The following is a 576,716-nucleotide window of genomic DNA, read 5'->3' on the forward strand; positions in this document are numbered from 1 at the left end:
TGGTCTAAACCAGTTTTTTCATCCTAATTTTATGTCGGTGGTCTAAACCAGTTTTTTCATCCTAATTTTGTGTTGGTGGTCTAAACCGGTTTTTTTATCCTAATTTTGGTTTAAACCAGTTTTTTCATCCTAATTTTATGTCGGTGGTCTAAACCAGTTTTTTCATCCTAATTTTATGTCGGTGGTCTAAACCAGTTTTTTTATCCTAATTTTGGTTTAAACCAGTTTTTTCATCCTAATTTTATGTCGGTGGTCTAAACCAGTTTTTTCATCCTAATTTTGTGTTGGTGGTCTAAACCAGTTTTTTTTATCCTAATTTTGTGTTGGTGGTCTAAACCAGTTTTTTCATCTTAATTTTATGTCGGTGGTCTAAACCAGTTTTTTCATCCTAATTTTGGTTTAAACCAGTTTTTTCATCCTAATTTTATGTCGGTGGTCTAAACCAGTTTTTTCATCCTAATTTTATGTCGGTGGTCTAAACCAGTGTTTTTTATCCTAATTTTGTGTTGGTGGTCTAAACCAGTTTTTTCATCTTAATTTTGTGTCGGTGGTCTAAACCAGTTTTTCATTCTGAAAATCTGGTCGCCATGTGCCTAAGCCCTTTGAGATGTTTCAGCTTTAAACACGACTTTAATCTGTCAAACCGCTTTTATATATAAATTAAGCAACGTTGTGGGAGCCCCTCTACTGAGAGCGAACCCGGGTGAAATGCCCTGTTCTAGGGAATTTCTTCCACTCTGGGACCAGGCTGATCTGTAAATGGATATACAGTGAGCTAAGACCTGGTCGCAGACCCTCGCGAGTAGGGACCCACCCAGAGAACGTGCTTGGTAGAGGGGCTTCCAGACCTTTCTTGAAATGCTTTTAGATACAGCCTGCATTATTTATTTATTTCCTATCCTCCATTCCTTGCTTGGGAATGTATGTTCCCTAGTCGGGACTAGCTGGATGACTGCCAAAAGAATGTCCTAGCTCGGCCCTGCATAAACCTTTCTACACCTCGGAGCCAGAAGCTGCAAGTGTTCCGCCGCAGGCAATGGGCATTTCCGGAAAAGACCTGGGGTTTTCCAAGGCTTCTGTCCTACCTTTGACATTCAAAGACATGTATAACTGCTTTGAGGCCAACTGCCCTATGAAATAAGAGACAAACAAAGTGCATTCCTCTATGACTGCAAGGCCCTGGGGTCTAGAGTGCATGCAGGCCTAGCCAGGGCCCAGAGGTCTCCTCACGGCAGTGGCCCCGGGGAACTGGCTACACGTGCACAAGCTAAAATAGTACATTAAAGGGGGTAGTGTGTAAGTATTTATCCTCTAATTGTTCTAGAACAGTATAATTTACTACGCTAACTTCACCGCTGCAAGTCTGAGGAAAGTGTCTCGCTGCTCCTGAATTAGCAACACATTCAGTCTCGCAAGGGGCCTTGTCACCAAACACGCCGGTGAATACGGCTTCATCTGTACCTGGCCCACCAGGCTTTCACCCACCACCTGCATGAGCTGAACACATACATACAGGGTGGGGTGAAGCCTGCCACACACATCTAGTCCTACGCGGGTAGACCATCTCACAAGAGCATGGATACCTGGCCACTCTTAGGCAGAGCCGGCCTTAGCTTTGGCAGGGCCCAGGTCGAGTCGACAAAATTTGGCCCCCCATGCCCGACTCCACCCCACCAGGGGGCAGGCGGGGGCACATTTTGTTGAATCGCTCCGAGCACTACCAAAGCTAAATAGAGTGCTGCTACAAAACCAGCAGTGGCACAGTGGCACAGTGGCACTCTATTTAATTAATTGCTTAACTCCCGCTCCCATGCTAATCACTTGAATACAGTGCTGCTCCATGCTGGTTTGACAGCTGATCTCTCTTATAATAGAAAGCACCCCGCTCTCATGCCAGCAGGAGAGTGGGCGCATTTCATTACAGTAGGCCACATGCTGTGCATTCACCCAACATGCCAGCTCAGGAAATCCCTTGTAAGACTCCCCCGGAGGCGGCATGGTGGGGGCCTAATGTGGTGTCGCGGGCGGACGCCGTGCCCGCCCGGGCCTAAAGCCGGCCTTTCCCTTAGGCACATGTATGTGTTTATCAGGGATAATCATGCTTCGTCATGTGCCTACTGGGGCAAATACTGGGGTTTGTTGGGGCATCCATGATCAGTGCCATGCCTGTGACTGGGCTTCATGAGGACATTTGGTATAGTACCAGAGTGACACATCTGTGCTCACCTTATTATCGCCACCAGAATGCCCTGCACCATCTTCACTGGGCCATGACCTTGATAGTGCCTTTTCTTCATGGAGGGGGGCTTAATTACCACTAGATTTTGTCACATAGGGTGACATTGGGCCCGTGGAAAAGTATCGGGTGTTCCTTGGGTACAGCCTTGATCTGTGCTAACTCTGCCTCTAATTTGACGGTTCCTTTTCACCATAATTGCATACTTTCTTTTTGGCTTCGTCCCATTGGTCTTCTTTGAAGCTTTAGGTCAGACATTCATTTTTTACTAACTTTATTAACCCCCTAGTCTTTTTGATCTCTTTTTGGTGTCCTGATCTCTTTTACTCTCCTACAATGTTTCATCTCAAACCTCACTGGATGCTGGAACTGGTATTTTAGGTCTGGTTGAAGGGGGGCCCGGGGGGAACGCAAAGCGTTTCCCCCCGGGGTGTATTTTGGCGCTGCACACGGCCAGCGAGTTGGCCGTGGGGGGAGAGCTTCTCCAAGGGGGGTATTGAAGGTGTCAGGGAAGGTTCGGGAGGCAGGTGATGGTTGGACGTGAGATTGATCAGTCCGGGTCGCCTGCTCCCGAGCCTTCCCTGTAGCTGGGCCTTCGTTGCTGGAGATAGTGTAGGTGAGGTGGGGTTAGAGTGTTTCATTGGGGGGAGGTTAGGCATAGTTATTATACTTTAATTATAATAGCATAGTTAAAAAAAAAAAAAAAGTCATCATAGTCAGGGGTACCGTAGATGAGGTGCCCCCTCTTACCTCATCCATCCTTCCTCAGGTAGTGGCTGTGGTCGGGGGTGCGGGGTCTCTCGTGACAGGCTAGAAGTGTTGTGGCCGCCTGTAGAATGCAGAAAGTACAGGAACGTGGGTTTCGGCAGGAGCAGCTCGCGTTCAGTTTTAGCCTGAGCCGCATCTCCCTGACCCGGGTCCTCGTTGTGCCGGTAGGTGTGGGCGTTATTTCAGCCTCTGTCTGGAGCCCGTGGGGAGTTGCTGCGGGCTTCGTGGCTCTGACGCGGTAGTGGAAGAAGGACAGAGGGGGCAGTGTGAGAGCCTTAAAGGGTCCGTTGCAGTTATCAGTGCCTTTCAGTGCGGTCGGCCCGCTGAATAGGGGGCAGTCTGTTTCGGCTGTTTTATTGGCCTAAAGTGATACTGGGCTTCTGTTTTTGGGTGTTCTGGCGCCTGGGGCAGTCTAAGAGATAGGGCAGGGTTTTTTTTTACAGGGCAAGGGCACTGTTGTGGGGGGCATTTAAAAAAAAAAAGGTAGTGGAATTTAATTAATTTCCTTAAAGGGACAGCTGCATTTCTTTAATAATGCGGTGCGGCCGGCGAGCCACTGGGGGCAGTGTGATATTTTCGTTTTTTGGCCCCATGTGAGTGTCGGCCTCTGGTTTGAGTGTTTCTTCTCTGAGGGGCAGGTCAGAAGCAAAGGGGGGGGTGCTGTTTGAGGACAGGGGTAAGTTTGGTAGGGGGGTAAATAAAAAATAAATAAAAAAAATACATTTCGTTTTATAATTGTTAAGATTTCCATATTTTTGGGAATTATAGAGTTTAATTACTCTTATCAGGGAGATTATCTGTTAGAGCTAAATTTTCTTGGCTGGGTGTCACATCCCTAGGGGTATTTGTCCACGGGTAGGTGCTGGCTCGGGGGCTTAGCTTAGCTAGTGGAGCTGTCAACGGGCGTATTTGTAGTGCACATTGAGAGTATTGGTGCACGATGGTGGGCCAGGGAGCTAAAACGGGTTTGGTGGATACTAGGGCTCTAAGGGGGGCCCTGGAAATTATCAGCAGAGCATCTAAGGCCCAGCTGGAAGGGGCGGTGGTGGAGGTCACGGGTGAGGTGGAGTTAGGTGGTGGTAGGCCGCAGCGTAGAGCTGCAGCAGATGGGGCTCTCGCGGCCGTGGTGGCGTGCACCCCCGTGGCGAGGAGAGGGGAGGTTTGGGAATCCAGGGGCAGGAAGATGAGGAGGGAGATAGACAGGAGAGCATCCAGGGGAGAAATGATTTCGGGTGGGGAGCCAGATAGGGATGGAGTTAATGATGGCCAAGGGAGCTAGTGGATGTTAGGAGTGCGCAGAAAGGGGTGGGTCAAGGGAACCATGGTGGGGGGATGATGGAGTGCAGAAAGGGGCGACTGGGCAGAGGGGAAAAAGGGGTAAAGACCTGCAGAAGAGTGCAGGTGGGAGAAGGAGAGAGAGGTCCCCATCAATTGAGGAGGTTGGGGAGGGGCGCGGAACGGCCCCCCCGGTTAGGAGGAGTGGGGGCAGAGGGTGCTGCGCAGCCCCCGCTGTTCAAGAGGATGGAGAGGTATTAGGAACGGCCCCTTCTCGGTCGGCGCGAGGAGAGTCTGGATGGTGCAGTACGGCCCCTAGCGATGAGGATAACAGGGTGGAGGAGTGCACACCTCGCCCGAGAGAAGAGGACCAGGCAGGGGTTTCTGCGGCCGTGCCGAGAAGATGTCGAAGAAGTGGTGGGGCGGACGCCCCAGGCTCGCAAGAAGAGGATGGACTCAACCTGAGCATGAGCTTGCATCAACAATGGTATTCAAGGGGTGATGAAGTTGGTTGGGAGGATTATGTGGGGCAGTGGGAGGAAGAAGGTTATAGAAAGAGGGGGGAGGAGAGAAGGAGTTTGAGGAGGAATTGGGAAAGACAGATGCAGGGTGGTTGGGTGGCAAGAGGTCGGGGAACAATTGGCTGGGTGACACTGCTGACATGTTTTGTCCCCGCAGTAGGAGCTTGTTAAGAAAAGAGATGATGAGCATCGGAGTGGAGGCCAGACCGCAGACGGGCTGTGTGGAAAGAGGTGAGCGGGACAGGGAATGGTCATCTGCATGGCAGAGGGGGGAAACGAGAATGGGGATGGGAAATGAAGGAGCTGGTCTGCAAGGGGTAAGGAGAGAGGGTGTACAGGCTATTGGAGCCTCGGGCGATGAGAAGGGCAATTGCTCAGTAAAGGTTCAAACGGACTAGGTGGTGGAGCCATTGGCGCTCGAGGTACAGGTTGCAAAAGAAAAGGAGGTGTGAAAGGCAAGGAGAAAAAACTGCCATACATGGGGATCACTAAACCGCGCACTTGATGGCAGCGACCAGGGAAAAAATTCAGGCGGGGGAATTTGTGGATGTTTTTAAGCTGCTCCATAGGGAAGTGAGAGCAAAGGAGGGGTCTAAGGAAGAAGAGAGGGAACTGGCTTCGCGCCCAAGGGTCCCAGTGACTATAGAGAATTGGACGTCAGCATTTATCATTTCCCCCTGGGGTGTATTTTTGCGCTGCACACGGTCAGCGAGTTGGCTGTGGGGGGAGAGCGTCTCCAAGGGGGGTATTTAAGGTGTCAGGGAAGGTTCAGGAGGCAGGCGACGGTTGAATGTGAGATTGACCCTCCCTCCCACCCCTTTCTTTTGGGTTAGGTCTGGTATTTGGTTTTATTTCTAGAGGGGGGGGTCCATGTAGTTGGGTTCTTTGGGGTTTTACGTTCCATGTCAAGGTTTTACGGGGTTTCTGGTGTCTGTTTAAGGTATCTATTGTTCCGGTAGTTTTGTGTGACAAGTCAGGGCACTAGTGAAGTGGTGAGGAAAAATTTCTGTTGCTCATGTGGCAGGTCAGACTGGCTGCAGGTCATAGAAAGGGGGAGATTGGTGTAGAGGGGAGTATGATGGGTTTTGGAGTGGTTCTGGTTGCCGGGGGCATGGCTCCTTTAGATGTGGGGGGAGGGAAGCACAATGGGGGAATGGCGCGGGAAAGGATGGGGTTGTGCTGTTTGCACAAGCGGGCTACCCCGGGGGAACAGCTATTGAACCTGGAGGGGCATTGCCCCGGGGAGAAAGCGGGATGCCTGGAGAAGGGCTAAGGAGATGGTAGGGTCCAAGGGATAGTTAGGGAGGAAGTGAATTTATTTAATTATTTAATTGTTGGGGAAAATGAAAATGGTTAATTATTTAATGGGTTGTTTAAAATATTTTGTTAGTCTTTAAGGCCATGGAGCCAGGTAAGCGTTTAATTGTAAGCTTTGGGCTGTCACATTAAAGCAACCTTTTCCACTTTAAATGAGTCTGGGTTTTTGTGCAGTAAGCCAAAAGTGAACTTTGTACAAAAGAGGTAGGCCCTGGTGTCAGTCGGTTGCTGCTTGATCCAAAGCATGATTACAGTAGCAGCCATTTTGTAGTAGGGAATGGAAATGGGGCTTTTTAAGTAAAAAATTTAGCTTATTTTGATTTAAAAACTTGTTTTGTCTACATGATTTGTGGTAAGTTTATGTCTTTCAACTGCATAGTAAATTGATGTTTTTGCACTTGTTTTATGCTGTTTTGTTAGCTTTTTGGTGCTAATTCTCGTGATATCATTTGCTTTAATAGTCCTTTCTTTGTTTTTTGTTTTTTTTAAAGATGACCATGATTGATTGGGAGACTCTAATATTAACCATTGTGGTTTGCAATACATCATGGGCACTTTTATAAAGCTACAGGACTGTGTATTCTGGGAAATACAGTTTGCTATTTTTGTATAATAAAAGATTAATGAATTCGAGTAATGAAAACAAAAGGAAGGACTGTAACATTGCCAGGCTTCCCATTGCGTTTTCCTCTTTTTGTTGCCACTATTAGTCCCCTAGACATAATTATCTAGAAAATATGTGGATGTTTTCATTTTAATACTGCACACTCCTTGTTCCATAGCTGCTTCCCTAAAGAAAGGTATTTAGTAATATCCTGTACTTATTTTTAGTAAATCAAGCACGTTTTGATGCACGTGAATTTGTGTGCTACAAAAAAATGCAAACAGCTCATAACATAACACATTGCCAATAAATAAGTTCAGAAAAGTAATAAATACTTTTTTAGCAAAAAAAAAAAGTACCATGGGTTTTGCAGCATGCAAATAAAGGATCATACGGGTAGAAATGGGCACCCCCTGCAGGCTGCAAGCCTCCCCCTGTCTGCCCATTGCCCACCCCATTAACTCACTGCATTGTGATGCAGGCGGAGAGTTGCCTCTACCCCCACGCATAGGTTGGGTGACGCCCCACTCTGCCCAGAAGCAGCCAGGTCCTTCCTTTATGTCTATTTCAGTTATAAAGTGGTAAAACTAATCGCAAAGGCGGACCGATTGATTCTATGTCAAGACCCAGGGTCTCGGATTATGCTTTCTCTCATCTTTACTTCTTGAGCAGCAAACATTAAAACAATAACATATACAATACCAAAGCATAAACTACAACTCCCAATGTAGTTTGAGTCTTTGGTAGTTCATATATTATTGGCCCTTTCCAAAACACGTGACTTTAATGACAAATCAGCACATATCCAGTCCCATGAACACTGAAACCTTCCTGCTCATATCCACTTTCTTTGCTGCTTGGGCAGCGAGTTAAGTACACCTTTTGTAATTACTGAATTTATACGCAGGTATTCGCTTGTTTATGTTGATTGTATTGTTGTTGAAAGCCGCTCTTGCGTGAGCTACCATCAGTGTGAGCAAAGCCGGTGATAGGGATGAGGCAGAGGATATCCGCGGTTTCTTTCGGTCACGATGGGGCTATCGCTCCCTTACAGGCCGGCTGATAGGTGGCATAACAGTCATGGAAGGTGATTGAAGCGCAACAGGGCTTCGTTGTCCTGTTGCTTTTAGATCACACTTCCGTGACCGTTAACGATCAGCACGCAAGCCTGTGAGTTGGAGATTGTGGTGAGAGTTGACAACACGGGCAATTTATAATTGCAAAACTGTGCATATACATATGGAATGCGTTAAGAACGTTACCACAGCAGGAAGATTGCCAGAAAGCTCACGTGACCAGTGCAGCGGCCCCTGCTGGCAGTAAGTGGCAATTATTGGTAAACATTGTGACGGGCACAGTCCCAAGTAAAAACGAGCATGCTGAGAATTCACATTACCCTGACCCACTAAAATAAATTACTGCCCATTACTACTATTATTATTTTGATGGGAACAGGCCCAAGACGCCCGTGTGTAGAACCTCCCATTAATCACTGAGCAAGATGAGTAGCTCTAGTGAGGAAGGAAGAGCTCACATTAGCCAGAAGAGAATTCAGCCCAGCATGGGCCAAGTCATTCAGAAGGCATTGGAGGCCAGTCTGGGACATCTGGCTGAAATTCTCCCAGGACATGGAGGAGCTCGGGGGAGCAGGTGAGCCTGGGAGAGAGAAAGGGGGGAAGAAAAAAAGCCTGTACGGCATGCGATCCCAGACCTCACTGGGCACGCCGCGGAAGGTGGCAAAAGAAAGGCAGTGAGGTTGAGGGTGAACAAAAGCAGATGGCAAGACATATCCTCAAGCGGCTCGGATGAGCAAGACAATGAGGACTGGCAGGAGCAATCCACAGAGGAAAAGGTGGAGACGATATTATCTTCCAGTGAGGGAAGACACAGAAAAGCTCCCAAGGAAATAAAAGCCACAGAGAATGAAGAGGGGGACAGGCATGTCTTTGACCCGGATTCCCTCATTCACCCAAGGTCATTGGAGTGGGAGCCGCGGGAAGAAAGGGTGGCATATCTGAGGAAACGCCTCAGGACACCTCTAGCAAAGGACGCTAGAAATAAGCTTAGAGCAGAGTGTCCCGGGCCCCATCTGCCTGAGGGGATTGCCGAAACCCCAGAGATAGAGGAACGGATGGTCACCTTCATGGGCAGATATGTTAAAGACATAAAGAAGGGTCTGGATAGATCCTGGCATTCATGGAGTTGTGGGGCCAATTACAGGAATACTGCAGGTGGCAGAAGAAGCTAAGGAGAGGAATGAGAACCTTGCCCCCGTGGTTTTAATGGGAGGCTCAGATGGCCATCTGCCTGTTGGGGAACACCAACAGCGCGATCACAGCAGAAAGAGGAAGAATCATCTTAGTTAAGACTGACACAAAACTAAGCGAACTGGCCACTTCTGAGGCGACTGCTGCAGCCAAAGGCAAGCTATTCTTCATAAAAGACCTAACTAGGTTTGTCAATACCTGCGCTGCATTAGATAAGGCATAAGCATTGCTGAAAATGATCTTTGGCAAACAGGTTTTTGCGTGGGCTGACAGAGGCAGGGGCCACTCAGCCAGCCGCTATGCATATAGCAGGTCCTACAGTTACAGGAGCCACTGGAAAGAGCAGGATGACTGCAAGCCAAACCCTCAAGGGGAAGAGGCAGAGGAAGAGACTGGCGGCACGCAGAGCAACAATATCATAGCACAGGTGAGAGCACGCACAAGGCAGCAGGTGCAAATAATAGGCTAAGACATACCCGCAGTAGGCCGGAGACTGGCACAATGAATGGAGAACTGAAAACTGATATCCAGCCATACGTGGCTACCAGACACAGTCTAAGGGTTTCACCTAGATTTGTATACACTACCAGTGTATGGCAAGCTACTGAGGCCATTAGTGCAAAGCAAAGGAGACCCGCAGTTGGTAGACACGGAGCCCTAGCTCTTGCATGTCCAGTTGCACTCGCACTGCCTACGGGCTCCCTCAGCACTTAGGTGCCTGATGCGCAGAACTGTCGACGGGAGGCAGGTGGTCAAAGCAGGAACTAGAACTGCACATCAACTGCCTAGAATTGCTAGCGGCGTCATTTATAGTGAGATGTTGGACCCATGAGAGGGTGCAATGTTGTGTACTGCTCAAGATGGACAACATGTCCGCAGTCAGATGCATAAACATACTGGGCGGCACAAGATCCAAAATGCTAGCAGGGCCGGCAAATGACTTTTTCCATTTATGCCTACAGAAAGAAGTGTCGGGGACAGTGGAGTATTAGCTGGGACAGCACAACGAAGCGGGCGACTGGAACTCCAGGTTCCTCAAGGGCGCCAGCGATTGGAAGCATTCCAGGAGCTAATGGCACAATGGGGCCCGTGTCAGGCGGACCTATTTGCCGCAACGTTACAGTTACCTCGATTCTTCAGTTGAAGACCAGTTCTGGAGACTGAAGCGACGGGCATGTTTCTCTAATCCTGGGGCCCGGACAGACACAGATGCAAAGGATTATCCCACACTAGCAAGCGTGAATGTTATGTTCATATGTACTAATGATTGTATGATACTATACATGTATGATGATGGTGTTTCATGATTACCCACCCCCGAATGGACCAGATTTCTGAGATATGGCTTTGTTTTCTAGCCTGCATTGCAGACAGCAAGCCGCAGGAACCTGCAAAGTAAATTGGAGGTTACTGTACAGTTCGCGTTTAATGGTTGGGGCGCAAAAAAGATGTAAAGAGGATCAGCGAAAGAAAGATATGAGCAAGAAGGTTTCAGTGTTTAAGGGACTGAATATGTGCTGATTGGTCATTAAAGTCACGTGTTTTGGAAAGGACCAATAATATATGAACTACCAAAGACTCAAACTAGGTTGGGAGATGTAGTTTGTTATTCCTGCTGGAGAAGTAGAGAGAAAACAAAATCCTACGCCTCCTGTCTTTAATAGAATTATGACTTTCTATAATGTTAGTATTGAAAATCTGAACTGTCCTGCCATCTACCCTCCGACACATGCCATGGCCGTGAATCTGTGCTAAACAGCGATGCCCATTATGTATGAACTTCACAAGCTTGGCATTTTGAAGACACCTATTTTCGTTCAGTAGCTCATCACAGTGCTGAATATAACTGCAGTCCATCGCCGGAGAGCCAGCGCCTGTTTCCCGGGTGAGTAGATGAGGCTTTCTTGCCCTCTTCATTCGCAGCGATTAGAAATGCAAGTCATGGAATCCAAATGCAGTGGAGTAACTTTGCTGAAAATGTTGGGGGGCGGGCATGACATCTGAAGAAAAGGTGCCCCAGCCAAATTAATGGGGACACAATGGTGTGCCACGAAAGTTGGAGGGGACAAACACCCCCGTCCCGCCCTAAAGTTACGCCCATGTCCAACTGAATCTATTGACGTTTACTAAGCTGATGTCGCCCTCTTCTGGATTTAATAGAAATGGTTCTTCTGTTCAACCTATTTCAGGAATTAACTTCACAAGCTCAGTGGGTCCTTCATCCGTCACAACAATTGAATGGGATGTACAGCTTAAATGGAATTGACATGTAAAGAACAGAACACAGATTGTGGGTCTTGTTTGGATATTTTCCAACACATTGGCAATCTATGGCCATTCCAATCCCTTTGGCCAATCCCCCCCCCCCCTTTTCACCCCAAACACATCTTCCCGGGATCTCTTTGAGCTAGCTCTAACACGCATTAACATCACTCCTTGGCCTGCTAGTGTTATTTGCAAGCAGTCTCCTGAGCTTTATTGCCTTTATCACAGCTGTAAATTTGCTACTGGTGTAATACAAATGTCTTACCCAAGTGTGCCTTCAGCCCCTGATTTATGTTTGCTGCTTGCACTGAAGTCCTGTTAAAAGCCAGTCAGTCAAAACACTTTTATTCGGCGTTGCGCCATTAAGTTAAATATACAACATTCTGGCAAAGAATAAAAAATGTACACATTAAATACAGATACAAATGACCAGCACAAAATTAAAACTGAAATTAATATCAAGAAATATATGCAGTTCACGAGGATCTTCAAATCTGGTAAGTAATAAGATATAAACTAACGAGGAGAGCACTGCTTGCAGCCTCATAGTGCAATTATGTTAAAAGCAAGCATTGACAAAGCCAACTGCTTTGCTTTGTGTAATATTAGTATTACATGGGCATTTTTCTGGCACTGCTATCATATGCCCAGGTAATCACACCAGCTTTTGCCTTTTTATGAGCAGCTAGTACCATCCTGGCAGCGCGAGACTGAAAAACATCATGTTTTGTGCACCACTGTACTTTCAGCACTTTATGAGACAGTCTAAAATGAATTGTGCAATAAGGTCACCTGGGTGTATGGCTTGTGTGCCACACACCGCCAGCGTGCTGGTATGCAGGATGGTAACATCATTTGATTATCCAGATATAAGCAGAGACTTTTTTGCATGTCAACCTAGTAGAGCTCATGGATATGCACTAATCTTCTCTTGGTAACAAGACAACACTGAGCAGCATGGGTTCAAGACCAGGTTCTGGCAGTGCTATATAAAACCCCAAATTAAAAAAAACATGTTTTGCTCTCTATATGTGACATTCTGCAGGTTCTCTGCCCAGTCCTGGTCTTTGGTCTTCCTTGGATTTGTTGTGCCATGCTCTAGCCAGCCTTTTGTAGTAGCTGGTGGCTCCACAGACAGAGCACCTCTGTGGGCACACACAGAGGTCTGTTTTGCATTTGTGAAAAGTCTTTTGACTATAACACAAAAAAATGAATGCGTTCCACCCCTCCTCGCCGACCATAGAAATGAATGAAAATGGGGCGTGACGTGAATGGAGGGCCCAAAAGCCTTACACGCGGCTTTTACGCCTTCCATTTACGCTACACCCCTGATGAATGTGAGCTCCCCTGTGTCTTCTTTATGCAAGAGGAAGCGTGCACTGCTGCCCGCTGCACTGTGTGCATGAGGCACACCATGCACTGGGGCTCCCTGTGCTATACCTGTTCTGTGTGTGAGGAGGCATGTCTGTGTGAGAGAGTACATGTGTGGGTGTGGAAAGGCATGTGGCCTACGCGCCTGGTTAAATGATGGCAATTCTGGGCAAATGCTATGACTAAATAGACATATGGCCATTACTGAATTGCATGGCTTTGACCTGAGTATTTAATGGTAATATCTGGTTAATAATCTGAGTACTTAGACAGCTCATTGCAGTACCTGGCATACAACAGGCTTACCAAGAAACATCATGGCAATACCCGCACATACTACCCCAGTGCCTTTTTATATGCTATGTTATGTTACTCTGCTTTTATACTGTGCCAGACGACCACCATGGTAGCTTCAAGGCGCCTGCTCCTGGTCTGTGGCGTATTAAGCCCCCGCCCAGGGCTTAGTCTGCTTGGGTAACAGTGAGCATAAATGAGGGGGGAGTGGGAAGAGAAGAAGGATATGTGGGAGACTGGGCAAAGGGGAGTGCTTTATGGAAGGATGGATGAGTGCCTCTCCACCTTATATGGATGGTCTTCTGGAGAAAGTTGGAGAATAGATGCATGTCTTGAAATCGCACATAAGTGAATGTGGCTCATGGTGCAGTGATCCCTGAACATGTGATGACAATACATGGCAAAGGGTGTGAGGACCCCGGGACCACGCCTCCCCAATCACCCATCACCATGGCTGCAGTGTTCGGCCCCAAAATGGACACGTGACATTGTAGCCACTCCTCCATTTTTTCCAGTCCCGCCTTGATATGTGGCATATCGGGCATTCCCTTTGCCGCACATCGTCACACAGGCCTGTGGATTAGTTGATCATTGGCACCAGCTACTGTGCATATGTGTGCACACCCTTCTACACACGTGTGCCTCTTCATGTAAATGTATCTGAACCTGTATTTGTTGGAGTGTATGGGTGAGTGCTTTTGGATATGTGGGCTTGTGTGAATGTGTGCAAGAGAATGCATGTCACTGTGTGATTGGGTGTGTGGCTACATGTGTACATGTAAGAGCCTGTATAGGTGTGTATGGGAATTCATATGGGTGTTTGGCACAGCACATGTGCTGGCATGTGTGAATGCAGGCTTCTGTGCATTTGTGAGTGCATGTCTGATGAGTTTTTGTGGGGTGTTGGAGGGAATATTTGCATATGTTGGGAGTGTACATGGGCATATCATGGCAGTATATGTCATACAATTGGCATACCTGGGCATGTAGAGGGAACTACAAGAGCACACAATATTTTACCCAAGCATGTGAAGACCACAAAGAGGTGATAGTACCTAGGGATATTAACCAGGGCATATCTTCCACAATGACTGCCATATGGTGCTTTGACCCTGGCATATGATGTCACTACGTAGTATACAATAATAATCTTTGTTCTTATATCTACGCCTCACACGGGATTCCTACCACTTCTAAATGCAGTAATAGCAACTACTATTATTACCCAATGCAATGGCCTTCCATTGATCGACCTCACAAGGGTGAAGGGCTGGTCCAGCCATATGATCCAAAATTGCCAAATGCATGCCGGTCCATATCAGATGTGAGCATTTAACTCTTGGGCTATCCACCCAGACAACATAGTGTAAGTACATGTGAATATCATACCATTACATAGAATATGACATGAGTGGCAATGAGTGTCCCCACTCACAGTTGGAGCAGAATTTACAGTGACCGAACACATCAGAGCAAGAGCAGGTATATATGACTAAGTGTGCAGTGCTAAATAGTGATGGGAATTCCCTTCTTGGGAATGTTCAAACATTCCCACACTCTGACACTGGACTCTTTTTAGTATACAGTGTTTATATCAAATCTTTTATATTGAATGCCCATATATCAAATTTCCTATATTGGAAACCTTTATATTAATGCATTTCGGGGTGCAGTAAACGGTTAAATATTTTTGGGAAACGGTTGGGTGAGTTTTTAAGGGGTTGGAAAAAGGGGTTTGGAGGGAACCCCTCCACCCCCTCCCAAAAAAGGGCATTCACTATAAAAGTTTTCAATGTAAAAAAATTCGAGATATGTGTATTCAATATAAAATATTTCGATATTAACACATGTAACGACTCTTTTTCTGAATGCACCCATCAAAACAATACAGAGTGCACATACTTAAAACGAGCCAGACCCATTTGCTTTGCCAATGCTTGCTTACATATGCGGCCTCAGTGGCCCACAGACTACCATGGCAGAGGTTCTACCAAGTGGCCTGTGTTACAGGCTGGTGGCATGTGCATGTGTGTTATGTGCTTGCACCACAGTGTGACCTTTTTACAGCTTTAATAGCCCCTTCCACACTGAATAGGAAGAACATGGTTACTTGTTTGTGTTAAGACCTGGAGCGTGGCCACTGTCATTGTGGTTCTTCTTAGTTGTATTTTCAAAGTGGGAACCAGCACTTTGGCTGTTTTATAGCTCTGACCTAGAACTCACAAAGGCCCTATTCAGTGAACGGAATCCAGCTTCAGCTGTGTGAGAGCACGCCAGACACCACAATCCATAGCGGGGCTACTTTAAGGAGATTTATCATTTTTATGCTTCGTCCCCTCTCCAGTGAGACCCAAAGAACTTGTTGCTGGACTTCTGGACCTTTTTCTGTCTATCCTGAATGAGGGGAGCCTTTTTCCCCTCATTCATTCTTATTGCTCTGACATTTGGAACTCGTTCTCTGTGTTTTACCTTTACTATGGAGTCTGCTTTCCTCCATACCTCTTTAAAGGCATCTGTGTGTACCTTTTGCAGCACACATCACCTTATGTGCTGGGAACACTTTGGGTTCTCCTTTGAGATTCTTTCCTGATTGGACAGCCAGCTGCCCCTTTCTGTAAAATGCTGAGAGAGTTTGCAAAGGGGTTTTGCAGCGGAGTGCAGATCACGAATACCAGGAGACCTCCGACCCATTTGCAGTGCAACGTCTGTGCGAGGCTGAATCCATCCAAGTCTTTGCTGAGCTCCAGTTGGACCTCCAGAGGCATGAGCCCACTCATCTAAATTCCCTCATCTAAATTCCCTCACTAGAGTGCAGGACTTGAGAATCGAAAATCAACCCGTCAAATACCGTCCTTTGTTGGTGCTGAGAAAAAGGCACCAAAACCGCAGACCGAACAAGGAAACTGAAGAAATCTGTGCCAAGGGTCCTCTCTCTCTCGACTGCTGCTGAGACATCCCATTCAGAGTTCTTCCTTTCGTCACCAGACCGAGGAATCAGGAGACCGGGTCTGTCTCTGCTGCACAGAAGCCAATCCAGCTACAAGCATTTCTTCTACTGTGGGGTGAAAGGTATAACGTACCTCAAGCCGAATTGCCGCTCCAGTGTGACTGGAGTGCGTTACCAGGTGTTTGGGTGTCCACCCATGCCTCTTGCCCAGGCTTAACAGCTTGTGCACTTCTAAGGAGTCCTCTCCAGGGTCCCTATAACTTGTGTTATCTTGATAAAGCATTTTATTTAACTGACTAAAGTATCCCGAGCAACTATATCATTTTTGTTGCTGAATAAGACTTTTGCTCCACTCCTACACTGACTTAGATGACCTTTTGTATAGTTAGGGATTGGATTGGCAAAGCATTAGAAGCCTTGACAAGTGTTGCTAAGCAGTAGATCATTGCTTATAGTGTTGTATAACCCTTGTTTACCTTCCTACAGACTTTGTCTTACGTGAATATAGTGATTTAATGAAACTGTAATTTCTCTGTAACGAATGCAGGTGCGCGCCACTCCTATTTAAATAGAACTGGCATTATTGTCATTTTCTGTAACAATTGGTAAGCGCGAGCAACACCTATTGAAGCAGTCACCTATGAAAAGTATTGTTACTACTTCCTATGTATGTTGGTTAGCCTAAATAGGTATTTACCTACCTTGCCTTGTGTATATAAGAATAGATGTATATTTTAATATAACTTTCAGTGTGTAGGAGTTTCTTTGGACTATAGCATTGACTGGCTTCATTGTACTTATCTACAGCTCACATCCTCTGCGTAAGATAAGCCTGACTGCTCTGCCATTCTACCAATCCTTTGGGTAGTACAGACTAATACTATGAGTTGGGGACCTTTACACTACTAAGGGATCGTTTTATAGAGTCTTACCTCCAGTTGGACTTCAGGAAAACTCCCCTAACACCCATCCGCTCCCTAAAATGCACCACACTAATTAAGCAAATTAGGGAAAAGCCCTCTTTAAACTCCATCAATGGATTTGCTCCAAAGTGAACACTGTTCACAGTTCCTGCTTGTACTCTGCCACGGTCCCTACACGTACTACAAAGTGATCTCTATATCTACCTTTGACTGTCAACACAGGAACATCAGCCACGTGGTGTACCATATAGGGAAACAAAATTAAAAGTACATTGTGTACATTTCAAGGTCTGACTGGGACGAGAATCACATGACTGCCCCTGCCCCATATGAACAAAGTCACTCAGGGCAGCCTTGCTCAGGCAGCCAGCAAAGGGCACGACAGGCATGGACAACATCGGTTTGCCGTGTTGCCCACGCCCTGCTTTCCTGCAACCCACAGACACAGGCTGCTCGTTGTCCGGGCAATGGCCATTGCCCAAAAATCACACAACCACTATTTAGCACTGCACACTTAGTCATATATACCTGCTCTTGCTCTGATGTGTTCAGTCACTGGAAATTCTTCTACAACTGACCCCACTGTGAGTTTGCCCTGCTGTAAGTTTGCTTCTAGGTGTTCTACTGTGATTGTTCTCCGAGGTGACCCACGACAATTTAGACTGTGACTTTGTTCCCAGGTGCTCCATTTTAGATTTGCTCTTATGTATCGCCCTATGGTTTTGCTCCCAGGTGTCCTACCGTAATTGTGCTCCACTGTGATTTTGCTCCCAGGAGCCCCTGTGCAATTGTGCCATGCTGACACTTTGCTTCCAGGAATTCCACTACAATTATGTCACACACACAGTGAGATTTAGGTTGCAGATGTCCTGTTGTAATTTTTCACTCAGGTGTCCAATGTAATTTTGCCCCTAGGCATCCCACTGTGATTTTGCACCCAGATCGCCCACTGTAATTCTGCCTTGCTATGATTTTTGCTCCCAGGTTTCCCAGTGTAATTCTGTTGCGCTGTGATTTTTGCTCCCAAGTTTCCCAGTGTAATTCTGCTGCGCTGTGAATTTGCTCCCAGGTGTCCCACTGCAATTCTGTCCTGCTGTGATTTTGTTCCCAGGTGCACCACTCTAATTCTATCTTGCTGTGAATTTGCACACAGATGTTCCACTGTCATTCTGTCCTGCTGTGATTTTGTTCCCAGGTGCACCACTCTAATTCTATCTTGCTGTGATTTTGCACCCAAATGTTCCACTGTCATTCTGTCCTGCTGTGATTTTGCACCCAGATGTTCCACTGTCATTCTGCCCTGCTGTGATTTTGCTCCGAGGTGTCCCACTGTAATGTTTGCTCCTAGGTTTTCCACTTTGTCAGGCGGCCACGGATTTGCTGGTGGTTGTTGCTACTGTGTTTTCTCCCTGGAGCCATTTCACTCCACTTTTGACTTGATACTCACTGCTTCATGTTCCTATCTTCCATTGTCTTTCTCAATTGTGATTTGGGACTAGGCACTGCAAAGTGCCCATTGCCATTGATAACAGCAGACTCTGGGATGCCTTAGCACTTCTCCTCACAACCACCCACCCGGAGGTGTCCCACTGTGATTTTGATCCCAGGCCTCCCATTGTAATTGTGCTCTCAGGTGTCCCACTTTATTTTTCTCTAGGTGTCCCACTGTAATTATGCCCTGTTGTGATTTTGCTCCCATGTGTATGACTGTAATTTTTGCCCCTCGGTATCCTGCTGTGATTTTGGACCGCTGATTTGCTCCTGAGGGTCCCTAATATGCTTTTTTGCACTTGGTGCAATTTCATTCCACTCTTGACTTGGAAATCACTGCAACCTGCTTCTTTTTATTGTCCACCATCTTCCTCCATTGTGATTCAAGACTGAGGAACTCTCCTCACAACTATCCTACCTGAAATGACTCACTATGATTTTGTTCCCAGGTTTTCCACTGGGATTTTGTTCCTAGGCGCCCCACCGTGACTTTGGTCCCAGGTGATCCATTGTGATTGTGTTACTAGGTGTCCCACTGTAAGTTTGTTCCCAGATGTCTCACTGTAATTTTACCCCACTTGGGTTTTGTTCCCAGCTGTGCTGCTGTTATGCTACCCCGCTATAGTTTTGCTGCCAGGTTTCCCACTGTAATTCTGCCCTGCTGTTATTTTGATCCCAAGGATAGACCTTCAGACTGAAATGCTGTCAATATTAGATAAAGGCAAATCAGGCCTATTAATATTGTTAGACCTCTCGGCAGCATTCGATTTGCTGGATCACGCAAAACTCCGAGAAGCCCTGGAAAATTCAGGAAATTGCTCACCAGGGGTAATCGAATGGATAGCTTCATTCCTTCAAAACAGGCAATCTAGGATTCTCTGGGGAAATAAAACATCTAACACCAAACCGGTGGATTGTGGCGTCCCACAAGGGGCCAGTTTCTCCCCTCTTCTTTTTAATCTTTATATGCACTGCCTTTGTACCATGCTCTCCCAAATGGGCATTTTCTTTACGAACTTTGCTGATGATACCCAGCTAGTCTTCGAACTCAGTGGGGATTACAACAAGGACTGTGACACTCTTTCATTTTTATACAACATCATAGAATGCTGGATGAAAGAAAATTGGATGTGTTTAAACAGCTCTAAGACCAAGCTCATGATATTCGGTTCTACACAGGCCAGAAAAAAATTGAGCCCACTCTACTCTTCATTCTCCATTAAAAACACCCCAATTCCGATGTTCAGGAAAAGTGAAGACTCTAGGGTATATATCTTCAAACTACATTAGGTGCTGAAGCACATACAGCCTACCTAAAGAAAAATTGTCAATATCACCAAATACTACTGAAAAAAATTAGACCACTGCTAGACCAAAAAAATAGCACGACCATTGCTAGAGCTACAATACTATCCAGATTGGATTATAGTAATGCCCTAATCTTAGGAGCTAATAGCAACTGCGTGAAGAAATGCCAAATAATTCAAAATAACGCCATCAGGACCATCACAGGAAGAACCTGGAGGGAACACATCACCGGCGAAAGGAAGGCCCTCCATTGGTTGGCGATGAAAGAAAGAATTACGTTTAAGTCTCTCACTATGGTTCACCGTTGCTTATATGGCAATGCACCAGCTTACCTCAAGAAACATTTCAAGTGGTATGCGCCGACAAGCCTGCTCAGATCCTCTAATACAGGCCAACTGCAAACCATCACAACAAAAAAGCAGCACGGACTGGGTAAAGCCTTTCCGACTCTAAGCATAAAAAAATGGAACAAACTTCCTACCTCACTGAAGCTCGAGTCCAACTGCACTCTCTTCTGGAAAAAATTGAAAACATTACTTTTCAATTAACTCCGCTAAACAGGTCAAATCGTTCACGAGGAAATCTGTCAATACACACTGTGTCCTGTTTTTCACTATTTGTTGTCCTGTCTCCTTGTCAGCGCTCTGATGCCCGCGGGCTTTCAGCACTTTACAAACATATAAATAAATAAGGAGCACATCGTATGCTTTTGCTACCAGATGTACCACTGTAATTTTGTCTTGCTGTAATTCTACTCCCTGGTGTCCATTTAAATGTTGTCCCCAGGTGTCCCACTGTAATTTTGCCCCACAGCAATTTGGCTCTCAGGTGTCCGGCTTTAATTTTGCGCTGCCACTGCTCCAAGGTTTACCACTGTAACTCTGCCCTGCTGTACTTTTGCTCCGAAAGGACACACTGTACGTGTTTGCTCTCAGGTGTCTCATTGTAATGATAACTTGCTGCATTTTTTCCCACTGTAGTTTTGCCCCTAGGTGTTCCACTCTGAATTTGCTCCTAGGTGTCCTTCTGTAAATCTGCTGTGTTGTGATTTTTCTCCCAGGTGTCCCAATGTGATTTGTGCTCCAGGTGTCCCACTATAATTCTGCCCCACTGTGACTTTGCCCATTGCTGTCCCACTGTGATTTTCCTACCCGTTGTCCCACTGTAATCTTTCACCACTATGATTAAGATTCGAGGCCTCCCACTGTGACTTTGCCATACTGATTTGCTCCTGTGTGTCTCTATTCTGGTTAGTTTCCCTGGAGACATGTCTTTCCACTCTTGACTTGCTGTGCACTACTGACTGCTCCCCTATGTCTTCCATCGTCTTTCTCCACTGTGATTCTGGACCAGGCACTGCACCCTGTCTGTTATGATGTGATATGGCATTTATAACGCGCCTGTAGACAAGTGTTTCTAGGTTGCCATTGATAACAGCTGACTCTTGGTGCCTCAGCACTGCACACAAATACACTGCACCACTACCTGGATGTTTACACGGCCACATCGGATGGATAGTCCAAATACCCATTGTGCGCTCCACTACTGCCCTCTGCACTAACATGCCCACATTCTACATTACAACACACACTATACATACCAAAGAATTCCACCAGAAATGGCAACTGAACACCCTCCCAACAGCCAAAAAGTATCACAATGCCACACCCTCTCGACCCACCCATCCCCTTCTTTTTCAAATCCACCACTGCACCAGGAGACCCTGCAAATGGCAGCGGAACGCAGTATAAAACCCAATAACCAAACATTAAATGGAGCGTGTGCATGGTGAACAGTGTCAGCGTGGTGCACAGCGTGCGAATGGTGAAAAGCATTTGCGCAGTGAGATTTCACGTTCTTCCACCTGAAGATCTCTATGCCTTTTCAGGCCCTTTATTAAGAATCGTGCAAAACAGCTGACTTCATGCAACAAAGTTCACAATCAAGGGGTTTGTTTTGGCTGTCTTCCCTAAGTTACGTGGGATGTCCATGGATTGCCCCACAGAATCTCTGGTGAGCTCCACAGCATCCCAGGGTCTGATACTTCTCCTTGGAATCATTCTCAAACAGTGGCTGTTGGAACACCTTTGGGAATCTCAGGGTCTGGCCCCTTTCTTTGGAACTATTCCCAGGGTTTCGCTACTAGAGCACCTCTGGGGACGCCGGGAGCGTTCTGGAAATGAGAGCATCTTGAAGACAGACTTGAAGAAGAACTTCTCTCAATCATGCTTCCATCACCTTCAAGTTGGCTTTGGAGCTAATCTCGATGAAGGGCGGATCTGGGTTTCCAAGTCTTGCGTTGGCTGCCTATAGGACTAGAAGCGTGTCTATCAGAACTAGGACTGCCCCACCCCTCCAGGAGGCGCAAAGAATGCCATGTCATCAGATCTCCCAGCAGAAGAGGATCCCATCCACCTGTTCTTCTAACGCAGCCGTGACCAGCGCTACGAAGTGGCCCCACAGCGTCATCTTGGCGCTCTAGAAAACAAAGAAACAAATAAATAAGTGTATGCAAGATGCTCTGCATGACACACAATGCATTGTATCACAAAGGCCTTGGAGACCTAAAGGAAATGGATCCACTCCCTATGCCCCCACCTGAGCCCTGTGATTAAGTGATACAAGGTGAGTCCCGCCCAGGTAGTCCTAAGGGAACATCCATAGGCAGGACAAGGCTGCAGGTCAGGAGGGGGGAAACATGCAGCAAGGAGGACCCGAGCCTGAGATCCCAACAGAATCCTCTTTAGTGCCAGTGTTTTGTAATATTTGGTAACCCATACCTTTCCGGTATCCCCGGTCTTCGGGGGCCCCATCTTCTCATCGCTCATTGGCTGCATTTAGCCTGAGCACCACCCCCGTGAGTCTGAGCACCAGCCCCTCCATCCAGCTGTCACAGACTAAAGCAGCAGAGTACCGAGCTGCCTCCGTTGTAGTAATAAACGCTGTTTATTCTGAGAGAAAGCTTTCTATTAAAATACGAGGCTGCCACTGAGGAAGCCGTTGATGTAAAGCTTTCTCTCAGAATAATAAACAGTGTTTTATCTATACCCACAACAGAACGAAGCTCGACATTTCATAAACTGTAACTTGTCATTAAAATACGAGGCTTCGACTGAGGAAGCCATTAGTGTCAATGTCAAACTGCGCAGTTGTGGAAATGACAAGTTAGAGCTTATGAAAAGTTTCTTAAGGCCCCCTACAGATTCTGTCCTAGTGGTGAAGAATATCCCATTGGCCAGATGTTGTCCAGGGGGTGAAGAGATGAAGCTTCCCAGTCTCTGGTGCCACATCGATGAGTTTATGAACCACCCTTGTGGATCTCACCCATCCTCTCCTGCTTGAGGGGCTTTAACACACCATATAGGACTTCCACCATTAGGGTCTACACTTTTTTTGTCAAAATGTTATCTTAAAAAAAGAGCGGGAAAGGTAATTTCAACAAAGTGATACATCATCGTCTTATACAGCCACAGATGCCCTACATAAATCAAACACAAAGAGCAATACACGAGCAAAGTTGTGGGGTACAAGGTCTGTCTGTGACAGACAGCAACAGGAACATCAACAAGACGGAGCACACTGATACAACAAGCATTAGCAATGCCAACCGTTTGGGCGTTTGTGTAGGTATGGGAAAGGTGGTACTTGCCGAGCACAGTCGTATTGGTATTAAGTGGACATTGATAGTTGCAGGTGCAAAATGGTGCGAGTACCTGGGCATCTAAGCAGTGCCCGGCAAGTGCCTAGTATTGTGCACATATGCACAAGCCAAAACGGTTTTCTTTCTCAATGCTTGCTCTTAGCAGGACTTCAATGAAAGAAAGGCAGAGTGCTTGAATGCAGACCTGGCTACACAGTGGTCGAAGTGTATGAAAAGAAGTAGTGGAACTATGTTCCCTGCTGGCCTGCATCCACTCCCCACAAAGCCCATCGCCACGCCCCCTCCCACACACAATACAGACACACCTGCTGTTTAAGGGAACGTTCAGTGCAGCGCACTGCAGTGCAAGTTTCAACTGCTTCCTACACTTTTATTTTAAAAGGAAACCATTCCGGAATGGTTTCCTTTTAAAATAAAAGTATAGGAACAGTAAAACTTAATTTAAAAAAGTAGAGTAGCCCTGCTCCGAAACGCTCCATCTCACTTCGACCACTGTGGCTACAGCATTTTTATTACACCAGTAGCGTGTTAACAGCACCAATTAATGGCCCGATTCATGGAATTTTTGCACGGTTCAAAGTGTCTTTGCACTGCTGAAAAGTAACTTTGGACTGCCGACACAAACCCTGATTCATGGAACTGTGAAAAGTGTATTTTTGCAGTGCAAAGTCATTTTGTACTGCAAAAATGACTATGCACTGACTTTGCACTGCAAAAATACACTTTGCACAGTTCCATGAATTAGGGCTTGTGTCAGCAGTGAAAAGTCACATTTCAGCAGTGCAAAGTCACTTTGAACCGTGTAATAAATTCCATGAATCGGGCCCTAAGTCATTAAGTTTCAGAAGAATGCTTTGGGCATTCCAAGACGGCTGCCGGCAAGTAAAATCACGGCTAATCGCGCTCCGTCCCCGCTGAAGCCTAGCTCGGTGGGGAAGACTTAGAAGCCCGCCCGGAGCAGCAGCACCGGCAAGCACAACTGCGGGGAGTAGGTGGCGGGCCCCCGCACATATCACAAATGGTCTGAAGCGGGAACGAGGTGGACCGGGAGCTTACCCTGTAGCACGTGAAGAGCGCCAAGGATCCGGCCTGCTGCCCAGCTGGGGGACGGCGGCCTAGAACATCTGTGATCCCAGGCCCAGCAGTTCCGGGGGCACCGGAAGTGCCGCACCGGCTCCCACATCTGAACTTGGAGGACACCAAGGGCAATGGGTTGGGGGAACAGACCGGCAATACGACGCCACAAAGACCCGGGGTTCTTACCTTCAGAGTGCAAACTGATACTCCGCGTTGGATGCAACAACATTTACGGACACCTGGAAGCACTCTCCCTCCCCGCCGGAGCTCACAGCAGACCAAGCCCTATGTGCTTAAACACCCATACGGTGAGTGAGGCTGACTATGATCCTCAGCCCCACAACCATAAAGTGAGCAGCTGAGGTGCCCAGGGCATACCGGGAAAACCCCCACCCTGAGTACACTTTGGCTGCAACAGGCACACGAGGAAGGATACCCTCCACATTGTGGCTAAGTCCAAACCTCCCTGGGTGCACCAGTAGCGGAAATGCGAGCGCCCTGGTTGAAATGGGCAGAAGCAAGTTACGAAAACTGGCTGGAGCACCCAGGGAGAGGCACCAGGGCAGGCCCCCCCCCCAGGTCATTGGCAGATCGGAACTGAGAACGGATCGCACAGCGAAGCAGCGGTCCCGCCATTGCCCCGGGTCACTCCAGAATGTGTAAACTGCATGTAAAGAGGTAGCAACGACCCTCCAGTGCAGACAGCAGCCAATGCCAGGGTCAAAAGGGAAATAAACGGCATGGAAACCTCTACAGCAGCCCATCCCCATGGTAAATCCTCTCCAAAATTGCTGGTTAAGGTCAGAGGGGGCCCACATACGCTCGGACAGTACACAAGACACTGCAGGAGTGGATTTTGATGAGGTGACAACATGGCCAAAGAAGATGTGGAGCGATGCTTTCAAGAATTCCAGGATAGGCTCTCAACCCCCTTGCAAGTGCAATTTACAATGTTCACTCGTGAATTTAAGTCTGAACTGGCTGAAATGAGGAAAGACATCTCCTCTCTTAAGGAAAGAGCTGACATAAATGAAAAAGCACTGCAAGATCTGGCTCTCGACTCCACAAAATCGGACGAGCTACTAGAACATTTGGCCAGGACAACACATAATATCGAACTGCAATGTGCGAACCTGGAAAACAGATCGCAGAGATCCAACGTCCACACCAGGAATCTTCCAGAGACAGTGCGTGATGCAGACTTAAAAGAAGGAGTGACAAGTATTTTCAAGGACCTCTTGAATCCGGAAAGTGAGGTGGACATTCCAATCGACAGGATTCATAGAGTAGGCCCAATAAGTAAAGACTCTGACGCACGCCCTAGAGATATCCTTGCCGCATTGGCATGTTACCCACAAAAAGAGCAGATCCTGAGGGCAGCAAGAATGGCAGCACTGATCCCATTCAACAGCAATGAAATTCAACTCTTCCAGGATCTGTCCCAACTGACACTGCAGAAACAACGGGACATGCGTGGGCTGTTGGAACATCTGCAAGCTAAAAAGATACCATACAGGTGGACTTTCCATTTCGGACTCCTCTTCAATTGGATGGCAAACCACATTGGGTGATAATGTAGGGGAGGACTGGTCCAAGAAGACCCCCCTCGCCTGCGCTTTCTCCCCAGGTGAGGGCTATGGCTCTTTTGGGCGTCCCCTCATGCCACCCGGGCCCAGGTGGTGGAGGGTTCACCCACTGAAGACATTGCCCGCACGTATTAATTGCCCACATGTATTAAAATTTAGCTAGGCCTAGAAACCATTTTGTCTGGTAAAGATGGTGTGAGCTCAGCGCACTGTAGTGCGGCCCCCACCCTTGGAGGGTTTCAGTCATCCTTGTTGCCGCAGCACCCTGGCAGATCCGCTGCGAGCACGTTCCTACGAACAAGACGGACATGAGCTAGTGTAATACACTAACATTGTAACAGTTCACTTCCCGCAGTGTATCATCGCTCCCAGCATGACCCGGCCAGCAGGCCTAGGCAATGAAAAGAACAGTAAAATAGTCATTAGATGACAGACAATCTTTATATATTAATGTTGAGACTACTCGCAAAGGATGCTTTCTTCCACAAAATCCCTTATATTACAAAAGCCTGTAAAATGTATAATTACAAGAAATCATGCTTCCATGATATAAGCAATGGTGAGCCCACACCATTGCAGTTGGGTGCTAATAATAAAGGAACGCACAAGGAATCTATTTGTTACGTGTATTACTGGGAAACTTACACCCCATGGGCTCGCGCCATAACTGAACTAATGCTGCTAGAGGACACAAGAAAGACGAATGTAACCATACCGAGGACCCATGTGAAGGATGCACGAGAAGGCGCATGTCATGTGTGCATATCCAGGTCCCATATGTGCCACCACCGTCACGAATAGTGGCGGGGTACTTTCTATGTTCTCCACCAATCCTAATTCTACCTCACTTATTGCAAATATATATATGCATATAACTAAATACTGTACTTATTGAAACATAATGTATGAATAAGGTGCTCAGACTGGGTATAATCGAGACACATCCAGCAAAGTTTAAATGCATGTTTTGTATTGTTTTGAATAAGTATTATAGAGTGTTCAAATGTTTGTGATGTCTTTACCTAAATCGGCAACACACGAGGGAAATACCTTTGTGAAATACGTGCAAGGCCATTCCCCCTCCCACCCTGCAAAGGCTGCCAAGGCATGAGAGCAGAGACCGCGCTGCGCTGCTTTACCTCCCCCAACCAGACTGGAGCCGCTTCAAAGACTTGTAACCCCCTCTGTAGCACCCAAGGCCGCCACCCGCCACCTGCATTATTTACAGCACAGCAGTAAACCTCTGCCTGAACACACGCGCCCCCTCGTAAACCTCACAACCCACCGGACCATCTCAGACTTATGGCCCTGTGCAATCAGGACACCCGACGCTTTGACAACACAGCGGAACATCCATAACAACTTCTAACAAGGCAGAAAGACCTGTACCGCCCGTCCCAGGCCCTGAAGCTTAGCCCCTCGACCTATGGCCCCGGTCAACAGGACACTGGTAACCATGTCCTGACGTATTACCTCCAGACCCCTCACAAGGTGCATTCCTCCTGTGTTGCATTAACCTGTAGCATAACCTATGGGAAGATTTACTAAAGAAGATAATATTGATGATTGAATGACTGCGGTGTGCATGGCCTAGGGCAAATAAGTCAGGAAAAGACATTCATCTCTGACACTGGCCGCGATGGCACGACAACACCGCCCGGATGAACTCCGCCACCCTGCCAGGCCCAGCCCAACCCACGAGGCTGACCAGTGACGTCTTCCAGCCAAAGCCAACCACATCACAGCAGCACCTATAGTTAGTCGTCGCCACCCAATCCCCTTGAACTTGTGCCCCCTATAGTGTGTAGGTTCTTATGACGTTTTTTGTAAATATATACGCCTGTCTTTGCTATTGTCAGACAGAGCGCTCTCGGAGTTTGCAGAGTTCTTTGCATGCCCTATTCTGATTGATAAACTCCCATTTACGCTCACCCGCACTCTGTCTTGGCCTTATTCCCATTTTGGGAGAGTCCTTCATTGTCTCTCATTGCGGGGAGGATCGTGCTTGTTGGGGACGCTTGCTTTCAGTGGTGACCCCGATAGCGTGATTTTATTTCTTCCTAACTCATTATAACCGTCCCTTTTGGCACGAGAATCTCCGGTCGAAAAGGGATACGCACGGTGAGCCGGCTCCGGGAGGCTGCCCGCCAACGGCGACCGGTACACTAAGAAGTGCGCACTCAATAGAGAGAGGGTACGGGATCCCGGTTGAAAAATCCCCTTTGAGTACCGCTCGCCGGAGCCGGGGCTGACTGTTCAGCTGACGGCGACCCTGCCTGGACGGACCCAGTTTCGGAGACTATCGGTTCAAGACGGGCACGTGAGTACTGAGTGTGAGCGATTGTAAAGGGAGCGGGGAGAGAAGTGTAGGACAGGGAACGAAAAGGGGGTACGAAGATATACTAAAGATCATTCTAAAATTTCCTTTCTTTTTCTTTGCATATGGCCATTAGGATTACGAGGTGAATAAGAGATAAAAGTGACGGGAACCTAGCTCCGAAAGGGGGTGGAAGGCGGCGCCGCATAGTGCTATATTGACTAGTACTGGGAATATATGACGAAGTGAAATACAAGATAAAAGTGTTCAGCAAAAGGGGGCACTGAGAATATATTAGTGATCGCTATTACTTCTTTCTTTTCTTCTTCTTTAGGGGTAGGGGGAGAATAAAAAGCGAGATTAGCACGAACTTGGGAAGAAAGTAAGAGAAAAAGGGTCGTACTAGAAGGGGGAGAGCAGGTTAAAACATATAAATATATGCATATGCGCATCCATTTATCTAAGTAAGACAGACAGGGACAGCCGGCTAGGGAGGAAAGGGAGGGCAGCTTGAATGGTGCATCGAGTGTTACCAAGAGGTGTGTGCACCTCGTATGTGTCAGGGGACAATTTGAGGTTGTGAATGTGCATAACGGTTATAAATGTATAATAGTTAAATGGTCATGGTAAGTGGGATGTGCATGTTTTGACTTCCGGATTGATATTGTCAAAATAAATGATGGGTTGCCCTTGTATGTGCCCCCCCAAGAGAACAGAGTAGACGCTGTGTATAGCTAGTTTTGTATCGTGCAATCAGGGGAAGGGGGGAGAGCCCAAACGAGCCCAACATTGAATGTGAAGTAGCAATAAAAATAAAAATATATATATATATATTGATACTGCATTTACCTTGTAGTTGCAGACACACAGAAAAACACAAGCACTAGGAGGGCGCGGAGATGGGGGCTGAAACACCCTTATCACATATTTGTAAGAGTCTTCCAGGGTACGCGGAGCGGATTAAAAAATATCACGACCAATGGGTAACTGAGTTGAAGGGAGAGGGGTTACCCCAGATATGGCCAGAGGGAGGGTCATTTGATAAAAGCGTTCTGGATATGGTGGTCACATGCATTGTCTTGAAGTACAAAGGAAAGCAGTTGCAAAATAGGAGGGAAATATTAGATCTTTGGAGGTTATTTGAAGAGATACCACCGCCTAAAGCACCAGCATTAAATCCTGATCTCCCATCCACTACAGACAATCCACTGATAATACAGAAAGATATCAAAGAATTGTCAAGTGTAGCGCCACCAGTAGAGGTAATAAGTTTGTACCCGATATTAAAAAAGCCTGTACCCGCAGAAGGATACAGTGATCCGACGTATGTGCCTCCCCCGACAACCACTACACCCCACCGGCCCACTGCACCCCCACCATATGAAAGTACAAGGGAGCGAGGCCAGGCGAGTACACAAAGGGTGGACATAGAGAAACTCACAGATGATTTACAGTCAAGACTCTCAATAGCAAAAGATGAGCTCTCGAGGATAAAAGACATGTGCGGACAAACAGCACTTAATGCGACTAGATCAGGGCGCACGTCTAGAGCGCCAGGCGAGAACAGAAAACCTGAAGAGGGGTGGAAGAAAGGTGAGATACTGTTCAGAATTGAAGAAGAACCAACACGAATAATTGAAATAGAGACACGCGAGGGAGATACTGACAATGATGAAAGGCCTATGGGAGATAGAGAGGAATTACTATGCGACATAAGGGACGAGTTAGAAGAAAGTGACAGGTTGAGCATGGCTATGGGAGGGGGAAGCGAAGGGGGGGATGGCACATGTTCAGTGAGAACATTGGACGATGAGTGGACGGGACGACTAAGGAACAGAGTGGGGAAAATGGCATCACTGGAAACATCAGCATCCAAATCGGGTTCGGATGCCATAACGAAAGGAAAGCTACAGCTCCCGTTGATACACAGAGGAGGAGGGAGGCCTAACTATATCCCATGGGCACAGATGGATAAAGCCAACTTATCAAAGCTATTGCCCCCATTATCAGGAGGGGCAAGTAAGTGGATATACGCCTTTGAAAAACATACTGCTGGGGTACCCCTAGCTATAGGAGATGTGAAAAGTCTGCTCGTATCGGCGGTAGGCGATCAGGCTGAAAGAGTATGGGTTAAAGCCGGTTTCCCGGGAGTAACGTTAGATTGTGACCGCCATGATGGGGCCTCCTTTAACACAGTACGGGCTAGGGTGTGGGACGCCTTACGCGAAACATTCCCAGATACACCGGACTTACAGTCAGTGATGCAATGTACAATGAACGACGGGGAGGAGGCTATGGATTACATTTTTCGGGTCCAAGAGATGTGGAGAGCGGAGACGGGCACGCCTTGGCATCAATCGACATCTTTATTTTACTTCATTATAAAAAGAGGGCTCCCAAAGGAAGTGCAGAAAGCGCTCGACAAGATAGCAGGTATTGAAGCAAAGGGATGGCCAGAAATTCAGAGCATAATAGTACACCATTGTAAACGAATAAAGGAAAGGGAGAAGGAGGTGGCTCAGAAAAGATTGGCAGACGAAGCGAAGTTAGTACAGACAAAATTGGTGAAGGTCGCAGAAGCAGTAGCTGCGCTCCCACACAGCAGGGAGGGAGACGATGAGGAGGAGGGGCTGATAGCAATACAAGGAACGATGGCAGCTAATTGGGCGGGAGCAGGACAGCGGCAGTGGAATGAGCAAGAGCAAGGTGGAGGTCCGCAGTGGCAAGAGTGGACCCCTCGAGGGTGACGAGGTGGGTACAGGGGCCGAAGAGGAGGCGGAACGGGGTACGGGGGAACGGGAGGAAATGGATGGCAGGGCCCTAGAGGTGCACAAGGAAGTTGCTGGAACTGCGGGCGATGGGGGCACTATTCTAGAGAGTGCAGAAGCAGACCCAATAACGGGTTCCAAGAGGTAGAACAATATGGCCATCCCCACCCGGGAAGCCCATATGGCCTCCCAATGGGACAACAACAACTAAGAAACCCAGGCCAAGGTAATGCCGGCCAGCAACAGGGACCCCAGTATAGAACACAGAACCACCCACAAAACAACGACAGTATGCAATATACGTCAGGTAACCCTTTCGCGACAACAGCAAACGGGGCCCCCGCACCAGCACCTTACAACGGCATGTCAGTGGTCTCAGGCAACGTATTTAATGAGGGGGGGGCGATGAGACATCCCGCATAGGACAGCCCACAGAGAACACTTGCGTGTCCAGTTCTATCTACCACCTACAGTGCAGCAGAGGAACCATTGGTAGGGGCGCAGATAGGAGACAAGCAGTTTATATTCATGGTTGATTCGGGAGCGGAGAAATCATGTGTCAGAGAGGGCCGGTTCCCGTTATCTAACAGGAAGTTAGAGACGCAGGGGTTCTCTGGGGCTGTAATTGAAGTTCCTTACACAGAAGCTTTGGATGTAACGGTGGGGGGCAAGACTGTGAGGGCACCCTTACTGTATTACGAACAGTCCCCAATAAATTTGTTGGGGAGGGATCTTATGAGTAAACTTAACATGACCATATCATTCACTGAAAGAGGAATAGTGTGTTCTACACCCGGGATATGCCCCTTGCGTGCGATGTTGGTAGTGCAAGCCTACACAACCACACAGGAAATACGAGGGCTGCCACAAAATGAGGAAATGTTTATTGAAGGGCTAAAGACTTTGGCCCTCGTAATTCCAGAGCTAAGAAGCATGGATTGGAGGATTCCAGCAGAGTTCCTCTTCCGCCCCATAGTGTGTCCAAACGCAGCACCAGGATCAGTGGTATCGTTGGATTTGCACGCCGTGCAGGTATCAACGAAAAGGATCGCTGTGATTGGAATGGACAGGGAAGGATGTGAGTGGCGCACAGTGCTGTGTACAAACGCCAACCTCGCCCTACGCGAGGTAACAGATGAGGATCTCTTTTCAGACACAGAAGGGGATGGTGAAATAGTAATGGAAATAGCGATGCCCTGTGACATTTTGATCCAAGCCAGGGAGATCCCCGTCCAATTGATGGCAGTGGTAGGAACACAACCGTCATTTTTTGATGACGACATGAGGCTCGTACCAAACAATTTATGGACAACAGGCCCCCATGATGTAGGGCTGTTGCACGGAGTACAACCTGTGATAATCAAACTAAAGCAAGGAGCAATCTTACCCCGAGTCAAACAATATCCATTGTCCCGTGAAGCTGAAGAAGGGATAAAAGAAACAATAAATGCACTACTAGCACAAGGGATAATAGTGCCTTCAAACTCCCCATGTAACACATGTATTTATCCAATCAAAAAAGCGAAAGGGGGATCTTGGAGGATGATACAGGACTTACGCCCCCTCAATGACGTAATTCAGAAAGAGTTCCCTCTAGTCCCGAACCCTGCATCAATACTATGCAGCATCCCAAAAGCGGCATCACATTTCACAGTGGTGGACTTGAAAAATGCATTTTTCTCAATACCCCTGGCTGAAGAGAGTAGGTACCTTACAGCCTTCACACTGGGGGGTAAGAGATATGAACACTGCAGACTACCACAGGGATACTGTGAGAGCCCGAGCATATTCAACCGCATATTGCATGAAGATTTGGGAAACCTATCAGTTGAGAGTACGATTATTCAGTACGTAGATGATTTATTAGTGTGTGCACAAGACGAAGCAACATGTAGAAAAGATTCAACAACGCTCCTGACTTTACTAGCCAACAAAGGATACAAGGTAGACAAGGAGAAGCTACAGTACTGCCTGACTGAGGTCCTATACCTGGGACAGCTCATATCAAAAGATGGAAAAAGAATAATTAACGACAGGGTAGAGGCAATAAGATCAGTAGGAGAACCCACAACAGTGAAAGATATGCAGAAATTCTTGGGGATGTGCAACTATTGCCGAGCATGGATACTAGACTATGCAGCATACACGAGACCCCTCCTGCAAGCACTGAAGGAAGCACAACAGGAGAATGAAAAAATAAAATGGTCAGAAGAAATGAGCATGTCATTTCAATCATTGAAAGAGCTAATTTCAAGCGCTCCAGTACTAGCAAACCCTGATTATGGACGCGAATTTTACCTATTCTCACACTGCAAGGGAACACTCATGACAGCAGTACTGACACAAAAAACATCCTTAGGACACAAGCCATTGGCTTACTATAGTGGTACTTTAGATGCCGTGATGCAGGGTCATTTTGCGTGCGAACAATCACTCGCTGCAGCCGCATTCGCGATTGAGAAAAGTGCCACAATAGTAATGGGTTGCCCTGTGACATTGTTTGTGGAACATTCATTATTTGCAATACTTGAGAGATCAAAGAGCACACTGACCACACAGCGGGCGACAGCCTACGAGATTATATTGTCCAGCGCCAACATCCATATAGTGAGGTGCAAGACAGTGGACCCCGCCACATTCATTACAGAAGCGTGCACATTAGAGGATATGCAGAACCACGATTGCGCAACCTACACAGGAGAAGGAGGGGAGGACACAGTGGTGTGTGAAAACGCTCTAAGCGTGGGGGAAGTGTACTTTGTGGATGGGTCGGCATCAATTGATGTGGACACGGGAGAAAAACACGTTGGCATGGCAGTAGTAAGGTTAGAAGAAGGTGAGTATGAAACACTAGTACAGTACCGCCTCCCATCACATTACTCTGCACAGGCAGCAGAACTGATTGCGCTCATAGAAGCACTGCATGCAGCAAAGGGTTGTGCAGTGACAATATACACAGACTCAGCTTACATGACGACGACCGTACATGGAGGTCTAGCAAGATGGGGGCGTAGGGGATTTAGGAGGGCAGATGGAACACCAGTACAGCATGCAGAATTGTTAAAAGAGTTAATTGAGGCCCTACAAAACCCTACTGCAGTAGCAATAGTGAAGTGCCAAGCCCATACATCCAACACAGACGTTGTGTCTTTGGGGAACGCAGCAGCGGACGCTGCCGCCAAGGAGGCTTCCTATTTTCAGAAATATGACACAGGTGAGTACGTGCTGAAGAACAAGAGAACCGAAGAGCCCCCAGAAGGGTTCAACATGATGTCCATATCACAAATACTAGAATTGCAGGAAGGAGCTAGTGCAGAGGAGAAATTGACATGGACAAAACGGGGGTGCAGCCAGTCGGGAACAGACCTACTATGGCGGCAAAATAACTCAGGGAAAGTAGTAATGCCTCTACAGTTACTAGAAGTTGCATTTCAACAACTACACTTCCCTGCACACAATACCAAACAGCACATCGCAGCGGAAATACAAGAAGAATGGTTCGTGCCCTGTCTCCAGGAGCATGTGTCTCGATTAGCAATGGAATGTACAACATGCCAAATATACAATTCAGGAATGACACTACGCACACTCAGGGGAACAATTCCTAAACCCATTGGCCCATTCAGAGAACTGCATATAGATTACGCTGACATGGGGGAAAGGTGCAATGGCGCACGGTACATGATCGTGGTTGTGTGCCCATTTTCAAGGTGGGTGGAAGCAGGACCATGTGCGCGACCTGATGCCAAAAGCGCCGCCAAGTTCCTAGTAAGGGAAGTGTTCCCGCGCTGGGGAATTTGTGACGTGATTCGCTCAGACAACGGCACTCATTTTGTGAATGAGCTTTTCAAGGAAGTTACTACATTATTTGGAATAAAACATAAATTGTGTTCGATTTATCATCCTCAAAGTAATGGCGTAGTGGAAAAGATGAACGGACTGTTAAAGGGCAGGTTATCAAAACTATGTTTTACATTAAAGAAAAATTGGATTTACTGTCTACCCCTGGCGCTATTTGAATTGAGAAATCAGCCAAGCAAAGACCACCATTTGTCCCCGCACGAGATCGTGACCGGGAGACGAATGAATACAGCACACTCTCCACTGCACGAACACTCAGATGCTCACAGAAGCGCCGCAATATTAGGAGATGAGTTTACAGAATATTTGAGGAAATTGACAAGGGCAGCGCGCGCCATATCAAAACAACTCTCCCCACCCTTCACTAGAGAAGAGGGAAACGTAACAGGATCTGTCACGGAGCCAGAGCAACAGCTACAGCTGATGCCAGGCGACTCAATTTATGTTAGAAGCTTTGTGCGTCGGTGGAATGCACCACGATTCCATGGCCCATACGAGGTAATATTTTGCACGCCCACGGCAGTGAAGGTGAAGGGCTTGAGGTACTGGGTGCATTTGACCGACGTACGGAAGGCATACAGCAATGTACAAGAGGAGATAGATGAGGAGGCACAGACAACAGCAAACGATGAAACTGAGTAAAATGTCTAAATATGAACCTGTGTGTGTGTGTCAGCACTGGACTAGAGTGGGAGAATAACTGATAAGGATATTTAAAAAAAAAAAAAGACAATGTGCGTTTTATTTTTATCTTGTTGAATGGTATGTAATTAATGAAATAACAAAATTATAGCCTGTATACACCCTTGTCTGTGAATACCCCTCCCCGCATCCCCACCCGCTTCCATTCCCTGTCAAATATATATTGGCACCGATGGTGCCAGCAAAACGTTTACATGCATGCACTTAATGCACTTTTATATCTCAAACAGGAGCTTCCATGGCATCTAACGGGCAGCCTGCAACGGATAGAATTAGTAGAATGAGAGAATTAGTATATGAGAGATGTAGATATTCGTATGAGTGTGGATTATCAGTATGCATCACATTGTTTTTTATGATAATGTTTGGCCTGGTTACATATTGGTTTATAGCGTTCATCTCTATCGAGATGTACGAGGGGGGAGGGAGTAACAACACTACTGGATGAATTAACAGTACCACCGGGCCCAATGCAACTGTAGGTGTCAATACCAGGGGAGGTGATTTTTTGATATGGGACGGAACTAAACTTGTATGGGGGTATCATACCACACCATCCAGTGTTGTCACCTCACAAAGAAAAAAGCCACAAGGTGGAATGCAGAACAACACAGTGTCTCCACCTGGGGTATCTAATTACAATGCCCACAGTCTCAATGACCGAAACCCGTCTGCCATATCATGGCTGTATAACACCCCCACCAGCCAGCCTGCCCCCATCCTAAAAAACAATCTGCCAGATAACGTCAGGAAAGAAGACGAAAAGCTACTAGCAATGCACAAAATATTATATGATGAATGGGCCAAGGGGGGCGGGAATGAGAAAGGGGGGTCTAGTTTGTCCACTGCCCAGGGAGTTGGGAAGTACATGAGGAGCAAGAACAACAGACGGAAGAGGGAAGCAGAGAGGAGGAAGTATGATGAGTACTATGGGCTAGGTTTAGATAAGATGGAAGACCCACGACACCCCCATCAAACAAATAAGTGGTATGCAGATATGAGTGCCACAGCTAAACAGACAACAAACGAGAGCTGTTATGTCTGTTCTCTCATCCCTCACGCATCAGGTCCACCCAAAGTATTGTTACCCAAAGAGTTGCCTATTGTGGATGCCCAATGTCTCCTTCATCTCACGTTGTGCAGGATTAAGAACACCTTCCAGGCACACGAAGTGACTTTTCAAATGCTGCAGAACGAGAAAACGTGTTACCCAAAAACGGCAGGGGTGGTATGTTTGAAAGAACCATTTTTTGTAATAGAAGGGACACTTTTTTCTGACAACAAGCGGAAGGATGAAGAAGTACTGTGCAAAGCGGAAGCACTAAGAGGTGTGGCACCGGATAAATTGCAGTGGATAGAGGAAACATGTACACCAGTATGGAGAGAACACATTTCAAAACTAACTTGGGTAACTGCCATTGAAAAGCCGTTCAAACTGCAGAGCGAAATGGACTATGGACTGTGTTTTAAAGGAGAAGGGAGAACCCCCATGGGAACAAACAAGAACTGCAACAAGACCCTCACCATTCCAGATCTGAGGAAAGGAACAGCGGCCCTGATGGACATGTACTGGGTGTGCGGCAATCAGGCATACCTACACCTCCCCCAGTCATGGAGTGGCAGCTGCTCAATGGCCACTCTGCACTCAGCCCTAATGGTGATACCAGAAAGCCACATCGATGGGAGCAAAAGGACACAGGAACGCATGCAGAGTGTGGCTCAACCAACTGCAGAGTCACAAATATATGTCCTGTCTTCTGGAAGCAAGGGAGAAGTGCTGACCCGTAACAGACGAGCATCAAATTACATATCAAAGGCATCATCAGAACTATTGGCTCAGATCCCAGACAAATATCGATTATTCAGCTCAGCAGAAACGTTTTTTGCCTCGCTCGTCTCAAGTGTCCAAGCAAGGGCAAACGCAAAATGGCTCCAGATAACACGCTGGGAATTGATTCAGCTGGCAAACGACACTGAAGAAGGATTCAATATAATAAAAGTGGAACTAAGAGCTTTACGACTAATGACCATGCAAAACAGGTATGTCCTGGACCTGTTGACGGCGATGGACGGCGGTGTTTGCCGAAAAATAGGAAGTGCCTGCTGCACTTTCGTACCTTCTGAAGACGCAGAGAATGGCTCCCTGTCCCATGTGATCGAAGCAGTCCACAACCTAGGAGAAAAAATGAAAATGGAAGGTGGAGCAGAAGAGAGTACATGGTTCGACAACATCTTCTCCTGGGTTCCCTCATGGCTTGGAACAACTGTGAAATTTTTAATACCAGCTGTTGTGTTCCTCCTTTTACTTTTTTGCCTGTGCCAGGTGGGTCTTCGAGTTTGTGCTAACGCAGTACCAAATGGTGCAATGATGATGGTGACAATGGGCAACTCACACGGTACAATAAAAACGATGCAAGAAGCACAAGTACAAACAAGGATAGATAACTCACCCAGGTACCAACTGGTGCCTATATACCACGATAAAGATATTGTAGATAAGTTGTGGCACACCACCATCAAAGAGCCCCGTATATTAGAATGGTATGAGGAAGTTTGGGTAGATTTGGAAGGAGATGGTGGATGCATATATCTAATGTGTACCCCAGATGAATACGCCCGGAGAGGTGAGAGCTTAAGGGGGGTGTGCAGAGCATGGATGCCCATCAAAGGAACTCCTGCATGGGATGAGGCGGTGATGGACGAGGCAGAATGTAGGAGGATAGAAGATTTAAAGAATTCGTTACTTTAGTAACGAAAGGGGGGAAATGTAGGGGAGGACTGGTCCAAGAAGACCCCCCTCGCCTGCGCTTTCTCCCCAGGTGAGGGCTATGGCTCTTTTGGGCATCCCCTCATGCCACCCGGGCCCAGGTGGTGGAGGGTTCACCCACTGAAGACATTGCCCGCACGTATTAATTGCCCACATGTATTAAAATTTAGCTAGGCCTAGAAACCATTTTGTCTGGTAAAGATGGTGTGAGCTCAGCGCACTGTAGTGCGGCGGCCCCCAACCTTGGAGGGTTTCAGTCATCCTTGTTGCCGCAGCACCCTGGCAGATCCGCTGCGAGCACGTTCCCACGAACAAGACGGACATGAGCTAGTGTAATACACTAACATTGTAACAGTTCACCTCCCGCAGTGTATCATCGCTCCCAGCATGACCCGGCCAGCAGGCCTAGGCAATGAAAAGAACAGTAAAATAGTCATTAGATGACAGACAATCTTTATATATTAATGTTGAGACTACTCGCAAAGGATGCTTTCTTCCACAAAATCTCTTATATTACAAAAGCCTGTAAAATGTATAATTACAAGAAATCATGCTTCCATGATATAAGCAATGGTGAGCCCACACCATTGCAGTTGGGTGCTAATAATAAAGGAACGCACCAGGAATCTATTTGTTACGTGTATTACTGGGAAACTTACACCCCATGGGCTCGCACCATAACTGAACTAATGCTGCTAGAGGACACAAGAAAGACGAATGTAACCATACCGAGGACCCATGTGAAGGATGCACGAGAAGGCGCATGTCATGTGTGCATATCCAGGTCCCATATGTGCCACCACCGTCACGAATAGTGGCGGGGTACTTTCTATGTTCTCCACCAATCCTAATTCTACCTCACTTATTGCAAATATATATATGCATATAACTAAATACTGTACTTATTGAAACATAATGTATGAATAAGGTGCTCAGACTGGGTATAATCGAGACACATCCAGCAAAGTTTAAATGCATGTTTTGTATTGTTTTGAATAAGTATTATAGAGTGTTCAAATGTTTGTGATGTCTTTACCTAAATCGGCAACACACGAGGGAAATACCTTTGTGAAATACGTGCAAGGCCATTCCCCCTCCCACCCTGCGAAGGCTGCCAAGGCATGAGAGCAGAGACCGCGCCGCGCTGCTTTACCTCCCCCAACCAGACTGGAGCCGCTTCAAAGACTTGTAACCCCCTCTGTAGCACCCAAGGCCGCCACCTGCATTATTTACAGCACAGCAGTAAACCTCTGCCTGAACACACGCGCCCCCTCGTAAACCTCACAACCCACCGGACCATCTCAGACTTATGGCCCTGTGCAATCAGGACACCCGACGCTTTGACAACACAGCGGAACATCCATAACAACTTCTAACAAGGCAGAAAGACCTGTACCGCCCGTCCCAGGCCCTGAAGCTTAGCCCCTCGACCTATGGCCCCGGTCAACAGGACATTGGTAACCATGTCCTGACGTATTACCTCCAGACCCCTCACAAGGTGCATTCCTCCTGTGTTGCATTAACCTGTAGCATAACCTATGGGAAGATTTACTAAAGAAGATAATATTGATGATTGAATGACTGCGGTGTGCATGGCCTAGGGCAAATAAGTCAGGAAAAGACATTCATCTCTGACACTGGCCGCGATGGCACGACAACACCGCCCGGATGAACTCCGCCACCCTGCCAGGCCCAGCCCAACCCACGAGGCTGACCAGTGACGTCTTCCAGCCAAAGCCAACCACATCACAGCAGCACCTATAGTTAGTCGTCGCCACCCAATCCCCTTGAACTTGTGCCCCCTATAGTGTGTAGGTTCTTATGACGTTTTTTGTAAATATATACGCCTGTCTTTGCTATTGTCAGACAGAGCGCTCTCGGAGTTTGCAGAGTTCTTTGCATGCCCTATTCTGATTGATAAACTCCCATTTACGCTCACCCGCACTCTGTCTTGGCCTTATTCCCATTTTGGGAGAGTCCTTCATTGTCTCTCATTGCGGGGAGGATCGTGCTTGTTGGGGACGCTTGCTTTCAATAACAAAGGAGAAGGGAGCCCCGATACTGCAGAAAGCACTAGAAGTAAACTCTGGGCCAGCTGGGGCTCGTACATAGACCATCAAGGGGCCTCGCCTCTGGGAATGGACAACCAAGGAACAAACCCACAGGAAAAGTCATAAAGGCCGATCGGACCACACAGCTGCAACCACTTAGTCTGCCAAAAACACTCCTGCAAAAGGACGAGTCAGCTGTTATTGGTAACTCATTGCAGAGCTAAGCATATTGCGCATAACTAAAGCCGGGGAAATGTTAGAACTCGCCTTGGAATCAACTAATAAGTAATAGCAGGGGTTTTAGGATACCCTGCACGTGTTCCTGGTTTCAATAGTAGACTAAATCCAAGGACAATGTCCAATGATAGATTAGCAAGGTTAGCCTACACCAGGAAGGGAGGGGGGAAGGTTATTTTAGGAAGGGTAGGGATATTGGGGGTAAGGGGATAGGAGATTGGTGGGTAGGCTTAGAAGATTTATTGGGGAGGGTTTGGTGGTACACAGTGGGCATTCTAATGGAATTACCAAGTCTTTGATCATCAGGATATCCCCAAACATGAACACCATACAACGGAATTCAATGCCGGTGCCTGACTCTTCACATACAGGGCCTAAACACCACCGTTAAAAGAAGGAAATTGGAACGCCTCCTCTCCACACATCAACCCGACATAGTAACACTCCAGGAAATGCATATTAAACTACAAGACTGATACCGGCTAAACATTAGACGATACTCTAAGATCAAACAAGCTAATGCCAAGGGGAAAACAGTGGGGGTACTCTTTGTGTTTAAAGTAAGCACCCGGGCAACAGTCCAGAAAATGAGTGCCGACAAAGAGGGCAGATAGATCTTTCTCCTTCTCCAACTAGGCTCATTCATTCCAACAGTGGCCTCCATCTACACCCCTAATTCCGTCCAAGAGGGGTTCCCGCCTGGGACAGACGTTCCAAAACGAAGTATGCCCAACCTCCGGCATCTCATGCCTGCAATACAAAATTCAAACAGCTTGCACGCAAGGATGTCTGGACATCCCTGCATGTCGATGAAATTTTATATACCCACTACTCCCATGTCCATAAATGTTTTTCTAGGATTGATTAAATTTGAGCCCCGACTACGCTGATAGGTAGAATTCTACATATACATACCCACACTATAGCTATTTCAGACTATGCCCCATTGACCCTCGCTCTTAATCTTCCCAGCTTACAACCTAAACTATGGAGTTCGAGATTCCCAAGTGCAATATTGACAGACCAAGGGATATGCGCTGAATTAGAGTGTAAAATGACAAAAAGTTTTTCATCAACACCAGCGCAGAAATAAGAACAGACGTGCTCTGGGACGCATTCAAAGCAACACTAAGAGGGGAGATCATAGCAGCTAAAGTGCATAGGAGGAAACACATGAGAAAAATAGAATCAGATCTGAAAGCCGAAGTTAGAAACATTATGAAACAGACTTTAGCCCGTGACTCCAGTGATTATACAGGAATGCAAAAGGCGAATTAGATCTTTGTCACACAAAGTAAGCCAAAAGGAGCTTGATCTACCTAAAGCAGAAATACTACATTAAGCCTAATAAAGCAGATAGATTATTAGCAAGACAATTAACACAGAAAAACGTGGCCCAAACAATTCTGGGAGTAGAGGATCCGACGAGTAAAATGGTGATGACAGAATATATCCCCACACAGTTTTAGGTCTTCTATTCAGCCCTCTATATGTCGGACCATCCTGACCAAACACTCCAACACGAATACCTCTGGGCAACTTTACTAAACAGTATCACCATACCAGACAAAGACAGGCTTGAGACTGACATTACCTGAAAGGAGCTGATACAGGTCGTAGCAAATCCTCCTGCAAATAAGTCGCCAGGCAAAGACGGCACCCCACCTCCCTTTACAAAACGTTTCATACGATCTTAGCCCCTAGACTTACTGGCCTGTTTAATTCATTTGCCGCCTCCATACAAATCACTACCACCATGGAGGAAGCAAAAATAATTCTCTTCCCCCAAACCAGGGAACGATCCAGCTAAATGTGGATCATATCGCTCGATTGCGCTTATGAACTTGGGAGCAAAGATCTATACTAAAATCCTGGCAAACCGGCAGGAGCATTTAATGCCTGCACTAATCAACCCCGACCAGACAGGGTTCATAAAAAAACGCCAGACCCATGATAATCTTAGGAGGGTGTGCCATTTGTTGGAAAAAGCCAAAAAAGGGGATGCCGCAGTATTAGTATTGTTCGATGATGAAAAGGCATTCGACAGGTCGAATAGTCATTTCTTTTCAATACCCTGCGATCAATGTGATTTGCCCCTAAATGTATTGCTATGATACAAGCCAACTATGTCAACCCTGCAGCTAGACTCTTGATAAGTGGCCGCTCTCCCACCCGGTCCCGCTCCAAAGGGGCACGAAACAGTGTTGCCCCCTCTACGCTTTACAACTAGAACCACTTTTGTCACGAATACACCAATCTGAGGCAATCAAAGGCATACGCCTCGGTGGGGACACTCAAATGTATTTTTTTATTGTTTGCTTGTTAGGTGCTTATACAATAAGAAAATACTGTTTCAAAGCGCCCACAGGGCAAGGGAGGGAGCAGGAGTGGGAAATACATTAAAGTGCATTAAAAAATACAATATATATGAGCAATGGAGGGGGGGAGACAGGATGAACCTACTATGCCTTGTGAGTATTCAGAATGGTAAAGTGCAGCGAGGAAGAAGGCAGGGTGTCAGTGGTGTGGAGTCTGAGCTCATGAGTGAGCCACAGATGAAGTGCTAGGAATGTTGAGTGCTACACAGCCTGGAGCCACAAGGGGTGTAAGTGCGAGCCACCATGGTGCAGGGTGTAATTGCAAGTACAGATAGACTGGAGCTGGGCTGACTGGATGTGGGAGGTTGGGGCCCCGAGGATGCATAAGGGCCCAGGATGCCAATCATAGCAACTGTGGGATTAGCACATGAGAGAAGAAGGGAAGGAGGAGGTAAAGAGGAGAGTCTTAAGGAGCTTCCGGAATTTAAGAAGGTCCTGCTCAAAGCACAAAGGGGGAGGTTGTTCCATAGGAGGGAGCCAGCTGAGGAAAGCGAAAAATCACCTGCACACTGTTTAGCAAAATGCTTTATGAACAGAGAGTTAGAGCCAGAGGAGCGTAGTGGTTTAGAGGGGGAGTATTTAGTAAGATAAAGTTTTAAGACCGTGTGGTCCCCAGGCCCAGACCGCCTTGTGGATAATGCAGAGAGATTTGAATTTTAGCTGTGCAGCAACCGGGAGTCAGTGAAGACTTTTTAGTGTTTGATGCAGTTTGTAGGCCCTCGTTCAGAATGCAACAGATAGGCTAGGAGGCGGCCAGTCCTTCCATCCTCTAGATATTTGTAGGTCTATATCTGGGCAGAAACTAATTTCACCTCCTTGTCTGCCAGTAATTTGATTCTGGAATTGGTCCAGTTTAACTTTTAAAGATGTGAGCAGGATGTTATTGTCGGACCTGATCCATTTCAATCTCAAGTCGTCTGATCTCTACCTCGAGTTCCGTCAAACTCCTCCTTATCGCCTTATGGACTCTATTCGCTATGCCTTTACAGCACAACGATAAACCTTGAATGTCTTCCAGATAGTAGATATCAGGGGGACCAAGCCAATAATAGTTTAAAAGGTATTAATGACTGCCTTGATGTCACTTTTTTTATCAACAAGTTTTTGTTGTTTTCCATCATGTACAAATTAGTCCTTAACATTAGCAACAACAAATCATTCCTCAGTCCTCCCCCCTAAACCTCTTTCCCTTACCCCATGCACCCCCCTCCCTATCCACCTTATCCCTCTCACCCCTCCACCTCCCCCTCCCTCTCCCCAGCGAACACCCCCTGGAATTTGCCACTCAACTGACCTCCATCCATTTATCCCAGACTCTCCCAAATTTTGGGGGGCAGCCCCATCCCTATACACCCTTTTCTCCACTTCCGCACAATGATCAATTCCTTCCACCCACTTGTGTATGCCAGGTGGAGTCAAGTTGCCCCAATCTGTTGCCAGAGTTCTCTTCCCCAATATCAAAGCTGTCTTGAACAAACATTTTTCCCCGCTGGTGTACCCCGTATCCCCCCACACATGCAATAGCGTAATCTTTGGATATACCGGAATTGCTTTGCTAACCACCCTCGATGGGCAATCCCTTATCTGCTCCCAAAATGCTTGCACTGTGGGACATTCACCCCTACCCTGCATTTCAAACACTGGGGTTTGGATGCCCTGCCCATTTGGTGAAGGTGGACCCTACAACAGTACACTCTATGCAGGATCTTGTACTGTATCAGACGCAATCGCATTGTTATACCTGCTTCCCTCTGAGATATCATCGCTTTTGCCCAGTCCTCCTCCTCCAAACATTCCAGGGCCCCCTCTCACCTCTCTCTCCCTTAGCTTCAGCAAGGGCTTGGACGTGAATTTGATGATCATTTGATATAATTGTGATATTGCCTTCCCCTTGATCTCCCCCTCCAACAGGTTAGCCTCTATCAGGGAACTCTCTGGAACCTCCCATGTATCTTGCTTCTCCTGTCCCATGGCATGTTCTAGCCTTGTGTAGGTGTATCTGTCCCGGTCCTGTAGGCCAAATTCCTTCTGCAAACCCTGAAATTACACCAACCTGCCCTGTACTAGGATGTCATTCATCTGCCAGATTCCTTTATCCTGACATTTCTTCTGCAGTCCCAGTTTTTGGACCTTTAGCAACACTACATTTCCCCAAATGGGAGCCTCCCTAGTCACTACCCCCCATCCCATGGCTCTGAGGGCTGCTGTGTTTGAAGCCAACGTGCAGACCCCTGGTTTTGTCATGCCGACTGGCGGCACCCCTCCATACACCACCTGTAGGGGGCACCTAGACTCCATACCCCTCACTTCCCGCTTGACGTGTGGCTTGCCCCCCCAAACAGTCATTAGTTTATTGCAATGAGCTGAGAAGCCCAATTATAGTGTTGCACATTCGGGCTCGCCCGTCCGCTGTCCCAGACTGACCTGTTTAGCATTTTCAATGTTATTCTCGGGAGTTTTGTTCCCCATATGATCTCCCTCTGCAGCTTCTATATACTGCAGAATGTCCCGGCGGCATCTTAACAAGGGTGTTATGGAAAACATAAACAAGATGTGGCAATGCTAACATTTTAAATTGGTTCGTCCCCTACCCAACATTGAGATCGGGAGAGTCGCCCAATGTTTGGCTTCGCCTCTGAGCCTGTCCAAGACTGGATCTAGGTTATTGTGAAGAAACTCTGAATCCTGTATCCCTATTCTGATACCTAGATATTTAATGGAATTCCACGCAATCGTGAGTGGACATCCCTCAGGTATCACATCCTCTTCCCCCTTTACCTGCATGAGTTATGACTTATCCCAATTGATCCTAAGACCGCTGACCTCGCCAAATTCTCAAAACATGTTGACATTTCTCTTCCCCGTCCATCTCGGCTTCCCCAAGTAGAGGAGGATATCATCCCCATATGGCGAAATACGGTCCTCCCCGTCCTCCGGCCACACAAAGCCTTGTAGCAAGGGGTCCGATCTCACCCTTATCGCAAACGGTTCCATCGCTAGCAGAAACAGAAGTGGTGAGAGTAGACACCCCTGCCTAGTGCCCCTCTGTAGAGGAAAGGCATCCGAGACACATCGATTCACCCTAACCCTAGCTACGGGTTTGGTGTACAGTAATTTCACCCAGTTTATGACCCTAAGCCCAGAGCCAAACACCTCCAAGGCCACCCAAAGATCCTCCCACCCAACATAGTCTATTGCCATTACGCATGCGATCCCTCAAGTGTGGGGGCCGCACTCAGTGCATCATGTAACCACCAAATATTCATCCTGGTGGCCCTTCCGGGAACAAACCTGCACTGGTCGTGATGGATCAGGGCCGCTATGACTAACAATAGTTTCTTAGGCAGGATTTTAGCAAGAATGTTTGCCTCTACATTAAATAAGGAGATTGGGCGATGTGCATTGCATTGCTCTGACGGCTTCCCTTTTTTGTGCAAAACGACAATTGTTGGCTGTAGTAAATCCTCTGGTAGAGTGCCTCTATCCCGGCACTCATGAACATGGCCCTCATCTCCTCAGCCGTTCCCTGCCCCACTAGTTTCCAGAATTCTGCAAGGAATCCATTAGGAGGCAGTGATTTCCTGGTTTGGAGTTGTTTGATTGCTGCATGGATTTCCTCCCCTGCGGGCTCTAGCTCCAGTCTCTCCCTCTGTTCCTGGCTCACCTGTGGTAGGCATTTCTTCCTTACATGTTGCACAATCCTAACCACTTCCCCAGACACCGGGGCCCTATGTAATTCCTCATAATACGATGCAAACGCCTCTCCTACGTCCTTACTCTTGGATGAGATTACCCCGTCTGGGCGTCTGATTTTCCTCACCCACCGTGTCCCTTCATCCCTTCTCTCCAACCATGTCAGTAGTCTACCACATTTATCCCCTGCAGCGAAAACCCTCGCCTGTTTATTCCAGTGGGCCGCCCTAACCTCATCCTGTGCTGCTGTTAAATATTGGTGCTGTGCCCTTTTAGGGTCCTTCTGGGGGCCTCCATGTTTTGCTGCACATGTTGATCCTCTGCTGCTGCTATTTCTCGTTCCAACTGATCCATCCGTTCTCTCCGGTCCCTGAGGTGGCTTCCCACCACCTGCATCGCCCTACACCATAACACTGCTTTTTGAGCCTCCCACAACGTGGCCCGCCTCTCCACCATCCCTGAGTTGTTCTAAAAGTAGGCTGCGGACTCCTCCAAGAGGGCATCTACTATATTCATGTCTTTCAGGTAATAAGCATTCAGCCTCCAACCCCCTCTCTGCTGGATCTACGTCCCCTGTAGTGTAACCAGTAACGGGGCATGGTCCGAAATACCCCTTGGAAGAAATTTGGCTGTGGTCACCCTACCCGCCGTGGTACTTGGGAGGAGTATATAAACTATCCTCGAGAAGGATGAGTGTGCAGTTGAAAAAAATAAAAACCTTTTGCTCGGGATGCATGCCCCCCATACGTCTCTCAGCCCTGTAGCATCTATAAAGGGTTTAAGCCTCGTCTGTGGGGGTTCGCCCTACCCTTAAACGGTGTCCTGTCATTGGCTGTGATGTGTCATTGAAATCTGCCCCCCACCACCGTGATATCCCTCCCATGGTCGGCCAGTAAAGATTACACCCTATCTAGGATTTCGGCCTGTAACATCTGGGGGGCATACACATTAATGATGCTTATAATTTCTCCCCATAGGTTTCCTGTTAGAAGAATAGTCCTCCCGCCCTGATCTCTCTCCACACAATTCACCTCTGGTGGTAGTGATTTCTTTATCAGAATAGCCACCCCCCCTAGAACTTTTGTTAAACACTGCATTCTGCACACTGTCCCCAGCAATAGCACTATGTCTGCCTGGTGGGCCATCAGGAAGTTTTCCACCAGACCTTGCTTGATCTTGGCAGAAGCCCATTCACATTCCATGACATGCAGCTGAAAGACCTATTCTGTGAATTGTCCGTAGCTGTCATCCCTGTCCTGCATACCCCATCCCTGGCCCCCAGCGAGGCACCAAATCCCTTTCCTTGAAGGGTGTGCCTTCCCGTCCCCTTTGGTTGCATTGAAACAACAACACCAAAACTAATCCCAACCCCAACAATCCTCTCCCCTCCCCACGTTCCCCCCCAACATGAAGTACCTGTCGCCCTTCAACTAACAACTAAACAATGATCGCCCCGGCCCTCAGACAAGCAATCCAGGAGGGGGTCTTTTCGCTACAACTCTCCAGCTCCGCTCCAACTATGGCCCCTTTGCCCATGCCATCTCTAGACAGCCATAATACTCCCAAATATGTCAGCTGATCACTGTTCCATTGTTGCCAATCTCAACCTTCCCCTTGTTCCTTTGCACTCAGCCCGGTCATTGTTCATCCGATTCTCGTGGCCCAGACCAGCACCGTCCGTGCAGTTCCAGGCCTCTTGCGAGGTGTGGAAGAACCATACTCCTGTGGGACCCACCACCTTGAGGGGTGGCGGGAAGAGCATTGAGTATTTTACTTCCGCCGCTCGTAGCCGTCTCTTGACTTCTTCAAATGAATGCCTGGCCCTCTGCGCCGCCCTGGTAAAGCCTGGGTATATCGTTACCCTAGAGCCATTTACCATGTTGGGTCTTTTCTTCCTTGCCATCTGTATTATTATGTTCCAATCACGATAATTTAACAGTATGGCGATGACCGACCTAGGATGGACTCCCGGAGCCCCCCTCTGCTCGGGTTGCGGTGGGCTCCCCCTCCTGAGAAGAATTCTGACAGCCCTGTTGGCCCGATCTATTCTGCCAGCCAGCCCTCAAAGTACAGTTCCATTGATGGGCCTTCTACTTTCTCTGAGAGTCCGACTATCCTTACATTATTACGATGGGACCTCCCCTCTGCATCCTCCACCAGCTCTTCAGATGTTTAGTTCTGCTTTTTAAGTTTGGAATATCTTTCTTCATCGGCTGCATTGCATCCTCCACCTTCGATATCCTGTGCCCCAACTCACCCACTTTATCAACATCTTTTGTAGATACTGCCTTAGGAATCCCACCTCTGCTCCTACTGCATCCGCTATCCCTCCAGCGAGGATTTGGACTCTTGAATGGCTAGGATGAGCTCACCCAGTGTGTGTGACACCTGCAGCATGCACAAGCCTGCTTCTATCCCACCTCTTTCACTGCCAGGGGGACCTTGAGGAGGCACTGTGAATGAATCCATCTTTGTTTGAACCTGTGTTTTCTTCCCTTTCACCTTTGCCATTATGCGCCATTGTGATCCTCCTCCTTCAGTGGGTGCTTCTGTGCCTACTTTGTTTGGGCTATTCTATCTACGTGCAAGCCCCCGTGGTCCTGCTTCTCTGTCCTTTGCTCCCCCTCTCCCCTCCCCTGCAGTCAGCGGTCTGGCTGTGCGGATACTCAAAGCTGTTGGGGTGAGGGGGGTCCCCAGGTCCTCCTCCCCTGGCCTGGCCCTCCTTGCTGTGCTTCCTCTGTTATGGGTGTCTGAAAGTGTCTAGTTGTCTTTTCTGCACCCTCCGGGGCTTGGATCCTTCCACCTGGTGCCAACAGTTTTGCATGGCCATTGGTCCCTGCACAGTACTCCTTGGCCAACTAGCTTGCTTTTTCCCTTATTTTCCAATCCTGTCATTGTTGCCAGCCTTTAATTGCCGATGGTGCCTATCTCTGGCCCCATGGACTGTGCCATTTGTATACCGTCTCCAGTCCCTTGGGGTGAAAGGGCAGCTTGCCAGAATCCTTCCCATGGTAGCCTTATGGTGGCCCCTCCCCGACCTCATCTTGCTTTTACCGGCCTGACGATGGGACCGCACAGGAAGCTTTTACCTCATCCATGCTCGTGCATTGGTCCCGGATCCCAGCTGTTGGCTTGCTGCTCGATTTCCCTGCCTCTCGTGTGGGGCTGAGGTCTTTCTCCAGCTCTGGTGTCCCGCACCGCTCTCCCTCGGCAGTCACCTCAGGGACTGTTAGGGAGAATTCTCTGTTTAGGCTGAATTTCCTAACCTAGTGAGTCCCCCAGCAGCTTTGCTGGATTTTTGGGCTTTATTATTTTCTCCTGCCAAGAGTGAGACTCTTTCACCCTCACTCTTGGGCATGATTTGAGTGTGTTTCTTTGACTCTAGATGTGTTTAATGGGCTATGGGTTCTTTTACTCCATAGGGCTTCATGTGTTTTTGTGATGTGTGTTACCCAGCACCCTCAGTGCCGCAACACAGGGGTGCCATAGTGACTCCCCAGTATAGACTCCATACCCTGGGACTGACTACTGTCTCCCAGGGCATGTAAAGTCACCATTGACTTTACTAGTCTTAAATTCTGAACAGAAATAGTACAAACCATCATATTGTGGACGTACTTGCTGGGGCAATTCAATTGCTCGTCTCCGTCCCCCCTGATCGAGTTTTGGCTGGTGGCAGTGGATACTACTTTTTATATTCGACCGCGAATATTTCTCTATGGGATTTTCCCATTGTTCGAGGCTACTATCTTTATTTATTTAATTACGATAGCCTCGAACATACCGCCGGTTTATTTAATTATTATTAATTCTCCGGTTGGTATTTTTTGCCAAAACTCGGTTCTAAAATGGGGTTTGTGTTCTCTTCTGTGACTCCAACCCAAGTCGAGCCCTTTGTTCCACTTTTTGGCGGGCTTCTCCACAGAAGCCCTCCAAAGTGGTGCCACTCTGTCTGGGGTACTTAGGAGGGGTGGAGGGGGATTTAGGCACCCTGGACTGAGTTGCCTAGGCAACTCAAGTCGCACTCTGTCCTGATTGGCCCAAGTGGTGAGCCGGCCGGCTCACCACTTAGCATGTTTGAGTGACAGCTAGGCTGAGTGAATGGGGGTTTTCTGCATAAAAGCAGGGCTTTGGGGACGGGAACTTCAGAAGTCGCCACAGGACCTAAGAATCCGACGAGAGAGAAGCTGAGCCGACCTGCCACGACGACACCAGCGGTGGAGCCCTGCTGGACCGTCTCACCACTTTTCCCAAAGACAGAGGAGATCTCCCGCCGGAGAGTCTTCTTCCTTTGACTGGTGGGGATAACCAGTTTCACCATCTTTTCGCCTTCCCGACGTACCTCGTGGCCGCCTTGCCTGTGCCAAGCACCCCGCCAACCGGAATACCACGTTTTACCACAACTGCGAATTAAAGGGTAATACCTTTAACCGGAAAACTCTGCGGCTGGTTTCTTCCCTGGCAGTGCAACGACCTTCAGTTTTCCTCCAAGTCGAGATCTTCTCTTCCCCTGGACGACGCCGAGACTTGCACCCACTGCCAGGAACAACTGCCAACGCTGGAGGATCCTTCCCACTTAAGGTACCGTGTCCCGCCTGGCTTCCCTTGCCACCGACTGTACGGGGTAGATTTAGCCCCCGGCTTTCGAACCTGGGTCAGCCTGGGACACCCTGGCTAAACTTTTCTGAGCCCCTCTAAACTCTTTTCGAACTCTCTGCAAGACTTTCTAAGCCTAGTGTAACTGTGTGATCTTGGGCGCATTTGTGCTCTGCTCTCTCTAAGAGTGGGCCCAGCCTATGGACTTTGGCTCACAAGTGACTTTTGCTCTTCTGCCTTGCTAAAAGTGTTCCTAAATCTTAGAGTGGTGTATCTTTCCATATTCTGTCTTTTTCCCTCCCTTCTTCATAAACTTATTGGAGTGCCATCTATAGCTAAGCGCTCACTTCTGTATGAAAATAAGTGGTGTTAACTAAGACTTATCTAATAAGGAATAAGGGGTGTATAATTTACAATAGTAACTGTGTTCAGAGTATTTTACAATAAGAGTGCTGGAGTGTTTCAAACAGTGTGTTTTTAAATAAATAATTATATACTTTGATACCAAAGCTCTGGTCAGTGTTTGCTTGTATTATTGTGTCTCAGTGCCTATTGTGTATACTTTGCATACTGCCTAACTCTTCTTGAGGGAAGTCTGACTGCTCAGCCACAGCTACCAGGTAAATCTGGGTGGTACAGATTGCTACCAAGTGGGTTTACTGCTAACACCTGTAGTCTTAAATCTTTTGCAGTGTTCCCAAAGGGAACTGCACAGGTTTCTGCCTAACAGGGACTGTCTGCGCCGCCCCGCTCCTCTATGTTGGTCTTACTGGCAACTGTCGTTCTGACACAAGTTTCTCCCTGCTGCTGCCTCGGTTTACTCTCCGATGCAGCTCAGAATGTGCCCCCAGAGCTCTGATGCACAATCCTGCCTGGATGGCCTCTGGAAGTGCAGTTTGGGGGCTTGAATTGCCTAGTGAACGCTGTCCAATCGGAGCTAAACAGAGAGATTCTAGTCTGTCATTCATTGCAACAGCGCCCCCTTGATGTCACTTTTAAGTGCTACATCCAACAGTGCATGCGATTTAAAATGCCAGAGAAGCTGCTCATTCACATTTTCTTCAAGAAAACTTCAGGAGAGGGCAGTTCTGATAGAGTCCTAGGGATAAGAGTACACTCCCGAGACATATGTAACAGTCCCGTCCCGATAAAGATACATTCAATCCATGAGTGCATATCATGGACCGAAGAGTAATAAGAATATTCACCATCACTTGGCTGGCGTGTCCTCCACAGTTCTAAAAGCTCAAAATCTTCCATGCCCTTGTGAATTTCCTTTGCAGGCAATGAAAGAGCTCTAGGAGACCTGGTGGCTCTTCCTAGGAAGCTGCTTAAATGGTGTCAACATCTCTGGCCCATATAAACTGGGTAGGAAGATATTTAACACATTTACAGAGCAGGAGATTATGAAATGTAGGGTAATCAATATTCAGGGTGTATCTACTGACAATGGTCGGGTTAGTGTGGGCAAGTGTGACTGTAACTATCACATAACGGCCCTCTGGGTCTTGCTCATGACTATGTACTGTGAATCTAAGGGATTTTTGAATTAAGGTGAGGACTCCATGCAAATTAGAAGAAAAGGATGTATAAAAGCTGGAGGAGCCCTAGAGCCTAGCAAAGGACTCTTGTCCGGGCCTGAGAGGTGTGTTTATTGCAGTAGGATTATTTTCACCCTGTGCCTTTTAGAGTAGGCTTGTACCCTGTGGGCCTTTATAGGCTTATTGAGACGCCAAACATTCCTGCTAATAACAAATACATCCAGGAGGGGGAATTGGGGTATCACATTAGAGGTGGTTTAGTGAGGGCCACAGTGTGAAGTTAGTTGCACTAAAGAGGCTGCATGTTGTGGATAGCCCTGTGCTGTGATGTGAAGTAATTTTGCCTTGCTCTCACGGAGTTGAACCCCTTCCTGCCCCAACCCCATTGCCAGACCACACCACACAATGATAATACCAACCCATGCCATCAAACAAACCAAAGCATCAAACCTTGAGCAAGTGCCCGAGTGCAACTTCAAGTCGCTCATCCATTCGCCCCCACTTTGAAGGAGGGGTCACGCTCCAGAAACGTCAATCTTTCCCAAAAATGGAATGAGGCGTTATATCCTTAAGCATATGCTACGGGGCGATACCCCATTAGGCATCCTTGTGATAGAGTCAAAAGTGCGATGAAAGAGAAGAGTTCAACTGTTATATAGTGTGGACATCAGGCACTTACATCATTCAATTATACCATTCCATCGAGGTGTTGAGGGCGCATTCCCATTTTCTACTCCCACATCTTGCTCAACTCATGGGGGTCTGGTATTTTAAAAGGCTGGGAGGGAGTCCAAAAAAGAGTGTACTTCATTTTTGGTCAGTGATGGGTGATAGCTCAGGGGCAACGTGTTTGTCTTGGAAGCAAGACAACGCAGCCCAACACAGGTTTGAATCCCGATCCTGTGCTTAGAAGCCACTCTCTGGTATCAAGCGCATTATAAAAGCACAATTATAATTATAAACAAGTCTGTTTTATATAAATCTTGAATGGCTACAATATCACATTTCAAGCATCTGGCCCTCAATTTGAGCAGATAGTCAGGCCTTTTACATAGAGGATGTAAATTATGGCTAAAAGGAGATTCTAGCATCTTGATATTTTAGTTCGCCTAATTTGCGGTTTCGCGTACAATCAGATCTCGATGTCTGTAGCTCAACAGTCTGACAATCACTGGGTGGGGATTTTGACCAGGTGGAGGATTTGGACCGGCTACTCAGTGTGTAGTGGGGGGGTAAGGGTCACAGAGCACTTCCTCAATGAACGCCTCCATAAAGATTTCCATGTTAGTCACAGGAATAGATTTGGGTATGCTGACCACCTGTACATTATTCCTTTTTAACCCCGCCTCATGATCTTCATTCTTGGCATGGATCCTGTTCACCTCCTGTTGCAGTGACTCACCTCTGAACTGCTGTTTTTCAGGATCCCCACTCAATGCTCCACATCTGCTTTCCTTCTCAATCCTTTGTTGAATTTTCTGCTAAGTGAATCAAGCCCACTTTCAGTTGGGTAAGGATGATGGACAGTTCAGACTGGTCCCCCTGCTGTGCATTGGCTGGAGCCTCAGGCATCGAGGATTCCAAGGCCACCAGTGACCCGTTATATTCTCTTGCTGAAGTCATCTTGGAAGTGTGAGCCTTCTGTCTGGTGCAGCAGGCAGGTCTTTTTTTGAAAAGGGCAATTTCGGTTGTCTCTTGTTGCCCATGGCCATTTGAAAGACTTGGCCCGTTGGCTCCAATGACCTATATAGGGTTAAGCTCTGTTGAGCTCTTCTTGTGCGTTATCCTTAGAGTAGGAGCTTTTTAAATGGAACCATGCATGCAAAACAATCCCAGCCACGTTGCGTATAGGGGTGAGATGTTGGGGCAAACTAGTTGGGAGCAGGGCTGGAAGCAGGGGCTGGAAGCAGTCCTGGCCATGGTGTGGCACCCCAACTGGAGGATGATTGCACAGAAGGGATTGTGACAAATTGCGAGATTCACTCACTTCTCCCAAGGGGGAGCCTTTCCCTGTGATGCTAGGGAGGTGAGTCCGCTACGCGATACCCTCCCTAGGGGAAGAGGCAGGCAGGACCTCACCAGGAGAGACTCACCCTTGGGGACAAGGACTCCCATTCTGCCAAGGAACTCCCTGCGTTACTCACTCAGGGACCATCAACAGCCGCAAGGTTTAAGAAGGGCCAAGAAGATCATACCACTGTTTGTTATTGTGACCTAACATTTATGAATCAACCTTGAGAAATAAATGGTATTGGTATTGTGAAGAAGAAGAATGAAGGAGTAATGCTGACCACTCCACTGTCTAGAATTGACAATACTATAATGAGGAAGAATGAGCGAGTGATGCCGATCACTCAGTGGAAAGAGAAAGCGGACTATAATCCTCTGGGGAGGGCTCAGCCAAGTGACATAAAAAGGGAAGAAGGACTCCTATTGGAGAGTCATTGCCGAGAAGGAGAAACCCAGAAGCTTCAAACCTGCTTTGCAGTCACAGTTGATTGAATCCAGGAGGTCCTTTGTCCCGTGAAGGCAACCAACTGGCATGGGAGGGAAGCACTGGGAGACCTAGGAGCAGGAGAAACAAGGGGAAGGAAACCCCAACGAAGAGAGCCAGTCGTGAGTGGTCACCTGACCCTAGAAGGCTGTACTGTGCAATCTTCTAACTGCGCTGAGACGGCTGCAACTTGGGTACCACAGAGCGGATGCCGAGGAACCGAGAGCGTCAAAGACAACAGGGAAGCTGTCCTGACCAGAAGAAGAGTTCCAATCCTGCAAGCAGGCCTGGTGACGCCAAACCCCTGGAGAGAAGAACCGGGAGGGATATCAAAGATGACGAGCACCATTATCATACTTGTCCCAGTAATACTGATGTGAGAAGACCAAGTATGGATCATTACTGGCCCAACCATACTTGCCCCAGTAATAGTGACTTGAGAAGGTCAAGTGTGAAATATTACTGGTACAGTCCCACCTGTCCCAGTAACAAAGACAACTGGAAATTAAAGGGTCATCCCAGTAAACATAAAGGAGAAGAAATGAGTAAGTATCATCATTGGCATAATCATACTCGTCCCAGTGAAAGCAGGTAGTATAAACCAAGTGAAGCATAGACTTTGTGATAACAGAGAGTGGAAAGATACTGAGAAGGTGGACAAGAGTGGTGTTGGCTGGCCCAGCCAGGAAAGGAAGTGGGCACTATATCCACAGGGCATTCAAAATATAATGAATGAGAAAGAAGTCATTTCAGGAAAGAAAAACTTTATGAACTGATCAAAGTAGTGATGAGAAACTACTTAAAGATTAACTATTGATGTGACGTTTGCTAATAGCATAGTACAGGAGAAGGGAGTGATTATTTTTGGAAACTCAACAATGACAGATGAACACTTGAGTTAGTTCTGTAAGGTTGGGATAACACCTAGCTATGGGATAGCAAGAAGTTATTTTATTTTCCTTTTAATTTAATTTAATTAAAAAGCCTTTAAAATGCCTGAATTAAGTCGGTCTTTCTTCTGACTCGCCACAGGATGCTCAAAGTACACAAAACAGGGATTCACCTGTGAGTTTAAAACCATATGAAGCGTTACTGTTAATACCATCCACCTTCCTTTCTCTTGAATTTCACCTGCATGACCATGTGTCGCCAGAAGAGCCTCTAGATGGATCTCGACTTCCAACAAATGAGGGGAGTGGGGCTGTACTACTGAGGGTAACCACTATGTCAATTATAGCCACCCCCAGCTCGCCGATGATTATAGGGAAGAGTCCTGCCACCATGCATGGCCCAGTAGTTCCCATGCCAGTGCACTCCATTATGCTCAGGGTCTCCGGGGGAAAAGGCCTCCTGTAGTCTGTGCTCCTCACCAACAGAAGGGTGCCAATGAAGAAGAGTTATGTCCCTTCCAGTGGACCCACCAGGCTCACCTGACTCACATCAAGGGACGACCGGGACCTCTGGTGTACTCTGCACAGTCTCCATGGTGGGGGAAAGTGTTCCCACATTTGTAGCCACAGGGGACAGCCGGGCCTCCCTGCACAGTCCTGTGGTTTCCGCACCACTGTCTGTGGCAGCAGCCAAATCCCTCCACGGCCACAGCACATAGGAGCAGGAATGAGGTGGGTCAGCACAGAGTGGAAGAGGTACTCAGAAAAAGTGATCTATGAGTTCTTGATGGGCCATGCACCCATATCTGGCCTCCATGCGCATGAGTATGGGCCCGACTGGCGCTGCATTATCATCATAATCCTCTGGCAGAGGAATGTCCAGATCTGGGGGCTGGAGTATGTTACGTCTAATAAAGATATTTTGCAACATTGCACAGGCCAGGACTATCTGCCCCACCTTCTCTGGCCTGTACATGAGTGAACCCCCAGACCGGTCAAGGCTTCTGAAATGTGCATTCAAGAGACCAAAGGTCTGTGCGATGGTCACCATGGTCCTCACATGCGCCCGGTTGTATGCCATTTCCTCCTGCATCTGGGGAGGGGATCCCTCAGAGGCGTCATCAGCCACGGATGCAACGGGTATCATGAGTCACCTAAAATGGGTAAGGACACGTGTGAGTGATTATGTTCAGCAGTGGTCTTTCCTGTGACAGTGGAACCTCAATGGTCTGTCTGTGCATGCAAGTCCCATGTCTCACCAGGACATAGTTTTTAATTCTGTAATATCCTTTGCAGGTTTTTTTTGTTTTTTGCTTTACTGTGGATGTTTGGAATTCCTTTATTTATTTATTTATTTATTTATTCTCATTAGTCAAAGCTGTACTATAAAGGAACTTCCTTTTTTCCTCGTCCATTTCGCGTCGTAGTTCACCTCCAATTCTCTGTGCAGTAGTAATAGTGAGTATCATAAGGTCTCTACTGCACTTGGTGGCAATGTAACTAAAATTGGTTCTGTATTCAACGTCCTCTAAGAAGAGGCATAGCTCAATCCTGACCACTAGACCCGTGGGGATGATGCTTGGTTTTTAAATATTCCCTTAGGAAGTGGCCATGGAGCTCTGTATGAAAACACGTTGTTTTCAGTTTTGTTATGTCTTCACTGGTTTTTTCAGAGGAAATACCCTGATCATTACCTGTGGGATTGAAAGGGTTTGTTGCATTGGTGATTTATAGTGTTTTGCTCCTAACAGAATTCATTCTCCTGTTGCCTGCGCTCACTCTGATTTATACTCATTGAACTATTTTTATTATGTGCAACCAATGTTATGGCTATTAACCTCTTAAGTGCCAAGGACGAGATTGTTCATCCTAGGTGCATGGGGAACTGTCAGGGTTGCTACAGTTTGGTTATGCTAATTAATATGAAGAAAAGAGTTTTGACAATCTTTTCTAGGAGTGTCATTATTTTATGAGAGTTATGCCTCAACTTAGTATTTAGAGCTTTGACAAGTGACCAAGCCAAAATGGAGGGTCTGTGTAGAGATCTGATTGGTTGAGAATTCTTTTTGTCCTGGAGGAAGGAGTTCTCAGCTGCCTTTCATTGTTAGACTTCAGCTGAGCTGGACATGAATTTAGGAGTTGCTGTTATTGGGCCTAACCCTTGGGCCAAACTGCCAGAATAAAGAGAACCAGGAGGAAGAAATCCGGAAATATCAGTTAAATTGGAAAGACTGTGAGCAGAGGTCGCCAGCTGTTTCTAGAGATAAGTGCCAAGTCTTTTCTATTTCCCATTTGTTAACTTGAGAAGTCAAAGAACCGTAGACTTTATTGTTAGCATGCTGCTTTTGTTTCTGGAAAGACTATTTATTCTTCTTTTTAGTGAAATTCCAGTAAGGAAGTGATTAAACCTGTGGTAGCAGGTGAATGCTTTGTTTTGCTGAGCGTGCGCCAGCTCGAGTTTGTAAGCAGAGTGTTTAAGTTAGCTGACATTTTTGTCCGGATGTGTAGTACGTTACACCATGAAATAACACGCAGACGCGGAGCCTTCATTCAACACGTCTTTATTCTTTAACACACGATCTCCGAAGTGCCCACCCTACGTCATATCCCGTCCCTCCCCTTCCTGCTGCCCCGTGTTCCCTCACACGTGACAAGGGAGGAATGTGACGACATCACACCCCCCCGATACTAAACATTAAGTTCACTATCAGGGCATCTCCTCAATGAGACGCGGTGGTCGACGTCGGGATCTCTGAGGCCTCCAGTTACTTCTTTCACGCGACTCCTGAGGTGTCCAGCGGAGCTCATCAGTGTCGGAATTTTCTTGGTCTCCTTCGTAGGGTGCATCTCGCATCAGAGTGTCCATTGGTATGCACGGTTCGATCAGTGGTATGATCCCGGGCATCTTTTTGAAATGAGAGCTGTTTCTTGTTATTGTGTGCGCTGCTCCTTCAGCTGTGATGAGAGAGCCTTTCCTCTGTGTGATGGTGAGGGGCTCTGCATTGAACGACGCCATGTTTTTGCGGTTTTGGGGCTGTCGCACTACGACGATGTCTCCTGGCTCCAAATTATTATCCTCGGCCCTCCTTCTCTTGTCTGCCATGGTTTTCATATTCATTTTCTGGGCCGCATCATGTAGTCTCATTTCAGTGTCTCCTTGGTACCGTTCTTCCTCTAGTTCTATGTGCGGTAGTCTGGTTCGCACATTCCTGCCAAACATGACTTCTGATGGTGACTTGCCAGTGGTACTGTGTGGGGTGTTTCGGTAGTCTCTCATTAATTTGCATAATAATTTTTCTAGCGGCTCTCCCGTCAAACGAGCTATTTGCGTGGTTCTTTTAATACTTCCCATGAACCGTTCAACTGTGCCGTTCGCTTGAGGCCACAGCGGTGTTACTTTCCTGTGGTGGAAGCCCATGTATTCGGCAAAGGTTTTAAAATCTTGTCCAGTGAATGGTGGTCCATTGTCCGATTTTACTACCTTTGGAATTCCGTATGTGGCAAACATCCTGTCCAATGCGGGGATAGTGTGATGTGCTGCTGTTGATGACACAATTTGGGCGTCTGGGAATCTCGAGTATTCATCGATGACCACCAAGACATATTCACCCCCTTCCAGAGGACCATAATGATCTACGGCAATTTCTTCCCAGGTTCCGTTGGGCAAATCAGTCATTTTGAGGGGTTCTGGTCTGGTTTGGGGGTTAAGAACTACGCACGTGGGACATGTTTTCAGTAGTTCTTCCACTTGAGTATCCATCTGAGGAAACCATACCCTTTGTCTTAACATCCTTTTTGTGGACATTATTCCTCGGTGTCCTTCATGTGCAAGATCAAGGACTCTTTTTCTTAGTGAGCGAGGAATAACCAGTTTTGTCCCCTTTAGTAAAAGTCCCTCTGTTTCTGCAAGTTCTTCCTTTACCGTGAGTAAATAGGTGATGTCTTGCTTGGTTTCTTCTTCTGCACTTTCCTTGAGTTGTTTTGCTTGTTTCCAATGTCCTGTTTCAAGACATCTCATAATGATCTGTATTGCGGGGTCCAGATTGGTTTCTCTGGCTATTTGTTCCATATCCAGTCCTTGTGGTGTGCATTCTTGGACCACATACATAATGTATTGATCTGCAATGGATGGATCGGAGTTGCAGTCTTGATTGGGATGGCGTGAAAGAAAATCTGCTGGATTCTGTTCCTTTCCGGGTCGATGAATAATGTTGAATTGATAGTCCTGTAGCCTTAAGGCCCATCGAGCTATTCTGGGAGGCATCTTGGCTTGAGCATTGCCATAGATGAATAGTAGTGCCTGGTGGTCGGTGACTATGGTGAAAGGTTTTCCGTATAGGAACAGATGAAAATGTTCGCATGCCCACACGACCGCCAAACCTTCCTTCTCCGCTTGTGAATACGCTTGTTCAGTCTTTGAGAGGCTGCGACTGGCATATGACACTATGTGTATGGTCTGGTCATCCTTGTGATCTAGTTGAGTTAGAATGGCTCCTAGGCCGACTGGACTAGCATCCACTATCAATTCCGTGTGTTTCTGTGGGTCAAAGTATGCCATGTTTTTGGCATCAGCGATGCGATCCTTGATGATTTGGAACGCCCGTTGGCATTCGTCCGTCCATCGGAAATCGACGTTCAGTTTGGTGAGGGCTCTCAAGGGTGCACTGACGGATGCAAAATCCTTAATGTATCTCGTGCAATAGCTTGCCAGACCAAGAAATGATCGCAAGTCGGTGACAGATGTCGGTGGTGTTGTGTTTGTGAGTGCGTTGACTTTCTCGGGATCTGGAGTCATCCCATTTTTGGAGAAGATGTGACCGAAAAATCGCAGGGTTGGTTTTCTGAATTCACATTTGTCCTTATTCAGGGTGAGGTGTGCTTCTTCCAGCGCCATGCATACGCGCATGAGGGTGTCGTCGTGCTGTTCTTGGGTCTGTCCAAACACTAGGATGTCATCACTATAGTTCAGACAATTCGGTACGTGCTTTATTATATTGTGAATTTCAGACTGAAATATTTCGGCTGCTGAAGAAACTCCAAAACTGAGCCGCTTGTATCTGTAGAGGCCCAGGTGAGTAGCAAAAGTGGTAATGTACCTGGACCTTTTGTGAAGTTCCAACTGATGGTACCCCTTATTGAGGTCCAATTTTGAAAATACTGTGGCTCCGTTGAGCAAATGCACCATGTCTGTTATTCTGGGAGATTGATGACGTTCTCTTAAGATTGCTTCATTTGGTCTTCTCATGTCCACGCAAATGCGAATGTCAGCAGAGTCTTTTTTCGGGACTGGTACAATGGGGGATACCCAAGGAGTGGGGCCTTCAGCAGGTTCGATTATGTCCGCTTCCAAAAGTTTCAATAATTCGTTTTCTACTTGCTTCTGTATGTTGATGGGAATACCACGGTAGTGTTGTGCTACCGGAGGGATGTTGCTGTCTATGTGTAGTTCAATTTGTCTGTCCTTCAATTTTCCAAGTCCTCTGAATAACGCAGGGAAAATCTTGTCAATGTTGGCAGTGGGATCTAGGTGCTTATGCATCATGAGTCTGTACAAAACATGAATTAGACCCATGTCGACTGCGGACTTGTAGCTAAGAATGCATCCACTATCCGTGGCTGCTTCGAGGACATGCATGGGTATTTCCTTTACGTGATCTTTGTATCGACATGATGCCGTGAAAAAGCCTTTACAAGGTAGTGGCGTCTTGGAGCCATATGGAAAAATGAGTGCTCTCGCTGGTTGTAGTCGTGGTGCATTTGGCATGTTGTTGTACACTTCCTCACTCACTACATTTACAGTGGCTCCCGTGTCGACCAGAAATTCAGCAGCCACTTGGTTGACATTGATGATGAGAGTAGGGCTATTCTCTTTCGCCGTAGGGTTTCCCAGTGCATATAGGTAGCCTTTTATCCTTGGTTCTCCTTTGCGTGGATTTGATTCCTTCTTGGGTTTGTCCTCTGAGGAGGTGCTGGAGATGCTGTCAGAATGTGATTGTTCCACCAGACACCTGACATATCGCCGGGGGCGTCTTCTCCGCCCGGAGGATGAAGGTTTGTTGTCGCGCCACTCATGTGTGGGTTTTGATTGTCTTCTATCTGACAGTTCCTCTCGTTGTCGGCGGCGTGATGCGTCATTCTGGTAGTGTGACTCGCGATTGGGACTCATACGCCTAAATTCTTTTTCTGGTGATGAGCGTCTGTTCCTTCCACTCCCTCTGATTTTGCTGCGATAGATGAAACATACAGCTTTGTAATGATTTTCCCCTCCGCAGGCAGAACAGATCTGACCCATGGCAGGGCAGATGCCTTCATGAGGGTATTCATGTCCACACCGATAACAGAATGGGTCTGTATTTCCTTTGGTGTTGCTCTCAAGTTTGTGTAAACTTTCATGTTTCCCGTGGATGATGGTGATGCCATCAAGACCTTCTACCTGTGCTGTTAGTGCAGCCTCGGAACGAGCTAGGCGTAGAATCTCTTCCAGATTTCGAGCCTTTTGTAGAAGCCTTTTTCTGAAATCACTGCTTTCACATCCTACAATAATCTGTGAGCGAAGGGCTTCTTCATTCGAGTAGTTGTTAAAATCGCAATGCTTCATCTTTATTCTTAACCTCATCACAAATGCATCCATTGTTTCACCTTTTAGTTGTTTAGTGGTGTGAAAAATGTGACGCTCGTAGTCCACATTTGTGTGTGGCGTGAAGTAATTGGTTAGGGTTGTTTTCAGTTTGGTGTAGGTGTCTATGTCATCTTCAGGAATTTCATCCAAAATATCTCTCACATTTGATCCTATGGCATGGGTGAGCAAACTGTGTTTCCTTTCATCCTCCAAAGGCCCTACCGCTTTGAGACACACTTCAAAATCCCTCACCCACTTTTTCCACCTTGGTCCCAGTGTGCTGGAGTCGCTCAGGTCAAAATTGGGAGGTAGCTGAGATATTAAGCCGTCCGTCATGCTTGTGCGAGTTGATCTGGCTGGGGTTACTTGTACAGTTAGAGATTCCTCAGATGAATCATCAAGCATGACAGGTGATATACAACTGTGCACTGGTTTGGTGTGGAAGCTTGGATGACACTAGACACGTGTCTTGACTTGAAGATGATAGAAAGTCTCTGTGTTATACGAAAAGATATGTAGTTTGTGTACCTTATATGCTGTGGGGAGCCGACACGCTCCACCCACCGGTGCCACTTTCTTTGGCGCGAAAATGCTGTGAGGAGCCGACGCGCTCCACTCACACACTTCACCTGTGTAATTGCGGGGAGCCGACGCGCTCCACCCGCTGAATGATGCCGCCTTTTTCTTTTGGCGGGAAAGCGCTGTGAGGAGCCGACGCGCTCCACTCACACGCTTCAGTGCGAGGAGCCCAACTGCGCTCCACTCGCAGAACCAAATCTTTCCCCTGAAGGGCCGTCGCGGGGAGCCGCCGCGCTTCACCCACTGATGTTGCCGCCTTTCTTTATGGCGGGAAGCGCTGTGAGGAGCCGACGCGCTCCACTCACACGCTTCAGTGCGAGGAGCCGAACTGTGCTCCACTCGCACGCTAAATCCTTTTCATTGAAAAGGCCCGTCGCGAGGAGCCGACGTGCTCCACTCGCGTACCGCGTGTGACAATCGCGGGGAGCCGACACGCTCCACCCGCTGACCACAACTGTCGCCTTTCACAGGCGCCTACGAGACCTCGCTCGGACTTCCAGGAGATTTTCAGCTGGCGGGGAGCGTATCTTCTCACACCCGCCGTATGCTTTCGTGTGATCGCTGCGTGAGTTCCCTCGTCGCCAGTGTCCGGATGTGTAGTACGTTACACCATGAAATAACACGCAGACGCGGAGCCTTCATTCAACACGTCTTTATTCTTTAACACACGATCTCCGAAGTGCCCACCCTACGTCATATCCCGTCCCTCCCCTTCCTGCTGCCCCGTGTTCCCTCACACGTGACAAGGGAGGAATGTGACGACATCACAATTTTCTGCGGAGATTAAACAAAGTTATTACTTTGTTTGCTTTGTGCTCCCAGACACCGCGACGGGGGAAGCAGCTCTGATCAGCTTCATAGATCAGCTGTTTTCTTCCCCGTCATGCGCGGAGCTTTGGAAGCAACTGTAAATTCACTGCAGATAAAATACTGAGGTTGCCGTTGCCGCCCTCATGATTTTCCATAACTCTCATCTCATGTAACGAGAGAGGCAACAGCTGTTGTTTGCGAACGTGAAGTTTGTATCACTACGCATCTAGATATTCAGGATGCAAGTTTTTAGCAATTGTTCCCTTCCATTCTAAGAAGAACTGAGCAGGAATGAGCAATATATTTATCCCTAACCACTCCTGTAAATAGTTTCTGATGTTAATCTGTTTGCCAAGATAGATACAATAATTGCCTGGCAGTTATATAGTGGTAATTCGGGATGCATTTTGTTTGCATGGTGCCCTTTTTTGCCAACCGTGGAGACAGGAGCGCAGGAACAAAAGGACTAGTGACAGTTCATGTTTGTGACTACTCAGCCCAAAAGAAACCACTTTCTATTAGAAACACTTTGAACATTCACTGAAAGTCTTTCTTTCTACAAAGGAACAGTATCAAACAAAAAGGTTAAACAGCATAGCATGAACCCTTTTGGTGTAAGAGTCTTCAATAGTCAGTCGTGTTTGGAGCCTGAAACCTGCAATACACATAGTAAAAGTTCTTCTGTTCATCTTCACCACCACCAAGGGTTATTTCATCCAAGCAAAACGCGGAGGACAAACAGGTACTTAGCGATTGTGGCGATACAGTAATACAGAGAATGTACAGGAGGTAATGTTCATGTTCGATGTTTGTGGTAACCTATGCTTCCCTCCTTTGCTGCAGATTATCCTGAGGGTCCGGAGGTCCGGAAGAAGTCTGTTCTTTATTATTTTCTCCAATTCCACATTTCCCCCAGGGGTGAGGAATACTTAGCTGTTGCAAGAGTAGTTGAGTGTTCCACACCTTTGAGAGTCTGGTGGGGCTCAGCAGCTTCCGCAGATCAACGGCCAAGACTCAGCCTGACAGGAATCCCTTTAGGATCATTTTACCTGGCAGTCTCTCCAAATGATATAATGTGAATTTATTCAATGAAATGCCAACAACAGCCTACATGTGTTTCGAGAGGAAGAGGACCTCCATTGGTTGAAACACGTGCAGGCTGTTGTTGGTATTTCATTTAATAAATACATATTATATCATTTGGAGGGATCAAACTGATCATTAAGAGCCATAACATTGGATGCACATAACAAAGAGAGTTGCTTGAGTATAAATCCGACTGAGTGCAGGCAAAAGGAGATGTAACTCTGTTGTTAGTTACTGTGTGGTGACATTGGGCCATGGTCACTCACAGTCTCCATCCTTGCGGCAACTATCTTTGTCCATTACTTGGCAGCTCAGCTCCAACCATGGAAGGGCACCCTTGCTGACACATTTATCATATATTGTTCATAAAATGGGGAACCTTAAAAAATACAGAGATGGTTCAGACCATTCCGGAAAGCACAGAAGAGGTTATATCTGTTAATAAGAATCTCCTTAAACTTTGACCTTGGGAACCAGAGTTATAAGCTAAAATGTGATTGTAGCTTCCCAGAAAAAGTTACAGATCGGAGAGTCAGGAATATGTTAGTTTATTGAATCAGATACCTGTCTGTAGAATGTCAAGATTTTAACTGAAGTCTGTTCTGGTGAAATCACACAAAACTGCCATTCACACATGCAACCACGTGCCGACGCCAGACACAGCTCATTGAAACCAGCATGATCTGACCAACTTAGAAATATAGAGATTACGACCCTTACTTGTGAATTAGAAAGAAAGTGTCAAGTTGAAGATTTTTAAACTCATGTCTTAGGTATTCAGAAATGCAATTTCAGATGGGTGGAGCGAGAGCTGATTTGACTTTGATTTTGTGAACTTTTATCCTGCATATCCCACAAGGGGAACCCAGCAGAGACCTGCATCTGGGCGCAGAGGAGATTTGTATATGACAGAGAACGCACAGAATTTGAATACTGGCTCTAGTTGCAATAATATTATGTAAATAGATATGTTTTCAATTGCTTCCTGAAGATATTCAGGGAGTCAATTTGCTGCAAATTATGCGAAAGGGAATTCCAGGAACGAGGGTCAGAAACAGAGAAGCGCCAGGTAGAAGTTCTGGAGAATGGAACTACCAAGATACCTTGTCCCATAGATCATAAGATACAATCAGGACAATGAGTAACAATCTTGGAGGCTAGATAGCCTGAAACCAGGCCATGGACACACTTAAAAACCATGTGCAACATTTTTAACAAAATCCTCTGCTGCATTTGGAGCCAATGAAGACTCTTTTGAAAAGGAGAGATAGCATTTTTCTAGGTAGCTCAAAGATTACTCGCACCGCAGAATTCTAGGCGACCTGCTGTCTCTGGAGCTGATATTTCAGTATGCCCATCAAAAGGGAATTACAGTAGTTTAACTTAGCATTAGTTAGTGTTCCCAACACAATAGGTCGGTCTTCCTCAGAAATAAGAGGCAGCAAAGGCTTCAGATGTTTTAGCTGAAAATAAACAGACTTAACAATCTGGTTGATATGTAAATTACAGCTCAAACTAGACTGCCATAAACAACCTAAATGTTTCACTTTCTGTGTATATTTAGTTGGAGCACCAAACAAGGTTGGGCAAGAAACAGAGTGTAAAACATTAGCTACTTTTGTTTTAGAACCAAAGACGATAATCCCAGTTTTTGACATGTTCAACTGAAGTTTATTCTCCAGCATCCAGTTTTGGATTTTGTCAGCACATGTCAAAACTCACTCCATTGCCTCCAGTGGTTGCTTTAGCCTGGCGTAGATCTGAGTATCATCAGCATAAATGGGCTCTGGAGACCTGGGAACCAATCAAATTGAAGGTGATGGGCCTTGTTAGAGGGTGAAACATGAGATGCCCAATGAGTATTAGCCGATTAGCCAGCGCCTCATCATTTAGACATTTAGGGGTGTGGTTAGGATATTTTAATTGAGATGCACAGTGGGAAAAAGGGGCTAACTGACTGACTGATGGTGGAACTAAAATCTGGAACCAAGAGAAGGGATGGGATCATCCAGAACAAGAGGCAGCCAAAAGGATTGAGACTGGGGCCATCCAAGGCATAGCCCAGGCGAGGCAGAAGAAGGGCTAAGATTGCATTGTCATCCATAACCAGCTCCCATTGCCTTTAATGGGATGACCCAGAATGCTTGCTGACTTCTCCTCTGCACAAACCGTTATCAAAGGTTTGTTGTGCTCGAATCTTTCTAGAAAGGAAAGGTGCACAGGGAGGTCAGAAATAAAGCGCTCTGCAAATGTTTATTATTTTGCCCAACAGAACAGTGCTACATGTATTTAATTTAGGCCACCTACTAATTCCACGGTTATATAAAATTGTGCTGTCATCTTCTAGGGTACTGCATGGATTATCGAGACATGAGGGGTATTCTTGTGGGTGGCCCAATCACATGGAGTGTTCCCTAGATCTGTGTTTCTCTTTACAAGTGACCAGGGGGAACTAGAGAGCTGAAGGGAAACTGTACATGTTGTGTGTTAGACATTCTGTGATCTCGTTATGCACTGTATTTTCAAATGGTGTTTTCAACTTGTATGCAATGTGAAGTGTGGACAGGAAGGAAAGGTTTTGCGCCACGGAGTAAGGTGCCAGCATCTTTATAGTTATTGTGTCTATAAGGATTTTGACTATTGATTAAAGGAAAATAAATTATATTGTTTTTGCACACCTGCCAGGTTCTTGGCTTGCCTATTGCAAAAAGGGGTGATGGAGAACGGGGGAGTTATATGTTGCAGAGTTAGTTAAGAATCTAAGTCATTGCTCAATTGGTGTGCCGCTCTTGATTGGGGGGAAGGAACTCCCTGCATTAATTGTTGCCCCATAAATACATCATACACACCCCATGACTTCTCCATCAACCGAAGACTTACTTAATTTCAGCTCAGCCCTCTGGTTACCCCTTTTAACACCCCTCCTCGTCCTAAACCGATACTCCTGTTAGCCCTCACCACAAGCCCTGGATCTCCAATAAGATTGTCTTTCTCAAAGTCACAGGGCATCTACATCTTGGGCTTTTCTTTGTCCAGGGCAGTTGCCAAGACAAAAATGAGGTTGTTAGATAAAGTTAGACTTATATATGTTCAGGACAGTTGTCAGGGCACAAAAGGCACCCATGTAAAAGGCCAGGAGAGAGGGGGAGTGGTCTTTGTGCTCACCCCCTCCCCTGACCTTTTACATGGGTGCTCGTTGTGCCCTGACAACTGCCCTCGACTAGGATAAGTCCAACTATATCAACAACCTCATATTCATGCTCTGATCCCACTCCTAAAAACTCACAAGTTACCTTCTGCCATGCTCCCCCTCCATCTTTGCTAGATTTCTTCCACACTATCTGCTTAATATGTTGTCCTTCTCATCCACGATCAGCAGGATGCAGGACACTCTAACTTCTCTGCTCTCTCTCGCTCACCCACTTCCTCTCTCTTACCACACACTCTCTTACCCCACTCCTTCTTCCCTTTGATCCTGTTGCTCCCACCTATCTTGCTGAGACGGTGCCCGCCCTCCTGCATGCCAGGCCCTCCTATTCCTCGAGTGCCTCTTTCACTCCCAAAGCGTTCAGGACACTGGCACCAACTACCCGTTCCTATGCCTCCTCTCTCTTGAATCAGGAAGCGTCCCAGCCTGCTTCAAAATAGCCACAGTGCCATGCCTCCCCAAAGCCCCCTGTGTATCCAAATGACCCAGCCCACTACAGGCCTGTCTCCCTCCTCCTCCGTTACTCCAATGTTCTTAAAAGTTTAGTCTTCAATTACATCACCAACAACTACCATTAGGTCAACAATCCTTGTGACCCCCTTGAATCCTGCTTGCATAGTCGGCTCACCATGGCAATGGCACTGACCCACGTATCTAAGCACTGTTCACCAATCTATAATCACTTCTATCCTCTCCCTCATGCCTTGTCTGACATGGGTGATCAACCCTCCCTCCTCTCTCACCTCTGCTTTCAGGACACTCCACGCGCTTGGATAAACTCTTCTCTCTCTCTGATTGAACATTTTCTATCTCCTGGAACTCAAACACGTCAGATTCCACCAACCTCCCAGTGAGAGACCCTCCAGGCTCCTTCCTGGGCCCACTACACTTCACCCTCAATATATCCTTTGTTTCCTCCAACTCCTGTTTTCAGCGGGCATCCACATTTTCTTCATCTTTCCTACTTTCACCCCCAACCTCTCCTCTTGCTTCTTTGATTGTCTCAGAGGTATCTGACACTGGATGGCACTGGGCTGTCTTAGGCTCAGCTCCTATAGGACTGCACCTCGCCCCCCACCCCTCCTTTCCTTCCTCCATGTAGCTCTCCCCTGAATTTTAGTAGTAATCTAAAAATCAACACATGCATAACCTCCACTGATGCCTCGGCCAGGTGCACCCTCATTAATATCAGACAAAATCTCCTATCTTCTAACCCATCACTCAACGAAAAACTCTGATCTCAATCCTGGCAGTCGGCCGCCCTGACCAGTTTACTGATCCTGCTCATTCCTTAGGCTCTCTCACTACTCCCTCTTCATCATGGCCAACATTCTAAATTCTCCTACTCGCACTCTTTCAAACCTCCTTGGTTGCTCTCCTACCTCTGCATGCTGACTATAGGATGGCTGGCTCGCCATGAACCACAGATCGCTTTTCAAATGTCTTCTGGTCTTTGAATCTCATCATGGCCTATTCCATGGAGGCCCCACCCCACGCAACTTCCCTACTTGCACTCTTTGCTGCAACACTTTACTCAGTCTCCCTGTTCCCCACCGCTCTGCCGCCATTGTTACTGCTGCTTTCAAATGCCGCCTTGTAATTGTAATTTCCGTTTATATAGCGCCTATTACCATTACTATAGTCTCAACCCGCTTGTGCTGGGAACGCCCTCGGTAACCGCAGTCAAGAGTATGGGGAATTGTCATAGAGGTTTAGAATGCGTGTGTGCATTTGGCCAAGGTTTGGGGATTGGATGGGCTGGCTAAGCTCTGGAAAGCAACCCAAGAGGTCAGGCATGTGGGTGGGTGCCAAGGGAGTCATGAGTTTGTGCGAGTGAAAGAGACCTTTATGTGTCCAGCGAAACCGAAATGTTTTCATAGGTTGTTGCTGTATTCTACAGGCAGAGGTGTTAAGGCAAGTCTGGAGTGAGTAGGCTTAAAAAACGTTAAGTGTCCAGCTGGACCTGGTTTTGTTGTAGGTTGTAGCTGCATTCTAAAGTGTGTGGATGGATAGCCGTGCCTGCCGCGGATGTCCACCAAAGAGGTGCTTTTATATGTACCTGGAGCTTCGATGGAGTGGTCCATGCCGGTAACTTACCGACTCCGCAATGGCGGAATGGGGAATTACCGCCCCATTCCGAGGTTGGCGGGGCGGTAATTCCCCATGCCGCCATGGCCCTTCGCCATTCCCATTTTTGCCTCATAGGGCTCAATGGGAATGGGGAAGGCGCTACGTACGGTGCCGCAAATTGCCTCATTCCGAGTCCGGCGCTAACCAATGGCGGTAGTAGCGCCTTGGTCGGCACCGGACCCGTACCGGTGAAATGGGAAATTACCGCCCTATTCCGAGTTGACCAGGGCGGTAATTTCCCATTCCCCAGGGGTCTTCCCCATTCCCAAATGAGCCCCCATAGGACTCAATGGGAATGGGGAAAATGCAAATAACGGTGACCGTACTTTACGGTCACCGTTATTGGCTAAAAAGCCCCTTTGCGCCCTCGTCCCTAACGCCTGCTAAAAGCAGGCGTTAAGGACGAGGGCGCAAAGGGAACTCGGAATGTGGCGGTAAGGGATTACCGGCACCGGTCTCGTTAACGGTGACCGGTATCCCTTACCGCCATACTCGGAATGAGGCCCAATGTCTTTTAAGTGCCAAACTCCTAATGATAATGACGTGTTATTTATATAGTGCTTTTGCCAAAGCGCTTTGTATAGAACATATTTACGTGCAAAATAACTCAACTGAAGTTGGTACCCATTTATTAGCCTCAGAAGGATGAAAGGCTGAGCTGGCCTGGCAGGATTCGAACCTGTGACCTGCATATCACACACAGAGGGCAGCAGGGAGCACTCAACCCAATGCGCTATCTGACAATAGCACTGATCCCACCCACATCTGGGATCAACTCCACACTCCCACAGTGATCTGCTGTGAGTATCAGTATGCGCTGCGCTATGCTATAACCCCTGCCAGTGCTGTCCCCAAGCCTGGACTTCAAGCGACCACTGTTTTTGTCACTTCTTCCATAATAAATCACCCTGCGAAGAGATCCGCCCCGCCCACTGTTGTCCTCTCGTGTGGAGTCTCTCTGTTGGATGAGCTTACCTTTCTTTTATAAACACAACATGTGCATGGAATAGTGTATATGTTTATGGAAGGTGCGTAGTGCATTTGGAATTTGGCAGCCACTGTGTTCTGCTCTGAAGTGTGATTAAACTACGTACAAGAAGATGTATAGCTCGCAGCTGCTCTGCAGAAAATTCAACTCGGCCCAACACGCGGGTTATAAAACATCTTAGATAACACGGCTGCGTGCAGCGTGTCCTGCCTGGGTGGAGCCAATGGTGAGCAATCTTATTGGACACCATTATTTTCCCAATGGTACGCCTGCTTCCGCAACCACATAGTCTCTGATTCCCTAATATATGGCCTAATTACGCCTTCTAGTGGCAGATGATCAGCGGTGCACTTTTCTCACTGTGTGTTTTATGATGTTGAATTCTAAAAGTTATGGAATTATTCATGGGTATTCAGAACATGTGGGCAGATTCTCTAAAATATTTTTGGCACAAGTGATGAGATGTGTGTGCGCATTTTATCAATTACGCAAAAAAGATGCATTCGATCCAAAAAGGGTAAATTTGCCCATCTTTTTCACCTCTTTCAGCACTTGCGTAATCATTGGGCGTTTCTGTGCATTTCAAATTGCAACCCGAATTTAGTAACAGGAAGGCCTTCGAAATGTGCACAAAACTAAGGCATCCCTCCCTGTGTGCCTGTTTGGAACAGGTGCCGGGAGATGTAAATTGCTGACTTGTTCATGCATTTTTTTCCAGGGACAGTTTGAACGGCTGCTATCTGACTTAAATTGCTAGCCCTCAAAAATGTACAGAAATATTGTTTTTTTTCTCACTTCTCAAAGCGACAGACCTTTCCAGGTCCTGTCTCTGTGAAATGCGCCCACTGGCAACCACGCCGTTGCTAGGAGGCAGGCATGCACGAATATCAGGCATGTGTTTCCGACACTAATGTATGCAGGGGGGATAGGTAGCGCATCTTTTACACTGCTGTCCAGAGCCACCGAAATGAGGTCACCTTTGAGAATAAGGTGATCTGCGCATTTCTGAAATGAATGCAAATGAAAAAAGGTGCATTCTCTGCTCTTTTTTCATTTGCGTTCATTTTTAAAAATCTGTCCCCTGAAGTCTTTGGTCTGCACCCATTCAGGGGCACAACGTGTATCTTTTTTGTACAGTGCTTTTATGCTTTTATTGGTTTTAGTCACCCTAGAAAGAACAAGGTCTGAGTTAAACCCCGCAGAGTGCTTAACCCATGGTTTTTCCACCCGGGGGCCATTGAACTTTGGAGACATAATAATGATGATTACATACATAATCTAGGAATTACTTAAGAGTCGTCCTCCCTTGTCCCAATCTTCATTCATATTAGAACATACCCACTTATTGAGGAAGTCATGTAAACCCTGTGTTCATTTATACAAAATACATCATCTGTTTCCTTTAAAGGGATAAGTCACTCAAAAAATCTATTGGCTAAAAAGATGGCCCATAATTAAAAATACATATATAAAATATTTTTAAACAAAGTTCCTATGTAAAGTTTTGAGCAAATGAGGCTGAAATGGGTGAGCCTCCTGTGCTTCTGTTAAGCTCTGCCCTGCGGCACTAATGAAGCAAAAGCCAGCCAGCTGTAATAAAAAAAGCTACCAGTAGGTGGCTTTTGCTTCATTATTGCCGGAGAGCAGAGAATGCAGGCAGAAAGGATGCATGCAGGTAAATGCTTATTTTTTTTCTTCTTAACAAATCACTGCAATTATAAATACAACCAGGTTGTATTTATGATTGCCATGGTTTTCTTTCTAAGTTTCCCGGACTCCCCCAGGCCGGAGGAGCCCGGGAAACTGTGTGGGAGCGAGGGGCCATCAGGCCCCTCACGTCCTCTACTTCTCAGTACAAAACTCGGACCAAGTGGCTCCAGTAGTGGGTTCGCCCCTTGCCCTTATGCAATGTTAACCTTGGTTGACTTTTGCATAGATGGGATCACTGAGCAGGACAGGGGGCATCAATTTTTGTACCCCCTTCGACTCCATCTTGGTGACTAGGCCTCACGGCGATAGTACAAAAACACTTCTCTTCCCTTTTCTCACAGCAGCCCGGCCAGGCGCGCTGGGCACAGGGCCCCCACCCCCGTTCTCACTCTGACTGGAAAACTTTGAGGGTCCATTCTCACGCTGAAGCCGGAGATGCTTGCAACACAATAATAAATATAACACATCGCTCTTCCTCTGAGATCACTGTCCTGCATGTGAACCAGCATGAGCTAAGCACATAGCTCGTCCATCTCGACAAACGTGTCATTGCCCCCCGGCACCCTCGCCAGTGGAAACTTACTGCCATTGTGACCCTGTGTCCCTGCAAGATATTCCTTTCATGTGCCAGACCACTGACCGTGCCATGATGCCCACCCAGCATATCCCCAACTAACATTAGACCCCTGCTGAATTATATCATTGCCTACCACTAATAAATGCCACATACCAGAGATTCTTATGTGTACGGACCTTAACTTCAACCAGTGTATTATAGCGGTCAAGACCCTTAACCTAAGACTTGTATAATACTATGTTATTGATAGTATAGATATGTGTGTGACTTTTATAGAGACATGATAAACTACTGAAGGTCTTTTGAACAATTATTATTTAATGCATGCATTTTTTGAGAATATATTATGTTAGCTTAGATAGTGACCATACTGACTCCCAGCGACCTGACCTTCACCCATGCGCAGCACAGATGACTGACGTCAATCCTCCCGCCAACCAAGCCACCAACCCGGATGAAGAGATGCCACCCCACCTGAGACATCGAGTGAACTGACCAATCCGGGACCAACGTAGTATCCTATGTTAGTTGCGTCATTTACCCTATAAAACGTAATGTAATGATAACTTGTACGGAGCGCTCTCAGATATCTCTTGAATATTATTCATCAGATAAAACCTTTTCTTGAACTCTCGCAGCCTGCTCTCTTTGCCTTATTCCCCGTCAGGGGTATGTTTGTTTTATTCTTTTGCACGTCAAAGTCGGGGAGGGCACAAACATTTGGTGACCCCCTTCGACGTGATTTAGAGAGGTGCCTCGAGGCCCACACTGTGCGGCGAGATCCGGGACGCCCCCCAGCAAAACCATCGCCTCCGCGGCCGACCAGCCTGTGCGCACTACAAGAAAGGGTCAAGGGTTCCCGGTTGATGAATACCCGACTGAAAAGCTGCTCGCCGAGGCAGGCCACGGCTTGGTTGGGGTGCGGACCTGACTGGGGTCAGACCGAGAATGGTGACCCTCGGATTACCTGACGGAACACGTGAGTGCCGGTTGCGAAGATTCCAAGAAAAGGTAAGGGGGAAAGTACGGGAACAAGGGAACAGGTGATAGTGGGTTAAAACCGAGAGTAGGGACTGTGTGAGTGAGGTTGAGGCTTTCCTGATCTGTCCTTTATATGACCATTAGGTTTTGTGAAAAAGTGAGAAGAAGAGGAGAAGAGGTACCCTAGCCCGAACGGGGTAGAAGGCGGCGCCGCGCAGCATTGTCTCGTCCAGTGCAGATAAATAAGTGAAGATAAAGAGAAAATAGTAGGGGTCTCGTATATTGAGTAGACTCGAAGTAGTTATTTAGAATATTCTTTTTCCGTGTAAGCAAGATCTCTTTGGGAACAAGTAAGAGGGTGTAAGAGGTGGGGAGTGAATGAGAAGAGTAGGTAAAACAGGGAAAGGGGAGAGGTGTTCAATAATGGGAACAAAGGAGAAATAAAAGCGCGCAGGTAGTGCATGTTATGTGTTATATGTTTTGATTTTTGTCGCATATGCTGAAATATTGTAAGTGATTTGTTGGTAAAAAGTCATACATGCTAAAATGAACTATTGAAGTTAAAAGTGCAATAGGGACAAAGGTAACATTGAATATTGGAACACAATAATTGCCAATAATTGAGAAACACTTGACATATTGCTGATCTGTATAAAGGGACCAGTGGTTGGGGGAGGTGAGTAGAAGGGAGGCTCAGGTGCAAGTGCGCGTACAAGTGAAGAGAGAAATATCGCCATGGGAGGAATAACACCACTGGCTCATATTTGCCAACACCTCCTGCTATATAGTGATAGAATACAAAAATACCACGATCAGTGGGTGAAAGAGATAAAAGGGGACAGCGTGACACCAATTTGGCCAGAGGGCGGGTCATTCAACAAACGGGTGTTAGATTTAGTGTCCACCCACTTATTGGCGAGGTATAAGGGAAAACAGTTGCAGAACAGAAGGGAAGTGCTAGATCTGTGGCGAATGTTTGAGGAGATAGCCCCCACAGTAGAGGTAAGTACAGGGAAGCCAATTGAAAAGGAGAAAACGCAGGAAGAGGTAAGCGGTACACCGAAGGGTGAGCGCACAATGACCACAGCTGAGAATGATACAACCAAAATATACCCCTTCATGACAAGGCCAGCAGTAGGATATAGCGAGCCTCTGTACATACCGCCATGCCCCACCCCCACTCCCTCTAACGGAGCAATAGCTACTGCACCGCTGCCATATGACAAAGGAGGCCTGTATGGCCCTACGAGCGCGCCCCTGTAAATGTAGCGCGATTAACTGGAGATCTAGACCGCCAGCTAGCGCATGCACAGATGGAAATAACACGGCTGAGAGCATTGTGTGATAAGGGCCAAATGCTGCCGGGGGGAGGAGAAGTACCACCATTATCTGTAGCAGATCTCACACCCTCATTAAGCGCAACAGGGGAGTTGGCACCAGCAACATCAGAGCCAGCACGATCCATATCGTCTCATGGAACACATATATCACAAGGGCGAGAAAAAGAATGGCGGTCAGGAGAGTTTTTGTTCCACCTGAATGATAAACCAGTGAAAATTATGCGCCCAGCCACCTCAGAAAGTCAGCGAGGGGAAGGACACAAAGAGAATGGTGAGCAAGAAGAGGAAGTAGAAGAGATATGGAGTGATCTAGATGAGTATGAAGAGGGAGCAGCAGCTGTGGGATCCCCATTACCATCTCAGCTCGATGATTTTGACGAACAATCACCCCCATGATTGCAGGGTAGATTAAGGCAGCGAGTAGGGAACATGTTGGTGAGTAAGATAAAGAAAGGGATGGTAAGTAAGACAGGCAAGAAACATAAGTTGCAGATGCCGCTGATACATAGGGGAGCAGGTAGGCCACACTACATTCCGTGGGCCCAAATGGACAAAAACAACCTGTTGAAGCTCCTCCCCCCCACTTGTGGGAGGGGCAGGGAAATGGATACATGCATTTGAGAAAAACACGGCAAGAGTACCATTAGCGATAGGTGATGTAAAGAGCTTGCTAGTGTCTGCTGTCGGTGATCAAGCAGACGCTGTGTGGAAAAAAGTAGGGTTCCCAGGTTGACAATGAGCTGTGACTGCCATGATGGATCACCCTTCAACAATGTTCGAGCACAAGTATGGGATGCATCGCGGCGCACATTTCTAGATATTCCAGATTTACATTTAGTGATGCAATGTACAATGGAGGAGAATGAGGATCCTACGCAATTCATACTGCAGGTGCAAGACTTGTGGAGAAGCGAAACTGGCACGATATGGAATCAATCCACTGCCCTGTTCTACTTTATTATCAAAAAAGGGCTCCCGAAGGAGGTACAGAAGGCCTTGGATAAAACTGCTGGGATAGAAGCCAAGGGTTGGCCAGAAATTCAGAGTATAAGTGTACACCACTGTAGGAGGATCACAGAGAGAGAAAAGGAGATAGCACAAAAAAGGTTGGCAGACAAAGCAAAACTAGTGCAGAACAAATTGGTGAAGGTCACCACCATAAACGCCAGCGTAACTGCTGATAGAGAGAACGAGGGGGACGAAAGTGTGGGAAACAGCCCAGTCGGAATAGCAATGCTGTGGGCCACAGGAGAACAAGGACAGTGGAACGGAGAAGAACCACAGAGAGGACCGCAGTGGCAAGAAAGACCAAGCAGAGGAAGAGGTGGGTACTACGGCCAGAGAGGGGGGTTTGGCGGTATGGGAAACAGAGGTTTTGGTGGGCAAGGGATGAGAGGGGGACAGCAAGGGTCATGTTGGAGTTGTGGAAGATGGGGACACTATTCAAGAGATTGCAGAATGCGCCCGTCAGGGTACTTTCAAGGGGAACCGCCCATGGACAATGAACAGGTATGGGGCTGCTGTCATGATGCCTACCCCCGGAGCACCAGGCCAGGCCCAGCACCCCCGGAAGCAGGCATCATGCCCTCGGGTAAAAGCCCAGCGGCCCCTTATAGGGGCTCTTTGGACTCAGTCCTGCCGCCTTTGGCGCCAGGATCATGTTGGACATCAGTCCCGGCGCCATAGGCGCCAGGCTCATAAAGGGAGGTGTTTTGTGCACTTACCTGATGCAGACCATGCTGCACGCTTCAGGCCTCCCTGAGACCTGAAACGGACTATTTTTTCATAGGGACTATTTTTTCACTCGGGCGTGGCCAGGGAAGGATACATACCTAGTTGGGGAAGGATACATACCTGGGACTTCTTTGGAGGCTATTTAAGCCACGCCCAGACAGCAGCTCATGCTTCGCGTTGTTCTGCTTCCTGCAGCTTAACGCTCACCGTGTCTGCTCCTGCTCCTGGACTCCAGCCACGCCTGCCTCGAACCTGGAAGACCTGCAAGGAAGGAAGAGAAGAGAAAGGTGAAAACCAAGGACTATTTCAAACTTCTTACCTGCATCCGGAATCTTCTCGCCAGCATCCCTGAAGAAAGACTTCCATTTAAAAGCATTGCGTTGCTCGCTACAGCGCCACGCTTAACTCACCTGTCCTCGAGACATCTCCCGGCTCCATCGCGGCTGTCAGCATCGGACGCCACATCTCTGCACCTAGGGGAGAGAGGAAGAAACAAAAGGTGAGCAGAAGGAACACAGAAGGAAAGCCTGATTAACAGCCATAATACTTACCGGCTTTTCTTCCACATTTCGGGTCGGCGCCGCCCCGTTTGCAGGTACCGTACCCCAGCCCCTATGGGGAAAGGACAAGAGACATTTCTGGGGAATGATAAGGACATTTAGAGGGATCGCCCTCATCACTACTCACCTCGGCAGTTTAACCCCTCGACGCATCGCCTTCATTCTGCACCTGAAATAAAGGACAAATCACAGGTTAGAAAGACAACATAAAGGGGGCCTCACTTGAACTTTGAACTTTCATACTTACGGCGCATCGCTCAGGAAAGTCAAGTGGATTTTGCCAGCGCCATTCTGAAAACCAGTGAAGTAACTGGACGAACACGTGCCCCTGCACCAGAAGCAGGATGGAGAGTTCATCCTTCCAAACCATAAGGTGAGCTTAAACCGGGGTTTGGAGGAAGTTAGAGAGGAACAAAGGGGGAAAGAGGAAAGGGGGGAGCTAGCACACTATTCTGCAGACTGGTAATCCCCTTTCTCATCTGCAGAAGGATATTCCTACGGGCCAGGCAAGCACAATTTGGAGGTCCTGTCCAATCGGTGTTCCGGCTCCTGCGCATCACGCTAGAAGAGGCCACAGCAATCCAGACTAGACCAGCGCCCCCGTGGGAACTAGGTGAGCGTTACAGAACGCGAAGCCTTCCTACAAATTCCCACTCAGCCGATATGGAAACTTCCGAAACTGACCAGTTGGCCCAATTACTGGGGGAATTACGGGCCGAAGTACACGCTGCTCATCAAGAGACTAGTGCCCTCAGGAGGGAAGTGATTGTAATAAAGGATAGAGCTGATGTCCTGGCTAGACAGCTTTTGCGAGGTCAAGCTGGACAAACTCCTTTACCCGGTTCCGGGGGGAACCCCGCTCCTGTGGTTTCCAGTAACCCGGTGCAGATTAATCTACCTGGAAACATGCTGCTGGCCCCACCTGAACGCTTTGCTGGGGACCCCAAACGATTCGCCGTATTCATGAATCAGTGTCGTTTGCACTTCCTATGCAGACCTGGGGCCTTCCCTAATGATCAGACCAAGGTAGCCTTTGTGTTGTCATATCTCAGCGGCTGTGCTGCCGATTGGTCAGTCCCACTGGTAACTCAAGATGACCCGATTTTTCGTGATTTTCAAGGATTTCAAACAAGCATGGAAAGGTTATGTGCTCAACACTCCCAGGGACAGGCTCTGGATGACGAACTTCTATCTCTGCGACAGGGCAATCAAGACCTTCTATCCTACATTGCAACCTTCAATAGACTAATTGTGGAAACTGGTTGGCCAGAGGATAAAAGAATCACGTTATTCTATCGAGGTCTACGCGGAGAACTTAAAGATGTCCTGGCACAAGTTGTAAATCCGCCCCAAGAATGCACTGAATATATAGACTTAGTGGTCCAATTGGATCACAGGCTGCAAAACTGAAAAGCAGATCGGTCCAAGTTTGAAACCCGGGTGTTGGCCAAGACCCACGCTAACCCCAAGGGGGCTGATGCCTCGGAGCCTATGCAAAACAGAGGTGTTAAAGGACCCCTAACTCAAAAAGAACGGGAAAGAAGACGACAGATGCAATTATGCCTTTATTGTGGGTCCTCTGGACACTTTCTACGAGATTGCCCGGTTAAGCCGCCCAAGAAGGTGGTAGGAGCCGCTGATAAAATCCGTGGAAACTCTGTAGCGGGAAACGACCATGCCCGGCAAGCGTAGGGGTCCGCTTGCCGAGCTTGAAAACTAACTCTCAGACCTCGCATTTCATTGTGCCAATGGTCCTCGTAGATCCGGAACAGCCTAAACGGTTGCATGCTATAAAGGCATACATCGATATCGGGGCTATAGGAAACTATGTGGATCGAGAATTGGTCTCTAGGATAAACCTCCCTCTGCATCCTAAAACCAACAAAGATGTCATCACCACAGTAGATGGAACCGAAATTGCCTCTGGACCGGTAACACAGTCCACAGCTGAGGTGACACTTGTAGGTCCGGATGGCCATTGGGAGGCAGTTGTGTTTGATGTAATCAAGGCTCCACAGTTTCAGCTTATTCTCGGAATCCCTTGGTTAGAGACACATAATCCTCGAATTGATTGGCGAGCGAAGAGAATAACCTTCCCGGATTGTGCACAAACCTCCTACCCAGAAAATCCAAAGATTAATCTATCATCAGTAACCTCTGTCCCCGTGCAACTACCTCCAGAGTACCAAGACTTTCAGGACGTCTTCCAAAAGGAACAGGCCAACACGTTACCTCCCCACAGATCGTACGATTGCCAAATCGATCTAGTGCCCGGTGCACAACCCCCTTGTAGCAGGATTTACGTCCTTACTGAACCAGAGAATCTGCATTTGAGACAATATTTAGATCAATACCTCGCCAATGGTTTCATTCGCCCGTCAAAGTCCCCGGCATCCTCAGCTTTGTTCTTCATGCCTAAAAAAGAAGGCGACCTTAGAACTTGTATCGATTACCGCGCATTGAACCAAATAACTGTTAAAAATCGTTACCCTCTGCCTCTGATCCCTGAACTCCTTGACCAGGTGAAGGACGCTTGCGTATACACCAAGTTAGATCTCCTGGGGGCTTATCATCTGGTACGAGTAAAAGAAGGCGACAAATGGAAAACGTCCTTCCATACAAAATATGGACTATTCGAATACCAGGTGATGCCTTTCGGGTTGTGCAACGCGCCTGCAGCCTTCCAATTCTTCATGAACGATGTCCTTCGGGAACTCATCGATGTCTGTGTTGTCGTGTATATCGATGACATTCTTGTGTACTCCTCTTCGGAATCTGATCACAGAAAGCATGTCAGGGCCGTCCTAGAGAAACTGCGCCAGCACAAACTGTTTGCCAAGCTGGAAAAATGTGTTTTCCATACCACCGAGGTTGAGTTTCTCGGATTCATCCTGACACCTAAAGGGGTCCGAATGGATTCACGGAAAGTGGATGCCATCCTCAAATGGCCATCACCTAGTTCGGTGAAAGGTGTCCAAAGCATGCTTGGTTTTGCCAACTTTTATCGCAGGTTTATCCCGGAGTTTTCACGTGTGGTGCAACCCATCACTGCACTCTTGCGAAAAAATAAACGTTTTGAATGGACCGAGGAAGCCGAACAGGCCTTTCAGGAGTTGAAAGCTAAGTTCACGTCCGCACCTATTTTGAAGCACCCGCGTCCCGATCTCCCATATATAGTCGAAACCGACGCGTCCAGCTTAGCCATGGGAGCTGTCCTGTCTCAGAGAGACCCTGAAACCAACCAACTGCACCCCGTAGCATTTTGGTCCAGAAAGTTCTCACCGCCGGAGATAAATTATGCGATCACCGATAAGGAACTATTAGCCATTAAGTCCGCCTTCAAGGCTTGGCGGCATTATCTCCTCGGTGCCCGGCATACCATCACCGTGATCACTGATCACCGAAATTTACAATATTTAAAAACTGCCAAGGCTCAATCGTCTCGACAGCTCCGATGGGCTTTGTTCTTTGCTGAGTTCGATTTTGTAATCACCTACCGCCCCGGCTATAAGAATGGTAAGGCGGACGCTCTATCCCGAATTGGAATGGAAGAAATAGACACAAACTCAGAACCTGTGCCAATAATTCCTGAACAAAGAATTTTGGGGATAACCACTTTACAAACCCTTGAAGACATTCAAGCATGAGTGAAACAATTCCTGGACTCTTCAGCCTTGCAGGATTGGATCAAAAGGGGGTCTAACTTTTCAGTCAAGAATGGCTTACCTTACTTCCAAGGACGCTTATTTTTGCCAGAAAAGGAATTGCAAGAACTGGTTATTTCCCGTCATCATGATACCCTGATGGAAGGACATCCTGGCATTGCCAAAACAGAGGAAAAGGTTAAACGACAATTCTGGTGGCCTTCCTGGCGAAAGGATATTAAATCTTTCGTGATGTCCTGTGGAGTTTGTGCCCAAAACAAAGGTCAAAAGACAAGACCCGCCGGTCTTCTTCAGCCCTTAGACATTCCACCAGCACCTTGGCACACCCTGTCACTAGATTTTATCACAGACCTGCCCTCTTGTAATGGTTACAATACTATTCTGGTCATGGTGGATTTATTTTCCAAAATGGCCCACTTTATTCCGTTAAAAGGATTACCTTCAGCCTTTGTTCTTGCCAAAGAATTCCTCGAAAATATCATCCGTTTGCATGGATTCCTGTCCATACTAGTCTCCGATCGGGGAAGCCAGTTTATTTCTCATTTTTGGAAAAAGTGTTGTCAACTGGCACAAATCGACGTAAGACTCTCGACCAGCCACCACCCACAGACCGATGGTCAGACGGAGAGAACGAACCAGACCCTTGAACAATATCTACGATGTATGTTGCACCAATCGGAGGGTAATTGGAAGGACATTTTATGGGTGGCAGAATATGCATACAATAACTCGATACACTCTGGAACTGGTCAGAGCCCCTTTTATACCCTATATGGACATCACCCTCGTACTTCAGACTTGGACTCACCTCTGAGCCTTGAAATGCCCGCAGTGGACCATTTGCATTCTACGATTACTCAAGCCTTCAAGGATGCAACTGCACATTTGCAACATGCGAAAGGGAAATACAAAAAGAATGCGGATCTGCATCGAAGAGAGGCGCCTCCATACCAAATAGGGAATCAAGTATGGTTGGCTACCAAACACCTATCACTCAAGGGGCCTCGAACTTTTAATCCAAGGTATTTAGGCCCTTACTCGATCAAATCTATAATCAACCCAGTGGCAGTCAAGCTCGATCTACCAGCTAACATGCGGATTCACCCCGTTTTTCATGTGTCACTTTTGAAACCAGTACACCCAGGAACCAGATTGACAAAGCCCCCAGAACCGATTCAGATAGATGGGGAGCCTGAATTCGAGGTGAAGAACATTTTGGATTCTAAGATCTCAAAATCAAAACTTTTCTATCTAATTGATTGGAAAGGGTACGGGCCTCAGGAAAGGTCTTGGGAACCCAGTGATCACGTACATGCACCTCGGCTGGTAAAAAGGTTCCATCAGAATTTCCCAAACAAACCGAAACCTCCAGAAGGAATGACCTTGGGAGGGGCCTTGGGGGGGAGTGTTGTCATGATGCCTACCCCCGGAGCACCAGGCCAGGCCCAGCACCCCCGGAAGCAGGCATCATGCCCTCGGGTAAAAGCCCAGCGGCCCCTTATAGGGGCTCCTTGGACTCAGTCCTGGCGCCTTTGGCGCCAGGCTCATGTTGGACATCAGTCCTGGCGCCATAGGCGCCAGGCTCATAAAGGGAGGTGTTTTGTGCACTTACCTGATGCAGACCATGCTGCACGCTTCAGGCCTCCCTGAGACCTGAAAGGGACTATTTTTTCATAGGGACTATTTTTTCACTCGGGCGTGGCCAGGGAAGGATACATACCTAGTTGGGGAAGAATACATACCTGGGACATCTTTGGAGGCTATTTAAGCCACACCCAGACAGCAGCTCATGCTTCGCGTTGTTCTGCTTCCTGCAGCTTAACGCTCACCGTGTCTGCTCCTGCTCCTGGACTCCAGCCACGCCTGCCTCGAACCTGGAAGACCTGCAAGGAAGGAAGAGAAGAGAAAGGTGAAAACCAAGGACTATTTCAAACTTCTTACCTGCATCCGGAATCTTCTCGCCAGCATCCCTGAAGAAAGACTTCCATTTAAAAGCATCACGTTGCTCGCTGCCGCGCCACGCTTCACTCACCTGTCCTCGAGACATCTCCCGGCTCCATCGCGGCTGTCAGCATCGGACGCCACATCTCTGCACCTAGGGGAGAGAGGAAGAAACAAAAGGTGAGCAGAAGGAACACAGAAGGAAAGCCTGATTAACAGCCATAATACTTACCGGCTTTTCTTCCACATTTCGGGTCGGTGCCGCCCCGTTGGCAGGTACCGTACCCCGGCCCCTATGGGGAAAGGACAAGAGACATTTCTGGGGAATGATAAGGACATTTAGAGGGATCGCCCTCATCACTACTCACCTCGGCAGTTTAACCCCTCGACGCATCGCCTTCATTCTGCACCTGAAATAAAGGACAGATCACAGGTTAGAAAGACAACATAAAGGGGGCCTCACTTGAACTTTGAACTTTCATAATTACGGCGCATCGCTCAGGAAAGTCAAGTGGATTTTGCCAGTGCCATTCTGAAAACCAGTGAAGTAACTGGACGAACACGCGCCCCTGCACCAGAAGCAGGATGGAAAGTTCATCCTTCCAAACCATAAGGTGAGCTTAAACCGGGGTTTGGAGGAAGTTAGAGAGGAACAAAGGGGGAAAGGGGAAAGTGGGGAGCTAGCACACTATTTTGCAGACTTTTAATCCCCTTTCTCATCTGCAGAAGGATATTCCTACGGGCCAGGCAAGCACGATTTGGAGGTCCTGTCCAATCGGTGTTCCGGGTCCTGCGCATCGCGCTAGAAGAGGCCACAGCAATCCAGACTAGACCAGCGCCCCCGTGGGAACCAGGTGAGCGTTACAGCTGCCCACACCCAGGTAGCCCTTATGGACTACCAATGGGGAGTGGAAGACCACAGGACCAGTGTTATAATGAACCCCAAATGCAACAAAGACAGCCACCACCACAGCCACATCACAGTGTATCACAGCCCATGGCATGACACAACACTGTGGGGAACGCCAGCAATAACAGCTTTACAACGGCTGCAAACGGTGCATCTGCACCACTCTGTGGTGCAACAGTAGTCGGAGATAATGTCTTTTCAGTGCCAGGACAAGAAAGGTACACAGATTAGGACAGCCCACAGGGAGCACTTGCGTGTCCAGTCCTATCTACCACCCTACGTGCAGAAGTGGAACCACTAGCGGGGGCCGAGATAGAAAATAAGCAGTTTATCTTTATGGTAGACTCAGGAGCAGAAAAATCATGTCTTATGGAAGGGCGGTTTCCGCTCTAGGGCAGGAATTTGGAAACACAGGGGTCCTCTGGGGCTTTCTTAAAAGTTCCTTACACGAAAGATCTTGATATAATGGTGGGGGGAAAAACAGTGCGCGCACCCTTACTGTACCACGAAGACGCACCAATTAACATGCTGGGAAGAGATTTGTTAAGCAAATTGAATATGAGCATTTCATTTATAGAGCGGGGGATAGTGTGTTCCACCCGAGGAGTGTGCCCAGTACGAGCAATGTTGATGATCAGTACAATAATGAATGAAGTTGCAGTGCGAGGGATACCCATTGATATAGACATGTTTATCTATGGCATCAAGGTGTTAGCCCGAGTAGTGCCTAAAATAACAAGAAAAGAGTGGAGGACACCATCAGACTTTATATTTCGCCCAATCACAAGTGTAGATATCGTGCCAGGCACAAAAATGTCCATAAACATTGAGGCAGTTTAGGTATCCAGTAAACGTATTGTGCTCATAGGCTTGGACTTGGGTGCGAGTGGAGAACTGTGCTATGTATAGATCCCAACATAATGCTCAGAGACATAACCGATGAAGAATTATTCACTGATAACAAAGATGATGGACAGATAATAATGGAAATAAGCATACCATGCAACATTATGATCCAGTACAGAGAGGTACACAACCCACTTAGGGCCAGTGTTGGTGCCCCACCAACAATATTTGAGGAAGACATGGCAAAGATGGCACCAGAAATTTGGACTACAGGCCCACATGATGTAGGGCTCCTGCATGAAGTTACACCCATAAAGATAAACCCCAAACCAGGTGCCATACCGCCGAGAGTGAAACAATACCCAATACCCAGAGAAGCAGAAGAAGGAATTAGGGAAACAATAAATGCACTCCTGAGCCAAGGTATCATAGTGCCATCAAACTCCCTGTGTAATACGGCAATCTTCCCAAACAAAAAAGCAAAAGGAGGGGCATGGAGGATTATCCAAGATCTCCGCCCACTCAATGACGTCATCCAAAAAGAACCTCCTAATTGGACCTCATCAGTAGGGAGGAGCTGTGCCTCTCTAAGAGTAGTGAGCAAGGGGTCCACGTCTGGATTCTGCTAGTAACTTAGGGTGAGACCCAAAGTTACTTGAATATGCAAATTAACAAGGGGGGTCCTGGGAGTCCCTCTGCCAGATATTAGTCCTGGTTATGAGAGACTTACCCAGAGTCTTTAGCTCACTATCTTTCACAGAGAAGAAATATCCCAAACATATCAGTCTTTGTCCTACCCTGGGGCAGTCCAGCGCCGAAATGCTAGGCAATTCTCCTCTGAACAAGAGTACCAACAGCATCCCCAGACACGTGTTTGGGTCTGGTTGGACCTCATCAGTAGGGAGGAGCTGTGCCTCTCTAAGAGTAGTGAGCAAGGGGTCCACGTCTGGATTCCCCTAGTAACTTAGGGTGAGACCCAAAGTTACTTGAATGTGCAAATTAACAAGGGGGGTCCTGGGAGTCCCTCTGCCAGACATTAGTCCTAGTTACAAGAGACTTACCCAGAGTCTTTAGCTCACTATCTTTCACAGAGAAGAAATTTCCCAAACATATCAGTCTTTGTCCTGCCCTGGGGCAGTCCAGCAACGAAATGCTAGGCAATTCTCCTCTGAACAAGAGTACCAACAGCATCCCCAGACACGTGTTTCAGTCTGGTTGGACCTCATCAGTAGGGAGGAGCTGTGCCTCTCTAAGAGTAGTGAGCAAGGGGTCCACGTCTGGATTCCCCTAATAACTTAGGGTGAGACCCAAAGTTACTTGAATATGCAAATTAACAAGGGGGATCCTGGGAGTCCCTCTGCCAGACATTAGTCCTGGTTACAAAGGGGTACAAGGTGGATAAAGGGAAATTACAATACTGCCTTGCCGAAGTTGTATACCTCGGACAGTTGAAATCAAAAGACGGGAAATGAATACTGCCAGACAGAGCAGCTGCGATACGCAACATAATCATACCAATAACAATGAAGGACATGCAAATATTTCTTGGCATATGTAACTATTGCCGAGCATGGATCCTTGATTACGCAGCATACACACGTCCATTACTGCAAGCACTAAAAGAAGCGCAGAAGAACAGAGCCCCAATAAAATGGACACATGACATGATGACCCAGTACTTTAGACTAAAAGACCTCATTGCAGATGCTCCAGTCCTCGCAAACCGAGATTATGAGAGGGAATTCTTCCTGTTCTCACACTGCAATGGAACACTGATGACAACAGTACTGACACAATAAACATCATTAAGCCTCAAACCATTGGCCTACTACAGTGGAACACTAGACGCGGTGATGCAAGGTCACTTGGCGTGCAAACAGGCTCTCGCAGCTGCGGCCTTCGCCATTGAAAAGAGTGCCACAATTGTGATGGGATGTTCAGTAACACTATATGCCGTACATTCATTATTTGCAATTCTCGAGCGGTCAAAGTCGACACTGATAACACAAAGAACAACAGCATATGAAATAATAATTTCTAGCCCCAATGTACATATAGTTAGGTGTAAAACGGTAAACCCAGCAATGTTCATAACAGAGTCATGCACAATGGAGGACATGCAGGAACATGACTGTGCAACGTATGAGGGGGAGGGTGATGATATTCCCAAAGCAAGTGAAAATGCCCTGAAGGAATGAGAAATATACTTCATCGATGGCTCAGCATCAATAATTCCGGAAACAGGTGAAAAACATGTAGGAATGGCAGTAGTACGAATGGAAGAAGATAGCCATGAAACAATCGTCCAAAAGCGCCTCCCGTCCCATTACACCGCACAAGCAGTGGAACTAACTTCATTAATTGAAGCATTACGCACAGCCAAAGGATGCACAGTGACGATATATTCAGATTCAGCATATGCAACTAGCACTGTTCATTCAGGACTATCGCGCTGGCGTAGGAGGGGGTTCAGACGAGCAGATGGCTCGCCAGTACAGCACGCTGCACTATTGAATGAGCCATCGATCTGTAGTGGCAGTGGTGAAATGCCAGGCCCATACCAACAACACAGATGTGATCTCATTGAGGAACGCAGCAGCCGACGCAGCAGTGAAGGAGGCCTTGTATTTCAATACAACACCAGCAACAGAATGCATTGTAAAAGCGGCTACTCCAGAACCACTAGAAGGAGCTTATAGTAAGACACCCATAGCACAGCTAATAGAGCTACAAAGGAGAGCACCACCGGAGGAGCAAGAGTTGTGGAGCAAACGGGGGTGCAAACAATCAGCCACAGACCTCATATGGAGGCAGGAGACAACGGGAAAAGTAGTGATGCCGGTAGAATTACTAGAAGTAGCATTCCAACAGCTGCACTTCCCAGCCCATGTGGCGAAACAACACATCGCAGCAGACATTCAGGGACATTGGTTTGTCCCTAATTTACAGGAGCATTTGTCAAAGTTTGTCATAGAGTGTAGGACATGTCAAACATACAATTCAGGGATGACACTGAGGACATTGCGAGGTACTTTGCCACGACCAGTAGGGCCATTTAGAGACGTCCATATTGACTATGTCGACATGGGAGAGAGATGTAATGGAGCAAGATACCTAATTGTGGTGGTGTGTCCCTTCTCAAGGTGGGTGGAGGCGGGTCCATGTCCCCACCCAGACGCAAAGTGTGCGGCGAAGTTTCTAGTACGAGAAATGTTTTCCAGGTGGGGAATATGTGATGTGATATGGTTAGACAATGGCACACACTTTGTGAATGTACTGGGTTTGCGGCAAGCAAGCATACCTGCATCTACCCGCATCCTGGAAGGGTACTTGCGCCTTAGCCACTCTCCATACAGCATTGATGGTAATACAAGAAAGCCATATCCAAGGGGCAGCAGAGGATTTGGCTGGCAGATCGGCAGCAGGAGATTCGGCTGACAAGTCGGCAGCAGGGCAATCGGCTGGTCCATCGGCAGCGCACCAACGAGAAAACACAGAACTTCCAGCTTATGAACTATTGTCAGAATACGAGCTGAAAACAAAGTTGTCATGAAGCAAAAGATCATCCAACTACATTTTGTCCGAATCATCAAAACTCCTTGCTGAGATCCCGCAAAAATACAAGCTGTTCTCATCTGCAGACATTTTTTACATCGCTCCTAACACCAGGGCTCCAAGCGCGAGCAAACGCCAAATGGCTGCAAATAGTACGCTGGGAGCTCATCCAACTGGCCAACAACACTGAACAAGGATTCAACGTTATAAAAATAGAGCTCCGCGCCCTACGCCTAATGACAATGCAAAACAGATATGTTCTAGATCTCCTTACGGTGATGGACGGTAGTGTTTGCCGAAAAATTGGGGGGCCTGTTGCACATTCGTGCCATCCGGAGATGCAGATAACGGGACACTCCCACATGTGATAACAGCAGTCCACAATCTAGGAGAGAAGATGAGAACAGAGGGCGGAGCGGAAGAAAGTACATGGTTTGACAACTTGTTCAGCTGGATACCATCATGGGTAAATGTGATGATGAAAATACTAGTTCCTATCATCGTCTTTGTGTTACTATTCTTCTGCGTGTGCCAACTGGGACTCCGGTGTTGTGCAAAAAGTATGCCTACCTCGACTATGATGATGGTAACAATGGGCCGACCGACAACGGTAGTGTTATGAAGACGAATGGGACTCAGGTAAGTCTTCATATAGGTTGTTTATTTAAGTACAGGATGAAAAGACCCCCCACAACTGAGGACCCTTCTGTTTCAGTCCAGAGACACCAACTGCCAAACATAGAACATTGAGAACAACATAAAGACTTGCAGGCTGGTTCTATGACATCACCAGAGCAAAGTGAACCAGATTAACATAGCATTCTAATTCATGCTTATCATGCATTACTACTCTGAATAAGCAACTTCACAACACATCTCCCCTTTTTTTTTTAAATGTATGTGTATACAAAACTCATTTTCTTAAAGATGTGTGTGTATACAAAAACTAATTTGCATTACCACATTTTCTCACCTCTGACTCTTCTCACCTCTGACCTCTCTTCACAGTGGCAACTCTACTTTTGTTCCAAACCTGACCACCATCTACTCGCACTGCACCCTTCATAACTGCAATTACCCTAACTGGGTCAGAGTATAATGGCTCTCCGTTCCTCTTTACCACACCTTTTTTTATCCTTACCCAGTCACCTCGTTCCACATGCAATTCCTTTCTTCCTCTCTTCTTGTTTTCCCGCATGACCCACTCACTCGTCTTCTTCTTCAAAACATGCCTCACTTGATCAATGACCACATCCGAATCTCTGCTCCTCCCTAACCATGGAGGACATGCTATAGAGGACGGTTTTTGACCCCTCATTAGTTCAAAAGGACACAATCCAGTAGTTGTGTGAGGTGCCATGCGCAAAGCCCACATTCTGTTTCGAATGGTTACCAACTTGTCAAAACCACACTGTTCACCCATGCGCACGCTCTCCATCACACATCTATTTAACCTTTCTACCATTCCGTTGGTTTCAGGATGGTATAATGCTGCCCTCTTATGGGCTACTCCACACTTCTTTAAATATGCAGGAAATACACCTTCCACAAATTGAGTTCCATTATCCGTGAGAATGCTTTCAGGTAAACCTTCACTTGCAAAAATTTCCTGCAACACCTTCACCAAGTTTTCTCCTGATATTTCACGGACAACCTTCAATTCTACCCACCTGGAAAATAAATCAACCACCAGAACCACATACTTTCCTCGTCTATATCCTAGCTCAACCGGACCTAAAATGTCCATTGCTATTTCACTCCAAACCTTGGTTGGGACACCTACATCAATAAGAGGTTGTTTTCTAGCCTCCACCCCCTTCCCACTCTTGATGCAAAAATGACATTCTGCCAGGCGATTCTCAACCTCTTTGTCAAATCCCGGCCACCAATAATCCGATCTCAAAACCCCCTCCCTTGGTTTTGGTAATACCAATATGACCACTATGAGCTAGGTCAATAATCCTTTTCCGTATCCCTGCCGGAACAACTGCTCTCTCCCACCTGAACAGCACACCATCATTAACAGACAATTCATCCCTAACCTCCCAATAAGGTCTTTCCTCCTCGACCAATTCAGATTTGTTGGCCCAAACAGATGTCAGTATATAAGTAATTACCTTGCTAATAATTTCGTCCCTTCTAATCTCCGCCAACCACTCTTCCTTAGACACGATTCCTTCAGTGTTCACAAACACCATTTCCATTTCCATCTCCTCAATTAACCCTTCCTGGGTTGCAACTTTCACCCTTGAAAGATTGTCTGCTAACATGTTCTCCTTCCCGGGAATGACCTCCATAGAAAATGTGTGTGCTTGCATCCTGGTAACCCACACGGCTACCCTGCGTGACACCTTATCCAAACCTTTACTTTCGAAAATAACCTTTAGGGCCTTATGATCCGTGCGTAAAATAAATTCCATACCCCACACAAAATTCCTGAACCTCTGAACTGCCCAATACCATGCTAGAGGTTCCTTCTCGAGCACGAATACCTCAACTCTGCACCTTTCAACCCACGTGATGCATGTGCTATCACTTCTTCTGAACCATCATCCTGTTTCTGCGAAAGTACTGCACCTAGACCACCCTCGCTGGCATCTACTGTGATGATGGAACATCTCCTCGTGTCAAAACATCCTAGCGGCCGGCCCATATCAATCTCTTGTTTGATCCTTGCAAACTCCATATCACACTTTTTGTTCCATATGAACTCAGCACCCTTTTTTAGAATCTTCCTCATTTCCAACACCTTGGATGCATAATTCATGACAAACTTTTGATAGAATTCCGTCATGCCCAAAAATGAACGCAGTTCACTTTTATTGGTTGGCTTCTCAATCACCTTTATCGAATTTACAATGCTCTCCTTGGGTTTCACCCCTTCGTGTGAAACTTCATGGCCTAAGTAATCAACTTTGGAAACAGCAAATTTACACTTTTCCTGCCTCAACGTGATTCCTCTCTCCTAAAAAATTCTCAACACCTCGAGCAATCTTTTGTCATGTTCTTCCAGCGTTTCCCCACATACTAAAACATCATCTTTGAAACAAAACACCCCCTTCACACATCTGAGTAACCGATCCATCACTTTTTGAAAAAACGACGAGGCCGATGCTAATCCAAAAGGCATCCTTCTAAACTGAAAAACTCCCTTGTGATTGATGAAAGCAGTACATTTTCTACATCCCTCCTCCAACTCAATCTGGTGATAAGCTGAGGCCATATCCAATTTTGAAAAGAATTTTCCCCGCCCAACCATGGTTAACATTTCACACATGTTAGGCAACGGGTGCCTATCAACCATGACGCATTTGTTGAGTTCACGCATGTCTATACACAATCTTAGATCCCCTGAACTCTTTTTAACAACGAATACCGGGGACACCCATTCAACACCTCCTGCCTTCTCAATTACACCCGACTGTAACAAATTCATCAACTCCTTTTTGACCCCTTCCCTTAAGGACAATGGTACTGGTCTGAGCTTCGCAGCCACGGGTGTACTATTCCGCTTTAGTACGATATGGTGTATAAAACCTTTCACTTTCCCCATGTTCCCATTGAACACACCTCTGTGCTCTTCTACATATTTGCATGACCCTACACATGATCCTGACACCTGGAAGACCTGCTCATCTTTGTTGGGATCTAGCCTGATGGCAAGATTTTTCTGCTCCCTCCATCCTAATAAGGTCTGACCCCTTTTTGTTATGTAAACCTTGCCATTACACTTGCGTCCCTTGAACTCAAATTCGCACCAGACATACCCCAATAAGTCAATCTTATCTTGATTATAACCACCTGGATTTATATCAGGTTTGGATAAGCCGGACACTATTCCTTGCATGTCCTTCTCAAACACACTTTTAGGCACTACAGTAATTTTAGACCCAGAATCTGCCATCATGGATATCTCATGGCCATTCACTTTAACTAACGCATACGGACGCTCACAATCATCCATGTCTTTGCTCTCCGACACAACATTAACAGTGTTAATAACAACACTCTGCAATGGAACGGACATTTCCTCTTCAGACGATCTTCCATCTTCTTCTTCATTCACATATAAGACTTTCCTTTGATTACTCTGTCCAAATTGAAAGTTTTTACAGCAGTTTGCATAATGCCCCTTCCTTTTACACCTAGCACATGTAGCCCTGCGACCCGGGCATACAACAGATGATGCAAAATGTGTGTTGCTAGCACAACGGAAACACAGTCTTTCCTCCTTCTTCTCCGTCTTCTGCACTGTCTCTTGACCTCTTTTCTCCTCTACAACTCCACGACTTGACTGCCGAGTCCTGGACTTTTTCTTTGGCTTCCCATCAGTCACACTTAAGACTTTGGATTTGTTCTCCTTTGGATCTCCCATCTCATTCTTAGATAACTTGGCTACACACGCTAAGGAATGTTCTACTCTTCTTGCAATGTCCAACACTTCATCTAAATTTGGCTCATCTCTCAGCCATATCTCCTCTCGAATTTTGTTTGCCCTGCAATGTGTCATAAACTGATCGCGTATGTGTTCATCAAATTTATCTTGGAATTTGCAAGACAAGGCAAGATTTCTCAACGCCGTTACATATTCTTCCAACGATTCTCCAGATGCCTGCACACGCATGCGAAAGTTATAACGCTCCAATATAGTGCTGGTCTTTGGGTTGAAGTGCTTATCCAACTTCATCAAAGCCACTTTATGGGCCATTGGGCCCATAAAATTTTAACAGGTCCAGGAATTGGCATATAAATTGGTGGACCTGCGATGCCCGGTACACCTGCCATGCTGCTGAGCAAGGCTCCTAGCTGGAACAGTAGACTGTTTCAATGAACACCTCTTGGCTGTGAAAAAGACTCTTGGCCGGCTCTCCACACTCGTATAGTTGCAGTAGGTGCACAGTAAAATTCTAACAGTACAGCTCCTAGTTTTGCAACAGAAAAAAAAATCGCACTGAGAAAAGAATTTACAGAGTATCAATGAACCAACATCATCTTCTTCTGCATGTCGAACCTACACTTGTCCATACGGTAGGTTGCACTGCTATGTGTGACCACTGGGCCATGCATTTTTATTATTTTTTTCAATTGTGCCGTGCGCGCTTTACCATCAATACGGTATTGCTCTCAACTGTGTCCTGCCCACCGCCTGCCCGTCAACCAAACTCGGCGTATGAAAATCCAAAACGCAGTGTCGTTGCCGCTCACAGACACTGTGAGCCTCCTCGCCTCACACGGGTGAACTACTCCTTCGCTTCTGTGCCTCGGAGCGAGGCAGTGCTGCTGGGGCCCGCGCACTTTTCCCCCGTAATGTACGGCGCGGGGAACGACCTTGTCTGGCCCGGAAAGCACACGGATCAATGGGACTGCGCAGCAGGCCTCCGTCGGCGCTGGCAGGGCAACGCGCGCGGCACTTACTTGAGTGTGGACGGCAGGAGCTCACGCTGGAGGCAACGACGTCCGATTACCTCGTTCAAAGGCCCGCTCCTGCACAGCCAAGAGGTCGGGCGGCCCAGAGCACCGGACAGCAGGAGAGGGCACGGCGGGTCTTCACTCCCTCGGCAGTCACTAAAGGAAGCGGAGCGACTTACGCGCTGGAGACAGGTCGTGGGAGGTCTCCTGTCATCCCATCCTCGTCGCCAATGTTATGAAGACGAATGGGACTCAGGTAAGTCTTCATATAGGTTGTTTATTTAAGTACAGGATGAAAAGACCCCCCACAACTGAGGACCCTTCTGCTTCAGTCCAGAGACATCGACTGCCAAACATAGAACATTGAGAACAACATAAAGACTTGCAGGCTGGTTCTATGACATCACCAGAGCAAAGTGAACCAGATTAACATAGCATTCTAATTCATGCTTATCATGCATTACTACTCTGAATAAGCAACTTCACAACAGGTAGCAACTATGATAGATGCCCAAATACAAACAGGGGAACATAACCCTCCAAAGTACAGGATGACTGCCATCTACAGGCAATATGGGGACAGGGTTGATAATTTATACCACACCACAATAAAGGAACCAACAGAATTACAATGGTATAACGAGGTATGGGTAGACTTGGACGGGGATGGTGGGATATACTTAACATGTACTCCAGATGAATATGCAAGAAGAGGGAATAGCTTGAGAAGTGTATGCAGAACATGGATGCCAATAAAGGGTACCCCAGCCTGGGAAGAAGCAGTCGCTGAAGCTGAGTACTACAGAAGGGAGAACAAAAAGAATAAAGTGTCATAATTTTTTACTTTAGATGTAACGAAAGGGGGGAATGTGTGGGAGCGAGGGGCCATCAGGCCCCTTGTGTTCTCAACTTCTCAGTACAAAACTCGGACCAAGTGCCTCCAGTAGTGGGTTCGCCCCTTGCCCTTATGCAATGTTAACCTTCGTTGACTTTCGCATAGGTGGGACCACTGAGCAGGACACGGGGCATCCATTTTTGTACCCCCTTTCGACTCCATCTTGGTGACTAGGCCTCACTGCGATAGTACAAAAATGCTTCTCTTCCTTTTTTTCACAGCAGTCCGGCCAGGTGCGCAGGGCACAGAGCCCCCACCCCCGTTCTCACTCTGACTGGAAAACTTTGAGGGTCCATTCTCACGCTGAAGCCGGAGATGCTTGCAACACAATAATAAATATAACACATCGCTCTTCCTCTGAGATCACTGTCCTGCATGTGAACCAGCATGAGCTAAGCACATAGCTCGTCCATCTCCACAAACGTGTCATTGCCTCTCCGGCACCCTCGCCAGGGGAAACTTACTGCCATTGTGACCCTGTGTCCCTGCAAGATATTCCTTTCATGTGCCAGACCACTGACCGTGCCATGATGCCCACCCAGCAGATCCCCAACTAACATTAGACCCCTGCTGCAATATATTGTTGCCTACCACTAACAAATGCCACATACCAGAGATTCATATGTGTTCGGACCTTAACTTCAACCAGTGTATTATAGCGGTCAAGACCCTTAACCTAAGACTTGTATAATCCTATGTTATTGATAGTATAGATATGTGTGTGACTTTTATAGAGGCATGATAAACTACTGAAGGTCTTTTGAACAATTATTATTTAGTGCATGCATTTTTTGAGAATATATTATGTTAGCTTAGCCCCCACCCCTGCCTCCCAGCAACCTGACCTTCACCCATGCGGAGCACAGATGACTGACGTCAATCCTCCCGCCAACCAAGTGACCAACCCGGATGAAGAGATGCCACCCCACCTGAGACATCGAGTGAACTGACCAATCCGGGACCAACGTAGTATCCTATGTTAGTTGCGCCATTTACCCTATAAAACGTAATGTAATGATAACTTGTACGGAGTGCTCTCAGATATCTCTTGAATATTTCTTGAACTCTCGAAGCCTGCTCTCTTTGCCTTATTCCCCGTCAGGGATGTGTTTGTTTTATTCTTTTGCACGTCAAAGACGGGGAGGGCACAAACAAAACGTACAAAGAAAACCACAGCAATTATAAATACAACCGCGTTGTATTTATGACTGCAGCGGCTTTCACTTTGAGTCTCCTGGGCTCCTCCGACCCGGGGGTGCCCAGGAGACTCAAAGTGAAAGAAGCTGCATTTATAAATACAACGCGGTTGTATACAACATTTCCCAGGCTTCTCTGGCCGGGGGAGCCCGGAAAACTTAAAAAGAAAACTACAACAATTATAAATACAACTGTGTTGTATTTATGACTGCGGCAGCTTTCGCTTTCAGTCTCCTGCCCCCCCCCCCGCTGCGGGGCCACCGCAATCATAAATACAACACTGTTGTATTTATGATTTCCATGGTTTTCTAACCACGGCAATCATAAATACAACAAAGTTGTATTTATAATTGCTTTCCCTTTGCTTGTAAGCAAGTCCAGGCATTTATGAATATTTCACCGGCATCCGGCAGAGTTTTCATAATTGCTGTGACTTTGTTTTCTAGTTTCCCACATGGGTGGTCGCATACCTCGGTCTAGAAATGAGGAAGAGCCTGGATAATTGCACACAGTTCCTTCCAATTGGAAGAATGGCGACTGGCAGGCCTCCCACATGCCCTGTGCCTAGTTTGTGCCCAGAGTAGCACCCACCCCAGTCCGCTGGTATCCATTGTCAGTATCAATGCCCAAGGAGGATCGAACAGGACCCCCCCACCAATTTAAAGACTGCCTCTGGGCCAACTGTGAGCAAGTATGGGTTTAATGGGAGGCCTTTCCCAGTGAACTGAAAAGACTGTGGGATCCAGATGCCTCCTCCAGCCCCCCCCCAGATGATGCAGAGTGGCTGATAGTCAGTTCCTCACTTTGACTGCCCGTGATGCTGGAAAGAATGCCTGCCCATTTCCACCTGGAAAGCTCTGCAAAGATAGCGTGATGGACTTTACGGGGTTAGCTACTGGCCCCAGATTCCCCAGTGCTGCAGAGACTCGATGGGTGTGGGACAAAGACTGCTCCCTTGTGTGGGCATGGATCGCTCAGTTATCTACATAGGGTGGAGTTTTACCCCCTGGCCAGAAGCAACACACCCACCACTGGGACATCATTGTGATGACATCCCTGGCTGCCAAGGTGGAGCCACAGGGGAGAACCACAAACGAGATGTGAAGTCCAGGTATAAGGAGCCAGAGATATTTCTTATTCTTTCTCTCAATCTCTACCTGGAAGTACACCTCTTGCAAATCTCTCTGACTTATTAGCACCCACTGGGATGACCTTGTTGATCTGCTGGATTGTTGCCATCTTGAATGCCATGGTTGTGACCCCTTTGCTCCAAATTTCCAATTAATCAGTTACCTTTGTGTGCCTTGTGCACCAGGAAGACACTGGCATGCAAACCCAGCCCCAACTCTGATCTAGGGAGCTTATGTTATGTCTTGTTGGTGGGTCGATCCCGAACATTCACAAGTAGAGCTTGCCTTCTTACCACCTTACTGGGTAGTAGAGCTTGCCTTCTTACCACCTTCCTGGTTAAGCTTGTAGTAAACATCCCAAATGATGGTGGGATCAACACAACTCCCACTCGTACAACCGAGGGCTGCCCCATATACTCATGGGCCCTTTATCTATTGCATTCAAGCAGGCCCTGCCTATCTCCCACCCTATGTCTGCAAACTCCTTGCCTGCTTTGCCTCCCTCTTACTTTACCCTTGCTCGTGCTATCTTTCCCAGCAGGTGCTCCATATGGGTCTCAATATCCCTTCGAGAAAGATTCAGCACTTTAAAACTACTACAGTGATGATTCGGTGCAGTAGTAAAGAATGTTATCAAAATATAACACCATTGTAATCTCCTATCCTTCACCCCCTTCTGATCACACACCCACACCGTGGGGGTGGGGTGGACTGGAATAGTCAGGATGGTGGAAGATTGGGGAGAACTGGGGCAATGGGTGGCTTGTTTCTGTTGGCATGAGGGATTCTGTGGTTAAACCAGGCTTCGACTAAGTGTAAGAACCCAACTTGAAGGCAGTGGCCTCCTTTGGAGTGTCCACAGAGGAACCCATGAGGGGGTAGATGATTGCCTATCCTAGTAGGACTTCTTTACTAAGGAGTCTAGTTTGCCGCCAGTCCGCCTCCTGTTAATTGTCTATCTTCATCAGACTCCTTACTAAGGAATCTAGTTTGCTGCAAGTCTGCCTCCTGTTAATTGCCTATTTTCAGACTTCTTCACTAAGGAGCCTAGTTTGCCGCCAGTTCGCCTCCTGTTAATTGCCTATTTTCAGTCTTCTTTAATAAGGAGTCTAGTTTGCCGCCAGTACGCCTCCTGTTAATTGCCTATTTTCAGACTTCTTTACCAAGGAGTCTAGTTTGCCCCAGTCCGCCTCCAGTTAATTGCCTATTTTCAGACATCTTTACTAAGGAGTCTAGTTTGCCGCTAGTCCGCCTCCTGTTAATTGCCTATCCTCATCAGACTTCCTTACTAAGGAATCTAGTTTGCTGCCAGTCTGCCTCCTGTTAATTGCCTATTGTCAAACTTCTTCCCTAAGGAGTCTAGTTTGCTGCCAGTCCACCTCCTGTTAATTGCCTATTTTCAGACTTCTTTAATAAGGAGTCTATTTTGCTGCCAGTCTGCCTCCTGTTAATTGCCTATTTTCAGACTTCTTCACTAAGGAGTCTAGTTTGCTGCCAGCCCACCTCCTGTTAATTGCCTATTTCCAGACTTCTTTACCAAGGAGTCTAGTTTGCCCCAGTCCGCCTCCAGTTAATTGCCTATTTTCAGACATCTTTACTAAGGAGTCTAGTTTGCTGCTAGTCCGACTCCTGTTAAATGCCTATTTTCAGACTTCTTCCCTAAGGAGTCTAGTTTGCCGCTAGTCCGCCTCCTGTTAATTGCCTATCCTCATCAGACTTCCTTACTAAGGAATCTAGTTTGCTGCCAGTCTGCCTCCTGTTAATTGCCTATTTTCAGACTTCTTTACTAAAGAGTCTAGTTTGCCGCCAGTACGCCTCCTGTTAAATGCCTATTTTCAGACTTCTTCACTAAAGAGTCTAGTTTGCTGCCAGTCCGCCTCCTTTTAATTGCCTATTTTCAGACTTCTTTACTAAGGAGTCTAGTTTGCCCCGATTTCTCTTCCAGTTAATTGTCTATTTTCAGACATCTTTACTAAGGAGTCTAGTTTGCCGCGAGTCCGCCTCCTGTTAATTGCCTATCCTCATCAGACTTCCTTACTAAGGAATCTAGTTTGCTGCCAGTCTGCCTCCTGTTAAATGCCTATTTTCAGACTTCTTCCCTAAGGAGTCTAGTTTGCCACCAATCCGCCTCCTGTTAAATGCCTATTTTCAGACTTCTTTACTAAGGAGTCTAGGTTGCCACTAGTCCACCTCCTGTTAATTGCCTATCCTCATCAGACGTCCTTACTAAGGACACTAGTTTGCTGCCAGTCCGCCTCCTGTTAATTGCCTATCCTCATTAGACTGCCTTACTACGGAATCTAGTTTGCTGCCGGTCTGCCTCCTGTTAATTGCCTATTTTCAGACTTCCTCCCTAAGACGTCTAGTTTGCCGCCAGTCTGCCTCCTGTTAATTGCTTATCCTCATCAGACTTCTTTAATAAGGAGTCTAGTTTGTCACCAGTCGACCCCTGTGAGTGGCACTTGAAGATGAATGCCCTTCTGGCTACTGTCAGTCTTTCAGTCCCGGACCTATGTATTATGGCAGGCTGCCACCACTATACCACATGCTGTGGCTGCTGCCATGATTGCAGTATCTAACATTAACGGTAGTTGCACCTAAACATCTGTAGTACTTGTCCACAGGATTTGGGGTTGTTTTCCCACAGTGGACATGTTTGAAGGCGAAACAACCGAAGATTATTTGCTCAAAATAATCTTCAGCCTTTTCTCCCCTGAACATTCCCGATGTGCCCAAACCCCTAACCACACCCCCTGCAACACCCCCAACCCCACCCTCTTACCTCAATTCCCTCTCACTGTGTCCCTGCGACGCCTGTTCCCTTTCACTTCCATGATCGGGAACTGGCACCGAACGGTCCTTTTCCTTTTTGTTTTTGTTGTTGTTTTTGTTTTTGGGTCAGCAATGGGGGTGTCCCCCGCAATCCCCGTTCAATATACTGTATAGTATAGTGAGCGGGGGTTGCGGGGGACATCCCCGCAGCCTTTTTCTTTTTTTCTTTTTTGTTGGGTCAGCTGCGGGGGTGTCCCCCGCAACCCCTGCTAACTATACTCCATAGTATAGTGAGCGGTCTGTTGCGGGGGACACCCCCGCTCACAGTATAGTAAGCGGGGGTTGGGAGGACACCCCTGCAGCCCCCGCAGTCATTGTGGCCGAAACCGTCCACAGCCAGTCCCTTCATTGATGGTGAATTTTAAGAGCTTGAAATCCTTAAGCATATATTGAGCGAAGTACGTCTCAGAAACTGGCCTGTGACGGAATAAATTGGATACTGCAGAGGCAAAGCCAACAGTTTTGGCTTACATATAGGTAGTAGGCATTTGCCAGTCACTGCTATTAGATGCCCAGGTACTCGAACCATTTGGCACTTGCTACCATCAATGGCCAGTTAATACCACTACAGAAGTGCCTGGCCAAGTGCTCTTCCCACGCCTACACCAACATCCAGACTGTTGGCATTGCCAATGCTTGTTTTGGTTTGTTATAAATCTGTCCAATAGTTATAAAAAATAAATCAGCTGCAAAGGGGGAGTAGCGGGTCCAAAAAAAGTTGATATATCTCCCATGGTGAACTGCAGAGGCTTTCAGATATGGAAATCTGCCGTTTTATTTCTCTGCAGTAATCCCAGGAACCGAAAAAGATATTTTGAGGAAGAAAAAGGAGGTTGTTTCACATTAGTGTAGAAGTGAGGAAAGGGAAGAGAGTTTGGGAGGTCTGGCGAGCCTGTTTTGAGGCAGATCGTTTTTGTATTACTGTGGGAATCACGTAAGATTCCAGCATGAGGATTTCAATTTATTTAATTGTTTTTTTTTATAACGCGTGGTTTTTAAGCACGGATCCAGGTTCGAACCTCTGTTGCTCTGCGTTGTCTTGTTTCCAAGACTAGCACGTTGCACAGTTTTATCCTGGTTCACTTCACATGATGCACTTCAAAAAGAAAAATAAGCACGCGTGGGTGTATGGACATAGGGGGAGAGGGTCAGGGAGGAATTACACAATGTGTGAGAGTTGGGGAGCTCTAGAAAGGAGTAGGGGTGCACATTGGGGAAGGGAAAGCCTTTTCCATGTTCAAGCATGTTCCTATTACCGTGGATACCAGCAAACACTGCATTCCCACAGGAATAATTACAGTGGCAGTACAAGCCGGCATTGAAGTGACAAGGTATGCTTGCACTGGAATTTGATAAGAAATGAAAGGAGGGGGTAATAAGCAGGGGGCAAAGACCACTAGCTATGGCCTGCCCAGTGGTTCATGCTCGTTTAATGGTATTGGTGCAACCAGGAAAGAGTCCACAGCCGAAGGCCACGGCTGATGGAATCTGGTTAGTTACTAGATAGGGGGATATGGGTCATGGCCTTTATTACTAATTGTTGCAACATGGACAGTGGCCACAGCCAAAGGCCTTGGCCAGCGGGCCATGTAGAAAATACAGTAAAACAAAATCCTTGACAGTCTGTGGCTTTTTTTAGTTAAAACAGAGATAAGATGGTCTAATTCATCACACCACAACCAATGCAGTTAGTGTGGAGAGTGACAGCACTCTTAACTCCGTGTCCTGCCTCGTTGCTCAATCCATGATATATATGAGATCACAGCAGGGATGAAAAATGACATCATGTGGAACATCTACAGGTGGGGCTCCGAGTTGAGAGTGTGGTCACTCTGCACACCCGCCGAATTTCATGAGTGTTGTTGCAATGAATCGGATCATCGCATCTTAACTGTGTGTGTAAGGGGTTGGGGGATGGGCTGGACCTAGGCCTGTTTCCTGGCCCGGGCAGGGCAGGGCAGGCGAAGGCAGGGGCCCACCCGGCAGGCTGCTCTCTATTGACTTGTAGATGACTGCGATGCGTTTGGAATATGCAAACAAAGGAATGTATGTTCCAAAGACAGCATGTGCGATGCTCTGAAGTCACACACCCTGTGCCCCTCATTCTTTGTGTTGACAGCCTTTAAAGTGGGGCAATTCATAAGTGATGGCTCATTTAGCAAGCCATTGTTTTTTCCACAGTATGCGCTTAATATTTCAGTGTTCAGAACCGAACATGGGGCATTTTTATTCAGGCCACAACAAGTATGTTAGTTGCCCAAACCTGTGCCTTCTGCAAAGAGAATTAACGTGCCACACAGAAAAGGTCTGTATTTGACACACCAATACTTTTTTTTCCATATATTACTTTTCAGTTACATATGGCACATCCCTGGGAAGGTTAACTGTCATTTCCTTGCTTAAGTATTCTGGTGGCTGCTTTGGGACATGGACTAAATGCCTCTGCTCAGCATCAAAGGTCTTTTCATTTTTTAATAAGCCAACCACTGCCTACCGCACACACCAGATGGCACCTCATTGTGACTTGGCACCTTGATTAGGAAAGCAGGGTTCATTGTGTGTCACCATGCAGACAGTAGTGCATGGCAAATCAATGCAGTGATGTAAGCAGCAATGGTTAGTGCACTGCACAAGTCACCACCATGTTGGTTAATGGCATCTATGTGGCGCTCCCATATGTAACAGCACATATGCCTGGAACGTTTTGTGTATGTGGCTCTGGCGTGTATGCCGTACTGTGCCCACACTTAAACGCATAAAGCAATCAAAGAAGTTGCCTCAAATTGTAAATCCACTAGGCCAAACACCCTTTCTACACTGCCAAACCATGATTTTCACTAGCTGCAGGCCATCACTATTAAGAGATGCTAATGCCAGCTCTGTTAGATAAAGCATTGGCCTGCTCTTTTTGCAGATATAACCCATGAGGCCTGTGTAATGGTGAGGAGGTAGTGGATGAGGAACTGTGGACCCTTTACCATGCATTAGAAGCCGGATTTGTTTAAAACCCTTCATCAGCTTATTACTGGTCAGGCTAAGGTTTGTAAGAGGTACAATCGTTTCTGTGTATCCTTTCTGTGCATTGTTTATTGGGTGTCTCTTGTAGGGCATCCTTTCCTGTCTATAGATATAATTCCCAAAATATGTTTCTGTGTTGGGAGTTGGGCATGCTCACACTGAGACCCAGCCCTTCTTCATGTAAAATTATTTTTTCAGGAACAAGAAGCCAAAGAGCCTTTGCACCCCATTTGAGTGGCTGATTTTCCAGCAATGTTATACTCACATCCAAAAACTTAAGCTGTTTGAATAAGTATGTATGGTTCATGGTTACACATATTTTAATGTTAGGGTGAGTGTTGTGAGCCGTGATGTAAGCAGCAAGCCATGTGTCTTGTTCTGGATTTAGAGATTCACACATACAATCCTTTTATCACAGATTTGTTTACCAAATATAGAAATCGCTGATCACTGCTATATTCCTGGAATTCTCTGCGATTTAATGCAAAACATACAGGAACCCTCATTGGTGCTATTTGTCCCCTTTCTCACACTCATAGAGGTATTTTAAAAGAGTGCCATAAGAGTGTACCAGACTGTCCATCTTGGAATGAAAACCTTCTATCAGAAAATAATTCTTATGGTTAGTCTAGGGAAATACAAGTGAGGTGGTACGAACAGAACACCTGCAACACAGGGCCAGTGGTCAGTGGGCCCTTAGACCCAGACAGGCTGGTCACACTGCAGTGTTTCAGTATGTGTTTTCACATTAGATTTCTTCTGTAAAGTACTTGGATTACAATGTAATGAAACCAGCTTAATTTATATAGCAATTATTTATTGATATTGAGGGGTTTTGTCGCACGTCACAGAGGTGTAGTTTGGGAGTGATGTTTGCCAGCCAGGGGTGGGGGTGTGCATGCTAGTGTTTCACCCTCGGCACCAGGTTGACTGGAATCTGCCCTGGGTGGAACCTATAACAGGAAAAAAAGGGTTGACTATAGGTTGATAAAAGTAAGTAAACCAAACTTGCCATGTTCAAAATGGAGTCTGTGCTGTGAAGTGTCTTTACTGCGCGGCAATTGCAGCGCATGTATTTACCCCGCCACAAATGCTGTGCAGTAAAGAAGCACAAGAGTGGTGTGTGTGTTTATCGGGGCGCTCAGGCACGCCAATGATCCGGAGAGGGTGCAGGACACGGAAGTCCCAAATGCGGTAAGTGGCAGTGAGCCTCCTTGCCAAGTTTCCTAGTTCCATATGTAACACTCAAGCCAGTCCTGCCGTTTGTTTCCAATTGCATGCTGGAACTTGTAGTTCTGTTTTTCCCATTGCAAGGGTGGGCTTAAAAGTCCCAGCATGCAGTGCGAGAAAAGAAATAGGACCGGCTCAAAGACTCTGCATGGAACTGCGAATCTTGACATTGATGGGTAAGGTGGGTTGTTGGGGTTGGTGATGCAGAAGGTGGAACCCCCCTCCATTAACGAGGCAGGGGGTGGGAGGTGAAAGGGGGGGCAGGAACAGGTCCCGCGCAAAAGTGCTCTGTGGCATCTGCTGCACGGGAGAGGCGCAGGCAGTAAATGCCACACACAGGAGCAATGGCCTTGAACCGTCTGTGTAATCACGTGGATCTGTTGGGCCCCCCTTCGTAGTTCTGAAAGTGTGTAGAAAACCCCCCACGAAAGGAACAATCCCAGGATCGTTCACGCTACAGGTAAGGGGGGGGGGTCTTGACATGGAGAGATGGTGGAGGATTTGCCTAGAAGGAAAGGTTTATGGGTATGTGGGAATCCTCATATGAGCGTGGATTGGGACAAGCGGGGGGGGGGGGGGGGGCCTGGGTTAAGGCTTTCCGTCTGAGCTCCAGCTGAGACATAAGTGCTCCCATTTCACGATTTCCAGAGACAGTGCGTCTCTGCCAAATAACCTCGCCGAGAAAGATTGTCTTCTGTACTAACCCCTACTGGGAGAGAATGCCCTCTCCTTTAGCGGCTACCGACTATAAAGGCAGACAGACTTCTGCCTGAGCCAACACAGAGACCCCTCGGGAGGCAGCCTTCTCTGTCTGAAAACCAAATAAAGGTTCGACGCCTTGCTTCTTCTCCGGGCAGAGTGCCTGCCTCCCTTGCGCTGTCCCAGAGAGAAGGGCTTCCGTCTGAGGCAGGCGCCCAACGCCATTGGGCTAGTTGGGCTCCATCCCCACCCTACCCTCGCCCCAAAAGGCCTAGGCCCTCTCTCGGGGGCTCTTCGAAGGACAGGATGCCAATGATACATAGGCCGGCCTGCACATTAATAAGGCATGGCAATTACTTCACATATTTAACATGTTTCTTTGTAAGCAGAGTACAAAGAAATGTGTTAAACACGTCATTGTCAGGTCTTCCTTAAGGTGCTGGCTCCAGAGAACGCATATTGCCTTTTCTTTTGTGTGCTCTAGACCCTTGGAAGTATGACGGGGCTTTTCCAACTCAAAGCCCACACGCAGATTCAATTACCTATGAAATATGTATTTTCTTATAAGCCTAAAACAATTAAGGTGAGTCAAAAATGTAGCTTGACACACAACAAGGGATTTGCTTTTATATTCACATTTTCTGAACATTATCAATAACAAGTAGATGGAAGCTTGTGCCAAACAACTGCTGCAGACAGGTGACCATATAACACTTCCTTTCATTGGCCCTCATTACGACCCTGGCGGAAATCGAAAAACGATGGCGGAAATGCAATACCGCCATCGAATACCGCCCGTTGCGATTATGACCCGTCACCGTAAAGTACGATGCCATTAGCGACACCGTAGTGAACGCCAACGCTAACTGCACCAAGTACGCGCGCACTGCGAAACCGTAATTACCACCATGGCGCAACGGTACGGGAATTCTGACCCTAGCGGACATGTACCTAACGCCATCAAGCATGGCGGAAAGTACCATTCCGCCATGGTGAGAAGTACGGCATCGCAAACCAACCGTAAAAGGCCTTACTGAGTGCCTGTACACCACTCCCTGGCCACATTGCACAACTCCTCGTAGGTGCAATGAAGTCAAACAATGCAACCAGTGAAATGTACAAGTCACCCATGCATGCCAACGAACAAATGAATGTAGGGGCTCCAAGTGCCTTGTGAGTGGCCATCCATATTAGCCATGGCACCATTGCCGTACTGATGCAGCACAGGCATGTGAAGCTCCAAGTACAGCAACATGAACTGAAAACTGAGACAAACAAAAACAGGCCCCCCATCGCTTGACACCAGTGCAAGGCAACATACAAAGCAGTATCCTGAGTGAGACTGTACCAGCCCTGTACTCCTGCCAGTAAACAAACCAACCAGCAGCATAAGCATGTACCACACAAGTTGGCAGAGTGACTGAGCAGCCAGGCACATCTCAAGAGGGGCCAATGGGAGCAGCAGGGCACAGATGGCACGAATACAGAAGCCATTCCAATGGACATGACCTCAGTCTCCCTCAAAGAAACGCACGCAAACACAGGCACCTGTGACCAGCCATATTCTGAAAATCACATCATTCCACCAATCCACCTGGCTGACCGGCATCTGTTACACAAAAGCCAATCCCCCTCCCATGAGCATGACATCATTAAAACAGTCATAATGGCAGCCCCTATCCCTGACCTTACTGGCCTTCGTAGGCAAACGCGCCCAGTACAGTACCACGCAACTATGCTCAGAAGGCCGAACCCAAAGCAGATCTCCTCACAATACATTGCTCCACAAATAGGAATATGCTACATAACTTGCAAAGAATAACGCTACAAGGTCAATATCATAATCAAAATTTAATGCACAACAAAATCACCCGGGCCATACAGCTATTAGGTCATGAACTCCAAATCATATCTCATAATTGTGGGCTGCATCCGCAATAAATGACCAGCTTCTTCTTGTGTGACGCCCTGTTCCTCCATGGTACACAGGGGCTACATCCACGTTCAAAAAGGCAACATGGAAGCGCCTAGAACCGCAGGGCCGTCCCATTAGGTAGGCACTAGTCCAGCTGAAAGCTCGAAATGTTGCTCCTAGCCACTAGTACTGCGTAAGGGCATGTGGGCCATTGGCGATCGTCCCATAAGATCGTAATGGTGCTCCACTGATTAACACGAAGCAGCAGGTGTCGGGAGTAAAAGCCATCTGCAGGAGTGGCATACAGATGGCAGCGGCAAAAGGGGAGGAGATACCTGTCACCCAAATGAAACGAAAAAGAATAGTATGGGCATCTGAACTCCATTTGAATTACTCACTTCAAAGATCACACTAAATCCACAGCCATATGCATGCTAGCCCACTCAAAAGGATTATTCGCACCCAATAATCACTTGCAAATCATAACCATATAAATCGAGGTGAAAACACTATTACAAACGAGTGTTTGTGTGCATGCGTCTGTTAAAACAGAATCCATTAGATGGGATTAGTAACGTGCATAGACACAAGTGTTTGAAGGCGCGTCGAGACAGGGAGGGTTCAACAAGGGCAGATAGACGATGGTCCCACTATGGCAGCCCTGCATCACATAGCGCAGAGGAAGTTGATAGATTCCAAAAAGCCATGTACATGGCAGACTCTCTATTAAATCATCTGTCCATGCATCCATACATCATTCCCTCATCCCGGTATAAAAACGCCTGATTATTTACTCACATAACATTAGAAATTTCCATTGAATCTGTGCTAAATGCAGTCTGCAAAATCCACTGTGCTCCAGGCCGGAATTCTAGTGTTGTGAAGTAACATGTATTTGGGAACGTCCTGCCTTATCCTCCACTACGCTATTGCGCATCCCATACTATTCATATCAATCATTGCATTCTCGGCATGGCCCCTGTCCCAAGGACATTAAACAATAGAACTTTCTATCTGCAGTCAGACCTGTGGGTGTCTCCTCGCCGCTAGCTGGAAACCGAAAGCGCTGTCCTTCGAATTCCTCATTTGCAACATCACGTCGAAAAGGCATCTGTGACCGCTTGAAATCACAAATCCATCCATTTAGTGCGGCAGTGTGTGAAAATGGCAACTGGCTACACTCACAAATGGGACGCCCCGCCCGTCGGTGAACCGCGGTACAGCGCTGCATGAGGGTCCACCGTTAATCGAGTACTACATTCCACGGACCCTTCACAAGTATGTTCCCGACTGCAAAGATAGTATGTGAAACAATGGGAGCATAGCAGATTTAACATATGAAGCAAGATCTCACTGCCATCGGGATGAAATACATGATTGTAATAGCAAGATGCCATGCGTCGATTTGCAGCGTTGTGTGCGGGACGTGCTCGCCCAAAGGGGATTGCAGCTTGCACAGGTGGAATGAATCACCACAGGTGGAGGCTATACAGCTTGGAAACACATAAATTGCACACCCAACCCCCTCCCACAACCACACCCACTCCAAAATGCTACCGGCAGGACTTGCGATGTTGGCCCTGGGGGACCTGATAGCACTGCAAGTACTCCAACTTCAAGAAGAAGACGAACACCAACTACTACAACAACCGGCCGCACAGAGGAGACTGTCATGCCGCGGCAGGGTTGGCGGAAGTGGAATCGCTGGCGGTTCTGTCCGCCGTAGCATTCCGCTACTCGTCATCCGTTTTACCGCTCTAGTTGTTGCACGCGTCCTTGACCCGGAAGTATTTAAGTCCTCACTTCCGGGTCGCATACGCGTTGCAACGTTTCCGGGTTCCTTCCTGTGTTGCTGCCGCTCCATCTCCCGGTGAATTATTCGTGACTTCTTCATATCCTTTGCCAGCCTTCCCTCGCAGTAAATTCTCCACCCTGCCCAGTGCGTGGTCTCATCCTCGTCCTGCCTCTTTTTTCTCCCTCCTTCCTCTCCTTCTTGCCTTGTTGTTTTTTCCCCTTTTCTATCCCTATATCCTATTTGAACTGTTGCCAGACCCTTTGCCTGCCTACCGGACTGCCTGTGAATATCCCTATATCCTATTAGAACTGTTGCCAGACCCTTTGCCTGCCTACCGGACTGCCTGTGAATATCCATATATCCTATTTGAACTGTTGCCAGACCCTTTGCCTGCCTACCGGACTGCCTGTGAATATCCCTATATCCTATTTGAACTGTTGCCAGACCCTTTGCCTGCCTACCGGACTGCCTGTGAATATCCCTATATCCTATTAGAACTGTTGCCAGACCCTTTGCCTGCCTACCGGACTGCCTGTGATTTCCTTAGTATCTCCGCATTGAAACCACCTTTTGCCATATCCTGGTCTACCGTTTGGATCCGCCTATTTCCCGATTCGGTGCCTGCACATCGGATCGCGCCATCTTCAGCTACTCACCTCCTGGGATCCTCCACGTTCAGGGGTTTTTTGTGCCTTCCGGCTTTTTTCCCCCTGTGAGGCGTTCTCGGTAGGAGTGCCCCCGCTGCCCCTATCTAGTGGCACGGTGGCATCCTATCGAGGGCGTCCTTATCTTCACAAGAAAAAAGAGAAGCCTCCACAACACAAGGACAGAAGGATTAAGCAGAAAGAGGAAGGTGAGGAGTTGAGGGAAGGGGGAGAACTTGTCATCTCTTCAGAAGAAGACGACAAACGTGACAGTTTGCAACGCCAACAAGAAACTGAGATGGCTACCCCCCAGCAAGTCCAGGAACTAGTAGCCGCAGTCCAAAACCTTAATATGGAGGTCCAGAATCTAAAAACCACCAACGCCGCGTTACAGTTAAGAATGAATGAACGGGAACGAACCCCTGCCGACCTACCTTCGTACCCTCTGGTTTCGGGCAAATTCGATGGATCACCAAAACGAGTCAAGGAGTTCCTAGATGCCTGCAACCTTCATTTTTCCTTCCGTCCACAGACCTTCACATCAGATCATACCAAGGTAGGATTCATGATTACCCATATGTCGGGTAATGCCCTGGCGTGGGCCACCCCTTTGGTAAATCAGTCAGATCCCGTGCTACAGAATTACAATGACTTCAAGACCCTGCTGCAACAAACATTTCTACGCACAGAAAGTGCTTTTTTAGCCTCAGAGGACCTCTTAGATGTCCGTCAGGGAAATAACGATCTCCTCTCCTACATCACTACGTTCAAACAGATAGCCGCCGAAGCTGGCTGGCAGGAACAAGCCCAATATACCATCTTCCGTCGAGGGTTGAGAGAGGATCTCAAGGACGAACTAGCCCGGATCGACCGTCCAGCCTCATTTTCAGATCTCATCACGGCCGCTCTTCGGATCGATTTCCGACTCTCGGAACGACGGTCAGAAAGAAAAAAGAACAAACTCTACAGTCTCCCTCCCTTAGAGACTCAGATACCATTCTCTCAACCACCTTCACGCCAGGGAAAGGAAGAACCGATGCAAATCGGTACTGCTCGTGCACCACTCACCCCGGAAGAACGGAAGAGACGACGGGAAGGCAACATGTGCATGTATTGTGGAGCCTCTAACCATCTGTTACGGAACTGTCCTAACGTTCCTCCGAGGCGTTCGGGAAACGAGCGCCCTCGGTGAGTATGGGGACGCACTCCCGAGGGGCTTTTTCTAGTCCTTATACCTCTCTGTCTATAGCCTCGTCTGGTATACTAGAGGATTCTAGGCTGATGGTTCTGTCAGTAACCCTTACTATAGGCAGGACCGAAGTCCCAACTCAGGCTTTATTAGACTGTGGTGCTGCAGGCAACTTCGTAGATACCTTGTGGGCTAAGCAAAAGGGTATACCTCGTCTGGCCAAACAGGAGGATCAGAAGGTTGAAGGAGTGGATGGGGAACCCCTGATTTCCGGCATGATCACCCATACCACTGAGGAATTACAATTATGTATCCAAAAACATACCGAAAGTATTTCGTTTGACATAATCCGAGCCGCCCATTTCCCTATCATACTAGGGATAGGCTGGCTACGAAAGCACAACCCTCACATTGACTGGGCGAAGAACGTACTCAGTTTTCAGTCCACCTATTGTAGATCCGAATGCCTACCTGAACCCAAGTTCGAGACTGTAGAAACTAACATTGTGTACGACTCCAGACTCATCCATTGTCTTCCACGCCATCTACAAGAATATACAGAGGTAGTAACGGAAAAAACGCCTAGTGATCTTCCTCCACACAGACCAGAAGACTGTTGTCTGGATCTAGTTCCTAATGCACTGGTACCGTTTGGTAGAATGTTCCCATTATCCCTCAGGGAAAAACAATTCCTCCGGGAATATTTAGATAACAATCTGACCAACGGACTTATAAGACCTTCAAAGTCACCAGCTGGGGCATCCCTGTTTTTTATTCCGAAGAAAGACACACAAGAACTAAGACCCTGTATCGATTACAGGGGTCTAAACAAGGTGACCATAAAAGACAGATACCCAATGCCACTTATCACCGAAATTATTCAAGCGGTTCATGGCGCCACGATCTTCACAAAGCTGGACCTTCGGAATGCATACCATCTTCTTCGGATCCACCAAGGGGACGAATGGAAAACCGCTTTTAGGACCCCTTATGGGCTGTACGAATACCAAGTGATGCCTTTTGGACTTGTTAACGCCCCCTCTGTGTTCCAGCGCTTTATGGACCGGCTTTTTTCGGACCTGTTGTGTCAGACCACGATCGTCTATCTCGATGACATACTGGTTTATTCCAGAACTCCTGAGGAACATGTGGCTCATGTCAAAGAAGTCTTCCAGAGACTAAGAGAAAATCACCTCTCAGTCAAGATAGACAAATGTATATTTTCTGCAACATCTATCCCATATTTGGGTTTCATATTGTCCAGTCGGGGTGTCTCCATGGATCCCCGCAAAGTTTCTGCCATTTTGGAATGGCCTTCACCAAAATCCATCAAGGAGGTACAAAGGTTTTTAGGTCTGGCGAACTTTTACCGGAAATTTATATCCAACTTTTCCCACCGAATGGTACCTATCACCACACTACTTAAGAAGAGCTCCAAACCTTTCCTTTGGTCCAGTGAAGCTGAGGATAGCTTCCACAGTCTCAAGGAAGCCTTCTGTACCGCCCCCATCCTTCTGCAGCCAGACCAAGACCGGCCTTTCATCATCGAGACAGATGCATCTTCATCAGCTATGGGGGCGGTTCTTTTGCAGGAACACCAAGGCGAGGAACATCCAGTCTCTTATTATTCCAAGACATTGAATGACAGCCAAAGGAACTACTCAGTCATAGAGCGCGAGTTATTGGCCATGAAATCAGCCTGTCTAGAGTGGCGTCATCTTCTACAAGGAGGTAAACACCCATTCTCCATCAGAACAGATCACAGAAATCTACAAGTTCTGCGACAGTTTGAGTGCTACAACACAAGACAGGCCCGCTGGGCTCACTTCTTTGCCCAGTTCGATTTCAACATTACTTACATCCCAGGACCACAGAATATAGTCGCAGATGCCTTGTCTCGCAGAGGAGACTATGGGAATGAATCCGACAGGTCGCCAGATCTTATGTTCCCCTTGACGAAGAGGATAGGCGTTCTATCCGCTTTCTTAAGACAAGTGAAAGAAGCTTCAAAGGGGGGTTTTGAGTCGGAGTGTCACCCACAAGACCCCATCTACGAAGTCAAGGAAGGCCTATACTTTGTGAAAGGAAAATTATACTTACCTACTTCGGAATTTCGGAGAATGGCGTTAAGATGGTGTCACGACTCCAAGCTGGCAGGTCATCGAGGTATTAAGGGAACATTAGAATTTCTACAGAGGCACTTTTATTGGCCAAGGATGCGCCAAGACGTGACCAGTTACGTACAATCCTGTGTGACCTGTCTTCGCAGCAAGAGTTCTCGTCTGAAACCTTTGGGCCTTCTGAGACCAATTCCGGTTCCCGACAGTCCCTGGGAAGTGGTATCTACTGATTTCATCGTGGACTTACCTCCTTCTGAAGGAAGCACATGCATCATGGTAGTGATCGATTACTTCACAAAGATGGCTCACTTCTCCCCATTGCCAAGGGTACCAACAGCAGCAACCATGGCCGAGACTCTCATCAAAGACGTTTTTCGTCTCCATGGAATACCAAAGAAGATCATCTCCGATCGAGGTAGCCAGTACACTTCTCGTTTCTGGAGACATCTCTGCAACCGGTTGAGCATAGAGAGAGCTCTAACATCAGGTTTCCACCCTCAGTCAAATGGACAGACGGAACGTTTAAATGCCACACTAGAACAGTACCTACGGTGTTATGTGAACCTTCAACAGGACAACTGGGTTTCTCTACTACCCCTGGCTGAGTTCTCCTACAATAACTCTTTCCAGTCTACTCTCGGTTTCACCCCTTTTTTCTGTAACTATGGCTACCATCCCCGAGCTATACTACCGGTCTCTAATGTCTCAACCTCTCTGCCCACAGTCGACTCCACTCTCGCCGTGTTGAGAGACGTCCACCTACAGGCTAAACACAATCTTAGCAAGGCCCAAATGAGATACAAGGTCCAGGCCGACAAACATCGCAGAGCGGGGCCTGACTGGGGAATAGGTTCTCAAGTCATGTTGTCCACAAGATATCTACCACGATGGGCACACCCTTCCAAACTCTCCCCTAAATTTCTGGGTCCATACGAAGTCACACAAGTCATCAACCCGGTGGCCTTTCGGCTAAAATTACCCAAGAGTCTTCAAAGAGTCCACCCGGTGTTTCATGCCTCACAACTCAAACCTTTTCTTGCAGACATCTGGTCTCGCAAAAAGAAGAAAACCCCCTTGCCTGCTACTTCGACCCAGGAGGTATTCGAGGTAGCCCAAATCTGTGACTCCCGGTACCGCCGGGGAAGGTTGGAATACCTTGTACGGTGGAAGGGGTATCACTGGTCGGAAAACTCTTGGGAACCAGCCTCTCAGGTACATGCTCCACTGTTGGTCCGCAAGTTCTTTCGCTCTCATCCGGGAAAACCGGGGGGGGGTCTCCATAGGAGGGGGCATACTGTCATGCCGCGGCAGGGTTGGCGGAAGTGGAATCGCTGGCGGTTCTGTCCGCCGTAGCATTCCGCTACTCGTCATCCGTTTTACCGCTCTAGTTGTTGCACGCGTCCTTGACCCGGAAGTATTTAAGTCCTCACTTCCGGGTCGCATACGCGTTGCAACGTTTCCGGGTTCCTTCCTGTGTTGCTGCCGCTCCATCTCCCGGTGAATTATTCGTGACTTCTTCATATCCTTTGCCAGCCTTCCCTCGCAGTAAATTCTCCACCCTGCCCAGTGCGTGGTCTCATCCTCGTCCTGCCTCTTTTTTCTCCCTCCTTCCTCTCCTTCTTGCCTTGTTGTTTTTTCCCCTTTTCTATCCCTATATCCTATTTGAACTGTTGCCAGACCCTTTGCCTGCCTACCGGACTGCCTGTGAATATCCCTATATCCTATTAGAACTGTTGCCAGACCCTTTGCCTGCCTACCGGACTGCCTGTGAATATCCATATATCCTATTTGAACTGTTGCCAGACCCTTTGCCTGCCTACCGGACTGCCTGTGAATATCCCTATATCCTATTTGAACTGTTGCCAGACCCTTTGCCTGCCTACCGGACTGCCTGTGAATATCCCTATATCCTATTAGAACTGTTGCCAGACCCTTTGCCTGCCTACCGGACTGCCTGTGATTTCCTTAGTATCTCCGCATTGAAACCACCTTTTGCCATATCCTGGTCTACCGTTTGGATCCGCCTATTTCCCGATTCGGTGCCTGCACATCGGATCGCGCCATCTTCAGCTACTCACCTCCTGGGATCCTCCACGTTCAGGGGTTTTTTGTGCCTTCCGGCTTTTTTCCCCCTGTGAGGCGTTCTCGGTAGGAGTGCCCCCGCTGCCCCTATCTAGTGGCACGGTGGCATCCTATCGAGGGCGTCCTTATCTTCACAAGAAAAAAGAGAAGCCTCCACAACACAAGGACAGAAGGATTAAGCAGAAAGAGGAAGGTGAGGAGTTGAGGGAAGGGGGAGAACTTGTCATCTCTTCAGAAGAAGACGACAAACGTGACAGAGATGCAGGAGGAGGAGGAGGGCAAGGCAGGGCCAGCAAGGCCCACCAGCACAGCCACTACCACCACGCAGGCAGCCCGCAATCCCACGCCTCCGAGCACATCCGTTCAACCTCACTGATGAGCAGATCCACACCCTCTACCGTTTGGACCGGGACACCATAACCGCCATTGTGGACATGACACACACTGACCTTGTCAGCATGATAGATAGCCCAACCGCCATCCCACCCCTACTGAAGGTGGTGTCTGTACTCCACTTCCTGGCCACAGGCACCTACCAGCACACAGTCGGACAGTTGCATGGCATTTCACAGCCACTGTTGTCACGGACACTATTGCAAGTGCTCGATGCCCTCCTGAAGCACGCAGACGACTACATCTCTCTACCACGCTCGGACCAGGAAATTACGAACACAAAAGTGGGATTCCATGCACTTGCCGGCATACCGGGTTGCATTGGTGCCATCGACTGCACCCATGTGGAATTGGTTGTCCCACATGCCATGGAGGCCCAGTACCGCAACCGAAAACAATATCATTCTCTTAATGTACAAATGGTGTGTGACTCAAACAGGATCATTACACATTGTTGTGCCCGATTTCCTGGATCAACCCATGATTCCATGGTCTTACGGAACTCTACAATACCACGCTACATGGAGCGACATGCAGGGAACAGATCCTGGCTACTCGGTGAGTCTCATTTCATGCATGATAATGTGGGGTATGTGATGCGGCAATTACCTGCCAGGAAGGGGGGGGGTGCTTACGTAGCAATGTCATTCCTCAAACATCCTTTATTGTCCACATACAGGTGATGCCGGGTATCCACTGAAGAGATGGCTCCTTACACCACTCCGGAACCCACAGGACCAGCATGAGGAGGACTACAACCATGCCCACTCACGTACCCGTGTAGTCATAGAACAGGCATTCGGCCTACTGAAGGGTCGTTTCCGCTGCCTCAGCAGGTCTGGCGGGGCACTCCTGTACCGCCATGAGAAGGTTGCTAAGATGGTCATGGCATGTGTCATGCTACACAACATGTGCATACGTAGAAATGTGCCCATGCCCCCTGACGCAGAACTGCAAGCACCAGAATATGGTCATGATGTGGGTGGGGATGTGGCAGAACCTCAAGGAGTCCGCGAGGCACAGGAGGGCCGTGAAATTCGTCAGATTATCATAGATTCATGCTTCTAGCACTCACGCCTGGTGGTTGATACATGGACACGGGAGTTGTGGCACTGTGTGTGTCTGGAACATGCACAATATGAACTGTACGCCTATGATGGCCTCGTACACAAAGATCAATGTCCACACATCTCATTGGATGATTGTGAAATGTTTATAGCAAATGTGAAATTGTGTTACACACCCCATCGACCCGCCACCCAAGTAAGCCCAACACACCCCCTCCACCCTCCTACCTCCCCCCCGAACACCAGTGTCCAAGGATGCTCATTGTCAGTGGGCAGACGCTATTGCAAGCCCCCTCTCCGGGTATCAGGGGCACCCCTGCCTGTGGAGCGCAGGTTCCTCCCAGATCTACGTTGGGGGCTGCCCTGGACGGAACTTGCAACGGATGATGTCTCTGCCTGCTCACGTCCATGCATGTCCCTAAGGGTTTGTGAGAGCTCAGTGAGCACACGGCGCACAGCGGCAAGTTCAGCACATACGTCTTTGGACGTCGCATGCAGTTCCCCCCTCAGGCTCTCGGTGCTTCTCTCCATTTGTACTCTCAGGCTCTCGGTGCTTCTCTCCATTTGTTCTCTCAGGCTCTCGGTGCTTCTCTCCACTTGTTCTCTCAGGCTCTCGGTGCTTCTCTCCATTTGTTCTCTCAGGCTCTCGGTGCTTCTCTCCATTTCTGCCCTTAGTGTCTCTGTACATGTTTCTATGGCTGCCTTGGTACCCCCACATTCATCAGCATGGTCCTTGAGGAGCGTGGCCAGTTGCTGCTGTTGCACGATCACCTGGTCGAGGGACTGTTGCCTCTGCTGGGCCATGGCCATTTGCGGTGGTGTCACAGAGGGGCTGATCACCTCATGTTGCCTTGACACAGGGCTTGTGGGGGATGGCCAGTCGTCGTCTTGTGAGTGCCCCTGCGTGGTATCCTCATGTTGTACGGGATGAAACAAACAGGGGGATTGAGACAGGTCATGGATGGATCGTACATCGACATCACCGTTTTCTGTGTCGGAGCATGCTGCCATTAATGCAGTGTCACCTATGGTGCTGCTGCCACCAGAAGCAGTGCCTTCTGTGGCATCCATTGGGGGGGCCTGTGGTGGTGGTGGTGTTGTGGCCATGCTGGCTGCTGGGGTGCCTGTTGAAGTCCCCTCCTGTGTGCTGCCACTTGATTTGTGCTGCTGCCGTGTCTTGATGCGTGCAGCTGAGGTGGAGGGTCTTTGGCCGTTGGTCTTGGCCCTCTTTGCAGGTGTGCTGGTAGGGGTGTCCTGGAGCTCGTCGTTTGAATCGGACCCTGTGGTGGAGTAAAGGAGGGCGAGCGTTATTAATGGGTCTGTGGAAATTGGAATGGCAATGTATCACATGCATTGGGGTGGTACCTGAGGGTGATTTGGGTCAGGGCCTTGGAGGTGGTTTCATTTTTGTGTGGATTGAGGGTGCAGTTGTATTGCAGCCTGCAGTTAGGGGGTGCCTGCTGCACGTGTAGAGGGTGTTTTTAGGAATTTTAATTATTTATTTATTTAATTTGACTTTTAATGTCCGCTATCAGGCCAATGTGAGTGGACGTTCTCCTGGACATGTGTTTCTGTTGCACTATGTGGACACATGGTACTTCACATGATTGAACATTGTGGTTTTAGCATAGTTTTATTTGGGCCACCTACCTGATTCTTCGGATGTCTGCACTCCTTTCTCCATCCCTCCGACTCCCTCTATGGTCTCCATTCCAATGGTGGAGGCACAGATTTCTTCCCAGGGGGTCAGCTTGATGGGTGATTCCGATCCTCCCCCGGTAGCTGTGGCAATGTTACGGTTGGCGGATAGTATGCTCCGTACGGGCATCCGCAAGTCGTCCCATCGCTTTCTGCATTGCTGTGGGTTGCGGGGTGCGGTCCCCACCGCACTTACCCGCTGTGCCACCAGGGCCCATATGGCCTTCTTGTTCGCAAGTGCCGTCCTGGTCATTTGCGTCGAGAAGACGACGGCAGCATTCTCCTGGAGGGCCTCTGTGAGCACCGTGAGTTCCTCACGTGAGAAGTGGACCTGCCGCTTGCGGTCGCACGCTTTTTTCGCTACTTTTCCCATTGTTTTGGTTTCACTAGGGTGGATGACGGGTTGGGATGTCTCTCAGGGTAGTGTTTTTAATGGTTGTGTGAATGTTCTGATTTTATAGGTGTACGGCGTGCTGTTTCCCGTTCCGGGACCATGTTTTTGCTTCCGTTTCCGTATATTTACGGTCACCGTATTTTCCGATTGCCGCTCTCTACGGTGACCGCTATGTCCGGTGGCGGAATTGCACCTAGGTCGCCGTACGACGGCGGTGAGGGGCGTTTTGGGGACATTTCCGCCATCGCGGACTTTGCACTTCCGCCAAGGCGTAGTGCTCGTGCCCGATGGGTCAGAATTAGCCGCACTTTACTCTGTCGTGCCATGGCGGAAACGCTATTTACGCTATGGCGGTCAGGTCAGTTGCTTTCCGCCAGGGTCGTAATGAGGGCCATTGTGTGATTTCATGAGCTGCAAGTATAGTGTGCAGAACAGAGGACAATTTGTAGGCTCGCGTTACTTTGCATTCTGAGAGTTGTAGGCTTCCATTCAGAATGTAGAAAATGTTTGGCTTAACATGATTTGACAAAGATTCATGTATGATTCGGCTACTCGACTATGTGATTTGTATACTTTGAAAGTAAAAGCCACAAGACCTTGTTATTCTAGTTCTTAAAAGCCACAGCGTACATATTTATACCAACAAGACCTCAAAAGGTATGTGCTCAGATATTTACGCTGCAGAGTAGTTTGAAACCCCAGCTTCAGGTAACCAAATCGTGTGACCATGGGGAAATAATTTAATCTCACTGTGTCTTTTCTGAAAAAAAACTTTGGGGTCTCTAGAAGGGATTCTTTTCTTAGAAGGGCAGATGAAGAAAAGGTCAATTCATGTTTGGACCGGGAGGCCCGTACCCCTGCTCAGACAAAAGAGTAAGCAGGTGCTGACATGTGTTTTCTCCCTGCGTCCCCACAGACCATCCCTACCATCGCCAGGCAAAGCCATTGCCCTGCCTTTAAGGTATGGACTCCAAAATGCAGCAACCTCACCCATGTCAGCTTCAAGCCATCACAACCCCCTCACCATCCACAACACAGAAGTTGGTGCTCGCCAACGTCCACAGAGCTATCCCTCATGCAGCAGACATCGCCAACATCATCACTACACATAAACTTGATGCCATCTTCATCACCAAGACCTCGCTGACACCAACCTCCCCCCACATCCTTCACCCCTAGATGTCATTTTCCCCCGCGGCTACAGCATCCAACACAAAGACTAGCTGACCAAGACAGGCGGAGGCCTCGCAGTCATCCACAAGACTTTGTGGCCCTGCATCAGACTTGATGACGTCGACAACACTGGCTCCTTCGAAGTCCTCTCCTGCCACTTCCCGCTCTCCCCAACGGACACAGTGACCTTCCATCTCATCTAAAACCACCCAAACCCAACACTGACCTTCATCAGAGACTTGACCAAAATGGTCACCACCATGTCTTTCACGCACGCCGACATCATCTTCCTAGGCGACCTCAACTTCCCAGGCAGCAAGGCCACCAAACCAATGAAGGAAGCTCTCCTCGTCCTTCTCAACACCCTCAGCCTCCTCGTTCTTCTCAACACCCTCAGCCTCACACAGCATATGAAAGGCCCAACGCACAAGGAAGGTAACATCCTCAACCTAATCATCACCGCACTGCCTTCCCTCCACTATAGCTCTCCTTTCCCGCTTGGCTGGTCTGACCTCCTGACCGTGCCTTTCCACATCCTGCACACCATGCCAGTCAAGCACTCCCAGCAGACATTCGTCAAACAAATCATCAGTTCCTTCAAGAACGTCCTGCTGCTAGCCCTCACCAACCTCCACCTCACATGGACGAACACCCCCAACCAAACTGTGACTCTCTACTGGAAGCACTCAACGCCCCCCTCTCAGCCTCCATCGACCGACACGCACTTCTGAAACAACACACCTGCAAACCAAAACCATCAGCACCCTGGTACACTCAAGAACTCAACCTCAACAAAAAAGTAATCAGGAAACAAGAGAAAACCTGGCACTGCTCCAGGACCACATCTGACTTGGTGCTCCTCAAGGAACTTTGAGCAACACGCTGACAACTAATCAACACAGCCAAGGCCTCCTACTATGCGAACACCATAGCAGAAGCTGACATCAAAAGTAGACCCCTCTTCAAAGTCCATCCATCCGCTACCCGACCCTGCCATACCACATTCCATCGAAAAATACACCACCATCAAAACCTTCTTCATCGACAAAATCAGCAAGATTTGCCAGCACATAGAAATCAGCTTTGCATACACAGACCCACCTCACGTCCCTCCTCGCAAAATCTCCACACCCTGGACAACATTCAAGAGACTCTCTACAGAGGACCCGATAGAAACCCTGGCCGCCCTCAAAGCCACATCATATACAGATGAAATCCTCCAAGCATCCATCCTCAAGACCCTCCCTGCAGAAGCTCTCCTTCCCTACCTGGAGACAGTCAACAGCTCCCCAACTCAAGGCACCGTCCCATCGACCCTAAAGACAGGACAAATCCTCTCTGGATCCCAACAACCTAGGTAACTATTGCCCATCACTAATCTTCCCTTCCTAGGTAAGATCATCGAGAAAGCAGTAGCTGTGCAACTGCAGCAACAATTTCCTCCAAACCTACCAATCCCGGTTCGGACCCAGATGTAGCTAGGAGATGACAACCATACAGATGGTTGAAGCTTAACCCCCTCAAGACCGAATTCCTACTCCTCACCAATTAATTAAGGCAAGGGATTTGTTGATTTCCCTGATTACAAGCAAGAGGAACTGTGCCGAGGAAAACGCCTGCACTTAAAAATTGTCCAATAATATGGTAAAAGTTTACTATTTTATTTGAAAGTTTTTACACAGGGATTAAGCAATGGACAACGCAGCGTTCTCCAATACTCTCTCATCGATTACAGGGTTGTCCAGGCATTTTAAGGCACAGTGACATCACAAAATAATGATCATGGCACAAAACCTATGGTGGAATAGGATTGGTTAGTAAGGTAGACTACATATATAAAATATAGAGGACTGATACATTGATTGGGTGAAATATATCTGGTGGCTCCTCCTGCGACCACCTCCAAAATGTTGCATCTACAAATATTTCAGGTTAGTGTGCTGTAATTGGGTTATGCAACAAAGTGTGAGCTTATGTTACGCTCACCTGGTTCCACGGGGACGCCACCCAGCAGTTGGGACTCAGGTATCCTTCTCTGCAGTTCCCAGGTGTGACCAGCGGGAGGGTTCTGCCTGGAATACAGGTGGGCAATGTTCAAGACTGGGCAACTGGGGTAAACAGTCCCCCACCACCCCGTATACCCTCGGCCTCACTGGATCTCTCCTCACCTTGTTTTTAATGCAGGTGTGCTCTCCGTCCTGCCTTCTTTGTAGGGATGCGGGTTGCCAGACATTTGGTCGAAAAAAATTGGTCGACCAGACAAATGGTCGAACCAATTTGATCGAAAACCAAATGGTCGAATTTTTTTTTTTTTATTTTAACCCTTTTTTTTTCATTTTTTTGGGGGGGTACCCTTTTTTTCATTTCTTTGGGGGGGTCCCCCCCCAACCCCCTTTTTTTCTCTAAAAAACCCTTTTTTTACTAAACGAAAACCCGAAAAATAAATATATAAATAAAAAAATAAATTCGACCATTTGGTTTTCGACCAAATTGCGTCGACCAAATTGCAGTCGACCAGTTTTTTTTCGACCAGTTGACTGGACACCAGGGATGCGTTGTGCTTGGTGGGCATTTGCGATCGAGTTACTTCACTGATGCCAACCCGCTTTGAGTCTTTCGGGTAGGTCTTATTGCTGTGCTATATTATTGTCCTTGCATGCCTTTTTGGTTTAAATAATGTCTTTTCTCTTCCTTAGGTGCGTGGAAGTCCAATATGTGGCATAGACTGAATTGGGTCTCGCCAGTAAGTAATGGCGTTTTTAGAGCGCCTTGATGCGGTGAGTAGGCGCTATGCGCAGCGCTATAATGCCTTGCCTCTTGCTAACCTGTTGTCTTGTTTTCCCACAGGTCGCGGTGCCTACCCGGTGCATGGAATTCCTGAGAGGACGCTGGTCGAGGAGTGGCTTGCGAGGTAAGCTTTTCGGCACTGTTCATTAAATTGTAAAAATGTCTAATGCCTTGTTTCTCCCTTTTTTGCAGATCCGTCGGTTCGGGAGGAGCGCTGGTTCCAGGATGCTGATCTCAAGAGCCGTGGACAGCTAACGATGAAATTACAGGTAAGCTGCTGCTGCTAACAATGTCTTTTTTCTCCTTTATAGATGCTGTTATTCCGAGGTTCGCGGGTGCAGCTGAACACGGTGAGCGTCACATTGCAGAATTGCAAAGTAACGCGAAGCGTGTTATCCCAGTCGGGTGTGGTTTAAATAGCTTCAAGAAAGTAGTCCAGGTAAAATAGTTCCTATGGTACCACACCTAAAAATACTATACCGCATAGCTTGGTTCCAAGGAGCCAAGATATGTGGATGCCTCCATGTTGATTGATACTGAAATAAGGTAGTTCCCAATACAAGTCCTTTATCAAGTATGAGCCTGGCGCCAAAGGCTCCAGCACTGGCCCCAAGAAGGCCTAGGCCAAGGAAGCCTGGTTTTAGTGGAGACCCTTCCTGGCCCATGGGCTTGCCAGGGCGTCTTCTGGATGGGGGTCGTGACAGCACTCCCCCCCCCAAGGCCCCTCTCAAGGTGTTCGTCCTGTCCGGCCCGGGTTTAGTTGGGAAGTTTCGATGATAGTTTTTGATCAGATGTGGCGCATGAACGTTTTCACACGGTTCCCAGGATCTATCTTGGGGTCCAAATCCTTTCCAATCAATTTGATAGTATAGCTTCCCCCTTGAATACTTACAGGGTAATTCATAGAAATTCGCACAAAAGTGGCGCACGCGACTGGCGCACAGCATGCCCGTGCGATTGTCTGCGCCAGCCGCGTGCGCTAAAATCGATTTCCGCGCACAGCGTATTCATGGATTTTCGCATCCAAAACCAGCCGTGGCGCAGCGTGGCGCAGCGACCCTGCAGCAGCGCCAGTTACGCCCCCAAGAACGCCCTCGCGCAAGGAAAAGCCTTCAAAATCCCCAAATAATCGCAAAGGGCTGCGCTAACCCTGGACCAGTTCACAGGGCTGGCAAACAGCAAACGCCAAGCGGGGAACATGTATTTCAGTGGTTCGCGGGAAGTTCCACACGCGATTGTCCTGTGTACGTGTGCATCAGGGGTGCGCGGGAAGTTCCACACGCAAAATCAGCAGGGTACGTGTATTTCAGGGGTGCGCGGGAAGTTCCACACGCGATTGGCCCCATGCGAGCAGGGTACGTGTAATTCAGGGGTGCGCGGGAAGATCCACACGCGATTTCAGCAGGCTATGTGTATTTCAGGGGTTCTGGGGAGTAGTACACGTGAATTGGCCGTGTGGGTCCTCCCAGGTGTTCGCTCTACAACCTCCACGGCCCCTGCAGGTAGCCCACACCACGGGGGACTACCCTGCACCCCTGCTCATGTCCCGCAGGCAGCCCATCCACCATGGGCATGCCCCCCAGCCAACCCACATGTCACCTCGCACTACTGATCAACAATGCATGTCTCCCACCACCCCCACCCCCCAGCAGTACAGGGGCAGCCTCCACCAGGCCCCCACCCATGTCTACCACCACCCCATCCCCCAGCCACCAGGGGCAGCCTCCACCAGGCCCCCACTCATGTCTCCCACCACCCCCACCCCCCAGCAGTGCAGGGGCAGCCTCCACCAGGCCCCCACCCATGTCTACCACCACCCCCACCCCCCAGCCACCAGGGGCAGCCTCCACCAGGCCCCCACTCATGTCTCCCACCCCCCAGCAGTGCAGGGGCAGCCTCCACCAGGCCCCCACTCATGTCCCCCTGCACCCCCACCCCCCAGCAGTGCAGTGGCAGCCTCCACCAGGCCCCCACTCATGTCCCCTATTACCCCCACCCCCCCCCCGCAGTGCAGGGGCAGCCTCCACCAGGCCCCCACTCATGTCCCCCTGGACCCCCACCCCCCAGCAGTGCAGGGACAGCCTCCACCAGGCCCCACTCATGTCCCCCTGCACCCCCACCCCCCAGCAGTGCAGGGGCAGCCTCCACCAGGCCCCCACTCAGGTCCCCCTGCACCCCCACCCCCCAGCAGTGCAGGGGCAGCCTCCACCAGGCCCCCACTCATATCTACCACCACCACCACCCCCCAGCCACCAGGGGCAGCCTCCACGAGGCCCCCACTCATGTCCCCTGCACCCCCACCCCCCAGCAGTGCAGGGGCAGCCTCCACCAGGCCCCCACTCATGTCCCCCTGCACCCCCACCCCCCAGCAGTGCAGGGGCAGCCTCCACCAGGCCCCCACCCATGTCTCCTACCACCCCCTAGCCCCCAGCAGTCAGGGGCACCCTCCACCAGGCCCCCACCCATGTCTACCACCACCCCCACCCCCCAGCCACCAGGGGCAGCCTCCACCAGGCCCCCACTCATGTCTCCCACCACCCCACCCCCCAGCAGTGCAGGGGCAGCCTCCACCAGGCCCCCACCCATGTCCCCCTGCACCCCCACCCTCCAGCAGTGCAGGGGCAGCCTCCACCAGGCCCCCACTCATGTCCCCTATTACCCCCACCCCCCAGCAGTGCAGGGGCAGCCTCCACCAGGCCCCCACTCATGTCCCCCTGCACCCCCTCCCCCCAGCACTGGTGGGCACCTGCCAGCAGGCCCCCACCCATGTCCAACTCGTGTTCCCCAGCCAACATGTCATCACAATCTAGATCCCTGGTCCCTATGGTCAGCCTCCAAATGCAAAACACCCACCCGAGTATTGCATCCACCCACTCATAATTGGCAATTACATGACAGAACACCAATTGCAAGTTCCGAAACAAACACATTTCCCTCACATACACCCAATGGGTGTCAGTGAATCTCAAAAGCCATATCATGATATGCATTAAACCAATGAGATGATACTACACATTGAAGTTTGATAAAAAAATATGTATTGAAGGAAACATAAATAGAATCAAAAATAAAGAAACAGAAATGGGAATGTACATAAATGAAAAGAAGCATGTCCGTGAAAAAAAGCAAAACCAAAAATCAAAATCCAAAGTAATGGTGTCCAAAGTCACTGTCGAGGAAACAAAATCCAATGGGAAATTAAATAGAAAGCCATTGCTCCATGGTTAAAATGTGAAAGAAAAATACAATCCAACAGTGAACTATGTACATACGAACAAGCCAGGGTCCATTATCCCAACAAAAGAAAGGAAACCTATCTAACTACACTAACTAATAAAATAAACTATATACAAAAATGTGGCCAATGTCCGAAAGGTCCAAAATAAATCCTAAAAAAAATTAAACTTAACACTACCTACATAACTATGTACAAGGGCAGCGGGCTACTTTGACGGCTCACTTGTGGATGTCCCGGGCCAGGGCATCATCGAACTCCTGCTCAATGTCCCGGAGGCGGTCCTCATCCATGGCCCCGAGGGTCCGCAGGGCCGTCGACGTGTCCACCTCCAACCCCCTGCGGATTGCCTCGAGGCACTAGGCCCGCCTCAGGGCCCTCCGCATGGAGTTCTCCGTCCTGACCATTGTGAGCCGTGCCTCTTCCGCCCGCTGCCGCTCCGCATCTATGGCGTGGCCCAACCGCTGCCACACGGAAGACACTTTCTGTCCTGGGTCCGATGCCTGCCCCTCCGATGTTGAAGGCCCCGAGCCTTCATGGCTCCCACCACGTTGCTGCTGCTGCTGTGCCTCTGCCCGTGCACTGCCTCCTGCTGCCTGCACATCCTCCGCCGGCTGGGGTGCAGTCGTTGATGTGGTCACCCCTGCTGGACGTCCGACTCCCGACTGTGGCAGGGATGCCTCCTCCACCAGCCTGGCCGCACCGTCAAAGGCAGCTCCACAGGGCACCCAGGTGACTGATGGGTGGGAAGATGGCACGGAGGACGACTGGCGGGTAGGGGGTTCAGTTGAGGAGGGGGTCGTAGCAAGCCCCATCATATGGAGGAATCCGGCCTGGGTGACCTGTCCCAGCAGGCTGACGTGGTCAACGAGCCATTCGAGATGACGTGCAGTCTCCTCATGAAAAGACTGCAGTCACCTCGCATGGCCCGTTGACGCAACGCCACACCAGTCAGAACAGGCTCAACCCGGACCCGGATAGCCACGTCCGCAGGCAGAGGAAGGCCAGTTGTCGTGAGCTCATGCCTGAAAACGGGTCTGGACGTAGGCATCCCTGCTGGTGCAAGATGATGCAGGGACAGGATCAGGGACAGGATTGCACACAGGCACCTCCGCGGCGGCCTGTGCTGCCTCCTGTCCCCGGTCCTGCACTGCACCACTAGCACCAGTGGGATCCCCACCTCCAGACCCCGTCTCTGTTGCTTGCACGGCCTCCTCCTCCACCAAACCCCCCACCAACCTGGATGACTCCGTGCCATCTTCCCCCGTTGGGCCCTGTGTGGTCCCAGCTGCCCCTTCTGCTGCCGAGGAGTCCAACTCCAACCTCCGCCTCTTGGACCTCCCCCCGGCAGCTGCGGCCTGGGACGCGGCACCGGACTCCTCACTCCCCGACGAGATGACAACATGGGAGGGGAGCTGGGCCTTGCGTCTCCGGCTGGAGGTGGGATCCCCGCCGCTGTGCTCCACAGCACCTTCTCCGCCCTCTTCATCAGTTGACGCTGCAGACAGGGAGAAATAAAACACAGGCATCAGGGCACTGTACAATGGACACATACACACATGACAGTTGTACATGAGTGGCATTGGCAAACCTCAGACATGTCATCACAATCCCCAACACACATGTCATTTCAACTCGCACACATGAGCCATACCACAGTCATATCGCAACTGCCAGCACCAGTGTCGCAGTGTTCAGATGGGCATCCATGTCACATCTGCCCATCAGGCTTCCACATACCGCTGTCACATGCATCCATGTTGCATCACTGTTGCACCCTTGTCAAATACACACACATGCATATGTACACAGTGCTGATACATGCAGCTGAAAACAACATACATGCGTGACATCACGGTCATGTCTACTTACATACACATTCATCCAAACATGTGTGCCCACACAACTGCATTTGGCATGCAAGCCTACACACACAAGCACCATCCATGTCTCACACATTCCAGCCCTCGCATGTGTTAGCCCCACGGCCCCACCCATACTCGACCCCATACAAACAGATGTGCAACCTGCACACTACTGAAAAATCACCACACGCACAGCTCACAATCAGGATGCATGTACACTTACCGCTCGACTCCAGGCGGGTCTGCCTCTCAAGGACCTGGACAAGAAGCGCTGGGGATATGCGTTCCAGGACCCTCATCTGTTCTTCCGACAAGTGGCCCCGGCGCCCCTTGGCATCCGCTGCCTTTAAGAGGCACCGGGCCTTGTTCAGGGTCCTGGACCTGAAGTCCTCCCAGCGCTTCTTGACATGTTGTAAGTCGCAGACTGCCACCCCCTCCGCGTTGATGTCAGTCACGATGTCAGTCCAGATCCGAGTCCGTCCTTCCTTGTCGGCGCGGGAACTTCCGAAGAGGGCATCATACTGCCCCAGGACTTGCTCCACCAGGACACCAACTTCGGTGGCACTGAAGCTGGTGCCCCTCTGCCTCTCTGGCCGGGGGTTGTCAGTGGTCTCAGATCGTGTTTGCCCCGACATGACAACCCCAGAGGCAGGAGTGGGTGGGCAACTGGGTCCTGGGGCTGGGCTGTGGAGCGATGGAATCCCAGTCGGGAGTCTTCGGTTCCAGCAGGGGTGGTCACAGCAACAGCACCCCTGGCTGATGCGCAGGCAGCAAATGGCAGGGCACGTGGACAGCAGGCAGTCAGGCAGCAGCAGATGGCAGGTGGGAGCGTGCTCGGGGCTCTGGGGGGTAGTTCGGCCTTCTGGGCAGGAGCGTGGTCTTCCGTGTGCTTACGCGTGGCCAGCTTGATACGGAGTGATTTGCCACGTGAAAATCCTGCACGTCTGCGTGTAAATCGAGGAAAGGCCCTTAGCGCGTATGCACGTCAGCACGCATATGCGATTTCATTGGACCAAAGGCCCTTAATGTGTGAGCGCGTCTGTGACGTGATGCGCGCGGGTGTTTCCCTCATTACACGTGATGACAGAGCACACGTGGATTTCCACCAATCACGTGTGGAACTTCCTGCGCACCCCAGAAATACACGTACCCAGGCCAATCGCGTGTGGGACTTCCCGCGCACCCCGAAGTACATGTACAATCGCGTGTGGAACTTCCCGCGCACCCCGTAGTACACGTACCCAGGCAAATCGCGTGTGGAAGTTCACGTGCACCCCGAAGTACACGTACCCAGGCTAATCGCGTGTGGAACTTCCCGCGCACCCCGAGGTACACATACCCAGGCCAATCGCGTGTGGAACTTCCCGCGCACCCCGAAGTACACATACCCAGGCAAATCGCACGGCTGGGGGGTGGGGTGGTGGGAGACATGAGTGGGGGCCTGGTGGAGGCTGCCCCTGCACTGCTGAGGGGTGGGGGTGGTGGGAGACATGAGTGGGGGCCTGGTGGAGGCTGCCCCTGGTGGCTGGGGGGTGGGGGTGGTGGGAGACCTGAGTGGGGGCCTGGTGGAGGGTGCCCCTGACTGCTAGGGGGTGGGGGTGGTGGGAGACATGAGTGGGGGCCTGGTGGAGGCTGCCCCTGGTGGCTGGGGGTGGGGGTGGTGGTAGACATGAGTGGGGGCCTGGTGGAGGCTGCCCCTGCACTGCTGAGGGGTGAGGGTAATAGGGGACATGCGTGGGGGCCTGGTGGAGGCTGCCCCTGCACTGCTGGGGGGTGGGGGTATTAGGGGACATGAGTGGGGGCCTGGTGGAGGCTGCCCCTGCACTGCTGGGGGGTGGGGGTAATAGGGGATATGAGTGGGGGCCTGGTGGAGGCTGCCCCTGCACTGCTGTGGGGTGGGGGTGGTGGGAGACATGGGTGGGGGCCTGGTGGAGGCTGCCCCTGGTGGCTGTGGGGTGTGGGTGGTGGGAGACATGAGTGGGGGCCTGGTGGAGGCTGCCCCTGCACTGCTGGGGGGTGGGGGTAATAGGGGACATGAGTGGGGGCCTGGTGGAGGCTGCCCCTGGTGGCTGGGGGGTGGGGGTGGTGGGAGACATGAGTGGGGGCCTGGTGGAGGCTGCCCCTGCACTGCTGGGGGGTGGGGGTGGTGGGAGACATGAGTGGGGGCCTGGTGGAGGCTGCCCCTGCACTGCTGTGGGGTGGGGGTGGTGGGAGACATGAGTGGGGGCCTGGTTGAGCCTGCCCCTGGTGGCTGTGGGATGGGGGTGGTGGGAGAAATGAGTGGGGGCCTGGTGGAGGCTGCCCCTGCACTGCTGGGGGGTGGGGGTGGTGGGAGACATGAGTGGGGGCCTGGTGGAGGCTGCCCCTGCAGTGCTGGGGGTGGGGGTATTAGGGGACATGAGTGTGGGCCTGGTGGAGGCTACCCCTGCACTGCTGGGGGGTGGGGGTAATAGGGGACATGAGTGGGGGCCTAGTGAAGGCTGCCCCCGCACTGCTGTGGGGTGGGGGTGGTGGGAGACATGAGTGGGGGCCTGGTGGAGGCTGCCGCTGGTGGCTGGGGGGTGGGGGTGGTGGGAGACATGAGTGGGGGCCTGGTGGAGGCTGCCCCTGCACTGCTGGGGGGTGGGGGTGGTGGGAGACATGAGTGGGGGCCTGGTGGAGGCTGCCCCTGCACTGCTGGGGGGTGGGGGTGGTGGGAGACATGAGTGGGGGCCTGGTGGAGGCTGCCCCTGGTGGCTGGGGGGTGGGGGTGGTGGGGGACATGAGTGGGGGCCTGGTGGAGGCTGCCCCTGCACTGCTGTGGGATGGGGGTGGTGGGAGACATGAGTGGGGGCCTGGTGGAGGCTGCCCCTGCACTGCTGGGGGGTGGGGGTGGTGGGAGACATGAGTGGGGGCCTGGTGGAGGCTGCCCCCGGTGGCTGTGGGATGGGGGTGGTGGGAGACATGAGTGGGGGCCTGGTGGAGGCTGCCCCTGGTGGCTGGGGGGAGACATGAGTGGGGGCCTGGTGGAGGCTGCCCCTGGTGGCTGTGGGATGGGGGTGGTGGGAGACATGAGTGGGGGCCTGATGGAGGCTGCCCCTGGTAGCTGTGGGATGGGGGTGGTGGGAGACATGAGTGGGGGCCTGGTGGAGGCTGCCCCTGCACTGCTGGGGGGTGGGGTTAATAGGGGACATGAGTGGGGGCCTGGTGGAGGCTGCCCCTGGCGGCTGGGGGGTGGGGGTGGTGGGAGACATGAGTGGGGGCCTGGTGGAGGCTGCCCCTGCACTGCTGGGGGGTGGGGGTGGTGGGAGACATGAGTGGGGGCCTGGTGGAGGCTGCCCCTGGTGGCTGTGGGATGGGGGTGGTGGGAGACATGAGTGGGGGCCTGGTGGAGGCTGCCCCTGCACTGCGCGGGGGTGGGGGTAATAGGGGACATGAGTGGGGGCCTGGGGGAGGCTGCCCCTGCACTGCTGGGGGGTGGGGGTGGTGGGAGACATGAGTGGGGGCCTGGTGGAGGCTGCCCTGGGTGGCTGTGGGATGGGTTGGTGGGAGACATGAGTGGGGGCCTGGTGGAGGCTGCCCCTGCACTGCTGGGGGGTGGGGGTGGTGGGAGACATGAGTGGGGGCCTGGTGGAGGCTGCCCCTGGTGGCTGGGGTGTGGGGTGGTGGGAGACATGAGTGGGGCCTGGTGGAGGCTGCCCCTGCACTGCTGGGGGGTGGGGGTGGTGGGACACATGAGTGGGGGCCTGGTGGAGGCTGCCCCTGGGGGTGGGGGTGGTGGGAGACATGAGTGGGGGCCTGGTGGAGGCTGCCCCTGGTGGCTGTGAGATGGGGGTGGTGGGAGGCATGAGTGGGGGCCTGATGGAGGCTGCCCCTGGTGGCTGTGGGATGGGGGTGGTGGCTGTGGGATGAGGGTGGTGGGAGACATGAGTGGGGGCCTAGTGGAGGCTGCCCCTGCACTGCTGGGGGGTGGGGGTAATAGGGGACATGAGTGGGGGCCTGGTGGAGGCTGCCCCTGGTGGCTGGGGGGTGGGGGTGGTGGGAGACATGAGTGTGGGCCTGGTGGAGGCTGCCCCTGCACTGCTGGGGGGTGGGGGTGGTGGGAGACATGAGTGGGGGCCTGGTGGAGGCTGCCCCTGGTGGCTGTGGGATGGGGGTGGTGAGAGACATGAGTGGGGGCCTGGTGGAGGCTGCCCCTGCACTGCAGGGGGTGGGGGTAATAGGGGACATGAGTGGGGGCCTGGTGGAGGCTGCCCCTGCACTGCTGGGGAGTGGGGGTGGTGGGAGACATGAGTGGGGGCCTGGTGGAGGCTGCCCCTGGTGGCTGTGGGATGGGGGTGGTGGGAGACATGAGTGGGGGCCTGGTGGAGGCTGCCCCTGCACTGCTGGGGGGTGGGGGTGGTGGGAGATATGAGTGGGGGCCTGGTGGAGGCTGCCCCTGCACTGCTGGGGGGTGAGGGTGGTGGGAGACATGAGTGGGGGCCTGGTGGAGGCTGCCCCTGGTGGCTGTGGGATGGGGGTGGTGGTAGACATGAGTGGGGGCCTGGTGGAGGCTGCCCCTGCACTGCTGGGGGTGGGGGTAATAAGGGACATGAGTGGGGGCCTGGTGGAGGCTGCCCCTGCACTGCTGGGGGGTGGGTGTAATAGGGGACATGAGTGGGGGCCTGGTGGAGGCTGCCCCTGGTGGCTGTGGGATGAGGGTGGTGGTAGACATGAGTGGGGGCCTGGTGGAGGCCGCCCCTGCACTGCTGGGGGGTGGGGGTAATAGGGGACATGAGTGGGGGCCTGGTGGAGGCTGCCCCTGCACTGCTGGGGGGTAATAGGGGACATGAGTGGGGGCCTGGTGGAGGCTGCCCCTGCACTGCTGGGGGGTGGGGGTAATAGGGGACATGAGTGGGGGCCTGGTGGAGGCTGCCCCTGCACTGCTGGGGGGTGGGGGTATTAGGGGACATGAGTGGGGGCCTGGTGGAGGCTGCCCCTGTGCTGCTGGGGGGTGGGGGTGGTGGGAGACATGAGTGGGGGCCTGATGGAGGCTGCCCCTGGTGGCTGTGGGATGGGGGTGATGGTAGACATGAGTGGGGGCCTGGTGGAGGCTGCCCCTGCACTGCTGGGGGGTGGGGGTAATAGGGGACATGAGTGGGGGCCTGGTGGAGGCTGCCCCTGCACTGCTGGGGGGTGGGGGTATTAGGGGACATGAGTGGGGGCCTGGTGGAGGCTGCCCCTGCACTGCTGGGGGGCACTGCTGGGGGGTGGGGGTGGTGGGAGACATGAGTGGGGGCCTGATGGAGGCTGCCCCTGGTGGCTGTGGGATGGGGGTGGTGGTAGACATGAGTGGGGGCCTGGTGGAGGCTGCCCCTGCACTGCTGGGGGGTGGGGGTAATAGGGGACATGCGTGGGGGCCTGGTGGAGGCTGCCCCTGGTGGCTGGGGGTCGTGGGAGACATGTGTTGGTGATCACTAGTGCAAGGTGACATGTGGGTAGGCTGGTGGGCATGGCCGTGGTGGATGGGTTGCCTGTGGGACATGAGCAGGGGTGCAGGGTAGTACCCTGTGGTGTGGACAGCCTGCAGGGGCCATGGAGGGTGTAGAGGGAACATCTGGGGGGACCCACATGGCAAAATCACGTGTAGCATTCCCCGGCACCACCGAAATACACGTACCCTGCAGAAATTGCGTGTGAATCTTCCGCGCACATCGGAATACACGTACCCAGGCCAATCGCGTGTGGAACTTCCCGCGCACCCCCACCTAGCCAGGCCAATCGCCTGTGGAACTTCCCACACACCCCGTAGTACACGTACCCAGGCCAATCGCGTGTGGAACCTCCCACGCAGCCCCACCTACCCAGGCCAATCGCGTGTGGAACTTCCCGCGCACCCCGAAGTACACATACCCAGGCTAATTGCGTGTGGAACTTCCTGCGCACCCAGGAACACGCGCACACGCTATTTTTCACACAGCGGGTGTCCGTGTTTGTCGGGGCCCCTTTGCACCTCATTTGTCCTAGAGGGCCACTGTATGGGCCATTCATCATGGCTGTATATGGGTGCTTTTTGTTAGCGCACATTTTGGCGCACATTTTTTTCAGTCGCAGGGGCGCTAACGCCTGCTTTCTTGTGGCGTACTTGTTTGGCCCTGTGCGCGTCTTTGACCGTGCGCTGGTTTGCCCTATTCGATTCCATGAATACGGGTTGTAGGCGAGCGTGTGGGCGTTCCGCGCACTTGCCTCCTGTACTTCCCCCGTGACGCCCATATTTTCACACGTTGTTCCCCATTCCGAGTGTTACGCCCCGTGTTCCGCCTACTTTTGTGATGTGCGCCGCGCTATGTGCGATTTCGCAGTGGCCGTGGCGCACGCTGTTGGATGACCTGTGCGCCGGCGTGCGCGGCGCACATTTTTAGCGCACATCCAATGTTTTTCTCACGCACTGACGTCCATGAATCGCTGTGCGCTGGTTTTCCTGCGATTTTCGCACTTGCACTGCGATTTTTGCACTTTTCCTGCAATTCGCACGTTTTGGCACCTCTGCGCGGGATTTTTCGGCGCACATTAATTCCATGAATCAACCCCTTAGAGTCCAGTATGCCTTTAACTTCGAATTCTGGTTCTCCGTCAACAAGAATGGGTTTTGGTGGTGTTCCAATCCGTGTACCAGGCTGCATTGGTTTTAAAAGGGACATGAAATACCGGGTGGATGTGTAGATTGGATGGTAAATCTAATTTGACGGCCGCTGGATTAATAATCGCCTTGGTGGTGTAGGGTCCTAAGTACCTGGGTTGAAAGGTTCGGGTTCCTTTGGTGGGTATAAACCTGGCGGCCAGCCAAACCTTGTCCCTTACTTGATAGTCTGGGGCCTTTTTCCTGTGTTGGTCGGCAAATTGTTTTTGCTTGTCTTTGGCGTGAATTAGATGTTCTTTGGCCTTTTTGAAAGCCTGAGTGATGTTGATGTGAAGGGTTTTTACTGCTGGCATTTCCAAACTGGTTGGGAGATCCAGTTCTGAGGTACGTGGGTGTCTACCATATAGGGTGTAAAAGGGTGTCTGTCCGGTACTGGAATGCAAGAAGTTGTTATATGCATACTCGGCTATCCATAGCAAGTTCTTCCAGTCTCTTAATTCATGATGCAACATGCATCGTAGGTATTGCTCAAGGGTCTGGTTGGTTCTCTTGGTCTGACCGTCTGTTTGGGGGTGATGGCTAGTGGATAGCCGGACGTCAATTTGCGCCATTACACAACACTTTCTCCGAAAGTTAGAGACGAACTGGCTACCTCAATTGGAGATCAGGACTGATGGGAAGCCATGTAGTTTAACAATACAGTCCAGAAATACCTTGGCTAGAGTGGATGCGTCAGGGAGGCCTTTGAGCGGAATAAAGTGCGCCATCTTTGAGAATAGGTCTACGACTACAAGAATGGTGTTAAACCCTTGACTGGAAGGTAGGTCAGTGATGAAGTCGAGGGAAAGAGTGTGCCATGGTGCAGGAGGAATGTTCACCGGTTTTAGAAAGTCAGATGGCTTTTGTTTTTGCAACTTGTTTTGTGCGCAGACTCCACAAGACTGAATGTATTGGATGACATCTCTACGTCAGGTAGGCCACCAGAATTTCTGTTTTACCTTGGCTAAGGTCTTCCAGGATGTCCTTCGATCAAAGAATCGTGATAACCTGAAATGATTTGTTGCTGTAAGTCCTTGGTGGGTATGTATAAACGACCCTTAAAAAAGGGTAAGTGATTTTTGATGGAATATTGTTCCCCCTGCGCTTGCCATGCAAGGAGGGCATCCGGATTCATGGTTTGTTGAATTTCTTTTCCCAGTTACATTTAGGTTAAGGCCGTAGTGAGGCCTAAGAGCTTGTCTTCGGGTATGATGGGGACTGGGTCTGGGGCCGTATAAACTATGTCATCAGTGCCAGTACGAGAGAGTGCGTCAGCTTTTCCATTCTTGACCCCTGGTCAAAATGTAATGACATAATCATATTCGGCAAAGAAAAGAGCCCACCACAACTGGCGCAAAGACTGGGCTTTAGCTGTTTTAAGATATTGCAGATTTCGGTGGTCCGTGATAACTATAATGGTGTGTCTGGCCCCCAGAAGGTAGTGTAACCAAGCTTTAAAGGTGGACTTGATTGCCAAGAGTTCTTTGTCCGTAATGGCGTAATTTACTTCTGGAGGTGAAAACTTCTTCGACCAGAAGGCCACTGGATGTAGCTGGCCGGTGTCAGGATCTCTTTGTGAGAGGACAGCTCCCATTGCTATACTGGAAGCGTCCGTTTCCACGAAATAAGGAAGATCTGGACGTGGATGTCGCAGGATTGGCGCTGAGGTGAACCTTTTCTTAAGTTCCTGAAAAGCTTTTTCTGCTTCTTCGGTCCAGGCAAATATTTTGTTATTTTTTCGTAGTAATACAGTGATCGGCTGTACAACTTGGGAGAAGTCTGGTATGAACCGGTGATAGAAGTTCGCAAAGCCCAACATACTTTGCACTCCTTTTACTGACGTTGGTGATGCCACTTCAAAACGGCATCAACTTTATACAGGTCCATCCTGATGCCTCCGGGAGTAAGGATAAAGCCTAGAAACTCTACTTCAGTTACGTGAAAGAAACACTTTTCAAGCTTTGCATATAAACGATGTTCACAGAGCTTGGCGAGGACTGAACGGACGTGCTTGATATGATCTGTTTAGAGGTTGAGTACACTAGGATATCATCTATGTACACTAGGGCGCAGACATCAATTAACTCTCTCAAGACGTCATTCATGAAATATTGGAATGCTGCTGGAGCGTTGCATAACCCAAAGTGCATGACTTGATATTCGAATAAACCATATTTGGTACGGAAAGCAGTTTTCCATTCGTCTCCACTTCTGACCCGGACCAGGTGGTACGCTCCCCGAAGATCCAATTTGGTGTAAATCTGAGCATCTTTGACCTGGTCCAGCATTTCCGGGATAAGTGGCAAGGGATAACAGCTCTTTACAGTGATCTGGTTTAATGCGCGGTAGTCAATACAGGTCCTTAAGTCCCCTTCTTTTTTCGGCACGAAGAACAAAGGACTGGCTGCAGGGGACTTCGATGGATGGATGAATCCGTTTGCAAGGTAGTGGTCTAAGTAAGACTTCAGATGAAGATTTTCAGGTTCCGTAAGAGCATAGATTCTGCCACAAGGAACTTGAGCACCAGGAACAAGGTCGATTTGACAGTCATAAGGCCGGTGCGGCGGCAGGGTGTTTGCTTGGTCCCCTTCTGGAATACATCCTGGAAATCGCAGTATTCCTCTGGCAAGGTATTAGTTATACCCAGGGTTGATGTTGTCGCTCTGGGAGTTGCAGAAATACTGAAAGCTGGTTTCTGTTCTTGATAATAACAGGCTGCAGAGCAGTCACTGGGGAAGGTTAATTTCCTGGCCCGCCAGTCGATCAAAGGGTTGTGAGCGACTAACCATGGCATCCCTAGTATAAGCCGGAATTGAGGTGCCTTGATGAGATCGAACGAAATGAGTTCTCGATGCCTGTCCTGGCACAGCAAGGTTATCTCGGCTGTGCATTGGTTTACAGGTCCGGAAGCGATTTCTGTCCCATCTACCGTAGTCACCTTGGAACATAAGGGAAGCCCCATCTCTGCAGCCAGGTCTTGATCTATATAATTTCCAACTGCTCCGCTGTCGATGTATGCCTCAAGGGCATGCATTCTTGACGACCGTTGGTTATTGATTAAGATCACTGGTATTGCAAAGTGTGAGGTCGGTGGCTCTTTCCTCTCACTCGACAAACTGACCTCTACGTTTGCCTAGCTGAGTAGTTTTCCGATTTAGATTCTTTCTCTTCATCTTTTTCCATGGCCCTGACGATCTTCCTTGGAGGTTTCACCAGGCAGTCCTTCAGGAAATGCCCAGGTTTTCCGCAATACAGACCTAACTGTTGTTGCCTTCTTTTATCTTGCTCTTGTTTTGTTAATGGAGGTCGCACCCCTCCAATTTGCATGGGCTCCACAGTGCTTTCTTGTGCTCGGGTTACATTGTCTCTAGACCGAACATACACAGCCCGAGGATCCATTTTGGAATTATTTGCTTTCGGTCTTGCAACCGGTGGTCTAGTTGTACGACCAGATTTATGAACTCAGAACAGTCTCGAGGAGGATCAATTACTTGAGCTAGAACGTCTTTTAATTTGCCTCGTAAGCCCCGATGAAACAACATGGTTCTTTTGTTTTCAGGCCACCTAGCTTCGGCAACCAATCTGTTGAAAGTAGCAATGTATGTTAACAAGTCCTGATTCCCCTGTTGGAGGGAAAGGAGTTCATTGTCCACTGCTTGCTCTCGGGTATGGCGAGCAAAAAGTTTCTTCATTTCCCTCTGAAATCCCCCAAAGTCATGTAATAAAGGATCATCATGGGTCACCAATGGTACAGACCAATCTGCTGCGCTACCGCTCAGGTATGATAAAACAAAGGCTACCCGAGCTTGGTCGTTTGGGAATGCTCCTGGCCTGCAAAGAAAGTGAAGGCGACACTGATTCATGAAAGCTGCGTATTTCCGTGGATCACCTGTAAACCGCTCCGGCGGTGCCAAAGGAACTGTTCCTAGTAGCATAATTTGTACCGGAGTAGAGGAAGTGGATGGCAGGGTAGTATTCTGCACCTTCGGGTTGCTTCCAGGCAGAGGTGTCTGTCATGCTTGTGATTGCAAGTATTGCCTGCTAGTGTCTTCTGTGCATTCCTTAGTCACTATTAAATCTCTTCGGAGAGCGTTAGTCTCCTGTCGGGCAGAATGAACCTCGGCGCGCAGTTATCCTATTAATTGGGCCAATTGGTCTAATTCCGATGTCTCCATGGCGCCCAAGTGGATTGGTTTGGCTAGCTTCGCGTTCTGTTACGCTCACCTGGTTCCACGGGGATGCCACCAAGCAGTTGGGACTCAGGTATCCTTCTCTGCGGTTCCCAGGTGTGACCAGCGAGAGGGGTCTGCCTGGAATACAGGTGGGCAATGTTCAATACTGGGCAACTGGGGTAAACAGTCCCCCACCACCCCGTATACCCGCGGCCTCACTGGACCTCTCCTCACCTTGTTTTTAATGCAGGTATGCTCCCCGTCCTACCTTCTTGGCAGGGGCGCGTTGTGCTTGGTGGGCGTTTGCGATCGTGTTACTTCACTGATGCCGGCCCGCTTTGAGTCTTTCAGGTAGGTCTTATTGCTGTGCTATATTATTGTCCTTGCATGCCTTTTTGGTTTAAATAATGTCTTTTCTCTTCCTTAGGTGCGCGGAAGTCCAATATGTGGCATACACTGAATTGGGTCTCGCGGTAAGTAATGGCATTTTTAGAGCACCTTGATGCGGTGAGTAGGCGCTACGCACAGCGCTATGATGCCTTGCCTCTTGCTAACCTGTTGTCTTGTCTTCCCACAGGTTGTGGTGCCTACCCGGTGCATGGAATTCCTGGGGCGACGCTGGTCGAGGAGTGGCTTGCGAGGTAAGCTTTTCGGCCCCGTTCATTAAATTGTAAAAATATCTAATGCCTTGTTTCTCCCTTTTTTGCAGATCCGTAGGTTCAGGAGGAGCGCTGGTTCCAGGATGCTGATCTCAAGAGCCGTGGACAGCTAACAATGAAATTACAGGTAAGCTGCTGCTGCTAATGATGTATTTTTTCTCCTTTACAGATGCTGTTCTTCCGAGGTTCGCGGCTGCAGCTGAACACGATGAGCGTTACGTTGCAGAATTGCAAAGTAACGCGAAGCGTGTTATCCCAGTCGGGTGTGGTTTAAATAGCTTCAAGAAAGTAGTCCAGGTAAAATAGTTCCTATGGTACCACACCCAAAAATACTATACCGCATAGCTTGGTTCCAAGGAGCCAAGCTATAGGGATGCCTCCATGTTGATTGACACTGAAATAAAGTAGTTCCCAATACAAAGCCTTTATCAAGTATGAGTCTGGCGCCAAAGGCGCCAGGACTGCCCCCAAGAAGGCCTAGGCCAAGGATGCCTGGTTTTAGTGGAGACCCTTGCTGGCCCATGGGCTTGCCAGGGGGTTTTCTCGATGGGGGTCGTGACAGTTTAGCATGGAAGGTGAATAGGGATTGGTCAAAGAGGGCCTTTTTAGCCTTGGCGCTTTGGTGAGTGACCAGCCCAAGTGCAACTAATAAAGTTAGTAAGAATGGCCCTGAAGGAGCTGCATGTTCCCAACGAGTTACCATCTCCGATCCTCTATGCCTTGAGACAGAACATTAGGCTTTGAACCTGGTATTACTTTTGTATCAACCTGCCTTCGGTTGGATGGGAAAAACAGTCCCCGTCTGGCTCGAATGAATAGGCTTTGTCCCATAGGTTCTGATCATGTGTGCAGGGACCGCAAACTTGACTTCTCCTGCTTGCATTTATCAGGATTTTCAGCTCTTACACATGCAGGTGTCCTATCACGTCTGCTAAAATGCAGCATTTTCTCCCTCAGTGTCCTTGGCAAGAATATGCACACTGGCTGAACTGACAGCCTGGTATGTGAGCCTCTGCGAAATCAGCATGTCAGGTCTCTCTCTGCATTCTCGAGTCCTTTCAGCACTTTCCATTCATTTCAATGTAGCTGTGGTTTCAATCTTGATTTACGTGGCCGCCCATGTTAGTTGAGTTTTAGCATCAGCAAACAGTTCATATGGATTCTTGGACAACTTGTGGTTACTGCATAGAAAGAGTGTGTCTGTCCTATATGTAAGTGGGTCATATGCATGTTCTTCAAGCAATTTAATCTAAGTCTCTGAATAGCTTCATGCAAGGATGCAGATGTGCTTCATGTCTAACTTATCTATTTCACAGTCTCTGTCGTGACGTCATCAGCTTCTGCATGGTGGCTGTCAGTCTCCATGCTCCATCAACTGCAAACTTATATCTTCAGTGGCATCATGAGGACATGGTCTAAAGGGCTTTCTGAGTGAAAAGCGTTTCTCACACATGTGGTACATCGACAATGGAGATGAGGGAACCAGGAACAATGTACTTCTCTCATTTCTCTGCAATGGAGATGAGAGTGGGATAGGTGCCACGAGGGCCATGTTTAGGTCTCCCCTTCACCAAACACCCAGACATACAGACCTGGCTATCAACTATGAAACATGAGCGCTTCACACCCAAACTCACCTCCTGCGCCAAGTCCTTTGGGTTCCACATCGACAAACACCTCTCCTTCAAGACACACATAGCCAAGTAAACTCAGACAACCTGGTATCAGCGCTCCCTCCTGCGGAAATTCAAGCCCTTCTTCCCTCCGGACAGCTTTACATCCGCCATGCAAGCACTGTTCTCATCCCACCTGGATGGTGGCAATGCCCTCCTCGAAGGCCTCCCGTCGTCTGCCCTTGTGCCCCTGAGAAGTGTCCTACAAGTGGCTGCACACCTCATCAAGGTTTACGCAAATACGCCCACATCACCCCAGCCCTCATCGACATTCACTGGCGTATAATGTACGCACAAATCACCTTCAAGTCTTTTTGCATTATCTAAACTCAGCATCTCCGGCAGACAGCGCACCAACAGAAGCCAGGACGCGTGCAGACTTGAAATCCGCTGCTGCTGAAAGGACCAGAAAACAAGCCTTCTCTGCCTATGCCCGAAGGCTATAGAACCTCCTCCCCGTCTGCATCAGACTCACCACTACGCCCCCACAATTAAAAAAAGAACTCAAGTGCCACCTCTTCAAGGAGACTCTCCTCCTCAACACCTAGTCCATCACGTCCCCACCCGCGGCACCTGACTCGCTAAACACCGTTCACCACTCTCCTCCCTGCCACCCTATACAGCTGTACCCCCTCCATACCCCTCTGTATCATACCCCCACTTTATATCTGTTCTGTTACCTCAGAAAAGTACTCTTTTATGGAGCTGTACTGTTGTATACCTCTGTAAAGCGCTCTGTTGCTTCTCGAAACTATGTCTGCGCTAAATAAATACAATAATAATAATAATACAATTTGAAAAAAGACCCCTTATGATGGGGCAGGATTAGGGCCTGATAGTGAGAATGGCGATAATGGTAAAAACATGGGCTATTTCAGAATAATGCATGTTTTCTGGAACACACATTTAGGGGCTGAGAAACTTACTTTGAAAGAATCTGCCGGATTTTGTGTGGAAGAACCTTTCTCCACACTAAAGCATTAACACATGCAGTATGACTGAGGCGGTGTTACTGCACACAGGCATGCCACATGTCCCCAATAGTCTCCAATCTTTGGGAATAACTGAAGGAGACCCATTACTCTAAATCATTTGGATCCTTCCCTCTACCACATGTTTACGCATGCAGAAACAGTAAATAAGTTTGCCCAACTCATTATCAGGCCCTTCATGTTTTTAGGGAGAAAACTGTGTACCCTCAAGCTCTTCTGCTGGTGGCCCCCTAGAATTGCGATATAGTAGCACTGGTCCTGCCTCGGTCCCATATCTCTTGATTTAACCAGAGGAAAATACATTCTCAGCAGCCACTCAGGCACCAGCTATTCCATTGCAGTGGGCTGACTGTGGATGAACCAACATTCGCACCCGGGGAAGGGCACGCTGTCAATCAGGTGGCTGGAAATGCAGTTGAGAACACACAGTGTACCTAGGCTCAGGCCGACCCACTAAGCCCCCCTAAACAGGGATAATGGCTGCATTCATTTTCTCCCTTGCTACTGCCCGTCCCCTGAGCTGCCTGGTCCAGACAAAGCCCTGCCCCATGGGAGAATGAGAAAAACATGTTCCTATGCCTTGTTATGCGATGTTATCTGTCTTGTATAGCACCATTTTTCTCCTCACCTGGTGCTTTAGGATTTGAAAGAGCAAGAAGTGAGGTAGGGGATTAACGCAATCGTGATGTGTACACATCTGAAAAGGTAGGGCTCTGCAAAGTGTGTCTGTTTTAGATATTTTGCCAGTTGTCTGGCACAAGGGTTAATGTGTGCATCAGATTTGGCAATGTAAACTGTTTGTGTGATTTTCTTTGGTGGATGGCTGGGTGGTGTTTAGGAGAGTGTTGAGAGTGCTGATGGTGTATGTCAGTGTGGTGTTTAGTGAAATTTCATGTGGGCTTGGGTCCTCTTTTGGGGCCGTTTAATTGTGTTAACTTGTGTTTTTTCATTGCTATATTTGTGTGTCGATATGTGTTGTTGTTTACTTACGTTTATACATTTTATATTGCACAGACAATGGACCTGTAGCCTTAAGGGCGCAACGAGACATAAAAAGCTACTCAAGAATGGGCAGATTGGAGAGGAGTAGTAAAACAAAAGCAGATCACCTTAGGCAAACAGAAGTGTCTTCTATTTTCTTTTGAAGACATCAGTTGAATCAATGCCCCTTAAATCCAGAGGAAGGTCATCCCATGCCCTAGGAGCAGCAACATTAAACGCTCCCTTTGAAGCCTTCGCGGTCCTACACCTAGGGATCATCAGAAGATCCTGATTGCTGGATATAAGCGATCTTCCATGGCTTTTGTTAGATAAGAGATCCTGAAGGTAAGCAGGCATTTTTCCCTGACTACATTTCTGAGCTATTACAAGTAGACGAAACCGGATTCTTGACTCAACCAGGAGCCAGTGAAGAGTTTATCTTGCCGCTGATACATGATCTCTCCGAGCGAGACCCATAACCACTCTTGCTGCTCTGTTCTGGGTAACCTGCAACCTATTGCAAACAGATGTATTAATACCCACGAGCAGGCTGGAGCAGTAGTCAATTTCTTCTCCCACAATCGCTCTCACAATTGTCTCTGCATTTGCCTGAGAAATAAGGGATCTAGGGTGGGCCAGCAGTCTGATGTAGTAGGTACAAGCCGATACCAAACTGCACACATGAGACTTTATGCTGAGATACTGACCCCAGCATCTTAACTTTCTTAAGTAGGATTATTTGAGAGGCTCCTATATGAAAACATTCATATGATGGTCCCAATTTCGTTATCAAATTGGGCGAGGCTACAATCAACAGCTGAGTTTTTTCCTTATTAAGCAAGTCTATTGTGGACCATCCAGGTCTCGATCAAGGCATACATTTTGTTAAGCTGTGCCTCATCTATGTAATGATTTCCGGAGAGGGGGGTGGCACACTGCGTATCGTCGGCATAGTGTAAATATCATGCCCTCCTGTGCTAACATGGCAAAGAGAGGAGCTGTGAAGATATTGTATAAACAAGGGGAGGTACACAAGCCCTGTGGTACCCTAAAACTTAAATCGATGGGCATAGCTTCTGTTTCCTTAGAGAATACTCTGCTTTCCTGGTTGCAGAGAAAGGATGAAATCCATTGGGCTGCTATTGGTGAAAAATGTACGACCTCCCGCAACCTGGCAACCATGATGGAGTGATCCACCAGTTCTAAGGTTGCCGACAAATCCAACAACCTCAGCATGGAAGCTTCGTTCTTATCCATATGATCCAGAAGCCTAGATTTTAATTCCAACAAAGTTGTCTCTGTTCCAAACCCTGCCCTGAAACACGACTGACGGTCATTCAGAGTAGGGATTTTTTTCATATGCTTGGCGATTTGCCTATTTGCCACCTGATACATTTTTTAAAAAAGGAATGGGGTATTTGTAATCGGTCTGTAATTGTTTGGAATATCAGCTGGTAGTCCGCGCTTTTTGAGGATTGGCGTAACCCATGCACTTTTCAGGTCCTGAGGAACAACCCCATCACCAAAAGAAAGATTAACAAACTTGCAAATAGCAGCAAGCAATGTAGTTGGGTAAGTTTTTATAATAATAGCCGCACAGGGGTCATTTTTGCATTTAGTAGCCTTCAAGTGTTTAATAATAGAAGCCAATTCTGCTATGGAGATAGGAGTGGAATTAAATTGCGGGATAGATGGGCACCTACTAAAGGCCCTTCCAGAGTTTGTCCCCATCTGGTCCCGGAAGGTTGTCTTTTTTTAAGGCAATATCAGCCCTAATATTCTTTAGCTTGCCCTGGCATTCTGAATCTCTTCACACCAGGCAGCATCCTTTACCATCAATCTTGAGTCTATATGATTCGTAGATTTTTGTTCTTTGAGAATCTTAAAAAGTTCCCTAGTATGCGATTGGGCATTCTGAAACCTGGTGTTAATGAAGTTTTACTTTTACCTCAATTATCACCAGTCTATACTCTTTAGCATCAACTTTATTAGCTACCAAGGCTGACTGGATGGAGTATAATTCCCATTCATGAAAGAGTTTGAGAGTTAATATTTTGAATCTTTTCAGCTCTGGGGAGTTCCATAGGTTGTTTTTTTACCTTCCTTAAACATTTTCCCCTTTTTTGTTGCTAGAGTATTTGCAACAATATCCAAATTAGATAGAGTAGACCTTGACAATTCCTCAGGGATGCAAGACTCGACAGGTTCGTCAGGGGAGTTAAGAGTGGTTCTATCCTTTCGCTGATATATTCTTTAAATGTCTGGTCATTACCGCTAGCATTTTTCAGTATTTCACTTTTCTAGGGAATTCGGCTTGCACAGTGAACTCCACAAAGAAGTGATCTAACCAGGGGCAAGGTGACACCCAAATATCCTTAGTCCTTACCTTGGTGCAGGCAACCCAGTCTAAGGTATGCCCCAAACAATGAGACGGAGAGTGGATCCTTTGGTCAAAGCCTATCTCTGACAACTGGGAACCGAACTGGGATTTGATTTTTCCCACTCTAATCCCATTTAGAGTGGGATGTTGGATGATTTAGAGCAGGTTATTGTTGCTACATGTCGCCCATCTGACAACACAGTAACAATTGCAGGTATTGTTTTTTTCTTTGTAAATATCAAAGAGGTTGCTTATATTTGTATAAATACATACAAAACACTCTTCCTCCAGCCTTGATTCTCTGTTATGCTATATTAGGTGATGTCATGCAATGCCATCTACTGTCAGGTAACACTATGCCAGGGCACACCTGCAAGGCCCAGAATTTGTAGTCAGTTGCCTTGTGCCGCCCTCCTGACTCACCAAAGCCACCATTTATTTATTTGCATTTTTAAAGAGCTCACAGAGCCCGGGGGCATCGAGGCGCTGTTACAGATTTTTTGTTGTTGTTGTCATAGTTGTATATTTATAACACGCTTAAATACCCAGAGGTTTCTAAGCGCTGACCCGGGGATCGAACTTGTGTTGCTTCGTGTCATCTTGCTTCCAAGGCAAGCACGTTGCCACTGAGCTATCCTCCCGGGACACTCCAACAGTAGCTCCACACCATAAAGACACTCCAACAGTAGCTCCACACAGGCTTACATGGGGTTACGGTACAATGTAACTGAACATGCACCATGATCTAGCAACTGACTAAGCCAACCACACACTACATTGTTATGTCACCATGCTGGCCATTACCAATATAATTTTTCATTTTGTCTTTAAACCCTATCATGTTTTGGGATAATGATAACATAATCTATCCGACTATCTCCCTGTTCCTCTCCTCCCAATAATCTAAAATCCTCAAATGTCGTCTTTTATAGAATCTTCTCCATCATGTACTGTAATGATCTCTGTGACATTCTCCAATCTGGATCAATAGTTGACATTCACCTGAATCTTCTCTTAACCACTTCTCAAACTTCATAACTTCTCCTCACCAACCCAGACTCTTTTCTTTTCTAATTCTACTTCACCCCTTGGGTGTCTTGACACGGTGGGCCAATCCGCTCTTCTTCTGACCCTGCTGACCTATGTATTTTGGACACCGCTCTTTAATGGGTCACATCTTACCTTTTCCATTGGTCCTTCCCCATCTCTTGGATCTGGTTCACCTCTGATTCATTCTTTCACCCAATCAGCATCCTCCAAGTTTCTGTTCTGGCTCACTACTACTCACTCTTTATTCCTCCTCATTAGGCCAACTGACCTCCTCCTTTGGGTTTTCATACCACCCTTTTTGCAGATGGCACCCAACTCATCTTTGCCTTCCCTACTCATTCCAGAACTCTCTGTACACATATTAACACTCTGTCTCTGCGATCCGCAACTGGATGGAACGTTGTTGTTTTATGGTCAACTCTTCCAAGGCTGAAGTAATCGAACTTCCTTCCTCCACTGCCCCATCTCTTTCCTTTTCCCATCTCGTTCTCACCTGATCTACTCTTTCACTCCCAAAAGACACAATCTTGGGGTAGTTTATGACAGAGACTTCAACCTTCACCACTTCAACATCTCATGCTCATCTGCGGATGGAATTAACCTGCTTAATTTCAGAAAAATATGCTCGTCCTTACAATCAGTTCTACCAAGACCCTCCTTCTGTCATTAAATACTCGGTTTCCTTGACTACTGCACCAACCTCCTCCTTACCAAGGAATCTATGGTCAGAAGAAGAGAGGATTGGCCCACCGTGTCAAGACGACGACTAAAGTTCTCAACTTCGATACACTGATCCATTACAATCTTTCCCGCTCTTCTTCCATCTCTACACATGGCCTGCATGCTTGTTGACAGTTCATAAAAAAAACAGTCCATCTTTAAATTATGTGATGAGATTGCCTGTGTTGCGATGGCCCAAGGGTCAGGAAAGCACCTATTCCCCAGGATGGCAGTCCTGAAGCTTGTATACTCACTCACTCTGGGAACCACACTGTACAGCTGCAACATAGCAGTAACCTTTTACATAACTACATCCTGAGCATTCCCATGCTGGTAATTTAGAGTGGCAGTTTAAACAGATCCAGACTGTAAGTGTTTTAATGGGCTGCTATGGTCAGACTCAGTCCAGTGGAGGGAAACAAACAAAAGGCCACCCCCAAACCAGGAGAAAGCGAGATGTGGGCCCTTTAAGAAAAGTAATTAAAGCCAAATTAAGTAGCTTGAGGAGAAGATTAGAGGAAGGTCAGAGGGAAAGTGTGAGTACAGCTGGAAGGAGGCAGGATTAAAGAGGTGGCTGGAAGGAGACCTAGGGAAGAGGTTGGGGAACTCTCTGGGAGGAGGTAGAACCAACAGTGAGGCTGGGAAAGAATGGAAGGAACGATGGGAAACAGGAAAGAGGCTGGTGAGAGGATATTAGAGGAAGGTGCAACAGTAAGGAAGGAGAGCAGAAGAAGAGTGTTGGTGGTGGTTGGTGGAATTAGAAAGGAGGTTGGTGTATGATTGAATGAGGCGGTCGTCTTAACAGAGGATGAGGAGGACATAGTAGTGGAGGTAGGCAAATTGGAAACAGAGATTGAAGAATATGGTTCAGAGGGAGAAACACTATCAGAAGAGGTTGGGGGGAAAACAAGGAGGTTGGTGCAGGAAATTGCCAAATTCAGGGGGCAGTGGTACACTTATATATGTAGGAGATTGTGAAGTATCTGCATGTGGGAAGGGGGAATTTAAGGAGGGGACCAGTTCACATCAGTGGAGGATGGGAGCTGAGCAGGCACTAGTTGATGGAACTTGTGCAAGTGAAAGAGGGGGTGGGCCTTGGGAAGAGTCACTGGTCAAAAAGGTAATGGTCCCAGGCAAAAATAGATACAAGCACAGAGGCAAGAAGGTCAGGACCATTTTAGGCACAAAGGACCTGAAAGGATAGTTCCGGGACTTTTTTTTTATTGTTCCTATGGTTCGGCCATGTGTTTTTAAGCATAAATCGGTAGATCGTAGAAAACTTTCCTATGGACCTTACCCGACTTTTCGTCCATTAACGCACTCGAAAACATCCGCCATTTTATGATAATCCTATCATTTCCCCCCATCGCCCTGGCTCACCTGCTTTTGCGGCACTAAATCAAATCCCCCACCCCTGAGCCTGACATCAGCAGACGCGTACCGCCCATTTCCCGTTTCGTGTCAACAATCGCTGCGCCTCAGCTAATGACGTGTCGCCATGGAAATGGCAGGACGCCTCTTTCCTCAATAAGTATAAACAGACCGTTTCACAACACACAGCAGCAGATTTTCGAATCCATTCCTCTCTCTGTGTTACTTTGAGTATTCTGTGACTCGTTTCTGTGCTCTGGTCAGCTACCTTCGTTGATTGTAGCCCGTGTGAACAGATACCAGTACCACCGCTATAAATTATTTTACTTTCTTTACCACACAATGGCTACAATAATGCCGTATATGTACGAGCCCGAGTACACCGAGGAAGAACTACTGGAAAGGCAAGCACGCGAAAACGATGGGGATTCGGACGGCAGTTGGGAGGACCAGTCAACGGATGAAGAGCCTGGACCATGTCGCATGGACGGCGTCTCCACCTGGTGCACGTGCAATCGGTGCGAGCTAATGCCAACAGAGGAGGAGAACTGCTGCTGCCGAGAAAATTCGGGATGCCTGGCCTACATTTCGGAAGGCGAGCCAAGTCCGCAATGCATCACTGAGCTGCCAGAGTTCAGGGAAGCCTGCCTCTCACGGACCGTGTTGAGGATGATGATGGTGCTTATGCACGAACTTCGCGGCACTGTTCGTCCGCGTAATCCGAGTAACGAGTAAGTATACTCCGGTTGTGATGTCAGTGATGCCACTACTATGTCATGGTCGTCTCCCACATATAAAATTACATCTACATATCATTCGAATGCATGTAAATTGGTTCCATATTGTGCATTTTCTAGATAGAATTTTTTTCAAAGCAGAATGACATTTTTTACCTGAATCGACAGTGATAAGAAAGTTTTGTCATTTTAATACTGTTTGCATCTTTCATTTTCACAGGTGGTACAGGCTGGTGGCCTATCGTTGCTTCACTTGGTGGCATCACGGGAGGCTCGGACACCGCGTTCGGAGAGTAATACCTGCCTGTGCGGTACTTGCCATTAGACAACATTTCCCCAGCGACAGTGGACAATACCGCGGATTTTCCCTAGGTGTGCTGCAACCGCAAATTTACAATGTGTAATGTTTATTATTTATGTTCAATTGAAATTAAGATCCAAAATAAAACCCAATATATATTTTAACAATGGTTGTTTTGATTTGTTCAAGCGTTGGCAATAAAAGGAAGGCCGTTGTATTTTATTGATACAAAACATGGTTATAGGTAAATATGGTTGATCATAATAAATCATCCTTTTGGGCACCGGGTACAGAGATGACCACCTCTGGCCCGTGCCGCCTTGCCACCACAGGCCAGCCTGCTGCTGACTAACTGCCTAGGCATCCAGGGTCTCCAGGGTGAACTGCACCCATATATTCTCCTGGGAGGGTGAGGTATTTATAAACTCACCCCCCTGCCTTCCATGTACTAGATCCTGCAGCCAGCCTCTTACATGCAGTTAGATGGCCTCTCCTTGGTGAGGCCCTGCGGCAAACGAGTCTTGTCAGCACGAGTGGTCTATAGAGCATGGGTTGTTGTTCCCATGTCTACCTCCAGACCCCGTGTCTCCTGCCAAGCATACCCCCTCACGCTGGACGGCCCCCTGCAATCCACATAAGTGTGTCTCCATTCACGAGTCTTCCTGTGTCTTGTCTGCACGACCACCGCCCCAATCCACCCCCCGCCCTATCAAAGGCAGTTCGCACCGGGGTACTTTTGCTGGCAACTGGAGCAGTCAGGGAGCGATAAAAGCCAAGAGGTGCCAAAGACCATGTACACTTCAAAGTGGTCTATAGAGCATGGGTTGTTGTTCCCATGTCTACCTCCAGACCCCGTGTCTCCTGCCAAGAGTCCCCCCTCACGCTGGACGGCCCCCTGCAATCCACATAATGCCACGACATATACACGTCATTCATTCACAAACACACCCCTGTTTCGAATTCTTTATAACCCACTTCATATTTCTAATGAGCACTTCTTTGCGCTTTGCTAGTCAACCCGTGAAGGTGCTGGTTATCTGCTCTTCGTCTCTGTGAACTTCCGTGACCACTTCGAGGAAACTCGTCAGTTTGCAACCTGTGAACTGCTCCCTGTTCTACGACAAGAAACTACTCTGATCCCTGCATCTAACTGTTTGTTCGTCAAGGTAAGGCCATGTACCATAATTATTTTGCGTCCAATTTCTTTTCGTTCAAGACAGTGCATGCAAGGAACTAGTCACATGTTCTGAGTTTACATTGGTATTCATAGAGAATTGTTGATCTTTACTTTACAGAACTTTCCACAATGCCTGCCTGTTCCATTGGCGGTTGCCCTTCGAAGACCCATAATAAATCTGAAGGTACTATAATGCATGTTTTCCCTAAGACAATAGATCAGATAAGAGAATGGGTCCGATATTGCGGATATCCACCGTCTGAGCTTGAAAGTAGAGTCCTAGAGGTCTTTGCGGACAAGAGGGGTGATCGATACTGCATCTGCAGCAGGCACTTTACCTCTGACATGTACTCCACATCATTGCTAATAAAGAAGAACACACCGCGAGCGAGGCGAAAATTGCTCTCAACCGCTATTCCCACTCTATTCGTCCACATCCCTCCACTGGTGAGTCAAGTTTACGTATTTATCTCTTGGCCTTGCGGTAGTGTGTAGCATTAGCTAACAATAATTTCCCCAATTATGTATCCACTCAATATGAAGGCGGAAGATTCTCCATCCGTGTCGTTATTGCAGTCATCAGCCACTTCAAGCGCCTATCGGGTAATCTTACTTGGCTATTCTGCCACTGACTTGTTTTAGGCATGTAAATCAATAGTTGTAATTTATCGTGTAATTATGTTACCTAATGGTACACCCTTGTACTCGTCCTCTAGTCTTTGTTTTCAGTTATAATTATTGTTTTCCAAAATAATGCAAGTACTGTCTTTCAGGGAGATGCTGAGGAGTCCAACGTATTGACGACTACCGTTGATGTCACTCAGATGCTCAAGGTACGTTTCAGGACAGTTCCGTCGCCCTCATATGTGTCTTCTTTTTTCAATTTTGTGTTCATTACTAATGAAAGTCCTATGTTTCAGGGAGTCGATGGAGCATTAGTCCAAGAAGAAGGGGGAGCATGCACTTACGGGTCGGCGCAACAGCTTGCAGAAGTGTGCGCCGCAGTTACATTGTCCCTTGATGTTCTTATGCATTTCGAGGTATGGATACTGACAGTTCGATCAAGCGAAATCATATGACGTGATTACATCCGCTATACTTCCTTCTTTATTAACGCAAGTACTATGTTTCAGGGAGATGACGGAGCTTCTTCTACAAGAACATCACCCCTAGTAGTTGATGCAGATCTCTGGGTGGTGACACTTCCAACGATTGAGCAAATCGAATCATATTTACATATCCATTATTTATTTTAGACAACTGATCATTTGTGCAGGTCTATTTAGATGAGCCGTTCACGCCTGCACAAAGTTTCTGTTCTTTTTATCAAAATAGAAAACCATACTAATGCAATTACTGTGTTTCAGGGAGTCACTGAAGCATCATCTTCAATAATATCATCAATGGAAGTCTATGAGGAGCCCGAGGTATGGATCTTGACAGTTCCATCTAACTAGATCAACAATGCGTGAATAATTGTCGTTTGAATGTTCTACACAAAGCGTTCATTCGTGTTTTGCTATTGAGATGTACGTGGGTATTGGTCCCCAAGTACATTTTGTGTTTTCGATATTATTATACATACTAATGAAAGTTCTATGTTTCAGGGAGTCGATGGAGCGTCAGTGCGTGATGGATGTGCTTATCATGAAAATATAGTCGTTGCAGCGCAAGAGGAAGTGGAGACATGCACACACGAGTCGGAGCAACAGCGTCCTGATGTTGAAGTTCGAGGCAAGAAAGTTTCAAAGAAAAGAAAGCAAAAGAAGGTTAGTGTCCTGGTCACTATATTATGTTGTTTTTCACTGTTAATAGTTCAATACTGTAAGTTGTATTTAAACTGAACATCCCTTTTCCAATCTGTCCTCTAGTTGCGAGTGGGTGTACGAACTAGATCTACACAGACAGTGAAGCGAACGAGAGATGTTGCTTGTCAAACCTTTTGGCAGGGACTTGAGACTGGAGATGCATCGTGCCAATGGGAAGAATATGAAGTGATTGACAACGGAGCTATACCACATGCAGCCATTGATAGTGAATGTCCTCCTGGTAGTTCGGATGCAGTTGGAGATAAATTCACAGAATCCACACCCGCAAAAACTATGACCGCGGGAAAGTTGAAGAAATTGTCCTATTCACCCATTGCCGGAGAAGGAACAGATGTTGCAATGGAAGAGAATGAAGTGGACTACAATGAAACACCTTCAATATCACTGAACATAGCGGAAGACGATATCAGAGATTCTACCTTTCATGTGTGTGACATGTCCTCAACGTTACAGGCCGAACCAGCTGGGATGCAGAGTGACAGTATAAGGAAAGAGGCCAAATTCATTGTATTCGATAGTTGCTTGATTGATATTATTATTCGGTTGAAATGTGGGCATTCGGTAGGTGGGGAAGTATGTGGGGAGCCATTGATTAATGTGACTCGTGCAATTCGAGGCACTAACCTTAAAATACATGCCACCTGTACAAAATATCATCCTTTCTCATGGTCTGCACAACCCATGCTGGGACAACTGCCAGCAGGCAATTTACTTTGTGCAGCGGCTGCACTTTTTAGTGGTTCAAGTTTTAAAAAATTAGAGTCTTTCTTTCAGTTTGTGGGAATCCATTTTATTGCGAAAACTCAGTTCTACAAATACCAAACCGATTATCTATTTCCAGCCATTAGCGAAGCTTGGAGAATGGAAAAAATGTCTATTGATAGTACATTCGCGGGCAAACGGTTCAGGCTAGCCGGTGATGGACAGTGCGACAGCCCAGGATTTTCAGCCAAGTACTGCACCTACCACTTTCAGGACATGGAAAGTAAGAAAATTGTGAGTTCGGTGGTCGTGCAGGTGTCACAAAGTACATCCTCAGTGGCCATGGAGAAAGTTGGCTTTGTAGCATCATTGCAAGAACTACAATCGCGGGGAATGGTGATCGACCTGATAGCCACAGACAGACACGTTTCAATTGCCAAGACAATGAGAGAAGAGTACAAAAATATAAATCACCAATTTGACGTTTGGCATCTTGCAAAAACAATCAATAAAAAATTGTCGGCTGCAGGTAAAAAAAAAGATATGCAAGGTATTTCACAGTGGTCCAAGTCAATCAGCAACCATCTTTGGTGGAGCTCAAAAACATGTGGAGGGTCGTTGGAAATTCTACTGGAAAAATGGCGGTCAGTAATGCTACACTGTACAAACGTGCACAGCTGGAACACGAACCAACATTTCCACAATTGTGAACATGGCCATTTGTCCACAGAGGAGGCACGGAAGAAGAAGTGGTTGATTCCTTCATCACCCACTCACAAAGCCATTGAAAAGATTGTATTTGATAAAACTATAACAAAAGCTTTGAGGGGACTCACGGAATTCTGCCACACAGGAGTTTTGGAGGTGTTCCACAATATGTGCCTAAAGTACAGGCCAAAACGATTGCATTTTGGCATGGAGGGCATGATAAATCGGACTCTTTTAGCGGTCTTGGCACATAACCATAATGTCGGCCGTCAACAAAGTAGGACGACCGGAACTTTAGGGACGCTTCGCTACAATAAGGCCTTCACTAAAAGAAGTAAACAATGGGTGATCAAACCAGTGTTTGAGGATATGCAATATGAGTTTATTGAGAGACTTATTGTTGACGTCCTAGATAGGCACATAAATAGAGTTGTGAACGAACCTGTGCAGGTGACAACTGCATTGCCACCCAACATTGCCTCTTTTCCATGTCCACCTAAAGAAGAGCTCATTGAGAAATACACATCACGGTTTAAATGATTGTAATTTGATTGTCTGTTCTCTCGAGTCTCCTCATGTCGCAGGCCCATTGAATATGTTTATCTATAAATGATTTTTCAAAAAATATAGAATGTCTCCGTATTTATGGTTCTGTGGGGCTGCAAAGCACGCAGACAAAATGCAAAGATGGAGTGTAAATTTCAAGTCCTGTAAGACGGCCTTACACTGAATGTAGCTAACTAGGAATGTGTGTTCGTTCAAAGTGAAGGTCAGCTGCTTTGATTTTTTTCTCGGGTGCCAGAATGGCCCACGACTCAGTATAAGGTTCTATTGTTATTTGACCTTGACAGGCCGGGACCACGTAAGAAACGATAATGAATATAATTTCAGAAACGAAAGCCATTTCATGTTCGTTCATTAGAAGAAATAAAACGTCGGCATAGAAGGAGTGGTATTTCGGGGCTGCCCTACGCACAGACACAATGGAAAATGCAAATATAATGTAAGTAACTCTTTAGATGAGTTTATACCGCAATTTAATTACTATACAGTAGCTTTAAAGACGGGTTAAGTTGTACTTGTTCATTCTATGTGGCATATTGTTTTGTACCGCGCACTATCTTGGGGAGAACCGTCTCCTCTCCCCTGCTACAACTGGTCCACTGTCTGCGACCTCGGTCCTGGGCCCTTCCACTCTCCACCTGCACTCCCTGTCAACCCCTGCACTGGGGGACTGTCTCAGTATCCTACAGCCCCCCCTTGACGTATAAAACCCAGTTGCACTGTCCTAGCTATGAAATAATTTCCAGACCTAATATATAAAATGAATAATTTTAATAAAGATCTGATGGTGAGACTAATTTCCTTTTTTTATGTTTTTCAAATAGATACATCGTCCATTATTGTCTGTGTCACGAGTACCAGACACCGGCGGATGGCTACTATAATCGCCAATTTCTTCTCCGCGTGAACAACGTTAGCACCCTGACCATTTTGTGGGACGATCGCCAAGTACAAGTATGCCCTTACGCGGTACTAACGGCTAGATGCAACATACAGACCGTTGTGGTGCCCTAGTGCCTCGTTGTTGGAACAGCCATGCGATTATCAGTGCGACCGAAGAGCTTATTTTATCGTAAACCAACACCCTGTTTACTGCACACGAACATCGCTTGCCTCAAGACGAAATATTTTGGATCGAGAGCAAATAAAAATTAATTGATCTAAGACCCTGTGTACAGCAAAGGAACATCGTGTGCCTCGAAACAAACTTTTTGGAACGTGAGCAAATAAAAATTCAAATCGCTGAATATTCTCAAAACATTTGATGTCAAATAAATGTACTTTGCCAAATGTACAATCTTGCCGTTTGCTTTTAAACCACAGTTTCATATTCCGAATTGTGGCGCTGTATTGTGAGATGATCTAAGACCCTGTGTACAGCAAAGGAACATCGTGTGCCTCGAAACGAACTTTTTGGAACGTGAGCAAATAAAAATGCAAATCGCTGAATATTCTCAAAACATTTGATGTCAAATAAATGTACTTTACCAAATTTACAATCTTGCGGTTTAATTTAAAAGTACAGTTTCATATTCCCAATTTTGGCGCGCTGTGTTGTGTGAGCTCATCTGTGTTGATTTCCTGGTTCTGTGTGGAGTCGCGTAGAAGATGCCTGGGCGCGTTTGCCTACGCAGCTCAGTCACGTCACGGATAGAGGCGGGGAATATGAATGTTTTGATCAAGTCTGTTTCAGGGGCGGGGGATTTGATTTAGTGCCTCAAAAGCAGGTGAGCCAGGGCGATGGGGGGAAATGATAGGATTATCATAAAATGGCGGATGTTTTCGAGTGCGTTAATGGACGAAAAGTCGGGTAAGGTCCATAGGAAAGTTTTCTACGATCTACCGATTTATGCTTAAAAACACATGGCCGAACCCTAGGAACAATAAAAAAAAAGTCCCGGAACTATCCTTTAATATGGAAGGTGTCCTAGGTTTGTGCTGGCTATCCAATCTCCCACACCCAGTGACCCAGGAACATTAAACAGCTGCTCAGACACAACCACAATTCTCTTGTGATAAAGACCTATCCTGGAACCAGGTACCTCACCACCTGTTGTGTCTAAACAGTAGGGAGGGACTTTATCAAGGATACAGGACATCCCCAAGCAACCCCCACACCTAGCAAATGTAGACAGAAGGTCTGTGGCAACTTATGTGCATTCTCACCCGAGACTGCAGTCTTATTCGTTGTGTGAGATTCCGAACATGAAGCTTGTGTATTTATCCTTGAGATCCAAGCCCATCCAGTGTGTGATAACCCTTGAAACCCAAATTATGCAGCCCATCTGGTCTCTTGATTCCAGAGGCCAGTCTGACAGTTTGTTCAGCTTGTCTTCAAATCCCTCCATCGGCTGGCCCCCCAACCTGGCCAAAACTATCTTCAGCCATTCCCCTCCATGCAATCTGTGCTCTAGTTTACACCCCAACCTCTCTGTCTCCTGACCACCCTCCACCTCCTCTCTGTTTTGCTCCTTCTCCCTTCTGGCCTGTTTCATTGGAACTTCCTTCCATTCCATGTGAAGACCACTTCCACTAGTCATGCCTCTAAATCTTCAAGAAGGATCACCCTTCAGCTGCTCCCTCATCACTCCCCCTCACTGGCCAACCTGAACCCATACAGTGCATACTATATATAGAATGCCCCCCTCATCTTATCTATATTTATAAAAGTGAAAATGTGTGGATGGCTGGGTTTGTGGCAAAGTGTTCTTCCTTATACAATTCCACACCGTTTCACCAATCTTTGCAAAATGTTGCTTAATTACCTGTTAGGACCCTACCAACAATACTGACTACATGACATTTGAACACCCAACCCCGTTCCTCTGATTTCAGCACAAGTCCACGTTTGTTTGTGGGTTTGTGGCTTGGTGAAGCGTTGGTCCTTATACAATTCCACACTGTTTCACCAATCTGCACCAATTTTGCATAGTTACCTGTTAGGACCCTCTGGACATTACTGGCTACATGACATGTGGACACCCAACCCTTTTCCTGGATTTCAGCACAAGTCAAAATGTGTTTGTGGGTTTGTGGCTTGGCAAAGCGTCGTTCCTTATACAATTCCACACTGTTCAATCTGCACCAAATGTTGCACAGTTACCTGGTAGGATCCTCCAGGCATGACTGGCTACATAGCATTTGGACACCCCACCCCTTTCCCTGGATTTCAGCACCTTTGCCCATACAAGTTGTCTGAAATTGGCAAAACATCAATGTGGTCGTATAAGGACAGGACCTCAACCCTAAAATGCATGATTTCTGGGACATTTGCACTGCAATGCACTGAAACAAACTGTGCCACGCCAGGGTGAGCAGCAGGTCGGGAGAGAGCACAGAAGGTGCCAGTATGCTGCAGCACACAAACTCTCACCTCCCCCCAACATCTGCTCCGGGGTATGCCAGCCAGCCACACGCGCCCATTCTCAGTACAGTTTACTTCAGAGTGAAAGGCACATCAATCGATAAGCGAATCGGAACAATGACCTACAGGATTATTGATTTTCAAGAACTGATGAGAGTGTTGTCATGTCTGTCCACAGAACCTGTTAGGAGAGCGGGTACTTTTTGCAGTTGTGTATAAATGTTTATTTTGTCCTTGGTATATGTAACATGTACTCCCCATCACGCACCATCCAGTTTACATCAATCCACATTACGAATGTATGGCACAGAATACAGGACTGCCCTGTTGACTATGTATTGCTCTATAAAGTTGTTTTGGTCAAAACCATTGTTTCCTTAAAAATACAAACACTTAGAAATCAAACAACAGCCCAGAGATGTAAGCATGCAGGGTGATGCATGATAGCTCTATTGTCTTCTCACTAGGGTTCTGGCTTTAAGTCCAACCAGCCCACTTTCTTTCATCCTTGTCACACCACATGCTCTTACCCGTTGGACCTTCTGTTCCTCCCAGGCCTCCCTTCTCTGTTTCTGCACGTCATATGCAAGTCCTCAATGTTTCAGCACATGCTCGTCCCAGGTGCCCTTGGTAGTTTCCGGGTTGCCCTCCTTCACACTACCAAGTTACACTTCTCTGAGCCAGACACGCCCTTCTGTTCAACCACCTCTTCTCTCTGATGGTATTCCCCCTCTCCTCTCGTGTCACTCTCCTTTCTTTTAATCCGCCTTCCCTCCTCTACTGTCAGCATCCTCCTTGTCTCTTTTAGTACCTTGTCCTCTCTACCACTCGTCCGTTCCCCCCTCGCCTCCTTTCCACTCTTCCCGCCCTCCTCCTCTGTCCGAGTCCTGGCCTCCTGCTCTCTATGCCCAGTCGTTCATTCCACGTCTTCCAAATAGACACACCCTTCTGCTGCAACACCTAGCTTACATAGAGCCCTGACACAACTTTCCGGCCTTCTCTGGTCTACCGTCTTCCGATCTTCTAGTTAAAATTCTGATTGGCACTCATTCTAGGCCCCGCCCCTTGTCCCTGTGTCTCCATGTCCAAGCCGATAAAGGCTTGGACCACCATCTTGGTTTTGTTTCCAGCACTTATGCACTGTAAGACAGGACCCCTAGGGATCCACTCGCTCTCCTGCGCTGGTGCGGCCCAAAGGAGGAATGCACAGCGTGTAGGAATGCACACTCTTTGGGATCTTCTAAGCAGTTTGTAAGCAATACTTTTGACTCCCACATTGTTTGTCATCAGGGCCTGGTTGCAACAAAAACATAGGTAGTTTCCAGGGGGACATAATTACCCATTTGGAATGGAAGCTAGTACTCTCTACTTTAACTATATGGGGACTTCCAGCCCTGGCCATAACATGGTAGCATAAAGGGGCATTGCCATCTTGTTGCCCTTTGTGGCAAATCCTGCCTCACGCTCTGAGTGTGGTAGGGTTGACCATGAGATCCTCCCCACTCCTCCCCAGGCACAGTATCAAGGCATGAGTGCCTGCACCTGGCTTCTGGGGCCACCCCAAGCCTCACCCCAAGTCACAGGCAAGGGACTTCCTCACATGCCAATGGGGGCAGAATATCTTCCCTCTGATCTTCTAGCCAGACAGACTGGCACCTGTGTAACTACGAACAGACGCAAAAATTCATCCGCGTGGGACCCTGGTTAGATGACTAACAAGCACCTGAGGGCCTTTCTGCACGGACAATCTTCTGATTGAACCCCTATGGTCACACAATACATGTATAGATTATCAGTGTGTGACTAATAGCCTTTGCACACAGGAAACATTCCGTGTGAACCCCTGCGTGTACCTTGGTCCTTGACAAAGCCCAGCAGGGCGGTGTGAAACGCTGCCCGCCGTGCACCAGCAGTCAACTAATTGTAATACAATTCAGAAGATAGTGCTCCTGCCTGCCCTGTTGTGTCTTTGTGTGTTTCGATGCTCTGGGAGTGATATCCTAAGTTCACATCTGGGCAGTCATTCTGGCTGGGTCCTTGAGCTTCTGTGCGTATATTTATGATCATATGTGTGAGTGTTTCTGTGTTTATTTGGGATAATGAACATCCCCAAACCCATAAAACAATAAGCAACTATAAAAAAAAAACATGAAAAATGGAAATGTTACACTAAGCCCCTGATTCATGGAATAATTTGTGCGTAAAACGCACATTTGCGCGCCATTGTGCCCGAAAATCCCCATACCTCAAACAGGGATTTTCGGGCAGAATGGCGCGCACATGTGCGTTTTACGGGTAAATTATTCCATGAATCAGGGTGATAATCAATTACGAACAACAGAAACAGTTTGAATCGTTTTTCATGGACTAAGACATCTACGTGCTGGGCAGTATGCCATAGCGCATTTGACTCTATTATTCGCCAGTAGATTTCGATGATGTGTAATTTCCTGTCTTGACAATTGGAATCTCAGGGTAGCTAAGCTGCATGGGAGCCAGTATAAACACAGACCTGTATATCTTATCGGTGAGTGCCTATGCTTTTGTAAACAGTCAGTATGCTTTGTGGACCCCCATAGGCACAGTGTGTTGTGTGGGTAGATGTATAGATAGATTCTCAGGGTGTGCCTAGGAGCGTTGTGGACCTTTACATGAGGGGTGACAGCAAAGAGCCGGGCCACACAGACGTGTGTGTATGACACTAGGGATTTGTATTTCGGGATTGAAATACAAGCTTGTTAAAGTAAATCAACTCAAAGGAGATAATTCAATGTAAGAGAAAATAGGAATGACACTGTCGTAGTATGAGTAGGATTGTCCGGCCCTTTCTCTTATCTCTGTGTTCTACCTGCCAATCCTTAATCAATTAGAGTCCAGAGAGCATTTACCTCCTCTTCTCAGTCAACCTGGGAGTGTGGACTCCAGGGGCTTCCCCATCCTATTTCTTCGGAAAATTACTTTAATTAGTTGCGGGAATCCAGGGACCCATACCTCAAAGATTAACTATGGCAATAAATCTCGGAGAACAGCAATGTTCTTTGGTAAAACACAGGGACAGAGGTGAAGCAGAGCCTCTTCAGGCCTAGCAGTTATCTACCCCTCCTGCTTCTCCCCCTTTTGCCTCTCAACACCTGCGGTGTACTCCCTGCCTCACTCATGTTCCTTCTCCTACCTTCTGAGCCTATATGGGGCTATCCTGGCCCACCAGACCCTTCCTGGGATGACAGGCTAGGTAGCCGCGGCTAGTCACCGCATCCTGAGGATCTTCTGCCACCACCCTGCTAACTGCAACCACAGGCCCCTTAGGTGATATGACAGGGCTCGGACGAACTCTACAAGAGTTCGCAAAGTAGGAGCATTCCACTTCTTCCTTAATCTGTCTAATTTGTGCTCTAGTTTCTGCTCTTGTCCCACTGTCCTCCTCTGCTTGATGCTCCTCATCTTCCTCCCTTCTTTCTCTCTTTAAACGCTTCATGTCTTTCCCTGACTATAGGGCCAGATCTCCTCTCCACAATTCTTTGCTCCCTTCAACCACGTCTACTTGATATACAACTCCAACTTCCTTTTCCTGATATCCTCCTGCCACCTCTTTGACGCTCACTTGCAACCTCCTGATTTCAATGTTCTCCTTCCTCCTCCTCTCTATAACACAGTGCCCCAACCTAATGGTTCTGATGGTGTCCTTCCACATCCTCTCTTTGATTCTCTTGCAACCCCCTGGTTCTGATGTCCTCCTTCCACCTTCGACCTGACCCACTCTCCACCCTGCTTTCCTTTGTCTGACTACTGCCTCCTTTCCTCCCACCTGGGACCTCTTGTCCCCCTTACCAAGCCTCCCCCAGCACTACCAACCTCGTGTGTGGTCATCCGGCTGATGAAACGAGTGTCAGTTGCGGCATTTGCTTCCACCTGCATCCCTCCGACCCCCACAGCTGACTCACCCACTGACCCTTCTCTCAACAATCACTAACACTTGCTATCACTAACACTCTCGACATTCTTGCTCGTGTCATGCGGATCCCCCTGAAACCTGTCACCAAGCGTAACAGTTCGTACAACTCTGATCTAGCAGCTCTGAAACGCAAGTGCACATCGGCTGAACGGAAGCGGCAGACCTTGAGCTCATCCTTTGATAAACTGGCATGTTGCCTACTCCAAAAACAATATCGTCTTTCTACTCACCCCAAGAAGAGGACTCACATTCAGGCCTGCATTTCTGGAGCTTCTAACAGCAAGGCTGAACTCTTCAAAATCTGCAAGTAACTAGCCAATCCATCTGCAGTCTCTACCTCACCTCTTCCTATCCCAGGTGTCATACGCCGCCGCCGAGACTGGCGGATACCTCCGCAGTGTCGCTTGCAGTATGGGTTTAGAGGCTGGTAGTCCTTCCTCTATTTTTACAGCTCTAGCTGGCGTCACAGTTCCCTCAGCGCAGAGCCCGCCGGGAGTATGTATTCCTCCTCCTCCCGGTGTACACTGCATTGCAACCCCTCTGGATAGTGTTCCCAGCTTCCGGGTTTACGTTTTCTGCTGACTCTCCGTCCGGATTGTCAGTGCTTTTTGTCTGCCACTGACTTCGTCCTCTGTACGAAGTTTTCCTTCTCTTCGCTACTTTGCCTCTTACCGGTTTCATCCGGTTCCTTCGCCCGGGTCGCGTCTCCCTCCTTCGAGACCCGGTGCCTGTTCTCTTCCTGCTTTCTCCTCTCAGTTTCCCCTGGTCTCCTCTCCAATTGGATTTCCGGTCTGTTTCTTATTTCGTCTTTCTCTTCTCTTGCCTGAGTCCTGTGCTCCCTATGTCCTGCCTGGTTGCACTGGATACCAGCCACGCCTTCTGGCTCCACGTTTGCTACGGATCCTCGCTGTTTGGGTCCGCACCGCTTCCTGCTACAGCCTTCCTTCCCATCTGCAACACCACTTCGGAGGTTCCTACTTGGAGTCGGACAGAGCGCATTGCGGTGCCTGACAAGGGTTTTTTCTGCTGCTTGGCTTTTTCCCTTGTGTTTCGGCTTGTTCCCGGAAAGGGAGCCACAGGCTTGCTGTTCCATCAGAGTTCACTGTGGCTTCCCTCCGTGACAGGCAATTACCATCAAAGAAGGAGAAAGACTACCTCACCAGACAAAACCTGTCCTCCGAAAGCTTCGACTCAAGCAGCTCAGGTGAGGAGAGTGTGGAGGCAAGGGGTGAAGTGGGAGCAGAAGGGTCACAGAAAGGACAGATTGCAACGCCTAAGCATAACAAGATGTCGGCGGAGGAACAAGTTCAAGAGCTTTGGAAAGCTTTTCAAGCTATGTCCGTAGAGCTACAGGGAGTGAAGACAGAGAATGCTCTTCTCAAACAAATGGTATCGGCTAGAGAACATCCTATCGTGGAAATACCTCCCATGCCACTCTCCTCAGGAAAGTTTGATGGTTCTCCCAAAAGAGTAAAAAAGTTCCTGGAGGCTTGTACCGCCTATTTCACGTTTAGACCCTGCACTTTCGCTACTGATCAGGCTAAGGTTGGATTCCTAATCTCCAATATGACTGGAAATGCGTTGGCATGGGCAACTCCATTGGTAACCAGTGCCAATGCTATACTGCATGACTTTACGGGATTCCAGAACCTGCTTAAACAGACCTTCGAAAGACCTGAGTTATCTTTTACCACTTGTGAGGAACTTTTGGACGTCAGACAAGGTTCTTTGGACGTCTTATCCTACATTTCTTCCTTCAAGACCTTGGCGGCTGGGGCAGGTTGGCCAGAACCCGCCCAGTACGCCATCTTTCGGAGGGGCTTAAGGGAGGAGATTAAAGACGAACTAGCCAGATCTCCCCGTTCACCAACTTTTTCTGATTTACTCGCAGCTGCTCTCCACATAGAGTTTAGACTCCAGGAAAGAAGATCTGAACGTCGCAAGCAACGCACTTCAGGATCCTTGTCGGACCCCCTTTCATATCCTTCCCCTTCTCTCTCTCCTACTAAGTCTTCAGACGAACCTATGCAAATTGGAGCTACAAGGACGCCCCTATCAGCAGCGGAAAGACGAAGACGGAGAGAAAAAGGACTATGTGCATACTGTGGTTTGGATCAGCATCTCTTGAAAGACTGCATGGAGGTACCCAACAGGAAATCGGGAAACGACACCCTCGGCGCCAGTAGGGACAGGCATGCAAGGGTCATCAAGTTCTATTGCTCGTCCCTACGTTTCTCTCTCAGTGTCAGCTCCAGATTCCCAAGAAGATTTGAGACTCATGGTTCTGTCCGTGGCCCTCAAATTGGTTGATAAGCAATTCGACTCTTTAGCCCTGTTGGACTGTGGAGCTGCAGGCAACTTCGTTGATACCCTGTGGGCTGACAAAGTAGGCCTACGCAGGATCGCCCATCAAGAAGGCCAACAGGTCGAAGGTGTAGATGGATCCCCTTTGTCCTCCGGTCTAATAACCCATTCCACAGAGGATCTGTTCTTGACCATCAACCATCACACTGAAATGCTGAAGTTCGACATCATACGAGCAGCCCATTTCCCCATAATTCTTGGGATTCCTTGGCTCCAAGGACACAATCCTCGTATTGATTGTACGAACAACCAGTTGAGCTTCTCTTCTACCTACTGTACCACCAATTGCCTTCCCTTAAAAGATCGGTGTGATTTACAGTCTGTAACAATTATTCCGGATACCCATCTTGGAGTGCATGCGCTACCCCGGTTCTGCTCACCTTTTGAAGAGGTGTTCCAAGAGAATCATCACGCCAGATTACCCCCACATCGACCAGAGGACTGCACCATCGACATTGAGACTAACGCTCTAGTGCCATTTGGTAGAATGTTCTCCCTCACACTGTCAGAGAAACAGGTGCTAAGAGGTTATCTGGATACCAACTTGAAGAATGGCCTCATTCAGCCCTCAAAATCCCCCGCTGGGGCTTCTTTGTTCTTCATTAAGAAAAGAGGTACCGACGAGTTTAGGCCTTGTATAGATTACAGGGGTTTAAATAAGGTCACCATCCGGGATCGCTACCCGATGCCTCTCATCACAGACATCATTGAAGCAGTCCAGGGGGCTAAGGTGTTCACTAAACTTGACCTAAGGAATGCATACCACCTGCTCCACGTAGCCAAAGGCGATGAGTGGGAGACCGCCTTTCACACTCCATTCGGATTATACGAATACCGGGTAATGCCATTTGGCCTGGTGAACGCTCCCGCAGTATTTCAACGGTTAATGGACCGAATGTTTTCCGACATGCTCACCATTTCCATAATAATCTACCTGGACGACATTCTCATCTTTTCCTCCAACATGGAAGAACACATTCCTCATGTCACTCAGGTTTTGGATCGTCTTCAAAGGAACCAACTATTGGTCAAGGCCGAGAAGTGCATTTTTGCAGTTCCTTCGGTACCATATCTAGGGTACATCTTATCAGCGGAGGGTATTGCCATGGATCGCAACAAGGTTCAAGCTATTCTTGATTGGCCTGCCCCTACTTCAGTCCGAGAAGTACAAAGATTCCTTGGTTTATCCAATTTCTACAGACAATTCATACCAGACTTCTCTGAAGTGGTGTATCCCATAACCCGTCTTCTCAAAAAGAATGCTCTCCCTTTTCACTGGTCAACCGAAGCTGAAAGTAGCTTTTCCCTTCTCAAAGGACTCTTCTGTTCTGCCCCCATATTATGGCATCCGAACCAGACATTACCCTTCAACTTGGAGACAGATGCCTCTGCCATAGCCATTGGAGCAGTTTTGTTACAGACAGTGAATGAAGTGGAACATCCTGTAGCTTATCTGTCCAAAACCCTCTCGCCCAGCCAACTAAACTACTCGGTTCTTGAAAAAGAACTATTGGCGATGAAGTTAGCGTGTGAAGAGTGGCGGCACCGCCTTAGGGGGCACGACATCGGTTTACCATTCGGACAGGTCACAAGAATCTGAGGGTATTGCAAGACATGGAGTGTTCAAATTCCCGACAGGCCCGGTGGGCTTATCTGTTTTCTCAATACGATTTTCACATCACCTACATTCCCGGAACTTTGAATCGCTTGGCTGACGCACTGTCCCGCAAGGATACGAGTAAGGAGAAGACTTCAGATCGCTCGGAGCCACTGTTTCGGAGAAACCAAATCCTGGTCCTAGTAAGCTCTTTCCTTCAAGAGGTGAAAGCCGCGGTCATACCGGAGTATGCTCAATTACTGCTTCATCCTAATTCTCTTTATCAGGAGAAAGATGGCTGGATATTCTACAAGAATCTTCTATATATCCAAGCAGGTCCGTTACGCCAGAAGATATTAAACTGGTGCCACAATCCTCGCACTGCAGGCCATAGAGGCTCGGAAGGTACCATGGAGCTGATCTCAAGAGTGTTCCTCTGGCCTAATCTGAGAAGAGATACGTTGGAATACGTATGAGCATGCCCCACCTGCGCCAGAGCCAAATACCCTACAGGCAAACCCCTTGGACTGCTGACACAAGCGGAACTCCCCACTCGACCATGGGGACTTATATCCACGGACTTCATAGTGGATCTGCCTCTGTCTGAATCATGTACATGTATAATGGTCACGGTGGATACGTTTTCAAAAATGGCACATTTCTCTCCCCTTCCGGGTCTTCCCAGCGCAGCGAGAATGGCTGAGGTTTTTGCCAGAGACATCTTCAAATTACATGGTATCCCGGATAAGATTATTTCGGATCGAGGGAGCCAGTACATCTCGAAGTTTTGGAAGGCTCTTTGTGTCAGACTAGGCATTGAAAGAGCGCTTTCCTCGGGATTTCATCCTCAAACTAACGGCCAGACCGAACACCTCAATGCCACTTTGGAGCAGTATCTGAGATGTTACATCAATCAACACCAGGACAATTGAGTTTCCCTGCTTCCCACAGCGGAGTTCGCATACAACAACACCAAGCATTCTGCTATCGGCCTTTACCCTTTCTACTGTACTTACGGGGTTCATCCCAAGGCATTTCTGCTCAGTGTTCCAAGTCTCACCAACTCCCTGGCAGCAGAAGAAGTTCTACAGAGTATTGCAGCAGCTCAGACCTCCGCTTTACGAAGCCTGGAAGACAGTAGAGCCACAATAAGGAGCAGGCCGACAAGCATCGCAAAGAATGCCCATAGTTGGAGGCAGGCGACAAGGTGTGGTTGTCCACCAGATTCTTGCCCAAATGGACACATCCTTCTAAACTATCTCCTCCCTTCTTGGGTCCTTTTCCTGTCCTCTCTTGAGTCAATCCTGTCACTTATAGGCTTCAGCTCCATTCTACCATCAGTCGCATCCATCCGGTTTTTCATTCTTCCCTTCTCAAACCCTTCATACCTGACCCACACTGCAGAATGGTTCCCTGTCAGGTTCTCTTCCCTGAGAAGACCAAGGATGAACATGAGGTGTCCTCCATACGGGACTCTAGGTATTATAGAGGTCATTTGGAATACTTATTGTCCTGGAAGGGTTACCACGAGTCGGAGGACTCGTGGGAACCCGCTTTGCAGGTACATGCCCCTAGGTTAATTTCCAGATTCCACCGCTTACACCCAGGTAAGCCGGGGTTTTCACACACTGGAGGGGGGCATATTGTCATCCGCCGCCGCCGAGACTGGTGGATACTTCCGCGGTGTCGCTTGCAGTATGGGTTTAGAGGCTGGTAGTCCTTCCTCTATTTTTATGGCTCTAGCTGCCGTCCCAGTTCCCTCAGCGCGGAGCCCACCAGGAGTATTTATTCCTCCTCCTCCCGGTGGACACTGCGTTGCAACCCCTCTGGATAGTGTTCCCAGCTTCCGGGTTTACGCTTTCTGCTAACTCTCCGTCCGGATCGTCAGTGCTTTTTGTCTGCTACTGACTTCGTCCTCTGTACGAAGTTTTCCTTCTCTTCGCTACTTTGCCTCTTACCGGTTCCATCCGGTTCCTTCGCCCGGGTCGCGTCTCCCTCCTTCGAGACCCGGTGCCTGTTCTCTTCCTGCTTTCTCCTCTCCGTTTCCCCTGGTCTCCTCTCCAGTTGGATTTCCAGTCTGTTTCTTATTTCGTCTTTCTCTTCTCTTGCCTGAGTCCTGTGCTCCCTGTGTCCTGCCTGGTTGCACTGGATACCAGCCACGCCTTCTGGCTCCACGTTTGCTACGGATCCTCGCTGTTTGGGTCCGCACCGCTTCCTGCTACAGCCTTCCTTCCCATCTGCAACACCACTTCGGAGGTTCCTACTTGGAGTCGGACAGAGTGCATTGCGGTGCCTGACAAGGGTTTTTTCTGCTGCTTGGCTTTTTCCCTTGTGTGTCGGCTTGTTCCCGGAAAGAGAGCCACAGGCTTGCTGTTCCATCAGCGTTCACTGTGGCTTCCCTCCGTGACAGGCAATTACCATCAAAGAAGGAGAAAGACTACCTCAGCAGACGAAACCTGTCCTCCGAAAGCTTCGACTCAAGCAGCTCAGGTGAGGAGAGTGTGGAGGCAAGGGGTGAAGTGGGAGCAAAAGGGTCACAGAAAGGACACCAGGCCCTCTGCACTGCACTGGCCACCCACTTCACTGCTAAAACTCAGAACATCCTGATTTTTCTCTCTTCTTCCTCTTCCTCCACTCCTCCCCTTAGCTCCCTGCCTCCCTTGACCCCTCCTCCAGCCTATTCCTCTCTCTCCTCCTTCTCTCCTATCACGTCAGACAAGGTCACTAGAGTAGTCCGCTCTATGAAGGTCTCATCCAAAAAGGTTTCTCCCTGTTCTTCCAGAACTATCAAGGACAATATCTGATCCCTTGCTCCAGCGCTCGCTGATTTCTGCAACCACTCTCTTGCATGTGGGTCTTTCCCTTCCTCTCTCAAGCACTCCCTTGTGCACCCCCTCCTGAAAAAGTCTTCTGCTGTCCCCTCATGTCCGGCAAACTACCACCCCATCTCTATCACTCTCTTCCTTTGGAAACTCCTAGAGAAGTTGGTCTTCCCCCAACTGACCCAACATACTGAGCTTGTTGGTTGCCTCCACGACCATCAATTTCGATTTGGAGCATCCAGATGCATGGAAACTGCTCTCCTGTACACCTCTGAAGAATTGCTTGCAAATCTTGACTCTAACTCTCCTGCTGTTCTCAATCTACTTGTCCTCTCCTTTGCCTTTGACATGGCCAACCACTCCATCCTCATAAAGAGGCTCCATGTTATCCTTGGTATCTCAGGCCAGGAACTAGACTGGCTGACCTCCTTTCTCACTGACCGTCCTTCCCAGGTGATTCTGGGTCCCTTCTCCTTCTCCACCTCTATTTCCACCCATGGCGTTCCCAAGGGCTCTATCCTCTCACCCTGGCTCTTTAAAATCTATCTCACTCCTCTTGCTCACCTGATCTCTACCTTCTCCCGCACTTACAATGTTATGCGGATGACAGACAACTCTTCTTCAAACTCTCTACTGCCTCTTTTCCTACTTCCTCTGTCATTCCTAACTGCCTTTACGCTATCCAGTCTTGGTGCACCTCTAACAATCTCTGTCTCAATGCCAGCAAGACCGAGATCCTTTCCATCAGGACTCCTGTTCCCTATTTCCTCCCTTCACTCTGGCCACCCTCGTTGAGTCCCCTCTCCTTCCTCAGAAGCCAGAATAGCTTGGAGTCATCTTCGACTCCTTGCTCTCTTTCATTACTCACATCTTGGACCTTGCCAAGAAGGCCCATTTTCAACTTCACCTCCTCAGAGGCATTCTCCTTTTCCTCACTTTTCCCCAGAAGGTCAATGTCTCCAGAGCTCTGGTTCTCTCCAGTCTGGACTATTGCAACAGCCTCTTCCTCAATATACCTTCCTCTTCTCTCTGCCCCCTCCAACTACAAATTCTTTTGGTTGATTTGTTGGCCCTTGTGTGTTTATTTTTGGGTTGGCTGATTGTGGGAAAGGGCTTGCTATCTCTTTGGAGGACCTTGTTTAACTTTTGTTTGCCTTGACAGTTACTACCTTAATCTTCAGAGCTTCATCAAGTGAGCAGATATGTACCTGTGGGTTAACCAGTAAACAAGCCTGGTCGAGTCAACATATATGTGCACATGTCCACGCAAACAACAAGAAAAATTAATTAGGCAGACTGCTTTCCCTCTACATTTCCAAACACAATCTTCTTAATGACCATTAAACTGTCTTCTGCCCCTACTGCATCACGAAGTGAGCTACCCTTCAGGTGGCGGATGACAGCATCCACATTCTGGATGTGGGGAGCACTTTTTGCTTGGGCCTCTAAATCTCTTGGTGGCGTTTGACATGGTTATACATAAGGTCTTGATTACACTCACACTGGACTGTCTGGGATTATCCTGGCTTGGTATTCTTCCTTACTAAAAGATTACATATAATATAGCAGGTGGGTGCCATCCCGGCCACACGGCCCTTCCCATCGTGCCTTTTAAAAATGTATGGAGTCTCCGAGTGATCTGGTGGCTGGGTGAGACCTCTCCAATATGCTGATGACCTACAACTCTTTCTTAAAGTGTCATCCATGGCAGACACCCATAGCCTGAGGTACCACCTGAGTGCCATTGGAGACTGAATGACCTTACTCTGAATATACCTTAACCCAACAGAGTTTGTTGGTGTCTTTTTCTTCCAACTCTTCTCATAGTTTACCTTGATCTCTTCTTTGGATATTACTGCTACCTTGGTGTCCTAGGTCATCCTTCTGGGCTTTACCCTTGATCGTAATCTTCATTTAATGTGTCATAGTTTGTATTACAAGAAATCAAAGACCTTGAACATATTATCTATGCAGACCTCATCCCTCCCTTCAGTGTCTCTCTGGCAACTGGCATCTTCCCAGCCTGCCTCAAAATTGCAATTGCCTTAGCTATTGTTCAAAAGCCCTCTGCTGACCCCTTCAAAACCTGACTAATATTGGCATGTCTCCTTCCTCCAGCTGTACTTCAAAATCTTGGAACGACTTGTGTACAACAGAATAAGTACTACCTGGTAACCGATGGCCTATGCAGCCCCCTCCTGTCTGCAGTTTGCAACAGATATACCACAGCAGTGTCAGGTATGCACATATCCAACTTCCTTACTACTGCCTACAACTCAGGACTCATTCTGTTCTCCTCCTACTTGATCTATTTGCCACCTTTGATACTGTCAACCACTCCTCCCTCCTTCGCACCCTCTCCTCTCCAGCATAGGCATCGAAGAATGGCTACTCAGCTGGACTGCTCTCTAACTTGCTAACCAATGTTTCTCCATCTCATAGAACAGTGCAACCTCCATTCCCACCATCCTGCTGGTGGGAGTCCGTCAAGGGTCAGTTCTTGGCCTGTTCCCTTTCACCATATACACCTCTTCACTCAGCAAACTTGTTGCCTCTTTCAGTTTTCCTAACACCTATTTACCAATGAGACACAAATATTCCTCTCCTTTCTCTCCTTTACCTCATGGATATTGTCCCATATATTCAACCATCTCTCTGTCAGCTACCACTGAATGGCACTTTTATGTTTTATGCTAATTCCTTTTAAACTGAAGTAAAGTAATCGATCTCTCTGCGCCCACTACCATCACTCACGTCATTTCCTTTCTCCCTGATCTCCTAAAGCCACCCCTCAAGGCTTGCAGCCTGGGGGTCCATTTCAATAGTGACTTCAAACTCCAGGAATTCATCATCTCTGTTAAACTGCTGGGCACATACATGAAATCTGCCCTCACCGTACCTATCACACAGATAAAACCTTGGTTTCTAGCCCTGTTTTTCGTCGACTTGATTATTGTTCTTGCCTCTTTCTTGGTCTTCCCCACTCTACTATGCTGCTCAGAACAAAGTATTCACGCCCTTTTCACGTCCTCTCGCAACTCTTTCTTTCGCCTTCATGCTGGATGGCTGTCCATGTACAATCAATCTCTTTTCAGATTCTCCTCCTGGCCTAAAGCTCTATCCATGGATTGTCCCCCCACTTATACACTCTATCCCCGATTAGTCTCCTTCATGCACTATACTCTCCCAGCCACTACTCAACCTATTACCACTGGTGCCCCGGAAGTTGATTCGTCACAGAGGGCAAGGCTGAGACTCAGTTAAAAGTCCCAATGTGAATGGGCCTAGAACAGGTAAATACCAGATTATAACAGTTACTCTGAATTACAATGAGAGACAGAGCTCATACTACTACTCAGAATCAAAACGCTCCGGATTTACTCCACACGTGCGCAGATGGGATTTGGTTTTCATTTCTCTGCTGTTTAACCTCTGGCCTGGTGTCACTAAGTTGCTGACACAGCCTCCCCAGGGTAAATACAAATACCGATTTTGTGCGCATTCTAATAAACAAACCCCATCCATAACACAATCTATTGAGGCTATGAAGTGCGTTCAGAATGCAGGCTGAACAGCCACCCCTTGTGTGGCAGGCAACTGGGACCAGGTGGAGTAATTGTGTTAAATACAGAAATGATTCAGACGTGACTTTGTATATTATATGTGTAGTTTCCCTCTGAGAAATGATGAGCCCTGCACAGCTGCTCGTGGTCAGAATGGGATCCTATCTAATCTCCTCTATATGTGTTGACAGGAATTCATACAGCGGACGGGGTGCTACCTTTTTTTCGTAACTCTCCACACCGCTCACGTGTGCACAATGCAGACTCATCTCTCGTAATGATTTGCTCTGTTTAATGGGCCTGTCGCACTCCGGAAACTAAACAAACTCCAGCAGCTCTGGCCCAGATAAATATACTTCATTCCTCAGCCTACCTATAGTCACTCGTGTGAGCAACACCAAACAGGAGGCAGAAACCTCTTCAACATAACTAACGGACGGCCATAAGATCACCTGGGCAGGGCCCCAAAATAAGCCGCCTGATCTGTCGTCCTCAGCCTCTGAGGTAGGCCACTTCTCCCTCCTCTGTTCTCCCCTCGAAGGGGTAAATAATCGGAACGAATGCCAAGCAGGCCTAGAACCGGCCTGCGCCAGCTGACAAGCACCACGAGAAGGATGGAGAGCCTTTCCGCTGTCAGTCCCCTCAGCTCTCCCTCTGTGAGAAGAACGCAGGGTGTTTCTCTTCCCGGGCCATACCAGAGCGGGGGTGAGAGCTGTCAAAATTACTTTATCTTGGATTATTCTCCTCAGAGACACGGAGGTCGCCCTCCCCCCCCACCCCCCACCCCCCCTCACCCGACGCCACCAAACACTTCCATTTGCGAGCCCCCACATGAGGGAAACTGTTTGATAGCATCACATGGCGGAGTTTATTTACACTTTTTTTTATCCTAGTGTAAAGGCAAACCAGATTACGTTCTCCACATAAATAGCAAAGTTGCACGGATAATAACACAAGCACATTAGCAGGAGACTGTAAAGATCTCATTTAGGTACAGGAAAACATTTAGTACTTTTCCAAATTTAACTTTACAAGCAACAGAGTTTTAACATTAAACATTGTGAAATGGCACTTTAAAGTGGTCATGGCATTTTTCTTTCCTAGCTATTCATTAAATGTCACGTTCTGTTCACAATTAAACCCAGAATTTTAATGACCGGTTTCACTAATGTCATGCATGTGCTTTAACTAATTTACTGGGGAATGACAAAGAATCAGTTAGCTACAGAAAATTAATATAAGGACATTCAGAGCATGACTGAAAATAGGGTGTTGGAAAATGTTAGATATCAAGAGCTTAACCAGGAAGTAAACCTATTACAGGGGTTTCAGGTGAACAGCTTTAATCCCAAGAGACAGAAGCAATATAGAATCAAATTAGATCTACTCAAGTGCCACGACACCAGAGTTTCAATTCTGCAATGAATACAGCCGCATAAATGAAATATGATTAACTGATTTAGGTTACAACAGAATGGTTGAAAAGTCTTGTTTTGAGAATCGCCTCATAGCACTAGCAAAACAATTACAAAAGTATTCAAAAAGGAGAGTACGCCAGTGCAAGACGTAACATAACTTTATTCAGGGACCCAGATGCAGCTGGCACAGCAAATTCAAACAGAACGTGGAAAAGAACTGCATGAAAATGCGCTGTCAAAGGAACGCCCTCAAAATGAAAACTTTTATAGACAGAAAAAGAATTTGCATTTGAGATTGTGCTACATTTACAAAATCTCCCCACAGAGAAATGATTGGTTCTTGCGCTTTGGACCGACCTAGAACCCTATAGATTATGCTGGATCATTGGGTCAATAACCCGTGCATCCGTTCATTTGGACCCATTACATAGCAATTGATCATTCCACCTTTCCCCCCAGAAATGTGTAGAAGGAGTCTTTGTTTTTGTTTTTGGCATAAAAAGGCTGCAGATTTATTTTCCACAACATCATAAAAACCACACTGTACACCTTAGTGGAAATAACTCAGAAGATGTGGCGACTGCTCCGTGTCCAACAACCTACTTCCCCCTTTCCTTCCAAAAGTCCAGTATAGGCCCAACTCTCCCAACCCTTTGTGCCTGAGCCTCGCTTGCCCATGCAGGTGTTCCTGGGCGAGGAGAGTGCCATTTCCTTGGGGGAAGCTGAGCCCTTGTTGTTCCCCCCAGACGCCCCTGCCGCTTAGGCTCCAAAGGGGCGCTGGTCAGAGAAGAGCGAAGACCCTTCCGGTTTACTCCTGGCTCATCCGGAGTCTGTCTCTTGTGCTTGGTCGCCCAAACACTGCCGCCACAGGTGGGTTACCGCCCACCGTGGCTCCCCCTTTTCCTTGCCACACATTTCTCGGATTTTGTTGCAGAGATTCCAGTAAAAATGATCCATCCCCCTTGGCGACAAGTGCACCCTATCCTTGAGATAATACTCTGGCCTCTGGGGATTTCAAGTTAAACAGGCCGTGCCTGATCTGCCCAAATCCTCTGCCCCTGCAGAATTTGGCCACCGCCCCATTCAGCTTCCGCCTGGATCTCTCCACGGCTGCGTGATTATCCGCACCTCTTCATTTTGGTTTTGGGATTATCTCCGACCAGCTAATTTCCATTTCTCCCGGTTGTCCTGCTAGCTCCTGTAATGAGAGCATCATTTCCTGCATTAAAGCCCCTTTTCACAGGCTTATCAAATCATTACCTCCCAGCTGCATGACCAATATGTCCGGTTTTTGCTATTTCCCAAGCATTTTGCACACCTGCCCCTGCAGTTGCGCCCCTCTCATTCCTGACACCCCGTGCCATCCAATCCTGAACTTGGCGGCCGTCAACTCCTCCTGCTCTGCTGTCTAGCTTGCCCCTGCCCTATACTGAAGTGAGTGTCCTATCACTCAGCCAGATCTCCTTCTCCCCCGGGCTGGTGCTAATGGGATGTGAAGACAGCATGTCAACCTTACAGATTCTCCGGTCTGATGTATCTCTTAAAACACCCAGACCTCCCTCACCCGATCCTAAATGAATGTGTCCCACACACCCCCTCTGTAACCCCAATTCTCCCTAGTGCTAGCTCCATAACCCTACCCACTGGAAGCAGCTTAGTGCGGACCCATCCCGGTGAAAGAGCAGCACCTCTCCACTCCCGCTTCGAGATTATTTCCAACCAGATGATTCCCGTCTCTCCCAAATGTGCCGTCAGTCCCTGCAATGAGAACATAATTGCTCTCATCAAAGCCCCCCTTCTCAGGCCTGTCAAGTCATTAGCCCCGAGATGTATGATCCAGACGTCAGGTTATTGCTGCTTACCCAGCAATTTGCACAAGTGCCCCTGCCACTGCGTCCCTTTCCCCCCGGGCACACCATGCCACCCTATCGTGAATTCGCTGGCAGACAACTCCTCCTGTTCCGACGTCTGGTTTGCCCCAGCCCTTCACCCAAAGGAGTGTCCTTCTACTCCGAACCTAATGGAAGCAGAGGATTTTCTTTACCACGCGACCCTGAAATGGACATTGACCCCAAAGTGCAACTATTCCGGGTTGGCCCCGTCTGTAACTGACCATTCCCCATAATTGTCTGACTTTACAGGAAATTGGCGCACCATTATTACTCCCCATTCCTTTCCCTTATGACCCAGTACCAGTGGCAGCCATTACCATGAAATAAGCTGCCACTTGTGTTTCTCAGAGTCTGCACCAGCAACCCTGGTCGAATTCTGAACAAACCATGCGTAAACGCATTTTGGAACATCAACCTCCTCCATGCTCTTCACAATGGTTACCTTGGGTGTACTGCTAAGCCAGGAGCTGGTGTCGCCCTTAGCAGGCTACGCCAGGCTTCCCACTAACTGGATGCAGCTCCCCCCTTGCTGATGCGGTGCCAATTGTTCCTTTTGTGCGGCATCTACTGTGGCTCACTGGTGGAGAATTATCTACTTACACAGCCACGCTTACTCCACTGTGGATGTCCAGTAAAACCAATTTCTACCAGATCGTCTTTACCATTCTGCTACTGTACCGTGACCAGCTTGCTTGGTGATCTTCACTTATGGCATCCTTGACTTGTATTTGCACATGAAACCATTTATTATCCCAAGCAGACACAAGGCATTGTGTTCCCATCCTTTAAGTACTTATATGTTTTCCTTTCCCCAAAATCATCGCCTTGTGGAAGGAACCTTCCCCATACCTAAACTCAGTAGTCACCCCACTAATTAGTTCGCCAACCTGCCCTAACCGGGTACCCTTGGTAGATGCAATCACTACATGCCCATCCGGCTCATCTACCCCCCTTTGTAACGGCCCCTGCACTCATTCCCGATCAGCCCAGCATATTATCAACACTCCACGTAACTGCTGCATACTCCCATAGTCGAGCCACTGCATGCTATGTTGGTGCCGTCTGCCCAATTGCACCACATTATTTGTAGTCTCGTCGTTCCTTGAATGACATCTGAGACCCCTCTCTTTAGTGAGCAGCAGTGTTTGGTCCGTGCGCAAACCTTTTACCTTTTGAAGAAAGATTCATAGCAATGCTTCCCTATTATGCGGGTGGACCGTACCGAGAACTAGCTCTTATTACTTTTGGTTCTGGAAAAGAAATCTCATGCGCTTGGAATGAAAGAAAAGTCCTAACAACCAAGATTCACCTTCAACCATGTCGAAGAACCCGCAAAGCCACTTAATGTAATGAAACACCCCCTTTGCCACACTTTTACCCAGTGAAAAAGGCCTCTAAATTTAACCCCTGAGGCACGTCGGTCAACCCCGGGCTCCTACCCTCTGCGTGGCTCACAAAAGACCGTACCCTTCTGGCTGAGCATAGCAAGGGGCCGAAGGGACATCCCTTAACCCACCCTGTATCCAAGGGTGCTGCTCAACCGAACCCCCCTTGTTGCTCTGCCCCGTCCTGTTTCCAAAACTTGCGCGCTTCCCATGCTCTCCATTCCCCGAACTGTAACCCTTTGGCGACCGCTAGATCCCCTTTTCCCCTGTGGACTAATTCGGTCACTGACTTAGGTGCTCGTAAATAAGCATGTTGGGATTGGCCATGTTTCCCGAAGCCCCCCTTTGTAAGTAAAGCGAAGCCCGGCCCACGTTCCCTAAAACGATTGAAAACCTCCATCTTGCAACTGGACATGCGGTACGGCCTCCGACCCTGAGCGCCAGCTTAACGTTGACCGCAACAATCCCTGCGTTACCAGCCACACATGTAATCCTATAGTGATGCGGGATAGCAGATCTGCTACATGCATTAAACACCCTCTGCCCAATTAGTGATGGAACACCCCACACCAGGCATGCCCCCTCCTCTAAAGTGCACCTTCGCTTTTTGTCCTTGTCCATAGCCCTGCCATGTTAACCGCGGGACATGTCATTGAAATTTTGTAACCGTTGAAGGGGCCCAAAGCCATCCACTTTTAACCCAACACCAAGCATACCTACCCTGCAAATCTCTGCGATGTGCAAGCACTGGCCACGTGCATGAACACTATTCTGCACAATTTAACGATGGAACACCCCATACCAGGCATAGCCCCTCCCATAAATTGCCCGCTCGTTTTTGTCCATCTCCCTGCCACGTTAACCGTGGAACATTGTTAATGACATATTGTAAACGTCGAAGAACAGCCCCTGCTTTAACTCTCCATTGTACCGAAAAGTGCCTTCACCCTTACATGGTAACGTGAGAACCCGCAAATTAACTTTTGCAGAAGTATGAACAAGATGCCGGGATCCACCACAGATGGGATCCGAACCCACAATCCCTGGCTTAGGAGGCCAGTGCCTTATCCATTAGGCCACTTGGGCCGCTCACGTCAGCCTCACTGTCTATCGCATCCACACAATTAGGCCATGCTCCCTGAGCTACCTAACCACTCATTATCGACATGCCCTCCCAGCTGTCAGCTCCTCACAAATGCGCCTGCAAAACCCTTTTCACCTTCCACCCTCATACTGCCCCTACGTGCCTGGCGCCTGCATGCCCCGCAGCCAGCCGGGTTCAACCAAAATGCAAAACGCTGACCTGGATCAATCTACTTTGACATAACATATTGGACTTCTATAGCGCTACAGAGCCTCAAGCACCTGAGCGCTGTATTTTAATACCCACGGTGTATGGTGCTCATTTATTGAACGGCCGCGTTTGGCCCTGCCAGGATCTCAACCTACGTTAGCAGGCCCTGCACGGATGTCAAAGTGAGCGCTCTCCTCACTGTGCCACCCGACCGGTCCTCCAGCCACCTCCTCGCAAACCCGATCTCATTAAACAGCATACTTTCCCGTTTAATATGAATTGTGGGGCTCCTGACGACAGATCCTTCCCAACAACGTGATATTTCCCATGCCAAACTGCCCGAACCAGTCGCTAATTAAAATATATGGTCAAGTAAAAGCTAGCATGCTTCCCTTCCATGATCAGCAACTTTCCAGCATATCACCTACTAAGGTCTATGGGTCGCCCAGCGGCGAGAAATTCAGGCCGCCATCCCAGTGAATCATGCCCTAATTACCCTGCGCCAGTGGGGGGTTCTGTTCCCACACTAGCCCAACCAGGATTCGTAAAAGCAGTATTCAACATCCGTTTCACCGTTCCCCCAAGCAGACTGCCCCTCAATTTTGCAATTCACTGTCTCACCCCAAGTTACATCAATACTGCGTGCCGGGAAGAGAGGATCATTATAATCTCGACCAGACCCTCACTCGCGCTGGACACCCGCGCGCCTCCGCAAAACCTAGCCCCACGATAAAAGTGGGGTGGGGAGAGGATGCACTATGCTCCAAACCAGCCGGCCCCACAAGCTCTGTTGCAGCTCTTCTTATTGCCTGACATCTGACAACATATCCGCCCCATATTCCTTAACAAGCATGCTCCTAAAATAATCCTCTGTGTTTACCCCAAACGCAGCTCGCCCTGGTCACCCGCCTACCTTCGCCACTCATCCCGACACCCAAAGGACAATTTGCATATTACCATCCATCGCAAGCCCTGCTGTACTTCATATTGCTGGACGAAGATTAACAGTATTCTGGCACTTATTCTTAAAAGCAAGCTCATACGAGCTTCCGCGCCCATTCCTCTCCTCATGGTAGAGATCCTGATCAGCCATTGCAATATCCCTGAAAAATCAACCTCTGCACACACGGCAACCGTAAAGATGCTCTAACAACTGTTACAATAACGCCACAACCCCGCGCTTTAAACTTAGTCAAATACCTTGGTTTGCCCCAGCCCTCGGAACTGTAAACCAACGTGAATTAACTTTTCACCGGAAATCGCTATGCCTGTCTTCCTAGCCATGATGTGTACGTTCTTTTTGTGGGAAAAAAATAAACTTCACAGAGTACAATTTACTTATATTTTGGCCAGCTTTTCTTACCAACATATATAGTTTTGTTTCGGGGCATGTTACAGTATTATTTCCGTTGAGCTTGTACAATATCAACTCACTGCTTTGCAGAGCAGTTCAACAGGGGTTCTTTTTACTTTCCCTGGTCATTTACAAATGTGATTTTCCTCGCATCTTTATTCTGAACATTTCCATAGCTCTGGTCAATTTCTAATACACAGGAATGTGTTCAAAACAAGGGTTCTTTGAAACTGACATAAGCAAAGGGATACAGAGAGCTTCTTGTGAACAGTTTTGCCTGTGTTACTTTGTTGCAAGAGTAAACGCTTGCCATACGGCCTGAAACAAATTTCACTGCTCTTCCACAGATTTTACTTGACACACAATGCCTTTCAGGGAGGAAGGGCCCTCCTTTGATGGTATTCATCTCCTCATGGTAGAGATCCTGATCAGCCATTGCAATATCCCTGAAAAATCAACCTCTGCACACACGGCAACCGTAAAGATGCTCTAACAACTGTTACAATAACGCCACAACCCCGCGCTTTAAACTTAGTCAAATACCTTGGTTTGCCCCAGCCCTCGGAACTGTAAACCAACGTGAATTAACTTTTCACCGGAAATCGCTATGCCTGTCTTCCTAGCCATGATGTGTACGTTCTTTTTGTGGGAAAAAAATAAACTTCACAGAGTACAATTTACTTATATTTTGGCCAGCTTTTCTTACCAACATATATAGTTTTGTTTCGGGGCATGTTACAGTATTATTTCCGTTGAGCTTGTACAATATCAACTCACTGCTTTGCAGAGCAGTTCAACAGGGGTTCTTTTTACTTTCCCTGGTCATTTACAAATGTGATTTTCCTCGCATCTTTATTCTGAACATTTCCATAGCTCTGGTCAATTTCTAATACACAGGAATGTGTTCAAAACAAGGGTTCTTTGAAACTGACATAAGCAAAGGGATACAGAGAGCTTCTTGTGAACAGTTTTGCCTGTGTTACTTTGTTGCAAGAGTAAACGCTTGCCATACGGCCTGAAACAAATTTCACTGCTCTTCCACAGATTTTACTTGACACACAATGCCTTTCAGGGAGGAAGGGCCCTCCTTTGATGGTATTCATCCTGAAGATAGATGGGCATGAACGTGGTTTACTGGAACCAAACTGTGTAATGTTGAAAAGATGGAAATAGAACCAATACAAAATCATTTTAAACACAACATTTTCTCTTTCAGTTGGAGGTCTTGAACTGGCAGCATTGCAGCGCTGAGCCAGGCTGCTTTTGAGTTCTTATTTTTGGTGCACATGAAGAAAATACTGCAGTCATTCTCGGGGTGTTCTATGTTTCATCTTGCCCCATATGCGCTCAGCAGAGCCAGCACAGCCATTACTTTTGCAACTGCTAAAAAGCAGTTTTGGTGATGCAGGGGAGTTCTGCTGGGGGGCTGGTAAATGTACCCCACAAATCTAAAACACAAAGAACAGCATGTGAGTTTCCTTATGTACAAAGGTTGTCTATCCATGTTAGAACGTGAGCATACTTGTTCCAAACTATACAGCATCTGTCATCCATCTTTTAACAATATTTTCTTCAAACCCTACCAGTCCTTCCGCCCTACATTGTAACATTACCCTCTCCCATCCACCATCAATCATGGAAAATGACCCTCGTGTGCATTAATGGTCTTGTATGGCACCACTGAATACTGTACCCTGTGGCATTGGAACACTTTAATCTGCTGTGGTTTGTAAACAGTTGCAACCCCCTTCTTGTCATCTCTGTCAAATATTCTAAAATTATGTTTTGTGGCCTCTTTGTTTGAAATTTTTGTGACAATAATTGCCAGCATATACTTCCTATCCCTCATCTATCCATTGGGCAGTAATGGAGTGTCCCTGGAAGAAACCCCTTGTTTTACACAACACCAGATGCATCAGACCCTTTTCAACAGATACTTCTTGATGGAGAAAAAGCTTGGGCACCCCTGTAATGTGTTGAATGAAAGAGCACACATAACATGTGTCTTTTGTCCTCTCTCCGCCCCCCCGTCTCATATCGTCGTACCATATGCTGCCAGAGGCAGTGCCATGACTGCCTCGAATGCCATCTTCGAACAATTCAGAATTCAATACTTCTTGTTTTATACATACTTCTTTATTATTACTCCTACTAGGGCACACTGTCCCCATTCTGCTAAAAACCAAATAAACATAAAAACAAAAAACAAAAACACTACACAACAACATAGCTTATACAATGTCCTTACCTTTCCTGCGCCTTCTATTTGCTGCAAATCCTTCAAACCACTCACTGGTGTTCTGTAATGGCAGAAGGAAGATAAAAATGTCATGGTTAACTGGTGTATACTTTCCATCAGTCGCCACCCCACCCCCTCTCTTCTCCTGTGAGGGGCGCACCGGCCTTGTCCCAGCAGACATCTGTAAGATGAATTCATTAGCGCCTCTCTGCTGCCGTCACTGCTGTTGGGGTGCAGTACGTTACTGTGTGGCGCAGCTCCTTCCAAGATTTTGTGAAGTTGCACATGAATAATTTGTCACTAGGGTAGAGGGGGAAGCTGTGCTGCAAAGGTCTCTGTGTCTTGTGCTGCTGGAGTCTCTGTACTTGATGCTGGGTGGGCAGGCATGCCTTGATGTGGTCGAATCTCATGCGAAATGTAGTTGATAGATTTTGTGAGCTCACTTAAGTATACTTTGAATTCATCTCCCAACAGCTGTGCAGTGCTGTTAGCATTTGAAATTGTACCTGCAGGAGTGAGAGGTACATGCATTCTCCTGCCAGTGACAATTTTGTGCAGAGTCAAATGATGATCCACGCCAGGGGAATTGCATAGTAGAAATAAAATGAAAGGCAGTCAGTAGAGCAAATTCTTGCTAATTGTCTGTGACAGCTTGGCAAGATGCTCTTTAAGCAGGCCATTTAGGCACTTAACGTGTCCGTTGGCTTGGAGATGGTATACAGAGTACAGTTTGTGCTTGATACCAAATAAGAAAGTTACTTCCTCAAAGTGCTGTCTGTTTTCGGTCCTCAACACGTTGCATACCACCCACCTTAGGAATACTTCACATACTAAAATGTTGCAATGATTTTGCATCATTATTAGCACATCCTCAAGCCAACATGAAAAAGGACATATGATCACGATCATGTACCTATAAGAGTTACATTGATCACTCATATCAACATAGTCAATATGCAAATGCCGGAAGGGCGCTGGGCGTGGTCATGTTGCCTTAACAGTTTTGAGTGTGTGCCCTGCTGTGAAGTTCTGGCATGTTGCACAATTATTTATAAACTCAGTTACCAGTTCTTGTAATTTGGCACAAACCATTGTTTGTTAATCTCTGCAGCAACGTGTTCTTTTAACACATGTGCTGGCTAATGCAGCTGATCCAAGAAATTTTGAGCAGCCCCTGGGACATCACCGGATTCCCTGTACTGGTCTGTCTCCACACCAGATCCATTTGTGACAGTGAGCAGCCCCTCTTCTTCCGTAACTCCTGATGGGGTACATACCTGTCAGGTTTCCTTCCCTTATTCAGACTGTTTTCCCTTATTCAAGTTTCTTTCCCATTATTTCTCTTTTATTATCCTTTTTAGATTAGCCTTGTGTGGGTGGGAAGTTTTCTATTGTAGTTGGTTTGGCCTTAACTTCCTGATTCAGAATCCTGGTTCTGACCCAAGGCAAAATGGAGTTTCACAGTGACTGCTCTGATTGGTTAGAAAACACTGCTGAACAACAATGAACATTCTAAACTGTCACTCTTTGCCTTTCATCATCTAAACCCCAGCTGAGAGGACGTGTTTAGTGGCTGCTCCTGCATTAGACTTGTGCCTGGTGGATTTTATCCTTCAGGCGTTAGCAGTTGAGCGGCTACTTTCTTGGGGGTTTCAGGAGAAGCTATCAGCTGTCAGGAATTCGTTTTGAAGACAGGAAACTCTGAAGATCATTAAGAAATCGTTCTGGAGATAAGTGACTTTGTTTTAACTGCAGCTCTGTTTATCTTAATGACATTTAAGGGAGAACTCGTAAAATGTTACCTTTGAATTTATATTTTTGAACTTTCTGAGTGCGCTTGAACGCTATTTGTAAAACGCATACTACGTGTAATCTGAAACTAACCGTTGAACCTTTGCGCGTGCGAGAGAATTTCCTGCGCGTGTGTTTCCTGGCGCGAGAATCTGTTCGCCGCGTGAGAACTCCATAGCGCGTGTGTTTTCTTAGCGCGTGTGTTTCCTGGCGCGAGAATCTGTTCGCCGCGTGAGAACCCTATAGCGCGTGTGTTTTCTTAGCACGTGTGTTTCCTGGCGCGAGAATCTGTTTGCCGCGTGAGAACTCTATAGCACGTGTGTTTTCTTAGCGCGTGTGCTTCCAAGCGCGAGGATCTGTTTGCCGCGTGAGAACTCTATTGCGCGTGTGTTTTCAAGCGCGTGTGCTTCTGCGCGAGAACTCAATTGCACGTGTGGTTACCAGCGCGTGTGCTTTTTAACGCGTGTACTCGACCGCGTGTGAACTCTTTGGCGTGTGGGTTATAAGGCGCGTGTGAATAGGCGCGGGAATTCATCTGCGCCGGAGTTTACAAGCGCGTGTGCTATCTGCGCGTGAATCCGTTTGCGCTTGAATTCTTCTTTGCGTGTTTTTACAAGCGCGTTTTTTTTCTGCGCGTGGACTTTTCTTACAGTGCGCGTGTTCTTCAACGCAGGAAGTTTTCAACGTGCGAATCTTCTGTATTGAGATTATCCGCGTGTGTGTTTGGCACGTGTTTCTTCAAGAATTCACAAACTTTATTGAATTGTAAAAAGTTTGAAAACTAAAGAAAAGTTTGAAAGAAAAAGAAAGAAAAAATAAAGACTATTTAACTGGACAACTAGTGAATTTTGGAAAAAAGGCAAAGAGCAAAACTTTCCAGGTTTGCCCAAATTAAGAAGTTGCTGTGAATTTCAAGAGTCTCAAGTAAGAGAGATTTTCAGCTTCTTTACAAGCTTCTCTAAGAAATTTCAAGAGAAGAACCAGGTATCATTCTTAATTATTAGTTAAGGATTTAAAGTCTTTCCCACTCTAAAGGTTAAGTAAGTAATAAAAGGATTTGTATCTGCTTTTCTTATATCCTCTGCAGGTTCAGCTTTGGTTAGCCTTGACGCAGTCAGCCTGGTGTTGTTTTGTTATCCACTTCCCCCTTTCCCTTTGGGGTGTAGTTTGCAGAGCTGAATTGAAATCTAGTTCTGCGAATTACATTTCAGGGGGATTGTCGGGGGTTAAGCAGCTTCCGCGGACACAGGACCTCTCAGCCTGACAGAATGAAAGACCAATAATTTTGTCCACCCGAGCTGTCATACACCCCGACGAATCCATGGAGGCATTAGTATCTTTGATCAGGGAGTTACGGGAGGAGTTGAAAATATCTCGGGATGAAAATGCCTTACTTAGTCAAAAGGTGGATGACTTGAGTGTTAAAGTTACACAAATTCAACAGAGGGGAGAAAGGAGAGAGGATGAGGTTTCAGGGGGTGCTGGTTCTCCACCTGAGTTAGAAAGGGAAGGTGGAGATCAATTACCACAAATACAATGGGCCCCTCCAGTGGCAGAAGGGGTAAAGAGTTTAATTATGCCAGTTCCTTTGGCGCCTCCAGAACGTTATCATGGGGACCACAAGAGGTTTAGGGTGTTTTTGACGCAATGTGAATTACATTTTATGAGTGGACCAGAATTATTTCCCTCGGTGTCACGACCCGGCCAGGTTGGAAATTGCCTTGGCGATTATCCGAGCGCTATTCGGCAAGTAAAAGTCCCTGAGACTACAACTCCCACAACGCCTGCTATCATAGCCGCGTGAAGTACGCGTGACGTTGCGATGATTTCATTTGTTGGGAACGATATATAACTCCCATCTACCCGGAGATCGAGTGCTCCTAAACTGTTGTTAGTTGCGAGCTCCCGGACCCGTTTCTTGAATCCTTGACTAACCAGCGCCTGAATTAACTTATTGCCTTCGCCTTGTCCGTACCTGCTTCCCGACGCCAGCCTCCCTCGATTGTTCCCCTTGGATATTCTGAACCCGGCTTACTCATTCTCGACCTCCTAATTCTAAATCCTTAAACTTTGGTGACCCGATACCTCGAACATCTCCGTAAGGAAATTAGCGTGAAGTGAACGCTCACTTCCCAATTCAATTATCCTTTTACTTCTGTTGCTTCGAACTATATTTTGGGACGCTTTGCTGTTTATCTTTTGGATTGCTTTGAACCTTTATTTGGGACGCTTTGCTGTTTACCTTTTGGATTGCTTTGAACCTTTATTTGGGACGCGTTGCTGTTTACCTTTTGGATTGCTTTGAACCTTTATTTGGGACGCTCTGCTGTTTATACTTTGGATTGCCTTGAACCTACTTGGGACGCTCTGCGGTCTTCGCCCTGGTGATCCTAAGATACTGGCAAACTTCCACTCCTCCCTCCCTACAATTCGATACTAGTAGGTTACTGGTATATTATTTCTACGGTGCAGGTAAGAGTGGGGATTGGGGGTGGTGTTGGCTGTTTGTTATCCAACACTACTTGGCTGCATTTTTCTGAACAACTGTTTTTCTTTGTTTTGTTCTTTGTCCCTCTAGCTCTGACGATTCTGCTCCGGCCTTTTCGCTCAAGCCCCCAACCTGTCAGGTTTATTTATCCCTGAAGGCTGAGCTCTTGGGAGGGAAGTCTTGGGCGCATCTCCATAAAAGCCCAGGATTACTTGAGCAAAAGGAAATACTGCATACAACCAGAAAACAACCTCTGGATTGTGACAGATTTAGGAGCCTAACATAACGCCTATTGGTTATGGAAGCCGCATCTGACCCGATGGCAGCTCTCATGCAGGCTTTTTCCGCCTTGCGTACCGATATGGCATCTGCCCATGCAACCTTACATCAACGCATGGATGTATTACAGAGCTTTGTGCAGCCATTACCCCATGATGAGGAATTCGGGGATGGCGCTGCAGCGGCACCTCCTCCTGTATTTCCCCCAACTCCAGCTCCGGTGGTTCTTCCTGGGCCATTTCCTTTGGCCCCACCCGAACGCTTTTTGGGGGATCCCAAGGCGTATCGGACTTTCGTGAATCAATGTCGCCTTCACTTTCTTTGTCGTCCTTTGGCGTTTCCAGATGCTACCACTAAGGCGGCCTTCGTTCTCTCCCATTTAGGCGGCACTGCCGCAGCATGGGCTAATCCTTTGTTGGAAGCTAATGATCCGGCTCTTTATGACTTTGATCGGCTAATTCAATCCATGAACAGCGTTTTTGATATGCGATACAAAGCACAAACCACGGATTTAGAATTTTTAGCTATAAATCAAGGCAAGACGGATCTGTTGACCTACCTGGCCCGTTTCAATCAGTTGGCGGCTGAAACCACTTGGCCAGAACAAAAGAAAGCGGCTGTTTTCTGCAAAGGTTTGTCGGAGGACCTAAAGGACGCCTTGTCAGTGGTGCCCGCCCTTCCACCTGGTTTTCCTGAGTTACTCGACCTGGTTCTCCAAGTTGATGCTCGGATTCGGCAAAGACGGGGCGAACGTCGGTACCCTGATATTCGTACCTCTTCCCGGTCAGATAGCACTACTACGATTCCTCAAGGCGAGGTTGAACCCATGCAAATTGGGGCCATCAGAGGTCCATTGTCTAAGGCTGAACGAGAGAAACGGGCACTGAATAACCTATGTTTCTATTGTGGCCAGTCAGGACATTATATACGGCTATGTCCTAAAAGACCAACTAAACCGGCGGGAAACGCCAGGTCTCGTCCATAAACCGGGCCTTTAGGATGAGTCAAACGTACCCGGGCTCGGATGCATGTTTTCCGTCTCCACATGTATATCTCACTATGTGCTTCAAGGCCCCTGGTGTCAATTCTTTTTCCAACCCGGTAATGATAGACTCAGGGGCTAGCGGGAATTATATGGATTCCAAACTGGCTAAACATTATGGGCTACCTATAATTTCCAAAATACGACCTGAAGACATACATGCTGTTGACGGTTCCCGTTTGGTATCTGGACAAGTCACGGAACAAACCACTGCACTACAAATGTCCACATTACAGTGTCATTCGGAATACATCACCTTTGACCTCATTACGGCCCCCCAGTTTGGTATGATTCTGGGTCTATCCTGGTTGCAAACCCATAACCCTGTAATCAATTGGGTTAAACAAACCGTGCTGTTCTCTTCCTCTTTTTGCAGTCAGAAATGTCTAGGGACTCAAGAGGCAGCAGTCTTCTCCCCTTGCCTGGCCCTGGTGGCAAGTGTACCTTCCATCAGTGCTTTATCCTCTATCCCAGTCCCTGTACTTCCAGAGGAATACCGAGAGTACTCGGATATCTTCGACAAAGGCTTATCAGAAAAACTGCCTCCACACCGAGACTATGACTGCCCCATTGACCTTATACCTGGGGGGCTCATCCCACATGGTCGTATCTACTCCCTTGCTCGAAAGGAAGAAGAACACTTGCGACATTACATAGACAAAGCATTACGCTTGGGACACATACGTCCATCCCGTTCACCAGCGGCCTCCCCGATATTCTTCGTACAAAAAAAAGAAGGAGATTTACGTCCATGTGTCGATTATCGCTCCCTTAATAACGTCACAATCAAGAACCAATATCCTCTACCGCTCATTACGGAGCTTCTTGATAAAATGACCTCCTCTACCATCTTCACCAAGTTGGACTTACGGGGAGCATACAATTTGGTGAGGATGCGTGAGGGGGATGAATGGAAAACAGCATTCAAAACTAAATTCGGGCTTTACGAATACTGTGTAATGCCCTTCGGGCTTTGCAACGCCCCAGCGACGTTCCAACACTTTGTCAACGACATTTTCAGGGACCTGTTGGACTGTTACGTCGTAATATATTTGGACGACATCCTGATATATTCAGATACCTTGTCCCAACACATACACCATGTACGCTCTGTTTTCCTCCGTCTGAGAGAACACTCCCTCTTTGCAAAACTGGAGAAGTGTGTGTTTCATGCATCGTCTGTGGAGTTTTTGGGTTTTCAAATATCACAAAAGGGAGTGCTTATGTGCACCTCCAAGGTCCGGGCAGTACTGGATTGGCCTGTCCCGACTTCAGTAAAAGCCCTTCAATCATTCTTGGGCTTTTCCAACTTTTACAGACGTTTCATCGCCTCCTTTTCTGAAATAGTTGCGCCACTAACTCGGTTGACCAGCCCGAACGTCCATTTCATTTGGGATGAACAGGCGCACTCTGCATTTCAGAAATTGAAGGAAGCCTTTACCACAGCTCCAGTCCTGCAGCACCCTGATCCGACCCTTCCATTTATCGTGGAAGCCGATGCCTCTGCAATTGCTGTGGGGGCTATCCTGTCGCAAATTTGTCCAGCCACCCACCGACTACATCCTGTGGCTTTCCATTCTCGGAAACTTACGCCAGCCGAACGTAATTATACGATCATGGAAAGAGAACTACTGGCGATTAAGGTAGCGTTTAATGAGTGGAGACATCATCTCTTAGGTGCTAAACATCCCATTACTGTATATACGGATCATCGGAATCTCCAGGCATTATCCCATATAAAATGCACCAATGCTAGGCAAATACGGTGGCATTTATTTTTTACCATGTTTAATTTCACAGTGACATATCGCCCCGGTCCACTACATGGAAAGGCGGATGCATTGTCGCGTATCGGTACAGATATGGTAACTACAAAACAGTCAACCCCTGTATTATCCTCAGGGACTGTGGTGTGTATTTGTTCAGTTTCTCCGTCCATCTTAGATGGATTAAGGACGTGGGCTAAGGATCATGCTCCTATTCTTAAGGAGCTGGGCTCTGAACTCATCACCGGTCTTCCATATGTTAATGGTTTGCTATACTTACCTGATAACCGTATTCGACGAAAAGCTCTTGAATGGTCCCATGATCTCCCGTTGGCAGCTCACCCTGGTCGGGCTAAAACTTATGATCTTCTCCACCGATGGTGCTGGTGGCCTGGTATGAAGAACGACACCGAACAATATGTCTCCAAGTGTGCAGTATGTACACAGTGCAAGAGGCAACCGGGCAAGCCCGTCGGTCTTCTAATGAGTATGCCGTTACCCCCATATCCATGGCATACGGTTACCCTTGATTTCGTGGTGGAGCTCCCTTGTATCGGGGGTATGTCCACCATTCTTGTGGTTGTCGATGTCTTTACCAAAATGGCACGATTTATACCGTGCTCGGGTATACCTACTGCCTCTATGTTAGCGACTCTGTTTTTTGACCATGTGGTACGATTTTTTGGGCTTCCTACGGTTCTAATTTCTAATTTCTGATCGGGGGTCTCAATTCACCTCACGCTTCTGGCGCTCCCTTACTTCATCTTTGGGTATCGATGCCCGCTTGTCTTCGGCCTACCATCCTCAAACGGATGGTCAGACTGAACGTACCAATGGTACTATGGAACAGTTTCTTCGCTGTCTGTGTCTGCAGCATCAGTCCAACTGGTTCTCGCTACTAGGTGCTGCAGAATTTGCCTATAACAATTCTATGCATTCCTCAATTGGTTGCTCTCCGTTTTATGCTTTATATGGTCTGCACCCAAGGACTCTCCCACCTGTCTTGCCCTCCTTAAAGCAGTTTCCCGCCGCTAATGCTGTAAAAGACTCCTTGCTTGCCATCCGTAAATCGGTGTTGTCCCATCTGCAAACGGCACAACGTCGTACCAAAATGCAAGCTGACAAACGGCGCACACCCGCCCCTTCGTATTCTTGTGGGGAACGTGTATGGCTCTCTACAAAACATCTGGCCATTAAAGGAAAAAGGAAACTATTGCCATGTTACCTAGGTCCTTATAGGATTCTACGGTGTCTTAACCCTGTCACCGTTTGCCTAGGGATTCCATCTCATTGGCGGGTACACCCGGTATTCCATGTTTCCTTGCTTCGCCCTTTTGTACCTGGCACGAGATTACCTACTGCCCCCACCCCAGTTAACGTCCATGGTGAAGACGAGTATGAGGTGCGTGCAATCTTGGACACTCGCCTATGTCATGGGATTCGCTCCTACCTGATCGACTGGAAAGGGTATGGTCCAGAGGACAGGTCCTGGGAACCGGCCTCTAATCTAAACGCTCCCCATTTACTACGTGCCTTTTGGTCACACCGCTTGCGTAGTCTCAGGAGAAAGCGTTCTTTGTGGGGGGGTACTGTCACGACCCGGCCAGGTTGGAAATTGCCTTGGCGATTATCCGAGCGCTATTCGGCAAGTAAAAGTCCCTGAGACTACAACTCCCACAACGCCTGCTATCATAGCCGCGTGAAGTACGCGTGACGTTGCGATGATTTCATTTGTTGGGAACGATATATAACTCCCATCTACCCGGAGATCGAGTGCTCCTAAACTGTTGTTAGTTGCGAGCTCCCGGACCCGTTTCTTGAATCCTTGACTAACCAGTGCCTGAATTAACTTATTGCCTTCGCCTTGTCCGTACCTGCTTCCCGACGCCAGCCTCCCTCGATTGTTCCCCTTGGATATTCTGAACCCGGCTTACTCATTCTCGACCTCCTAATTCTAAATCCTTAAACTTTGGTGACCCGATACCTCGAACATCTCCGTAAGGAAATTAGCGTGAAGTGAACGCTCACTTCCCAATTCAATTATCCTTTTACTTCTGTTGCTTCGAACTATATTTTGGGACGCTTTGCTGTTTACCTTTTGGATTGCTTTGAACCTTTATTTGGGACGCTTTGCTGTTTACCTTTTGGATTGCTTTGAACCTTTATTTGGGACGCGTTGCTGTTTACCTTTTGGATTGCTTTGAACCTTTATTTGGGACGCTCTGCTGTTTATACTTTGGATTGCCTTGAACCTACTTGGGACGCTCTGCGGTCTTCGCCCTGGTGATCCTAAGATACTGGCAAACTTCCACTCCTCCCTCCCTACAATTCGATACTAGTAGGTTACTGGTATATTATTTCTACGGTGCAGGTAAGAGTGGGGATTGGGGGTGGTGTTGGCTGTTTGTTATCCAACACTACTTGGCTGCATTTTTCTGAACAACTGTTTTCTTTGTTTTGTTCTTTGTCCCTCTAGCTCTGACGATTCTGCTCCGGCCTTTTCGCTCAAGCCCCCAACCTGTCAGGTTTATTTATCCCTGAAGGCTGAGCTCTTGGGAGGGAAGTCTTGGGCGCATCTCCATAAAAGCCCAGGATTACTTGAGCAAAAGGAAATACTGCATACAACCAGAAAACAACCTCTGGATTGTGACACTCGGATGCATCTAAGATAACTTTTATGTTGTCCTATCTTTCTGGGGAGGCATCTGCTTGGGCTGGGTTGTTGGTGAGTCAAAAGAGTACGGTTTTAGGAAATTACACCAGATATTCCGAAAAATTTTCAAAAATGACATCTGAGACCATCTAAACTCTCACCGAAGTTTATGGGCCCTTTTCGGGTGGTGGCCCCTATGGGCACTGCTGCATTCAAACTGAAACTTCCTAAGACATGGGCACGTATCCACCCGGTTTTTCATGTTTCTCAATTGAACCCTGACCGACGGAGTGTCTTTCACCCCCATGTCTCCGCTCGGCCTGCTCCTGTGTCTACACCTACAGGACCAGAATATGAGGTTTCAGATATTTGTGACTCCCGGTTGCACCATGGGAGACTCCAATATTTGGTCAACTGGAAAGGATACACCGCCTCTGAGCGAACTTGGGAACCGAAATCTGCAATACATGCACATAAACTGTTGAAACGTTTTCATATGAGACACCCGGGAAAACCAGGGGAGACTGGATCTGAGAAGGGGCATACTGTTACACCTAATTTGGTCTCCGCAGTGTTTTCTAGTGTTTTCTCCAGATGTCAACCGAAGGTTGACCACGCCCCCGGACTTCCGCACTGTATATCTAGACACCCAACCCGTCGCAAGACGCGTTGCTTCTCTCTTTACAACAAGCTGTACGCTCTGTAAGTTTCGTGTAGATCTCCATCTGCCTTAACCACTATTTACTACTACCTTCTTAACGCTTTCCCTTACTCATTTTCTTATTTTGTACGCTAGAGAATCCCGCCGGGCTTGCAGGCAAAGGTTCTTTCTCCATTACGAATCTTCCTCCTTCCTTTCGTGATCTCCACAGGTACACTACGCTTAGTGATCGTTTCTCTCTCCATTTACTCTTTATCTCCGATGGATACTTTTTAGTTATTCCTTGCTATTTTTGTTATTTTTACAATAACAGTTCCGAATCCAGCCATAGTCCCGGAAGCAGTAGGAGATTCTACCCGAAAGTACAGGACAGGGATTTCTCTTTGTTGCACTCACAAAGACGGTAAGGGAGGCACTTCTAGGTATTAAGATAGTTTGTAACATACTATTGGAAGGTTAACCAACTTACCCTTCCTTAGCCCTATAGAATCAGGACAGAAATCCTGCTTCGTCTTGTTCTTACCTTAAGATAAGACCGGATAAAACTCAGGTAATCCGTGTCTTCTGTTTACTTTTATTTCTCTTACTTTCACTCCTTGGATTCACCAGCCTGTCATTTTGTGTATTATTCTACACAGTTATCATTTCTACGGGTTCCTTGACGATCATCTCCTTGCCTGAACAGAGGAAGTTCATTCCGGCTGGTTTCAGGACTCTATGCACCCTAGCAGCCCGACACAGGGTTTTTTTTCCCCCAAAGGGGGTTTTCCCTGGGGGTTTCTGTTCGTCCTGACTCTTGGAGTCAGAGGTATAGGGGTCCCTAGGAGGAACCTCATTGTCTTCTTTTCAACAGTTCCGGATCCAGCTATTAAGCAAGTCTTGAGATGGGTAACAACTTGTGTGATTGATACTTGAGTTTGATGAAAGAGACAGTTCTGAAAATAGACATTACAGTAAGCAACGCCCAATTGGCCTAGAACTGAGTATCGGTTCACAAGTTGTTATTTACCATGGATCAACAGATTCAACAGTTAATAGCTGCAGTACATTCTTTGACTGCAGAGGTACAGAACCTCAAACAGGAGAATGCCAATCTATGGCAGACACAACAGAATCAACAACAGGCCGCCCAAATTGCAGCTCAACAATCAGCTAGTAGAGTCCCTCATTGTTCGGAAGTCCCTCCGGGGCCCTTGCCTGGGGGACAATTTGATGGGAATCCTCATAAGATCAAAGAGTTCCTTGATGCCTGTTTGATTCAGTTTTCTTTTAAGAATGCTTTTTTTCACACTGATCGCGATCGAGTGGGATACATGATCTCCCAAATGGTGGGTCCAGCTCTTGCCTGGGCAACTCCGTTGGTTACGACTAACAACATCATTCTTGATTCCTATCCTGCTTTTTGCAACAGTGTAAAGTCAATGTTTGAAAGACAAGAGATAAGAATAGCTGCTCAGGAACACCTGCTTGACCTTAGGCAGGGAAGTCAGGACTTATTGACATATATCACTAGATTTAGACAGATTGCTAGTGAATCCAATTGGTCGGATGACGCCCAAGTTACTTTGTTTAGGAGGGGTCTTTCGGAGGAATTGAAGGACGAGATTTCTAGGGTACCTCGCCCAACATCCCTTACTGAATTCATTACTTTAGTTATGCAGATAGATTATAGGTTGAAAGAAAGAAGTAGTGAAAGACGTAAGGGAAGATTTACTCGTACCTTTTCTGCTCCTGTCTCCACTAATAAGGGATCAAGTTCAGAGGAACCCATGCAGTTGGGTGCAACAGGGAGAGGTCCCCTTTCATCAGACGAGAGGGCTCGTAGAAGGCTACAGGGTCTATGTATGCATTGCGGCTCTAATTCTCATATGGTACAAGAATGTACCGTGGCCCCTCCTTCGAAATCGGGAAACGCCAACGCCCGGCCGTAGGGGGAACCACGGTTCGGGATCCTGACACAAAATTAGGTTCCTCCAATCTCTTGCAGACTTTTCAAGGAATTACTCCCTCAGCCTCAAACATGTTGGTTTTACGGGTTACTTTGAAATTTGGAAACCAGGTCCTACCGGAAGTATCAGCCTTATGGGATTGTGGCGCAGCCGGACGTTTTGCCGATGATGGCTGGGCTGTACAACATCATATACCCAGAATTACCAAGACAGAGGCTGTTCCGGTAGAGAGTGTTGATGGTAGTCCTCTCATTTCTGGCCCTATTATTAGTCAAACTATCCCTATATCCATGTGTATTGCGACTCATCAGGAATCTATATCCTTGGACATCATTCGTGCAGCCCATTACCCCATTATATTAGGATTACCATGGCTTCGAAAGCATAACCCTTTTATAAACTGGACGGCTGGGTCATTCTTTTTGGGATCTGAGTTCTGCTTGACTCATTGTATCAGTCATTCAGAGGAGAGATCTGTGGAAGTCTCTTCTCAAATTGAAACCCCTAGACAGGGTATCTGTGGACCAGTAACTTCTCTCAATTTTGTAGCAGGCCTCTGTTATGACCCGGTCTGGGTCATAGTGATATAATCAGGATACAGTTGCAGGTATGCTTAATGGTTGCTTTATTCAGGTTCTTCAGTTACAGGTACAAATCAGGTCACATCAAGTCCATAAGGAGATAGGAGGAAATCATGAGGGAAACCCACTGGCTCCCACCACCCAGGCTTCCTTAGAACAACTGCCTGGGTTAGAACCCATTCATACACAAACACTCCAAGATACCTCATACATTCCACAAATGACATCACCACATACATACAGCATTCAGTAAGAGAAACCATAAGAAAGGAAGGCTGATCCTAACACCTCCTTCCCTTATAAACCATAGAAGGGAAGGCTAATCTTAACTCACACCTCAAACACACCATGACCTGAAGCCGTCATCACACCTAACCATCACAAGGCCTCAAGCACAAATACTCTGCCAGTCACTCTAAAAGACCACGAATATAACAGCTGGGCAACCAGGCGTAACTAACAATCCAGTAACGGCACCCCACCATCTAAACAACAACAACTTCTGTCCTTCAAAAAATCACGCATCACCTTCCACCCGTCGCCGCCACCAACGGGTCACCAGCCTGCCACGCTGGAGCACAGACCTGCCCCTCTGGGCTACTAACCAGCATGCCATACACAACCTGAGGAAAACAAACCACCTCCCGTCCACCACTGCCACTGGTAGACCTCAGGGCTGCCACACCTGAGCACAAACAGCCACCTATACGGGCTGGCACGAAGTCCGCTACACACCTACAAGGAACATGTCTAACCTACTACACCAGACCGTAGACTCATGGCAACTGAAGAGACAGGCGCCTCCAATCAATTAAAACACCCTCACCTGACTCATCCTCCACCACTCAACATTCATAGCAACACTCACAACAGAGGCAACTGGTGGAGAACCAGTCAACCATACCACCATACTTCCTCGATGTGTTGGCCAGACACCTCGAGCCCTCATTGCTACTAAAAACCACCAGGTAACCCCACTACCAAGATGTTCTGTTGCCAAGCTCCCAGAACCACCCAGAAGAAAATCCAGGATGACCCCAGAAACAACACTTCAAGTAAAAACAATAATAATGAATCACTCACCATCATGGCTCAGCACAAAACACTATACTGACTCCTCTGAGCCACACAAAACACTATACTGACTCCTCTGAGCCACACAATTCACTACCATGACTCCTCTGAGCCGCTTGACCAGACTACCACTGGTCACACAATTCACTACCATGACTCCTCTGAGCCGCTTGACCAGACTACCACTGGTCACACAATTCACTACCATGACTCCACAGAGCCGCTTGACCAGACTACCACTAGTCATACAATTCACTATCATGGCTCCGCAGAGCCTCTTGACCAGACTACCACTGGTCACACAATTCACTACCATGACTCCGCAGAGCCGCTTGACCAGACTACCACTAGTCATACAAATTACTATCATGACTCCGCAGAGCCTCTTGACTAGCCACAACCAGTCAGTGCACGCACACGTCACACTGGTTACATGCACCCCAAGCAACCTCTCACAGTCGTGTAACTTAATCACTCAAACAATCAAGCAACAACATCTTAGTTACAAACGGAAGTAACTTGAGGGGTGTGGGCAGGGCCCTACCCACACTCCAAATCAAATCACGTGCTTAATAAATCAGATAGCAATATAACATTTCAATAATGACATGCCTCTGAAACAACTGTAGAGACACCATCTAAAAGTTCATGCTGCCTTTTCATGTACAACTTTACAAGCTGCAAATCCTCAAGATGGTTAAAAACTAAAACAAGTCAGGAAGCATAAAATGAATATCACCAAAAATGGAATCACATCATGCTGCACGCAACTCCATTCATCCCGTGTATAAACATCACTGTAAATATAACCCTGTAATAAAAACTTCTTGTAGCATTCTAAAAGTCTCTGTTGCCGCATTGCAACATAACCTTCCTGCACCTTCAAAAGGTTATACTAATGGCTTTTTAAAACAAGATGTTAGCACTCCATCACATCCTTGCCTTCTAACTTTCATCCATCCATCCATCCATGCTGTTTCACCATGCATTTATGTACGAATTTATGTACCCATTAATCTTTGTTGTTTCAAATCTAGTACACAGACTGAACATATTTGCAAAATGCATAATGCCAAGATAAACAGCAGGCTAATGTGAACAACCCATGTCCATTTTTTTTTTTTTTTCTTACAACGCAGCAGCTTTTACTCTTTCCCAAACAAAATACACAACCATTGCATTAAATTCTCTATCTCAGCGCAGCAATGCTTACTATTTTCTGCAGCTCCGTACTTGACTCACATGAAACATTATGTGATTACACTATACGAATCTATGAATAAATGCACATCTCATGTGCGCCATACCAATGAAGCTGGCACTGAGACACGAGTCACACGCTGACAAAAAACCAGCACTATGAAAACTTCAAACGCTGCGTGTGAGATAAAAACTTTTCCTCTTCTTCTTTCTTCTTCATGGACACATCCATCACAATACCGAAGCCTGAGCAATGTAAACAAAGGATGTTCCGAAGTCGGAACTGAAAACGGCTCCCCAGTACACGTCATAACGTTCACCACGCTGCTGGGTGCATTCCTCTGATGGTTAAACAACAGCATAAGCGCTTCCCTTGAAACGCTCTGGATGGACGTTCTACTCATCCGCCATAACTCACAGCAGTCCAATGACATCATCAGTGCCACTACGAGCTCAGGAGCACACGGACCTCTCCGGCCAACTGTCACTACAGCTAGCTGAGGTCATTGCCCAAACCGGCGCTGCACAACACCCATTGTGAAGCACTCCCAATGCTTCACTAGAAAATCATGATGACAGAATTCCTTCTATCAGCTGGAGTAGTGTAACATGTCATTGCTCAAAGCATGCCACGGCTGACTCTGTAGCTCAGGCGACCCCTGGGACTTCACAGATATGGCGAGCCAACAACTCACACTAGATCAGTCTTTGGGCACATCGAGCACCTCGCAGCACATAATGAATGCATAGGCGAGCTGCCTCACAGAACTGTCTCTCTGAATTCTCGCTGGGTGCCACTGTTTGTTGCCCCTGCGTGCCTCAGCAGGCAGCCTTCTATACCCCGCAGAGGGTGTTTCGCCTTGTTCCTCCCAGTGCACCAACAGTTCCTCAGCCCTGGGTGCCTGTCCTTGCGCCTACCAAGGCACTGTCACTTTCTCAGCCCTGGGTGCCTGTCCTTGCGCCTACCAAGGCACTGTCACTTTCTCAGCCCTGGGTGGTGGGATTCTTCCTGGACCATGGGGGGCAGTGGGTTCCCTCTCCTTGTACAGTCTCTCACTTGAGCTTCCCTCCTGCTCTGCACCCCCCACAGCAGTATCTCCTTTCTTTTTATCCTGGACCACACACACAGGTACCTGTTGCCTTGTTGCCTTCAGGGTCCATCCATCTCCAGTCCCCTCCAAGACCAGACCTCGTCGCCAATTGTTATGACCCGGTCTGGTCATAGTGATATAATCAGGATACAGTTGCAGGTATGCTTAATGGTTGCTTTTATTCAGGTTCTTCAGTTACAGGTACAAATCAGGTCACATCAAGTCCATAAGGAGATAGGAGGAAATCATGAGGGAAACCCACTGGCTCCCACCACCCAGGCTTCCTTAGATCAACTGCCTGGGTTAGAACCCATTCATACACAAACACTCCAAGATACCTCATACATTCCACAAATGACATCACCACATACATACAGCATTCAGTAAGAGAAACCATAAGAAAGGAAGGCTGATCCTAACACCTCCTTCCCTTATAAACCATAGAAGGGAAGGCTAATCCTAACAGCCTCCCTACTGAATACCAAGAATTTTCTGTAGTTTTCTCCCCGGTGGAATATACTCAATTACCGCCTCACCGAAGAGATGACTGCGCTATTGAACTCATTCCAGAACAGCCTTTGCCCTTTGGCAGGATGTATATCTTGTCCACTTCTGAGAAGGAGGTTTTGAGAGATTATTTAGATACAAACTTGAAGAACGGCTTGATCACGGAATCTACCTCTCCGGCGGCAGCTTCTCTCTTCTTCGTTCCAAAGAGAAATTCCACAGAACTGAGACCTTGTATAGATTTCAGAGGGTTAAATAAAATCACCATCCCCGATAGGTATCCCATGCCGTTGATCCCAGATATCTTGGAAGCCGTCAAAGGTGCAAGGATCTATACTAAATTAGATCTTAAGGGGGCCTACCATCTAATCAGAATAAGAAAGGGGGATGAGTGGAAAACTGCCTTCCGGACACCCTTTGGACATTTCCAGTATCAAGTCATGCCTTTTGGACTATCTAATGCTCCAGCGATTTTCCAACGATTTATGGATCATTTATTTTCAGATTTACTATTACATTATGTAATAGTTTACCTTGATGACATCTTGGTATTTTCGAAGGACAGGTCGGAACACAAGGTTCATGTCAAAGAAGTCTTGCAAAGACTACTGAATAACCATCTTCAATGTAACTTTGAAAAGTGTTCTTTTCACCAACCCAAAGTAACGTATTTGGGTTATATTTTGTCAGCTCAAGGCATAGCCATGGATCCGGAAAAAGTCTCGGCTGTTCAGGATTGGCCGATTCCCATCTCATGTAAAGACATTCAAAGATTTGTCGGATTCTCAAATTTCTATCGTCGGTTTATTCCTAACTTTTCTACTCTAATTCAACCTCTTACGAATCTGTTGAAGAAGGGTGTTCCATATCTTTGGACTGAGCTTACACAAAAGGCGTTTGATACTTTAAAAAGACGCTTTGCCACAGCACCTATCCTTAAAACTCCAGATCAATCCCGGGGATTTATCATCGAAACAGATGCATCTCAGTATGCTTTAGGAGCGGTTCTTCTACAAAAGGATGAGCAAGATACAGAACGACCTATTGCCTATCTATCCAAAACCCTTTCACCAGCAGAATTGAATTACACCGTGCTTGAAAAGGAACTTCTGGCGATTAAAAGATCTTTTGAGGAATGGAGATATTTACTATTGGGAGCTGTACATCCCACTGAAGTGAGAACCGACCATTAAAATCTCCAGATTCTGCAATATGCGTAAACCTGTAATAGCCGTCAGGCTAGATGGGCTCACTTCTTTTCCACATTTAGAATTACTTTCACATTTATTCCTGGGAGAAATAATTTGCAGGCTGATGCTTTGTCTCGGAAAGATGGGATTTGCAATCGAGCTACCAGACCTGAACGCATCTTTCCTTGCCTGGCGATGAGTTTGGTTAAAACTCCCAGTTTTGTACACCGTCTTGAACAGCATTCTGGCCCTTCATCTCTTAAATCACTCACTAAAAATGAACAGAACAATCTGTTAGAAAAGGAACGGTGTTATTTCAGGGGCAAGCAAGTCTATGTACCTACTAAAGCTTTACAAAGAGAAGTGTTGAATATGTGCCATGATTCTAAAACGGCTGGGCATCGTGGATATGCTACCACTTTTGAATTAATTTCCCGTGACTTTTGGTGGCCATCTCTTAAAGAGGACATTCGAAGTTATGTGGAATCTTGTCCCTGCTGTTTACAATCCAAAAGCCTTAGACATTCTTCATTTTGTTCATTAGTAAAGATGCCATTGCCTGTTCGACCATGGCAAATAATCTCAACTGATTTTATTGCCGATCTACCTGTGTCTGGCGGATGTTCCACCATCATGGTAGTTATTGATTCTTTCACCAAACAGGCTCATTTTTTCCCGTTGGCAGCTTTACCATCAGCAGTAGTTATGGCACGTATCTTTGTTGCCCGGGTATTCTCCTTACATGGTTTACCTGATACCATCATTTCGGATCGAGGATCCCAGTATACGTCTAGTTACTGGAAACATATTTGCCAAAGACTGGGGATCTCTCGGGCCTTAAGTTCGGGTTATCACCCACAAACCAATGGTCAAACAGAGAGACTTAACCAAACTCTAGAAGGTTACTTAAGGAACTACATTTCTGCTGCACATGACAACTGGAAGGACTTGTTACCAATTGCTGAATATGCCTACAACAATTCCTACCACTCTGCTATTAAAACATTGCCATTCTTTTGTACTTATGGTTTTCATCCCACAGTGTTTCCTGTGAAAAGAGCAGAGGATAATAAGATTCCAGATGTAGACTCTTTACTAAAACAGATCCACCATGGCCAAGAAATCGCTAAGGAGGCTCTGAAGAACACCCAGGAAAGGGTGAAACGGTATGCAGACCAACATCGAACTCCTGCTCCAAGATTAAAACCTGGGGATTGGGTTTGGCTTTCTTCTAGGTTTCTACCGCGACATCTGAGACCATCTAAACTCTCACCTAAGTTTATGGGCCCTTTTCGGGTGGTGGCCCCTATGGGCACTGCTGCATTCAAACTGAAACTTCCTAAGACATGGGCACGTATCCACCCGGTTTTTCATGTTTCTCAATTGAAACCTGACCGACGGAGTGTCTTTCACCCCCATGTCTCCGCTCGGCCTGCTCCTGTGTCTACACCTACAGGACCAGAATATGAGGTTTCAGATATTTGTGACTCCCGGTTGTACCATGGGAGACTCCAATATTTGGTCAACTGGAAAGGATACACCGCCTCTGAGCGAACTTGGGAACCGAAATCTGCAATACATGCACATAAACTGTTGAAACGTTTTCATATGAGACACCCGGGAAAACCAGGGGAGACTGGATCTGAGAAGGGGCATACTGTTAAACCTAATTTGGTCCCCGCAGTGTTTTGCCGACTCTCGAACACGGCTCAAACACTTCCGGGTAACTACGGAACGGGTCGTAACGTTCTAGTGTTTTCTCCAGATGTCAACCGAAGGTTGACCACGCCCCCGGACTTCCGCTCTGTATATCTAGACACCCAACCCGTCGCAAGACGCGTTGCTTCTCTCTTTACGACAAGCTGTACGCTCCGTAAGTTTCGTGTAGATCTCCATCTGCCTTAACCACTATTTACTACTACTGTCATGCCCCTTCGAAGGCGGTGGTCCTTGTGGCATCGATGGACCTTAGGACGGCGGGTGTCAGCCATTTTTACTAGCAAGATGGCCGCCGTAACTGGAGTTGCGGGTCTAGCCTCTGCACGACTCGGTTTCCAGGAAGTGCTGTCTCCCTACCCGAGTGTAGGTATATCTGTTCCTGTGATCAGCACACAATAGCGTTGCTACTCTGCTTCAACAACGCTACGCAAGTTCGCATCTAGGTATCCTGATACGGCTTGCTAAACACTACCTTTCAGCATTCTAAACTTTCCTGCTCTGTCTCAATTTCAGTGCATTCCTCACTGCCTCTCTGTCTCCCGATTCCACTGACTCCATCTCTTTCTCACCCAAGTTTGCCCACCGGTCTCGTTCCGGAGCGCGGTAAGCTTCATTCGGAATTCTCCGGCATATTGAATTCCCGTTTCTCTACCTTTCCCGACTTACTATTCTCTCTTCCTTTGCATAGTTACAGGCTTTTGTCACACCGGTATTGCGACCGCCCGTGCAAAACTCTGCTCTATCAAAACAACTCCTAGCTCCGCCCTTCATGCCTCTCAGGTAAAGACTTCCCCGTGGCTTTCCACTATTCAATCTAGTTATCTTACTAGTTCTCATCAAAACCTTTCTTACTATCGTAGAAGTTTTCTGAAGTTTCTGACTGGCACCTTTTCCCACACATCGTTCCTGTTTAAGGGTAATCAACATTCCTATACATCTTACATATCCATTTTTCCACTTACCTGCTTATACTTACCAGTCTCTTTCTCTTTCAAGACGAACGTCCTCCAGACTTCACCTGAATCTCCGCCTGCAATTGAAGACATCTTACCGCTACCTTCGGCACAGGGTTTTCTTCCCCAGAGGGTTTCCCTGGGACTTCTTCTCCTACCTGGTTTATCTGGGAGGGGGAAGAGGTACTTGGGAGGCTTTCACTTTCATCTCCCCGCTTGGAACAAGGAGAGTCTTCCCCTGCTGGAAGGTGTCAGTCACAGGACAGGAAGAGAGGTAACGGTGAGTCCTTGGGGTAACCTGCCAGTTGTTTAAATTGTAATGATTATTGTGACATTCATCATTTATGACAGTTAGCAACGCCTAAAAGAAAAAAAAAAAAAAAAAAAATATTATTGAGTTTCGAAATTTAATCTGAGTTATCAGGAATTCTGAGCAGGTTATCTCAGGGGTTCAGGGTTACAAGGAAATATGGACGCATCCCAACAACAGCAATTAGTCACTGCTGTACAAGCGTTGACGGCTGAAGTGCAGGCTTTAAAACAGGAGAATGCCTATCTCCGACAACAGGTAGGCAGAGTCCCTAGTTCTTCTGAGATACCTCCTGGCCCAATTCCGGGGGGTTTATATGATGGTAATCCTCATAAACTCAAGGCCTTTATTGAGGCTTGTACTGTTCAGTTCTCATTCAAGACAGCCTTTTTTCAAAGTGACCGTGATAAAGTAGGACACATGATTGCAAATTTAACAGGTCCCGCTTTAGCATGGGCCACGCCTCTTTTTACTACAAATAATGCCTTGCTAGATTCTTACCCTGCCTTTTTGAACAGTCTTAGAGCCATGTTTAGCCGTCAAGAAATCGCGGTTTCAGCCCAAGAACAGTTATTGGATTTCAAACAAGGATCTCAAGATCTGTTGTCTTATATCACCAATTTCAAGCAGTTAGCCGCTGGCACGTCATCGGCTGACGATGCTCTGATCACTATATTCCGCAGGGGATTAAATGAGGAATTAAAAGATGAGATCTCCCGAGTACCCAGACCTCCAAATCTGGCAGAATTAATAACCATGGTCATGCAGATGGACTACCGATTGCAAGAAAGATTAAAGGAACGACGTCGCGGCCGTCCCGTGAGACAACCTATTACATACTCTCCTAGTTTAGGGAAATCTCAGACGGAAGAACCTATGCAGATAGGAACTACCAGAGGTCGTCTTACTCCAGAAGAGCGCAATAGACGTCGAGTCAAGGGGCTGTGTATGTATTGTGGTTCCAAGGAACACACTATTCAAGATCGTCCTCTCATCCCAGTCAAAAGACAGGGAAACGCCATTTCCCAACCGCAAGGGGAACCACGGCTAGGGAATCAGTAACAGGTTCCTCATCCTCTATGATACCATCACAAGTAACAGAGATCCCCGATCTTACTATGTTGGCCTTGCAAGTCCAAATCAAATGGGGAGATTCTTATCCCATTACGGTCACGGCCTTAATAGATTGTGGGGCCGTGGGGAATTTTGTTGATACCCTCTGGAAGACCACTCATAATATACCGTGTTCAGTTAAGACCTTGGCAATACCAGTTGAGTCGGTGGATGGTAGTCCGTTAACTTCAGGACCCATAAAGGAACAAACAATACCTTTGCGGATGAATATTTCCTCCCATCAAGAATCTGTTGTCTTTGATGTAATCCGTACAGCACACTATCCAGTAATTTTAGGGCTACCCTGGCTTCGTGCCCATAATCCTTATATCAATTGGAAGGCGGGCACTGTTTTTCTGGGCTCTGAACATTGTTTGACGCACTTTCTCTTGGACGGAGCTGTTGGGTTTCGTCCTACTATCTCCATGTTGGAAAATACGGGCTCCATCTCTATGTTGAACCATATTCAGGAATTGCCCCTCGAACACAGGCAATTTCAGACAGTATTTTCCGATTCAGAATATGCCGAGCGACCCCCACATCGGAGATATGACTGTGCCTTGGAACTAGTTCCAGATGCACCAATTCCTTTCGGTCGCATGTATGTCCTATCAGGACGAGAACGTGAAGTTCTTAAGGAATATCTTCAAAAGAATCTTCGCAATGGACTTATTCAAGAATCCACCTCGCCAGCTGGAGCTTCCTTATTCTTCATCCCCAAGAAAGAATCTACGGAACTCAGACCGTGTATAGATTACCGGGGCTTGAATAAGATCACAATCCCTGATCGCTATCCTATGCCTCTCATACCAGATATACTCTAAGCCGTTAAAGGAGCTACCATCTTCACAAAACTAGATCTCCGCGGGGCTTACCATCTCATCCATATACGAGCTGGCGATGAGTGGAAGACGGCTTTCCGTACTCCTTTGGGACATTATGAATATAAAGTAATGCCTTTCGGCCTGTCCAACGCCCCCGCTGTCTTCCAACGCTTTATGGACCACATATTTTCAGACATTCTTCTTCACACAGTTATTGTCTACTTAGATGATATTCTGGTTTTCTCTACATCCCCATCGGAACACCGTCAGCACGTGAAGGAAGTCCTACGGAGACTGCTTAACAATCATCTCTATTGCAAACTCGAGAAATGTGAGTTTCACAGGAACCAGGTTGCCTATCTAGGATACATAATTTCTGCAAATGGGGTAGCCATGGACCCTAGGAAAGTTTCAGCTATTACTGATTGGCCTATACCGATGTGCATCAAAGATCTGCAGAGATTTCTGGGATTTACAAATTTTTATAGACGTTTCATCCCACATTATTCGCAAGAAATTCTCCCACTGACGGCTCTTCTTAAAAAGAATGTACGATTCTTTTGGTCAGAGGAGGCACAACTAGCATTTGAGAGACTGAAGGAACATTTCCTCACAGGACCCATTTTGATTACTCCAGATCAAGCCAAGAGATTCATTGTTGAATCTGACGCGTCTCTTCAGGCCCTTGGGGCCGTTCTGCTTCAAGAAAATGATCAAGGAATAGAATGTCCTATAGCCTATCTTTCTAAGACACTGTCTCCCTCTGAAATAAATTATTCAGTGCTTGAAAAAGAACTACTAGCTATAAAAAGGGCATTTGAAGAGTCGAGACACCTGCTATTGGGGGCAAGACACCCAGTTGAGGTCCGAACTGATCACAGTAATTTACGCGTTCTACAATATGCTCAGACCCGAAATAGCCGACAGGCACGTTGGGCACACTTTTTTTCACCGTATGAGATTGTATTCACCTTTATTCCCGGAAGAGCCAATCTCAAGGCAGATGCTTTGTCTAGAAAGGATTATAACTCCTCTACGCCTTTCCGAACAGAGCCTCTGTTTCCCAGAGCCACATTCGTGCAGGTAGTTACCACATTTCTGCAAAACGTGGCTAACTCAACTTTGCAATTTATCCAGTTGAATCCAAAGTTTCTGGCAACCTGGAAACTTACCTTGGTCCAAGGATGTGCTTATAATAACAAAAAGCTCTTCCTCCCTTCGAGTGAACTACGAAGAACGGTTCTGAATCTTTGTCACGACTCCTACCTAGCTGGTCACAGAGGTGTGGCTAATACTAAAGAATTGATCCAGCGTAATTTCTGGTGGCCGGAAATGACTCGAGACATCATAGATTATGTTTCCGCTTGTGCCATCTGCTTGCAATCTAAATGCCCATGATCTGCCCCTTCGGGTCTCCTCTCAGTAATGCCAATTTCTAACCGTCCTTGGCAAATGATTTCAACAGATTTTATTGTCAATCTGCCACTCTCGGACTGTTGCACAGTAATCATGGTCACAATCGATTACTTCACAAAATTGGCACATTTTGTTCCACTTCCGCGGATTCCTACCGCATCCCAGATGGCAAAGATTTTTCTTTCACGGATTTTCTCTCTTCACGGACTTCCTGAGACCATCGTTTCTGATCGAGGTTCACAATATACATCTCGATATTGGCAGCAAGTATACAAGAGTTTGCATATCTCCCGAGCATTGAGTTCAGGATTCCATCCACAGACGAATGGTCAGACGGAACGTCTAAATCAGACCCTTGAGGGTTATTTGCGTTGTTACATCTCTTCCTCACAAGACAACTGGGTTTCCTTGTTGCCTTTGGCAGAATTCGCATATAATAACTCTCGACACTCAGCCTTGGGGTTCAGCCCTTTCTTTTGCTCCTACGGATATCACCCTCAGTGTTTTCCCAGCGGTCCAATCTCTGCATCTAGGTTTCCCGATGTGGACAATCTCATCAATGCTATTCAGATGGGACATCGAACAGCCAGGACCTCTCTTCTGGAAGCCCAGGCCCGTGTCAAACGCTCTGCTGATAGACATCGCACTCCAGCTCCGAGATTGGTGCCAGGAGATTTAGTTTGGTTGGCTTCCCGATTTTTACCTCATCATCTGGTGCCGTCCAAATTGTCCCCGAGATACTTCGGTCCCTTTCCTGTTTTGCAACGAGTGGGGTCGTCTGCTTACAAGCTCAAGCTCCCTCCATCTTGGTCCAGGATTCATCCTTTTTTCCATGTGTCGCAATTGAAGAAGGACGTGGTGGATCGTTTTTCCCGAGTACGGATGGGTGCACCCCCTCCGGTCATCACCCCGATGGGTCCCGAATATAAAGTGGCTGGTATTTGTGATTCTCGTCTTTTTTGGGGATGTCTGCAGTTCTTGATTGACTGGAAGGGGTATTCTCCGGCTGATCGCTCTTGGGAACCTGCATCGGCTGTTCATGCTCCGGCTCTGGTTCGCCGATTTTTTCGATCCCATCCGAATAAACCGGGTGGCCCGGGGCATTTGAGGGGGCATACTGTCACGCCCCTTCGAAGGCGGTGGTCCTTGTGGCATCGATGGACCTTAGGACGGCGGGTGTCAGCCATTTTTACTAGCAAGATGGCCACCGTAACTGGAGTTGCGGGTCTAGCCTCTGCACGACTCGGTTTCCAGGAAGTGCTGTCTCCCTACCCGAGTGTAGGTATATCTGTTCCTGTGATCAGCACACAATAGCGTTGCTACTCTGCTTCAACAACGCTACGCAAGTTCGCATCTAGGTATCCTGATACGGCTTGCTAAACACTACCTTTCAGCATTCTAAACTTTCCTGCTCTGTCTCAATTTCAGTGCATTCCTCACTGCCTCTCTGTCTCCCGATTCCACTGACTCCATCTCTTTCTCACCCAAGTTTGCCCACCGGTCTCGTTCCGGAGCGCGGTAAGCTTAATTCGGAATTCTCCGGCATATTGAATTCCCATTTCTCTACCTTTCCCGACTTACTATTCTCTCTTCCTTCGCATAGTTACAGGCTTTTGTCACACCGGTATTGCGACCGCCCGTGCAAAACTCTGCTCTATCAAAACAACTCCTAGCTCCGCCCTTCATGCCTCTCAGGTAAAGACTTCCCCGTGGCTTTCCACTATTCAATCTAGTTATCTTACTAGTTCTCATCAAAACCTTTCTTACTATCGTAGAAGTTTTCTGAAGTTTCTGACTGGCACCTTTTCCCACACATCGTTCCTGTTTAAGGGTAATCAACATTCCTATACATCTTACATATCCATTTTTCCACTTACCTGCTTATACTTACCAGTCTCTTTCTCTTTCAAGACGAACGTCCTCCGGACTTCACCTGAATCTCCGCCTGCAATTGAAGACATCTTACCGCTACCTTCGGCACAGGGTTTTCTTCCCCAGAGGGTTTCCCTGGGACTTCTTCTCCTACCTGGTTTATCTGGGAGGGGGAAGAGGTACTTGGGAGGCTTTCACTTTCATCTCCCCGCTTGGAACAAGGAGAGTCTTCCCCTGCTGGAAGGTGTCTGTCACAGGACAGGAAGAGAGGTAACGGTGAGTCCTTGGGGTAACCTGCCAGTTGTTTAAATTGTAATGATTATTGTGACATTCATCATTTATGACAACTACCTTCTTAACGCTTTCCCTTACTCATTTTCTTATTTTGTACGCTAGAGAATCCCGCCGGGCTTGCAGGCAAAGGTTCTTTCTCCATTACGAATCTTCCTCCTTCCTTTCGTGATCTCCACAGGTACACTACGCTTAGTGATCGTTTCTCTCTCCATATACTCTTTATCTCAGATGGATACTTTTTAGTTATTCCTTGCTATTTTTGTTATTTTTACAATAACAGTTCCGAATCCAGCCATAGTCCCGGAAGCAGTAGGAGATTCTACCCGGAAGTACAGGACAGGGATTTCTCTTTGTTGCACTCACAAAGACGGTAAGGGAGGCACTTCTAGGTATTAAGATAGTTTGTAACATACTATTGGAAGGTTAACCAACGTACCCTTCCTTAGCCCTATAGAATCAGGACAGAAATCCTGCTTCGTCTTGTTCTTACCTTAAGATAAGACCGGATAAGACTCAGGTAATCCGTGTCTTCTGTTTACTTTTATTTCTCTTACTTTCACTCCTTGGATTCACCAGCCTGTCATTTTGTGTATTATTCTACACAGTTATCATTTCTACGGTTTCCTTGACGATCATCTCCTTGCCTGAACAGAGGAAGTTCATTCCGGCTGGTTTCAGGACTCTACGAACCCTAGCAGCCTGACACAGGGTTTTTTTTCCCCCAAAGGGGGTTTTCCCTGGGGGTTTCTGTACGTCCTGACTGTTGGAGTCGGAGGTATAGGGGTCCCTAGGAGGAACCTCATTGTCTTCTTTTCAACAGTTCCGGATCCAGCTATCAAGCAAGTCTTGAGGTGGGTAACAACTTGTGTGATTGATACTTGAGTTTGATAAAAAGAGACAGTTCCAAAAATAGACATTACAGGCGCCTGTGAATAGGCGCGGGAATTCATCTGCGCGGGAGTTTACAAGCGCGTGTGCTATCTGCACGTGATTCCATTTGCGTGTGAATTCTTCTTTGCGTGTTTTTACAAGTGCGTTTGTTTTCTGCGCGTGGACTTTTCTTACAGTGCGCGTGTTCTTCAACGCAGGAAGTTTTCAACGTGCGAATCTTCTGTATTGAGATTATCCGCGTGTGTGTTTAGCACGTGTTTCTTCAAGAATTCACGAACTTTATTGAATTGTAAAAAGTTTGAAAACTAAAGAAAAGTTTGAAGGAAAAAGAAAGAAAAAATAAAGACTATTTAACTGGACAACTAGTGAATTTTGGAAAAAAGGCAAAGAGCAAAACCTTCCAGGTTTGCCCAAATTAAGAAGTTGCTGTGAATTTCAAGAGTCTCAAGTAAGAGAGATTTTCAGCTTCTTTACAAGCTTCTCTGAGAAATTTCAAGAGAAGAACCAGGTATGATTCTTAATTATTAGTTAAGGATTTAAAGTCTTTCCCACTCTAAAGGTTAAGTAAGTAATAAAAGGATTTGTATCTGCTTTTCTTATATCCTCTGCAGGTTCAGCTTTGGTTAGCCTTGACGCAGTCAGCCTGGCGTTGTTTTGTTATCCACTTCCCCCTTTCCCTTTGGGGTGTAGTTTGCAGAGCTGAATTGAAATCTAGTTCTGCGAATTACATTTCAGGGGGATTGTCGGGGGTTCAGCAGCTTCCGCGGACACAGGACCTCTCAGCCTGACAATACCCTTGTAACTCTATCACTTGGACTTTGTGTATGAATGGCTCCGCGAGTGTAGGGTGCTGCCTTTGCAGCGAGGTCATCAAAAGTGTTTGATCCTTTATAGAAGGCATCAGCAGTGATGTCTGTAATGGCAAGTATGCTGCTTCTTTTGCTGCAGAATCAGCCCTATTGTTGCCTTGCGAAATAACATCTGTGCCGTTGGTGTGGACAGCGCATTTGCTGTCGCCAATTCTTCTGGCAGGGGCAGTACATCTATTAACTGGGATAAAAGTTCTGCATGTGCCACGGGGGAGCCATCGCTCCTCTGAAACCCCCTCCTTTCTAATTGGGCCAATCCCGAGTGCACTTTGGAGGTGATGTAGGCAGAATCTGAGGATATATTGACAGCATGCCCTTCTGACATGTCTATGGACATTATCAAAGTGGACAACTTAGCCACCTGTGCTGAATAGTGTAGTGGCAACCACATCTGAGACCACACCTGAAATTCTCCTTCAGGATAACAAACCACAGCCGCACCCATGTGCTGAAAACATGTGCTTGAATCTATCGTTGATGACCCATCAACGAAGAGCATCTCTCCTCCTTCCATGGGCTCGTCATTTACCATAGGTTCACCCCTCATTTGTCCATGTATGAAGCACAATCGTGCACATACTCCCCTACTTCTGCTGGTAGTGCTATGAATGTCACTGGGTTGACAACCCAACCTCTCACTACCTCCATTGCTGGATTGCACATTATCACCTTCTACCATGACGCTCTCTGGGTTGTTAATGTGGATTTTGATTTATTCAATATCGCAAAAAGCTAATGCTCCACATAGAGCATCACTGCGCAGACCATCATTATTGTTGCTGATTTCTCGATGGCAAATGCAGCAGTGGCTTTGCATTACTGGGTCTAGGAGACCACTGTAATAGGCCAGGGGCGTGTGTCCTTGTGGCTTCATTTGAGTGAGGACAGCCATCATCACTGTGCCATCAGAATGTGAAAACAGAAATAATTTTTCTTTCTAGTTTGGGATTGCTAGACTGGTGCATGTGCCAATGCTTCCTTGAGTTCTATAAATGAGTCAGTCAATTCAGATGTCCATTTTATAGGGTCTTTTTGCTTCTGTGCTTCTTTTAATCTCTGAAGGAGGGGCTTTGTAAAGGTGGAATAGTCAAAGACCCAGCCCCTGCAATAATTACACAGGCCTAAGAACTGCTGCATCTGCTTGACCATGCGTAGTTGTGGTGTGCTGTGTATTGCTTCTGCTCTCTCTAAAGTGATTCTCCTGCTGTATACTGATACTATATGCCCTAGGTACACTACTTCTTTTTGGCAGCACTATAATTTCTCCTAGTCCACCTTGTACCCCTTCTCTACCCACAATGTCAGAAGTGTAACTGAATCTTTCCTGCACTGGTCCTCCATTGTGCTGCAAACCAGGAGGTCATCGCCGTACTGGATGACTGTGCTGTGCATTTGCAAGTTACCTATGTCCATCTGGATCACCCTGTTGAACACATTGGGCGACTCGCAATATCCTTGTGCTAAATGAGTGTGCTGGAACCTAGCACTGTGAAACATGAATGCAGTAAGATACTGTGAATCTGGGTGCAATGGGATGGAGAAGAATGCATTCTTCAAATCAATAAATGTGAAGCATGTCACTTCTGTAGGTATGTTACATAATATGGTCGCTGGATTTGGTACGAGTGGAAACTCTGCTTCCACTACATTGTTCAAGGTGTAGAGATCTTGAATGAATCTCCGTGCCGCACCTTTCGATTTCTTGAGAGGGTAAACGGCTGTGTTACATGGGACTTCAAACTTTTTTATTATGCCCTGTCACCATAATGCGAGACGTGTGTCATATATAACCTTGTCTGATTCACATGATGGTGGGTATTGTTTAACCTGGGCCCCTTCCTTCAATTTCATGCGGATCACCCCTGCTCCCTTTAGCAACCCTATTGTCCACAGTACCTCCGGTACTTTCCTCAAATCATCCCACAAGTGAGCTGATGCTGTGCTCATTATCTGTATCCTATGGGGGACCTGTCTCTCTTCTATGTTTACCAGACATGGGATGCATATCTGGAATACCATCCCTGCCTTCTTTTCATCCTCTGAAAACAGCTGTTTGTCTAGCAAGTCTGTTAGTCTTAATGTCGGGTCAATGCAGAGGACTGTGGACCACTCTGCACCCTCTTCATCTGTCCGATATACAATGACCATGTCCTTCCTTGTGAGTTCTGGTTCTAAATGTATTGTGAGCGTTGTCCCTGGTGCTTTATGTACTGCTGATCTGAACAAGAATTATGTGGCCAATTGTAATACCTTATCTTTCATTCTGGGTACTGTGAGAAACCAAAGGGTGTCTCACTTGCTAATCTGCGTGGATCTCTCTCTCAGGTGGTCAGTGCACAGCAACCACCTTTTGGATCTAGACCCTGGGGGTGGACCAGTACGGGAGGATCACCCGGGTGGGGGATCTTCAGGGAGTGGGGGTGAAGCAACTGATGGTGAGAGTGGGATACAACTCAAATGAGACAAATTAGGGGACCCTAGAATTCCAGAAACTTAGCCACAGAGCCTCAGACCCCTCTACCACTACAAAAGAATCCATAGGCTTTGATATCTGTAGCAACAGAGAGACCACTATCCCTCCCGGGAAAAGAGGGATCATTCCCACTGACTTTGTTCTTATACCCCCTGCAGAGTATAAGGCTGTTATATAAGACTGGCCTAGCCTGGAAATTTGGTCTGGATGTCCTAGCAGGCGTTATATTTCCAGAAACTTGGGGAGACATAAATGTTCTTTTACAGAACCATGGCGAGACCCAGTTTGAAATATGTCCCGCAGACAAAATTGGAAAGGGAATTCTTGAGAAAGCTCTACTTCCCTGTTTTGGGGAAGAAACTGAACCTGAGGAAACTGAGAGAGGTAACTTAGGCTTCGGTGAGGCCGATGAGATATGTACCACTAGAGCAAAAGGGGAAGTTGAACCTACCCTCCTTCCTGACCTAGCCTTCACCCAGCGAAATAATCCAGTGCTCGTGGAGGCTTTCTTGCAAGTGATTCCTGACGAGAGAAGGACAAGAAAAGGGAAGTCCATTTTTGTTCCTGAAACAGGGATTACTATATGGAAGGAAACCTCCAGGGAAGACCTAAGTAAAAATCCATTAGTAATACCCAAAACCCATCATAAGATCATGCTAGAGATTGCACACTCTCACTTGACCGGGGGACACTTGGGACAATCTAAAACCCAAACTCACATCAGTGGGAAATTCTATTGGCCAGGTATCCATGCTGACATAAAGAACTTTATTCAGACATGTGAGATATGCCAAATTAAATAGCTCACACATTCCCCTACCTGCCCCTCTAAACCCACTACCGATAATAGAAGTTCCTTTCTCTAGAATCGGGAAGGATATTATTGGACCGTTGGAAACTTCGTTGATTATGCTATCCGGTACCCAGAATGCTTCCCTATGCGGAACAACCCAGCACATTTTAAAACACCTGCTACTATTCTTTTATAGGTTTGGTTTCCCCAAGGAAATTCTAATGGATCAGGGATCCAATTTCATGAGTAAACTCATGGGTGAAGTTAAGGAATTACTACACATTACCACCTTAAGAACCTCCGTTTACCCAAACGGACGGATTGGCAGGGAGATTTAATACGACCCTCAAAATTATTCTGAGAAAGTTAGTAGACGAGGATGGGAAGGACTGTGATCGTATCATCCCTTGGGCCCTGTTTGCAGTGAGATAGACCCCGCAGTCATCCACTGGTTTCTCCCCTTTCGGGTAGAGAACCAAGAGATGTCTTAGACATACTCTGGGAGACCTGGGAAGAAAGAGAAGTGGTGCCAATACCCCTCTCACAGACAGCTACCCGATTGTGAGAGCATATGAAACTCGTCCAAAGTCTAGTCCACACTCATATGGAGAAAGCTCAAGCCCAACAAAACGTACCTATGATAGGAAGGTAAATCTAAGGTCATTTTCAGTAGGTCAGAAAGTGTTAGTCCTTTCACCTACCTCTGGAAATAATCTTGTTTCAAAGTGGCATGGGCCCTATGAGGTACTAGAGCATACAGGAACCTGTACCTATAAAATAGCCCAACCCGATAGAAGGCAAAGACCCACCTCTACCACGTACATTTCCTGAAAGAGTGGAAAGAAAATCCTTCTGCCACTACCTCCTCTATATTATCCTGTTTGGTACCCTAAGTGATTGACAACTTAGAACTTATTCGCCAAGAACTACCTAAAGATAAGCAAAAGTATTTGAACAACCTTATTACTGCATACCCCAATGAAAAAGGGAATACAGTAATCATTCTTGGGCCTTGAAGTTTCCGAATAATCTAAACAGAAAACTAGCATACCATGCCTGACAGAATTTCTCCTAGTGCAAGTGCATGAAGTGTTACAGTTTCCACGCAGCTAGGGTGGGGGACAGAAAAAAAGGTGGGGGGACAGGACAGGAGAGCTTACTAGTCTTAGTACATTTAGATAACGCATGTGTACAGACGGAGGTGCGAGGAAGAGGGGGTGGGGGGAACAAATGCGTCCAGTCACAACAGGGCCCTGGGTTAAGTGCAGAGAGGTCGCCTCGCTCATAGAGCATAATCAGAAAGTGCAGTAATGCTGAACATAGTGCAGTGGCCCGGAGGCAAGTAAAAAGACTGGGGGGGCTGGGATCTGTAAGGCTCTGGATGTGAACCAGGCAACCAGCCTGCAAAAACTGAACAGAGTATGGGAGGAGAAGGAGGAAGGAGGGTGGAGAAGGGAACGGAGGTTAGCAGGGTAGAGGGAGAGTGAAGGAGGAAGAGATGAGGAAGGCCTTGAGGAGTTTCCAGAACTTAAGGTGCTCTGGCTCAATAAGGAGAGAGAGGCAGGGAGGCTGTTCTAGAGGGAGGTACCTGCAGATGATAAAGATCTTCCCCCATCTCTGTTTGTGTATGGGGCTATGTACATGGTACTTACCCCTATATCAGAACTTCAAAGGGGAAAGTGGGCCATTTGAAGCCATAGAGACTCCCAGAAGCACGAAAGCAGGTAGTGATTGACTAGGTTAAAAAAATGTCAAGGCAAATATCGAGCTCTCTTCAAGCCCATGGTCCTCCCCTATTATGTTGGTGACTAAACCCAATCATTCTTGGAGGTTTTACACAGACCTTAGGCAGGTCAATGCCATCTCTGCCTTCAATGCCTATCCTATGCCGCGCATTGATGATTTGATAGATAAACTAGGAAATGCCACATTCTTGTCAACCCTAGATGTAACCAAATACAAATCCCAGACAAGAAGAAGCCTGCATTTTGTTTCAAGGATGCCAGCGACCCTTCCGGGTGAATGACGGAGTTGGGGAGACGAGGCCAAGCTTGTGTTATTAACCCTGACTCGTAAATGAAAGCTGCAGAGACAAGAAGGGAATACACACATCCGGTGTATCTCACAATTGAAGGTTGCACGCCTGCTGATGAGACGCAAAAGAAAGCAAACAAGTAATTAACCTTTAAGCTACTGATAACTCTGAAGCCAGTGATACAGAGTAGTGGAGTGGGCCGGCGAAAGGAAATAGCCCACTCGAAAGTATCCGCAAAATGTTTGATGTTTTGGTATAAAGCAGCAAAGTGAACAAACTCTGAAATGCGTAGTGGACAATGTCAGGCAGAATTAAATGCAGTACCCTTTGGGAACACTAAACACAATTAAGACTACAGGTGTAAGCACAATCTCACCTTTGAAACAAACCTGTACTACACAGTTATGTGGTAGCATTGGCTGAGCAGCCAGACTGGGATTAAAGCAGTACAAGATGTTACACAAAGGTCTTGCAATCACAGTAGTTCAAACAAACACTATTCAAGGTTTCTTGGTAAAAGAATATACATTTATTTACACAGACAGTTAGAAAACATTCCACTAGTAAGAAGCAGCTCAATATCACACTATAATACCCTGCAGTAAACAACCAATACGTTTCTGAACAAGTTAGGCTCCCCTGAAGTGGGAACAAAATGCCACTTCAGTAAATTTCAAAAGGGGTAGAAAGACAAAGGTTATAAGAATCACAGCACAATTACATTCAGAGCAAAGCAAATAGTTTTAGTTCACTACAAGAGGCAGTTCACTTCAATAGGCCTGGGCCAAAGTCAATGGTTCAGTGTCTTGGATAGGCTAGCACAGTTCTGGTAGTAAACTGTTAAGTCTTTGGCAATGTTCTTAGAAGTAGTTTGCCAGAAAAAGAGTTATATGTCTGATTAGGAGTGAACAAGACTCCAAAGTTTGGAAAGTTTCACAAACTTTCACCGTGGCAGAAAGGATTTCCTGACCGCATGTGCACAGTACCTTAAGTATGAAGAAAAGCTGTAGCTGAGGCAGTTGTTCCTGGCAGTTCCTGCAGATCTTGCTGTTCCTGAGCTTCAGTCATGGGGACAAGAAGGAAGACGTTGGAAGGTTCCTGCGCTGCCTAGGGAAGAGGCCACAAGCTTGGCAAAACATTGGTTTTAAACTGTGAGTGCCTTAAAGTCCATAAACTGGTATCCTTCTGACTAGCTATCCGGTTTTCAACAGCACTCTGATGAAAATTCGACCAGTATGGAAACGGTGTCCAGGTGGCTTACAAGTTGGTTATTCCCACCAGCTCAAGGGAAGAAGTCGTCCTTGAAGGGGCTTCTCTGTCGATGGTGTTTCAGGCAATTCGGACCTGCAGCAGGGCTTCACCGGGCAAACCAACTGTCCAGGAGTTGCAGAAGTCGCCTTCTTTCAGCTCGTCTTCGGTTCTTTCGTTCCAGTGGTCAAGTCTGCTTTCCAAGTCCCAGAGACCTGCTTTTAAACAGTTTTCTCCCATTCATTCCAGCATAGCTGTCACTCACCCAGCAGGGTGGCTGTCCTTGCCGGACAGTCAGCCAGCCAATCACACCAGAGTGCATTCAGGTCTCCTAGGAGACTAAGCGCAGGGAGTTTCGGGCACCTCCCTTACATCCTGTCCACCCCAGACACTGAGGCGCCAGATGAGGGCTTCAGCACTGAAGCCCGCCAAAGGGCATTGAACAAAGGGACCAAACCTGGTTTGGCGCGCAGAGTTAAACACAAGAAGGACCTTTCCTAAAAGAAACAGTGAAAAAAATGACCGGAGACTGTTTTTACAGAGGGGCCTTGGGCACCATATTGAAAAACAAGCCTGTGCCCGTGTGAGAAAGGGGCGTGTGGCAGTTTCAAATAACTGCTGTTTTGCTGTGGCTGCGTTTCACAAGCAGTATCTGGGCATCTCTGCACCTGGAGAACTCGAGAGGAGCCGTGCTGAGGAGGAAAGCGCTGTCACGCTATCAGGCACCGACCAACTCTGCCGGGTCCTGCCCAAGCAGGAAGTGTGCCTATATTTCAGCCCCCCAGGCACCCTTGCGGCACTAAACCTGTGTGAGCAAAGGGCATGTGGCAGTTTCAAATAACTGCTGTTTTGCTGTTTGGCTGCTTTAATGCGTTGTGGGAGGAAAAGTGGTATATTCTGGTGGATTGCTAGTCGGGGGGGGGGCGGACAACTGTCGTTATCAATCTACCAATTGGTAATTTCTATGAGGAGCTGCACAACGAAAACGAAGATTGCCGCGGGGCGGAATTCGGATGGCAGAAATGCCGACCTCTGGACTAAGAATACGGCTACAGGTAAGGCAAAGATTTAACTCCCTCCCGGAAGTGGAGGCAAATCCTGATCTAATAGTAAAGCCGGCAATGAAAGACCAGCCGGTTTTAAAACAATCACGACTATCTTTTAATGCAAAGACAAGAAAGAGCCTTTTACTAGGGGCCGTACTGGATTCCAAACAGGATTCCACCTTGCCCTCTGAGCGTGGGAATGAACTAAACAAAGCCTCCCAGCCTAAAGAGGTGGACAGTCTCCACGGATCACAACCCCTCCCACTACCCTCATCCTGGCAGGGGGTGTTAAACATCCATTAACGCCCTCGGTATCTATCCAAAATAGATTGGGACCTACGGCACCTGTACCATTTGAAGATCATGTACATAATAGTAAAGGGGGAAATGAATTGGAAGAAAATACTGATTCTGCAAATGGGCCAGGAGATTACATGATTCTAAGCAATGGTGAGACACTCACAAATCCAGTCAGAGCTCAGGACAGCCTGACCAGTGAAACCCATATGGGGATCACAGCGCTCAGAGGGGGCTCTGAAGAAGAGGAAAGAAAAGGTCTTGAAAACTGCCATTGCAGGGAATTATTTATCCCGGATAGGGGTACACTTGGAAATCTGGTGGGGCACAAACCGAAATAGAGATTGATTTAACTTGTGCTACCCCAGTAAAGGAGGGGAAAGCCTCGAAGACCACAAAAAATAGCTCTATTTCTTTAAAGAAAGTTAATGGAAGTCCTCACCTGGGAAAGACTAATCCAACTACAGAGAACTCTGAATGGGAAAAAGAATTTGTCGAAAACTCCCCCAGTCCAAATGAATCGTCGGAGGGCATATGGAAAGATGTTGGCCCTTGGGAACCTGCAGACCTCAAACAAATGGAAGATGCACAACCGGAGTCTATAATAAAGGACATTTTTCTGCCATATGCGGCAGAAATTCAATACCAAGGGGTCAAATCTACCCCGAGATTGAAAACAAGGAACAATGGAGACGAGACCATGGCAGCAGTAATCAGTGGAGACATAAGGAGGGAGTTCCCAAGGTATATCACAGAAGAAGATATCGATGTGAATAAGCCAGAAACAGGCGATGAAAATAACTTGACTACCAAGGCGTGGCCGCAAACACGTGAGATTTTGAGTGGCAGTGAAAATAATAATGTGTCGGTTGCAAATACGAGTAACTCGAGGCTGGCAAATAAAATAATGCAGGACATCACAAAACTGACAGGGAATATTGAAAGAAAGAAAAGAAAAAGTCTTTCCTTTATAAATGAAATGATTGCTGCTCTTGACAAAGTGCATATACCTATGGGGTATATGGAAGAAAAAGGGAGAGATCAAAGGCCGATCCCGCACCTCCATAAACAAACAGTTTCCCAAAAAACTCAGACTCTGTAGTGGAAGAAATGTTGATTCTAGAAGGGATGACTAACAGTTAATTAGTGAAGCTTGCCAAACCGAAAGGTTAAATGATACAGCGCACACCCAAAATGTGGTCATGGCATCCCTTACCATTGCCATTGCTCCATTCCTTAAATGGGATGAAGGGGTAAAGGACTCCATGCAGGAAGTGGTCCAGACCAACATACACATCAAAGAAACCAATATGGAAATGGAAAGTTCTCTGAAGAGACTAGAAATAAGAATGGACAAGGAAGCAGAACAAACACAAATCTGGCAAAGTCGATTCAGTGATTTACCAAGAAAAGACGCAAATGACAAATCGCTACTGATGGAGGTAGTATTAGAGGACTGCAAATGGATGAGAAGCTTGTGTAAAAAAGAAAAACCGCCCGGCATGATCACAAAGAAAATACAGCCCAGAAATGGCCCAAAGAAACTAAACCAGGCAGATGGTGTTAAAACCATAGAAAAAGGTCTAAATACAGAAGCAATTGACCTGATCGCAAAGAAAACAAAGCCTGGAAATGGTCCAATGAAATTAAACCAGGCGGATGGTGCTAAAACCAAAGAAAAAGGTCTAAATACAGAAGCAATTGACCTGATCTCCCCAACAAGACAGGAAGAGAAAAGAGGGGAATTTACAGTAAAGTCAAACTTCTCAATTGTTGCAGGTATGACTTCCTCTATTTCAAATGCACAGGACTCCCAGGGGGAAATTGTGGTTGCAAATAATTCAGAAAAAAGGGAAAAAGTCAAAGAATCCAATCCTAAAACGGAAAGTAAATGGTTGTAGAGCCTTCTTGAGAAATATCAGAACGCCACCAAGAAGGGAAAGTCTGCAATGTGCCAAGAAACCTAGGAGAGAAATGATACTCAATGAGTTAGCATCTCTACCTGACGCTACGGCAATCAATAATATAAAGGATATTGAAACAGAGAATGAGGAATGGTCAGAAGCGGATTCAAATGCCGATCTAAGTGATCTCATTGAAATAATGGATAAAAACAGGGAATATGAAGAATGGGAGAACATCAATCTGATTGGCAGGTCATAGAAAAATGGGAAAAGGATTTCCATGCAGCACAAGCTAAAGATTTACCGACTGAGAAAAATCAAAGAAATAAATTAACGGAAGAAAAGGCAGAGGACAGTTCGATTGGTCCATCAAAGAAAAAAACTTTTCAAAAAGACCAGAGAAGTGACACCCCTTTTGAAACGCTGGAACAAAAAAAGGAAGAAATATGCAAATGAAGAAAAGGGCAAACAAATTCAGTGAGAAAAGTCATTGCAAAAACAAAAAAATCAAAAGAATTAGGAACGAAAAATTGAAAAGGATCAAAGAAAAAAATCTCCTGTTTGGAGTGTAAGGAAAGAACGGCCAACAATAGGTTGGTACCTAAAACTAGAAATAACATCAAAAGGTCCCAGAAGAGTATTATTAAACAAGAAACATGTGATGACAATGTTCAATCAAATTTCATCTCTATGAAATGTCTCAACGGGAGACATAAAAATAGTTGAGTTTGTGACAGAAAAGCGCTTGGATCAGGTTATATTACACCTAAATTCAAACAGGACGAAGCAAAAATTGATGGAGGCTACCGAAAAACAAAAATAAATGGGATTCCGATTAGTGAAGGAAGACAGCCCAAAAGAAAGTAGTATAAAAGAACAAGAAAGAAAGGGTGAGAAGGATGCTGATCAAGCAAAAAAGGACGATCGAAAGGAAGGGGGAAAGAACAGAGTTAATTTAACAAATGATGACAGAAAGGATCTCAGAGAGAAAACAAAATCATCGGCAAGACCGCAAAGGGAAACATTTCCTGCAGCAGGAAAAAGTGATAACAATCCTACGATGCCATTGAAAATAAATCCAAGAGGATCAGCCCTGTGTGACCCAAAGAGAAAGGGGGATCCCCCTCAGAAGTCCTGGTCAGAACATTGAGGTTCACTGTGGACAATTCAGGAATTTTGAGTAAAAGCAAAAACACTTCCAATGGAGCAAACAAGAAGAAAGACGATTGGACATGGATGGCAAACACCTTAACCTCTAAGAAAGAACAATAGATCGATGAGGAGTCCTTAAAAAATGTCCAATGTGCCTCATGGAACACCAGAGGCTTTAAGCATCTATTTTCTGGTGGAAGTAACTTTTTGGGCAAATATGACATCATATGTATACAGGAATCTTGGTTGAGGAAAACTCCACTTTGTGAGGGTTATAAAGTTTACATCAACCCGCCCCAAAAGGGCCTGAAGGGGAGATCCTTTGCAGGCCTACTGACCCTAAAAGAAATGGACAGTAACTTACAAGTCTTGGAACACCACACTCAAAATCATTTTGTGCAAATCCTGAAAATAGCAATCAAATCAGAGCCACAAAAAGGACCAACCAAGCTGTTACTGATTAACACCTATTGGATTAAAAATATGCCCAAAGTAGAAATATGTATAAAACATATCTATGAAGCCATCAATAAGTCAATGATGCAGGATAAAAACCAACTTGTCATACTCAGTGGCGACCTCAACATCAAACTATTGAATAAAGAGGGTAAGAAAAACGTTTTTGAACAACTTGTAGGCAAAGAAAAAAGATGGATGGAGGAAATGAGAGCTTGTGACATGAGGATGCTAAAACGCCAGACCATAGGTGATCTGTTGGGAGCCCATACATGATTTTGTGGAAAGAGTGGAGCCTGTTTGGATTACTGTTTTGTAGGAAGTAATACCCTGCAATGGGTAAACACCTTCAAAATCAAGAAGCAAGCAAACAGTGACCACAGTCTACTGGAAACAGAACTATCTCGGAAAATAGAAAAAAGCACCCATGATGAAGGGGGTGGATGAAATTGAAGTATCTTGGGGTAGAAATCGATTAAGGATTAAAAAACAATCGATACCAGAGCTGTTGGAGGAATATAACAATGTTGTAGGGGAAGGGCTAGATCTGGTCAAATACAGATGGCTGTTGGAGGCTTTTGAGGTCACGTTTGATCCTAATAGAGTGAAAATAATTACAAGGAAACATGCATATGATGAATCCTTAGTGATCAAAAGGAAACAATACAGAGCTGAACTTGTACAAATAAAAAAGAAAAACAACTTGGAGAAAGAGGAACAACTGAGGAAGTGTCGGCAAACCTATAAAAATTGCCTACACTCTACTAGACATCAAAGAGCCCAGGGTGATGCGGACAAAATGTTAGCCGCAGTGGAAACAGCCAATGCAAAAAGCCTGTGGGACATTATAAATAAGAGGGACCTCTGCCAATCAGCTACAGGTGTAAACCAAGTTTCAGATGAAAATTGGATAAACCACTACACAGCCCTATACAAGGCGGAAAAAAGAAAACAGAAATAGACAAAGACCCTGATGTAAATCCTTGGTCAATTTGAATTTGAACGTGAAGATATCTTAGGGATAAGAAAATGGAGCTCCTCCAGGGCGGCGGGGCCCGATGGCATCTCAAACAGGATGCTTAAGGACAGCTGGGAAGAATGGACAGATCTAATATTCTCATTGTTTCAACAAATAAGATAATCCAGACAAATTCCAGTATCGTAGAGAGAGTCATTCATTGTGCCAATTTACAAAAAAAGGGGACAGAGGTGATCCCAGAAATTATAGGCCAATAGCCTTACTGGATTCAATAGGTAAGCTATTTGCCTCTATTTTGTTAAGAGATCTGAAAAAATGGGCAAAAAAAACTGAAATCCTGGATAAGCAGCAAACGGCTTTTATTAGTGGTGTGGGTACATCACTGAACCTGTTTCTATTAAATCTCCTGAAAGTAAGGGCACTTGAAGAAAAAAGAGCCATCTACCTAGGCTTTATTTATCTCGAACAGGCGTTCAATGGGATAAACCACGACCGCCGGTGGTCAAAGATGAAAAGCTGGGGTTGCTTGACCGATCTACTAGAAGCCATCCAAGCCCTGTATACTAACACCAGTGTACAAGTTCAAACAACAGCAAAGGGGACGGTGACGAAAAAGATCAGGACTTTCAGAGGGATAAAGCAAGGTTGCGCCCTGGCACACTTCCTGTTTGTCATATACATTGCCGATATGACGGCCTCACAAGGAAGGCTTTGTGCGCTTGCACCGAAGATCGATGGAACTGAAGTGCCGTGGGTGCTATATGCTGATGGCGTTCCGATATTTATCGACTGGACGGCCATTGACCTCCAGCGACGGATAGTGGCATTCAAAGAGTACCTAACAGGAAATAGCATGAAAATAAATATAAAAAAATCTATGGTACTAATAATGAAATCAACTCATGGGAAAAAGAGTAAAAAGAAAATCTATGCCTGCTCGCTAGATAATCAAAACTTGGAAGAGGGGCAATACTCATTGATTCGGGAAAAGCTAATGACCTTAACAAATCAGGGACTAGTATTAAATCGAAGGTAGGGAAAGATTTCCTTGACGCCCATCTTAACATTTTATAAACAAAAGGTGGTAGCCGTAATTACCTATGGAACGGAGGCATTGCTGGCCCTCCGGTGGGAAACCTGGGGTGCTTGTGAAGCATATTTCTGGCGTAAAATCTTGAAGCTGCTGAACTCACTGCCAGTTGAGATTATAAGAAATGAATTAAGGCTGCAATCCCTGGCTTCAATAGTAGCATGGAAAACCCTGTCCCTCAAGCGGAAATGTATCCTTGACAAAGCATCATTACCATTTGAAATCCTGGCCCAGCAAGGGTCGATAAAGAGTGACAAGACACTGCAATGGTGGAAGAACAAATGTAAAAGCCTTTTGGAGCAGCTAAATATCTCGGATGACATCTTGAAATACAACCCTAGTAAGGCAAAAAGAAACCTCCAGGAAAAGGACAGGGAAGAAACACAAGACAAGACAAAGGAGAAAAACCTCTGTCATAATATCATATGGGAGCGGAAAACCTTGAATGCTCTCCCTCCATACTTGAAGAAGTTTCCATCATGCCATTACAGAGACCTATTGACGCAATGTAGATTCAATATCTGGAACTCTAGAGAAGTACAATGGAGGAGAAAATTAATTGAAAAGAATTTATCGTACTGTAGGTTCTGTGAAATCAAGGACTCATTGGAGACGATTAGACATGTCGTGTTAAACTGCCCGGCTTTGGGGTTGAAACGGTTGACGGAAATTTGAAGTTACGTGGCTGAAATCTCACCAGAGAGGGAAGAAGAATATTGGGAGAGATTATTGACAGTGTAGAAGGTGGGACGGACAATAGATGCTTTGAAATTTGTTGAATCGTTGAAACTGGACTCGGAGATGGGTGGAAATTTGGGAAGAAATCTGGGCAGCAAATTAAAAGCATCTAAGGAAATTGAAAACTGGAAATGTTAAAGGTTTAACTTTTTAACCAATAAAACATTTAAAAAAAAATATTGAAAAACATGGCTGACACGATTTTTAGCTACCGGTGTTCAGGTCGGGAAACATCATGGGAGTTCATTCTAAAACTACTGCCACCAACCATTTCAAGAGGAAAGGGTAACATTTGACTGTTACTTGAGTGTTCAGACCTAGGGGAGGCTAGGCAACCCCTTCAGCACTCTATAGGAAGATAGTGTGTGCTGGGTCTATGAATTTAAAAAGACTAGCAAAGTCAATTTAACTTTACATGCTCTGGGAGACAGTAGTCAGTCCCAGAGAAGGTATTTGGACCTTGGGAAGCAGCCCAAAAGACATCCCTGTGCCACTGCATTGAAGGTGCTTTGTGACACACAAGAAAATGATGATGCCTATGGAGTTGTTTAAAACCCCAAATCCAAAGAACACAAAAGTAAAACATACATCAAAATACATGAAAGAGTGGGAAAAATTAAAATTCTACAAATCCAGCAAAGTTGCTGGGGGTCTCAAAAGGTAAGGGAAATTAGCACATTCTTGAGAATTCTCCCTAACACTCGTTCCTCCCCTCCCCAGACTAAGGGACAGGAGGATTTAATCCACTCCTGCATGAATCTCCTTACTCCAGTCGGTCAAACATCCTAGAGAGCCCATCAGCATTTTGGTGGTGACACCCAGACCTGTGTTCAATGGTAAAATCAAACCCTTGCAGGCTGATTGACCATCTTAGAAGTTTAGGCGTTTCCCCTTTCATTTGCATTAACCATCTCAAGGGTTGGTGGTCAGTCTGAATCACAAAAGCAGATCCATACAAGTATGGTCCAAACTTCTTCAGTGACCACACAATAGCAAAGCATTCTCTCTTAATGGTTGCCCACCTTGTTTCAGGTTCCTTCAGCTTCCTGCTGATGAAGCAAATGGGGTGCTCCCTACCTTTCCCATCCAGCTGACTCAGAACTGCACCTATACCTGTATTGGAAGCATCTGTTTGCACAATGAAGGTTTGGTTGTAAGCAGGAGCTCTTAAAACTGGAGCTTGACAAATGGCTTTCTTAAGTCCTTCAAATGCTTGAGTGCACTCCTCATTCCACCTGACATTTTTAGGACATTTGGGTGAAGAGATCACATTCAAGGGAGAAGCTATGGTCCCATAGTTCTATATGAAGCTCCTATAGTAACCAGTGAGGCCTAGGAAGCCTCTCACTTGTGTTTGAGTAGTAGGGGTGGCCCAGTTTTGTACAGCTTGTTCCTTGCCAGGCAATGGCCTGATTTCACCTCCTCCTACCTCATGTCCAAGGTAGACCACTTTACTCTGACCAATTTGACACTTACTCGCCTATATGGTCAGATGGGCCTGCTCAAGAGCCTGCAAAACATGTCCTAAGTGATCAACACGTTCTTTCCAAGTAGGGCTGAACACTGCAATGTCATCCAAGTATGCCATGCAAATGTCCTCCATCCCATTCAGAACTTGATTAACCATCCTTTGGAATGTTGCAGGTGCATTCATTAGTCCAAAAGGTATTACCTTAAACTGGGTTGAGAATGCAGTTTTCTCCTTAGCATGGTCTGTCAGTGCTATTTGCCAATAGCCTGAAGTGAGATCAAATGTACTGAGGTATTTGGCTGAACCAAGCTTGTCCACCAGTTCATCTGTCCTTGGTAAAGGATGGGCATCAGTCTTTGTGACTGCATTAAGAGCTCTATAGTCCACACAGAATCTCAACTCCTTGGAACCTGCCTTTGGCACTAGTATAACTGGACTAGACTATGGATTTGTAGATGGCTCTATTACCCTGAGATCAACCATCTTGCTGACCTCTTCTTTTATGTGGGTTCTTACATGGTCTGACATCCTGTAACCTCTGCTTTTAATAGGTAAACAGTCACCAGTGAGAATATCATGCTGGCCCCAAGGGGTCAGGCCTGGTGATAGTGAAAACAGGGAGGCAAACTAATTTAACAGAAACTTGCACTTCTCCTGGTGTTCCAGTGTCAGATTAGAAGAGAGGTTGACTCCTTCTATCTTCTCATCTAAAGGCTGTCCTCTGAGTAGGTCAGGTAGAGGTTCACTCTCCTTCTCCTCCTCTTGGGCTGGAAGCTAGAAGCAAAGCTCCTACTTCTGGTCTTGAGACATAAGCTTTTAGACGGTTGGTGTGAAAGACTCTAGGAGCCTCCTTAGGATTGCCTAATTCCACTAGATAGTTGACCTCTCTGAGTTTTCCCACTACCTTGAACTACCTTGAAGGGTCCTATCCATTTGTCCTGTAAGGCCCTCTGCCTTGTAGGTACCATAACTAGAACTTGCTGGTCTTGAGTATCTCAACCAAGTTGGCCTTCTGGTCATGCCAATGCTTCACCAGAGCCTGACCTGCTTTCAAGTTATCTGATGCTTCTGCCATCATGTGTGACATTCTCCTCCGGAGACCTATCACATAGTCAGTGACTCTCACTGGCTGGGGGGAAGGAGCACACTCCAACCGCTCCCTAATCAGGGTCAAGGGACCTCTAACTGGATGGCCATAGAGAAGCTCAAAGGAACTAAATCCAACTCCCTCCTGAGGGACTTCTCTATAAGCAAATAGAAGACATGGCAGTAGAAGGGCCCACTTTCTTCTAAGGGGTTCCTCTAAAGCACCTATCATGCTCTTTGTTGTCCTGTTAAACCTCTCTATCAATCCATTTGTCTGCGGATGGTAGGCAGTTGAGAACGTGTAAGTCACTCCACAGTTTTTCCACATGGCCTGCATGTAGTGGGACATAACATTGTATCCCCTGTCAGAGATGACTTCCTTAGGAAAATGTACCTTGGTAAAAATACCAAGTAGGGCCTTAGCAACAGCCTGGGCTGTAACAGTCCTCATAGGTATTGCTTCAGGATACCTAGTAGCATGGTCTACTACAACCAGGATAAACCTGTTGCCTGAAGAAGTTGGAGGGTCTAAGGGACCAGCAATATCAATTCCTACCCTCTCAAAAGGGACTCCCACCACTGGGAGAAGCACCAAGGGTGCCACATTCTTGGCTCCACTCTTGCCAGATGTCTGACCAGTGTGACAGCTCCTACAGAATTAATTTACATCAGACCCCAACTTAGGCCAGTAGAAATAAAGAAACAGTCTTCTTGAAACTCGAGTGACCAGCCAAAGGAATCTCATGGGCTAAATCTGTGCTTTCCAGAGGCACTACAAATCATCTGTAGTCCCCTGGAATAGGCTCAGTAGGTTCACTGTAGAAGAATCCATCTTCCCAGTACAACCTATGCTTCCCTGGCTCTTGCCCTTCCAGCTGGGAACCTGCCTGTTGGCGAACACCTTCAAGAGTAGGACACTCTCTTTGACCTCTGCTGAAGTCTGCCCTACAGGGTCCACCTTCTGTGAGTAAAGACTGCAGCTCAGGATGGTCTGCAGGATCCAGATCTCCAACAGGAGCAAGGTCCTCTTCCAGCTCTGATTCCTCACAGCTGATTCAACCACACTAGGTTGTTCCTCACACTCAGCCTCAGCTGGTGGAGGAGTCACAGGTGTGACTTTGGACAATCCTCTCAGGGATGTCCTTGTAGGTAGCACAGGAGTGATGGCTGGTTTCTTCCTTGAGGCTTTAGGTTTCCCCTTTTCCTCTTTCTTCTTAGAAATTGCAGTCAGTAAGTCCGGTGGACTGGGGTTTATAGTTTCCCCCATAAGTTCCCCTGTAGAGCCTCTTAAGGTACTCTCTCTGGCCTTCCTTGTCTGTTCCTGTTTCCTTTTGCTGGGAGGCCTTGGGGTGCTTGATACAACTCCAAGAGTTTTTAAGTCGTTCCCCAACAGGACTCTCCCAGGTACTTCACTCTGCACACTTACAGGTATCTTGACAGTCATGTCATTGCACTGGATGAGAGCTGGTAACTGTGGAAACATTTGGACAGGGCCTCCAGCAAGCTTAGTGAGGTGTTTGGGTGCCTTAGCAACATCCTCTACCTTGAAAAAAGATGCATCCACTACAGTAATGCTGGCCCCAGTGTCTCTGATGGCAGGGGTCTCCTGGCATTCACTAGAACACTGTCTTTATTGTTTGGGATGGAATTGTAGCCATCTAAGTTCTGTTGTTCCCACAGACACAGGGACACTAAAGAAACACTGGCTGAGACTGTCATGGGTTCCTCAGCCAGTAGGTGAAGGTTTCCACTTGCCATTTGAACTTCTTCCTCTGGGGAGAAGGCTAAGGAGACAGTGTGGATCCCTGAAGGTTTACCCTTGCATCTGGGATCCCCTTTCACATGGTCAGTTGCCCCACATGCATAACATTTTCAAAATGTCTTTATGAATGGTGGTTTGGCCTGATCCACTTCTGGTTTAGCACCAGGGGTTACACTAGCCTGATTTGGTTTCCCATATGGCTTACCCTTGTTATGTTTGTGGCCCTCTTTTGGATTGGAGGTGTTGGAATTCTCTTTGTTATCTTTCTTGTGCTGCTTTCCCTCATCCTTCTTCTGAGTTACCCCAGAATCCTTGTGAGTAGCCCTGTTGGCAACCCACAAGTCAGCAGCCGTTGCTAACTTCTTTGGATCGGTTTCTTTAGAGTCAGTCAAGTGCTGTCTCAGCTCAGGAGAGCAGGCATCATAGATAGACTCCAACAGAAAAGATTTCTCATACCTTCATAAGTGTTAACTCTGTAACCCTTAACCCAACCATTTACGTTTTTCAAACATTCACACGCCCAGGTAGCCCAAGGGGTACCATCATGCTTTTTGAGGGTTCTAAACCTCTTAAGATACTGGGAAGGAGTTTTCCCAAACCTAGCTATCAAAGCTAGTTTCACACTTTCATACTCCATTCTATCTACTTCTCCCATCTCCATTACAACATCAGATGCAACTGGGGGTAGCATAGAAAAAAGCCAAGGAATCAGCAGATTCCCTGCAATGTTCTCAATCCCATGGTTATATTCAAAAGTTGCCAACCAATCCAAAATATGAAGCTTAACCTCATACATACTTACTGCATCTTTGGGCATGCAAGGCCTCTTAGGACTGGAAGACCTAGAAGACTCTGGGAGAGAACCATTCTCAAGAGACAATTTCTTCATTTCAAGAGCATGTTGTAATTCCATTTCCCTTAGTTTAAGTTCTTGATGTTTACTTTCAGTTTTGTCTTTGATTCTATTGAATTCTCTGTGTAGAGAAGGCTTTATTGAAAGTTGCTCTACTGGGCGACCCCTTACCATCCCTTGTAGTTTGTCATATAAAATGCATAAGTGTTGATGAAAAGATAGCAAAATTCCATGTGCTTCTGGGATGTTGCAGGTCACTGGATTTCGATGGTGCTAAAGCCCTAACCGTTAACCAATTAAGTCATATTAAATGAGAACTCCAGGACTCAGCGCCATTAAGTATGTGAATACTTGGTTTTAAAGGATAGTTCCGGGACTTTTTTTTTATTGTCCCTATGGGTCGGCCATGTGTTTGTAAGCATAAATCGGTAGATCGTAGGAAACTTTCCTATGGACCTTACCCGACTTTTCGCCCATTATCGCACTCGAAATCAGCCTCCATTTTGTGATAATCCTATCATTCCGCCGCATCGACCTGGCTCGCCTGCCTTTGCGGCACTAAATCAAATCCCCCGCCCCTGAGCCTGACATCAGCAGACGCGTACTGCCCATTTCAAGCACGTCTCGTGTCAACAATCGCTGCGCCTCAGCTATTGACGTGTTGCCATGGAAATGGCAGGACGCCTCTTTCCCCAATAAGTATAAACAGACCGTTTCACAACATACAGCAGCAGATTTTCGATTCCATTCCTCTCTCTGTGTTACTTTGAGTATTCTGTGACTCGTTTCAGTGCTCTGGTCAGCTACCTTCGCCGCTTGTAGCCCGTGTGAACACCTGTACCATCTCTGTAAATTATTTTACTATCTTTACCGCACAATGGCCACAATAATGCCGTATATGTACGAGCCCGAGTACACCGAGGAGGAACTACTGGAAAGGCAAGCACGCGAAAACGATGGGGATTCGGACGGCAGTTGGGAGGACCAGTCAACGGATGAAGAGCCTGGACCATGTCGCATGGACGGCGTCTCCACCTGGTGCACGTGCAATCGGTGCGAGCTAATGCCAACTGAGGAGGAGAACTGCTGCTGCCGTGAAAATTCCGGGTGCTTGGCCTACATTTCGGAAAGCGAGCAAAGTCTGCAGGAAGGCGAGCAAAGTCCGCAATGCATCACCGAGCTGCCAGAGTTCAGGGAAGCCTGCCTCTCACGGACAGTGTTGAGGATGATGATGGTGCTTATGCACGAACTTCGTGGCACTGTTCGTCCGCGTAATCCGAGTAACGAGTAAGTATACTCTGTTTGTGATGTCAGTGATGCCACCACTATTTCATGGTCGTCTCCCACATATAAAATTACATTTACATATCATTCGAACGCATGTAAATTGGTTCCATATAGTGCATTTTCTAGATATAATTTTTTTCTAAGAAAAATGACATGTGTTACCTGAATCGACATTGATAAGAAAGTTTGGTCAGTTTAATACAGTTTGCATCTTTTTTTTCACAGGTGGTACAGGCTGGTGGCCTATCGTTGCTTCACTTGGTGGCTTCACGGGAGGCTCGGACACCGCGTTCGGAGAGTAATACCTGCCTGTGCGGTACTTGCCATTAGACAACATTTCCCCAGTGACAGTGGACAATACCGCGGATTTTCCCTCGATGTGCTGCAACCTCAACTTTACAATGTGTAATGTTTATTATTTATGTTTAACTAAAATCTAAAATAAAGCCCAACATATATTTTAACAATGGTTGTTTTGATTTTTTAAATGAATCTAGTGTGTCTCCGTTGAATAGCCTTCCAGTGCCTTGTCTTGTCACACCACATGTCTCCGGCCAGCATCCTCCCTCACGCTGGCCGCACACCTTCAATCCACATAACCGTTGAACCCATATATGCAGCAGTCATACATATATTATTTTGTGGGTTGGCATCAAGTGTTGGCAATAAAAAGCTGTTGGATTTTATTGATACAAAACATGGTTATAGGTAAATAATAAATATGGTTGATCATAATAAATCCTCTTTTTGGGCACCGGGTACAGAGATGACCCCCATATATTCTCCTGGGAGGGTGAGGTATTTATAAACTCACCCCCCTGCCTTCCATGTAGTAGATCCTGCAGCCATCCTCTTACATTCAGTTAGATGGCCTCTCCTTGGTGAGGCCCTGCGGCAAACGGGTCTTGTCTGCACGACCACCGCCCCGATCCACCCCCCCGCCCTATCAAAGGCAGTTCGCACCGGGGTACTTGTGCTGGCAAGTGGAGCTGTCAGGGAGCGATAAAGGCCAAGAGGTGCCAAAGACCATGTACACTTCAAAGTGGTCTATAGAGCATGGGTTGTTGTTCCCATGTCTACCTCCAGACCCCGTGTCTCCTGCCAAGCATCCCCCCTCACGCTGGACGGCCCCCTGCAATCCACATAAGTGTGTCTCCATTCACGAGTCTTCCTGTGTCTTGTCTGCACGACCACCGCCCCAATCCACCCCCCGCCCTATCAAAGGCAGTTCGCACCGGGGTACTTGTGCTGGCAAGTGGAGCTGTCAGGGAGCGATAAAGGCCAAGAGGTGCCAAAGACCATGTACACTTCAAAGTGGTCTATAGAGCATGGGTTGTTGTTCCCATGTCTACCTCCAGACCCCGTGTCTCCTGCCAAGCATCCCCCCTCACGCTGGACGGCCCCCTGCAATCCACATAAGTGTGTCTCCATTCACGAGTCTTCCTGTGTCTTGTCTGCACGACCACCGCCCCAATCCACCCCCCGCCCTATCAAAGGCAGTTCGCACCGGGGTACTTGTGCTGGCAAGTGGAGCTGTCAGGGAGCGATAAAGGCCAAGAGGTGCCAAAGACCATGTACACTTCAAAGTGGTCTATAGAGCATGGGTTGTTGTTCCCATGTCTACCTCCAGACCCCGTGTCTCCTGCCAAGCATCCCCCCTCACGCTGGACGGCCCCCTGCAATCCACATAAGTGTGTCTCCATTCACGAGTCTTCCTGTGTCTTGTCTGCACGACCACCGCCCCGATCCACCCCCCGCCCTATCAAAGGCAGTTCGCACCGGGGTACTTGCGCTGCTGGCAAGTGGAGCTGTCAGGGAGCGATAAAGGCCAAGAGGTGCCAAAGACCATGTACACTTCAAAGTGGTCTATAGAGCATGGGTTTGTTGTTCCCATGTCTAACTCCAGACCCTGTGTCTCCTGCCAAGCATCCCCCTCACGCTGGACGGCCCCCTGCAGACCGCATAATGCCACGACATATACACGTCATTCATTCACAAACACACCCCTGTTTCGAATTCTTTATAACCCACTTCATATTTCTAATGAGAACTTCTTTGCGCTTTGCTAGTCAACCCGTGAAGGTGCTGGTTATCTGCTCTTCGTCTCTGTGAACTTCCGTGACCACTTTGAGCAAACTCGTCAGTTTGCAACCTGTGAACTGCTCCCTGTTCTACGACAAGAAACTACTCTGATCCCTGCATCTAACTGTTTGTTCGTCAAGGTAAGTCCATGTACCATAATCATTTTGCGTCCAATTTTTTAATTTATATCTATTTGCTAGTAGTCATCAAATTGCATCCATGTTTTCTTTTCGTTCACGACAGTACATGCAAGGAACTAGTCACATGTTCTGAGTTTAGTCAAATTACTTTTTCTATTTTTTGAAAGTTATTGAAATACTTATCCGCATGTGAATAACGTGTATAGTTCCAAGAACCAAAACGGACCTTGCATTGAACCTTTTATGTGTCATTTAATGTTTTAACACATTGGTATTCATAGAGAATTGTTGATCTTTACTTTTCAGAACTTTCCATAATGCCTGCCTGTTCCATTGGCGGTTGCCCTTCGAAGACCCATAACAAATCTGAAGATACTATAATGCATGTTTTCCCTAAGACAATAGATCAGATAAGAGAATGGGTCCGATATTGCGGATATCCAGCCTCTGAGCTAGAAAGTAGAGTCCTTGAAGTCTTTGCGGACAAGAGGGGTGATCGATACCGCATCTGCAGCAGGCACTTTAGCCCAGACATGTACTCCACATCATTGCTAATAAAGAAGAAAACACCGCGAGCGAGGCGAAAATTGCTCTCAACCGCTATTCCCACTCTATTCGTCCACATCCCTCCACTGGTGAGTCAAGTTTACGTATTTGTCTCTCGGCCTTGCGGTAGTGTGTAGCATTAGCTAACAATAATTTCCCCATTTATGTATCCACTCAATATGAAGGCGGAAGATTCTCCATCCGTGTCGTTATTGCAGTCATCAGCCACTTCAAGCGCCTATCGGGTAATCTTACTTAGCTATTCTGACACTGACTTGTTTTAGGCATGTAAATCAATAGTTTTAATTGATCGTGTAATTATTTTACCTAATGGTACACCACAGTACTCGTCCTCTAGTCTTTGTTTTCAGTTATAATTATTGTTATCCAAAATAATGCAAGTACTGTCTTTCAGGGAGATGCTGAGGAGTCCAACGCATTGACGACAACCGTAGATGTCACTCAGATGCTCGAGGTACGTTTCCGGACAGTTCCATCGATGGAGATCATCAGATCTTGCATTCTTGTAGCGTGATTGTTACACACAATGTTTCTTTCGTTTTTAGCCATTGGTATGTCCTTCTGTCGTCGCCCTCCTATGTGTCTTCTTTTTTCAATATTGTGTTCATTACTAATGAAAGTCCTATGTTTCAGGGAGTCGATGGAGCATTAGTCCAAGAAGAAGGGGGAGCATGCAGTTACGGGTCGGCGCAACAGCTTGCAGAAGTGTGCACCGCAGTTACAGCGTCCCTTGATGTTCTTATGCATTTCGAGGTATGGATACTGACAGATCAATCATGCGAGATCAAATGACGTGATTACATCCGCTATACTTCCTTCTTTATTAACGCAAGTACTATGTTTCAGGGAGCTGACGGAGCTTCTTCAACAAGAACATCACCCCTAGTAGTTGATGCAGATCTCTGGGTGGTGACACTTCCAACGATGGAGCAAATCGAATCATATTTAGATATCCATTATTTATTTTAGACAACTGATCATTTGTGCAGGTCTATTTAGATGAGCCGTTGACGCCTGCAGAAAGTTTATGTTCTTTTAAACAAAATAGAAAACCATACTAATGCAATTACTGTGTTTCAGGGAGTTGCTGAAGCGTCATCTTCAATAATATCATCAATGGAAGTCTATGCGGAGCCCGAGGTATGGATCTTGACAGTTCAATCTAACTAGATCAACAATGCGTGAACTATTGTCGTTTGAATGTTCTACACAATGCGTTCATTCGTGTTTTGCTATTGAGATGTACGTATGGGTATTGGTCCCCAAGTACATTTTGTGTTTTCAATATTATTATACATACTAATGAAAGTTCTATGTTTCAGGAAGTCGATGGAGCCTCAGTGAGTGATGGATGTGCTTATCATGAAAATATAGTCGTTGCAGCGCGAGAGGAAGTGGAGACATGCACACACGAGTCGGAGCAACAGCGTCCAGATGTTGAAGTTCGAGGCAAGAAAGTTTCAAAGAAAAGAAAGCAAAAGAAGGTTAGTGTCCTGTTCACTATATTATGTTGTCTTTCACTGTCAATAGTTCAATACTGTAAGTTGTGTTTAAACTGAACATCCCTTTTCTAATCTGTCCTCTAGTTGCGAGTGGGTGTAAGAACTAGATCTACACAGACAGTGAAGCGAACGAGAGATGTTGCTTGTCAAACCTTTTGGCAGGGACTTGAGACTGGAGATGCATCGTGCCAATGGGAAGAATATGAAGTGATTGACAACGGAGCTATACCACCACCAGCCATTGATAGTGAATGTCCTCCTGGTAGTTTGGATGCAGTCGGAGATCAATTCACAGAATCCACACCCGCAAAAAATAAGAGCGCGCGAAAGTTGAAGACATTGTTTTTTTCTCCCATCTCCGGACAAGGAACAGATGTTGCAATGGAAGAGAATGAAGTGGACGACAATGAAACACCATCAATATCACTCAGCATAGCGGAAGACGATATCAGAGATTGTACCTGTCATGCGAGTGACATGTCCTCAACGTTACAGGCCGAACCAGCTGGGATGCAGAGTGACAGTATAAGGAAAGAGGCCAAATTCATTGTATTCGATAGCTGTTTGATGGATATTATTATGATGATGAAATGTGGGCATTGGGTTGGTGGGGAAGTATGTGGGGAGCCATCGATTAATGTGACTCGTGCAATTCGAGGCACTAACCTTAAAATACATGCCACCTGTACACAATATCATCCGTTCGCATGGTCTGCACAACCCATGCTGGGGCAACTGCCAGCAGGCAATCTACTTTGTGCAGCGGCCGCACTTTTTAGTGGTTCAAGTTTTAAAAAGTTACAGTATTTCTTTCAGTTTGTGGGAATCCATTTCATTGCGAAAAGTCAGTTCTACAAATACCAAACCGATTATCTATTTCCAGCCATCAGCGAAGCTTGGAGAATGGAAAAAATGTCAATGGAAAGTACATTCGCGGGCAAACGCTTCAGGCTAGCCGGTGATGGACAGTGCGACAGCCCAGGATTTTCAGCCAAGTACTGCACCTACCACTTTCAGGACATGGAAAGTAAGAAAATTGTGAGTTCGGTGGTCGTGCAGGTGTCACAAAGTACATCCTCAGTGGCCATGGAGAAAGTTGGCTTTGTAGCATCATTGCAAGAACTACAATCGCGGGGAATGGTGATCGACCTGATAGCCACGGACAGACACGTTTCAATTGCCAAGACAATGAGAGAAGAGTACAAAAATATAAATCACCAATTTGACGTATGGCATCTTGCAAAAACAATCAATAAAAAATTGTCGGCTGCAGGAAAAAAAAAAGATATGCAAGGTATTTCACAGTGGTCCAAGTCAATCAGCAACCATCTTTGGTGGAGCTCAAAAACATGTGAAGGGTCGTTGGAAATTCTACTGGAAAAATGGCGGTCAGTAATGTTGCACTGTAGCAACGTACATCGATGGTCGACAAATGAGCATTTCCACAAATGTGAACATGGCCATTTGTCCACAGAGGAGGCACGGAAGAAGAAGTGGTTGATTCCTTCATCACCCACTCACAAGGCCATTGAAAAGATTGTATTTGATAAAACTATAACAAGAGATTTGAGGGGACTCACGGAATTCTGCCACACAGGAGATTTGGAGGTGTTCCACAATATGTGCCTAAAGTACAGGCCCAAAAGATTGCATTTTGGCATGGAAGGCATGATAAATCGGACTCTTCTAGCGGTCTTGGCACATAACCATAATGTTGGCCGTCAACAAAGTAGGACGACCGGAACTTTAGGGACGCTTCGCTACAATAAGGCCTTCACTAAAAGAAGTAAACAATGGGTGATCAAACCAGTGTTTGAGGATATGCAATATGAGTTTATTGAGAGACTTATCGTAGATGTCCTCGATAGGCACATACATGGAGTGGTGAACGAACCTATGCAGGGGACAACTGCATTGCCACCCAACATTGCCTCTGTTCCATGTCCACCTAAAGCAGAGCTCATTGAGAAATACACATCACGGTTTAAATGATTGTAATTTGATTGTCTGTTCTCTCGAGTCTCCTCATGTTGCAGGCCCATTGCAATTAAACCAAACAGTAATATAAATCATTTTTACAAAAATTATAGAATGTTTCCGTATTACAAACACATGGCCGACCCATAGGGACAATAAAAAAAAAGGCACGCAGACAAGATGCCCTTACACTAACTGCAGCTAACTAGAAATGTGTGCTCGCTCAAAGTGAAGGTCAGCTGCTTTGATGTTTTGCTCGGGTGGCGGAACGGCCCACGACCCAATATAAGGTTCTATTGTGATTTGACCTTGACAGGCCGGGACCATCCTGAAAGACTAAGAAAAGATAATGAATAAAATTTCAGAAACGAAACGATGAGCCACGTTCATTAGAAGAAGTAACGTCGGCAAAGAAGGAGTGGTGTTTCGGGTCTGCCCTACACAGAGACACAATGGAAAATGCAAATATAATGTAAGTAACTTTTGATGAGTTTATACCGCAATTTCATTACTATACAGTGGCTTTAAAGACGGGTTCAGTTATACTTGTTCGTTCTATGTGGCATATTGTTTTCTACCGCGCACTATCTTGAGGAGAAACATCTGCTTTTACTGAAGCACCTCAAAACCTTCCTCTTTGCTTCTGCTTTCTCTCTCCCTCTCCCCTGCTACAACTGGTCCACTGTCTGCGACCTCGGTCCTGGGCCCTTCCACTCTCCACCTGCACTGCCTCCCTGTCAACCCCTGCACTGGGGGACTGTCTCAGTATCCTACAGCCCCCCCTTCCCAGCACTTGTTCTGCACTTACCTTGCACTTGCCACCAGCTGGCCCTATTTATTTATTATTTTATGCTACTTACCTTGTACTCCACTCCCCCCCCCCTCCCTGCCTCGCCACGCCTTTAAACACTTGTGTACACCCAGTAGCGCTGTCCTCGCTATGATTTTAATAAGGATCTGATGGTGAGACTAATTTCATTTTTTATGTTTTTAGGTACATCATTCACTACTGTCTGTGTCACGAGTACCAGACACCGGCGGACGGCTTCTACAGCCGCCAGTTGCTTCTCCGCGTGAACAACGTTACCACCCTGACCATTTTATGGGACGATCGCCAAGTACAAGTATGCCCTTACGCGGTACTAACGGTTAGATGCAACATACCTACCGTTGTGGTGGCCTAGTGCCTCGTTGTTGGAACAGCCATGCGATTATCAGTGCGACCGAAGAGCTTATTTTTATCGTAAACCAACACCCTGTGTACTGCACACGAACATCGCTTCCCTCAAGACGAACTAATTTGGATCGAGAGCAAAGAAAAATGCAAATCGCTGAATATTCTCTAAACATTTGATGTCCAATAAACGTACTTTGCCAAATGTACAATCTTGCCGTTTGCTTTTAAACCACGGTTTCACATTCCGAATTGTGGTGCTGTATTGTGAGATGCTCTAAGACCCTGTGTACAGCAAAGGACCATCGCGTTCCTCAATACGAACTTTTTGGAACATGAGCAAATAAAAATGCAAATCGCTGAATATTCTCTAAACATTTGATGTCAAATAAATGTACTTTACCACATTTACAATCTTGCGGTTTGATTTCAAAGTACAGTTTCATATTCCGAATTGTGGTGCGCTGTATTGTGAGCTGATCTGTGTTGATTTCCGGGGTCTGTGTGGAGTCGCGTAGAAGACGCCTGGGCGCGTTTGCCTACGCAGCTCAGTCACGTCACGGATAGAGGCGGGGAATATGAATGTTTTGATAAAGTCTGTTTCAGGGGCGGGGGATTTGATTTAGTGCCGCAAAGGCAGGTGAGCCAGGTCGATGCGGCGGAATGATAGGATTATCACAAAATGGAGGCTGATTTCGAGTGCGATAATGGGGGAAAAGTCGGGTAAGGTCCATAGGAAAGTTTCCTACGATCTACCGATTTATGCTTACAAACACATGGCCGACCCGTAGGGACAATAAAAAAAAAGTCCCGGAACTATCCTTTAATGGTCATTCAAACAAAAAATGCCCTCTTCATGTTGATTACACGTGTTTCAGCTCCCCTGAGCCTTTGTCAAATCAGGGCCGAAAATATTAAGACAAATCCATATGACTGTTGTCAAGTAAGTAATAACAGGGTAAAATCCCTACGACAAATAATCCTTCTGTTCACGATCGTACGCGGCGACCTGCGGAGATCTATGGTAAAAGCCTTGCATATTCAAAAGTCTTCAACATCAGTGATAGGTCTGAGCCTGACTGAGGGAGACCTAAGATTATGAAATAGGTTAGGGGAAGGGAATCCCTAATGAATGTAAATAAATCTTGGGGAAGAGAACCCTGCAAGTGCTGTGATTACGAGGTCCGAGCCCGGCAGAGGGAGCTCTACATTGAATCTGGTACTTTTTGATTGAAAGGTCTGAGCCTGACAGAGGGAGACCTACGTGAACTACTGATGCCTTGAGAGGCCCGAGCCCGACAGAGAGGTAGACCTATGTGAACCTTTGTTGAACTGTGAAAGATATTTTGGAAAGCTAGAATAATTGACTTTAACGTGGAAGGCCAAGCGGGCCTCAAACCACATTTGGAACTGCCTTTTTTGATAATCTGAGCCAGAGTGTGTCATCCTGTTTACGGGAGCCGCCTTCCTCTGTGCTGTTCACCATGGGGAGGAGAGTTGACTCAGCCACCTTGAACCTTTAGGCCATAACACTGACTTTCCTTTGCATACACATTCCCCTTTACACACTTTTTGTATAAGAGATAGGGCAGGCATTAGATTTTGTTAGTATAGGCCATTTTCATTTGACATAGATTGACTAGGACTGTGTTTTCTTTATTATTTGATGGTAGAGACTACTACCATCATAGCTATATGGCAAAGAAGGAGTTTTTCCAAACCCCAAGAATCTAATAAGGTTTTGAAACTTGTAACTTTTGTGACAGTGTCATACTTGTGCCTCCCTTATAGTGCCCACACTAACAATACTTGTACCCTATAAAGGAGTACCTAGGGTGGTGTGGTGACCTGCGTAAAGTGCTGTGTGCACAAAATACTTATATGATTGCTGCGACCCGCTCATAGAAGCTGGCTGGGTGTCGAGCATACTTTGCCCTTTTCTGAAAATGAAATGGTCATATTTCATTTACTCATTATGTCTCTCTCTAATATGTTGATGGGTGTATCTTCTGAGTACAACAGGGGCCCTACTATTTGCTGTGCGCCTATTGCGAGTGGTAAATCTTCTGTGATAGGAACCATTAGAACAGTCCCAGAAAATCCCTGGGTGTCGATTACTTGATAGGGGAAAGTCACTCTCCTTAATGCAGGATTTGGTGTCTCCCACGTCGACCAAAAATTAGAAATCTTTTTGTTGAATCTTCACTGCTACCTTGGTTTCCTCGTCAGGGTCTTCAGTGACTGAAAGGATTGGGCACACATGTGTACTCTGTGGGCTGTCCTATTTGTCATTTGGGCTTGTCCTGGAAATGGGAGCGTTTTACCTCCAAGTACCGTCACTTCTGTATAGTATAGTACTGTGTTTTGTGCTAACAAAGTACTGTCTCCCTGGATTTAAAATGTGCTTGGGCCTGTAGGGCATTCTGTGGTACTGTCGCCTGCTGCTCTGTGTTTGTCTGTGGTGTCTGAACCACTACAGGGCCTGTAGGTTGTATTGTCTGTGTGAAGTGCACCTACATATGCTGTGGTGGCATTAGTGCTTACAGTGGCTACATTGCTGCTGTATAGGTTGCATCTGTGGTTGTATTTGTGGCTGCATGGGCTGCATCTGGGGCTGCATGAGTTGAACATATTGTTGGTTATGTCCCATCTGTGGGTAGTTCCACGTCCGTGTTGGTAATATCCCTGTTGCTGATACACTCCCTGTTGGGGATACCCTCACTGTTGCTGCAACCCCCCTTGCTGTGTACACACTCCTCCCTGTGGCACACCCCGTGCAGGAAACCTCCCTTGCTGGGCAGGTGCTACTTTAAGCTGTCCTAGGACAATGTTGGTAAGTACAGATCCTTCTGTAGATATTTTCGCTGATTTCTTTTGCACCAATGTTGTCTATGTCCAAATTGTATTGTCTGCCGTGTTTTTTTTCTCTTTTCTGTTTCCTTTTATAAAAGTGTACTATTGTGGTCTGTATTTCTGGCCATCCCTTCACCTCAATCCCAACCACCTTCTCTAGGGATGTCTGCACATCTGGGGGGGAGGCCTCAGACCAGTATGTGATAAAATATTGATATGTTCACATCCCATGATTGTCATGTCTCTAATGTCCACATCTCAAGCATTTGTTGTATGTATTCTGTGGGGTCCTCATCTGGTTTATTTTTACTGCCAAAATGCCCCCCCATGTCTGATGTGTCTGGATATATAGTCCTTTATACCTTCCACATGTGTGCAGCCCCATCACCACTGTCCCCTATATCCTTAGAATCCTGGATCGTGCAGCGCACCTACAGATCCAGCTCCAACTGCAACAACCTCCTGTGCCTGCGCCAATCCGGATACCGGCCTGGCTTTGGCACTGAATCAGCATTGTTGGATCTAATGAACCAACTGGATGAGATCAAAGATGCCGGCAAATCAGCCCTACTCCTGATACTAGACCTATCTGCTGCCTTTAACTTTGTGGACCACCAAATCGTGTGTCACCACCTGGCTTCAGCAACACACTTCTCACCTGGACCCATCTCCTTGATTGCTTCCTTCCTTTTTGATAGGTCCATGAGAGTCTTCTCAGCTAATGTGGCAGCCCCTCCAGCCTCTGTTACTTGCAGTGTATCGCAATGCTCTTTTGTCTCCCCGACCATCTACACCATTTTCACAAAACCCCTATTTGAACTGCTTGACGCCAAAGGAATTTCCTACACCAACTATGCTAATGACATCCAAACCCTCCTCCCCCTGACTGGAAACTACACTATTGATGCCAACAACCTGCACTCAGTCTACCATACCATCCAGGCCTAGATGGCCTCCCACCTTCTCTGCCCCAATGACAAGAAGATGGAAATTCTCCTGGTTGGTTCCTAAACCTCACTCTGTAAGCTCGACCAATTCTATAAATCATTCATCATAGAGGGCAACTCCAGCCAGGTGTCCCGCAATGTCAAGGCACTGGGTGTATACCTGGATGCCACCCATCCTGTATCTAGGTGAGTCAATGTGATTGCCTCTTCCACGGCACACACCTCCAAACTAATTAATGCATGCAGACCTTGTCTAACCTCTGATAACTGCATCACCATTGCCAGAGCGGTTATCGGATCCAGATTGGATTATTGCAACACCCTATTTGCAGGTACTTCTTCGCGCAACATTAACAAACTCACTTAACATCCCGAGGCGTGAACATATCTCAGCTGCAAGATGAAGCCCGCACTGGCTACCTATCCATGAGTGCATTATCTTCAAAACTTTAGCAATCACGTACAAATGCCTCTCCAACACTGCGCCAAAGTACCTCTAGCAAAATTTCTCTAAAGTCCAATCTTCAAGACCCACACGTTCCTCTTATTTTCACCAACTCATCATCCCTCAATTCAGGAGTAAGAGCGCGAGGTGGGGGGACCCACTTCCCGGTCATAGCCTTCAAGACCTAGATCTCCTTACCCATCACTCTGACATATGAACAATCCTATTGGGCTTTCGGGAAACATCTTAAGGCTCTACTGTATGAACATGCGCTCTGTCTGAACTTAATTACGTTTCCCTGTACCTGGTCTTATTCATATGCGTTTATACCATATGTAACCAGTGCCCTGTTGCCTCTGGGTTTAGAGCGCTCAAGAAATGCAAAAATAAATAAATAAAGTTAAGTCTGCGCACCTTTGTGGATGTTTAGTGACTCAAATTCACTCCGTTATATCCTGCCGGTTCCCATATTTTGGCCCCACATTCGCCCAATATGGCTGAAAATAAGTTCTTCATATCGCCAATTGCCAGGGTAATCCCGGCTGTCTCTTTCACAAGAGTAAATATCCATTTGCTGGCCCCCCGCTGCAAGGGATGGCAAGCTATACATCAAATTATCTCTGTCCATTCTCTGCCATGGTATATTCTGTGCCCCGCCTCTGCCTTTCTGTAGCAGGGGCAGCTGTGTTCCTGGCAAAGAGGTGCCCCTCCCTTTGCACAGCTAACTACCGCCATCTCTCTAGTCCTATTTCGGAGGGTCTGGGACCAGACCCTACTGCTCCCCCACTCTAGCTCCCTTTCTTTCTCCTCTCTTTCCCATTCGCTCCTCCGCCTTCTCTCTTCCTCCCTCTCCTTTTCTCTGTCTTGATCCAAATCCCCTTCGTCCCACATTCTCCCTTTGTCAGGCCCTGCTCCTCCGTCCTCATTGCTGTCCACAGTGTCCTCCTTGGACCCCCATGGAGACCTTCTCCTACTCGTCCAGAGTCTTTTTGTCTAGATTAAACATAATTTTTCCAGACGTCCAGCCACCCCTTGCCCCCCTCCTCCTTTCTCCGAACCACCTTCTCTATCTCATCCTTTGCTGCTTAGAAGACAGTTTGTAACTGGCAACCTGCACTTTTTTCTGTGTCAGCTAAGTATTTTCTGTTGTTCTCTCAGTAGTAGTGCTTCTATCCTCTTGCTTCCCCATCCCTGTTTCTGCCTTGTCCCTGCTAGTGGACACCCGTCATGGGTTTGTGTACCCCACTGAGGGCTTCAGCATAGGGTACAACCCATAGGGAGGGGGCAGTGCGGTGGGCAGCACGGCTGTGTCACTACCTTTCTCCACCTCTTTGGCAGACTCCTCTTTTTCTCTCTTCATAGAGCTTCCATAGGTCCAAGATATTTTGCCTACTGTTAAATTTGGTGCCTTTATATGTTCCCAATACATAGGAGAACATGTTCTCTATTGTGTCACTATTCATCCCACTTACCTCATACCCACAGGGTGGTCCCTTCAACTGTAACAGTGTGCTGGGGTCCACCAGCACCCCTTGGGCTGGGCCATATGCCCATGAGCCAGCCCGCAAAGGTAACTGCTGAATGGTATGCTGGGTGCCCCTGCGATGGTGCGATTCGCCTGCGTGACAGCAGGTCCAGTTTCCACAATGGCGACGATGGAGCCCTTAGCCCTGCCATGCTGGTGCAGCTTCCTTCCCTGGTTGCGAAGCGCCGTGGCCCAGTTTGAAGTAAGGAGGCAGTGGTGAGGTGGTGTGTTTGCTCCAGGGTCAGAGCTATCATCAGCAGCGACAAGGAAAGAGGAGCGCTGTTGCTCCCTGATCAGACCCTGAAAGTAAAAGGGTTTGCGATCCCCCGTGGTGCTGTGTCATCACGCTGCTGTACAGTGCCTGCTGCAGGCTCCCGGCTGTGGTAGCCTGCCTTGCTCCCATGGTGGTGAGCACTTCGCCCGAGACATACCCGGACCTCTGGGAGGTGAAGTCTGCATTGCTCCGGGTTCGGGGTTTAGAAGATAATAATACTAAAGAAGTTGCGACTGTCCGCGCTCCTCCTGCAGTGCTCCCAGGCCAAGAGGCGGTTAATCTCTAATATGCCCCGCAAAAGGAGCTTGATACAAAGGGGAAAAAAGGTAAAATGGGAAAGGAAAGGTGTCTGATGTGCACTCTGTGCACAGAGAAAAATGACAAAATGGAAAGGCAAAGCGCTCGTGCGCTGTGGGTTTTGAGAGTCTAACCATGCAACAGAAATTCCAGGCTCCTACCAAGCAGCAGGTGATGTAAATGGAGGTTAAGGATCGAAGTGCACGTCTGCATGTGGAAAAATAATGAGAGGGGCCGTCCATGCTGCTACATTAATTTGACATGCTACTGCCTGGGGGAGGGGAACTGCCATCAGTGTCATGTCAACAGCCCCGCCTGGGGGGGCAGAGAAAAGTGCTGCATGCAAGCTCCAATGGGGGAAATGTGGCTCGGACGCCCTGCCACCAGTGTATTGTTGCTGCCTGCCCCGCCATCAAGGGACTAAGCCGATTGGCACTGGTGCCTCTGGGTGTGGATTTGGCCGGCTCCTAAACTGTGCTATCAACTGTCTTGGACTGACACAAGTGTAAGTTTGAACTGGTTTCCTGCAGCCCCGCAAATGCTTAAAGAGGACTCAGTAAACATGTATTTTGATGCTGTGAGCCTGCACGTCACTGATGTGCTTACAGTGTTCCCAGTAAGGGTATTCATGTGAAGCTGTGCTCCTGCAGATTCTCAGCATGCTCAATAGGTTTCCAGTAGCTGACAATGGTGTCATTCAATGGTTGAAGCTCTGTTGTCCCCTGTTTAATAAAGTGTCTCTCAGAATGTGGTAGAGCTGCCAACGTACCACAGCAGTCCAACCCCGACTGTCACCCGCCAAATGTGTACAGAGTTCTCACTCTATGTTTTGTGCTCGCAACTACCTGAGCGTTTTATTCCACTATTCCCAAGTGGTCCCAGTATTGCTGTGTTGTAAGGGGGGGGGGGGGGGGGGGGGCGAGTCATTTCATGTCCAGTGATATTTGTTTTTGTTTTATTTGTTATGGAAAAGGAGGAGTGTGGTGCTGCCCTCTTAAGACTATGAATTGCCTCTTTAAGTATATGTGTCCTGACCTCGTTATGACAACCAGTTAATAAAAGAGGCCTCTGCCCGCACGTGCGACAGAACGACGGCAGACTCCATGTAATGGCAGTGTCTCTGTGCCTGATTGCGTGGGCCTGCAGGCCTACACCGTGTGATCACGGTCCTGCCCCCAGACCAGCATTCATAACCTGGCTGCCCCCAGGACACTGTCCCTCTGGGTGAAAAGGGTGCACACTTAAATGCATGGGCAGGTGCCTGGGTGTGTGTTCCTGTGTGGTGAAAGGTTGCACACTTAAATGTACGGGTGGCTGCCTGGGAGTGCCTGTTTGGTGAAATAGCGCACTCTTAAATATATGAATGGCTGGGTGTGCATGTGTATATATGGGGAATGGTGTGTGCGCTTGTGTTCAGGGGTGCAACAAAACCTACATTTCAGGGGGCTAACCCTTCAAATGTTGGGAGAGGCGCTAACTTCACGTTTGATGAGTAGGAGCAAACTTATTTGTGGGGGGGGCAACTAACTTCTTTACGCATTTTAATGAGACTATTCTAGTGCAGCTTCAATGTTACAAGCAGTTAACTCTCTCCTTTAGGTCTGAAAGCACCCACTTATGGGCTTCTATGAGAATGACTGGTCTCCTGTTTCCTCTCTACCCTTCCAATCACTCCTGCAAATACTAAACCCACATCACAATTTCAATTGCTTAAAGAATTTGGCATTTGAATGCAGGTACTAAAGGTGAAATGCTGTACATTAGTAATTGCTGGGCCAGGCCCTTGTTAACGGCAAAACCCAGATGCCGTTGAACATCTGTCTCCTTTTCTGTCCGGCAACTGCTCTGTAGGTCAGCCAGGTCAAGTCAACATAGCCCACAATTTCAATGGGGGGGCGGGAGTGCTGAAGCCCAGTCGGCTCAATGGTGTTGCACCACTACTTGTGTTTAATGCTTTGATTAATTATTGGTAATCTTCTCTACACCTAACTCTATTCTTCCTCATCCCAGTACTTGTGTATGAGGCAGTACTTGTGTATGAGGAACTCGGGATAAGGTAGAGGTACATGAAGGTAATGCCTGATTTAGCTACCTGTAATCTTCATTAATCCTAGTCCCACTCTTCCTCATCCCAGTACTTACCAGTGAGGCAAGGAGCCTCATACGTAAGCACTGGGACAAGGAAGAGGGACATGGAAGTAATTCTGGGCCAATGAGCTGATTTTGGAGGTTGTGGTAGGGGATGGGAGGCGGGATGTGTGGGGGGTGGGGTTGTGCAATAAATCATAATGGTCATCCATGTCCATGCTAAGCAGGCATGATATGTGGTATTAGTGGCTAGAGAGTCATTTGGTGCAGCCAGTCCAGTCATTCCTCAGTTTGGTATGACTTTTTTTAACTGGTCATTTCTGATAAAGCAGTCCTGCTAAGTGTAATTACCTGGATAGACTGGTATTTGGGTTCTGCCAGTCTAGCCATTTCTTACTGCGGCACTGTATATTTTTATGGGCATCTGTGATAAAATGATATGTTATTATATAATAAGTCATATATAACGCACCTGTACACAAGTGTTTTTAGGCACGACAAGACAAGTGAAGGAAAACTGAGGGAGGACAAGACAAATGATCTTACCTTCAAATGCATTGTGTCATTCAGATCGTGCAAGTGTGAGAACGAGAAGTGCAAGGGGAAAGGGAGGGGGGAAGTGCAAGTGAGAGGGGAGGGGAAAACAGGGCAGCAATGCTCTGAGTAAATGCCGCCAGGGCAGCGCGGCTCTGGGTAGTGCAAGGAGACCAAGGGACTGTAGGGTTACAGTTACAGCCCCTAACTGCGTGGTAGGCCTGGAGGCAGTGCAAGGGTGACTGATCAAGAAAGAGCCTGCATTCAGTGAGACAGAGGGTAACCAAGCAACCAGTTGGTACAGCGGACATGTAGGTCAGCAGGGGAGGGAAAGAGAGAAAGCAGAGGAGAAGAGGAACGTTTTGAGCTGCTTCCGGAGCCTCAGGTGGTCTGGCTGAAGTTTGGGAGGGTTAGGGAGGCCATTTCAGAGGGAGGCACATCCAGGGGAGAAGGATCTACTCCCCCACTCTCTTCCTGGAGAAGCATCTAACACTTAGGGCTCGAGAAGGAAGGTATTTCGGAAGATAGCCTTGGATGTAGTGCGGGTCCCAGCCCCAGATAGCCTTGTGGACAATGAAAAGGGTCTTGAACTTGATCCTTGCAACCACCGAGAGCCAGTGGAGAGATTTCATGACTGGAGAGATACAGTCCCTGGGCTTGAGGCCAAGGATAAGTCTCGCACTCCTGTTCTGGATTAGTTGCAGAGGGCGGAGAGTAGAGGTAGGCAGATTGAGAAAGTGGCTGTTGCAGTAGTCCAGCCTAGAGAGAACCAGAGCACTGGAGACAGTGAGCTTCTGGGGGAAAGTGAGAAATGGAAGAGTCCATTTGAGGACGTGCAGCTGGTAGTGGGACTTCTTGGCGACGTCCGAGATGTGAGGAGAGAAAGAGAGAGTTGAAGATGACACCAGGAATGAGCGAGGAGAGTAGGCTGAGGGGAGACTGAAGGAAAGCTGAGTGTCATCCGCATAACACTGTAAGTTAGAGGAGAAGGTAGAGATCAGGTGGATCAAAGGGGCCAAGTAGAGGTTGAAAAACCAGGGTGAGAGGATAGAGCCCTGGAGAATGCTACATGTAGAGAGAGGTAGTGGAGTGAAAGGGACCAAGTTGGACCGGGAGGGGCGGTTCAAGAGGAAGGAGGTCAGCCACTCCAGGGCCTGATCCATGATGCCCAGGTTCTCACAGAATCAATTGATCAGGATGGCGTGGTTGACCGTGTCGAAAGCAGAGAAAAGTTCAAGGATGATGAGGACAGAAGGAATGCTGGAATCAAGGTTAGAGATCAGATCTTCACAGGTGTTCAGAGAGCAGTTTCTGTGCCTCTGGCAGCTCGTAAGCCAGACTTATGGTCATGGAGACAACCAACAGATTCAGTTTGGGAGAGGGGAAAGTTCCAGGTGCAAAAGAATGATTACAGAAATCAGTGAAGGCTGGATCAAGGGTGTCAATGTGGTCCTTAATGGTTCTGGAGGAGCAGGGGAGAACCTGTTTCGACGACACTTCCATAGATGGGGCTTGTCTAGAAACCTTGTCAGGTGTTAGAGAGAAAGAGGAGAAAGGAGGAGGAGAGGGAGAGATGGCCAAAGGAGGCCGAGAGAGTAAGAGGGAAAGGAAGAGGAGATAGTGGACAGGATGTCCTGAGTTTTAGCGAAGAAGCGAGAGACTAAAGCTGTACAGAGGGCCTGTTGCGGGAACAGGAGAGGTAGAAACCACAACAGGATTGGCCCGTTCCTTGCCGATTTTAAAGAGTTTGGCTGTGTTGTTAGAGCCCACAGAGACGCAGGCTTGAATGTGTGATGTCTTCTTGATGAGTCTTATTGCTTCGACAGGCATTTTGGTGCAACCAGTCTAGGCACGTCTTAATGTGGCCTGGCATGCTTTACTGTAATGTTATTATGTGTCTACACTGGTCTACATTGTGCAGCCAGTTGGGCATTTTGTCATTGTGGCATGGCATTTTTAATACCAAAGCATTAATGTTCATGTGCACTGTTGGTGACTTGCATGTATTGGATTGCTGTTACCCTAGACAACAATAGCAAACACTGTGGCTTTTTAGCCACTTTTTCCCAGAAAGTGTGCTGTATATTGCATTAAACCACATATTTATATCTTTCTCCTAGTGCAGTGTGTGGCATACTCCTTCAGCAACACGCTTGTGTGTATTGCGCAAGCGTGGTAATCTAGGACGGCCCAGAGTGTGGCGCTACTCATGATTTGTTGCTGAGTTGGGGGGGGCCCTCAACATGGCTTGCAGGGGAGCCCCCAGATCTTGTGTTACGCCACTGATCCCAGAGCAGCTGCTTGTCCGGGAGCAGATGGCAGTGAGGTCTGGCCATGTGACCACGGCCGATAGGGTGATCCCTGCAACGGTAACACTGTGTTGGGTGCCACCAGCACCCATTGGGTTGGTTCATGTGCCGTGAGCGAGCCTGCAAAGGCAACTGCTGAATAGTATGATGGGTGCCCCAGAGATGGTCCGACTGGTCTGCGCGACAGCAGGTCCAGTCACATCAACGCTGTCTCTGCTTCTTCTTGTCTTGCCTCCCAACCGTCCCTTGTAACGGCTGTCCTCTTTCGTTCTCTCTCCCTGGCCCACCATGTGCCTGGTCAGGGGGTGACCAGACCATCATCCATTGTTGCAACATTCCATGGCCTCCCCTTGAATGATACAGTATCAATACATTACTTCAAAAATAATGAGTGTGTGCATCGCTCTTCCTTCTTTCTCCTCCCAAAGGTGTTAACTATACATTTAAACCCCTGCTTATACTGACCCCAACTGGGCTAGGAGTTACAAGGATAACTTACATTCCTAAACGCATTTAAAACCAACGGAATGAAGGCAAGGTTTCCTTTATCTGTTCGGGAAAACATTACATTTTAATTAAAATGTTAAAGCAGTCAGTGGTCTTCGCCCAGACTTCACAAAATATTATTGTAGAGCCTTGTTTCATAAACTCCATTATCTGATAATGTAAAGAAACACATGTTTAAATCTTACAGATATTGGTCTGCACGACAAGAGGGCTTTGTTTTGCAATATGTATTCAAAAAGTTATTTAAATTGATCCACCGTAAAATCGTGAGGGGCCTATGCTATGCCCTCTGCCATGCCCTTTGTGTCTCAAAAGCAAATAAACCGCGTGGCCCTCTCTTCGGCACAATCCTGCTTCCCCTGTTGTGCTCGAGTCTGATAGATCAATCAATAGGTTTCGTTTTGAGCACATGGGGAACATTTTAATATCGATGAGAGTTGTCTAAATATAGAGGAACTTCAGACTCAATACAATATCTATCTTTCAGTGCCTACATCTTATGATATGATATGGCATTTATAACGCGCCTATACACAAGTGTTTCAAGGCAGGTGAGGCAAGGGAGGGGGAACAGAGGGAAGACGGAGACAGCGATCTTACTATGCCAGGTGACATTGAGATTACGCAAGTGCAGGGGAGGGGATGGGGGAAGGGAAAGGTGCGGGGGGAAGGTGGAAGGGGGCAGTGCAATACATCGGATCAACACTAAAATAAATAAATAAGAACAATGGGTAAAAAAAGGTGCAGCCAGCAAGTGGCAAGTGCAGGGGTAAGTGCAGACATCAAGTGTCCAGCGAGCTGGTAGGTGACTGTAGGGATAGAGAGACAACCCCCAAGTGCAGGTCTTGCCTGGCAGGCAGTGCAGCACTGCAACTGGTGAAAGAGGAGATCAGATCAGAGGGTAGTCAGGTGACCAGTGCAGTTTCAGTCAGGAGTTCAGCAGGAGAGAGTAGGAGAGAAAGCCAAAGCAAAGAGGAAAGTCTTGAGGTGCTTCCGGAACCAGAGATGGTCTCCTCAAGTTTCAGGGAGGCAGGGAGGCTGTTCCAGAGGGAGGCCCCAGCCGAAGATAGAGATCTTCCACCAACTCGTTACTTGGAGAAGCGACTGACCCTGAGGGAGTTGGAGGCGGATGAGCGAAGAAATTGAGAAGGAAGATATTTAGGAAGAGTGAGTTGAAGGTATTGATGCCTTAGGCCCCAGAAGGCCCTGTGGACAATGCAGAGGGTTTTGAACGTAATTCTTGCAGCCACTGGGAGCCAGTGCAGAGATTTCAGTCCTGGAGAGATACGATCCCTGGGCTTAAGGCCAAGGACAAGTCTTGCAGTCCTGTTCAATTACTATTGTTTCTCTCTGAATATGCAGGATAAGTGAAAGCAACAGAGATTAACCCAATACTCTCAATGATATAAGGTAACGAGTACACACACACACACACACACACATCTCACAAGCCTGTGAACAATGTGTGAATCACGAATGTGGACCCCCTTTACTGTCCTTTAACACAATGGTCACAAGATGAGCATCTATCTAGGCGGGACTGGGATTGTTCTATGAAAAAAGCTGCAAGAATTTAAAAGACAACATTGACTCATTGTGTACTGATCATGCATTTCAAGACCTGGACTGGCTATATGTTCTTATGTTGGAATGTTCCACTGGACTTAGGCCTGCAGCCTTGCACCAGTGACCCCGAAAGGGATATAGCTCCCAATCTTCGTCTTCTGTACGTGTGTCCTTCAGTATGTGGCAGAACGAGCATTCCCCTTAGTAAAATGTCGAGAAGAGGCGGCCTAATAAATGTCTGCTCGAAAAATAAACTAAGGGTGACACAATATCATTAGGGTGGGGCAGCTCATATACGTGTTAACCTGATCCCTCCTGCAAAGAAACCCCCTTTCATTGTTTTTCCTGTACATTTAATAACTTATTTACTAAAAGGCATATTTCTCCAGTCACCCCTCTTTTGCACTCCAATACAACAACATTCTCAATCAATTTTCTCTTATAGTTTTCACATATTTTTTTCTTTTCTTACGTGACAAAATATTTCATGGAAACCAAGCTCATGTGGAGAGGTTTTAATGCTATCTTAAAAATACAATAAAATTCAGAAAAAGTATTTTTAAATTTGAAAAATGTGCATCTCAGACTCAATTTGTAACTGGTTAGATTCATCCTTCAATTGCTGCAACATGATTAATGGATACAAATCTTCATAATATAGCTTTTAAATGAATCTGAAGGGTCCATCAAATAGTACCACCTAAATCTCTCCAGAGCAGCATCGGCGGCAGCAAAATAGAATACCCATCCAAGAAACAAAAAAGGTATCACACACGGTAGTGGTGAGGTAAGGTTGTTCAGAGATTTCATTACCAATCGAACCAATGACATCATAGCTAGTACACAAGGCGGTATAATATGGGCTAACTCAAATGTCTTTTTCTCCTCATTGACTATAGCTTCTGACACTTGCACTCGTCTATCTTTCTTACCTCCAGAAACAATTCTAAGTTATCAAATTGTCTGGAAAAAACCTTAGGCCATTTCTGCTGAAACTCTAGGTGTAACCCTACTGGCCTACTCTTCAAGCCAGGACACATCAAATTATCGAGTTCCTGTCTGCAAGAAAGAATATATATCTATGGAAAGCAAGGATACCAGTTCTACACACTTATTCACCTTTCTGAACAATAGCTTACCATGCAAAGTAATTCCTGTTGCCTTCCCATTCCAGCATTCTCTATGACCCACCAGTACTACGCGACGTCTTACTAACTAAGATGTTGTATCTGGGTAGGGGCCATTATTTACAACTAGAACCAATACCTAACCAAAAGTCACAAGTTGTCCCTGGAGCAGAGGTTAGGTGCTCAGCGGGACTTCCAGGAGGTTGCACTTCCCACACATCTCGATGGGTGACCCTGTTCCAGTTGCAGCACGTTCAGGGCTCGGGGACAATCTTGCTATTCAGTGCCCACAATCGTTTTATTGTATTTATATGAAGAACAGAAATGTCAATTTTAGTCAGATATGACTTACTGGAGGACAAATTCCCACAAAGGCTACCAATACAATACCATCAAGATAAGAACCGTTTATTAGAGTTTAAAGTAAGTGGGAAAAGGACAAGGTGTGAAATAAAGCAAACAGAAAAAAATATGCATATGAGGAAACAGGTGGCTTCCAAAGATAACATTAACCTAAGAGGAAGTTCTTAAAACTAAAGAGGACTACCATTTAAATATTACTTTATTAGCGTCACTTTAGGCAGTGGTGGAGTCAGGTGGGCAGGATCAGGGAGACAGCAGGAGGAGCTCCCTCTTAAGCAAATAAGTGAGGTTTAAGGCAAACTTTGAAGAGATCCACAGTTGGCCTGGCTTTGTTTGTTATGGGCATTGGTTCCAGTGGAGCGGACGAGTAGGAAGCAACAGCGGCAGCGAGAGGAGGTACAGTGAAGGTATGGGACAGTCAGGTTGAGTGCAGAGGACGAATGGCGGGAAGGAGATGGTGAATAAACTAACATACAATCAGGCAGGTACTGAGAAGCGAGACAATGGATAGCTTTGTAGACTAGGAGAAGGAACTTGAAAAGAGCATGATTGTGCATTGAAAACCAGTGGGGAAGAATCTGCCTTGTTTGTAGAGTGTGGGTAGTAAAGTTGAGGACTTTGTCTAGAGGGTGGAAGGAGTGGACAGTAAGGCCAATGAGTAGGCTTGAGCAGGCGTTCAGTTTGCTTAGCAAGACAGTGGAGGTTAGAGATTGTGTAGAGTGTTTACTAAGAAAAGGATGATTTTTCTGAATATTGAGGAGGTTATTACAAGTGGCAGTGGTAGTGAGTAATTGTTGCAGTCACATCAAAGAGGATGCCAAGATTGCAGGTCTTGGGTGCGGGAGCAAGAAAGTCAGGTGGGAAGGAGATAAGAAAGGCAAGGGTAGAGATGGTATTGGAAGCCAGGACAAAGATGACTTCAATTTTTGAAGAACCCAGCATGAGGCAGCGGAGTGCCATCTAGTGTCAAATTGCAATGAGACAGTTTATAATCCATCCTGAGATGGCTGGGGTGAAGGTGTTAAAGGAGAAACATATTTGAGTGTCATCAGCATACAAGTGACAGTGAAAGCCACAGGAAGAGATACGTCTATCTAGGGCAGAGGTATACCGGGTGAAGACCAGAGGTCCAAGGACTGATCCTTTTGGGACGCTGACAGGGTGAATGGTGGGAGTCAGAGGTTTGCATGTTCCCTGTTATTTTAAAGGATCAACCATCCAGATAGCAGATAATCCAGGCAAGAGCAGATTTACGAAACCCAAGGTCCTGAAATGTGAGGAGGAGAGCGGTATGGATGACTTTATCGAAAGCGGTAGATTCAAGTGGATTTCCAAGGACTTATCCTCAAGGTACTTAGCGATCCAGTTGAAGACCACACACTCAAGGACTTTTGAATAATAGGGAAGGAGAGAACCTGGGCAGTGGCTATAGTTTGCTTGGACGTTTGGGTAAAACAGTTGCAGTTTTACAAGACCTTTTGCCTTGAAGGAGCATGCTCTCCTCTTGCATCTCCATCCTCTGCATTTCCATAAATCTCTCGAGGGCCACAGCTCCTTTGGGATTTCACAATATTTCATCGTTTGGGTAGTCTTGCACTTCTGTACAAGCATTGCTGCATTGTAACAGCTTCCCTGATGCTATAACTCCTTTAATCAGTTGGACTAAGACATCTCAAGTGTGCCGAGAATTCCAATTACGTGGAGTTCGCTAATATCAGTATCTGTATTGGTCAGCTGTGCCCCAGTGATCAGCCCAGCTGCTCATTCTAATCAACCCAATTGGTCATTCAATCCTTGGCCGTGGTAAATTCCCCAAGCTACAAGGGTTGTATTCACACCGTTCCAAACCCGATCAACCACTCCCCTTCTACCCCTCCTAGTAAATAATTCCTCAAACTACTGTTGCAACCTTACAGTGGTTCCCTCTGCACAGTTGAGAAATTGTGTTATGATGTGAAATGCAGACAAAGGAATTAAGCAAACATGGTACCCAATGAGGCATTAACATATATCGAAACCCAGACCTATATACTGCACTAACAGTATCGCACTGTGAATCAAGCTTAGTATGATTTAAAAAGGCATGTGAGATCATGTATTGTATCATGGAGCATGACCGGCTCTCCTCATGGAAACTGTACTGCCATACTACTTGAGACACATTAGAACAAACCATTGTCATCTTTGTGCTGCTCTTGCATCGTAAGGTAGTGATCAGAAAACAAAACAATTTCACAGTGTCATTGGAATCCATTCTGAACTCAAACTCTGGTTCTTCCATACTACACCTGCTTGGTACAGCTACCAACTGGAAACCCACAGATATGTCTATCATTCTGTTATTCGCATTATTACTTTATCTCTGAGATGTTATGGCCATCGAGCCTGTGGCGACAATCCATTACGAAACCAAAAAACAGTCCGCTGCATTTCCCATTCCCCTAGCTAAAGTGTAAAACAGCGAAAGAATAGTGCATTAAATCAGAAATGTCTGTCAGCAAACAACTTTAAGTATAGTCTCATTCTGAATGAGTGGAATGGGAGTTAATGGCTGTTGATCCGCAGCTGGCCATAGCTCTCATCTCAGAGCACCTCACATTGGTACATGACCTGACCGGGCTGACACTGTGTTGGCTTATGTAAGCATCCTAAAGGAAGGTTGCAAGTTCCCCCTTGCCAAGATACTATGTACCTCTTAGAATACTAGGGCCATGATTCAATATACGCAGTGGTTACCACATAAGATAAGTTGTACTTTTGGCCAGTCCTATTTCATTGAATATCCAGTAATTCACTTAAAAAAATTAATAGTTTGACACAGAAAATCAGACAGCAGAGTTACACTCATTGCACTGGTGCTACCGTACGTTTACACTGTGTTGCATGCACCCGAATGGGGATCTCCCCTACCTTTATGTCAGAATTTGTTGTACTAAAGACCTGAAAAGGTCAATACCAATGCAGAGCCAAAGCAGATTTCTGCAGATAGCTCTTTATCATGACAAACTCTCCTGAATGAGTGGCAAGCTTCAGTTGGTGACTTCGGAAGAGACTCCTTCTCCTGTTCATGGACAGAACTAATGGAGCTGAGTTGTGCAAATTGTCATCTGACAAATTTATATTAGCATTGACAGTTGGAAAGGGGGAGATGTGGGCACTCATTGATCTATCTGGGGACTCATTCCTGTCCTCCAATTGGGTGTGCTGCGCTTACTCAGTAAGACCAAAAGAAAAGCGGGCCACTTCAATCCAGTCTCTTGGCAAAGCTTAGATAACCTGTTTTTAAGCACCCCATTCTGGCACTCCACTGCCACTGAAAACTGTGCATGGTGCAAGCAGTGGAGATCATGCAGAAGTTATGAGTTATTTTATCATTTAGATTACCAAATGGGTGCCTTGATCACTGTTTATTGCGATAGGGACGCCAAAACTCGGTATACAATCCTTAATGAGAATGTTTACAATAGTAATGGCATTAGCTCACATGCACTGTACTCCTCTACCCAGCCTGAGAAGACATTGAATAGGACCAGGGCATACTGAAAGTTATTGCAGAATGGTAAATTAAGAAAATAGACCTGGGTGCTGACGAAGCGGCCATAGGGCATAGGGTGTGCGGCTGGGAGAGTCTTGCCTGCATTGCTTGAGAGTCGGATACACCTTCTGCAATAGTCTTATGACAGAGTAGCAAACCTGGGGGCATACCAGTGTTTCCCTAAAGTGAAAATAATCCCATTCTTTCCTGCATGTGCTTGTCCATGGGACAACCTGTCTAAATGTGTCAAGAGTATCTCTGTGGTTACTAATTGACCCTGTTCATCTCTCCACAGGAAATCCTCATACAGTATGCACCCTTTGTGTGACTAGTCTTTTTCACTTGGGGGAGCATGTTCCAGTATTTGTGCCGATTCTTCTTATGGTCTTATAGGGAGGTGGCTTAGAGGCCTTCCTGACTGGGTGAATGTATCAATTCTGCCAGCTAGGGAGCAGAGGCACACTTTGTGATGGCTATTTGCCTAGGGAACATAATGGCATCCAAAGGGGCTGTCACATAATAATAGTTCTTAATAGGTGACACTGAGGAGGTCAGAAACCCTTGCTCCTGCAACAGCACTCCGAAATCTTGGTCCCCTCCAAAAGGTTACCCAGAGTCAGCGTATATATTTAGAGATTGTTTCTCTGATAATTTACATGCTCTTGTGAGTGCCACAAGCTCCGCTACTTGTGCTGAGGTAACCTGATGTCATCCAAATCTTTCTATAACTGATGAGAAAATAGAGCAGGGGATTCAGTGTATAACTGGGGCAGCCTGATCGAGGTGTACTGGATTCCCGTATGGCAAAAAGCAAATAGATATTGACTCTGCTTACGGATGGGAACAGAGGAGAAAGCAAAGCACAAATCCATTACTGTGAAATGGTCTGCAGTCAGGGTATACATGCTAGATTAGTAGCTGGGTTAGGAACAATGGGGAAAAATGGAACCACTGAATCCACTGCCCTCAGGTCTTGCACAAATCTGTAAGTATGCCTACTGTAAGGGTTCGGAAGCAAGAGACTGACACAAGAGTAGTATTTTGACTATCATAAACTTGTATTCGACTTAAGAAGGGTTGGGGAAATGCCTCACTAGCCCTAATACTAAGAGGGGGTTTCCCTGCCTCAACAAAATGTTCTAATGTGTCAGTCAGGATGTCAAAAATCAAACCAGCCCACCATTGTGTCAAAACCCTGTCTCTACCCCTCACACTAATAACTCAAACTAAGGTGCAGGGGGATGGTCTTCTTGATAGTTCAATAGTTCCACTGTAGCCCAAAATACAAAAGTTCTCAAAAGATGCAAAACATCAAGATAGACAGCCGTGATCCTGCAGGCTGTCAGCTCCTGGTATTGCCAAGAAAGGGTGTCCTTCCTCTTGGAGGATAACCACATCTACTTTCCTTCCAAAGGCTTTCTTCCTCTTTCCCCAAAACAGCTTCAAAAGGATAGACAACTTTGGTCCTGCAGGCTGTCAGCTCCTGGTATTGCCAAGAAAGGGTGTCCTTCCTCTTGGAGGATAACCACATCTACTTTCCTTCCAAAGGCTTTGTTCCTCTTTCCCCAAAACAGCTTCAAAAGGATAGACAACTTTGGTCCTGCAGGCTGTCAGCTCCTGGTATTACCAAGAGCATGTTTCCTTTCTCTTGGCGGGTACCAATGTCTACTTTCCTTCAAAAGGCTTTCTTTCTCTTTCCCCAAAACAGTTTCAAATGAATAGACAGCCTAGGTCCTGCAGGCCTGTCAGCTATTGGTATTGCCAAGAGAGGGCTTCCTTCCTCTTGGTCGGTAACAATGTCCACTTTCCTTGAAGGCGGTATATACTCAGTCGCCTTTCTTTTTCTACTCTCATAGTCTATCTGGTTCACTAACCTGCCAGACACTGTGGTTTTGAGGATTAGCATAGGTGTTAGTATTATTTCTCAGCTCGCCTTCCTCAGGATTGGTTTAAAAAATCTTGATCTTAGGTCTCTTACAGTCCCAGCCAACCTGGTACACTAACCTGCCAGGTGCTGTGGCTCAGTAGATTTCTCTAGATGCAATGTATTTGTATGTGGAGATCCCAAACCCTTAGTTCTCTCCCTTGCACCTGTAGCAGATGGGATATTCACCTCCCAGATGCTGCCACAAGGAAGATTGCCTTGTATGCAATCTTCATATGTGTGCGGGTCCCAGACTCACATTTCTACTTTCTTCCAATTTCTGGGACTTCTTCTTTGTCCATCAGGGTCCCTGACCCCGTATTCTGGGTCCCTCCCCTTCGAGTAACTTCTTCTAATGCTTCTTATTTCTCTTCCTTGTACCCGTAGCAGACCCGGTGCATTCACCTTCCAGGTACTGCCACGAGGAAGATTGCCTTGGATTCAATCTTCATATGTTGAGGGGCCCGACTCGCTTTTCTTCTGTCTCCCACATTCTTGGACTTCCACTAGGGTCCCTGACCCTGTATTCAAGGTCTCTCCCCTTCAAGCAACTTCTAATGCTACTTATTGTGGCCTTTGCATCTTTCGCAGTCCTCTGGCGTTCCTCCTTGGGCCAGCAGAGATAAGTGAGGCTACATGGGTGTGGCTTTACTTCCTCGCGTCTCCCTGTGGCCAGGCACACTGAGAGCTTCTGCTTCCTTTTCACGGAGAGTGGTCTCTCTCCTTTGGCCCGACTTCTCTCCTTCTCACTCCCTTATCGGTGTCCCACTCCACCTGCCTTCTGAACGTCCTGGTGCATCGCTTGTGACTTCAGTTCCTCAAGGGAGGGCTTGACTCTGTGTCAAGTACTTCTTCCATCTTTATAGTGGTAAGTGTTTACAATTGTCCACATTGACTAGACTGCTTTGTTACTGCTTGCACAGTATTCATGATTCTTCCACGATTCTTCTTCATCCCAGTTATTTTGCTCTGATGTTCATTTGGGTAGCTCTTGTTCTTCTTTGTCTCAGTACATGGCATGACATTCATGTAGTATACCCTACAGCGTAACATGGGGAGGTAAGGACTACATTGCCCTGTGGAGTATGTAAGGGTATGGGAGTTTGGTAAGGGGTATTAGTATACCGTGTTCTCCCCTCCATGTTGACCCTCGTCACATGAGGGATATCCCTCCCCATGTGATTCTCCCGCTGCGTTCCACCCCCAAGTGGATTATTGGACTGTGGCCACACCACCCTGCCCACATGAGATGGGTTCTCCCCCATGGGACAAGGGATAACATCTGGGGATTAGTCACTCTAGCCGGCTTCTTGACTGGCAATATCGGATATGTTGCAAGGACCGGGGTAGAGGTAGCGATACCTTGCTTCAAAAGTGATTCAATAAGAGGAGTGATACCTTCTTCTGTCTCTAGTTTCAAGGGATGCAGGGAATGCGTGGCAACCTCTTAAAAAGGTTCATCGTAATCTTTAAAGGTTCGGCTTTATGGATGTAACCCGCTTAATTATCATTAATTGACCATAGGGATTGTGGTATAGTCTATTAGTACCCGGCGAGGGTGCAATCATAATGAAAGAGCCATTCTGATTGGCCCTCGCCGAGTCGTTACCAGGTCAGGAATCCCTCCGTCGGGATTCCACGGCCTTTGTCCCCGGCGGGGCGGTGTGGCAGCCCCTCAGCCAATGAGAAGGCTCGAAGCGGGGCCATCCCGGGTACATTTTTTATTTTTTTATTTTTTTAATTCCCTTCCCTCCCTCCCACCCGCCCCCCCAACTTATCTTCTTGGTCCAGCGTCCCCGGAGGGGGACGACGGAAGCCTTCAGCCATCTGGATACTCGGAGCGGGGCCATCCCCGCTCTGTGCCTCTGCATGGCTGGGGGCTTTCCTTGTCACCCGCCGGGGACGCAGGAACGTTTTTTTTTTTCCCCTCTTCCCTGTCCCACTCCCGCCCTCCCAACCCCACTTACCTTCTTTTTGATCCTTTTTCGGGAGCGGACGCGCTGGTAACACTTGTGTTCCCAGTGCGTCCGCTCTCGATGGCCGCCGTGGAAAGGGAAAACGGACTCCGTTTTCCCTTTCCACGGCGGCCATTTTCTTGGTCGTTTCTTTTTTTTTTTTTCTGTCCTGAAATGCTGCAGCGTTTCAGGACAGAAAAAAATGCTTTTAGTAACCCGATCACGCACATAATGTGGGCCGGGATACTAATAGCAATATAACCCTTGCTTCGCTGGGGGCCTTACCTATGGGCCCCGGGGCATTATCTGAGTCGCTAATGCCCCCGCCGCTCGGGTTATATTGCTTAATTAAATCACACAAGTCAGCTGACCCGTTTCCTACCTCTGACTTTCCTAGCTAGGACTGCTTCAGTATTCTGACTGGGAACACTGAGAAGCACCCCTTTCAGAGTGCAGTGCATAGTGCGCTTGAGTTTACACAGCAAATCTCTACCTAGTAGGTTAATGGCGGATGAGGTGCCAAGAAGGAAAGCGTGCGTATCATTTATAGGACCTAGAGTGACCCACTGTGAGGGTTATGTGACCTGATGAACTATAGCCTCATCAGATTCATCATCTTGCTTGTCTTCTGCATTGTTGTTTGTTATTTTACGGAACAACAAAGTAGATGATCCTCTAGCTCGTGTCCTCCGAGAAATCTAATCCGCCCCTTCAGTCACTCATTACAATCTTTCAGTGCTCTTATCTTTGAGCCGTTCTGTCTCCTTGTTGCCTCTTCCATCCATATAGCAGATCCCCCCACTGTCTTGGGCTTACCTTCCCCTTCTTCACCACTAATGTGTCTCTCAAAGCTACTAACTTATCCAGATTAAAGAGACCCTCTTGTAGGGAAATGAGGATGTCGATTATCTTGTGTTTACAGATGCCAGACCTCGAGAAGCCGGCATACATGAAGTGGGCAGATGTGCCCTTAGGTTGGGCTGCCACCTGCTTAGATTGACCTTGGCCCATATGTGTCCCTATTTTTAGTACCAGTCACTCCGTCCCGCTCACCCCTGTGTCACTCACAATTTGACTCCACTCTTGTGCAGTCCTAAGAAAGGAAGGGTATTTACTGAGACTCTGCAGAGTGACCCTGAAAAGGTCCATGGGGGGCTCACAGGGTACTTACCCAAAATGTCTCTATTCATTTCAGGGAATGTAGTTCCCCATTACTTAAAATACCCCATTTCGTCATCCTCTTTTACACATTTTCCATACCCGTTACTAACTAACTTTACCAGTGTACGAGAAATTGTATGGGAGCCACAAACTTTTACCAGACCAGAAACCAATATACACCAGAAAGCCTATCAGTCCTGAACAGCCCTATCTATCCTAAAACTGACAGTGTGTTGCCAGATCCATACAAGGAAATATGGGACTAGGACAAGCAGGGATTGAACCCCTCTCAGCTGGAGGCGGGAGGCCTACAAGGGCGGTATCCAAAGCCAGTCCGACCCCTGAAGTGGATGATGGCAGCAGGCAGGGCCCCATTTCCTACCCCCTGTGCCAAGATGATTCTGTGCAGACCGCTCTATACCGATGCAATGCTTCAACAGGTTGCTCACCAATCTTCTCTTGTCTTTTTTAGAAACATCATACCTGAACTGAAAGACGAGAGAGCCAAGCAGAATGGCCAAGGAGAGAGTGAGAGAAGGGCCTCCAGAGATGAACCTGCCATGTGGCAGACACACTACGACCAGCCATAGCAGAAAGAGAGACCGGTTCCCAACACTGCAGCCACACTGCAGACTTGGCAGAACTCCCGAATTGCACAAACAAGCTTGCACAACATCCAAAAGGTCCCCTAGATCACCAGGGGCCAGAAAAGGGAGAAGGATTCACACTCCCTAGAAAGTCTTACCGGGACACCCTGTAGAACGGGACCCCAAGACACAGACATGAACATTGGCCCAGGGCACCAGCCTCAGTACGTGCCAACCCGTGCCGAGAAAGTGCTTAGGGCTTAGCCCTCTACTTATGACTTTTTGTGTGGTGAACACATGGTCAGATTGACATGGGAGAGTTATCCAATCTCAGCAGAGGGCAGGGGATTTAAGCAGGAGACAGGAAAAAGGAAGTGTATGTTTTACGGGTGAAGTCAGAGGTGGAGGATGAGCATGAGTCCAGCAAGGGGAAGAAAGGAGCTGTTTATGGTTTGGATGGAGGCAAGGAATAGTAGTAAGGAGGAGGGAGTAGTACTGAGGGGGGATTAGTAGTGTGAGGAGGAGAGCACAGAATAGACAATTACTAGTAGTTTGAATTGGGGGAGAAATAACTTCAAAGGGTGGAGGCAAGATCAGGAGGAGAGAAACATCAAAGGGGCAGAGGAGTGAAGGGAGAAAAAGGAGACTGAGTAGACAATAAAGAGTAGAGAAGGGAGAGGCAAAAGTGGGAATGTTAGAAGAAACCGGAATAACACAGAGCGTTTGTAAGGCACCATCACATGTTCCTAGAGAACACAAATAACTGGTTATGGTAGGGACAGTTAGGATGTTCCTATGGGAATTTAGAACACCATCTTTAACATAAGCCAGCTTTGTAGACAGTAGAGGTCAGCATTCAGTAGCCTTAACCTGGGCTTCAAAGATGCCCTGTTTAGTGAGAAGGTTCATTAGAATATGAGAGAGAGAGGGGTAGCACTAGGGCCCATGAAACCGTCAATAAAAACCCATAAACCATCTAAGAGAGTTGGAGTGATTTCTGTGCCGTCTATGACACACAGTAAATATGTAATTCCCAAAATGAGGACAATGAGCCAGACAAAAACAAACATTAGAACCAAACACCCAACCCAAAATGTCCACTCATATTCAATTAACCCTGACGAGAATCAACCTCTAGTTTAATTATCATAAAAACTCTGGGCTCCCCAGAGCAGCCCACGCAGGCGCACCACTTATTACTGACTTCATCTCGAATACACCTTGGAATGTTTTATTCAGGACTCCTTACCTTGTCTTTCAGTCGAGAATGGGGGGGGGGATTCAAGAGGAAGCTATCCACAATCTCAGCGTTGCACCCGCTTTGCGCAACAAGTCTGAGTCGCAGACACCAACTGTGGGAGAAACCAGGCTCACACTTCCATTTAGGTTGATGGTAAACAGAGGAGATGTATTCATTGGCTTGCAAGTTAAGAAACGCATCAACCTGCTGCTAAACAAGACCCACCTAATTGAACTGACCTGCCATTCAGATGGGTAATTTTTGTGGATCACTACTAGTGATTCACTAGTCACCTGACCAGGGAGAGTTCGAGAAACCTCTCACTAGGTCTACCGGCACATTTATCCCACCTCACACCAAACAATAATTTGATTCGTTCAGAGCTCACGTCTGTCTACAATTTCCATGGGCTGAAGTGACACATGGTGATGCACTACTGGTCAAGTGAGACCTGATGGGAAGTGGGGACTTCTTCCCACGAGAGTCTTCGAGTCTTGCCTTCTCGACCGAGGGACACACGTCCTCCACCCACATGACAACATATGCTTACTTAAAACAGCTCATTGTCTAGTCTAGTTTATCCTGCATTATTCTGCTGGGCGCAGGCCCCCGTGGCCTTGCTGCAGTAACCCCAGAGAAAATGGAGCCTGCAATCTTCGTCTTCTCTGCATGAGTCATTCAGTATGTGGCAGAATGGAAGTAGGATGAGCAGAACGAGGTGGATGTGACATTGTATAAGTGGTTGGAGGGGACTGGAGAAATAGGGTTAGAGTAGGACGGGGAGTATTGCCTTGTGAAAAAGAGTGATATGATATGATATGGCATTTATAACGCGCCTATACACAAGTGTTTCAAGGCGCGATGAGGCAAGGGAGGGGGAACAGAGGGAAGACAGAGACAGCGATCTTATTAGGTCAGGTGACATTGAGATCACACAAGTGCAGGGGTGGGTGGAGAGGGAAAAGTGGGAAGGGGAAAGGCGAGGGGGTAGTACAGTGCATAGGATAACAATAAAATAAATAAAAACAATAAATACAATAAATAAGAAGTGCAGCCAAGTGGTGGCAAGTGCAGGGGTAAGTGCAGGCATCAGGTGCTGGTAGGGGGCTGTAGGGATACAGAAACAGCCCCGAGTGCAGGGGGGTGCCAGCGGGGCAGTGCAGGTGTGCAACAGGCGGGAAGGGGACCTGGGCCCGAGAACAGAGGGTAGCCAGGTGATCAGTGCAATTTCAGTTTCACCCAGGAGTTCAGAAGGGGAGAGGAGGAGAGAAGGCAAAAGCAAAGAGGAAGGTCTTGCGGTGCTTCCGGAACAGGAGATGGTTCTGCTCAAGTTTCAGAGAGGCAGGGAGGCTGTTCCAGAGGGAGGCCCCAGCCGAAAAAAGAGATCTACCACCAACTTGGTGCTTGGAGAAGCGACTGACCCTGAGGAAGTTGGAGGCGGATGAGCGAAGAGCTTGAGAAGGAAGATATTTAGGGATAGAGAGTTGAAGGTATTGAGACCTCAGGCCCCAGAAGGCCTTGTGGACAATGCAGAGGGTTTTGAACTTAATCCTCGCTGCCACTGGGAGCCAATGCAGAGATATCAGTCCTGGAGAGATACGATCCCTGGGCTTGAGGCCAAGAACAAGTCTCCCAGTCCTGTTTTGTATGAGTTACAGAGGGCGGAGAGTAGAGGCAGGCAGATTTAGAAAGAGGCTGTTGCAGTAGTCCAGCCTAGAGAGAACCAGAACTCTGGAGACAGTGAGCTTCTGGGGTAAGGAGAGGAAAGGAAGAATACCTCTGAGGAGGTTCAGCTGGTAGTGTGACTTCTTAGAGACGTCAGAGATGTGAGGAGAGAAGGAGTGTGGAGTCGAAGATGACCCCAAGGTTTTTAGCCTCACAGGTGGGATCAGGAAGAGGGACAAGAGAGGCCGGCCAGAGAGCGACAGGAAAGGAGGGAAGAGGTGTGCCGATGAGGAGGATCTCAGTCTTGCTGGCATTAAGGCAGAGGTCATTGGCGGCACACCACTCCTGGATAGCAGACAGACAGTCAGAGATGAGAGAAGGAGAAGGGGTTGTGGAAGGGAGCCTGAAAATGAGGCGAGTGTCGTCCGCATAGCACTGAAAGTTGGGGCAGAGAGTGGGTATGCAGTGGGAAAGAAGTGCCACGTATTGGTTGAACAGCCAGGGAGAGATGTTAGACCCCTGGGGACCACAGCTAGAGATAGAGGAGAGGAAGGACCCAAGTTGGACCTGGGAGGGTCGATCAGAAAGGAAAGAAGTCAGCCAAGCCAGGGCTTGATCGGGGATACCCAGGTTATCACAGAGACGGTTGAGCAGGACGGCATGGTTGACCATGTCAAAGGCAGAAGATAGATCAAGTAAGATGAGAGCACAGGGGGTGTTGGAATCGAGGTTGGAAAGCAGGTCTTCACAGATGTTCAGGAGAGCAGTTTCCGTGCTTCTGGCAGCTCTGACGCCAGACTGAGGATCATGGAGACAACCAACAGATTCAGTGTGGAGAGTAAGCTGGGAGATGGCCAGTGTGCAGTGTGCAGAAGAAGGTGAAGGGGTATTGTGTGGAGTGGTGAGGGTGGGAAGGATTGGAATAGGGCCAACGTGGATCTGAGTAGGGGTAAATGGCATAGGGGTTTAGCCGGGGGATAAGCAAGAGATATGTATTTGCACTAGGGAGCTGTAGGGGATGTGGATTGAAGTTGTGGATTGAGTGGTTGGAGGTAGATTGGGGTTGTGTAATGAAAGGAAAGATGGGGATTGGAGAATCCTGGTAAATGGTTATTGTTGGGAGTATCTTGTAAATGGTGGTTGGGGTCAGGGGAGGCATTGCAGAGAATTTGAGTAGGGACAAAGGTGAGCAGATAGGACAATGGGATAGAGGGTATTGGTGTCAAAGGGGGTCAGAGAGATATAAGAGTAGGGAGATCAGCTGGGAAGGGGAGTTGGGGAGTTGAGTAGGTGAGTAGAAAAGGCAGAATGGAAGTGGAAGGCAGGCTTAGAGGGAGGACTAGAGAATAGTAGAGGGATTGGGGAGCATTGAGTATACCAATGGGAAAATAAGGGGATTGGGTGACAGGGTAAGAGTATTGGTATGGTGGGTTGGTGTAAGGGAAGCAATTAAATGATTGGTGTAGAGGATGAGGGGTGTAGAGAACATAGCAGAGCAGATGAAGCATTCAGGTGGGTAGGCAGAAGGGTGGTGGTAACTGGCAGGAAGATTGGATTTGCGTAGGTGGAAGGGGCTTTGGAGGGGAGGGAGATGATGAGGAGAGATTTAAGAGTAGAGGCAACATGATTTAGAGTAAAGGAGAATAGAGTGTGGACTGAAGTCAGTGAGTTGGAAGGGATGACATGAGAAGGCATTGGGGGATTGGAATGAAGTGGGCTGTGTGAGGCAGGGTTGGTTTGGTAAGGGGGTGGGGTTGAGATTCAATGATGAATTAGAGGAGGGTTTAGATATTGGGTTGTAAAGATGATTGGAGACAAGATATATGCTGGGCTATGGGACACTACAGAGTTTAAGGGATTGGCATAGGGCTTGGTGGGGAAAAGGGCTATTTAGAACAGGGGTTATTTTGAATAGAGGAATTGAGGGAAAGGGGGCTAGAGTACAGGACGGTGGTGAGAATTAGTTCAGGGGTGATGGGATGGCAGTGGGAGTATAGGCTGAGCTATGTGAGTGTTAAAGAAGGTAGTACAGAGGTGGGGTAAGCACTAAGGGGGATTTGGAGCAGTAGGGTGAGCAAGAGGGAGGGTGTTGGAGAGGGGGTGGAAAGTGGGGCTGGATGAGGGAGTTTGGTGGTATGTGCTTTGAAGTAGGGAGAGGAGAGTGTGGAGTTCTGATACAAGAGGGTGTTGCTGAAGTCTGTGTAGGGGAGATTGGAAAAGAGCTGATTAAAATAAGCTGTAGTGGATTTGGAGAAGGTGGTCAGAATGGGGGTGCATGGGATGGGGCGAGGGAAGGGAAGACACAATTGGTTCATAGAGATGTTTTGAGGGGAATTGAAGTAACCGGTTGAGATGGGGTGGCAGGGCTGGTTCAGGGTAGAAGGGGAGTCTAGTGGGGCATCGTAGATGTGGGAATCGGATTACAGAGAAAGGAGATTAAAGGAAAGGTGCAAGTGGATCAGAAACTGAATGGGGAAGGAGAAGACGGGTGCTGGTGCATTTTGTGTAGTGAATAAGGAGATTGAAGTTAGGGAGACCAGGGAATAGGGTTTTGGGTTGGGGAGATAAAGTTGTGTAGAGAGGAGGGAATTGTAGTATAGAGGCGGTATTGAACTAGCGGTGATAATAGGAAGTGGTAACATTTTTAAATTACATTTAGGATTGGGGGTTATAGAAATGAAGGGAGGGATTGACAGACGAGTATGGTTAAACAGGAATCAAATGGAATGTTGTTATGTTCTCTTGTTTTGTGTTGTCTGTTATGGTTGGGAATGTCAGGCCATCGCTCATGGCTACGTTTCTAAATGTGTTGGGGTTAATATGTATTTCGAGGTTATTGTTTATTGTATTCTTTGATTCAGGTTTATGTTGTTACCTGGTTGATAGCCTGCTGGCCTAGTACCATTTGCATTGTACTTGATATGTTTTTTTCATGTTGAAAATAAGAAATAAAGTTTGACATTTTTTTAATGTCTAATTATTTGAAGACGAGGTCATATTGGAAGGAAGAGTGTGAGAGCTTTACAGATATGGAGTCCAAAGAGGATTGGGATTCCAAGGTGAGAGTGAAGGTGGTGTTCAAGTCTGTAATCACTTTGGTAATCAGTTCTGGTTTCAATTGGTATCATGTAGTTTATTTACTCACTGTTTTCTCCCTACGCCCCTCACCCGGTGACGCCTTCCGTTCAGGATTCCTGATCACCCCTGATCATGGCCTTAAGAGTTCTTTGCTCCAGCAGAATACCTTCTCACCAAAGGTCCTGGTCTCCAATGCTGCATCTCCCCGGTTACCAGCCTTTATGATGGGGAAGTGTCACAATAGAGTCTTTAACACATGTCATCCTCACATCAAAATAGTGCAGGTGATACCATGTGCTTCCCAGGCTGAAGGGGAAGACAGGCACATTTAAAAGAGGCAGAAAAAGGTAAAAATACAAAAAAAGGTGGCAGGCGCCCCTCTCTACAATGAACATGGCATGATAACCTGTTCTGTGGTTTTTTCCTAATTTGAGAGTCCGCAGCCATCGCTTTTTGCTCACGGTACTTTTCACAAAGGAGGAGTGACCATTTGCATATCAGACTTTCAGAGGATTCGCCCCTTTGTAAATCTTCTAAACATACTTGGGCGTAAAAAAACGATGTGTGTACACCACGAGATCCCACCTCAGCCGCACCCCCTTTTCCGCCCAAGCAGTGGTGCCTCCCACGTGCAGGCCTCATGGTCTTCTTGTCCTCAGAGCCTTGTGGCATCACAGTGATGGAGCAGTGATGTTCTCAGTGTTCTACCCCCAGAGTTCACCCTCGTATGATGCTGCTGCCGGGGAACAGGGCCCTTGACACGAATGGTGCTTTCTTGTTTTCATGTTATTCCTGGCAACTGCGTATGTATATCTCACGTAATGTGTTAAAATCATTAAGAGCGTTTGAACTTATAGAAGAAAAGCTCTCTCAGACCTGATTTGAAATGAAATCATGTACAGTCAGTGTACTATGGCACACACTTTACGGGGTACCACAGTTTACTGGGGTCTTATGCAGGAAACAAAGAATTGTTTTCTCTAAGGGTGGCACACCTGTTTTTGCCTGCTGTATAACTTCTAACGCGAGAATGGTCCATATTTCCAACTTAGTAACAACTCTGCAATTTGATAGGCTGTAAGGTCAGTGGCCTCTAACGAGGAATTTGGTAATTTGCGCATGTACACACACGCACCCCGGGGGCCCACGGAGTCTTCCTGTTTTTCTCTCTCTTCTAGCACCTGAAAGACCCCCCAAGTCTCCATCGGAAGCCCAAGGATACCAGTACTTTATGCATGGAAAGATTTGATGTTTTGTATTACTTAGCGGTCCATCACTTTCAATATGCTGAAAGCCCCAGTAATGTTATATTAGCACGCGCTTACCTTATACCAGTCTCTCACACTGAGGCAAAAACGAGGGGGTGACTTACAAGCAGGGTTTCGACTAAATACACCCAAATGAATCCAAGCTCCAGCGATTCCTGTTGATGGCCCAGCTACAGTGGCACACTGCAAGGGTAAGGTAAGAGACTAGTGGCAGCAACCTGCCCATTCCTGCAGAGGCTCTTTCCTGCCCAAGGCAAGCTTCCGTCAACCTTTATCACTCTCCCCGACCTACATACAGCCTTACAGTCCATAATCGACTCCCTGCAGACGAGAGAATAGTGTGGCCGTAACACTGCTTCCTACACTGCGTGGGAACTGCTACACACATGCCAACGTGCCCCATTTCATTCGGGATATGCTAGCCCAAAGGTGGTTTTAACTTTGCATTCTGGGGCTTGTAGTCCCAGATTTCCCTATTCTGTACCCAAGGCTACTAGTCCCCGAATGGAATGGGAATGTTGGTGTGTGTGTATGCTAACATTTTTCACTTCTTTCAAGCTGAACCTATCGTTGTCTCTTATTGTAAGGATTCCTCCAATAAGCGCTGTCTACAGTTTTGGGCGCTCCCTACAGGAGGTAAATATGACCGTTCCCAACTATGCATCTTCAACCCCCATTGGTCCTCTGCTGGTCCTGCTGTTTCCCCACTCTCATGTGATTGGTTGTGAAATTGGAAGTAGGATGCCTCGGTTACATGAGGCACCAATTTCAAACACATTTATTGGTGAAATATGTTGAACACACCCAGTAGTAATTCAAAAATCAAATCACAGTTAAAAGAATCGATTAAATTAATAAATATATGAACCATGAAAAATAAAAATAATCAAGAATAAAATAAAATACAACTTCAAAAAAGCAAGAAAACAAGCAGCAAACATAATTTATACAACTATTCTTAAAAAGGCACTGAGTTCGACTAGAACCAAGCAACGGAAATCAGTGCGTAATTAAGGAAGGACAGAAAAGAGGAGTTCTTAAAATCCTGTAAAAAGTAGGAATATTTGCAGGACATATGACCCACCAAGCTAGGTTCCACCCTGGCAGAGTCCGCTGAGCCGACCAGCAGGATTTTGTTGGTGATCATGGTAGGTTTGAAGCTGATCATGGCAGGTGCTGGAAGCTGATCATGGTGGTGCTGAAAGCTGATCATGGCAGGTGCTGGAAGCTGATCATGGTGGTGCTGAAAGCTGATCATGGCAGGTGCTGGAAGCTGATCATGGCAGGTGCTGGACTGGAAGCTGATCATGGTAGGTGCTGGAAGCTGATCATGGTAGGTGCTGGACTGGAAGCTGATCATGGTAGGTGCTGGAAGCTGATCATGGCAGGTGCTGGAAGCTGATCATGGCAGGTGCTGGAAGCTGATCATGGTGGTGCTGAAAGCTGATCATGGCAGGTGCTGGAAGCTGATCATGGTGGTGCTGAAAGCTGATCATGGCAGGTGCTGGAAGCTGATCATGGCAGGTGCTGGACTGGAAGCTGATCATGGTAGGTGCTGGAAGCTGATCATGGTAGGTGCTGGAAGCTGATCATGGCAGGTGCTGGAGCTGATCATGGTAGGTGCTGGAAGCTGATCATGGTAGGTGCTGGAAGCTGATCATGGTAGGTGCTGGAAGCTGATCATGGAAGGTGCTGGAAGCTGATCATGGTAGGTGCTGGAAGCTGATCATGGTAGTTGTGGCAGGTACTGAGCAGTTCAGGCCTAAGTCAAGTAAATGCAGACCAGTGCTCCTGTCCTCCACCACCGTGTACCATTTTTGTCCTCTACTATGGAAAATCTGGGTTAACGCTGGAGAACATGTGTGGTGCCGGAGCGGGGCAGAAGGAACAGTTCTATTGCTGTCACACTGATCGCAGGGCAGAAGGAACAGTTCTATTGCTGTCACGCTGATCACGGGGCAGAGGGAACAGTTCTATTGCTGTCACACTGATCGTGGGGTAGAAGGAACAGTTCTATTGCTGTCACGCTGATTGTGGGGCAGAAGGAACAGTTCCATTGCTGTCACTCTGATCATTGCCCTCTTGTAAGTGATTCTGGGGTTGGGCTGTGACACATCTATGATGCCAGAGAATGGCCGGTGGGATACCCCTATTGCTGTCACTCTGATCCTTTTGTAAGGGGCTCTGAGTTAACATAGTGGCATATGTGGGATGCTGGAGGGGGGCAGGAGGAATAGACCTATTACTGTGACTCTGATCGTTGCCCTCTTGTAAGAAATTCTGGGGTAACAGCATAGTACATTTGCGATGCCGGAGAGGGGCAGCTGGAGTAGCCCTATTGCTGTCACTCTGATCATGTTCCTCTTGTAAGGGATTCTGGGTTACACTGGGGCACATTTGTGATGCTGGAGGATGACAGTAGGAATAGTCTTATTGCTGTCCCTCTGATCATTGTCCTCTTGTGTGGGATTCTGGTTTAGCACTGTGGCACATTTGTGATGCTGGAGGATGACAGTAGGAATAGTCTTATTGCTGTCCCTCTGATCATTGTCCTCTTGTGTGGGATTCTGGTTTAGCACTGTGGCACATTTGTGACCCGCAGGTTAAAGACAATTAAAGGTGATAAACGGCAGCATCGAAAGCTGCTCTTCAATCTGGTAAACTGGGTCCCTCCTTGAACGATGACGGCCCCCCTGCTTTTGTTCTGCCAGAAGATCGCCCTTTGCCGAATGGTAATAATATTACCTTTACAGGAGCTGACAGGAGGCCTGAGCGGCAGAAGATCACAACATTACAGGAGCTGATGGGTGGCTTGAGAGGCAGAGGATCACAACATTAGAGGAGCGACAGGAGGCCTGAGCAGCAGTGGATCACAGCAATATAGGAGCTGACAAGAGGCCTGAGCAGCAGAGGATCACAACATTACAGGAGCTGACAGGTGGCCTGAGCGGCACAAGATCACAACATTACAAGAGCTGACAAGAGGATTGAGCGGCAGAGGATCACAACGTTACAGGAGATGACAGGAGGCCTGACCTGCAGAGGATCACAACATTACTGGAGCTGACCAGATGCCTGAACGGTAGAAGATCCCAACAGGAAAGCAGTGCACATGAACACCCTTGGATTTAAAAGGGAATGTTTTGGAGGCATGAATACATAAACCTGCTTTTAAAAATAATTTTGCTAGGAAAATAGTTTACAATGTATTTTTTTTAATGCATTGATGGGTATTTGGTGTGTTTTGTAGAAAAACAATACAACCGGCACCATTGGCAACATTTGTAGGGGTATTCTTGCTCATATTCTAGCTGCTGTTTATCTGGCCACGGGGAATGGGTGCAAATGTTGGGAGCCTTAGAAGTGCAATGAGGCAAGGAGGAGCGTAATAGAGCACGCTATGCCAATAATATGGTGTATGGCACCCAGCCTGAGTTTGAAGTTCTTTTTGAACATGTCGGTGGGGCAGGTGGGTGGAGCCTCGAATAGCTGTGGGCGTGGCATCACGTGACCTATATCTCAGGGGTTTTGATTTTGAAATGTAGGCAGGTATGGTGGTGCGATGTAAGTGAGCTCTATCGCTTTCCCCGCATTTTAAGTAAAGGCGTGAGCCGTCTTATAACCATGCTTGTGGGTGAGATTACTCCCCCACATATACTAACAGAATAAGAGATATTTATGCAAACCAACAAAACAGACTTTGTTAGGCAGTCCCTGCTCAATAGGAACAGTGCTTGGTTTCGACTATTGGTTTGATAATGATTGTATGATGGCCAAGAAAGCATTAGCACCGAAACCAAAGGTCATTTAAAAAAATGCCCCTGAAGATATTAAACTGGGGGGCGGGGGGTTATAAAGTATTATTCAAGAGGAAGAAAGCAGAATTAGCAGCAAAAAAGGGGCACCCTGATCAGTGATTAAAATAGGGGTTCTGGACACCTGTCACGTTTGGGACAGGTGTGAATCAAACATCAGCCACTTTGGTTAGTACTATGGATGAAATAGATCCATTTTGCTAGCATGTTCCCACTGTTCAGAGCTTCAGGTGTTAGATAAATGGGAGCAGATAATTGACCATTAGAACCACCATGCCCTTTCACCTTACTGCAGGGGCGGGCAGCCTGCAGCTCTCCGGATATTTTGCCATACAATTCCCATGATCCCTCACCATTAACTATGCTTGCTAGGGCTGATGTGGTAGTCCAAAACATCTGGAGACCCAAAGGTTTGAGTCCCCTGTTTTACGGAAACTAAATATTTTCTTACTGAAAGTCAACGCCCATCTTTAAACCTAGCCTGTAAACTTATTTACTTATAGTACTATTTAGCAATATGGGCCGCTTTTATTTACAAGCTTATTGAGGGCACACTGGTTACTGGCACATCTTTTCCTTGGCTGGGTTAAGATCGACCCGCCATCTTGAATATTGGTCCACGATTCCGCTTGCATGCCGGATGAAGAGCCCATGCCATGGAATGATGCTGGGCCATCTCAGAATCGCAACCCCTCCTGCCGGTTGAGTCTTAGGCCACCAGCCCTCTGCACAAGAACAAGGTGGGCATCAGATGGCCATTGGGCCCTGGTGTCCCATACTGCCCTGTGTTAATAAAGTGATCTTGAGCCCTCACCCCTTCTAATAACCTCATCTAATGAATAAGTCAACACCGATGCTGTGTACATGACCTCGTAATAGCTGTAGGTCTGAACACTGGTTTGTGTAGCACCCACATCAAGGGCTTCACTCAGTTCTGGAGGACTGGAACTTGCATCACTTCTAGCAAGGACAAGATACCGGCACTCCTTGACAGCAGCCCCAACATTTGAGGGTTCCACTGAACTATCATAAGTGGTTTGTATTTCCATTGTCATTCAAAAATTACCTGGGACCCCACAACTCATAACTGCAGACAATCTGTCTATCAATGGAGGCCCTGTGCACCACAGCCTGCATTCGCCCTTGTGCAGACCATTGGGGGACTCAGGTCAGTGTGCTCTGCAAAGCCCAGTCCTCTTTGCTGGAACTTGAGGGTTTTGCCCAATAACCAGTGTTTTGGCTTCCTTAAATGCAAGGATTGGTAAAGATTAGGCCCCCACCATCCTAGTGGTTGCGTTCACAAGAACACTTTTTAGAGACCTTTTCAGCATCATAAGCAACACATGCAGCGATTAGCAAGGCTGACTCCCAAACCTTTGGAATCACAGTGTTTGTGGTGGGTAACTATTGTATTTGTACGTAGGCTCGAGGGGCTGGGGGGGCACCGGGGTAGCACCGGGGAAGCAGTAGATATTGTTTGAGTGATAGAAATCAAAAATGATATAATATGTAATGCAAGTTTGGTTTGTGTTGTTGTTGAAAATTAGTAGAAATTGTAAAAAAGAAACGGTTGTATTTTAGGTATCGGGTAATATTATCCCCACCAATAATATCAACATATACATTGTTGTGGGGATAGGCGATATTATTACTGGGGATCATTTATGGGGTTATTGGCACCGGAGGTTATGGGGGTGTTCCCCGCTCCATTAAACAAATTATGGGTGTTGCGGGGCTGTCCACCACAGGTTCCATGGCTTAATATCACCGCAATAAATTGGCGATATTCTTGTATGGCGATATGTTTGCAGGGATATTAACACATAGAACCGTATTTTATGGGTCCAGAACCTTTGAAAGGTTATATTTTTGGGATTATAATTTTATTTTATCATCACTAAATTTACTGTGTATAATCCTGGTGGCATTGGTTGTATAAAACGTCTTGGTGATGTAGATGCCTTCCCCGTCTTACCACGTGCAAAAGAATAAATGTGACACTCCCCAGACGGGGAATAAGGCTAAGAGGACTGGTTGCGAGAGTTCAAAAAATAGTTTATATGATTGGCATCCAAAGAACTCTGCTGCCCGAGAGTGCTTTGACAAATATCACAATTACATCACATTATAAAGGCACAACTTGTCATAGATGACGCAATTAGTATAGGGTGTCGAGGTGGTGCAGGATTGGTCAGTCAGTATAGGGCCATATAGTGACAACGTCATGGTTTCATCTGGATTGGTCGCTCCTTTGCCGGGAGGGTGGACTTCACGTGATCCCGTTGTCAGTGTCCAGGACGGGTGAAGGTCAGGTTGCTGTGAGGTGGGGTGATCACTAACTAAGCTAACATAATACATCTTTCTGAAGCATGCACTAAATAATTACTTTGCAATTCGTTTGAACAAATCATTGCAAACCTAAAAACGCCTTACATGTATTTACATCGTCAATAACAGTGGCTTATATAGAGCATCAGGTTAAAGGGCTTTGACCATCATGATAGCATTGGTTGAAGCTAGGGTCTGGACTCGTAAAAAATCTGAGGCACGTTGGCATTTGTTAGTATTGGGAGACGATATATTGCGACAGGGGTTAATGTTAGTCGGGGGTCTGCTTGGCAGGCATCATGGTGGGGTCCCATATTTGGTACATCAACTCTTGCTGGATAGACTAAGTACAGTGGGCAAATGCTCTAAAGAAGCGACTGCTTGGTTCAAATCCTTCTTGGGACCACATAGCATGAGAGTAACAAAAAATAATGTTTTCTCCATCGCCTCTACTCTCTTATGTGGTGTTCCTCAGGGATCTTGCCTGTCACCATTGCTTTTTAATATCTATTCTCGTCTTCTCTGTGCACTTTTGGCGGTTATGGGCATATATTTTGCCAGCTATGCCGATGATACGCAGATAGTTATTAAGTTACCTGGTGACTACCACCAAGATCACAAGCGTATAAACCATATTTTTACGGAAATCCAGAACTGGATGGCCACAAACTCATTGGCTCTCAATAACGCCAAAACTGAACTGCTCATCTTGGGTATCATCCAACGACTAAAGAGATTGGATGCTAAATATGAGAATTTTCTGATTGGCAAAAATTCCATCCAAGTCTCAAAAAGTGTTAAAACACTTGCCACCTCATTACGACCCAGGCGGTAACCATGGTGCTATTAGCACCATGGTTGCTGCCGGAACCTTACCGATTCCGCCATGGTGAATGGAGCAATTACCGCCCCATTCCAAGGTTGGCGGGGGCGGTAATTCCCCATTCACCATGGCCCTTCCCCATTCCCATTTTTGCCCCCATAGGGCTCAATGGGAATGGGGAAGGCAGTAATAACGGTACCGCAAATTGCAGCACCGTTATTACCTCCAAAGTCCCTTTGCGGGGCCTGTCTTTAACACCTGGTAAAACCAGGTGTTAAGGGAGGACCCGCAAAGGGACCTCGGAATAGGGCGGTAAGGGATTATCGCCACCAGTGCCCTTACCGGTACCGGTAATCCCTTACTGCCCAGGTCGTAATGAGGCCCTTGGAGTCTTTTTTGATCCCCAATTGTCTATCAATCGACAGATCAGCTACCTGAAATCCTCTTGCCATTTCTATATTCAGCTTCTTTGGCAAATACGGCCCTATTTGTCGAAAGAAAATATTGCCCTAACTGCAGCATCGATTGTGAACTGCAAGTTAGACTATTGTAACAGTCTCTTTATTGGCACATCACAGGCCAACCTTAAATCTTTTCAGGTGGTTCAGAACAGTTCTGTGCGGGCAGTGTTTGGACTCAAGCGTAACATGCATATTTTTGAGGCCAGGCAGAGCCAACACTGACTACCTGTTAAACAACGGCTGCAGCACAAGGGCCTGTCTATTGTATTTAAATGTTTGCGGGGCGATGCCCCTTCCTATCTTACAGCTAGGATAAAAAAGAAGCCTATTGGTCGTACATTATGATCCAATCATGGCGTCTCTCTGATCCAACCCTTGTCTTCATTGAAGAAAATTGGGGGTGCTAGTTTCAATCTGTGGGCTCCTGCCTTATGGAATTCCATTCCTGGATATCTGGCTGAGGGTAACTTACTAGCTGCTTATAAAAAACAGTTAAAAACGTACCTTTTTGATGCAAATCAAGGCTAATCTCTCTAGATTGCCAGAACAATTTCTCTCACTTGCCTCCTATAACATTCACGATACTTTGTGCAGGTCTGTGGCCGTTATACCGGCCTATTGTTTATTTATTTATTTGTTTGCATTTTTAAAGCGCAGCAGCTGCCCTCGGGCATCGTGGCGCTGCTACAAGAAAGTTTACTTGACATGTTGATTCGGTTACAGGAATGGCTGTGGTTTCAGGGTTACATGGGAACCGTGATCATGGAACAGTTGTAGCTTAGAGACATTGTTGCATGCAATAGAATAAAAAAATGGGATTCACTTAAATAGGGTGGTTTTCAGAGCTTTTCTAAAAGCAGTGTAGGATGTTTCAGCTCTTAGTTTGGGTGGTAGGGAGTTCCAGGCTTTTGGTGTTAGGACTTCGAAACTCGAGCCGCCAGCTTTGGTTCTAATGAAGTTAGGAATTGCAAGTTGGTTGGCATATAAGGTCCCTTTTGGGTCTGTGTGATTGGACTGTTTGAATCTGTTCATTAAGGTAGCTAGGGGCAGTTTGGGATATGCATCTATGTGTAATTGTGAGAGTCTTGAACTGGATGTGCTCTTTAACTGGGAGCCAGTGGGCATTTTGTTTTGCTAGCGAGATGTGTTCTCTCTTTGGTATATTGAGGGCTGCTCTCAAAGCGTTGTTTTGTGCACTCTGGAGTCTATTCATGTTTTTGGCCGAGGTACCTAGCAGTAGGACGTTGCAGTAGTCCAGTTTCGCGCCTATAGTGGCTCTGGGAATGTTGAGGCGGTTTGTGGTGGACAGGTGAGGTTTTACTGCGTTGATTATCTTGGTTGTAAGAGCTGCTGAGGAGGAGATGTAACTGACATGTCTGTCCATGGACAGAGTGGAATCTAGGTATACCCCCAGTGTTTTTACAGCTGTGGAGATGGAGATTACTGAGTTCTCGATGAGGAAAGTACTGTATTTATTGTCTAGCTTGCTGAGAGTTTCTTTAGGGCCCACTAGTAGGATCTCTGTCTTGTCTCCATTGAGACAGAGGCCATTGGCTGCCATCCACGCCTGGATGATGGCATAAGTGTTGTGTAGGGTTTTTAGGTCTTGCTCGTAGTCACCAGTTAGTGGGAGAGGAATTTGAGTGTCGTCGGCATTGTTGGTGAACGTTATGCCGAATTCTTCTACGTTGTTGAATTGTGGGAGTGTGAATAAGTTGTATAGAATCGGGGAGGTGCAGGACCCTTATGGTACTCCACAGTTGATAGGGCAGGGGGTGGCGGCTGATGCTTGGTCTGAGTAGACCCTCATAGCTCTGCCTTCCAGGAAGGATGAGATCCAGGCTGTGGCTTTAGTCAAGAAATGGGCTGTGTTGGTGAGATGTATACTTAGTGTTTTGTGGGCGACTAAGTCGAACGCGGCTGACAGATCAAGGAGTGGGAGGATGGCGCATTTGCCTTTATCCATGTTTTTTAGGAGTTGGTTCTTAAGGTCGAGTAGTGCTAACTCTGTGCCATGGTGTGGACGGAAACCAGACTGTCTCTTGCCTAGGATGTTGTGAGATTCAAGGTAAGCTTGTATCTGTAGGTATGCGGCCTTGTCGAGGATTTTCAGCAGGAATGGCACTGTTGTAATGGGTCTGTAGTTATTGGTTGAGTCTGGGTCTAGCGTAGGTTTTTTTAGTAGTGGGCGAACCCAAGCTTCTTAGAGGGAAGAGGGTACAGTGCCGGTGGCGAATGAGGCATTAATGAAGGTAGTAACAGAAGCTCAATTACCCCTCTTTTTGTCCGCCTTGCAAAGCGATCAGGGATAAGGGGATTTTTTGATAGATATATTTCTTACCTATCTAGAAGTCGCATTAAGACATATCATTGTCCAGAGAGCAATCAGAATAAAAAACACAAAATTTTAATAGGTTAAGTTATACACTTTTGAGAATGGTCGGTGCTTTCCAAAAGACACCTCCAAACTTAGGAACAAATTAGAACACATGAAATTAAAAAGTCCGCAAAAACACACACATATTCTATTTGTGGTGTCTAGGGTTAGTAAAGTGACAGTTCCAATGTAACACTTTTACAAATCAATTATTGGATTTCTTGTTCTGTTTGGGGAAACAAAGACATTGAATGCACAGCATGAGAGTTTTAACGCTGCAAGAAAAACACATTTGTTTTTGTGTCGGGATGTCTACATATGTTTCGGCACACAATTTGCATCAACACCATCCCTGGTGTTATGCTGTTCTAGTTGTGGCCCTCTTCAGGACAGGATGCTCATTTTAATTGACATAAATTCGAAAAACCAGAGATGTTCACTCTATTTTCCAATGCTGTAAAGAATGGAAATATGGAATTTGTGTTAGTGCTTTGACACAGTTTAAAAACTCTTCTGGTAAAAGTTCATGCGAGATGGATACTCTATTCTCCACATTCCCACTTGGCACTGACCTTTATATGTCAGACTCAAGTTTTTGATTTTTGTTGCGAACACACAATAAAGTCACTTCTTATTTTCTGTGTGTCGTCATGAAGTGAATTTCTTCTATATTATTTAGGCTTCAAGGCATCTATAGTTTTCTTCATTTTGGTCTTTTCGTCGGAGTACTTCAGACTTTGGACCTAAAGTAAATTTCATGTATTGGTATTGGCAAAACATTATCACCATATTTGTTTTTCAAAGTGCAGGATTCGCTGCGTTATTTACTGACCTGATAGTTTTATATCCAAGTCATGTGATTCTGTTTTTCGCTAAATCCTGTTGCGGCTGCACGTTTGCCCTATGTGCGTTTTTTTCCTTTTTCCAAGGGTTTCGTATATTTCTTTAATTGAACTGACCTGAAAGGACAGAACCAACATTATTGGGTATGGGCTCCCCATGTTGACAAAGAAGGATACTAGTTTCCACTCACTCGCGGGGTTCTGCGGTTGTTTTTTATATAGTAGAGGGGGCAGCAGACCTCAGCCATACGATTAATTTACCTTTAAGGAAGTTCACTGGATCAGTCTTCCTTGTTCGTCGTGCAGCTCCTCTTGATTTCAGCGCGGGGAGACCACATCGTTTGAATTCGATGTCGCGGGGGAGGAGATTGTATTTCTTCCGTATTCGCGTGTCATGTGACTGCCGCGTACGGATGCCAAAAGGCTACTGCTGTCTTATTGACAACGCGGGCAGCCATTTTCGAGCGTGTGTACCAGAGCTCTTTTTTATACTGGTTTTGTTGAGAAACAATTGTGCTTCGTTTGTTTTGATGCATTGAAACAAATAGAGGCAGTGTAGATGCTTAATTTGAAAGGTTAAAGCCACCCTCTGATATAGAGCCGTGTGTGGCCAACTCCATATATTATTAGAATCTCATTTTGGGATATCGAGATGCAGACGAACTGCTCTTTGGCCGTGTACACGGTGATGAAAAAACCCCTCTGGATAGTAATGAAATTCAGCCTATGGGCTTGTTATAATTGACAGAACACTTATTAGAAAAAACATTTTTTAGAAAGAACACTTTTTAGAAAAAGGCCTAGATAGCTTGGCCTGACCAGCAGTAACATCTTTTCACTCAAAAGAAAATACCCCACTCGACTGATGAATTTAAGCCATTTTTTACAGTGTCCAGATCAAAAATCCATTTTTGTTCACACTTGCGCAAGGCCAGATCGCGGTCTCCTCCTCTTTTTGAAGTCTGTACTGTTTGGATAATGAACCAGAATATTTCACATGGTTTATGTTTCAGAAGGATGTAGTGGGCAACTAGAGGTTTATTAGGTGTTTGGTTTCTTATGTTAGTCCGATGTTCTCCTATACGTATTTTGATGTGTCTTTTTGTTTTCCCAATGTACAAAAGTTGGCATGGTCATTTGATCGCGTATACTGCCCATTGGGAACTGCAATTTGTGAAAGATTTGAAATGCCAAAGTCTTTCTTTCAAGATGACACTCTTCATATTTTTCGTAAGTGAACAGACCGAGCACATGCCGCATTTAAAGTGTCCTGTTACCGATGGCATGTCCCAAAGAGTTTTTTGTGTTTCTGCTTTTTTAATTCGAGGATATGTGTGGACCAAATTGTCCTTCAAGTTTTTCTGTCTTTTAAATGCAAATCTCGGGGGTGCCGGATTGAAATCTTCAGTTTTTATAATATGCCAGTTCTTTAGGACTAATTTACGTAGTTTGTGGCTGATTGGGGTAAAAGTTGTAATACATGTCATTTTTTCCACAGTTGTTTTATTTGGCGGGTTAAGACATGTTTCTCGATCTTTATTTTTCGCATTTTTGTATGCCACGTTCACATGCTTCTTTGGATATCCTCTTTGTTCGAGGTGTTTTTTTAGTTGTTTGCCATGGATCTTATAGTCATCTATATTTGTACAATTGCGACGTACTCTTAGGAATTGGCCTATCGGTAGATTGGCCTTTAGGCTGGCTGGATGATAACTCTTGTACTCGAGGAGTGTATTTTTGTCCGTTTCTTTTCTGTATAAGTTTGTGGTTAAAAAACCATTTGTCTCTATTTTGATTTCGAGATCTAAAAAAGGAATACTTTTTGTGTTATGGCACATGGTGAACTTGATGTTGGTATTGCATTGATTTAGCCATTCTTGAAAATCCAGTAGGAGTGGGATTGGACCTCTCCATATTAGAAAGCAGTGATCAATGTACCTATGCCATGCGATGATGTTTGTTTTGAAAGGATTATCGGTGTGGTAGATGGACTTGGTCTCTACAGAATCCATATATAAATTAGCAATATCTGGGGCAAATGTTGCGCCCATACTGGTCCCGTGTCTTTGGTTGTAGAAACAATCTCCACAGATGAAATAGTTCTCCACAGTTTCTAAAACCAAAGACACGGGCCTCATTATGAGTTGAGCGCAAAGGGATACCGGGCACCAGTAAGGACACTGGTGCCGGTAATCCCTTTGCACCCTATTGCGAGTTCCCTTAGTGGGTCCCTTCCTTAACGCCTGGTTTTATTAGGCGTTATGGACGGGACCCGTTAAGGGACTTTAGAGCTAATAACGGTTATTAGCACCTTCCCCCTTCCCATTGAGCCCTATCGGGGCTCAAATGGGAATGGGGAATGGCTTTTTCAATGGGGACTTACTGGTCCCGCAAAGGTCAGAATAGACCGGTTAGTCCCCATTGAACCAGGGCGGACTTGTTACCAGTACTGGAGGTAGTCATGGCGCAAATAGTGCCATGATTACCTCCATACTCGGAATGAGGCTGATGGTGAGAGAAACGGTGGGGTCCATGTGTCTCATGATCCATCGATCACGTCCTTTCTGGTCTTCCTGGTCCCTGGCACATCAGGGGTTACTCGCTGTAGTACACCCAACATGGCCGTATACACGGAACGTGGTCTATCAACCTTTACGTCCTATGCAGCACGTTCTATAAATTAGCCACTCCCCTGTGGTTCCGCCCATCTCAACGCTACCGATAGCTGTGGCCTGACGTGCTCCGTAGTTCGTTCTCCTGAACTGTGTTGCTTCCTGGTTCCCGGACCTTCCTCCTTCTCCTTTCCTTCTACCTTCCTTGATCCTGTTTCTTCCGCATTCCGCGCAGACCGTCTCCATGTGCTGCCTCCATTCCAAGCTTCCTGGAGTTTCCAAAGATCCCGGACGAAGAAGCTGAATGAATCCTGGAATCCGAAGACCGCCGAGCGGGCTTGTACAAGACCCGAACTGCTCGGAAGAAAACCCCGACAAAGGACTCCGCAAAACAGAGAAAACAGGTGAGAAAAGGGGAAACCTGTGACAGATTGAGACGCCACCTGACCGATCTCGATACAGACATGGAAGCGGCCGTCCAGGATCTTATGCGTGGCATGCAAGAGCTGACGACCGAAGTGCAAAACTTAAAGGCGGAAAACGCTGCGTTAAAACAATTGGTGTTATCCCGTGATTCCGCCACGAAGGAGAGTGTAATTCTAGGCGGTGTCGTTGACAAGTACGACGGTTCAGCAAAGAGCCTTCGTGGATTCCTAGATTCTTGTTTGGTCCACTTTACATTTAAGCCTTATTATTTTTCTATGTCCAGGGCTAAAGTGGGCTTTATTATTTCGCATCTTTCCGGGAATGCCTTGACCTGAGCCACCCCATTGGTTAACTCTGGTGATGAACTCCTGGATGACTATGACGGCTTTATAGAGGCCCTCAAGACCATGTTCGAACGCCCGGAATAAGTTTATAGTGCCCAGGAATGTTTACTCGACTTTCATTAGGGTACCCAGGATTTGCTCACGTATGTCACACGCCTCAAACAGTTGGCTAAGGAAGCGGATTGGTCCTCTGAAGCTTGTTTTACTTTATTTCGAAGAGGGCTAAACGAAGAGATCAAGAACGAACTAGCCAGAGTTGCACGCCCGGGTTCCTTTCAAGCCCTAATGGATCTCGCTCTACAGATTGACTTTCGCATTCAGGAGAGAAAGGCAGAGAAAAAGAAAACCAAGATACCACTCCACAAAAACCCCATTGGAACCGCTTCGAGCTCAGAAAGCATTTCTACTGCAAGCAATGAGCCTGAACCTATGCAATTAAGGGCCTTCCGTGGACCCATTACCCCACAAGAGAGGATGCGAAGGATTCATACTGGATAATGTATGTATTGTGCATCCGACAAACATTTAGTAAGAGAATGTCCGATTGCCCCCCCACGGCGCTCGAGAAACGCCAGCTCCCGATCCTAAACGGAGCGCAGGTTTGGGAGAGAGATGTCTGCTCCACCTCTATTCCATCCTTGAACTCTCCTGGACAAAATTCCTTGGTAATCTTACAGGCCTTCTTGACAACATCCAAGAAAGAAATATACCCCAACCTGGCACTGGTCGACTGTGGAGCTATGGGGGTATTCATAGTTCATGAATGGGTCCTAAAACACCATATTCCTTACGAATCCCGGACTATCATGCAACCTGTAGAAGCAATAGATGGAAGACCCCTTTCTTCTGGACCTATAACCCTGCAGACCAAGGAGATCGAGCTTGCTATAAATCAACATCGAGAAAGGATAAGATTTGACATCATCAAGTCAGTCCATTACCCCATGGTTTTGGGAATGCTCTGGCTTCAAAGACACAACCCCTATATCAATTGGGCAGCGGGATCCTTGTTCCTGGGTTCTGAGTTTTGTATGTCCCACTGCTTACATCCAGACCTTGATCCTACACCATCAAAGGGATTCCCTACAACTCATCAGAACACAATCTCAGTCTCAAAAATCATCCGGGTCCCGGAGGCTTACCAGGAATATTCCGATGTTTTCTCCTCTGCCATTGTTCAGGCCTTACCTCCCCACAGACCTGAAGATTGTGCTATTGAAACGGAACCTTCCGCGGTGATTCCTTTTGGAAGGATGTTCATCCTATCAGAACCTGAAAAGAAAGCCCTTCGTGAATACCTGGATACAAATCTTGCAAATGGCATCATACGACCATCTAAATCTCCATCAGGGGCCTCCCTGTTCTTCGTTCTTAAAAAAGACACTAAAGAACTCAGACCGTGTCTGGATGATCGAGGTCTAAATCAATGTACTCTCAAGGACCGCTATCCGTTGCCCTTGATCTCAGACATCCTGGAGGCAGTATGATGCGCAGTTGTGTTCACCAAGCTGGATCTCAGGGGCGCCTATCATTTGATTCGTATCAGGGCATGTGACGAGTGGAAGACAGCCTTTAGAACACCCTTTGGGCATTTTGAATACTTAGTCATGCCCTTTGGACTTGCTAATGCCCCTGCGGTGTTCCAACGTTTCATGGATCGAGTGTTCTCGGACATGCTGTTCCTTTTTGTGATTGTCTATCTGGACGATATTCTAATATTTTCGAGGGAACCTCTCAAGCACGAAGAACATGTGAAAGCAGTATTACAACGCTTACGCGAAAATAAACTCCTGGCGAAGCCCGAGAAATGCATCTTCCATACTTCTACTGTTCACTACCTAGGGTTTGTCCTTACTCCCGATGGTATCGGTATGGATCAATCCAAGGTTAAGGCTATTTTATCCTGGCCTAGCCCCGCCTCGGTGAAACAGATACAATCCTTCCTGGGATTGGCTAATTTCTATAGGAAATTCATACCTTCCTTTTCCGAGATTGTCCAACCAATAATTGCTTTATTGAAAAAAGATGTTCCCTTCCATTGGACCATGGCCCAAGAGAAAGCCTTCCAACAGTTAAAGTCTGAATTTACACAAGCTCCCATTCTTGCTCGGTCTGATGTTAATCGACCATTCATAGTGGAGACAGGCGCCTCCAATTACGCCATTGGAGCTGTCCTTAAACAGCAATTCGAGGATAGCTTGGAACATCCCATCGCCTACCTTTTTCGGACATTAACTCCTAGTGAAACCCATTACTCCGTCCTAGAAAAAGAGCTGCTAGCCATCCGTCAAGCCTTCACAGAATGGCGTCATTTACTTCTAGGAGCCAAATTTCCGGTCCATGTCCGCACGGATCATCGAAAACCTACAAGTGTTGCAAGCCCTGGAATGTAGGAATAGTTGCCAAACTCGGTGGGTCTTCTTTTTTGCCCAATTTCAGTTTCAGATTCACCACGTCCCTGGAACCCAAAATGTAATAGCTGATGAACTTTCTCGTCGTCCAGACTATGAACCTCCGGAGGATCGGACGTATCCCAAGATGTTTCCTCATACCATATTCGTAGCTCAAGCAAACAACCTCCTGGAAGAGATTCGTATGCAAACTTTTGAAAGGAATTTCAGAAAGGAATCAATGGAACTTGAGAGTCAAGGGCGGAGACTTGTTCAAAGATACCAATCTGGTCATTCCTACACAAAGATTACAACAGAGAATAATAAATCTCTGCCATGATACTCTTCATTCCGGTCATCGTGGTATTTCCAACACCCTCCGTCTAATACAAAGACAATTTTGGTGTCCCAAGATGAAGACCGATGTACAACTGTATATTCAATCTTGCTCCGTCTGTAACCAGAAAAAACATGATAACCAGAAACCAGCAGGTCTCTTATTACAGCCTACACCACCAACCAGACCTTGGGAAATCATTGCTACAGACTTCATTGTGGAATTGCCGCCTTCTAGAGGTTATACCACTATCATGGTCACCATTGATCTATTCACTCATATGGCTCACTTTACCCCTCTGTATAAATTACCATCCTCCTCAGAACTTGCTGGTATTTTCCTGGAACACGTCTTCTGACTGCATGGACTTCTTTCTAAGATCATATCGGACAGAGGACCCCAGTATATATCTCAATTCTGGAAACACCTCTGCAGGATACTAGGGATTCAACGAGCTCTCTCCTCGGGATATCATCCCTAAACCAACGGTGTCACAGAACGAGTAAATCAAACCCTTGAACAATATCTTTGTTGTTTATCTACCAAAGTCCAGGATGATTGGTCACTTTTAGTACCAGTACCCGAATTCGCTTACAATAATTCGGACCATTCGGCTGTTAAGACCAGCCCTTTTTTCTGCAGCCAAGGATTCCAACCTTCGGTCTTACCTTCTGTTCTTCCACACCCTACACCTGTTCCTACTGTCGATTCTTGGATTGAAACATTCATAAATGTTCAGGGAGAAGCCAAAGAACATCTCGAAAGAGCGCAAATCCAAACCAAACACTGTGCAGATTCAAGGAGAAGACCAGGGCCTTCATACTCCATTGGGGATAAAGTATGGCTATCCTAGAAACTTCTACCCCGACATCTCAGACCGAATAAGTTGGCTCCCCGGTATTATGGACCCTTCTCTATAAAAGAGATCATCAATCCTGTGGCCTTTCGACTCCAACTCGCGGACTCCTGAATGAAGATACATCCAGTTTTTCACAAATCCCTGTTGAAGCCTTTCATCCAAACTACCCGGACTACTCTTAGACCTAGTCCTGTGCTTGTCAATAACCAGCTGGAATATGAAGTTTCTTGTATTTGTGATTCCCGATATAGACGAGGCAAACTTCAATACCTGGTGGAATGGAAAGGTTATCCACCCAGCGAACGTACCTGGGAACCAGTCTCAAATTTGAACTCCCCCAGATTGCTCAGAAGGTTCCACCGAATTTTTCCAGGTAAACCCGGTGGAACGGGTTTTAGGAGGGGGCATGCTGTCATGATCCATCGATCACATCCTTTCTGGTCTTCCTGGTCCCTGGCACATCGGGGGTTACTCGCTGTAGTACACCCAACATGGCCGTATACACGGAACGCGGTCTATCGACCTTTACGTTCTATGCAGGACGTTCTATAAATGAGTCACTCCCCTGCAGTTCCGCACGTCTCAACACTACCGATAGCTGTGGCCTGATGTGCTCTGTAGTTCGTTCTCCTGAACTGTGTTGCTTCCTGGATCCCGGACCTTCCTCCTTCTCCTTTCCTTCTACCTTCCTTGATCCTGTTTCTTCCGCATTCTGCGCAGACCGCCTCCGTATGCTCCCTCCATTCCAGGAGTTTCCAAAGATCCCGTACGAAGAAGCTGACCGAATCCTGGAATCCGAAGACGGCCGAGCGGGCTTGTACAAGACCCGAACTGCTCGGAAGAAAACCCTGACAAAGGACTCCGCAAAACAGAGAAAACAGGTGAGAAAAGGGGAAACCTGTGACAATGTGTACTGTGTGCAGGGAGCTGCAAAGGGGAAAGAAGCCTTTTCGTATTATCGCAGTGAGGCCTAGTTACCAAGATGGGGTCAAGGGGGCACAAAAATGGATGCCTTGTGTCCTGCGTGATGGTCCCATCTGCACAAGTGCCAACCGATGCTGACATTGCATAAGGGCAATGGGGGCACCCCCCACCCTTGGAGGCACATGGTCCAAGTTTGTACTAAGGAAAGGAGGGATGGGGGGGCCTACTGGCCCCTCACTCCCACACATTCCCCCTTTCGTTACATCTAAAGTAACAAACTATTAGTTCTTTTTATTCTCCCTCCGATAATACTCAGCTTCAGCTATTGCTTCATCCCAGGCTGGTGTACCTTTTATGGGCATCCATGCTCTACATACGCTTTTCAGGCTGTTCCCTTTCCTTGCATATTCATCAGGGGTACATGTCATATATATCCCTCCATCCCCATCCAGGTCCACCCATACTTCATTGTACCACTGCAGTTCTCTGGGTTCTTTTATGGTGGTATGATGTAGATTGTCAACCCTGTCACCATTCTGGTGATATACTGCTGTCATGCGATATTTTGGTGGGTTAGGTTCCCCAGTTTGCATTTGGGCATCTATCATGGTTGTTACTGTTGCCTGTCCGCCCATCGTTACCATCATCATACCTGAATTAGGCATAGATTTTGCACAACATCGGATACCTAATTGGCACACACAGAAAAATAGCATTATGAAGACGATGATAGGAACAAAACTTTTCATCATGGTGTTGAACCAGGACGGTATCCAGCTGAACATGTTGTCAAACCAGGTGGTTGGTTCTACTCCTCCTTCTTTTGACATTCTTTCTGCCAGGCTGTGTACCGCTGATATGACATGGGAAAGTGTTCCATTGTCTGCACCTTCAGATGGCACGAATGTGCAACATGCACTCCCTATTTTTCGGCAAACAACGCCGTCCATCGCCCTGAGGAGATCTAAGAAGTACCGGTTCTGCATCGTCATTAGGCGCAAGGCACGTAGCTCTACCTTTATCACGTTAAACCCTTCTTCAGTGTCGTTGGCTAGTTGGATCAGCTCCCAGCGCACTATCTGTAACCACTTAGCGTTAGTAGCGAAGCAAAGAATGTCTGCAGAGTTGAAAAGTTTACACTTCGGCGGGATTGCGGCAAGAAGAGCTGATGATTCAGAGGAGATGTAATTGGATGATCTCCTTTTGTGAGAGTGTTTACCTTTCAAGTCATTTTTTGACAAGAGTTCATATGCTGGGGGCTCTGTTACTTCTGATCGGGGCGCTGCCGATGTGTCAGCCGATTGCCCTGCTGCCGATATGCCAGCCGATTGCCCTGTTGCCAATATGCCAGCCGACTCTCCTTTTCCTCCTTGGAGGTGACTTTCTGGGATTACCATCAGAGCTGAATGTAGAGTGGCTAGGGCGCAAGTGCCCTTCCATGACGCCGGGAGATGCAGGTATGCTTGTTTGCCGCAGATCCAATACATGTCCATGAGGGCCGCTGTTCCTTTCTTCATATCTGGAATTATGACTGTCTTATTGCGTTGCCTGTTGGCGCCCATGGGCACTTTTCCTTCTCCGTGGAAGCATAGTTCATGTGGTATTTCTTTCTGCATTTTGATCGACTTTTCTAGTGCTGTGACCCACGTGAGTTTGGCAATGTGCTGGGACCAGACTGGGGTGCATGTTTCTTTTACGCATTGAAAGTTCTCTTCAGTCAGTCCTCTGAGTACCTCAGCTATGCACTCGATTGTTTCGTCATGTCATTTGTTTTCTGTAAATCTCGTTCCTTTTATGATGAAGAATGGTTCTTGATGCAAATCACTCCTTGGCGTCCGCTTGTGCATGTCCTCTTGTTCTGCAGCATCTCTATTGTAACCGTGTGTGCCTGGAAGGTGCTCCAAATCCTACACAATACGAGATGAATTAAACATTTGGCGTCTGGCAAGGGCACCTCTTGTGGCACCAGTATTTTGGGCGTCCCTGATGCGTGCGGTATGAGAGAGCAAACATAACAGCTCTCATTTGTGGCTTGCTTTGCTGTGGTGCTCATGTCTGAATACCATTTATTTGACTGGTCGGCGTGGCGAGGGGCTTCTATTTCATCTAATCCCAGGCCATGATAGATGTCATACCTTTTCCCATCCGCCCCCCTTTTCCCCTCCCTTTGCAGTAACTTATAACTTTTCGATAATGTATTGGGAACACCCCAGACCATGATGTATCATTAACATTATTTACTGTATGTTCAATTGGCGGTCCTGGTGGTTCGTGAGTAGCAGCAACATAAAATGAGGTTGTCTGTTCATTGATGTTCTTTTCAGTTAATTCATTTGACCAAAAATAATCGCCATCATATTCGTTTGTTTCATTGTTATCATACAGGCTTATAGCAGCAATTGGTAGGAGGGGGACAGTTGTTGTGTCATTAAAGTGCATCATAGTGTGGGTTACATTAGCGCCATTGTCATCAGCAGAATAGTTTTTTCTCCACATTGTTTTAACCCCCTTCCAAATTAGTACTGACCCTTCTCGTATCAGCTGTGCCCCACTCCCCCCTCTGTTCATATCATGGACAAGACATAAGAGCGTATAGTACCACGCCATGAAGAACAGCACTATACTTATTGGCTCTATTGGCAATCCTATCGCTAACTAACATTAAGTCATTTTCTGGGAGTGCACTCCTTTCGGCCATTGTGTTACCTGGAGGGACGATATAAAATGGTTAAGTGACAAGCATATATTCATTTTTTCATATTGCATAGTTTATTAATGTCTGTGATATTCTTCTTATTAGTCATTCGCATACTGCTATACATCTTTTAAACAAACCTTTTGTTCCTTTTTTTTCTACTGATTTACTTGTATTGAGCTACAAACATCATTTCTGCATCTATATATATATATATATATATATATATATATATATATATATATATATATATATATATATATATATATATTTCATATTTCTTGTCATTCACTTTGATAGAGGGTGCAGGACATGTGAGCAAGAGATAGAGAGAAAGAACAGGAGAAAGAGAGAGAGAAGAGAGAGAGAGAGAGAGAGAGAGAGAGAGAGAGAGAGAAAGAGAGAGAGAGAGAGTCATGCAAGCACATTAATATGCATTGTTCCTTTTACATCCCTTATAATTACGTTTCATCTGTATTCACCATTTCAGTGGTGCTCGTTTGCTCACACTGAGGGAGTGCTGTATCGCGTGCCTTCCTCACATCTGAGAGATGCACCCAATACTTCAGTCCCTTCACTTTGACTGCAGTGGGTGTACAGTAGACAACCTCATAGGGTCCATGAAACCTTGGCGAGTTCCACCGGCGAACAAAACTCCTTACGTATACATTATCTCCTGGCATTAATGGGCCACTTGGGCTGTCTGGGGCTGGAGTTACAGGGCCTCATTACGAGGTGGGAGGTAAGGGATTGCCAGTAAGGCCACTTGTTGCGGGTAATCCCTTACCTCCCTATGACGAGTTCCCTTTGCGGGTCCTTCCTTAACGCCTGGTTTTTGCAGGTGTTAAGGAAGGTACCCGCAAAGGGACTCTAGAGCTAATAACGGTACCGCAATTTGCAGTACCGTTATTAGCGCCTTCCCCATTCCCATTGAGCCCTATGGGGGCTCATATGGGAATGGGGAATGGCCCTGGTGAATGGGGAATTACCGGTCCCTCCGACCTCGGAATGGACCGGTAATTGCTCCATTCACCAGGGCGGAGTCGGTAGGGTTTTGGAGGCAGCCATGGAGCTAATAGCTAATAGGTCCATGGCTGCCTCCAACCTCGTAATGAGGCCCACAGTTTCTGTCGCAGCATTCTCAGTAAAGGGTAGTGCAATTTGTTGCGCTATACTACGCACTGCGCGCATCAACTGGGTAAGGTATTCTTTAAATTCTTCCCCCAACAGTGTGGTGGCCCGGTGCGCATCTGATGCTTTTCTTTTCGGGGAGAGTGGCGTATGAATACGCCTGCCAGTTACAATTTCATGGGGGCTTAAATGGTGGTCTTTGCTTGGTTGCATTCTCAGTTGGAACAGTGCTAGGGGCAGGCAATACACCGAATTCTTTTTGAGTGTGTTGCACAATTTTGACAATTTACTTTTGAGCAAGCCGTTGATCTTCTCCACCAGTCCGTTAGCCATTGGATGACAAATAGAATACGGTTTGTGCTTGACTCCTAGAAGCGATGTCACTTCCTTGAAGAGGTCATTCACAAAATGTGTGCCATTGTCTGATCTTATAACATCGCAAATTCCCCACCTGGAGAACAACTCCTGCACCAAAAACTTGGCAGCACACTTTGCGTCTGGGTGGGGGCATGGTCCTGCCTCCACCCATCTCAAAAAGGGGCATACCACCACAATCAAGTACCTTGCCCCATTACAGCTTTCCCCCATGTCCGCATAATCTATGTGGAGCTCTCTGAAAGGCCCCACAGGACTTGGTAAAGTCCCTCGCAATGTTCTTAGAGTCATTCCTGAACTGTATGTCTGACATGTGGTGCATTCGATTATGAATTTTGACAAGTGCTCCTACAGGTTGGGAATAAACCAGTGCTCCTGTATGTCTGCTGCGATATGTTGTTTTGTCACATGGGCCGGGAAATGCAACTGCTGGAATACTACCTCTAATAATTCCACTGGCATCACTACCTTCCCAGTCACCTCCTGTCTCCAGATCAGGACTGTAGGCGATTGCTTACACCCTCGTTTAGCCCATAATTCTTGCTCTTCTATTCGTGCTCTCCTCTGCAATTCTATTATCTGTGTTACTGGTGTATTGCTATACCATTCCTCTAATGGTTGTGTAATAGGTGTCTTGACAATGCATTCAATTGTTGGGGGTACATTGAAATAAGAGGCTTCTTTCACTGCTACGTCTGCTGCCGCGTTTCCCAATGAGATTGCATCTGTGTTGTTAGTATGGGCCTGGCATTTCACCACCACTGCCACTACTGATGGTTCTGCTAATGCTTTTATTAGTTCATTTAATAATGTAGCATGTTGAACTGGCGACCCACCTGTCCTTCGAAACCCTCCCCGTCACCATCTTGATAATCCTGAATGTACTGTTGTTGTGGCATAGGCTGAATCTTAGTATATGGTTACTGCACATCCTTTTGCTGTATGCAGTGCTTCAATTAACGCCACCAGTTCAGCTGCTTGTGCAGAAAAATGAGAAGGGAGGCGATTTTGGACAATCGGTTCATAATTGTCTTCTTCCATTCTCACCACGGCCATCCCTACATGTTTTTCCCCCGTTTCATTATCTATGGATGCTGACCCATCTATGAAGTATATTTCTCCGTCCTGTAATGCGTTCTCACTTGTTTTGGGGATATCATCTTCCTCTCCCTCGTTTGTTGCACAGTCGTGCTCCTGCATGTCTTCTACGGTACATGGCTCTGTAATGAATGTGGTGGGATTAACTGTTTTACATCTCACTACGTGCACATTCGGGCTGGAGATTATTATCTCATAAGCTGTTGCTCTCTGTGTTTTCAGTGTCGATTTGGATCGCTCTAAAATTGCAAAGAGTGAATGATCCGCGTACAACGTTACTGGGCAGCCCATTACAATTGTGGCGCTCTTTTCAATGGCGAAGGCCGCTGCAGCGAGAGCTTGTTCGCACACAAAGTGACCTTGCATTACCGCGTCCAGCGTTCCGCTATAGTAGGCCAATGGCTTGTGGCCTAGGGACGTTTTCTGTGTTAATACTGCAGTCATCAGTGTGCCATTGCAGTGTGAGAATAGGTAAAACTCCCTGTCATAATCTGGGTTTGCGAGAACTGGTGCGTTTGCGATCAGGTCTTGTAGCTTGAAGTATTGTGTCATCATTTCATTTGTCCATTTTATTGGGACATTATTGTTTTGGGACTCTTTCAATGCCTGTAGCAATGGGCGTGTATAGGCTGCATAATCAAGTATCCAGGCGCGGCAATAATTGCAGATGCTGAGAAATGTCTGCATATCTTTTACAGTTTTTGGTATTATGTGGCGTATGGCCGCTGCCCTGTCGGGAAGTATTCTTTTGCCGTCTATGGATATTAGTTGTCCTAGGTATAGGACCTCAGCTAGGCAGTATTTCAATTTTCCTTTATCTACCTTATACCCTTTCGTAGCTAGTAGATTCAACAACGTTACAGAGTCTTCTCTGCACTTGTCTTCAGTTTTACTGCAGATGAGTAGATCATCCACGTATTGCATTATCACGCTCTCTACATCAACATTTCCAAGATCTTCGTGTAAAATCCTTTTGAAAATGCTTGGGCTTTCACAATATCCCTGTGGTAATCTGCAGTGTTCATACCTATTTCCTCCTAGCGTGAACGCTGTGAGGTAACGGGAGCTTGGATCGAGTGATATAGAAAAGAAAGCATTTTTCAAATCCACCACAATGAAACATGTTGCTTCCTTGGGAATGCTGCACAGACTGATGCTGGGTTGGGGACCAATGGGAACTCTTTCTGAATGATGTCATTGAGTGGGCAGAGATCTTGTATCATTCTCCATGCCCCTCCTTTTGCTTTTTTGATCGGAAGAATTGCTGTATTACATGGGGAGTTGGATGGTACTATTATCCCTTGTTTCAACAGAGCACTTATTGTTTCTTGTATTCCTTCCTCCGCTTCTTTCGATAGTGGGTACTGCTTAACTCTTGGGGGTATGGCACCTGGCTTTAATTTTATCTTAATGGGTGTTAAATCATGCAATAACCCTACATCATGGGGACCTGTGGTCCAGACCTCTGGCAGTACCCTTTCCATATCTTCTTCAAAAATTGTAGGCAGCATGTTAACACTGGCCATGAGTGGGTTGTTTATTTCCCTGTATTGAATCATGATGTCACATGGTATACTTATTTCCATTATTATTTCCCCATCACTTTCATTATCAGTAAACAGTTCTTCATCATTTAAATCGTGCAACATTATGTTTGGGTCTATGCATAGTACTGTTCTCCATTCACAGCCATGTGTGTCCAGTCCTATCACCGCTATACATTTGCTTGAGACCTGAACCCCCTCTAAATCAATGAACAAGATGGTTCCTGGTACAACATCTGTATTCACAATTGGGTGGAAAATAAAATCTGCGGGCACCCTGCACTCCTTTCTTGTTATTTCTGGCACCACCCGGGCCAACACTATGATGACGTAAAGGAACATGTCCATGTCAATGGGCACCCCTCTTACTGCAACTTCATTTGTCATCGCACTGATCATTAGCATTGCTCATATGGAGCACACTGCTGGAGTTGAACACACTATTCCCCGCTCAGTAAAGGAGATGGTCAAATTCAATTTACTCAACAAATCTCTTCCCAGTAAATTGATTGGTGCATCTTCATGATACAGTAAGGGTGTGCGCACTGCTTTCCCCCCCACTGTTATATAAAGATCTTTTGTGTAAGGAACTTTTAAAATAGCCCCAGAGAACCCCTGCGTTTCCAAATTTCTTCCCGAGAGCGGAAACCGCCCTTCCATGAGACATGATTTTTCTGCTCCTGGGTCTACCATAAAGATAAACTGCTTGTTTCCTATCTCTGCTCCCACTAGTGGTTCCTCTTCTGCACGTAGGGTAGTGGATAGGATAGGACACGCAAGCACCCTCTGTGGGCTTTCCTAGTCTGCACACGTCTCACTGAGAAAACATTATCTCCTACCACTGTTGTGCCGCGAAAGGGCGCAGGCACACCATTAGCTGATGTTGCGAAAATGTTGTTGTTTGTGTTTCCTACTGTATTCTGTCTGGCCATGGGCTGTTGTGCTCTCCTCTGCTGTGGCTGTTGTTGCAGGGGTTGCTGTCTTTGCTGCATTTAGGGCTCACTATAATATTGATCACCTTGCCCGCCCCCTCCCATAGGTAACCCATAGGGGCTTCCTGTCCTGGGTGGGGATGTCCGTATTGCTGTTCATTTCCCATATGGGGCTGTCCTTGTCAGTACCACGTAGGCCGCATTCTACAATCTCTTGAATAGTGCTCCCATCGTCCACAATTCCAACATGACCCTTGTGATCCTCCTCTTATCCCTGGCCCGCCGAAACCTCTATTTCCCATTCCTCTGAATCCCCCTTGTGGCACCCGGCACCCACCTCATCCTCTTGTTGGTCTCCCTTGCCACTGGGGCCCTCCGTATTGTTCTTCTCCGTCCCACTGTTCTTGCCTTCCTGCAGCCCATGCTGCGGCCATTCTTACTGGTGCATTTGCTGCTCCGTCATCCCCTTTGCTGCTTTTATCAGTTGATGTGTTTGCATTCAGCGCAGCGACCTTCACTAGCTTATTCTGTACTAATTTCCCCTCGCCTGGCAGTCTTTTTTGAGCTATCTCCTTTTCTCTTTCTTTGATCCTCCTACAATGGTGTATAATTATATGTTGGATCTCAGGCCAGCCCTTGGCATCTATCCCAGCTATTTTATCCAAGGCCTTCTATACCTCCTCCGGAAGCGCCTTTTTGATTATGAAATAAAACAGGGCAGTGGATTGATCCCATGCCATACCTGTTCACTTCTCCACAGGTTTTGCACCTGGAGGATGAATTGCGTAGGCTCCTCCTCCTCTCCCATTGTGCACTGCATCACTAAGTGTAAATCTGGAATGTCTGGAAATGTGCGCCGCAATGCATCCCATACTTGTGCTCTAACGTTGTTGAATGGTAATCCATCATGGCGGTCACAACTCATTGTTACTCCTGAGAACCCCGCCTTCACCCATACAGCATCTGCTTGATCACCAACAGCGGACACCAACAAACTTTTCACGTCCCTATTGCTAATGGGACTCCTGCTGTGTTCTTTTTGAATGCATGTATCCAATTCCCCGCCCCGCCCGAAAGTGGGGAGAGAAGTTTCAGCAAATTGTTTTGTCCATTTGGGCCCACGGAATGGAGTGCGGCCTTCCTGCCCACTTGTGTATCAGTGGCATTTGTAATTTGTGCTTTCTCCCTATCTTACTTACCTTCCCCTTCTTTGTCTTGCTCACCAGCATATTTCCTACCCCTTTTCTTAACCGGCCCTGCCATCTTGGCGGCGATCTTTCATCTAAGTCATCAAAATGGAATGGCAGTGGGGATCCCACCGCCGCAACCCCTTCTTCATATTCATCGAGATTGCTCCATACCTCTTCTACTTCCTCTTCTTGCTCCCTGTCTCCTTCTTGTCTTTCCCCACGCTGGCTATCTGGGGTTGTTGGGTGTATTATTCTTACTGGCTTACCATTTAGATGGAACAGGAACTCTCCCGATTGCCACTCTTGCTCTTGCCCTCTTGGTATGGGTGCCGACTGTGATGGTGCTGATCGTGATGGTGCTGGCATTGCTGGCGCTGATTCTCCTGCGACGCTTGGTGGGGGCGTGAGATCTGCTGTTGCTAATGGTGGCACTTCCCCTCCCCCTGGCAACATCTGGCCCCTATTGCATAACGCTCTTAATCGTGTTATTTCCATCTGTGCGTGTGCAAGCTGTCTAAATCTAAATCCCCAGTTAACTGTGCTAAATTTACTGGTGGGGCACTAGTTGGGCCGTACAGCCCCCCTCTGTCATACGGGGGTGGTGCAGTGGCTGCTGCCTCCGCTGAGATAGACGGGGCAGGGCATGTGGGCACATATCGGGGCTCACTGTATCCCACCGTGGGCCTTGTCAACAACGGGAATATTTTAGTGGTATCACTCTCAGTTGTGGTTGTTGTACACTCTCCTCTCGCTGACCCAACTACTTCTTCTGGCGCTTTCTCTTTCTCAGGCTCTTTGTCTGTACCTACCTCACCTGCGGGCGTTATTTCCTCGAACATCCGCCACAAATCTAACACTTCTCTTCTGTTCTGCAACTGTTTTCCCTTACATCTTGCCAACAAATGCGTCGATACTAGATCCAATACCCTCTTATCAAAGGATCCTCCCTCTGACCATATGGGGGTTACGCTGTCTCCTTTTATCTCTGTCACCCATTGGTCATGGTATTTCTGTATCTTTTCACTATACAACGGGAGATGTCGGCAGATGTGCGCTAATGGTGTTACTCCCCCCATAGTTATACAATTTCCTGTGTGTAGACAAACAGACACTTGGTCAACCCTTTTTTTCACCTCGATTTCTTACGCAGCCTTCTTCTTACCTTGTTTTACTAACACCTTTTTAACAACCTTTCCCCCTTCACTGCTTACTGATACCATAAAGTATTTTGCTATCACTATTCGTTATTGACCATTACTTTGACCATTACTTAAAAACATTTTCACATGTATAGCATTTTCAATTCTCTTGAACAACCTTAATTATCTTTTTCACCTTGTATGCACATAGACAGTTACTAACAAATCAACATGCAACACCTTGACATGCTCGGGAACATATAACATGAAGACATATACCATTTAACATGTACTACCTATGCGCTTTTACTCCCCTTTTTTGATTATTTTAGTTTGTTACCCCCCTGTTCTAGCTTTCTCACGCACTCCCCACCTCTTACTCCCTCTTACTACCTTACCAAGAATCCTGCTCACACGGAAAAAGAATATTCTAAATTACTACTCCAAGTCTACTAAATATATGAAACTCCTACTATTTTCTCTTTATCTTCACTTATTTATCTGCACTGGACGAGACAATGCTACGCGGTGCCGCCTTCTACCCCGTTCGGGCTAGGTTTCCTCACTCTTCTCTTACTTCTTTATCTCCACAAAACCTAATGGCCAAATAAAGAATAGATCAGAAAAGCCTGAGTATCATTCAAACAGACCCTAACTTTCTTTTAGTCCATTGTTACCTGTTCCCCTTCTTCCTTAACTCTTCCCTTACCTCTTGGGAACTTTCGCAACCGGTTCTCACATGTTCAGCCGGGTGGTCCGAGAGTCACCGTTCACAGTCTATCCACAATCTGGTCCGCACCCCAACCAAGCCGTGGTCCGCCTCGGCGAGCAGCTTTTACAGTTGGGTATTTCTTAACCGGGAACCCTTGACCCCTTCTCATTGTGCGCACAGGCTGGTCGGCCGCAGAGGCGATGGTTTTGCTGGGGGGCGTTCCGGATCAAGCCGCACTGCACGGGCCTCGAGGCAACTGTCCCAAATCACGTTGCGGGGGTCACCAAAATGTAGGCGCCTTCCCCGTCTTACCGCGTGCAAAAGAATAAATGTGACACTCCCCAGATGGGGAATAAGGCTAAGAGGACAGGTTGCGAGAGTTCAAAAAATAGTTTATATAATTGCCATCCAAACAACTCTGCTGCCCGAGAGCACTTTGACAAATATCACAATTACATCACATTATAAAGGCACAACTCGTCATAGATGACGCAATTAGTATAGGGTGTCGAGGTGGTGCAGGATTGGTCAGTCAGTATAGGGCCATATAGTGATGACGTCACGGTTCCATCTGGATTGGTCGCTCCTTTGCCGGGAGGGTGGACATCACATGATCCGTTGTTAGTGCCCAGGAGGGGTGAAGGTCAGGTTGCTGTGAGGTGGGGTGATCACTAACTAAGCTAACATAATACATCTTTGTGAAGCATCCACTAAATAATTACTTTGCAATTCGTTTGAACAAATCATTGCAAACCTAAAAACGCCTTACATGTATTTACATTGTCAATAACAGTGGCTTATATAGAGCATCAGGTTAAAGGGCTTTGACCATCATGATAGCATTGGTTGAAGCTAGGGTCTGGACTCGTAAAGAATCTGAGGCATGTTGGCCTTTGTTAGTATTGGGAGACGATATATTGCGATAGGGGTCTAATGTTAGTCGGGGGTCTGCTTGGCGGACATCATGGTGGGGGCACATATTTGGTACATCAAGAGAATATCTTGCAGGGACACAGGGTTACACTGGCAGTAATTTTCCAATGGCGAGGGTGAGGGGGAATGGACAGATTTGTGGAGATGGATGCTTGGCTCAAGCCAGTTCCCACGCAGGGCAGTGATCTCAGAGGAAGAGTGAGTTGTTACATTTGTTCTTTGTTGCAATTACCTCCGGCTTCAGTGTGAGAATGGGGCTGTGGAGTTTTCCAGACATGGTGAGAGAAACGGTGGGGGCCATGTGTGCCATGTGCACGGAGCTGCAAAGGGGAGAGAAACCTTTTTGTATTATCGCAGTGAGGCCTAGTTACCAAGATGGCGTCCAGGGGGCACAGAACTGGATGCCTTGTGTCCTGCGTGATGGTCCCATCTACGCAAGTGCCAACCGATGCTGACATTGCATAAGGGCAACGAGGGCACCCCCCACCATTGGAGGCACATGGTCCAAGTTTGTACTAAGGAAAGGAGGGAAGGGGGGCCTACTGGCCCCTCACTCTCACACAGTGACCAGTATTGGCTATTGCCTGTGGCAGCAATTGTGTTACCCTAAATCTTTTCTGCCGTCTAAATCCATGCAGTGAGCCAGAGGGTGCCAAGGCTGAATGCTTATTAGATCTAGGCCCTCACTAATTCTGTAATGCACAGCGATCCAGTTCAACAGCTTTGTGGTGGACATTTGTTTTCTTCCTGCAGTAACAGAGGTCCTGCAAGTCCTCATTTTGGGCATGGTCCAAGTGGAGGTCTACAGCGCCTCTAACCCTGCATACATTAGGGGGAGACAGCCCGCAGGACTCCTTGAGGGTGTCTATTTAGTAACTCTCTGCTCATGTTTTCCTGTGGGCTGTTCTGGATGTGTACCTCAGGATGGGAAGCGCCAGTCACCCTCCCTCCATGCTCACTGCTCCCTAGTGCTGTGTGGGCAGTGAGAGAAGGTGATCGGTGCTGGGGACTAGGCGTGGGACCATTCTTCAAAGTGAGGTACCTCAAAAATGTTTTCTTTTTTTAAAGCATGAGTGACTGCTGTGTGTATCTGTGAATGTAAGCGTGTATGTGTGTTTGAGTGTGTAGTGGGGCTGGTGGCAGTGATGGAGAAGGCGGTGCTTGTTGGAAGTGCATACAGGGGATTGAATAGTGCTGGCACCGGCATTGTCATCTTTAATGAGCATGCATTCTTATTGTGGAAATGCTGTCATTACAGAGCAAGCAAAACCAGCACTATTGTGCGCTGACACTAACCATACTGGTCCTATAGGACAAAGCCAACACAAGTGGGTTCTTACACTGGCATTATTGGGCACAACCATCATGTATATTTGATTACATTGTGTCACAAAGTGAACACAGATTCAATTAGAAGCCAGACCAACACCTGCATCGTTCTCAAGTTTATAAAAATTGTTAATTTGGGTTTAATTACACTATAGAGCAAAAATAATAAATGGGTGCAAACTGCTAGCTTAAAAGAATGGTCAAGATAGGGTATTAAAACATGTCGGCTCTCTACTCCATGTATCTTCCTGGGTGGCTGATCAAATGTGGGGTGGTCTGTCAAGGAAAGACACTCCGAAGGTTTTCCTCTCCCGATGACGTCATCACGCTCGCACATCAAAGTGAACACGTTACATTCAAATTTCACCCATTTTGAATAGTTTTCAATACAGCGTACTAGTCAGAGGCGTTGACAAGGTAGAGCCAGAGTGGGCAAGGCCCACCCTAAATCTGTAAATGCCCACTCAGCAGCACTTTGTGGCCATTTACAGATGTCGATGTCACAGCAGTAGGCCCAGCTACACTAGCTTCAGGCCCCACTTGTTAGACAATCCTGGCTACGCCGCTGGGTCTAGTATGGATTACCTTGCGGTTGGAAAGAATCCTGCTACAAGACTTAGTTCTATTTTTTAGAGTAAGTTCATTTTCCTTTACCGTTGATTCATGTTTATATATTTAATTTACTCAACATACCATTGGCAGTCCTTTTACTGACAAAACCCCCTCCCTTTCTTCATAGACGCGTCATTGAGTTTAATGCAAACTTTCAAGCATGATCCTAAATTCCTCACTTAAAGAAAGAGGTAGTTGTTGTAAAGAGGCATACAGGTAAGGTTTGAAGCAAGTTCTTTTATTTTATCAACCTGAGCCCAGAGGACTCCACCTTCCTACACTCTCCTCCAACTGCATCCCATCCGAATCCCCACACGTAAGTAAACAAGTTGTGGAACAACAGGGTGTGGAATTCTAAGGCAGTAGAATTTCACACCAAGACATAATATAGATTATAACACTTCTCCCACCTTTACTCAATCACACCACACCGCCCAACCATTCTTGAAAACGCATGCACACTGGAAGGAAAAGACAAGGAAAGATGATGGAATGGAAGGAAAAACAGGGAGAGGATAATGCACCACAGAATCACACTGAGGGAAACAGATGAACTGGAACAAGGGGGAAATAGAGACCATTTTGCAAAAGGGCTGAAAGGAGACAAAATTACAACTAACCCCCCCACCAAGAAAGGCAGCTAATATGCAACCGACCCCACCACATACTCCTTATATTTGGCAGGGAGTTTCCTTACCCTCAACGGATAGGTCTTAACCTTGACAGGAACAGAAGTACTACGGCAGATGTTAATTCAGCACAACTACTTTGCTCCACCTCACCACCTGCATTCTGGGCAGACATCGGCACTTCACTACTGGCATTCTGGGCAGGTATCCGGCCTTCGTCACACGCATTCCGAACAGGCATCAGAGCCGCGTCCATATTGTGGCCACTCTGATGTACCTTAACACCCACATCACACAAGACCGAAGGATCAGATGACATGGTGAACACCCTATCCATAAAACCTTCGCCTGAAATGAATCCTGGAAAATTACCGCCCACGCTAGCCCCTGTGGCCTCACCCCCTATGGCTTCACTCATGGAACCCCTATCCAATACAACCACCCTCCTACGACTCCACCTGATTCCGTCATCCAGTTTGACATAGCCACGGCCAGTTTTGACCACTGTACGAGGTTGCATGAACTTACTAGCACCTTCGACTACAAACCTAGGGTTTTTGATCACAACACGGTCGCCAACCTCCACAGAAAGAGGCTTGGCACGCTTCAACTGCCCGTGTAAGAAGGTTGACTGCTTCTGACGCACACGCCTCAACACCTCCTGCATATCAACCTTTGATAGGGAACCCCCGTCCAGTGCCGGAACTCTCAATTTTGAGCCAGGCTTCCTTCCCCGCATCAACTCGAATGGGGATAACCCTGTGAATGCCGAAGGGGTCAACCTGTATGCCTTAAGGGCCTCCGAGACCACACTACACCATGGGAGCCCATTCGCAAACGCCAACTGTATGGCACCTTTCATGCGCTCCGCCAGACCATTCGCTCCTGGATTATACAATGCAACTCTATGGTGACGTATTCCCAGATTTTCAAAAAAACTCTTGCATGAAAACGGACACAAATTGTGCCCCGTTGTCAGTAACCACACCAGCAGGAATACCTTTCCTGTCAAACACAGTGGAAAGAAATTCCACCACTTTCTCTGATGTCGCGGAAGACAAGGCTGCGGCCTCCACCCACCTAGATGTATAATCCACCAATACTACAATGAATCTGAGACCACCTCCTAAACCTTCCATGGGACCCATTTTATCGACTGCCACCTTAGACCACACATTCTCAGGAATATCAACAGGCTAGATAGGTTGGGAGGAAGTAGATTTGCTCTTGTCACTAATGGAACAGGCCACACAATCCTTAACAACAGCTTCTACATCCTCATCCATCCTGGGCCACCAGTACACATCTCTTAGCCTTCTTTTGGTCATAGTCCTTCCCAGATGCCCCTCGTGCCCAAGAGCCACTAGCCTCCGTTTGAGTGACTCTGGAGGAATCAAACTCAAACCCCTGGCAACACCGCAAGGACCTTCCGACAATTCATGCCACACATGGCCATAAAGCTTGGATAAAGCCTCATTCTGAACTCCATTCCTAAGGGAAGTTTTATATCCACCAACACCGGGTCTCAGGAGCATTCCTCACTCCACAATTGTTCACCAACTGCCAGAGTAACACTTGCAATCAAAGTATGCTCATCATCCACCAACTGCCAGAACGTGGAAAACACGATAGACAATCCGCGACAGCATTCCTCACACCTGGAACATACTCAACTCTGAAGTTAAATTCACCCATGTCGGCCATCCATCTCATTATCCTGGATGAAGCCTGTGACAACCCCTTAGTCGTCAAAACATGAACTAAAGGTTTGTGGTAAGTGCGAATGGTATATATTCAACACCCCACAGGAAAGTCCTAAAATGTTTCGAAGCCCATACCGCAGCCAACACCTCCCTTTCGATTACTGCATACCTTTGCTCCGCTTCCTTGAGGACCCTAGACGCAGAAGCCACAGGGCGGAATACGCCGCCATCCTTCTGCTTCAACACTGCTCCCACACATACTCACTTGCGTCGACTGTCAACACAGTCTTCCTGGAAGGACAAAAGGAGCCCAAGGAAGGAGCCAAACTGACTTCCCTTTTCAATTTCTCAAACTCCCTCTGACATTGGTCAGACCACTCGAAATGAACCCCTTTCCTGAGCAAGGCCCTCATACCAATGGTCTTGTCAGCATAAGAAGATATAAATCGGCTATAATACTCAGCTAAGCCCATGAAGGACCTCAGCTGTTCCTTGTTGCTAGGAGAGGGGGCCTCACATAGAACCTTAACCAAATCATCCTTAGGATGTATGCCTTTGGCATCCAACGTATGTCCCAGGTAAGTCACACTAGACACACCTACCTTGCACTTGCTCAGCTTGACAGTCAGACCACTCCTTTTAAGCACTTCCATCACCCTCACGACCCTACAGTCATGCTCTTCGTGAGACTCACCCCAAACCAAAATGTCATCTTGAAAACATTCTACCCCTAGGATACCAGCGAAGAGCTTTTGCATAACTCTCTGGAACACGGCGGAGGCAGACGCCAACCCGAAGGGCATTCTACAAAAACAGAACGCATCAAAAGGGGTGACAAAGGAAGTAAGGGGGCGTGACTCAACATGCAGGTCTATTTGGTGGTACACCGATGAAAGGTCAAAAGTGGAAAACCAGGAGGCCCCCTTAACCAATGAGAGCATCTCATTGATATTCGGCAAAGGATGTCTGTCGACCCAGATCTTGGAGTTAAGATCTCTCAGGTCTACACACATCCTCAAATTGCCATCTGCTTTGCGTGCCAGCACTACCGGGGCCAACCATTCCGAACACTCCACTTCCTCAATGATTCCTGCTTCACCCTCCTAACTCTATGGACACTGGGAATGGCACCCCCTTTGAGAATTATTTTGTGGGCAAAACCCTTCAACTTGCCTAATTTGGAGGTAAATACAGTGGGAAATTTAACTTCAAGTTCCTCTGCCGTCAAAGGCGCGGCTAAATCAGACAAACCAGCACCACTACTGTCATTGTCACTCACGCTCAATACGGGGACCGCTTTTCCAGGGCGTATCTCAATATCTAAAGCAGCTTGCACATCCCACCCAACAACCGGATCCCCCTTTGGGCCACATAAAGTTTACCGCAGGTCCTACGTCCCTGAAATTCTATTGTAAGCCACTCAAAACCCAAAACCTTAATAGGAACACGGCCATAGGCGCATGGCTTGATGTCAGATGGAGACAAATCAGTGATTTTCTTCTGGAATTTTGACATATATAGTTCTGGAGAAATCATAGTGTAGGGGGATCCTGTGTCCACCATTAACTCTACAGGCAAGCCATTTATTGTCCGGGTGGCCCAGGCACTCTTCCTCCCAAGACCCACACTCAAAAGTAACCCTTCCTTGGCGTCCATATCAACAGCTTGGGAACAACCTTCATAGCCAACCACGGTGACATCATCATCGTCGCAACCAAAATCAACCATTCTCACTGACCCTCTGTTGGGCACAGCATTCTTGCACATGGGGGCATAGTGCCCCTTCCCTTTGTACTTTCTGCATTCTACATTGGAAGCGGGGCATTCCTTAGACCCAGCAGCATGCCCACGCCACCCACACCTTTCACACATTTCTCTAGGCCCCAACGTCCCTTTGGCATCCTTGTGTTTGTTCCTGGAATCTTCACTCCTCTGTGGCATTACCGCATGTACTACATCGCCCTTGTCCGTCATTTCCCTCACACTTTTCCTGGACTCCTCCATGGCTCGGGATATCTCTATAACTTTCTCCAAAGGTGGGTCTTTTTCAATCCACAGTCTTTCTCTAACCCTGGAATCGCTTGTCCGCATCATAACTTGATCACGGATGTACTCATCTATAAACCCTGTGAATTTACAGATGGCTATCAAAGTACGAAGGGCAGTTATATAGGAGTCAATACTCTCCTCAGCACCCTGCGCTCTTGAAAAAAAATGGTACCTTTCAAGCACCACATTGGCCCTTTTTCCAAAACGGGCTTCCAATTTACTGAGAGCAGATTCATAGGCCAGTACCACGTCCTGAACAGCATCACCCCCTTCACCACCTTCGGGGTGGGGTGCAAGTACATCTGGCTCCAGACGGTGTCTGAAAATTCTGAGCCCTTCTGTGCCTAAACAATTTAGCAAGGCCACCTCCTTATCGTTGTCTGTGAGCCTTGCACCCCAGCGGCTCTGAGGTACACCTTAAATGTATCTACCCATAAATCCCAAGCTATTGCAGGCTCGCCTGGGTTAGGAAGAAAGGCAGGAGGGGGGCGTGCATTGCTGTTTTGCATGTCTGGCAGGTGCTGAAACAGACCAAGTCAAAAGCAGACTAAACGAACACAAATGCAACGTTCCTTAATTGCCTTGAGGATGCGGAAACAAATCACTCTATTTGGCAACACTCACAAGGACTGGAAGCTTAATGTCAGCATAGAAATCAGCAATGGACGCAGTAGATCCCGAGATAACACACAGCAAGGTTCAATGTTACCAGAACGGTGAGGAGAAGATAGCTGGCAGACCAGCAAGGGTTAAAACATTTGAACGTGTCAGGAAACAGTGTTTTAGAAGGAACGGACACGCCCCTTCCAATCAGCATGCAAGCACTCCCTTCCCGTGTACAGGCCAATAGTGCTGCCGAAGGTGGCAAGGTAGGGCTGCTCCGTGGGTGTGTCAGTAGATCTCTTTCCCAATTGCACGCGGGTGCGTGAAGGGTCAAGCGCACCTCGCTTGGTGAAACTTCCTCACCTGACGCCCTTGAGCAGCTGAGTGTGCCGGCACCACGCTCTACCCGGGGCAGGGGAGCGCAGGCCCACGGTGAAGGGCACATAGTCCTCCGAGCCGCCACATCCAGCCAAAAGCCCCGGGAATGCAACAGGGTCTGCTCCGGACTTCACTTCCTGGTTCACAGCATCGGGCCTCAGTCCTCCGAGCCTCCACGTGCAGCCAAAAGCCCGGGGAATGCAACAGGGTCTGCTCCGGACTTCACTTCTTGGTTCACAGAAACGCCGCGCATACGGCCCCTCAAGTCTCCGCGTCGGGCCAGCAGAGGTCTGATCCGGGAGGCACTTCTTGGATCGAGGAGACACCGTTTGGCGAGTACCGGTGGTCTCCATAGGACGGCGGACCCACCCCGACGCTGGGAAGGACACGAAAGAGAGCTGCTGGGCGCTTCGTTAAGACACGTGGGTTTGCAGGTTGATCACCTCGTCGCCAGTGTTGTAAAGAGGCATACAGGTAAGGTTTGAAGCAAGTTCCTTTATTTGATCCACCTGAGCCCAGCGGACTCCACCTTTCTACACTCTCCTCCAAATGCCTCCCATCCAAATCCCCATACGTAAGTAAACAAGTTGTGGAACAACGGGGTGTGGAATTCTACAGCAGTAGAATTCCACACCAAGACATAATATAGATTACAACAGTAGTCACGTCTATACTTCTTTGAGCATGTCTTATATGTCAGATTTCCTAACTTGCTTCTCAATGAATATTCATTTTAGCTTCGGTTATTTTGTAGAGGAATATTCTCTCCCATCATCTCCTATTTTTCTTTGACTCTCTTTGAAAGATAATTTGATATTTCTCGCAATCCATCCTGAATCTCCCATCCTGAATCTCCCATTTGCTGGTACCGTCTGAAGACAATAGTTGTATTGAACATGTCTCAGGAAAAGGGGAAAGGGGAAGTGGCTGTGATGAGGCTGCAAAAGCAGAAATTCATTGAGGGGGAACTGCATGTGCTGTCGGATGAGGTGGTCGCTCATGCAGATGACCTGTAGGGCTGCGGACAGTGGATGACCTCTGGACTAAGGAAAGCTGCCATCTACAAAAGGATCCGGGACAGGTTGTGGTAGTGGGCATTGTTCCACAGGAAAGCGACGACTGCTGCAAAAGATGCAACAACTTCAAGGCCAGGGTCTGCAGCCTCATTACCATTCACAGGCATGAGACTTCCGCCACATGGGGCGCCATCGTTGAACCACTCATCCAGATCCAGTGGGAGGAAAGGGCCAGCAGCATCCTCCACATGGAATGGATAGAGGGCGTTGGGTGTCCTGAAGTGGGAGCAATTAGCCCACGAGATGCTGGTGAGTCTTTAAGTTCCCTCTCCCATGAGAATGCACAGGGAAAATGCATGTGTCCCCAGCATAGATGGACCTAGAAGTCTGGTGAATGGGCAACCACATGGCAATCTGTACAACGGCACTGTGACTACATACATGTGCACGGGAAGTTGGGAAACTGTTCAAATACACATGCTCCATAGAGGAAAGGTGCATTTGAAGCCATGGAACCATGAGAAGCACCCATGGGTGCCGTGAAAGTCCAAGTTGCAAAGTGAACAAGCCACCACATCAACAAGCCATATTGGCAGGCCAATAATGCATGTGCTGAGTACACCGTCGGAAGACACTGCTCCCACCTTGCACAAGCTGTACTCATTGGCCTGCAAAGGAACCGGACCATCAGACAAAATGTGTGTAGGATGACTGTTCATCATGTTGCAAAAGTGTCCCACTAGCCCACATACTAGTATGCATGACCCACCCAACAGGTTCACAGTCGAATCAGGCTGATGAGGCGGGGCCCTCCACTTCCCAGAAGACCTCCACTGGTGGCAGCACACCAACCTCTACCCCTGCACAGGCCAGACATGGGGAAAAGCAGGAGGAAGAGCCGGAGCGAGGCACCAGTGGCAGAGCACAGCAGCACAATGTCAGCAGTGGTGAGACAGCCACAGTCCCCACAAGTGTGGCAAGTGGCCTCTCCACCAGGCCTGCACATGGCACAGAGGGCACAGCACTTTATGGAGGCACTCTACATGCTGCTGCAGGTGCCGCACCTTCAGCAGCTGTGACCGCCACACCACAGCCGGCCCCTGTGGTGATCCCTGAGGAGCAACATTCATCCAGGGTCATACTTGGCACAACACCTGCACCCACCCATCTGCCCCCTTAGGCCCCCCTCGTCACCTGTGGCAGACAGCCATTCCCATCTACAGGGTGAGCTGGATAAAGGGAGTGATGGCAGTGGCACACCTGACGGGGATGTCTCTGACTTCAGGTCACCCTGCTTCAGGCTTGGCCCTCTCCATAGTCTAGAGACTATGCATCAGCATTCATTTCATGCAAGCTGGGAGAGGCTGCATGCCATAAAGTGCTGCAAGGTCTGCAGTGATGAAGGTGCAGCATCTGCAGGCAATACGGGACAGTGTGCAAGGCTCCTCACAGAATATAGCAAGGTCATTGGACAGCCATTGCTGGAAATTGCTATGGCGACAGCTGCAATCACAAATATGTGGCCAACCTTCTCTGGCGGCCTGCACATAAAGGCTGCTCCGGTACGGTCAATGCACTGGAAACATCCCTTCAGCAGGCCAATGGTTCACTCAATGCAGAGCCTGGACCTGACTTGTGCCTCTTTGTAGGCCACCTCATGTGGCGTACGCGGATTGCGCACAGGTGATATCAGCCATGGGAGCTGGGGGTAACCAGAGTAACCTGCAAAAGCATAGGACATAGATATCAGTCACAGTGCATTGAGGATGTGTGGCATGTTACATGTCTTGTTGATGGGCACTCTCTTGATGCAGTCATGGCGCATTTGTACAACATGGTTTTCATTCCCAGTAATTAAATGAAGTGTGATATACTACGGGAGTACATTTATTTTTTTAAAACAATTTTATTGATTTTTTAACAACAGTGTAATTTATCGACTCATATATGCATTCACATGACAATGTACAGCCGATGGTGTCTGTTTGTTCCCTTCGCCCCAAAACCCCCCACCCACTTCACAGCCTATTCCACATTTGTTATGTCCCATCACATTACATCTGACTGAACTGAGTATATAGATTTGTCACTGTTCTGTCAATTGCGATGGGGCATTTATTACCATTTTGGTGTCACAGAGGCTATCAGTTCCTGTAACATATGCTTCCAGGAGTCCAAGTCTATATGTTTTGTTCTCCTTGGCTTCGACGGGCCACCTCTTGCCACACTGAGGTTTCTGCCGACAATTTTTGGAGATCCCTCCACCACAGACTTACATCCGGACTCTTGTGCACTTTCCAACCATTGCTATTCTACATTTTGCCAGGATGTATGCTAGGTCTTTCAATGTACTTACATGTCTTGCTTGCTTCGGTCGTGCAAAAATGCCAAGCAAAGAGGCTGTGGGAGATCGAGTGTCCATGTTATACCTGCCTTGGCTAGGGACTGAGCTATATCTTCCCAGTACTGTCGGATCTTCGTACAAGCCAAGAACATGTGTACCAGGTGCGCATTACTCAGTCCACATTTTTGCCAGGTTTGTTCTGTTGACTTGCTAAATTTGGCAATTTTCTTAGGGGTTAAGATCGCCCTATGGTTTACGTACAACTGAATTAACTGAAGTTTTGCATTTCTGGTCACTTTTTTATGATGAGCTGTAGCTCTACCCCAGACTTCACCTGTCAATTGTTCCTGCAAGTCTGCTTCCCAGCTTCGCCGGGTCTGCACAAGCATATTCCCCCGCCGTGATATCAATAACATGTATATTCTCGATACCGCATGCCCTTCTTCTGAAATATCATAAAGTGTTTCTATTATTTCCTCCTCCTGAAGTTCCCTGTCTGTTTCCGGATATTTCTGCTTTAGCTTTATGTGGAGCATATATTATGTGCTGTACTACATGTACGCCTGTTTCTGAGATGAGTGCACTAAAGTCCATTGGTCTCCCGGCTCGTAGTAAGTCTCCCACCATCACTACCCCATGGGTTCTCAATACTTCCTCACATTTAGTCTGAATTGTGGGTCTTCCACCTTTAGTGTCACCAATGGGATCTGAGGACATTACGGTGACTCTTTCTCTAGAAAGCGACAAGCCCTAAGCCATACTGTCCTGCCCAGCCTCAGCAACAGCAGGGGTTTCGGGTCATGTGGCGCTTCATCCATATATGTAGCAACAGGGTGTCTTGAGTCTGTTCGTCTGACAGCCAGTTTGTGACAAATTGAAGTTGGCTCGCCACAAAATATGCTTCAAAACTGGGCACCTATATACCCCCCTGATCGTACGGGCTCTGCAATTTCGTTAGTATCATTCTGCATCTCGAATTGTGCCATAAAAAGCTACAACATGTAGTGTCATGTTTTCTTAAAAAAGCCTTTAGGTATGTCATCCAGGACGTGAAAAAGTGAAGGAGCCTCGGAAGCACCACCATCTATAACAGAGCAGCCCTACCCATCAGTGAGAGCTGTAATCTGGCCCACAAGGTCATGGATTTCTCCATTTTATCTACTGCCTTTAGTGTGTTTTGTATGTGTTCTGTCTTGGGGTTGTGGAAAATATCTACTCCCAGGTATCTAAATGTGTACACCTCCGACTTAATCGATAGCACTGGCAATGTGTTCAGGCGTTTCCCTCTATACCCTTCTAAGGGGAACAAGCACTATTTCTGCATGCTAATCGTCATACCCGATAGATCTGCATAGCACTCAAACACGTCCAAAATATACTATAGGTTAGTCTTCGGGTGCTGTAAGCATAAAAGCATGTCGCCAGCATATAGGGAGATCAAGTACCTACTGCATGTGTACCTATGCCCGCGTCCTGATATTCCTTCCGAAGATACACCACCAAGGGTTCTATGGCCAATATAAATAACATAGGGGATCAAGGCCAACACTGCCTTGTACCTTTACCTAGCAGCCATTGGTCCGAGATATGGGTGCCTGTCTTAACTCCCGCTATTGGACTGCTATATCGCAGCCGTAGCCATTTAATGTGTGTGGGCCTCATGCCAAAACTAATCATTGCAGCGAGCAACCATGACCATCTAACCAAGTCAAATGCCTTGACTGCGTCAAGCGAGGCCACAGCATAATATTGAGTACAGTCATGGGTGTAATCAATTATGTGGTGTAACCTCCTCAGGTTACAGGTAATAGTCCTGTCCGGAACGTATCCCGACTGGTCCGGGTGTATACGTTTGGATATTACTGACTTAAACCTATTGGCTAATAGGGGCAGAGTATTTCCCCATCCTGATTAAGCAACGAGAGAGGTCTGTAAAATCTGCAGTCAGTGTCGGGCTTGTTTGGCTTCAATAGTGGGATGATTATTGACTCTCTCAGCGACATTGTTGGGTACCTGTGTCTAGCACTTCATTTAGCATTGCTAGCAGCGGGGGCATTGTGGGGTACATTTACCAGCCCAGCAGAACTCCCCCTACACAACTAAACTGCATTTTCAGCAGTTACAAGAAGAATGGCTGCGCTGGCTCTGCAGAGCACTTATTCCCTTGCATCAAAACTGCGTTTTAGCAGTTACCAAAAATAATGGCAGCACTGGCTATGTTGAGCACATATGGGGCGAGATGAAACATGGAACACCCCGAGAATGACTGCAAGTGTTTTCTTCATGTGCACCAAAGAAAAGAATTCAAAAGCAGTGCTGCTAAGCTGCCAGCTCAAAATTTCCCACTGAAAAAGAAAATATTCGGTGCTCAAAATGACTGCGCACTGATGCCATTTCCATTTATTTTCAACATTACACAGTTTGGTTCCAGTAAGACACATCTATGTTCATCCATGTTCAGGTTGTACACCACCAAAGGAGGGCAGTCCTCCTAGAAAGGCATTATGTGTCAAGTAAAATCTGGGAAATAGCAGAGAAATTCACTCCAGGCCGCAACAAAATAACACAGGCAAACTCTTCACAAAAAGCTCTCTCTCTCTCTCTCTTTGCTTATGTCAGTTTCAAAGAACCCTTGTGTTGAACAGATTGCCACGACCCTCGCCCAAAACCCCCTCTGGCAAACCCATTGGCCAGCTGGAGTCAGGACTCGGGCCTCTAGAGCCTGCCATCCTCTTCCAAAACCCTCTTGGGGCCTCTCCTGGCGCCTATGGCACCAGGCTCATACACCATAAAAAACATGTGCTTGGGAACTACTTAATGTGTTGTCAGCCAACATGGAGGCATCCACATAGCTTGGTTCCTTGGAACCAAGCTATGCGGTCTAGTGTTTTGGTTGCGGTAGCCTAGGGACTACTTTACCTGGACTATTTTGTTGGGGCTATTTAAACCACACTCGAGCAAGACAACACGCTTCATGTTACTTTGCAGCTTGCAACGTGACGCTCACCGCGTCCAGGTATTCCCTCGAACCTCGGAAAAGCAGAACCTGCAATGAGACAAAAGGAACATCATTAGCAGCAGCATCTTACCTGCAGTCTTCATCTTTAGCCACTCGCAGCTACTGAGAACAGCTTCCTCGAATCTGCACGCCTCCCGGACAGAACGACCTGGAAGAGGAAGATAGAGGCAACATTAAAGAAAGCAGTAGAGACATTTGCAAATTACGAACTGCTCAAAAGGCTTACCTGGCTGGTCGCCTCTCGGCTAGCACCACTCTGGACATTCCACTCCCGCCGAAGAACACTGCGACCTACATGGAAGGAAAGCACAGGTTAGCAAAGGCAAGACTTCGCAGCGCTGTGCATAGCGTTTACTTACCGCATCATAGCGCTCTAAATGCACCATTATTTACCAGTGGGGCTCAACCAAGCCAGTTCACCACCCTGAAGCTCTGCATACCTAAGGCAGAAAGAAGAGACATTTTAAACAAAGAAAGGCATGCAGGATAGCAACAAAACTAAAGAACAGCAATAAGACCTACCTGAACAATATCAAACGGGCCGGCGTCAGTGAAGTAACTGGACCGCACATGCCCATGAAAGACAACACGCCCCTGCAAAGAAGGCAGGACGGAGAGCATGCCTAACTCTACCACAAGGCAGAACCTTCCCCGCAGACCACATCAGGGCAAAGCTGAGAAGCATACCAGCGAGTAATCCGGCTGAGTGGCGTCCCTGTGGATACCAGGTGAGCGTAACAGAACGCAAAGCGACCATAACAAATCCACCTGGGCGTCATGGAGACATCAGAAATGGACCAATTGGTCCAATTACTAGGAGAGCTTCATGCTGAGGTTCATTCTGCCCGACAAGAGACTAATGCCCTCCAGAGAGACCTAATAGTGACCAAAGAACGCACTGAAGAAATTAGCAGGCAATACTTGCAATCACAGGCAGGACAGATACCTCTACCTGGAAGCAATCCAGCGATGCAAAACCCTGCCATACCATCCACTACCTCCACTCTGGTACAGATCATGTTACCTGGAACAGTTCCCCTGGCACCACCAGAAAGGTTCTCAGGCGACCCACGGACGTATGCGGCATTCATCAATCAGTGTCGCCTTCATTTTCTTTGTAGGCCTGGAGCATTTCCAAACGACCAAGCTCGGGTAACTTTTGTCTTATCATACCTGAGTGGTGTCCCAGTGGTAGTGCAGCAGATTGGTCGGTGCAGTTGGTAACCCTTGACGATCCTCTATTACATGACTTTGGGGGGTTCCAGAGAGAAATGGAAAAACTTTTTGCTCACCATACCCAGGAACAAGCAGTAGACAATGAACTCTTGTCCCTCCGACAGGGAAATCAGGACTTGTTAACGTACATTGCTACCTTCAACAGACTGGTTGCCGAAGCTAGCTGGCCAGAAAACAAAAGAACCACGTTATTCCATCGAGGATTACGAGGCGAATTAAAGGACGTCTTAGCCCAGTTGGTTGATCCACCCAGAGACTGTGCCGAATTCATAAATCTGGTCGTGCAGCTAGACGACCATTTGCAGGACCAAAAAGCAGACGGGTCTAAAATGGACCCTCGGACCGTGTATTTTCGACCAAGGGAAAACACACCCCGTGTACCTGAAAATGCTGTAGAACCCATGCAGATTGGAGGGATATGGCCTCCATTAACAAAACAAGAGCGGGACAAAGGAAGACAACAACAACTTTGTATTGTGGGAAACCAGGACATTTCCTGAAGGACTGTCCAGTAAAACCCCCAAGAAGAACAGTCGGGGCCACAGAGAAGGATGAAACTAAGAAATCGGAAAACTACCAAGCTCGACAAACGTAGAGGTCAGTTTGTCGAGTGAGAAGAAAGAGTTGCTGACCTCGCACTTTGCAATACCAGTGATCTTAATTAACCACCAACAGTCGTCAAGAATGCATGCTGTTGAAGCATACATCGATAGCGGAGCAGTTGGAAATTATATTGATCAAGAACTGGCAGCAGAGATGGGGCTTCCTTTGTGTACTAAGCCAACTATGGACAAGGTAACCACCGTGGATGGGACAGAAATCGCTTCCGGACCAGTAACCCAGTGCACAGCCAGGGTAACCTGGCTGTGCCAGGACGGGCATTGGGAGTCTATTTCATTTGATCTCATCAGGGCACCTCAGTTCAGGCTAATACTGGGGATGCCATGGTTGGTTGCTCACAACCCTTTGATAGACTGGCGGGCACGAAAATTAACCTTCCCCAGTGACTGCTCCCCTGCCTGATATTACCAAGAGGAGAAACCCGACATCTGTATCCTCATGACTCCCGGAGCAACAGTATCAACCCTGGGAGCAGCTAATACCTTGTCAAGTGAATACCATGATTTCCAGGATGTTTTCCGAAAGGACCAAGCCAATACCTTACCGCCGCACAGGCCCTATGACTGTCAGATCGACCTTGTTCCTGGTGCACAAATCCCTTGCGGCAGGATCTACGCTCTCACAGAACTGGAAAACCTTCATTTGAAATCCTATTTAGACCAGTACCTTGCTGGTCCTTCGAATTCCCCCGCAGCCAGTCCTTTGTTCTTCGTACCAAAAAAGGAAGGAGACTTGAGAACCTGTATTGACTACCGCGCATTGAACCAGATCACCATGAAGAACTGCTACCCCTTGCCACTTATCCTTGAGATGCTAGACCAAGTTAAAGATGCCCAGATTTATACCAAATTGGACCTTCGAGGAGCGCACCACCTGGTTCGACTCAGAAAAGGAGATGAATGGAAAACTGTCATGATGCCTACCCCCGGGGACCCAGACCAAGTCCAGCAACCCCGGAAGCAGGCATCAAGTTATCCCAAGCAAGCCCAACAACCCCTGCTAGGGGCTATTTGGGTGCAGTCCTGGCGGCTATGGCGCCAGGCTCATGTGGAGAGTCAGTCCTGACGCCATAGGCGCCAGGCTCATAGATGAAAACTTACCTGATGCAGACCATGCTGCAAACTTACATGATGCAGACCATGCTGCAAGAGCTCCAAGCCAAAATAGGCTTGGAAGGGACAACTTTACCTAGGGACTATTTTTTTACTCGGGTGGGGTTGGGGAGGAATACTTACCTGGGACTACTTTGGAGGCTATTAATACCACGCCCGAAGAGCAGCACACGCTTCGCGTTATTCCACATCCAGCAGCATAGCGTGCCTGCAAGTCTGCATCCAGTCTTCTGCCACGCCCGCCTCGAGTTTGGAGCTCCCAGAAAAGGGGAGAAAGAAGGAGAAAAGGTTAGAACAAGAGCAATACCTTTGATCCTTACCTGAATTCCCGATCCATCGCGCCTTCGAGCTGGAAGAAAGAAGTTATTTTATGCGTGTCGCCTCGCCGGCTGCAGCGCCGCGCTGGACTCACCGGCCTTCGCAGCATCTTCACATTCCACCGCATCCTCCTGCATGTTCCTGACGCACTCCGACACCTAAGGAGAAGACAAGAACAGCAAGGTGAGCCAAGGGAATACACAGAGGAATATTAGTTAACCCCCCATAGACTTACCTGATTTTACCAGCGGGGGTAATATTCCTCTTCACGGGTCAGCGCAGCTTCCACTGCATCTTTGCCGAACCCCGGCCCCTAAGGGGAAACAAAAGGACAGCAAGGTGAAACAAAGGGACTAACAAGGGGAACCCTCCTCACCACAATAGACTTACCTGATTTTACCGCCGGAGGTATTATTCCCCGAGACTTCATACTTTTTCTCAGCGCCTGAATAAGGGAGAACAGCTTACATATTGACATTATTTTATCGAACTGTGTTGGAAAATACAAATCCTTACCAGAATATTACCGGTTACCACGAGGAACTCTTCACTAGGGTCAAGTTGCAACCTGCAAGGAATCGGACAAGAGTGAAAGTCAGGCATTTGAACTCTTACTAACTACATACTTACGGCGTCTTGCCGGGAATCTCAGAGTCAATATTGTTCTGGAACTCACCAATTCCTTTGAGCCAGTGAAGCAACTGGTTATCAACGCGCTCCTGCACTCAATGCAGGATGGAGAGCTCATCTTTTCAAACCATCAGGTGAGACTATAAGAGGGGACATCAAAGGTGATCTGTGGGGAGAACAGCGGGGGTGGGGAGATTTACGCTCAACTCCATGGGTGGTTAATTCCCTTTCTCCATTTGCAGAAGAATATTCCTACGGGCCAAGCAAACGAAGCTAGGTGGGCCAGTCCAGTCCGTCATCTCGGCCCTACGCGTCACATTGGTGGAGACCGCAGCTGTCCAGTTCAGATCGACGCCTCTGTGGGAGCCAGGTGAGCATAACAAAAACCGCCTTCCGTACTAAGTACGGCTTGTTTGAATATCAAGTCATGCCCTTCGGGTTATGCAACGCTCCTGCGGCATTCCAATATTTCATGAATTACGTCTTAAGGGAGTTAATTGATGTGTGCGCCTTAGTGTACATAGACGACATCTTAGTATACTCAGCCTCGAAACAAGATCATGTCAGGCACGTTCGTTCAGTCCTCACCAAGCTCTGTCAACATTGCTTGTTTGCAAAGCTTTGAAAAATGTTTTTTTCACATCACCGAAGTAGAATTTCTTGGTTTTATCCTTACTCCAGGAGGCATCAGAATGGAGGTGCACAAGGTAGATGCCATTCTGAAATGGCCTTCACCGACGTCTCAGAAAGGGGTACAAAGCATGCTGGGCTTTGCAAACTTCTACCGCCGGTTCATCCCAGACTTCTCTCAGGTTGTGCACCCAATCACAGTACTATTACAAAAAAACAATAAACAGTTTGCTTGGACCGAAGAAGCAGAAGAAGCCTTTCAGGAACTTAAACAAAGGTTTAACTCCGCTCCAATCCTGCAACATCCTCGTCCAGACCTCCCTTATGTCGTTGAAACTGATGCGTCCAGTTGACGGAGAACCAGAATTCGAAGTCAAAGATATCTTGGACTCTAAATACTCTAGGATCAAGCTATATTATCTCGTCGATTGGAAAGGCTTTGGACCACAAGATAGATCCTGGGAGCCCAGTGAGAATATCCACGCACTACGTCTAATCCAGAAATTCCATTGGAACTTCCCAACCAAACCTGGGCCAGACAGACGGAACACCATGGGAGGGGCCTTGGGGGGAGTGCTGTCACGACCCTCGCCCAAAACCCCCTTCGGCAAACCCATTGGCCAGGTGGAGTCAGGACTCGGGCCTCTAGAGTCTGGCATCCTCTTCCAAAACCCTCTTGGGGCCACTCCTGGCGGCTATGGCGCCAGGCTCATACACCATAAAAAACATGTGCTTGGGAACTACTTAAAGTGTTGTCAGCCAACATGGAGGCATCCACATAGCTTGGTTCCAAGGAACCGAGCTATGCGGTCTCGTGTTTTGGGTACGGTAGCCTAGGGACTACTTTACCTGGACTATTTTGTTGGGGCTATTTAAACCACACCCGAGCAAGACAACACACTTCGCGTTACTTTGCAGCTTGCAACGTGACGCTCACCGTGTCCAGGTATTCCCTCGAACCTCGGAAAAGCAGAACCTGCAAGGAGACAAAAGGAACATCATTAGCAGCAGCATCTTACCTGCAGTCTTCATCTTTAGCCACTCGCAGCTACTGAGAACAGCTTCCTCGAATCTGCACGCCTCCCGGACAGAACGACCTGAAAGAGGAAGATAGAGGCAACATTAAAGAAAGCAGTAGAGACATTTGCAAATTACAAACTGCTCAAAAGGCTTACCTGGCTGGTCGCCTCTCAGCTGGCACCACTCCGGACATTCCACTCGCGCCGAATAACACCGTGACCTACAAGGAAGGAAAGCAAAGGTTAGCAAAGGCAAGACTTTGCAGCGCTGCACATAGCGCTGCACATAGCGCTGCACATAGCGCTTACTTACCGCATCATAGCGCTCAAAATGCGCCATCATTTACAAGCGGGGCTCAACCAAGCCAGTTCGCCGCGCTGAAGCTCCACATACCTAAGGGAGAAAAAAGAGACATTTTAAACAAAGGAAGGCATGCAGGATAGCAACAAAACTAAAGAACAGAAATAAGACCTACCTGAACAATATCAACGGGCTGGCGTCAGTGAAGTAACTGGACTGCACACGCCCATGAAAGACAACACGCCCCTGCAAAGAAGGCAGGACGGAGAGCACTCCTAACTCTACCACAAGGCAGAACCTTCCCCGCAGACCACATCAGGGCAAAGCTGAGAGCATACCAGCGAGTAATCTGGCTGGGTGGTGTCCCTGTGGATACCAGGTGAGCGTAACACAGATTCGTGTGTATTAGAAATTGACTAGGGCTATGGAAATGTTCAGAATAAGGATGCAAGGAAAAACCATATTTGTAAAGTGAGATCCAAGAAAAATTAACCCACGTGCAAAATGGTGCTTTTGCCAAGCAGGAAAATGCCTTTTGAAAGTGAAATGTTAAAATGATGCCCTGTGCTTACACAGAAATGTGATGCAAGAAGGGGGTTTCCTTTCAAATATATATGATATTTGCTCCCAAAAAGACTTGCTTTCTGTTTAAAGAAAGAAAAAAAAGAATTACTTTGAGACCAGCAGAACAGGTTTGGCAGGCACTGGCCTCAAAGGGCCATGTCTCCCCTGGGAACAGAATTACCTTCCCCAAGTGGACCAGCCCCCTGGGCACATGAAAGAGGCCAAGTTGTGGGATGTGGCGACCTCGTCAGACTTCCTGGCATTTCTCCAACCAGGAACAATGGATCATGGGAACTGGCCTTGTCACAGGCAAGTGTGAATTCTTGGTGACACCTCTCTTCAGCTGCATCTGCCAGAATGAAAGGTTGCTGTGGTAGCCCTGCCGCCCAGAGCTGACACAGTGGGGGTAGGATGACTGGGGAAATCTTAAGGACCGCCCTCCAGTGACAGATGCCATCCACTTGATTTAAAGGACTTTTTGATATCAAAGTATTTATTTCAGTTACCTAAAGAAACAGTAATGTGAAATTATGACCCTTTAAATGTCATTTTTGCGCCGTTAAAATAAGACATTGTAGGTTCTTCTGACATGTGGTGGATGCAAAACGCCAGGAAATTGTCATTTCTGGGGAAAGTGTACGTGGTACAGTTTTGCAACTTAACGAAAATATGCCAAGTGATAATATGTATATATGTAGACTATTGTAGAATTTTAGGTGAGATGCTTTCCATGGAAATGGTGAAAGATTGCCAGAATGACTAAACAATATCGCACAAACGTGGCGTCTGGACAGACATGTCCCTTGTGAAATATGGAATCTGCCTATCTAATTTTCCTGATGATGACAAGTGTTTTGCTCCATCACTGATTTTGGAAAAATTAACTTTGGTAGAACAAAGCACATTGTAAAAAACACACACACTAAAATTGAGTCACTTCCTTCAGTCTGCTGACAGGGAAGCGGCGACATCCACAGGCTGACCGATCCGATTCTTAGAGGTAGGTCTAGCTTAGTTCTGCCCACATACTAAAAATCCTCTGATGTCATCCAGCCTTCATAAGGAGGAAGCTTAGGGGGAGTCAGGACATTCAAAATCCAAGATTTACAAATACAACTCAACATCCAGAGATCCAGACATTCCACATTCACCCTGCAAGACTCCGGATTCCAGTGCCAGGCCAGGGAGCTTATAGCAGACCCAGCCAGAACCTCTTGCCCAGGCTGGACCTCTAATCCAGAATTAAACCCTACAAAGAAATCCCAATAATTCAGGGTAAAAGGGGAGAAGGCTGCTGAACCCTTTTGCGATTATCCTTCTTTGCCCAGCTACCTACTTTGCCCAGCTGATGCGCCCGATGTCTATTGAGACCAGACTTTTTTTGCCCTGCTGTGTCCCTAGCGGAGAGCCCTGCTGTTGCCCTAGTGACCAGATCTTTGTCCCTGTCCCGAGGCCCGGCCGGCTGTCCAAACTATTTCATTCAAGTGCTTGTTGTAAGTATTTCCCTTCCCCAGTAACCAAAAACTGCATCCTTTGCTTTATTACCTGGCATTATGTCCAATCCCATAGAAATCCTATAAGTACCCTAGCAAAATCCTTAAAATTGTCAGAAACCTCTGTGTATCCTGTGCTTAGGAAAATCCATAGTACTCTCCATTTGTTTGCGCCAAATTTTCCAAATAATGTCAGTCTGTTTTCTAAATCCTTGGTACTATTTTGAATAATTAAATTAATTCCCATATAGAGCTGAACGCAGCGTGGATAGGTTGACCTTGCAAGTAACCTTCTCACGTACCGTGTCTTTCTTTAACAATCTAGCCATTAAAAATATAGTTGCAGTAGAAAAAATCCTTTTTCTAACAAAACCGAGTTGCCAGTGAAACTGCTTCCATTTTAAAAAAGACGATTTTCCCTTTCCCTTTAAGAATCCCACAATGTCATCCATACAGTTACCCTTTCACATCATAGCTGTGATGTGCTTATGTACCTCAGCTTTAAAACCGCATTCCTTTTTTTGTCTGTTTAGCTCATTTTCCAAGCCATTTTGCTATTTTAAACCTGTGAAACAAAGCAATTGCAATTTCGCCACGTGTGATTCTTGCTGCACTGTGTTTTCATTCCAAAGTCCATTTTCTACACTGTATGCCCATTGTTTAGTACATTGCTTTGTAGCTTGCAAGTTTTCTTGCTGCTTTGATACAGCCATACACATGCTTGCCTTATTCATTCAACCGCACATGTAAAATAACCATTTAGTAATTCCTAGTGCCATTTTGCTCATTTTTCAAGGGATCTTAATCTGATTTTAACCTCCCATTCAGGGGTGGTAGGTCGGATTTTCAATCCGATGTTTGCATAGTATACCTGACTCCTTGCTACTCCACTCCACCCACACACAATTTGGTTAACAGGAGTTTGAGGGGTTGTTGCAGGGGGAATGCTTAACTGTGGTGCCATTTAAAAGCACTACTCTAAAAGTAATCTTGCTTTCTTTCAATTGTGCACTGTATATTTTATGCTAGAATGGTAAACTAAGTGTATTCTATCAATTTCCTGTGTAATTATCACCACACTGGTGATTGCTGCCCTATAATGAATGTGCTTGTTTTTTATTCATAATTAAAAATAAATAAATATTCTATCATTACACACCGGCCTGGTTCATGGTCCATTGCGACACACGGTGTACGTTAAGGGGGGTGTGAGACAGGTTGGCTGCCTTCTCAAAGTTGTATCCAAATTCATGAATTTAAAAGCGTTTTGATTGTACACTGCATCCATGGGCAGTATAAAGAGTCCTGGTCTGGAGTGTGACGCCTCTTTAAAATCCTTGACAGCGTAACATCTGCAATAAATTCCTTATGAAAATACTACAGAGGTATATGTTCAATGTTACTTAGAGATATACTGTGCACACAGCTCACACACAAGTTGTGCCAGACATGGCCTGCGATAGGATTCAAATGTGCATGTTGTCTGTGTTGAGCCTGTGCATTGCTATCCAGTAGTGCCCTGCTGGGTGATTTGCTGTACTTGTGCATGTTTGTGGTTTCAGGGTTCCTGCTGCAATAAATTCACATACATGGTTTGCAGTGTACATGCCATCACTCTCTGGCAGCGTTGCATTTTCATTGTGCAGTGTTGAACTGTTTTGTTCATTGGATGTGTAGGTATGTGTGCCCTATGCATTGTACTACCAGTAGTCCCCTCTGTATGGGTTACTTGTTGGCGCAATATGCGGTCATACTACTGGATAATCCTGCTGGGCCTAGTCCTGTGGGTTGGTGGATGTCATGTGCGGTGTGAGAGTGCAGCTCCTGCATGTATGGAGCTATACCAGGGCATGCATTGATAAGTAGTCGTAGTAATGTTCCACCCACCCCCACTTCGCATTGATTTCAACTTCTGCTGCAAGACTGTATTGTGGGATGCCACTTGTACTCACCCACCATCCATGTCTGTTGCCTTCTGTGGCTCTCCATGTACAAAGGCAGGGTGCTATTAGGCTGGACCATTGCGTCATGGGTGGATCCAGGAATGCGGGCGCAGCAGTGTGGTATTGTCAGGTCAGCAGTGCACGTAACTTGCACATTCATAGAGAGGAACTACTTCCTGTTGCAGTATGCCTCTTTGTGTGCCTGGGGGCAACCAACGCCACATGGGTGCAGTCCAGCATGGCAATTACATTTGGCATGTGGGCTGCTTCGTAGTAAAGTGCCTTTGTGGCATTTATCTGTGCCAGGGAGGTGTGGTGGGATGCATGGCACAGGAATGCCTCCAGCACCTGCCTATGCACACATGAAAAAGTGCGCTGGGCCATGCAGAATGCCCACAGTGTGCTAGAAGGTGCCACTGGCAAGAACATGGAGCACAGACACAACCCTCAGCAGCGGGGATGGTGCAGTCCTGATATTGATCCTACTCTGGATGTTATCGTGGATCATGGACAGTACCATTGTTATTGTCTCCCTGTTCAATTAGTTCAAGGTAATGAACTGGGCAGTAGTCGATTCCCAGGGTGAGAGCCTGACCCAGGGAATGGGTTCTCGCCTTGCATGACGTCTCCTCTTCCTCCCCTATGCGCCATGTGACCTGTACTGCTGCTCTCGCCTCTGCAGCTCAGTGTGGAGCAGGAGGTGCTGTATGTGCCAGTTAGCAACTGCTAGTGGCAGAATGGTGATGGAAAGTGTGTATGGGTCAGGTGTGAGCCTTATGTACTCTTTCTGAGTGGATTGAGAGCACCTGCGACTTGATTTCCATCACCTTTATGCATTTACCCCCACCTTTTAGGTGGAGGTTAATTACACTGTGTTTTGGGCAGACTTAGCACCCATTTTGGCAGTATTTTGGCAGTATTTCAATTTGTAAGTCTGCGTCTCTACATTCCCCCTCTGGTGGAGTCCTGGATCACCTCCTCTTCCTCAATTTTCTTCATTTTTCTTCCACAAAATGACTTCTTTTGGAGCCATATCTTAGTCACCCCCTTCAGGTCACCTGCATTCTTTATGTGTTCATCCATACTCCAGGTCATATAGCAGCACTCCCCAGTTGGTTGACAGAACACCCAACACCCTGCATAGTTCTTATGATCCTTGGGGTATTAAAACATTGTTCCTGGAGATGCTAGAGGACTTTATTTTTTTATTACTTGATTTAATTGCATAAAACAATTTTTACAAAGTAAATTTCCTAAAAAGTAGAAAAAAGATTCCCCAATTAATTAAAGTCTCTTCTATGTACATCTTTCCAAATGGCTCCTTCCAGGTATAACGAAAAGGGTGGGTGGGTTTTCAAGGCCTTTCGCCTTCAGGTAATCAATCCGATACCTCGAAAAAAAATCATCACTGCAATGACCCACGTCGTCTTTTCCCCACTTATTAACCGGCACCACCATTCCTCTTCATCATAGAGGGACACATTTTTGAACAGGTGTCCTAGGTGAGTTAGGCGGGGAGCCGACACCCCTCGGCAGTTCAGCAGTAGGTGTTTAACAGTTTCCAACTCTTCCGGAAGTAGACAAAATCTACATGAGTTATCTTCACACTGCTTCCTTCTCAACAGAACTTCCTTCGTATGTAAGATGTTCAGCCGGATTCTCAGGAAACATTCTCTGCAGGTCTTATGTAGGCATTTAAGCAGCTAAGGTTTTAGTGAGTTTACTTTGGCCCAGATCAACGGCAGATCTTGTGTCAACTTTGTAACCGCGGCCTGTTCCAGCGTGTTAATCCAGTCTCTCTCCAGAATGCGCTGCTTTAACTTTACTGGGTTATTGATAAGTTCCTCACTGGAACTGCCCACCCAGTGTAGCCGTGTTTCCACCCTTACTGACCAATCTTGCAGCATTTAACAGGAACCTGCCAAAATGTCCTGATGTATTGCATTCAGGATCAGCGGGGGTGAAGGTAGCAAGGTTTTGCGGTAAAGCATGGTTTCATTACGGGCCACAATAGAACCGAATGATTGGAGTGAAAGCTCCCTCATTATCAGTGCAATCGGGAGAGAATGCGGGAAGTTTAGGACCTTTTTCCAATAGAGTCCCTCCACTCTTGCCCAAAAGTTTGCTGGTAAATTGGGTAGCACTTCTGCACCGTACGTCAGACTAGGAACGACCTTTGTTTTGCAAAAAGTCAGTATTGGTGATAATGTGAAGCACCCAAATTTGTTCACCACTGCTCGGGACTGGGAGATTAGAAGACAGGCTTTGGTCATTATGTTTTCCTGCATTGGCACTTCCTTGTTGCTTTTGTTTAGAATGATGCTGAGATATTTGAAATTACTTACAATTTCTATTTGTTTGTTATTCACAGACCAGACAAATTTCTCCGCATTCCTAGGGTTCTTTCCATATGTCATTGTTTTTGTTTTTTCGAGGTTCATCAGGAGCTGATTTTCTCTGAGGTAAGCATCAAGGTTATTTATCTGCCTCTGTAGGCCTATAGGGGTAAGGTCCATGAGGATAATGTTGTCTACATGTAGCAGCCTTGATATTTTACTTGCACCCAATGTCGGGGGAAATGAGCGAACTCTATCATCATAGCCCTTGTAGTCCGCGTGTAGGTATTGTACAATGCAGGGGCCGACGGGCAGCCTTGTATGACTCCTCTCCCTGTCTCGATCCATGAGGAGAGACGACCCAAATTATTTAGGCGTACGCACATTGAGGTGTCCGAATAAAGGGCCTTTATTGGATCCAAGATCTCGGAGGGACAGGCATGATGGTGTAGTTTGGCCCATAGTAGAGATCTATCTACTCAGTCAAAGGCCTGAACCAGGTCGAAAAACGCCATGTATATTTTTGGCCGGCCCTCAAGGACTTTGGCTTTCAATGTGCTCACTGCCAGAATATTTACTGTTGTCCCGACATTGTTCAAGAAACCCCCTGAAGTGGGTCGAACAGGGCTGATGTAGATAGCCAGGTCTGTAGATTGTCCAAGACCAAAGCCCCGAAAAGCTTCCCTGTTGTGTCCAACAACGCTATAGGGCAGTAGTTTGATGGATTGTCTTTTGAGCCATTTTTAAAAATTGGCACCACGGTCACCTTCTTCCAAGAAGGTGGAATCTCAGATAGCTTGACACAGTTCGTTAATTCCTCTTTGATAAAGGCAGTCCAGGTTTCCACATTTTTCTTAAAATCAAAATTCGAGATGCCATCACAGGGCCCGCCGCTCTAGAACCATTGAGTTTTTTGATTTTCCATTTGATCATTTCAAGATCTATCGGGATCCACCAGGTACTCCCAGCTCTGCCTACCTGGGAGTTATTCAATGTCACTGATTCGCCGTAAAGATCTTTAAAGTGGCATTCCCATCTTTGGTCACCAATGGAATTTAGCAATGCTTGGTTCAACACTTTTGCATCCCCCTTTATTAAGGACCAAAAGTCCCGCGCGTTCTTTCCACAAATAGTATGAAGCATAGTCTTGGTATCTTCTTGGAGACGTGCAAATTTGGATGTCCTCAGCTAAGCTTTATATTTGTTAACTGCAGAAGTAGCCTCTTCATTTTTTGTACATAGTTGGAGTTTGCAGCTGCCCATTTTAATTTCCTCACCCACCTTCTTCATTCTACCAATTCTTCGTTAAATGTGTGTTCAGGAGGTCTTAATTGCGGCAATTTCTTACCTTTCCTGGGTCCAAACACTGAAAGCACTGCTGCGTAATCGGCCGATGGTCTGGCCCCAGTGGATTCCATGCTTTTTCCCTCCACGTACAGCCCAGTGAGTTGGACAATTGCTGATTCTGGTAGCCTTAGCCTTGTGCCGCTTTGCTTAACTTCCAAGTTAGGAGTTGTATAACAAGCTTCGACCTTTGGTGAGGACCAGGTAAAGATCAAGATGTTGTGATAACTGTGCTTAGTCTTGGTCACCTCAAATGATTCCTTTATTGTCAATAAGCTGCGTGAGACTTGAATATAGTCGATGGTAGCAGTTTGATTTTTTCTCTCCCATGTGGGCATGAGTTCCTCTTTGGAGCCAGCACGCTGATGGAGATTGTGTATTTCTCTTGATTTTATTAGATTGTTCCAATCGTCGAGCTCTCCCCGAAGGAGAGTGTAACCCTTGAGTTAGGTCGATGTTCAAGTCTCCCGCTATGATGCCATATCTGGATTAACTTGATGTCAAGTAATCATCAATTTTGTCTCCATTTGAGTAATGAAGTGGTCATTGGACACCCGTTTCGGGTTCCAATATGTGTTCACCAGCAGGATCTCACCCTGGAAGTTGTTACCCATACAATTTGTGGTCGTAGCCCATGCAATGGTTATTGCCAGTACAAACTCCGTGGATCTAAGTACCCTTACCAGGTCAAGGCCACTTCCGGATCTGATGGCAATGATGAGGCCTGATCTAGGTCTTCCCTTGTTTTCTTTCCGTGCCGGAGAATGTACCAGTTGGTAGCCATCTAAGGTAGGTTTTTCCAACAGCCACGTTTCTTGTAGGCACAATATGTCGAAACTTGAGAGGCCTACATCAGATTTGATAGATTTGACAGTCAAGTGCTTAAAGACCCTAGTGTTCCATGAACCGAGCTTTAAGCCAGCAGAAGGAAGTGCCAATCTAAGTTTGTCATCCTCAGAACATTTTGTAATTGATCGTTGTGAAGGCTACGTTCTTCTTTGTTGGGACATACCAGTTGCTAGCCTGTCACCTTTCTGATAATGGAAACTGACCTAAATTCGTCCCACTGATGTTCCACTAATTGAAAGATTCTGCGAGTAGATGCAGTCCCAGTCTTTTCTTCCCTGGACTTTCTGGGAGAAACGTGCCGTGTACTGCTTGTTGAAATATGAACTCCTGCTTGCCACTGTTCACTGGAGCTCCCTCATCTTTGCGTGATTCCTGCCTCTCTCTTCTTAGGTAGTCTGACCTCGGGCGTTCCTGAGCTTGTCCCTTAGACGATTTGATGGTCTGACTCTGACGTATCATCTCTTGTTGTTGTTTTTCAATAGTGTTGCCCCCTAAGACGTAAGACAGGTCAAATCCCAGGTTAGATAGTTTTTCCCTCGCACTCCATATCTGTTGTTGTATATGATTCGGGTCTATGTGGAGGTAGGAACTATCCTTTCTTCCATTAGGGTTTGGCTCTAAGATATTAATGTCTTTCGTGATGGTAATTTGCGGGAGACGCAATACCTTGAAAAGTTTTGCTAAGGCCCTGCGATTCAATTTTGCTAAGGCCCTGCAATTGTCGTGCACTTCTTGAGCCCTTTGAAGTCTAAAGATTCTGGTGGAGCTTTCTTTTTCCCTGTGGGGGGATAAGTCGGACAGTAGCTGTCCCCAAGCCAAGGTTCCGGAACCATTCCCCCTCAAATCGAGGACTCGGGATTTGTAATGAACTTTTTGTCTGCCTGGGGAATCTCTACTTACCTTTGTCCTCTCATGTGGAACGCTATCTTGATGCAAGGGCCGGCCTCTGATTTCTTGTGTAGCGTAGGGATTTACGCTGAGATGCTTTTCTCTGTTATTTCGTTGGGGTATTTGTAAATCATCCCTTGATTTGTCATTGTCTTTCTCCTTGCTACATCTCTGACCCCCAGGGCTGAATATACTTCTCTGAGTTGCTTTTTTCTTGTTCTGGGTCACCGGCGTGGTAGATGGCGAATCTAAGAGTAAAGCTTTAGTTTTTGGTTCTTCCAAAGCTCTATTTTCACAGGTTTCCGTTTTTTTCTTTTTTGCTGCTTAGTGATCGGAAGTTCTGATTACGATTCTTCCACAGTGTATGTGCTCAAGTTCATGAGGTCTATTGAGTCACTGGAGTTGTTACTCACCCTCTCCAGGCTGGAGAGATCCTCCGAGTACTTATCAGTCGGCTTCAATTTGAACACTCTTCTATTTTGAACTGGCGAACAGTCTTTCGCCAATTCTTGAGGTGCTCCTATGTTATCCTGATTGGAAGATGCTATGTTTTCGGTTTCTCTTAGCGGTGGTTTTTTCACTTTCTGTGTCTTCTATTTTCTTTGTGCCGGTTGAGAGACTCCTTTGTTTTTCAAAATTTCAAAAGTCGACGGAATCTTGATTGTTGTAAAAATTAATTCCTTTCGCTGCTGGTTGGATCGATCCATCTTCCGGGATGGTGAAAGCCACCGAGCCATTTTTCTTGGTGGTAGGAGGTTTCGTCTGAAGCCCAGTAACACTCTCGTCAACTTGCAATGATGGCTGTGTGGGAAGATTAGCAGGAGGAAAAACCACTCGTGGAGTTTTTTGAGATTGCACCCCTACAGGTGGTAAATTGCTAATCTTTTCTGTTGTACGGTCTATCTTCATTTGATGCTGGTCTGACATTTGGGTCTCTTGAGAATGTGAAAGAACCCCTTTTGGGTCATAAGAGCATTGGACCGGGCCCCTCACTTCTGGAGAAGATCTTGTAGCTCTTGTAAGATCTTGTACCTCGTGGCTACATACCCGTGGAGGAGACACAAAGCCTTCCAAATAGTTGAGTTTGGTGTGCATGTAGGCAATCAGTGTTTTTTGGTCTTTAAGCGTATCATTAATTGCTTCATACAGCTTCCCAAACGGAGCCAGAGCGATCGTAACTGTGGACAGGATGGTCATAGGATCCAGCTTTTTTACAGGTATTTCCAGCACGTGTCAAAAAGTAATTTCACTCATACGTCTTGGGAGCAATGGGGGATTTCTTGTTATAGTCCATCCCTGTACATTTGTCTTTATGATTTCTGACCCCCAAATTTGTTATTCCACTGGACGAATTAGTATCTCGTGCCTGACAAGGGTGACTCGAATTAGATGGGGAGGACACTCCCTCCTCCGAGGCTAGTCGAGGCACGGACGATCCCCTCGAATCTCAAGTGTCCTGAATATCCTTAGTCTGCTTTTCAAGCGGCTGCCGAGAAGTATCTTTAGTTCCCTCTTCTGAATCACATTCTTTGTCCCCACTAAAAAGCCTCTGGGGTTAGCCTACTCTCAGGGTGGTTTCCTACAACATGAGATCCATTCTGATCTTCAGCTTCTGGACTTATGATATCCTCACCCCCTAGTTGAGCTTTACTAGACAGTCCTTTTATAGGTCCTGGGGGCGAACATGTAGGTGCCTTCTTGTTGGTGTTCCCCACCGCTGGAAGAAAGGTCTTTAAAGGTAAGATTAGGTTGGACAGGTGTATAGCAGTGTCCTCCACTATAGCCAATAGCTTAGCATCAGAGAAATCTTGCTGACAATGACCTTCGCGACGCGTTTTTGTCTCCAAAAAGTCTTTAAGCGAGGTCATGGAATTACAGCATTTGTGTGTTGAGGTCTTTTCCCACCCGGTGCCCCTCTTTTGTAGAGTACCTTTGGGCGGGCTAACCTTTTGGAAAGCATTTTCTGAGTACTCCCCTGTGTTTTCGATATGCAGGGAGGATCTGAACTGCCTTTTTCGATCGATGCACCAGTAGAAAGATGAATTGTGGAAGAAGTGGTTGAAGCGGCTTCAATAGAAGGCTTTTGAAGTGCTGGCGGGCTTTGGCTCTAAGCCACAGGGTAGACTTGAGTTGTTCTCGTGTGGAAAACTTCCCTGCCATCTCCTTGAGGTGAGATTGAGCCCTCGCCGAGCCCACCTTTCTCCTTTGGGCTTGGTTGGTCCAATCGTGGGGAGGTAGAGCATAGGGAGGGGACAGTGGAGAGCAAGGGAGGAGGAGACTCCTCACCTCCCGGAGGAGTCCTCAGATCTTCCAGTTCCCGTTCCAGTTCCCCCGCAGCATGTATCATTATGTTAATTTTCTCACCACGATTCCCTAACTTGGGGAATCACCCCCCTCAGGTCAGCCGAGATTGTTTTTTTGTCTGCCGTCCCTATCGCAGACAGCTGCTCCGGCTCAGGCAGCCTCTCTACTGCGGGCGGGCTAGAGGGAATCCCATCTCCCTCGAGAGCAGCTCCTAGGTGGGCTGCTGTATCCGTGATGGAAATCACTTCGAGGGGCAAAGGAGTTTGCCCACTTCCCTCAAGTGTAGCTGGAAGTGAGGGCAGCGTGGATTTTGTTTGGTTGTTCTTGGTGGATTCCAAAGCCCCCTTGCCCATTGAAATATTCCCCACAATCATCCCCCTCAGTTCAATAGGAGGAAAGTTGAAGACGCTTACTGTTTGCGGCGGAATTTTGTCACGACTTCTGGGCGTTGCTGCCGCGTAGAACTCTTTTTGTCATATCAGACGGTGGGCTCCGCTGGGCCACCTGTTCCAGTGTCTCAGAGGGGGCTGGTTGGCTACTTGCCAGCCCAGGGTGATGCAGTTTCGCACTTCGAAGTTTTCTTGGCTCGGGCTCATTAGCTGGAAGTTTCCTCTTTAGACTCACCCCCTGCTCTGACGTGTTAAGCATATCGCTCATAACATCCGCCCACACCGTTCGCACTATATTTACTGAAAGGAAGTGCACTGAGATAGCAGAGATGGAAAGGGGGAAGGCTGTGTCAAACCCCCCAGCCGTCTCTCTGTCCCTGCGGCACCGCAGACTACTGACTGCCCTTGTCAGTCCCTTCGCGGTCCGCTTCGTGGAGGAAAATTATTTTAAAGCTGGGGCTCACAGTGCACACGTCTTCAGTAGAAGAAAGTGAAGAAACACTGCGCTCTCGGATAGCGCTCATTGCAGACTCTGCTGACACTTTCTCTCAGGTGCTCATGGGTGGGGCTTTCGGTCTGTGTGTGCTCGTCAGTCACAGCATTCACATCAATCATTATCTTCATCCCAATTGCTTTCTTTGCTGTCTTCTCGCACTGACCTGTGAATGTTCTTATATGCCAGAATCCCAGCAACACTAACGCTAATATTGTTCCAAGTAGTTTGAAGGCATTTGCCAACCATTTTGGAACCCATGAAAACAGGGACGAAAACCAATCTTCATTCTCAGTCTTGTCTACTTCTTCCACCATCTACGTATGCAGGTTTGACAGGATAGTTATTGCTTCTCTCAGGGTTCAATTTTCCCCATAATGGGCAGGGGGGTATGTACAGCAAGAAGGCCCGATCTTGGTGCACACGCCTCCTTCCATTGCTGTAATTAAGTCCAAGACATACCTGTTTTGGAGGGCCATACGTCTGATTGCCCTCAGTTCATCTCTGATTGAATTAAATCCTTTTATTGTCATGTTCATTGTTTGTAGCAGCCCCCACCTAGTGATTTGTAACCACTTGGCGTTTATTGTTGTCTGATTTCCTGGCATGAATATAGCTGTAAATATCACTGATGTACAGCTGAACAATGTATGCCCATCTGGAATGTCATGATAGGCTTCTATTGATTTTGCTGAGAAGTAATTCTGCCACTTTTGTTGAATAAAGTTAAGCAATCTTTTGCTTTTCAGGTGTCCATCCATTTTTGGAAGTTTGCTTTGTGGTACTACTAGGGCTGGTATGTTTATCAGTACTAATGAACAAACTCCTCCCCATTCTCGTGGCAACTTCATATATGCTCTTTATCCACAGGCCCAGTGGTAGTCCAGGACTGCTGTTCCTCCCTTCATGCCTGGTATGTCAAAAACATGACCACACTTGAGGTTTTGTCCAACGTTTATCGTGTCATTAATACTGAAGGTCAGGGATGCATTCTTCAGGGTAGAATCTGTAATGGTTCCGCCTCATCGTCGACTTACGTTAACAACCTTGTGATCTTAGGCCATTGGTCCTTGCATTTAATTTCTGCATTTACAACAACTACTTCCAATTGTTCTAACAATGTCATTGCCTTGCACACGATCAGTCCATTGGTCCATCCCTCAGGAGTAAGGAGTGTTCCTTTGATTCGTAGTTGATCTCTTTTCCAGCATTATCATATTTCTTTCTCTTTCTTATCCTTGCATTGTAACATCCGATTTTCCTTGACTCTGATTCCTGGTCCATTTATTCCTGGCTGCTCGTATTTTATTATTTGGTGCATTGTCTCTTGCTATGCTCTTGAGTTCATGTCTTGTACATAATTGTCGCTTTATTCACCCACACTATTTATGCTGTCTTGCCTTGAAATTGTCCTCTGGTTAGGCAAAGTGCAAGTTGTGTCAGGAAGCGTGCCTTTTTTACTGGCACTTCTGTTGCTATGAAGATTTTAGATGCTCCCATAGCATAAGGGATAAGGGAACATACATAACAGCTTTCGTCTGACTTTTATCTTCCCATTTTCATCTTGTGCTGATACCACATGTTATTCTTTAAATTGGCCAAATTATCAAGATGTGAATTTATAGCTTCATTATCTTCCCCTTTAAAGTCAGACAATTTGTTTGGAAAGATCAGGAAAAATATCACTTGTGCTTTTGTAAGGGATAGAAATAGATGTCTCATTCTGGATACTTCATTTTAATTATAAAACAATATGCCACGAAATGTAAAGAGCATAAGAAAATAAAGACAACACATAAGGCAAAATGTAGTTGTAAGAAGTACAAGTGTAGGCAAGTGTAGCCCTGATCTTCCCTGATTGGATTCCTGCCTCTGTCATTCCTATGCAGGCCTACTCCTCTTTTGAATGCCTCGTCTGCAGGCTCTCTCTCTCCCCTAGCCATTCCCTTACTGTGACTACCATCTATAGACCACCTGGTCAAATCTCCCCCTTCCTCTCTGAGTGGTTTGACCTCTCCTCTTCACTTCTGGCCTCCACCACTCAACTCCTCCTTCTTGGAGACTTCAACATCCACCTGGATGCAACCTCTCCCCCCTCTCCACTCTTTCACAACCTCTGTGACTCTCTCTCATTCACTATTCTCCCCTCAGGCCCGACTCACTCTGCAGGGCATAGTCTGGATGTTCTGATCTCCTCAGACCTTCCCCTTTGTGTCATTCTCTCCACTCCTCTCTCCTGGAGTGATCACTTTGTCCTCTCCTCCCATCTCACCCTCCCTACCCCTCAGGTCAAGCCACTTCCATCACTGCCACCAACCTTCTTGGTCATCCGACCCATGAAGCGCGTATCCTTTGAGGCTTTTGCCGCCACCTTCTCTCCCCCTCGTCCCCCTTTGGCTGACTCTCACCCTGACACAGCCCTCTCCACGTTCCACTCTGCTATTTCTGATACTCTTGATATCCTTGCACCTGTCATGAGAATCTGCCTGAAGCCCAAAGCCAAGTGCAACTCCTGGTATGACTCAGACCTCGTCACCCTAAAACGCAAGTGGAGGGTGGCCGAGAGGAAATGGCGTGCTTCATGTACATCCTCTGACAAACTGGCCTGCCGCCAAGAAGAGAGGTCATATCCAAGCCGGCGTCTCTGCGGCATCTAACAACTCGGCCAAACTGTTTAAAATCTGCAAGGAACTAGCCAATCCTGCCGCAGTCTCTACCTCTAATGTCCCATCCCAGCACTGGCTTCTCACTTCATCTATAAACCCAGGATATCCTGTCCTCACTCTCCTCCTCTCCCCACCCTCCACCTACTCCCTGCTCTTCCTCTGGCACCTCTGCAACCACCTCTCCTCCCACCTTCTCTGCCTTTCCCTTGTTCTCTGCAGACAAGGTTTCTAGACAAGTCTGATCTATGAAAGTCTTGTCAAAACAGGTTTACCCCTGTTCCTCCAAAACCATCAAGGACCACATTGACTCCCTGGCTCCTGACCTGGCCAACTTCTGCAACCACTCCTTTGCCACTGGAGTATTCCCATCCCCCTTGAAGCACTCCCTTGTGCACCCTCTTCTTACAAAACCCTCTGCTGACCCTTCCTGCCCGGCTAACTATCGCCCAATCTCCATCACTCCCTTCCTGGGCAAGCTCCTGGAGAAACTTGTTATCTCCCAGCTTAATCTTCACACTGAATCGCTTGGTTGTCTTCAATACCATCAATCTGGCTTCAGAGCTGCCAGAAGCACGGAAACTGCTCTCCTGAACATACGTGAATAATTGCTCTCCAACCTTGACTCTAACACCCCCTGTGTCCTCATTCTGCTTGATCTCTCTTCTGTCATCGACACAGTCAGCCATGCCATCCTGCTCAACCTTCTCCGTGATAATCTGGATATCACTGGTCAGGCCCTGGCGTGGCTGACTTCTTTCCTCTCTGACCGACCCTCCCAGTTACAACTCGGGTCCTTCCTCTTCGTTATATTTTTCTCTACCTGTGGTGTTCCCCAGGGGTCTAACTTCTCTCCCTGGCTGTTCAACCAATACCTGGCACTCCTTGCCCTCCGCATTGCCGCTCTCTGCCCTAACTTTCAGTGCTATGCGGACGACACCCAGCTCATTCTCAGGCTACCTTCGGCCACCTCTTTTGCTTCTCTCATTTCTGACTGTCTGTCTGCTATCCAGGAGTGGTGTGCAGCCAATGACCTCTGTTCTAATGCCAGTAAGACTGAGATTCGCCTCATCGGCACACCCTCTCCCTCCTTTCCTGTAGCTCTCTGGCCGGCCTCTCTTGGCCCCCTTGCTGCTCCCACCTGCAAGGCTAAAAACCTTGGGGTCATCTTCGACTCCACACTCTCCTTCTCTCCTCACATCTCTGACGTCTCTAAGAAGTCACACTACCAGCTGCACCTCCTATTCTTCTGTTCCTCTCCTTCCCCCAGAAGCTCACTGTCTCCAGAGCTCAGGTTCTCTCTGGGCTGGATTACTGCAACAGCCTCTTTCTAAATCTTCCTGCCTCTACTCTCCGCCCTTTGCAACTCATCCAGAACAGGACTGCGAGACTTGTCCTTGGCCTCAAGCCCAGGGATCGTGTCTCTCCAGGTCTGAATTCTCTGCACTGGCTCCCAGTGGCTGTGAGGATTAAGTTCAAAACCCTATGCATTGTCCACAAGGCCTTCTGGGGCACGGGCCTCAATACCTTCAACTCTCTCTTCCTAAATCTTCCTTCGCAAACTCTTTGCTCTTCCACCTCCAACTCCCTCTGGGTCAGTCGCTTCTCCAAGCAACGAGTTGGTGGTAGATCTCTTTCTTCGGCTGGGGCCTCCTTCTGCAACAGCCTCCCTGCCTCCCTTAAACTTGATGAGAACCATCTCCCGTTCCAGAAACACTTCAAAACCTTTCTCTTTGCTTCTGTTTTCTCTTCCCCTCTCTCCCGCTGACCTCCTGACTGTAACCGGATCTGCACAGGATTACCTGGACACCCTCTGATCTCGGACCCAGGTCCCTGCCCACCAGTCTCTCACACCTGCACTGCCTGCCGGCACCCCCGCACTTGGGGACTGTTTCTGTATCCCTACAGTCCCCCTACCAGCACTTGACACCTGCTGTCTACATCTCCTTGCACTTGCCACTTGCTGGCCGTTACTTTTACTTATTGTTATTTATCTATGCCCATATACAGCACTGTCCCTTCCCCCCTTCCCATGCACTTGCGCAATCTGAATGATACCTGGCCTAGTAGGATCGCTGTCTGTCCCACCTCTGTTCCCCCTCTCTTGCCTCGTCGCACCTTGAAACACTTGTGTATAGGCGCGTTATAAATGCTTATCATATCATATCATTGCTATAGTATTCAGATGCCACATTATCTCTTTTGGAGTAGCTGGTCTTCTTGTCAACAATGTGTGTCTTATATAATGGAAAATTCCAATTCTTAATTCAATTGTTCACCTTAAATCACTTTTCAAAATGTGCACTTTGTTAGAACAGGAACTGAATTATAATTGCAATAATAACTCTGCGAATGATAGGACTGTTTTTAGTAGTTCCCAAAAATACAACAATGTCCACGTTTCGTTGCACTACGGCCATATATGTTCAGCGTATTTCTACAAAAACAACATGTAGAAATGTGTGCAACATATCAGACAACGTAAAGTGTATTGTGCAATCTTCGTGTCTTATTTAAATTGGTTCTTTGTCCTTGCCCTTGGTAGCCAAACTGGTCAGCATGCGCAGACCTTCTTCTCTTGCTTAATTGTCAACAGGTGCTGGATGGCTTGCGGTCTCTCTTTTGTAGAGCTTTACATCGTTTAGCTGCAGCCAGACTCTTCTCCCTTGATGTTTCACAGCTGTGGGGGTGATCTCCTCTACGAGGCACAGCCCCTCAAAACAGGGCTTATTCCGAGTACGAACGAAACTCTTTACTAGTACCTGGCCCCCTGGGTACAGACTAGGCTGCTTCAGTGAGTCAATAAAATCAGGTGTTTGGGCGTCCTCATCAATCTTCTTTGACCATTCCCTCCGATGTTTGATCTGTTGAGAAATAAAAGAAACACTGGCAGTCATATTTGTTAAATAACCATGCATCTCATCACCTAATATTTTTGCTACACAGTGGCATCAGTTTTTATTCGAGTGGAAGGAGCAAGGGGTACTCTCATGTGACGTCCAGTCACCAACTCATGAAGAGTTAGGTGGTGATCTGAACCAGGCTGGTTTCTCAAAGCAATGAAAGCAAGGAGTAGGCAATGTAGCTATCCCTTCTTCAGAGTCATTTTTATTTTTGCTATCCTTTCTTTGATAAGTCAGTTTTGCCTCTCACAGACACCATTCATCTGTGGGTGATAGGATGAGGAAAACGTATGTTTTATACCTGATAGGAGAACTATCTGTTCAAACATCTCATGTACAAAATGTAGCTGATTGTCAGACCATATGACTTTGCACACACCCCATCAAGAGAAACATCTCACGCATGAGAAACTTTCCAGCACATTTGGCATTGGGGTGCATGCATGGACCTGCCTCAATCCATCTGGAAAAGGGACATATTACTACTAGCATGTACCTATAACCATTAAATACTTGTAGCATATCCACACAATCTATATGTAGATGCTGAAAAGGACCGTTTGGTCTAGAGAATGCTGCTCACAGTGTTCGCAAAGTGTGCCCTGCTTTACATTTCTGGCACACAATGCAATTTACAATAAACTGTGCAACATGTTCTAATAAATTTGGTGTGAACCAGTCTTCAGCGATCGTTGCAGCAAGACTCTCTCTGGTGGTGTGCGCGGGGTAGTGAAGCTGCTCCAGCGCTACCATTAATAATGCTAGAGGCATAACTGGCTTTCCAGTGCTGTCCTGTCACCATATAGCCTCAGTGGGGATAAAGAACACCCTCGTATTTCCATAAACCCTGCTCTTCCTGCGGAGCTCAAGCTTGCAGCTCAATTAACTGTACAATGGATAACATATTAAATCCTTCCTGCATTATCATATATCTTTCTGACCCCTGCTTAAAATCCAATAATTCAAAATCAGAAATATTTTGAAAATATGCTGCTCTTTTGGCCTCTACATCTGCGGCTTCGTTACCGTGAGAAATCATGTCTGCCCCTTTAGTATGGGCTGTGCCTTTCAACATGTCGATAGCCAATGTGAGCTTTAGTACTTTAATGAGCTTGCCCAATAGAGACGCATGTTGCACTGCAGTGCCGTCTGTACGGAGGAAACCCCTCCTTTTCCAAAGTGACAGCCCTGCGTGTACGGTTGTCGTAACATAGGCAGAGTCAGAATACACAATTACTTCCTCATCTTCAAATCTCTGTAGCGTGGCAATGAGAGCCACTGATTCTGCAGCCTGTGCTGAACAATGTGAAGGCAATCTCGAACTCGTCACTACTTCGAATTCCCCATTCTTTTTTAACTTTACTACTGCCATCCCACTTTGCCTTTCACCAGTCGTTTGATACATTTTCAAAGAACCATCAATAAATAGAACTTTCCCCCCTCCGTGAGCATTTTCTCTAGCATGGGGAATATCATCATAGAATTCGGTATACATTGTGCAGTCATGTACATTGTCCTCCTTTTCTACTGGTTCTGAAATATAGGTCGCTGGATTCACTATTCTACATCTAACAAATTTGATTTCTGGATTCGAAATAACCACTTCGTATCCAAAATGCCAAATAGGGAATGCTCGACAAATAATATTATAGAGCATTCCATTATAATACTGGTAGCTTTTTCAAATGCAAAAATAGCAGCCGCTAATGCTTGTTCGCAAAGATAATGTCCATTCATTATTGGATCTAGAATCCCACTATAATAGGGTAATGGTTTGTGTCCATGTCCTAATGTCATCTTCTGTGTATTGCTGTCATCACTGCTCCATTCGAATGCGAGAATAAGTCAAACTCTTCATTATAGTTTGGTATTTCTAACACATGGGCTGTGCAAATCACCGCTTTTAATTCTTCTAATCCTTCAGTCATGTCAACTGCCCATTTTATCTTACCTTTGCTTATCTGTGCTTCCTTAAGTCCTTTTAAAAGTGGTTGAACATATGTGCTGTAATGAAAAGCCCAGGCCCTACAATAATTACACAGGCCTACGAACTGTTGAATTTATCTTACTGTCTCAGGTTTTGGAGTTTTCATGATTGCTTCTGCTCTTACAGGTGTCACTGTTCTCCCCTATTGAGGGATGAGCTGTCCTATATACAGGACCTCTTCCTCACAATATTGTAGCTTTTCTTTGTCTACTTTGTATCCTTTTTCTGCTAGTATTGTCATTCGCTGAACAGAATCTTTCCTGCATCTTTTCTCTGTTTCACTGTACACTAATATATCATCCACTTACTGAATTATCGTACTCTCGAGCTGTACATGACCTAAGTCCATATGAAGGACTCTATTAAAGATTGAAGGGGATTCACAGTACCCCTGAGGTAGCCTTTTATGTTTTACTCACTGATTTCTAGATGATAATGAAGTCAAATCCTGTGAATCCTCATGAAGGGGAATTGAAAAGAAGGCATTTGTTATATCTTTTACTGTAAAATATGTGGCTTTAATATTGTAGCTGGCTTTGAAACCAAAGGAAACTCTGCTTCAACAATATTGTTTAAGGGTCAGAGATCCTGAATAAATCCACACAACACCTCAGTTGATTTCTTCTCTGGATACACAGCCGTGTTACATGGGGACTCTGGTGACACTAATATTCCCTGTGTTATTAAAATGAAAATGGTCTCAAATAGGCCTCCATCTGCTTCTTTGGACATAAGGTAATGGTTTGCTCATGGCAGAATTGCTCCTGGTTTAAACTTGATTTTCAGTGCTCCTGCTCCATTCAATAGACCCACTTCATATGGACTACTGGTCCATAAGATGCTTGGCACCTTCTCCAAATGTTCCTGAAATTCTCTGTGGTATTTCCCTACTCATCCAATAAGTGAGACTTATGAAAAATACTAATTAATCATCCAAATATTCATCTCTAAACAAGTCTTCGTCTGTTAAATCAGTCAGTCGATATATTTCCTTAAGGTCTATAACTGTTCTCCATGCTTTTCCCTCATCATCTGTCCCATGAACAACTACCCTTTCTGGATTTACCACTGCTGTCTGTAGTTCTATGGGAATGAACTGTCCCTCCTCATCATCCATAGATATTTCTGGTCTAAACAAAAATTAATCAGGTATTCGCAATATTTTCCCTGTCAGTCCAGGAACCCATGTCAATAAAATATTTACTCCATACAAAAATATTTCTGGATCTAAAGGGATCCCTCGTAATGCTTTTTGGCCTGTAAAAGCTAGTATAAATTCTGTCACATTCATATAGTGTATCCCTGGAGTTGAACACACTATCCCTTTGTCAGTAAAAAATATCATCATGTCTAATTTTGTCATCAAGTCACGTTGTAATATGTTAACTGGTGTCTGCTGAGAATATAATAGTGGCATTGACGCATCATGTTCACCTATGGAAAGTGGCAATTTGTCAGTAAAAAGAGCCAACCTTGTGGCCCCAAAGAATCCCTGCGTGTTAATGGCGATCCCAGACATTGGGTATTTTCCCTCTTGAACACAGGAACAAGTTGCTCCTGTGTCCACAAGGAACGAAACTGTCTTTCCTCCTATCGTTACCCTGACCCTTGGTTCCTCTTGTGGGTCTGGTGTCACAGATAGTACTGAACACATCAAGCTACTCTGTGGGCCTTCCTATTGTGGATACAAATTCATCCCCGTACCCGTAAAGAAATTCCCTCCCACTACTGTCACACTCAATATCCTGGGTGTCGATGTTTGTGGAGCTCCTGTATTTGCCTTCCATTGTGGCACTGCTGTTTGTCGCACCGGTGCATACTGTGGTTCCAGTGTTTGTACATGTTGTGCCTGCATGGGCACTTGCTGTGATTTCCCTTGTGGTGACTGTATTTGCTGTGGGATCTGTTGTGCTTGCTGTGTTTGTGGCGCATCTGTCTGATACTGCGTGTGATCTTGGGCATAATGTTCCTGTGGTTCTGTATTGCACTTCAGAGAATAGCCCATCCCCCTCTTGGAGCTTAACAGTTTTGTTGCATGCCTCGTCCTCTACTTCTGAATGCTCCAGCTATATGTCCTATCCTCTCACAATTACAACATTGCTGTGATTGTCCCTCATTAAATCCTCCTCCTCCTTGAGGGTTTTGAAATCTACCTCATCCTCTAGGTCCTATCCCTCTATCTTGTGGCCAATAATTGTACCCACTGTGATCCATAAGGTACACTACATTGCTTTGCTGTGCTGACTTTACTTCTTGTGTGACCACGCCTTCACCACTTGTCAATACTGCTCCTTCTATAGCGAACCTTGACAATTTTTTCTGGACTAACTTTTCTTCCTTCTGCTTTCTATTCTCAGCTTTCTTCTTATTTTTCTCTTGCAATAATCGACAATGATGTACAATAGTCAACTCCATTTCTGACCATGGCTTCGCGTCCATCCCTACCTGTTTCTTCATCTGTCGTTGCACTGGCACAAGCAGTCCCTGACATAAAATATGATAAAATAATGCCACTGTTTGAACCCACAGTTCTCTCGTCTCGAGACGCCAATGTTCCAGAATCTCTTGAATAAAAGCTACCGGGTCTTCGTACTCTCCCATTTTCCTAGTCATAATCGCACCCATGTCCGATGTGTCGGGATATTGTACCCTAAGCGCCCTCCATGGCGCTCTGTCATGTGCCCTGTTCTGTGCTGTTACACTTGCATATCCTGCGAGTCTCCAAATGTTGTCAGCTCTCTCCCCTAGAATAGCTGCCAGTAGGCCTTTTATATCACCCACTGCTAGCGTCATTCCCACTGTCATTCTTTCTAATTCATAAATCCATTCACATGCACCACAGTCAAACTAGATAATTTACATTTCAAATTTCCTTTGTTCATTTGTGGCCACGCAATATATTGTGGTCTTCCTCCCCCTTTCTCTAGTAACGGGAATTGTGTGAATCCTGGTCCAAAATCATATCCCCTACACTTTGTGTCTTCCATGTGTGGCTAGTCGCGCCCATTCGTCTTCTTCCTGCAAGTGAACTTAACCTGCTTACATAAGGCAGGGACATACCCCTGCACTACGCAACCGTGCTGGTGGTCGTTCAGAATATGGTGTGGATTCTGGTGTTTTTTCTTTCGTGTCTTCTAAATCTGACCATTTTACCCCTATCTCTATGTTCAGATCTATCAAAAAATCGCATGTACCTTCCCTTCGAGCTTTCTCATTTTCCTCCCTTTCTTTGCCTGACATCATTATGCCCCAAATGGTATGACTATTATCCCTTTCCTCATCATCAAGATCTAGGAGGTCATTATAACCCTGGCGATAGGGGCTTAACGGGGCCGGTAGAGCTGCCGGCCCCGTTAACCCCCTACCACCTCATTGCGAGGCCCGCTCGCGGGACCCGCTAAGTACGCCTGGTAAAACCAGGCATCCTTAGCCTTAGCAGGTCCCACGAGTGGTCCAGCATGCTAACAACGGTCCGTCATTAACAGGCCCGTTGTTAGCATGCTCCCCATTCCCATTGAGCCGTATGGGGGCTCGAATGGGAATGGGGATGCACATGGTCTGGGTTCCCTGAATGGAGAAATACCGGGCCCTCCAAGGTCAGAATGGCCCAGTATTTCTCCATTCAGGGAACCCAGACCCGGTACCCGGTATGGGGGTAGCCATGCCGCGAATAGCGGCATGGCTACCTCCATACTCAGAATGACCCCTCCTAGTATACTTAGGGACCGTGTTCTATGCTCGTCCATCAATGTGTTATCGGCTCTATCTCCTGTTTCCTTTGGCGGAGATCCTGTGACACTCCCCATAGCCTCATAACCACCATTCTCTCGCATCTGTTTATATAGAACCCCAATCCTTTACCCTATGCCTTCTGCCTCATGCTCATTGGCACATGTCTGTATTCTCAGTATCCCTTGAATCTCCTGGCGGGGCTGTTGTGATCCGCTCTCTTCTTCCAATCGCTCTCATGCTTCAATGGGTATCATACTTCGATTAACAATATGATCTATTTCATCATCTTTTTGTCCCCTACTCCTTCTCATTTCTTCTTCCCTTCTTTTCATCCCTCTTTTCTCTTCTTCCTCTTGCCTTCTTTACAACCTACATTCTTTCAATCTTTGGGCTTCTATTTCTTCATGTTTCTTCTCTTCTATTCACTCCTTCTCTTTTTTCTGTTCTTCATATTGTCTCCATTCTTCCTTTTGTTTCCTTTCCTTTCTCTTACTTATATGTCCTTTCTTGTTCCTTTTCCTTCTTCTCTCTTTCCTCGTGTTTTTCTCCCTCTTTAACATCATCAATGCCCTTTCTATCTAATTTGAGTAGCATCTGTCCTCCCATGCACTCGTTTTGTACTATTGTCATTCAACTTGCTTTGGCTTTCTATCTTTTTGGTCTCCTCACTTACTCTTCAATGTCTATCTGCATGTCCCTTTTCTCATTGCGCTCTTTATGTTTGTCGCGTGTGGACATAAATTTACGTTCTTACTTCTTACTTTCTTCCATGATGTCTTCACTATTATAAGCGGAAGGTGCGTATGATGGATTAACATAACCCGCCACTGCTTTTAATTCGATTAGACTTCCATTAGAGTATAAACTCCCTGTTTCTCTTCTGTTGTGCTATCATTTTTAGGAGGAGAAAGAGGATCCAAGGGCAATAAGTCCTCCTCTTTATGCCGATTGAGCATCCACTCCTTCGCAGGCGGGTCTTCTCTCTCACTCTGATACATCTTTCATAGTTCTAAAACAGCTAACCTTTTCTGTAGCTTCTTCCCTGCATATGTAGCAGGCATGTATGTTGTCATGTGTCGCAGTACTGCTTTTGAGAAGGAACCTTCTTGAGGCCACGGCATGAGTGTTTTATTAGTCATGCCTTTTACCCACTCAGCATGGTACTTTCTAATCTTAGGTATGTATCTTGGTAATTTCCTGCATAGATACAAAATGGGAGTATGCCCCATAATGACAAGTCATTTTTAACTGTCAATACGTACCAGGTTTTTTCCTTTTTTCTGTATTTAATCACACTACAACAATCACTTTAGGTCAGCACCTTCAATCGCCGCCCATTTCCAAAAACAATTTCCAAGCCTATACAACAACATCCATGTTATCGCTTCATTTATAGTTTTTTTCAATTCATACTTTCCTGTTATTATTTTTGATAATTTAAGAGTCTTATTTTATTTTATTTTGCCTCAAATACTACCCTCCTAAGTTTGATTGGCGCCAATCGCTTGTTTTTCTAGGGTCTAATAACTTTATCAAGTTATATTGCTATTGTTCTTATAGTTTTTAAGCTTTCAGCCTATTTTATCACCACTAATACAAAACACGTCAATATATTTTTTACACTAATATTTTTCAAAAAACCCCAAAACATGTGTGCGCACTTTTTATACGATCGCCTTGTCTTATTCTCCTGATAGACATATCACATCTCTATTTTACTCCATTTTGGAGTGTGTCGAGCACCATCCTTTGGCTGTAGCTGCAGGAATCCCTAAAATAATCCTCTGTTCTGGAGTTTGGTGCTTATTTCCCCTAATAAATCCTGTTATGTTCCCACACTATATATATTTATTTATTTTATTTATTTGGATTTGTAAAGCGCACTACAGCCCAGAGGCATCGAGGCACTGTTGCATGAGATGGTCTTGGTTACAATTAATAGGCTTGGTTCAGGGTTACATTGAACGTGTAGCCTAAAAATAGGAATTTCTTAGGTTACATACACAGGTATGTATATATATGTATATATATATATGCAATACAGCCACTTCCCCTTTTTGTCACTTTTCAATGCTTCTACTTACATCCGTTATTCAGTTTGAGCCCTTCAGTATCGACTCTTCCCCAATCGACCACTTCGCCTTCAGTCAACGGGGCGCCTCGGGGACCGAACAGGAATTTCTTCAAAAGGGCACCTGCCAACTGTCTCAGGTCACATCTGTTGTACTACCAAGGCCCACAGGAAACTCTACGGTCTTCCGGCTAAAGGTGGAAGACGTCAAACATCCAAGGGTCTGGATCTGAACCATCCACACCGCTACCAAACGTGCAGTAGCACTTTTGAGCGTTCTGTATGCGCAGAATGGGATTACCATAATAAATGATCTCGGACCCAAATAAATGTCAGACTCAAAGAATATGGCAAAATACTACTTTATTATCAGTTCAATAAAGTAGGGAAACCTGGCGAACGACAAATTGTAGTTCATGCACTCTCCATTACATTGCAGGTACACAAAGGCTTTATACCTCGAGGTGCCTCAGATATGACATCATCCTACGTGACAAATAATAAAACCTGTCAAATGAAGGGATTGGTTAGGGGAAAATATCTACTTATAGTTTCTATAAGTGTTAGTAACATCATTGGTTAGTAACATCATCTGGCAGGCATACCTTGAACTTCCCTCTATGTATAATACAGATTATAGCAGCACAACAACAGTGGCTTGGCCCCTGCAACATTTGTTGCTCACCATTGCATAGGCCCTCATGATTGGTTGGCATGATCTGCCAGCCTTGGACACTCGGCTCGTTAGCAGCATGTAAGCAAAATTAAACCCAGGTGCAGTGAAGAACATCAGACTACTGCCCACTTGCCCAATTAGTCTACCATTTTTCATCAGTCAAGCTTTCAGCCAAGGCTTCTCCTTTGTACTTGATCTTGCTGGATGTTCTCCTCTCTGGAAATTTAAGGGGAGTTAAGGTACATCGTTATTTTCTCTTGGAGCGTATGAATAGGCCTTGTTTTCTGGTCTTGCACCACGTGTGAAGAGATCATGATTTTGTCCATTTCACCTTCTTATTTTGTGATATTTGATTCAATTATGGCAGGTGTCATTACCCTCTTCGGATGCTGGGGATGCTTGTGGTCTCATGCAGAAGGAATGTGACCAAGAAGTTCAGGCTGGACTGCCCCTTTTGGGGTGGGACCAAGCCTGATTTGCATTTGTCTTTCCCCTTTTGTAATGGCTTTGCAGGCAAAGAACGGTGGTCTGGGTGGTTGCCCAGAGCGATGCCAGAGGTTAGGATTAATTCCAAACCTTCCAGCCATCACCTCTTTTGTTTTGCCACATGTGAAGAGAACATGATTTTGTCCCTTTCGCCTTCTTATTTAATGCTATTTGATTCAATTATGTCAGGTGTCATTACCCTCTTTGGACTCTAGAGACTTGGTTGCTCTGTCTCACATATGTTTTCTGCACCTTTAATTCTAAGACAAGGCAGGAGGCTCGCATCATGCTTTACTTTCTTTTAATTCTGCCATATCAGCACTTCAAAACGTAACTTTAACTTTTTTCTTTTTTTTTTTTTTTTGGTATCTCATCAGAAAAACAAAAGAACCAAATCAAAGTTACAAGTTCCATTTTCTTAAACAACTTGAAATGAGTTCCAGAAACTACAACTCCCATCCACCTGAGGCCTTCTGTAGTCCTGACCTCTGTCCTTGCACCAATCAGTGCCCAGGTCGGGGTATAAACTCTCTCACCCCTAGGTACTTTCCTCTTTCTTTTTGCTGCCATACAAAAGATGAGTATTGTTTCTATGTGTGTTTATGTTTGGAGATGTATGTGCGCCCACAGGGTGTATAGACATTCGTAGATATCCTTTGATGTTACGTTACTATAGAATGCATTAACGAAGTAGCGCTGTTGGCGGCACGCGCGCACAAGTTTATTTCGCCGTATCTAAAGAGGTTGTCAGAACATAGCTCGGAGTAAAGGCGGGGCGGAGCCGTGGGCAAAGCCACTCGCTTTAGGCAGCCGCCCCGTTCTCCTCAGAGTCGCGTACCTGTTTCGCGCCAACGGGTCCAGTAGTCCTCGGTCCCGGCGGCACTCTGTCACTACGCGCATGCGCAGGGACGTCTCGCGCCTCTGAACGCGGTGAGCGCTGAGACCCAGCAGAACAGCGCCACAGAGCCTTCCCGGCATGCACATTTCCCAACACTCATTTTCGCATTGAATATTAGCGAAACGGAGCGGCGAGACGTGCGGGCACTTGTGGAATAGTTTAGAGGAAAAACAAGAAGAAAAAAAAACAATTTTGTCAGGAATTTATATATGAGGAAAGCGACGACCTGACAGTGATACAAGGCACAAAAACGTGCAGTCGCATAAGCTAGAAGGCACACTGTTGATTGATCTCTGTTTGGAGCCTCCATTTAAGCTGATTCCCAGAAAGTCAGCTCTGCTGTCACAGTTTTCATGGCTCATTCATCGCACCCTGTGGATTCTCAGTCCACTACTCCAGAGTGGAGTGAACAAGAGTGGTAGGAGGAGCCCACCTGGCAAGATTCGGATTTATCCCTCAGCTTCAAGAGGATACTGGGGGATTCGCTGTCTCAGGCGGTCTCTCAGGGGGTGCAACCTCAGATGCAGAGGTTAGAGATGCTGGAAGCATACATGGCTGAGCAGAAAGAACAGCTCACAGCAAGAAAAAGACGGGCAGACAGCCCTGGGGAAGGGACATTGGCTGGACACCCTCAGAAGAGGGTTGAAAATCAGGGGTGTAAGAAGGCCCAGAACAGCGCAGACTCTTTGACCCCCTCGGGCGCAAAGGATAGGGTTAACACTGTTCCCCAAGAACAGAGCGACCCCGTCGCCAGACTGAAAGAAGCCTTTCTAGCTAAATTGGCTGACAGCCACAACAGACCCCCTACCCCAGGGGTGGACAATTCAGGGGATTATGAAGAGGGATACACCCCCGACGATGAAGGCGGCAAAGAGGAGGAAGAAGAAATTCTTCAACCTATTCAACACATTCCACAAGAAGTTCCCGAAGAGGAAGACAACATAATTGATATGTTTGATCCGGAGACCTTTAGGCACCCGAGGTCTTCCAAATGGGTGCCCTCCCCTAGAGTGGCACTGTATATGGCTCAACACATCCGGAAGCCACTGGACAGGGAAGTTAGATCCCGCATGCAGGCAGAATGTACAAGACCCGAGCTGCCTGGCAAGCTGGCAGACACTCCAGACTTGGACCCGAAGATGGTCACCTTTGTGAGCAAATCTGCGAAAGACATCCGGAAGGGTGTCGATCGCACCTGGAAAGGGTGCCAGGATAAACTTCTGGACCTAGCAGGTCCATTAGCCAAAATAATGGACTTGGTCGAAAAGTCAAAGGACACAGGTATCCCAGTTGATAATCAAGCCCTAGGGAACTGGGCGCAAAGAGCAATTTGTCTGCTGGGTAACGTTAACTGAGCCCTCTCTTCGAAGAGGAGGAGGGTTGTCCTCCTGAAAATTGACAGTAAACTTAGTGACCTGGCCACATATGAAGCGGGAGAGGGTGCCAAGGGCCTTCTTTTCGGAGAGGCCTTCGCGAAGGAGATGGCCCAATTTGTAGGTACAAATACAGCTCTTGAAAAAGCCCAGAACTCTATAAAAAAGATTTTCCCTGGGCGTGTTTTTGTTGGGACCGGACGTTTCAGAGGTCGCTCGTCCAGTCGCTATAACTATCAGAGAAGACCTCAAGGTCCACGCGCGCAGTATTGGGAAGGCCGTCAACAGGACACCTTTTTCCCAGCCAAAGGAAGACACGCAAGGGGCCGCAGAGGAAGAGGTTCATTCCGTCAGCCCAGTACAACAGGCGGTAAGTACACCAGAGATTCCTATTGGAGGGAGAACCCTCCATTTTCTGAAAGAGTGGCAAGCTTTATCAAGCGATGCTTGGGTTTTAAGGGCGATAGTGGGTCTTCACCTAGACTTCATAGGCGTACCAAAGCAGGACGCAGAACCGGCCCCCATTTACATGTCGCAGGACGAAAAGACACTATTGCACGGCGAGTTGAGCAAATTAGTGGAAAAGAAAGCGATAGAGCGAGAGGTCACAGAAGGACAGGTTTTCCTCAGCGACATGTTTCTTGTGCACAGAGGGGAAAAGATTCGCCCAGTCATAAACCTAAAAGAGTTGAATGGCTGGTTGGAGTACAATCATTTCAAGATGGAGGGTATACACCTCCTCCGAGACCTATTGCGTGCAGGAGATTGGTTAGCATGACTAGACCTCAAAGACGCGTACCTAGCGATTCCGATAGCAGCAGCCTTTTGTAAATATCTGCAGTTTCGATGGAAAGGGGAGATCTGGCGGTTTGCATGCCTACCATTCGGGTTGGCCTCAGCACCCTGGGCCTTCAAGAAGGTGATGAATGCGGTGACGGCAGCTATCAGGGAAAGAGGCATTCGGATGATTATCTATCTGGACGATATTCTAGTGATGGGATCCAGCAAAGAGAGTCTCGCGAGAGAAGTTCAGTGGATATTCAAGCTCCTATCATCTCTGGGATTCTTGGTAAATTTGGAGAAGTCCCATTTAGCTCCGGTGCAGAGGTTAGAGTTTTTAGGCTTCACAGTGGACACAGTGAAAGCGATTCTAGAGCTCCCAGGACACAAAGTAAGAGCTGCTTCTTCCTGTGGCATCCTTGATGTCTGGCCAACAGCTATTCTTTGTTCATCCACAAATCTGTATTTCCAGAATCTGTCAGCTCTGCAGCCCTGGTCCCTTTCCTTCAAGCTTCTCGCTTACTATCATTCAGAACCGAGGTCCATCTTTTCAACACGGCCGCTTTACCCATGTTATATTTTCTACCGAAGCAAGATTCTATTTGACTCATCTCCCTTGTGTTTCTGCATGTATACATTTACTACTCTGAAGCTCTGCTTTTGGACTGCTAAGCATGCATCCTAACTGTGTTTGAACACCACCCCATCCGTGCCCCCCTTGTGACTCTCTTTTTTAATATAATGGTTTTGTAGCTAATGTATATATATGGTTTCTTCTCACTTGTATGTAGGCTTACTTTGTTTCTTCAGTTACATCTTCTTTCTTTTAGTATTCTCATATAATGTCAGTGTGTCATCGTGTCTTCTCCTTATGACATCACTTTGCACCCGTCATATTTTCTTTACAGCTCTTCGATATTCAGTGGTGTCTGCAAATCCCCTGCTACCACCTCAGTTCAAGGGTACATTCGATACGGTTGTCTGAGTGCATAACGTCTCTAATACACCCGGTGCAGTATTGGAATGATGCCTGGTGTCATGCAGAGTGTCTTCTTGTCCTTCATCCAAAATGTCAGAGGTGAGGGGGGCCGCGTTATATCAATGACGTGCATGTCTGCGTCTCTTCAAGTGACACACTGATGTGTACCCTGTCATTGTGGTATGACCTAGTAAGTTAGAAAGACAGATCAGGGTTTTGATATGTTATTTTGAACACCACTTTAGCCACTATGATTTTCACTATACCATGACACAGTTTCCTAATTGTACTGATGGGGCCTCAATATGCCTGCAGCGGCAGGCTGAGCAATGCGCAGAGGAAGAAAGAAAAGGTAAGTAGCCAATTGAATCTGGTATGGGTGCTAACAATGCCCTTGCAGTATACAAGGGGCGACCTTTAGATGGTCGCTTAGAATGAGCAACAAGACTTATCTCTGGGGCACAGCTCACCACTAAAATACAAACATTGAGGAGCTTAATATAATTGGGACTCTCGGCAAGCTCACAAGAGATGCACTAATACAACTGATAAATGGTGTGATGTCCTCTGGACAGATGCTGCAGTGGGACTGTGCCCCTGAAGAGTTTCAGGATGAACCACATTCTGAAATCCTGAGTATCCACAAAGATGTGAAGGTAACAGCTGACCAGGAATCCTGGGAAATGTTTCAGGAATACCGAAAGACCTGTTGCCCTGGAGAGACTTCTGGCAATATAGCGGGTGGACATGTGGACGTTCAGAGCACCTTCACACTAAAGGGGCCGGTGAAAGGCATCTGGGCCCCAAACAGCAGAATTGTTCCTGGCCCATGGACAGGATGCAGCTGGGACTGGGTTGCACACTGAGAAGTGTGGGACGTGAGACCACTTGGCAGCTCGGCCGGGCAAATAACAACTACCCTTGGGATAGTTCCTGATGTCAGGTGTTGTTGGTGGCTAACATGAGTTACTGGGATGGAAGGGCAACTGGGATATCACTGACAGGTAGACTCTTCTTTCATGGTGAAGATAGGGGCGTAGAATGTATACCAGTTCCTACATCAGATATGCATTTTGTTCTGAAGACAGGAGCTTGACGGTTTATTTACATTGACCAGTAGGCACTTTCAGCATTAGAGACTCTAATTCCAGAGGTAAAAAAGAAATTACAGAAATACAGCAGGTACTAGAATTAGTCTTTAGTTAGCAGAAAATAGCAATCGAGGTCGCTCACTGTACAGCCAATCTATGTACTCCTGATGATATGTGTGACATTAGTAATGAAGTCTCTGAACAACCCATTATCACCACAACTGTTTATATAACGGTGTTCCTTTGCTTACTGGCATGTATCATTTAATGCTGCCGCCGGTGGTGCAGTAAGAAGGGAATAGTGGTAGTCAACAGGGCACCCTCCAGATCCCCCCGCCATAGCTCTACACATGATATGCATCCTTTGTGCTTCACAGAAATGAGTGAAGAGTGTCAGACTCTGCAAAGAGAGCGCATGCGGTTGCTATGAAAGTTGCACTAGCAATACAAAAGGGGAATTTGTGAAAGAATGCAGACCCAAGTCAATAAAGTAAGCATACAAAATACGGTGGTCAGTCATAATCTCGAAAATAAAATGTCGAAAGACAAAAATGTCGAAAAAAAAAATGTCAAAAAAAAATGTCAAATTATTTTTTTTTTCTTTATTTTTTTTGGCTCTAGTTTATGTATAAAAAATAGGTAAAAACAAAAAAAACAAAAGGGGGTTGGGGGGGAACCCCCCCATTTTCAAACAAAAAATGTCATTAAAAAAAATTCGACATTTTTTTTTTCTAGATTGTTTTTTCGACATTTTGACTTTCGAGTTTTTGCCATTCGAGATTATCACTATGATTGATTGAGCTTTCTTCTTTTGATGTAGAAAAGTGTACCTCACAATCCTGACATTATCACATTTCATCACCAAAGTGTTTATTATTTTTCTTTTCACTCCGAGCTGGCTGTGGTTAGTATGCCCATTTGCCGCCCATTGACTCCAGGCAATGATTGATCTCTATGAACTGAACTACATGTGTGCCAAACCCGCTGACTGAGAACTTTCTTACTGCTTCAGGGCACTGCAGCAAGGATACTGAACTGGGACCAATGGAGCAGGCCGGTTGAAGCCGACCGGAACAATGAGCCTCTCATCTGTGATGGAAGTTATTGGGCAGGCGGAGGCCCTAAGCCGTTTTCCTGAGTAGGACAAAGCTAGAAGCAGACTCAAGCGGCCATGTTTACCCGGAAATGGAACATCACATGGAATTGACTGGCATGAACACCAAACAGGGGCTATGTTTTGAAACACAGAGGGTTATTGTTTTAGGTGGGAGGCGGGAGTAGTATGCAGGGTAAATGTTTCTCGAAACTTCAGAGGTCATGTGCCCCATAGAATATGAAAATCTTTGTTCTAGAGGGAGGAATGGGTTCGTTGGTTGGGACTGGATTAACGACTAGGATTCGGTCCATTTTTCTTGCAAGCATACTAATAAATCCTTTTGCTTAACCATCTCACAGGTGTTATTGCAAATTTGCTTTGGAGAAAGAAGGGGAATCCCTGAATTTTCTCCTACCATTCACTCCAGGTGGAGGCTCTTTGCTTTTCTTTACACAGGGTCTTGCTTGGCCATCGGAGATCTCAAATCCACTCATACCCCTAATTCACACTACAGTAGAAGAACTCATGGCTACTCAGAAGACGGGTACAGCCTGTGGGACAGTTCATTCCCCTCGGTTCCAAATTCCTTTCTACATCTGCCGAGAGATTCCTCCTCTTAACGCCATCACCACAGGTATCCCCCTGGTGTTTAACACTTGAAAGAACCAAGGTTGCAGTATGTGCAAGAATTTTGAAAATCAGATAGTCCAAACTTGAGATATTAACTTTTTAAAAGCAAATAAATTATAGCTATTTCCCTACATGCGAAGAAGGTTCAGGGGTAAAAAAAATTAAACACATTCTGTGAAATGAAAAATATTCTCTCAAACCCACAAGATGATCCATCATATGAAGCAGGACTGCAGTGTGCATGCAGGTACAAAACAGAATAAAAGAAATACAATGCAATGCACAAAGACAACCACATCCCCAAAAGAAACAGCCTTATTCTGTTATGCACAGTAGTGTTGGAAAGACAAGACAAAATGAAAAATGTACCTCAAGATGAATAATATTCCGCAAATGCACAGATGATCGGCCGCACCCAAACACACAGTAGGGCCTCCGTACACACGCAGTGGGGTCGGAGGGACAAAATAGATAATATTCTGCAAATGCACAGTGATTGGCTGCACCCAAATACACATAGGGCCTCCGTACATGCACAGTAGGGTCGGATGCACAGATGATCGGCCGCACCCAAACACACATAGGGCCTCCGTACATGCACAGTAGAGTCGGATGCACAGATTATCGGCCGCGCCCAAGCACACAGTAGGGCCTCTGTACATGCACAGTAGGGTCGGATGCACAGATGATCGCCGCACCCAAACACACAGTAGGGCCTCCGCACATGCACAGTAGGGTCGGATGCACAGATGATGGGCCGCACCAAAGCACACAGTAGGGCCTCCGTACATGCACAGTAGGGTCGGATGCACAGATGCTCGGCCGCACCCAAACACACATAGGGCCTCCGTACATGCACAGTAGGGTCGGATGCACAGATTATCGGCCGCACCCAAGCACACAGTAGGGCCTCCGCACATGCACAGTAGGGTCGGATGCACAGATGATCGGCCGCACCCAAACACACATAGGGCCTCCGTACATGCACAGTAGGGTCGGATGCACAGATTATCGGCCGCACCCAAGCACACAGTAGGGCCTCAGTACATGCACAGTAGGGTCGGATGCACAGATGATCGCCGCACCCAAACACACAGTAGGGCCTCCGCACATGCACAGTAGGGTCGGATGCACAGATGATCGGCCGCACCCAAGCACACAGTAGGGCCTCTGTACATGCACAGTAGGGTCGGATGCACAGATGATCGGCCACACCCAAACACACAGTAGGGCCTCTGTACAAGCACAGTAGGGTTAGAGGGACAACATGAATACAATTCTGCAAATGCACAGATGATCGCCACACCCAAACACACAGTAGGGCCTCCGCACATGCACAGTAGGCATGGATAGACAAAACGGAATGTAAAATAGACCACAAAACACACAAAATCTGCAGGCCCCAACACACACACCACTATTCAGACATGCACAGTAGGCTCAAAGAGAGAAAATGCAATGAAAAACGTTACGTGAAATGAACAATGTTCCAGAAAGTTCATAAGTTGATCGTCAGCAGCCAACCCTCAGAAGGGCTGCCGTACATGCACAGGAAGTTCAAAATGCAAAACATGCTGCAAAATGAAAAATATTCAATGGAACCCCCAAGATGATCCGCCACAACCTGAACCAGAGTAGACTGCCATAAATGCGCAAAAGCATCAGGGGGACAAAAAAACTAAAATGTACATCAAACTGAAAAGATTCTAGGAACACCGCAGAATGATCTGCTGCACCCAACACGAAACTGCCAACATAACCGGCCTACAAATCAGAGAACACTGTCTCAAGAATGCCAAGAAATCAGGCAGAAATGATGTTTTTTAAAGTTAAGAGTACTATCTTTATAAATGTTAACTCTACAAACAAAAATATTGCTTTTATTTCATGCGTAGTGTTTAATAACAGATTCAACCGTAACAATGGAATTCCAACAAATATACAGCCTGATTCATGGAATTATCTGCGCGTAAAATGCAGATTTGCGCGCCATTCTGCCCGAAAATCCCTGTTTGAGGTATGGGGATTTTTTCGGGCAGAATGGAGCGCAAATATGCGTTTTACGCGCAAATAATTCCATGAATCAGGAGCCTAGACTTTATAATCTTTAAATAAAAATGTTGGTTCCGTCAGTTATAATATCTATATCTTTAATCTATAGCAAATACCAATGGAGTTATGGTGGGTTTAAAAATGCATGAAAAAACCTTTCTATCTGAAATGTGATCGTGGAACGATACATTTCCAATAACGTGCTCACGCGCCACTGCGCCACTGCACGTTCACCTCCAGTTCTGAGCCACAGAGTAATGCACTATAGGTATTCAAATGAGCACAAAAGCATGCATTCCGCTGCAGAAAATGTGCTTGTCTTATAGGGCAGCACTATTTTATACATAGCTTTATCACCCTGAGACAGGCAACTCTCAAGGATGCAGACAACCACATCCTTGCCAAAATGACCCATTCCATTCTGTAGGTGCTAATCCAGTCCTGTTTGTTTCTTTGCATTCTGGGGCGTCTAGTCCGAATTTTTATCGGGAAAAGTCAAACTGTAAATCCTAGAATGCAAAGAAAAAATTACCGGGGCTGGATAAGCATTTACAGATTGGAATGGGCAATGTTGGCAAGTATGCAACCACATGCGTGTTTCATCCTCATTAGAGATGAAAAAGCCAAGCAAGGGTGCAGGAGAATCGCTGAACTGGGGTGGGGTGTTGAATGGGGCTTGGATAGAAATGCAAGGTATTAGATGTGAAATGGGGAGGGAAGGGCCTGGCAAAGATATTTTAACAATACCATTGGGGCTGTGGTTGTACAGTACTGTTCTTTGCATTTCGTAATGTGAATGTCAGATTGGTGCAGGAATTTAATGTACTCTGGTGAAGGGCATACCTTTACATGGTGCCACAGAGAACAACATTTATATGCATGCTGTACCAAGTTGTCAATTTTATTTAAATATTACGTTTGCCACGTGTATCAATTGCAAACCCAGGTTGCCATCATTTATCGGATCTCCCAGGACCATCAGGATGTCATCATGTGATGGGTTTCAAAACGAGGTGGAAACTGAACCTCGGTCGACTAATCTCCAAGAATTCGCGATGGCTGCCATGAGGGCTGCAAGAAAAAAGATGAAACATAATTGCAAAAATAGATGTGCAAACTGCTTGTCAATTGAGGGAGCACAACACAGGGTTAAGCATGCAGGCACTATTATACCGTGCTTGGAGAAAAGGTGGGGTCCATTGCACTTAATGATGGATCTTTCAACATATGAAGATGTTCCATTCCAACAAGATGAAGAGTAACCAGTTGAAATGTCAATTACATCAACAAACGATCAACCCCAAATCCTGATCCGGAACCCCACAGCTTCCACTTCAGGGAGCACGATCGCCCGCACCAAAACCTATGATCATATTGACACCACCTTTAAGCCTCTCTTTCAACCTGAAGCAACCAAAGGTGTTCAAAGAACAGGAAACTACTCCAAAGCCACAATATTCTCCAAACAAATTAGGATTGGGAATATCTTGGATATCTCCAGAACAGAGCAAACATCCTAAACTTATTTTCGGAAGTACATAACCTCAGTCTGTTGCTGTCTAAAGATCTTCTCAAATATGATATGTTGCTACTGGAGAAGGACGCCATCTTGATTATGGACTATGACCCATTTAAAGTGCCAGATGGAGCATCTGCTTACGTACCCTCAGGTTACCACACCCACCTATCAAGGAGCATAATGCCATCGCTCGTCTGCCTGTAGATCTCAAGATTAGGATGAAGAGAAACGCTCCTGGTCTGAGAGTTGGCACCTCTGGTGACACTATAAATTGTGCTTGTGGTAATGGAGCCGACTGGGCATGGTTACCGGGGGCTTTACTCGAGAGATTTTGATCACTTATTTTACAGCCCAGACGTTGTGATTATTAGAATATTAAATTACACGAGACCTGGCTTCCACATAGACGGCTATGCCCCTTCTATGCAGCCTGCATCGAGAGGGCTTCCTTGACGCCCATTTGGGGGCCTCTCAATAGCCCTTAGAAATGATCTAGGCCTCACCGGTAACATGTTATCAGATGACTGTCCTGGGATCTTGGCTTTAGAACTTTCCAGGATCCCTGAGAAGTTGTCTCAATTTGGGATGGCAGTGATAGTGAACCTCTATTGGAACAAATGTTTTACAGAGAACTCCCCTTTTCTCAAGACAGTTTCTGCTCTAATTACAGACTGGGCAAGTGATGGGACTAAAGATCACATCATGCTGGCAGGTGACTTGAATTGGGACTGCAGCAACTTTCTTCATGCTTCGGCGCACGTTAAGACCAGGCGCTCAGATCCAAACAGTATATGGTGCAATCTCATGGAGACATGCAATCTACTCTGCCTAAATAGCTAAAAGAACACTGATAAAACTTCCAGTATAACTTGGCAGAGAGGGGAGCAGGTATCAATAATTGATTACGTCTTTCTGTCGCAGGCTCTTCGCAACGCCTGCACTGAGTTTAACTTGCTGTCCCTTAGACACAAAAAAGCACTATCTGCGTACAGGACATTTCTACTGATAATTCGTGTGGGTGCCTCATATGGAAGCCTAAGGTGATTGACACATTTAATTTTTTTTAAAAACCCTCGTATGTTTCGTGGACACACTGACCAAGGGAGGCAACAGAAAATCTGTTTGCGGTTGTGTGACAAAGTGGGTAATTATCCTTTCACAATGAATTATACAGAAAGCCTTGTTTAATAGGAAATGCAGTCTTTTTATAATCTTTACATACAGACAGCCTAGTGTAGGTACTTTCTTCTAATGAGCTTGGCTTGTCGTTGCTAGGAGACAAGAGACAGAGACAGAGCAGAGGAAGGGGAGTTGGACCGTTACAGCTGGGCGTACTAGATGTGTTTTGAAAGAGCTTGACAGATCTCAGCTGTCAGGGTGCTTACGCCGATGCGCCCGGAGAATGAGTTTCAGATCGTAAAAAAACATGGCGATCATTATCGCTGTGACAAGGCAGTGATTAATTGCGCCATTGCGCTCATCGAAGAAGAGGGGCATAAATACGAGGCGGCCGTTGCCGCCGCATGGTAACCGTGAGTACCTTCAACCAAAGCCCTGAATGGAAGCAAAATGTCATTTAACAATGAGGCGATTGTTATAACCAGTGGATAAATGAAAACGCTGACGTCTGAAGACGGAGTTGGGTTATTAAGTGAAAGGCGAACGTGTACCGCTTGAACTGTGAGGGAAAAACAGCACCGTTGCGCTTGGAGGAGGGGACGTGTTAAGAGAACCAGGTGATCGTTGTCGCCATATGAACTTTAAGAAAATTGGCGCCGTTGCGCTTTCAGATAAGGAAGTTGAATAGGGGAAAGGCGATCGTTGTCGCTGTGCGAAGTTTAAGTGAAAGCGCCGTTGCGCTATGAATTAACCTACAAGCCCAATACATTACAGATCTAACTGTTGTGGGAGGAAGAGGAAAAACCCTAAACAGTGGAAGAGGCTGACATAGAGACAGAAGAATAACCTCAATAAATGGGATGCTGTTTAAAGGAGAGTTATTCAAAAGTTCTTGTCTGCAGTAAAGAAAGGAGCTTAGACGTTCAGAGTGTCCATATGCATAATCTGAAAGAGGGTTGTTAGAAAAGGACCAAACTGGCTCACCATGCAGCAGTCACACAGATTTGTTTAAGAACACGAGGAGTAGAAGGAACAGGAGAACGGACTGAAAGACCAAGATTAGAAATAAAGAAGGAGTCAAGAGAAAGGATCAGGGGAAAAGAGAAATACCTTTAGAGACTGTTAAAAGTAAAGGAAGAGAAAAGGAGAAGAGTGCAGAGAAAAGGAAAAGACATTAAAGAACTATATTAACCCTTAACTGAACGTATCCTCGAATGAGATCCTGTTACAGGAAAACTGGAGAGACAGAGAGAAGGCGTATCCTTTACCAATAAACCTAAAAGAGGAGAAAGTATGTATTAATAAAAGAATTGGGTTCTCTTCGTAATCCATACAAACTACTCATTGGCTCAGAGTCTTATTTACTCAATATTTAACTGTACTGTTACATTTGGTGTCAGAGGTGGGATTTTGAGAACGCCATGGAGGAACTTATTAAGACTCTGAGTGAGGGGCGACAACTACTACAACAAGCCTTGCAACTTCACAGCCAGCAAGCTCAGGCAGACAGAGTAGCTTTCCAGCAAGCCTTACAATTGCAACAGACTCAGTTGCAGGAGGTTAAAAATCTCAGAAACAACCCTTAAGTCTCAACTTCAGTTTTTCAAAAATACTCAGCTGGTGAAGACCCCGCACATTTTTTTGTAAACTTTGAGAGGGTGGCTAGGAACGCCCAGTGGCCCACCAAGAGATGGTGTCATTACATTGCACCATTAATGACCGGTGAAATGCAGTGTGCTTACCAAGCGGCGAATCCAACTGGAGACACTAACTATGGCGACATGAAGAAGGTAGTGTTGGAAAGATTGGGCCATGATGAGGAAATGTATCGAATTTAATTCAGAGAAGTTAAGTTGGTCGGAGAAGAGACTCCGAGACAATTGTTTTATAGAGTAAAAGAGCTTGCAGAGAAGTGGTTGCAACCTATGATGTCATCTCCTAGTGAGATAACAGAATAAGTGATCTTGGAACAATTTGTCGAAGCTCTTCCCGGACCTGTACAAAGATGGGTCAAACAACATCATCGACTTTCATTATCTGAAGCTGTGGATGTGGCCTCAGCTTATCAAAAATCTGGCAAAGGCAAGATGTTGTCCTATACAACCCAGTCTCGACCTCATACCATTATGAATAAACCTCTATCTCAATCAAGGTGGCCACATTCCATGCTTAGAAAACCAGAATTAGAAGGTATACGTTCCAGACCTAATAGCGAGGGCCCTGTTGTCTATCGTCAAACACCAACAACAGCTCGAGGACCCCAGTGTTTCGACTGTGGAGAATGGGGACACCTTGCCAGGTTCTGTCCCAAGAAACAGAAAACAGAGCCGTTGGATGTGGGGTTTTTTGAATCTCCGAAGGACATTGAATCTTCTGAACAAATACCAGGAAGACAATCCCAATATCTCTATACCTGTGAAGCCGAAGTAGATGGAAAAACCACCACTGCATTGGTTGATTCAGGAAGCCTACAGACGGCTGTAGCATTAGACCTGGTAGGTGAAGGTTATTATTCTTCAGGGGAAATACCTATTCGGTGTGTTCATGGGGATATAAAGGCTTACCCTTCGATGAAAATACAAATTAAGCTGGCCGGGGAAACAATGGGAATAAGAGCTGCAGCGTTACCCAGTTTACCCAAGCCCTTACTAGTTGGTTCGTACATACCAACATTTGCTAAAATAGTCCACGAAATCGCGAAGAGCTGGTTAGAAATGGTCCCATTCTCTGAAGAAGAAATACACACTCCATCTCTTAAATCACAGAAGAGTAAAATAAAAAAGTTGACTAAGCAAGAATGGAAAACCAAAAATGTTCTGCCTATAGCTGTCGACTGGAAACTAGACAAGAGGGAGATAGCTTTAGGTCCACTCAAGAGCTGGATCCTGTATTACGATATGCCAAAGAACGTGCCTTCGAAGACTCAAAGGGACCAAGGACCCCATTTCATAAAACAGAATGGATTGTTGTACAGAGTGAGCAAGTCTCAGAATATAGAGGAAATGAAACAGCTGCTAATTCCCAGTATATACTACAAGACTGTTCTAGAAGTCGCTCACTTACAAGTTGGGGAAGGACACTTGGGGTCTGAGAAGACTTCTAAAACAATTCTAGACAGGTTCTACTGGCCAGGGGTATATAATCAAGTAGTGAGGTTCTGCCAATCATGTGAGGAATCCCAAAAGAAGAACAGAGCCAATGTGAAGAAGGCACCATTACAACCTATGCCATTAGTCTTGGAACCTTTTAGCAGAATAGGAGTGGATATTGTGGGACCCCTAGAACCATCTAGAAGAGATCACAAGTATATTCTGTTGGTTGTAGACTACGCAACTAGATATCCGGAGGCGTTTCCGTTAAAAACTACAAATACTCAACAGATTTGTGATGTTCTTATTCCCTTTATTGGATGAGTTGGAATTCCCCGAGAGATCGTCACCAATCGCGGATCGAATTTCATGTTCAATATCCTTAAGCAAGTCTGTGAGACTCTGAAAATTGAACACCTAAACACAGCAGTTTACCACCCTCAGACTGATGGTTTAGTGGAACGCTACAATCAAACTATTAAACAAATGCTAAGGAAAACTACTTCTCCAGAAACAAAGACTGGGATAGAGTTTTACCTTGGATACTGATGACTTTAAGAAACACCCCTCAGTCATCAACAGGTTTTTCACCTTTTGAGCAACTCTTCGGAAGACCAGTAAGATCTCTGTTGGATATTCTGAAAGAAAACTGGGAAGAACAGCCGGATAGAGAGTAAACCCTTACGGAGTATGCCTCTCAATTATAGGAACGAGTAGAGAAACTGCAAACCATAGCCAGAGATAATCTTCTTCAGGCTGAAGTAAAACAGAAGAAGTATTATAATCAGAACTCCCGTCTACGTACTTTTAAAACCGGAGAACAAGTATTAGTCTTGTTACCTACATCAGAAAACAGAATGTTGGCAGCATGGAAGGGACCGTATGAGGTCCATGAAGTGTTAGGTCCGTTAACATATAAAGTGAGACAGCCTGGAAGTAGAGTACCTTTCCAGAGATATCATGTGAATCTTCTTAAAAAATGGATACTGCCAGCTCAAACAGTGGCCATGATAACTCTTGATGTACCACAGAAAGAACATTTTCCACAGATTAAGGAAAAAGTAGGATTAGAAAGTCTGAACATTAACTCAGAGTTATCGTCTGTTCAAAAAAATTAATTAGCCTCCTTATTGAAAGGTTTTTCTGAAATATTCTCTTCCTTACTGGGGAGGACGGAACTAACTTACCACTGCATAGTAACCAAACCTGAGACTATAGTAAGGCTCAGACTTTACAGAATACCTGAGGCGAAGATAAAAGCCATTAATCAAGAGGTTCAAGAAATGCTGGATCTGGGGATAATTGAGCCGTCTCATAGTGATTGGAGTTCTCCTGTAGTTTTGGTACCAAAACCGGATGGTAGTGTTAGGTTCTGCATTGACTTCTGAAAATTAAATGAAGTTTCTAAATTCAATGCTTACCCAATGCCAAGAATAGAGGATTTATTAAATAATCTGGGGAAAGCAAGGTTCCTGACCACCATAGACTTAACCAAGGGTTACTGGCAAATACCGTTGTTACCTTCTGATAAGGAAAAGACGGCATTTGCTACTCCTACCGGGCTCTATTAGTTTACAGTGTTGCCATTTGGTTTACATGGAGCCTCAGCAACATTTCAAAGACTGATGAACTATATTATAAAAGGTCATGAACAATACGTTGGAGCCTATCTAGATGACATCATAATTTACAGTCAAACATGGACATTTACAGTCGGAACATCTGAAGCATTTAGAGGCTATACTTGGGATGACGCTGGTTAGATTCAATACATATCAAATTCTATTCAGAAACTCATCGCATGGCAAATCATCTTGCTGTCATAAAATTTCATAAAAGATCATAAATCAATTGATACCTTCATACGTATCCACATACAAAAACACATTCAAACATACATGAATAAAACACCCTAGTGTAATTATAACATCAATTCATATTATTCCGAATATATCCGGTTAACATCTCCTATAGTGACCCAGTCCATAGTATCAGGTGTCATTATGTAGCTGGTATCAAATTTCACCAGGTATCCCTCACAGAGGCAACGTCGACACGTGTTTCGGTCAGAGACCTTCTTCAGGACGTCGGGCAACGAGCAAATACTCCGCCCTGTTCTCCACGTATATGGGCCAGTAATAAATTTAAAATAAATAATAAAAAACCAAACTGTCATCCCTATTTCTTGAAAAAGGTGACAGACAATGTCACAATATGCTTCAATTAAATGAGCACATATGCCCTACTCACCCCCAAGTTCCAACTTGCGGGACGGTGAGTCAGGACAGCGGAAATGAATCCTCCACTGGCGTCAATATCTATGTTGAGCCTGTGGAACCAACAGAAACAGCTCTCAGTATCTATCGCAGAGCAGGTCACATAATGTACCTGCCTACAACATTACAACACATACAGTAGTAAAAAATACCAAGAGAAACAACACTTACAAACACAACGTTGCTGGTAGAAACTCCTCTAATACAATGCGACCCAGGAAATACCTAGGGTCCACGTAAAAATACGCAGGGTAATTTTAGCTGTGTCTTAATCACAGGATCCTCCGCAACACTGCAAAATGGAACACACAATGGCAGTGTATCAGTGGAAGAACGCTCACTGCAAATCATGTCATGATAAAAAATGACACCTCCACTATTGCCCCATACAATAGGGGTGAACCCGCTATACACTACCATTAGCCACATGCTGGAAAAATGTCGGTGTTATAAACTAGCCAACCCAAAGCGTGTTAGAAACTAACGAAATGCACCAGGGCTCAATATACTGTATATATTACTTTACGCGGCACCGCCCGCATGATATATAAGAAACACCTGCTGCATTCATGCGAGGACTCTGCTACAATTACTCTTAAACCTATGCGGTAGAATTCTTAAAACCAAACATAACGTGACAAGCACCTCGTATCTATTCGCCATCAATATATTCTGCTTACATCAATTCACAACGTCCCGCTCGTTCGTACACGCCTTACCTTAACGGGCTGCACAGCTCCGTGTGTTATGGGGACTCCTTTCTTTGCGCGGCACCCGACTTCAACAAAGTGACAACATCAATGCGCACTAAACACTGCCAAAGGACTAACACTTATAACATACGTCCAATACTAAAAACTAAAAACTAAAAACAGACTGGAAAACTAAAAACAGACAGTCCATACCAGCTAAACACACCAAACACTAAAAAAGGACTGTAAACACAGTGACTAAAAACGGGCAACCAAGCCAGCTAGGCATAGTTGGAACACATGGTAAGAGCACACCCGTAGTGGTAACTAGCGGGTCCTACAATCACTGGAAAAATAGCCCAAAAATGTGCACACAAAAACACAAACCGAAGGGGGCCAAATATCCCTTCTGCATTTGTCGCGTCCAACGTGAGAGGGCAAAAAAATATATATACCTAATGCATTACACACCCTGATTGGAGGAACTGGGACACATGGAAAATGAAAACTCACAGGTACATATTGCATTTGTGTGGACATATGTTGTCATTGACTCCTAGTCGGTACATTAGCTTTTTAAAGGAAGGCCACATCAGGGCGCTTTTCACAATGCGCAACAGAACAAATAGGATAAATTGAGGCATACTGAACAAAACCATATATAACAGTTCACCCCCAGTCCATATACTCCTATTATGGATTATGCACATGAGAGAAGATGAAAAGGAATGAACAAGATAAATATTTGTTCCAATGTGACTGAATGTTTCAGGAGAATGGAACAATTTGGTTACTAGAAATTGAGATATACAAACTGTTTGTCTGTGAAGGACACCCACCAGCCGAAATGAGCATGATGATAATGCACATTGGAATTTTTTAAGAACACGAGGAGTAGAAGGAACAGGAGAACGGACTGAAAGACCAAGATTAGAAATAAAGAAGGAGTCGAGAGAAAGGATCAGGGGAAAAGAGAAATACCTTTAGAGACTGTTAAAAGTAAAGGAAGAGAAAGGGAGAAGAGTACAGAGAAAAGGAAAAGACATTAAAGAACTAATTAACCCTTACCTGAACGTATCCTCGAATGACATCCTGTTACAGGAAAACTGGAGAGACAGAGAGAAGGCGTAAGCTTTACCAATAAACCTAAAAGAGGAGAAAGTATATATGAATAAAATAATTGGGTTCTCTTCGTAATCCAATACAAACTACTCATTGGCTCAGAGTCTTATTTACTCAATATTTAACTCTACTGTTACAGGTTGGTGTTTTTTAAAAAAAAATTATTCGGAGATCTAACATGGTGACATATAGACATTCAACCTAAATTGCCATCACTTTTGATGTGAACATTTTAGGAAGCAAAAAAAGTTCTGAGAAGGAACATGCAATGTCTCATGAAGGAAAATTCTACTAACACTGAGTATTGGGCGATCACTAATGGCCCCACGTGTGATTCCCTCGTTACAACCGTGTTCAGCCCCCATAATGTTGAAGCTGGCTCCACCCCTGTTAAGCAAGATATTTAAGCAGCTTGCTACAAGCCGTTATATTTCATTTGATTTGAAAATTAGAGGCATTGGATTTCCAATGCCACTTCAGGCCAGAAGATGTCAGTATAGGACCAGGGAAGTGGCTGCGCAGTCCAGCGATACATATAAATTTGATGCAGCCCACTGAGCGGAATACACGTTCTTGTTTCCTTGCGGCAATTGTGAACACGATATTTCATGTCGTACTGACTTAGACATCGTGAATAATTTCTCTGTCATTTACGGATTTGTACATGCTTTCAGCCCAAAATACGAAACCTTACTGTAAACGTTTTAAAATACGCCTGTAATAATTTGGTCGTGGGGCGGTTGCCCAATAATGTGCTTCAGGAAAAGAACATTCTATGCTTTACACATGAAGACGACCACCTTCCAGAGACCCTCAAACCCTTTCCCTTTAGCTTAACCTCCTATCAATGCATCTTTTCTCGTATTGCTCCTCCTCTTTTTTTAAGCTGCCCTCGGGCAGGGGTTCTCGAAGGGCATGCTGGTTACTCTCATCTAAGAAGGTGTGCCCCGCCCCCCTTCCTGGGGTTGGGGGGAGGGCAGGAAGTTTAGGTCTCCTGGCTCCCCTGTAGGGCAGCAGCATAGTTGCCAACATGATCCAACGTAATCTGAAGGTGTTTATCCAATCCTGTTTTTTCTTTGCATTTTGGGACCTGCAGTCTGAGTTTTATCATGGTAAAAACAGAACTACAAGACCCAGCATGCGAAGGAAAAAAACAGGACTGGATGATAAGCACTTACAGATTCGAGTGGATCATGTTAACAACTATGGAGCAGGGTGGAGGTACGGGGGAAGGGCAGTTGAAGTTTGAAGCGTGCCTCCTGGGTAAGTACCACTTTGGTGCTTGAGGAGGGACCGGGTTATAGGATCTGATTTGAGGGCTCCACTTCTGGTAGGAAGGTCTGATTCTTGGCTCGGGGTCTGTGCACTGGGGCATTTCTGCCCTGGCCTATGTCAATCAGCAAGGGGCACAAGGTCCGGGGCTGCGGAGGAGAAAGCCTTGCTATCTAGGGCCCCAGGCAGTAGGGTATCCTGGCTCTCAGTGCAACTCACGCTCGGGGAGTAGAGTCTGTGTCAGACAATCTGAGCTGGGTCCATGGGCGTAATTTTAGGGGGGGGACAGGGGTGTTTGTCCCCCCCAACTTTCATGGCACACCATTTTGTCCCCATTCATTTGGCTGGGGCACCTTTTGTTGAGATGTCCCCCCAACATTTTCAGCAAAGTTACTCCACTGGCTGGGTCCTCCCCTCACCCGTTGGAGAAAAGGGTGCAAAGTGTTGTGCCACAAGAGCAAGTCTCATAGTTTGTCAATTGAAAAGGGTGCGCAAACTTACATCATCCTAGGCAGGTAAACAGCTTCTGTTCCAGATTTTGTCCATCTGGTGCTTTCATGTTAAATTCCAGGATTAATCTAGCTTCAGACTGCCTCATAGTTTGTTTGCAATCACCCCCTCCCACATGTTATTTTACTTGGACGATTGGTCATTTTTCCCTTTTGCTTCTCCCCACAATGTGTGCCATAGAATAGGCTTGGTGTGCTGCAAGGTCGTCAGTTTCAGCATACAGGCTGCGCCCCCTGCAAGCTATCCATTGCATCTGCATGCCCGAATGTACTTGATGTATGTAGTTTACCAGGTTGTTCACTTGGTGGCTTTCATATCCTGTCCTCTAGCTGGAAATTGTTTAGGTTCTGCTGTTCTCTGCATATTGACACACTTTACATTTTTGTAATTTGTAGAAAGAAAACCGTGGGCTATACCGGGATGCCACATAACAAGGTGGTGTAAGGTATACTGTAGTGCTCAGTTCACCAGATAATTCTTGGTCCACCATTAGAATCTGCCAATGCTTCTCAAGATTTGCATGACTTGGGCAGGTTTGTTATTGTGTGTGGTAATCAGCCCCAGATGGACCCCTATGGTTTCTCTTTCTTTGTGAGTGACAAGCAGACCATCTCTTTTTAGTTTGCTTTCTTTAATGAAAGCAAATTTCATGACATCTTTAGGGTATCCTCTTTTTTTAATCTGTTTGCTGTTGGTTTCGATTGTTACCTCAATTCTCTTTACTAGCCGTTCCCGGCGTAACACATGCCGTTCAAGCAGATTTTTAAGGTCAATATAGGTCGGTAATTCATAGAGGCTCTTCTGTCCCCCTTCTTAAATATCGGAATTAGCACCAATTGCTTCCAGGAAGGGGGCATAGGTCCCTGTGACTTATTAATGGTCACTTAAAAGGCTGAACGTATAGGTAACTGTCTTCTTTTGTATTTGAAAGGCATAGTTGGGGCCAATGGTCCAAAGTTACTTAAAAATGCAAAAAAACAAAAGGGGTCATGGGAGTCCCTCTGCCGGACATTAGTCCCAGTTACAAGAGATGTACCCAGAGTCTTTAGCTCACTATCGTTCACAGAGGAGAAATATCCAAAACATATCAGTCTTTGTCCTGCCCTAGGGCAGTCCAACACCAAAATGCTAGACAATTCTCCTCTGAACACGAGTGTCTGTGAAATATAGAGAGCTAAAGAATCTGGGTAAGGCTCTGTAACCAGGACTAATATCTAGCAGAGGGACTCCCAGGACCGCCCCATGTTAATTTGCATATTTAAGTAACTTTGTGTCTCACCCTAAGTTACTAGGGGAATCCAGACCTAGACCCCTTGCTCACTATTCACAGCTCCACCCTACTGATGAGGTCCAACCAGACCGAAACATGTGTCTGGGGTTGCTGTTGGTACTCTTGTTCAAAGGAGAATTGCCTAGCATTTCGTTGCTGGACTGCCCCAGGGCAGGACAAAGACTGATATGTTAAGGATATTTCCCCTCTGTGAAAGATAGTGAGCTAAAGAATCTGGCTAAGGCTCTCGTAACCAGGACTAATGTCTGGCAGTGGGACTCCCAGGACCCCCCTTGTTAATTTACGTAGTTGTAGAATATGACATTCTTTGACATCCTCTCAAGCTCATTGCTTCTGTTCTTCACCAGCCTCTTGCCATTGGGGTCCTTCCCACTGTTGACTGGTTGTTCTTGTCTGTGTCATTTGGAGCCCAAAAGGGCTTGCCTCTAACCCAGGTTTCTGCTCACCTGTGTCTTGCCTATTCTCATCTTGCAGACTTGCACTGCCCTTGGCCGGGAGGCCTGAGTGTGGCTTTGCTAGGCTACCACGAGCAGTGTTTTCCCTCTGCTTTGCATGTCCAGCTTGCCTTTGCTGTCCGATGGTCTCCTCCTCTCTCTGCTGGAGGCCCATAATTCATTATCACTACTGTCAAGTGGTCTTTGTTAAACATCAAGTGCTTCTCCATAGTATTATTAGTTTGCTTCATCTCTCCGCTGCTTTCTCTCTCCAATGGACAGGCTCGCTTTCGCAGAGCATCTCTGTGCTGGTCGTGCTTCACCTTCAAGTCTCCCAATACCCAGCACTCCTTTGTCTCATGCGCAGCAATCCCTCTTATAGTGCACTGGGACGCAGGCAGGATCCCATATCAGAATCAATGCCATTTTCCATATATTCCATAGGCCACGTCACTGTAAATACCAGTAGGGAGGAAGGATAGCTCAGAGGCAACGCGCTTGTCTTGCAAGCAAGACAACACGATGCAACACGGGTTAGATGACCGATCCTGATCTTAGAAACCACTTGCGCGTTATAAATGAATAATCAAAAAAAGACAACTGTGGGTATGTGGCTATGAAGGGAACATTCAAATTCCTTATGAGAATAGCCAAGCACAAGAGTCAAGCATTGCTCAACAGTCGCTTAGATGTAGAGGTCACTGAGGCTTGATGGTGGAGGTAAATGGGAGAGAGGGCTGTTTGCTGATGCACAGGGATATAAGAAGAAAGATTAGTAAATGCACAGAACTTCCTCGTTGTTGGAGTGATGTAGGTGCAATCTGTGACTGAGTAAAACCAGAATTTACAAAGCCAATAGTTTGGGGTTCTGTGTTGTGAAAGGGGTGCAGAGGGTAAAAAGAGAAATGATGCCATTCTAGAGGGGAATGGGTCTTGTCTACAGCTCAGTGCCATCAATGTAAGAAATGACAAAGCGGAAACGCGTGTTTCTGTGTTACGCGTCTGAACATGCATATGCACACACAAACAATGATCACCATCACATTCCAGGTACTGCAATGATTTATTGGATATTTGTAATATTTGTAAGGCGCCTGTACAGCAAATGGTGCTTCAAGGCACCACAAGACAGAAAAGGGGATGGGGGAACAAGGGAGAAAGATAACAATAACGGTCCTACTAGGCCTTGTGACATTCAGATCATGCAAGTGCAGTAGCACGAAGTGTGAGCAAGAGGGGAGAGCGGGGAAGTGCCAGTCGCATGAGAAGGAAAGTGCAGGGTAAAGGGAGAGAGTGCAAGTGGACAGGGGGGTGGAGTAATATGGCAAATATTGCCCTCATCTAGGTTTTGCAATTTTATGTTAGGTTACAGACTATTAATATGCATTTATTCTGTGCCAAATCACCACTGCAGTTGTTTCAGAGCACGTAGGCGTGTGTGTGAAGTGGCGTACTTTGCCCCCACCAGTGGTATCAAGACCGTAGTCCACTGGAAGAAAGAAAAGAAGCAAGGGGGAGATAAGAGATGTGGAAAGCAGGAAATAGATGCTATAAATACAAGGAGGGAGAAAGGGGCACAGCGGAGAATAATCTTTTGTGATAGCATGTGTGCATGTCAGACCTGTTAGGTGGACTATAGTACTGTAAAAGGGATGAGGTGTATATGACCGAAAGTGGTGTGACAATTAGGTTGTGTTTGTAGTAGTTATCACAACGAAAATAAAAAGGGCAGCTCAAAGAGCTCCCAGCAACACTGCACAGAAAGTGCTGTGTGCTGCTGCAATAATAAATTGCAGATGCCTTAAAAAGTGGAGGAAAGTCTAAACCCAAAGCGATATAACCAATAGGGTTGAAAAAGGTTCCAGGTGATAAAGTAAAAGACTGAGTGAGTGTGAAGAAAGCGTCCCACTCACACAGAATAACTGATCAAAAACGCAAGGGTCCAGCAAAAAGTGCTGGGGGACTCACGAGTGGGGAGAATATTGCACAAAAATTAAATTTTGCCTAACAGTACGTGAGGCAGAAATGCTTTTGGGGTGAGGCTGGGCCTTTCTAGGAGTTAATCTGCATAATCCAACTTTGTCTATTCTTCTCAGCCGAATCTGTGTTAAAACCATACAACTGAGACAGTACAAAACTCCACTCTTAGTATACCACCTGGGTATTTGGTAGCATGGACAGGGCAGCTAGGCTTATTTTAGGATGGAGAGAGGGCTGTAAAAAGGTACAAAAAACCTATAGCATACAAATCGTTGAAATGAAACACTTAACACCCAGGAGTATTATAAAAAATAAAGGTTTATTATAAATACAAATAAGCCAAGGTAAATCTTGGTGGGTAAGTACTTTGTCATAGAATCTTAAACACAATATAAAAATACAACACAATGCTTAAGGTACACAAAACAAAGCATAAACCTTGTTCAAAATGACTAACAGTAATTCTAGGTAAGTCAGTCCCAATTATACCAATTTAAAAAAGAACGCACCTATTCAGGGGGAGTAAAACCACTGGTTACTTTCTGATTACTTTCAGTAATTCAAGGGTAATAGACCCTGTCAGTCATGCAGTGACACTCACTTAAGAAATCACTCAGTAAACCAACCCTGTTACCAGGATACTTTTCTGAATAATGAAACACAAATTCATGGAACAGTATAAACCTATAACTACATTCAGGATAACCCTCAGTTATACTAGGTGAGTAAAACCTAATGTTGTAATAAACAATTACAGTTGCATTTCAGATCAGTGGAATACAGATTAAGGTTAATACAGATTAATACACTCTAACTCAGAGGCTAACCCTTTCCATATTTTACCTAAAAGGCAAGATTATGACTATTGAGCTTAAGTCACAACAACTTCGCAATAACGTACACTGTGAATTGTCAAATGGCCTATCATATGCTGGCTGAATATAGTCCATATATATTATATGCTAATTGACCTCAGCCCACATATTCGATTTGAGCCTATTTGTGCATTCTAATCGTAGCCTACCTGTGCATTTTTTATTTTAGCCTGCCTATGCATTCTTGATTTTAGCCTACCTGCGCACCTTGATCTTAGCCTGCCTGTGCATTTTCGATTTTTAGCCTGCCTATGCATTTTTGATTTTAGCCTACCTGTGCATCTTTAATTTTAGCCTGCCTATGCATTCTTGATTTTAGCCTACCTGCGCACCTTGATCTTAGCCTGCCTGTGCATTTTCGATTTTTAGCCTGCCTATGCATTCTTGATTTTAGCCTGCCCATGCATTTTCGATTTTTAGCCTGCCTATGCATTTTTGATTTTAGCCCACCTGCGCATCTTGATTTTAGCCTACCTGTGCATTTTGATTTTAGCCCACTTATGCATTTGATTTTAGCCTACCTGCGTACCTGATTCTAGCCCACCTATGCATTTGATTTTAGCCTACCTGCGTATCTGATTTTAGCCTACCTGTGCATTCTGATCTTCAGCCTACCTGCGCATTTGACTCTAGCCTACTTGTACAACCTTATCTTAGCCCTACCGTGCCAACTATAACTAGCCTATTGTGTGACAAACTGAGCAACCCACCTCTGCACCCTCCTGATTCCATTAACTCCCTGAATAGGACTGAAAACCAGAGGACCCAGTCTATAGTACTTATACTTGGTCTCCTCGCCATAATGGCCCTTGCCACTATCTTAACATGCCCACCTCAGGAAAGAAACTTGAGACTTAGATCTAGACTGTCCCGTCTCTATAAACCAAAAAAACAACATAAACAACTACCCTATACTCACCGCCCCCCAAACTTACAAACGCCTACATAGGCGATCATTGGGGCCGAGACCTAGTAACCAGATTTCCACTCAGGATGCTACCACTCCTAAAAACTGGGCTAGCCCTAATACAAAAAATAAAACCTCCCCCAAACCCCTCACCCAACAGCATACTGACTCTATCTGGTTCACTTATCAACGCCAGATATTTGTTAGCCCATGCTACTGATATCAACGACATCCTAAACAATGAGAATTTGGACCTGCTCGCCTTAACCGAAAACCTGGCTCCATGAGCCAGCGGGACCAACCCTTATGGTGGCATTACCTGACGGCTATCGGATACTTGGAGTAGACAGGCCCAATGCTAGAGGCGGTGGCCTAGCCATTATATCTAAAACTAGCTTACCTATCAGAATCACCTCCTCACCTCCTTGCTCATCATGTGAAGTACTAGCAGCTAAACTTCCTCTATCTAATAACTGCACACTAACTATCTACCTGGTATATAGACCCCCGGGCCCACTGGGAACCTTTGAGCAGGACCTAACTAATCTTATAGCCAATAACACAAAGTACCACTCACATACTCTACTAGTGGGAGACTTTAATCTTGGCTTTAATGACACTGGCAACAAACAAGCCCAATCAACAGCAGCTCTTCTAAAAGACCATGGACTTACACAAAATGTTCTATCCCCTAGCCTTATTAAAGGTAGGATCCTTGACTGGGTGGCCGATCTGAGCTGTAACATTACTATTACTGATACTGTCCCGCAATCATCGACCGACCACCATCTAATCACTTTCTCACTTTCACTGCCACTCCAGATCTCCTCTGCCCTAAAATCATTGATATGGCACACCCACTTCCAACTAGAAGTAAAAAGGACATCACAGCAGAAACGACTCCCTTACCTCCTCCCACCCATCAACAACATTGACAATAATTCAGACCCCAAACTACTAGTGGGGTTCTTCAACAATGCCATGACTAAGGCCTTGGACACTGTTGCTCCTATTAAATTGCGCAAAAGCAGACATAAATCCGGGGGCGCTGTTGAGCAGCCTAGGAAATGGCTGCTTAGTTTGTATGCTCCGTTCCTGCTCACCAGAATCCGACTGAAATCGGCGCTCATCCGTAACATTATATACCATTTTGGTCAAGTTTTCTCCTCTAACAGCCTCCCCGTCGTGTGGATGAAATTGCGAGGAAAATTGGAGCCGGCAAACTGTGAAGCGGCATCCCGACTCCGCGGCGGATTGCGGGTTTCCTTCGCCAGCACTGTCGCATGGCCGCTGACCGCATTTCCCCGCCTGGTGGCGCCGAGCTGTCAGGTGCCGGGGGCGGCTTGCTGCAGGTTTCCCGGGGCGGTCAGAAGTTGCGGGGACCTGATCCCAGATCGAAACTGAAGCTGGAATCGGATGAACTCCACGGCCTGAGGCGCTGGCTCTGTGTGCGGCCGGTTGGGGCATGGGGGAGTGAAGAACACGCTTGCTCTCCCTCCCCGGTGGCCCAGATATACGAGCGGTGCTGACCTGCATCGGCCGCGGAGTGCTGTTGGCGGCCCCCCGCGTCTGTCTGCGGGCGCTGATACTCTGCTGCGGTAGGATCCTCTGCTCCTGAAGATCGTGCTTCACTCATGCGGGTGCCCGGCCTGCGCCGTGGGCTGCTGTGGCGAGCGGACGGTGCTGCCTCACATCCAGCCGCTGGCCTTCCCATCGCCCATGGTGCGGGCCCGTCCCCGCCTGCATCACTTTCCGGGATTTGAGGTCGCGTGGATCCACCCGCTATCGAGATTACAAGGTGGGTGCTTGGAGCGCTGTGGACCTCTTTATCCCTCTTTGTGTCGTCCCGCTGGGCCCCCCTCCAACTACCCAGCGGCACGCTCTTCGCCCAGTGACCCAGACAGACCTGAGGCGAGACTGGTTACCCGGGGCCTGCTCTGCCTCCCCCAGCCTACCGGTCCTGGTGCTGGTGGATCCGCCTGCTGGAACCAGAAGAACCCCCCTTCTTTGCCACCTTCTGGATCTCCTGGCCGGCGTTCTGCCTGCCCCCTCCCGCGCTTTGCTGAGATGGAATCTACCGGGCCGGCGAGGTGGGCATCGGTGGCGGTGGGCTGAATTGCGGCCTCAGTTCCCCCGGCTGTCGCCTCCTGCGCCCTGCCCCGTCTGGGGGGACCCCCATATTCTGGAGCTGCTAATCTCCCATGGCTAGGGCGTGATTGGTGGGGTGACATCGAGGTGGAAGTGCCTCATTCCATCAGTACACACAGCTGCAATAGAACCACCGCCTCACCTTGGTGGGGTCCCCCCCACCCAACCTACTCACAGCTCAGGCCTACCACGCCCTATCATACCTTGAGGCAACACTGCCATGCGGGGGCTTGCCTGGTCCCCCCGGCTCTCTAGTCTCATCGGGGCTGCGGCAGCGGCGGCGCACCTACGGAGCCCCCACTAAATTGTCTGCCGCTCGGCTCCCTGCCCATGGTTGCTCCGCTTTCACCACCCGGCCGCAGCCTGCTCACCGCCAACCCAGTGGGATAAACTCCAGTACCATCTATCTTGGGCTATATACACGGCGCACCTCCTGGCCTGCTACCACTCCCCAATTGGATCGTTTGATGCACGGCCGCCGCCTTCCAATCAACCTAATTGCGGCCCCCCACCACAACAATGCCCAATAGATCAAAAGGGGCTGGCAGAGTGGGCACCATGGACAAGTTTACCAAAGCTGCGCCCAGGCCAGACCAGGCTTCCCCCTCCACAACATAAGATGAGAGCGATGTCATGCAGGACCCCTCACACCCAGACTTGACCGCGATGATGGAGTCCATGGCCAAAAACTTTGCGGCCTTCCATGAAAAACTGGACGATATAAATGCAAATGTAGCTTCCCTAAAAGCTAAACTCGACCAGCATGGATCCAGGATTGCCGAGGCAGAGCAAAGGATAGGAGCCGGTGAGGACAATGTTCATACCCTGCAAAATACAGTCACTGGGCTGGTCCGCGACATGAAACAGGTCAAAGCTAAGTGCAACGACCTTGAATCTAGATCTCGCAGAAACAATATACGGATAGTGGGGGTCCCTGAAACTGCGCTAAAAGGTCGAATGGAACTTGCGGTCGAACAACTTATCAAAGACCTCCTCGGCAACCCTGAGCTCTCACCGTTCTTCACAATTGAAAGAGCACATCGCTCACTGGCACCCCAGCCTAAACCAGGGGATTTCCCTAGACCAATAATTGCTAAATTGCTGAGTTATAAAGATAGGGACCACATACTTCGGCTGGCCAGAGAGAAAGGGGAGTTAAGGCTAGACTCGCAAATCATGAGGATATTCCTGGACTTCTCGGTGGGGGTGCAGATGGAGCGACGCCAATTTGGAGGGGTGAAAAAAATGCTGAGAGATAGGAAAATTTATTATGCTATGCTCTTTCCAGCTCGCCTAAAATTCACTCACTGCAATAAACTGTACTTTTTTCACAGTCCCAGAGGAGGCGGTCAAGTTTATTGAGGCACATATCCGGTTGGGGGATCCCCCTGTAAAATCTATGGATGATAACTAGCACTGGGGCCCCGGCCCCCCTACTGCGGACCTCGGTGGCGGAGGCCTGCCTATTGTCTCCGCCCTGCTGGGGCGAGGGCCCCCCCCTCTCCGTCCTATGTTGGGCATGGAATTGCCCATATACCAGTGCGTCAAGAACACAAGTGCTGTGAGGGGGCACGCTCTTAGCTCCCCAGTCTACAATACTGTACGCCAGGTCTGAATTTCGAGAGGCCAGGCCTCACGGAAATACATTGGCCCCTGGCAACATCTGCTTAGCCTCCTATACTTTGTAACGTAATTGTTATTACCTGTACCTGTGGCTCATCAGCCGCTCATAATTCTTTCTGTTGTCTGACCACAATATGTCAATCCTTCTCCCTGTCCGCCTATTATTCACCCACCGTAACGAGCTATGTTGAGTATCCTCACTATGCAACCGTTTGTTCATCAGCTGATGTTCAGTCCTATGTGGTATCATCGAGATTGGTATTAGTACATGTGAGCAGAACGGCAGCCGCAGCCCCCACTCCAGCTGCAATCCCCTCTGAGTCTAAATGTTTATGTTTCGGCCCCGGGTGGGCGATTTCCCTTGCGCTGCCGAGTTGGGGATGGCGCACAGTTGTTCATTTTGAGGGTGGGTGTCTACACACTGCTGGTTGGGTCAGGGCGTTGAGGGTGGGGGGTGAAGAAGTTGGGGTAGGTTATATACAAAATGGCGGAGAAGTTAAGACCGGCTCTAAAGGGTGGCACTCTTGTGCCGTTGCAGCATACACGGCGGTGATCAGTGACAGATCCTTTGCTTGGGATGTTCCGTAGTTTGGCAGTATGGCGGTTAAAATGATGGCTTGGAATGTTGGGGGGCTGACAAATTTCACGAAGGCTCGTAGGATCACGGCCTATGCACAAAGGCATGGGGTCAGGGTCCTCCTATTACAGGAGACGCACGCTCTGAAACACTTATCGTCCAACATAGCACATACCTGGGGTCTCAATAGATACTATACTCAATAAACTTCACACTCCGCACATCCCACATCGACACGGAAGGCAGATATGTGATTCTACACTGTACCTTAGCTCATGCGGCCAGGAGACTCCTTTTTCACATGGACTCTCTAAATGTACACGATATATGGAGGACGCTCCACCCTCATGAAAGGGACTATACTTTCTATTCAACGGTACATGATAGTTCCTCACAAATTGATTTATTCCTCTTGTCTGGCAGCTTAGTGGGTAGAGTCTTAGATGTCAGGATCCTTGCAAATATCTGACCATTCCCCTGTGTTACTACAGATCCAGCTCGGCAACACAAAACCGTCGCGACCCGCCTGGCGCTTTAAGTCTGCCGCCCTGTCTGACATTGTCTTCAAAGCTGAGATATTAGCGGATATAACCACATTCTTTGAAAAAAACAGCGCATCTGATACACTTGAGGGGGTCAGATGGGAGGCATTTAAGGTTTACATCAGGGGAATGTGCATCTCTAGGGAAGCAGGTGTCCTGAAAGCCATAAGGCAAGCCCTAAATAATTCTGAAACTAAACTCAAAGCCCTCGAACGGGAGTACCTCGCCACTCCGTCCCCGACTACCCTAGCGGGGATCAGAGCTGAGCTGGAACAGTTTGAGTCACATGCTGTGAGAGAGGTGCAATATCATGCTCGTCCTATTGCCGCCCGTAGATATGGAGAGGGAGACAGACCGGGCAGGACCCTGGCCAGACTGGTGCGAGCGGAGGGTTGTAAGACCCGAATTGATTGCATTATAGACGAGCAGGGACAGAGGCACTGGTCAGACCAATCCATCCTTGACACATTTGCTAGCTTCTATGCCAATTTGTATGGTCCCCAGCCTGAACACTCAGCCCAGGACTTGGACGACCTCCTGGAAAACATCCCCTTGACCCTTATTTTCCAGGACACCAGAGACCTCTGGAAGCTCCTTTCACCTTGGATGAGATAGTCCAGGTGATATCAGACCTTCCCAAAAACAAGGCTCCTGGTCCCCAGCCTGAACACTCAGCCCAGGACTTGGAGGACCTCCTGGAAAACATCCCCTTGACCCTTATTTTCCAGGACACCAGAGACCTCTGGAAGCTCCTTTCACCTTGGATGAGATAGTCCAGGTGATATCAGACCTTCCCAAAAACAAGGCTCCTGGTCCGGATGGGCTCACTTCTGAGTTCTACCAGGAGCACGTGGCTCCACTGGCACCAGCGCTACACGGGGTCTGGGCCGAGGCGCTTTGTTTACACATCCTCCCCCCCTCCTTAAGGGAAGCCTTAATAACAGTCCTCCCCAAACTTGGAAAACCCCCAGAGGAGTGCGGGTCCTATAGGCCCCTAGCCCTCATTAATACTGACATGAAAATCTTTGCCAAGATAATAGCAAACAGGTTTCTCCCTTTCATGTCCCACATGGTCCATGCGGACCAGAGTGGGTTCATTCCTGGTCGATCCACGGCTCTCAACATCCGCCACCTATTTAACGTGATGGCCAGGATTGACCTGAACGCTGATGCTGTGGCGGTAACATTAAATACCCAAAAGGCTTTTGATATGGTCTTGTGGCAATATTTATGGGCTGTTCTGCAGAAAATGGGAGTAGGCCCAAATATGGTCTCTTACATAAAGCTCCTATATACGGGTCCGCTAGCTAGGGTCTTTGTAAACTCTGTTCCCTCCTCTCCCTTCACGCTTCACTGTGGTACACCCCAGGGATGCCCATTTTCCCCCATCCTCTTTGCGCTCGCCATTGAACCCATGGCAGACCATGTTAGAGGGCGCAACATCAATAAAGGTATTCGGTTAATTGACTTACCGGAAATCATCTCACTTTACGCGGATGGCGTTCTCTTATATATCAGAAACCCCTCCACATATCTGGACCCGATCATCGTGACATTACCAAAATAGGCACGTACTGCGGTTTCACAATAAATTATTCTAAATCTGAAGTTTTCCCTCTCACTGCAGCAACTCAACAACCAACATGTGAGTACCCCCTACGCTGGTCCCCGGAGGGAGTTAGGTATCTCGGGGTTTGGGTGACACTAACCAAACCTTCTCTACTAACGGACAATTATGAGGCTGTGGCTCAGCTTGTCACTTCCAAGTTTGCCAAATGGTGCAATCTGCCACTATCCCTGGCGGGCAGACTCTCTCTAATAAAGATGATAGTGGTCCCCAAGCTCCTCTACGTCTTCACTAACGTACCAGTCTGGCCCGGGATGCAATACTTTAAGAGGTTCCACTCGGAATGCGCCCAATTTCTCTGGCACTCGGGGTCGGTCCGCAAAAAGTGGCAGCATATGACCTTACCCTATGATAAAGGGGGACTTGCAGCCCCAGACCTGCGTCTGTACTGGAATGTGGCGCAGGCCCAACACGCTTCTCATTGGTACGTGATTCAGAATCCACCCCCACATGTAAAACTTGAGAAATTGGCGGGAGGTGGGACCAACATCATGACCCTATTATTGCATCACACATTCCAAACAGACGCCCAGGCAGACCCGGTGGCCACCACGATCAGGGCTTGGAATAGTATCCTGTGCTCCGAGCAGGAGTGACATCCGTACTATAAGTGGCTTCCCATGTGGCAATTTCCCGGACTCCCCCCCACACACGACCAACACCTCTTACGACACTGGGAGAATCTCGGCTATCGAGCTCTAGCTGACCTCTTCCCTGATGGTAATTTTGTCACCCCTCAAACATGGCGTCCAGAACACTCTGACTCCCTGCTCGAAATGTTACAGTACTACAGACTTAGAGCTGCAGTTCGAGCTATGTGGCCCTCATACCCAGAGGAGCCCCCAGAATCACCCGAACTCCGGTACATAGCAAACTCTGCGGGCTCCAAGGGTATAATATCCAATTTGTACAAAATGCAGCTGGGAAAAACATGCCCTGGTCCCTCAAACCACGTGAAGCATGGGCTAGGGAACTTGAAATGGAAATAACCGAAGAACTGTGGGGCAAAATGTGCGCACATACGCGCATGGTCTCCCTTAGCGCCAGATTCCGCTGCATACAATTCAAACTTCTCAACAGGCTCTACTACACACCATATAGAGTGGCGAAATTCACAGGTACCCCGACTCACACATGCCCTAAATGCAAATCTTCCGAGGCAGATCACATACACATGTTCTGGTCCTGCCCTGCAATCAACACATTCTGGGTGGCTGTGTCGGGGGCGCTCTCTGAAATAATTGGTTCCCTGATGGAGATGGACCCACTTGCTCTGTTGTTTGGTATTTGGGAGGGGGAAAATGTAAGGAAAATGTCTAAGTTCTTAAATGTGAGCGCCATTGTTGCTAAAAGATGTATATTGCAAAGTTCGAAGCGCCATAACCCCCCCACCCTTACGATGTGGCTCAAAGCCCTCACCTGGATACAAATGTGCGAAGAGGAATACATTGTAACCTTGCCACTCACATCACGCCCCAAAAACGTGTGGTCAGAATTCTGCAGCTACCTGAACAATAGAGACGAAGTAGAGTGGAGCTCTACCCCTCAACTAATACGGCCTACTAAGCCATGAACATTGTAACTTTCCTTCCTTTTGTTCTGTTTGTGCCAATCCAAGACACTAATCGTCCTCTTCCTGTGAGGTGGCGCCCAGCCATGTTGTGCTGCCTATTGTGTTGCGATATTGATTGATTATTGCTATGGATTTTATGTTGTACCTGTCTTAACTTTCTGCCAATAAACAAAAGTTAAAAAAAAAAAGCAGACAGAAATCCCACCTCAATGCCTGGTTCACACCTCAATTTAAAGAATTAAGATTACAAAAAAGAAAGCTACAATCCATCTGGCTTCACTCCCCTACTAACGATAACAAGGTCAAACTAATGGACCATAATTAACACAAAACAGAATATATTCAACGAGAGGATTGCGAAGGCCAAGTCAAGCAACTTTTCACTATCCTCCATGAAATGGAATCCCCTATCCTTCCGGCAGACAATGTCCCAAAGGACAAGCCATGGTGCACTGCAATACAAAATGCCCTTTCGAATAAAATTACAACACTTCAACTCAAAATAGCCAACAAAAAGGCCTCACTGACCCCATCTGAGAGGCAATCCCGCAACATACGGGGAACAATATGACACTACCCTTCAGCTTTAAAAAGATCTCTATTGTTGAGATGGAGAAAATCATACTTTCCTTAAAACTTTCAAACTGTAAGGACGACAGCTGCCCTGCCCAAATCATAAAGGACGCAGCTAGAGACCTATCTCCGTTAATCTCTAAACTCATCAACACCTCCTTCAAACCTAATACAGTGCCTAACAAACTCAAAGAATCCTGGGTCCTCCCCCTGCTTAAAAAACAAACTCTAGACCCCACCATCCCTACCAACTATAGACCTTTTACCACGGTGCCCTTTCTACTTAAAATTATCGACAGAGTAGCCTACATTCAAATACAGGAATAGTTAGAAGCTAATCAATTACTAGGATCGCGATAATCCAGCTTCCGCCCTCTTCATGGCACTGAAACAGCCTTGCTGGACCTCAAGACAATGGGAAAACGGCTATGCTACTTCTCCTGGACTTCTCTGCATCCTTCAACCTAGTGGACCACACAGTCTTATGCAACCACCTTAGGTCGGCGGCTCACTTTTCAGGGGAGGCCATAGCCTGGATCCAATCCTTCCTGGCTAACCGTACAATGAGAGTCGTCTCTCCTTCAGCCTCCGCCGACCCGATTCAAATATCGTGCAGAGTACCACAAGGATCCTGCGTCTCACTTACTATGTATAACATTTTTACTAAGCCGTTGTTTGATAAGTTGGACAGACTGGGTGTCACCTACACAAATTATGCAGATGACACCCAGATCCTTATCCCCCTTTCAGGCAACTTCACTGACAACATGGTTTTGGTAAACAGGATATACGTCCTCATTCAGGCATGGATGGCATCTCATGGCCTCTGCCTGTATGACGACACAGCTGAGATACTGATCCTAGGCTCTGAAACCAACATTTAGACACTTAATCCTAGCTACACCTCCTTTAACATTGACAACAACTCTATCAAGGTGATGCCTGCTGTCAAGACCGTAGGCATCTATCTTGACTCTACACTTACATTTAAGAAACAAGTGAACTCACTTGCATCTACAACAGCCTACACTTGTAAGCTCACCCGAGCCTGCAGACCATTCCTTTCTAACCCGAGCTGTATTACGCTAGCCAATGCCCTCATAATGTCTAGACTAGACTATTGCAATGCCCTGTATTCAGGCGCCAACAAAAATGTTACGGATAATTTTCAAAGATTGATTAATAATGCACTAAGACCAGCTCTAAATATCCCCCTTACAGAACATATTTCTAACTTTAGAAGAGAGATCCACTGGTTAAAAATAGCTGACAGAATCCTCTTGAAAACAGTCTCACTCACCTCCAAATGCCTGAACAAGTTAGCACCACCATACCTTGCCGAAAGGATAAACAGGAGAATCACTACCCGCCCGATGGGAGCTGCCAATGCCCACACCTTAGAGACTCCCAGATTTAAATGAACCACGGCTGGGGGCACCAGTTTCCCAGTTAAAGCGGCACCATTTTGGAACGCGCTCCCTGTTGACCTAGAATGGAACAACGGTACCTTAAATTTAGATGCAATGTAATCAAATGGCTACAAACAAATGACCCATAACTTGATTCCGTCTGTTCTATGCACTACTACCATTCACTGTATTTGCCTTGACAGTACCTCTTAATTGTAACATGTATTATTTTATACACGAGCCAGCGCCTCACCACTCCACTGTAACCGGATTTGGCAGTAATTATATACTACCTGTATGTATATGTACTTATCTGACATATTCTGTAACCAAGCTTTAAGTTATTTTGTCCTACTGCGCCCAGCTACCCAAGGGTTTAGCGCGCAATATTAAATAAACAAACAAACAAGTTAAGAAAAACTCTCTAACTTATTTTAGGATGGCACAAGGCAGACCAAGGTTAGTAAAACCCTACTACATTCAAGAAAACATTCAGTAATACTAGGTGTGTAAAACCTAATAGTGTAATAAACTATTACAGTTGCTTTGCAGATCAGTGGAACACAGACTAAGGTAAGCAAGAACTCTTTACACTATTTTTCTTATAATCTATGTGATCAGATGGGGTACTCACGGCTCTTCGGTCTTTTATAGATGAGAGGAGGTAAGAGGCGTCCCCCCAGAGGTCCAGAGACCAGATAATCTGTGCTCTGTGCTCCCAGGGGGCCGCCCCCTGGGAAACCCTCTTGGGGAAGAAAACCCAGATCCTGCAGGTCTTGTGTTGGATGGAACTCCCAGTCGTCGTGGCAGGTGAAATGAAGAAGAATTCTCGACTGATGCCAACTGAAGGAATGGTTCTAAATTAGCAATCGGAGGCAAAGGTGAATGCCAGGAAAAAGGAGAAAAAGGGGGACGAAGGAGAAAAAGGAGAGAAAGAGCAGAGGACCGCAAGAATCGGGTAAGGAGGAGGGGTAAGAAAAGGCGAGAACGAGTGGAAAGGAAGACGTAGAAAAGCCGCAGGCGGCTGTTAGTAAATGAAGCAGCCGGCCATGGGAGACCGTGGCCGGAGGAAACACAAGCGGAAAATTAGATAAGCCGCGGAGCGGCAAAGGGAGGAGGGAGCGGGGGAGTGCTCCAGGAGGAGAAAAAACTGGCAAGGCAAGTCTTTTCGAGCGAGCAGCTACAAGGGAAGCTGAAGAGCAGAGTAGCAACGCAGTTACCTGAAAGTTCGCGGTGAACAAGTACGAATAATGGTGGAAAGAGAGGAAGGACTAAGGTGGCAGAAAAAGACTAGACCTGCCTTGTTAGTTGATAGAAACAGTATCTAGGAGCCGCCATCTAGGATTCCATTGAGTATATCGTGGTTGATGTAGCTTCCATCTTCTCCATGGGTTTCTAATCCCTCTTGTAACAGTATGCCCTCCCCGTGGGGGGGAAGGTCCGGGTTTCCAGGGATGGCATCGATGGTATCTCTTCACCAATGTAGGTGCATGCACTGCAGATGCTGGTTCCCAAGTTCTGTCTGATGGGCTGTACCCCTTCCAATCTACCAAGTATTGTAGAGTTCCTCGGTGATACCTGGAGTCAGCTATGGCAGAAACCTCATATTCCGGACCTTCTGATGTGTCAATAGGGGGAGGTGATAACTCTCCTTGTCTGCAGAACCTGTCAGATACATGTGACTTTAACTGGGAGACATGGAACACATTGTGTATCCGTGACCAAGAAGGCGGTAGTTGTATCTGATAGGACACTTTTCCTATCTCCTTGAGCACTTGAAAAGGACCAAAGAATTTAGGAGAGAGTTTGGAAGGTATCAATCTTTTGGGGAGATAACGGGATGAAAGCCAAACTAAATTCCCAGGTTTATATGTGGGTTCTTGAGATCTTTTTTTATCAGCTTGGAATTTGGTTCTTTGTTGAGTGTCTTTCAGGATGGCACGGGCAATGTTATGTCCTGATTGAACGTGTGCCAGCCACTCCTCTACTGAAGGGGAGTTAGTTATTCGAGTGGCTGTGATGGGTAATATTCCAGGATGAAAACCATAGTTACAATAGAAAGGTGACATCTTGATGGCGGAATGTTGTGCATTGTTGTAAGCTATTTCGGCATATGGTAACATCTCAGTCCAGTTATCCTGTGTAGCGGAAACAAAACATCTGAGGTATTGTTCCAATGTTTGATTTAATCTTTCGGTTTGGCCATTGGCCTGCGGATGGTATCCTGAGGTAAGATTCCGGTGTATGCCTAGGGCTTGGCATAGATTCTTCCAAAAGGTTGAAATATATTGTGGCCCTCTGTCAGAGACAATGTTCTTAGGTAAACCATGTAAGCGGAAAATTGTATGCAGGAAACAGGATGCCATTTGAGATGCCGTAGGAAGCTTCACCATGGGTATGAAATGTGCCATCTTGGTAAAAGAATCAATAGTCACCATAATCGTGGTGTTGCGATTGGAAGGAGGCAACTCCACTATAAAGTCGGTCGAAATCCTTTCCCAGGGTTGACTAGGAAGGGGAGGTTGCACTAAATTTCCAATTGGAAGTCTTCTTGGTACCTTTTCTTGAAGACAAATGGAACATGCAGTGACATAGTCTCTGACGTCTAAGGCAACAGATGGCCACCAGAAGTGGCGGTTGACCGATTCGAGGGTGTTGGCAATTCCCCTATGTCCTGCAGTCTTATGGTCATGACACATGTACAATACTTGTTTCCTGAGATTTTCGGTAGGCACATATATCTGTGTATTGTGGTAGAACAAGCCTTGTTCTTCCTGGAGTTGGTATTCTTTTGTGTCTATATCATTGACTTCAGAGAGCTGTTTGCGAATGTCCTGAAGAAAAGAGGATATCAAAAAGATGAATGTAGCTTGAGGCAATATCTTCTGCTGAATGCAAGGTTCTTCTGTCTGTAGACTTCGTGATAAGGCGTCCGCCAATCGATTGTTAGTTCCAGATATGTGAGTGATTCTAAAGTCAAAGGAAGAAAAGAAATAGGCCCAGCGGGCTTGACGACTGTTTTGACATTCATAATTTTGTAGTACTTTCAGGTTGCTGTGGTCAGTTCTGATGGTGATGGGATGTCTTGTTCCTATCAGCAAATGTCTCCATTCTTGGCATGCCTTCTTTATGGCGAGTAGTTCTTTTTCAAGGACAGTATAGTTTTGTTCCGAAGGAAGTAAAGTCTTGGACATGTAGGCTATGGGGTGTTCAACGCCAGACAGGGATGATTGTTTTAACACACCTCCAATGGCAGAATGTGAGGCGTCAGTTTCGAGAATGAAAGGTCTTGTTTGATCTGGTAATCTAAGGATAGGTGCAGTGGAAAAGGCCGTCTTGAGATTATCAAAGGCTTGTTGTGCTTCGGTAGTCCAGGCATACTTTTTTCCTTTTTGGAGAAGAGAGGTCAAAGGTTTGATGGTTTTTGAGAAGTTAGGGATAAATCTTCGGTAAAAGTTTGAGAATCCCAAAAACCTTTGGACCTCCTTTACCCCTTGGGGAGCCTTCCATTGCTGTATGGCTGCTACTTTTCGAGGATCCATGGAAGCCCCTTCGGCAGAAAGGATAAAGCCCAAATATGGGATATTCGTCTGGTGAAATGAGCATTTCTCCAATTTTGCAAACAAGTGGTTGTCCTGGAGACGGTGGAGGACTTCGGAAACATGAATCATGTGTTCTTGTAGATTTTTTGAGAATATCAATATGTCGTCCAAATAGACGATTAATGAATGGAGGAGTAGATCTGAGAACAAATGATCAACGAACCTCTGAAATACAGAAGGAGCGTTAGCCAATCCAAATGGCATCACCCGATACTCGTAGTGACCGAATGGTGTGCGGAAAGCAGTTTTCCACTCGTCTCCGCTCTTTATCCGAATCAAATGATATGCACCACGTAAGTCTAATTTTGAAAAGATTGAGGCACCTCTGACTGCTTCTAGAATGTCTTGAATAAGAGGCAGGGGGTATCTGTCTCTATAGGTAACTTTGTTTAATCCCCTGTAGTCAATACAGGGTCGGAGTTCTTTACAATCCTTCTTAGGAATAAAAAATAATGAAGCTCCAGCTGGGCTCTTGGATTCGGTAATCAAGCCGTTACGTACATTGGTTTGTAGATATTCTCGTAAGGCTTCCTTCTCTGGGTTAGAAAGGGTATACATTCTTCCAAAAGGGATTTGTGCTTCTGGCAATAGATCAATTGCGCAGTCGTCTCTTCTGTGGGGAGGCAACTCCTTGAATTCCTCATTGGAAAACACTTTATGGTATTTATGATAGATCTCCGGTAGCAGGTTTAGATTCAATACTACAGACGAGGAATTCTGCAGCGGCAATTGAGTTTGGGAGATGTGTACTCCATTGTCAGAGTTAGGTAAGCACGTAGCAGTGCAGTATTCAGATCCTAAAAACATAGTTCCGGCCTTCCAGTTTATATAGGGGTTATGTTTAGACAACCAAGGCATTCCTAGGATAATAGGATAGTGAGCAGCTTTGATAAGGTCAAAGATCACCTCTTCTTTATGTGTATTTATTTTCATGGTAAGGACAGATGTGTTTTCTTTTATGAAGCCAGAGGATAATGGTTCTCCATCAACTCCTTCGACAGGTATAGCGGTGGTCTTAGTTAGATGAGGTATCTTATGTTTGTATGCCCAATCAATGTCCATAAAAAGACCCGCAGCACCACAGTCCATCAGAGCCGGTACCCTTCCGATCACAGAGTCTTGAAATTGAATGGTTAATGGTACCACTACCATTTGAAGGGCGTTTGTGACGCAGTTGAGGGAACTTTTCAAAATGGACCCATTCACAGTTCCCTTTATGAACGGGTGGCGGCGTTTCCCGATCGCCGTGGAGGTATCAGGTTACAGTCCTTAAGTACATGTTTGTTGGAACCGCAGTACATGCACAATCCCTGAGTACGTCTCCTGTTCCTTTCCTCAATGGTGAGAGGGCCTCGGGTGGTGCCTACTTGCATAGGTTCATCTTCGGCTAGACGAGATGTCTTAACTGTTTCACTTTTAAAAAAAATTGGAATCCCTTTTGCCTTTCCTTTCCTTCTTTCCCAAGTTCGTTCTTGGATGCGATAGTCCATTTGGAGGACAAGGGTGATCATCTCTGCAAGATTATGTGGGCGGGGAACACGAGATAATTCGTCCTTTAATTCTTCATTGACATTCCTTCTGAATATGGTCAAAAGGGCATCATCGGACCATGCAGTCTCAGTGGCCAAGTGTTTAAATTGGGTTATAAAAGTCATTAATTCCATGGTTCCTTGTTTTAAATCAAGAAGGTTTTCCTGGGCTGTAACCACTAACTCTCTGCGACCAAACATGGCCTGTAGACTATTAAGGAACCCAGCCAGGTTGTCTAGGAGTTGGTTATTAGTGGTCACTAAAGGAGTAGCCCAGGCCAAAGCACTGCCCGAGAGGTTAGTTATGATGAAACTAACCTTGGACCGATCAGTAGGGAAGAACATTGGTTTGAGCGTAAACTGTACAATACATGAATCTATGAATTCTTTAAGCTTCCTAGGGTTACCTTCGTACTTCCCCATAGGAAGTGGTCCGGGTGGTAATTCAGTCCTGGAGTGTACCATTTGGCGAAGCAGGGTGTTTTCATTTCGTAATCCCTGTACTTCAGTATTCAAGGCTTGCACGGCATCCATCAGCTGCTGGACTTGTTGTTCCATGCTTCCTTTCTATTCCAAATATTTTTAAGGCGTTGCTATCTCTTATAATCTATGTGATCAGATGGGGTACTCACGGCTCTTCGGTCTTTTATAGATGAGAGGAGGTAAGAGGCGTCCCCCCAGAGGTCCAGAGACCAGATAATCTGTGCTCTGTGCTCCCAGGGGGCCGCCCCCTGGGAAACCCTCTTGGGGAAGAAAACCCAGATCCTGCAGGTCTTGTGTTGGATGGAACTCCCAGTCGTCGTGGCAGGTGAAATGAAGAAGAATTCTCAACTGATGCCAACTGAAGGAATGGTTCTAAATTAGCAATCGGAGGCAAAGGTGAATGCCAGGAAAAAGGAGAAAAAGGGGGACGAAGGAGAAAAAGGAGAGAAAGAGCAGAGGACCGCAAGAATCGGGTAAGGAGGAGGGGTAAGAAAAGGCGAGAACGAGTGGAAAGGAAGACGTAGAAAAGCCGCAGGCGGCTGTTAGTAAATGAAGCAGCCGGCCATGGGAGACCGTGGCCGGAGGAAACACAAGCGGAAAATTAGATAAGCCGCGGAGCGGCAAAGGGAGGAGGGAGCGGGGGAGTGCTCCAGGAGGAGAAAAAACTGGCAAGGCAAGTCTTTTCGAGCAAACAGCTACAAGGGAAGCTGAAGAGCAGAGTAGCAACGCAGTTACCTGAAAGTTCGCGGTGAACAAGTACGAATAATGGTGGAAAGAGAGGGAGGACTAAGGTGGCAGAAAAAGACTAGACCTGCCTTGTTAGTTGATAGAAACAGTATCTAGGAGCCGCCATCTAGGATTCCATTGAGTATATCGTGGTTGATGTAGCTTCCATCTTCTCCATGGGTTTCTAATCCCTCTTGTAACAATTTTAGGATTGCACCAGGCAGACCAAGGCCAGCTAAACCCACAGTATGCTTATTCAGAATAGCACATAGCTATTCAAGGTAGATAAAGCCCAAGGCAGACCCATTCTAGACAGGCTAAACAGCAGGTCAGGGGACGCAAAACCCAGATGGTGAACTTATACATTTATATCCTAACAGACATAGTAAAGTGAAGCCAACAGCATTCGTTTTATGAAGTGAGGGAACCAATTCAAAGGTGAGTAAGATAACATTATATATACTTTTCAGAATGTCAAAACACTTTCAAATGATAGTAAGAACTTTTGCAATTGCTCATATTTCAGAGGGACAGTTACCAACCAATTCTTTCACAAGTAATTAACTTTTAAAAAGTAGTTATACTTTTCAAGACAGAATCCTTTTCTTATCCAGTGCGTCTCTAGTCTATTGCATGTGTTCTCTAAGAGGCAGAAGAGGAACCCTAGTGGTCTAGGTGCCAGCTGTAGGCAGGTTGAGATAGGGTTCAGTTGTGGAAAAGTCAGTTTCTGGAGAAGTCTCTTCAAAACAAGTAAGTAGTTCACTTTAGAGTTAGTTAGGGTCCAGGGACTTCAGAGAAGACACCCCAGGGGGCTTCCAGTATTGGGCCTGTGTGTACTGGATGAGAGGACTTCCATTCACAGGAATCCCACAAGGCTTAAGGTAAGTAATACCCCAGCCAAAACTGTACCTCAACACAGAAGAGAAGTTTGCAGCTGGACGTCTTTAGGATCTGCAGCCAAAAACCTGGTTGATGAATTCCTCGTTGTGAAGACTGAAGACAGGGCATTAGATGGGAATCAATGGGGAAGTCTCCAGGCAAGGGTTTCTTCATGGCTGGATGCAGTTCTGTGGTTTTGGCGCCCTTTTCAGGAGCCAGGAGATCTGGTCCAGCACTCTGGTGAGGGGACGTAAAGGATTCAAATGATGTCTCTGGAGGTCCAGCAGGATGCCACCAAAGTGTCAGCACAATTCGGAATTTGGAAGAATGTGCACCGTTTAATGGCTCGAAGTCCCAGGTTGTTGGGGTATGGCAGCCCAGCAAGGTCGCAGCATGCGTGAAATGGCTCAAAATGCAGGTCTTCTTGAGACTAGTGGATCTCACTAGCCTCTGGGCAGGAGTCATCGCGTTCAGAACCCCCAGTTTGATTGGCAGGAAGTGCTACAGCAGGCTCTGGTTCCACAGCAGGCTCTCCGTTTGCTGTAAATCACTATGGCCATCATTTCTTCCTCTTCAGTTTCAGCTCCAGTGGTGGACTTGTCAGCAGCTTCCAAGTATTTAACAGGAACTACAGCACAACCTGTGGATTCTCTCCCTGCATTTTACAGCAAGGATCGGTCTGGCTGTACAATTAGAACAGCAAGAACCGAACAGCAAGCCCCCCACTGGGAGTTGGTTCCTTTCAGGCAAGGTGAAAATCAAAGAGCTGCAAAGTTTTGGACTCCCCCCTTGCTTCCTGCCTACTCAGACACACTGTGGCCTGTGTGGGGGAATCAAAAGTATTCCCTTTGAAGACAAAACTTCCACTGCGGTTGTTCCCACCTAGAATGGTAGGGGAAGACTTCATAAACAGCAGCGCACAAGAATGTCAATAAAAGCTATATTAGAAAAATGTTGGCCCTTCTGTGCATTACCGAGACTGAATTAACAGCCTGTGAGTAATAAAGTCTAAAAGCCATACAGGTAAAACCACTGCCACCAGCCATTCATGTAAACTCACAATTATAACAAAATGCTAGCAGGTAAGATTGTATCCCCTCCGCACTCCACATAAGCTGGGGGTGTGCTGGCTCACTTATACAAGATGTAAAGGGGTGAAAATCCCTCTTTACTACTTGGGAACAGTTCACCTAAGGACATGAAAGAGAAATTGACAGGGGAGCCCGTAGATGCAACCTAGCCTAAACCCAACAGTTATAGGAAACTATAACTCCAACCATACACTATGGAGGGACATAACAAGGTCTCCCATAAAAAGAGTAAAAGACTAGGTGAGAGGGGAAAAAGATTCCCACTCACCTAGGGACAAAGTAAAATAGTTACCAAGTCCAAGCAAAAGGTTCTGGGGTTGACACAGTTCAGGAAGATTTATCATAAATATGAAAACCTTACTTAACAGGCTGCAGTTACCTCGTCCTGTTAATGGAGGGTGGCATACAGATCTTGTTTGTTTGTTGTTTTGTTTTATTATTTATAATGCGCTATTATACCCGAGGGTATCAGGGCGCAGCATTTACAAGAATATGCAAAGCTTAGTTACAAAGTGTACAAAGTTCAAATAGCATAGAGAATGTACAGAGCAGTGGATGAGAGCACACAATATATACAGTATATACAAATTGAAAAGGTGGCACACAGGTTAAACGATTGCGATCGCGAGAGGGTGGCTTTAGCACTTATCTATTTGGCTGTCCTTCAGTTTAAGCCATGAAATTACCTTGGAACGGAAATTCAGGTAGGGCATGTCTACTCTGAGGTTGGGGGGCAGAGAGTTCCATAGTTTGGCTGCCTTTACCGGGAAACTGTTACCTCCTATGGTGGCAAGTTTGTAATTTGGGACAGAGAGGCAATCTTTGTAAGCAGTTCTGAGTGGTCTTGCGGAGGCTTGTCTGTGGAATCTGTTAGTCAAGTAAATTGGGGCAGCGTTGTTAAGAGATTTGTAGGTAAGTGAGGCCGTTTTTAGGATAATTTTGTCTCTGGTGGAGAGCCAGTTATTCTGTTGGCTGAAACCTGATATATGCTCTCTTCTGGGGATGCCCAAGGCTGCTCTCAGGGCGTTATTCTGGAGGGTTTGTAACTTGTTGGTAGTAGCCTTGGAGGTTCCCAAGTAGAGGGCGTTACAGTAGTCAAGGCGGGATAGAATGAGGGCTCTAGCGAGTGTAAGGCAGCTAGTGTCTGACAGAAATGGTTTAGCTGAGCGAATTAATTTGCATGTATATGCAGATGAAGATGCCAGTGAGCTCAGTTGTCTTTTGAAGGAGAGGTTAGAATCCAGGTAGAAGCCCAGTGTTTTGACCTCCTGTCCAACTTTGATGTTGTTCCCATCTATCATGAAAGAGTTGTAGGCCGGGCTGAGTTTCCCTAGACTATGCGTTGTTCCCAAGATGATAAGCTCTGTTTTTTCATCATTCAGGCATAGTCCATGAGTGGCCATCCATGCCTGGATGATGATGTACACCCTATTCAGCAAGGCCAAATCCTTTCCATAATCTCCAGAAAGCGGAAGGAGGATCTGAGTATCATCTGCATAATTAGTGTAGGTGATACCGAGATGATCCAAATCATTGAAAAGGGGCTTAGTGAATATATTGTACAATGTAGGGGAGACGCAGGAGCCCTGTGGAACACCACAGGTGATAGGTATAGGGTCTGCTGCAGCTGTAGGCGAAAATACCCTCATGGTTCTTCCGTTAAGGAATGAAGTAATCCATGAGATGGCCTCGGGAGAGAAGTGTGCTGCTGTGTGGAGGTGTGAGCATAAGACAGAGTGGTCGACCAGGTCGAAAGCTGCAGAGAGGTCAAGAAGGAGGAGCAAGGCAACTTGTCCTTTGTCCCTAAGTGTATCAATCTGAGCTTTCAGGTCGATGAGAGCAGTCTCAGTCCCGTGTTGAGGGCGGAACCCAGATTGTCTAGATCCTAAGAGGTGGTGTTCTTCCAGGTGCTTCTGTATTTGAACGTAAGCTACCTTATCTAGGATTTTTAGTAGGAAGGGAACAGTCGTTATGGGTCGGTAATTGGTGGGTATGGCTGGGTCGAGGGTAGGTTTTTTTAGTAAGGGAAGTACCCAAGATTGTTTTAGATTGCTAGGGATGGAGCCGGTGGAGAAAGAGGCATTGATCAATTTCGTGATGAAGGGTGAAAGATCGCGAGCAGCGTCTTTGATGAGCTGTGCCGGGCAAAGGTCTCCCTGGCAGTTAGACGGTTTCAGGGACAAGATGATTTTTTCCACATCGAGTGTGTTGACTTTAGTGAACTTGAAGCGCGTGGGGTCTGTGGTTGTACACTTGTCCGGTTTTTTAGAGGGGGGCATGTCTTTTACGGTCTCTTTTTTGCTGGAGATTTTGGTTTGAAGGGTCTTGATCTTATTGGTCAGGGCATTCTGAATTTTTGAGCACCAGTTTTTATCTTTGGTGCAGGTATCAGGGGGTAGTATGGGAGTTTCAACTTCTTTGAGAATGGAGAAGAGTTCTTTCATGTTAGATTTGGCTGATGATATACGAGAGTCATAGGACGTTCGTTTGGCCACATATATTTCTTTTTTGTAGAGTGCCGATATTTTAGATAGATTAAATTTGTTAGCAGCTGAGGGACATTTTTTCCAAGTAACTTCACAGTTTCTCTTTTGTTGCCTCAGGTTTTTAAGGAATGGTGTGTACCATTTGTTAAGGTGTGATTTCTGTTTGCTCGGTTTGAGTTTGAGAGGGGCGATGAGGTCCAGTGCTGAGGCCATGGCTTTATTATATTCCTCAACTAGGATCTCTGGGTCCGCCTTGTCTGAGAGTGTGTCAGGTTTTGGGAGTAGGTTCGGGATGAGTCTTTCTGCTGTAATGTTTTTCTTGTTTCTGGTGAGAATAGGTGGGGCTGTTGTGATAGGCGGAGGTGTAGGTCTGTCTGTGGTTAACCAGAACGAGACTAGGTGGTGGTCGGTCCAGATTAGAGGTGAGATATTGGTAATGTTTGCTACGCAGTTGTGATCGGCCACCCAGTCGAGTATTCTACCTTTTGAATGAGTAGGGGCCATGGTTCTTTGTGCAAACCCTAGTTCAGCAAGGGTGGTGCCTATAGCGTTGGATATAGGGTCTGCTGGGTCGTTGTAGCCTAGGTTAAAGTCCCCCAAGGTAAGGACTTGAGCTGAGGTTTTGAGGTTGCTAGTTAGGATAGCGTTAAGGTCTTCATCAAAGGTACCGATGGGTCCTGGTGGGCGGTAAATCAAGTGGATGGTGAGGGTTTGGGTGTTAGTGAGTGGGACTTTGACTGACAAGTTTTCGCAGGATTGGACATTGGAAGGTGTAGCGAGTCTCATGTGTAGGCTAAGTTTATGTATGATGGCGACACCCCCTCCTCTGGACTTGGGGCGATCTTGCCTCAGGATGGTGTACTTGTCTGGGACTGCTAGCATGATCATGGGGCCTGCTGCTGGGTGTAACCAGGTCTCAGTGATGGCGAGGAAGTCTAGGTCGTCTTTGAGGATCAGATCTGCTATTTCTGTAGCATGTGCTACTAAGGATCTAGCGTTGATTAGGGCTCCCTTGATTTTAGGGCTGGCTGTCTTTATGGTGGTAGTTGTGTTTTCAGTAGCGCTAGTATGGCGTTTATCTTGAGTTTGTGTACTCTGGCTAGGGTGGGTGAGTATGGGGTTAGAGGTGAGGTTGTGATGAGAATTAGGGGTTTTAATGTTAGGGTTAAGTTGAGGTAGCGGCTTTAAGGATTTTTGTAGGGTATGCAGCGAGCGGGCCAATGGCTCGTAGATTTTGGCTAATCTAGCTCTGAGTCCTAAGTTCCTGTCTATGGTATTGCGAGGGAGACTAGGTAGTATCTGAGGGTTGGCTAGGTCTGTATGGGGTGGAATCTGGTCGGTGGGCATGGAAGAAATGGGCATATTGGGCAGTTGAGGTGCCATTTTACAGTAGGTGTGTAAAGTAATGTTCATGAAGATGAGGACAGAGGCGTGCAAACTTGTGATAGGTGGATGCATTCTGAGTAGGGTTGTAGGTAGTGTCTTGTCTAAGTAGATGCTAGTTGTCTGAGGGCATCTAGAAGCGAGTTTGAAGAATATGACTAGATAAGACTGGATATGCGACAGGCAGCATGTCTAGATACAACTAAAATCAGGATCAAGCGGCAATTAGATTCGAAATTGAGCAGTAAAGCTAGGTATGACTAGAATACAGGCAGCATTTCTAGATACATATGGATTTGAGCATGTTAGAGGCTAGATAAGCAATACAACAATAGGTGCAGATCTGGCAGGAGAGCAAGGTGCAACTCAGACAGATTAAGGTAGGGAAGAGATGAGATTAACAGACGGGTCAAATCTAGTACATGTCTAGCACGTGATATATAAGCTGTAGATATTGTACGTTAATCATAACATGAGTAGACAGGGACTTAGCAATTATTGAATATGAAGTTCGCCAAGAGTTAGAGAGTAACCAACGATCAAGTTACCTTATGTAATGTAGTGCCTTGCACTAGTGTGTCCGCAGGTGGGAAAACAAAATGGATCGGTGACCCTAGTATGTTGCTTAAGGCTCCATGGAGCGAACAGGGGGCAAACAGGGGCCTTTGTGCGGGCCTTCGTCGATGGCGCTTCTGCTGTCCTTCTTATATTAGAAAGTCTTCTTCGGGTGTTATGGCCCTTCCCATTCACTTGCCTTGCCGGTTTATTATTTATTTATTTTTGTGTTTTGTGGAATGCTATCTGCCACCTTATAGCTGCATCAAAGCTCTTGATAATAAACGTTCATGTGAAACATAATTGAACATGACATAATATAATCTGATTTAACACATCTAGCCAGCAACGTGTCCCCAAAAATAACAAGAATGGGATGAACGCATACATAACAAAATAAAAATGAAAAACAAGTAAAACTCCCTTAAAATAGAAGAAATTCGAATTTAGTTTCAAGATCGTAATTGGGAAGGGGAAATTAAATAATGGAATGCATACGGGTGGAGCAGGATTAGGTTAGATACAGTGAGGGAGGACGTGGAATTCCAAACAAGGATGGGTTGGGGGATTGAGGAGTGGCCCCCATCTAAAAGGAATAGGAAGGTGTACTTCAAGAGCATAAATACATGTTACCATGCTTTTAGATTTGGGAACTAAACCTGTTCCCAAGTAATCAGACCATTGTGGGAGACTGCCGCCATATGTTCATGTACTATACCCTTCTACCAACAATTGTCCCCATAGGCCAGAAATTGTTATCATCCCGTTTTTCAGGTATTGACATAATTGTCACAGTGGTCACTGTGGCAACAATGGAAGAAGGGAACCTGACCATTCCGTTATGCCGTACTACGACCGAAATCAGCGGTCTAGATTATTTCCAAGATGGCTGTTCGCATTGCGATGTCCCTTCATTACCAGCAAACTTATAACGCGCATCGCGTTACAGCCCTCTTCGCTCCTGCTTTTTTGCTGAGACGCTGTGTTTCTCTTGCTTCCTTTGATTTCCTCATTACCCTGGTTCCTCCTGAATTCCCTGCTGCTTCTTCCCCCTTGCCTCTGCTCACCAGCATTCCAGAACCTGTGTTGCGATGTAGTTTTACAAGCAGTGCTCGAGATAAGATTTGGAAGTGGGAGTATTTTACTCCCTATTTTTTAGAGTTGGGAGTAAAATTATATTTTGAGGAGTAAAATGTAAGTCGAATTCCCAATGAGAGTATTTTATAAGCGAGTAAAAATATGTTTTAAGGAGAACATGGAAATGTTTAATGAATAATTATTGCTTTGCAGCTAGTTATTCATGCACTTTAAAAGACACAGGTCTACTTCTTCTGATCAGGCAGTATTACTGGTTCAAACACATCCCTGGAGCTGTGTGGGTGAATGCAGGGGCACAGGGTTCCAAGTGGCTGGTCCCTATTTTTTTTGTTGGAAGTATTTGTACCCCCTATTTTTATTTTTGGGGCGTATTTGCCTATTTTTAGGGAGTAAAAGTGGCCGATACACCCCTTATCTGTAGGGCTGATTACAAGAGGAAGAAGGAGACCTTGCATAATATTGTCAAATGGATCTAGGAAAAGGGGGGTGTATTTTTGCTTTTGCTGTGGGGCGGATTCCCTATGACCTCGGTCACGGTGTGGATATAGGTTTACTCGTGGCTGGAGTTCATCTCCCCGCCGACAGTGCCTGGAATTTGCAGGACCATGCATGACACCACATTAACCTGCATTTGCCATTTTTAACATTATATGCCCAGGTACTCACCATTTCCTAGGCAGGAGTCATGGAAACAGCTCATCACCATTGCACCGTCACCCACATAGCTTTGCCATCATCCTCCCTGGCACCACACCTGTGTGATGCGGCGGTGCATGAAGAGGGACTGGTTGCAGGGATATGTCATGCAGAGGGGGCTGGACGGACCTAAGGTCAGCTTCCCTGCTTTTTCCAGCAACTTATTTCCTTGTCCGCGCAGGGGACCTGGGCTGGGGGAGCGCAGAGTCATGGGCCTAATTTTAGGGCGGGGATAGGGTTGTTTGTCCCCCCCAACTTTAATGGCACACCATTTTGTCACCATTCATTTGTCTGGGGCACCTTTTGTTCAGTTGTCATGTCCCCCCAACATTTTCAGCAAAGTTACTCCACTGCGCAGTCAATGCATACCTCTCTCACCAGCAGCCTGCCACCTCCCTGAGCAGGAGGCCGACAGAAGAGTGCCGTGCAGGGGACAGGAGCCTTGCCCCTGGCTCCTCTGTTCCATGCCTGTTCTTGAAGGCAAGTCAGATGGCTGAGAGATTTTAGTAGATATCCGGTGGCCGAGTATCTTAATACGACCCAGTGGTCCATCAACAAATGCGTACTTGACCTTATACCATTAACGGCGGATAGAATGCGGCCCACCAGATTACATCCCAACAAATTGCCACTCAAAATACTATGGCCAGATATTCAATGAAGTCGCTCGAAGAGGGGGAACTCTGTCTATGTAGCTCAGGTGACCAGGAAAACAGAGGGCACTGCTATCAGGATGCGGCGAAGAGGCTGCTTGCACTCGATACCGCAGTGAGCCTGCATACATTGGTTACCTATAGCGTTAAAAAGGTTACTCTGAATGCAGATATACTGGCATGAAATTGCTGTTTTGCAGTAGTTTTCCCATTACGTGGTATTGTATGTCTGTTTTGCTGTTTTATTATTGAAATCATTAGTGGCTGGCCCACATGCTGGTTTTATCTTCCAATTTTAAATGGTAGTACTGATCTGTTATGATAATCACTGTGAACATGATGATATGTGTGGTGTAGTGTTTAATGGGCGGGTTTAAACAATTCTCTCTCTCTCTCTTTCTCTCCCTCTCTCTCTCTTTCTGTCTCTCTCTGTCTCTGTCTCTCTGTCTCTGTCTCTGTCTCTCTCTCTCTCTCTCTCTTTCTAAAGGCACGTGTAACTGCCACTGGCAGCATCCTGGTGTGATGTGTGGCAGAGGGAGTAAGTCTTTGTTGCAAGCAGAAACACTAGAACACATAATGTTCTGGTGCTCAATGTTTCCAATGGGAGGTGCCTGATATCTGCCCAATCTTTATATGATTGTTTTCAACCATGGACTTAAAAGACAGAGGCCAAGGCTGTCTCCATGAAAGGCACCACAAAGGACCGCTGTGAGATCTAGCGTTGCTCCAGGAGGGCTGTGGGAGCTGCCAGAGGGCACAGGGCGATGCAGCACGCTGGTACCAATGGTGCATTGTCCATTGCCTCTCTCAGACAGCAGCGGCTGGTCCTTTTGTTTGCTGGTGGGGTAATACGCGTGATTGGTTGAAGGTAGTAAGGGATTCCAAACTAACTAAAGGGGGTGGGGCAGGTGATTCTCCCTGAGATTTTTTGAAAGCAATGGGTAAAAAATGGCATTGGTTACAGCACACCTTTCATGAAAAATTGGGTAAACAGTAATCAAATTTACAATCAATGTGCAGGGTAACAAATGAAAAAACAATTGATGGCAGGTCAATAATAGTACACTTGAGAATTTTCCAACACATTTTTATGATGCCTGTGCTCACAATACACGCCAGCATTGCCACTGTATAACACGCTTCATGATGCCTGGATCAACAATATATAGCAGTCCTGCCACTGTAAAGTACATTTTCATAATACCTATGCCCAAAACATAGGCCTTTATTGCCATTGTCAGGTGATGTTTTTTCATTCAGGGTATGATATGATATGATATGGCATTTATAACGCGCCTATACACAAGTGTTTCAAGGCGCGAGTTAGTGCCAGTTAGTGCCAATATAGCCACTTTAAGAACACACTATTCATGGACTCCATGGAGAGGATTGCCGGTATTACCGGCTGTTTTTTGCCGGTTTGAATTGTCTGATTTACCTCCAGCTGGAGGTAAATCAGGCAACTCCCACTAGCAAACCTGTAGTTTTGTGGTGTGGTAAAAGTGCCGCTAACAGAATTACTGCCACTTTTCCCAGCACTTTTCCCACACCGCCAAACATGTAATGACCCCCAATGTCATTTTTGTGTTTTGCCAATATATGCCACTATAAGAAAACACTCATGTTGCCTGTGCCCAATGCCAGTGTTGCCTCTGTAAGGATACATTTTCATGCTGATTCGCCCCTTCCACTATTGCACGGTAACACAATGACTGCAGCCAGTGGCCTAACTATGTCAGGGTTGTTATTTAAAAACACACTGCTGGCTCCCGAGCTCTCTCTAAATATACTGGGCCCTACCTACCCACGCTCCACCCATCTGCACACATACCCACAAGCACTACACATACATGTGTCTGCATATATAAATATGCATGCACACTCACAAATATTAGCACAACACTTGGGCATGCACACAACCATTTTCTTAGACGTATCTTGTTCTGCCGCCCCCACGCCTGACCCCTCGCTCTGCTGGAGGATCTTCCAGACCCAGCCATATGAAGCAGGAAGCAGGGAGGGGAGCTGATTTGTAGTTGACTCCATGAGATCCACCCCTGCCTGGCTCCTAGACAAGACGAAGAGCATCTAAATAGAGACCCCTGTGGGTGTCTATGGGCCGTGCTCTCTTGCTCTCCACAGCTCCTTAATGAGGGCTTGCAGGGCCTCTGTCCCTGCAGGCAGTATGATTGTTCTGTCATGGACAATGCTTAGGAAGTGGAGCGATGGGCAAGACAGTTAAGTGACAGCCTCTGTATATTAATATTAAGAGTGGCCGCCAGAGGCGTTGTTAGGGGGGTGGTGGGGGGCTGAGGGGACTATAGCCCTGAGTCTTTTGGTTGTAGCCCCAGGTAGAAGGTCAGGAGCTACACCAAAAGGCTAGCTAGCCCTGAGTCCTGACAGTCCCAACATTAGTACAGCCGCAGATCTTTTCCAGACCTTTGTAGTTCCACCACTGCTCACAGCCTTCTCGCTCAGTAAAAGTGCAGCCTATAGCACAAAACTAAAAAGGCTTCGGCCTGCCACGGGGTAGCGACATAGAAATCAACATGGCAAGCTAGAGAACCCGCTAGGTCTTAGCTAGAAAGACTAAGCAGGGAAACGGGCAGACCTAATGGGACTTACCGCCCACACGTGCATATGAGGTCCTGTGCTTACAGGCCCTGTTATCAGAAAAAGGAACACGCATCTAAACTATTTTCGTATGTCACATATTGCCGCCGACTTTCTGCTTTGCAGTGTTGTTGTTTAGTGGAGTCTCTGTTTCCCAAATCAGTGGTACACGTGATGGCAACCACACAAGGAGTGAAGGCACAGCAGACCCCTCAGGGATTTGAACTTGCAGGTTGCACTCATATTTCTTGTGGTAAACACAATCAATTAACGAGCTATCCTACCACCTGACAAATGCTAGTAGGTATTTTCTCCACCTGAGATCAAGAATGCCAGACTTTCAGAAGCAATTAAACGTCCTTCTAGTACATGGTGCTGTACACTGACCTTGGGTGCATTACTTACTTGGCGGCCTCTGTGATAGTTTTACAGACCTGCTGCTCCAAGTTGGGTAGGTCAGTTTACACGTGACTAGCTGATGTCATGACAACCACTGTGTACGGGCCCTCAGGTGCCAACGAATGGCAAGGCTTGCGCGTGCAGCCACATTCCGGGAAGGACAGGAATGTCTTGCAACACTTTCCAGCAGGTCGCGCGGCGTGATCTCACTGGACTGGTGTAGATTGACAGCACCTCCTGGCTGCAAGGGTGCCTCCCCTGCCAGAATACCTAGGAAGGACATGTTTGCCAGCCTGTTTCATTTCGATGGAGAGTCTTAGATTTGACCCTACAACTTAATTCCCCTCAATAGCTCTATGGGTCTCATTACAAGTTTGGTGATGCAGGGAAAAAAGTGGTGGTAATTCCGCTACCGCCACTTCTTTAGCAGTAACGGAATTATCACTGTTTTTCCTGCACTGGCAAATGAGATGTATAGATGTTGAGAGATTTACTGCATGGTCCCAGTCGCCTGTGGAGACTGTGGCTACCTGTGCAGCACATAAATGCGTCTGCCCACCGACTCTTAGTCTAAGGAGAGCTGAGGAGGCCTTGGAGAGAGCAGGAGCACTGTACCATGCAGTCCCACGCAGCCCCACTTTAGACGTGCCGGTTGCCTGGTTTTTCTCACTATATAAGCCCCTTGCATGCCTGGAGCACTGTGTTTCCTGGGGCACTGCACTGGGATGTTGTCATCCTGACTGAATATTGTGGTGTCCCTTTAAGTTAGCACACACGGCAGAGTGACGTAACTCTGTCGCGTGTGGTTGTGAATAAAAAGGGCTGGTCACGTGCACTCAAATGAGCACGCATGGAGCCCGGACGAAATACAGTGTCTACTGAGTCTTCTGTATAGGGGGGGCGGGGGTCACACCACATGGGGAAGTTCCTACCAAGGGCATGGCGACGAGGTGGTCGTCCATGCTGACACTGACCAGCTGGGCCATGCAGCATTGAGAGGAGAGCAAAGGCTCGCTGCATTATAACTTTCTCTCAAGCCGCGCAGGCGGCGGGCACAGTGTTTTTGGCTGCCATTTTTCTGAATGTGGTGCCGGAGGTTGCAGCTCCGAAAGGAGTGCTTGTGTGCCTCCCACGTCTAATTTCGGGAAACCCCAGGGCCACGTGGGCGTTCAACTGCATTTTGGAGGCCTGAAATCCTCCACCTCAGATAAGGAAGGTGATAGATCATGGACTGGGAGGCAGGGAGGAGGAGCACATGGTTTTGGTGTCTCTCTCTGTCTCTCTCCAGCATTTTTCCTTTGTAACTCAATCATCTATGCTGGTGAAGGAGTGTCTTTTCACAGTGACTTTGGTTTTTTTACTGGGTGCAGCTGGGGAGGATCTGCCTTCCAGAGTGTGCTCCATATTTACTTCATTTCCTCTGTGTGGGGTGGAGGGTCAGGACTTGCTAAAAAAAATAAAATGCCCTGTGGTGCTGAACAATATGGTGGGTTCCCTTTCTTTTGGTGTTTCCTCAGCTTCTGGCTCCAACATGGGTTGCAGCCCATAACAAGGAATGGACGAGACACATGCAGATGGAAGACGTTCGGTTGTTCCGCCAGCTGTGCAAGTGGGAGCTCGAGTGGTGGAGTTATTTGTCTTTTTCAGACGCACTCGATCCAACATGGCTGACATAGATATCATTTTTCAAATTTACATTCTAAATTACGTTTTTAGATTGGCCACACCATGGCCAAGACTGATATTAGTGTATTTTTCCAGTCCAAACTCTAATGGTGGAGTTATCTGTCTTTTTCGGACGCACTCGATCCAACATGGCCGACGTAGATATCATTTTTCAAATTTACATTCTAAATTACGTTTTTAGATTGGCCATACCATGGCCAAGACTGATAATAGTATATTATTCCAGTCCGAGCCCTAATGGTTGAGTTATCTGTCATTTTCGGACGCACTCGATCAAAAATGGCCGCCGTATAAATAGAAAAGGCTCCTAGCAACAGCGTTACTAACGCTATGCCGCCAGGCCCCTTTCGAGCCCCGGAGTGAGTCAGCACATCCCTACAGCGCTCTCCACTGGCCCGCTATTCGTGATTCATGCACAAAGGTAAGATCTTTGTAGACACACCACCATTAGGTCAGGCATTTTGTTCCCTGAGTGGAACCCCCACTAATATGCCCCTTATTCATTTATGTGTTCAGGTTCCCGCGTGAGGACCGCATATTTAAATCAGAGTCCATCCCACTCCAAGATCCTCACAAGTGAGGTAAGATTGGTTGACCTATAACTCATTTGTTATTTAGGTATCTGTAAGACACCAGATCACTATTGAGTGCCCTTCTTTGCTTTTTAATAGGATTACACTAAGATCCTTCCCACGCCTGGCGTAATACTAGAAATTCGTGCCAGTGGAAATAATTATCCACAGGTAAGCTGTGGCCTCACAGTATTGGATTTATTCCTTTGTTTAAATGATACACGCTCGAACACACTCCCCTGACGAGTTTTTCCCTTTCCCCTGCAGCACCTATTCCACCCCGTGCAGCACTTCGTCCTGATGAAGGCCGTACATATGCTGGGACATAATTGGTCCACATAAACGGCCGAAACACCTTGGTGTAGACGCACCCCGAACAACAGTGCATTGTCACTGTCCACTACCAATTGTCAATTCACGAACCCCTTTTTTTGTCTGTTGTTGCTTACTTTGTCTAATTGTGTTGTTTTATACTGAAGTATATGAATCACCATAACAAACTATGTATTTTGATTGAGTTTGTATTACTTACACGACTGTTGTGTCAAACTATGTGACCCCATGTGTTTGTAAATATATCCTATAAGCCTGTACGGTTGGTTTCATTAAACCGTGTGATGTTATGTTGTTTGGAGAACTGTTCACTCTATGTTGATTTTTACAACTGCATAGATAAACAAACTATTATTTTCTCCAAACAACAAAAAAAGTGAGTTTCTTTCTTTTTCTCCTTTAATGCAGAGGGTAATAAGGGGTGAAACAGTGTGTTTTCATTAGAGCACTCTTCTTTGTACCTATTCAATTGTAATTTTTGTCTTAAGGTAATGGGGGGGTGCCAACATTTTCGACTCTATGTGCTAGGAAGGCCGGTGACGCTGATAACATATCACAAGCCTCTACTGACGATCATTGCAGGGTCGTCTTCCAAGCCACCTGCCAGGATTGAACGATGGATGCTGGTGTTGCTGGAATATGTGGTCTCGCCGGTATACTGCACAGGGTCGAACAACGCAGCAGACTATCTGTCGCGTCACTCCAAGGACAGAGGAGAATGTGTTGATACATTCAGTGTTGAGCAGGCCGAGGAGCATGTACAGCTCCTTGTGGAGTCCGATACCCCGAACTCGATGCCCATCCAGGAGCTCTAAAAGGCATCTGAGAATGATGAAGGCTTCTGGAACCTTTGGAACGCACTGCAGAGGTGGAGTGGAAATCAGTGCTGCAAGGTCTGGGCAAAAGGACCCAGGAAGCTCGAATAACATTGGAGCAGTTGTGGAGGGTCCAGGATGAACTAACGTTCACTGACTTCCGGCTAAAGCCGGGAGTCAAGGTACAGCAAGTGATCGAACTAGCACATCATGGTCACCAGGGGATGGCCAAGGCAAGGCTACGGCTGAAGGTGTGATTCCCGGACTTGGAGAAGAGAGTGGAGGAGTTCATAGGGGCCTGTGTCTGGTGCCATGCGGCTCCCCCAGTGCAGAAGGACCTCACCATTGAGTTGATGCCTCGAGGAACACGGCCTTCGGAGGCCGTACACGCAGACTTTGGATCCACAGGAAGAGATGTCCACTTCCTGGTGGTGGTGGACCAGTGATCTAGATACCCGGAAGTGGAGTTTATTGAATCAGTGGCATTTGATGATGTGGCAGTGGCGTTTGACAAAATCTTCGCGATCCATGCTCCCCCACAGATTTTGTGCTCAGATAATAGACCACCTTTCAAAGGCGAGAGTTTCGCTGAATTTTTGAGGGAGTATGGTGTTCACCACAGCAAAAATCACCCCAGTATGGCCCTGCGTGAACAGTGAGGTGGAGCGATTTATGAGAACACTCAACAAAGTATTTAGAATCACCCATGGCCAGGGCCAGTGCCTTCGCAGGGCCCTCTACCAGTTCCTCAGGGAATATCGAACGACTCCCCACTGCTCGACTGGGGTGAGCCCCGCTGAAGCCATCTTCAGGAGATGCCCCAGGGGCCTGCTGCCTGACGCGAGTGACCGGGAGCCAGTTGTAATTGACGATGCTCAGGTGGAAGAAGAGAGGAGGTGCTGGAATGATAGTGAACGCATGAGAAGGTGGCTTCGGCAGCACCAGTTGGCCATAGGGGATGAAGTGATTATAAGGAATAGACATCCCCAAGGAAAGCTGTCACTGACGTATGAACCAAGCCCCACGGACATGGTCGCGGTGAAGAGATCGATGGTGACAGCCTCTGTTGAGACGGCAGCTGTGACCAGAAATGCCTGTTTTTGCAAGAGGCTAGGAGAATGCACACGGCTGGGTTTGTCCCCCGGCAGACACTGTGCCGAAGAACCGAATGAAGCTGGCAGCCCTCAGGTTCCCCTGGAGATCATGCAGGTGAGGAGACCTTGGGCCTCATTACACGGAATGTGGTAAGGGTTTACTGGTACCGGTAAGGGCACCGGTAAACCCTTACCGCCTTACTACGAGGTCCCTTTGCGGGACCCGACCTCAACGGCTGGTTTTAAAAGCCGTTAAGGAACGGGGCCGCAAAGGGACCTTGGTGCTAATTACGGTACCGCAATTAGCAGTACCGTAATTAGCTCCTTCCCCATTCCCATTGAGCCCTATGGGGGCAAAAATGGGAATGGGGAAGTGCCTTGGTCAATGGGGAATTACCACCCCCGCTCACCTTGGAGTAGGGCGGTAATTCCGCCATCCACCAAGGCGGACAAGGTAAAATACCGGCGGCAACCATGGCGCTAATAGTGCCATGGTTACCGCATACCGTGTAATGAGGCCCCAAGTTGGGAAGGGGGCAGGCGGTATTGGTATCCAGTCAAAATCTTGAGAAAAAAAAAGTCGAATGACAATAATCTCGAAAAATAAATCTCAAAAAAAAAAAGTCGAATTGCCTCTTTTTTAATTCTATATTTATTTTGGGGTCCGGGAATTAAAAAAATGGGTAAAACAAAAAAAAAAAAAAAAGGGGGTTGGGAGTAACCCCCCCATTTCGAATAAAAAACTTAATTAAAAAAAATGCAACTTTTTTTTTTTCGAGAATTTTTTTTCAAGATTTTGACATTCGACTTTTTTAAATTCAACCTTTTCACTATAAACCGGCGGTATCCTCAATGAACTGGGAAGGGGAGACCTGCCCGCCTAGGTTACTATGTACTGGACCCATGAGTAAACCACTCCATAGAGGGTGGAGACTGTGATACTTGCCTGCTGTTGTGGGGTGTTTAGTTTGCTTGCCACATGTTTTGAGTGATGTTGATATTGATATGTTATTTCTATCGTGCTCATACACAAGTGTTTCAGAGCGCGAGGGTGGTGGTTGGTGTTAAATTGCTGTTTGTTATTATGAAAAAGAAGTGTGGTGTCCCTTTAAGTTAGCACATGCAGCGGAGTGACGTAACTCTGTCACATGTGGTTGTGAATAAAAGGGGCCGGTCATGTGCGCCCTGGAAAGCACGCGCAGAGCACCGACGAGATACAGTGTCTCCTGAGTTTTCTGTATGCCGGGGGGGCTCACGCCACACGGGGAGGTTCCTACCAATGGGCCCCCATACCACAAATATATGACAAAAAAATAAAAAAACAAGGTCTCTGGCCCAGGGCTGTTGCCTTCCACAGGACCCAGGTGAAGATTTAGAGTTCTTGTGGTGCCACTGTGGTCGAGGTGAAGATTAAAGGAGAGCAAAACTGCTCTGAGGGTCCCGGCATTGCATCTGTCCTGCCTGAGCTGAAGAGGAGAAGTGGTCCACAAGTCCACGACTAATGGGGCTCATTGCACTCTCAGATGAAAAAAACAACGAAACAAACCCCACATAGCCTCGCCCAACAGCACATGGCAGCTACCAACCGTAAACACACTTACGATCAGCTAACAGTGTCAACCGAACTGAAGCTGCCAACATCACATCACAGCTTTCTTGCTCTTTCTCCGGCTCAGTCCTACTAACTTACCCCCTCCCTCATTGCTTTGCAGATCAGAGTGCCAAGAAACCACGCAGGTGGCAACAGTGCACAGTATATGAACCTTTAATATAACATAACATCTAAGGTTATGTTATGCTAGGTTATATAGTCTTATAAAGCGCACGTATGCCCAAGGCATCTTGGCGCTGAGCAGAGGAAGATGGAACAGAACATACATAAAAAAGTGAAGGGTCTTCAGAAGAGAAGGGTCTTCAGGGTCCGCCGGAAGCCCAAATGGTTAGAGGTGGCACGCAGTGACCATGGCAGTTGGTTCCATGCTATTGCGGCTGCCACAGAGAAGGCACGGCCACCGGTCAAAGTCTGTTTGACACGGGGGACTGATAATAGTAGGGAAGCTTGAGATCGGAGGGGGCGAGCAGGAACATAATGAACACATATTTCCTGAAGATTTTCAGCTCCTAGTTTGTAAAGGGCTCGATTCACTAGGCACATAGATTTAAACAACATCCACTTTTCAAGGTGAGACCCACTGAACCAGTGCTGCAGATTCTCCTCAGTGCTGTTGGCGCTCCCAGAACAAAGTTTGCCCTGATTCACCCACTATGCATTTGGGCTCCATGCACTAAAAAGAGGCAGGGGCATAGACAGGGTAGGGATTGAGTGGGCAAGGCCCTAGTTCCCAAAATCTTTAGAGTGGCAGCAGTGAGATGGAATCACCCAGCTCCACTGCACATGTCATGAACCAGGAAGCTCTCCCTGCTTCTTAGTTCCTGTCTGTGTAGAGCGCAGCAGCCGGGGGGCCTGACGAGAAGCGTTGAGTCCGGAGCTGTTCGGCAAAACAGATAAGACAGAAACATGTGTGTGTGTGTAAAGGTGTCATATGTGTATCTATGTATGGGTGCCTGCATGCGAGAGTGTGTGTTTAAATATGTGAATGAACAAGTGTGCTGTGTGAATGGTTTGTATGTATGGGTGTGAGTGTGCGTGTGAATGATAATGCACTGTGCGTATTCTGGATGCAAATAAGAATGCGGTGTGAAAGTTCTAAGTTCTAGGTGAATGTGTGAATGATTGAGAAGCAGTATGGCTGAGTGACTGTTGGGTAAATAGGTGTGTGTCTGTGTGTGTGTGTTTTCTTACAGTGACAACAGCATGTTTTAGTGGCATTTTGGGGCAAAGCCAACTTGATGAGTTACATTGAGGAGGGTTTGGAGTGTGGAGTTTATTCTATAATGCGGCAGGCAAACTGGACATTTTAATAATGTGGCATGACATTTTTACTCGCTTGAAGAACAAAGACAACATGATGTGTGCTCTTACATTGGGGCAGGTGGGCATGTATGCAGCCAGCACAAATGTTTCCTTATTGTGGCACTGCATTGTTTACAGGTGTTAAGTGCAAAGTCAACATGATGAGTATTCTTCCATGGTGGGGGGCATTTGTGAAACCAGAAAGCAGATGATGTTTTCTTACTGTTTCATAGTAGAATTTGGACAGCGGTGCACACCAATGGTAAAGGAAGATTGTTTGGGTGATATAGAGTATAACTCATATATTTTAGGTGTGGGGAGGAACTGGGATCTTGGCACAAAATCCCTACAAAAGACACTGAGAGAAAGAAGATTCTACCTAGGAATCCTCCCGTCCCCTGCAAACTTTCAATTGTTGGACAAAAGTCAAACAGTGTAATCATATATTGGACACATTCAATATAAACAGGTAAAGAATGAGATCTAACAAGAAAATTGTTTTTATAAGCGAAGCATATAATTTGATGTCAATAAAAAGATTGTTTGTTTACAAAGAAGAAAACAATGCAGCATCATAGTGTACATAAGAAAATAAAGAAAAAGGAAATGGAGTCCATTATATTCGGCGACGTGTTTCGAGGTTACTTTCCTCTTCTTCAAATGGCCAGTATGGACTCTATAAAAAGAGAGAGACAATGGTGTATAATAATAAATTCAGAATAATATTCCAGGTAATACAATTTAATCATACAGTTTTGCATGGTGTCTATACCAGCAAAGTCTAGCATTTATTCCCTGTTAAAATGGAAATTAATCTAATGAAGTTCCGATATTGTGCTGAATCGTGGTATTATTAACAACAGTCCAATGTTTGATTCAAATTAGGTGGGTTTTTTTTCTATTGTAATAACTAAACAGTTTAAGTTTCAAGTAAATACACGATTGGGTGGATCGCTAGTAGGATGATGAAAAAAATAGACATGATGAACAGCAGATGGTGAATAGAAAACAGGAATTCTGAGTAAAAGGTCTAACAATGATATCATTTGCGATACGTAGTGGGAGTCACGGTCTCAAACTCTAATCTGTCTTGTATAGGTATAAAGAGCATGTCTAGGACAGGAACTGCTGGTAGAAAATCTAACATAATTACCATAAGCGGTGCGTGGTAAATGTCACGATCTGTGGAAGTATAAGGAAGTTTGTCTTAATTAGACAATTGAATCCGGGAAAAATATCAATGGATCAACTAGTGATCACAGGAGTAATTCCATGTGCAAACTCCAACCTGAAAAAAATAATAAGTATGGTTGAATTAGAATTGCAACAAAGTGAGTAATAGAAGTTCCTAAATCCCTAACTCTGTGTTCAGACAAACCTAGTAATCATATGATATAGAGTGATGAAGGTCCATTCAGGTAGCTGCAAAATGTTCTAAACGAATTGTTCGGAATCATCCTCGTCAGCGAGCGGGGAATCCCAAAAAGTATGGAAGGTTCAATGCGATCTAAAGAATATAGATGCGATAAATCACTATTGGGCCTTGGGGCCACATAAACGATCAAAGACGGTAACGTTAATCAAAAAGTGCCCACATACCAAAAGTAGAATACGCAGAGTGTGCCAGATTTACATACAGATGACGGTGTCCCAAAAAGTCCTAGATGAGACTGTGTCTGGCGTAATCACGCGCTGAGTCAGAATCCAATAATCTAAAATAGATGTACAAGGTATAGATAAGAGCCTCGTAGTTTGTAGAGGACCCCTAAGGGGATGGACCAGGTAGCTAGCTGGTACATACCTTGAGCTCAGATGAGCGTGGAGTAAAAGATCTGTGTTGACTGCCAGCATCCGTATAGGTTGCCATGGAGACAACAAGCACCATTTTTTAGGCAACTATATAGTACATGAGTACTAATAATAGTAAACAGACTAATGGTGTAAATATATTATGTCGGCCATATTGGTAGTGTGTGAAAAAACACCGGGAATGAGGTAAATCTTCACGCAAAGGCCGTGATATAGGAAGGTCCAATGAGAGGAGCTGTGGTTTAGAGAAGTCTCGGGGGAAATACACATATATTGTAAAGTGATTACAAACAACAGTTCGTATTATGGGCCACCCAATGCGTGTATTTGCAAAAAATAGAAACCGGTGTAAATATCACAAGGTTGCTTAGAAATGGTGTACTACGGGTGCACGAATGCCCAAGTTGGCATATTAACATAAATTGAATTCAGTGCTCTACTGGAAATTCAAAAGAGATAAGTGGATCACAATGCTAGAAGCACTTGTTTAAACATAAAACTAAGTCCTATTCATCAGCATTCACTGTAAACCTTAGCCTCACAGTGTGTATTATGAGGGTAACATACTCATGAGTATCTGAAAATAGGTTACATATTATTTAATCAAGTCTGTAACTTTTCACAACAAAGGAACGACATTGTTAAAGCAGGGATTCACCTAAATTGCATACAGTTCAACAAAGTATATATTCTTACATTTAATTATTGATAAAGAAGGCGGAGTGTATATGAACTGATCGACATGATCTGAGGTTCACCTTTGGGTATAATCTATCAGGATAACATTAGCTAAAGGCACCATTTACATTATTTACACAAAGTTGTGGTTGATAAATGAGACCCACTCATGGTCGCATTTAAGGTACATTTGAAAAAAGGAACAAGATCACAAGTAACAGTTCAGCGAGAAATCTTAATTCAAGCCGCATGGGTGTAAAGTGTACAGGTGACGGGAGGATTCCTAGGTAGAATCTTCTTTCTCTCAGTTTCTTACTGTTTCAGGACATTTTTACTGGCGTTAAGGGCAAAACCAACATGCACGTTCTTACATGGGGAAGGGGGCCATTTGTGCATGTAGCAAGGACCTGTGTATTTGCTAAGGCATTGCATTTCTTACTGATGTTAAGGGAAAAGCATACATGAGGAGGGTTCTTACCTGGTGGGACACTAGGGTCATTTGTAGAGCCAGCAAGTGCTCCCGCGTGCAATGGCCTGTTAGCCCAATAGGGCCAGGGAAACAAGTTTGGTCTGTCTGCCTCCTGCTTCTTTCGGATGTATACGTTTTGGCCATGGCACAATTGTTTGTGGCCGAATTTACTGTAGTAAATTCGGCCGCAAAGGCAAAGCCAATTTTGCCATGGCCAAAACGGCCCTAATAAAAAAAAATCCCACAACCTACTTACCTTTTAGCCATTCGAGCATGTTGTTACCCTGCAGCATCGGATCTGTCCCACCTATGTGGGTTGGATCTGACGCTGCAGGGCCTGGTTTTCTTTTTTAGTATATTTCTTTTTTTTGGTCCCCCGCGTCCAGACCTCCGGATGCAGGGGGCACCCCCGCTGCCCCCAGAGGCAATCACTACCAAACATAGGGAGTGGGGGACACCCCTGCAACCCCCGCTCCCTATGTTTGGTAATGATTACCCAAAATGGTTGTTTCAAAATGACCAAATGGTACTGGCCAAATTCGGCCAGTTGTACCATACGGGCAATTTGTAATGACCAATTTGGGTAATACCCTTCTTTCTTCAAAAGGAACCCCCTAATACTGCAGTCAGCATTGCTGGGACAAATAAAATGAATGCGGTGGGTAGTATCAAGAGAGAAAAAAACCTGAACAACTTCGCGCTCCACATGCAAAGGAAGAGAAGACCACCCTCCCGGTGCCCTGTGGCTCCCACTACACAAGACATTATAGGCACGCAATACCCCACCCACTAGCTGAGTTCCGCAGAGGCAGGATGGTGTACAGGATGGGGCCTGGGTCCAAATTACCTTCAACTATCCCTCCGTAGATACCTCCCCCCTCGAGCCCTTTGAGCTGCTCTACTTCTAACTCCCTCAGGGTCAGTTGTTTTTCAAAGAAACGAGCTGGGGGTAAATCTCTGTATTCAGCTGGTGCCTCCCTTTGGAACAGCTTCCCTGCCACCTTGAAACTTGGGGATAACCATCTCCGGTTCCAGAACAACCTCAAGACCTTCCTCTTCGCTTCTGCCTTTGCCCCTCTTCTCCCACGCTGATCTGCTTTCTCTCTCGGCACCATGCACCTGACCGCCATCTGTCCTTCGGGCCCAGGTGCCTGCTCACCCCGCCACCCTCCTGCACTGCCTCGGGCCTCCTTTTGCACTGGGGCCTGTATCTGTACCCATAAAGTCCCACAACCCACTATTCTTCTGCACTTATCAGAAATCCCCTATCTGACTAAGCTATCACTTTGCCACTTGCCGGCTGCACTACCACTGTTTACGCCTTTATTTATTTATTTTGCTTATTACTATTTACTCTGTTTTCTCCTCTGTTCTACACTTTCCAACTCTCCCCCTTCTATGCACTTTCCCCCTTTCTCCCTTCCCCATGCACTTGCACGTTCTCAATGTCACTGGGCCTAGTAAGATTGTTGTTTTTGTTCTCCCCTGTTTCCCTCCCTTTGCCTAGTCGCGCTCTGAAACACTTGTGTACGAGCGCGATATAAATAAAATATAATTTAATTTAATTTACTCAATATAGAGCCATCTTTCTGCAATAGCACCCCTGGCATATTTGAGAAGAGAGAGATGTGGTGTGTTTGAGAGCCCATCTGCTCCACATTTCCTGGAAGTAGTGGTATAGCCACTCTTTGAAAAAAAGGAAAATAGAACTACCCTCACGGTGCTGCTTGCCGCATAAAATATTGGGCAGTGAAGAATAAGGCTGATTTTCCATACTAACGTTGTAGAAAGTCAAGATTCTATTTAAGACACAAAGGCGAAGGATTATACTCTTCTTTCTTTACTTTAAACATCAACAATATATTTAAAAAATTCAACACAAATAAAGAACTACATTTAGCATTTCCTTTTTCTGTAGTACAATTTTTATGTCAACATATGATATATTTAACCAATCTTCTCTCTCTGCTAGTCCATAACCTTCTCTTCCTATCTTTGTCCCTCCTCTTTCTTTGTCTGCCTCGGATGTTAACTCATGCACCCCAACCGGTAGACACTGAAACATAAAGTTGTCTCTTGCTTGTCTCAGGATCCTGCTGCCTTAGCTTCTGTTCCTGGTAAATAATAAAACAACAAAGCTGACCTAGCTACCATAGGGTGGGCAATCGTTACAATCCAATTCCTCACAAAACATTTTATTCCATAGGCATTACATCAGAATTCAACTCACTCTTAATACGATTGATTGGGTGGGATAATCCTTCTCCTTTTTAATAGAATCTTGACTTTTATAACGTTAGTATGGAAAATCAGTATTCTATGTGAAGACCGGAGGCTCGGATTATGCTAGTTCAAAGCTTACTCCCCACCACCATAGACATTTGATTTACAGTCGGCTGCTTTCAAAATGTCTTCTAATCGGGCTCCTGCATTACATGCTTTCGATGCCATAGCTCCTCTAATTGAATGAGCTCCATAAGCCTCAATGTCAATGCCTGCTTGTAGCATACTCCATTTGATCCATCTAACTAGAGTTGTCACTGAAATGGCCTTGGATGGTTTCATTAGTGCGATAAATAATTGTGTTGCTCCTGCCGGCCTTAGACTGCTGGTGGCATTCTCGTAAGACTTCAGACAACAAAATGGACACAACCTGGGTTGATCCGGAAAGGCAGAGAATGTGATGGTCTTCATCCCTGTCGTAGTCCTCTACGTTAACATGGAAAGTGACCTGAAGGGCCAAATGATTCCGGTCTACCTCGAGTGCTTTAACATCTGACACTCTCTTACAAGATATGAGGCAAAACAGTGTGGTAAGCTTTGCTAATAATGCCTTTCTTGAAAGCTGGTCATTATCTGGCCAGTTATTAAATAAACTCAGGACTGTGTTAACATCCCAAGTTTGGGAGTATCTGGGCCTCAGTGGTTTCAAAATCCTTACCCCTCTGAGAAGTTTGCATACTAAGGGGTGTTCGCCCACTGGTGCATTCTCTATCTTGGGGAGTATGGCTGATCTAGCTGACCTACACGTATTGACTGTTATGTAGGTTTTGCCCTGAGCTGCCGAAGCCGCTACAAAATTCACTATCTGAATAATCTTTGCCCTACTGGGATGTATATGCTCTTCCACCGTGCCCAAGCCAGCCTGTAGGCTTTCCTGGTACCTGGTGCCCAAGCCGCATCGATGAATCTCTCAGCATCTCCCAAAAGTCCTGGCTTCTGCCAGGTTCTCCAGAAATCGCCCATGCAATTAATCTGAGATTGCGTTCCTGAATCAGTAGATGAATCTCTCCCGATGGATCCCGATTCAAACTCTCTTAATTGTGGGAGTAACAGTAGTTTGTCTATAGATAATTCCAGAAGGTCTGGAAACCACACCTGACTCTTCCAGTCTGGCATCACCAGAATTAATGTTGCCTGCTGTCTCCTGAACTGTGCTACCATGCTAGCAATCATAGCGAACAGAGGAAAAGTGTGTTCTCTCTCCAGGCCCCACTGTGAAATGCGTCCGTCGCTTCTGCTGCTGGGTCTGGTCTCCAGCTGAAGAAACGGGTCAGCAGCGTATTCAGCCTGAATGTGAACAGGTCTGTCTTGCATGGGCCCCTCATCTCCATTAGTGTCTGAAATACTGATCTGTCTGGTTGCCAATTGCTGGCATCCCTCAAATGTCTCGAATTCCCATCTGCCACTTCATTTTGCAGACCTGGGATATATTCTGCTGTCATGCTGATCCTGTTCTGTAGGCACATGTGCCAGAAATCTTTTGCCAGTTCCGCTAGCATCTTGGACTGCATCCCTCCTAACCTGTTTATGTAGCGAACGGCTGAGATGTTGTCCATTTTTAGCAACACACAACAGTTTGCTCTGTCCTGGGTCCAGCACCTCACTGCGAAGGACCCAGCCATCAGTTCTAGGCAACTGATGTGGAGCTCTAACTCCTTCCCCGACCATCTGTCTCCTTATTCAACTCTCCGCAATGGGCTTCCCAACCCCAACAGGTGGCATCCGATTCTATGATGAGGTCCGGGGATGAGCCAAATATCGCTCTCCCATTCCAGGCCTCCATGTGACTGAACGACCAGTGTAGTCCTGTCCTCGCCTCTGTGGAGATCGGTACTTTCTTTTCGTACGATAACCCTCTCCGTAGGTGCTGAATCTTTTGGCGCTGTAGTGCCCTGTAGTGTAGGGGCCCTGGGAAGATCTCCTGAATGGAGGATGCTAGTCTCCCTACCAACCTGGCAATTTCCCTTAATGATAATTCTTTCCTCGCTAGTACATTCTTGATCTCTTTCTTGATGAGATTCACTTTTGTTATTGGTAAATTGAGTCTGGCTGCTCTTGTGTCTATCACGAAACCCAGGAACTCTAGTGATTGAGTCGGTTTCAATTCGGATTTCTCCCAATTTATCAAAAATCTCAAGCTCTGTAACAGTAGTATTGTTACTTTTGCTTGTTGTTCCAGTCTTCCTTTCACTTGAAATATCAGGCAGAAGTCGTCTAGGTATACTATCAATCTGATGCCCTGTTCTCTCAGGTGACTGACCACTGTCCTCATCAATGTAAACGCCCAGGGTACTGACGCTAGCCGAACATGAGACAAGTGAATTCTCACTTTTGACCTCCCCACCAGAATTGAAGGAACCTCTGATGTTCCCTTGCAATAGGGATTGTTAGCTAGGCACCTTTGGAGTGTATCCTCACCAGCCAATCCTCTGATTGTTATATGTCTCTCAAAAGGTGGATTCCCTCCATCTTGAAATTCCTTTATATGACAAATGTGTTTAAACCACTGAGGTTTATAATGGTCTCTGTTTCCTTTGCCTTTCATCAAGAACATTTTGCTTCTGAACCCTATTGAGGACTCGGCCGTTTGTGTAATGGCACTTTTCCTTGCTAGGTCTAAATTCTCTATGTCTAATATAGCTTCATCTTCTTTGTTGGACCTTATGTGTCTCTGGTAATCTGTTTGTACTGGTTCCTGATAGAATTCTAAATGGAAATCCTGTACCGTCTGTTCTACCCATGCATCTCCTGATAACTCTCTCCGCTTTTCTAAGAACAGTGCCATTCTCCTCCCTATCTCTGGGGTCTCTGGTCTTGCTGAGCAATTTCGTGTTTCTGCGTTTAATCTCACCTGTGTTTGTCTGTTAGCCTCTGCCTCTACACCTTCTTCTCGATTGAAAGAAGGGGTTGGGTTTGCGCACCTATTGGTCTCTCCATTTTCCTCTGTCATTGTAATTAGACCTGTATGATAAGTAGCGACTGGCAAAGCAGCCCCTTCCTCTGCCAGCCCTTCCAAAAACCTTCATCCAAACACTCTTTTCAGTGACGCTTGGACTTTGTCTATAGCAGCGTAAGTATTGACAGATTTTGCCATCTCCTTAATGAAGGCATCCCCAAAGAGCTTTCTTTTGCAGCCTGATGTCGACTCTGTGGAGGCCAGCTTGCCCATCTTGGGATCTATTTTGACTAAAATAGATCTGCACCTTTCTGTTGTTAGGGCATTGTTGGCGTTCCCTAGTAGGCATAGTGCCCTCTGTTACCATCCAGCTAGGATCTCAGGGTCTACTTTCTGCTCTGGCTGTTTTGCCTGTTCAGCCATCTGCCAGATCTTTGTTAAAGGGCCTAGAATCTCTAATACTTTATCCTGGCATGATCGCCAGGATCTATCAATGCCTTTCTTAATGTCTCTGCCGTACCTTCCCATGAAGGATATGATTTTTTTGTCGATCTCTGGCGTTTTTCTGCCATGCTGTTTGGCACCTATGGCCTGGGGCATTCTGTTCAGAGTTGTTCTCCTGGCCTCTTTTGATAGAGGTTTTTGAATTCTCCTCTTAACATAGTTGGCAATCTTGGCAGGGGACTCCCTCTCCACCGACCTTGGATGGATAAGTGTGTCTGGGTCGAATACCTCACCCATCTCTTCCTCCTCCCTTTGCCTTTTCCTTTTCTTGGCATCTTTGTGTTTTCTAGGAGTGCTCAGGATGAGGATTCTAGCTCCTCAGAGCTTTGTCTGGACGTTCCATCCCACTCTTCCTCGTCCAGTTCCTCAGAATAGGACTCCTCGTCCGTGTAGCCTCTGACTCTCCTTCCCCATAACCTCACTCTTTTTTCATCTGCTTTCTTTCTATGTGGTGAGCCCAGGGGAGTCTGGGTGCTGCGTGCCTTTCAGGCTTTCTTTCTTCCCCCTTTCCCCTCATGGTATCTCAGGACTTGCACCCGCTGGGAGAATGACATTACATCTTCCACCAAGCTCCTGCCTTGGGCTAAAGAATCCAGGTGTGCGGTCAGTACCCTTTGTATTGCTTGTCCTCTGCCGGGTTCTGCCCCTTTCCTGCTGGTATGGGGTTCCTCATATTCCTCGCTGGAGCTGTGCATCTCTGGCACTCTGGTGGGTCACCACAGGATGCTTGGCACTGCCCAAGAACAATATGTAGCTCAATGTGGGTCTGGGTTTCTGTCCTTCAGACTCAATTTGTCTTGGGTCTGTGCCCGTCTGTTGTATTTCACAATCAGCTGCTCTCAATTCAATTAATTTGTTCTTCAGAATGACCTATGGCGATCTTTCACTAGGTTGCGCTAGCTCTTTTCAATTTGAGTTCTTTTCTCTGAGTTGCGGGATATTATACAGCTGAGCTCACCTTCGTTCTTCAGCGAAGGGCCTCTGTTAATGTTTCCCGTCTCGCTGCGCTGTTTTTGAATTATTTGTCAATATTTTCAACGAAGCTCTGTTTATGTGGGAGCTCGTATTGCTGGTATTCTGAGGCGCTCTCTGCACGGAAATGACTGCGGTGCAGCACCGGAATTAGAATCCCATCGCGCCGCCCTGTCCTCTGTGCGGAAGATCTCTGCGCCGGACTCTCTCCCGGTCCGCCGCGCCTACTGCCTCAGATATTACACGGAAACGTTCCGTCATAATCCTCTAGTTCTACTCACCTGCGTGCACGCGTGTTCTTACACTAACATAACAGTTAAAACAAATCATGCATCAATCAATATCCTATGCCACAGAGTTATTCTTAATAAGGAAATAAATGAGTACTTAACTGCGGCCCGAGCAGCAAAGAAAGAGGAAGCACAAAGGAAGGAAGAGAAGGTGGTGGACTAGCAGAGAGAGAGGATTGGTAAATATATCACATGTTTCATGTTGACATATATCAAATGGACTACAAAAAAAGGACATTTCAGTGGAAATGTAGTTCTTTATTTGTGTTGACTTTTTTTTTATATATTGTTGATGTTATAATGCTGCTTGAGTTTAAAGTAAAGAAAGAAGAGCATAATCCGAACCTCCGGTCTTAACATAGAATTGAGCTTTCTGCTCCAAGTTGCCCACATCTTTCCAGCTCCCCCACAATCTTCCCCCGAGAGATCGCACCAGTTTTCTCTTACAGGACCCTCTTACAGATTAACCAGAATGGGTTCCTGGATTACAAAATGTATGCCTGACCACCCAACCCCCCACAGAAACAGCCGCCCTGCCATTTACCTTAGAAGTCCTGTGTGAACCTCCCTGAAGAAACAGCTCAGCACCCACTTCAACATGGAAAAGGAAACAGTGCCAGGTGGCTGCCTCAACCCCGCCAGCCTTCATCACCGTCCACTTGCAGCAGCAGTCCAGCAGCCCTGGCCAGTCAAGTACCCAGGATCAGGTATTGCGGAGAGATGTAAACCTGCGTCTTTTATTTATTCTTATTTTTGGAGAGGACTAATGTTTTCTTGTTTTATTTTGGCAGGCATCACCTTATTTCACTTAGAATTGACTTTACGTTTAGGTTTTTTGTTGCTTGGGATCAATAGTGCATTACATTTTAAATTCAGGGACAAGTGGTCTGTTAGGGATGTAATTTGGGGGTCGTCAGGGGACTCTCTTGCAACCCCAACTTTTAAAAAAAGGTATTTTTTTTTTGCAAAAGAAAAGGGAGCTCCTGGTGTAGCAGGGCCACCCACGGTGTCGGGGGCCCTGCCGCACCAGGTCTGGTGGGTCCGTGGGCCAGTCCTCACCCATCAGGGTGAAGGCTAGGCCGGAGAGGCACTCTGTAAGGGTTGGAGCTGACCATGACATGTGGCACATGTTACATGCCACGTTCAGCTCCAACCCCTTCTCCCTCGGCATCCTTGCAGCTCACATACAGGAGCCTGGTTCCTGTTTGTGAGCAGTTCGGAGGAGCTCACGGGGCCTGGAGGGACAGACCGGAGCTGCAAGAAAAAGGTAAGAAGGCTTCTTTTTTGGAAATATGATGTGTATTTTGCCTGTGTGAAGTGCATGTCAGATGTATGTATGTGAATGGTAGGTGAATGAGAAGTGATGTGATGTGATGTGTGTTTTTGAATGTTCTAGGTGTGTAGCTGTGTGCCTGTGTGGAGATTGCAATGCGTGAATGTAAGCAAAGGTGTGAGTGACTGCTGGGTGAGTGAGAAATGAAGTGATGTAATGTGTGTTTTTGAATGTTCTGGGTGGGTGGGTGTGTGCCTGTGTAGGGAATGCAATGAGTGGATGTAAGATAAGGTGTGAGTGACTGGTGGGTGAAGAAGTGACGTGATGTGTGTTTTTGAATGTTCTGGGTGGGTGGGTGTGTTTGTGTGCCTGTGTAGAGAATGCAATGAGTGACTAGTGGGTGAATGAGAAATGAAGTGATGTGTGTTTCTGAATGTTCTGGGTGGGTGGGTGCCTGTGTAGAGAATGCAATGAGTGGACGTAGGAGAAGGCGTGAGTGACTGGTGGGTGAATGAGAAGTGATGTGATGTGTATTTTTGAATGTTCTGAATGTGCAGGTGGGTGCCTGTGTAGAGAATGCAATGAGTGGATGTAAGAGAAGGTGTGAATGAGATGTGATGTGTGTTTTTGAATGTTCTGGGTGGGCCAGTGTGTGCCTGTATAGAGAATACCATGAGTGGATGGGTGTGTGCCTGTGTAGAGAATGCAATGAATGGATGTAAGAGAAGGTGTGAGTGAGTGACTGGTGGGTGAATGAGTATGAATGTGATGGTGTGTGTTTGAATGTTCTGGGTGGGGTTTGGTGTGTGCCTGTGTGGTGAATCCAGTGTGAGTGAATGCGAGAGGGGATGTATGGGTGAGTGATCAGTGGGTGAAAGGATGCATGTGTGTGTGTAAGGCCCTGAGAGACTGGGGATCACTGGAGCATTTATGCCACATTCCTCATGGACTTTGGATGTTTTACTTGTATTTTTGGGCAGAGCCAAGTTCATATGTGTAATTCCCTGGCTAGACTGGCATTTTGGTGCAGCCAGTCTAGCCATTGCTTACTGTGGCATGACGTTAATTACTCGGCATCTTTAAAAAAACAAGCATGATAAGCAGTGTTACCTCGCTAGACTGTCATGGCCACTAATCAAGGGCCATTATTTTAATTCTTCAAAGGGTCCAAATGGACCCAGTCCTGGCGCCTTTGTCGCCAGGCTCATAATAAAGTGTGCTCTGCACACTTTGTGCCTAAGGCACGTGCATCCAGGCCGGGCGTGGCCATTCAAAAGCATTGGAAGGCACGTGCAGAAGTCTGTGGGAGTGGTAATGTGGAGCCACAGGGTGGGGCTTAAGGGGAGTGGCTGTGGCCAGTCTATTTAAGCCAGCCCCACCCACATGCAGGCGCTTTGCGTTAGTCTGCTGTGTGCAGCGTAACGCTTACTGCCGTCTGAAGCTTTCTTACCTGTTTCCAGTCCAGCACGCTTCTCATCAGGTCCTGGAACATCTTCTTCAGTGCGCACCTACCTGACTCCAGCCAAACCATCGCTCGAAGCGCTGCTTACCTGATTCCAACTCCAACTTACATCTACAGCGCGCATCTTACCTGTCTCTGCAAATCCATCGCCTCCAGGGCTTTGCATCCTCACCTGTTCCGAGCGTCCAACTACGCGGGAGTCTTCTTCCGGGCTCAGCATCCTCAGAGATCCATCCATCTGGCAGCCGTCGAATGGTCCTCAGATAGCCGCTCTCCATCAGGCGCCGCTAGGCCATCCCTGCAAGAGAAACGGAACGCACAAGGTTAGAAACTGCATAAACATTTTACGCTTGGCCGCGCGACGCATAAGCCTTGCGTACCACCTTGAAACCCTACTTACCTTCTAGTGGGGACTTCCCAATTCCCCTCTGGCACCATTTGAACTCGCTTCCAACATCGCGACACCGCGTGGTCATCTTCACACCTATCGGAAAGGGAAAAGACATTCCTAGAATTACGGACAATAATCATTGGGAAAAGACATTGCAAAAGGATACAGACAATAATCATTGTTACGAACACTTACCTTCAAAGTGGATTGGTCACAGCCGGTCTGGGCCGCCATGCACACGGACCAGTGAAGCAACTAGGTCCATCAACGGTGCCCCTGCTGATCAGAAGCAGGACGGAGAGCTCATCCTTACAAAACAGGTGAGACCATATGGGAAAACGCATGCTCATCTCATTCTGGAACGAAGGGTTCGAAGGGGATCGCAATTCAACCACAGCATTCTCCTTGCCTCTTACCTTCTCCCAAGGGCATTGCCAGCAACCAGAGCAGTCCACACTACAGCAGCTGGGGGTAAAGCCTGATCCAGAGGAGCCAAGTCCAGGGAGGACTCCAACCGTGCCCCAATGTCCCCGCAGAGACCAGGTGAGTGTAACAGAACGCAAGGCCTCTCTGAACCTCTGCCTGGGCATTATGGACACCTCGGAAACTGACCAGTTGGCCCAATTGCTGGGGGAACTATGTGCCGAAGTGCATGCCTCCAGACAAGAGACTAATGCCTTAAGAAGAGATCTTATTGTTGCCCGAGAACGAACTGATGATCTGGCAAGACAGATGCTTCAGACTCATGCAGGGCAGGTTCCATTACCAGGAATCGCACCAACCCCTTTGCAGCAGCCATGACCACCAGTCCAAGCGGTACATCCGGGGGCTGTGCCTTTGGCCCCACCCGGACGTTTTACTGGTGATCCCAACAAATATGCCATATTCATGAGCAAGTGTCGTCTTCACTTTTTGTGTCGCCCCGGGGCCTTCCCTAACGATAGTGCAAGAGTTGCCTTTGTGCTTTTATATTTAGGAGGCAGCGCAGCAGATTGGTCCATACCATTAGTAAATCAGGATGATCCACTACTTCGCAACTTTGGAGATTTCCAACGGGAATTGGAAAGGTTATTTGCTAGGCACACCCAAGGACAAGCCCTAGATAATGAACTATTGTCCCTCAGACAGAGAAATCATGATCTGCTGATGTATATTGCCACCTTTAATCGTCTAGTAGCACAAACCAACTGGCCCGAAGAGAAGAGGACCACACTGTTTTATCGGGGATTGCGTGGGGAACTAAAGGACGTACTAGCCCAGGTGGTCAATCCTCCCGAGTGTTGTGCAGAGTACATTAATCTGACGGTACAATTGGACCATAGGTTACAAGACCGAAAGATGGACCATACAAGAACTGAAGGGAGTTCGGTTTATATGCGACCCCCGGACAACCAAGTCAAGACAAGACTCATGAGCCAACCGAACCCATGCAGATTGGAGGATTACAGGGCCCTATCTCCAAAGCAGAAAGAGGAAAAAAGGAGGCAACAACAACTCTGTTTATACTATGGCAAGGCAGGACATTTCCTTTGGGATTGCCTAATAACACCTCCCAAGAAAATAGGTGCAACTGACAACTGCAATGATGAAAAAGAACAAACCCCGGAAAACTCCAACACCCGACAAGCGTAGGGGTCCACTTGTCAAGCGAAATGAAGAGTTGTACAGACCTCACAACTGGTCATCCCGGTAATCCTGGACCATCACCGGGAACCATGAAAGGTCCATGCCTTGGAAGCGTATATTGATAGTGGAGCAGTGGGAAATTATATCGATCAGAATCTGGCTGCATGGATAGGCCTTCCTCTCCAGCAGAAGCTACAATCGGAAAACATCACTGCAGTGGATGGCTCTCAGTTGTCATCCGGCCCAGTGACGCAACATACCGACAAAGTTATGCTGATGTGTCAGGACGGTCATCGGGAAGACATTTCTTTCGATCTTATTGGGGCCCCCCAGTTCCAGATGATCCTAGGAATGCCGTGGCTAGAAACCCATAACCCCAGGATAGACTGGCGAACACGAGTGCTGACCTTTCCTCAAGAATGTGCCAAAAGTTGCTATCACAAGGGGGTGAAGAGCCCAAAAACCAAGGCGAAACCTATCCTGGGGCTCTCTGGTGCCTTACCCCCTGAGTATCTGGACTATCAGGACGTGTTCCAAAAAGAACAAGCAAACACCCTGCCTCCACATAGGCCTTACGATTGCCAGATCAAACTGGTCCCTGGAGCACAAATCCCATGCAGTCGAATTTACGCTTTGACAGAGCAAGAAAATCAATATCTGAGGACTTACCTAGATCAGTAGCTAGCTAACGGATTCATCCACCCATCTAAGTCTCCTGCCTCCTCAGCTCTCTTCTTCGTACCTAAGACGGAGGGCGACCTCAGAATGTGTATAGATTATAGGGCATTGAATCAATTGCTCGATCATTGCTCGATCAAGTGAAGAATGCTCGAATCTACACAAAACTAGACCTACAAGGAGCCTATTACCTTGTGAGAGTTAAAAGGGGCAACGAATGGAAAACAGCCTTCTGAACCAAATATGGCCTTTTCGAGTATCAGGTGATGCCCTTTGGGTTATGCAATGCGCCGGCGGCATTCCAGTTCTTCATAAACGATGTGCTTCACGAACTGTTGGACATCTGCATCCTCATTTACATCGACGATATCCTGATTTACTCAACATCCAAGGACAAGGAAGATCATGTTGGCCATGTAAGGGCAGTTCTGGAAAAGCTTCGTCAGCATCGGCTGTTTGCCAAATTAGAAAAATGCTTCTTCCATGTCACGGAAGTCGTATTTTTGGGCTTCATGCATACCCCACGAGGAGTTCATATGGACACACGCAAGGTGGATGGTATTCTTCAGTGGCCATCCCCAACAACTACCAAAGGAGTGCAAAGTGTGTTCGGGTTTGCTAATTTTTACAGACGGTTCATCCCAAGATTTTCACAGATCGTCCACCCAATCACCACTCTCCTGAGAAAGAATAAAACATTATTTTGGTCTTCCGAAGCAGAGAACACCTTCCAGGAATTAAAACAAGCCTTCACCTCAGCACCTGTACTTCGGCATCCCCGACCTGACCTGCCTTATGTGGCTGAAACAGATGCCTCCAGTGTAGCCATGGGGCAGTATTATCACAAAAGGAACCGGAGACAGGAAAGCTACACCCATAGCGTTTTGCCATTTACCTTAGAAGTCCTGTGTGAACCTCCCTGAAGAAACAGCTCAGCACCCACTTCAACATGGAAAAGGAAACAGTGCCAGGTGGCTGCCTCAACCCCGCCAGCCTTCATCACCGTCCACTTGCAGCAGCAGTCCAGCAGCCCTGGCCAGTCAAGTACCCAGGATCAGGTATTGCGGGGAGATGTCAACCGCCGTCTTTTATTTATTCTTATTTTTGGAGAGGACTAATGTTTTCTTGTTTTATTTTGGCAGGCATCACCTTATTGCACTTAGAATTGACTTTACGTTTAGGTTTTTTGTTGCTTGGGATCAACAGTGCATTACATTTTAAATTCAAGGACAAGTGGTCTGTTAGGGATGTAATTTGGGGGTCGTCAGAGGACTCTCTTGCAACCCCAACTTTTAAAAAAAGGTATTTTTTTTTGCAAAAGAAAAGGGAGCTCCTGGTGTAGCAGGGCCACACACGGTGTCGGGGGCCCTGCCGCACCAGGTCTGGTGGGTCCGTGGGCCAGTCCTCACCCATCAGGGTGAAGGCTAGGCCGGAGAGGCACTCTGTAAGGGTTGGAGCTGACATGTCAATGTGGCACATGTTACATGCCACGTTCAGCTCCAACCCCTTCTCCCTCGGCATCCTTGCAGCTCACATACAGGAGCCTGGTTCCTGTTTGTGAGCAGTTCGGAGGAGCTGACGGGGCCTGGAGGTACAGACCGGAGCTGCAAGAAAAAGGTAAGAAGGCTTCTTTTTTGGAAATATGATGTGTATTTTTCCTGTGTGAAGTGCATGTCAGATGTATGTATGTGAATGGTAGGTGAATGAGAAGTGATGTGATGTGATGTGTGTTTTTGAATGTTCTGGGTGTGTAGCTGTGTGCCTGTGTGGAGATTGCAATGCGTGAATGTAAGCGAAGGTGTGAGTGACTGCTGGGTGAGTGAGAACTGATGTGATGTGTGTTTTTGAATGTTGTGGGTGTGTAGCTGTGTGCCTGTGTAGAGATTGCAATGAGTGGATGTAAGAGAAGGCGTGAGTGACTGCTGGGTGAGTGAGAAATGAAGTGATGTAATGTGTGTTTTTGAATGTTCTGGGTGGGTGGGTGTGTGCCTGTGTATGGAATGCAATGAGTAGATGTAAGATAAGGTGTGAGTGACTGGTGGGTGAAGAAGTGACATGATGTGTGTTTTTGAATGTTCTGGGTGGGTGGGTGTGTTTGTGTGCCTGTGTAGAGAATGCAATGAGTGACTAGTGGGTGAATGAGAAATGAAGTGATGTGTGTTTCTGAATGTTCTGGGTGGGTGGGTGCCTGTGTAGAGAATGCAATGAGTGGACGTAGGAGAAGGCGTGAGTGACTGGTGGGTGAATGAGAAGTGATGTGATGTGTATTTTTGAATGTTCTGAATGTGCAGGTGGGTGCCTGTGTAGAGAATGCAATGAGTGGATGTAAGAGAAGGTGTGAATGAGATGTGATGTGTGTTTTTGAATGTTCTGGGTGGGCCAGTGTGTGCCTGTATAGAGAATACCATGAGTGGATGGGTGTGTGCCTGTGTAGAGAATACAATGAATGGATGTAAGAGAAGGTGCGAGTGAGTGACTGGTGGGTGAATGAGTATGAATGTGATGGTGTGTGTTTGAATGTTCTGAGTGGGGGTTGGTGTGTGGCTGTGTGGTGAATCCAGTGTGAGTGAATGCGAGAGGGGATGTATGGGTGAGTGATCAATGGGTGAAAGGATGCATGTGTGTGTAAGGCCCTGAGAGACTGGAGATCACTGTAGCATTTATGCCACATTCCTCATGGACTTTGGATGTTTTACTTGTATTTTTGGGCAGAGCCAAGTTCATATGTGTAATTCCCTGACTAGACTGGCATTTTGGTGCAGCCAGTCTAGCCATTGCTTACTGTGGCATGACGTTAATTACTCGGCATCTTTAAAAAAACAAGCATGATAGGCAGTGTTACCTCGCTAGACTGTCATGGCCACTAATCAAGGGCCATTACTTTAATTCTCCAAAGGGTCCAAATGGACCCAGTCCTGGCGCCTTTGGCGCCAGGCTCATAATACAGTGTGCTCTGCACACTTTGTGCCTAAGGCACGTGCATCCAGGCCGGGCGTGGCCATTCAAAAGCATTGGAAGGCACGTGCAGAAGTCTGTGGGAGTGGTAATGTGGAGCCACATGGTGGGGCTTAAGGGGAGTGGCTGGGGCCAGTCTATTTAAGCCAGCCCCACCCGCATGCAGGCGCTTTGCGTTAGTCTGCTGTGTGCAGCGTAACGCTTACTGCCGTCTGAAGCTTTCTTACCTGTTTCCAGTCCAGCACGCTTCTCATCAGGTCCTGGAACATCTTCTTCAGTGCGCACCTACCTGACTCCAGCCAAACCATCGCTCGAAGCGCAGCTAACCTGACTTCAACTCTGCATCTGCAGCACGCATCTTACCTGATTCAAGCCACACCATCACTCAAAGCGCAGCTAAGCGGACTTCAAATCTGCATCTACAGCGTGCATCCTACCTGACTCCAGCCACACCATCGCTCGAAGCGCTGCTTACCTGATTCCAACTCCAACTTGCATCTACAGCGCGCATCTTACCTGTCTCTGCAAATCCAACGCCTCCAGGGCTTTGCATCCTCACCTGTTCCGAGCGTCCAACTACGCGGGAGTCTTCTTCCGGGCATAGCATCCTCACAGATCCATCCATCTGGCAGCCGTCGACAGGTCCTCAGATAGCCGCTCTCCATCAGGCGCCGCTAGGCCATCCCTGCAAGAGAAACGGAACGCACAAGGTTAGAAACTGCATAAACATTTTATGCTTGGCCGCGCGACGCATAAGCCTTGCGTACCACCTTGAAACCCTACTTACCTTCTAGTGGGGACTTCCCAATTCCCTTCTGGCACCATTTGAACTCGCTTCCAACATCGCGACACCGCGTGGTCATCTTCACACCTATTGGAAAGGGAAAAGACATTCCTAGAATTACGGACAATAATCATTGGGAAAAGACATTGCAAAAGGATACAGACAATAATCATTGTTACGAACACTTACCTTCAAAGTGGATTGGTCACAGCCGGTCTGGGCCGCCATGCACACGGGCCAGTGAAGCAACTAGGTCCATCAACGGTGCCCCTGCTGATGAGAAGCAGGACGGAGAGCTCATCCTTACAAAACAGGTGAGACCATATGGGAAAACGCATGCTCATCTCATACTGGAACGAAGGGTTCGAAGGGGGATCGCAATTCAACCACAGCATTCTCATTGCCTCTTACCTTCTCCCAAGGGCATTGCCAGCAACCAGAGCAGTCCACACTACAGCAGCTGGGGGTAAAACCTGATCCAGAGGAGCCAAGTCCAGGGAGGACTCCAACCGTGCCCCAATGTCCCCGCAGAGACCAGGTGAGCGTAACAGAACGCAAGGACTCTCTGAACCTCTGCCTGGGCATTATGGAGACCTCGGAAACTGACCAGTTGGCCCAATTGCTGGGGGAACTATGGGCCGAAGTGCATGCCTCCAGACAAGAGACTAATGCCTTAAGAAGAGATCTTATTGTCGCCCGAGAGCGAACTGATGATCTGGCAAGACAGATGCTTCAGACTCATGCAGGGCAGGTTCCATTACCAGCAATCGCACCAAACCCTTTGCCGCAGCCATGACCACCAGTCCAAGCGGTACACCAGGGGGCTGTGCCTTTGGCCCCACCCGGACGTTTCACTGGTGATCCCAACAAATATGCCATATTCATGAGCAAGTGTCGTCTTCACTTTTTGTGTCGCCCCGGGGCCTTCCCTAACGATAGTGCAAGAGTTGCCTTTGTGCTTTTATATTTAGGAGGCAGCACAGCAGATTGGTCCATACCATTAGTAAATCAGGATGATCCACTACTTCGGAACTTTGGAGATTTCCAACGGGAATTGGAAAGGTTATTTGCTAGGCACACCCAAGGACAAGCCCTAGATAATGAACTATTGTCCCTCAGACAGAGAAATCATGATCTGCTGATGTATATTGCCACCTTTAATCGTCTAGTAGCACAAGCCAACTGGCCCAAAGAGAAGAGGACCACACTGTTTTATCGGGGATTGCGTGGGGAACTAAAGGACGTACTAGCCCAGGTGGTCAATCCTCCCGAGTGTTGTGCAGAGTACATTAATCTGACGGTACAATTGGACCATAGGTTACAAGACCGAAAGATGGACCATACAAGAACTGAAGGGAGTTCGGTTTATATGCGACCCCCGGACAACCAAGTCAAGACAAGACTCATGAGCCAACCGAACCCATGCAGATTGGAGGATTACGGGGCCCTATCTCCAAAGCAGAAAGAGAAAAAAGGAGGTAACAACAACTCTGTTTATACTATGGCAAGGCAGGACATTTCCTTCGGGATTGCCTAATAACACCTCCCAAGAAAATAGGTGCAACTGACAACTGCAATGATGAAAAAGAACAAACCCCGGAAAACTCCAACACCCGACAAGCGCAGGGGTCCACTTGTCAAGCGAAATGAAGAGTTGTACAGACCTCACAACTGGTCATCCATGTACTCCTGGACCATCACAGGCAACCATCAAAGGTCCATGCCTTGGAAGCGTATATTGATAGTGGAGCAGTGGGAAATTATATCGATCAGAATCTGGCTGCATGGATAGGCCTTCCTCTCCAGCAGAAGCTACAATCGGAAAACATCACTGCAGTGGATGGCTCTCAGTTGTCATCCGACCCAGAGACGCAACATACCGACAAAGTTATGCTGATGTGTCAGGACGGTCATCGGGAAGACATTTCTTTCGATCTTATTGGGGCCCCCCAGTTCCAGATGATCCTAGGAATGCCATGGCTAGAAACCCATAACCCCAGGATAGACTGGCGAACACGAGTGCTGACCTTTCCTCAAGAATGTGCCAAAAGTTGCTATCACAAGGGGGTGAAGAGCCCGAAAACCAAGGCGAAACCTATCCTGGGGCTCTCTGGTGCCTTACCCCCTGAGTATCTGGACTATCAGGACGTGTTCCAAAAAGAACAAGCAAACACCCTGCCTCCACATAGGCCGTACGATTGCCAGATCAAACTGGTCCCTGGAGCACAAATCCCATGCAGTCGAATTTACGCTTTGACAGAGCAAGAAAATCAATATCTGAGGACTTACCTAGATCAGTAGCTAGCTAACGGATTCATCCACCCATCGATGTCTCCTGCCTCCTCAGCTCTCTTCTTCGCACCTAAGACGGAGGGCGACCTCAGAATGTGTATAGATTATAGGGCATTGAATCAATTGCTCGATCAAGTGAAGAATGCTCGAATCTACACAAAACTAGACCTACAAGGAGCCTATTACCTTGTGAGAGTTAAAAGGGGCAACGAATGGAAAACAGCCTTCTGAACCAAATATGGCCTTTTCGAGTATCAGGTGATGCCCTTTGGGTTATGCAAAGCGCCGGCGGCATTCCAGTTCTTCATGAACGATGTGCTTCACGAACTGTTGGACATCTGCGTCCTCATTTACATCGACGATATCCTGATTTACTCAACATCCAAGGAAGATCATGTTGGCCATGTAAGGGCAGTTCTGGAAAAGCTTTGTCAGCATCGGCTGTTTGCCAAATTAGAAAAATGCTTCTTCCATGTCACAGAAGTCGAATTCTTGGGCTTCATGCATACCCCACGAGGAGTTCATATGGACACACGCAAGGTGGATGGTATTCTTCAGTGGCCATCCCCAACAACTACCAAAGGAGTGCAAAGTGTGTTCGGGTTTGCTAATTTTTACAAACGGTTCATCCCAAGATTTTCACAGATCGTCCACCCAATCACCTCTCTCCTGAGAAAGAATAAAACATTATTTTGGTCTTCCGAAGCAGAGAACACCTTCCAGGAATTAAAACAAGCCTTCACCTCAGCACCTGTACTTCGGCATCCCCGACCTGACCTGCCTTATGTGGCTGAAACAGATGCCTCCAGTGTAGCCATGGGGCAGTATTATCACAAAAGGACCCGGAGATAGGAAAGCTACACCCATAGCACTTTGGTCCCGTAAATTTTCTGCACCAGAAATGAACTACACAATCAATGACAACTAACTACTAGCAATTAAGGGAGCCCTCAAAACCTAGAGACACTACCATATAGGGGCAAGACACATGGTCACTGTTATCACAGATCACCGTAATCTGCAATATTTGAAAACTGCTAATGCCCAATCTTCGCGTCAGCTTCGCTGGGCTCTTTTCTTTGCTGAATACAATTTCGTAATAACTTACATACCTGGAGTGTGTTAAACGGAAAGACAGACGCCCTATCACGCATGGGAGAGGACAAAGATGCCTTGACTCCATCTGAACCAGTGGCCATTATTCCCGAAGAACGGATTCAACACCAGATTGCTGCAACTGCCTGCTGAGAAGACTTCAAGACCGATCTCCAATCTCGGATGGACCGAACAGCCCAACAGGAATAGTTGATAAGGGGGACCAGTACTCCATCAAAGATAACCTACCCTACTTTCAGGGAAGACTATATATCCAAGACAAGGAAGTACAAAACAAAATAATAGCAAACTACCACAAGTCGTTAGTGGAAGGACATCGTGGAATTGCTAAGACTCGAGCCAAGATCCCAAAAAATTATTGGTGGCCTACCTGGAGAAAAGATGTTGCCCAGTTTATTGCAACTTGCGGTGTTTGCCTGCAAAACAAATCCCAGAAGTTAAGTCCTGCAGGGTTGTTCCATCCATTAACAGTACCACCAGCACCATGGCATACACTGTCTATAGACTTCATTACCGATCTGCTACCCTGCGATGGGTTTAATACAATCCTGGTCATGGTAGATCTATTCTCCAAAATGGCACATTTTATTCCACTAAAAGGGCTCCCACTGCTGCTACTCTGGCCCCAGTATTCTTGGAGCAAATTGTCAAATTACAGAGTTTCCCGTCTGTATTGGTTTCTGACCGTGGAACTCAATTTGTCTTAGCTTTCTGGAGGAGGTGTTGTAAATTAGCCCAAATCGACCTTCCTTTATCCACGAGTCACCATCCCCAAACCGATGGTCAAACAGAAAGGACCAATCAGACTCTGGAGCAATACCCGAGGTGTACGTTACAGCAGATGGAAGGGTCCTGGAAAAGCATTCTCTGGTTAACTGAATTTGCCTACAATAACTCTATCCATACTAGCACCGGACAGACCCCATTCAACACAATGAATGGTCGGCATCCTAGGACATACTCTTTTGATCTGCTTGACAAATTGGAAATGCCAGCAATCACCTCCTTACAAAAAATCATCACTCAGTCCCTTAAAGAAGCTACCGAGAACCTGAACCGAGCCAAGGAACAACAAAAAAGATTTGCGGACAGACATAGAAGAGAGGCCCCGCAGTATCAAGTCGGGGAAAAAATATTTGGTTGGCGTACAAAAACATCCCATTGAAGGGACCTCGTGCCTTCCGTACAAGATACCTCGGACCTTATCCCATCAAAGCCATCATTAATCCTGCTGCCATGAAATTGGATTTACCAGCCAAAATGCAAATCCATCCAGTGTTCCATGTTTCCCTTCTAAAACCAATGAAACCCGACACTCGGATCCCAACACCACCCGAGCCAGAGATCATAGAAGGTGAACCAGAATATGAAGTCAAGAACATTCTGGACTCCAAGAAAGTGTGATCAAAACTATACTACTTGCTCGACTGGGAGGGTTATGGACCTCAAGATCGCACTTGGGAACCCGTCGAATTTGTCCTTGCTCCACGACTAATCAAACAATTTCACTGAGACAATCCCACCAAACCAGGACCAGGAGGAAGAACGCCCATGAGAGGGGCCTTGAGGGGGAGTGCTGTCATGGCCACTAGTCAAGGGCCATTACTTTCATTCTCCAAAGGGTCCAAATGGACCAAGTCCTGGCGCCTCGGAGCCAGGCTCATAAGAAAGTGTGCTCTTCACACTTTGTGCCTAAGGCATGTGCATCCAGGCCAGGCGTGGCCATTCAAAAGCATTGGAAGGCACGTGCAGAAGTCTGTGGGAGTGGTAAGTTGGAGTCACAAGGTGGGACTTAAGTGGAGTGGCTGGGGCCAGGCTATTTAAGCCAGCCCCACCCGCATGCAGGCACTTCGCTTTAGTCTGCTGTGTGCAGCGTAAAGCTTACCGCCGTCTGATGCTCAGTTCGGCACGCTTCTCATCAGGTTCTGGAACATCTTTTTCAGCACGCTTCTCATCAGGTTCTGGAACATCTTCTTCAGCGCGCACCTACCTGACTCCAGCCACACATTTGCTTGAAGTGCAGCTTACCTGATTCCAACTCTGCATCTACAGCGCACATCTTACCTGTCTCTGTGAATCCATCGCCTGCAGCGCTTCGCATTGTCACCTGTTCCGAGCGTCCAACTATGCAGGAGTCTTCTTCCGGCTCAGCATCCTCACAGATCCATCCATCTGGCAGCCGTCGACAGGTCCTCGGATAGCCGCTCTCCATCAGGCACCGCCATGCCATCCCTGCAAGAGAAACGGAACGTACAAGGTTAGAAACTGCATAAACATTTCATGCTTGGCCACGCAACATATAAGCCTTGTGTACCACCTTGAAACCCTACTTACCTTCTAGTGGGGACTTCCCAATTCCCTTCTGGCACCATTTGAACTCGCTTCCAACATCACGACACCATGTGGCCATCTTCACACCTATTGGGAAGGGAAAAGACATTACAAGAATTACGGACAATAATCATTAGGAAAAGACATTGCAAAAGGATACGGACAATAATCATTGTTAAGAACACTTACTTTCAAAGTGGATTGGTCACAGCCAGTCTGGGCCGCCACGCACACAGACCAGTGAAGCAACTAGGTCCATCAATGGTGCCCCTGCTGATGAGAAGCAGGACGAAGAACTCATCCTTACAAAACAACAGGTGAGACCATATTGGAAAACGCATGCTCATCTCATTCTGGAACGAAAGGTTTAAGGGGGATCGCAATTCAACCACAGCATTCTCACTGCCTCTTACCTCCTCCCAAGGGCATTGCCAGCAACCAGAGCAGTCCACACTACAGCAGCTGGGGGTAAAGCCTGATCCAGAGGAGCCAAGTCTAGGGAGGGCTCCAACCGTGCCCCAACGTCCACGCAGTGACCAGGTGACCGTAACATAGACTCATGTTTTGGTGTAGCGGCCTGTATATTTTTTATAGTAGCATGCCTTTTTTTTAACTGAACATGTATGATGAATCAAGCATGATAAGTGTGTTTATGGGTCCAGACCGGTTTATGTTGGAACCAGTTTGGACAGGTTTTCATATTGTGACATGTCACTTTTAATGGCCAAACCAACGGGGGTATGTTCTTACATAGGTGTACTGGCATATATTGGCAGCGCTAGTTTTGTGCCCAGTGCCAGTAATGATACTATACAAAAACATCTTAAAGCAAATATGAATATGGTCTAATATGGGAATACTAGCATATGTTGGTGGAGCAAGCATGGAAATGTATGGACACAGCTAGCATAAAAATGTTTTTATGCTGGCATAAATTGCAGGGACCGGCATAATGCATTGGGGAAATGCCCTGTGCCCTCAAAATAAAAAACTCACCAGCCACCACTGGTGGCTGATATATTTGTGGACCAGGCACCGCCCCCGTCTTTCTATGTTACGGTAAACATTTAAGCTTTGATTGAAAAACGTATTTGCTTCTTTCACTTGCAGTAGTACATACCCCTGCAGCGGCATAATCATCATGGACATTGCGCACGCGTGGTGGTCCGGACCGGCCCGGGGTGTGGCATGCCCTGTGCTTTGTTAAGGAGCTTGGGTGGGCCTCCACAGCATGGCTTGCAGGGGAGCTGCCAAATTGTGTGTTACGCCATTGGGCACCACTGGGTCTGGCAGAGGGGTAGTGTGCAGTGCACGCCTTGAAGTCTCCAGTGAGTCCCTGGGTCAGAAGCAACTCGTGGGTGTTTTCAATTTAAAATAACTGTGGTGCCATGGATTTATGTGTGCGCCAATGATATTACAATAAATTGTGTTTTTTACGTCCTCTGGCACCCAGTATTACGGTTAGAAAATAAAAACTATGAGAGGTCTTAGGTATATTGAAAGAACCTTTCCCAGGTATTATACTTCAGCAAAGATACCATCAGGTGCACTCCCCTGTGTGCACGCAGATCATGCTAATAGGTTTCTTCTATCGTAGTGGTAGCTGACTCATAGATACATTTATAACCAGGGAATTGTGTTGATACTAAATCCTGGCCAATTATTTAATTTCCAGGCCTTGCTCATGCAGCATTTTTCTCCTGGGTAAACAGCAGCCCACGCTTCCCCAGATCAGTGCTTTTTGGCTTCTTTAATACCGCAACGCTGAAGATAACACATACTTCTGTGTCCATTGATCTATAGATGTTTCATACACTAGCTGTAGCCTGCGATAGAGATTTCGGTTACCCTGTAACAAATACTGCATTATGTATGTTTTACATATAGACGCCACGTCAAATCTGGAAAATGACATTCCCCAAATGTGTAATTGTGGACAAATCATGCCTCCGTCTGTGCCTCGGTTCTTATATCTGGCCGAAATGAGAGCACCTGGGAACACAGGGGCTAGATGTATCTGAAAAATCTGAAGGTCGTTTTCCATCACTTCCTGTGTTGTCACTTCAGGTGGGTCAAATTACATCACTTCCTGTGATGTCATCAGGGAGTCAAGGGTCGTGATGTCACTTCTGCTACCCATGGCATTTTGGTGAAATGATGTCCCTGGTTTAAGTTGTCTGCGACAGCTTTCAAGGGCTCAGACATAAGAAGTAGGGCCTGCAATGAGACTGTTATATGTTATATTGATGTCATGCACTGCTTTATTTCAAATTCAATGTTTGTATTGGTTAACTACCGTGGCATTTCCACATAGTTCCTGCCAAGGGTCATTTTTTTTAATTTTATTGTGTTTTGATTCCCACAAGCAAAGCAAGTAAGAACCTTTCACAAAAGAAAAATGTATGATACAAATAAGAAAAGAAAGAAAATCCAAAATAAAAAATGCATAGTAAAATGAATCAAAATCATCAAATTCATCACATTATTAAAAGTCCACTTAGGGCTTTTTTAGTTTCAACACAACTTCAACAGGTTTTAACAGTACTAGCTTTTTCAATATTATGGAAAGCAAGCCACATAATGCCAAGATCAGACTCTGTAGGTGACCACCCATCAGGCTACTCCAAAAAGCTTAATTGCCTATAGCAGTGCCTAAATGTTTCCCTCTGTCTTCCTTCAAGGCCATACAACCCATCACCAGATGTTTCGTGGTTGCTCTCATATCACTGTTACCACAGAGCCTACAACTCATATTCGGGCCTCATCACGACTTGGGTGGTAACCCTTAAAATCGGCGGTAGCGCTCATAGCGCCGATTTTAAGGGTCCGTCGGATCATGACTCCTAATACCGCCGGCGGATTAACAGCCGGCGCAAGGACAGCCGGCTGTACAAGCGCCGGCCATAACAGCGCCAGGAACCCTTAGCGCTAAAACATCATCGATCAGGAGTCCGGTGTAAGCGCTATTAGCGCCATGAAAGCGGCGGATAATCCGCCGAAAATACCTCCAGCAAAAAGCTGCAGGTAACAGTACACAGGCCACAGCAATGAGGGCCCAGGTGTAAGCAATGCAATCCAGAGGCCTACAAAGGACCCACCCATGCACAACACCCCTCCCCAACACCATGCTGCCATTGGGAACCGGGAGCCTTGATGTCGACTTCTACCTGCTGCGCCTGGAGCTACAGAGGCCAGTCAACCAGGCCCGGGCCCTGGGAGTGCAGGGGGCAGTGGGGATGAGGAGAAGGAGGAGGAGAGCAGCAGCAGCAAGGCGCCCAGCCATCCCCAGGGTCAGGCCAACACCCTGGGCCCTAACTGATGGTCAGTTGGTGACAGAATATCCGCTGGACAGGGCAATCATCATCCAGTTGCTGGACACAATCCGGGGGACATATGCAGCCGCATATCCAGCAGCAAGGCAGTACCTCCCCTAGTGAATCTCGTGTCTGTGCTACTATCACTTGGGACTGGCAGCGACCACCATACCGTTGCCATGATGCATGGAATGGTCCAGTCCACATTCAGTGCCATGCTGGTACCGGTGCCTGATGCACTGTTGAATCATGTGAACGTACACATTGCATTGCCAGCCACACAGGCACAGGCGCACCAGCTGATGGGTCAATCCCATGCCATTGCCCAAGTACCGAATGTAATAGAAGCCCTGGACTGCACACATGTGGCACCTGTACCACCCCAGGCACATGAGGCTACCTACAGAAACCTCAATGTGCAGGTGACATGTGGCCCTGACCTCACCTTCAGCCATTGCTGTGCCCGCTACCTAGGAGCCACCCACGACTCCATGCTCCTACGCAACAGTACCCTGCCAGCATACATGGAAAGGCACCAAGGGCAAAACACATGTCTACTGGGTGAGTACAAATGTATACCACAAAGCATGTCAATCCACAACTGATGTTGCCTGACACCGAATCCATCATTCCCAAAAGTCAGTAGCATCACAGCAGCATACACATACAAGCAGAAAGCACGATAAACCTTGGACATGTCCAACACAGCAGAACACACCCATGCAGGATGTAAGTCATGTAGCGGCACCATGACATATGGAATACCCACCACAACAAAGCCTCCAGTGTGAGTAGCACCATGTTTCCCAACACTGACACACTCCAGACATCCCACCCTGGCCACCCGACAGCAAAGAAATACCAAACCATCACCTGGCACATCCACGAATGCTTCACACATAAGTAGGCCGAGTGATGACAATGCACATCCCACAAACACTGTCCCCAAAATTGCCATGGGAATGCATTGAGAACAGTACAGAATAGTGAAGAGCAGCAAATGCAACTGTAGGCCAATGGATTAGCAATGACACATGAGGCAGCCACTTCTGTCAAGCAGAAGTAGATGGAAAGGCCCCCTCATCCTGCGACATGTGAATGAGTACTGTTACATATCGAAACATAGCCGTACCAAGTGGAGACTACCCCATTGATTCAATCGTGCCCATAGGACAGCGCACTCCACAATGTCATAGGCCAAATGAGAAATATGGCAAAATCACACTGATGACAGGGCTCTGTACACCCACTGGACTTACCTTGTCCCCATACCGGCTTTCTCTCCCCTACAGATGAATCTGGATATCCCCAGTACGCGTGGCTCATTACCCATGTGCGTCACCCACACACGGCTGCATAGCGGGCATACAACCTTGGCCATGCCCGTACACGGATCTGCGTGGAGAGGGCATTTGGACTTTTGAAGGCACGCTCCCGGTGCTTCGACCGCACAGGAGGTGCTATGATGTATGCTCCAGAAGAAGTCGTGAAATTTCACTGACATGTGCCATGCTGCACAACATCTGCTGTTGCAGATATGTGCCACTGCCCCCTGATGCTCATGTGCAGCCACCTGAGGATGGCAGTGAGGACGATGAAGGTCCAGAAGGTGTAGCACATGCACAAAGGGTGGTCCTGAGGGAAGGGAGGTTGGCCAGACAGGGATTGATTGATGGATTCTTTTCAAAATGGGAAATAGGTAAATACAGAATATGTCACTTCTACATTGAATTGCATTTGTAACAATCACCACTGTCCATGCATTGTGATTATTTTAACGTGATTTATTTTTCCCTCAAACAATCCCCCCTCCCCCAAGTGAACACACAACAATCCCCCCTCCCCCCAGTGAACACCCAACAATCCCCCCTCCCCCCAGTGAACACACAAAAATCCCCCCTCCCTCCCCCAGTGAACACCCAACAATCTCCCCTCCCCCCAGTGAACACGCAACAATCCCCCCTCGCCCCAGTGAACACCCAAAACTGTGCTGTTGCCTAATCAGGCCAACACCAATGATGCCATGCACCCCTATGATGGGCGCGGGCGCTTCCCTCTCCCAGGACCCTCCGGTCTGTGTGCCCTCATGTGGCACAAGGACCGGCGCCTTGGAGATGGGTCCAGTGAACCCTCTGTTGGTGTTGTTGAGGTTGAGGGCACGGAAGCACTGCCCATCATGTGTTGGCGCATGAGGGCATTGGCCTCACGTTGTTGCTCTGCTAGGGCAGACACAGCCTCCGTTAATTGACGGACCCTCTGGCCAAAGCCTGTGAGGGCAGCGGTGCATTGTTGCACGACATGGCGCGTGCGTGCATTGTCCCGGGTAATGTACTTGCAACCATGCCGGATTGAGTTGCTCACAGCCTTGATATGGCGGCTCTGGACTTTGGCCATTGCTTCAACACGGGCCTGTTTGGCTTCAATTATGTCCAGGAGGCCCATTACTGCTGCCCCAGTGACAAGGCCTTCTCCTGGCGCGTCAGGTGGTGGACCGCAAATTGTGCGCTGTTGGGGGGGGCTGCATGGTGACATGTCACCAGACCGGACTGGGCTGCTTGGCTCGCAACGATGGCCCTCAGGGCTCCCATTTGACGTGGTGTCGACATCGGGCTCGGGTGTGCTGCAGCGGGCACAGCCACATGCCGACTCCCTGCCTGCTGTCTGCCAGTGCTTGGCCTTCCATGGGCTGTGGATGCCCCTTCCCCATCACTGCTGCTGTGGGTGTGTGCTGCGGTGGCATGATGCCCACGTGAAGGTGTCACTCCCACATCCGGCTGCGAATCCGGCCTCTCTCCCTCGGCGTCGGGGTTATGGATGTAGGGTTCCGGTGAGCTGCCGGTAGCCTCCCTGCGGCCATGTGGCTGCCGCTGCTGTCTGGCGGGGCTGAGTTGGGGTGTGGGGTGAGGAGGGTGTTCCACGGTGTTCTCTCCCGTGGGTGCGGCCTCAGGGGGGGGATGCTGGTGGAGGCATGGTGTCGTGGGCGCATTGCTGGTGTGGCCTCATCATCATCATCATCAACGGCCTCTTCGGATCGACGTGTGCCTGTGGGGTACATAGGGGGTGGTTTGAGTACGATGCGACATACATTTGTGTGATGCAGGTCATGCCAACAAGTGTGAATGAAGGCAGTCACAATGACGCAATCTACTTGCATTCTGTTCAGTCAACATGTGGGGCTTGTTGTGGATGTGCATGGAGGGACACAGCATGGCTAAGCGTGGTTGGGGTGGACTGCGCTCAGGCTTTTGTGGTTGTGTTGATGCACAGTACCACTTTACGTAGCTGTCCTATGGCTATGGGAGTCTATCACCTGCCCCTGTCATTCACGCACTGCACGTACAGGGTCGTCTAGGCAGCACTGACATTCTAGGGATGTGGCCCTCACTTACGGGTGTATGCAGTGCCTCAGACACATGTCTTCACTCTCATTCAGATGCATGTATTCGGGGATGGGACTCACCTGCCATTGGATCAATGCCAGTCCCTGCCTCCGCTCCACCGATGCCCTCAATCGTCCCAACATCAATGAGGCCCTTCGGTTTCTCCTCCCATGGTGTGAGGTCGGGGGGGGGGGTGGGCCGCCACCTGTGGCCCTGCTTGCACTCCTGTGTTGGGACAGGATGCCTCTCACCCAAACCCGCAGGCCATTGAGCCGCTTGTGGCAGTCTTCACCATCCCGGGGCACGCGGCCAACTGCACTGACCCTTTGTGCCACACTTTTCCATATTTGCCCTCTGCGCATTGCGCTTGTTTTGCGCTGCTGCAGCTCGTGTTGGTGAGTCAGTGCCTCATCCACAAGGAGCTCAAGTTCTTGGTTGCTAAACTTAGGTTTTCTGACCCTATCCATGCGCTCCTGACTCATTACTGCCTTCGGATGGAGTGGATGGCTTCCAGTGCCTGAGATATCTGACGGATTGTGATTTCCAAAATGGCCGCCGCTTTATTTCCCCTTCCGGCAGTGACGCGTTTCCCGCGCGCTCATAGCGCACGCTCATTGCGCGCGCTAGGAGCGCGACCTGGCGGTAGCGCACGGTGCGCCGGATTTAAGGGTTCGCGCTAATCGCCCTTATGCCTTGGACCGGGGCGCGTGCACGATTAGTCGTGATCTGGCGGATTATCCGCCGGGTGCCTTGGCGTTAGCGCTATTTAGGTCCGGCAGATAATCCGCCACATTTACCGCCCAAGTCGTGATGAGGCCCATTGCCTTCTGCATCCATCCACCTACTCCCTCTTTCCAATGTCCATAGACGTTTTATCGGAAAGCAGAGATACAGACTCTGCTTTTTTGAACAACGAAAGATGAGTACGTATTTGGACACCTGTTCCCTTTTGTTAATAAGTTTTGCATATTCCTTGTAGAGGGTGTAAGTGGCCAACTCATCGTTGGTTTTTGCCCAATGGTATTGGAATAATTATTTATTTCACTCTCGAGGGATTTATGACCAGCTCTTCTTTAGAGGAACCTACCTCAACCAAAAGGTCATTCATTTGGTCTTTCAATTTGGTGATTATTAGATCTGAGATACGCGTTAGATTTTTTCCCCATCCTTCATACAATGAACGAGGAGGCAGATTAAACAATTTTGCGTAGTTTAACAACTTCCTCCATTTAGCTATGATGGCCAAGGAAACAAGCCCAAACTCATGTCTCACCACAGAGTTTGGTACAGAGTTCGCTAGACCTACTGTGTTTTTCCAGAGCATGCCTTGAGTCATATTTAATTTATCATCAATTTCATTTAAATTGATGTCTAATCCATAGAGTATAGTAGGTTCCATTTGCATCAGGTAGAACTGGATTAAGGGTTTCTGGGAAAAATGCCATAATTGAGCATATACCCATTTTATTTTTGCTAGCAACAGGCTATAATGTGTTGTATCACACATTGTTTCGAGGTGGTATTTAGGACCTCATAGCCCAGATAAGTCAGGGAGTCTACTCTCTCGAGTCGTTCTTCCCCCACCCAACAAATTAGGGTTTTTGGACTTCACTTTGTTGAGAAGATTAGGACTCTTTATTTTTGGCCATTTACTTTTAAGTTGTTTTCTACTGAATAGGTGTGGAACATAGTAGGTTTCTGCTGCAAACCCATTGGGCTAAGGTCGAAAAGCACCATATCGTAGGCGAACGCTATCCAGTCAAGGGACACTGTGCCCAACCTGACTGGATTTGTGAGACCCCCTCCCATATCTTCACTACATCTGAGGTATAGAGATTGTATAGGGTGAGGGCTACCACACATCCCTGCCTCAACCCAACAAATGTCATAATAGGAGCTGTCATTGCCCCCTCCCTATCCAATCTTACTCTCACCATTGTATCAGTGTGCAACAGTGCCAGCAGTTGTACCAGATTAGCTGGAACACCTACCACCAAGAGCTTGGTCCACAACCGTCCAATACTGACAGTATCGAAAGCATTGGTCATAGCGATAGATGCCATATAGACAGTGCCTACTGTTTTTTCCTTTACTGCTGCCTGCATGTGGGCCATAGCAGAAGCATTTAGCCGGGTACCCAACCCTGCGCGATAGCCAACTTGCAACTCGGATAACAGTTTACATTCAGTAATCTGGGTTTTAATTCTTTTAGCAACAGTGTACCAAATATTTTACTAGATGAGTTCAATAATGCAAATGGCCCAGAATTTCTTGGATTTGGTTTGTCCCCTTTCTTAAAACAAGAGATTGTTTCCATGTGTCTGGGACCTTATGGGTAAGGCAGACATGTTTGAATAGATCCCAAAGCGCTATGGCCCAAAACTCCAGATTGTTTTTAAGGATTATTGGCGGGTTGTTGTCCGAACTTGGAGCGCTCGTGGATTTTGCTTTGCTAATTGCCCATGAGATGTCCTCGAGGTCCCAGGGGCATACTTTGTCTATTTGCGGCCCTCTTCCCTCTGGATCATATACCGCTTCATTTCTTGGTAAGGAGTACTTTCCCTTACATATTTTTCCCGGAACTGTGCCTTGATCGGACAATCCTCTGCTATTTGGAGTTTTTTTTTGTAGCGCCCCCCCCATCCTAGACCAAATGTTAGACGTGTCATTACCCATCAAAGACTCAATCATCTCCTGTTTTTTCCTAATAAGCGTTTCATGTCTTCCTAGTTTGAGAGACAGTTTGTGTTCTAATGTAATTTTCCTCTTTCTTTCCAGGAAATCTTTTTGGGTATTTGTCAATACGCGGCATGCTCTAATAGCGGATATCTTGTTGGTCTTTGTGTTCTGGACTCTTATGTCATAGTTATTTGGGTGTAAAGTATTACCCTGAATTTGGCCCTTAGCAGAGAGTAGCTTCATACAAATGTGCAGCTTGCTATTGTATTTACGAGCATTTAGTTGCTCCCCTGATTCTGACATGGATTCCAGTTCTTTTCCCCATATGGTCATGAAAGATCTACATGATTTCATATTCCACCTTATGGCAGTCCCTCTCTCTCTCCCCCCTGGCTGTTGTGCAGTGGCATCACCAGGAATCATATTTAGGAGGGGCACAGAGGGGGCCAAAGACAAAAGTGGGGGGGGGCGCCTATGAAAGGTAATGTGTGACAGCACAAGCAGTCTTGCAGAGAGGCTCTTGTGCACACCAACTACCCACACCCCACTACACTTCCCCTCCCATCAGAATGCAGGCACAAAACCATTCAGTGACTAATGGCCCATCATTAGCAGTTTTGTGTGCTACATTCTGATGGGTGGGGCTGCAAGCTGCTCTGCACACCATGGAGGTCGCTGTGCAGAAGCCGGGCAGGAACACCTGAGAAGTGGTTCCCATGCCAGAATGCATACCAAGATTACTGCTAGCTTTCAGACAAAAGGAAAGTATTTGCCATGTGATATGCAGACATTTCCCTTAGTGAATGTCACAAATAACACCACGAACGGAGAACACGGTCGCCTTAGGTAGGTGGGCACACGGAGGGGCCTAAGATTTCAGAGGGGATTTCCCCCCAATCCTCCTTCCTAGCGACGCCACTGCTGTTGTGCTGAAGACTAAAGAGGGTACAACTTCATATGTTCCCACAGGCAAATGTATAGTTAGAGGTTCACTCCCTAGGGATTGCCCCCTAGTTAGAGGGTCAGATATTTTACCCGAATCTACAGAAAGAAACATGTGATCAATCCAAGAGTTTTTCTCTCCCCTCTCCCAAGTATAAAACCCTGTCAAAGATTTCTTCAGCGGGAATGCAGGGGGACAACTCCCAGATCGCCAGGAAATTATTCCAAAGCCAACCAGAGTGGTCCCTCTTGGATTTTGGGTTGCCTTTTGGGACATGTCAAGGGCTATTTAAGGTTAGTAAGTCCAAGCATATTGGACTCTGCAATCACTGCATATTTCTTTTTCGCTTTTCCACAAGTCTGTGTGTGCTACAGAAACGTGTTGCCAAGGCCGAGATCCTTGTTCTCTGATGTTTATTTTTGAGGGTGTGCTCGTCATGTGCCGCCCGGTGGTTATAATATACAGAAAACACAAGTATACCCTCCAAAGGGGTTTTGAAAAACTGAAACTATGCTGTGTAATGGTCTTTTTTTTTAATACCTTTGTATTCGTTCTGTCACTGCACTTTATATGTGCTGCATTGTGTTTGCATTTTAAGTCATGCTCCTGGAGTTACATTACACAGGGAACCTGCACTACTTTTAGAGGTGCCTCGCCAACTTAGCCCCCCTAATTCCTTCAAAAGAACTCGGGATGGCTCATTGTGCGGGGCGACCCGCCCCCTCGTTGTCCCATCTCACAGGGTGCTGTCAAACTGTCTCCCCATTTTGGGAAGTTTCACTATTTTTCTTTTCGTTTCCTAACACATTGTTCCCAAAGAATATACTGGTAGCGCCTTAGCACCAAGTATCCACCTAGTGTGTAGTATGTGGGAAATTGATTGGCCGGTTTGGCAACGTGCAGCATTACCCAGAGCAAAAGGCCTCTGCAACACATGTTGGACTGGGGTATAGAGAACTATGGGTTGCATGTAGGATTGCACTATGGGAAGTGAAGTGGCTTGTGTGGCAACATGCAACATTACAGAGCAAGAGGCCTCTGCAACACATGTAGGACTGGGGTATAGAGAACTATGGGTTGCATGTAGGATTGCACTGTGGGGAGTGGATTGGCCTGCTTGGAAACATGCAGCATTATTCAGAGCATGAGGACTCTGAAACGCATATAGGGCTGGGGCACAGCAAGCCACATGCCAACTTGAAAAGCCTCAAGAAGACGGTCATTACGAGGTTGGAGGTAACAGTCCTTACCGGCTTTGAGCAAATACTGTGTCCATGTAGTAAAGAGCCTGCTAATAGAGGGCTATTACGAGTTTGCGTGCACAAGCTTAGCGGCATGCCGGTAACGACATGACCGGCATGCTGCTAAAGTCCAAAAAATGGCCCTTAGCAGCATCATGGAAAGCGCAGACAGCACAACCGCCGGCGACCTCCTCTTAATAGCATGACCGGCATCAATGGATGCGGCATTAGCGGGCACCACTATGAGCGGTGACCACTAATAGCGGTGCCCGTAAATAAGCGGAACCGGAAGTAGCGTCATCGCACAGGAACGGGAAAGAGCATGGCGGCCATCTTGAAAAACACAATCCATTGCTATCCTCACCACACAGGACCTGGAGCCTATTTTTGACTACAGATATCAACCTTCACCACCAGCATCATGCCCAAGGCTGTAAAAAAAGGTGCATCCCGGCAGCGCAAAGAGCGCTTCAATGAGGACGAACTGACTATGCTGGCAGAGACACTGGCAGACAATGCAGAGTTGTTTTTGCCAACAGCCTCAAGAGAGACGCACAGATAAAGAAGAAAGAGATCTGGCAACTTGTTTCCCAAAAAGTCAGTGCCATAGGCAACACCCCCCGCACAATCAAGGATGTTCGCAAGCGATGGGATGACCTGTGCCTGAGAGTCAGGAACATTCTACCCGCAAACCGGAGCCGGGCCATGGCTACTGGCGGTGGTCCTAGCTCACCCATCTAGCTAAGCCGGTGGGAGGAGATCTGCGCCAGCACGATTGGCATCAAGGCCATAGAAGGTGTGGGCGAGATGGAACGTGGCGCCACCTCATCGGCGGATGGAGGTGAATGTCCTAAGAGAACACTGTAATGCTATGTATGATGATAGTCCACCAATTTGTCGGTCCAAAGAGGCAATGCATGGCCCAATACATACACATTGACATATCCACATGCATGCAGCATGGCAATGCCATACCTGACACACACCACACAAATATGAAAATGGCATAAATCACACTGCACGCAGTCCACAACAGAAATGCATGTCACATAGCATATGCCAGATCCAACATGAGTGACCATGACAGATGCCTGCATGCTTCACCCATATAGCAAGCAACGTGATCATCAAATCTCCACTGCCTAATCCCCTCTAATGTGTAGAAGAGCAATAATACCAATGTATGCATGATGCTTGTCAAGCCATTACTTATGCCATCCCTCTCTTGGTCCCCCACAGGCTCAGATCCTGACAGAGAGCCCCGGGACTCACCCCCGAGGCAACAACTCCCTGGAAGAGAACCAGGGAAGAAGGCAACCGGCCTTCCACATCGAAAGGCCCAGCCAAACCACAACAGGCACAGAAGGGGCAAACAGCACAGGATGCTACGGCACTGGTGCCGCTAAGGCCCATTGCTACAGTCCCCACAACACCTGTGTCACCTGCACAGGAGACAGTGGGCGATGGGGCACATTCAGAAGAGAACAGCTCTGTTGGGGAGGCGGCAGCTATGGCAACCCAGACAGACGATGATGCGCAAGGCCAGGTGTGAGTTCCTGTCGAGGACGACTCCTCGGACCTTCCTGCAACACCCAATCCCGCACCATCACCCCAGGTCACACCTGTGTACTCCTACCATGACACCACACCAGAGCAGTCTGGAGGGGAGGCCGTACAAGGGAGCATGAGTCCCACAGAGGAGCCACATGGATTTGGGGATGTTACACATGCACCCTCCACCTCCACTGGTGTACAGGCGGGGGTGCAGCAGATAGGACATGCAACTGGTTTGAGCACTTAATTCTATTGGACAGTTTAATGTACCCGTTGTTTAACAAAAAATCTTGAGTGGACATTCCTTATTGCATATTTGTCATTTATTGATATACAGTGCATAGTGTACATGTACTCCCACACCCAGTACCCTCTGTCCCACTTTCATGTCACCCTCTGCACCCATGTGTGTTAGAAGTATTGTGCAATCACTGACTGATGCACAGCACGTCCCTCCTGTGCATCTGCACCGCGATGATGTGCGCCCACATCTTCTTTATCCCCTTCATCATCACCAGGTGGTTGCAGTTCAATGTCAGGGGGCAGGGGCACGTCCCATCGGATACACATGTTGTGCAGCATGAACATGCCATGATAATCTTGGCCACCTTCTCATGCCTGTAGAGGAGTGCCCCACCCTACCGGCTAAGGCAGCAAAACCGTGCCTTTAACAGGCCAAAGGTCTGCTCGATGACCACACGGTTACGGGTATAGGAACGATTGTAGTCCTCCTCGTGCCTGTTCTACATGTTTCGGACAGGGGTGAGGAGCCACGGCTTCAAGGGAGAGCCACTATCACCTGCATGAGAGGAAATAAAAGATATATGGTATATGTTAGTCGATCATGATGGACAGCTTTACTTGTCACACATGGCTGCAGATAATTGTTGGTCATATGCACATGTCCCTGGTTGTATGCACACATTTTTCATGCCCTCAATGTGTTCTGTGCCATGGACTTATGGTGTGGGTTGCATCTTCAAGATGATACACGGTGTACACTGCCTTGATGTTGCTCATGCATTGTGGACGCATACTGCTGTGTTTGTGTTAAATATGTGATGTGTAGTGTTCTGTATGATTTTCTAACTGGCAGCGTTGACAGTAGTCTCTGCATTATTTGCCATTCAGTGCTGATGATTCCCATGGTGACATGCTGCACTTCTGTGGTGGTGGCGGCCCTGTGACAAACAGTGGATTCCCTTGGTGGTTTTGTTCAGTGCACTCCCATGGATGCTTGTCCTGTGTGGTGATTTGCTGCAGACATTTACAAAGTGAATATTCACAGCATGTTGCTGGATTGTGTTACGCAGGGTGAGGTACGATGATGGGTGGTGCACGTGTTGTGGGATGTGGGGTGGTTTTAAATTTGGCATGTTGTGATAGGTGTGCAGCTTACTTCATTGCTATGGGATTTGGTTGTCATGTTCAGTTTGGGATGCTTTGGGGCACAGTGTTTTGGGATGTGCACATCGTGCTGTCACAACAATGACACCATGGTGGTGTGTGCCTCTATCCCCCCATTTCACTGTCATGTGCCTGTCATGCAATTTACCAAGCAGCCAGGCATGTCATCCTGCATGTCGCTCCATGTAGCGTGGTAGCATGGAGTTCCGCAGGACCATTGAGTCATGAGTTGATCCAGGATATCAGGCACAACAATGTGTGATGATCTTCTTGCTGGCATCACATACCATCTGCACATTGATGGAGTGATATTGCTTGCGATTGCGGTACACCACCTCAATGGCATGCGGGACCACCAACTCCACGTGGGTGCAGTCGAGGGCACCAATACAATTTGGCATGCCTGCCAGTGCATGGATGCCAACTTTTGTATCGCAAACCTCCTGGGGAGTCTGTGGTAGAGATATGTAGTCCCTGGTGTGCTTCAGGAGGGCATCCAGCACTTGGTTCAGCATGCGAGAAAATAAGGGTTGTGATATGCCATGTATGTGCCCCACTGTGTGCTGGTACGTGCCTGTGGCAAGGAAGTGGAGCACCGACACTACCTTCAGTAGAGGGGGGATGACAGTGTATATTTCAATGAGGCTGACAATGTCGTCGTGTATCAGGTTCACAATGGTGGTGATGGTGTCCCGGTCCAGACGGTACAGGGTATGGATCTGCTCAGGGGTTAGGTTGAATGGACTAGCTCTGATGTGAGGGATAGGGGGCTGCCTGCGTGGTACCACTGGCTGCACTGGTGGGGCATGCTGGGCCTGTCTCACCCTCCTTCTCCTCCTGTGTCTCCTCTGTGGTTCCTGCTGTTGTTTTTGTTGCTGGTGTAGCAATGAAAGCATGTCCTCCAGCCCCAGTATTGCTACTACTAGTGGAATCATTTTGGTGTGGGAAGGGGTGTGGTGTGTGGGTGTGCTCCTTTTGTGCTGGCCCAGACTCCATTGCTTCCACCTCTGCTGATTGTGTGCACCTGTGGCAGTTGGGAACACTGTACATAGCAGTTTACGGGTGCTTCGCGATGCCGGTATTGCCGGCATGCCGGTATCCCGTATTAGCGCCTTCATGATGCCAGTATTTGCATGTCTGCCTGACTTGTGATGTCCTCCTGCTAGCGGCATCCCAGTATTGTCGGCATGAAGGCCCGCGTGCCAACGCCCATGCCACTATTAGCGGCAATGTTATTAGCGGCGCCTCTAATACCGGGTTCTTGGGTCGGCATAGCCCGGAGTGGTATGCGGTGCTGGTACCGGCATCATTTTTCCATTACCTCCAACCTCGTAATGACCCCCAGGATTCTGAAAGGTCGCCACCTCATGGGCAGTCACCCACATATCATGCTGCTGCTTGGCATACGACTGACTCTGCCCTATGCTTGCTTAGGGTGACCAGATGCCTCAGTTTTCCCGGACTGTCCCAGTATTTCACCCACAGCCCCGGGGTCCTAAGAGTTTATTAAGTTTACAAATCATGTCCTGGTTTTTGAATGTCGGAAAATACTGTTTCGTTTGTTTTGGTTGAGAGGTTCATGGATCACTTTGTGAGCATGCACAGAGCTGACTTCGAGGCTATATGCATGCTCACAGTTTCAACCTCAGTGCCCTCCATGATTCTTGCGAGGTGCATGAGAGATTGATCCAGTTAATTTCAATTCCATGTGCAGCATGTTAAACTTCAGCAGGACTTTAATGGGATTGTGCCATACCTGCCTACATTTGAAAATCAAAAACCCTGAGATATTGCCCCGCCCACAGTCACAAAAGACTCTGCCCATTTGCACATGGCTGCGCCCACACGCCCAACCCACCTGTCAAAAAGGTAAACTCGGTTGTTGTAGCCGTCATTGGAAACACGTTTGCAGTTTGCACTTTACCGTGGAATGCAATAAATGTGAATGTCCAAGGACATGCATAACCACCCAAATTGTAAAGGACGAATGGCATTCGCATTCCATAAAAGCAATACACACACAAAACCAAGAGAGGATATGTTCTTCAAATAATATTTTTGAAAACGTCAACATGTGTGCATGTTTTAAACTCCAAGAACCAATACAGAGGTTTTTCCCTGGAACTTGCAGTACCGAAATTGGACATTTCACCTTAGTTGTTTGTTATTTTTCATGAGGTTATATGTGCGATGGTGAGGTGTTCAGCCTGATAACCTGATGGCTTTGGTTCAATTCCTGAGGTCGGCTAATTCATGAATTCAAAGAGGACCTCTAATGTTTCTCATTTTAGCTGAGGGGGACCGAGTCCACCCTCTGAAAAAAGTGGGTGGACTCCGTCCACCTGCACGTACCCTCCACTTGAGCCCTGCCAAACTAGCCAAAAAGAATGGAAGCTGAAAAAATAGGAATACTGCTTTCAATCCGGATTGAAAGCAGTATTCCGCTGTTTTTTTTGTTGCTTCAGCTTTCATTCTTTTTTGGCGAGTTTGCCTTATGTTTTAGTCACCTTTCAATTTAGGGTGACTAAAACATAAGGCAAACTCGCCAAAAAGAATGAAAGTTTAAGCAAAATAAACACGGTAATACTGCATTTGCGCAGTTTCTGGGTCCCGCCCAATCCTCCATCCGATTGGCTGCAAAAGACCAATCGGATGGAGGATCGGATGGGACCCGAAAACCCAGAGACTCCAGGGTCTTCTCCGGAGACCCGGAGAAATGGCTAAAAAGTATGGATTGTGCACTCCTCTCTACAGCTTGAGTTTTGCTTGGCACTGACTAGCTACACTGGATCTGCAGCTACAGCTGAAAACGCCAGCTCCATTACCGATGATTTTTCCAGTGTTTGACGTGGCACGAGTGCTTCGTCTCAGCTCAGACGGTCATGCTGGCTCTCGATGCTGCAGCTATGCCTCATCAAACACTGTACCCGGTCCCCGACATTTCCAGGTAATCCCACCACTACTGTTCACAGAAGCAGCCAGGTGTTCGGCACTAGTACCTACAGGATTTCAGCCCATACAATATGCCAGAATGGTTGTGGGGGTTCTCAATATAATATATGCAAGAAATTACTATTATAGGAAGGTTTGCTTTACTTTAATCTGCAATTACTGACAAGTTGAAAATAACCCAATTTGAGTGTGCATTTATGCAAGCCCCGCCCCCAATTGTCCTTTTTTATGTTGGTGGCCTGTCCCAGTTTTTGTTTTGAAAATCTGGTCACCCTATGCTTGCTGCCCTTTACGGGCACTCGCCTCCTGTGATGCTATCTCCTGACTGACAATATCTGCTGGAATCTGCACCAGCCCTTCTGGCCTTTCACATGCATCTGTAAGTTGTCTTTCACCTTTTTGTCTATAGGAATGAGTGAACAGCAACCTGTAGGAGACCTGAGCATAGGAGTCTAACATTTTATTGCACACATGTGCAATAAATGAAAAGCCAGGTCGATTCTGGAGGGACCCTCATGAGGGCCTATGTATGGTCGGTCAGCCCAAATGTCTGACAGATGTACTGGTGCACCTAGTTAAATAAACAGACACAGTCTGGTTTCATATAACAAGCGTGAACAGCTTTTGTTTATGTAATGAATTTGTCAAACCAATCCTCTGTATACATGTGTAATATTACACAACTGTGCTCCTAGCGGAGGCGCTCTCTGCTAATACATGAAATAAATCAATACTTCAAAGTCCTCCTTCCATTACCTTCGGTATTAAATAATCACACATTTGCTACAGTCATATTTAAATAGATCCAATGGGGTCGCCTGAGAACAAGTGCATTCACATTTGGTAAATAAATATATAAAAATGCATAGCTTGACACACACACACATGGACAAGGGAAAGAAAGGTAAATGACATGAAACAACAACACTGCTTTTACCTATCCACCAGGTCCCCTTAAACCAGGCAAGGGATACCCTGATAGCATTTTTTGAAAAACAGGATATGAGCGCTGCAAATAATGTCCACCCCTTCACCCAGTATATACGTGAGCCCAGTGAACTAAAGGCCAAATAAGTCACTCCATCTCGATTACTTGGGATCCCTCCGCCGTGGTTGGCTAAGCGAGGATTTGCTGAAACGCGTAGAGCCCGATTGGGTAAAGTCACACACATTAAGGGTCGGTGAAACAAGAAGAAATTCCCTGGTTTGCCACATGGAACAGTGTCACTCTTACAGTTTGTATTATTCAGTCGCAGTACTGTTGAAAGGGCTCACTTTTTATCCACCATAACAGTTCTTACATAGTTTTAATACTTTACCATCATGAATGCTCTGAGCGGAGCCCACTGTTTACTGAGGGCTGAGGTTTTCTTTGCTTTCACTAAATGTAGAGATAAAGGGCTAGTGTGGGTTCAATCGCAGGGTGGACACTAACCGTGCACTACTTCCAGCCGTCCCCTTAATGTGAAATGATCTCTGCTTGACACTCTCTTTACTACAGTTCGCCTCACATGGTAGCGCACTTTGATGTAACCGGGGCCCTTAATTGGCTATGTTGTTAGGGTAAGTGTAAACACTCCAGACTTAGTTTCACTTAAAAGGTCCTCAGTGATGTAAGGTGCAGTATTTTATGTATTGCTGACAGTCCCATTCTGAGGAAACAATTATGTGGCCTGGCTCATGGGAGAGAGGAAAGTTAAACATACCCTTGCTTACCTTCACTTGGGGAGGTAGAACCATCTCACCCAGTGCTTACCACATGCTCTATTTCTCTCCCGGCTGGCCAGATAGGCTAGAGTGGGGATAGATGCCACACAGTGCTAACCCCTCTTCAAGGCAAACTTGCTCTGTGCTCAGACTGAGCATAGCTAGCCACTGGGCCTCATTACGACCCTGGCGGTAAGTGAAAAACGATGCCGGTAAAGGATTACCGGCATCACTTACTACTAGGGCAGATTATGACCCGAGATAGCGGTGCCGTTAAAAGCACCAAGGGTGCAGACACGCGACTCCTATGCCGGAAATACCACCATGGCACTAAATTGTGAACATTACGAGTCACGCGGACATGGAAATAACACCTTTGTGAAGGCCGTAAAGTACCTTACCACCATGGGGCTAATACCGCCATCGCGGACCAACCATAAATGGCCATGTGCAGTGTTCCCAGCTGCAACAGGTGCACACAATCAGCACAGGTGGAGTCAATACAGACTGGGCAAGCACAAAAGGAGCATACCCCACCCCTTCCCACACACAGTTACACTCCACAATGAATCCAATACTACTAGCAATGCTGGGGCTGCAGGACCTGATTGCAGTGGAAGTGCCACAACAACAACTACAAGAAGTACAACAACAGGCAGCACAGAGGAGACGCAGGAGGAGAAGGAGGGCAAGGCAGGGCCAGCATGCCCTACCAGCACAGCCAGAGCCACCACGCAGGCAGCCCCCTATTCCACGCATCTGAGCCAGTCCATTCAACCTAACCGCTGACCAGATCCACACCCTGTATCCCCTGGACCGGGAGACCATCACCACCATTGTGGAAATGATACATGACGACATAGTCAGCCTCATTGAAACACGCACCGCCATTCCACCCCTACTGAAGGTAGTGTCTGTGCTCCACTTCCTGGCCACAGGCACCTACCAACACACAGTGGGGCAAGTGCATGGCATTTCACAACCATTATCCTCACATACGCTGAACCAAGTGCCTGATGCCCTCCTCAAGCACACAGACAAACACATTTCCTTACCACAGTCTGCCCAGGAGATCTCAAACACCAAAGTGGGTTTCCATTCACTGGCCGGCATACCTGGTTGCATTGGCGCCATCGACTGCACCCATGTGGAATTGGTGGTCCCACATGCCATGGAGGTAGCGTACCGCAACCGTAAGCTATACCACTCAATCAACGTGCAAATGGTATGTGACTCAAACAAGATCATCACACATTGTTGTGCTCGATTCCCCGGATCAACCCATGATTCAATGGTCCTGCAGAACTCCACGATTCCACGCTACATGGAGCGACATGCAGGGCAGAGATCCTGGCTTCTCTGTGAGTCGCATGTTAGGCTCATGGAAATGTAATGTGGGTAGGTGATTGAGGCATAGATGCATAATTCACCTGGCTGAGATGTGGGTGGGAGAGATGCATACTTCACCTAGCTGCGAGTGCCAGAGGGAATGGAACAAGCTCATACCCCAAAAGCAGCCCAGACTGGACCTGACACCTGACCACATAATGCAAGATGTAAGCAGCCCTGCCATGCGAATGAAGCAGTGTCCCAACCATCCCACAGACATCTACATGTGCACTGTACCAAATCAGACTGCATCCCCCTCAACAAAATGCAGCTACAAGCAACGACTATAGCCAATACACAAAACACCATGAACTGAAAGGCCAGTCCCCCATCACTGCATATAAAGGAGTCACATGAGGGTCAAATACCTCAATACACCACTACACTGACACAGATGCCCAACTACATTGCATTACACCATTTGTTGTGCGTAGTGAGAGCATCATGAGGCTGACATTAACGTTGCCAGGATGAAAGCATACACATTACTGGACATCTGCAAGATCACAGAAACAACCGTTGTGGACTAACACAGTGCATGTGCACTCACAAGGAACTGGACCCCCCAGCGCACACTAGTTGATGGCATGCAAAACAGTCCTTAAGAGGAATACACACATAGCACTCACATCATGTGACTCCATTCATGCATGGAAATGGGCTTGAGATGAAGAAACAACTGCATGCCATGGTATCACTCAATGAGGTCAAACATGATGAGTTAACTTACACATACATTGTTGCCCACATGCGTGTGATGCAGGCTATCCTTTGAAGCAGTGGCTCCTTACCCCAGTCCGGAACCCACAGAACAGGCAAGAGGAGGACTATAATCGTGCCCATAAACGAACCCGTGTGGTGATTGAGCAGACATTTGGCCTCTTGAAGGCACGGTTTCGCTGCCTCAGCAGATCTGGTGGGTCACTCCTGTACCGCCATGAGAAGGTGGCAAAGATTGTGATGGCATGTGTGATGCTACACAATATGTGCATCAGACGGAATGTGCCCCTGCCCCCGACGCAGAACAGCAACCACCTGATGAAGAAGATTCAGCACCCCAGGGAGGACGCGATGCACAGGAGGGACGTGACATGCGTCGGACTCTGATCCACACATGGATGGGGGGTGTCACATGGAGATGGCACTTGGGGCAATGGGTGTGTCTGGGACATGCACACTGTAGACTGTTCACCAATAAAACACACGTACGCAATGAGCAATGTCCACACATGTGATTTGTGCATAACCAAAAAGTGTATTGAAATAGTAATTCTAAGTGAACACACCCACTCCCCCCTACCCCTTCAACTCCGCAACACCCACTCCCCCCTCAACTCCCCAACACACCCACTCCCCCTCCTCCCTCAACTCCTCATAACATGGTGTGGATGACTGTGCTCAAGTGCATCATGTGACATCTGTACACAAGGCCGCGTCTATTGGCACCCCCCTCTCCCGGCACCCGGTGCACCCCTGTCTGTACGCCGCAGGTTCATGCCCGATCTGCGGACGGGGCTGGTTCGGGTAGAACTGGCAGCCGAGGAGGAACTGGGCTGCTCACACAGACACATGTCCCTCATTGTTTGGACTAGCTCGGAAAGTACGTGCCGCACCACGGCCAGTTCGGCACAAATGTCCTTAGAAGTGGACTCGATGGCAGCCTTTACAGTATCAGAACATTCGCTCATTTCCTCCCTTGCGCTGGCGCATTCTGCGACATGCTGTGTCAACAGGGATGTTAGTTGCTGTTGCCGTGTGATTATTTCCTTGTTTTGACTCCTGGGTTTTGTGGTCTGTGGCTGATGGTTCTGGCGTGTCCATTATGCTGCTCCCCTCCTGCACATCTGCTACTGGGCATGGAGTGGCCGGCCAAGAGTTTTCAGGAGATTGCCCCTGTATTCCATTGTCATGCTGGCTGCACGGGGACAGGTAGGGGGAATGCAGGGGGTCAGTGGGGGGACCCACGACAACATCTACATCCCCTTCCTCGTTGTCTGAGCTAGCTGCGGTGGCAGAAGTCTCACCGATGGTGCTGCTTCCTGCGGACTCAGTGCCTTCAGTGGACACCACTGGGTGGATGGTTGAAGTCGGTGGTGCCGTAGTGCTTGTCTTGCTGCACATCGGTGCCGTGGCCTGTGATGTGCTGTGGGATTTTTGCTGTTGTGGGGGTTTGCTTTTTCTACCTGAGGTGGAGGGACGGTGTTGTGGCTCTTCGGGCCTGGGCTTCTTGGCAGGTGGTGTGCCTGTGTCTTCATCGGCACTGTCCGAATGAGAGCCTGTGGTGGACCAAAGGAGGGAGAGGGTTAGTGATGGATCTACGGACATTGAGCAGGCATTGTGATGGCTGCATTCATTTTGATTACTAGATGGTGCACATTGGAGGCAGTGACATACAGGTTGTCTCCCTCTTAGGTGGTAGAAGCACGGAGGCATGTGGGTGGCTACAGAAAGGGGGTGCATAATGCATGTGTACAAGGTGGAGATCAGCACTGCCTGTAGGCAGTCTTGTGCTAATGTGTCGTGTGGACCCTGTTAGGCATCATTGCACTTCCCAAACATTTGGACATCATTGCGTTGAGTTTGGCATAGCTGGACTTAAGGCACCTACCTGCGTCGCCTGATGTCGGGGCTCCTCTCTCCATATCTCCGACCCCCTCAATGCTCTCCGTGCCTATGGTTTCGGCACATATCTCCTCCCACGGCTGCAGTTTGATGGGCAACTCAGCTCCTCCGCCAGTCGCCATGCCCAGATTCCTATTGGCCGCCAGTATACTCCTGACGCGGAGACGTAGATCGTCCCACCTTTTTCTGCATTGTCTGGCATTGCGGGGTGTTGTGCCGACAGCACTGACCCTCTGGGCTACCATGGCCCATATGGCCTTCTTTCTCATAAGCGCCGGTCTGGTCATCTCCGTGGAAAAGACAACATCGGCATGCTCTTGGAGGGTTTCGGCCAACATATTTAACTCCTCCCTTGAAAAGCGCTCCTGCCGCAGCCGATCTCCGGTCTTTTTCAAAACTTTTGCCATTGTGATGTGGAATGGGTGGTGTAGAAGGTTTATGGGGGTCAGGTGTCCACTGGTTGAAGAAGATGGCAATGGATTGTGTTTTTAAAGATGGCCGCCGTGCTCTTTCCCGTTCCTGTGCAGTGACGCAACTTCCGGATCCGCTTATTTACGGTCGCCGCTAATAGCGGTTCCCGTTAATTTCGGTTACCGCTATTAGCGGTGACCGCTAATGTCGATGGCTAGGGTGGCGGAGGTGCTATTTGCACAGCATACGATGCCGGTAAGTGGGGTTTTACAGCCTTTAGCGGCATGGCAGGGATTACATTACCGGCATGGCGCAATGCTCATGCCAGAGAAGTCGTAATGTGCCACTTTTAGCGATCTCTGGCCAGCACGGACACGTTAATTGCGCCATGCCGGTAATGGCCGTTACTTACCGCCAGGGTCGTAATGAGGCCCACTGTCTTCACTCCTCTCTTCAAGGGCGTCCTTAGCCCTCCGTCGCCCCTTTCCCCGGCAGGGATATTAATCACAGCCCGCCGAGAAAGGGGTTGGCACCAGCCGTCTGCATGCCCGGAGTAATCCCGACACAGGCCAAGAGCAGGCCGGTGTCTCTTCAGGACTGGGTGGCGACACGGGACTCGTGTTCGCCTTTTCTTCTCGTCGAGCCTCTCCTGCACTCGCATTTCCCTGTGAGGGAAAATGACATAAATATCACAGGCCGGAACGGGCCTGTCAGGAACAGTCTCTGTGTTCGTCAAACCCTCCGCCTTTCTCTCCCCTCTGGCTCTCAGGGGAAGTGGTGGGAAACAAACTTGGCCACAGCGGAGGCCTTGGACAGGCCTCTGCAGCCCCTGAGGGGGCTGCCACAGAGCAACAGCCCCGGAGGGATTCCCCTTCGAACTCCTCCTCTCATCTCTCATTTCCCTGTGGGGGGGAAATGCACATAAAACGGCCGGACAGGTCTCTGCAGCCCCGGAGGGGCTGCCACCGGGCAGCATCGCCGCAGGGCTTCCCCTCAGGTCCTCTCTCTCCTTCACAGTCCCCGCCCTTCCTCTATCATAGCCATGGGACCTACTAAAACAATTCTTCCAGAGGGGTGTACTGTTCCCGAGTGAGGTGGATTCACCTCAGTAACATACGAGTTCCCCCTGCTGGCACCCCGTACCACTGTCCCCCATTTTGCGCTCTCTGTCCCAATCCTAAACACCCGATTGCCTGATTTATGCCCAAATGGTGGGAGGGAGCTATGACAAGGGCCACAACAAAAAGAAACTTACCGCTTGGCCTGTATGCGCAACAAACATATTCCAAGTGGTATGTTAAGTTTTTTTTTTCTCATGTTTTTTTACCAGCATGTTGCTCCACCCATATTCCACTCACATCGTCAGTCACATTTTATCGTCAACTTCTGTAAGAGGTTACAGATAGATAAACGTCTCAGTGCAAAGTTATTTTCATCTTAATCTATTTTTTCTTTTAATTTACAATGTCATATACCATACATATGAGGGCAACCAGGGTCCTGACTATATCAAACCCTGAATTATACACAGGGTTATACATCCATCTGCTGAGAATTCTACCGATTTCCATAAACTGTATGCAAGTAGTCCGCAACGCATTACCTCAATGTCCACTCTTCCTCGTCACAGTACTTACCTCATGAGGCCCCTGCCTCCGACACAGGACCTTCTTCCATTTCCTATAACTCCTCCTCTTAACCCTGGACATTCAGTTTAAGTTAAATTTTTCCTGCCTCCGGCAAGTTGGCCTGTTCCCGGAACGGAGCTCTGGGGAGCAACAGTTTCTGGCCCCCTGGTGGGGCTGTGTGGCAGGGCCTTGGTTTACTCCAGGTGTAGCGTGCTCCCGGGCCCCCTGCGGGGCTTGGGTCCCGGTTGAGCAGGAAGGCTCTCCTGGTTTTTTGCCTGGCCCATAGCCGGCATGGAGGCCTCGATACACGGGTCCTGCAGGGCCCGGGGCTGCAGTAGGGAGATGGGGGGTGGGGGAGGGGTGTTGGACCCATGTAAGCCCCAGAGGGGGCTGAGTGGGGAATATTTGCACACCTTTTCCGTTCCGGTAGGCCCCGTGGGACTCTGCGTTCCGTTTGTTGAGGCATTAAGGTTGTTTGGTGACCCTAAGGGGGCAGGGGCTCCTCCTCCAGAGGGGAGGGGGAGTTTTTCGTGTTCATGTTTCTCTGTGTCTCGAGGGGGACACTGAATGTAATGGCCCGTCCCTATGGGGGTGGATTGTTTGTTTCCCCTGTTGGTGGGTTTTCTCCTTGTCTGCAGTTGATGATTTTGGGGGGATCCCGATAGCTCAACAGGTGGCATGTGGGTCCCCTTGCTACAACATGCAGGGTTCAGGCCACCTCTCAGGCGTGTGAAAGTAAAATGGCTGATTGAAGTGCAAGTAAATATTTTTAACTCTGCTAGTGATGTGCCTGTTTGTTGTTACTACACTCCTTGGGTGTTCGCTCTGCTGCACTAGGGCACCTTGCCCTGACCTTTTTCCTTTCATGTGAACAAGTGACGGCACATGCTGTTATCTCCGGAACGCTGCAGGAGCCGGTGGACTACAGCTGGTGTTTTGTGCCTTCCGAGGGTGGGTTGGACCCTCCTCGGGGGGCAGGGGGGTTGTTGTTGTGTGCTCCGGTGGGCCTGGAGTTGAATGACGGCCCATTCCAGGGGGAATTGAGTGATTGTTCTCTCCTGGAGTTTAATGGACGTACATGTGTAGCTGGCATTTCTGTTTTTGCTGTGTTTTGTGCTGCTTGCGCCATGGACCAGCAAACTACTCAGCTCAGGCTCCTTGCCCTTTTTCCTCTTCCTCACCTTCCTCCTCTCCTGAGCTTCGCAAGAGGTGGAAGAAAATGTCGGCTATATGTTCTTTGTCCGGGAAGGACATGGAAAGGAAAGGGGGGTGCAGTGGTCAAAGTGAGCGTGGACGGTCGGGCGCTGGTGTTCCGCTACTTTGTTTTTCGCTGTTCACAGCTCCTCTACTTTTTGCACCCTTTTATCACCATTCCGGACCTGTTTTAGTGAAATTAGTGCACACTTGTCCTTTTCCCACCATTTGTCTGTTGCAGCTAATCTGATCTGTTTTCAACTCGATTGGCTGTCTACCGGCATGTCTGCAGCCCTGGCAAGCTGTGTTGTACGTTGCTCCCTTCCTTCCTACTCTGTCTCCCTCTGGGGTCACAGTTCCACTCCATTTTTGGTACTTTACTATCAATGATGTCCTCGCTAGTCTAGTGAGTCGCTCCTCTGGGTCGGCCGAGGCGGCGGCTGTCTGGGACCCGGTGGACGGTCGGGTGGATTCCAGCCTGAAATAGATTCATGCTGGTGCATATCTGGCCCGTGGCGAATATCTATGGCTCCTACACTGTGGAGGATGTGCTGAGTGGTTCAGGAGGTTGAAGGTGGCCATTGACGGTGGCTCTGACTGTGCCCCGCTGCTGCCTGACATGCTACGGCAGGTTGCTCTTTTGTCCGATCTGGCATTTGATGGAGTGCGTGGCTCAGTCTTGGTGCTGGTGTATCGGCCCGCAGGCATGTTCGTCTGTGGGACTGGAAAACGGAGGGGTCTCAGTCAGTGGTCGAAGTGTACAAAAAGAAGTAGTGGAACTATGTTCCCTGCTGGCCTGCACCCACTCCTCACAAACCCATCACCATACCCCCCCCTCCACACAATACAAACCCCAAACACATGCAGGTGTTGTTTAAGGGAACGTTCAGTGTAGTGCACTGAAAGTGCAAGTTTCAACTTCTTCCTACACTTTTATTTGAAAACGAAACCATTCCGGAACATTTCCTTTTTAAAATAAAAGTATAGGAACAGTAAACCTTAATTTAAAAAAGTAGAGGAGCACCGCTCCCAACCGCTCCCGCTCACTTCGACCACTGGTCTCAGTGGGTGGCTGCCCTTTAACTTCCTTTTGACGGTTCCAAACTTTTTGGTGATTTGCTTGCAGTGTTTTTCCGATATGGGCCCAGTGGTGCTTGGAGTCTTGGCTCAAGACACTGTCCGGATGGGTTCTCAGGTGAACTTCCTGTCTCCCTCTGTCCTGGTTTGCATGGTTCGTACTGCTGTTCTCCGCTCGCTGCCCAAGTAGTTGGAGATGGCAACGGCTCTGACCGAGTTACTTTTGAAGGCGGCTTTTCATGCTTGTTCCTTTTCCACAGCAGGGTCAGGGGGTTTTACTCGTGGGTGTTTCTGGTCCCCAAACCTTCGGGCGGTTGTTCACCTCATCTTGGACCTCGAGGCTCTGTACTGTGTCGTCCGGGAGAAACGCTTCAAGATGGGTCCTTTGCAGGACATTCTCCCGATGTTGTGTACAGGGGTCTGGTTGTTTTCCCTGGTTCTCCGGGTTGTATGTTACCAGGTGTCTCTCTGCCCCTGCCAGATGTAGTTCTTCCGTTTTACAGTGGGATCTCGGTGTTCAGTTCTGAATGCTCCCGTTTGGGTTGCGCTCTGCCCCCAGGGTGTTACCCGGGCTGGTGGCTCTTCAGTTTATCCCTAGATGGATGCCTGGTTGGTCGAGGTGGCCCTTCGGCGATCGATCCTGATTGGTCTCTGGCTGGTTTACCAGGCATTGCGGGGCTGGGGGTTTCTGGGGTACTGGCGTTTGTCTCTTGTGGAGCCTCTCGGGATCTGGTTTTTGTCAGGGCTCAGGTTTGCTCATAGAGTCAAGCGCCTGCTGTCTGTACTGGGCAGGGTTCACAGATGGCAGTGTGTCACGACTCACCTGTTGATCATGCCTCAGGGGCCCATGGCGTCTTACATCTTTTTGGTTCTGTGGGCTCGTTGTAATCTGCATCCTCTGGTGTCTTACCTACTCTACCACTGGCTCCTGGCTTCTCTGGCTTATGCTGCCTTGATCCTTGTGTCTCAGGCTCTGTGGGCCTCCTTACTGTGGTGGTTGCAGGTTCCATATCTCCAGCCGGGGCTGTCCCTGGTCCATCCTCCTTTGACCCCTCTTTCTCCAGGTGCCACCAGGGGGGGTACGTTGGGCATCCTCTCGGCCCAGGGGTTGTGGGCTCCGGAGGTGGGCCGTCGGTCATCCACTTGGAGAGATTGTTTGCCACTCTCTGGGGCCTGTTGTACTTCAGGAGGTTTTTCAGGTGGGGAAGTTGCTTCAGGGTCTCTCTTCTTCTCGTCCTTGCGCTGATAGTGGCCTTCCCCCCTTGGGATCTCCTTTTGGTCTTGAGGTTCCTTCGGGGGCACCTTTAGCGCCCCTTTCTAGTTTGTCATCGAGCTCCTTGCTCTACCGATTGTTTTCCTGATCGCTATCATGTCTGCCCATAGGGTGGGGGGGATTGGGGCTCTGTTGTGTCACCCCTCCTCCTTTTTCTTGCGGGTCCTCCCGAACTCTGTGGTTTTGCTGTGTGCTCCAAAGTTACTGCCTAGGGCTGTGTCTCGGTTTCGCCCCTTTCAGGATCTGGTTGTCCCTGCGTTTTCGGTTCCCACAGTCGCGGGCAGGGGTGGCTTGGCCTGCCTTTGATGTGCGGCAGGCGGTTCTTTGGTGTATTTAGCTCGGACTGCTCCTTTCAGGTGGTCTGGAAGTCGCTTGGTTGCTTTTTGCCCCGCTGCTGCGGATAGGAAGGGCTCTGTGGTTTTCCATTAGCTGGTCGCTCCGTATTGTTCTCTCAATGGCTTCTGTGGTTTTTCTGGCCGGCCTGTGCCTGCCCACGCAGGGTCGCTCTACCAGGGATTTGGCTGCTCCTGGCAGAAGCTAGGGGGTTTTCTCTGCAGGAGATTTGTGGGGCAGCCACCTGGGTAGATCAGAGCACTTTCGTCACCCTCTTTCAATTAACTGTCTCCCACTCTGGGGATGGTTCCTTTAGTGGGTTGGGGCTTTTGTCTGTTGGGATGAGATTACACGAGCCCAACCGGTTCAGTCCAGGATAGAGATGACTAACGAATACCATTAACAATCTCCTTCTCTGCATACACCTCTCAAACTCCAAACCAAACACAACCACAAACCTCTAGCGCAGCAAACCGCACAAACTTCACTACACTGCAACAACAAAACAAAAAAACACATAGACTCGCACATCAGCACACGACGACTACCGGCCGCATACACCCCAGGCCCAGCCGACGGAACCACCGGGCTGAGCCTGCCAACAGCACATCACTGCAATCTTGCACTTTTCCAGCCTCTACCCACTAACCCACCCTCCCCCCCTCTTTCAGAGCGCCAGAGCGCCAGGGGACCACTCCGGTGGTGATAGTGCGCGGTACAAATGACCTTTAACATTAACATTAACATGTGAGTTTGGAGTTCTTAATGGTGTGAGTTTTTGTTCTGCACTTTTTTGGATCTGTGTCTCATTGGGACATCTCCCGGTTGCTGCTATGGTATGCCTCATGAGGTAAGTACTGGGACGAGGAAGAGTGGACGTGGAGGTAATGCTCTGATTACTCACTGGGAATCTTCATTACCCCTACTTCTTCTCTTCATCGTCATAGTACCGACGACCCTCCTCTCCCTCCCTGGCGGGAAGGTCCCATGCTCCGGCTTGGATATGTTAAACTGGATGCCGTGAGTTAAGGGGAGGAGTTATAGGAAATAAAATAAATAGAAGAAGGTCCTATGTCGGAGGCAGGGGCCTCATGAGGTAAGTAAGGTGACGAGGAAGAGTGGGACTAGGAGTAATGAAGATTACATTTAAGTAATCAGAGCATTTTCCAATACTCATCAAACGAAGCATGCAGGTTTGTAGCTACTAAAAGTCGACACCGTTATTGGTCAACTTGGTGTGATGTGGCACTGGCCAAGCCTTGTGCTGGACTGGCCGTGTCACTGAACAAATGGACGCACAAACATGATAGTGGTGTTTCCGGAATGGACTTTTTTTTCTTAAGACAGTTCACTCTTATTATTTATGCTGCGTCATGACGTGCCTCCTCATGACGCATTGCCCACCTGTTCTCTACACCACACTTCGATTGGGAGGTAGGGGATAGGAAGCAGAGCTTGCTGGTTCCCATAGCACATGTGCGGAAGCGAGTCACCGGTACTTGAAGGTTGCTATCCGCCCTAACCTTGACGTGTTGGCGAATGTCCCATTCACCTTTACCCCACTTTGCTGGCGAGTCCTGCTGTGTGTTGCGTCACTTGTGTGTCCTGGTACAGAACGTCTACTGGCAGGCAGGAGACAGTCCACGTGCTAAACCTGTACAGGCGTCAACGTCTGAAGAACAGCGACGCACTGGCACCAAACTCTAATGTGCCGGGGTCAGTTGGCTGGGACAGGCCGACTCTGGCACGAGCGAAGCAGAACCCAACCTCGCTGTCAAAAGCAAACTGCGCAAGCGCGCCGCGCGTCCCAATCTCGCATGCGACGCTTGAACGACCAGGGCGCACCTAAAGGCGATTCCGGTTAGTCCCGTTCCTCCACACCTTTCCACAAAACGCCATGGCTGAATACTGCAGAATTGCCAGGGCTAGGCTCAATAACCCCTATGTGAGAGAGTGCAGCACAAATATTCAAAACAGTTCAATGGGTTATGGTGCTAGTGCTACCTGATTCAATGGTACAGAGACGCCAGCAACATTGTTAGTTTTAATTTGCAGCACAGCTGAAGAATGAGCACATCTTTTTATATTTGACAAATAGGTCTGTGATAGTGATTCAAGCACATAGCTCCTTTGAGCATGTGATGGACATTGGGCTTGGTGCCCTTTAATACATTTTTTCAAGAAGCGAGATGGACATTTGAGAATATTTTAGTGGGAGTGCCAAGGCAGGGAGAGGTTTAAATCCAACGATCAAGCAAAATGTATAAAAAAAATTCTAAAATCTATCACAGTTCACTAACGGAGACATACATGAGGCTGCCTATGATGCAGGTTTTCTCTAGTGAAGGCCAAGCCTCCTGTGCAACCACAAAGACCATAAGAACACTTCAAGCAAGATGTGATGTATCAAGGAATAGAATTGCTGTTTAGTTCCAGATTGGGAATACATCGTTCTGGTTCAGTTTGTAAAGACATCACTGTCTATAATAAAGAACATCTGTCACTCAGTATGTAAACAATTCAATCACTGTGTAAATCACCCTAAATCTGTTAATTAACCACCCTCTTTCTGTAAATCACATTTGAGAAAGAGGAATTCAATAAATAGCACCAATTAGGGTTTCTGCCTGATTTACATAAAATCAAAGAGGATTTTCAGAACATAAGAATGAGCACATCTTTTATGTTTGGCAAATAGGTCTGTGATAGTGATTCAAGCACATAGCTCCTTTAAGCATGTGATGGACACTGGGCTTGGTGCTCATTTCATTTCTCACAACGATCACCCTAAAAGTAGAATGTTGGCAAACAACAAACCATGTATACTCAACAGGACAACCTCAGCTCCCGGGTGTGAAATGTAGACTGCCCTTCTTAAGGTTTGCTTCTAATTTAGCTAAATGCATTCCTTTCACAGCTTTTAAATGGACTTCTCGGCCTGCAATTCTCAACTAGTGTGTGCTTTCAGACTCCTGACATGCATAGGTGCCCAACACCTGGGCTTGTCCCATGCCACGTTACGCCCTGCTGATGCCATACAAACATACCTATGTGATATCAACTCTGTGGCAATGATTACATGTTTGGCATAGTGGTTAAACATGCAGTCTTTAGAAATGTTGCACTGTTCTGCTAAAATTCCTAGTTAAGTACTAGAGGAAAGTTAAGTACTAAGAGGAAACTCTCCTCTTCTAGCTGCATTTGTGTTGAGGAAAATTCCTCAACACAAACGCATTACTTAATGTGATACTTCCACATGTGAAGCATATTGCATATCCCCAATTCAGTAACAATAATTCTGTTGGCCGGTATAACCGAAGGAACCCCATTGTGGTTGGGAATGTTATGTTACAGGGATATATACCACGCACTAGTGCCATTTGCATGTTCTCGAGGTGTTCTGGCAGATCTAAAAGAGTGGGTGAGGTAGGTTAATAGGGAGAGGAAAACTTTAAGAATGCTTTGCTGTTTTGTTGATGGATGCAGACCAGTAGTACCCTGATCCCTACATGCAGTTCTGCTTCTAGGTGGGGGTGCCTTTCTGGTGAGGTGCTTGTGCAGGGGATGTCTGAGGTATCCTGGGGTGGGCTTATATCTTAGGTAGTGGGAAGTATGCAGCACCTGGTTCCGGAGGAGGGAACACAGGAAGCATGCAGCTGTGTGTACCAAGAAGACAACAATTGAGGCAGATTCTCTAGGAGATTACAGAGTCGTCCCAGAGAGGACAGAGTCCAGGTGGGTTTCCTAGGAACAACTGTGCATGCCAAGTGTTCAAGTGGCGATATCTAGGAAGTATTAAGCAATAAGCCCCGAGACGCGGGGGCATTACCGAGTCAGGTAAAGCCCTGTGGCCCATAGTTACAGGCCTGAGCGAAGCAATTCTGAAGTCATTCAAAAAATAGGAAAAATGTAAACAAAGAAAATGGCCGCCATCGAAAGGAGAGAAGGGACTACTTGTAGTCCCTTCTTCCTTTCCATGACAGCCTGATGCAGATCAGGAGCGGACGCGGTGGGGCCAGAAGTGTTCCTAGCATGTCTGCTCCCGAAATGGACCAAAAAGAAGGTAAGTGGGGTTGGGAGGGCGGGGAGGGGATTGTTTGGATTGGGGGAGGGTGCGGGAAGGGCGAGGGAAAACACCTGAATCACTGGCGGGGGAAGATGGCAGCCTCCAGCCGTGTGGTGGCTTGGAGCAGGGATTACCCCGTTCCATGCCTCCTCATTGACCGAGGGGCTGCCACACACCCCCCACGCTGGGGACAAAGGAAAAGAACATCAGGAGAGCGATTCCTGGTCAGGTAAAGCCCCAGCGAGGACCAATCAGATTGATTGTTACAATCTGATTGACCCTCGCCGGGTACTAATGTTGGTTAAATCACTGTAGGGCCTTAACAGTACTGAGTGTTAGCAGTGATTCACAGCGAGTCAATGCTGCCCTAGGCTACATGGCACCAAATTCTCAATGGCATAGTTATTATATAGCACATGCTGAAGCAAGCACAGTCATTGATAGGATACTTCGGTGGTAGTACCCAAATTGATTGTTTCCAATTGACCACATGGTAAATCTGGCCGAATTCAGCCAGTACCATTCGATCGTTTGGAAATTATCAATTTGGGTATTCATTACCAAACATGTGGCGCTGGAGTGTCCACTGCTCCCCATGTTTGGTAGTGATGGCCTTTGGAGGTAGGGGGACAAGAAGAAAAAAAACAGATCCTGCGGCGTCAGATCCGACCCGCGTAGGAGGGACAGACTCGACGCTGCAGGTTCCGAAGATGAGCAGACCCTCAAAAGGTAAGTAGGGGGTTGGTGGGTGCTTTCAGTTTGGCCGGATTTGGCAGTGGCAAAATTAGCTTTGTGGCCGAATTGGCAAAAGTCAATTCGGCAGTGAACAATTGTGCCACGGGCAAACCGTATACATCCACTTCGGCTCGTAAAGGTGTGTTGGGAAGCCAGAATTGTTGGAACTTCAAATGATCCTACGTAGTACAATTCCCTGTGATCTAAGAGAACGCTGGTCCTCATATCTCTTCCCTGTGTCTCAGATGCTTTTTAGAAGTATGTCAGTGCTTTATCTCAGTGCTCTCAGTTAGCATGGGCTGATCTTCCTTTGTATGAGTTTGCACATGCAGGCGTGAAGAGCTCCAGTGAGTGATGCAGAGCGCTTAAAAATTGATTATTTTCTTGGCTGTCAGCCAGTGGAAGGATCCTAAATCTGAGTCTCCTTCCTGTTGAGTCTGAGGAATAATCTTACCACCTGGTTCTGGATGTGTTGATGTTTTTTAATAAGGTAATCCGAAATGCCACGTTGCATATTCTTATTCATACAAGAAAAATGTGAAGGGATTCATGTATATGAAGTTTTCTTCTTAACATTTTATCATGGGTTATAATCAACTTACACAGTTTTATGTGCATTACAGAGTCTGGCCATGAAAGCAGCAGTGCCCATGCAACTCATTAATTATATATATCACTTCACATTGAGTCTACTTTCACAACGTTATGTAATTTCTGATATCTAAAATAATTATGCATTCCAAATTTAAATATGAGAAAGACAATATTGGCAATACAAGTCCAAACATGATTTTTCTACCTGAACTTGATACATAATTGTACATTGGCTATAACTCGCTCATCACACTTCTTGTTGGCTGTGGTATGTGCCACCAAATTTAGCCAGTGTTCCCACAGTTCCAGGTACTGGTGAAATTAGTTCATACTCCCATCTACCCACATTCAGTCCATGCACTTATCAAAGCACTGACACACAATCCAATCTCGATATATGTTCTCAGCATTCTCCATTCATAACCAGCAATATGATGACCAAACTCCTTTGTGGTAAAAAGGCTAGGATAGGCCTTATCTGCCAGATTGCGCATGGGTGATAGCTGAATTACATTACTATTGCATTCATTTGTGGGTTCGAAGGTTTGTCGATTGTCCATTAAAATCCTTAGGTTTTTTACCACTTTTGAATTTTCCAAGCAGGACAGGTGTTGCGGCTGTGATGTTGGGCAAAGAGCTTGTGATCTATATTTTTCTAGGATCAGCTTTAAGCTGTTATTCATCATCCATGTGATCAATTGAGTAAGCCCGCTGGTGACGGTGGTATCTGTCCGTTTTTTTCCCCTCACTCATTCGTACAGGCCACCATTGAAAGGTCGTGGTCAAATCTTGCAAAGTGCATAGGCCGGGAACAGTCATGCAAGAACAGCCGCCGTAAGAATCAGCGTGTTGTAATGGCGGTTTTTCACTCATTCTTACATGCATTGGCCAGTGTTATCTGCCTGATTGTTCATTAAAACTGTACCACCTCAAATAGTTGTATTACATTTTATCTTGTTGGAATTAGTTTAAAATTGCACATAAAACGTAGTATCAAATTGTATTGTTAAATAGCAGGAGTGTTGTCTACTTACAGTGTGCAGTCGTCACTGTGGAGTTTTCTCCTCAGTCCTCTCATGATAGACACTTACTTCCACTGAGGTACGTGGATAGTTTATTGGCTTGCACCCAAAGATTTAATTATTGTACTTAACCTTCTTTGATCTATGTAATGTGAAAGAGTGGTGCCCACCCCTCATCCGTTTCTTTTAGCAGTTGTGCCATTCCTTCCAGGAATCCAATAACTGACAACAGTTAAAGTAGGTTTAATGTGATTTGTTAAAGGGATTTACATAGTGTGGGACAAAGTGAAATAAAGGAATTGAATAAACGTCAACTAAAATGTCCGGTTGGTTCTCTGGGTTATAACTTACTAAATTCTCAGAAAGGATCTGCACTTAATAACAACTAAAAGTTAAAGATTGCACTTCTCCGTTTCACTGTTTCTCCCAGGGTTCCCTTCCTGGGAGGGATCTTGTAGCAGGAATTTTGGTACACTCCCAAGTATCGCTGCGATCTGGGGTTGCGTGGAGAACACAATCCTGTATTGGTTTCAGAGTGATGGTGTTCACTTCTTAGTCCTTTTCCTTGAGGACTTGGTCTTTCGCGTCTTAAGAGTCTTTTCCCTTTGGAAGACATAGGGAGGCTTTCTGCATCAACGTTCTGTTCGTTTTTTGCAAGGTAACGTGCGTGTAGAGTAATGAGGGCTTTGGGCAGAGAATATGGTAGCTCATATCTGGCAGCACCCCGGGGGCGAAACAAAATTCGACACTCCCCCCGGCACCTCCGTCAAGGCGCAGCCAGGGCCAGTACGGGAGGGTGGCCCCAGCCCATTGTTTGGATGGGCTAAATCCGCCCAATTTGAGGAGGTTGCAGGAAGAAAGCAGCATTTTGCCTTAGATGTCTGAGTGCTAAGCCCAGAGGTATGATGGGAAAGGGGTGCTACCAAGATTCTGTCAGATGTCTTATCTGGCAAAGCAGACTATTTACATTTAAACATTAATTAACGTGTCAGCAGCAGAAAATATACAGCGGCAGAGGACAAAAGTCTGCCCAGGCGATATTAATATACCCTATGATGTCATCCAGCCACGCCTCGGCCCCCCAAAAATTGGGAGGCTGACACCACCACAACCCCAGCTCAGGGAAGCTCTTCAAGGCTCCTCTGTGTTGGGTGGCGCCCTATGTAAAAGAAAAGCTCACAGCACGTGCACAAAGCTTTTCTGTCCTGATATCTAGGCCTGGCCCAGGAAACTCCCAAATCTGTATCCAAGCCCAGATTCATAAGACTTGGCAGGAGACTGAATGCAGAAACAGCCAGACCTCACACATCCTGTTCAAAAGACGTCGTAATTAGTATATATGTCTTGCAATATACAGACATTTGCTTGTTAGGGTGCGTATTGTGACCAATGAAAACAGCATAGTCCAACTTCCATTACTCACTCAAAAGGATTTGTTGCGGAATCACTATCACAGACATGTTTCCAATTCAAAGGTGTGGGCATTCTTATAAAAGTAAAGAGCATTTTAGGAACATATGTTGCCACAATGCTCTTTGCTTTTATGATAAAGGGCAGGTTTGGCAACAACCCTTCTGCTCTGCCCGTCTCTTCTCCAAGGAGGAGGGGGAGCCAAGAGTATGTATTTTTTGGGCAGCAGCACCTTATTTCAGTGACAAGCCCCCCTCGCCAAAACAGGAGCAGAGAGCCTTAATTTAAATAGGGCTGCCACCAAGCCAGATCAGGGAAGCCTATCCAAGCTGCTCCTCCATGCTGGCGTGGCAGAGGCGCCTAACATATGTGAAAAGCTCCTACCTGTCACAGGTTTCCCCTTTTCTCACCTGTTTTCTCTGTTTTGCGGAGTCCCTTGTCGGGGTTTTCTTTCAAGCAGTTCGGGTCTTGTACAAGCCCGCTCGGCCGTCTTTGGATTCCAGGTTTCGTTCAGCTTCTTCGTCCGGGATGTAGGAAACTCCAGGAAGCTTGGAATGGAGGCAGCACACGGAGGCGGTCTGCGCGGAACGCGGAAGAGACAGAATCAAGGAAGGTAGTAGGAAAGGAGAAGGAGGAAGGTCCGGGAACCAGGAAGCAACACAGTTCAGGGGAACGAACTACAGAGCACGTCAGGCCACAGCTATCGGTAGCGTTGAGACACGAGGAACCGCAGGGGAGTGGATAATTTATAGAACGTGCTGCATAGGACGTAAAGGTCGATACACCGTGTTCCGTGTATACGGCCATATTGGGTGTACTACAGCGAGTAACCCCCGATGTGCCAGGGACCAGGAAGACCAGAAGCGGCGTGATCGATGGATCATGACAGCATGCCCCCTTCTAAAACCCGTTCCACCGGGTTTACCTGGATGTATTCGGTGGAATCTTCTGAGCAATCTGGGGGAATTTACATTCGAGACTGGTTCCCAGGTACGTTCACTGGGTGGATAGCCCTTCCATTCCACCAGGTATTGAAGTCGCCCTCGTCTATATCGGGAGTCACAAATACGAGAAACTTCATATTCCAGCTGGTCATCGACAATCACAGGACTAGGTCTAAGAATAGTCCGGGTGGTTTGGATGAATGGCTTCAATAGCGATTTGTGAAAAACTGGATGTATCTTCTTCCAGGAGTCCGGAAGTTGGAGTCGAAAGGCCACAGGATTAATGATTTCTTTTAGAGAGAAGGGCCCATAATACCGGGGAGCCAACTTATTCGGTCTGAGATGTCAGGGCAGAAGTTTCGAGGATAGCCATACTTTATACCCAATAGAGTAAGAAGGTCCTGGTCTTCTCTTTGAATCTGCATAGTGCTTGGTTTGGATTCGCGCACTTTCAAGATGTTCCTTGGCATCTTTCTGTACATTGATGAGTGTTTCGATCCAGGAATCGACAGTTGGAACAGGTGTTGGGTGTGGAAGAACAGGAGGTAAGACCGAAGGGTGGAATCCTTGGCTGCAGAAAAAAGGGCTGGTCTTAACAGCCGAATGATCCGAATTATTGTAGGCGAATTCGGCCACTGGTATTAAAAGTGACCAATCATTCTGGACTTTGGTAGAGAAGCAACGAAGATATTGTTCAAGGGTTTGATTAACTCGTTCTGTGATACCATTGGTTTGGGGATGATATCCCGAGGAAAGAGCTGGTTGGATCCCTAATATCCTGCAGAGGGGTTTCCAAAACTGAGAGATATACTGTGGTCCTCTGTCCGATATGAACTTGGAAGGAAGTCCATGCAGTCGGAAGATGTGTTCCAGGAAAATACCAGCACGTTCTCATGAGGATGGTAATTTATACAGAGGAGTAAAGTGAGCCATATGAGTGAATAGGTCAATGGTGACCATGATAGTGGTATAACCTCTGGAAGGTGGCAATTCCACAATGAAGTCTGTAGCTATGATTTCCCAAGGTCTTGTTTGTGGAGTTGGCTGCAATAAAAGACCTGTTGGCTTCTGGGTATCATGTTTGTTCTGATTACAGACAGAACAAGATTGAATGTACAGTTGTACGTCTGTCTTCATCTTGGGCCACCAAAATTGTCTTTGTATTAGACGGAGGGTGTTGGAAATACCACGATGACCAGAGTGAAGAGTATCATGGCAGAGATTTATCATCCTTTGTTGTAGTTTCTGTGTGGGGATGACCAGGTTAGTATCCTTGAACAAGTATCCGTCCTTGATTCTTAAGTCCCTTTGATTCTTCTCTGAAAGTCCTTTCCTAAGTTCCGAAGTCTGAGTTTGCACGCAAATCTGTTCCAGGAGGTTGTTTGCTTGAGCTACAAATATGGTATGAGGAAACATCTTGGGATACGTCCGATCCTCCGGAGGTTCATAGTCTGAACGACGAGAAAGTGCATCAGCTATTACATTTTGGGTTCCAGGGACATGGTGAATCTGAAACTGATATTGGGCAAAAAAGAAGGCCCACCAAGCTTGGTGACTATTCCTACATTCCAGGGCTTGCAATACTTGTAGGTTGCGATGATCCGTGCGGACGTGGACTGGAAATTTGGCTCCTAGGAGTAAATGACGCCACTCTGTGAAGGCTTGACGGATGGCTAGCAGCTCTTTCTCTAGGAAGGAGTAATGGGTTTCACTAGGAGTTAATGTCCGAGAAAGGTAGGCAATGGGATGTTCCAAGCTATCCACGAATTGCTGTTTTAGAACGGCTCCAATGGCGTAATTGGAGGCATCTGTCTCCACTATGAATGGTCGATTAACATCAGGCTGAGCAAGAATGGGAGCTTGTGTAAATTCAGACTTTAACTGTTAGAAGGCTTTCTCTTGGGCCATGGTCCAATGAAAGGGAACATCTTTTTTCAATAAGGCAATTATTGGTTGGACAATCTCGGAAAAGGAAGGTATGAATTTCCTATAAAAATTAGCCAACCCCAGGAAGGATTGTATCTGTTTCACTGAGGCGGGGCTAGGCCAGGATAAAATAGCCTTGACCTTGGACTGATCCATACCGATTCTATCGGGAGTAAGGACAAACCCTAGGTAGTGAACAGTAGAAGTATGGAAGATGCATTTCTCGGGCTTCGCCAGGAGTTTATTTTCGCGTAAGCGTTGTAAAACTGCTTTCACATGTTCTTCGTGCTTGAGAGGGTCCTTCGAAAATATTAGAATATCATCCAGATAGACAAGCACAAAAAGGAACAGCATGTCCGAGAACACTCGATCCATGAAACGTTGGAACACCGCTGGGGCATTAGCAAGTTCAAAGGGCATGACTAAGTACTCAAAATGCCCAAAGGGTGTTCCAAAGGCTGTCTTCCACTCGTCACCTGCCCTGATACGAATCAAATGATAGGCGCCCCTGAGATCCAGCTTGGTGAACACAACTGCGCCTCTAACTGCCTCCAGGATGTCTGAGATCAAGGGCAACAGATAGCGGTCCTTGAGAGTACATTGATTTAGACCTCGATAATCCAGACATGGTCTGAGTTCTTTAGTGTCTTTTTTAGGAACGAAGAATAGGGAGGCCCCTGATGGAAATTTAGATGGTCGTATGGTTCAATATGCGAGATTACTATCCAGGTATTCACGAAGGGCTTTCTTTTCAGGTTCTGATAGGATGAACATCCTTCCAAATGGAATCACTGCGGAAGGTTCTGTCTCAATAGCACAATCTTCAGGTCTGTGGGGAGGTAAGGCCTGAACAATGGCGGAGGAGAAAACATTGGAATATTCCTGGTAAGCCTCCGGGACCCGGATGATGTTTGAAACTGAGATTGTGTTCTGATGAATTGTAGGAAACTCCTTAGATGGTGTAGGATCAAGGTCTGGATGTAAGCAGTGGGACATACAAAACTCAGAACCCAGGAACAAGGATCCCGCTGCCCAAATTATATAGGGATTGTGTCTTTGAAGCCATGGTATTCCCAAAACAATGGGGTAATGGGCGGCCTTGATGATGTCAAATCTTATCCTTTCTCGATGTTGATTTATAGCATGCTTGATCTCCTTGGTCTGCAGGGTTATGGGTCCGGAAGAAAGGAGTCTTCCATCAATTGCTTCCACAGGTTGCATGATAGTCCGGGATTCGTAGGGAATATGGTGTTTTAAGACCCATTCATGATCTATGAATACCCCCATAGCTCCACAGTCGACCAGTGCCAGGATGGGGTATATTTCTTTCTTGGATGTTGTCAAAAAGGCCTGTAAGATTACCAAGGAATTTTGTCCAGGAGAGTTCAAGGATGGAATAGAGGTGGAGCAGACATCTCTCTCCCGAACCTGCGCTTCGTTTAGGATCGGGAGCTGGCGTTTCCCGAGCGCCGTGGGGGGGGGGCAATCGGACATTCTCTTACTAAATGTTTGTTGGATGCACAATACATACATAATCCAATATGAATCCTTCGCATCCTCTCTTGTGGTGTAATGGGTCCACGGAAGGCCCCTAATTGCATAGGTTCAGGCTCATGGCTTGGAGTAGAAACGCCTTCTGAGCTCGAAGGGGTTCCAATGGGGTTTTTCTGGAGAGGTAACTTGGTTTTCTTCTTTTCTGCTTTTCTCTCCTGAATGCGAAAGTCAGTCTGTAGAACGAGATCCATTAGGGCTTGAAAGGAACCCGGGCGTGCCACTCTGGCTAGTTCGTCCTTGATCTCTTTGTTTAGCCCTCTTCCAAATAAAGTAAAACAAGCTTCAGAGGACCAATCCGCTTCCTTAGCCAGCTATTTAAAGCGTGTGACATACGTGAGCAAGTCTTTGGTACCCTAATGAAAGTCGAGTAGCCGTTCCTGGGCACTGTAAACTTGCTCTGGGCGTTCGAACATGGTCTTGAGGGCCTCAATAAAGCCGTTGTAGTCATCCAGGAGAGCATCACCAGAGTTAACCAATGGGGTGGCCCAGGTCAAGGCATTCCCGGAAAGATGTGAGATTATAAAGCCAACTTTAGCCCTGGGCGTAGAAAAATAATGAGGCTTAAATGTAAAGTGGACCAAACAAGAATCTAGGAATCCACAAAGGCTCTTTGCTGAACCGTCGAACTTATCAACGACGCCGCCTAGAATTACACTCTCCTTCGTGGCAGAATCACGGGATAACACCAATTGTTTTAACGCAGCGTTTTCCGCCTTTAAGTTTTGCACTTCGGTCGTCAGCTCTTGCATGCCACGCATAAGATCCTGGACGGCCGCTTCCATGTCTGTATCGAGATCGGTCAGGTGGCGTCTCAATCTGTCACAGGTTTCCCCTTTTCTCACCTGTTTTCTCTGTTTTGCGGAGTCCCTAGTCGGGGTTTTCTTTCAAGCAGTTTGGGTCTTGTACAAGCCCGCTCAGCCGTCTTCGGATTCCAGGATTCGTCCAGCTTCTTCGTCTGGGATGTAGGAAACTCGAGGAAGCTTGGAATGGAGGCAGCACACGGAGGCGGTCTGCGCGGAACGCGGAAGAGACAGAATCAAGGAAGGTAGTAAGAAAGGAGAAGGAGGAAGGTCCGGGAACCAGGAAGCAACACAGTTCAGGGGAACGAACTATGGAGCACGTCAGGCCACAGCTATCGGTAGCATTGAGACGTGCGGAACCGCAGGGGAGTGGCTAATTTATAGAACATGCTACATAGGACGTAAAGGTCGATAGACCGCGTTCCGTGTATACGGCCATGTTGGGTGTACTACAGCGAGTAACCCCCGAAGTGCCAGGGACCAGGAAGACCAGAAGGGGTGTGATCGATGGATCATGACACTACCAAGGTGGGAGAATGTAGGGCACCACTGCAGGGCCATCATGGGGAAGCCTTTTATTCTACATAGACATAGGGCACCACGGCCACTGCCGCGCCAGCCCAAAGGAGCTTTTTAAAGGTTTCTCTACGCTGGCATGGTGAAAGCTATGGCGCCTGATGTAAATGATATTAGTTTGGTGTCCTGTTGCCCATGCCTAATGACAACTCTGGTTCTGGATGTGGACCAGGAGCAGTTGGCAGGATAAGAGGGTGGCCAACTTCCCTGCCTCAGGATCCCATTGGTGCAGACCTTGCTTCAAGAGCCAGCAAGTCTCACTGGCATCCTACTTTCTCAACCCCCCTCTTGTCATTAGGTGTTTCAGATCTTCTAGATCTCTGAATAAGATCTCCCCATTCCTCTTTACCTCCTGGTAATCTGCAACGTCTGACTCTCCTGAGCAAACCACTCAGGGTCTTCACTCATCCACCTCTCTTATTAATTCTTGTACCAACATCCTGCCTCTTTCTTCTAACTTGTTCCCTTAACAACCCTATCTCTCATCATATGTTACCACTTTGCCTTGGTTGTCCTCCAAGGAGTCAAATATGTATCTCTCTCCTTAGTTATCAGCCCATACTCACATCGTTCGACTTCTAACGTTCTCCTGGCCAGCTCTGTTTTACCCTCCTGTTCTGCAGTCACTGTCACCCACCTTGCCATCTTCTTGCCACACTCTTGTTCCCTTTGCCCTTTTCCACTCTCCTCCTTTGTTTGATCACTCCTTTTAAAACCTCTCCTTTGGAATGCTCTATTCCTCACTACATAACACATCTACGCTTTCTCCTATAAGTATCCAACTGTCACTCTTAATATCCTGTAACAACTTTACCTCCATCTCGCTACTCCCTTTTTTCATCCCCCTGGGTACCTCCAAATTCCCAATCGTTAGTCACCTCACCATCTTCTTCACTGTTCTTGGCATTGCTCTTTTCTCCTTCTTTCAGGATGTTAGCCCCTTCTTTGGTTCTCCTGCCTCCACTCCTTCTCCTGTGTGGTAAGCTTCCAGTTCCCAACCAGTGATCTCCTTTTCTTCTTCGCCCAGCTTTGATAACTCTGGTCACTTGCAGTCACTCTTCTCTACCAGTTTCCTCTCTCACTTTCCTTCTTTGTCCCTGTTGGCACCTCCGAAGCAATAATCTCCTTGCCACATTCTTCACCCTTTTGGATTGCACTGTGGGTGTCACCTTTCAAAGCAGATGTCCCCCCTCTCTCACTCTGGCCCCTCCAGTCCCTTTGGCCACCATTCTGAACCCACTTGCCTCTTGCTTGCATTCTGCTGCTTTCCTCCCATCCCCTAGGTCTCTTCTCCAGCTTTGAGACTCTGGTATATCCCAGCCTATGGAGTCTCCCCCAGTACCCAGCCCCCTGCTTCAGGGTCTGCTCTTTCTCCTTCTCCTTGGCCCATTTAACTCTAAATGAAGTTCTTGCTCACGGAACAGCAACCTCATCATGAAAAGTCCTGCCCCTTTTGCAGTGGCCTGACTTGACCTCTTGGCACGGCCCTTTAATGATTGTAGATGGCTGTGTGTGATTGTAGAGGGATTGGTCAATGTTTCCTATGCCCTGATGTTCCCTTAGCTCCACCCGAAGAGGGTTTCTTACCTAGTTGATACATTTGTGTAGGCTTTGTCCAGGAATCTTGTGATATTTTTTTCTTCATGCCAGAAGTGGGTTTGTGGTCTCTTCTTCTCCAGCCCTGGGCTCATCCCCTTGGTTTGGTTCTAGTGATTGCAAATGTGATTCTCCACATCCCGTGTACGAGTCATCTGTATGTGGTGGTTTCAAAGTGAGAATCAAGAGTCTGAGAGAGTTTGTTTGGCCATACATAAATGCAAGGGCTGGGGCCTGGCAGTGTAGCAGCATCCTCTCTGGCATTAGCACTGACCCCGGCAACAACCCCACTTGTTCCTATATTCTGTCTGGGTGACTGTTTGTTTGGTACACGTTCTCCTTTCATTGATGACTCTGTGACACGATCTGAGCTGATCTTACTACTGAGGACGCAGTCTTCCCTGCCGCGCCACTGGGTCTTGTTAACGGGCCGGTCTCAGGAGGGTGTCCCATGTGACTGGTTCCCACCTTATGATGCGAACTAAGTGAAGGGGGACCAGTGGATCCTCCCCATATTACCCTGGCCCCATAAACCTTTAGCTTGGGGAGGTACATGTGCCCCTGAGCCACCCCACTAGGCGTCGTCAGAGCCAGTCAGTGGCCACTGTCACATATGCTGGCCCTTACAACGAGCTCCCCCTCTGGACACTTACAATGATGTTTGCGGGCAGATGGAATTTCTAGGGGACTTATTGGGAGGGACCTGGATCTCTCATTCTCAAATGACAGAAGTAACTCACGGAAAGGGTCAGGTACAAAGAAAAATAGTACCTACGTTCTCATCCACTACAGGGCACAGTTACAGCCAGCAACACAATTAACCCCATTGAAGCATGGGTTCCCGTTACTAACACACAAGCACTGGCATTTCTGTTGGTGAGAAGCCCACACATACTAACAAACAGCACACAGGCACTAAGCCACAAAAAGTAACCATTCAAAATTGTGTACAGCCTCTAAAATCTGAAATACCCTCAGGCCAGGAAACGTGTTCCATACTCCTGCACAACACACTATGTCAGTGACCATAGGTTTAAGAACCACCCTCAGGCTAGTGTCTTTGGTAGGGAAAACCGGTACAATGATATGACATTTGCAGGATATTAACAGGAGGATAAAGATCTCAACTAAGCTTCCACGAAAGAGGGGGCTAACAAAGAGATCAGTTGGGTTGGAAGGAAACAAACATTTAAAATTGGGTTTTCATTTATGGATTCCAAAATGGCGAACGTGGCTTGAAGGTGTACCTACTGAGCTCCGGCACGCCGATCTTCATCAAGCCCGAGGGCTGGCGATTTAAAATGAATAGATGCCACTTTGAAGACCCTATGATGAAGGTGGAGAGTGTTACAACATAAGAGGCAGCAGATTGACCATAAGGAAACGAGCTGTTAAGCTGGGAATATCCTTGAACATCGGGTAGGGTATGGCCCGGATACGAGAGGCTCTAATCTGGTGACAAAGATGGAACGGTGTGTCCCCATGGATTTGTGTGGCTCCTCAGCTATGATGGCACTATAACTCAAAGAGGCAGGTACAGCAGTGAAGCCTGAGACCCCACGTTTAAGAAGATATTGGAAAAAGGAAGACTGCGTGGGGACGACAGCCGGGGAGTGGCCGTACAGGTAGACAGCTGTGGTTGAAAGCAGATAGATACATACACAGAGAACAACATCTTGTCTAATGCCATGACTAGAAGCGCAAAATTATTTTTCGGTAGAAGTGAGTTGGTGTGCCGCCCCCAGGGATATTATACGCAGCGCTCTCGGGCTGGAAGAGTTGAGACAGAGCCACAATTCATACATGGGAGCATTCAAACCACAAATACGGATATATCTGTCAAAGGGGCGTGGCTAACAGCCATGCAGTAAGGACGCACTTTATACTGCTCCCGTTCGATCCAGCATAATCCTCCACAAAGAAGCGAATTCTGTCAGTGCTGCAAGCTGTCACTGCACAATATGAGTGCTGTACACTCCGAGAGCTGCACAAAGTATGATTAGGAAGAACAGCAGTGGTAGAACATAGAACAAGCCTGCGACAGGAACATCCCCGAAAGACGGGCCACAACCAAGATCACATTGAAGACAGGGACCGTACCTCGCACTGTCCTGGAATTCGTAGAGGAATCACCAGTAGAGTGCTTGTGAAGCGGGCCACCAACATCAGCCCCCGACGCAGTGGAGAGGGACGGAGAGCGGAGGCAAGTGATATAACATCAGTGCACTCTGCGACCGCACTGGCGCGGACTAACATCAGAGAAGAGACAGCCCGGAGGGACGGCAGAACGGCAACCACACGGCAGCGCAGAGCGCAACATCAAACCAAGATAGGCACCTGCAGAGGGTCGACACCAGACGAGTGAAGCTGAGGAGGGCAGAGCACGGGTGACACCCGGAAACAAAAATCGACAGTCCGGAAAGTACGCTGATCCTTGGAGTGGAGTACAGGCGGTAAGAAGAAACCCCATTGCACAGGCCTGCCACCAGACGACACCACGCGGCAGATCCCGGAAGGGCTACGCTAAGGCTTTGACATCATAGGTAGTACTAGTGATCAAGGAGAAGTGAGCCTTAGGGAGGAAAGGGGCACACATCCCCCGAAAGGAGTTATTTGCGCATAGTATGACCTAAGTAAAGAATACATCTGATGTACAGTGGAGGGGCTGGGGAGAGCAGCATGTGAACATTGACGGTTATCGAAAGGCACCACAGAGAGGGACCCTGGAGCACGCCACAAGCAGTCACCAAGCAAAGGCGTGGAGCTAACAGGTGCAGATCAACAAATAGCGTGCTGACAGCCAAGCTTGCATAGAGGTCTGCACCCAAGAACACAGCACAAAAGAGGGTAGAAACAGCCTGTACAGACACGGCGTGAATAGTAGAGAGGAGACAATACAGCCGAAGTAGAGGCGGCACGTGTACTTAAAGAAGCAGCGCCAGAGGCAGGCTCACTAGGCCGGAGCATGGGCAGGGCCCAGACCTGAGAAGGAAACACAAGGGGTGAGGCAAGGCTGAACGGGACCCATTCCCGGAACAGCTGAGACGATACATCCGACTGGACACTAGCTGCAAGAGAATAGCAGAGGCATTCACATATCTTCCAAGGCCCGCAAAAACAACCCACATTGGACACATGTATCACAGGATGGGATCAACAAGTACTCCCAGCCATAGCAGCACTGACAATTGCCCTGGAAACCAAAATGGATGCCATCAGTATAGACGTAAGCCTACTAAGACAAGATGTCAGGGCATTCACTGAAAGAACTGGAATGTTGGAGAAACAGGTGGCAGAAAATACACTAAGCCATAAAGGCAATACAGAAAATATATCGATCTTGCAACAGCAAATGAAGAATCTGGAAGGTAGGTTGGAAGATGCAGACGGGCGAGCAAGAAGAAATAACGTTCGTATCATGGGACTTCCGGAGGGAAAGGAAGAGGCTAAGGGGCTAACCCCACAAACTTTGTGGAAAGCATGCTCCTGCAGGAAGTGGGCACGGGCACTCTCACCCAGGGATTCACAGACGAACGAGCCCACAGGTCTCTGGCCAGAAAACCACTGCCAGGTGCCCCACCATGCCCCATTATAGCCCGGATCCTGAACTACAAGGACAGAGAAAAGATCCTGGAATACTTCAGGGGGGCGGGGGGCAAGATACAAGCATCAGCCCAGATCACGGCATATCCAGATTATACTCTACAAGTACAAAAAGTGAGAATGCACTATGCCACAGTGAAAAGAAGATTACGCAAATCTAATCTGAAATACATGCTGTTGTACCCAGCGAAATTAAAGGTCATACATTACAGCCAAGCACTATTCATTGATGCCCCAGAGGAAGCACATAGGTGGATGGACGAGACTAGCCTGCCGTCAAATGCTGAGACACAGTTAAATGACACGACGGATGAGTGAAGGGAGCCCCGCACAGATGACAGAATTGGTACTGCGGAACCAGCACCAAATTAGGCAGACCAAAGATAAAACCACGCCAAAAGCATTCTTCGGCATTAACTTTGTTGCAGAAACAGGAGCACTCGCAACGAAAGCTCAAGAGAAGAACAAAGGCCAGCGTTGGGAAAGAGTGTCCTTTCCCCAAGAAACAGTTAAGTTCAGATACTAAAGTTTACATATCCACCTGCCGCACACTCAAAGCCCGAGGACAACGTTAAAGTGAGAAGTGTGAATGCCTGAGCATGAGGTACATGGCTGGGCAACAGTTAGGGGGTGGGAGGAAGTCGTGGCGGGGAAGTGCATGGGGTCAGCCTATGCAAGCAAGCGTAGCACACATACAACAGCCATGAGCCCAACGGGGTACACCACTGTGCCTCAATATGAGGGGGGAATTTAAGATTACCTGAAATGTCAGGGAACTTAACAGCTACATAAAGAGAAACAGGATAATGACATATTTGCGAAGAAAAAAGGTAGATATAGCACTCTTACAGGAAATGCACTTCACCCGGGAGAAACTTGATGCCCTTGCTAATGAATGGAGTGGCAAAACATTGGGACCGCTGTATTCGGCATACGCTAGAGGGGTACTTATCTGGGTGGCGCCAACAGTGTGTCACGACCCTCGCCCAAAACCCCCTCTGGCAAATCCATTGGCCAGGTGGAGTCAGGACTCGGGCCTCTAGAGCCTGGCATCCTCTTCAAAAGCCCTCATGGGGCCAGTCCTGGCGCCTATGGTGCCAGGCTCATACACCATGAACAACAATGTGCTTGGGAACTACTTTATTGTATTGTTAGCCTATATGGAGGCATCCACAAAGCTTGGTTCCCTAAGAACCAAGCTATGCGGTCTAGTGTTTTGGGTGTGGCAGGCCTGGAACTACTTTCCCTGGTACTACTTTACCTGGGCTATATAAACCACACCCTAACTGCAGACCATGCTTCGTTTTACTTTGCAGCTTGCAACATGACGCTCACCGTGTCCAGCTATTCCCTCGAACCTCGGAGAAGCAGAACCTGCAAGGAGACAAAAGGAACATCATTAGCAGCAGCATCTTACCTGCAGTCTTCATCTTTAAACACTCGCAGCTACTGAACAGCTTCCTCGAATCTGCACGCCTCCCCGACAGAACGACCTGAAAGAGGAAGATAGAGGCAACATTAAAAAGCTGTAGAGACATTTACAAATTAAGAAATGCTCAAAAGGCTTACCTGGCTGGTTGCCTCTCAGCTGGCACCACTCTGGACATTCCACTCGCGCTGAAGAACACCGCAACCTACAAGGAAGGAAACACAGGTTAGCAAAGGCAAGACTTCACAGCGCTGCGCATAGCGCTTACTTAACGCATCATAGCGCTCTTAATACGCCATCATTTACCAGCAGGGCTCAACCAAGCCAGTTCGCTGCGCTGAAGCCCCGCATACCTAAGGGAGAAAAAAGAGACATTTTAAACAAAGAAAGGCATGCAGCATAGCAACAAAACTAAAGAACAGCAATAAGACCTATCTGAACAATATCAAACGGGCCGGCGTCATGGAAGTAACTGGACCGCACTCGCCCATGAAAGACAACGCGCCCCTGCAAAGAAGGCAGGACGGAGAGCATGCCTAATTCTACCACAAGGTGAGGAGAGGGTGCCAGAGGGACTGAAAGCATACGGGGGTGGAGGGAGAATACTTACCCCAGTCGGTCAGTCATGAACACAGTCCTCTTGTATTTTCAGGCAGAGCCTTCCCCGCAGACCACATCAGGGCAAAGCTGAGAAGCATACCAGCGAGTAACCGGCTGGGTGGCGTCCCTGTGGATACCAGGTGAGCGTAGCACAGTGCCGCTTAGAGTGCTGAACACGGTCACAGACAAAGAAGGTAGGATAGTCCTAGTACATGGCTTTTTAGATAAACGCTGAATTGTGTATTCTCAACACCTATGCCCCGAATCATGATACAGCAGCCTATTTCCGCTCATTATAGCCCAAGATCAGCCCGTATAGAAATTGTGCTTTAATCTGGGGAGGAGACTTTAACTGCACATGAGACCCTAGACTTCATAGATCAGACAACAAATATACACACCCAGTCCCCCCGCCAATGCTCTGAATGCTTTGCTTGGAATTTGATCTGGCTGACGTTTGGAAGACTTTCCATCCGTGCGCCCGGAGATACACACGCTACACACCCAAACAGAGCTTACACACGAGGCTGGACTATGTATTTACCGGAAAGGAGACACTAGGTGAGTTCACTACCGTGGATCACAAAGCACAGGTGCTGTCGGACCATGCACTGCTATTGGTTGCATGGAGGACACAACCCCCTAGGGCATGAACACCCACCTGGACACTGAGAGGAGAATACCTGAAAGATTAGGGGGCCGATTCATGGAAAAAACGTGTGCCGAAAAAAGTGGCGCAAGCAGGCGCAAGTGTGAAAAAGGAAGAGCACGCACAAGCGTGCGATTCATGGAAGTCCCTGCGCGTGTCTTTCTCGGGATGTGCACCAAACCCGTGCGTGGCGCACACGTCATTGCAACATCCCGAAAGCCGTGCGCGATGCGCACAGGGAAAGTGCACAACATCCGCGCACACACCAAAAAGGGGGCGGTACATGGGGCGTAACACGCGGAATGGGGAACAACGTGTGAAAAATGAAGGCATAACTGGGGAAGTACTGCAGGGAAATACACGGAACGCACGCGAACAACCCGTATTCATGGATTCGAATACGAGAAACCCACGCACAGCAAAAGATGCGCATAGGCGTCAACGCGTCCGCCACACGAAGGCAGGCGGAAGCATCCCGCGCACAGTATCAAAGTGCACGCAAACAACAAACATGTATATACAGCTACGATGAATGCCCATTTGTCGCAGCACTGATCGTGGGACACCGCAGGAGGAGGAGAATAGCCAGGGCCCGCATTTTTTTATCCCGGACCAGCCTTTTTGGGATGCCTGATGACCACGTCTATGGGAGGTATAGGTTTCCACCTCATATCATCCTAGACCTCGTCAGGGAGTGGGAAGATGACCTTACACTCCCCACCCTGTGCTCCCAAGCATTGAGCACCTTGGAGAAGGTTCTCAATGTCCTGCATTTTTTGGCCACTCGGTCATTATAGCGGACTGCTGCCATAGTGGGGGGGTCTCACAGGCCATGCAGTCACGCTGCCTACACCAGGTGTTGGCAATCATCACTGCACGCCCCTCAGTCCGGAGGCACATATACATGCCAGAACACCCGCAGAAAGACAGGCCGTGGTCCAGGACTTTTACAGGGTGGCACACTTCCCCAAAGTGCTTGGTGCCATAGATTGCACCCATGTGGCCCTACGTCCACCTAGGGCCACTGAGCACATCTATCGAAACCGCAAGCCCTGGCATTTCATCAACGTGCAGGTTGTATGCGATGCCAAGGGAATCATCACCTCTCTCTATGCAAACTACCCTGGCTCCACCCATGACAGTTTCATATACAGAATGTCCGCCCTGAGCCGGGCCCTGGAAGCTGGGCAGCATGGTGACACATGGCTCCTAGGTGAGTACAAATGCCTTTGCACATGCATGCAAGTCACACAGAGACAAATACCCAAACCCTAATAATCTCAACTATTATCACCTCCTCAGGGGACAGTGCCTACCCTCTGAGCAACCACATGATGACGCCAATCCGGAACCCCACCACACCACCCCAGGTAAGATACAACAATGCCCATATTGCAACCAGGGGCATAGTGGAGTGCACATTCAGAGAGCTCAAGTCACGCTTCCGTCCACTTGACCGCTCTGGTGGTCACTACCCCCAGTAGTGTGCAGGATCATTGTGGCAGCATGTGTCCTGCACAATGTTGCTACACGGCGGGAGGTACCGGTGGACATGGTGGTGCCCCCACATCCCCAACCACAGACACAGGCGCTGCCCATGGGAGGGGACAGTGCACGTGGCGAGGCAGCCCGGACCCAGCTTGTGGCCACATTCTTCACCTAAACTCCCACCCCTGAGCAGTCCTGGCACATACCAGGTGACAATCGATGATGACAAAGAGACAGTCAACTGTCACAACCTTACCACCCTGAGAATGTTGCGACGGAAGTGCTACATTGTGTGCATCCCTAGCTACTTAAACATAACCAATCCTGTGTAACCAAAAGGAACACATGCAAGGTGTGTATCACATACCCCTGCAAAACAGTCAATCACAATCCCTGGTATGTCACTCAAACCCTCCAAAACCACATCACACTTGTCTGCTACACCATCACATGGCATGCAATAGCAAAAGGCCAACGCATGACCAACAATATACAAACTGACATGTCATAAATGATAACTGGCATGAGACAATGATGCCTGACATGGAATCCGATGAAATGACTGACCAACAACCTCCCGCACATACAAAGTCAGACACAAATGCTTTCCAACAGTCGTAGCATGAACACAACACTGAACGCCTGTTCACATGCACATTGGCACATGGCAAAATCTAGACTCCCGAACCTGTGTGCTGTGTGTGTCTCCTGCAACACACTGCTCAGCACACAGCACTTTGAGCAGCCATAGTGTTGCAGATACACCTTGAGCATCACATGAAAAAGACTAATGAAATCTAGAACCAAATGACGCATGTACAGGGTACCCAAATGGTAATAGATCATGTGCTGCATGGACACCCCAGGCATGAGAATGCAATCTGTGTGCACCTGTGGCCATGGAAGTGTGGATGTACGTGTGGTGGATCATTGTGCAACTGTTTGTGTCATTAGGGACATGCACTCAATATATGCATGTGAAATCAAGTGACCCTCAGTGTCCTGTACACATCACATGTGAACATTGGCCAAGTGAACACCCCAGCATGTCAAACCACACCAATCCCCTGACACCTGAAAAGTAAAGACAACATAGGAACAGGCATTGAGCAGCACAACACATCATATACATAGTACCCCACAATTACAATGTCAGAGTGCCCAAAAACTGTAGGCCAAGCCAACTGTCCAACAACAAAATGCCCTCCCTTACACATCACCGTGACCTTCTGGACAACTGTCACTGGGGTATGTAGCCTTCTTCCTCCAAGTCTACTTGACCACAGGATCACCCTACCCCTTGGTCTCCATGTTCCAGCTTGCGTGTAAATAGGGTCCAGCCCCCTCAGAGTCCACCTTGACTGCTAAAAATAACAAATCGCATAGAACTCCAAGTAGTCAAACCCACAAACCAGGGAAAAAGGCTGTAAGCACCAAAAAACCCGGGAAGAGTCTCCAGTAGATGACTTGAAGTAGCAGGAAATGTCAAACCACATGTACAAGCACAATGATAGAACAACCAAGGTAGCACAGTTGAACAATGGTCCAACAGGATGGGTACCATTTACGGTACATTACATACAATGATGATGCAACAACTGATGGGTAGTGTCACAGCTCTAGTGTCCAGGCGCAGGAGTAGCACGAACTAACCACCCCCTCCGTGGTCTGGGCGCCTGCAAGGTCAAACTAACACAGGCCTCTGAGACCCCGGTGGGGAAGGAGGGTCATGCATATGTTGCATGGACAGTAATTGTTATTCAGGATAACCGGAAAGAGGGGCAGGAGAGTGTATGTGGATTTGCAAGGGAAAGTAAGCAAAATACAACTAATCACAAAAACACACTCAATTAGAGAAAACATGTTCATCATGCACATTGTACCAAATTAGTCAAATGCAAGCCAAAGAGACACTTATCTCTGGGGTGAGTGCTGGCCTCCTGCCTGCGCACTCTCAGGTCCGGTAACAGGAGCACTTCAATGCTGCAAAGAGAGGGTGAGTTACTGAACTGAATGTGTGTTTACCACACACACACACAACCCCATCCATGCCCCAAATAAAGTGACTTCTCCACAAACAAACACCCCTGTCTGCTGCCATGTACCCATACGTTAGCTTGGCCCACCGATGGTACATACACTGTCAATGCAGTAAGGCTGGCGCATGTGGCTGCGTGGGAAATGGAAGACCAATGGGTCAAGAATCAGACATGATAGAATGGTCCCTGTGTGAGCTGCAAGACACGTATTGCAAGGTGCAACTTCAGTACAAGTTGTGTTTTGGCCGCCGCAGATTCAAATAGGCAGAACATGTGGCAATTTGCACATGCAAATGACATGCACTCACCATGAGTCTGAGCCTCGCTGGTCGTCCCTGTGCGCTGTATCAGTTTCTGGCTAGGAACGCTATTACCCTAATTACTCAGCTTCAATGGAGCTGGGGGTACTGGAGGATATGTTTGATGGCCCCTGCGTGTGCCCCTGACAACTTGCAAAGGCAATTGGCTTTTGGCCCTCACGCATGTCAGCTGTACTGTGTGCTTCTCCAACAATGCTTGGCAAACCTCCCCAGCACTGGTGCTACTTAGCGTCCATGTGCAAATGGCCTGGTGGAAGGTAGTCTGCGGTGTGGGCCCTTGTGTTGCTAACCTTGGCAGGAGTTCCTGGAAACACGTCTGCTTCTGTCGGACGTCTGAGCACAAGCCCTGTGCATCTGCTTGCGCACACATCCACACGTCTGCACCACCGAACGTGGCCAGTTTCCTGGATTAGTCGTCCCTCTGTCTGCTGGCAAAGGTAGTCTGGAGGCTCATCTTCCTGCAGAAAGGGCATTTAACAAAGCAATAAGGCTGGAAAGTTCCCTGTATGTGTGTCTACATGCTGGTTGTCACTGGGCCAGGTTACAGAGCTACATCCAAACTCCTCCCACCATCAGTGTCACTTTGACAGGCCAAGGGTGCAGGCTACTGTCTACAGCATGAAGTGCATCAAGCACATATACAGGCAAGAAAATAACATACATCACAATCCACATCAATTAATGGAGAAATCAATCACATACTCACCCAAATTCATCACAGACATGGGGTGGATGAAACGCAACCAATCCCCACTAGGGGTGTTAACACAAGTAGTACAGCAGCAGACAGGCCACAGTTATGAGGCAAGTCAAAAGCCATTGTGTAATATGTTGTTACACCGAACCATCCTTGCGAGCCCATGGATAAGGGAAGCAGGAGTGGCCTATGTGAGTCAGGACCCCAAGCTGCAAACACATACACAAGGCAAGCTTGAAGGGCCCAGCTGGAACAGACAGTGGATGCTTTCAAAAGCCACAAAGCACCACACCGTCACATGAAAACACAATAGACAAACAATATTAAACTATATTAACTAAGTAAACTATCAATGAACAACCTAAAATAACTATCAAATAGTTAATATTAACTAACTAAACTAAAAGCAAAAATAAAAAATGGCCACATACAACCCGGGCGGGCACCCAGGAGGGGGGAGGTACAGGGTGCACCTCAACACCCACATGCGATGATGTTGAGACAAAAAAAAAACTCCATGGGCTAAACGCCTGCACAGAGTGACCTGTGTGGGAGATATCTCGTCGTCCGAGTCTGCCTCATCCTGAATCGGAGGATGTGGGCCAGGAGCCTGACCATGCCTAGGCGCAGCTTGCCCCTCATCGGCAGCAAGTCTGCCGGACGGGTGAGCCTGGTTCTGTGCGGCAATGACACGCAGGTCTGCATGCAGAACCTCCCGTTATAAACGTGCTTCCTCTTGCAAGGTAACACGTGTAACACGGAGTTCTTCCTGCGTGGTCTGGCTGGACAACTGATGCACCTCCCGGCAAGCACGTAGCTCAGCCGAGATGGTACGCTCAAGCTGCTCAAACCTCTCCTCTGACCGCACCCTCTGGGGCGTCAAGAGGGCACCTAGAGTGGATCTGAGAGACTGATACTCCGCCCTCAGGGCCTCCATGTGTGCCTCTGCGTGAGCAGTAATTGCTTGACGCAGAGACATTTCAGCCTGGCGTGCCCTGTCAGAGGCCGCCATGCCCAGCCTGAGTGAGCGGGCTGTGGACTGCGCCGCCTGCTGCTGGAGAAGCACCTGTCTAGCAGGGGGGAGCACGGATTGGGCCACATGTTCCATGCTCACAGCGATGTTATCAAGTGCTGCCCCCTGACATTCTGAATTGGCAGTCATGTCTTGCTCCCACTCAGTATACCTCAGTGGCGCGCGGCCACCGCGTTGCTAGGCTTGACACCTGCGGGACCCAAGGACCGGGCGTCCTCGTTGGGTTGGCACCACCCGCGGCTGCACGACTACATGCCCCCATCTACGTGATGCCCCATGCACATCAGCGACTGGTGTGGAGGTTGACCCTGTGTCTCGATCCACCACAGGTGGAGGTCCCACCACTGTCTGGCCCCTCTGTGCAGGTGTCGCGGTAAGAGGAGTGTCCACATCAGAATCACTCACCCCTGACATATGGACCTGATGCACATACAACTCTTCATGGTCGTCAGAGTGGTCATCTGGGCTGGACTCATTGCCAGCCATAGACAAGATGGTCTGCAGCACATGTGGGTTCTCGGGGCCTACCACCCCACGACCCCCACTTGTGCCGGGTTGCTGTTGTGATAACAACCCTGTGCCTGGCATGACAAGACCATCCTCTGGCTCCATTGCGTCATCATCTGAAAAGTGGAGAAAAAATAACATTAGTACACATGTCAGAAGCACATCACACAGACAGCCAACACATGAAGCAGACATGTCACGCACAAATGAGAACCTGCCATGCATGCCAGGTCACTTTGACATTGCATCAGTGAGTAGGCATGTAGAACGGTGTAACACAGCTCAGAAGTGGGTTGATGCATTGCAGAACATGTCTACGTTACCCACTAACTACATGAACAAGTACATCATGATGTGTATCAAAAAACGTGAAGGCAGTGCAAGGGCAAGTTCAGGCATCACGTGCAATGGGAATGCAATGGGTTGCATGGCTACAAGCAACCCCCCCGTCCCCTCTAAGTGAAAATGCAGGGATGCCTTGCTGTTACACACCACTCCGAAATAGGCCGAAGATGCAGAGGAGAGACCTTGGAGATGATGGTGGTACAAGAATCGATATTCAGCCTTCCATCCCAGCTCCCTTGAGTACAAGACTCAGGGTTCCTCAAAGAGGGGCTCTTTTCTACAATGTACCTCTCTGCAGTTTCAGTTGGGACAGACAGAGGTGTCAATTGAATAAAAGAGCGGGGAGAACACACACCGCCAATACCAATGCTGCAAAGGAATACAAAGATATTAGACAGTGTTGAAGTTTGGGCAAGTAATCAGAACAGTTGAATTAAATGGGAAACTACCTAGATAGGTATTGCAGTGGAGCTTCCCCGGGGTGGATCTACAAGGAATATAACACAAAATGAGTGGGAATGGTCTAAAGAGCCTTTAAGGTATCAGTTTCAACTTATATATATATATCGAATTGGAAAGAAACTACTAACCTGAATAAGGATATTTTGAGGAAAGGAATCCAGAACACAGAAGACAACGAAAGGAGAAAATAACAAACAGGAATGTTAGTATAGGGAAGTAGCCCCGGACGGCACGAGGGTCGCACTAGTGCCGGGTTGGTGCAGTTTCAGCAGAGCGTTTATATGCACTTGAAGACAAGTTCACAGGATAGCACTCAATGTCCCAGAATCCAACAGGAGACAAACATCCAAACAAGACGTGGAGAGAAATAGTAGTAGAAATGGGAATTGCCAATTAAGTATGTATCTGAGCAAACATGTATCCAGAGTAGATGTAGAATAAGTTCCGGATAGTTGACAGCAAGTTCTCGGCTTTGGTTCCGTATGCAGAAGCGGCAACCTGGAATGAAGTACCGCAAGAGACAGAAGGGAGCCGGATCCGGTAACGTTCCGAGTCAAAAAAGCCAGACGAGTACGACAAGAATAGAGGAGGAGACAAGCCAATCCAGTAGTCAGGCAAGGGTCAAAACCAGGAGTTCAGATGAGGAATCGTGTGGGAAGACACGAAGAGGTAACGGACGTAACCGCGTGTAGCTTGTAACGCTAATTAGCAGCAACGAGCCCCTTGGAAGACGGTGGTTTTATAGTCGTAAGGGGGCGTGTCTTGCCGTACGTCTTCCACGTACAAGACTTGTCAGCTGACCCGGAGTCCGTCGCAGTTTGTACAAGCGCCATGTCAGCCTGTATCTGGTCCATAGAGGAGCTTGTAAAAAAGTCGTATTCTGTAAGGAGGCCCGTGGGGAAGCCTGAAGTGCAACACTTTCATGGTGGCAAAAGGGTGACCAGAGACCTGTGTATTGGCAGCCAGTGTTGACTAGTATCAATGGCATCATCTGAGTCAACTGAAAACACAGCAGATGATGATGGGACAGTAAGCAGGACACATGACGAACTCTCAGTAGTACACCCATGTGTGCAAAACCCACTACACCAGTTCGACAGAGTCAGTGGGCCTGAAACTGGGGGAGGACTGTGCCCCCACACAGACTGTGACACCCTAAACATGTGTGTGATGCAGGACTGGGCCAGAGTGCCATGGGATGGATGGTGGAATGGCATGAAATGTTGGTCACCCTAGACACGTACTACAATGAGCATCCAGTCAAGGACACATAGGGGGACGCGTGGAATGCACATGGAACATGAATGGGCAATCATGTCCCTGTGGAGCATCTGCCATCTGCACAGTCCAAGTGAGACATCCTGAATGAAGGACAGAGGATGTACCCCACTGCATGTGTCTGGCAGGTTGGCTGGTGGAAATTAGCATGTGCACAGGAGGCTTGAACAGGCCATTGCTGTACCGCAAAATGATGCAAAACAGTGCAATGGTGAAATTGGGGTGCAGGGGGGTGGCGGGGCAAGGGAGCATGCCTACATGGAGTACCCGCATGCAGGCAGGGGACACATGGACGTCAGTCATGCAATGACATAGTCCCAGTGCTGAGAGGAAGGACACCCCAGGCTACATGCAGAAGGACCAGTGAGCTGGAACATGGACCGGAGGGGCATCCGGGTGACTAGCATGAGAGTATGGTGCAAGTGTGGTGATGAGGACAGTCCCTGTCTGCTCAACATGTCCACCATCCTGGACAGCAGGCACTCATCAGTGAAGCATTGCATGACTTGCACACGAAAACAGTTCTAGGTCAAATATTCGAATGAAAACGATCGAATGACCAAAGGGTCGAAACAAAAGGACTAAAAAACCAAAGAGTCGATTTTTTTGGGCCAATAGTTTGGGGGTTCCCCCCCAACCCCAGTTACTGTAGCATGAACCACTTTCATTTTTAACTACACGAAAACCAATACCCATATATATTCTGTCTGAGAATTTTGCCCCTTTTGTTTTAGGTCCAAATACCTCGACCCTTTCATCATTCAATCCTTTTGGTGTTGAATCTTTGACAGGGCACCCATGAGAACCATGTACACATGACATGTAGTAGCAGTCATGCCCAACACATGACACGAGTAAAACAACCATGGCCTCGACAAACACGCAGCAACACTCACTGGACTGGGCATCAAAGTCCTGCATCTCCCCCACTCCTTCGACCAATTCTGGTGGTATGAACTCTGCAACAAGTGACTCATGCGGAGTGAGGTCTACCTCCTCAGGTGCTGGCCCACTGCCAGTCACCAGAGTCATGTTGTAATTTGAGGCACGCTTCGCCTTAGCACTGCGTTTGAGGTCATTCCAACGCTTTTTGCACTCTTGGGCTGTGCGCACCTCATGGCCGAATGCACTCACATCTTCCGCAACTTGCTTCCAGTGGGTATCACGATGGGCAGCTGTAGTCTGACAATTCGGCCCCACTAGCATGTCACGGTTGTGGTCCCGCACGTAGTCCATGAGGCAGTCCAGTTCCTGCTTGCAGAAAGGCTTCTTCCTCGACGTGCAGGAGGCCGTAGCTGTGTCTGGGGTCCCAGCCTGTACTGCAGTTGCAACCTTCCTCCTCTTGGACGCTGGTCCGGACCCTGGCTGGCAAATGCCGCCCTGATCAGTATTAGCAGTGGCACTGGTGGAATGAGCAGAGGGAGCGGCAGGTGGAACATGGAGTGAGGACCTGACTTGCGTCAGTGGCTGCTGGGTGCCATGGAATGGACCCTGCACAGCAACATCCGCTGGGCCAGGGTCATTGACCGGGACTGTCCTGGTTGGTAGACTCACAACTGGGGTCGTATTGGCTGCCTCTGCCCCTGCAGTTGCCAACTCCCGGCTGGTCGGGGCAGCAGATGACATTACTGCCCCAGGGACACGTGCCTCGGTCTGGGCAGCCCTGCGTGCACCTACGGTGTGCCTCCTGACCACATGTAAATCTTCCATGGACTCATCAAGTACCAACGCAGCCTGCGCTGGCAGACCCTGAGCTTGGGTGGTGGTATCCACAGCTGCACCTGCAGCTACCACTACCCTTGGGCCCGTGGCAGTCGATGAAATGGACTGCCGGATCACACGGGTGCCAGTGCCAGATGCAAGAACTGCATCTCCTGGAGCCGCAGGGGGTGGTGGCATGACTGCACCAACATGTGGCAAGACATCGTCCGGAGCTGGCGCACCCCTGCCTCTTCCCCGTCTGCAGCCAGCCTGGACACCCTGGAGTCCCCCTACTCCCTGGTCAACCCGGCCATGTCCCTGACCACGCCCGCCACAAGGAGTACGCCCAGCTGAGGCGCCCCTCACCTTTGGTGGCCTCCCAACCATGGCACAGATGGAGTAGTGCTGGCACAGATGGAGAAGTGCCAATGGGAGGTGTACACGATAATTGTCCTGGGCAATTGGGGCGAAGGGGGTGGGATACAAGATGCTATAAGCACTCCTGCACCTGCAAGTCTGTATGTCACCCCGGTGATGAAGTGACGGGTCACGCAACGCTCAGGCACCCCAAAACTGTAGTAAAACCGTGCACGCACCCCGGTAGCCTGCGTGTGTGGAATTAACCACCCGCAGTACGCGGTGGCACCCAGGGACACGAAAAACACATACGCGTGGGACACGCAGGCTACTATGACCTCAAAAACGGGTACACGATACACAGGGGCACCCGCAGTGGGAAAAATAGCATGCGCGACTCACCATCAGACTAGCGTGATAATGAAAAACAAGCGTAGCCAATGCCCCCGCCAAAAGAAGAGATACTTCCTTGATGCACTGTGAAGTAGTGATGGTGCGCGAAACAGCACGAAGTAGCAACACACACGTCGGTCTCCACTAAAGGCACGTACAGCGAACTGCTGGGAGCCGCTCACCTTTAACCCGTGCTGAGGGAAACGCCCGCACGCGTCACATCACTTACGTGCGTAGGCCCTTTCCTCGGATTACACGCATTAACACGCGGACGTGCAGTTTTTTCACATGCTGATTCACTATGCACCCGTCACGAGGGGAACGCCCGTGCACGTAATGTCACAGACGCGCTTATGCGCTAAGGTCCTTTCCTCGATTTACACGCTGACGTGCACTTTTTTCACATGCCAAATCACTCCATAGCAAGCTGGCCATGCGACAACACACGGACGACCACGCTTCTGCCCAAAAGGGCATTTTCCTGCCCCCAAGAGCCCCAAGCATGCTCCCACCTGCCATCTGCTGCTGCCTGCCTGCCTGCTGCCCACGTGCCCTGCTATTTGGTGCCTGCACGTCAGCCATCTGCAGGGGTCCAGTTGCTGTGTCCAACCTTGCTGGAACAGAAGTCTCCCGACTGGGATACCATCGCTCCACAGCCCAGCGCCAGGACCTAGTTGCCCACCCACACCTACCTCGGGGGCCACCATGTTGGGGCAGACACCATCCGAGACCACTGGCGATCCCCAGCCAAGAGGCAGAGGGCCACCAGCTTCAGTGAGAAGGAAGTTGGTGTCCTGGTGGAGCAAGTTCTGGGGCATTATGATGCCCTCTTCACACCATCGCGCGCCGACAAGGAAGGACGGGAGAGGATCTGGGAAGACGTCGTTGTTGCCATTAACGCGGAGGGGGTGGCCACCCACAACATCAACCACGTCCGGAAGCGCTGGGAGGACTTCAGGTCCAGGACCCTCAACAAGGCCCGGTGCCTCATGAAGGCAGAGGATGCAGAGGGGTGCCGGGTCAGCCTGACCAATATCCAGATGAGGGTACTGGAATGCATAAACCCAGCGCACCGCACCCAGATCCTTCGGAGGAAGACCCGTCTGGAGTCGAGCGGTAAGTGGCCATGCATTGCTGTGTGAAACAGGGCATGTTGCAGTGTGCTGGTAGTCAGCTACTTGCCTGTATGTGTAACATAGGCCATGTATGGATGTGTGTGTGCAGGGACATTATGGTAATGCATGTGAGACCAGTAATGCGTGAACCACATGGATGGTGCATGTGTTCCAATGCAACATGGGGAGCAGCATGCGGAATGCACACATGAAAGCATGCCGGTCCCTGTTTTTGGACATGGATGGGGGTGAGAGATGGGTGCTGCTCTCATGTACATGTATGGTGTAGATGTCTGTGTGTCTGAGAGGTGTGTGTGTGACTTTGAAAAGCCATGGATGCATGACACATGTCCGTGACGATGTGTAGATTCACTTATGCAGTCTAGTCACCCTTGTATCCACTGTGTCTGTGATGTACGAGCCATGATGCATGACCCTCCGGTGATGTGTGTGCATGGGATCAGTATGAGCCATGATGCATGTGAGTTTTAAGGCAACATTTATGTCAATAGAGGCCCTTGTACATGGATGCTGATGTTGATTGCATGCGCCGTGCCTGTTTCTGCATGTGTGTTGCCTGCATTGACCCATGTGTTGTGGAGGGACAGGATGGAAGTGACGTTTGACAGTGCCACTCATGTGTTATTGCTTCCTGTCTAGGGGACTATTGTACAGCACCCTGATGCTTGTGTTCTATGTCTCCCTCTACACAGCGTCGAGTGAAGAAGAGGGCGGAGACGGCGCTGTGGAGCTAAGCAGCGGGGATGCCTCCACCGGGCGGCAACGCAAGGCCCAGCCACCCTCCCAGGAATTGCCATCATCCAGGTGCGAGGGGACTGGTGCCGCGTCGGTCACTATGGCTGTAGGGGAAGGGCCGGGTGAGCCCCCACAGGGGCTTGCAATGGCGGAAGATGGTGCGGGGACATCCAGGTTGGTGGTCTCCACAGAGGAGGAGGAGCCCGCTACTGAGCCGCACATGGGGCCTGGTGGGGGTAGTACCACTGGTGCAAGTGCTGCATTCCAGGGTCAGGAGGCAGCACAGGTCGCCGCGGAGGGGCCTGTGCATGTCACTGTCCCTGACCCTGTGACTGCACCACCATGCACCAGCAGGGATGCCCCGTCCCAGGCCTGTCCTCAGGTAGGGGGGAGGCCCACGTCATCTGGCTCTCCACTACCTGCGGACGAGGAGTCCCATGAGCTGCGTGGCAACGTGGCACAGTTGGGAGGGGCCATGGTCGGTGGGTTCCTACATGTGTCGCGCACTCTGGCGGACCTCTCCTCCTCTGTGGATACTATGCGCCAGTCGTTCTCCCTGCCCTCTTCCGGCCCAGATTCCACCAGGGTCACCTGTGGACCTGGCCTGACCAACACAGCCAGCTTGGTGGAGATCCCATCCCTGCCACAGTTGGGAGTCGGCGGTCCAGCAGGGGTGGGCACCCCAACAAGTGGAGACCAGCAGATGGAGGATGTGCAGGCATCATCGGACAGGGCACATGGACAGCAGCAGCAGCAGGCTCTAGGTGGGAGCGATGATGACTCGGGGCCATCAACATCAGAGGGGCAGGCATCGGCCAGAGGGCAGGAGGACCCTGGAATGGGTGTGTCTTCCGTGTGGCTGCGGTTAGGCCAGCGTATAGCTGCGGAGCGGCAGATGGCAGAAGAGGAGCGGCTCACCATGGTCAGGGAGAGTTCTCCATGCGTCGGGCGTTGAGGCGGGCTGAATGCCTCGAGGCAACTCGCAGGGAGTTGGAACAGGCCATGGATGCATCCCTGCGAGACCTCGGGGCCAGGGCAGAGGCCCGCCTCCAGGAGATTGACATGGAGTTCGATGATGCCCTGGCCCACAACATCACAGAGTGAGCCGTAGGACTTGCCCGCCGCCATTGTATATAGTTAGTTAGTGTTAGGTTTCCTTTCTCTTTTTGTTTCTTTTGGGACGCTTGGACAATGCCCCACGTTTTTGTATATAGATCTTAATTAGGTTTTTTTTTTTTATAGGTTTCATTTCATTTGTTGGGCTCATGGACCCTGGTTTCAATCTCTGTACATAGTTGGACTGTGGATTTCTGCACAAATATTATTTTACTTCACCGTGGATCAATGGATTTTAACATTTAGGTTTCCTTTGGATTTCATTTGATGGACAAGGAGTTTTCACTCACTTTATTTTGGATGACTTTGGATTTTGACTTCATTATTTTTTTTTATTTTTTGGACATGCATTCTTTTTTTTAATTAATATTATTTTCATGCTTTGATTCCATTTGCTCCATTTTGTGCACAATACATTTTGATTTCTTACTTCCATGTGTGGTATTCGCTCATTGGTTTACTGCATGTCACAATGTGGGTTTGCGCAATCACTGGCACACAGTGTGTGTGACGGACATGTGTTGATGTGCATAGTTACATTTGTTTTGTGACAAGAAATGTGTGTCTCAGGACTGGGGTGGCGTGCAGTGGGATTTTGGTGGACATGAGGCCCATGAATGTGCATCTTTATGACATGTTGGGTGGGGACATGTGTCGGGGCCTGCTGGCAGGTGCCCGTCAATGCAGGGTGGGTGGGGGTGCAGGGGGACATCTGTCGGAGCCTGCTGGCAGGTGCCCCTCAATGCAGGGTGGGTGGGGGTACAGGGGGACATGTGTCGGGGCCTGCTGGCAGGTGCCCGTCAATGCTGGGTGGGTGGAGTTGCAGGGGGACATGTGTAGGGGCCTGCTGGCCAGTGCCTGTCAATGCAGGGTGGGTGTGGGCGCAGGGGGACATGTGTCGGGGCCTGCTGGCAGGTGCCCCTCAATGCAGGGTGGGTGGGGCGCAGGGGGACATGTGTTGGGGCCTGCTGGCAGGTGCCCGTCAATGCTGGGTGGGTGGGGGTGCAGGGGGACATGTGTCGGGCCTGCTGGCAGGTGCCCGTCAATGGTGGGTTGGTGGGGGTGCAGGGGGACATGTGTCGGGGCCTGCTGGCAGGTGCCCGTCAATGCTGGGTGGGTGGGGGTGCAGGGGGACATGTGTCGGGGCCTGCTGGCAGGTGCCCCTCAATGCAGGGTGGGTGGGGCGCAGGGGGACATGTGTTGGGGCCTTCTGGCAGGTACCCGTCAATGCTGGGTGGGTGGGGGTGCAGGGGGACATGTGTCGGGCCTGCTGGCAGGTGCCCGTCAATGGTGGGTTGGTGGGGGTGCAGGGGGACATGTGTCGGGGCCTGCTGGCAGGTGCCCGTCAATGCTGGGTGGGTGGGGGTGCAGGGGGACATGTGTCGGGGCCTGCTGGCAGGTGCCCGTCAATGCTGGGTGGGTGGGGGTGCAGGGGGACATGTGTCGGGGCCTACTGGCAGGTGCCCGTCAATGCTGGGTGGGTGGGGGTGCAGGGGGACATGTCAGGGCCTGCTGGCAGGTGCCCCTCAATCCAGGTTGGGTGGGGGTGCAGGGGGACATGTGTCGGGGCCTGCTGGCAGGTGCCCGTTAATGGTGGGTGGGTGGGGGTGCAGGGGGACATGTGTTGGAGCCTGCTGGCAGGTGCCCCTCAATGCAGGGTGGGTGGGGGTGCAGGGGGACATGTGTCTGGGCCTTCTGGCAGGTGCCCGTCAATGCAGGGTGGGTGGGGTTACAGGGGGACATGTGTCGGGGCCTTCTGGCAGGTGCCCGTTAATGCTGGGTGGGTGGGGGTGCAGGGGGACATGTGTCGGGGCCTGCTGGCATGTGCCCCTCAATGCAAGGTGGGTGGGAGTGCAGGGGGACATGTGTCGGGGCCTGCTGGCAGGTGCCCGTCACTGCTGGGTGGGTGGGGGTGCAGGGGGACATGTGTCTGGGCCTTCTGGCAAGTGCCCGTCAATGCAGGGTGGGTGTGGGCGCAGGGGGACACGTGTCGGGGTCTGCTGGCAGGTGCCCATCAATGCTGGGTGGGTGGGGGTGCAGGGGGACATGTGTCGGGGCCTGCTGGCAGGTGCCCCTCAATGCAGGGTGGGTGAGGGTGCAGGGGGACATGTGTCAGGGCCTTCTGGCAGGTGCCCGTCAATGCTGGGTGGGTGGGGGTGCAGGGGGACATGTGTCGGGGCCTGCTGGCATGTGCCCCTCAATGCAAGGTGGGTGGGAGTGCAGGGGGACATGTGTCGGGGCCTGCTGGCAGGTGCCCGTCAATGCTGGGTGGGTGGGGGTGCAGGGGGACATGTGTCGGGGCCTGTTGGCAGGTGCCTGTCAATGCTGGATGGGTGGGAGTGCAGGGGGACATGTGTCGGGGCCTGCTGGCATGTGCCCCTCAATGCAAGGTGGGTGGGAGTGCAGGGGGACATGTGTCGGGGCCTGCTGGCAGGTGCCCGTCAATGCTGGGTGGGTGGGGGTGCAGGGGGACATGTGTCGGGGCCTGTTGGCAGGTGCCTGTCAATGCTGGATGGGTGGGGGCGCAGGGGGACATGTGGGCTGGCTGGGGGGCATAGCCAGGGTGGATGGGCTACTTACGGGACATGACCAGGGGTGCAGGGTAGTCCCCTGTGGTGTGGGCTGGCGGCAGGGGCTGGGGAGGGGGTACATGGCACACCTGGGAGGACACACACTGCAAAATCACGTTTGGAACTCCCCGCGCACCCCTCAGAATACACGTACCCCACTCGCACAAGGCCTGTTGCGTGTGATTCTCCATGCGCACCCCCGAAATACACGTACCCCGCTCGCACAAAGCCTGTCGCGTGTGATTCTCCATGTGCACCCACGAAAATACACGTACCCCGCTCGCACAGGGCCTGTCACGTGTGATTCTCCACACGCACCCCCAAAATACACGTACCCCGCTCGCACGGGGCCTATCACGTGTGATTCTCCACGCGCACCCCTGAAATACATGTACCCCTCTTGCACAAGCCCTGTCACGTGCGATTCTACACACGCACCCCCAAAATACACATACCCCGCTCGCACAGGGCCTGTTGCGTGTGATTCACCACGCGCATCCCTGAAATACACGTACCACACTCGCACAAGGCCTGTCGCATGTGATTCTCCACACACACCCCCGAAATAGAAGTACCCCGCTCGCACAAGGCCTGTCACGTACCCCGCTCGCACAAGGCCTGTCGCGTGTGATTCTCCACGTGCACCCCTGAAATACACATACCCCGCTCACACAGGGCCTATCACGTCTGATTCTCCACGCACACCCCCGAAATACACGTACCCCGCTCTCACAGGGCCTATTGCGTGTGATTCTCTACATGCACCCCCGAAATACACGTACCCCGCTCGCACAGGGCTTATCGCATGTGATTCTCCACGCGCTCCCCGCTGTGAGCGGGCTTTGTGTATTCGGAGGGGTGCGCGGGGAGTTTGACAGATGTTTTCGTGGTTGGGGGGCTGTATGCTGGTCCACTGGCCTGTGCGCCATGTACGGGATTTGTGTGCTGTTTATGGCGCATGGGGCGGGGTTGGGGGCATAACTGGTGCTGCTGCAGGTTTGCTGCACCACTCTGCGCCACGGCTCGTTATGGATGTTAGAATCCATGAATAAGCTGTGCGCGGAAATTGATTTTGGCACACGCGGCTGGCGCAGACTGCCACACGCGCACACTGTGCGCCAGCCGCGTGTGCCACTTGTGCGCTGATTTCTTTGAATTACCCCCTAGGTCTTTAGGGAACACCTCAGAAAAGGCATTGAAGAATACTTCAAGCACAACACCGGGAGCGTGCGTAGCGTCGGCAGGGACGCTGTGGGAAACCTTTAAGGTGGTGATCAAAGGGATGGCGATAGCTAAAGCGGGCAGGATGCAGACGGTGATAGAATAGGACCTAACCAGGGTGGAAGCTGCTTTAGAACGTATCGAACGGGGGGGGGCACAAACAACACCCAAGTACAGGAAGCACAAAGGTTGAAACACAAATGTGAAAGATACTGGGACTGGTTAGGCGCATTAAATTATGCGTTTAATGTAGAAAGGCAACACACTTAGGGGGACAAACCAGGCAAACTCTTCGCCTATTTATATAAAAGCAAATCGAAATGTGAGATGATACAGGCGATAGAAAACAGGGAAGGAGGGCTGTATACAACACAATGCGAGATAAGCAGTTGGTTCTGTGAATATTACAAAGAACTATATACAGATACATCAGTAGTACAAGTGCCTGAAATAGCGACAGCATTAGAACAGCTAGACCTTCTGAGTTTAGACCCCACAGTTGCAAAAAGTCTGGTGTTAAGGATTTCAATTGGGCGACACACACCGGACCAGGAGCCTTGCCCCTAGCCTTGGATGTAGCGCTCAATTGAGATGCCTTTCTCTTTATTTTCTGCAAATTCAATTTGAGATGGTACACAACCCATCTCACATCCCCTTTTTCAAATACCCTGGGTCACAATGGACCATGAAACAGGCCGGTTGGTGAAAATGCAATATTTATTTATTTTCAAAATTCAAAGGAAATCATACAAATTTTAATATCGCGCAGCAATCACCAATAGGGTGATAACTACAATGGAAACTGAAGCAATACACTTGGTTAACCTTCTACAAGTGCATATCCAAAGCACAAATGAATAGGAGCACTTTTTCAATTTGGGTAGATAGCACCTGTGTTAAGATTTCCCCCTGCAATGCTCTCCCAAAGTATTATGAATCGAATTTTTGAATGGACAGAAAGAAGCAGCAGGGAGTCAGGAATTTTGTGCTGTAAACAGAATCAAAATCTGACCTTCCTTCACAAAATAAGAGGCAATGGGCCTCATTACGACGCAGGCGGTAGAGGGTTAACGGCACTGGTAGCGCTGCCGGCGCTGTTAACCCTCTACCGCCTCATTATGAGGTCTGCTCGCCTGTCCCGCTAAGGACGTCTGGTAAAACAAGGCGTCCTTAGCGGGACCCGCTAGCAGACCAGGATGCTAACAACGGGCCCGTCATTAACAGGCCCGTTGTTAGCATCCTCCCCTTTCCCATTAAGCCCTATGGGGGCTTAAATGGGAATGGGTATGTTCCGGGTCCCGGCAAAGGGAATTACCGGGCCCTCCAAGGTCGGAAGGGCCTGGTAATTCCCCATTCCAGGAACCCGGAACCGGTACCCGGTATGGGTAAAAACTTAAAAGCGGCATGGCTACCTCCATACTCGTAATGAGGCCCAATGGCATAAAATGACACTCGAAATTGACAAGTATATAATTAATGTGCAGTTAAATCCATGAGGCAAATATGATTTCTCACAACAGCAGAACTGTAAAAACACTAGCAATCACAAGGCAAGGTATCAACCCAAGGCATACAATTCAAAAGAAAGTTGAAAATAAGAACACAACGCAGCCAAAATCACACGTTGGAAAGTTGCATTTTACACGCAAGCAGTTTTAAATGTCACAAACGTTTTTTTATTAAAAAATGGGTGAAATACTGAGATTTGTAATGCGGTTTTTGGGCTGGAGATAGATTCACTTCACAGGGACAATATAGAGGAAATAGGATGGCTCTAGCTAAAGAACTGGATGAGATTTGCAAGATAAAAGGAGGTTCGGTTTTGATAAAATGAAACAGTTAAAGAGAGAAAGCGGTTTGGAAAGGAAAAGACGGATTTTGCTTATACTAGTTTTAATGGCTGAGAAAAGAGGAACGCCACCCGTGAATATAAAAGTTACGCTGCAGTTGTAACTCTTCACGCAGTGTACCTCTGTTCTGTAGGGAAAATGAATTAATTTAATCAAAATATGGCTAAGGAGTTACAAGATGGGGTGAATGAAAGAATGGCGCTAACACTAGGAATCACGGACAAGATGCACAGAGAATTCTGACAGTAGGACACATTACCAAGGCAAGGATAGGGTTGCTTAGAGAGTGGAACAAAGACACAAGGATCAGGATGGGGTAGGCTATGTGTTTCTATGGGATGAGGAAATACTCACAATCCACGCTTGATTTTGGGATAATGGGACAGTCAACCGAGTCCTGTTCACTGCATAGCTCGGGTCACCAGGTAGCGGTAGACTCTCCTAGCAGAACAACAGCTGGGCCTGTCTGATTGCTGGATAGCAGGACAGCTGGATGGCAGAGGTACAGCGGGCATGGAACTAGCTGGCAAAAGCTGGTCTGGTCTCAGGATGCTCCCGAAAAAGGGTACCACAGCTTTTCCCTTATTTTAGTGGGGTTTTTAGTTCAAGGCCTTGCTGGGATAGAGTCAGCTATGCTTTGGCCTTGGAGTGGAATCTGGCAAGATGAATGTAGAATATCGGGAATGCAGGCACTGGAAATTCAGGAGAGAGTGTGTCTAGAGTTCTGTCAGCCACCCTTGTTTATAAGACACAGTGACATCATAGAATTATTGGTGGGCAGAACTGAGCTAAGCCTACACCTAAGACCCAGATAGGGCAACCAATGTTGGTTGCCTCCTCTAGGAGGGGACTCAGTTTATGGAGTTGGACTTTATGACATTATTTACACATTTGTACAGTTGTCGCACTTTAGCAAATCACATGGGAAGATTACATATTTAACGCAGAGCGTGCCAGTTCAACTCTCCAGTTTGTAAGACTTTGTTTTTCGTCCGCATAACAATTTTTCTGTCCTTTTCAGTAAGAAATATTCAGCCTAAAATTCTATAACTTTATACGTGTGATAAGAATCACTCAAATACTGGTGTAATTATGTTCAGCCCTTCTTTATTTGAGGTTATTCCTTTGATTTCAGGTCTGATGTATTCTCATTGAATTATAGACATTCAATTAGTACATCTTAGTTGCTCATTGAATTCATTTTCTTTTTAAACATCTTTTTATTAGTATGTCAACAAATAAAGTACAGAACAGTCAATACAGAAATGAATAGTAAACCAAATAATACAATTCAAAATCATTCAACTAAATTACATGTCAATAAACAAACATCACAATCAAGTAACCTCCCCGGCATACTAAGAAACCTTCAATATTTACAGACAACAAAAGAGCAAAATACAATAGTCAATAAAAACATCCAATATAGGACACACACACAATCACCAACACCACACAAACAACACCAGACCAAACACCCCAAAAAGTATAACAGTGAAAGGAAGAAAAAAAAGAAAATTATAATACAATTTTATAATTGATAGCTCATTGAATTATTGACATTCAAATAATACAGTTCTTAATAAGCAAATCATTTATTCATTGAATTAAGGGCATTCAAAAATTGTTTCATCAAATTCATCTGAGTTGCCTATCCCTTTACTGAGTTGCCTATCCCTTTCCCAACACGTGTTTCCCCGTCCTAGTATTGACGGTTCCTCAGGGGTTTGGTGACTATATTGATTCTGTATGCAATTTCCATAATGTCAGTAATCAGTAATGCACTTTGTAATCTCTCAATTTAGTTAGGTCAAATTTAGTAGAACTTTGGTGCTATTGGTGGGAAAAACAGACAGATACACGATTTAGGGTCTTGTTTAGATCAAATCTTAGTTTTCTGTTATGAAATCAACTACAATTACTTACAATCTTGATACTCGCTGTATATTCTGATTTCATTTGAGATTCCGGGTTATGCTATGTATATATCTCTGTCAGTAAGTCTGTCATGAAGCTCTTCCGATGATCTGTAGATCTGTTAGTGGCGTAAATGAGGATGTTCCTAACTAAGCTTATTTCTTTGTTACGGATTCTATTATGCTGTTGTAGCATATCTAGTTACTTCAAAAATCCTTCTAATTCTGAAATTATTAGTTAGTGCTGTCCGATTGCAGACATGTGTGTCGTCACGTTAGTTATACGTTTTCGAGTTTCTCATAATTGCATAGCCCGTTAGGGATCCAATTTCCATTACAGCATCATAATTTACTAGCATTAATTTGCCGTTGATCCCAACGGACATTCAGTCTGCTTACCTGTTTTCTTCGAAGTACTGCTTCTGTTCCGTCCTGTGCAGCAGTAGGATTGCTGGTGTTTCTGGTTTGTGAAAGCGCACTACTTTTGTTATTATTATGCACGTAGCATGATGACGTTATACGTGCACCCTGCGTTCACCATCTTGAATTGAGATCTATTTGGTGAATTAGTGTTAGAACTCTCTGTTAATTCCTAGGTGGAGTTCTGCTACAGCAGTTGAACCCGTCGTGTAGCCGACGAGTTCCTTCTGCCAATGTACCTCTCAGGGGTATAGAAATCCACCTGAGAAGTCTATTGACCCAAAGATGGATGGATGGATGCCACAGGATCCCGCTGACCTGCAAAGGAAAGTCAAGGTTAACACCACAATGTATATAGAGGACACAATAATCAAAGACAATAAGGTTTGTACCTTGTGCACAGCAGAAGTTTCCCTATAAGTGGTTTAGAAATCCTGTTGGAATGCTAACTGGCGTATCCTATGAAAGGGACAACACAATGATTAAGGAATGTGGGTTGTCTAATCAGTGACGATACTTTTAGCATGAACAGTGCCGTAAAAACAGAAAACAAGCTTACCAATGAACACAGTGTAGAGTTCCATAGAAAACGTGAATGTCCAGAGGTAGGTTGGTGACAAAAAGGAAATGCTCCTCCTAACACCCGCCGGCCCAAAGATGCCTAACAGTGTTTCACAAGGCAATCCCAGTTCAAATGAAAAGTTCCAAGGATTCACCTAACACCCGCCGGCACAAGGACACCTAACAGAGTTCCAGAAGGCCGTCCAAGTTCAAGTGGAAAGTTCCAAGGATTCACCTAACACCTGTCGGCACGAGGACACCTAACAGAGTTCCAGAAGGCAGTCCAAGTTCAAGTGGTGCGAAGAAGTTCCAATATAGATGAGTTGAGAGGAGTCAGCAGGTTGCGATTTGAGTGATGATTCCAAGGGAAAGCGCGTGTGCGAAGCGCAGAGTTAAAGGACAAAAAGTTGCTCGTCCGAGACCATGAATACAAGAATACGTAGTCAGGAGGATTCCGGGTCGGTAACAGTGCAGACAGAGGGAGTACACTATCGGTAGACAAAGCAGGTCAGTAAACGTTCCAATAGTCGTAACGGGGCTTTCTTAATACCAGGCAGAAAAGGAGCAAGACAATCGGATTACTGTGAGACGTAGCCGGGTCGCAAATCAATAGAGCAAAATGTCACAAGGTTCGTAAGGCTGCAGAAAACAACTTCAAAAGCAGTGAATTCAAAACAGGCAGAGCATAAGTAGGAAAGATACTGAACACACGTGACCCAGTGGAAACGGGTCTAACATGAGAAAACACGTGACCTAAGGAATGCGGAATGACCGTGTTTCCACAGCAACCTCCAACGCCGCTGAAAAGGGACACAGCCTGTTGTTGTGGACTTGGGAATACGAAGGCAACGCCGTTGAGATGCTTTATTAGGAAAACGGGAGACAGATGTAGAATGGGAACTTCCTGTTGGGAGATGTGTTTTCAACCACACAGAATACCTAGGCCGCTATAGATTCCTGACAGCATCCTCCCCCAATGATGCCACCCCCCTCCCAGAAGACATAACACGTGATATGAGCAGTGGGGCATGGATGTTACAGGTGGATTCCCAAGTCCGATCCGCCGGGCCATAGCCCTTCCAATCCACCAGAAACAACCTGGTACCCCTGGAGATCTTTGTGTTGAGGATGGCATTTACTTCACACTCCTCAATACCCTGGTCCATAAGAGAAGGAGGTCGAACTGGCAGCCTGGTATCCTTAACACAAGGTTTGAGTAGGGACACGTGGAAAACAGGATGCATCTTCCATGACAAAGGTAACTCCAGCTTGACAGCCACCAGATTTACAAGTGCCTGTACCAGAAAGGGACCCACAAAGCGAGGTAGCAGACACATACGGCCCAGGAGGCAGAGTTTTTGGTGGACAACCATACCTTGGTACCAGTGGAGTAAAGAGGGTCCTACTGACGGTGCCTGTCAGCATATGTCTTCGTTTTTTCTTGTGCCTCCGTCAAATGGACTCTTACCGCTTTATGCACAGCAGAGAAGTCTCGAAGGCAAGCGTGTACTGCAGGGTTAGTCATATCTGGAATTAAATCCATAGGAAGCGTACACAGATTTTGGCCATACCTAGCATAGAATGGCGTGGTACCAGTAGAGGCATCGATGGAGTTATTGTAAGCAAACTCGGCATGAACAAGGACCGAAAACCAAGTTTCCTGGTATTGTAGAGTGAGACAACGCAAATACTGCTCCAAGGTAGCATTAAGGCGTTCAGTCTGACCATCTATTTGGGGATGATAAGCACTAGAATACCAATCATCGATACCAATGGAGCTAGTGAGGTATTTCCAGAAACGGGAGGTGAACTGTGTACCCCAATCTGAAACAATAATGTCCGGTAGACCAAAGAAATGGAAGACATTGTGCAGAAAATGTGCAGCGAGAGCAGAAGCAGTAGGCAATCCCTTGCAGGGGACAAACAAGGCAAACTTAGAAAAGAAATCGACTACCACCCATATAGTATCATAGCCCATGACCAGAGGTAGTTCCACAATGAAATCCATTGAAATCATGTACCATGGACGTTCGGGAACCGGAAGAGGCTGCAAGAGCCCCATTGTTTTGTCAGTAGTTCCCTTACATTGCGCACATATGCAACAGGAGAATATATATGCTGACACATCCCGATGCACAGACGGCCACCAGCATCAACATTGCAACAATTCCATGGTCTTGCGTTTACCAGGGTGAGCTGCCACTAGTGAATCGTGGCACCATTGTGAAGCAACACGCCTAGTAGCCTGATCAGGAATGAAGACACAGCCTTGAACATACGGCAATGATTGAATAAGATCCATTCTGTATTCCTTGATTTCGCTTGGTTCTTTTGCTACCCATTCCAGGATTAAAGACTTCAATGAAGGCTGTAGAGTAAACGTCCTGGTTATCTAGGAGGATTGTACCATCCCAGGGAGGAGGAGAACCATGGAGCCGTGACAAAGCATCAGCTTTCGAGTTAAAATGACCGGGACGATATGTTAACACAAAGTTGTACATGGAGAAAAACTCGTGCCACCTGGCATGATGTGCAGTAGTGCATTTTAGTGATTGCAGGGCAAGTAGATTCCTATGGTCCGTGTATACCTGTACGGGAGAAGCAGTACCTAGTAGGTGGTGTCTCCAAACTGTGAAGGTGTTTCTCACAGCTAACAGTTCACGTTCCGTGACCGTATAGTTTTGTTCGTACAGAGTAAATTTACGTGAGTGATAAGCCACCGGATGTAACAAACCGGAATCTTTGGCAGAACAGTGATAGCACTGCATCTACCGCGACTTCCGAGGTGTCAGCCTCCACATAAAATGGATGTCCTGGATCGGGATGTTGAAGTACAGGTGCAGTCGTAAAGGCCACTTTCAAGGCGTCAAAAGCTTGTTAGGTCTCAACACTCCAAATGAACTGACGTTTTTTACTGGTCAACTCAGTCAAAGGGGTGACTGTTCCCAAAAAAGAGCGAACAAACCGCCGATAAAAATTTGCAAAGCCAAGAAATGACTGCAAGGCCTTAACAGTGGGAGGGGTGGGCCAATCCAAAATGGCCTTAACCTTGATATCACTCATCTTGATGCCCAGACTGGTGATGCCGTAAACAAGGAATTCAACCTCCTTAACATGGAACAAACATTTCTTGAGCTTGGCGTACAGGCGGTTCTCCCGCAGACGCTGCAAAACAGTAGACATGTGTTTAACATGATCATCATAGGATGAGGAATATATCAGGAGATCATCCAGATATACAACTACGTACTGATCCAACATGTCACTCAGTATGTCATTGATAAACCTCTGGAACATAGCCGGGGCATTACAAAGCCCAAACGGCATTACAAGGTATTCGAAAAGACCATCTTTGGTCTTAAATGCTGTCTTCCACTCATCCCCTTATCTCATCTTTACGAGAAGTCTACTTTCGTGAAATACTCGGAGGCACCCAACTAATCCAACAAGACAGATATAAGGGGAATTGGGTACTGATTGCGTATAGTAACCGCATTGAGTTCACGGTAATCAATACATGGCTGCAGGTGGTCCTCCTTCATGGGTACGAAGAAGAGGGGAGATGCGGCCAGGGAACGAGAATGTCGTATGAAACCGTTCTCTAGGGCTTTGTCCAGATATTCTTTGAGGACGGTATTTTCCTTTTGAGTAAGAGAATAGATCCGCCCTGAGAGAATCCTAGCCCCTTACACAAGATCTATGGGACAATCATAAGGGCGATGTGGAGGAAGCATCTCTGCCCCTACCTTGTCGAAAATTTCCCAGACGGTCTTGTACTCCTTTGGAAGAACTAACGTTGATATGCCCCCAGCCACAGAGGCTGTATCCAACAATGAAAGACATGGACTGAAGGTTTTAGCCTGTGCGGCAAAGCAGTGGTTTTCAGTGTTCCGAAAAGCACTTGAGAGACCTAGAGAATAGATATAGTGATACACACGCAAAAAGGAGACGCTCACTGAAATCAATGGTCTGCTACAGAAATTCAATGAGTTAGCATCTAGAGAACTACAATACATGACCTCACCTGTCAGGGCACGTAGATACGGAGAAGGAAACAAAGCAGGACACTCCTTAGAAAACCTCTCGAAGAATGAGCGGTGCCACCCACCAATCACTAGCATTATAGAGGAGAACGGGGAGATCATACATGATGAGGAGGGAATCAACAGAGAATGTACCAAATTTTACACCGCACTACTCCACGATACACGTCCTGAGATTGAAATAAGGGAATACTTAGAAGGGATTGCACTTCCATCGCTTTCAATAGAACACGCTCTAGCCCTTGAACACCCAATATCTGAGGTAGAAATTGCCGAAGCGATCAAATCATTGACGTCAGGCAAAGCCCCAGGATCGGACGGACTAAGAGCAGAATTGTATAAACGATACAGTTCGGAATTGGCCCCAATATTGACCTCGGTCTGGGAGGAAGCAATGGCACACGGCTCATTACCAGACTCTATGAGAGAGGCAATTACTACATTGTTGTTGAAACCTAGATGCCCTTCCCACGAAATGTCCTCCTACCGCCCGCTCTCCCTAATTAATTCAAACGCGAAGATCTATGCCAAAGTGCTCGCCACCAGGCTGCTCCCCTGCATGACCACGCTGGTCCAGCCGGACCAATGCGGCTTAATCCGGACCAGATCTACTGCACTGAACCTGCGTAGACTGTTTGGAGTCATGGCCGAGATCAAGCCGGAGGCTCAAGCAGTGGTTATATCTCTCGACACCGAAAAGGCTTTTTACTCGGTATCCTTGTCATATCTATTCGCAGTTCTCGAAAAATTTGGGATGGGACCATACTTTGTGCGATGTGTCCGACTGTTATATTCTTCCCCGGATGCCAGGGTCCTTACTAACCGTACAATCACGAATACCTTTAAACTGGGCAGGAGCACAAGACAGGATTGCCCATTCTCACCCATTTTGTTTGCCTTGACGATAGAACCAGTAGCCGCAGCAATTAGACAGGGACAAGAACGAAGAGGGATTAGAATAGCCGGTATCACTCAGTATGTATCCCTATATGCAGACGACACGCTGCTGTACATCCATCAGACAGACAAAAACCTTGGCACTCTACTCGAAGTAATGCAGGAATTCGCAGACCACTCGCGATATAAAATAAACACCTCTAAATCTGAAATATTTCCACTGACTCTGACTGTCCTATTAATACTTTTGGCCTCCGATGGTCTCCCGTGAGTATTAGATACTTGGGGATCCTCATCTCCAAAGATAGGATGTCCCTATACATTGATAATTATGAGCATCTACTACACACAGTCATGGCCAAACTCCAACTATGGACCAAACTCCCCATCTCACTGATTGGTCGGATTGCAGGGTTAAAAATGGTCATTCTTCCCAAGCTGCTATATGTGTTCAGTAACTTTCCGATCTGGCCAGGTAGGCCCTTTTTCGAAAATATCCGTTCCATGGTGACGACGTTCATATGGGATGGGGGCAACCAGAATGAAATTGGAAAAACTTGTAGAGCCATATGAGAGTGGTGGTATAACGGCACCTGATTTTGAGCTTTATTATTGGTGGCCCAGGCAGAGTACGCCAATTATTGGTAGGACCCAGCAGATACTGCAGCGCATATCCCTGTAGAGCGCCACTCAGCACATCCAACGACCTTCGCTCTATAATATTCACAACGCGACATAAAGACACTTGTGGATTCGACCCAGTCAGCGCCACGGTGGGGGCATGGTCCATGATCTTTAGAACGCTTAAAATTGATACAGCCTATGACTCAGAGGCTCCCTTATGGAATTTCTCAGGGATTGAACCTACATACGATAAAGATATACAAAGAACATGGGACCCCAATTTAGATATCAAGATGAGCGACATGTTCCCAAATGGGAAATTTGTTACACCAGAAGACTTTGCAACTGCTGTGGGGGGCGGACAACTGGCAACATTGCAATACCATTGTATGAAGTCAGCATTTAAGGTTAAGTGGCCACTATTTCCGAATGAACCTGTTTTCTATCCCTATACTCACAGCCAGGCACTGGCATATCTAAATTATACAATACAATTCCAACACATCAACCATCAGCAAATATGGTCAAAGCCTCTTAGGAATCGGATATGGACATTGTCATTGAGGAGGGTAAATGGAAACTATATTGTTTGTTGTGAAAAATAGTCTCGCTAAATGCTGGTCTTCGTTTAATACAGTTTAAATTTTGAACAAACTTCACTATACACCGGCTAAAATGTCCAAATTTACAAATACTTTGTCTAGAGAATGTCAGAAATGCGGCAACCCCATGGCTAACTCGTTTCATATGTACTGGGCTTGCCCACTGATCAATGCCTTCTGGAGAGAGGTAGCGAAGATACTTGAGGCAATGACGCAGTTCCCAGCAGACCGCACGCCACAGAAATACTTATTTGGGGATATAGGTAAAACGGCAGAGGTGACCAGAAGGTTATTTAATGTTACTTGTGCTGTTGGCAAAAAATGTATCCTTCAAAACTGGAAGAGCCCATTGGCACCTTGTACCGATAATTTTTACGAGAACTCAATTATGTCAACGAGTGCGAAGAACAGTATGTGATGATGTTACCCAGAACTAATAGGCCAAAAGACATTTGGACTTTGTTTAGAATATATCTATGCGAAATGCTATCGGATGACGATACCCCTACGAACACTGAAATTTGATATTGTTAATGAGGAGAGATATGAAATGTATAGTGTATAATTGACTGTATTGTACTATGAATGCTCCTGATTCTGTGTTGTGGCTGTGACGTGATGCACAATTAATAAAGTGTACATTTTCTTTTAAAAAACAGCAAGCGCGAGTATCCATAAGGTCTACCCATTTTTTAGTTTTCAATGTATTTTCCTGTACAGTCTCCGGATAAAGACCTTAGACTCGCGGCTACTTGAACTATATACCGGATAGCTGAAGTAAGGAGAAGCGCCAGAATCTGCTGCACATATTCATTTCTAAACTTTATACATGTGTATAGATTATTATTAGGCATATCAGTATTGAATTTCAAAGTGGCATCAGGAACACTTTCCCAGAATATGCAATTCTCTGCCATTTCTGTTCCCAATATGGCAGTGAAGGCTACAACGTCTTAAATTAAAAACCACAAAATTACATTTACACTGTTAACTTTTTAGTTCCTTCGAAGTCCTGTTGCAAAGATAAAAGTCTTAATTGTTTCTTAATCAAAATAGTCTTTTGAAACAAATGGAGCTGCCCTTTGTCCTTCACTTGGCCCATTTTCTTTCTCAGCTACCACCAACTGTCATTTCAGCCCAAGGTGGCCATGAGGGTTTTCCAGTTTGATTGAATGTTTATTGCCACTTCCTCACTTCCCAGGTTGGTGTCCCAGAATCTCTAGTGTAAGAGGCCTCTGCCCAGACAAAAGTCTGATGAGCCTGTGATATGCGGCCTTCTGGTCCTATTCAAAGTTTTCCAAGCTAGCAATTATCACGTTTCCCAGCAGTTTATGGTGGCTCCTTTTGGGGGAAGGCCTCAATTTAGCCAGCATAAAGACTGGTTCTGGAGCTTTCAAAATTCAGCCAATGTATTTTAATTCCTTTATTTTCTTTTATTTTGTTCTGAATCAAAAACAAGCCTGTTGAATAAAACATCCCATATATGTTCCCCAGCAAAACCCCCTTTACATTGCTAGGCAAGGACAGGTTATTATTCAACATTGTACTTTTCAAACAGGCATTTTCTTTTGGTTTGCAAAAGCCCATTTTGACACATGGTGAAAGCTGCTAGGATTTCTCATTTAAATTAGTTTTTTCTCTCTTCCACCTGACTTCCCAATATTGTTTTGCAGACCTATTCAGTTTCTTTTATCCAGCAGTTTGTTCAAGCCACAGGTTCACTGAAATTGACATATGCCCTTGATTTTTGACATTTTGTAACCCAAAGTTAAGCGTTTTCTCGCACGGCTGAAAGTGAAGTTTCTTAGATTTCCCAGATTTGGCTTGACATTAGCCTGTCATTCAGGCATAATGCTCTCTTCTGCTGAAGCACAATGTGAATATTGATAGGCATGGAAGGGCCTTGTTGATAAAAGCAATGTGATATGGAATAGATGAAAATAGCGTCATGGCAGAATCCTTTTTAGTGTAAAATATTCCCTTTTCAATGGGAACCTTTTGCAAGCAGCTGAGCACCGCTGTCGTTTTTTCCATTCGCTTCTTTTGGTGCACACAGGAGCACACACTGGCACTTTTCTCACTGTGCTCCCTGTTCCAACTTGCCCTATGGGTGTTTGGCAAGATGGTGCAGCCATCCTTTTGTCGCTACAAAACGCAGTTTTGATGCAATGGTGCTCCAAGGAGCCAGCGTAGCCATTTTGTTGTTGAATGCAGAAGCGCAGCTTGGATATGGATGGGAATTCTGCTGAGTGGGTCAATGTAGCCCACATATCTCCCCCTGACTCTTCTGAGATCCTTGTCGAGGGAGAGTAGGGCAAAGTGGGGTTCATCAGGTGGAGTCTTTCCATTAGGGAGCAGTACGCCACAATCCTCCCGTTGTCTCTCATTGGAGTATGGAGCGACACCCACAGCTTTCCCTTGGGTCTTTCTTTGTGGTGTGGAGCGACACCCCCAGCTTCTTCTTTGATCTCTCCTTTCCATGTCCTCCTTGGTCTATGACAAGCGAAGCCAGTATGAATCTATTAAATACAAACCGGTTACTACATTTTCCCACTGACTGCCTTCCAGGAAGGTTGACAGCAGTGGGACACCACATGCATTCAATAATGACAGTACTTAGACAATGAAGACAAATGATCACTCTCAGGACACAGATGATTATGGATTTGGCTAGAATTTTTGGGAATCCCTTTCGTCCTGACAATGAAGAAAAATACTCCCTGTTAAATAATTATACCTCTAAACCTACCTGTTTCCTTCTGGTTCTTCTTTTTCTGGTGCTCATTCTCCAGCTGTCTCCTCTATTTGATCTTCTCTTGGCTCCTCAATAAGTTGCAAAGTGTGCCTAGGGTGGCAACTCTTTAGCTGCTTAATATGGACCCATTTCTCTTCTGTCAGTTCTCCTTTGGGCATGCAGATTCTGTAGGCGACAGGTGAAATTTTATCTACAATTTCAAAAGGTCTGCGCCAGCTGGAGAGAAATTTCCGCTCCTTGGTCTGGTTCCTTTGTAAATTGTACAAGTAGACCCTGCCTCCTACTTGGTATTCCTTTTTGGTTGTTTTTAAGTCATATGGAGTCTTCATCCCCTCTGCAGATCTTTCCAGATTCCACTGAGCGTACGCAAAAGCATGTTGAAGGTGTTTTCTTAGATTCTTAACCTACTCATGAGTTGTGGAGGCATTTATCAGTGTCTGCTCTTGTGTTCTATAGAGCAGATGCTGAGGTAGCACCATCCTTTGTCCGGTCATTAGCTCAAATGGAGACATCTTGGTTGCAGAAGAAGGTATAGATCTGATGGCCATCAGGACAAGCGGTAATCAGATGTCCCAACTTGGGCCAGAGTCTGCCACAAACATTTTTAGAATGCTCACAATTGTTTTGTTGTACATCTGAACTCACCCACTAGAGTATAGGTGGTATGCAATGTGGAGTTTCCTTTTTACCCCAAGTATCTCCCACATCTTTGTCATCACTTCGCTGGTGAAGTGACTACCTCGGTCTCACTCAATCCTTTGTGGTAGGCCAAAATGCGAGAAGATGTGCTTGATCATCAGGGCAGCTACTGTTTCTGCCTTGCAATTTGGGGCCGGCAGACATTCCACCAATTTGGTAAACAAGCATGTTACGGTTAACATATACTTGTTCCCCCTAGAGGAGTGAATCACAGGCCTGATGAAATCTACTTGTAAATCTGACCAAGGCAGTGTCATCCCCCTCTTCTGGAGGGAAGCTCGGTGTGCGAGTGAAGTTGGCTGAAATTGTGCACACACAAGACACCCCTTCAAATATTGGTCGAGGTCCTGCCTCATATGTGGCCAGTATGCAACCTCCCACAAGATTTCTAAAGTAGTGTGAAACCCCCGAGGACCAGCTGTGGCCGCGTCAAGGGCATGACTAAGCATCGGGCTTCGGAATGAGGTAGGTACCACCCACTGGTCACAGCCAGAGATGGATCTCCTGACCAACAAACCGTCTTGGATTTGGAACATTTTTGGACACTTCATCAACACTCTGAGGTCCTCTTTCCCAATGTAATCAGTAACCGTCGGGGAGATGTTCTCAGGGTCCTCAATGTGTTGATAAAATTTCCCAATAATTGGATCCCCTTTTTGTGCCATAATTAAATCAGCATCCGTGGTCTCCTTTCTCCACTGGGCAGTTGAGAGTTCATTGTGAGCATTTGTCTGGGACCTAATGACAGCAATGATCTGGATTTCCCCCAACAGGGACTCGATCTCGAGGAGATCCCCCTGGAAGGCTCTGGTTTTGGCCAGCTGATCAGCTAGGTCGTTTCCAGTTTTGTCTGGCCCCTCTATTCTGGAATGACTCTTAATCTTCTTCCAATAGATGGTCATCCCATGAGAGGTGACCAGATCATCAGTATTTTGGATTAGCTTGCCATGCTTGAGAGGTTTGTTATTAGCACACAGCATGCCTCTGGTTTTCTAATTAACCAGGTGCTCCACTAACCCATTCCGGACATAATCTGAGTTGGTGATTATGACCAGTTTGTGGAGTTTGTGTTGGACGGGAGTGGGGATGGCCTGATGAACTGCCATCAACTCCGCCACCTGACTACTACGGGCACCGATTTTGTACCCAGTGGAGGGATCCGGGGCATCATTCACCCAGGCATTCCCAACGCCGGCAACCAGTTCCTTTTCCCCGTTGTTGTGAACATGGTAGGAGCACCCATCCACATAAACTGTGGGCATTCCCTGGCACTTGTCTTTTTCATAGACTTTGTGCAGGGAATTCAGGTACGCCTCCATGTTGTCCTGGGTTTTAAGACTTTCGTCCTCGAGATAGTGTTCTCTGGCACAATCATGCAAGTCAGCCAGACCTTGCGCGGGGGGACTCTTCTTGTTTTGGCCAAATCTGACCTCCATAGGAAAGCCTTGCATTGACAGAATCCAGGAAGTAATTCAGTAATTACTCACATTTCCAGCCCGGATTCTGTCACTTTGGAGGTATTGCAGAGGCTGGTGTGGAGTCTCCACTATGATGTGTTCCCCCTGGGTGAACAGGCAATAATTCTCCAATGCCCACACTGTTGCCCGGAGTGCCTTCTCACAATCATTGCCTTTTTCATCCACAGAGGATAAAGTCTTGCTTGCATAGGAGATGACTTTATTGACCTTGTCATGCTTTTGATATAATACTGCTTTCAAGCATGTATTCGAGAACCTTGTCTCCAAGAAGAACTCCTTGTTTTTGACAGGGCGCTTGTGAGAGGCTTCTTTTGAGTTGCTTTACGGCCTCGGCTTGTTCTGGACCCCACTCCCACTTCATCCCCCCTTCAACAGATGGATCAGGGGTCTTGTGATCTCTGTGTAATCCTCAATGAATTTCCTACTGTAATTAGTCAGTCCAAGGAGACTTCTTAGCTCACGCAGAGTTGTGGGGTCTTTCAGGTTTAGGAGTGCTTCCACTTTCTTCTCCTGGGAACAGAGACCCTCAGGAGTTATTTCATGTTGTCCCAAGAAGTTGACACGGGTCCTGCACCACTGTGCCTTTTGGAAGGACAGTTTTGCTCCGGCAACCCTCAACTGGGTCAGAACATAACGGATTTCCGCTATGTGTTCCTCCACAGTTGAGCTTTTCATCAGGACATCATCCACCTAGGCCAGGTTACCCCTTTCACCCAAGTCGGGCATGGCCTTATGTAGGAAGATGTTGAATTTGTTGCCGGAGTGTATGTATCCGAAGGGAGTCCGGGTCCACGTATACTGCTGCCCCCGAAGGTAAAGGCCAGCTTGTATTGGTCCTCCCTACTGACAGGCACGGTCCAGTGCCCATTTGTCAGGTCAACGGCAGTGTATACCTTTGACCCCTGGATCTGGACCAGCCCCTGTCAATATAGGGGAGAGGCCATTGGGACATGTGGACCCGTTTATTTAGCTCCCTTAGGTCTGCGCAGAGTCGCCATTGGCCATTTGGTTTTAAAATCCCCAGCACCGGATAGTTAAAGGTGCTGTGGACTGGACGAATTATCCCACGGGACTCAAGGTTTTTGATGGTTTCCATCAGGGACTCCATGGATGTGAGAGGCAGGCGATATTGCTTCACAAACACTGGAGTCATTCTAGGGTCTGTGGGAATTGTTGTAGTATGGATCTCGGTGCAACCACAGTCGTATGAGTCCACAGCAAAGAGATCTTGAAAATCTAAGAACACCTGTTTCAACTTTTGCTTTTGCTCCGGAGTCTCACAGGCATCAGCTAGGTTGGCCCGCTCTTCAACCATTTGCCTGAAGCCTGGAAAGATTTCCAGTTTTGCTATCTCAGCAGTCTCCTCCAGCTGGGTTGAGAGGTCTCTGGTTAGAGTATTGACCTGGACAGAGTGTTTCAGGTAGAAGAGGCAGTCATTGTGGACCTGGAATATCCCCTCATCCTGCCTGATGTCACAGGTCACCTCTTCCTCCCCGTAAGGGCAGGAAGAGTACACCAGGAAATTCCCTCCTTGACGGGTGAAGATCCTGTCTGGTGGTACATCATTGTCAAAACAGTCATTGGGGATTGGTCCTACCAGTTCATTTCCTAGATCCATGGAAAAATGTTGGTCATCAACCGCCATTCCAATAATGGTGCCTGCGCCCAGAGTGATACTCCTAGGGTTACTGTTATCCGTCAATATTGGAATGGTGTTGTGTTCTAGATTGACTAATGGTGTAGGGTATAACCCCAACCCCTGCTGTTGGAGATGGGCATTGAGGTGTACATATGCGTCAGGATTTTGCAGTTTCTATTTTTAATTATTAATTCAAGTGGAAATAGTCGGGTCCGTCCTGGGATGGTGACCTCCTCTCCAATTTGAACTTCAACTGCATTTGGCAGCAATTGGGCTGACCGAAATGCTTTCTCAGAATCATCAAAGCCCATGGGGTTGCCCCCTAGTCGGGACCATGCTTTGTAATTTATCAGGTCCAAATGAATTGCAAACCGATTGAGAATGTCACTGCCTAAATAGAATGCAGCAGGGACATCTCGCACAACCCAACAATTATGTTCTATGCTTTTGTTACCTATAGAAATTTTGATCCTACACCTGCTAGGCAGGAGATGTTTGGAATTGGGAGTTTCGAGGCCCATTTCCCACTTATTGATCAATTTAAATGTGGGAATGGGTGGATCTTTTGGGAGCTTTCTGAACATGGCTTTGCTGATGAAGCTCTTTCCGTTGTTCACGCACACTCGTTCGAGAACAGACTCCTTCCCTCCATTTAACTGAATAGGGATGAACAACTGTTCTCTAATTTTCTGAATATGAGCTAAACTTTGAGCTGGTTTCTCATTACTTTTGACTATAGAATTGGGATTTTCAGATTTTGGATCAGTATAAAATTTCTAAGTATTTTCTTCCACTGTGGAATGCCACTTAAAACTGGAAGGAAGGTTGATTTTCAAGAATGGAGAGGAGTTCACGTCACTAGTTTGTTGTCCTGCAGCAATTACTGTCATGTCAAGTATTTGATTATTCTGGAAATGAAACTCAATATGATCAGATTTTGTTCAACCATGTGGCCTGTTAGTCTGAGTCCAGAGGACCTTGTTCACACAGTCTATTAGGGGGGACAACCTGCGCAGGATGTCATTCCCTGGTAGACAGGGTGTTCCCTCTGGAGTCACGACTATGACTAAGTGTTTCACCTTGTGTCGCCCAATTTTTATTTCCAAATCCGCAGTCCCCTCGACAAGAATTTCATTCCTGTCGAAGTTCTGGAGTTGTCCAGGTGGAGGGGTGAGAGGGATCTTGTATCTCTCCATACCTTCCTGAATTTATCTGATTAAAGGCCCTTTTTGACAGAAGAGTGGCTTGGGATCCAGTGTCCACCAGTGCTGAAATTGGACATTGCCCTTGCACTTGAATGGGGCATAAAGTCTCCCCTCTTTCTCCTCAAGTGGGCAAACGTAATGTGCATTTTGGGCAAGCTGGGTGGTCAATTTCCTTAGTTTGGACTCTGAAATGGTGTAGGTTTGGACAATTTTCTGTGCCGGAGTCTGGGAAGTTGTAATAAAATTTTGGAATCCTGAAATAGTGGAGATTTTGGAATCCCCTGTTTCCCTTAGCTATGTGCTGCCCTCACTTACCGGGTGGCAGTCACTACAACCAATTTGTGGGGAGGATCCCTCCATTACTATTTTCTTCTTAGGATGACAATTCTGGGGTTCAGGGATGGGTGACTCTGCACCAGTCCCCACACCCATCCAGTCTTCATTTAGATCTCTTGGGACCCATTTTTCTTTGGGAGGAATTCCCCTGTCCCTGAAGGAGAAGATTTCTTTCCCGGAATCCTCTAAGGATTCTTCCCCTTCAAGCTAGAGGACACTCACTTCCTCCACAAAATGGGCCTTTTTACTGTCTTTATTTCTCCTACCCACCCTCGGTTCCCTGGGTTGCAGATTTTCGGGGGAAAGAGATTTTTGTTCTGGTTCCTGTGTGCCCAGGGGCTTTTCATGGGTGAGGAAGGAAGCCTCCTCTAGGGCCTTACACCTCCCTTCCTCCCGTGCCTCTTCCTCTGGAACTGGTGAATTGTCGGAGTTCTCTCCCCGTCATTGTTCTGGGGTGCCAGACCATTGGTTTGAGGGGTTCTGGGCCGCCATGTTCATCTGAGGGTTCTGCTTAGCCCTCAACATGTGACCCAGATCGTGTGTGAGGTTCTGGACCTGGCGCTCCAGTTGGGACACCCGTTCAGGCTGGTACGGGGGTCTCTGTTCATATCTAGGTGGTTCACGGGAAGGGTAACTATCCCTTCACCCGGAGTACCCTAGGAATTGTGGATTTTGGTAACCTCCACCCTTGGCCTCCGCTCTCCCGGATTGGGCAGTCTGGGCTCCTGAAACTGGGGAAAGAAAGGATTGTTGTCCTGCAGGTTGGGGTTTTGTGGATACCAGGGAAAAAAACTTAACCCATGATTTGGGGGATTACTGCCCTCCTGAGGGAAGTTAGGAGGAAAGTTTCCTGGGGGAGTACATACCTGGTGGGACCCCCCCCTTGAACTGGGGGAGTCCATATATACCCCATGATAGGCCGGTTGCCCTTGTATATGCGATTTATATAATCAGGAGTTAGGGGTCCCATTGGTGGGATTACCTGTCTGACCACCTGTTTGTGATTGGCCTGAAGGCCTCCTTGGCCTCTGGTTTCGCTGGTTTGGGATTGGTGCATATTTCGGCTCCCCCATTTCTAGGTCCAAAATGTGGGCAACATTCACCTATGCCAATTTAGCAGCAGCAGGGGTGTTGGCTGGTTTGGGGTTTTTGGTCTGATTTTTATTTTCTGCAGGTTTTTGGACTTCATAAATGCGGGTACCCTGCTTTGTTTCCCAGTCCACAGATCTTTTATCATGGAAATCCCTCACCAGCTGGGTCATAATGTATTTTGGGAGCGCATGAAAGTAGGTAGTGATAAACTCTCTGCTATCCGTGCGCACCCTCCTGGTGGTTTGAGCAAAGGCGCGTTTTAATTCCTGCACAAACTCTTGTCGGGCCTGGTCTTCCCCACATTGTAGATTGTAGACTGCTTTGCGAGCCTCTTGAGGGTTTCTGTGGGTGGAAAAGTGCTTCAAGATAGCGGCCTTGTAGGTGGACCATCTTGAATGTTTTCGGTCTTCCAGTCCAGCAAAGAAGCTGGATTACTCTGGAGAGAATGTCCATTTGGCATAATCTATACAATTCTGGCTATGTTTTATGTGAAATGTGTGCATCATTTGCTCATAGAGTTCGAAATGTTCCCAGACAGAATATTTTGCGTTTTTATTGTATATTGTCATGAAGTTCCTGATGGCCTTGATCTGCCTAATGGGTCCTTTCACCAGAACTCTTTTTGGTTTATCTGCCTTCTTTCGCTGCGTCACCCGAGTCCATTCGCCCTCAGACTCAGTGGCGCTGCTATTTGAGGTCCACTGTGTTCATCTAGGTGCTCCCTGATTCTGTGAGCTTGGGAGGGGCTCGCAGAATGGTTGGGCCTAGTTTCTTATCCCCTATGGCGCACAGGAGAGTAGCCTTCTGTCTGCTCCCTGCTTCCAGGGTTGGCAGAGTATCCCCCCACTGCCCTGATTGGGTGGAGGTTTTCAGGATGCTCTTTTGGGGCCTCTTTTCTTGTTGTTCTTGTGCAAATCAAATCAACGGGTCCCTTTGGAGGTAGTGATTCTGAAGATCGAATTCCATGACTTTCTCCTCATAGGAGGTTTCCGGGTCAGAGACATCAGCCATTATATTTTTGTATCTATCCAGGGATATCCTTCTATCAATTTCTGGGGGGCGCTGACCTGTCAGCTCCATCATGCTAGGCCTATTTAATTCTGATGGCCTCATGGTTTCTGGCTCATGTGAACCAATAGCCATGAAGTCAGCAGTGCGCAAAGTATTAAATGGGTTGGAGTCCCTCAGTACCGAGGTCATCATACTATGATCAGGGGTTGCCCTGTCCCTCTCTTCCTGTTCGGGGTCCATCCAGTTTGGATTAGATCTAGGGTACTCTTTCTCCAACCTCGCTAGTTTTTCCTTTTCAGCCCCTATCTCTTGATAATAGGCAAAGATATGAGCCTTTTGCTCAGCTACCAGGGCTTTATTGGCATCTATGACCCGCTCTTGAGCTGCCACTTGCATGTGGAGTCCATCTTTCTCCTCATATAGGGCCTCATTATCTCTGTGTGCTGTCTGTATAGTCCGGGAGCACTGAGACAATTTTTGTTGCAGGAGATTCACCTCCTGAGTTTGCACCTTTTTAGTTTGGGTGTTCTCTTCCAGAGCACCTTCTACCCGTCTGGTGTGCCCCAGTAACTTTCCATATTCTGTTTTGAGTCCATTTAGTTTCTGGAGGCCCAACTCACTTTCCTGTAACTCTGTTTTTAAATTGCTTACTTCCTGACATAGGGCATCTTTCTCCTTATTTAGGGTGCCCCTCTATTCAGCCAGGTCACCCCTTTGTTGCTTGATGGTATTTACTTTCTGGCACTCTTGATCAAATTCCACTTGGGTTTGGAGTTCTTTAATAATGAATTTGTTATTCTCCTCTTCCAACCTTTTGACCTGATCTTGCAGCATGTTTATTTATCCTGAGTAGACCCTGTTATATGTTAATTGTTGAGTCAGCTTCTGCTGACTCTCTTGCAGAGAGTCAACCTTTTCCTGACACTCTACTTTTAATGCATCTAATTGGCCTCTTGGTCTACATTATTCTGCTGTTGGAGAGCCAAGTACTTTTAATTTTTTTATGTAATTTCCAGATTCTGCCTCAGTATCTTGGCTCTTTTGCAATTTTTGTTCCGCTAATTTTAGCTCAGTCTGAATTTGAGCTAAAAGCTCGGATTGATTTTGCACACGAGTTCTATTTTCCTCATGCTTTTCCCGCATCACTCCCACATGTAGGCCGTGATTCTGACAATTTTAATTTGCTCCTCTTCAATTTTCGGGGTCATGTATAACTCGCTCAAAGCTTGATGTAACAGGCCACCGTCCTGCCACGTATCCATGTTCATGGCCGTGACCTGTTGCATCATTTCTTCTAGCCAGACTTTTTCATCTTGTTCTGGCCATTCCCCCCTGACAAATAATTTGTGCAGAAGGTGCTCCCTAGCTATATTGATCTCTACTGTGGCCATTTTGGAAATTATTCTTTCTTTATTAATTTATTTATGCAAGGGTGATCTGTATTCTGTTGCTTTTTGTCTATTTTTGGGGTTTATTTAGCTAAAATTTTATACACAGGCCTGGTACTTAGAATATTTCTTTGGGGAATGCGCTTCTACAGTGTAGCACAGTGTTCCAACCACACAAAGTATCACTATCTTGCAGGTTAGACTGTTATGTTAAACTGCCACGGATGGCAACACAAACCCAATCCCGGCCTACGAGCCCCCCAATCTTGTTAAGGATTTAAATCGGCCGTCACACACCATACCAGGACCCTTGCCCCTAGCCTTGGAGGTAGCGCTCAATTGAGATGGCTTTCTCTTTATTTTCTGCAAATTCAATTTGAGATGGTACACAACCCGTCTTACACAACTTTTTTCAAATACACTGGGTCACAATGGACCATGAACCAGGCCGGCTTGTGAAAATGCAATATTTATTTATTTTAAAATTCAAAGGAAATCATACAAATTTTAATATGGGGCGCAATCACCAATGGGGTGCTAATTACAATGGAAACTGAAGCAATACACTTGGTTACCCTCTACAAGAGCATATCCAAAGCACAAATGAATAGGAGCACCTATTCTATTTGGGTAGATAGCACCAGAGTTAAGATTTCCCCCTGCAGTGCTCTCCCAAACCCCTATGAATCGAATTTGGAATTGACAGAATCAAAATCCGACCTTTCCTCACAAAATAAGAGGCAAAAAGGATTTAAAAGCCCTTTGCAATGGCATAAAATGACACTCGAAATTGACAAATAAATAATGAATGTGCGGTTAAATCCATGAGTAAAAATATGATTTCTCACAACAGCAGGACTGTATAAACACTAGCAATCACAAGGCAAGGTATCAACCCAAGGCATACAATTCAAAAGAAAGTTGAAAATAAGAACACGATGCAGCCAAATCACACGTTAGAAAGTTGCATTTTACAAAGAAGCAGTTTTAAATGTCACAAATGTTTTTTTATGAAAAACGGGTGAAATACTCAGATTTGGAATGCGTTTTTTGTGCTGGGGGATAGATTCACATCACAGGGACAATATAGAGCTAATAGGATGGCTATACCTAAAGAACTGGATGACATTTGCAAGATAAAAGGAGGTTCGGTTTTGATAAAAATTAAGCCGTTAAAGAGAGAAATCAGTTTGGAAACGAAAAGACAGATTTTGCTTATACTAGTTTTAATGGCTGAGAAAAGAGGAAGGCCACCCGTGAATATAAAAGTTATGCTGCAGTTGTAACCCTTCACCCAGTGTACCTCTGTTCTTTAGGGAAAATGTATTTATTTAATCAAAATATGGCTTAGGAGTTACAAGATGGGGTGAATGAAAGAATGGCGCTAACACTAGGAATCACGGACAAGGTACAAAGAGAATTCTGACAGTCGGACAAATTGCCAAGGCATGGATAGGGTTGCTTAAAGAGTGGAACAAAGACACAAGGCTCAGGATGAGGTAGGCTATGTGTTTCTATGGGGTGAGGAAATACTCATAGTCCATGCTTGAGTTTGGGATATTGGGACAGTCAACCGGGTCCTGGTCACTGCATAGCTCGGGTCACCAGGAAGCGGCGGACTCTCCTAGCAGAACAACAGCTGGGCCCGTCTGGTCGCTGGATAGCAGTACAGATGGAGGGCAGAGGTACAGCATGCATGTAGCTAGCGGGCAAAAATCTGGTCTGGTCTCAGGATGCTCCCCAAAAAGGGTACCACAGCTTTTCCTTTTTTTGTGGGGTTTTTAGTTCTAGGCCTTGCTGGGATAGAGTCAGCTATGCTTTGGCCTTGGAGTGGAATCTGAAATCTGGCAAGATGAATGTAGAATATCAGGACCGCAGGCACTGGAAATTCAGGAGAGAGTGTGTCCAGAGTTCTGTCAGCCACCCTTATTTATAAGACACAGTGACATCAAAGAATTATTGGTGGGCAGAACTGAGCTTGGCCTACCCCCAAGACCTGGATAGGGCAACCAATGTTGGTTGCCTCCTCTAGGAGGTGACTCCGTTTATGGAGTTGAACTTTATGACATGCAAAGCCTTCCCACTGACCTTTTTGCCAAAAGTCAGTCTTAACATAATTTACACATGTGTACAGTTGTGGCACTTTAACAAATCACATGGGCAGATTACATATTTTTCTGCAGAGTGTGCCAGTCCAGCTCTCCAGTTTGTAAGACTTTGTTTCATCCGCTTAACCATTTTTCATTGTTTTCAGTAAGAAATATTTGGCCTAAAATTCTATAACTTTATACATGTGTATAGATTATTATTAGGCACATCATATTGAATTTCAAAGTGGCATCATGTACACTTTCCTTAGAATATGCAATTCTCTGCCATTTCTGTTCCCAAATGGCAGTGAAGGCTACAACGTCTTAAATTAAAAACCACTGTCATGACCCACAGAACCCGCCCCTTCTGGACTTCCTGGTCCTTGTCACGGCGGGGTTTGCATTAATTGTTTCTCCCAACATGGCCGTATCACGTGACACGCCTCGCACCAGCCTTCACGGCGCACGTAGTACGTTCCATAAATATGCCACGCCCATGCGGGCCCGCGCGTCTCAATGCTATTGCGAAGTAGCAACAAGACGTGTGCTCCGTAGCTCGCGGTATTATTCCCTTGCTTCTTCCACCCTAACCGAATTCTAGTCCCTGCCTCCGTTTCTTGATTCCTGGACTCGTGTGCTAGTTGCGTACCCTGTTATTTTCTCGATTCCTGGACCCTTGCTTCCCAGTACTTGAACGCACGCTGGAGTCGGAAGAGACTTGTGCAGCCTTATTCAAGACTCAAGCAGTACGCAAGAAGGCATCGATCAAGAAATCCAGAAAAGATCAAACTCAGGTGAGAAGGGGGGAACTCCTTGACAGTTTGAGACGCCACCCGACCAAACTCGATAAGGACATGGAAGCGGCCGTCCAGGACCTAATGCGTGGCATGCAAGAGCTATCAACCGAGGTGCAGAATCTAAAGGCGGAAAACGCTGCTCTCAAACAACTAGTTCTATCCCGCGATTCTGCCACAAAAGAAAGTGTATTGCTGGGCGGTATAGTGGACAAATATGATGGCTCACCAAAAGCCCTTTGAGGATTCCTGGATTCATGTTTGGTTCACTTTACTTTTAAGCCCTACTACTTTTCAACTCCCAGGGCTAAAGTGGGCTTCATAATTTCCCACCTTTCAGGAAACGCCTTAACATGGGCTACACCCCTCGTTAATTCTGGTGACGTTCTTCTAGATGACTATGATGGCTTCATACAGGCCCTTAAGACCATGTTTGACCGTCCAGAACAGGTCTATAGTGCCCAGGAACGCCTGTTAGACTTTCAGCAAGGATTCCAGGATATGCTCACCTATGTTACCCGATTCAAGCAGTTAGTCAAGGAAGCTGATTGGTCCCCGGAGGCGAGTTTTATCCTTTTCAGGAGAGGACTGAATGAGGAGATTAAGGATGAGTTGGCCAGAGTGGCTCGTCCAAACTCATTCCAGGCACTAATGGACCTTTCCATGCACATAGATTTTCGTATCCAGGAAAGAAAGGCAGAAAAGAGGAAATCCAAAGTTAATCCTCCGAAGCGGTCCTTTGAGAGATCCACCAAGGCGGACACTAACCCAGGCTCAATCTATGAACCAGAACCCATGCAGATAGGAGCCTTCCGTGGACCTATATCCCCGCAATAAAGAATGAGAAGGATTCATACGGGTTGTGTATGTATTGTGCCTCAGACAAACACCTGGTTAGGGGGTGTCCTCTGGCCCCTCCTCGGCGTTCGGGAAACGCCAGCTCCCGATCCTAGATGGAGCAGAGCTTCGGGAGAGAGATGTTTGCTCCACATCAATTCCATCCTTGAACTCTCCTGGACAAAACAATTTTTCTACAAGCCTTCCTGTCGCCCTCCAAGAATAAGACCTATCCCATTCTGGCCTTGGTGGACTGCGGAGCTATGGGAATTTTCATTGATCAAGACTGGGTTGTTAGTCATCATATTCCGTACGAGACACGAAGCACCATGCAGCCGGTGGAAGCAATCGACGGAAGACCCCTCTCTTCAGGACCCATAAGCCTGCAGACAAAAGAGATCCAACTTTCCATAAACCATCACCAAGAGCGGATTACATTCGACATCATTAAGTCAGCACATTACCTCATGGTATTGGGTATGCCCTGGTTACAGAAGCACAATCCGTATATCAATTGGACAGCAGGATCACTATTCCTAGGCTCTGAGTTTTGTATGTCCCACTGTCTAATCCTGGATACCTCCTCCACACCCCTTAAAGAACCGCCAAGAGACCTGAAAACACCACTCCTGGTTTCTAATATCATCCAAGTCCCAGAGGCCTATCAGGGATATGCTGATGTATTTTCAACTGCCATAGTCCAGGCCTTAACCCCTCATAGAGCTGAAGACTGTGCCATAGATACAGATCCCTCAGCAGTAATTCCTTTTGGCAGAATGTTCATTCTTTCCGAACCTGAGAAAAAGGCCCTCAGAGAATACCTGGATACCAACCTTGAAAACGGCACCATAAGACCTTCAAAATCTCCAGCGGGTGCTTCATTGCTCTTTGTTCCCAAGAAGGACACTAAGGAACTCAGACCTTGCCTCGACTATCGTGGCTTAAATCAATGCACCCTCAAAGATCGGTACCCACTACCGCTGATCTCGGATATCCTGGAAGCTGTGAGAGGTGCCGTAGTCTTCACAAAGTTGGATCTCCGGGGTGCCTATCATTTGATCCGTGTCCGGGAAGGAGACGAATGGAAAACAGCCTTTAGAACACCCTTTGGTCACTATGAATATCTAGTCATGCCCTTTGGACTAGCTAATGCCCCCGCGGTTTTTCAACGATTTATGGACAGGGTGTTTTCTGATTGTCTATCTGGATGACATATTGATCTTTTCCAAGGATCGTCTAAAGCATGAAGAGCATGTAAAGGCAGTACTGCAATGACTCCGTGAACACAAACTTTTAGCCAAACCCGAAAAATGCTTGTTTCACGTTATTTCTGTTCACTACCTGGGATTCATCCTTAGCCCAGAAGGAATTGCTATGGACCCTTCAAAGGTAAAGGCCATACTGGCCTGGCCTGCTCCCACCTCCGTGAAACAAGTTCAATCCTTCCTGGGGCTTGCCAACTTCTACCGGAAGTTCATTTCTTCCTTTTCCGAGATCGTCCAGCCGATTATTGCTCTCTTGAAGAAAGACACTCCCTTTATCTGGTCTACACCGCAAGACAAAGCATTCCAGCGATTGAAGACAGAGTTCACGCAAGCCCCCATCCTGGCCCAACCAGTCATAAATCTCCCATTCCTAGTGGAAACGGATGCCTCTAACTACGCCATAGGAGCGGTCTTGAAACAAGAACTTGAGGATAAACTGGAACACCCCATTGCTTACGTCTCACGAACCCTGACTCCCAGTGAGACACACTATTCCGTCCTGGAAAAGGAACTGTTAGCCATCCGCCAGGCCTTCACTGAATGGCGACATCTACTTCTGGGTGCTAGATATCCAGTTCAGGTCCGCACGGACCATCGGAATCTTCAAATTCTACAATCATTGGAGTGCAGGAACAGTCGTCAGGCGTGTTGGGCCTACTTCTTTGCCCAATACCAATCCCAAATCACTCATGTTCCCGGATCACAAAACATGATTGCTGATGCCTTATCCCGACGTCCTGACTATGTAACTACTGAAGACAAGGCCTATCCTAAGATGTTTCCCCACACGATCTCTGTAGCTCAAGCAGTCAACCTCCTGGAAGAAATTCGAGTACAAACCCAATCCTCTGATCTCTGGAAAGATATTTCAAGGAAGAATCCATGGAGCCTAAGACTTAAGAAAGGATACTTATTCAAGGACAATGCACTGGTCATTCCTACACAGAAATTACAACAAAGAATGATAAACCTCGGTCATGATACCCTTCACTCCGGACATCGTGGGATAACCAACACCCTCCGTCTTATACAAAGACAGTTTTGGTGGCCTGGAATGAAGACCGACGTACAGCAGTACATCAAAACTTGTGCTGTCTGCAGTCAAAACAAACATGATAACAAGAGACCGGCGGGTCTTCTAATGCAACCATCGCTGCCAACAAGGCCATGGGAAGTCATTGCAACAGACTTCATTGTGGAATTACCACCTTGCCGAGGGTACACGACCATCATGGTTACCATAGATTTGTTCACTCATATGGCTCATTTTACACCTATGTGTAAGTTACCTTCCTCGTCCGAACTTGCTGGAATCTTCCTGGAACACATATTTTGTTTGCATGGACTCCCTTCCAAGATCATAGCTGATCGAGGACCTCAGTACGTCTCTCAATTCTGGAAACATCTCTGTCGCATTTTGGGAATCCAACGCGCCCTCTCATCTGGTTATCATCCCCAGACCAACGGGGCCACAGAACGTGCTAATCAGGCCCTGGAACAGTATCTTCGATGTTTCGCCACCAAGGTTCAGGATGACTGGTCGCTCCTGATACCTGTGGCTGTGTTTGCCTACAACAATTCTGACCATTCAGCAATTAAGACCAGCCCCTTTTATTGTAGCCAAGGGTTCCATCCATCAGTTCTACCCTCTGTTCTCCCTCATCCTACACCAGTACCTACTGTCGACTTCTGGATTGAAACCCTCATCAACGTACACCAAGAGGCCAAAGAAAATTTTGAGAAGGCCAGAACTCAGACTAAGAGGTATGCAGATTTAAAAAGGAGACCAGGCCCTTCTTATGCAATTGGTGATCAAGTCTGGTTGTCCTCGAAGTTACTTCCCCGGCATCTACGACCAAACAAGTTGGCCCCTCGGTACTATGTTCCATTTCCCATCAAGGAAGTTATCAACCCGGTTTCATATCGGATTAGTCTACCAGACTCTTGGAAGAAAATTCACCCAGTATTCCACACATCCTTACTAAAACCCTACCATCAATCCTCCCGGAAATCCTACCGACCTCCTCCTCTACTAGTCGACAACCAATTGCAATATGAAGTGTCTCGAATATGTGACTCCAGGTATAAACGGTGTAAGCTTCAATACCTGGTTGAATATAAAGGATATCCTCCTAATGAAAGAACCTGGGAACCACTTTCTAATCTCAAGACTCCTCGACTATTCAGAAGATTTCACCTTATACACCCGGGCAAACCTGGTGGAACAGCCTTTTGGAGGAGGCATGCTGTCATGACCCACAGAACGCACCCCTTCTGGACTTCCTGGTCCTTGTCACGGCGGGGTATGCATTCATTGTTTCTCCCAACATGGCCGTATCACGTGACACGCCTCGCACCAGCCTTCACAGCGCACATAGTACGTTCCATAAATATGCCACGCCCCCGCAGGCCCGCGCGTCTCAATGCTATTGAGAAGTAGCGACCAGACGTGTGCTCCGTAGCTCACAGTATTATTCCCTTGCTTCTTCCACCCTAACCCAATTCTAGTCTCTTACTCCCTTTCTTGATTTCTGGACTCATGTGCTAGTTGCGCACCCTGTTATTTCCTGGATTCCTGGACCCTTGCTTCCCGGTACTTGAACGCACGCTGGAGTCGGAAGAGACTTGTGCAGCCTTATTCAAGACTCGAGCAGTACGCAAGAAGGCATCGATCAAGAAATCCAGCAAAGATCGAACTCAGGTGAGAAGGGGGGAACTCCTTGACAACCACAAAATTACATTTACACTGTTCACTTTTTACGTTCCTTGGAAGTCCTGTTGCAAAGACAAAAGTCTTAACAGTTTCTTAATCAAAATCGTCTTTTGAAACAAATGGGGCTGGCCTTTGTCCTTCACTTGGCCCATTCTTTTTCTCAGCTACCACCAACTGTCATTTCAGCCCAGGGTGGCCATGGGGGTTTCCCAGTTTGATTGAATGGTTATTGCCACTTCCTCACTTCACAGGTTGGTGTTCCAGAATATCTATTGTAAGAGGCCTCTGCCCAGACAAAAGTCTGATGAGCTTGTGATATGCGGCCTTCTGGTCCTATTCAAAGTTTTTCAAGCTAGCAATTATCACTTATGTGTCCCAGCAGTTTATGGTGGCTCCTTTTGGGGGAAGGCCTCAGTTTAGCCAGCAGAAAGACCGGTTCTGGAGCTTGAAAAATCCAGCCAATGCATTTTAATTCCGTTATCGTCTTTTATTTTGTTCTGAATCAAAAACAAGCCTGTTGAATATAACATCCTATATATGTTCCCCAGCAAACCCCTTTACATTGCTAGGCAAGGACACATTTTTATTCAACATTGTACTTTTAAAACAGGAATTTTCTTTTGGTTTGCAAAAGCCCATTTTGACACATGGTGAAAGCTGCTAGGATTTATCTTTTACATTTGTTTTTTCTCTCTTACCCCTGGCTTCCCAATATTGTTTTGCCCTATTCAGTTTCTTTTATCCAGCAGTTTGTTCAAGCCATATGTTCACTGACATTGACATATGCCCGTAGAGCTAGGATTTCTTTAAAGCCTTGATTTTTTACATTTTGTAACCCAAAAGTAAGCGTTTTCAGGCATGGCTGAAGTTTCTTAGATTTCCCAGATTTGGCTTGACATTAGCCTGTCATTCAGGGATAATGCTCTCTTCTGCTGAAGCACAATGTGAATATGGATGCGCATGGCAGGGCCTTATTGATAAAAGCAATGTGATATGGAATAGATGAAAATAGCATCAGGGCAGCATCCTTTTTATTGTAAAATATTCCCTTTTCAATGGGAACTTTTTGCAAGCAGCTGAGCAGCGCTGTCTTTTTTCCAATTTGCTTCTTTTGGTGCACACAACAACACACACTGGCACTTTTCACGGTGTGCTCCCTGTTCCAACTCGCCCAATAGGTGTTTGGCAAGATGGTGCAGCCATCCTTTTGTCGCTGCCAGACCCAGTTTTGATGCAATGGTGCTCCAAGGAGCCAGCGCAGCCATTTTGCTGTTGACTGCAGAAGCGCAGCTTGGTTATGGATGGGAATTACTCTGAGTGGGTCAATGTTGCCCACTTTGGAGACCCCATAACCTTAGAAGAATTGGAAGTCATCATTAGAGGGTTACCATCGGGCAAGACACCAGGCACGGATGGGCTGCCTAACGAGGTTTATAAAGAATACCTGACCAAAGTTGCGCCCTCACTCCTAGCGATGCTGAATGAAGCGTACGATACGTAAGCCCTTCCGCTGACATTGAGAGAATCCATAATTATACCGCTACTTAAACCAAATAAACCTGTAACGGATTGTGGGTCATATAGGCCATTGTTACTGCTCAACCAAGACAGGAAGATACTCACCGCCCTATTAGCTAATAGACTAAAAGTAGCCATAGCCCAGCTCATACATACTGATCAAACCGGATACGTACCGGAAAGGAACATTACATGGAAACTGCGCAGGTTACACCACACGATAGACTACACTAAAGACAGCACAGATCCATACATGGTGGCCTCACTAGACACTGTGAAGGCGTTTGACTCAGTGAGGTGGCCGTGGCTGCTGACTGCACTACGTAGATTTGGCATAGGACCCGCATAGATCAAATGGGTATGACTGCTGTACAGCCAGCCGGTGGCCAGAGTTAAAACTGGAAACCAGATCTCGGAACAATAGACACTAGAGGGCACGATGTAAGGCTGGTCGTGCTCCCCCATGCTGTTCTTACAATCCCTAGAACCATTATCAGTGTACCTTCAGAAAAAGTACAAAGAAGCGGGCATACCCATACACGACGAATGGAATCTGATTTCCTTGTATGGCGATGACATGCTTTTATATATCCAGCACCCCAAGACCAATTTGCAGTACATACTAGAGGTGTTTGAACGGTATGCCAAACTCGCGGGCATCACTATCAGCAAACACAAATCATGTCTGTTCACGCTTGCAGGATATAGCCGTAAGTCAACAGACGTGCTGGCAGTACTACCACTAAAATGGGCAGTAAACACATTCATATACCTCGGTGTAGATATTCATCATGATCCCAAAACGGTACACACGCAAAACACACAGAAAGCGATGGACGGGGTAGGGAAATCCATCGGTTATTGGTCCAGACTACCTCTCTCTTTGATGGGGAGGGTGGCGCTATTATAAATGGTAGTGCTCCCCAGGTTCCTACACTATTTTACCAATGTACCATACAATATCCCCAGGAGCTTTTTTGGTAAACTAGACACAAAATGCCGTGGGTTCCTCTGGTGTAACATGAGATGTAGACTAGCATTAGCAAAATTACAGAAACCATACGAGCAAGGGGGTATCAGGGTGCCCAATTTTGAGATGTATTTTGTGGCTTGCCAGCTGCAGTTCGTAATGAAATGGCTGTCGGATGAGCCGACCCAAGATACACCCCTGCTGCAACCGGCTTGTACCCCATATTTCTTTAAGGAGGTGGTATGGAGTCAAAAGTCGCACTGGCCCAGACCCCCGCTACTGCTGTCACTGGGAAAATCCATGTGACAAGGAGCCTGCTGCTTAATGGGAAACGCAATGCCCTATTCTCCCCCCCCCCCCAGATCCCTCTGGTAGCATTAAGAACGGGTGACACACAAAGTATACTGAATGTGCGGAAATACTGGGAGCCCATGGGCTGGCAACAATTGGGGACCTGCTGCTAGACGGGGAACCAGAAGATTTCTGCACAATCATTGATAACACAGGCTTACATAAAGGGCAGTACATCACACACACACCTCTTTGCTTAAGGCGTTCAGGCAAAAATGGCCAGAAACTACTGGGAGATGGGCGGCAAACGAGGCGATAGAGACACTCTAGGATACTGCAGAAGGAGGCCATACAGTGTCGAGGCTTTATGAACTGTTTATAACCCAACAGAAAGAGCAGATGTGGCAGATCCGCCGGCAATGGGAAAAGGGCTTGCAAGAGCAGTTCACAGACAGTAAATGGGGGCGAGTGTTCTTATATACGACAAAAAAGTATCCAGGGACGCAAGGCTGCAGCTCATCCAATTGTTTGTCTCCGGAGGATAGATCAGGGGCAACACGCTCGCCTTGGAAGCAAGACGATGCTGAGCAACACAGGTTCGATCCCCTGGTCCACGCTTAGAAACCTCTGGGTATTAAGTGCGTTATAAATAACCCATTACATTACATGACCCATAGAGCGTTCTTAACTCCCCAGAAAATCGCATGCTTTGCTAAATCAAATGAGCAATTCTGTCTGAAATGTGGTTCCGCTAACGCTGACACGGTACACATGTTCTGGGGCTGCAGGGAAATTCAGCGCTTCTGGGATGAAATTGCACAGATGATGGCGAAAGCAGCCATAACATTGGACATACAATCCTGCGGCAGGGGAGTTGCTAGGTCTGGAAAGGACCCGGGGCTGCGCTGATGTCGGAACTGTTGGGACTCGGGGCTAGCTAGTCTTTTGGCTGTAGCTCCTGAGATTCTATCCGGGGCTACAACCAAAAGATCAGGGGCTATAGCCCCTTTAGCCCCCCCCCTAGCAACGCCCCTGCCCTGCGGCATGCTTGTTAGGCATCTTTCCACGACCAAAATACATGTTGCATGTCACCAAACTGCGTGACTTAGAGTATGTGCTAGCGAAAGGCGGAATAGCAATGGGATGGGAGGCACACAGAGGTCCAGTGGCACAGTTGTGGAAAGACCTCCAAAAATAGACACGGGCAAAAACAGCTGTGTGGCAGAGCAAGACAAGGTGATGGAAACTCGGTATAGAACTGTGGAGATCATTGCTCCAAGAACTTTTCTGTGCAGCACAAGAAAGGTCCCTTCAGGAAGAACGGGTCCGACCAGCATCAGATGCAGGAGCCATGGACCCTGCAAATGAGGGATAATAAAATAAGCACACGGATGTGTGAGACAATGGAAGGGGATAGTGGGAGGTGGGAGTTGGGAAGGAGGGCGAAGTTGGGGCACGATGTCTGTAAGTTCAATGAAAAGGTTAATACAAATATTTAAAAAATCAAAAAAAGGATCCATCTGTCAATATTGGATGAACATATAAAAGGTGACAGATTTAATACAGACACAAAACAATACTGGGGGAAAAGTGAAACAGCTCTAAGGTGTGAAATAAATAGAAGAGGAGATAAGTAGTGGTGCACCTTTTGGACCTGAACAGTGATCTCACTCTGGTCAATGTGAACCACGAAAGTGAATCCTCTTTGGTCAAGGTGAACCACAGACGAAAGTCGTCGTGCCAGGCACCAGGAAGAAGTGAGATCTGGAAAATCTGTTGGCTCCATTTATATCCTCATATGATTACTTACCACTTGGAAAAGTAAGGGTGGTGGCAGAGTAACAGAAAAGCTAACTTGTGGATTTAAAGAAGATTGGGGCTGCAACTAGGATTCATATTAGTACTGATGTAGTGGACTATCTTTTACATTAACGGTTATTCACGGATGGTGCATCCCCAAGCCAGAGGACACTTTGCAATTCCAGATGCCAGGAGCTAAAGGGAAAACCCCTTGTTTGAAGTCTAAGACACCTATCAGTACTCAGGGGGGCAAGTTGGAACGCTGTTGGAGGCCTCGCACTGGAGACATCTCTTTGGGGGAGGAAGCAGCGCTGCAGTCTATAAGAGAAAAACAATCCGATCAGATTAAAATGGCTTTAAATAAGGAAGACCTTCAGGATTGTTTACAAGGAATGGAAGCGAGGATTATGAATGCCTTCCAGGTGCAGCTAGACAATATGAAGGATGGCTTACAGGGCTCAATGACGGAAGTAAAGAAGGAGATCAGTGAAATTGGTGCCAGGGTGGATACAATTGAACGGGGCCTGTCGGAAACGATGAAGGAAATAGGCCAAAACAGCAAGCTTATAGATCAATTGGCTAGAGCCACCCACAATTTGGAAATACAGATGGAAGACCTGGAAAATCGCTCATGGAGGTCGAATATATGTGTGAAGGGTTTATCGGAGGACATACAAGATAAGAACTTGAGAATAATGATCCAGCAGTGTTTTGGGAGTCTGCTTACGGATATAACACCTGAAGATGTGGGGATCGATAGGGTACATCGGGTGGGCCCCAGGAGATTTGGACCAGATACAAGACAAAGAGATGTGTTAGTGGCCATGTCCTCATTCAAGATTAAAGAGGAGGTTCTTAGGATGGAAAGGACACAATCAGACTTAACCATTAATGGGGTCCAGATATATCTCTTCCAAGATCTGGCATTGACGACATTGCACAAAAGGAGGGCCATGATTCTGTTCACTAAAGAACTAATAGCTAAACACATCCAATATAAATGGACCTTTCCGTTTGGCCTGCTGGTCACCTGGGAAGACAAGCAATACAAGATAATGTCCTGTGAGGAAGGATTGTCTATTATGAATATACAGGAGGGCAGGTGACCTAGTGGACAAATGCAAGCATCTTCTTCTGGAGAAGGTAATCGTCCATGGACTTGGTTTGCAGCACTCGGCAGGCGATACAGCAGATATGTCAAACTGCGAGGACCTCTGGGTAACACGGATGAGCCCCGACCGTCAGGAGGCTTCTAAGAAGTTGGTTCAAACTTTGTATTATGGTCACTCCTGTTGTTTAGTGGCTTAATGTTGGTTAGACAGATAGCTATAATGAGTGCAAGGAGTGCTAAGGTGGTGCGATAGGCGTACAGGGCATGTGTATCGACCTTCCTCAATGCCATTGGTTGAGGCAATGGCATTGAGGAATCCCTAGGGGGTGTAGTTCGCCCTCATTAGGGGTGTTCCCAGGGTTGATTCAGGACCAGAGCCCCAGGCGGGTATCTGGGGGTTTCCATAGAAAGTCTGGTTCCGACCCGGGAAGGGGTTGGGGTAATGTTGGTTGGTAGGGAGTGTGTGGGAGTGACGGGCTGTTTGCCCCCCCTCATACATTCTGCGCGATATGGACCACTTGCTCATGCATTAGCGGGGGACGCCTCCATTTCCCTTATGCTAACATTAGCATAACTGGGGCTATTACGGGATACACTTGGCTTCCATTTTGTGTGCCCTCGACTCCATCTTTGGACTAGGCCTCACTCCGATAATACAAAAAGGCTTCTCTTCCCTCTTCAGCGCCGTGCACAGCGCGCTCATGGCCCCCACTTTTTCGCCACCGTTTGAGAGCCTCACAAATCCCTTTCTCATGGATGTGCCGGGCATAATTGAAACAAATAGTAAAATGTATCATCTCACTCTTCCTCTGAGATCACTGTCCTGTGTGTGAACCGGCTCGAACCATGACTTGTAGCTCATTCATCTCCACAAACCTACTCCTACTCCCTTGCCCCTACTGTTTGAAAATGACTGCCAATGTAACCCTGTGCCCTCCTAAGGTATTCTCTTGATGTATCAGAAGTGCGACCCTGCTGTGCAGCCCACCCAAGAGTGCCCCCACTAAATCCAGACCTCTGTCACAGTATAGTGTGTCCTAAAACTAACATATGTCATTATACTCCCCACTCGCCTTGATGTGCTAAGAATCGCCCAGGTTATCACGGAGGACAAGCCCTCTAAGCCCTGTACCTCATAAAAGTCCCAATGAAAGATGATGTAATCATGTGTGTGCAATTTATAGGTTTGTAAGAGTTACTCAAAGGTATACCCATGATTGTTGTTTATTATATGTCTAGTGGTAGTTTCTCATGCCAGCTTAGTTAGTGTCAACTCTATCTCGCCGTGACCTAACCCTCACCCCTCCCGGACACAGCCAGCTGGACCTCGTGACGCTCACCCTCCCGCCAACTGGGCAGCCTATCCGGAAGAAGCAGCACCTACACCACTATATGTTACATCGCTCCCCAACCAATCCTGTCCTAATGTAATACCCTATGTTAGTGACATCATCGATGATGCTGCTTTGCTTTATATTTCCAGTGTATTGTTTGCCAGAGTGCTCTCGAGGCAGCAGAGTTCTCTGGATGCCAACTATATATAAAGACGTATTAATCTTGCAACTTGTTCTCCTAGTCTCATTCCCTGATGTGATTTTATAAGTTTGCATTGGTAAATTGGGGATTAAGCCTTTACATTTGGTGACCCTGACGTGATCGAGAAGGGTGTGCCAAGAGAGGGCCCTGTGCCATGCCGTGAGATCCGAGACGCCCCCAGCAAAACCATTGCCTCGGTTGACAAGTGTGCGCACAAACAGAAAGGTTCTAAGGGTCCCCATCATCTTTGCAAATACCCGACTGCTCGCCAAGGAAGGTCACAGATTGGTTGGGGTGCAGCCCTGTTTATGGATAGACTGTGAACGGAGGCTCTCGGACCACGCCGGACACGCGAGTACTGGTTGCAAGATTCTCGAATGAGGGGCAAAATTGCGAAATAGTTGGTGTAAAGATAAGGACAGAAGACTAGGGGAAATTGAAATTTGGCAGTTAGGGACTGTGTGAGTGAAACTGTTAGGCTTTTCTTATCTATCCTTTATATGGCAATTAGGTTGTTGTGGACAAAGAGATAAAAAGGAATACGGGATCCTAGCTCTGAAGGGGGGTAGAAGACGGCGCAGCGTAGAATTGTCTCGACCAGTGCAGGGTATAAGTGGAGATAAAAGAAAAAAACGTAGGAGTCTCATATATTTAGTAGGCTCAGAGTAGTAATTTAGAATATTCTTTTTCCGTTTGAGCAGAATTCTTAAAGGAGGTAGCGTAAAGGGGCTCAGAGGTGGGGAGTGAATGAGAATATAAGAATAAGGAATAACAGATTATAACAAAATAAAGGGGCGGTTCGCATTAGAAAGTAGTACATGTTACATGTTCAATGTATTGAAGTGTATTATGTTCGTCTGTCGACAAAGTATTTGTGTGTTTATGTTAATCTATAAAATAAGCATTGATGAAAAGTGTTTTATGGTTCCTGAAATAAGGTGTAAGTAAAAAAGGCTATTGATTTTTAGCTTGGTGTGGGTCAAAAGGTATTGAAGGGAGCACTGGAAAAGGTTTGCTGTTGGGTACATTGTGTCAGATACCCAGTATAAGAGTAAAAAACACAGAAATGTGGGATAAGACATAATGGGTGGGAATACACCGTTAGCACACATTTGTCAACACCTGCCTTTGTACAGTGAAAAAATACAGAAATACCGTGAACAATGGCTCACAGAAATAAAAGGAGAGGGCTCGTCCCAAATATGGCCAGAAGGAGGGTCCTTTGAGAAGAGAGTGTTAGATCTTGTAGCAACCCATTTGTTAGCAAAATATCAAGGTAAGCAACTGCAAAACAGACGTGAAGTACTAGAGTTATGGAGAATGTTTGAAGAAACAGCCCCAAGCAGTGATGCAAATAAGTAAGTGTCCTCGGAAGGGCCTACAGCCCCGACGGGGGAGAGGGAGTAACCGCGGAAGAGTGTATGGCAAAAACAGGACAAAATGACCTCACTAGGCTTTACCCATTATTAACGAGGCCCGCAGCAGGATACAGTGATCACAGGTATGTGCCTGCGCCGGGTGCCCCGACAACCCCAGCTGCCACGACACTGCCACCTTATGACCCAAGAGGGCTATACGGGCCCACTAGCGCCCCTCCGGTGGACATAGCGCGGCTTACTGGGGACTTAGAAAGACAACTTGCTAATACTCAAATGGAAATAACACGGCTAAGAGCACTGTGTGATAGGGGACAGATGTTGCCCGGGGGAGGAGAGGTACCACCCAGTGTAGCCAGTGACTTGACCCCTCCACCCAGCGTAGCAGAGGGGGTCTACACCATCTCCGCCACCACAGGGGAATGTGCCTAAGGGACCGGAACATGAGTGGCAATCAGGAAAGTTTTTCTTCCATTTAAATGACAAGCCAATAAGAATAGTGCGAGCAGAAGGCACAGACAACAAAGGAGGAGAGGGACAAGGAGAGAGAGAGTCAGATGAGGAGATAGATGAAGTATGGACTGATCTAGATGAGTACAAAGAGGGGGTAGCAGCAGCAGGATTTTTTCTCCCATTACGGGAGGACCAAGAGGATGGGGGAGGGCTCCCAAGATGGCAAGGGAGACTGAGGCAAAGAGTAGGAAACATGTTGTTAAGCAAAGTGAAAAAGGGAACAGTAAGTAAAAAAGGAGGTAAGGCCAAACTACCAGTGCCTCTGATACATAAGGGAGCAGGTAGACCCCACTATATACCATGGGCACAGACAGACAAAAACAACTTGTTGAAATTGCTCCCTCCACTTTCAGGTGGGGCGGGGAAATGGATACACGCATTCGAAAAGCACACAGCAGGGGTGCCCTTGGTGATAGGGGATGTAAAAAGTGTATTGGTGTCCGCAGTTGGAGACCAAGCAGATGGGGTGTGGGTGAAGGCCGGTCTCCTGGGAATAACACTAAACTGTGACCGCCATGATGGGTCATCGTTCAACAATGTGAGGGCGCAGGTGTGGGATGCATTGCGGAAAACTTTCCCGGACATCCCAGACTTACATTTAGTGATGCAATGCACTATGGGAGAGGAGGAAGAGGCTGCGCAATTCATCCACCAGGTGCAGGATTTGTGGAGATCAGAATCGGGCACGGCATGGAACCAATCCACCGCCCTATTCTACTTTGTACTTAAGAGGGGGCTCCCGAAATAGGTACATACAGCCTTGCATAAAATAGCTGGGATAGAAGCCAAAGGCTGGCCAGAGATTCAGAGCATAATAGTACACCATTGCAGGAAGATCAAAGAGAGAGAAAAGGAGATAGCACAGAGAAGGTTGGCAGACAAAGCAAAGTTAGTTCAGAATAAATTAGTGAAGGTTGTGGCAATCAATTCAGCACTAGCCACTGAAAGACACGGAGAAGGGGAGGAGGGGTCAGGAAATATACCAGCAAGGATGGCAGCAACTTAGTCTGCAAACAGACAAGAGCACTGGGCAGGAGAGGATCAATACGAAGGGCCCCAATGGCAGGGCAGACCCACAAGAGGGCGAGGTGTGTACCGGGGACAGAGAGGAGGATTTGAGGGGATGGCAAATAGAGGATTTGTAGGGCAATGAATGAGGGGAGGACCACAAGGATCGTGTTGGAATTGTGGGAGGTAGGGACATTTTTCTAGAGAATGCCGAATGTGACCAACGGGATATTACCAAGGGCCACCTCATATGAGCAACGAGCAACAATTTTGTCACCCACATTCAGGAAGTCCCTATGGGTTACCAATGGGTTGGAATGGGCAACATGAACAGTGCTATAATGAGTATCAGCAGAGAACACAACAGATGCAACCCAGACAACAGCCCCAGCAGCAAGGCATGCAACAACGGGTAGCACGTCAGAACACGATGGGAAACGCAAAAACTAATATTCTTGCAACAACTGCAAATGGCGCGCCGGCACCGTTTCGCGCTGCAGCTGTAGTGGGGAACAATGTCTTTTCCATCCCCGGAACAGAAACATACCCAGACTAGGACAGCCCACAGAAAGCACTTGTGTGTCCAGTCCTATCAACTACCCTATGTGCAGAAGAGGAACCACTGGTGGGTGTGGAGATAGGCAACAAGCAATTAATCTTTATGGTAGATTCAGGAGCTGAAAAATCGTGCCTCATGGAAGGCCATTTCCCGCTCTCGGGAAAAAAATTGGAAACGCAGGGGTTCTCTGGGGCTATTTTAAAGGTTCCTTACACAAAAGATCTAGACATAAAGGTGGGGGGAAAGACAGTGCAAGCACCCCTACTATATCATGAAGACCCGCCAATAAATTTGTTGGGACGGTACCTCCTAAGCAAATTGAATCTGACCATCTCTTTCACAGAATTAGGGATAGTGTGCTCCACTCCAGAGGTATGCCCAGTAAGAACTATGTTGATGATAAGTTTGCAAAGGTAGCGGGCGCCCCTCTCTCGACAGAACAAGGCCTGATAACCTGTTCAGTGGTTATTAACCACTTGAGAGTTCGCAGCCACTGCTTTTACTCACTGTGCCTTTCACAGATGGGGAAATATCCATTTGCATATCAGTCTTTGTCCTGCCCAGGGGCAGTCCAGCACCGAAATGCAATGGCAATTACAACCTGAACGAGAGTACCACCAGCAACGCCAAACACGTGTTTCACCCTTGTTGGGGATCATCAGTGAGGTGAAGCTGATGCCTCTCTAAGCACAGTGAGAGGGAGACCACGTCTGGTTGCCCCCAGGAGACCTAGGGTTACCAATCCCAGGTTCCTTGAAATTTAGTTTGTAAAGGTAGCGGGCGCCCCTCTCTTGACAGAACAAGGCCTGATAACCTGTTCAGTGGTTATTAACCACTTGAGAGTTCGCAGCCACTGCTTTTACTCACTGTGCCTTTCACAGATGGGAAATATCCATTTGCATATCAGTCTTTGTCCTGCCCAGGGGCAGTCCAGCACCGAAATGAAATGGCAATTCCAACCTGAACGAGAGTACCACCAGCAACCCCATACACATGTTTCACCCTTGTTGGGGATCATCAGTGAGGTGAAGCTAATGCCTCTCTAAGCACAGTGAGAGGGAGACCACTTCTGGTTGCCCCCAGGAGACCTAGGGTTACCAATCCCAGGTTCCTTGAAATTTAGTTTGCAAAGGTAGCGGGCGCCCCTCTCTCGACAGAACAAGGCCTGATAACCTGTTCAGTGGTTATTAACCACTTGAGAGTTCGCAGCCACTGCTTTTACTCACTGTGCCTTTCACAGATGGGAAATATCCATTTGCATATCAGTCTTTGTCCTGCCCAGGGGCAGTCCAGCACCGAAATGCAATGGCAATTCCAACCTGAACGAGAGTACCACCAGCAACCCCATACACGTGTTTCACCCTTGTTGGGGATCATCAGTGAGGTGAAGCTGATGCCTCTCTAAGCACAGTGAGAGGGAGACCACGTCTGGTTGCCCCAGGAGACCTAGGGTTACCAATCCCAGGTTCCTTGAAATTTAGTTTGCAAAGGTAGCGGGCGCCCCTCTCTCGACAGAACAAGGCCTGATAACCTGTTCAGTGGTTATTAACCACTTGAGAGTTCGCAGCCACTGCTTTTACTCACTGTGCCTTTCACAGATGGCAAATATCCATTTGCATATCAGTCTTTGTCCTGCCCAGGGGCAGTCCAGCACCGAAATGCAATGGCAATTCCAACCTGAACGAGAGTACCACCAGCAACCCCATACACGTGTTTCACCCTTGTTGGGGATCATCAGTGAGGTGAAGCTGATGCCTCTCTAAGCACAGTGAGAGGGAGACCACGTCTGGTTGCCCCCAGGAGACCTAGGGTTACCAATCCCAGGTTCCTTAAAATTTAGTTTGCAAAGGTAGCGGGCGCCCCTCTCTCGACAGAACAAGGCCTGATAACCTGTTCAGTGGTTATTAACCACTTGAGAGTTCGCAGCCACTGCTTTTACTCACTGTGCCTTTCACAGATGGGAAATATCCATTTGTATATCAGTCTTTGTCCTGCCCAGGGGCAGTCCAGCACCGAAATGCAATGGCAATTCCAACCTGAACGAGAGTACCACCAGCAACCCCATACACGTGTTTCACCCTTGTTGGGGATCATCAGTGAGGTGAAGCTGATGCCTCTCGAAGCACAGTGAGAGGGAGACCATGTCTGGTTGGAAACGCAGGGGTTCTCTGGGGCTATTTTAAAGGTTCCTTACACAAAGGATCTAGACATAAAGGTGGGGGGAAAGACAGTGCAAGCACCCCTACTATATCATGAAGACCCGCCAATAAATTTGTTGGGACGGTACCTCCTAAGCAAATTGAATATGACCATCTCTTTCACAGAATTAGGGATAGTGTGCTCCACTCCAGAGGTATGCCCAGTAAGAACTATGTCGATGATAAGTACTGTGACAAACAAAATTGCATTAAGAGGAGTGCCCATAGATATAGACATGTTCATTTATGGAATATGGGTACTTGCTAGAGAGGTGCCTGAGATAACACGCAAAGAATGGAGAGTGCCATCTGATTTTGTTTTCCGCCCCATTGTAAACTCAGATATTGTGCCAGGTACAATAATGTCTATTGATTTAGAGGGGGTACAAGTTTCAAGCAAACATATTGCAGTGATAGGACTGGACAGGCATGGATGCGAGTGGAGAACAGTGCTGTGCATAGATCCAAATATGGCTTTGCGTGATTTGACTGATGAGGAATTGTTCACTGACAATGATACAGATGGGGAGATTATAATGGAAATAAGTGTACTATGTGATATAATGATCCAGTATAGAGAAATACACAACCCCTTCATGGCTAGCGTTAGTGCACCACCCACTATATTTAATGAGGATATGGAAAAAGTGCTGCCAGAATTATGGACAACAGGCCCACATGATGTAGGGCTTTTGCAAGAAGACACGCCCATAAAAATACCAGGTACAATTCCACCTAGAGTAAAGCAGTACTCATTATCAAGAGAGGCAGAGGAAGGAATAAAAGAAACAATAAATGCATTATTACCGCAAGGTATAATAGTGCCATCAAATTCACCCTGTAACACGTCGATTTACCCAATCAAGAAGGCAAGGGGCGGGGCTTGGAGGATGATACAGGACCTCCACCTACTCAATGACGTCATACAGAAGGAATTTCCTCTAGTGCCTAACCCAGCGTCCATTTTGTGTAGCATCCCAAAGGAGGCAACATGTTTCACAGTTGTAGATTTGAAAATGCCTTTTTCTCAGTGCCACTTGACCCCAGTTGTCAGTATCTCACAGCCTTCACTCTGGGGGGAAACAGATATGAACATTGTAGATTGCCACAAGGGTACTGTGAGAGCCCCAGCATCTTCAATAGAATTTTGCACGAAGACCTTGGTAATGTGGATGTAGAGGGCACAATAATTCAATATGTGGATGATCTCCTCATCTGCAGCAAGAGTGAAGAACAGTGTAGAGCAGACTCGATTACATTGCTAAATTTAGTAGCTACAAAGTGGGACAAGGTGGACAAGGGCAAGCTCCAATACTGCCTAGCAGACGTGTTGTACCTGAGGCAGTTGATTTCAAAAGATAGCAAAAGAATTATACCTGACAGAGCGCCAGCAATACGTCACGCAATAATCCCCAAGACAGTGAAGAACATGCAGAAATTCCTCGACATATGTAATTATTGCCGCCGTTATTACATAACACGCCCGTTATTGCAAGCATTGAAAGAAGCACAAAAGAACAGCGCCCCAATAAAATGGACACAGGAAATGAAGACAAAATACTTTAAATTAAAAGACCTCATCACACACACCCCAGTTTTAGCGAACCCCGATTATGAGCGGGAATTCTACCTCTTTTCACACTGCAATGGAATACTGATGACAGCAGTTCTAACACAAAAGACATCACAAGGCCACAAGCCATTGGCCTACTACAGTGGCTCATTAGACTCAGTGATGCAGGGCCACTTCATGTGCGAACAAGCTCTCGCAGCAGCGGCCTTTGTGATAGAGAAAAGCGCCAACATTGTAATTGGATGCTCAGTAACACTGTATGCAGAGCATTCACTATTTGCCATTCTGGAGAGATCAAAACCGACACTCACCACACAAAGAGCAACAGCTTATGAGATCATAATACCCAGCCCAAATGTCCATGTAGTTAGATGTAAAAGTGTGAACACTGCTACATTCATTACAGAGCCCTGCACTGTAGAAGATATGCAAGAACACGATTGTGCCACATATGAAGAGGAGGGAGATGACATTGAAAAAGCAAGTGAAAATGCCCTCAAAGAGGGTAAATATACTTCGTGGATGGGTCAGCATCAATTGACAGTGAGACAGGAGAAAATCATGTAGGTGCAGCAGTGGTAAGAATAGAAGGGGAGGAGTACGAAGTTATAGTGCAGAAATGCCTCCCATCACATTACTCAGCACAAGCAGTGGAACTGATTGCGCTGATTGAAGCATTACATACAGCCAAAGGATGTGCAGTAACAATATATTCTGACTCGGCATATGTGACAACGACGGTACATTCGGGGTTGTCACAATGGCGAAGAAGAGGGTTTAGGAGAGCAGATGGCTCTCCTTACAACATGCAGCATTATTAAATGATTTGATTGAGGCACTAGAAGAACCGTCAGTGATAGCATTGGTAAAGTGCCAGGCACACACCAACAACTCGGACGCGATCTCGCTCGGAGGCGCGGAAGCGGATGCCACCGCAAAAGAACCAGCATACTTTAATGTCCCCCAACCGCTAGAATGCACTGTAAAAACACAGAACCGAGAAGCGCAAGAGGAGGGGTACAACTGCACCCCCATACTGCAAATAATTGAGTTACAAAGACGTGCACCCCCAGAAGAGCAAGAATTATGGGGAAAAAGAGGATGCAAACAGTCACCAACAGATTTAATATGGCGGCAGGAAATGACAGGAAAAGTACTGATGCCGTAGAGTTGTTACAAATAGCATTCCAACAAGTACATTTTCCTACGCATGTAACAAAACAACACATTGCAGCAGACATTCAAGAAGAATGGTTTGTCCCCAATTTACAGGAGCAGCTATCAAAATTAACAATAGACTGCACGACATGCCAAACATACAATTCAGGTATGACACTCAGGACATTACGAGGAACACTGCCACACCCTATAGGGCCTTTCAGGGAGCTCCATATTGACTATGCAGATATGGGAGAAAGATGTAATGGGGCAAGGTATCTCATTGTAATAGTTTGTCCCTTCTCACAGTGGGTGGAAGCTGGGCCATGCCCCCACTCCAACGCAAAATGCACAGCAAAGCTTTTAGTATGTGACGTTTTCTCCAGGTGGGGTATATGCGATGTGATCAGGTCAGATAACGGCACCCATTTTGTAAATGACCTCTTCAAGCAGGTGATCACATTGTTAGGAGTGAAACACAAATTGTGTTCAATTTATCACCGCAAGCTAACTGGATGGTAGAAAAAATAAACGGCTTGCTTAAAAGTGAATTGTCCAAGTTATGCAACACACTCAAAAAGAACTGGGTGTATTGCTTGCCCCTAGCACTGTTCGAACTCAGAACGCAACCAAGTAAGGATCATCATTTGAGCCTGCACAATATAGTGCTAGGGGATGAATTTAAGGAATACCTTACCCATCTGACACGAGCAGTGCAAAGTATAGGAAAGCAAATAGCACCCCCATTTACACAGAATAATGAAACAGATACAACAACGCCAGCACAAGACAGCCCCACAGGACAGCTAATGCCAGCAGAAAATGTATATGTACGCAGTTTTGCGCGGAGATGGAACTCCCCACGATTTCATGGCCCCTACGAGGTAATATATTGCACGCCCACCGCAGTAAAAGTGAAGGGGTTGAAGTATTGGGTGCATCTCTCAGATGTGAGAAGGGCACACGATAGTACAACACCCCAAAGTGAACAGCAGCAGAGCCATGAGGTTGCAAGTGGCTAAAGTAGAGGAAAGAAACATAAAATACAAAATGAAAGGATCGAAAAGAGCATCCAAAAAAGAAAATATGCAAAATGAACGATTTATATAAAAAGATGTTAAAGAAGTGTATAGTATATATATCTCTCTTTCTGTCACTTACTATTTCTCCATGTCTTTCTTTCGGTTTACCTTTTCTGATTATCTTTCTGCACTCTGATCTGAGTTAAAAGGATAGAATTGAAGAAAAATGAAAGTGAGAAAAAATGTGAACATTACTTATTAAAAGGTTTTCTAATTAGTTAAGTAACTTAAAGGGTGTCATTAGAAATATGTAAATAATAATGTGCAATTTATTGGAAAAAAGGTATTTTGTGGTGTACTTAACCCTTTTATATCGCCCCTTCAGGTGGAAATATGACTGAGAGGAGGGCCCTCACTAACAACAACTCCAATTTAGATAGTGATAGGGTAGATAATAGAGTGAATAGATACTATAATTATGAGTGTGGTTTATATTTTACTGCAATAGTGTTTTCTGTGATGTTATTTTGCCTTGGTATGTACTGGAGCGTGACTTTCATAATTGGGGATATGAAAGAGGGGCAGAGTGGGGTAAAACTAATATGAGCAGGATCAAGCCTTGTATGGGCTGGAGATAAGACAATTTGGTCACATAATGCATCCCTAAATCATAATCTTACAACGTTGTATAAAAACCGAACTGTCAAAACCCCCGTTCTTACATATGCTGCTATGGGTTTGGATAGCGATGATGAAACCAATGAATATGACGGTGATTATTCCCTGTTCGGTACGCCTGATCTGACATATACAACCGCACATGCAACCACAGAACCTACCTCATATGGCACTGATATGCACTTTAGCCCCAATTCCCCAACCACCCAAGATCCTTCAGTACTACAGTCTTGGCAAAATGCTAATGAACGAAGTGATGCAACATGGGCAGACATTTTTCCTATAAAGTATCAGAGAGTAAGAATGTTATATAATGGTCAAGGGGAGAGCAGGAGGTGAAAAAGGGGGGTGGAAGGGAAGAGTTATGATGCATACCATGGCCTGGAATTAAAAGAGATTGAAGACCCCCGCCTCCAGACCAATCTAACAAATGGTACTCAGACATGAGCGCAACAGCCAAACAAGCAACGAATGAGAGTTGCTATGTTTGCTCTCTCATTCCTCATGCCTCGGGCACACCCAAAGTTCTTATACCTCAAGAAGTGCCCTTGTTGGATGCCCAATGTTTGGTTCATCTAGTGTTGTGTAGGATTCGAAGACCATTCCAATCGCACACAGTTACAATATAAATGCTGCAGAATGAAAAAACCTGCACGAGTAAGCCACAAAGAGTGATTTGCATCAAGTACCCATTTTTTGTTATCAAAGGGACATGATTCACTGAAAACAAATGGCATAATGAGACAATCACATGCAAAGCAGAGGCATTGCGAGGTCTAACGGAAGAGAACTTTCAATGGCTCAAAGAGACATGCCCGGTCTAGTCCCAGCACATCGCAAAGCTCACGTGGGTTACAGCTGTCGGGAAACCCATTAAAACACAGAAAGAAATTGAACATGAACTTTGTTTCCATGGCGAAGGGAAGGTATCGATGGGCTCCAAGAGACAATGCAACAAAACGATCATCATTCCAGATATGAAAAAGGGTACAGCAGCACTTATGGACATGTATTGGGTATGTGGCAAGCAAGCATACCTGCATCTTCCGCCATCATGAAGGGGTACCTGTGACATGGCCACACTGCATTCGGCACTAATGGTAATTCCAGAAAGACATATCCAAGGGGGGGGAAAAATTCGGCTGACATATCGGCAGCACCCCAGCCAGCAACAACAGAGCCCTATACATTATACATTCTGTCTGAATACGAACTACAAGATAGAGTGTCCCGCAAAAGAATGTCATCCAACTACATCTCCAGCAAATCATCAGAACTCCTGGCTGAGATTCCAGATAAATACAAGCTTTTCAACTCTTCTGAAACATTTTTTGCTTCCATCCTGGTGCCAGGACTTTAGGCGCAAACAAACGCCAAATGGCTGCAGATCGTGCGTTGGGAGCTGATCCAATTGGCCAACGACACTGAAGAAGGATTCAACGCGATCAAGGTGGAACTCCACACCCTGCAGTTAATGACAATGCAGAACCGGTACGTCCTGGATCTCCTCACAGCAATGGATGGCAGTGTTTACCGAAAAATTGGGAGTGCCTGCTGTACATTCGTACCTTCTGAAGCCGCAGACAATGGGACACTGTCCCACGTCATCTTGGTCGTGCATAGTTTGGGAGAAAGGATGCGGAAGGAAGGAGGGATAGAGCCAAGCAACTGGTTCAACGACATTTTCAATTTGATACCATCCTGGTTCAGTGTGATGATGAAAATGTTTGTCCCACTCATCATTTTTCTTTTGCTATTTTTCTGTGTGTGCCAGGTGGGCATTCAATGTTGTGCAAAATCAATGCCTAGTTCTGCAATGATGATGGTTTTAATGGACAAATCAACAACGGTACAAGATATGAAAGATTCACAGGACCAAACTGGGGAGTCAGGTCACTCTAAGTACTGCATGAGTGCAGTATACCGCCACACTGGGGATAGGGTGGATAACTTGTACCACACCACAATCAAAGAGCCACAAGAATTACAATGGTATAGTGAAGTGTGGGTGGACCTGGATGGGGATGGGGCAATATACATGACTTGTACACCTGATGAATATGCCACAAGGGGTCAGAGCTTACGAAGCGTATGTAGGGCTTGGATGCCAATCAAAGGGACACCCGTATGGGACGAAGCAGTACAGTACAAGAAGCAGAGTACTATCAGAATGAAAATAATCATAAAGATTAGTTTGTTACTTTAGATGTAACGAAAGGCGGGAATGTATGGGAGTGGCGGGCCATTTGGGCCCCCCCTCGTACATTCAGCATGATATGGACCACTTGCTCACGCATTAGCGGGGGACGCCTCCATTGCCCTTATGCTAACATTAGCATAACTGGGGCTATTGCGGGATACACTTGGCTTCCATTTTGTGTACCCTCGACTCCATCTTTGGACTAGGCCTCACTCCGATAATACAAAAAGGCTTCTCTCCCCTCTGCAGCGCCGCGCACAGTGTGCTCATGGCCCCCACCTTTTTCCCCACTGTCTGAGAGCCTCACAAATCCCTTTCTCACGGATGTGCCGGGCATAATTGAAACAAATAGTAAAATGTATCATCTCACTCTTCCTCTGTGATCACTGTCCTGTGTGTGAACCAGCTCAAACCATGCCATGTAGCTCATCCCTCTGCACAAACCTGCTCCTACTCCCTTGCCCCCGCTGTTGGAAAATTACTGCCAATGTAACCCTGTGCCCTCCTAAGGTATTCTCTTGATGTACCAGAAGTGTGACCCTGCTGTGCAGCCCACCCCAGAGTGCCCCCACTAAATCCAGACCTGTCGCAGTATATTGTGTCCTAAAACTAACATATTTCATTATACTCCCCACTCGCCTTGATGTGCTAATAATGACACAGTTGACCAGATTATCACGGAGGACAAGCCCCCTAAGCCCTGTACCTCATAAAAGTCCCAATGAAAGATGATGTAATCATGTGTATGCAATTTATAGGTTTGTAAGATTTACTCAAAGGTATACTCATGATTGTTGTTTATTATGTGTCTAGTGGTAGTTTCTCATGCCAGCTTAGTTAGTGTCAACTCTATCTCGCCGTGACCTAACCCTCACCCCTTCCGGACACAGCCAGCTGGACCTTGTGACGCTCACCCTCCCGCCAACTGGGCAGCCTATCCGGAAGAAGCAGCCCCTACACCACTATATGTTACATCGCTCCCCAACCAATCATGTACTAATGTAATACCCTATGTTAGTGTTTCTTTATATTTCCATGTAAGTGTATTGTTTGCCAGAGCACTCTCGAGGCAGTAGAGTTCTCTGGATGCCAACTTTATATAAATACTTATTAATCTTGCAACCTGTTCTCCTAGTCTCATTCCCTGCTGGGATGTGTCATATTTTATATGTTTGCATTGGTAAGTCGGGGAGCGAGCCTTTACAGGAGGGGGGATCCGGTAGGAAAAGGGTATGCGTGTGGTTAAGTGAAGTTAGGGGGGTGAGGTGGGAAAAGATTGCAAAGAGGGTGGGGGGATGACTCTCCCGGTAATCAAGGAATAAGCGTGATTAATCATTGGGTTCAGAGGTTAGCAAAACACATTATTTTAATAGCAAGAAATGTCGATACCAATTTACTGGCATAATATAAGAGGTATGAACTCCCCGGTGATGCATAAGAAGGTTGAGGTGAAAATTGAGGACTCAGGTAGACATAATAATGCTGAAAGAGACCCACATAAGGAAAGCGGATAGGTCATTACCTCGCTTTCAAAAATGTATGCAACTACATCAAGCTAATGCTCCAGGGGAAATGGCAGGGGTGTTGATAGGCTTTAAAGATGCCCTGCAGGTAAAAGTTGAATTAATTGAGGTTGACAAGCAAGGCAGATACCGGTTCCTGGTGATTCTTCTGGGACATGCTAGAGTGACTGTGGGTACGGTCTATGCACCCAATGTGGGGCAGAGGGAATTTGTTAGGGTGACGCTCTTAAAACTAGAAAGATTTGCGATTGGATATTTTAACATGGCTTGGGACCCAGTTCTAGATAGGAGCGTGTGCAATAGACACAGCAGGAGTACCCCTTCAAAGGCCTTAAAAGAAACATTTGCACAATTAACCCTCGTAGATGTCTGGCAATCAAAAAAGGGAATTTAGAGTGGATATACTTGTTTTTCCCACATACATCAACCATATTCCAGAATAGATTATGTATGGATAATGGCATCCCTAGTGGGGGATGTGAACATGGTTAATATAGGGGCTATTTCAACTTCAGATAATGTCCCCATGGTGGTAGAATTGAAGGGGATGGGGAATCGGAAGAGGATATGTGCTTGGACTTGACCCAGTATCCAAGGAAGCGATGAGTAGTAAAATAGATTAATATTTTACTTATAATGAAATCGAGGTAATGACAGCAGAGGGCATCTGGGAGGCATTTAAAGCTGTCAATAGAGGGAAGATTATAGCGATTCAAGGGCAAGAAAGGAAAATGAGAGTGGCATTGGAGATGGAATTAGAGGCTCAATTGAAGGAGGCTCAGCGTGTAATAGCAGTGGGCAGGAATAAAGAGGTATATTCAAAATTGGAGGGATTAAGAGCACAATTGGAATTGCTGCGTACACAATATGCAGAGAGGGCCTTGCTGAATATTAGACAGCAGTATTATATAGCCACTGATAAGGCGGCTAGGTTATTAGCCAGACAGATGAGAATGGACAAGGCAAAACGTACAATTATGTGAATTAAACAAGTGAATGCTACATTAGCGCTGGAGTCAGAAACAATACTGCAAGTGTTCAAAGAGTTTTATGGGGCTCTCTATATTTATTTATGTATTCACATTTGTTAAGCGCACAGCAGCCCGTGGGCATTGTGACGCTGGTTACAGTAGATGTTCATATCTTAGTTACAGTAGTCACATAAATACATACAGCATGAGATGGCATTCTGGCTTACAGCGCATAGATGCAGAGAGCATAGTAGTACGCAAGTAAATACAGTGAGCTAGCAGCTAGTTGAAGCGTGTGGTTTTTAGATTTTTTCGGAAGACCTGAAGAGAGGTTTCCGCTCTGAGGGCTGTGGGTAGCGTGTTCCAGAGTTTAGGTGCCAGATAGGGGAATCCTAGACCTCCTGCCTTGGCCCTGGTGATACGTGGCACTGTGAGTTGGTTGGTGTACTCGAGTCTGGTGGGTCTAGTGGATTGTGTTCTGACTAAAGAGTCCGATAAGTAAGAGGGTGCCGTTAGGTTGATGCATTTGTGTGCGGTGGAGAGAATTTTGAAAGAGATTCGGTCTTTAACTGGTAGCCAGTGAGCCTTTTTTCTTGCTTGGAAGATGTGCTCTCTTTTAGGAATACTTAGAGCTGCTCTGAGAGAGTTGTTTTGAGTGCTTTGGAGTCTGGCTGAGTTTTTTTTTGATGTCCCCGCTAGGAGGGAATTTCAGTAATCCAATTTAGCTCCTATTGTGGCTCTCGCAATGGAGAGGCAATTGTTTTTTGTTAGAAACGGCTTTATGGCATTGACTAGTTTGGAGCGGAGGCTGATGCAATGGCGCTAACTTGTTTATCCATAGATAGAGTAGCATCAATGTGGACTCTGAGCGTTTTGACTGACGATAGGACTGGGATGATACAGTTGTCAATGCAGACGTTTTGATAGGATGGACCCAGTTTGGCTAGCGTGGATTTTTGACTGAGAATGAGTATTTCAGTTTTATCCCAGTTGAGGCATAATCCATTGGTGGCCATCCAGGCTTGGATTGTGGAGTAAATCTGTTGAAGGGTAGAAGCGTCTTTGATATAGCTCCCAGTGAGGGGGAAGGAGCACCTGGGTATCATCAGCATAGTTTGTATATGTGATCCCAAGTGCATCCAGTTTATCAAAGAGTGGCTTTGTAAATAGATTGTAAAGCGTAGGGGCAGTACAGGATCCCTGGGGAACACCACAGTGTATGATAGTGGGTTCAGCGTTTGCTATGTTGGAGAACACTTTCATGGCTCTGCCTTGTAGGAAGGATGTGATCCATGTTGCTGCATGATTGGAGAAATGCGCAGCATGCGTTAGGTGGTTGGTGAGGGTGTTATGGTCAACGAGATCAAACGCTGCTGAGAGGTCTAGGAGCAGGAGTAAGGAGGGCTTACCCATGTCAAGGATGGAAGTGATTTGGTTTTTCAGATCTAGTAATGCGGTTTTCGTTCTGTGTCCTTTGCGGAACTCTGATTGTCTCTTACCAAGGATAGAGTTGGTTTCGAGGTACAGTTGGATTTGCCTGTGGGCAGCCTTATCTAATATTTTTTTTTTTTTTTTTTTTTTTTTTCCAAACTTTATTTATATTTTACAATAACCGGTAGGCATGGCTCCAACAGGGAGCTGCTGAATGCAATATCCCACAACAATTCCCCCACCCCACCGCCCCCCATCCCCCGTATCCACAGTATCTTTGAGAGTTTCTACTCATTGCCTTAGTCGCATGGACGTTTTCTCTCCTTGTCTTCCCGCTCCTCCCTCTTACGGACCTGAGTTCTGGGTGTTTGGATTATCAGGGTCCGAAGTAACAGATTTGTTCATCAGGTAGGTGATATATGGTCCCCAGATATCAGGAGGGCGTGCGTGTAAAGGTAGTGTACGAATAAATTCAGTGTCCATATCTTGGCAATAAGTTATATCCTTTTCCCAGTCAGCTACCCTAGGGAGTGGGCCCCTGCCCCACGACATGGCTATTCTCCTTCGTGCTAGCACCATGAGGAGTGCCGCCAGCTTGCGTGACGATGGCTGCAGATGTCTTGTGAGGCCAAGAAGCGGGCCCAGCGGCAGGGGGGTCATCTGCTCTCCTATAATCTCGGATGTTGTTTGTATAACGGTGGACCAGAATTGCTGGATACCGGGGCAGACCCATGCCAGATGAAGAAAGTCGGCGTTGGGACAAACGCATCTCTCACACTGGGCCGACGCCTCTGGGTGGTGCCTGTGTTTTTTGGCGGGTGTGTAATATGTTTGGTGTACAAAATTGAAATGGATCAGTTTGTAGCGAGAATTTAGCGCCACTTTTTGAGTTTGTCGCAGAATGTAGGCCCAGTCTTCCTCACTGATTGGTTCCTGCAAAACCGATTCCCACCTGTGTTGCACTTTAGGTAGGAGCTTCCTCGTGTCACTCACCAGGGTTTTGTACAGAGTTGACACCAGTCTGCCCTCTCCCTGTGCTAATATTGTGTTATGTAGCAGCTCCCACGTGGGGGGTTGTTTAGGGAATGAGGGGAATAGCTCCTGCAGGGCGTGACGGAGTCTGAAATAGAGAAAGACGTCCAAGGATGTGTTCCCTCCCTTGTCCTTGGCCATTTGGGTGGTCAGAAAGGTGCCCTCTGGGAAGAGGTCTCCTAGCGTTTTTACTCCTATTTTGTCTACCCATAGCAGGAATACCTTTTCGTTCGTGAGAGGGATACCGGGGATAAATTTTATAGGTAGTATGGGGGAGAATCGTACAGCCACTCCACACGCACTGGCGATCTTCTTCCATATCGCATATGTAGACAGGACCGTGTTCAGTGTCTTATGCGGCACAGGGATGTGGCTGATTATGACTGCGGATAGTAAATCGGGGGAGGCCAGGGCTCTTTCCACTTGCACATGTGGTCTTACATAGTGGATTGAGTACCAGTGGCTCAGGAATTGAGCCTGAGCCGCCCAGTAATATTTCTCTATATCTGGGAGCGCCAGACCTCCCTTCGCTATAGGTAAAGTGAGTGTGTCGTAAGCCACCCGAGCCGGTTTCCCCGCCCATATTAACTCTAGGATCGTGCTCTTGATCTTTGACAGAAAGGACTTGGGGAGAAGTAGCGGGATATTTGTGAAGAGATATAAGAGTTTGGGGAGAATAACCATTTTCGTCAGTGAGGTCCTGCCCCACAGCGTCAATGGGAGTGATTTCCATCTCTGAATACGTTCAAGTAATAGCTGCAGTGCGGTTCCGTAATTATCTCTAAATATCTCGTGATGGTTACGTGACATCTTGATCCCCAAGTAGCGCACTTTCGAGGTTTCCCATTGGAACCCATGGTCGTCGGCGAACTCTGAGGTGCACGGAGTCAGGGGGAATACTATCGATTTGGAGTGGTTGGTTTTGAGCCCTGACATTAACCCGAATTTTATCACCTCTCGCATTACGGGGTTGAGGTTGACTTGGGGGTCGCTAATGAACAGCATGACATCGTCCGCGTATAGGGAGACGATTAGCCTGTGAGGACCCAGTTTTAACCCTCGCTCTAACTGCTCGGCCCGTAGCCTCGAGGCTAGGGGTTCCATCACCAGGGCGAAGATAAGGGCCGAAAGAGGGCAACCCTGTCTCGTCCCGCGTTCCAATGTGATCCCCGATGATTTAGTGTTCCCGAGTGTGATGTACGAGCGTGGATTATTGTAAAGCAGAGCTACTAGCTTCAGGAAGAAGTTGCCCAGACCCATCTGCTTCAGTGTCGCGAACATGAAAGGCCACTCTACAGAGTCAAACGCCTTCTCGGCGTCCAGCAGTACTGCTATCGCCTGCTGTGTCGAGTCTAGGGCCTCGATGACGCCAAACAGCCTCCTTATGCCGAACGTTGTGCTACGCCCCGGGATGAACCCGGCCTGGTCACCCAGCACTAGTGCTGGCATCAGAGGGAGCAGTCTGGCCGCCAGGATTTTGGCCAGGATTTTGTTGTCCAGGTTGATCAGAGAGATCGGTCTATACGAGGCGCAGCTCTCTGTAGGTTTTCCGGGTTTATGCAGCATCATCACGTTGGCTTCACGCGTCGTGGGGGGAAGTGCTCCTCGACCCACCGCCTCTTCGTAGACCTGCAAGAGGAGGGGGGCCACTATGTCCATGTGCGCCTTGTAGAACTCGCCGTTGAGCCCATCGGGGCCGGGTGCTTTGATATTAGGTAGGGATTTGATTGCCATCCGGATTTCTTCCAGTGAGATGGGCGCGTTCAGGGGTTCGCGCAAGTCTTGGCTTACCCAATACAGTTCTGTGTCATTCAGGTATTCTTGTATCGCTTCGGGGTCTGATGTTCCTTTTGAGCTGTACAGGTCTTGATAGAATTCCCGGAAGGTGTTGGAGATCCCCTCCTCCGTGTAGACTATCTGTCCTTGCGCATCTGTGACACATTCAATATGAGGTGGGACTCTGTCTATCGATAGTAGTCGGGCCAGCAGTGCACCTGGTTTTTGCCCCTCACCGTACTGCCTGATCTGCTGTCTACGACCCATGAACTTCAGTTCGCGGTCCGCTGTCTCCTTAAATTTCAAGAGTTCTTGCTTAAGCTTGGCTTGCGTGCATGGATCGGGGGTGTTGAGGAGATTCTGTTCCAATTCCTTTAAACGGTCCTCTATGTTGGACAGTTCCCTTCGGATCATTTTTAGTGTCCCGTTTTCTTTGGTCAGGCAGATTCCTCTGACAAAGCACTTGAATGTTTCCCAAATGGTGCCTGCGGAGTCAACCGAGTTTTGGTTGGTGTCTATGAAGGAGAGTATTTCTTGCCGCAGTTCTGCTGCAAACACTGCGTCTGTGAGTGAACCGGGTTTAAACCTCCAGTTGAGGCCTGGCACTGCTGTGCCCGCTAGGGTGGCCTCCAATACCACCATCGAATGGTCGGAATAGGACCTTGGTAGGATCTGGCACGCGTCCCACCTGAAAGGGCTGTGGGAGGACGCCAGGATATAATCGATTCTAGAACTGGTGTTGTGCACAGCTGATCGGAAGGTATAGTCTCTCCTGTCTCGGTTGTGTCTTCTCCACATGTCGGAAAGATTGAAGGCCTGACAAATCTCTCGAACCTGAGTACTTGCTTTGGACGGGTTTCCTGAAGTGTTGTGGGACCTGTCGAGCCTGGGGTCGAGCGCGGTGTTGAGGTCGCCCCCCCACACCACAGTCGACGCGTCGGTCGTGGCTAGATGGGACATTATCCAGTTAAAGTTATCGTGTCCATCTGTGTTCGGAGCGTAAGAGTTGACCACCACCACTTCCTTTCCAGCGATTATTCCTTTCACCAGTAGGGCCCTTCCTTCGGTGTCCTTCTTTGACTCGATGAGGCTGAAATTGGTCCTCTTATCGATCAGGATCGCCACGCCTCTGGCGAACGATGAGTAGGACGAGAAGTACCGGTGGCATCCCCATGATCTGGCCCAGCGCTGTTCCGACGAGGGTAGTAAATGAGTCTCCTGGAGTATCGCTATGTTGATTTTGTGTCTCCGCAGATATTGAAGGATTCTCCTCATTTTCGTAGGCTGGTTGCCGCCGCGTATATTCCAGGTGGCGATTCTCAACGTTGTCGCTGCCATCTGAACGGATCAGTGTAATCCTGTCGGGCCGGGGCCCGCGGAGTTAGCTGGAGTCGCTTTCGGAGAAGGAGCCAGGAAGACTTGGCGATTTGTAGGTACATAGTTCCTCGCGTGGCTGTCGTGGATCGGGGGTATGTGGGTTGAGGCGGTATTACTGAATTAACTTCCCTCCCATGCACGGGCAACCCCCAACAGGCCCGTGGTAAACAGTCCCATAGTAACGAAACAACTTGCATTGCTGTGCTCGGGGCGCAAGTGGCCCTCCAAGAGAGGGCTAGCTCCCTTCCCCGGATACAATAGTGGTCTGCGGTGGTCTCTCCTTGTCAGCCATGCAGACACTAGCCCTCCCATTAGGTACCTTGTAGGCAAAATTTATGGTGGATTTCTTCTCGGTCTCTCTCCCCTTTGAGGCCTTCCGTTGGAGGAGGCGGGTCTGCAGCCCGAGCGGTCCAGATAATCGCTCGTCTCTTCCGGAGAGTTGAAAAACTGGGTCGTCCCCTCATGTTGGATTCGGAGTTTGGCAGGGTAGAGCATGGCGTATTGTATCTGGTTCTCTTGAAGCCTGCGCTTTACTGCCGTGTACGATCTTCTTTGCGCTTGGACCGCCTGGGAGAAATCCGGGAAAAATTGGATTTTATCACCGTCGTACTGAAGATCGCCTTTCTCCCTGGCCGCCCGTAGGATGGCGTCCCGGTCTTTGTAGTTGAGCACTCTCGCTATGATTGGGCGAGGATTAGCCCCCGGGATCGGTCTGGTGTTGGGAATTCGGTGGGTTCTCTCCACAACAAACAGTTTGGACAGGATGTCTGTGCCGAAAAGGTCTACGCATAACTTCTCAATGTAGTCCTCCATCTTTATGTTGAGTTGTTGTTCCCTAGCTCCAACGATCCTGATGTTGTTGCGTCGGGAGCGGCCCTCCAAGTCTTCATTCTTTGCGTTTACCGCTTTCATTTGCCCTTCTAGGGAGGCCACTCTGGAAGTCAGGGCCGCTGCTCCGTCGTCGAGGTCCGACACCCTCTGCTCGACTGTGTCAAGTCTATCGGCGTGTTTGTCTAACCGGTGCTGGAGCAGATCAACCTTAGAGGAGAGGGTGTCGAGTTTGCTCCCAAGACCGCCAATTCCGGCTTTCAGTTCTAGGAGAATTTCCCTGATGTCGAACCCGTGGGCCTCCTCCTCGTCTTGGATGGGAGATAGCGCTCTGCCATTTGAGGTGGTTGGTTTGGTCACGGAGCTGCCCTCAAAGTTTAGCTTCTTTTGAGCTCTGTCCATTTTCTTTGAGGCCGCCATTGGCGCTTGTGTAGCGGGGGTCCTACAGGGCACCGGAGGTAGGTCCGGGGTCCCGGTTGATCCGCGCCTCCGTTGCGCTATCTCGGATGGGGTTTCTCTCCTGATGTTTCCCTTTGTGATAGGGTATAGTGGAAGCGGGAGTGACGCCGGGTCCAAGCGCTATCTACTGCTGGTTCTCGGCTGGCCCGTACGTTGGGGGTTCACGCGGACCCCGGCTTGCGGTTTCCCGCGCCCCGCGCCTTCACACAGGCTGAAATTCACCCCGGGGAGTATGGACGGGGGCGCACGGGGGCGCGCGTACCTGATCTTCGGGGTTCGTTCAGGACGGCTCCTCCGAGATTCTGCCGGATGTCCCACCGCTTTCGGCCGTTCAGGCCGTCCCCCTCCGGGCCCGCTCTGTCTCCGACTGCCTCGCGTCTAGCCCGCGCCGGCGCTCCACTCGGACCGGGGAGGGGGAGGGTTTCTCGTCGCTGAGGAATCTGGACCCAGCATCCGAATTACGACGAAAGAAGTACTTCGTTTTGTTCAGAATCGCTTTGGCTACAAACTGGGGGTGGCTGCATACACAATGCCCAGCGCAGATGCCTCGATTCGTCAGGATTTCTGAGGGAGCTCCGTGGAGCTCACAGGGAGGCCGCCATCTTGGACGGCTCTCTAGCGCCCTCTAGCCTTATCTAATATTTTAAGAAGAAATGGGATGGTAGTAATTGGTCTATAATTATTAGGTTGGGAGGGGTCTAATGTGGTTTTATTTAGGAGTAGGAGTGGACGTACCCACGCCTCTTTGAGGCAGTTGGGGACTATACCTGTTTTGAATGAGGCGCCTATAGGTCTGATGAACCGGATCAGAGGGCATTGGACCAATATGTCAGTGGCCTCTCGCTGCAGAAAATAACGGCAACAGGAAAGGGAGACAGACATGACAGAGATTTCGGAGGAGGTAGCCGAGGCTGCAATTCAAAGGTTACCCAAAATAAAGCTCTGGGTCCAGATGGATTTACCACATGTTTCTACCATACATTTTGTAAACAGTTGAGTCCCAGACTGGTGCGCCTTTTCAATTCTGTCGGGAGGATTGGCCAGGTGACCCCCACTATGACTGAGGCGAAGGTGGTAGTATTTGCAAAACCTAATAACGATCCAACTTTATGTGGGTCGTATCGGCCCACAGCCCTCTTAAATCTAAATGCAAAAATCTACACTGGCATTTTGGCAGCTAGGGTCACCTTGCTTTTTCCGGACATCATTGCCATGGACCAGTTGGGCTTTATAAAAGGGAGACAAACGGGGGATAATACAAGGAAATAGGCAGATTAGGTAGAGAAAACCAACTCCCGATAGATCACTCGAGTATTGATTTCACTCGTTGCAGAGAAAACGTTCGACCAGGTCGAGTGGCGATTCCTATTTTCTGCCCTGGTACATATGGGTTTCTGCCCTGGGTTCATTCGGATGATACAAGCTAACTATATGAATCCCTCGATTCGGCTCTCTATCAACTCCCACACATCAGAACACATTCGTATCACTAGAGGGAAGTGCCAGGGATGTCCGCTATCCCCACTCTTATATGCCATTTACTTAGAACCCCTACTAACAACTATAAGATGCAATCAAATGATAAGGGGAATATGGTTTGGGGCGGAAGAATATAAAATAATGGCATTCGCCGATGATGATGTCCCTGACTGACCCATAAAATTCTATTTGTGTGAGGAACTAGCAAAGGTGGAGAATGTAGCGGGGCTGAGGATAAGTATGTCCAAATTGGGAATAGGGATGACGGAGCTTCAGAGACAGGATTGGGTAGGGATTTCACGCTTTTGATTGGAAGTGGATTCTATAGGTTATTTGGGAGTTTGGAGAACTAATTCTATAACAACGTTGTATACAGCAAATTATCCGACATTAATTAGCAGATTAAAAACAGATTTTGATAAATGGACCCCCTTACGCATATCGTGGTTGGGAAGGTTTGCAACGATATAAATGGTCACGCTACCCAGGATCCTATATTATTTCCAGGCACTTATGGCATGGCTACCACAATCATTTTTTAAGACTGTCAATAGGTTAATATCATGTTTTATCTGGCAGAATAAATGACCAAGGGTTGCTCTGGAAACACTGATGGCACCTAAAAAGAGGGGGTGGGGGGTTGGGGCTCCCTAATATTTCAAAATACTATGAAGCAGCACAATTACAGGTAATGAGGGAATGGCTGCCTGGAGATAGGACAAATTATTGGGCAAAAATGGATAGGGCAGTCGCGGGGACTTCGCTGGAGTGCTTGTTGTGGCTAGATAAACAGGATAGACCCCGAAGTGCTATTTTGAGCAAGGTACTTGCGGTGACATGTGGCGTATGGGATCGCCTATTGCGGCAGGGATATCTTTCATAGCGTCCCTCCCTATTCACTCTGCTCTTTAAAAATCCCCAGTTCTCCCCAGGGATGGCACAGGGTTCATTTAAGAAATGGAAGGGAAAGGAATGCATCAAAGTAGGGGATATGATAATTGAAGGGGAAGTAAGATCTGTTGAAGATTATCAAGAATGTATAGGGCTGACGCAAAGGGATAGGATGGCATATTACCAGTTACGCCATTCGCTGAAGCAGCCTGACTTCAAAAATGCCTATCAGAGCATTTTAACGCCCTTCAAGCTTTTTATCACCACCCATAAAGGAGACAAACAATTGGTGTCCAAACTTTACTCTGTTTTAGTGGACCTGCAGCCTGAAAGTAAATGACCCTATATTCAGAGATGGGAAAGAACCCTGGGAGAGGACATTCCTGAATCATACGGGGGGAATCTTTGGGTCAATGTATCAAAGTTAACAAGGTCTATCCAGTTAAGGGAAGCCTGGTATAGACTAATGGCGCAATGGCACTATACGCCGGAAAGGCTTCATAGTATGTTTCCCAATACTGCACAAGAATGCTGGAGAGGATGCTCGGGAGAGGGGATTGGAGGCACGTTTGGTGGGACTGTGCAGAATTGAAGGTATTTTGGTGTGAAACAGTATGGCAGGTTCAACTGATGTTGCAGGGTTCCACAGGATGTACTCCTAGGGAATGGATGTGTGGAATGTTTGATCTGGTACAACAGTTCCCTCTGAAACCACAACGTAAAGCATTCATGGTGTTGGTAATAGCAGCCTGGTTAGTAATAACTAAAACATTGAAACAAATCACTGCTCACGGTCTTAGAATGGCTGCAAAAATTGTGGGGAATATTGGCGATGGAGTGGGTTACTTACAGAATACAAGGCAGGGCTACTGCATTTAGGATGGATTGGGGGGGTGTTAATTGAATATCTAAGAGGAGATTATATGCTACAATGATGCCCCCAGAACTTGAACATATTGGACATACTGTAGAGGACGGGACGTTCCTCAATTATGTGGACATACTCATGTCAAGGATGAATGTATTGCTGGCAAGGCACGGGGAGGGGGGGCTTCGAGGGGGCGTTATTGTTTCCTTTTATGTTTTGTTCATTGGTTGAATATGTTAATATGAAATGCCAATAAACAAAATTTCCAAAATTGGGTTCTAGGTTTTCACATGCTCTTCTCCCTAATGGTTGAAAAATACACAGGTAACACAGCAACCCTTCACCTTTTAAACAGAAAACACATGTTCCTAAGTTAACTCATGGGGAAGGGCATTGCTCCAAAAATGCAGGTCTGGCTGCTTTGTGGACTCTCATGGACCCTCCTCATCTCTCACAGCTGTAAGGAAGGCATGTTATCAAAGTAACACAGCCACACGTGATCACAGTTCAAGGGTGTTTATTAAACTGCAAAATGCGTGAGATAAACGCCTAATCTAACCCTAAATCTAAAATGGGAATAAGCTACAACCATAAAATAATAATAATACCGTCCTGCTGGAGTCTAGTCAAATAAAAAAGGCCTTTACTAAGAACACTTATTGACAATCCTTACCGCTATGCTACAAAATAGTGCGGGATAGTGTTCACAAGAAACAAAAGAAGTGTTTACAAAATTATAAGTCAGGATGTTATGGCCGGGGTCTCCCTTCCCCATGTTTTTTAGCACAGGACAAAGCAGAACTCTTGAGCACAGCACACTCCTGGGCTTTTCCAGCACGAGGTTACAGTTCAATATCAGGACCTTCTGTATCCAAGTCTCTTAATGCAAAGGCTTTTGCTTCAGAGGGCCTAATTTATCATAAACAAAAAAAACAAAAGTTCCTTCTCTTTATCTTTACGTCGGGTGCTTACTCTTTACCCTTGGATCCCCTCTCAGCCGGGCTCCAATCCTTCTCTTAGTAATCAGCCTCCCTCAGTCGGGCTCAGACAACCACTCACTGTGAACAATGTCGTTCACTTAGCTTCTTCACAGAGTGGGATTCACTTCCCTATGCTTTTCTCTTGACGTCCCTCAGTCGGGTTCACTACTACCTTTCAATCATCTCTTCATTTGTAATATTCAAAAGTCCTAATGTCTTTTTAAACAATCTCACAATGTTCAAGTTAGGTCCCCCTCAACGGGCTCAGGCCTTCCAAAGCACTGGCCAATTTTTAATCAGAGACTTCCGAGGGGTGATCACGTCTTGCCGGGTCACTCTGTTAGGCCTATGGTAAGTGTGGCTTTGCAAAATTACAGTTCGCACAGCGTTCCCCTCAGCCGGGCGCAAGCACCTGTTTCACAACTCCGTCAGTCGGTTTCACAATTTCACAATGGTACAAAATTGTACAACATGTTGAAGACTTTCGATTGTACAAGGAGTTTGGCTTGACCCTTGTATGACCACCTTGACACCTCACGCCCGCCTTCACTATGGCCTCTTGGTACTTGTTGTTTCATCACTTTTGTACTTTCACATTCTCTTTATTCAGGAGAGGGGTACCAGCTAGAGACCTTCCAACAAGCACCCACGTGGCGCTGGGCCACTCTATCTCTGGTACCAAGTTAGTTCACAACAAAATACCTCTGTCGATTTATCTTCTTAATGTTGCCACTGCAACCTTGAGTCTAACACGGTCTGGTCCACTATCGGGTTCTTCCGACTCACCGGCTGTGCTGAACTCACTGGCATTCCTTTTGCCGCTGGAGTCAAGGAAGGTACCACGATGGCAACCGTATCTCCCCGCCATGGCTATCAGTGTGGGAGAGTTGCATATACCGTTGACATCCGTCACACCATACGCCAGCTGCGATTCACGGTCTTATGTTTCCTTTGTCAGAGATTTTGTGGGTCTGGATTGAAAAGGGCAAGGGAAACTCCCTCCCTGACGTCCTTTCAAGTCTCGTCGCCTTTCTCCTGCGTTTGAACTGCCGTCCTGGAATAGCTGTTTTCTTGTGCGTTCGGCCTTGCTCAGAGTGTGGTATTTTGCTCTGCCTTTTATCCCTATGCGGAAAGGGAAGGGAAGTCAGGTGTGTTACCAACTGCCTAACTCTGCCTGACCCTTGGTGTTAGTCTGTCATCTTTTGTGGCAATCGGTCTGTGAGAAAGTGTTTGTGTCAAGAAAGGGGGGGGATTGATTTTTTAGATATCCTATGGTGTAGGATGGGTAAAAGGCGTCATAAGGAAGGGGGTACCTCGTCTCACCTTTTGGCGTCACACTTCCACTCCCCGAAGACCCCTCACCCAGATGATGCTTCCACACTGGTCCACCCCCAGGAACTGGATCCAATAGCGATGGCTGTGTCCTGGCCATCTAGATGACAGATCCCTGCGGACTAGTGAGTGAGACACCTTCAGGTTTCTCACACAGCCTTTGGGTACTGTGTTTCTTCTTTGAGGTGTATTTAGGTGGCTCAAGCACAGTATCTGGCTACGTCAGCATGAGGTTACGATTCACTCATCAGCATCAGGGCTTCCGGAGCGTATGTCTCCTTGCTTCTCAAAAGTCTCTTCACTCAACGGGCCTAATGCAACCAAATAGAAAACAATATATTTTCCCTTCTAGATTTTCACAAGTATTCACATCGGGTGATTCATTATCCACTCTGGATACTCCTCAACCGGGCTCAGATCCTATTAGCATAAAGTTCTGCACAGGCTTCCCTCTGCTAGGCTCGAGCCTGTCCTTCACCTTTTACTTTAACGTACAATGTTCGTAGGTTCTTCCTTTTTGGGGGAATCACGGTTCACCCCGAATCCCCCTCTGCTGGGCTCATATCCTTTCTACACAAATAGTCTCCCTCAGCCGGACTCGGACCAATGTCAATTCTATGTCAAGTATCGAAGACTTTCGAATGTGCACAGGGTTTGGCTTGACCCGTTGCAGGACCACTTCGATTTCACAATTATCTTTCTTTTAACGTTCGCACCCTTTCGGTTGGATACCTAACAGAGATTTTCGAATGAACACCCAAGTGATGCCGGACCACTGTGTCTACGGTATAGTATTTTCACTTCAAAGTTAATTCACTCCTCTGCAGTCTTAATAATCTTCTTCATACAATGTTGCCGCTTGCAACCTTGGTTTCCACACAGACCAGTCTGATATCAGACTCCCCAACTCACCAGCCTTGCTGACTTCACTGGTGTTGTTTTGTTGTAGGAGCCAAGGACAGTAACACAGCAGCAAGCGCTTCTCCTCGCCCCGACTATCGATGCAGGAGAGCCCTGGGTACCACCGACACACAATGCAGGATTCTTTAGCTTTAATGCCAGGTCTGAAGTTTCCTACATTTGAAGGCTCATGAAAGATGCGGTTTGCCGGCGAACAGGTAATGGGTATTTCCCTCCTTTGCAATCCTCTTCGCTCTTGCCGTCTTCTGACTTGTATTAAACTGCCATCTTGGAACTGCTGCTTTCTTGTGTGATTTGCCTTGCTCAGAGTGTGCTTCCGTGCTCCGCCATTTATCCATGTGGGGAAGTGTGATGGAAATCAGGTGTGTGTAATGAGCAGTAATTGCCTGACCCTGCCTGACCATTGTATTGGGACATGCCAGGTATACGGCTCGGGTGTTAGTCCATTTTCCCTCACAGTGAGTTGTCCATGAAGAATGGTTTGTGTCGAAAAAGAGGGAGGGGGCTGAGACCCTACGTATACTACCGGGTAGGATGGGGTAAAGGTTTTACAGGTAAGGGGATACCACGTCTCACCGTCTGTTGTCCCTCTTCCACTCCCTGAAGACCCCCATCCAGCTGATCCTCCCGCAGTGGTACACCCCTAGGAACTGGATCCAAAAGGGATGGCCATGTCCTGGCCACCTGGATGACACATCCCCGGGGATTAGCGGGTGAGACACCTTCAGGTTTCTCACATACCCTTGCCCTATGCACTGTAGCTGCATCTGTTTCACAAAGGAACCGAGAAAGGAAATCTACGCTCCCTTGATCTTTACCTTTTCGGTGCTCCACAGTGAAACAGTAGGGTTGCAGGTCTAAGAACCATCACATAACTCGAGGGTTCGATTCTTTCAGTTGGCTGATCCAAACTAGTGGAGAGTGATCCGTGACGAGTGTGAACTTTCGTCCTAGGAAGTAATATCTAAGGTGAATAATGGCCCACTTGATGGCAAGGGCCTCTAATTCCAGCACAGAGTAATTTTTTTCAAATGGAAACAGTTTGCAACTAGTAAATAAGATAGGATGTTCCAATCCGTTGCAAATTTGTGACAAGACTGCTCCTAGCCCTGTAAGGGAGGCATCTGTCTGTAATACAAACTCTTTCTAGAAATCTACAACCTTTAGAATTGTCTGGGGTACAGCTTTCTTTAATTTGTCTGTCAGTTTAGCTGTCCTGACCAAGATGTTAGGGATAAACCTACGGTAAGAACCAATTAACCCTAAGAATGCTCTAAGATCCCTCTTAGTTTTATGCATAGGGGTATCTAGGACGGCCTTCACTTTCTCGCATTCAGGTTGGACACTACCATTCCCTACAAAGAAGTGAAGGTATTTCATGGCTGATTGGTCTAGCCTACATTTGGATGGGTTGGCAGTTAAGCCGGCTTCCCTCAGGGCTCTCATAATAGTAAAGAGGTGGAAAAGGTGGTCTTCTCAGGTTTTACTATAAATGACTTTATTGTCAATATAAGCTCCACATAAATCAGAGTAGGGCTGTAATATTCTGTCCATAAGTCGTTTGAAGGGGGGCTGCATAGGCCAAAAGGGAGGACTTTAAACGGAAACAGCCCCAGGGGCATCTAGAAGGCTATCTTCTCCTTATCAGGTCCATGGACTAGGACCTGCCAGTACCCCTTGGTTAGGTCTATGGTGTATAGAAAGGTGGGGTTACTGAGTTTATCAATCAAGTCATCGATGCGTGGCATGGGACAGGCATAGAAATCGGAGATGGCATTAACTTGGCGGAAATCTTTGCAAAACCACCAGGAATTGAAGAGGGTTCGATAATATTTGCCCTTAACATTTTATTTACTTCCTCAACCACTTTCTGTTTTTGGGCTTCTCTGAGTCTATATGGTTTCAGATGCACCACTTTTCCTTTAGATGTTCTAATATTATGATCGAGTATTACAAGAATACATCAGGAAATTATATAACTAAATCTTTTAAATCTTCTCGTTGTTGATTGGATAACTCTTAAGCAATTAACTTGAAGTTATCTATTTCTTCTGGCATCAAACAGGATAGTATTGTGGCATTAGTGGCCAGAGAACTTTCCTTCCACTCTTTTAAGAGATTTATGTGATATAGATGGGTCTTTTGTTTCCTGTCGGGTTGGGCTACCTTATAAGTACAGTTTCCTGTTCTTTCAAATATTTCATATGACCCATGCCACTTAGAGACAAGTTTGTTTTCTGAAGTGCGTAGGAGGACCAATACTTTTTGTGCTACGGCAAATGATCTCAGATTTACTTTTTTGTCATAGGTGGACTTTTGTTGTGCTTGGACTTTTTCCATATGAGTATGTACTAGACTTCGAACAAGTTTGATATGCTCTCGCAATCCGGTAGCAGTTTGCCAAAAGGGAATGGGTGCCTCTTCTCTCTCTTCACAGGTCTCCCGGAGCATGTCCAGGACATCTCTGGGTTCTCTGCCATAGATTAATTCAAAAGGAGAGAATTCAGTGGATGCCTGAGTGGTTTTGCTTACTACAAGTAGTGCCCGTGGCATCATACGGTCCCGGTCCTTCCCTCTACCAACTTTCTCAGTATCATTTCGAGTGTTTTATTGAATCTTTCTACCATCCGTCTGTTTGGGGATGGTAAACTGAAGTTCTTAAGGTTGTAATATGGCGTAGCTCTTTGACTTCACCCATGAGCTTGCTCATGAAATTGGATCCTTGATCTGTCAGGATTTCCTTAGGAAAACAAACTCTGGAGAAATACGGTAATAGGTGTTTTAAAATCTGCTGGATGGTGTTGTTCCGCATAGGAAATGCCTAATGGTTTCCAATGGGACCAATGATATCCATCCTAATCTTTGAGAAAGGAATGTCTATTATTGGTAAAAGGTTCAGAGGGGCAGGCAAGGGAATGTGAGCACTGGTTTTTTGACATATTTCGAATGGCTGAATAAAGTTGTTTCTATATCAGCATTGATACCTGGCCAGTACAACTTCCCACTGGTATGTGCCTGGGTCATAGATTGTCCTAAATGTCCCCCTCTCAGGTGAGAATGCGCAATTTCTAGTACGATCTTTCAGTCAGTTTTGGGGATTACTGAATTTTACTTAGGCCTTCTGTGGAGGTTTCCTTTCTATACAGTAATCCTTGTTTTAGGAAGATAGGGGGGCTTCTCTTTTCTACCCCCTCTCCTTCCGGATTTGCTTGTAGGAAAGCCTCAGCAAGAGCTGGATCATTTCGCTGAGCGAAGGCTGGGTCGGGAAAGATGTTAAGCTCTTCTTTCCTTTTCTCTGCAGTTGTACCAGGTTCATCAGCTTCCCCAAGGCCTACGGTAACTCTCTCAGTATCTTCCGGTTCACTCTCTTCAAAATGAGGAAATAGAGCCTTCTCAAGAATTCCCTGTGCAATTTTGTCCCCACGATGTACCGCAAATGGAATTTCACCATGGTTCTGTAAGAGAACCTTTATGTCTCCCCGGAAGTCAGGAAACTTCTAGGCCAAGCCAGATGGTGGGTGCAATCTGATATAACACCCAGGAGGGTGCATCAAAACTAAGTCTGTGGGAATTATTCCTCTTTTTCTTGGAGGGATAGTAGCTTCTCTGCTGCTACAGATATCAAAGCCTATTGATTCTTTCGTGGCAACGGATGGGTCTGAGGCTCTATGACTAAGCTTCTGGAATTTAAGGGTTCCCCAATTTGTTTCAATTGAGTCACATCCCACTGTTGACATCACATGTGAGAAAGGCATGGCATCAACAGTAAGACAGACACAAGTGATCACAGTTCTTGGGTGTTTATTGAACTTAAAAAAGGGTATGATAAACACCTATCTAAACCTAAATCTACAGATGGAAGCAAGCTACGACCATGAAATAATAATAACGCAGTCGTAGTGGTGTCTTGGAAAAATAAAAGGGCCTATACTAAAAAACCTATTGCCAATCCTTACCTCTAAATACAAATAGTATGGGAAATAATGTTATGAAAAAGAAAGAAGTGTTTAAAATGATATGTCAGGTTTTCAGGCCATTGGCCTCCTTTCGCCACGTTTTTAGCATGGGATAAGGAAGTTCACTCGAGCATAGCACAGTCTCTGGCCTCTTTAGCACAGGGTTACAGTTCAGTCATCAGCATTAGGGCCTCCGGAGAGTAAGTCTCCTTGCTTCTCAAAGGTCTCTGCACTCGAAGGGCCCGATACAACCAAATACAAACCAAACTTACATCCATTCCCATTTCCTGTTTTGACCGAACCTTACATCTAGCACCCCATTGTGTGCTTTTCTTTTCAGAGAACATGCTTTTTATGCATTATTGGTGTACGATTACCGCCTCTACTTTACTGTGAGAGAGAAGCCTAACCTACCTTGCCCCGCCATCAGCTAACTCAAGACAGTGGGGATAGTTCCATCCACAACAAAACAGATGATAAGCCTTTTTTACCTTAAAGCAGGACAGTGACATGTTCTCTGCGGTAGCATAGTGTCCACTTAAAACTAGATACCAAATTTTTAAGGGTAGACAGCCAGCCAGATATCCTGCTAAGAAACACTGCCTAATCTTCCTGTAGACTCCACCGGAGACTCGCTCTGCTATACTCTTCTCCCAATTTTCATATTCTCCCAGGCTTGCCCTAGTGACAATTAAGTGGCACCAATTCAGGCCATCCTGGAATGATTTAGAAATCCGGGTACTGTTAAGTAACTAACAGTGACTGGCAAGACAGATGAACATTACTCCTTATCGTCTTCTCTCTCTTTCTCCTTTTTTCTCCAGGTAAAACGTGGAACTACCAGGTGTTGCGTCGTGGACACGCCATCAACTTGACACTTTCAGTCCCTTGGGTTGTAGTGTTTGTCTCTTTTTTGGCACTTTGTTAAGTGTAAATCTTAATGTTGACTAGCCACTAGACGGGCTCTTTTTGCATAGAGTATATTACTTTGTGCCTATTACTCATTACAGTGCATGTTTTGTATTCTTTACTACCCCGGACAGTCCCTGACGAATTTCCCTGCACTATTTAGCACTTTTTTTTTGGAAAGAAACATGTTGGATGAGTTGTGTTGAGGGTATGTGTATGAATAGGTTATGGTGAGAGTGATTGAAGTGTTGAATATAGTTTTAAAATCGAGCATTTGCAAAAGCATATGACACTTTACTGACACCACAGACATTAGAGGGCGTTATATTTGTGAGCCCAGTACACCAACTTAACTACTGTCTGTCTATATCATTGCACTGATTATTTGTGGTAGAGCAGAAATCCAGGAGATAAACTATATAGTGTGACTTGGCCATACCCTCCTGTACTTGCACTAACCTACCGCAATCATTGTTTGAAAAAAACGTTTTTCTTGTTTATTGTTCACTATATGGTTTGATTGTGTACATTAATAAAATTGTATATTATTTTGATACTTTTGCACTGCCTGACAATTTAATGTACTAAGAGGCAGTTGTTCTTCACAGCACCTTGGTCTCTCTGTGGTTTTTACCTGTCATTATTGGAGATTGGTGCCCATCTAACCCTAATGTTTTGTTCTAAACGTTTTTGACCTTAATGAGGGTCGGTTAGAAGTGGGTTTCCCACTCCCTCAACCTCTCTTTGTGTTGTTGGTATCGAGCACGGTCGGTTGATTTTCATAATTGCGGCAAGCTTGGGAAAACTCAGATAATTGAGTTATAGCAATTGCTAAGTCAATCTTCATTTTTTTGACAACACCAACTGGGGTCTAAGGCTCCTAGGCAAATACAAAAATAAAAGATTTTTCAGTAGAGTCTGGAAATGGCACTGGACCGCTGTAGGAGTTATGACGAAAATTATGTCAAAGAGCTGCTCGAAAAAGCATCGGGTCTGGGCGGCTCCATCGAATATCACCAACTGGGACAAACTTAGCCAACTAAAGAAACGTCTTATCAAGACCGAACTACACGTGTCAATAATGTTGAAATACTTGAGGAAACGTACCCTAGCACATGGTTTAGTAGTCAGAAATGAGCCAAGGCTCTTTTTGGACAACAAAAAATTCATTCTCCAATGGAGCTATGTGGCCAACAAGTGTGGGAGGGAATGGGTAATCCTCATCATTGATACAGCGGTGGAAATGACTGAGAAAATTCTAGTGGACCTTAAAACCCTGGAGGAGGAAATACAAAAGTTAGTCCCTTTGGCTATCTACAAAACAAGACTTGACACCTTAATATCGGAAATGACGGCCTTTAAGGATAACACACTAACCCAGCGGGTCCGGAGGACGAATAAGGACTTAACAAATTTCTTGCACGAAAAAGCCTTTAAATATACTCAAGAAAACTACTTCCAAACTACCGAAATAGAGGGCAACCCGTCAGGTGGACAGAAAAAGGTCCAATTCAGAAATACATCATTCAGCTCCAGCAATGAGAGCTATAATGGGGATCCCACCCCAAGACGAGGAGAGTCAAATTGTCGCCCTAGAGGCTCCCGGAACAACTATCGGGGAAAGAACAATTGAAATCATGGAAATTATCAGAACAAAGGCACAACCCCACAAATTCCACAACCTTTTTTGGAGAGCAGCCCGGAACACTGGGATTTGGAACCACGCATAACCCACAGCATGCAGGGATTATGGTAAACCTGTCGACATATACACCAACGGAAGATCAGACAAGGGTTCTCGAAAGAGGTATGGGGTTTGTACCCACTAATTGACACAATCCGTTCAACTTCCGCCAAGAATTCTTCACATTCATGAGAAAAATCCACTTATTCCAATACTTTCAAGGCACCGACTTCGAACCAGAAATATCTGATTTGAAACTGCACAATAAATCTACCTTTTGTGTCCCTAGCCAAGCACAGAGTGCCGAGGCAAAGGTTTTTCAGAAGTGTGTGCTTCATGATTTAGAATCACTTGCAAGAAAGACAAAGGGCAAAACTACCTTTACCAACATAAATACCCGAGAAAAAACAGCGATGAGAAATCTACTCACTAATGAAAAAATTGGCATCCGTAAAGCAGATAAAGGGGGAGCCATAGTGCTACAAGACAGAGAGAAATATGTGTGGGAATGCAACAGACAACTCCTTGACACCAATTGCTATCGTCATTTAGACAATGACCCAACAACCAAACTCAAAGAACTTATTTGCCTGAAAGTTGAAAAAGCCAGGCAGAGAGGTTGGATCACATCCAAAGAGGCAGACTTCCTAACTAAAGAGAAACCTAGAATTGCCCAATTCTACACCTTACCGAAAATACATAAATCTCTGTCGAATCCACCAGGCAGACCAATTGTGTCAGGAGTTGAGTCAGTGTTGGAACCGCTCTCAAGTTTTACCGATACATTTCTTCAACCGATGGTCCATAGAATGGCATCATTCATTCAGGATACAACACAAATGATTAAGAAAGTGGAAGGCATTACATTTGACCCAGATACAGAAATTCTTCTAGGACATAGGACTTGATGTGGTGGCATTATACATCAGTATTCCCCAGAGAGAGTCAATTGAAATGCTAGAAGAAAAACTCCTTACAGACCACGTGGTAGGCAAAACACCAATTTCATTTATTCTCAAGTGCGCGGAAATGAACTTACAAGAAAGCTACTTTCACTTTGATGGCGACTTCTATCAGCAGATCCAAGGGACTGCGATGGGGGCAACACTGGCACCAAGTATCGCAAATCTATATATGGAACTCTTTGAGCGAACTAAAATCATGAACACCGAAAATCCTTTCTTTAAGAACATCAAAAAATGGAGGAGGTATATAGACGATATCTTCGTCATTTGGCACGGCTCCACAACAGAATTATCAGAATTTCTTGCCTGGGTCAGTATCCAAAATAGATTCCTGAAATTTACCTCAAACTCAAGCAAGGAGAACTTGAATTTTCTTGACATCACAATGACGGCAGACAAATCATCTAAAAGCCTATTCGTGAAACCCTACAATAAACCGACAGACAGAAACTCAATGTTACATTACAAGAGTTTCCACCCTAAACACGTACGGGATAATCTCCCCTTAGGCCAATTCTTAAGACTCAAATGGAATAGTTCCAACAAAGAGTATTTCCTGGGGACAGCCAAGAAAATGCAAGAAAATTTGGAATCAAGAGGCTACCCAAAACAAGTAACCAAGCAAGCACTGAAAAGAGCGAAAAACAATCACAGAGAATCCCTCCTGGAATATAATGAAATCAGCTCTCGAAAGGCTCAAGACGTAAAATTGGTGTTTGTCAATACATATAGTATTAAGTATTAAGAAAATCATCTTTAAAAATTGGTCCGTGCTAGACAAAAGCGAGATTCCTGTACCGAGACCAACAGTGGCATTTAAACAAAGTAAAAATATCAAAGACCTCATAACCCGGAATGGCATCACCCCGAAAATACAGCAACAGTAGAAAATAACAGAAATATGGAACATGCCCCCCGTGACGGGACACTTCCCATGCGGGCATTGTATCTATTGCCACTCTACCAGCAGAAGTACAGAAATGGACCTTGGCTTACGTTTTCCGTGGAAGCAGAACAAACACACGAACTGCAACAGCAATATGGTAATTTATGCCATATAGCGTCCGTGTAAAAAGTTCTACATCGGTAAAACCGACAGAAAGGTTAAACTAAGAATTGGTGAACATAAGAGCTGTCTAAAGAATATAAGTGCCAATGCCCCACTGGTGGATCATTGGGTGGAATACATGCATACACTCGAAGACATTAAATGGACCGTTCTTTACAGACTACTGCCCAGTACATACACCAATAGAGACAAATGTCTACTCCTGCGGAAAGAACAACAAATGTTCTTTTTAACCAAAAGTGCCGTTTCAGGTTTAAAAGGAAAAATTGTTGGCTGAACATATAATGTCATAACAGCATGTATTGGTGTCAAGATAAAAGTTTAGCCTCATAAGTGAAGTACACCCACCACTCCCGTGAACCATAACGAAAGCATGCTCAAAATAGTACGGCTCTATCCTTCTCTTTCGACTATAAGCCAAACGTATACACGATTCCTGTGAATTATAACAGATGCCTGTCCAAAGCAGCACTTTTGTATTCTCTGTCTCTCTACCATCAACTCAAACATAATTAATTTGTTTACGTCTAGGGCATCAAAGCCAAATTGGCACGATCACGAGACATACCTTTGTCGGTCTAATGATGTATACTAACTCAGATGCTGTAAAACTGACCTCTCAACAAACATACTAGTTTGGGTGGGCACCCACCACGCATGCTTGCTTCCCTGCCGCAGGGACTTTCATTCCCTTCGTAATACAGGGGAGGAGTTTCAAGACATCGAGCTCGCCGATGCTTACGCAGTCTGGAAATTCGGACCTATCGTGAACTACGCCAGCAAGAAGCACTTCTGCATTTAAGGAAGGCGTCACATCACATGATCAATGCACTCCGGGAGACGTCTGCTCCTGACGGTGCTACGCGCGAGGACTACAGTCGCTACACCGGGCAAGCTGGGTCATGGGTCCCGGGTAACTTTTGCTGATAATACGGCTGGCGCCCGGCTGGTGACAACTTTAGTAGACACTGGGTTTATGTATCCCCTCTTTCTAGTCGCCCCCATATGCAATATTTTGTACTGTCCCTTTTTTATACCCTTGCAGCAAACCGCCATCTTCGTAACGTCCTCCACACTTCTCAACCTACGAAAACAGTAACT

The 576,716-nt window shown here is 47.1% G+C and overlaps 3 long non-coding RNA genes across 3 annotated transcripts; 1 reads left to right on the top strand and 2 right to left on the bottom strand.

Moving 5' to 3' along the window:
- Window positions 1-21,442: 21,442 nt before the first annotated feature.
- On the bottom strand, window positions 21,443-268,931 carry LOC138579538 (uncharacterized). Its single transcript, XR_011304051.1, has 2 exons — window positions 268,802-268,931; window positions 21,443-22,065 (listed from the first exon to the last, which is right to left on the bottom strand). It is a non-coding gene; the product is annotated as an uncharacterized lncRNA (long non-coding RNA).
- Window positions 268,932-269,426: 495 nt separating this feature from the next.
- Window positions 269,427-353,529, top strand: LOC138579539 (uncharacterized). Its single transcript, XR_011304052.1, has 2 exons — window positions 269,427-269,537; window positions 353,093-353,529. It is a non-coding gene; the product is annotated as an uncharacterized lncRNA (long non-coding RNA).
- A 2,712-nt stretch (window positions 353,530-356,241) lies between these two features.
- On the bottom strand, window positions 356,242-366,399 carry LOC138579540 (uncharacterized). The gene is made up of 3 exons (XR_011304053.1): window positions 365,972-366,399; window positions 365,622-365,699; window positions 356,242-356,929 (listed from the first exon to the last, which is right to left on the bottom strand). It is a non-coding gene; the product is annotated as an uncharacterized lncRNA (long non-coding RNA).
- Between the last annotated feature and the right edge of the window lie 210,317 nt (window positions 366,400-576,716).

This window comes from Ambystoma mexicanum, chromosome 3p (genome assembly GCF_040938575.1).
Source record: "Ambystoma mexicanum isolate Mex_15411 chromosome 3p, UKY_AmexF1_1, whole genome shotgun sequence".
Lineage (NCBI taxonomy): Eukaryota > Metazoa > Chordata > Amphibia > Caudata > Ambystomatidae > Ambystoma > Ambystoma mexicanum.